This window comes from Caretta caretta, chromosome 9, assembly GCF_965140235.1.
Source record: "Caretta caretta isolate rCarCar2 chromosome 9, rCarCar1.hap1, whole genome shotgun sequence".
Taxonomy (NCBI): Eukaryota; Metazoa; Chordata; order Testudines; family Cheloniidae; genus Caretta; species Caretta caretta.
In genome coordinates this window covers 27,209,574-27,785,327 of record NC_134214.1, presented here as the reverse complement: position 1 = coordinate 27,785,327, position 575,754 = coordinate 27,209,574, and the positions used below count along the sequence as shown (strand labels likewise).

At 41.4% G+C, this 575,754-nt stretch overlaps 10 protein-coding genes and 2 long non-coding RNA genes across 24 annotated transcripts; 2 read left to right on the top strand and 10 right to left on the bottom strand.

Annotated features, from left to right (window-relative positions):
* Positions 1 to 17,294: 17,294 nt before the first annotated feature.
* Positions 17,295 to 37,028, bottom strand: SIAH2 (siah E3 ubiquitin protein ligase 2). The gene is made up of 2 exons (XM_048864872.2): positions 36,031 to 37,028; positions 17,295 to 18,798 (listed from the first exon to the last, which is right to left on the bottom strand). The coding sequence occupies exons 1-2, from the start codon at positions 36,436 to 36,438 to the stop codon at positions 18,241 to 18,243; spliced, it is 966 nt and encodes a 321-aa protein (XP_048720829.1). The 5' UTR covers positions 36,439 to 37,028; the 3' UTR covers positions 17,295 to 18,240.
* A 22,936-nt stretch (positions 37,029 to 59,964) lies between these two features.
* Positions 59,965 to 85,467, bottom strand: MINDY4B (MINDY family member 4B). Its single transcript, XM_075132184.1, has 11 exons — positions 85,325 to 85,467; positions 84,630 to 84,806; positions 81,956 to 82,075; positions 78,361 to 78,455; positions 75,242 to 75,407; positions 74,734 to 74,799; positions 74,029 to 74,099; positions 73,085 to 73,157; positions 70,754 to 70,927; positions 64,002 to 64,182; positions 59,965 to 62,286 (listed from the first exon to the last, which is right to left on the bottom strand). Exons 1-11 carry the CDS (start codon positions 85,421 to 85,423, stop codon positions 62,147 to 62,149), a joined length of 1,362 nt encoding a protein of 453 aa, XP_074988285.1. The 5' UTR covers positions 85,424 to 85,467; the 3' UTR covers positions 59,965 to 62,146.
* A 16,220-nt stretch (positions 85,468 to 101,687) lies between these two features.
* On the bottom strand, positions 101,688 to 116,549 carry CLRN1 (clarin 1). The gene is made up of 3 exons (XM_048865187.2): positions 115,845 to 116,549; positions 103,900 to 104,079; positions 101,688 to 102,583 (listed from the first exon to the last, which is right to left on the bottom strand). The coding sequence occupies exons 1-3, from the start codon at positions 116,095 to 116,097 to the stop codon at positions 102,315 to 102,317; spliced, it is 702 nt and encodes a 233-aa protein (XP_048721144.2). The 5' UTR covers positions 116,098 to 116,549; the 3' UTR covers positions 101,688 to 102,314.
* A 27,000-nt stretch (positions 116,550 to 143,549) lies between these two features.
* Positions 143,550 to 477,600, top strand: MED12L (mediator complex subunit 12L). Of its 8 annotated transcripts, none has more exons than XM_075132179.1 (45): positions 143,551 to 143,936; positions 161,620 to 161,724; positions 166,469 to 166,660; positions 169,231 to 169,390; positions 196,517 to 196,686; positions 202,314 to 202,424; positions 202,892 to 203,161; positions 205,721 to 205,870; positions 206,465 to 206,564; positions 207,680 to 207,816; positions 237,290 to 237,421; positions 238,901 to 239,027; positions 248,908 to 249,122; positions 250,025 to 250,129; positions 250,617 to 250,793; positions 379,335 to 379,482; positions 380,083 to 380,201; positions 381,572 to 381,715; positions 382,546 to 382,709; positions 384,156 to 384,287; positions 391,550 to 391,774; positions 396,428 to 396,569; positions 397,514 to 397,634; positions 398,544 to 398,645; positions 400,022 to 400,135; positions 403,087 to 403,283; positions 403,939 to 404,127; positions 411,735 to 411,809; positions 411,933 to 412,123; positions 412,470 to 412,631; positions 417,120 to 417,231; positions 418,595 to 418,684; positions 420,456 to 420,565; positions 421,141 to 421,276; positions 421,660 to 421,827; positions 423,657 to 424,019; positions 426,314 to 426,470; positions 431,542 to 431,753; positions 441,993 to 442,043; positions 448,672 to 448,761; positions 449,442 to 449,662; positions 456,686 to 456,842; positions 458,023 to 458,094; positions 464,436 to 464,517; positions 473,267 to 477,600. In XM_075132179.1, exons 1-45 carry the CDS (start codon positions 143,838 to 143,840, stop codon positions 473,317 to 473,319), a joined length of 6,549 nt encoding a protein of 2,182 aa, XP_074988280.1. In that variant the 5' UTR covers positions 143,551 to 143,837; the 3' UTR covers positions 473,320 to 477,600. The 8 variants fall into 8 exon arrangements, with proteins under 8 accessions (XP_048719404.1, XP_074988280.1, XP_048719399.1 ...); XM_048863442.2 differs by having other exon boundaries at positions 143,618 to 143,936; positions 391,547 to 391,774; XM_048863443.2 differs by having other exon boundaries at positions 143,635 to 143,936; positions 391,547 to 391,774; positions 421,660 to 421,821; positions 473,267 to 473,850.
* LOC142073268 (uncharacterized) lies at positions 244,738 to 248,508 on the bottom strand. Its single transcript, XR_012670070.1, has 2 exons — positions 248,187 to 248,508; positions 244,738 to 247,302 (listed from the first exon to the last, which is right to left on the bottom strand). It is a non-coding gene; the product is annotated as an uncharacterized LOC142073268 (long non-coding RNA).
* On the bottom strand, positions 256,889 to 260,743 carry GPR171 (G protein-coupled receptor 171). The gene is made up of 2 exons (XM_048863454.2): positions 260,388 to 260,743; positions 256,889 to 258,564 (listed from the first exon to the last, which is right to left on the bottom strand). Exon 2 carries the CDS (start codon positions 258,507 to 258,509, stop codon positions 257,559 to 257,561), a length of 951 nt encoding a protein of 316 aa, XP_048719411.1. The 5' UTR covers positions 258,510 to 258,564; positions 260,388 to 260,743; the 3' UTR covers positions 256,889 to 257,558.
* On the bottom strand, positions 267,937 to 284,743 carry P2RY14 (purinergic receptor P2Y14). 2 transcript variants are annotated; one of them, XM_048863453.2, is made up of 3 exons: positions 284,505 to 284,743; positions 273,858 to 273,964; positions 267,937 to 271,179 (listed from the first exon to the last, which is right to left on the bottom strand). In XM_048863453.2, exon 3 carries the CDS (start codon positions 271,153 to 271,155, stop codon positions 270,163 to 270,165), a length of 993 nt encoding a protein of 330 aa, XP_048719410.2. In that variant the 5' UTR covers positions 271,156 to 271,179; positions 273,858 to 273,964; positions 284,505 to 284,743; the 3' UTR covers positions 267,937 to 270,162. The 2 variants fall into 2 exon arrangements, with proteins under 2 accessions (XP_048719410.2, XP_074988284.1); XM_075132183.1 differs by lacking the exon at positions 284,505 to 284,743 and adding an exon at positions 283,325 to 283,533.
* Positions 318,164 to 322,397, bottom strand: GPR87 (G protein-coupled receptor 87). Its single transcript, XM_048863141.1, has 2 exons — positions 322,328 to 322,397; positions 318,164 to 319,200 (listed from the first exon to the last, which is right to left on the bottom strand). Exons 1-2 carry the CDS (start codon positions 322,395 to 322,397, stop codon positions 318,164 to 318,166), a joined length of 1,107 nt encoding a protein of 368 aa, XP_048719098.1.
* On the bottom strand, positions 344,383 to 347,543 carry P2RY13 (purinergic receptor P2Y13). Its single transcript, XM_048863450.2, has 2 exons — positions 347,457 to 347,543; positions 344,383 to 346,871 (listed from the first exon to the last, which is right to left on the bottom strand). The coding sequence occupies exon 2, from the start codon at positions 346,854 to 346,856 to the stop codon at positions 345,840 to 345,842; it is 1,017 nt and encodes a 338-aa protein (XP_048719407.1). The 5' UTR covers positions 346,857 to 346,871; positions 347,457 to 347,543; the 3' UTR covers positions 344,383 to 345,839.
* P2RY12 (purinergic receptor P2Y12) lies at positions 361,498 to 385,859 on the bottom strand. Of its 4 annotated transcripts, none has more exons than XR_012669877.1 (4): positions 385,774 to 385,859; positions 372,941 to 373,278; positions 362,983 to 367,481; positions 361,498 to 362,153 (listed from the first exon to the last, which is right to left on the bottom strand). XR_012669877.1 is itself a non-coding variant. In XM_048863452.2 (4 exons), exon 4 carries the CDS (start codon positions 367,456 to 367,458, stop codon positions 366,466 to 366,468), a length of 993 nt encoding a protein of 330 aa, XP_048719409.1. In that variant the 5' UTR covers positions 367,459 to 367,481; positions 372,941 to 373,278; positions 385,021 to 385,109; positions 385,774 to 385,855; the 3' UTR covers positions 361,498 to 366,465. The 4 variants fall into 4 exon arrangements, 2 of the variants coding, with proteins under 2 accessions (XP_048719409.1, XP_048719408.1); XR_012669878.1 differs by having other exon boundaries at positions 361,498 to 362,112; XM_048863452.2 differs by adding an exon at positions 385,021 to 385,109 and having other exon boundaries at positions 361,498 to 367,481; positions 385,774 to 385,855.
* IGSF10 (immunoglobulin superfamily member 10) lies at positions 477,297 to 498,470 on the bottom strand. Of its 2 annotated transcripts, XM_048863439.2 has the most exons (7): positions 497,823 to 498,470; positions 496,417 to 496,666; positions 493,906 to 494,035; positions 491,550 to 491,940; positions 485,504 to 489,943; positions 483,953 to 484,853; positions 477,297 to 479,530 (listed from the first exon to the last, which is right to left on the bottom strand). In XM_048863439.2, the coding sequence occupies exons 2-7, from the start codon at positions 496,650 to 496,652 to the stop codon at positions 477,622 to 477,624; spliced, it is 8,007 nt and encodes a 2,668-aa protein (XP_048719396.2). In that variant the 5' UTR covers positions 496,653 to 496,666; positions 497,823 to 498,470; the 3' UTR covers positions 477,297 to 477,621. The 2 variants fall into 2 exon arrangements, with proteins under 2 accessions (XP_048719396.2, XP_048719397.2); XM_048863440.2 differs by lacking the exon at positions 497,823 to 498,470 and having other exon boundaries at positions 493,906 to 494,078; positions 496,417 to 496,502.
* On the top strand, positions 488,827 to 526,116 carry LOC142073174 (uncharacterized). Its single transcript, XR_012669879.1, has 3 exons — positions 488,827 to 488,942; positions 494,191 to 494,353; positions 525,845 to 526,116. It is a non-coding gene; the product is annotated as an uncharacterized LOC142073174 (long non-coding RNA).
* Positions 526,117 to 575,754: the final 49,638 nt, after the last annotated feature.

Genomic DNA, 575,754 nt, shown 5'->3' with positions numbered 1-575,754 from the left:
CGCCCCACCGGTGTTTCCGCCAAAAGAACCAATAATGAAGTAGGTTTTAGGCCATTAAAGATCCCCTTGCATTTTCTGTAAGAGATCTCTGGACTGTTGGCACCTGTTTACCACCCTCGCCTTTCCCCTAGAAGTGGCGGCTTCGCAGTGGTGCTGGACAAGTGTATGTGACGTTTGTAAGTGCTTCGAAGTGTCCACCAGAGCCCGGCTTTATAAAGCTTGTGGTCTTTGCAGTATGCCCAGCATTTTGGGGAGGGGTATGGATTAGTGCTCTGAAGGAGGGGAGGGGGCTGTTTGAAAAGTTACTTGAGGGTTTTCTCTGGCAGTTGGAGCCATGACTTCAATATTCATTTTGAAAATCTCCAAAGGTAGGAAAAAAAATCTAAATAGTCAATATTCTAGCCTCCTGAGATACAGGTGGGGGTGGTTGTTTTAAGAGATCAGGTGGGAATTTAAAAACAGTTCAGTACAACACAATGTACTGTAATCTGTACTCAATCTAATGTGGCAGGTAAAATTGAGCAGAGATAATTTCACTTCAGTTTACACTAACTCAGCTTCTTAATAGCTTTGGTTTGTCAAATTTGAAAATAAAAAACTACAGGAATTTTAGTCTGCGATAGGATGTCACGCTATAGGTGGCGGCTAGGGGGAGATGTTGAATAATCTTTGTCAGACTGTTTTGTTAAACCTCTAGGACTAAATTCATCCTTGGTGTAACTCCACAGACGTCAATGGAATTGTGTGTGTGAATGCTGTAATACAGAATTCTGCTCTGGCTGGCATTGTTGGGTAATGCTGTTAAGCTTCCTTGGGTGTGGACAACAGTGTAAAAAGAAAAGGAGTACTTGTGGCACCTTAGAGACTAACCAATTTATTTGAGCATAAGCTTTCGTGAGCTACAGCTCACTTCAGCGGATGCATATTGGTTAGTCTCTAAGGTGCCACAAGTACTCCTTTTCTTTTTGCGAATACAGACTAACACGGTTGTTACTTTGACAACAGTGTAGTTTGCACTACTCTTTTGCACTCCCTTGCAGTCTCTGAGAAGGCTGCCTAATTGTTAGTCTCGAGATGGGTGGCAAATTCTGAAGGAGGGGGAGATGCCATACTGATTGAGGGGAGCCGGAAAACAGTCTCAAAGGAAGTGCATTACAGTCTTACAACTAGAGCTGGTTGAATAATGAAACTTGTCTCAAATGTTCCTGTGAAATTTTTAGATTGGGAAAATAGGGTCAACGTTTTCACAAGTTTTCAACCAGCTCTAGTTACAACTCTTAGAGGAAGGATGTTCCAATGTTTAAAACACTAGCCAGGGTTATGGGAGACCCCAGTTCAATTCCCTGCTCTGCTATACACTTTTTGTTTGTCCCCGGAAAAGGCACTTAGACCCAGATTTTTAAATGTATTTAGGCATGTAAGGCTACATCTCCACAGCCCATGATAGCAAGTCTCAGAGCCTGGGTTGACAAACTCAGTTTTGCATTAACATGCTAAAAATAGCTGTGTAGATGGTGAGAGTCAGGCTGGAGCTTGGGCTCTGAAGCCCCATCTCTAGGCTTCAGAGCCTCAGCCTGAACCTGTACATACCTGTTTTTAGCACGATAACATGAGTTTGAATCTGTTGGTCCTGGGGTCTAAACATAAACTTTGTCAGTTAGGCATTGCAATGCAGACTGGAGCAGTGCCTAAATGCCTCTAAAAATCAGTGTCTTTTAGTGCCTCAGTTCTTCTGTAAAATGGGGCTAATAACATTTCCCTTACAGGGATATTTGAGGATAAATACAATAAAGACTGTGAGACCACAGAGACTATGGTGATAGGGCCCTATAAGTACATGAGAGAACTCCTTTCATAGAAAGGCTAACATTCTCTGTTTCTACCCATGTGATGGGTTGGATCACCGAAACCCCTTTGGAACTCCCATCTGATGTGCCTAGACTACCTCTGAGCCCCTTTTCCCTGCCAGCTTGGGACTTCAGTACCTAGCCTTGTTTGAGCCAGACAGGCTTGCCTGCTGCAAACACAGGTCCAAGTCTGAACCACATCCTTCACAAGCTGCAGGCTTAACTGAAAACAGCTTAAGAAGTGCTTCTGCTCCAGTATTCAGATACCCAGCTCCCAATGGTGTCCAAACCCCAAATAAATCTGTTTGACCCTGTATAAAGCTTATGCAGGGTAAACTCAAATTGGTCGCCCTCTATAACACTGATAGAGAGATATGCACAACTGTTTGCCCACCCCCCAAGTTGTTAATACTTACTCTGGGTTAATTAATAAGTAAAAATTGATTTTAGTAAATACAAAGAGTAGGATTTAAGTGGTTCCAAGTAACGACAGACAGAACAAAGAGATTACCAAGCAAAATAAAATAACACATGCAAGTCTAAGCCTAATACAGTAAGAAAGTGATTACAGATGAAATCTCACCCTCAGATGTTCTAATAAGCTTCTTTGACAGACTAGACTCCTTTCTAGTCTGGGCCCAATCCTTTCCCCTGGTACAGTCCTTGTTCCAGTTCAGGTGGTAGCTGGGAGATTTCTCAGGACTGGAGCCCCCTTTGTTCTGTTCCACCCCCTTATATAGCTTTTGCACAAGGTGGGAATTCTTTGTCCCTCTCTGGGTTCCCACCTCTCCTTCTAAATGGAAAAGCACCAGGTTAAAGATGGATTTTAGTTCAGGTGACATGATCACATATCACTGTAAGACTTCATTACCTACTTGCCAGCACACATGTATACAGGAAGACTTACAAGTAAACAGAGCCATTTACAACCAATTGTTCTTGTTAATGGGAGCCATCAAGATTCCAAGCCACCATTAATCACCCACACTTTGCATAATTACAGTAGGACCTCAGAGTTATATTTCATATTTCTAGTTTCAGATAAAAGGATGATACATTTATACAAACAGGATGACTACACTCAGATTTTAAACTTTGTAATGATACCTTACAAGAGACCTTTTGCATGAAGCATATTCCAGTGACATTATATTCAAACTCATTAGCACATTTTCATAACATCATATGGAGTGCACCATGACATCCCACACTAAGCATACTATAACTGGGACTGACTGTGTGAACTTGAATTCTTGAAATTTCTGTCTGTCTCTCTCTTATACGTGCATACACTCACAAATCTTATATATTAAAGAATAGATTGGAAAGAGAAGTAAATTACATTTATTGTATCTATAAGTACCTTTTGCTTGCTTAGTCCTCTGTAGGTATAGGGAGCACTTAGACGCCAAACAGTTTATCTGTGGCACTGCCTGAGCGTTGGTGCATGCGATTACCTAACAGTCTTCTTCCAGACTGATGGATAACAGTCGTACGGTGGACTCTTCGGTATTATTAGGAACATTCATACATGTTACATATAACATGTTTCTCATTTTATCTTACCTTTTTATCCCAACCCCTCTTTTTTAACATATAGCTAAGTCTGTTATCTGGTTAAATATGGACATTAGCTATTGTGGCAAGGCACCTTCTCAGTCTTGCTAGCCTGCACTGTTTTTAGCCTTGGTGAGATGGGTTTGGGGAAAAACAGTCCCGTTTGGCTGCACAGGGGCAGTCCGTCCTTCTCTCAGCCAGTGTTTTGGGCTTGTTTTTCTCCCTTATGGAAGGGAATACAGCCTCCTATCTTGCTACTCACCTACTGGTAACTTGACTCCTTTCCCCTTGCCCCTAGGGGAGGGTTTAAAAAGGTCTCAGGCAGCCCTTAGTTGGAATCAGATGATCCTAACTGACCTCAGGTAACTCCCTCTCAGCTGAACTTGATTGACCTGTAGTCACCCCTCCCCAGTTTGATAGGGAGGAGGGCCTTTTAACCACCTGGGACTGTTTTCTACAATCCTCCCCCCCCCCCCCCACCCCCTGTGGCCATTTGTCTGAGTTTATCACACAATGGATATCAATGTTAATTTAAAATATCCTAGCAGGATCAGCTTTAATTTTTTTTTTAATTTAGCATATTTTGGGATTAGGAAGGTGATATTTTGTTTGTCTGGTTGGTGTCCTTTTGAGGTTTAAAGTGTAAACCTATATTAAGTCATTTTAAAGAAGTAACCTCTTCCCCCTACTAAACAATACTGGATGTTATACCTCAGAACTCTTTTGCCAATCTGTGTAGTATGGGTGGGTCACAATGGTAATGTGTTTGTTATGTCCTAAGTTGTTTGTATGCACTAGGCTGCATTGTCTTGCAACCCTGAAAAATGGTGGTGGTGTTATGATGTATTATGGCAACGATAGCAAGTACCATTGGAATGCATCTCCAGTAGTTTCTCTGCAGTTTATGGAGACTAAGGCTTACTCTACGCTGGAAAAGATTTGCTGGTGTAGCTAATATAGATCGTTTCTACCAGCAGAAATGTCCTTTTTTATTGTATAGCTTATACCAGTTCCCTAAACAAAATAAGTGATAGTGGCAAAAGCACCTTTTTTGGCTGGTATAACTGCATCTGCACTAACAACAAAAGCTTCATAAAAACCCCAACCTCCCACCCCCGCAACACCCCGTTAACTGACGCTATCATATTGGCAAGTTTCTAGTGTAGATCTATCCTATGAAATGTTTTATGTGCAAATTTCATGGGCCTCCACATAACTCAGCATGTGTATATAAATCTATATCTATATCTATCTATCATGTGGAAAAAGATAATGTACTCAATGCTTTTTTTTGCCTCTGTCTTCACGAACAAGGTCAGCTCCCAGACTGCTACACTGGGCAGCACAGCATGGTGAGGAGGTGACCAGCCCTCTGTGGAGAAAGAAGTGGTTCGGGACTATTTAGAAAAGCTGGACGAGCACAGGTCCATTGGGCCAGATGCGCTGCATCCGAGAGTGCTAAAGGAGTTGGCGGATGTGAATGCAGAGCCATTGGCCATTATCTTTGAAAACTCATGGCGATCCGGGGAAGTCCCGGATGACTGGAAAAAGGCTAATGTAGTGCCCATCTTTAAAAAAGGGAAGAAGGAGGATCCTGGGAACTACAGGCCAGTCAGCCTCACCTCAGTCCCTGGAAAAATCATAGAGCAGGTCCTCAAGGAATCGATTCTGAAGCACTTAGAGGAGAGGAAAGTGATCAGGAACAGTCAGCATGGATTCACCAAGGGCAAGTCATGCCTGACTAATCTAATTGCCTTCTATGACGAGATAACTGGCTCCGTGGATGAGGGGAAAGCAGTGGACGTGTTGTTCCTTGACTTTAGCAAAGCTTTTGACACGGTCTCCCACAGTATTCTTGCCAGTAAGTTAAAGAAGTATGGGCTGGATGAATGGACGATAAGGTGGATAGAACGCTGGCTAGATTGTCGGGCTCAACGGGCAGTGATCAATGGTTCCACGTCTAGTTGGCAGCCGGTATCAAGTGGCGTGCCCCAAGGGTCAGTCCTTGGGCTGGTTTTGTTCAATATCTTCATAAATGATCTGGAGGATGGTGTGGATTGCACCCTCAGCAAGTTTGCAGATGACACTAAACTGGGAGGATAGGTAGATATGCTGGAGGGTAGGGATAGGATACAGAGGGACCTAGACAAATTAGAGGATTGGGCCAAAAGAAATCTGATGAGGTTCAACAAGGACAAGTGCAGAGTCCTGCACTTAGGACGGAAGAATCCCATGCACCGCTACAGACTAGGGACCGAATGGCTAGGCAGCAGTTCTGCGGAAAAGGACCTAGGGGTGACAGTGGACGAGAAGCTGGATATGAGTCAACAGTGTGCCGTTGTTGCCAGGAAGGCCAATGGCATTTTGGGATGTATAAGTAGGGGCATTGCCAGCAGATCGAGGGACGTGATCGTCCCCCTCTATTCGACATTGGTGAGGCCTCATCTGGAGTACTGTGTCCAGTTTTGGGCCCCACACTACAAGAAGGATGTGGAAAAATTGGAGAGAGTCCAGCGGAGGGCAACAAAAATGATTAGGGGACTGGAACACATGACTTATGAGGAGAGGCTGAGGGAACTGGGCTTGTTTAGTCTGCGGAAGAGAAGAATGAGGGGGGATTGGATAGCTGCTTTCAACTACCTGAAAGGGGGTTCCAAAGAGGATGGCTATAGACTGTTCTCAGTGGTAACAGATGACAGAATGAGGAGTAATGATCTCAAGTTGCAGTTGGGGAGGTTTAGGTTGGATATTAGGAAAAAGTTTTTCACTAGGAAGGTGGTGAAACACTGGAATGCGTTACCAAGGGAGGTGGTGGAATCTCCTTCCTTAGAAGTTTTTAAGGTCAGGCTTGACAAAGGCCTGGCTGGGATGATTTAGTTGGGGATTGGTCCTGCTTTGAGCAGGGGGTTGGACTAGATGACCTCCTGAGGTCCCTTCCAACCCTGATATTCTATGATTCTGTGTTTACCAAGGGCTGTTGCTGCCAGTGCAAAAAATGTCCAGGATATATCTCATTAACATTTCTCCATCACAGTCAAGCCTGGCCTAGGAATTGATTACACAATATTACTGGGGCAGAGCTTTCCCTTGAAATCCATGTGTGATCACTCCACTTGCTCTGTAGCAAGCTTTATTAAATGACAAACACTTTAATCATATCTGTGCACCATATGCAATCAGTTTTCATTTAAAAGCATTTAGCTTCTGCTGGAAAATGATTGTACAGCCCTAGCTGACAAATGAATGAGAATTTAAACACCGGCACACAGTATTCCTCTACATTAGCTCATTGCCATAGGGGAGCAACTTCAATTACCTCCAGTCAATGGAGCTGTGCTATTTTGGGGTTACCTCATTACCTTTATTAGTATGGCAGCCTAACCAAATGATGTCAAAGTTAATCCAGCAAGTATGTGATTGAGTTGGCTGGACACAAGTAGTAGAGTTTATGCTGGTGAATTCCTTACAGGGAATATCAGAAGGCTAGATTTAATGACCTGTTGTCCCCCTGAGTTTGCAGTGCTCCAGTATCCTTCCTGTTACTCTCATAACAGCAGAGGGGGTGCAACTCCACCCCAGTCAGCTCCTCTTCTGCAAGCTACTCTCTTCCCTTGGTCAGCTGTACTTGGTCTTGGCCAGCACACTCCTCAATCCCCTGCTCATTTCCTGCCTGCTGCTTTCTCATAAGCTTGGCAACCTGCTGCCTCCACTTGCCCCAGTTCGCCACACTTTCTCCTGCTCTTCAATTTCCCCACTTTCTCTGGCTCCCTCTGTTGCTTACGAACCCTCAGCACAGTGCCACTATGTATCTGACCACCACCACCCCTTTGGCCAGTGAAGCTGTTGGTAATTCCCCATCGCTACCAGGGTCAGAATAAGACATCAGAACTATAGGCCCATGTGTAGGGCGCCAGCTCCAGGAATCAGATGATCAGGTGAGAATCTTAGCTGTCATTTTGAAAAATGAGTAAGCCCTCTAGCCCTCATGGGTTGTGAAGAAAAGCTTGAAAAGGTGACCTAAATGTAACTGATGCATGGTTCTAGATAGCGTGAAACAACAGCACGGAGAGATATGAACAGGGCCATCCTCTGAGATGTTAACTCCATGACCCACTGCAGCAGGAGGTCCCACCAACAACACCCCAGCCTAGGACTTTGTGCAGCAGGACAGCCTACCCATGCAGATACTTACACGATAGCTGTTGGGATATTTGGAAGCTGCTCTCCTGTTACCCCATTTCTCCAAGGGAGAGAGGAGGCCCCATCATGCTCTCTCTGCCTTTCTGGGAGGTTGTGGGCATTCCAAGTCAGGGTGGAGCCATGGGAGCATTTCTTGGTGTGAAGGACCCTTCTGGATTGCCTTAATCTGGCCCTGAACACCACCCCAGGCTTTTCCAAATAAACACTGAGGAATTAAGTGTTCAGTCTCCTACAGCATTCCAGAGAATATGTTTGGAGGGGGCAGTTCATAACCTACCTTATTACAGATTTTACTTCCGAAAAATCACAAGTGGGAAACCAAATATTAGTAAGGGAGAACCATTCCAAGAACAGACACTTTTAATAACCCTGGGTTCTCAACTTGCACTGAGGAAAGTGTTCGGAACCCATCTGTAGGCCTGGCTGTTTTCCCCATCTGCTCAGATAGTTTAAATTCCAGTCCACATGTGGCCCTGAGGAAGTTGCAAAATTCCTTGCCCAAGCAGTAGGTTGCACTCAGTTGTCATTAAAGGAGCAACTTCCATGATATGATCAAAAGGTAATGTATGTCCATTGGCACCTCAGTGTAAGTGTCCCCACAGAGATGTAGAAACACCATCCTGGGAACTGACTAAGAAGGACAGGTGCAATCCAGAAGGACCACTTGCTTGGACATTCTGTGTGACTGTGAATGAGGTAGCTTCTGGAATGTTGAGTAGCTATTCTTAGTACCTGTCTCACCTTTTAGAGAGGACTTGAAACAACCCTAGGTGATTTAGGAAATGGGTGTTTGTACCTGGGCAATGATGCTTGGCTACAAAGAGACTACCCAAGAACAGGCACACAGGAGTAAAATAATACATTAAAAGAGGGGGAAATGGCTGACAGCAGCAGCTGCTTTGGAATCATTAGTAGCAGTGCACAGTTGCTATTCAATCTCTGCTATTTGTATTGTGTGAAAAATTCAGAACAGTGTTAAGAGCATGAGCAGTGTTGTCAGATTATGTAAGTGTGTCCACATTTTTCTGTTTTAAAATCACACTGCTTATCAAATCAGATAAATGACTTGCTAAGGACTCACTTGTCATATTCTAGAAGGGTTGGTGTAGGCAGGCATTTCTCAGTCATTTCCCCTCCCACTTTCCCTCCCCTCATGTGAGGTCTGAATTTGGTTTGTGAGTACAGAGTTGGCAGTGAGTATGATTTGATGGGAGGCACCTGGAGACTGAAGTGCTGTGAAAAGTAACTCTGCATAAAGCCTTCCCCCAGAGCCACAGTGGAAGACAAGTGAAGAAAATTCATACAATCCAGACCATCAAAACTAAAAAAATTCTTGACTTAATTAAAATAAGTATATTTAAGTATAGTGATCAAAGATCCTGTCTAGTAATTCGGGCCCATAAAGCCCACTTTTGTAAATACAGCAAAAACAACTAATATCCCTAAAAGCTAGTTTCAGGCCTATGCACAGCTTCACAGACCATACATGCGATGCTGGTGCACTATCAGAGATAAATTGGATCCCTATTTCTTTCTGCTTATGTAAGTGGCTTGAGGCAGGTTCTGCACTTTGTTTGCTGCACTTAGTACAGTGGGGGCCCTTGATCCTGGCTAAAGGCTCTTGATACTATTGTAACACAAACAACAAATAACAATTAGAAATATGGGGCAGGGGAAGGGGTGCCTACTAAATAAAAAAGGATTTTCTTCTGAGAGGCCAAAAAACCTTAAAACAAATCTCAACCCCTTGTCTCCCACAACCCAGCACCATTTAATGGTTGGACTCTGAGTAACCAAGACAAAGAAATTCAGTCTTCCCTTGAGGGCCTGACTTGCAATTAGCTCAGCTAAACCAATTTAAAAACCAGTTAGGGGCATAGGCTGAGATTTTTTTGAAGCCCCCTAGGATGCCCACCTCCCATTAATTTCAGTAGGAGATTTGGACATCCAATTCCCATGAGGTTCTGAAAATCTGTTAATGTAGACCCCGTTTTAGGGGTGGGGTGGTTTAAGGCAGCATCACGTTTTTACTGAACCTAGTGGTCTCAAAGCCAATTCAGTATAAAAAGCTCTACACAACAATTTGAACCAGCTTTGAGATCTGGGTAGTTGAATCAAGTAGGTTTTTTTACTCAATTTTTTTTATTGATTTGTCATAACGAAAGAGACAATGAAAAACACAAAACTGTAAATAACCTACAGCTTGTCTATGTTTCCAAATACCACATGCTTCACAGGGTTGCTAATAGAATAACAAAAGTTTGGTCTAGCAGCTTTAACAAGTTGTAAGACAACGCTACACAGACATGTTAGGGTGGTGGTAATAGTAATAAAATAGGCATACATGAATAAGGAGGGGAAAAGAGGCAGGGTTAGGTGGAATGTAGGTCTAGTATTCTTTGAGCAATCTCTTCTTTTTTATCCAAATGTATCTAGAACTAGTTTTAAACCACTTAGAAAATGTCCCCAAAGTAGGCTGGCCCTAAGTGACATCTAAGACCTGGTCTACACTACGGGGTTAGGTTGAATTCAGCTGCATTAGATCGAATTAAAAATGACTGTGTCCACACAACCAACCCCCTTCCGTCGACCTAAAGGGCTCTTAAAATCAACTTCTGTACTCCTCCCCGATGAGGGGAGTAGTGCTAAAATCGACCTTGCTGGGTCGAATTTGGGGTAGTGTGGACGCAAATCAACGGTATTGGCCTCCAGGAGCTATCCCAGAGTGCTCCATTGTGATTGCTCTGGACAGCACTTTGAACTCCGATGTACTCGCCAGGTACACAGGAAAAGCCCTGGGAACTTTTGAATTTCATTTCCTGTTTTGTCAGCGTGGCGAGCTCAGCAGCACTCAGCAGGACAGGTGACCATGCAGTCCCCCCAGAATCTTAGAGCATAGAATGTTTCTACGCTCCCCCTATCATCTCTGTCCCTGAGGTTATCGCAGATTAGAAGGTGAAAAAAATGCACTCGCAATTACATGTTTTCTGAGCTCATGCAGTCCTCCAGCACTGATAGGGCACAGCTTAATGCATGGAGGCATTCAGTGGCAGAGGCCAAGAAAGAATTTAAGTGAGCACAAAGAGCGGAGGCAGGATGCGATGCTGAGGCTAATGGGGGAGCAAACGGACATGATGAAGCATCTGTTGGAGCTGCAGGAAAGCCAACAAGAGCACAGACCCCCGGCTGCATCCACTGCCTATCCTCCTACCCATGTTCCATAGCCTCCTCACCCAGATGCCCAAGAACGTGGGGGGTGGGAGGAGGCTCCGGGCACCCAGCCACTCCACTCCAGAGGATGGCCCAAGCAACAGAAGGCTGCCATTCAAACAGTTTGATTTTTAGTGTGGCTACAGTAAGAAATGTGGCCTTTTCTTTCCCACTTCCCCCACTCCACCTGGGCTACCTTGTCTGTTATCTCATTTTTAAAAAATTAATAAAGAAAGAATGCATTGTTTCAAAACAATAGTTGCTTTATTTCGAAGTGGGGAGGGTGGTTGGCTTACAGGGAATTAAAATCAACAAAGGGGGTTGGTTTGTGCTCTTCTAATAGCCCTGGCTGCTGGTGTCTGGCTGCTCAAAATCGGACGCCAGGTGATTTGCCTCAACATCCCACCCCACCATAAACGTCTCTCACAGATATTATGGCGCACACATCAAGCAGCAATAACAATGAGAATGTTGGTTGTGCTGAGGTCTGACCTAGTCAGCAAACAGCACCAGCGAGCTTTTAAATGTCCAAAGACACATTCTACCACCATTCTGCACTTGCTCAGCCTATAGTTGAACTGCTCTTTACTACTGTCCAGGCTTCATGAGCCATGGGAGCAAGGGGTAGGTGCAACTGCGCGGTGCTGCCAGCTGGGAGAGCAGCCTGAGGCAGAAGCCTCCAGCTCACATGATATTCCAGGCAGGACTGAATTTCCATGAGATGAAACTTAAAGAAGAGAATGACCTGGAGTTTCCGGCTCCCATTTGGTGCTCTAAGAGGAGAATAGCCATGTCTGACCAGGCGCCCCGATCAACCTCACTGAGGTCTGCCAGGAGCACCCAGGAGATATACGATGGCTATCAATCCTACTACACCATCTGCCGTGAAGGCAAGGAGGTGCTGCTGTGTAGCAATGCAGTACCACGTCTGCCAACAGCACCCAGGAGACGTAGGGTGACAGTGAGCTGAGCAGGCTCCATGCTTGCCATGGTATGGTGTCTGCATGGGTAACCCAGGAAAAAAGGCATGAAACGATTGTCTGCCATTGCTTTCACGGAGAGAGGGAGGGAGGGAGGGGCACCTGACGACATGTACCCAAAACCACCCATGACAATGTTTTTGCCCCATCAGGCATTGGAAGCTTAACCCAGAATTCCAACGGACAGCGGCGACTGCGGGAACTGTGGGATAGCTACCCACAGTGCACCGCTCCGTAAGTCGATGTTAGCCACGGTAATGAGGACTCACTTTGCCGACTTAATGCGCTTAGTGTGGTCATACGCAATTGACTGTATAAAACCAGTTTCTAAAAATTTACTTCTGTAAAATCGACCTAATTTCATAGTGTAGACATACCCTAAATATTGCTTCAATTGGAGAGTGCTAAGTGGTATAAGTTTAAACCAATACCCATACACAAAATTGTGCTTATTTAGAATTAAGGTTGTTAGTTCTTTGCTTTTTACATTAGGTATGATGGCCAAGCAGTTACATCATTTAAAACTCCATCTGCACTCCATTCATTTGTTCTGTTTCTAAACCTCCACCACACCTCCCTTGCAACCACAGCCCACCCTCATCATAAACAGACCTGCAGTCTTAACTCTGACCATATGTATTGGTTAGACGTTACTGTGTTCTGTACAGCGACGTGTAGTGTCAGATTGCAAACAGCAGTTGCCAGTGGTTTTCCTGTAATGTTTAGGAAAACTTATGTGAATGGGTATCTATGTATGTTGTAAATTTGGTAGACGTAGAAATTACAGGTTCTGGGGTATACACTGGTAATTATAATTGGGATTAAGACTATTTTATTAATTCAAGATGAACTGTGATATAGGGTAGGGGAGACCTGATTGGGAGGGAAGGATGAGGTAGTATGGAGGAATATGAGGAAAATCGGTGGGAGCATGGCAGCTGTGCTAGCAATCTGGAAATGGCACACATTTATGGGAGGGAATTATGGATTACAAGAGGAGTTTGTGCTAGCAGAGGGGAGGTACATTTCTGATGTGTACATGCAAAAGTAACACTTACCCCATTAGGGAGCCCAAAGTTCCATAAATAAAGTCACTAATGCAGAGTTTACTTTGGTAACTTATTGGCATTAAGACAACCTTAAAGGTAAAATAGAATCAAACCTGCAAGAGATTTTCCCCTAGAGAGTCACAGCCTAGAAAACCACTGCTCATTTAGAGCTCCTTCCTTGGAAGCAATGGTTACAGTAGAGAAGTAGTAACAATTACCAGCAATTAATTTTATTGAGCCTCATTATGGATGCCTTCATGGCTTTGGGGTCATAATTTTGATCAATTTGATACTAATTATTGAATCACTGCAATGTCCTAAATTCACTACTGTATTATCAATATGCAGTCTGCTAATGATGCCAAATTCCATGATCAGCTTCAGTATAAATGTAACATGCATTTCCTCACAAAATAATCAGAGTCTCCTGGATATGGTAAAAATGGCCACCAACCAAGCTGAAAATACACTTAGAAGACCAGCTGCAATGCTTTAAAAAAAACTATTCATGAGCTCTTCACTAACAGAATACAACACAGAGAAGAGCTGAGGATTAGAGGTTTGTACAGTATGATGGGGTTCACTGCAACAGTCGTCAATTACCTCGACTTACTCCACTTGAACCAGCCTCACTGGAGTGAGTGATTGTACTGCAAAACAACACTTGGCCTACACAGAGTGACTGGGTTAGCAGCTGTTCCATCCCCATTGCATTACTATCTAGTGTCAGCAGCACTTGAGTTTCAATCTCCCCTCTTCCACAGGCCAGCTAGCTGGATCTTAAATCTCTTGAACTAGAATGTGTGTGTGGATGGGAAATGGGTTGCTACAAAACTTGATTTATAGCTCAAGCTAACAATGAAGGGAAGACAAGCCCATATACATGCTAAATATTAGACACATTATATATGTTGACTTGTTACAGATAAAAACACCATATGAAAAGTTTTACATGAATTTAACTGTTATTCACCCTCTAAGACAGAGGTGGGCAAACTACGGCCCGCGGGACCGTCCTGCCCGGCCTCTGAGCTCCTCCCCCGCTGTTCCCCAGCAGCCAAGCCGCTGTGAGGGCAGCTCTCTGGGCGGCGGGGCTGCGTGCTCATGCAGGGCAGAGTGGCAGCATGTCTGGCTCTGGCTGGGCAGCTCAGCAGCCAGATATGCTGCTCTGAGCGGCATGGTAAGGGGGCTGGGGGGTTGGATATGGGGCAGGGAGTCCCAGGGGGCAGTCAGTGGACAGAAGGCGGTTGGATGGAGTGGAGGTTCGGTGGGGGGGGGGGTTGGTCAGGGGATGGGGAACAGGGGGCGGTTGGATAGGGCAGAGGTTCGGGGGGGGCAGTCAGGGGACAGGGAGCAGGGGGTTAGATAGGGGGTGGGATCCCAGGGGGCAGGGGATCCTGGGAGGGGGTGGTCAGGGGACAAGGAGCAGGGGGGGTTGGATGGGTTTGGGGTTCTGAGGGGGGCAGTTAAGGGGCAGGAAGTTGGAGGGGTCGGATAGGGGGCGGGGGCCAGGCTATTTGGGGAACCACAGCCTTCCCTACCTGGCCCTCCATACAGTTTCGCACCCCAATGTGGCCCTCTGGCCAAAAAGTTTGCCCACCCCTGCTCTAAGAGATGAATTCATGACAGTGTGGATTTGACTGATTACAGAAGTCTAACATCTCTTTATCTATTGTTTTAGGTGACTGCGATAGGATCAGCTCTGACAGGAGATACCAAAGAACCTGAATTCAGAACCTGGCAAGTAAGTGAATGAAAACTACTTTTAAAATTATATGGTTTTGAAATGTAAGTTTCTTAGAAATTTAAGACTGCTTAAATCAGGGGTGGCCAACCTGTGGCTCCGGAGCCACATGCGGCTCTTCAAAAGCTAATATGCAGCTCCTTGTATAGGCATCGACTCCGGGCTGGAGCTACAGGTGCCAAGTTTCCAATGTGCCGGGGGGTGCTCACTGCTCAACCCCTGGCTCTACCACAAACCCTGCCCCCACTCCACCCCTTTCTACCCCCCCCCTCTGAGCCTGCCTTCTCCTTCTCCCCCGCCCCCAGAGTCTCCCACATGCCACAAAATAGCTGATTGGGACGTGCGGGGAGAGCGGGGGAGGTGCTGACTGGTGGGGCTGCTGGTGGGTGGGAGGCGCTGCTCCTTCTCAGGCTCAGGTTGGCCACCCCTGGTTTAAATATCAATTTATAAAAGTTAGCCATTATTTGTTTTTAGGCAGCACCTTTCATATGATTATCAATTGCTTTACAAACACTACTTAAGCCCCATAACAAAAAGACGCAAGCATTATTCCTATTTAAAGATGGGGAAACTGAGGCACAGGGAGACTAAATGACATGCCTACCTGCACACAGCATGACCATGGCACAGCCAAGAATGGACCATAGAATTCTGGCTCCCTGTTTACTGCTTTAGCCTCTACACGTTTATAGTGTGAAGCCAATCCCTACAAGTCTTTTCAACTCATTTGTCTTTAAAATGGAAATAATTCCATTTCAGGGGGAGTTGCCAGCAGGATAAGGGTTAAACTAAAAAAAAAAAAAAAAAAAGCTTCATAAGCAGATAAATACTCTGTTACCAGTATTATCTTCTGCGGCTGGAATTAACTAACTCTTTAAGAATATGCCATAGCGGAGCAGCAAGTATGATCAGTTTTGTTGGTCTGTAAAGTATTTCTCTGTCAGTTGTCAAAATGCTGGACAGACAAGAAGTATGATCAGAGACGTCCGAAGACGTGGTTCTAGGACTTGTTTCCAATTCCATACTACACAGCTTCTCTTCTTACTGGTCACTTCTTTAATAAAAAGTTCACTTGGCTTCCGTGGGGTTATCTAATATACTCCAGAACAGGACATGACCTTGCACCTATGCTACTTTCTTTTTCCTTGACGCACTACTGCATGGCTAGCATGTTCTTTTTGTAACCCTGAGCTATAGCCATCAGAGAGTCACACCGGTAAAACGGTCTCCAAGAATATGTTTCAGGTTTGCTTCCTTAAGAAGTTAATCTGGGTTTTGGATCAAGTATCAGCTATCTGAGTTTACTGTCTAAATGGATTACACTTCTAACTTCTTGGCAGCAGGGGTTACGTATTCTGTATTCGAAGCAATAGATACAGCAAAACACCAAAACCAGGCACCGTAAAATCCAGAGTGAAAGGACCTCCCCCACAACTAATTTAACAAGAACTAAATGATGTCTCAGGTCTTAACTATGTGAGTAAATTGGTATACCAAGTCTTCATAAAATACACTTAATTCCAGTGAACCTTCATTTCTCCAATAAAGGTGTTAAATCATCTACCATGAATTGTGCAGTGTGATTTACAAAGAGTGTTAGGGAAATTTAATCTGGATTCATGAATACTGTTACAAACCAGGACTTTGTTTTCACTTTACATTTTAGTTCTGTTTAAATTATTGTTGTGATTCTGTCATGCTTAAACTAAGGGCCTTCTGCAGCAAAATTTGGAAAACGTGTCATTTTTCATTGTAAGCATTGCTAGGCTATTGGAATGTGAATTGCTTTTGAGAATTCTTGGTTAACTGGTCCTACGCAGAGCCTAGGCATTACCTTAAGACCCAGAGCCTAAGTCTGATCTTGCGACAGCAGTGTAAATCAGTTCAATGAAGTCACTGGAGTTATGGAGTTATTGGAGTCATGAGTTGAAGTCATTGGAGTTACGCTAGTGTGAGATCCACCAATAGGACCCTGAACTATAGTGTGTCATTAATAATAGTTCCAGGGAGTTCTTTCCATGATCTCACAAACCCTCAACCACAAAACAAACTAATACATATCCTACTATTGGTTCTGGTGGATTATTTGGGAGTACTAGCTTGCATTCTCAAGAAGTTGTACCGAAGCCCCCCTCCCCATATGAACTAGATCACAAAAAGGAAGGAAACATTTTGCCTGGAATATCAGATTCTTCTTCCATTTTGGAGCACATAGTATATTGTCCCATACGGTCACAGACACTGCTACTCTATTAAAGGGAAGTCAGATTTCTACTATTCTCTAAGAAGGTGATGTGCTAGATCTCAGACCCTTTCCTGAAGGAAGAAGCAGCATGTGTAAAGACCTAAATCTGCTTATTTTCTGTTTTTTTCTCTATATAGCCTAACTGGATAATAAAACTGTCGTCCCAATCCTGCAAACCTTCTACATGTGGAACTCTCACTGATGTCTATGGAAGTTCTGCATGTGGAGAGCTTACAGAATCAGGCCATAATGTGGTATCCTTTCCTCTGATTTGATTCAGATTAAAAGTTGATGTAAATGACACTTAAGAGTGAGAATGTGGTCTCAATTCACAGTAGCACAAGAGAAAATTTACATGTACAGAGAGTAAAACAACTTTGAAAACAACAGCTGCCACCATAATTTCACACAATTAAACTTTAATATGTGGGCACCTCTATCAATTAAACACGCCACACAATGTTGTTTTTGCAAAATATTTATTAAAAAACTAAAGTAAATATGGCAACAAAAACTTAAATAGCAAATGACATGACACTGGCCATAAAGCTTTTACTATATTATTCTAATCAGTCTCTGACAATATCAATAATCAAGTATGTCTCCAGGGGAAGCCACATGTAAACAACCTGAATGCACCTCTATATGGTCAACTGCTAGCTGTTTGAGAACTATTAGATATGCGCCTCTTACTTTACTAGCACCTGTTCCAGGGCCCTTGTAAAATGTTCCAGGCATACTCAACTTTAAACGAAGTGAATGGGAGCAGAAGATGCTCAACACTTTGCAGGATCAGGCCTGGTTCATTTTTAAAGACACAGCAAGTGATCCAACACAACTGTTTTTTTTTTCTTTTTCTTTTCTTTTTTTAAAATAAAGAAAAGGGAATCAGAGCAGCAAGGGAACCTACACCAAAGTACCTTTTGTTCCTCTCTGAGTCACAGTAACCTCTCATGGGTACCACACTTGAAGCTATTTGTTTATTCTCTTTTTAAAAGCCCAGCAGGGGGAGTAAGTCAAGAGGTGTCTGTTTTCTCCTTGGATAACTCCTCTTAAGGGGAGCTTTGGGTGCACTTCAAAGAGAAAAATAGACCCTCAAGTCTATTAAAGACATATGTCTAATGGAAGCTCTGTTGTTTTTAAAAAGCGGTAAAAAATCTTCAAAAAGCATTCAAGAATTCTAAAAAAAACCCTTTTCCGGTTCAGATGATTGACAGGACACGCACTCATTTTGTCCGGTTAGCCATGACTTAAAACCCAAAGAGAAAGTTGTTACAAAATGTTGGCTAAATTAGGAATCCTAAGAGATATATATGAAGACATAGTTGAATATCATTTTAAAAAACCCTTAAGAATGTAAAGCACTATGCCCAGACAACCCTAGGTTTCACTAATGACACAGATATAATCACGGACAACACGTAGAAATAGTCACATTGATGCCAAGGTTTCCATTGTCTGCAAAAAGATGTGCTATAGCTGTATCGAAAACTAGACAGTCGCTGTTCATGATGGCAGCAGCCACCCCATCGTGAATGGAGCGGGGCGTTGCCTCCCAGGTCAGCCTGCGCCGGTTACCATTCAGCTCCAGTCGATAAGCAAAGTTTTCTGCTTGTTTGCGAGTGCCAATGAGCAACACAATAGCAAAAAACTGCTGGTGACCCTCATACTTCTCCTGTTTCTCCAACACCAGCATGAAATGGTGGCCAAAGCAAGACTGCATCATGACCCAGTCGACGGCACCTGGCAGGTTAATGTCCGTAGCGAGAAAGACTATGTCTTCTCCCTGAAGGGTGGTAATGCTTTTGTGGGCGTGCATGAGGTGGGACATCACAGCTTCCAAAGAGCCCTGCCATTTACAGGAGGCACCAGGACATGGACAGGAGTAGGGACGGTATTCACAGATATCTTCATGCTCCGGCTTTTCTGTATGGTGGAGTGTCAGGGAACAGCCTGTAGTGGCATACTGGAAGGAGACAAAACACAGGCCATCAAGATATACACGCAGATTTAATGTTCTAAAGCTCCCAGCTGTGAACTGCAAAATGCAGCATCAGTAAGAGCCCTCATTTCATTCTAAATTTTACATTATATTTTTAAGTGCTCTGGATTCAGAGCTGAGATTTATTTTACCCCCAAATGGATTCCTGCTTCATATGCTTTTAAATGGGAATTGCAAGCCGTTAGATAAACACGAATATTTTATTAGAACACACACTTAGAAAGTGCAGCATTACTAGAATTTATGTCCCATTCAATGAAAGATTTTATTTTAATTTAAATGTTTGCAGTCTCACTCTGCCACTGCATGAGAATCAAAGGGAGTGAAACTGACTATTTTCACCATACAAGTAAGGTGAAAGCCTAAATAAGTGAGATTTTTGTTTAAAGCTCTGTTTTAATAGTCCCTGAGTCACACAGGTAAAGACATGTATTTATTTGTTTTAAATCAGAAAGTGCACCTTTACATTCTTATAGCAAATTCAACATTCCTTAAACAAAGCACATACTTCTGCATCCTTACACAGCAACAGTCCCTTAATGGGAAAGCTTTTCCCCTTCATCCCAGCACCTGATTATCACCATTGTCACAGCTGTGAGACAAGCCAGAGCACTTTCTACACTGACAGCAATAAGCCCTCCACAATACGTACATCCACAATTCAAAAGAAAAAGGATTAAGCAAGAGTTTTCACTCTCCACCTGGCTAAAGAATAACAGTGTCTCAGACCGGAGCATAACAGGGGAGGCAAACTTCTTTTCTCAACCTCATCCCTTATCTTTTTCATGCACTGATTTATTTAGAGTCATTTTATTCCCAGTCTCTAGTTAGGGACAAGTCCAAAAACAACCACTAGCTGAGTCACTTTGCTGGAATACACAATGTTATATATTAAGTTTATATGCAACACAGTTAGGAAATGTCAAGTGACCATTCTCATAGCAACCAGTACTTGGCCCTTGTGTAAGGGCCTCATGAAAAGTGCATCTTGGAGTTTCCTGACTTTGTATCATCTAGTGTTTCCACTGATGTGCTGGTGTGGTGGTTTTTGTGTATGTATAACATGCGGGGGAAACGAGTCCAGGAGAGCTGGCTGTATTTTAAAGAATCCTTATTGAGGTTACAGGGACAAACCATTACGATGTGTAGAAAGAATAGTAAATATGGCAGGCGACCAGCTCGGCTTAATAGTGAAATCCTTGCTGATCTTAAATACAAAAAAGAAGCTTACAAGAAGTGGCAGATTAGACAAATGACCAGGGATGAGTATAAAAATATTGCTTGGGCATGCAGGAGTGATATCAGGAAGGCCAAATCACACCTGGAGTTGCAGCTAGCAAGAGATGTTAAGAGTAACAAGAAGGGTTTCTTCAGGTATGTCAGCAACAAGAAGAAAGTCAAGGAAACTGTGGGTCCCTTACTGAATGAGGGAGGCAACCTAATGACAGAGGATGTGGAAAAAGCTAATGTACTCAATGCTTTTTTGCCTCTCTCTTCACGAACAAGGTCAGCTCCCAGACTACTGCACTGGACAGCACAGCATGGGGAGAAGGTGATCAGCCCTCTGTGGAGAAAGAAGTGGTTCGGGACTATTTAGAAAAGCTGGACGTGCACAAGTCCATGGGGCCGGATGCGTTGCATCCAAGAGTGCTAAGGGAGGTGGCGGATGTGATTGCTGAGCCATTGGCCATTATCTTTGAAAACTCATGGCGATCGGGGGAAGTCCCGGACGACTGGAAAAAGGCTAACGTCGTGCCCATCTTTAAAAAAGGGAAGGAGGATGATCCTGGGAACTACAGGCCAGTCAGCCTCACCTCAGTCCCTGGAAAAATCATGGAGCAGGTCCTCAAGGAATCAATTCTGAAGCACTTGGAGGAGAGGAAAGTGATCAGGAACAGTCAGCATGGATTCACCAAGGGCAAGTTATGCCTGACCAATCTAATTGCCTTCTATGACGAGATAACAGGTTCTGTGGATGAAGGGAAAGCAGTGGACGTGTTGTTCCTTGACTTGGGGAAAGCAGTGGACATGTTGTTCCTTGACTTTAGCAAAGCTTTTGACACTGTCTCCCACAGTATTCTTGCCAGTAAGTTAAAGAAGTATGGGCTGGATGAATGGACGATAAGGTGGATAGAAAGCTGGCTAGATTGTTGGGCTCAACGGGTAGTGATCAATGGCTCCATGTCTAGTTGGCAGCCGGTATCAAGTGGAGTGCCCCAACGGTCAGTCCTGGGGCTGGTTTTGTTCAATATCTTCATAAATGATCTGGAGGATGGTGTGGATTGCACCCTCAGCAAGTTTGCAGATGACACTAAACTGGGAGGAGAGGTAGATACGCTGGAGGTAGGGATAGGATACAGAGGGACCTAGAAATATTGGAGGATTGGGCCAAAAGAAATCTGATGAGGTTCAACAAGGACAAGGGCAGAGTCCTGCACTTAGGACGGAAGAATCCCATGCACCGCTACAGACTAGGGACCGAATGACTCAGCAGCAGTTCTGCAGAAAAGGGCCTAGGGGTTACAGTGGACAAGAAGCTGGATATGAGTCAACAGCGTGCCCTTGTTGCCAGGAAGGCCAATGGCATTTTGGGATGTATAAGTAGGGGCATTGCCAGCAGATCGAGGGACGTGATCGTCCCCCTCTATTCGACATTGGTGAGGCCTCATCTGGAGTACTGTGTCCAGTTTTGGGCCCCACACTACAAGAAGGATGTGGAAAAATTGGAGAGAGTCCAGTGGAGGGCAACAAAAATGATTAGGGGACTAGAACACATGACTTATGAGGAGAGGCTGAGGGAACTGGGGATGTTTAGTCTACAGAAGAGAAGAATGAGGGGGAATTTGACAGCTGCTTTCAACTACCTGAAAGGGGGTTCCAAAGAGGATGGCTCTAGACTGTTCTCAGTGGTTGCAGATGACAGAACAAGGAGTAATGGTCTCAAGTTGCAGTGGGGGAGATTTAGGTTGGATATTGTGAAAAAGTTTTTCACGAGGAGGGTGGTGAAACACTGGAATGCGTTACCTAGGGAGATGGTGGAATCTCCTTCCTTAGAAATTTTTAAGGTCAGGCTTGACAAAGGCCTGGCTGGGATGATTTAATTGGGTGTTGGATCATATTAAAGAAGTTCTGTATTAAAATCACAAATGAATTTGATTCCCCATAGTTTAAATTCCAGGGTATTACTAATTAAGAGGTCTCTTGGCTTTTGGTACTGTTTCTCTCCCTCTATGTGTGAAACCTGCAAGCTGCTAATTGCATTAGTACATTCTAGACAAAGTCTAGACAGAGTCTGTTCTCAAAGCAATTCACACAGAGAGAGACTCAAAGCAATACTCTGTAACAACAGAAACAGCATCCAGAGACTCCCCGCCTTTTGTTGTATTAACAATTGTGATTAAAATAGAGATAGAGGATGTATGTGAATGGATGCTTGGTGTGGATAATAACTGAATGATCAGGGAGGTGCCAGCCTAAGAATCCAGTGTCCATCGGCTGAAGAAGGCGTCAAGTGGAAATAACCAGAGGACCCCCTGGAGGGCAGACTGGAATCCACCCAACAGCCTCAAGAATGGGAGAACCAAAGAACAAGATAACATCTGGCAGCACGGAGCCGTCAGGAATGTGCCATCTGCTGATTGATTCAGCAACAGCATGATGAAGCAATTCCCATAGACTGGCATAGGAAGAAATTCCTATAAAAATGGACTCTAGAAAGGGAGAACTTTGAGGTCTGATTCTGCAAACCAACTTCCAGGAGCATCAGACAAGGCCCTGCTCCCTCCTCATGTCCAGGCCAGCTGGCCAGTGGCTTGGCATGAGCAACTCTAAGGCTGGTAACTATGATAACAACCTTGCAGAACGTGTGTGTGTGTGTGTATGAATAAATATGAGATTGAATGGAATGTTATAGCTATAACTAACTGCTTACTATGATTCTTTCTGTATTCACAATAAATGTGAAAAGGAGTACTTGTGGCACCTTAGAGACTAACCAATTTATTTGAGCATAAGCTTGCGTGAGCTACATCGGATGCATCCGATGAAGTGAGCTGTAGCTCAAGCAAGCTTATGCTCAAATAAATTGGTTAGTCTCTAAGGTGCCACAAGTACTCCTTTTCTTTTTGCAAATACAGACTAACACGGCTGTTACTCTGAAACCTGACAATAAATGTGGTATTTTGCCTTTTTCCCTTTAATAAGATCCTGCTGGTTTTTAACTTATTGGTATAACATGAGGATCAGTCCTCCTTTGAGCAGGGGGTTGGACTAGATGACCTCCTGAGGTCCCTTCCAACCCTGGTATTCTATGATTCTATGAGTGGAGCGGGAAATGGTTACACTTCCTTCAGAAGGAAGAGAAAAATATACTTAGCTGTGCAGTCAGAACTCTAGAAATCATACATTCAAAGAGGAACTTCACATAAAGAATAGAAACAGCTGATCAGGGAAGATTCACAGTGGACAAGGTTAATGCTGACCCCAAAAGTTTGTTTTGTTTTTTAAATTGGGTTTGCACCCTTTGTTTATACTTTATACAAAGAAGGCCCCAAAGGATGTTTTTATTTAAGTTAGCAATATGTCAAGATCTGATGGAGGACCTTAGATGTTTATTAGAACATCTTACATGTGAACAGAGGACAGGTGAGTTGAATCTTTAAACACAATACCCTTTATCCAAAATGTTCCCCAATCCTTGGAGTTAAGAGGTGATACCAAAATGAAGCAAAAATAATAATAAATAGTAATAATAAAAAAAAAGGCCCCTTTCCCAAGGAATGGGACAGAGGACTAAGCTACCAGCTTTAGGTGTAAGAATGGCAAAAACTCAGTGATCTAGAAGCTGAATTAAATACCAAATACGAAAATACGAACAAGTCTGGAGAGAGTTTCTGGTGATATGAACAAGTAAAAAAACGTTGTTTCTTAATAATTATCTGACCAATTTTTAAAAAAATCAAGGTTAAATGCAATTTTTCCAAATGTTTAAAAAAGAAACAGCTATTTCTGAGTCAGAACAAGCACAAGGAATTTCAGTTCCGAGGGTTAAATGCCTGAGAAACAAGAGCTTAGATTCAATATCATCTCAGTTATTATACATATCATGCTGCTAACGTGTATAGTGGAAGAACACGAGAGTACAGACTTCTGTTTCAGATGTCACTAAAGAGTTAATGCATTTACTGTATCCGCCCCTCCCCCCCACCAATTAATCCTCTGCTAAGAGATTTGTTTAGGTATGCCAGTGAGCAGACAAGCCATGAGTTCTGCACCACCACAGTGACAGTAGAAAGAAGTGGTCCGAGTGTCAAAAGGGGGGGTGCGCCACACTTGAGGCCAAATGCTGCAATTTGTCAGGATTGCAGCACTGCTGTTTGCACACGCATGTATGCAACAGAAGATTGTCCCAGACACACAATGATAGGTGCAGGCAGACGTGAAACAAGTCAGTCTTAAGCCTAAGCATTCTTCCCAGGAAAAGATTTTAGCCCTATTGCTGCTCATGGTGCAAATAAGTCTTTATGATAGTGACACACTTGTTTGGAAGTTAAAACAAAACAGAATGCAAGAGAGAACTAAAGTTCAAGTATATTGATGCTCGTGGCACAGAAAAGGCAATATTTTAGAGAAAGTCCAAGTGAAGGGACAGTTAGAAGAACCATCACTCTAAGTACTTTACATTTCTTTTAAAAAACATAGCCTATCACTTACCAAATTTTTTAAAAACCAACTTTCAACAATCCCCAAACACTGCACTTTGTTGCTGGAAAGCTGCTCTCGTGGCATAACACTCTTACTTGTCATTTAAGGACAGTGCCCCAAAGGATTAAATAGGAGTTTCCGGATGGATGTTCAGTATTTGAAAAGTGTGAGCTCTGGTGATGTGGATAAGCCTTGCCCAAAATTATATGGTATGTGAGAGTGCTGCTTTAGCTTTTGACCTCATCCCTGCCACGTGAAGCATTCAGTTAAATATAGATTTAGATCCCCAACCCACAATGATATTTTTCTAAGCCTGTTACATAGAGTGTCACAGCCCTGAATCCCAACCGTCTCTTGTATGCTCCAGTACCTTCCATTTGTTAGCAGGCTTCTTAGTTAGAAGTAGCTAGCCCTATAGCACCCTTCGCAAACCTCTGCTTCTCTAGCAAAGCTGCATTTTCTGCTACTGCTAAACTAGGCTGAGGCCAAACAATTTTATGTAAAACGAAGCCAAGTAACTTCACTCAGAACGATCAACCTCAATTCAGCACAGTGCAAACAATGCAGAGGGGCTCCACTATAGAAGCGAGGTCTACATATTAAAAAACAAAACATGAGAACAATAAAATATCAGAAGGGTAAATACTGGGAAAATAAACATCCATCAGGAAAAGATAGAGAATGAAAGCAGAATTGGAACTACTGATAAAAATGTCAAAACATCATCTACTTCTTTCACAGCCTTGTGTCCTGCAAGCCTTAAAAGAACCTGTTATGCCTCAAAATTAGAAAGTATAATCTGATGTTAGACTCTTGTTAGATCTTGGACAAATGGAATAAGTAATTCAAATCAGAATCATAAAGCATAAGGACAGAAGGGACCACCAAACCACCTATATCACAGGCCACCAACTCCATCCCGCATGCACACACTACCCCAACAACTGAAATTAGACCGAAATATCACAGCCCACAGGATGCTAAAGTACTGTGCACCACAGTGAGAAAATAGAAGGGACTGACATGCACTTTTGCCTGAGATGCCTACAATGACAGTAAAATGATTGAGATAATCCTGGCAAGTGCACCACACCCACATGCTGCAGAGGAAGGCAAAAACCCCCCCGCCCCCTAAAGTCACTGCCAATCTGCCCTGGTGGAAATTCCTGTCTAACCTCATCCACATATGCCTATCAGTTAGACATGTGAGCATGTGAGCAAGAACCAGCCAACCATGCACTTGAGAGCAAGAGAATGCTTGTTTTACCTTTCTAGTTTTGGAAGATTTAAAATAAGGTTTGAAGTCATGGGACACAATCAGTGCTAGATTACCGGGAAGAGAGTAAATAATATGCATCACATAAATATGAAATGCCAAACAACTGGCATAATATTTACCTGACTAGGAAAGCTGTCATTCTACCACCCTATGTGATGTGTTTATTTCTGTCTGGACAATTAAAATTAAGGGTCGCATATCTGTCTAACAATGAAAGATTATTTTTTCTATGTATGTTAACAGTCAGACTTAGTTTGCCTTGTTTATGTAAACTTCTGATAAAGTTGCGAGGTAACCGTGAAGCACAGAAGGAAGTTCAATTTTTTTCTCAAGTCAAAAGTTAATTACATAATACTGTGAGTTTATCAGGTGTTCTTGTAATAAGTACACTTGTCTTTAGAGGGCTTAGAAGCATCTGATTATCTGGTGGTAGAGTTGGCTGGAAGGCAAGATGTGCAACTGGCATATTTCTTGAAATGACATCTCTATATCTAATGTACCTGTGGTCTAACTTCATAAAGTGCTGAGCACCACCGTTCCCAGTGATGTCGGGAAATGTGGGTTTAAAACCCCTGAAAAAAAGCAAGCCACTTACTTCCCTGAGACTCCTGGAATATATGCAATAACGAAAAATACAGAAATCTGACTATTTCCTTCCTAATTTGAAAAATGTATTCTTATATCAAATTACTCACATCACTAAGAACCTATTTATTTGGCAATGGGGGGAAATCCTAAAACATTTTCAAATATATATATTTGTATTAAATGTAACTGAGCACATTCCATGTAGTTGCCCATTAGCAAGTTTGCTACAAATGTATAGGTTTCAGAGTAGCAGCCGTGTTAGTCTGTATCCGCAAAAAGAAAAGGAGGACTTGTGGCTCCTTAGAGACTAACACATTTATTTGAGCATCAGCTTTCGTGAGCTACAGCTCACTTCATATCCGATAAATAAATAAATAAAATAAATAAATTTGTTAGTAGTCTCCAAGGGACCACAAGTATTCCTTTTCTTTTTACAAATGTATAGAAGACATTCCCTCCAGTGGAGTCCTCAAAGCTAATACAAGGGGACTAAGTTTATGGCTGTGTAAATCTGAAGCAAATTCTATTAAACTAAAACACAAGCAGGCAGTAGCATGTGTTTTAACACTATCAGGAGTGCAGTTCTGCACAGGGTTCTGTCATTTCTGTGGCCACAGCAATGATCACTCAGGCATGAATGGTTCTGTTTGTGAAGTACGATCATGAAAGGTAATGCTAAAATATTGCAGAATATACAAATATTGGTTAACGTGTAAATATATGAAGTCTCTGCAGTTTTATAGCTCAAAGTAAACAGCAGCATTTAAAACTCTAATTATTTCACTGCAAATTTCTGAATAAGTAGTTCATCTATAAAAGCACATTGCACCACTCAGTTCGCTAGGCCACATTGCAGTAGTTCAGTTGCTTAGGAAGATGAAATTTGGCAATAATTAATTAGATTTTAATAGCCCTTCATACATCTGTGCGTTCACAAGGTTTATTTTCTCCAGTCTACAGCATCCTTACAAAGACACCTGAGGCCACAAGAGAAGCTAAATCCATATAAAAAAGCCTCCCTGACTAAACAGCGCTTTTCTACAGCTAACCAGTTCCATATTTATTTAAAAGAGGAAAGGTAGTAAGATGATATTTCAGCATGTCTTTAACGAGGATTTTGAGTCAGAGGATGATGTGCATTTCTAGTTTTGAAAGCGTGCCTAGAGCATTCCGTAAGTATTTTAAAATTTCAGTGACTTAACACTTATCTCCTGTAAGACTCACCTCTTTCATAATGCCTATAAGAAGCACGTAGATAATTATACAATGCTATATATATTTTCAAAAAGCCTTTGTAACCCATCCAAACGGGCACAGGGAAAAGTAAGAAACCACATGACCCCATTCCTATAAACCTTTCTTTCTCTATTGTACACTTTTGGGCACTGTAAAAACAATAAATAGATGCTTTCTAAGCATGGAAGACAAATGCCAGTGAAAAATACCCCGGTTAATGTCACTTTATTGCTGTTTGGGAGGAGTATGTGCAGCAGCATAGAAATTACTCGTGGTAAAGAAAGACACCCCCTCTCCCCCATAAAAAGAGAGGTTGGGAGAGGAGTAGAAAGTAGAAGAGATTCTTAGTATTTCCACCCCTTTTCCATCCATGAGAGGCAGAAAGCTCCTTCTACTTCCCAACAGCTAGCAGGAAGTAGGATTTCCAATTTAGCAGATTCCTACCAGCTGGAGCCTGAGGCGAAGGATGGAGCTCCAAAGATCAGAAACATCAGCCCGGGAAAACCCCAGCCGTCTCCCCATTCTCCAACAGTTAGGGAAGATAGAAGAGTAGTTAGTTGCCACTCCATCTTTCATATCCACCTCTGGCATGCTCTTCAGACCCTGTACTAACTGGTGCCTATATATGGCAATGACCCAATTCTATGTTTTCTATAGGCCTCCTGTGGGAGACTTGGATGCATAAAGAAATGCAAGATCAGGTCCCAGTCTGTTTCACACAGGCAACTGAACACTATCAGCATTAACAGCTTTCAGTCACTCAGGCTACATCTGAACTCATAAGACAGAGATGAAAAGCTCCAAATCCCATCACCAAGTAAGTCTCTGAGCTATCCAGTCCCCATGCCTTTCCCCCCCCACCTCAATTATTCCATCTTCCAATCTAAGCTACATCCCTCCCCCTTTCTCAGTCAGTGTTAATGGTATCAGAGTAGCTCTGCAGGGTCAGAACATACCAAGCAAGATAAGTTAATTGCAAAGGTAATATTGGAAAGAATTTTGGAAAAATGGTTTCCTCAACTGCAACAGAAGTAAAGGCTCCAAAATGCAAATTTAAGCTTTGTAATTAACGTTGTGCTATCTACACCTCCACAAATGTTTCAAGCAACAACTGAACACTTTAAAGAATATGTGGACTCAATTCACCATAGCTGGCGTCCTTCCCAAATGTATACTGACACAGCACTTAAACTATTAGTTTGGAACTTCCTGTGAATTGAATTGCCTTGCATCTGCACTGAAGATCAACAGTGGATCTGCTGGGACTCACTGCCCAGAAATAGACCAAAGACAATTCTAGAGACGAGGGGAACGATATAAGTGCCCAACAGACAGTAAGATTATTTCTACTTGTTTTCTTCCACTCCTTATTTTATATTGTCTCTGTTTCACAATTAGTAGTAGTTTGCAGGAAAGTTTTTTTCCAATTAAACTATTAAGGTCCATGTACTTAATGTTTCCCATGACCCTATCCAAAAAAAGATAACTGAGCTGCAAAAGGGAGTGGGGTGGAAAGGGTGTGTGGGTACGTTTTCTTGCTTCTTTACGATGTTTAAAGAAGGCGCAAAAAAAATTCCGCTTAGTTTTATTTACATTAGTCAGTCAGGGTTTATCTGTGCCGAGAGCTTCTGGCCAACTGGAGAACTGACAGGTTAATAACAGATATACCAAAGAGGAGAAACTTGACTCAGAAAGAGATGAGGTGCTTTTTATTCAAACTGTTTAAATCTTTTTAGGTTTTATTGGTTACACCTTTTTATTTAAAGAACAGGAGAGAAAAGAACTTGGTTAAAGAATCAACAAGCCAATCTTTTGTTTTATCCTGTAAAGTGAACTGGTTTAATGTATTTGCTTTGCTAAAAATATCACTATAAAATGGAGAAAATAGCTTGATTAAAGGAAAGCCTGAGCAGAGGGAGCTGTTTTCACCAAGGTTTGTAATCGCTTGTAAGTATTTCCTACCACTAGCAGTGAGGCTAGGAGACATGTAAGTAAGTGTTTTTGAACTTGGGGGGAAAAAAAATCATCCTTTCAGGTAAGGTCTCAGAAAGCTTTCTGTGCCCATTTCTGAGTCATCCAAGATGCTCTCCAACAACAAAGACAAGTCTTGACATTTCCAGTATTTAACATCTACATTCACACACCCCTTTCAGGCCTCCTTTAATCATCATAAAGCAGCAATAAATAAATAAATAAATACAATAAAGCATAAGTCCAACCTGGCAATGGCAGGTTTTCAGCCTAGATGGACCTCTAGTCAGTTTCAATACAAAATGAACTGTAATATTGTGATCAGAATAGTTGCTTTGGGGAGTGATGCATTGATTTTGTTAAGGGCAACTAGGAAATACTAACTGTCACTGAAGATTAAGACAGGACACTTTAAAAAATGAAAACTAGGCAAGCAAGCATATCTGAAAAGAATGCATGGAACGTTTCGGTCTTTTTAGGCCAAGAATGCATCACAGTGGGGCATCTGACTCGCTGAACTTCTTCCTATATTGGATTTAAAAAGAAAAGCTGTGTTTTAGTTCTACATTCTATGTTATTACAATCATGAGATTAATTCTCATTTGAAAATGGAATAGAGAGAAACAGACTCCTATGTTCCTAAAAACTCAATAAAACACCTAAACTCATCCCACCTTGTCCTGTGATCTAGTTCACAAGCTAAATAGGTGTCCCAACCAAGGACTGTCACTGAACTTAAAATGTTGAAGTAAGTGGCACTGATGATTCATTCAGGAGGTGTCATTCTTCCCTCTGAGTCAGTAATGAATCTTGCAGATTGTTATGGGGCACTATATGGTTATGGACTGGCTTTCAGAGGTTATACAGAATTAATGACCATAAATATCCCATGGCACCCTTCATCAGTGAATGCATCTGAGGAAGTGAGCTGTAGCTCATGAAAGCTTATGCTCAAATAAATTTGTTAGTCTCTAAGGTGCCACAAGTACTCCTTTTCTTTTTGCGAATACAGACTAACATGGCTGCTACTCTGAAACCTGATCTTAACAAGTGTTCTGTTCAACCTGGGTCATTATGTTCTGCCTCCTTCTGTTATCAAGCATTCTCTCTCACGTCTTGTCATGAAGTTACATTCAAAAGCAAAGAGAAGCAACACCATTCGGTGTCACAACCACTACTGGCTTCAGCCATTATTGTATTGTTGTGAGGCTTAGCTGTCTTGTCAGGTGCTTTGAGACATTATGAAAGTAAAAATGGTTAAAGGATATCTAGCTAAAGTTTTAAGAATAATTGAATTACATTTGCATCTCCAAAACCTATATTGGGAAAGATATGTACTTCAGAACAGTTCACTAAGTTTTTAAAAGAAAACAGTTTAAAAATGCAGTAAGATTTAAATATTTAATCTGCCTACCTGAAAAACTGTGAAGTTCCGAATTAAATCTAAAGATGTCAACTATAATTAGTGACAGGACAGCTTGTTCATCCCTCTCTCTCTCTCTCTGAAGGACTACAGAAAATTGGCTGAAGAGATGTAACAGATGCCCCATTCCCATGGCTAAATAGTTTTTTTTAAAACAGAATGAAGCTACCTCGCAAAACACTTCTAACTTCATAAAGGCAGGATGACTGTGCCAAATAGTAAGAACAAAAGAGACATTCTGCATCCAATTTACTGCAAACTAGAACGAAAGTAGTCAATTTAAAAAAAAAAAAAAATCAGTGAAATTCATTTAATGCTAGTGATGTATGATGCTCCACACTGCTGAAGCATGTAGCTGGCCTATGGAGTGTCAGGTAAATGCCCTCTTCTTAGTACAGCGTGTGTTCTGTTTGCAAAGCTTTAAAACTAGGAACTGGAGACTTAGCAGAGCCGTACATACACTGTACTACAAAGGGCATTTACCAGATTCTTCACAGGTACAGCAGTGGAGTTCCACTGTGAGAATTACTTCACCTCCTTAATGTACACTGGGGCATTGCATGGAGCAGCAGCCGGAGACTCACAACTTCAGGCCTTGAAAGAAGGAAAAGCTCACAGTAAATATTATTTAAATTGAAAACCAACAGAGCATCTACCCCTACAAACTGCCAAACAAACCTGCCATTGTTTGTTTTTGATTAATCTGAGAAAAATCCTGGAAATCCTCCCGTAACTGCAAACTATCATATCTCTTGGTCTTGCTAGCAATGGGAATTTAATATAAACTCACTTATATTATAGTTCAATTAAGTGCTGATTATCAGAACTCTTGTGCATCAATCTCCCTGTGGTAATTTAAAATCATTCTTGAAGGAAATCCAGCAATAGTAATGTTTATTACAACTTTAGATTTCCAAACAATGCAGTTGGCTGAGAGTCACACAACCAAATACTCATGCATTCTTGCTTCACTCACCGATTCAGAGGGTCTGGTCTTTGCCCTCTAGCCTATGACCAGTCCCCTGGGAGTGACTCTTAAGCATATCAAATCCCCCGGGGTCACACAGTTCCACAGAGACAGGCCCATGGCCTCCAAGACTGAGTATTTGTCTCTCTCTGTCGCTCCCTGTAAGGAATCTAGCCAAGCCAGACTCCTGCAGGAGGCTTGTACCCTTTGGGCGCAATGGTCTCAGTGAGCATTTGCTGTGATATGGGAAGCCTTTTCTAAACAAGGTAACAATTTATTAGTCACTTGGCACACAGAACCAGAACGTCCTTGGGTTAGCAAAGAGAGAAAAGTTCTGTCAATTCTGGTCAAACCAGTGCCATGAGCAAGCCAAGCTCTAATCTAATGGATTCCATCTCAGGCTCTCTCTCTCTCTTTGTCCACCCATATGACAGCAGCCATCCTCTTCCAGAAGCAAACTCTTTAACTCAGTGGTGGGCAAACTACGGCCTGGGGGCCTCATCCGGCCCTTCAGATGTTTTAATCTGGCCCTTGAGCTCCTGCTGGGGAGTGGGGTCGGAGGGGAGGGGGGAGGGGCTTGCTCTGCACAGCTCCCTGAAGCAGTGGCATGTCCCGCCTCTGGCTCCTACAGTTCCACATGCTGCCCTGCCACAAATGCCTCCCTCGCAGCTCCCATTGGCTAGCAAAAGGAGCCAGAGCGGGGACATGCTGCTGCTTCTGGGAACTGTTTGAGGTAAGCACAGCCAAGAGCCTGCACTCATGACCCCCTCCCACACCCCAACCCCCTGCTCCAGCCCGGAGTCCCCTCCCACACTCTGAACTCCTAATTTCTGGGCCCACCCCAGAACCTGTATCCCCCAGCCGGAACCCTCACTCCCTCCCTCCCACACCCCAGTCCCCAATTTTGTGTGCATTCATGGCCCACCATACAATTTCGATACCCAGATGCGGCCCTCGGGCCAAAAAGTTTGCCCACCCCTGCCTTAACTCCTTTCTGTCCCAGATCAGTTCTTTGTTCTCAAGCTGGGGTCTCTTCTCAACTTCCCTGCTGAGAGGTGGGGAGAAAACCACTTTCCTCCTGGCCATTGTTTCCTAGGTGTCAATGTTCTGGCCCCTGAGGCTTTCCATTGTCTCTTTTGGACTCTGCATTAATAGGGGTTGCTTTCAGCAGGTTCCAGCCAGTTCCTCAACAACCCTATTCATTGCAGCCCAGACAGCAAGACAACACCCACACCTCATATCCTGTGTGCTGCTCCCAAGAGCAGGCTTAACTCTTTTTCCTCCTCTGGGTAGCAATGCAAAGTACGTAGGTGTTTCATAAAAATATTACAGAAAATCCTAACTTCCTCACAGCTTCTCTAGACGGTTAATAGCTTTTTGGAATTGATTGACAAGACACTGGCCAAAAGAAGAGTCTGACCTGTCCTTAAAGACTTCTCAGCACCAGGCAACAAGGCTGGCCTGAAAGAGACTTCTCAGCACAAGGCAACTTTTATGCTGCAACAGCTAATATTCTGCCGATATCTCCACAATGTTCCCAGCCAGGTTTTAAGAACACCCTAACAGATCATGATCATACAATCCACCTCAGGTTTTACACTGAGACCAGCACATAGGTGGAACAGGAGTTACTGACTTTCCACCCAGCACTGACTTAACTCCTCTAGTGAAAGAAAACAACATCAGTAACACTTATTTATGTAAAAGCAGCAAAGAGTCTTGCGGCACCTTATAGACTAACAGACGTATTGGAGCATAAGCTTTCGTGGGTGAATATCTACATGTCTACATGCATCCGACGAAGTGGGTATGCCACAGGACTCTTTGCCGCTTTTACAGATCCAGACTAACACGGCTACCCCTCTGATACTTATTTATGTATCTTGCTATCAAGTCTCAGGGCCTTGCCTAAAAGAGCTCTCACTTTTTTCGGGGGTGGGTGGGATACTTTTGATTGGACACATTATGCATTAGAACTTGAGCCCAATGAGTAAGAATTCAAGGTAAGAATAAAATGTTTTAAAAAACAGGTGATGACAGACACTAAGAACTGAAGAAAATATCACTCCTGGAGCGCTGCTGTTGGCTGCATGTGACTCTGCAAACTAAACTACAGAACCTTAAATATTGGCAGGACATGAGGAAAAAAAATACTTAAAAAGGAATATGTAAAACAAACTGGAGTTTTAAGGACAAGCCTCACTTTGGAAAATCAGAGTGAACAAAAAATACTCTTAGCTGTAGAACACAGGACATATAGGGGGGTGGAAAATGAGCAGCCATTAATGGCCTGCTGTCACTTTTTTCAACCAGAAGGAAAATTCACTATAAGCATCAACTCCAGTCAAGGCTCTACATTAACGCAATGGAGTAAAACAGTCTATTCCTTTTGTAACATTTCCTATTGCCCCAGTTCTTCAAGTAGATGTGATAATATGAACTCTTGAGCTTGTGTGCAGGCTAACTGCAGGATCTGGGGTTGTTTGTAAAAATCAAAGTTCTGCTAGATGTAGCAAGAATCTGTATAATACACCTTGTATGCTTATTTCCATAAGGAAATATTTTAAGATATATTTCACACAATCTACTTTCAATGAACAGACACACCAAAGAAAACCAAAGCTCTTAAATTCAAATGAAACTTTTCTAAATGTTCTTTGGGGCTTATTTTGGAGTGATCAACACTTTATTTAAAAGGACACTGACAATTTGAAATCTAATCAATTACAGAAGTGAATGAACAGTAGTCTCAGGTACTACATCTGTCTCTGATTCCCTTGGTCTATCAATCACATTACCTATTTTTTAAAATATATTTTTCTGTCCCTTGGTACTGTAAGAGAGACCCACCCAAACTACAGAGAACTATGCCAGGGGAAAGATGTGAAACTGATTAAATACGAAAGTGCTGTCTATAGGCATAAAGTAAGCAAACTGAAAATGAGAGGACAGGTTTTTTCTCTCTGATCTCTTGGAATTATAATAGTGTTCTAAACAAATAGGTAAAATGTATTCAGTGATCATGACTTTTAAAATATATTGTGTCCCTCTTAGTCACAAAATTAAATCACAGGCCTACTTATATAAACCTTAACCCCCTACTTCTTTTCAGTGATTTAATTAGAGATGGCCATTTGTCCTACAAAAGAAGCAGTATATTGCATGAAGAATAATACAGTAGAGTGGTCTAAACCATCTGCAACAGTGAAAGAGGTCTCTGCAAGAGTCTAAGTGTGTGAGATATTACTTTTAAAAATTAGATGCTTATGTAATTTTTAATCGTTGATTGTTTTAAAAGCCTTAATGGTGTAGTTACGCATTATGCCACTGTGTAGCAGCATGGCTATCAAACAGGATTAAGGCAAGACAGCAGCTCTAAATTGTAAACAGGTATGCAGAAGAGCCACGCTGTGGGTATCTTTAAGACAAAGAACAATAGGATATATATTCTATGTATTCTTATTGCTCATGGGGGTCCCCCCCCCAAAGTTCTCCTGGGTAAAGGAGCTGTGCTCCTAGCAAGAGGCCATATGTCTATTGACCGGGCTAGGAGTGGAAGACCCTCTGTGTTTCTGCTGGAAGGGGGTGAGACAGGCTGCTACTGGGGTTCCTCAGGCTCGTACTGATGTGGGGAGCTTCTTCTGCTTCTGCTGGGAAAGGGGGCAGGGATTTGTTTAAAAGCCATATAAATAACTAGGACAGGAGCCTCCCTCTGGTATGGCGGAGAGGTGCAGAATGTTTCTGTTGACTGGAATCTGGAAAGGAGAGGCGAAACTTTCACGATCTCGCCTCTCTGCAAAATTCTGCGACATCTCGGGAGTTGAGAGGGCAGGTCCCCTTCTTAGTGACCCAGGGGGCAAGGGCTCCCTACTGGCAGCTCTTGGAGGAGCCTTTGCTTTGTGGCTCTGCAGAAGTGACAGCAGCATTCCGGTCCAGAGGCGATCAGAGGCACAAGGAGTTTAGCTCCATCCAGGCACCCCCGGGACCGTGTCGGCCGGAGCAGGCAAAGGGCTTGGAGGATGCTCTTACCTTGCAGGGGAAGAGGACAGCCGAGGCCACTTTCTCCATGGCCAGGTTCCTGATGCTTGGGGTCAGGGATCCCCTGCACGTGGGGCAGCAGCTCAGTTTCTGCCGGCATTGATTGCACACCAGATGCCCGGCCTGGCACTGCAGGATCGGGGGCAGCACATAGTCGAAGCAGACGGGGCACTCGAACAGCGAGGTCAGCTCGTGGTGCTGAGGCGAGACCGGCCCGCCGCCGCCGCCGCCTCCTCCGGGGCCTGAGATCACAGCGGCCGCGGCGGGTAGCGCGGAGGAGCCGGGGCCGGCAGCCGAGATGGTGGCGGCGGCAGTGGGGGCAGCAGCGGGGGACGGGGCGTGCTGCTGCTTGCCGCAGGGTTTGTTAGCACTGGGTCCGGCGGAGGACGGGCGGCTCATCGCGGTCCGAACCAACCATCGAACTGCGGGCACCTGGGTGGCCACTCACCGAAACCCGGCGGGACCCGCGCGACGGACCGGCTCCGGGGCCGCTGTCGGGAGCGGGCCGCCGCCAGCAGCCGATGGGCCGCCGCGGACGTTCCAAAGTGTAGCAGCGTTCCAGAGGGCTGTCCCAGCGTTCCGAGAGCGGCCCCGCCAACCGCCGCGCTTCCCGGGCCGAGCGCGCCACGCGCGGGTCCTCAGCCCAGCGTCTGCACCATTGGTCTGACGCAAGCGAGAGAGGCAGGAAGAGGGTGTAGCGCCGAAGCCTGCTCCCCGGCGGGTTCTGCTCCCAGTGCCTGGCTCTTACTGAGCATGCCCCAGCCGCCCAGGGTGCTGTCCCTCCTCGTCCTAGTCCGCTCTGGGATCCGCCCGGCGAGACGGCGAAGGGAGAGGAGACGCGGGGGTGGGCGAGGAAATGGGGTAGGAGTTGCACGAGCAGAAGAGGAAGGCGTTTGCTGACACTCCACTGGGGGAGGCAGGCCCACACTGGCATGTCTGACGTGTAGGAGCCCCCTTCCACCGCCCGGGGGTGATGGGGTGAGGGCCGCCTCTGCCTGTCTCCATGGGACTGCGTGGCTGCTAACATGGCTGGCGCAATCCAGTGGGGGAAACGGCACAGAAAGCGCCAGCAGGCACCGAGCTTGCACCAAGGGAGCTGCGATCTACTATGCATCCATCACCATAGCACTTTGCAGCAATAAAGGGTGGTGGAGGGGCTGCCACGCGGTGAGGTTCATGGGTAGGGTGACTAATTGCGATTCACGGTAGCAAGCCGAGCTAGTGTTTTTGCAGCGCACAGGTATGGTAGTTATTCTAAAAAATGGCCTGTGGCTGCAGGAGGGTACGCCAAGGCTCCTGCTGCCCAAGAGCTTCTTTGCAACGAGTCTCCGCCTCTTCGGAATCTCGTGCATCCTGTGGGATGCATTTAGTCCAAGAGCAGATTTTTTTAATGATGTCATGCACCCATGTTTTGCGCTGAAACATGTATGTTGCTGATTTGACACACGAGTACTATGTGCGTTACAAAGAGACTGATCCTGATAAGGAGCGCACGTTGTGGGAGACCTGATTCATTTTTATGTGAGATGTGGTTGCAGTTCAGCAGATCCACTCATGTGCGGCTCATCAACTGGAGGCTTGATGTAAAAGCCACGTCTTATTGCTTTGCTGGAGTGTACACTGCATACGTAGGTGGGGGCGGAGGCTAAAGTTTCCCATGCATTCCCTTCGCTCGGAGATGACGACCGGGTGTGTGGCATGTGGCTTTTTTAGACTCAACAAATCCTGCATCTTGGCAGGGGCGGAGGTTAGACTGGATGACCCTTGCAGTCCCTTCTAACCCTACGATTCTATGTCTGCTGGAATTGCAAGTGTGTGTGTGTATGTGTGAGAGAGAGAGAGGGCAAATAGAGTAAAGGCACCCTCCCGCACAGTGGATTATTGGTGCTGTGCACCGTGGCACATTTAGCACACTTTTAAAACGTAAATTAATCTCAAATCATGTTACACAAGTCTTTTATGACTACCAGTCACACCATATATTTTAACTTTACATGAACACATGACATAATCACTTCAAAAATTCCTTTGGCAGATTTTAAGATAATGTAAAATTCAGAGTGCTTTTTCAATATTTTCTATGGTTAACATCAGGGATGTGAAAATTAGAAACCCTTGTTTGGCAAACACTAATGCATATACAGAATTTTGATACTAATCACTTGACTAAAGTAATGCACATGCCTAAGAGTTCGCAGGACCAGGGCCAAAGCAAGTGTAATTAAGCGTCGGAGAAAAACACAGATCTCACTCTTCGGGTTGAGTGCAGCAAGTCAGATACACTTTATTTTCTCAAGCAATTGCACAGAGGGAGAGAGTGCACAAGGACACAGGGTTTCCCCCACCTAGGCAGATCTCTCAAGAGATAAACAATTGGAGCAAGCATTTATACCTTTATTACAGACAATAATAAGCAACAGCTGCATATTGTTTATACATATTCCTTCATGATATCTTATTTTTCTCACCAATTTCTCTTATAGTATACATTCTATTCTTATCTAATACAAGGTCACAACAGCCTCTCTCACGGTTCTTTTCCCACTCGCTTCGCACAATCCCTGCTTCTACAAATCCCACGTTATTAAAGCTAGAGTTAGTCTGACTCCTGCTTATTTCAGAGGCCTGAATCCAAAGTCCCTTTATCTACTTCCACACTTCCCCCTTTTTGTGCTTCCAGCAAAACTATCAATTTTAAACTTCCATTCTCATTAAATTTTGTATTTCAGATTCTACATCAAATACTTCAACCTTTGGGGTTTTAATTGGATACAATGACAATGCATGGTTAGTATGGACATGGAGAGTATTATTATTACATCCTTTACAACAATAATAACATAACCCTAAACTAAAGAACAACAATACAAGCAATAACATGCCCCCAATGATAATATAATGGGGTTGTTGCACAGTTTTAGTCACAAAACACAATACATCATACTTAGTATATAAAGTAGACACTCTATGAGTGGTATGAAGGGCATACTTTTCAACTTGATACATATTTTGAAGCATATGAATTTGCCCTTTCAGAGTAGCTGCCGTGTTAGTCTGTATTCGCAAAAAGAAAAGGAGTACTTGTGGCACCTTAGAGACTAACCAATTTATTTAAGCATAAGCTTTCGTGAGCTACATGCATCCGATGAAGTGAGCTGTAGCTCACGAAAGCTTATGCTCAAATAAATTGGTTAGTTTCTAAGGTGCCACAAGTACTCCTTTTCCTTTTGCGAATTTGCCCTTGTAATTCAGAAATTTTCTGAATCTCTGGTAGGAGTAAAAGTAAATTTTGGAATCAATCAGGTACTAGGGTGGTCCAATTAAAGGGTATCTGAAACTTAAGGGCTGATTGTAAAATTCTATCCGCAGGTCAGTAAATAATATGATTGCCTGCAGCAGTGGTGAGATTAAAATGGATATCTTGTAACATGGTGGCCTGAACATGCACACAGCTATCATTAGCTTGGAAGAGTAGGTGTCCTGTCAGGGTAGTTCCTTGTCCCATACCCTCCCAACAAACGTTGTCATGAATAGTCACAACTTCCCCTGGCTTCAGTTTACATACACACTGAAGCTGTGGGGGTTCTAATAGCCAGAATGTCCATTGTATCCCTATCCAAATGTTGGGTGTTATTCTAGGAGCACTGACTAAAAATCGATTAGGCATACTAGGTAGTCTAAGTTCCCAAATGTCTCAGTGAATTACCCAGTCCCACCTGCATCCTCCCCACGGACCTGGCAGGATTCGGTATGTGGGAGCCCACATCCCTCCAACCGGTCCGTATGCTTGGAAGGAACGCTGCGAACGTCTGCACCTCCATGCACAAAATCTCCAAGTGTGTCTCCATGGCCATAGATCAGATGATACTCCTGACGTCTCTTTAAGGGCAGTAGGCCAGGCCTGATGCTCTAGAGCACTCTGAATGGCCGTCAGCTGGTCATTCAGGAAATCCTGGATTTCTGAGCAAGCCAGATCCCACTGCAATGATTTCCCAGCCTCAGTGATATTCAGTACCATCTCTGTTAATAGCTTCTGGGTCATTGAACTAAGGGCGGTGATAACACGTAATTCACCCACTCCAGCCTGAACCTGCTCCAGTAATGAGACCAATGGCTTTTTCCAACTCTCCTAATTTCTCTTCATGTTCTTGGTTTCTATAAATATTCCAAATTGCTGCTGCACTATTGGCCCCATCCCATAGGGATCCAGCTAAGTCCCTCTTCCTTCTAGAGGAAACCTAGGACCTTTGTTGTGCTAACCTAACGGCAGCCCCTCTTGAGCAATTTGGATAGGTAGAGGTGATCTGAAAACTGGACAAGGGCAGAGTGAATTTTATAGTCCCTAGTGTAGTACTTTACCACATCTGTTGGCTAAACACTTTCACTTTCAACACGAGAGGCATTAGCATTAGCATTAATGGTATAAGAAGGGGTATATTGCAATATGGTACAGGTTAAATTATTAGTTACTGCACTAACTTCAGTACAGGTAAAATTTCCAGTGACAGAACAAACTCTTTGGGTATACGTTTGGTTATTCACTAATTGGGTGACAAATAACAATAAGGGCCTCTTTCATCTAACATTTTACAAACTCCAGGAATGACCATCATCTCTACCTTGCTATAGAACCCACTAATCTCAATTTCTGATTCTTGGGGTTCATCTGTAGTGATATCATATGTTTCTATTTCCACTAGTCCATTTGTTTTCCATTCAGTTGTTCTCTCATATGAACTATTCAGAACCTTAAAAAATAGGTTTTCTGAACAAAATTTCAATAAATCACTTAGAAGAGTGAGAACTGTGTTTTTCTCTGACAATTTGGGGGCTTGTCCGGGATGGCAACGCCTGCGGAGACAACAGCAGCTGCTGCGGACCGTTCCCCTTCGAACCCCATGGCACCACAATTGAGGTAAGAGACCTTTCGAAATCTCTGTTGGGGTATCGGAGAAGGACTCCCGTGAGGCCATCTGTCCCTTTTGGGCTTATGCCATCTGAACTTATTGATTGTGCAGCAAGATCAGATGCAGAGCGGTACTGGGGATTTGTTTGCTTCCCCCAATAAGGTTAATTTGAAGTGGTACTGGGGATTTAGTTTTGCCATCCCTAATAAGGTTAATGCATAAGGTTAATGCATTAGGTTATTGTACCGGTGCTGAGGGGTTGTTACTGCCTTAAAGGTTGTATTAAGTCCGGACATAAAGCATTAAGGTTACTGTACAGGAGATGCATCGTGGTGTGAAGATACAAGAGCCTTGGTGTGTGTGTGTGTATTTGTGGGAATGAGGGCCACTGAAAGACGCCCAGAGCTCCCCGCGAAGCTGTAAGCTCGTGATTGCGGATATCTCTAACACAAGCTCAGTGGCTTTATCTTAGTGGATCGGTAAAAGATCCGACCCAAGGCGGCTGTCTCTGCATAGCATGACCGGCGAGGGGTCTGCCTGGGTCTAGGATTGTGTGACCCCATCTCTCCTCCTTGTTTGAACCACTGACTAGTCTAATCACCTCACCGGAAGCAATTAGCGTATGCGGCCTTGTCTGTCTGAGACTAGCCGACTCTCTTTGCTGAAGGGGATGTTGGAGGGTCGTGGACATCCTTGATAAATCTTTCCTGTGTGAGTGCCTGAGGAGAGAGAGAGAATTCCTTCGCTCATAAGCTGCTGAGCAGACAAGGCTCCTCCCCTGGTGTGTGTGATTGGAAAATGGGTGGGGGACAGTCTAAGAATTCCCCCTCACCCCCAAAGGGTACCCCTTCATACCACATGTATGTGTATTATGGTCCCAAAACCTGCAGATATTTAGAAAATTGGAATTCTTGCACGCATGATAATCCATCTAAACAATTCCCACTAGAAGGTACCTTCCATTTAGATAAACTTACATACCTCAGAGGAACCCTTACATCACCAAAAGCCTCTGATACACAGTGGGAGCAATTTGTATATTGATGGGAGGAAGTGACAAAGAGAATCCACAAGTCTCGGGTGTGGAGTCTAAAGGACTCCCAGGAAAATTAAAAACTCAAGGACAGGATTTAAAACTTAAATGCAAAGCATCCGGATGCCTCCCTGCCCGAGCAATTCCCTCTGTCCCTGTAGATCCCCAATTGGTCAAGACTGAGAGTGAGGGGGAAGCTGCTGAGGACATTGTGGATTTTTTCAGCAATGTTCCACGGCAGCAGCCATTGCCTCCTCTCGCCCCTCTGCAGGCTGCACTTTCTGGTGATCTCCCTGCAGCAGCAGCAGGCTCATCGCCTCATGTCTTGACTGTACAAATTGTTCTTTCTTCTTCGGGGGAAGGGCCTTCTTCTCTGCCTTCTACCCGCAGAGAAGTGATTCCAATAATACCAGCCCCTCCAGCAGCTCTCCCGACCCTGTTTCTCCTGTTCCAATTGCCCTCCATACTAGAAGCCATATATCAGCACTCCAGGCTCCCTTAAGACAATTGCCTAGTAGTGATGGAAATAATCTGATTACAGTTCATGCCCCTTGGACACCAGAGGACCTTAGAAACTTGGTAAAGGAATTTCCTAATGTTTGGGAGGAGCCAGAAAAGTTTAGAGACGAGCTCTGGACAGTGATTCAGTGTTATAATCCATCATGGGCGGATGTTAATCAGCTCTTTTGAGTAGTTATGCCAGCCGAAGTTCGACAGTGGCTTTCCAGGCAGGCCGATTGGCCTGATGCTGACCCTGGAATTGAACGTGACTTAAGAGAGGCTAGGGACCGTCTTTTGAATCCATTTCGGAGGTTTGCCCTAAGAAAAAGGGTTGGACAAAGATTAACAACTGTAAACAGAACAAAGGAGAGCCCCCTGCTGATTATCTAGACAGACTGACTAAGGTATTTGAACAACACTTGGGAATTGCCCAGCCAGCTGAAAATGCCAGAGAGGCAGTAGGGGCTGCCTTTGTTCAGGGACTCTTGCCTTAGGTCCAGCAGCAGTTAAGGACTATCTGTATTGGTTGGCAGACTAAACCCCTTTCTGAATTGGTGGCAGTTGCCAACCATTGTACAGCTTGCATAAAGCAGAAGAAGGAAAGTACTGAAACAAAACTCTTTGCTTTGCAGTTGCAAACTTATCAATATAGAGGCCGTGGGGTAATGAGGGGAGGACGAGGACAAGGGCGAGGTTGGGGGAGAGGTCCCTCATATCCTACCGCGATAGGGAATACTCCATGCCACTTTTGTGGCCAAGAGGGACACTGGAGGAATGAATGCCCAAATCGACCATCTCAGAATCCTCCACCCCCTTTCCCAAATCCTGAAGCGCCTGCCTTTCCCCCACCAAACAATTCTTATTAGGACAGCCTGAGGGAATGTAACTGCATCGTGAATCCTTTAATTCCTATTAATCAAGAAGGCCCATATGTAACTTATAAAATTGCAGGACAATCTGTTGCTTGTTTTGTGGATACTGGAGCTAGCTGGTCAGTTTTAAGATCCTTAGAGTTTCCCTCTGTTCCTTTTTCATTCTCATCTATTAATACCGTTGGCATTTCAAATAGAGTAAAGGCATTCTCCTGCATTATTGGTGCTGTGCACCGTGGAACATTTAGCACACTTTTAAAATGTAAGTTAATCTCAAATCATGTTACATAAGTCTTTTATGACTAGCAGTCACACCATATATTCTAACTTTACATGAACACATGACATAATCACTTCAAAAATTCCTTTGGCAGATTTTAAGATAATGTAAAATTCAGAGTGTTTTTTCAGTATTTTCTATGGTTAACATCAGGGATGTGAAAGTTAGAAACCCTTGTTTTGCAAACACTAATGCATATACGGAATTTTGATACTAATCACTTGACTAAAGTTATGCACATGTCTAAGAGTTTGCAAGACCAGGGCCAAAGCAAGTGTAATTAGGTATTATCCAGTGGTTCTTCATTTGGTGAGGTAAATGCTGGAAGATTGCTTGTTTTGTCCAACCAATGAACATAAAACCAATTGACTCTGACATTACTGAATTTGCATTAAAGAAGACTGCCTAATGAAATGACACATATTTTGTTTGATTGCATCTTGTTTACACAGCATCATTTCAGACCATATCTCCTCTCATTAAAAAGGGATCAAAGGATCTTACTTGCCTAAAGGAAAGTGACTCTTAAGTATTCCCTGGGCTATGGACTATTGTTACCCTGGAACTCTGGGTAAAGACCTAAAAGCACTTAGCCACAGTAATACTAAGAAGCACGAAATGCATCTTCAGTGTTTTTTAGAAATTGACTTTTGCTGATGTTTTTGGATTGTCTCAAGATTTCCGTGTCTTCAAGCTAAGGCTCTGATTCCATTATTTTGAGAGCTGCAAATTCCTGCATTTCCTCCTGTATCCATTTAGCCATTGCAGCTATTGGTTCTCTAAGCCCCAATTCAGCAACAGCTACTTTAAAATTCTTCTGTTATATACTTTGATTAACCATGTAATGCATCAGCTGATAATGCACAAATCTGTTATAGTCGAGTTCTAGAAGTCAATAGCTGCAGTTCCTGGAAGGATAGAAAAAGAATCGACTTGTACTATCTGCATGCCAGAATGAAAAATGCAGTACAGCGTTGACTGTAGCATGGAATACCTTGTGACACAAGTAGAAAAATATAGCAGGCAGCATGTTACTGTTACCTCTGTGATTTTGGTGCTTGAAATTAAATTGTTTGTATGAAATCCATTCTCAGGAGTGGATGCAACAAAAACTGCCAGCATGTATGAATGAATAAAAAATACATCAAATGAGGATGTAACCCAAACTTCAATGGGATTGCTCCTGTGTAAATATAAACAGGATTGTTTATATTTATATACATTAGTGTTTGCAGGATTGGGGCCTGTTTTCATGAGATCTGTCAAGGTTCCTCCCCCACTCTGAACTTTAGGGTACAGATGTGGGGACCTGCATGAAAAACCTCCTAAGCTTTTCTTTACCAGCTTAGGTCAAAACTTCCCCAAGGTACAAAATATTCCACCCTTTGTCCTTGGATTGACCGCTACCACCACCAGACTAATACTGGTTACTGGGGAAGAGCTGTTTGGACGCGTCTTTCCCCCCACAATACTTCCCAAAACCTTGCACCCCACTTCCTGGACAAGGTTTGGTAAAAAGCCTCACCAATTTGCCTAGGTGACTACAGACCCAGACCCTTGGATCTTAAGAACAATGAACAATCCTCCCAACACTTGCACCCCCCCTTTCCTGGGAAATGTTGGATAAAAAGCCTCACCAATTTGCGTAGGTGACCACAGACCCAAACCCTTGGATCTGAGAACAATGAAAAAGCATTCAGTTTTCTTACAAGAAGACTTTTAATAAAAATAGAAGTAAATAGAAATAAAGAAATCCCCCCTGTAAAATCAGGATGGTAGATATCTTTACAGGGTAATTAGATTCAAAAACATAGAGAACCCCTCTAGGCAAAACCTTAAGTTACAAAAAAGATACACAGACAGAAATAGTTATTCTATTCAGCACAATTCTTTTCTCAGCCATTTAAAGAAATCATAATCTAACACATACCTAGCTAGATTACTTACTAAAAGTTCTAAGACTCCATTCCTGGTCTATCCCCGGCAGAAACCAGCATATAGACAGACACACAGACCCTTTGTTTCTCTCCCTCCTCCCAGCTTTTGAAAGTCTCTTGTCTCCTCATTGGTCATTTTGGTCAGGTGCCAGCGAGGTTACCTTTAGCTTCTTAACCCTTTACAGGTGAGAGGAGATTTCCTCTGGCCAGGAGGGATTTCAAAGGGGTTTACCCTTCCCTTTATATTTATGACAAGATCTAAAAAGAATTAATGACAAATAAAGAGTTTTGTGGTGGTGAATGTTTTGTTGTTTTGCTTTACGTTTAATATTTTCCTAGAGTGCATGAGAATCAGAAAGTGGAACTGATTTGGTTGTTTTCATTGTCTATGCTAAGTGAAGTTAGAAAATCAGATTCGATATTTTCAAAATTCCTTTTGTTTTAATAATATTACAGATGTGAGGAAACGGTTGTGAGGAAAAAATAATCTTACAGTGCCTCTTTACAATTTGAGTGAAATAGAGGAAAAAGAAGGAATCGTTTGATTATGGTTAGTAAAGAGTCAAACTTAAGTCTGGGTCTGTTTGTCTTTTTGTTCGATGACCATGTGTAGAGGTTAAAAACAAGGCTGAACTATTTCCTATATACAAGCGCCCATGTTCAGCATAACCCATCATAATGATCAGTTAGTCTTGAAGGAGTGGTATAACTAGTGTGCATTTCCTTGTCAGCAAAATGAGACTATTTTCCAAAGAGTTGTTGTAATTTGACTCTGAGACTATCTGTGCTTACAGGAACAGTTTCTTACCTCATGGAGGCGTACATGTTTTTTTTGTTTGTTAGGCCTTCTCTAATTAGAAAGGTTGCTATGGTATGAGCAGCTGCATGACTCATTCTTGACTTTAGCCACTAGCAAGATTCTTAATTAAGTTACTATCTGTACAGAACTTAGATTAAAGGGAAATTGTCATAGTTCGAAGCATTGGAGATCATTTTTTCCCCCATGTTCATAGAGAGTCCAGAGCTGCCCTGTAAAATCACAAAATCATATAACTGATAAGAAGAAAAAATGTTTTTGGCATTAGTACATGCATTTCTAGTGTCAATACAGCACTTTACAACTTTTTTAACTTTTTAGTAAACTGTTCAATAATGCATAATGCAGTAATACATATTGAAAAGAGCTTGCATTTCATCTGACATTCATTAGCAATATCATAAGGGAAAAACATGTAGGGGGAAACGGGTATCAAAACACCAACTGAATTTTAATGGAGGATGAATACCCAAGTCCCATTTGTGCCTTTGCAAATCTTTTCCCAACTTCTAATTTTTCCTGATGACCATTGATTTTCTGAATAGTTTTTTAGTCAGGTTTTTTCTCAAAAGAGTCAAATCATACTAAGAAGTATAATAGCTTGAAGAATATTCTTAACTGTGGCTGTAGAAGTGACTAAAGAAGTCATGGATTTGATTCTGAGGCCTTTATGGGCTAAATTCATAGCTTCCCATACAGTAGCTAACAATAGAGGAAAATAAGCAAAGTATGTGAAGAGAGAACAAAATGTCTTTCTTACTGTTTTGTCCGCTCTCTGCCCTGTGCATCTGTGATGATAAAACTCAGAAATAATCAACATATTATTAGATAGCTAATATTATATTATAGTCACAGATGACTCCAAGGAGAGCCATTGATTATTAGAAATATAGAAAAGACTGACCAAATATTAGAATAATTTAGATAATTATAAAACTCTCATTTAAACAGTATCAAGAATAGATAATTACTGCACGGCAAGACACATAAAAGGCAGTCAGCACAGAAAGTTCAGAAACTGAAGTACTACAAGTAAAACAACTGGAACGAAGCACCGATGCCGGCAAAATTAATGTTGCTTAGTGGGGTGCTTTTTCACACCCCTCAGCAACATAAGTTTTGACGACATAAATGGTAGTGTCGACATGGCCTTAGTTTTGGTGTCAGTGGTTGCTAGAATCACCACAGGACATTCTCAGATCATTGCAGACTTTCTCTGATGTGTGTTTTCTCAGGCTTGGTCTTCGTTTGAAAGCTATATTGGCAAAGCTATGGCGGTATGGGGTGGGGGAAAAATCACACCCCTGACTGACATAGATCAGCTACCATAACTCCGAGTGTAGACATGGTAATGTTGGTGGAAGAATGCCTTATCGATGTACCTTACGTCATGCAGGGAGGTGGTATTGCTATACTGATAGTAAAACCCCTTCCGTTGGTGTAGGCTGCAGGGCCATACTGGCATAGTTTTTCTGGTATAGTCTTTATAGGGTAGAGATATTCTTAGTGAAATCATCTCAAGAATGCAAAGAAGGCAAGGTAGGCAGTAGCAATTATTCATTCATTTTTTTTAGTCAAGCGGCTTTGTCTTTTACAAGGATCATGGTCTGTATGTTCTTAAAATGTCACTGAACCACACACTACACAGGGTCAGTGAGATTTAAATTGAAATAAGGTAGTTTTTGAAATACATGGCTGAGGCTTTTGAAAATTCACTGTCCTTGACTCCATCAGATGAGAGGTCCCTTCACTGCAAGCCATTGCTGCCAGTGCTTGCCATTACCGTAACAGTGAATAGTTCAGATCTTGCAGTTTCATGTCTGCGACTACACTGGTATTCGTTCTCTGAATTTTTCAATCCATTTAAAACGCTACAACTTTATAATTACAGGGGCCAAACCTGCATTCATTGCACAGCGAAAGCTCCCACTGATGTCAGGGTGGATTTATTAACGGGGATACTCTATACCCTAGTACTTTATACCCTCCATCATTGGAGAGTTTTAAGAGCAGGTTAGACAAACACCTGTCAGGGATGATCTAAGTAATACTTAGTCCTGCCATGAGTGCAGGGGACTGGACTAGATGATCTCTTGAGGTCCCTTCCAGTCTTATGATTCTATGAAAGAGTACAGGATAGAAATTGATAAAGTACAGGTAGGGAGTGAAGAGAAAAAGCCAAACAAAAAAAGTCTCATTCAGTTACATCACATGAAGGCAGACAACTAAATACTGATACATTTTATAAATGCTTGTATACAAATGCAAGAATTCTAAATCCTAAGATGAGGGAACTTGAGTGCCTGGTAGTAAAATGAGGATATTGATACAATAGGCATCACAGAAACTTGGTGGAATGATGATAATCAATGAGACACGGTAATATCAGGATACAAAACATGTAGGAATGACGGAGTAGGTCATGCTGATGGGTGGAGTGGCATTGTATGTGAAAGAAAGCACAGAGTCAAATACAGTAAAAAATCTTAAATGAATCAAAAAGACCTATTGAATCTTTATGGATAGAAATTCCATGCTTGAATAATAAAGAGTATAGCTGTAGGAATATTCTACCAACCACCTGACCAGGATGGTAATGGTGACTGTGAAATGTCTAAGGAGATTTGAGAGGCTATAAAAAGAGAAAACCCAATAATAATGGGGGATTTCAACTATCCCCATATTGTCTGGGAACATTATCTCAGAATTGGCTGTAGAGATAAAATTTCTAGACACCAGTAATGACTGCTTCTAGGAAAGCTTAGTCCATAAGGGGAGAGGCAATTCAAAGTATTAAGTGGCACACAGGATCTGATCCCAGAGGTGGACATAGCTAAACCGCTCGGTCATAGCAATCATAATGTAATTAAATTTAACATCCTTATCGGGGGGTGGGGGTGGGGGTAACTAAAGAAACTCACCGCAGTAGCATTTAACTTCCAAAAGGGTAGCTACACAAAAATGAGGTGGCTAGTTAAATGGAAATCATAGAATATCAGGGTTGGAAGGGACCTCAGGAGGTCATCTAGCCCAACCCCCTGCTCAAAGCAGGACCAAGCCCCAATTTTTGCCCCAAATGGCCCCCTCAAGGATTGAACTCATAGCCCTGGGTTTAGCAGGCCAGTGCTCAAACCACTGAGCTATCCCTCTCCCTGAATAAAAAGGAACAGCCACAAGAGTGAGATGCCTGCAAGCTGCATGGAAACTTTTTAAGATACCATAATAGAGGTTCAAACTATATGTATACCCCTCCTATCCAACCTCCCCGCCCGAAACAAACAAACAAAAACGGAGGACCAAAAAAAAAAATGCCACCATGGCTAAACAACAGAGTAAAAGAGATGGTTAGAAGCAAAAAGTCAGTCTTTAAAAATTGGAAGTCAAATCTCACTGACAAAAATAGAAAGGAACATAAATTCTGGCAAGTCAAGAATAAAAGTATAATCAGGCAGGCCAAACAATAATTTGAAGAATAACTGGCAAAGGACACAGAAACGAGCAATTTTTTTTAAAGTACAAAAGCAGAAAGCCTGCCAAATAATCAGTGGGGCCACTGGAGGATTGAGGTGCTAAAGGCCATTGTGGTGAAGCTAAATGAATTCACTGCAGAGGATGTGAGGGAGATTCCCACACCCAAGCCATTCTTTTTAGCTGACAGATCTGAGGAATTGTCCCAGATTGAGGTGTCAGTAGAGGAGGTTTTGGAACAAATTGATAAATTAAACAGTAACAAGTCACCAGGACCAGATGGTATTCACCCAAGAGTTCTGAACGAACTCAAATATAAAATTGCAGAGCTAGTATACATGGTATGTAACCTCTCACTTAAATCAGTCTCTGTACCAGATGCCTGGAGGATAGCTAATGTGATGCCAATTTTTAAAAAAGGCTCCAGAAGCGATCCTGGCAATTACAGGCTAGTAAGCCCAACTTCAGTACCAGGCAAATGGTTGAAACTGTAATAAAGGACAGAATTATCAGACACATAGATGAACTTAGTATATTGGGGAAGACTCAACACAGTATTTGTAAAGGGAAATCATGTGTCACCAATCTATTAGAGTTCTTTGAGGGGGGCCAACAGACGTGTGGACAAGGGTGATCCAGTGCCCATATAATATACTTGGACTGACAAGAGACCCTCTGACAAAGTCCCCCACCAAAGCAAACTTAAGCAAAGTATGCAGTGATGGGGTAAAAGAGAAGGTTCCTCTCATGGATCAGTAACTGGTTAAAGGATAGGTAACAAAGGGTAGGAATCAATGGTCAGTTTTCACAGTGAAGAGAAGTAAATAACGGGGTCCCCCAAGGATCTGTATTGGGAGCAGTGCTAATCAACATATTCAGAAATGATCTGGAAAAAGGGGTAAACAGTGAGGTGGCAAAGTATACAGATGATACTAAATTACTCAAGATAGTTAAGACCAAACCTGACTGCAAAAGTTACAAAGGGAGTTCACCAAACTGAGTGACTGGGCAACACAATGGCAGCTAAAATTCAGTGTTGATAAATGTAAAGTAACACACATTGAAAACATAATCACAACTATACATACAAAATGATGGGGTTTAAATTAGCTGTTACCACTCAAGAAAGAGATCTTGGAGTCATTGTGGATAGTTCTCTGAAAACATCAGCTCAGTGTTCATCAGCAGTCATAAAAGCTAGCAGAATGTTAGGAGCCATTAGGACAGGGATAGATAATAAGACAGAAAATATCATAATTCCAGTATAAAAATCTATGGTGGGCCCACACCTTTAATACTGCGTGCAGTTCTGGTTGCCCCATCTCAAAAAAGATATATTAGAAGTGGAAAAAGTACAGAGAAGGGAAACAAAAATTGTAAGGGGTACAGAACAGCTTCCATATGAGGAGAGATTAAAAAGTCTGGGACTGTTCTGTTTAGAAAACAGACATCTATGGGGGGGGATAGGATAGAGGTCTATAAAATCAGGATTGGTGTGGAGAAAGTGAATAAGGAAGTGTTAATTACCGCTTCACATTACACAAGAATCAGGGGTCAGCCAATGAAATTAATAGGCAGTAGGTTTAAAACAAACATAAGGAAATGCTTCACACAGCATACAGTCAATCTGTGGAACTCATTGCCAGGGGATATTGTGAAGGTCAAAAATATAACTGGGTTCAAAAAAGAATTAGGTTAGTTCATGGGAGAGGTCCATCCATGGCTGTTAGGCAAGATGGTCGGGGATGCAACCCCATGCTCTGGGTGTCCCTAACCTCTGAATGCCAGAACCTGGGACTGGACAACGGGATGGATCACTCAATAAATTGCCGTTTTCATTCCCTATGGAGCATCTGACATTGGCTACTATTGGAAGACAGGATCCTGGGGTAGATGGACAATTGGTCTAACCCATTCTTATGTTCTTATGTCATAGAGTTCAATAAGAAAGGATCAGGTTCCTTTTTGGAATATCTTTTTCTCAGGAATGTGTTTTAAAATTAAGCATAACACTTCAGCATCATAGAAGAGCATGGGAATGCTGCTATATGGAGAGTTGTCAGTTTCCACTACAAACCCCAGCGTTGAGATTGTTTTAATTTTATATCTCAAATTAAATTTGAGCTGTAACTTCACATTTTAAGTGTCCATCCAGAACATTTTTATATATTAATACATTTTAAAGTTCGCTTGTTTTTTTAGAATTCACTTGCCAAGTATTTTCATTATTTTAAAACAGTGTATTTTTGCTTGTGGTTGGACCTCTCTTCTTACCAAAATATTTTTCCTCATTTGGGTACACACACTGAATTGTTGTTGTAGACTTGCGCCTGAATGAATTGATGTGTATTTGTTTGTTTGTGGTGTTTGCATCTTCATTTTTTTTTCATTTTGAATAGAAGCATTTGTTTGGAAACACACTCATTTGTTTAAAAAAGACACAGATTTGTGTGTGTATTTGTAATGTGTGTATCTGATATATAATTTAGGATCTACTAACCATAGCAGTTAGACTCAAGTTTTGTGGCTTTTAAATGCTTTTCTGTGCTTTTCAAAACAATTCCTGGTTAGTTTATACATTGAAAAGGTCTGTGTTGTTATACTGCTGTGGCTGCAGACTGTCAACAGTGCCAGCAGTGTAAAAACATTGTTCAGCTTCTGTGCAAGTAACTCTTAAAGGTTTTTAGCAGGTCTTGATACTCAGGTGTGACACCCTGGGCCTGATAGGGATTAGTGTGTCAATGGATCACACACTTGGTAGGATTTTGCAGTGTAATCAATAATAGCCGAGAAGGAAAGGTTAGTGTTGTCAGTAGTTGATTGCCTGTGTGTTCTCTCCATGTGCTGTCCTGGCTCTGGCCAGGTTGCCGGCCCAGCAGACCTCGATTGAACGGCCCAGAAAGATTACCGACTTGGTTCTGTGGCGGAGGTGCTCATCTGGGTTTATTGCTGACAAAGCATGGTACCAGCCTCCCATGGACTCTGCAGGGACACTAATACATGTATGCTTGTGACAGCGGACCAATTCAGTCAGTGGTAGGATCTCCCACTGTCCCTTCGGTCAGACAAAGACACTCCTCCTTTGACCCCTTCTTTTATACACGGATACAAACAAGTTACATAGTACCCTTCTGATGTGGTTAGGGATCACCCTACACCTTGTACCTGTTGGTTCAAACAAAACATCTCCATCCATTATCCTGTCCTTATCTTTAGGGCGTGCCTTTGTGTCCTTGTACCATCTTCGGGCAGTGTGTTTATATCATAACTTTGTATCGGACTGATCTAGTACTACCCTTCCAGAATGTGTTTATGTGAATGCCTAGTGCCTAGCCCAGAGGTGGGCAAACTACGGCGCGCGGGCCACATCCGGCCCGTGTGACCATCCCGCCCGACCCCTGAGCTCCCAGCCAGGAAGGCTAGCCCCTGGCCCCTCCCCTGCTGTCTCCCCTCCCTCGTAGTAACACCGCCGCGCGGGCAATGTAGCTTGCTCCTGCCCACCTCCCAGGCTTTCCAATAAGCCTGTCATGCCGCTCTGACCGGCATGGTAAGGAGGTGGCGGGAGAGGGGGGTTGGAGGTCCTGGGGGGGCAGGAGGTCCTGGGTGGGCAATCAGGGGACAGGAGGTAGTTGGATGGGGCAGAGGTTCGGGGGGGGCGGTCAGGAGACCGGGATCAGGGGGGGTTGGATAGGGGGTGGGGTCCTGGGGGGTCCTGGAAAGGGGGGGGAACAGGGAGCGGGGGGGTTGGATAGGGAGTGGGGTCCTGGGTGGGGCAGTTAGGGATTGGGGTCGCAGGAGGGGGCGGTCAGGGGACAAGGAGTGTGGGGGGGGTGTTGGATGGGTCGGGAGTCCTGGGGGGGCTGTCAGGGGGCAGGGGTGTGGATAGGGGTCGGGGCAGTCAGGGGACATGGAGTGGGGGGGGGTTGGATAGGGGGTGGGGGTGTGGATAGGGGTCGGGGCAGTCAGGGGACAGGGAGCAGGAGGGTTGGATTGGGGGTGGGGTCCTGGGGGGGCGGTTAGGGGTGGGGGTCCTGGGAGGGGGTGGTTAGGGGACAAGGAGTGGGGGGTTGGATGGGCGGTGGTTCTGAGAGGGGCAGTCAGGGGGCGGGAAGTGGGAAGGGGCGGATAGGGGCGGTGGCCAGGCTGTTTATGGACGCACAACCTTCCCTACCCGGCCCTCCATACCGTTTTGCAACCCCGATGTGGCCCTCGGGCCAAAAAGTTTGCCCACCCCTGGCCGAGCCCATCTTAGGAGTGCCTGTGTTTTATCAACACCAGCCATGTTCTTGCCAAGTCCATGTACTGGATAGTGAACTTGTAAGCAGGCATTGGCTTTATAGCAGGGCCTGACCTTTGATCATAGCCTGACTTCTGCTGACTTTGGTTCAGGCCTCAGGCCTTGTACCAGGCCCCATGTGTCAGGGTCACTCTTTCTACTACAATTAAGTCAATAATGTTAAAAGTGTGTCTTAAGTGTGTTGTTTAGAAATCCCCAAAATATACCTAATCACAATAGAATAAGTTAAAGATGGCATCTGAGGGTTAACTTTGGTCCTATTTATACTACACAACAACTAAACCAGTCAGGGGAATCAGTTACAACACACTTAAAACTTGGAGATTGGATTTAGCTGTGTCCCTGTAACAGTGCTAAAGCTTTATTTTTGTATCCAGTTCCCCTGATTTGGCTTTAATTTAGTACAGATGGGGGCCTTCAAAGGTCCTTGCTTTTGAGGGCCAAATTCTGCTCTCATTTACACATGAATTCTATTCAAATTAGTGGAGTTATTTCAGATTTACAGTGGTGTAACTAAAGTCAGACCTTGGCTCTGCAGATTTAAGTTAGACCCTTACAGCTAAGCTTTGCCTATGCTACCCCAGGAAAGTTGGTGCAATTTCATGAAGTGAAAATGAGGGCAGAATGTGCCCTTGTTATTTTTTGTGGTTTATTGTGTGTGCTGTGGTATGAGAAAGAGACAGAGAGAAATAACAACCTGCTGACAAATGGAGTGGAATAATATGGGTGTTTGTAGCACAAGAGTATCGTTTTGTGTAATCCATTAATAGACATTAATTTAAAAACATGTTACTATATTTAAGCAGGATCTAGTTTTCAAATCTTTGTATGTAGCTATTTCACTTTTTTTTCTACCAAAGGCTCCTGCTAAATAACTACCCTATCTAACACTTGTCAAAGACTTTTTGGGCCTGATTTTCAGTGCTAACACCCACAAAACTGACTTAAATAAATGGGAACTCAGCAAAATCAGGTCCTAAACCAGTTAGATCGGTACCAAAAGAGCATGCACATTTCCACTGCCTCACACTGGCTTGTCTACCAAGTTATGACTGTCCATTCTTGAAGACAAAGATGCTTGGAAAGGGTAACCCACCCTTGACACAAAATAGTACAGTACACACCAGTGCCTAAAAGGCTTGACAAGCCCATAGTGACCATTATTTCCAGAAAAAAAGGGTGATTCACAAAGCAGATAGTAAAAAAAATAAGAGCAAAAAGGATACATGCAAACAGCTATCCATACAACAGATAGATCTATGTCAACAAAACAGAGTAAGCAGATACCTAAATAACTGAAGGGAGTTAGATCTAGAGCAAAACAACTTGCTGCATACGGTGTTATGTACGTTTCTGTGAGTACCTTTGAGTGTCATTGCACATGTTTATTACCTATAAGTAAGATGAAGAGAATATCATTTATGGCAAGAAGGTAGCTGATATCTAATCTAGCTGCAAATGCACCTTTCCCTGTAGGCATATTTTTGTTTTAGCCAATATTTTTTGTTTTTAACCAATATTATTGTCGTTTTAAAAATAAAAGCTTCCATGTTTCATATACGATGTTACAGTCTAAGGACGGAAATATTTAAATATAATTAAAAAAGGAAGAAAAAATAGAGGCAGTATAGGATACACAGATGTACCCAAAATTTTCTGTGCACTTTGTAAGATTATGATGCTATAGTGAGGGAGAGAAAATTGAATTTCAAAGACCTACTGGAAAAGGCATTTTTTGCTAGGCTTGTGCATAGGGGAGTGTGCACAGTTAGGATTCCTATGTCTTGTCACCAGCATTTGGATGGTCTTTGTTGTTGCTGATGGGAAATGAAGCCCATGTAAAATCAGTCTTGTTTTGTTTTGGAAAATGGAGCTGGCCTGTTTCAAAGAGATGAGGGCTTCTGTAACCTACATTTATTAGACATTATAGAGGGTCTTTAGACCAGCATGGCCCTCAGAGGGATCATATGGGTGAGTTTAAAAGACACACCATCAATTTCAATTATCATAATTAATTATGCAAAAATTTCAGAAGGGATATTAACATGGGCAGCCGGTGGAGCCCCGCTTTGGGAAGGCTAGTTCCCAGCTCCGCCCCTTCTGCCCATGCCCCTCCCCTGGGGCAGAGCCCCAAGTGCCACCCCCTTGGACGGAGGAGCCCTGAGCCCCCACAACCTGCCTGAAGGAGCCCTGGGCCAGCTGTGCCACCCCTTCTCTTCCTTCCACTCCCCAGACCCCAAGCTGCCCAGGAAAAGCTGCAGCATGACACTGACTCTTCCCGGAGAATAAACTGAGCTTTTGATATGCCCCATGCAGATTCTGGGGCGGATGAGGAGGCAGTATGTGTTACTCAGATTCCTCAGTTCATCAGTAATCTCTCTGGAGTCCAGGCAGATTACTGATGAACCCAGGAAGCTGAATAGCACACACCGCCTCCTCAGCCACCCCAGAACCTGTATGGGGCATAATAAAGCAACACCTTCCCCCTGCCAAACCTGTAACTAGGCATCTGGCGGCAAGCGCCATGGGAGGCAGAACTGCCCCGGCCTATTATATCCTCCACCCATGGATATTAATCCTAGTGTGTCAGAACTTAAACCTAACCATCAGAGAGCAGGATGAGGCCTATGTGGTGGGCAGATTATGCCACATCTGCGAACTGCAGGGCTCTTCTGAAGTGTCTGGTGCTGTTCACTGCCGAAGACAGGATACTGGACTAGATGGACCTTGGGTCTGAGCCGGTCAGGCAATTCCTATGTTTCTAATTTTAAAATTGCACTATTCTCTGAATGTTTTTACCTGCTGTTGTTACCTAAGGTAGTGTGAGTGAATGTGTCTAGAAAAGGGAAAGTTTTCCCCTGGTTTGCTTACATTGTCCATTTGATAGCAGTTTAGTCAGTTCTGTTATTTCCTATGGATAGTTAGCCAGCTTTCCCATTTGTTTGTGTGGATCTTTCACACAGCAATAGAGAAGAGAAAAATAGTTAAAAAGCAAACAAACAAGTGCGCCCCCCAACCCCTGGGCCAAAAAAAATTCTGCTTATAAAACCACAGGAATTGGCAGGAGGACTCAGATACGCCTAGTGCTTGAAACTGCTTTCAAACTTTCAAACTATTTTTTGTGGCTTTAAGTGCTTTTTTGTCCACTAATGTTTCTTTACAAAGACATAAGAGTCCAAAAAAGGGGGTTGTTGCTTTAGATTGTAGGGAGGTTGGCTTGTATGTGTAGACATAGACACAGGAGACAGTGTTCACTATGCTTTGAAGGGCTTCAGCACTTTCTCATGTGTTAAAGCTGGGCTGTTAATACCGAGCCATAATCTTTGTATCTTGGGGTGTGCAGTGGCCAAGTTAATTGGGTACAGAAGTAGGAGTTAGAAGGCCTGAATTCTATTCCCAGCCATGTCACTTTCTTATTCAAACTCTGTGGGCAAATCACTTGGTTTCTCCATGACACAATTTCCTCATCAGAAAAACAGAGAAAAAAAGCATACTCATGCTTTGTAGAACATGAGACTGTGGGTGAAAGTTCTGCATTATTAACAGTAATTAGTGAGGTGTGTACCACCTCTCCCGGCTGGATGGTGGCCATTCTTGTTTTCTAAATTACTTTCTAATTCCCAGTTTCTGGGTAATTGTTGGATATGGAAGCTACACAGCTTGGTGATGTGGAAAGATGTCCTGTCTGGTTCATTCCCTCCTCTAGCCTCTGATAAAGGTTGTTCACTGTGACTTCATATTTTAAGATGCCTGAGGAGATGGCAGCATTTAATCTTTTTTTAAAAATAGGAATTGTGTGGTAAGCTAATGTGGTGTGGGTGTAGGTGTGTGAGGAGGGGCGTTGAAAAAGAATTGCTTGTGGGAAGTTACAGTGCTATGTATCCTATAAAAAGTGCTTTGCACTCCCCTTGTGCCTCCTGATCAAGGATGTCAAAATTCCTGGCAAACATTAGCCCCACAACACCTTTATGAAGCAGACATTATTACCCCCCATTTTACAGATGCTAAATATCCATGTGACAGAGATGGAAACCCAGACTCCCAGTGCTGTGCTTTTCTGGATGCTGTTTCCTCTCTTTCGGCTTGTGTAAGCTGTTGTTATAATAAAGCACAATATTGAATACTAGGGGTAAAATCCTGGTCCCTTTGAGGTCAATGGCAAAACTTCCGTTCTCTTCAGTGAGGCAGGATTTCACCGCAAGTGACTTCACCCACCTAATCCATGCAATATCCCCTAGAAATGCAATGTGTGAGGTGGCTAGCTGCTATTATGAAACAGAATTTATAAAGAACAGTGAGGAAAATGTACCCACTCAGAGTATGGGGCTCTGAATAGGGTGTGCCACCAACCATAGGTAGTCAGAAAGTTGAATTTATGTCCAGCTCTTGAAAGCCATCATAATCATCTTCCTCACTGTTTGATTGCTCTTGGAGTAATAAACTTTCCAGCTCATCCAGGAGTTTTCAAGGAGTTACATTGTTTGAATATTGAGGCTGGCTCAGGTAAGGTACCAAAATGAGTTGTGAGTTTCATTGTTTACATTGACTGGATTTGTTTGTGAAATACTTTGTCATGGCAGATTGTTGGCTTAAAAATGGAAGTCTGGCCTGCCTAGACTACTCATGGGTAAAGTTAAGTAGGTGTGTGAGTCTCTGCAGGTCTGGAGCCTTAGCCTGCCTTCTGAGAAGGAATTTCTGTGCTAAAGGTGGAAAGCCACAGTTATTTTAATTGTGATTAACCTCTTGAATGCAGAATTTTCTCTGAGCAGTCAGAGCTGTTTAATCTCCACACCTGTTTTTTTTAAACAGGCTTAACTAATAGCCACCGGTCTGTTTGTTATTTTTAGAGCCCCCCAAAATGTGCTGCAGCCTCAGAGAAATGAACGAAGACACTGTCCCTGCTCAGAGGAACGTACAGCCTAGATTAGACATGATGCAACAAGGGGGATATAAACAGATGCTAGGCCAGGGCGTGGGGAGGGGCAGAAGAGAGGAAATCAAAGGGAAACAGTGAGGTCAGATGGTTTCTCAGCTCAGTGAGGCATGTGCACATCTTGACGTTTCTGTTCCCCTTTTTCCCCTTTCTTACTTCTTTTAGGTAAGACAGCAGAGATGAAGTGGCAGGGGAGGAGGGGATTTGAATGAGGCGAAGGAGGTGGTTTGAGGACTAGTGTTTAGGAAGGTGCTCCAGGCCCAAAATGGAAGTGGTGAGTTGTTTGCAAATCACAAGTCATGTGCATTTAGGGTGACCAGATGTCCTGATTTTATAGAGACAGTCCCGATTTTTGGGTCTTTTTCTTATATAGGCTCCTATCACCCCCACCCCCTGTCCTGATTATTCACACTTGCCGCCTGGTCCCCCTATGTGCATTGCCCAAGTTTACATGGGAATATTGCACAGAGCTTGCCCACATTATGCAGTCTCATGGTCACTAAAATCACCGAATACACCTGACAGATATTTGAAGAGGTTGCTTTTGGCAAAATACTCAGCTGCCCGCGTGTGAGTTTTTGTACAGTAAAGGGTAAATTAATAGCTGTAGTAGCACCATCTTGTGGAGAGCTTAAATAACATTTAATGCAAGAGATTTTATGTAGAGCAGGTGTTTTAGGATATTGTTTATTGCTAAAAATGTTTGATTTACATGGGGTTTTTTGTGTGCAATAGATGCAAATTGTTCTCAGTAGTGACAAGTTCTTTACACTTTTATACTGTACTGTCTATCTGTCTGTGCACACAATCAAAGGACACCATTCTGATAAGATCAATTTTCTGTTTATTTCATGGAACAGTTAATATCATATGACTTTTTACTTTTAGATGTTCAGGTATGTCATGTTACATAACGTTTACATGCTTATACATATAAACAGAATATTTGTATGTGTTGTACAGAGAAAAAGAGACAAAGAATGACAAGAAAACTGAGAGGAAGTGTATTGTAAAATGCAGTCACTAGAATACTCTGTTCCTGATTTGTCAATGTGTCTGGGTATCTGAGGCAGGAATCAGTCACCAGTTCTATACCAGAGCTCTACCACTGACTTGTTGACATGATGTTGTTTTTCCTCTCATTGAAATTAAAATGCAGTTTTCAAAAGGGTTGGATGAAACTAACCCAGGGTGAGTGTTTTTTCTCATCACTGTAGTTCACCAAAATTATAAAGAAATTGGTCTAGATAAAATGTTTTGTCAGAAAAGTCCAAGTCCTATAATGAAGGGGAATTGTAAGAATTAATTTACAGTGGAAATTAATTTCCTGTTATAGTTTCATTTGAACAGACTACCAGCTTCTGTTTCCTCCATATCTATTATGGTAGCACTCAGTTGGTTAGTTGCCAGGGCTCTGTTTTTCCAGAAATAGATACTCACTCCATAGTAATAGTTTAACTTTTTTACTAGCAAAGTGGTAGCGACTCTGATTACCGGTTAAGTTGGTGTGTGCAGTATATGGATGGGGTGACCACCTGTCCCAAATTGGGTGGGACAGGCCTGAAATGCAGAGTTCAAGTTCCGGTCCGGGGCTGAATGACTCTGGGACAGCATTTGTCCCAGAATCCCTCCGGCACAGCTCTGCACTTTCCCTGAGGCTCAGGGGTGGCACTAGTCTCTTCCGTGGCGGGGGTCTGAGGTGAGCCAGGCAGTAATAAGAGCTGGTCAGGTAGCTTGGGCCGCTGTGGGGAGCCTGGGACTGTCCACCTGCCCTTGGTGGTGTGGCTCGGGGGGGCAGGGACACTGGCTGGGGTCTGGTCTCGGGCACCCCAGCCCCCCATCCAGGGCAGGTGGAGGGTTTGGGGCTCCACACAGTTGCCCGGCTCCTTGGGCTGCTCTTACCATAGCCCGGCTCCAGCCTCTGGCCTGGCCAGGGCCTCTGGGTTGGGTGGGGTCTCAGGGGAAGAGGAGGAGGAGAAGCAGGGGGAGGGGCCACAGCCGGGGGTGCAGGACTCCTGCATATGTCCCGCTTTTGCCTTTTGAAAAGATGGTCGCCCTATATATATGGAATGCACACAGGGAAGGGACAGCTGTCCACAAAAGACCTTGTAGTAATCACTGGGCCAAAGGAATCCCTGTGTGAAACTGAGTCCTGGCACAAGGGTGCAACTGGAGTGCAGAAAGTGCAGTTCTACTCTCCACCATTCTGAAATTCAAGGAATGAATGTCATTCAATATTTGAAGCAGGGCTACATTCTCACATTTAAAGTCTTCGGGTGGGACTTTAATAATTGGTCAGAGTTGCCTCATATTTGCTCCCAGTGCGAGCAAAGTTAGGTCAATGCTGAGTGCATTTGAAAAATCACATGCTATTGTACCTTGCAACCAAAAATGCCTCAGAAGTGAGCTGTATCTAGTTCCCAGCTTCAAATCCTATGCTCAGTCCACTAGGACGCTTTCTTTACTTACAGTAGAAGATTTCTTTTTTCAAAGACATTAATTAAGTGACAAGTCAGAAGTGCAAAGAATTTGAAACGTTGAGCAGCTTGCATTTCATACACATCAGATGAACATAATGGTCATTTATACTATCCTCGCTTTATTGACTCTGATTTTATTTCCCCTATGTACAACACATATAGGAGATACTATTATTCAATTAACATCACTGCTTGCCCTAGGAGAAAGTGATAGTGTTGGTGTGGCCCCTTCTTCCTCCCAAAAAGTTGCCATGCTCCACTTTTCTCCTTACTCTTTTTTCAGCCTGCAGCTGTGAGAAGTGTGTGTGTGTGTGTGTGTGTAGCATAAACTACACCCCCTCCCAGAATTCTTGTATAGATTAAAAGAGTTTAATAATGAATTCTTCTGTTTCATAAATGATAATTTATAACCAAATGCAAAGTGATTCGTAGTAGGCTATAATGCCAGTCTAAGCTGGGAGTCGTGTTAAGATGGCAAAGATTGTTCTAATGGTAACAAAGCATTCTTTTCCTCAGTGGACTTCCGTACTTTACAGAGCCAGTCACAGGGCCGTGGATGCCACATTTTTGCAGTCTCTTTCTTCAGAAGAATGGGACAGCCCCATTCCAGTTGATGGCTGCCCCCTCCCACTTCGTTCTGATTGCCATCTCCACAGAAGGAAATCTCTTTTCTGGGTCACTTTCTTCACAGTGATTCTTTTCCCAATGATGAGAATGAGTGTCTGAAAGAGCAGTGCCCCAAATTCAGTGAAAAAACCCCAGCAATATGAGTCTAATTGCTACAGCTCCATTGGCTGTTTTGTGCAACCGCTGATCAGATTTTAAAATTCCACATTAGAAGCCTAATGGGACTGTGTGGTAATATTCTGCTCTTCTACATGCAGAGCTGGTCTAGAACTGCTAGGCAAATGCAGCTATTGCAGATGAAACTCTAGACTCATGGCAATATGCAGTTTAAATTTAACATAGGTGGCACTGCTTGCTTTCCAACAGTTCATAATTTCAAAGGCGACTATTTTAAATGTTCAGTTTTTGGGGTCAGAATTTCAGAAAGTGAGGCTTGAAGTCTGTGGGCATTACAAGCATATGGGCATGCAACTGGAACGAACTTTTGGTGTAAAAATGGACAAGGACCTCACATCCTAAAAATCTGACCCTAGTTTACAATAGCAGTAATGACCTCTGGGTGGCACACTTCCTGGCAGTTTAAGATCAGCTATGTTAAAGGCCCTTGGGCTCTCAATCCTTCCCCTTGATTATAAATAGGCTGGAGAGGCCCTTTCCATCAGTTATTACTTGATTCTGAACTCAGTGAAATGGTTCAGAATGAAGTCTTGCTTTCCCATGGGTTATTGTGCCAGTCATTAGCTGTTTAGAAAGCTGTTATTGAAAATACATCCAAGTCTGCACCTGCAGCAGCATGCAAAGCTCAGGATATACAGTTTATTAAATCAGAGCAGCCATAACGTCCCCTAGTGGCTTTTAGATAGCAGTGATGGGGCAAAGGGTGGTGGGAAAGCTGCAGGTGGGGTTACAATGTAGTGCATGGAATGAAAGTATAATCGTTGAGTCACAGTTCTAGGGCCCATCCAACCAGAATGGCAGTCCCTGAGCCACCTCCTGCAGATCCAGTTCCCGGCTCCAATAAACTGCTGTACCCCAAAAGACCTAGCCTCAGCGGCGTACAGTGCAGTAGAGTAGCAGCAGACTGGCCATCGTGGCACAGTCTCTTTCTGTACCTATTAGACACAAATGGATGATCTGGCCTATGGGCTGCAACATCATGATGTATCTGTGCCATTGTTTCATTAGGGGAGGACAGTTTTGCGATTAAGTCACTGGACTGGGACTCAGGAGATCTGGATTCAATTCCTAGGTCTGCCATTGACCTTTGGCAGGTAATTTAATCTCTCTGTGCCTCAGTCTCCCATCTGTAAATGTGGATAATAATACTTCCTCTCTTCCACCCTTGTCTATTGAGATTGTGAACTCTGTAGGGCAGGGGCTGTCTCACACTAGGTGTCCGTACAGCACTTGGTACAGTTAGGCCCTGATTTTGGTTGGAGCCTCAAGTCACTACTGTAATACATGTAATAATAATAATGTGATCCCAGTCCTGCATGGTGCTGTGCTCTCAATTCCTGTTAATATTGGTGGGTATCGAGGATGCTCAGCATCTCAGAGGATTCTTGATATTCATATATAGATTCAAAAGTGGTCAATTCTATTGACAATATTCTTAGATATTGGCCCAATAATAGAGCTTCTGCTCAAGAATATTATCCCCACCCAACTGATTATGTCTCTTAAAATCAGCTTTTGATTTGAGCCATCTCTTATGCACTGTTTACTGTATCTTCTACATGAACAGACTAATATTAAACACTGACAGTGATATACATTTAAATACCTTTCTTTGATAAGCTTAAATGCCTACCTACTGTTAGATGTACTGTTTTTTTCTGTGATGGCTGCCCATTATATAAGTAAAGATCAAAGATGTGTTCCATTTTCCAGTCGGATAAGAGCAGCCTGTTTGTGCTGAAAAGAACACTGTATATGCCACTGATGTTGCACAGCCAGATGGGTAATTTAGGAGTCTTTAGCATGCTTCCAACCTGGGGGGGGAAAAGGGTATTTCAAACATACTTTCATTATTAATAGGCACTTAATGTCTATGTTGCTTTAAAGGAACATTAGTTTTACTGCTCTGAATACAGAGTTACTAGGAGGTATTACTGTCCATTCCCTCTAGTAATATCTCTGCAGATACCTTTTAATCAGGACATGAGTAAATAAGTCAAGGTGGTATAAATGATATATGTCTCAAGTTGAACTCCAGCGCTGATGAAATCCTCACCTGTGCTTTCATGTCTATTGATTTACAGCAGCTGAGGATCTCACCCACTATGTTTTAGCTTGAGAAGTGCACTTTGCTTTATGGATAGTGTAATAAAAAACCTCCAGTAGATCCTAAGCCTGGGAATACATTTACGGGAATCAGCTTTTAAAAATAACACTGACATAATGGGGTTCCAAATGGTCTAAGAAAGGGTGAGATAATGAATGGGTTGTAGCCAGTTCAACAAATTGTGGACCCAATTCCGCAGTCCTATGTTCATTCTAAAGTGCATTTGTGCAATTGCTACTGAACATTGGTGCTATTCTGTCAGTAGGTCTATGTGGTAATGTAAGCAGCTAACATCAGCATCTGAAAATATAGAAAAGAAACAGTGGTATGATGTGGTGTGACCGTGGAGAGGAAGGTGTATTCAGCGGGGTTTGAAGGGCTGAACGTTGCAACAAGAAAAGTCTTTCTAAAAGTATGTAATCTATTTCTCCCCATGAGTAGCAGTGAACTCTCCCAGTCCAGTATGTTTCCAGGTAGTCTGAGCATTGCATTATCCTCCAGGACCTGCTTCATAATGTCTCTTCATAGAAACCTCAGACCTCTGGGCTAGGTTGTGATCTCAGTTACACAGGTGTAAATATACAGGAACTCTCTTGGGCATAATTCTCATTTCGCTTACTTATATAGGTTTTAGGGCTGTCAATTAATTGCAGTTAACTCATGCAATTAGCTCAAAAAAATTAACTGCAATTAAAAAAATGAATCACGATTAATTGCACTGTTAAACAATAGAATACTAATTGAAATTTATTAAATATTTTGTATGTTTTTCTACATTTTCAAATATATTGATTTCTATTACAACACAATACAAAGTGTACACTGCTCACTTTATATTATTATTTTTTATTACAAATATTTGCACTGTAAAAATGATAAACAAAAGAAATAGTATTTTTCAGTTCACGTCATACAAGTACTGTAGTGCAATCTCTTTATCGTGAAAGTGTAACTTACAAATTTATATATTTTTTTGTTACATAACTGCACTCAGAAACAAAACCATGTCAAAACTTTAGAGCTTACAAATCCACTCAGTCCTACTTCTTGTTCAGCCAATCGCTAAGACAAACAAGTTTGTTTACATTTATGGGAGATACTGCTGACTGCTTCTTATTTACAGTGTCACCTGAAAGTGGGCACAGGTGTTTGCATGGCACTTTTGTAGCTGGTGTTGCAAGATATTTATGTGCTAGATATGCTAAACATTCATATGCCCCTTCATGCTTCGGTCACCATTCCAGAGACATGCTTCCATGCTGATAACGCTCCTTAAAAAAAATAATGCGTTAATTAAATTTGTGACTGAACTCTTTGAGGGAGAATTGTATGCCTCCTCCTCTGTTTTACCCACATTTTGCCATATATTTTGTATTATAGCAGTCTTGGATGGTGATCCAGCACATGTTCGTTTTAAGAACATGTTCACGGCAGATTTGACAAAATGCAAAGAAGGTATCAATGTGAGATTTCTAAGGATAAATGCAGCACTTGACCCAAGGTTTAAGGATCTGAAGTGCCTTCCAAAATCTGAGAGGGAGAAGGTGTGGAGCATGCTTTCAGAAGTCTTAAAAGAGCAACACTCTGCTGCGGAAAATACAGAACCCAAACCACCAAAAAAGGAAATCAGCCTTCTGCTGGTGGCATCTGACTCCGATGATGAAAATGAACATGTGTCAGTCTGCACTGCTTTGGATCGTTATTGAGCAGAACCCGTCATCAGCATGGACGCATGTCCTCTGGAATGGTGGTTGAAGCATGTAGAGACATATGAATCTTTAACGCATCTGGCATGTAGATATCTTGTGACACCGGCTATGACAGTGTCATGCAAACGCCTGTTCTCACTTTCAGGTGACATTGTAAACAGGGAGCAGGAGGCATTATCTCCTGCAAATTGTAACCAGACTTGTTTGTCTGAGCGATTGGCTGAACAAGAAGTAGGACTGCGTGGACTTGTAGCTTCTAAAGTTTTACATTGTTTTATTTTTGAATGCAGTTTTTTTTGTACATAATTCTACATGTGTAAGTTCAACTTTCATGATAAAGAGATTGCACTACAGTACTTGTATTAGGTGAATTGAAATATACTATTTATTTTTTTATAGTGCAAATATTTGTAATAAAAAATAAATATAGTGAGGACTGTCCACTTGGTATTCAGCGTTGTAATTGAAATCAATCTATTTGAAAATGTAGAAAACATCCAAAAATATTTAAATAAATGGTATTCTATTATTAACAGTGCGATTAATTGCTCAATTAATTTTTTAAATCGCTTGACAACCCTAATAGGTTTTATAGTGATGTAACACCACTTAAGTTGCTTTGGATTTATACAGGGGTAAGTGAAATCAGAACGTGCCCCCATAACTTAAAACAGAAAAATAATGGGGGTGCTCTCTAAATCGTATAAAATGTAGTAAATACTGCTGTTACAGAGAACAGGCCAAATTCAGTTCTGGTGTAAGAGGACATAAGTCCATAGACTTCGATGGAGTTGTGTCTGCTTACAACAGGGCTGAATTGGCCTCTCATGAAAGGTCTTGTGTCTCTGTTGGCAGGCTATTGTGAGGATCACTTGGGGAAATGCAAATTTAATGTCTCTGGATGTGGCCTTTGAACCTTGTTTTCATTGCTTTTCCATTAAGTTTGGACTCTGATGTCATATGATATATATTTGGCAGTCTCAGACCAGTGCTTCATCGACAAACAGCTTGCATCCAATGACCATTAACATTAAGTCTGGTGTGTAAAGATGAATTACCAAGGTGAAATGAGATATGACCAATCTAGAGACAGAATAATTCCTCACTTTGAGAACAAAATCTGTCAGGCAGAATTAAGTACTGAAGAAGAAGGAACCCCCTAAACAGTTTATAGACTCTAGTCCTTAGACATATCCATGCAGTAGTTTATTAGGAAAGACAGCTAAGATTAACTCTAGCATTTGATGGTGTAAATAATTCCTCATACATAAAAGAAGAAAAGAAACTTTATGTTTTGCATTATTGTGTATTCTCTCTTGTTTGGGGAAGGGGGAAAGCATCCTATCTAGAAAGATTAATAATGCAAGTCAGCTGAAAAAAGTGAATTGGACAACAATGTCTTGTATGTCAAGTTTGAAATGATCACCATGCTATTGATGTATGTAAGCCTCAAGAGCATGACAATGAGAGTAACATATGTAAGGAAAGAAAGAACAACATGTATTGAGTCTTCTCTGGATAAGTGAAATTAACCCCAGAGGGTCATGTTTGCATTTGTTCTGCATTAACTAGATCTGTGAAAATATTTCAGTCTTAAAAAGGGAACTAATATAAGAAAACCTTGGCTCAGGTCCACAAAGGTATTTAGGATTCCAAATTTGGATCTGGGCCCTAGTAACTCAAGACCTTAAAATAATGTCCCAAGACATTAAAAGACTCTTCAAGCAGCTTAAATCCCATCTTCATAAAGGGCAGACTGTGTTGTTTTAAACTCCTATGGGAGTAGGCAAAAAGCAGATGGAAGTAGCAGTTTCCCAGCATTGACAGTCTAGAAGTGTATTTGAATCTTTAAAGCAAATTGTGACTGACTAAACTTCACAGCACCTCTGGGAGATAGGTAAATCTTATCCTGATGTAAGCAGTGTCAGGATGAGCTCCACCCTGACATTTGGTGGTGAGGTGTGGCACGTTGTGGAAAAGAACTTCAGGGGCCGATCTCATTTGCATAGGCACACCCACCCCGCCTAGAATGAGGCCATAGCTGCCCAAATGGTCACTTTGGCTGCTGTGGGATCCCCAGTGTCTCTGTTATTGGGGCAGGAAGAATAAATTGTTATTACCCTGATTATGGGAACTGTGCTTGGAACTGTACTTGGCCTTTTGTTATGATGGAGGGACTCACCATCAACTAAGTAGCACTCGCTAGGCAAGGGTCATGGGTTTTAAAACTCTGTGAATTGAGAGAGGCTGGGGACAAGTATTAATACTTGGTGGCATGGGCCCCTTGGTGAGGGCCTTTCATGCTAATTGCACTTTCTCCTCTCTCCACTATGGAATATCAGAGCTAATTTTGATTCCATTAGGAGTCTAGTTACAGGCTGCTGAGCTCACTTTGGGCTAATGATGTACCAGCACTGAGGCTCCCCTACTACAAGCTGAATTCACCAAAGAGCTGAACTGACTAAGATTTCAGTGAACTGAAATCACTGAGCGTTGTGTTAAGTAGTGGGGGAGCCTGAAGATATATTGTGGAGCAGTTTGTGGGACGGCTGGAGTGCCTTGTGGACAGGCTGGTGGAGCAGTTCGTAGGACGGCGGGAGCTGCTGGTGGGACGCGGAGCAGTTTGTGGACCGGCTGGTGGAGCACGGAGCGGAGCTGAGTGAAGGAGTTCGTGGGGCGGCTGGCAGAGCGAAGCGAAGGCCTATGGAGCTGTGGGGTGGTCAGCTTCAGATCATGTAAGGTGCCTCTTACCCCCGTCCCATCTCCACCCAGGTTGGGAGGTAAAGCTCCGCAGATAAACTTTCAAACTCTGGGGCTGCCCTGACCAGGGACAGAGACTTTTGGGTCATTGGACTTTTGGGACTTTGGGTGATTTGGGGTTGCTGGACTCAAGAACCAAAGGGAAAGGGGCATGCCCCAATTTGCTTGGGGTGGGTTTTTTTGCTCATGGGTTGTGTTATGAATCCTGTTGGTGGTGTTTTCCCAACATAATGCCACATTGTTTCTCTCTGTTATTAAAAGGCTTTTTGCTACACTCAGACTATGTGCTTGCGAGAGGGGAAGTATTGCCTCTTGGAGGCACCCAGCGGGGGTGGTATATATTTGTCCCAGGTCACTGGGTGGGGGCTCGAGCCGGTTTGCATTGTGTTATTGGAATGGATCCCCTAGATATTGAACCCGGCCCTTATTGCTGCCAACTCTGACGGGCAGAAGGGTTACACTTATTTTACAGAAAGGAAAACAGAGGCATTGACAGGGTATTTGAACTGCCCCAAAGCCACACAAGTCAGTAGCAAAGCCAGGGATTAGAACCCAGAGAATCATGACTCTCAGTCATGAACACCATCCGTCAGACCACACTGCCCTTCTTTACATATACATCAGAGTGTTTCATTGTCTTCATTCTTTCCATCAGCGATACTTTCACTCTTCAGCCAATTTTATTACTGTGTTTGATGTGTTACTCTGAGGGCTGTAGCTTTGAAGCCCTGGAGTTTGCAAGGCAACACATTGAGTACTGGGGTTGTTCTCCTATGGCCTGAACAAGGGTGCTGGAAAACCCTTAGGGAACAAAGGAAAAGAATAGGGAGCACTGGAAACTATACAGCAGCTCCTCGGATCTGCTGGTGGTGTAGGCACGTGAGCAAAGTGTGGTTGTTTTAGCCATCTAAGTGGAAGCTCCTGTGATGCAGCAGGCCAGGGATTGGACAAAAGGAGGGGGCAGGAGTGTGCCTTAAAGGTTCAGCATATGGGCATCTAGCGGTGGGGATTGAGTATGGAAGGCGGGTGGGAAAGTGTGGGAGCTGTAGACTGAGAATGTGTGTGTCTGTGTCCAGCAGTAACTGTAAATGTGTGGCCATCCATTGCCCTTCTGCATTGGCAGTGAGTGGAGTGTGACTTATACAATGAGAATGTGTGTGTGTGTAGACCTGGCTAACTGGGGCTGGCTGCATTTTGGCTTAATGCAGACATTGTCAGCTTTAGTTCAGATGGCTTTCTACAAATGTATTTCCATGTTTTCTTTGCATGATCCTCCTTTTCCCCCGGTCCCTCCTCCCACTGACTCCACCTACTTTCTACCCAGCTACACTCAGATTATGTGCCTATGATCTGTTTTTATGCTAGTTTTGTGTGTGTCACTGTTGGCACGTTTTAGCTGCATGGCAGGGTGGCATTGAGACAACAACCCTGTAATTACCTAGCCTTCAGATGCTTTACTTCATCACTTATTGCCTATTCCCTTATTCCACTGCCTTTTTCCAATGCCATGATGTGGCCCCCACCCTCAGTAACCGTTGTGCTTTCATTATATTGCCCAACAGGAACCTTTCTAAGACGGTTTGCAGGTTTCACATGATTTGTCTTCATTAGTATTTTATCTTGAGTTACCTAACTCAAATTAAGAACACGCTTTATTTTCCAGTGAAGATAAGCTCCCAGTCTACAGAGGCTAAATGAAATTTAAGGGGAAAGCTGATGATATATAGTGCACTCACTGTAATAATCTGAAGCCAGGGGAACTGAGCATAGGCGTGTCAGTGCAGCTCAGTGATTTGCATACGCTCTCACCTGGAAGGGTCTGTAACGCTCCACTTCCTCCTTGTTCCAGTGTAAATAGCCCACATCACTGCGGGCCAGGACTCCATGCAATAGTTCTTGCACTCCACCTTCACTGTCAAATTTCTGGAACCCATTAAATACATGTGGACTTGCTCTGCCTGTTAAAATGACGTTGAGAATTGCCTAGAGGGGAAATGACCTACAATTACACTTTCAGGCAGCGGAGCAGAAACTACGCTCTAGAATTCCTTGCTGTTGTTCATCTTTCCTATAGCTCCTTTTTTTTCTCTATATAGAGTAGGTGGCACAAAAGCATGATTTCATACACATCGGTCTTAGGCATTTTCAGGACACCTGTCACCCTGGTATCTACATGCCAATAATAGTACTTGCCATTACATAGAGACTTCCAGATGTCACTTCCCTGTGACAAAGATAAGTATTATGAACTCCGTTTTACAGATGGGGAAACTGGCGCAGAGAGGTTAAGCGACTTTCCCATGGCCACATCGTGAGTCAGTGGCATAGCCAGGACTAGAACTCAGAAGCGTTGCCTCTGAACCCAGGCTCATTCTGCTAGACCATGCTTGTGTTGATGGAAGTTTCAAAACTGTATAATCAGTAGTAAAAACCCCATTGTGTCTATGGGAATGTGAGGATGGATTCATTATATTAATTAATGAAAAGATGGGCAGGCAGCAAAACCAAACTCTGATTTCTGCTTACAACAGGTTGCCATCCATTACTTCACCAGGATGTGCTTGCTATTAAAGACAACTTCTGTTCTCTTCTCATTTCCACTTGTTTTGCAAGCATCCTCAGAGAGGAAAAGCAATTGCTATGATTCTGAACCCTAGGCACTTAAATCTTGCTTGTCACTGATGTCTCCCACAAATAATTGCATACGTGCTGAAACTAGGGGTGCTGCAGCACTCCCTGGCTTGAAGTGGTTTCCATTATATACAGGGTTTACAGTTTGGTTCAATGGGCTCTCAGCACCTCCACTATAAAAACTATTCCAGCATCCCTGAATAACTGAGGTTTATTTTATGCTGCACAAGCACATATATCTATTTGCTTCCCCCTAACACCTGCTTGTACTTCTGTATTATCCTTTAGTGTGCCTTGAAGATAGACCTAGGTAGGCGATCTGTACCTTCTGATGCCTTTTGATTCAAGTAACTAGAAGCGGGAAAATATTTGCATTTACATTTGTAATGCTTGCCATGTGAGCATTTTTGCATTTTGTCAAAAATCCAAAACTGGCCCTATTTTTGAAAAAATACCAAACTAAAACAAGCTCACTATCATGTGAACCTTTTTAATTTTGCATGTTTTTAGACTTAATTTCCTGTTTTTATGATCTTTTGCCCCCAAAGCCACATAATTTTCAGAGGTGGAAAAATACCTAATGAAGCCACCATAGCAGATGTCAGGAGAATGCCTGAAGCTTTACACAGCCCAGCAATGCCCTTGGCAATAAAACACAGCATTTTGCGACAGTAAAAACCATAATGATGGCTCTCAATCCTCATTGTCATTTCTGGATATAGACATCCAGCACACAGTAATCTGCTTTTCTTCTCTGCAAATAATAGATGCCAGATCCTTAGCTGGTGGAAACTCATGTTACATCCATTGAATGAGGATCTGTCCCATAACCCTTTATGGCCTAACATTTGCCTTTTAGCAGAACATAGTAAAAGTTATGACTGTTTTTCTACCTCAGCCACCAAATGATGTAGGAAATCATCTTCATCATGGGTAACATTAGTGATTCAAATTCTGGGAGACCAACAGTCAGCTATGGTAGGTGTATGAACCATGAACAGTAAAAATCATCTGTTTGATAGGACTTGTAGAGGCTGACGCAAATAGTTTTTGAGTGGGGTGGGATGGGGATATCTACTGGGCCTACTCTTTGCTGCCTGGTTTGTTCTGTTTTCTCATTGTATTTTGGTGTGTGGTGATATTTTTTGAGACTACAAGTTTAGTTGTGGCCAGGACATCTAGAGTTTGTGTACAGATGTTCTTTTTTATATTTTAAATGGAAAGTAAGAAATCATAAAAATATTTTTGTAATTGGGAAGACCTTGATGGATTCTTTCTGAAATTGAAAAGACTAGAAGCAATAATGGAAATTGACCTAAAATGCGTACACTAATGTTAAGACGGTCAATTAGGAGAGCACGATTCTAAAGTGTCAGAAATACCTTTTGACCATATTTGGAAGTGGAACCATTTACCTTTAGGGGGGTCTTATTAAGAATTGTGAATATTAGGTAAACTGATTACACATATTTTACAAGAACCATTCAGGAAAAAATCACATAGTCCTACCTGTCTACAGATGAAGTTTCCAAGACTGAATTGTAACAGATGAGATGTTGTGAAGTCTAGATCTTTTTGGAGCCTGTGCAACCAAAAACAAAGTATTATTGTGGTGTCAGCTGAATGATAGGAATGACTCTGTACATCAGTGTATGATTGTCAAGAAAAATTAAAGTGGCAATATGTTCCTCAGGATTCTTTTGTTTTTCTTTATTACAGGCAAGGCAGTGGTGATTGAGCTATACTTTTATTTATAAACCCAGGTTTAACTTTTATTTGAGTTGGATCTGAGATGCAAAATTCAAATTTAGACCCAGACCCAAACTTTCCCAAAATGTATGTATGTTTGGTTCACAAGGTTTGGTTCCGGGTGGTCTTTAGCATTTTCTGGTAACTATTATTAACAATTCTAATACCTGTCTTTAGGAATTGAACTGAAATGTTCGTGGGTAACATTTTGAAAAGTGCCTAAGACCTGGTCTACTCACCTATTTTGTATGGCTATATCTATTTTTGTTAGGGGTATAATTTTTTTAAAACTAAAATACTGATACAACTCTGGTGTGGATGCAGTAATATTGGTATAAAAGTGCCTTATATCAATACAACTTATTCCCTATCCCACATAGGAATAACTATACTAGTATAAAGCACCTTTACACCAATACAATTGCATCCATTCTTAGGGTGGGGATAGAGGTTGTGCCACTTACCTTTATTAGTATTGTTAGAGTGATAATTTTTGAGTGTATACAAACCCCTTAGTGATTTAGGTGTCTAAGTCCCATTGACTTTCAGTCACTGTCACCACTATCTATGTGATAAGAGTTGGTACAATACAGGTATAATTTGGCTTCCCTCTCCTAATTCCTCCCAGTGTCATGAGGAAAGAGACCACTTCATATGATATTGCTAAACATGTATAGAAGGTTTTAAAAAAAGACATAATTTACCTTTCCAATGTCCTAGAGAAAAGCAAGCTGTATAGAAATAAGATCACACCATGGCTTCCTTCACCTTTGAACTGATAAAAAAACAATAAAGAAGGAATTATGGCAGTTACCCATGATTGGTTGAGATACCCCTTCTGTTAACTCTTCAGATTTGTATCCCTTGCGCCTTTTGCTACAATCTTAGATGAAAATACTGGACCAAATGCATGAGCTGCTACTGCAGTCAATGGGAGCTTTGCCACTGACTTATTAATCACAGTAGGATCAGGTCAAAAGGGGTGATAGCAATCTTTCATATCATTTCTATTATTTCATAGAACAAACTACAGTCCTATTTGTTGTTTTCTTTGTATGCAGATTTTAACAAATGATTTTAGTGACTTTACAATTTTTTTGTATTTTTACAAACCACTTTTTCATTAACATAAAATTTAGCTCCTGATTACATAGAGTGGAGTATCCTGATCCCATTGAAGTCACTGGCCAAACTCCCATTACTTTCACTGAGAGCAGGATCAAGCCGCGTAATGTATTGTTCTAATTTCCTGTAGTGAAAATCAGAAATGATTCATGACATGTTCATTAAGTTTCTGAAGATCACATTAAATATGATGTTATAAGCAAGATCAGTTTTTATACGAGAAATAGAATGGGTGGGAAGCAGCAAAATAACTCAACATAAGAAATTGCTTATTCCTCACTTACACATTGTATATGATCACAGATAAATTTCTGAGCTGCTTCTTTCTCAAAAAATTCAAACAGCTGGAGCTGTAAGTCAGGAACATAAGAAAAAATAGAACAGAAGACATTAATTATATCCAAAAGTGGAGTTTTCAACCCACTGTTGTATTTCTTTCAGACAAACAAAAGAATAATATAGGAATCTAATCTGACTCTGCCTGAACTAAGGCATTCAATTATATACAGGAAAACTAAATAAATAGTTATAAAGTTAACATGTTTGCCCTTTTAGGAGGGTGGGAGAAATCATAGTTGTTAATCAAAAATAATTATAGCCTCTGGATTCATATAAAGAGATAGAAATACCTTTCAGAGCTCCAGCTGTGACATGGATCTTAAAGTGCTTATAATTTGTAATGTATCATAAGGTAGGGCACGGGTTTTATGAGATTTTATATTTGTCTTTAAAAAAAACCCCACTTTTTTCTGCAAATCTTGTTTATAACAGGTACTGTATTTTCTTACTTACTCTTTCAGTCAAGTTATCTATTTTGTAGTCTATATTGGGTGTAAAATAAGTATCAGTGGTGACAAGACATACAATGGCTTTCCGACATTCCCCTGCTGTCCACAGAATATCTCCCAGAGATTCTGCAAGAGCGTTTTCTTGTTCTGTTTGGCTCATTTCACATAAACTGTAATGCAGGACACAAAAGAATATGAAAGGCATGGCAATGGCCGATGAAACTACCACAGGAAAATTCTAAGGCATTGTGTACGCTCAGGGACATCCCTGATTCAGCACTCTGTGCTGGCATCTAAACATAGACAGTGCCATACTGGGCTTTGTATCAAATGAGCTAAAGGACCGGCACAAACGCAGCTACACCAACTGCTGGCAATTGTTTGCTGAATCAGGGCTGTGCCTGAGGATAGCCAAGGTTGTCACGAACATTATGGTGTTGAAGGGTTTTCTTATTATTATAAACGAGTGCCCTGTGTTCTGACATGATTTGGTCTTTCCTGTGTTAGAACCATTTTATAAGCATGCTACAGAATTATGATACAGTTCAATGAAGGTTAGGGTTCTAATATTCATTCTCTAACCTGGGTTGCCTCTGTCTGCGAGGGGTGAGACCACGATGTGTTATGATATGGTCAGGATACTATATCATGTAATAACCTGATCCCTGACACAATAAAATATGTATGTAGATCGGCCTTAGTTGACAACCAAATTCTATCCCCACAGTAAAACCTGTGAGAGGAGGCCAGAGGACCTTGAAGTGTTTCTGGCAGATGATCCTCTCATGGGGATGAGCTTAGAGGGTTGGAGGAGGCTAGAGTATGAAAATGATAGCACTGAGGTACCTGCTTCTCTGCAGCACTGCCTCTGCCCCTCCCTAGAATCATGCTGCCATTGGCTGTCCATGTCACAGGCAATTTTGTAAGTTAGTGCTATTAGCAGCTGCATTAGTTCCTGCCTGGTTATCTGCCGCTGTTAAAGGGGGATGGGGAGCATGGCTGGAAGAGGTTTTAGGAGCTCTGAGAAGGAGGACCTTGTCACACTGGCTTCCAGCCCTTCAGATGCGTTCCCACTCAACTTTAGTGTATTAGCTCCCCTCCAAGCCTCACTGAGAGGGGTTTAAAAGTTTCTGTTAGATCTTTGCTCATGTTTTTGTCTCTCTCCTTTGGTTTCTCTGAGGGTGTTATTGAAGACTGTCACTGCCAGAGAAAGGAAGATCTGCCTTTATAGCAAGTGCAGCTTTACAGAGCTATCCTGATTACCCTGTTTGCCCTATCACCTGAACTAGGGCTAAGCAAGTTCCTGTTAAATCCTGCCTGATCTCTCTGAACCTTGGGCTGCTTTTTGTGGGTTTCAGTGCTGCATGGCATAACCTATAAAGAATTAGGGCCTGGTCCCATTGACAGCGATGAGGTTTTTTGGTTCATCAGGAAAAGGATTGGGTTATTGGTTTGACCATATTCTTGTTGATTTACTTTCTAAATAACACATTATATGAGCCATTGAGTTATTTTCAAATAGTGTTTAGTGCAGGCAAATAGTATTTTTGGCCTGCAGGCCACTTCTGGGTATAAAAATTGTATGGTGGGCCATGAATGCTGCAAATTGGGGGTTGGGGTGTGGGAGGGGATGAGGCCTTTGGCTGGGGGTGTGGGCTCTGGGATGGGGCTGGAGATGAGGGGTTCGGGGTACAGGAGGGTGCTCCAGGCTGGGACTGAGGGGTTCGGAGGGTGGTAGGGGGATCAGGGATGGGGCTCAGGATGGCAGGCTCCAGGCAGCGCTTACCTCAAGGAGCTCCCGAAAGCAGTGGCATGTCCCTCCTCTGGCTCATACGCGGTGGTGTGGCCAGGCAGCTCTGCACGCTGCCCCATCTGCAGGTGCCACCGCCGCAGCTCCCAGAAGCAGCAGCATGCCCATGGACGGCTCCTACGCGGAGGCATGGTGCTGGCCATGCAGTTCTGGACTCTGCCCCATCCACAGGTGCTGCCTCTGCAGCTCCCATTGGCCATGCTTGGCGTGGGGGCAGTGTGTTGTGAGCCCCCTGTCTGCCCCTACATGTAGGAGCTGGAGGGGGACATGCTGCTGCTTCCGGGAGCCGAATGGCAAGCTCCTGACCCAGCTCCCAGGCTGGAACACTGGAGCGGGTCAAGCCCTTGACCCCACTCCCTGGCAGGAGCTCAAGGGCAAATTAAAAGGCCTTATGGGCTGGGGGCGGCCGTATTTGCCCACCCCCGATTTAGTGGTTTTGTGGCTGTCATAGTGAAATACTTGTCAACCCACATAGCCTGGTTCTCAGCTCCTTGACACCAGTGTAACTCTATTGATTTCAATGGAGGTCCTCCTGATTTACACCAGTGTGAGGAAAGAATCAGGCCCATGAACTCCATGTGTCACAGCCTCAGCTAGTGTAGAGTTAAGCCAGTTTACACCAGATGAAAATCTAGACCGATGTGGTTACTCAGATTTTGGATCCATCAAGGAAGATATCACATTGGAAACTGGAAGGATTTGCTAAGAAAGGAGCTGCAGCAAAAACGGTTAAATTTTTTCCTTTAAAACACCGGTGAATTCCTATTACAATATATTCAGCCAATTAGCCAGCCTGAACCCCAAATCTGGCTCTTTACCAAACAATGCAGTCAGCACATGCATTTGTTATCATTAAGAAGGACCACACGTGCAGAGAGGGATAGCACCTGTGTTTTCAGGGCTTTCATTCATTTTAGCGCTATCACATTGGTGTCCTTTGCAATGACTGCTGACCCCTGCCTTCTCCTTTCAAACACTGACAAAGAATGTGCTTGAGATCAGGGGAGGGTTTTTAATTTCAGTTGCCAGTACAAAGGCCGGCCATGCAGCATGGAAATTGTCCATAAGTTCTGGTCACCACAACTCAAAATGGGCCAAACAAGCAAGTCCCTTGGCCATAAAACTAAAAGATTTCTGAGAGAAAAATCTATAGCAAATGGACCAGATTCTGCTCTTCACGCTTGGATTTGCAGAAGCATAATGGAGAGTAGACTCTGTCTCTGTATAACACATAGGACAACACTAATCTTTCTGTTTATGTCCAAATAATTTAAGTAATTCGTATTTTTTTGTGGGAAAGTACATTTTCTTACCCTTGGAGGGGAATATTTTCCTCTCTATTTCTTACGAACAAGCAGTATTTAATGATGTACACCTGTACAGCCATCAGAATTGCTCTTGCTCCCCCCTAGAAAAATTTCAGAGAGTTAAAAAACCGTAAAAGACCAACCTCCTGCCCCATATACTAGTGGAACCAAACTACAATGCGCTGTGTGGATTTTATGCTAATTCCAGCTGTCTCTGACCAAAGTTTTAGCTTTCAAATACCAGTGTCAGTAACTTGTCCAGCCTGTCTGAGACTCTAAAATGGCCACCATGCTACTGACAGCTCTGGAGATAAATGGAAAAGTAAGTAGAGAGAGGGCTTATGAGCCTAAAATTAGGAAATCACTACCCAAGAAAGGGCACAATTTTGACCCTGCTAGATGCCTATGCTGGGAAGATGTCCCCTTTACTCCTTTATGCTGGCTACAGCTATCTGTATGGTGCAACATGGGGAGAGAGCAGCTGCTGCCCAGTCACTACTTGTCATCCTGTGCAGTGGGCATGCAGGGGCAGAGCGTAGGTGGAGCCTTGAGTAGCTAGCACAGCAGTCTGCTCTAGATATAGGACAGGTTCAGGTTGCATCTGGCTACTTTCTCCCCCTCCCCAACAGAGTCCCAGAGCACCAGAGGGACCAGATTCTCTGAATTGCAATCTGATTCCTGATCTGCTTCTAGAGTAACACAAATAGCTCCTGACCCAGGGCTCATTGCAAAGTCCAACTAAGGCCTAAATTAATAAATTAAGCAGTAGCAGACCCTTCAAGATTAGAAAGTTTTGGCCGGACTAGCTAAAAGTTTTTCAGTGAGGTTAAATGGAATTGCTAGAAAGAATTGCTACATAAATAGTAGATTGTGGACATTCACAACATTAATTGCTTACTGCCGTCGTCTTGCTTTACTTTTAAGGCCCTGACCCAGCAAAGCACTTAGCATGTGTGTAACTTTAAGCACCTTAAAAAGAACAGGAGTAGTTGTGGCACCTTAGAGACTAACAAATTTATTAGAGCATAAGCTTTCATGGGCTACAGCCCACTTCATCGGATGCATAGAACACCCTTACTCTACTTGCGCTACATTGATGACATCTTCATCATCTGGACCCATGGAAAAGAAGCCCTTGAGGAATTCCACCATGATTTCAACAGTTTCCATCCCACCATCAACCTCAGCCTGGACCAGTCCACACAAGAGATCCACTTCCTGGATACTACAGTGCCAATATGCGATGGTCACATAAACACCACCCTATACCAGAAACCTACTGACCGCTATACTTACCTACATGCCTCCAGCTTCCATCCAGGACACACCACATGATCCATTGTCTACAGCCAAGCTCTAAGATACAACCGCATTTGCTCCAATCTCTCAGACAGAGACAAACACCTTCAAGATCTCTATCAAGCGTTCTTAAAACTACAATACCCACCTGCTGAAGTGAAAAAACAGATTGACAGAGCCAGAAGAGTACCCAAAAGTCACCTACTACAGGACAGGCCCCACAAAGAAAATAACAGAACACCACTAGCTGTCACCTTCAGCCCCCAACTAAAACCTCTCCAGCACATCATTACAGATTTACAACCTATCATGAAAAATGATCCATCACTCTCACAGATCTTGGGAGACAGACCAGTCCTCGCTTACAGACAGCCCCCCCAACCTGAAGCAAATACTTTCCAGCAACCACACAACAAAAACACTACCCAGGAACCTATCCTTGCAACAAAGCCTGATGCCAACCCTGTCCACATATTTATTCAAGTGACATCATCATAGGACCTAATCACGTTAGCCACGTCATCAGGGGCTCGTTCTCCTGCACATCTACCAATGTGATATATGCCATCATGTGCCAGCAATGCCCCTCTGCCATGTACATTGGCCAAACAGGACAGTCTCTACGCAAAAAAATAAATGGACACAAATCTGACATCAGAAATCATAACATTCAAAAACCGGTAGGAGAACACTTCAACCTCTCTGGCCACTCAGTAAAAGATTTAAGGGTGGCAATTTTGCAACAGAAAAGCTTCAAAAACAGACTCCAGGGAGAAACTGCTGAGCTTGAATTAATATGCAAACTAGATACCATTAACTTGGGTTTGAATAAAGACTGGGAGTGGCTGGGTCATTACATATGTTGAATCTATTGCCCTAAAGTTAAGTATCCTCACACCTTCTTGTCAACTGTCTAAATGGGCCACCTTGATTATCACTACAAAAGTTTTTTTCTCCTGCTGATAATAGCTCATCTTAACTAATTAGCCTCTCACAGTTTGTATGGCAACTTCCAATTTATCTGTATGTATATATATCTTCTTACTCTATGTTCCATTCTATGCATCTGATGAAGTGGGCTGTAGCCCACGAAAGCTTACGCTCTAATAAATTTGTTAGTCTCTAAGGTGCCACAAGTACTCCTGTTCTTCTTGCAGATACAGACTAACACGGCTGCTACTCTGAAACCTGTCTTTAAGCACCTCAGTAATTACATTGAAGTTACATTGGGACTGCTCATGTTTTCAAACGTAGGTACATGCCTGCTGGATTAAAGTGAAATGTGATCACATTTGTTCCTTATGTGGATCTAGAAACATGTTGGGGCTTTCCTTATGGGACATATTTTGAATTGCCGTTGGGGAGCATGCATATGATTTGAAGTCCTCTACAGTGCATTTCATGGAGAAAAACAACAAAAATAGTGTACGGCTATTTAAAGGATGATTAAAATGTTTAAAAGAAGTTGGAAATACAGACCTGAGGATTGACTCTATGGACTAGGAAATGACAGAAATCATGAGAAAAACTGTCTAGAGAGGGGACTGGATGAGGAAATCTGAAGGGACTGGATTGAAGAAACAAGTTTTATAAATAGGAGACGGTAAATGAACAGAGGAATCTGAACACCAGCAAAACAGAGCTGGTAAATCAGTGCAAAATAACAATACCAACAAAAGAAGAGCAATAGTAATCATATCTGGACAGTTATTACAGAGAAAAACAAAACCTTGAAGAAGCAAGACAAAAGAAACAGGAAGGAAAATCCCACTGCTAGATAGAGGAGTAAACTGAAGAGTTCTCTAAATGGTTAGATTCCTGTGTGCAGTTTCACTGCCTAAAGGAAGAACAGAGCACTTCATTACAAATCTCCTGGAAATCTCTAAATTAAAGAGTCCGCCAAAGGCATGAAAGGGGAAAAGTGCAGAAATGTCTCAAACTCTATTTCAGCCCATTACTTCTAGTACTATTATAAATAAATCCTCTCTCTTTTTGGTATTTATAGCCTTTAGATATTTGCAGACTGCTTTGTCCCCCCTCAGTCATTGCTTAGCCATGCAATATATTCAACTCTTGTAATCTCTCCTCATAAATCATTCTCTCCAGACCCATAATTATCACCTCTGAGCACATTCGAATTTGTCCATATTTCTGGTATTTAGATGCCTGGAATAGAGCACAGTGTTCAGGTGTGATCATGCAGAATTAGAGTCCAGTAAAATTAGAGTACATTTGCAAATCCCCGCAGTTCACTCTGTGATACTGAAAATACATGGTCAGTCATTACATAAAAAAATTTTACCTTTTCTGCCTCCAAAGCATAGGATAGATCAGAATATGGAGCGTGGAACTTGAAACATGATTTTTTCCATTCATAGCTGAAGACGTGGAATGTGTTTCCAAATAACATTTTTCGGAGCCCCTTAACATGAGAGGAATAAAGATAGAATGGGTCAGATTCTCATTTACACTAGGGCCAATTTACACCACTTTGGCAATGTAGAGGGGCCTTCAAGTAGGAGTAAATTACATTTACATTCACTTTCAGGCACCTTCCTTCACATTGCCAGCGCACTGTAAAGTGGTCATAGGGTGCATCTACATTTGAGCTGGGAGATGTAATTAATTCCCAGCTTGCTTACATGTGCCTGTGCCTAAAAATAGCAGAGCGTCCCGCATGGCAGAGGCAGGGGCGTGGCTAGATGCCTGAGTACATACCCAAAGGGCTAGGTGGGATTGTATTTGGGAGAGGGGGAGCCGCCACCAATGACACTGTGCTATTTTTAGGTGCAAGCTTGAGCAGAACTAGCATGGGTACATCTCTGCAAGCTGGGAATTGCACTTCCCAGCTCAAATATAGATGTACCCTTCGTGAGAAGCAGGCCCTATGACATGAAAGGAAAGGAAGCATTTTTGGTTAGTCACGATGACTTATTTCAGGTCTCAATTACAATAAAATATAGCTCTAGGTTGAATTATTAATTTTAGGTTATAGCACCTAGTTAAAAGGAATCCACTTTTTCAGATTTGCTGTTGCTCTTTTGTGTAATTCCAGGAATGAAAGTCTGGACCCACTGAAGTCAGTGGTAAAAATCCCATTGAGTTAAATGGGGCCAGGACTTCACCCCAGAGATGCAAAGGGGCCATAAAACTGGCTTAACTGGCTGCTTGGGAAGTCTCCTGTGTAAGGCGAAGCATAGAACTGGTGTGGCTGTTCACTCTCCCTAGTGGAATGCCTTCATCTCTTTAGTCCTACTCACATGAGTGAAGCCATGTATATACGTGTTTACCCATTCAAAATGGATAAAAAGCCACTGTGCACCGATCACTTATTGTGCTGCACTTCTAGTCAGAAAACACTTAATGGGAACACCTGCCTGTGGTGTTCACCTCGTGAGAGTGTGGCATAGAAAAAAGAAGCTTGGTTTAGCCGAAAGAGAGCACGTTCCCCATACCAGTCAGAGTAGGGTGTTCCTGGGCAAACATCATGAGTCCCTCTGTGCACAGCCTCTGCTTAAGCTACTCCACGTCAGAGATGGAATGATTTATGCACACAGGCTGTTGTATCCAGTGTGGAGAGATTCATTTGAAGTCAGTGCGACTACTCATGTAAGCAAAGTCATTCATATACATGAGTCTTTGCAGGACTTGACCCTTACTATCTATTTTGTAAAAAGGAAAGGAGGACTTGTGGCACCTTAGAGACTCACCAATTTATTTGAGCATAAGCTTTCGTGAGCTACAGGTGAGCTCTAGCTCACGAAAGCTTATGCTCAAATAAATTTGTTGGTCTCTAAGGTGCCACAAGTACTCCTTTTCTTTTTGCGGATACAGACTAACACGGCTGCTATTCTGAAACCTGTCTCTGTTTTGTGTGTGTTCACCAATGCAGTTCTCGTGTCAGAATTTTACCCTTAGTGTTAAATGCCTGAGCTTTATGTTACATGGGTGTTTTACATTAATAGATAACTGGGATTTTTATTGATCCTTACAGCCTGTAGGCACCAAAGACCAATTCTGCAAGTTCCCCATCTTCAAAAATCCCATTGAAGTCATTGGAGACTCTGCATATGGCAGGATCATGCCCCAAAATATTTAGTGACTTAAAAAACTAGCCTTTTGGATAAGGGAAGAATGTTAACCTAATCTCCTGAATTTATGACCAGTGTTCTGACACGTAGGCCAGTGGTTCTCAAAGTGTGGAGTTCCCCCCACAGGGGAACGTGGAGGAACATGTAGGGGGCAGATGGGGCTGGAGCCAGCCTCCACAGGGAGCAGGGAGGGAGCTCCATGCTTCCAGCGCCGCTCCATCCTCACACCAGCTCTGCCTTCAACCCTGTTCAGCCCCGAGTCCTGCTCCACCTCCAGGTCCAGCTCCATCCTCGCTCCCTCTCTGCCCCCACGTGAGCTCCGACCCAAGTCACAGCTCCACTCCTCTCCAAGACTAGGTCTGAGCCCAGCTGCAGCTCCACTGCGCTTCCTGCTCAGGCCCCAGCCTGGCTCTGCCTCTTGCTCCAGCTCCTCTCCCATCCCCAGTTCTGCCCCCAGCTCCATCTTCAGCTCAAGCTCTGCTGCTGAGGAAGCTTTGGCTGTGCAGTAATGGAGGGGTGTGTGTGTAGACAAATTCCATTGCTGGTAATGGGAGGGAGGGTGTGACTGGAAAATTTTAAGCACCACTGCACTAGGCAACAAAAATATCAAATAGCAAAGAAACAATATCCTTTATTATTTGTCATAGTACCTGATAAACATTGTATTATATCAGTTTTGTGGCTTGTACAGCAACTGTGTTCTTTAAAAGCATAATAGATAAATAAATAAATAAATTTATATTCTTCTTATATCAATATCAACAAACTGCACCCTTGAATCCAATAATAATCTAATCCTCATATAACACCAGATAAATTCCCAGGTCTTTCTTGATTTGGTGAGGTTAAATTACAGCTCATGCTTAATTGACAAGATCTGCTTACCACTGCCATTTCTAGGGAGATAGGCAGGCCGCCCAGGTTTGACGAGACTGTAAGCGGTTTGGGGATTAAGAAAGGGATAGTGGATATAAACTGTCCCTGCTTTTTGGAACTTCTAAACTGAGATGCTTCCATTCCATCCTTGTTGTCATAATCAGATTTGTGGTTGTCTTGGTATTTCTATAGAGAGAAATGAACAGGACTTGTATATTCTTTCAGCTGCAGGAGTTAGAAGCTAGCTTATTCCTATGCTTGGTCCTACTAAGTTATTTCCTTCCCCCATACCCCCCAGCATCCTTTTTTCGTAACAACATGGACATGATGAAGTTAAAGTTATTTTAAAAAGTGGTAAAAGATTAAGAATACATATTCTTTGTCATATAATTCCAGATAGTTAAAAGGAAACTATAAAATATACACTGATGTTCTAGATTTGAAATAATACAGCAATATATTTAAAGAGACAGACTGACATGTAATTCTGCAACACTGCTCAAATGGTGCAGTTTTTGTAATAACTGTATAGTTATCTTTCTAAAGGCGGTTTCAAGCCACATAATTCCTAAAATTTTCTGTTTATTGCATTGTGGAAACTAACACACACATAAAATCACTTTCAAGAGTCAAATTCCCAACAAGGTCGGACATTTCTATTTTTGCGGTTGGGAAAGGAATAAAACAAATACTTTTCTACTTACTATTTGGCTTTTCTTTACCTCTTCCTGCAGTATTTCAGTATAACTTAACTTTGAATCTACTCGTCTTTTGACTTGCTGTACTTTTGGACCGATGTCCATAGTTTGCCAGTGTAATGAAAGCAGTTACAGGAGAAGTTACCCAGTGACAGCTGAACCTTGGAAAAGAGAATTGCCTTCCTAGCTGTCTGGATTACCAGAGAACAGGAGAAGATCTCTTTCTTGTCTAGTGAATAAATCATCTGAGTCATAGGCAACTACTGGAAGAGAAGCTTTATTGCAAACAAAAAGACGAAGCTGTCACATCGGCACTTTGAATGTTTTTTCAACCCTGCCGCCTACAAAATGTTATTTATCTAATATGTATTTTTATTTTGTCTTCCTTCCTTATACACTTAGTTTTGAATAGGATTTCTAAAGAGTTTAAATTATTTCACTGTCCCCTATTAGGACATGAACAATAATTAATAATTAAAAAAATCCAGAGCTATTTCTGCTTTAGAACAAATTTGTTCAGGAAGCCATTTAAGAACAGACTTCAATAAAAGTGATGCCTTTAATTTCAAGTTAGTTTATTTTAAACATGCATGATATTGAAAGTCAAATATTGGTTTTATAACCAGAAATGATTGTTTTAGCCTAAATACTAATTAGGGTGAAAGAGTTATCTGTACATATTAATTGTTTTAAATTACTTAATACGCAGTTTACTTGTCTGTCTGACTCACCTTTTATTTTTTTTATCAATGGTTGCCAATAATTTCAGCACATTCTAATGACTACAGTACAAAAATATATAATCTCTGACTAAACTTTTTTGATATCTTTCAATTTAAGGTTTGGGGCAATACATACATTTTGTATTTCTGAACACTGTGTCTTCTTTCCTATGTTTTATAATTGACCAAGAAACTCTTGACTTTTAGACAAAAAAGTTCATTATCCTAGATTCTTCTGTTACTTTGAACCTGATTATGAAAATTTCTCTTCCAAATATATGAAGGCTTGCTTCTCAAAGGAAAAATGTATAAGCAGAAATTGTTAAAACAGGCTTTTTTACAGTTTGATTATTATTTTCTTAAGAGAATACGAGCATCTAATGTGCTACATGTTACATGAGTAATCTCTTAAATACGATTGCCTACTGAAGCAATCACAAAAAAGGGCAGACAAATATAAAAATGTTACCTTTGAGAAAAACAGTTACTTGGTGAATTGTATTATTGATTTCCAACCTGCAAGTGAAAATAAAACTCAGCTGAAACTCAGTTCACCATTGGATGCCTCCTTGTACATCTGCACTCTGCACAAAAGTAAGAGATGTAAACATTAAAAATAAGGATATAAACTCCCTTGTATCTAAAAGAGAACTGACCCTCTTGGCACATATGCCTATATGAAGTGTCCTAGCTCATACCATCAGATCCTGATTAAACTTTTATTAGAGTTGGACATAGTCTGTTTTTTTTCTGCTCACTGTATATACAGCATGAATGTTTAATCCAAGACACAGATTTATACAAAAACAAACTGCAATTACATATCTGTTTCAGAGAAATCTGAATAATTAACTTGATGGCACTAGGCTTGGGAGAGTGTAATCATTTTCATATAGCACTGCAGGGAAGCCTACCTAAGGACCAGATCTTGATTCTATTCATGGCTAAATGCCCATTGACTACAAAGGGAGCATGATTTGGACCTTAATGAATGCTTGGTGCTGAAATAAGTTTCCTGAGGAACACATTTACTAAACAGATATCTATGAACTCTGACACATTCAACACAGTGATGTTACTGTGGGAGACAAGCTAGTAAAAAAGATGAAATTTAAGATGAAGGCTGACACCCTGTCTTTGACTGCCCCCCACTTGTCAGTGTTTAGAGTTGACTTTTAGACTTATAGACTGATAGACTTTAAGGTCAGAAGGGACCATTATGATCGTCTAGTCTGACCTGCACAACGCAGGCCACAGAATCTCACCTATCCACTCCTGTAACAAACCCCTGACCTATGTCTGAGCTACTGAAGTCCTCAACTCATGGTTTAAAGTCTTCAAGGTGCAGAGAATCCTCCAGCAAGTGATCTCTGCCCCATGCTGCAGAGGAAGGCGAAAAACCCCCAGGGCCTCTGCCAATCTGCCCTGGGGGAAAATTCCTTCCCGACCCCAAATATGGCGATCAGCTAAACCCTGAGCATGTGGGCAAGACTCACCAGCCAGACACCCGGGAAAGAATTCTCTGTAGTAACTCAGATCCCACCCTATCCAGTGTCCCATCACAGGCCATTGGGCATATTTACCGCTAATAGTAAAAGATCAATTGTTAAAATTAGGCTATCCCATCATACCATCCCCTCCATAAACTTACCAAGCTTAGTCTTGAAGCCAGATGTGTCTTTTGCCCCCACTGCTCCCCTTGGAAGGCTGTTCCAGAACTTCACTCCTCTGATGGTTAGAAACCTTCATCTAATTTCAAGTCTAAACTTCCCGATGGCTGGTTTATATCCATTTGTTCTTGTGTCCACATTGGTACTGAGCGTAAATAATTCCTCTCCCTCCCTGGTATTTATCACTCTGATATATTTATAAAGAGCAATCATATCTCCCCTTAGCCTTCTTTTGGTTCGGCTAAACAAGCCAAGCTCTTTGAGTCTCCTTTCATAAGACAGGTTTTCCATTCCTCGGATCATCCTAGTAGCCCTCCTCTGTACCTGTTCCAGTTTGAATTCATCCTTCTTAAACATGGGAGACCGAAACTGCACACAATATTCCAGATGAGGTCTCACCAGTGCCTAGTATAATGGAACTAACACCTCCTTATCTCTACTGGAAATACCTCCTCTGATGCATCCCAAAACCGCCTTAGCTTTTTTCACAGCCATATCACATTGGCGGCTCATAGTCATCCTGTGATCAACCAATACTCCGAGGTCCTTCTCCTCCTCTGTTACTTCCAAGTGATGCATCCCCAGTTTATAACAAAAATTCTTTATTAATCCCTAAATGTATGACCTTGCACTTTTCACTATTAAATTTCACTATTACTATTACTCCAGTTTACAAGGTTATCCAGATCTTCCTGTATGATATCCCGGTCCCTCTCTGTATTGGCAATACCTCCCAGCTTTGTGTCATCCGCAAACTTTATTAGAACATTCTCACTTTTTGTGCCAAGGTCAGTAATAAAAAGATTAAATAACATTGGTCCCAAAACCGATCCCTGAGGAACTCCACTAGTAAACTCCTTCCAGCCTGACAATTCACCTTTCAGTATGACCCGTTGTAGTCTGCCCTTTAACCAGTTCCTTATCCACCTTTCAATTTTCATATTGATCCCCATCTTTTCCAATTTAGCTAATAATTTCTTATGTGGAACTGTATCAAATGCCTTACTGAAATCGAGGTAAATTAGATCCACTGCGTTTCCTTTGTCTAAAAAATGTGTTACCTTCTCAAAGAAGGAGATCAGCTTGGTTTGGCACGATCTACCTTTTGTAAAACCATGTTGTATTTTGTCCCAATTACCATTGACTTCAATGTCCTTAACTACTTTCTCCTTCAAAATTTTTTCCAAGACCTTGCATACTACAGATGTCAAACTAACAGGCCTGTAGTTACCCGGATCACGTTTTTTTCCTTTCTTAAAAATAAGAACTATGTTAGCAATTCTCCCGTCATACGGTACAACCCCTGAGTTTACAGATTCATTAAAAATTCTTGCTAATGGGCTTGCAATTTCTTGTGCCAGTTCCTTTAATATTCTTGGATTAAGATTTTGTGGGCCGCCCGATTTAGTCCCATTAAGCTGTTCGAGTTTGGCTTCTACTTTGGATGTGGTAATATCTACCTCCATAACCTCATTCCCATTTGTCATCCTACCATTATCCCTAAGCTCCTCACTAGCCTCATTAAAGACTGAGGGAAAGTTTTTGTTTAGATATTGGGCCATGCCTAAATTATCCTTAACCTCACTCCATCCTCAATGTTTAGTGGTCCCACTTCTTCTTTCTTTGTTTTCTTCTTATTTATATGGCTATAGAATCTTTTACTATTGGTTTTAATTCCCTTTGCAAGGTCCAACTCTACATGGCTTTTGGCTTTTCTCACTTTATCCCTACATGCTCTGACCTCAGTAAGGTAGCTTTCCTTGCTGATCCCTCTCATCTTCCACTCCTTGTAAGCTTTCTGCTTTTTCTTAATCACCTCTCTCAGGTGCCTGCTCATCCAGCTTGTTCTACAACTCCTGCCTATGAGATTTTTCCCATTTCTTGGGATGCAGGCTTCTGATAGTTTCTGCAACCTTGACTTGAAGTAATTCCAGGCCTCCTCTGCCTTTAGACTGTTGAAAGAGCAATGGTCAGATATGTAGTATGCACAGTTGAGCTGTGGGAAATACATTGGTTTCATGTTGTAGGGGGTCATGGAAATATTTTTTCCCTCCTTTTTATTTCAGTTTGTGAAAACTCAAGAGTAAACCTAAGACAAAATTAATTTCAATGAGCTTTGCCTGGGTTCAGGTCAAAACTAGAGAGGAGTCAATACATGAGAGCACTGATTTGAATTTCCCCAGGAAATGTATGAATTCAGGGCTTTGTTCCAGGCCTATCCAAAGAGTAAACCACATGAAATTACGAAGTTTTCTTACTGAAAAGCAGAAACAAGGATATATATATAGGCACAAAAGTAGATTCACCCGGAACACCAAGCAGAGTGTGTCTCCACATCTGATAATTGTAGGCTTCTCCCACAGGAATTTGTTATGGAACTTTTTTCTTTTCTTCAGGCTTCTGATATTAGTAGGATAGAATTGTTCTACAATCCAAAATTCACCTTTCTTGTCAGCCTATACTGAGGCTTATTTAAAGCATGTTGTAATGGGGCAGTTTATGTAGACAAGCTAAAGTAAGCCAGAATCCTTGTGTCTGACAAAAACTGGCCTCTAGGCAGAGGTATCTAGAATCTCAAAAGTCAAGTTCAGAGACAAAAAATGGGTCACATTTCCCCAACTTCGGAGAGTCCACAATCCTTGAATATCATGTAGCTGGGGAGAATGAGTATGATAGTGCAGAACTGTCCCATGGATACAACTGAGAGCTGCTTACACAAGGCCAGTTTTGGTTCTCAGAGGCAAGTAAAAGAGTTTAATGTGGGGAAATGCCATTTGGAAAGTGGAAATTATAATCTTCCCCTTAGTCCTGAGAAGGGGTCCTGCTTATGGGCCATGTTCTGGCCTCTTTGCACCATTCCGATGTAAGGAAGAGACCAAACCCCAGCCACATCTCCCCATTGTGAAGTACTTCAAATGCAGAACAGTCTCTAGCATAGGTGTGTGTCTGGGGGATCAAGAGGGCATGTGGGAAGAGTGCAACTCCTTGAGGCTGCTCTACGTTTTACTGGGGGCTACTCTCAGATATTAGAAGGAGCAAAGGTAGCTTAAAGTATCTATGTACCCTCCACCACAACTTGCCCTTGTCTACACCAACTGCAAAGTTGTGTCAGAATTGCATGTATTAGCTTGACCCTTCAAGGTCTTGTTCCATCATGACTAGATTTTGTGGTGAAGCCCTAATTAGACTCTGTCTGGGAGAGTAACTCTAAAACTGACCCAGGGATCAGGAGAGTTTTTCTATCAGATCCACTGCTCCTGTCTCTGCCTCAGGTTTCCCCCCATTTCTCCCCTACAGAGATCCCCCACAGTTTGATGCTACAAAGTAGGCCTCACATTCCCTATCTGTTCCTGGTGCAGTGGATGTGGGGTGATTCTGCTGTGTTTTGGGCACTCTGTGGTAGGCAGAGGGCCACGCGATTTAGCTTTGTGAAAGCCAGGCAGCAGCATCTAGAGCCAAAGCCCTGACACTGACTAGCATACACCCTTTCTCCTTAACCTTCCAAGTCTGCTGTGCATAATAAAAAATGAATAATTAATCAGAGAAGGTGAATAAATTACTTTAGCTTAAGGCATCAGTAATAAGATCTGTGTAAATCTCAGCTGTTGACAGCATAAATCCTTCTAGGTGATAGTTTGGCATTTCCTGTGCCCATAGCTGATTTTTCTCATACAAATTAATAGTGACTCTCCTGTTTTTCAGTTTTGATATATCCAATGGGCCCAGTCCCATGAGGTGTATGTATTTGCACAACTCCAGTTGGACTCAGTGGGAGCCCCAACCACAATGGGCTTGTAAGACTGGGTCCAATATGAGCAATTACCTAACAAGCCAGTAACAATGGATCAATAATCACAGAGAGGTTTAAATGTAGAGAAAGGCCACTGAAAGGTGGGAATGTCCAGCCCTTAGAGCCGGTGAAAGGCACAAGAGCCATACATGGATAGCTCTCATTTGCTGTTGATTCCAAGGGGTCTGTGAAGCAGACCCATGGCCATTCAGCAAAGGGAAGAGGATTTCCCTGCTTTGTATCTTCCTCTGTCTTTGTACAGTGCCTAACACAAGTAGGTCCTGATTCTGACTGGCGCTTCTAATTGCTACTGCAATACAAATAATTTATAATAATCCCTGCCAGCCCCCTCAGAATGATCTGGGAGCAACATTGTGAGGAGATCCTTGCAAAGTTCTTCTCACCCTTAACCCTTTCTATGGGGTTTGGTCAGGAAGGGACAAGCTAAGCTCATATTAGGTAAAGGAACAGAACCATCTTTTATCCTAACACCTCCCTCCCAAAGGTTGTGAACATTTTAATATTTGTCCTCTCTATAATCTGCACTACTGACCCTGGTCTTAATAAATAAATAAAAAGTGGATCTGCCCTAGAGACTGACTTTACCACTTCTAGGATGTGTTATAGGTCAGTTTATTTGTGTTATTGTTTTATTAAGTGTTTAAATGACCAATGAAATGTATCAAAATTATGTAAAGGAGATGTTGGTATGAAGAGGTTGACACTTAATCAACAGTTTCTACAACAAAAAATTTTTATTTTGTTTCTATATACGCCCCCTCTTACAGTTGTTCTTGGTTTGTAAGATAGCCTTCATCAAGGAACCATAACAGTCAAGTGTAATGGCTTCTTACGTGCACTATAATGACTATTGTACTTTGATGCCGTACTACATTCCACCATATTGTATACACCCCTCTCTGTGACACATCAAAACCTGTCTGAGAAGATGTGCTCAGTGGATGCAGGCATTCTTTTAGACATCATAATGCACACAATTTCCATCATGAGACATTGTAGAAGACTATTTTTAACAAAAGTGTAAGTAGAGACATGTAGGAAGAAGCTTTACCAGCCCCTGAAAACTGATTCCTTTTGAAAAAAGTTAGGTTCTGAGGAATTAGCAGTTGTTACTGAACTCTCTCCATTACACCATTCAAAGTTTTGTTGAGTACATCATACCTACTTAGAAACATTAGGTGAAACATTAGGGTTTTGTTGTGAAATTGAGCATTGTCCATTAGCCTGGTGTTTTTAATGAAGAATAACTTTATTGCTTCACTAAATGTGCTTAATAGTTATCTCTTCCTTATAAAAGGCCAGTATAGATGTCCCCAGCAAAGTTCAGAACATGGTTTGCTCCACTGAAATGGATGGTTAGTAACATTTACTTGATACTGGTAGTTATGATATAGTCAGACACATGGAAAGGAATGGGAGAGCTCACCTATTGTAGTATCACCACCTTTTAGGCCAGATTCTGATCCTCTGGGCAAAGCCCAAGAATGGAAAAACCTATGGAGAGACATGGACTCCTTTACCTCGACCCAGTATCCAGGCACTCCTTGCTCACTACCAGAGACATTGTGCACCTCCACTCAAGGATTTTAGGCTAGTGGATCCATGTAGATTGTGGGCTTGACACCCATACCCTAGAGCAAGTTTAGGTTTGAAGTAGTGCTCTGTGACACACGGGGCTCATGAAATGTCCCTGCTCTGCTTATCCAGGGCTCCCTCCTCACCCCCACTGTTAGAGGACCCTGAAGGCTGGGCTTGGCAGGAAGTACTGCCCAGCAGGATTTGAGTGGCAGCCCCCAGCAGCCTCCTTTTTGGCTGATACCAGTACTTAAACCAGGAAGCCATAGAGGGGAGCTGTCTGAGCAACCACGCAGACTGTCCTACTGTCTCTGCTTCAGATCGTGCTTGTGATAGACTCTGGCTTCTGCCCCTGGTTTGTCCTCAACTTTGTTATTCGATTGCTGTCTGTAACTTGGTGCCCGACCCTGATTTCCTGGTAACCTGATCCTACCTGCCTCCTGTTACTGGACTCTCACTTCACTTTCTAGCCTGTCTTGGGGGTATGTCTATGCAGCAGAGAAAAACCTGTGGCTGCCCTGTGCCAGCTGACTCAGGTTCATGGGGCTAAGGCTGTGGGGCTGTTTCATTCTGTGCAGATTTCTGGGGTCAGGCTGGAACCCAAACTCTGGGACTTTCCACCTCGCAGGGTCCAAGAGCCCGGGCTCCAGCCTGACCCCAGACATCTACACACCAATGAAACAGGGCCGCAGTCTGAGCCCCATGAGCCTCAGTTGGCTGGCACGGGCCAGGCATGGGTGTCTAGCTGCTGTGTAAATGTACTCTTGCACTTTCACCCACGGGTAACCTGACTGTGCCTGCCTCCTGATGTCTGACTCTCAGTTTGCCCTCTGGCTTGTCTCGGACTCTGACCTCCCGAGTGCTGCTCTGACCCAAGTGCTGCTATGACCACTAGGTAACACTGCCCTCGTCCCAGTTGTGACACCAACCCACCCTCGTGTTTAGTGGAACTGTATTAGTTCTACATTTCAAACTTTGGTTTCCAAATGGTTAAGTGGGTTCTGCTGATTCACTGAGGGAGGTATCTCATCACTCACCTAGATATAGAGGATGTGGTTGTTAAGAAAGGAAGAATCTAGGGTATGGGCTGAGCAATCCTGAGGTAGGAGCCCTCCTGGGGGATGGCATGAGCTGAACTTTCTTATGTTAGTAAGGCAACAGTGTTTGGGCTTTGTTTTGAACAAGTTGTGAAAGACACCTGCTCACACTGTTCTGTGTGTCAACAGAGAACTGCACATGTTGTTCTTCAAGCAGGACCTGCAAACTCTAGGAGTCAAAAGAGTCTGAAAAAATCATTTACCTAAACATAAATATAAACAGGAATTATATTTCAGAAGAGGTGTGTGCGTGTCTGGGTGGGTGTGAGAAAGAGTATATTTAAAGCGTTTTTACACTTTGGGCCAGATTTCGTCCTCATTTACACTGGTGTAAATCCAGAGTAATTCCATTGAAGTCAATGGAGTTATCCTAGATATATATGAGTGTAGTTGAGCAAGATTTAGCCCAGTATTTGTATAATATTTTTAAAATGTTGTCACATTAAAAGAAAATGTACCAAAAACATTTTATAGGAGCAATGCTATATATCGTACATCACCACACAGCTGAGATATGTGGGGATTTTGTATAATTGCTGCCCCTGCCTCCCCCAGGATATGTTGTTTAGAGAATTTCAGGCGCAACATGTTTCTTTGTTCCAAAAAAATCCCCATCCTGCTGTATATTTTTCAATTTGCCTGCCTTGAATTGTTTGAATCCTAATATTAGCACAAAAATAATACATTCCATCTGTAGATAGATCTTAAAATGCTTTACAAAGAAGGTTGTGTCAGTGTCCCCATCTTCAAGATTGAGAGGTTATATGACCTATCCAAGATCACTTATTGAGCCAATGGCAGGTCTTCTGACTCCAGGTCTAGTGTTCTAAAGGCAGTCTTGTCCAATGGGTAGAAAGGAAAAATTATTTAGCTGCAGACGGCTAATGAAAGTCATTGCATTTTTGTGTGCCAGTCACATCCTTAAATTGGGTGCCTAAAAACAGTTCAGCTCAGTTCACAAAATCAGTGAAACTGAGGTGGCAGAGATCTATTAGGTCATCTTGTCGATGTACATAGCCATGGTATGTGTTAATTTTGAATACATATGTTTCAATATGAAGCTTCCATCATAGAAATGTTGCAGCTAAGAAGCTGCAGAGTTAATTCCCAGGCAGGTGGATTATTAGGGGTAATAAATAAACCCTGGCTAGTGAAGTCAGAACTATTTTAACATTAACAGGTTTCAGAGTAGCAGCCGTGTTAGTCTGTATTCGCAAAAAGAACAGGAGTACTTGTGGTACCTTAGAGACTAACAGATTTATTTCTGCATCCAATGAAGTGAGCTGTAGCTCACGAAAGCTTATGCTCAAATAAATTTGTTAGTCTCTAAGGTGCCACAAGTACTCCTTTTCTTTTAACATTAACAGATGCCAGGAGCAATGAATTAGTGTTTTTAGGGTTTTTCATAATGTCTGCAGCAGTGAAATGTAAAGAGGAATCTGTTTTTCCCACCTTGCACCATCTGTTATTTATAACAATCAGTAATAGATAAGTTGTTCGTGTTAGTTACAGGAGCAAATTAGTTTTATTTTTAATTGTTTCTCCCCTCATGTGGTAGGTATTTTATATGAGGATAAGAACTGTAATCACTTGGAAGATAAATGGAAAGTTAGGACTTTTCCCTGTATCATGATACTTGGAATAAATCACCTTTCTTTATATAGGGAAACAAGTTATAAATAACTCAGTGGGTAACCTTTCATTAAAAGTGTGCTTCAGTTACTATAAAACATGTCATTGAGGAATAATGCCTGCTATTATGATTCATCCATATGGTTTTATAATCCCCGGTTAACACTTCTTTGCCCAGTGTATTTACTGGACTATACTCTCCCAGTTGTTCTTAGGCAGAACACCTCATTGATTTCAGTGGGGAGTTTGGATTAAAATTTGACAGCACAAGCCAGTCCAGTATGTGTAATTCCGACATGCTATATGCAACAGCGGTCGGTCTGTTTTAGATCTCATCTTTTCCATAAGTGGCTCTTCATTGCTGTCCTTCAGCTTCTGGGCTTTCTCCTTGTCTGCAGGGGTGAGAGACATAGAATTTAGGCACAGATCTTGTGGCCCAGGGAAAGGTGAGGTGGGATATTCTTTCAATCCACCTGAAGGGGCTGGTTGGCTGGGACTCTAACTGGGAAGCTTAGTACTGGTCAGTTCTAATGTAGATGGTAGGGACAGAAAATAGGTTTTGCATTGTTTCTGTTATAGTTAGGGTATGTCTACCCAGCAAAAGTTGCGTGTTTCTGCTAGTTTACCTGAGCAGCTTAAATCCAGCTAGTGCGGGTAATAGCAGCCAAGTCAGCAGAGTGAGAGCTTCAAAGCAAGCTAACAAGCCAAGAACATACCTAGGATCCATGCTAGGCTTGTACTACTAGTGCTGAAGCCCGAACTAGCTCAGGTGGGCTAGCCCGTGCACAGCTTTTGCTGTGTTGACATACCCTTAGTCACACAAAGGACCCTATTGTGCTTGACCCTTTCAGAGGTGCAGAAGGGGGAAGTGGCCTTTCCCCCCCTTTTGCATCCCCATTCAAGAGCTAGGCCCAATTGCTCTCTTCTGAGTTAAGGGACTGCTTCCTGTTGGCATCCTGAGGCATTCTAGTCACTCCAAAGAAGGTGGGAGGAGATGGGGTTATGGCTCTGCTCCTCTCTTCATGCTGGCCTGTGGAGTTGGCTGGCTAAAGAAGGGAGAGTATAGGATGTTGCACCTTCTTTTGCTCCAGTGGTAGCTGTGAGTCCTCAGAAAATCAGGTGTTTCAGTTTAGGCAGCCAAAATTAGTTGAATGCATCTGAAAATATTATAATTGTCCCTCTTCTTCCTCATTAGCACCTGGTGTTGCTGGTTGCTGGTAAGTCCCAGTACCTATGTGCTGCAGCCACTGTTCAGGGACGATTCCTCTCTGTCATGCTCTCCCTTTTGCCTTTTAATCCTTTTAACTTCCTTCTTTCTTATCTGTAAGTGTCGGGTCAAATTACAAAGGTTTCCTATCACAGGCAGCACCTCCGTGTGGAAGGAGGAATTCTTGCCTGGTGGTGCAACACAGCTCCGCTGACTCTGAGTGTTCTCAGCACTGACTGGCCCATGTGCAGTTAGCATTCTTTCCACAGTTTCTGTGGAAACGTTCACACTGCTGCTCCAGCAGGGAAGTGGCTTTTCACCTCTAGGCGTTCACAGAGGGCCATTGTGATTAGAAAATTAATCATTTTATAAAGATAATACTTTGCATTTCCATAGCAACTTTCTTCCCAAGATGTCAAAGCACTTTACCCAGATAAGTGAATGACATGGGAAGGTGTTGTATACTCCAGGAACATGACTCACCTAATTCTCCTTTAAATCCATTAGCCTGAGACAGATTTAAATGGATTTTACTTCTCTAACTTCACAGAAGATAGCTAGTCTTGCAAGTTCTACCCCCCCATCCACATCTATCAACGGTTATAATTAGTGATTAAAGACTTAAGCAGGATAAGGGGAAAACATAACTGGTTTATTAGACAACAAGATTTAAACAACAAGGACCCCAAAAAGAAACAGAACAAATAATAATAGTCTGGTTGTTAATGATGATGTTATGGACATGAATTCCGGAGCCCGCAAACCCTTACACAATAGGGGAAACTGAGGGACAATAAAAGGCAATCACAGTACCATCTCTCTCACTGACCCAAGGGAGGAACCCTGTTGCTTCAAGATGATGATGACCGGTTCCCTGGACTGGAACTGGAACTCAGGAACACAGGGACAGAAGCTGGAACACAGGAATGGTGGAACAGGTGATCACTTAGGTAAGTGGCCAATGTCCTCTTTTTCCTCTATCTTCTGTTCTTGAAGATGTCGTCCTATGTGTGGTATGGAGACTCTTCTTTCTTAGATGTGTAACGGTTGCATTCAAGTAAGTCTTGAAGCTGGAAGCTATATGGAACCTGAAATCACTAACAAGTCCTGGTTGGGCTGGACTCTAGCTCTTGGCTGCTCATGTGGAAGACTGCCTGCCATTCTGATGGACTGCCCAGAGTAACGGTTACACTACCCTTAAATAACCTGCAGTTGCTGGGCAGACTAGGCTGTTACATGACTTACCCTTTTCCTGCTCTAATTTGAAAAAGGCAAAAAGGGTGCCAAACTCTCCATGAAGGAGGGTGTCCAAGATGGAGACCTAGTTGTTGTTTTAACAAATTCAACATGGCGAATGGGGAAACCATAACAAACAGATTTTAACCGAACACTTTTACTTCAGTTTTACACCAGCAGAACTCTACTGACTTCACTGCAGTTACTCCTGACTGTTGTGAGAGGAAAATCAGGGCCACAGCATATGAAAAATGCCATCCCCAACAATGGGTACTGATGAGGAGCTAGAATCTTGAGTATGTCTTGAAGTTAATGCTACAGACTTTGGTCTGCCAGAGAGCTGGATGTTGATACATAATATTACGACCTCCTTCCCAATGCACACGCGCGCACACACACACACAGGTAAATATGATGATGATGTTGAAACCTTTTTAAATATTTTCTTTATTCCACCCCCCTCACCATACAACTGCTTCATGCTTTCTGATCACAAAATATGTGAATATCAAAATGGCATAGGGCAGAGGTTCCCAATCTGAATTCTGTTTACTGCTAGTGGTTTGCAGAACACTTGCTGGTGGTCCATAGCAAGAAAGAACTGGTCACATGATGCTGGCTCTTACCTTTGCTTTCAGCTGCTAAAACACACAAATAGTTTCTAAGTAAACAATTGCTGTGATTGTAAAGGGGATGAGGATGAGATATGATCATGAATGGGAATGGTGTTGGTCTTCACAACTGAATAGGAGAGGTGGTGGTCCCTGAAGCATTCTCTCTAAGTGGTTCACCTTATGACAATGTTGTTTGGGAATGTGACAGGATGTATTAGGCTCAGAGGCCCCCTGCTGGAACCCTTACAGTCTTACACAATCAGAAGGAGGCTGCAGGGAGCCGCCAATCCAGGCCCAGCAGGGCCATATAAATGCAGTTTCAGGGCTCTCTCGAGCAAGTCAGTTGCTGCCTGGAGTTGGAGGAGCACAAATGGTGTTCCTGGCTGAAGGCAGGTACAGGGATGGGATAGCTCAGTGGTTTGAGCATTGGCCTGCTAAACCCAGGGTTGTGAGTTCAATCCTTGAGGGGGCAGTTTAGTTGGTCTGGGGCAAAAAATGGGAATTGGTCCTGCTTTGAGCAGGGGGTTGGACTAGATGATCTCCTGAGGTCTCTTCCAACCCTGATATTCTGTGATTACCTGATTACATTGACAGAATAGGAGAAAGTGTTAATATGCTTTTTAAAAAGGAGGGAGGGATAGCTCAATGGTTTGAGCATTGGGATGCTCAACCCAGAGTTGTGAGTTCAATCCTTGAGGGGGCCATTTAGGGATCTGGGGCAAACATTGGGGACTGGTCCTGCTTTGAGCAGAGGGTTGGACTAGATGACCTCCTGAGGTCCCTTCCAACCCTGATATTCTATGACCATGGACAGAAGAGTTGCAGGCAGGGACTCAGGAAGCAAGAAGGTGCTCCTGGCTAATTGCTGGGATGGCGTACAAGATTTCAGCCCTACAGTAAGGTTGAAGTGGTCCTGAAGCTGCTGGGGCTGTGGAGAAGTAGTCCAGGGAATTGTAGCAGCAATGCAGTTTAGTTAAAGGGATGCTGTGGGTGGCTACTATTTGTAGGGTGCTTGGGCTAGGACTTGGAGTAGTGGGCAGACCCCAGTCCCCTCATTAGCCACTGTGGAAGTAGCTGGAATACTGAACTTTGCTAAATTCCCAGAAGGGGAACTGAACTGGTAGGTGGCCTAGCTGGAGAGCTAGATCAGAAAGGCACAAAGTGGGCAAAGAGTCTCCAGAGAGGAAGCCTTGGGGGCATGGCCCCATACCAGGGTCGAGGGACATTTGAAGGTTGTGGGACTGATGAGGACTGAGCCCAGGGAGAGCTACAAGAAGAGATGTACCAAGATGTACCAACCAAGGTACCAACCATGATGGGCCCTATTGAATTCTTTATCCTAAAGGGGTTTGCTTGTATTTCACACAAACTGTATGTGACTTGGCAAGAAGGTTGAGTCACCGAACACCCACCTGAACTGAAAAAAAGCAGGCTCACACACCAGTTGACAAGGGGGCACTCTCATGAGGTGAGTGCACCCCATTACAGGGAACCTCAGTGATAGAGTATCTCTGGTTCCATGTAGCTAAAATGTATTGAAAATATTGACTTTTTTTACTGACCACTTTTTGTTTTGTTCTTTATTTTACAAATATGAGTCCTGCTCCTGCAGTTGGATCTGCTATGGAGCCCACTTCATGCAAAGTCTTAAAAATATACAAATAATTTTTGTTTGTATATTTTTATTTTGATCCATTACATTAAAATTTCAAAGATGTTGCAAAAAATTTTAAAGTAGATAATCTTTATAACACACAAAACCAACCAGAACAGAACATCCTTTTTTTCATTTACTGTATTTCCTCATCACCAATCCTATTCAAATGATTTACAGTTTGTCTGCACACTTACTAATTGTTCATATTAAAAATATTTCTTGGTTGTGGCATACTAGAGTGTGCATTACATCTCATTCAAATTCCAATTGATATGATATGCTTTAGGAGACGATGGGGCGTAATGGATGGGACACTGAGGTAGGAGAGCTGCATTGTATTCCATGCTCTGCCACTGATTGTCTCTGTTATCTTGGGCAAGTCACTGCCCTCTTCCCCCCTATGCCTCAATTTCCCTTCCTACCCTTTGACTCTCCTTCTGTTTAGAAAGTAAAGTCTTCAGGACAGAGAATCTCTTACTATGGGTGAAACCCTTGTGCTGTTGAAGTCAGTGGGAGTTTTGCCATTGACCTCAGTAGGACCAGGATTTCATACTATATGTATTCAAATAATAATTAATTTGGCCCCTTCTCCAACCAAGCAACAGGTTTTACTTTCTATTTCTGCCCTCTATGGTCTTCTGGGATTGTCAGTACCATGGTAGATGTGGTACCTGTGAAATATGTGTGGGTTTAAGTTGTCCGCTATCTTCCTCTAATGTTGTTTACCTGCACCACTGAGAACAAATGAGTTTTTAAAAAAATGGAGCTTCTGTACTAACGAATTAAAAAAAAAATCCCCTGCTGTTCAAACTCTTGTATTGCAAAAATCCTTTGTCTGGTTAACCTCTCTTTTATTTTTTTAAGTGGGGGCAGCAGACAACACATGAGGAAACAGAAGGCAGAAAGGAGACCTTTTTTGAGCAATTTAGGAGGGATGGAGGCGTATAATAAGGTTATAGGACAGTCTTTCTTTTATGGACTCAATAGTGCAAGGTACTCAGCAAGCCTGGGAGGTGCTGAATACCCAACTCCCACTGGACCCTCAATTTGGAGCATTTGTAACTATCAAGGCACAGCAAGCAATTGGGTATGCAGCCTGCTAGTTTGGTTACATATTCTGTAGATTTCTCCCCCCTCCCCCCTTCTGTTTGGAATAACCGCCCCTGCCCCCCAGCATGGTTTTGAACATTACTCGTGGTCATTGTACTTGAGAGAGAGAATTCATCACCTTGTTTTGCAGGTATGGGCCCTAAATTTGTTACTTAAGCTGCAACAATACATTCTGTTTTCTTTCATTTGGTGTTTGCAGCTTTCTGGTGCACTCAGCACTTTTCATTTGTTGGCCGGAGTAGAATTTTTAGTCCAGTCTTGATACATAAAACATTAGTAGTAGTCATTCCAGTACACCACTACCTTTACAGATATAGGCAAATGCTGTACTGCTGGTGGAAATGTTTGCTTTCCTCCTTTATTAAAGTACATAGGGCCCGGATCATAGTTATATCTTATTTCTTTCATAATCCCATTGAAACAAATGGGACTGCTGTCATGATAAGGTACTACGCGATGGGAGTAAGGATATGTTGATCTAGTCCTAATGAGGACCATGCATACTATGCCTTTATTGTATTTACTGTGTTGACATTTATTTTAGATTTCTTCTTGATTTTAATGTCTTTCAAATTAATCATGTAAAACCAGATAGATTTGGTCATTGTTGAAAGTGTCTGAGATTAACCTTTTTGCTTGAAATGTTATTAAAAATTGACATCAGGCTAGTACATGAGATCAGCTGCTCCAGTAGTTGTTGTGTCTGACTCTTTAGATTTTGAAAAAGGAAATTCAAATCCAGCAAACCGTATTAGCAAAACATTCAGGAAGTGCACCAAGGAGCAAACCAGGATGATCCAGAATGAATCCTGAAATTGTTCATTGTGAGTTTTAAAGATGAAACTTCCCTCTTTGTAATTTGCAATTTTCTCAGAGAGGTGGTGAATTTTCACTTCTGAAGAAAATAGTATCATGATGAGACAACTGCAAGAACCTGAAATAGAACAAGAAACATCACTGCTCTGAGAATTTCCTAACAACAAATCTTTGAGAGACATAATAACCAAAAAGTAAAATGTCATTTTCATTACATTTCAATATATATTTTATGGTCACTTAACTGACTCCTTCCAAGGTGCTTCTTTTTCAGGACCTGATCCAATGGCCATCGAAGTCAATGGGATTCTTTCCATCGACTCCAGTGAACTTTGGATTAGGATCTAAATAGCCAACCATACCAAGTGTTATGTCTAGTGTAAGGCCTCAGTCCAGCAAAGCACATATGTAAGTGCTTAACTTGACTATTAAGCATATTAATAATCCAATTGATGTTAATGGGACTGCCCACGTGCTTAAAGGTAAGTATGTACTTAAATACTTTGCTGATCAGGGTCTTAATGAGCAACATCCCTTAGCACAATTTTTCTCTCCAGCTAAACTAATAGTAAAAATTTACTCTAGTTAAAAGTCTAATATGCCTCATTCTTTTTACTGCAAGTGGCAGTAGATTTCCTATCCCTAATGGGCTTCTTCAAATAGGATGCTTTCCAGTTGCAACCCTTACAAAGTGTGAAATGTTGGCAACAAATCTGCCTCTTGCAAAGAAAGGCCCCTGAGCCTGATTTTGATCTTGTGCTGATATCAATCAGGAGTAATCCCAGTGAAGTCAGTAGTGTTGAGATAAGAATCAGGCCTATTGTTCTTTCTAATAAGGTACTAATACAGAGCCCTTTTCTCCCCACAGTTACACCAGTGAAATTCCACTGACGTCAAGGGAACGAATGGGAGAGTCAAGCCCAAGGATTCCCAGGTGGGTTCCCCAACAAATAAAAAAAAATAAATTTTGTTTTGTGTTAGAATTTGCTGATTCATCAAAAACAAAACGTTCTGTGGAGATGGTTCGAATCTGACAAATGGAACCTTGCTTGCCAGGCAAGTTTTGAAACCCTACCTAGAATCCAGCCAGTTTGCCTGCCTGGCTCTCTGGGACCTGTCTGATAGGCTGCTGGGGTGCCCAGGCTTCCAAGGTCTGTGGCTGCAGACGAACTAGTGGCCATGCTTCCTACCCTGTAATGGAGAATTTTGAAGTTTTGGGGTTTGTTCAGAATCAGAACTGCACCAAATTTTAAAATAGCACAATCCTCCAAAATGGAATATCTTTCTCCACCCAGCTATAGTTTTCAGGTTTAGATTCAATGCAGCGACAGTTCTCAGGACAGTATCATGTTTTATTAAATAGATCACTTATCTTAAGTCATTAAATATGAATAAGTGACTAATTTAAATGCAGAACTATACTAAAGTACTTACATGAAATGAAGCTCCAAAGATATAACCCTACTGGACCATGCAGAGTTTCATAGGGATTGCCAAATGCATTGTACATGAAGAAACCTGTTCCCACCAGAGCAAAGACTATCAGTACCGTACAGAAGAGAATGACACTTACATGGATACTTGCAGGGATAATTTTGAGCAAATCTGGAAAAACTAAAAACAAAATAGAACAAAAAATTACTACAAACATTAGACAAAATTATCATTTTAAAAATCTGAGCAGGGATTTTGTGCTGCTCTGTGCTAATTGTTTTAAATTGTGCTCCTCAGAACTCAGTGAAAGAGGAAAATGAAGTAATCAGATTTAATTATAAACAGATTTGTAAGGATGTTTAAAGAGAAGCACATTGTGGAATTCAGAAGTGCAAATTGACCAAAAGAGATAGACTAGCTTTGTGGGAAACCTCATCTCACCTTTTAGATCACATCTACCTACATGTATTAATAATTACTGCCCTTTCTGTGCCAGAGAGTAACTCAAAACCTTACCTTGTGATGTCCAAGCTTTTAAGAGCATTCTATCTGAGCCAGCCTTATTGTGTTGAGCTTTTAAAGAATGTAAATTCCACATATTTGAATTTTTAAATGCTAAAAATATGCCCTGAATCAGCATACTAAATGTTCACTCCCTACTCCCAAATGGTATTAGAACAAACTAAAGTGCTTCAACATCTGTAAGTATTGCTTCTGTTACACAGCGCCTAGGGAAGATATAAAATGCAGACTAGAGTACAACATTTCAACACCCTGGAAGTCTCTGGGCCAAATTCAGTACTGATGTAAACAGTGGTGCAAATTATATGTTGGGCATAAGTTGGTCAAGAAACAGATCCTGCTGCATGTAAGTTGCAAAGTAATGTAACTGGCACTCATTTGACATTAAGTTTTTAATGTCAGTTAAGTTAGCCTGTCATAAAACAGGAAGAATGCAATGGTAAATCAGATCCAGGTTGCATAGGTCTAAATAATGACACAAGGTGCAAGAGAGTGGAAAACCAGGTCCAATGGTGGTGATAAAGAGTGTAACTTGCACACCAAGCTGTTGGGGAGAAGGGCGGTGGAGGGCTGGTGGGGGGGGGGAGAATGCAGCAAGAAAATGGTGTAAGAAAATACAGCTCTCACCTCACTTAATTGTTAGGGAACCTTCCCATTAATTTTCTAGGGCAAAATTCCACACTGGCATAGTGGGTTTCAACTAACAGGTTTCAGAGTGTCACATGATTATACAAGGACAAATTTTGTCCCCACCAAATCCCAAACTGGTGTAAGTTATACTTGGTTGACATACTTACTGAATGCCAAATTGTTGCAATTTATTGTATTTTGCTTAAACCCACTTAAATCAATTTTCTGACCAAGTTACACCTTATGTAGGTTACGTTGACATTACCTAACATGGTGTCAAGTATCAGGGGGTAGCTGTGTTAGTCTGTATCCACAAAAACAACAAGGAGTCCGGTGGCACCTTAAAGACTAACAGATTTATTTGGGCATAAGCTTTCGTGGGATGAAGTGGGTTCTAGCCCACGAAAGCTTATGCCCAAATAAATCTGTTAGTCTTTAAGGTGCCACTGGACTCCTTGTTGTTTTTATTGACATCACCATTAACTCTGGTCCATAGTGTTCTATAAGTAACAAAAAAGTGCTGGACACTGGATTGTTTTGGTCATTTATGTAGCTGTAGCAAATGTATGGAATTAATTCAGAGTTTTGTTTGGAGGAGTTTGGATTTTTAGTATTCTCACTTTATTTGCTGAGGGTCTTAGGTTGAGATCAGGAGTACCTTTACACTGTATCGTTATTGATATTGTGTTCTTTAATTTATTTGATGGGCGCCTATTGGAGCTTTTATAAAACTAAAGAAAGTTAATGATTAACTCTCCACCAGCTTTTTCAGTTGTAATTAAGGGTTTGATTTATACTGTAGGGGAGATTAATGCATTGTATTGTATAGTGTACTTCCTTATCTGTTGGAGACAGAAAGGACTTCCCATTGAAAATGCAAGTCTGTCATTGATAATGGAACTATATTGTGTGGGCACTTATATATGGTTAAGGGTGTCCCATAATTTGATTGATGTAGGTGCAGATAGCTACCCCAGTTTGTGTTTGTAAGTTTGTTCTTAGATAGTTTCTATAGTTTTGGGTCCAGGAACTACAATTCCCAGGATGCACTGGGGGAGGAAGAAGAAGGAGGTGGAGGAGAAGAAAAATAGGAAGAATGTGAGCTTTGTGAAAGAGTGAGGGGAATAAACTTTACCTTTGCTGTTATCAAGCTTCTCGAGCCTTCCTCAAAGGGGTTCAGGTAGAAAACAAACTGGCAATGAGCATAAAAGAACCTCAGAGAAACACAAAGGTAAATTTATCTAAGTGCCTCATGATGTGGACTTACCACCAGCAAGAAGAAATGTCAATTCTGTACCAATTCAGTGACATATCTAGGACATACAATATGTAAGAATAACATACTACCCAGACCAAGTGAAAGCCATTTGTGATGCACTAGAGCCTGACAACAAGGGCAAACTTTGATCCTTCTTGGGACTGCGAATACTATTAAAAGTTTGTATAGCAATTTGCTATGAAAGTAGACACCTTTGCATCATCTCCTAAAAATGATGTAAAATTTGAATGGGATGAAGCATGCAAGACCAGCTTTAATAAGATAAAACATACAATTTCTACCAATCTGCCTCTTAGCCCTTTTATTTCTGAGACGCAAACAATTTCATAACAAACGCTTGTGAGTACAGTCTTGATTCAGCTAAAAAATGGACAAGAAGTCGCTATTGCATTCACCTCCAGAGCCTTGACTGATCCAGAAAAATCCTAGTCTGTCACTGAGAAAGAAGCTCTGGTACATTTCTGGGCAGTAAGTCACTTCAGAAACTACCTGTGGGGTAGGAGATTTATCTTTAAGATCTGATCACAAACTTTATTCAGCATGTGAGGTTGTGGGAGAGCAACACCAAGAATTGCCAAATGGACCACCAAACAAATGGACTTTGATTTCCAGACAGTATATCTTCCAGGTGCCAAGAATACCACTGTAGATTGTCTGTCTCACCTGCCCATACCTTATCATGAGTTTAAATAGAGAAATATAATGAAGAGATTGTCATTGCCCAAATATCTGCTACAACCCAAGGAGTGATCACATTCTGAGAGTGGGCAACAGTCATGAGAGAAAACATTGTACTTCAGGACCTAAAGATTTACATTCTCAACAGATGATCTTACAAGATAATGACACCAGAACACTTGCAACCATATAGACACATATCACACGAGCTGTCCCTTGTGTAAATGAATGGATTTTGAGAATTGACTGTCTTGTGCCTACACTTCTGAGTATGATTGATTCACATGGCACATGAAGGATATCTGGGGATGAGTCTAACCAAAAGACAACTGTGACAAGCCTTCTGGTGGCCAGGGATGGACAAGCAAGTTGAGGAAATAATCAAGAATTGCATGGCTTATGTTAGTAGAGATAAGTGACAGAAAACCTTCAGCATTCTTCTCACAATAGTTGACTATCCAAGCTGTCCATGGGAGAATATGGCTCTCAACATAATAGGACCATTTGAGGATCAGCCTGTTACGCAAAGGTTTGCCATAATATTGGTAGATTCATTCAAAGTGTCCAGAAGATAGATTCACTTGAATGGTTACCCCTTAAAGAGTGATTAAGGTCATGTCATCAGTCTTCTCCCAAGAAGGATTTCCCAAGGAATTGGTGTCTGACAATGGAATGCAATTGACCTCTGTTGAAATGCAAAACTCCCTCACTAGCAATAGTATCAAGCACAAAACTGTTTGTTTATACCATCCTAGAGCTAATGGTCTAGTTGAGAGAACAAACAGACTGGTGAAAGAATTTTTTGCAACTTATCAGTTTGCAAGCTTTACTTGAAACACTGTTTGCTTACAGGACCACTCAACAACAAGAGTATCAACCTTTGAACTGTTCAGAGGACACCAGGCCGATACACGACTTACTACCTGTCAAAGGCTCACATTCTCCTTCTTCAATTAAACCTTCCAATGAAACTATTTGTGAACGTGTTAAGAATAAACAGCAGAAATACAGACAGTATGTAGATCATAAAAAAGGTGCTACAATTTGAAACTTGTGAGGTTTAGATTGTGTGAAGCTGCCATACAGAGTCAAAAAGGACATTCAAGATAGCAGAAATTACAGGGGATTCTGCTGTATTAATAGATAGAAAGAAATGGAACATTTCAAGATTGTCTGCAGCTCATCAGCCAGCAGCTGAAGAATAGAGTGCTAATTCTCCACCTTGGACCAGAGAACATCAATGACACCAATAATAATGATGGACAATCTATAGTAGTAAGAATTGCTCCACTGCTAAGTCTTGTTCCTGCCTTTCCAGGTATTAGGAGAAGTGTGAAACAAAGATTGGAAGACTTTGCTAGCGGACTTAAATCATGGTTTGGAAACAACTGTTAAAAGTTTTACAATGGTTATTATTAAGGGGAAGGCTGAGTTCTATCTACCTAGATGCAGATAGCTACCCCAGTTTGTGTTTGTAAGTTGTTCCTAATTGTTCCCATAGCCTTGAAACCAGGAACTACAATTCCCAGGATGCATTGGGGAGGAACAGACGAAAGAGGAAAAAGGAAGACTGAGCTCTATGAAAGTGTGAGGGTAATAACGTTACCTTTGCTGTTATCAAGGTTCCTGAATCCTCCTCAAATCCTCCTCAAAATTGGTATTTCCTTTTTCGTTTATGGACTATAACAATGAACTGGAACAAATGCGCTAGGTTTACATTAGAAAATTTCTCTTCCTAAATTCTCCAAATGGCCTGCTGAAGCTAGGAGCGGACAAAGGTCAAGGGTATTTTATAAGATCAGAACACTTCCCCTGAGTTTCTTTAAGTAAAACATTTAATGGAACGTTTTGTGTCTGAAAACATAGTTCTGCAGGTAAAAGAGAGGGGAATTAAAGGAGAAGTAAAAGAAAACAGTGAAGCCTTAATTTTAAAAAATGGGATGTCAAAATAAAGGAAGAAGGAACTAGTGGCCAAATAAGATGTATAGATATTGTGGGCCTTTTTCTGCTCTGTCTCATGCTGGTTTTACACGTCTAACTCAATCAGTTTGGTCAGAAGGCATCCTCTTGTGGGTTGTTGCTTTGCTACTTGTTACAAAGCACAGTACTCTGTATGTAATAACTCATTAATCAGCACTAACTTGTAAGTCTATATTTGTTTTTTAAAAATGGCCTCAATATTTTGGCTACAATTTGTTGCATGTGCAATTGTGCTCTTTGTCCTGACCACCTAAAGGCATCTACAAAGCAAGCAGTTACCCATCTAATGGGTATAAACATGCACATTATTATGCCTGCAGTTTTGCACCCATACTTAATTATTACTGAAGGATAAAAACTGTGCCTGCAAAACTGGAAACTATGTTGAGGCTTAGCTAAAAACAAGGCATATTTTATCAGGCACAGTGTCAAATAAAATGTTAGGAATTATATATGGCTTTGGCATCTTTTGTATTAGGTTTTAGCTGTTAGTTCAAATTATGACCATACCTACACAGGTCAGGGTGGATAGTGAATCAGATTTTCTGTAAGTAATTTTTAATCATTTATGTGTTCGGTGACAACAAATATTTTAAAACTAACCATAGAACAAACTTAACTGCTGCCGATCCACAGGGGCATGATTAAACTGGGGGTAATAACTCCTCAAACTGCCTTGCTGTGATTATAACATGCTGAGAAAGAGCTAAGTAGGAGCTTCACATAAATTAATCTACCATGTAAAATGTTTACCAGCAAACAGTTTTGTAGCTGGCATCGCAGTAAGCATAAAAAAGCAGATAATGCAACATTTATAGTCATGATGAAATTAACAGCAAATTAATTATATTTAAGCAAACATTCGTAAAATTTGCTAGAAGCTTTGCTAAATGTAATCTTTAATATTGTCTAAAAATATAAGTGTGCACTACAGCGAGTCCAGGCATTCAAATTCCCTTCTCCTTGCCCATTACCCTCTCTCAGCCCAAAGTGAGAAGAACGTTTTAAAGCACTATTCAAAAGATCTGTTAAAAACTGTACTTGTCTTGACCGGTTTTGATGGACAAAGGCATTATGTAGTTATGGTTTTGCCTTGATAGTCCCTGAGGGGTACAATCTCATCAATGTTTCTCTTATCTTGTGATGAAACATGTCCAATTGCAGAATCAAATCTCATAAAGTCAGAGTTATTAACACAGGAATTCCTCAAATACCAGTTTATATATTTCTAGCACTCACCAAGAACTTTGCATTTAAAACTAGCCATGTACATAAAGTTCAATTCAAACACTTATAGCCTTTGTAGCGTAGTTACAGAACTGCTGTTCATCAGCAACAAACAACCCCTCTGGTAGTGCTGCCACCCCACCAGGCAGGAACTAAGCCTTGTCTATTTTCAAGACATCAGACTACAGTTACAATTCATTCCTTACTATTTAGGGTCTCAGAGTAACAGCCGTGTTAGTCTGTATTCGCAAAAAGAAAAGGAGTACTTGTGGCACCTTAGAGACTAACCAATTTATTTGAGCATGAGCTTTCGTGTGTGCATGCCCAAAACTATGTACAGGATTGCATGCCTAATTTGCAAGAACATTTACCACAATTGCATGTATAAATCAGGTATTTGCAAATGCTATTTCTGCTGCGAGCCACTAACTACTGGTAACTAGACATTTGCACATCTGAATACCAAGTTTCATGCACAGTCCCAGTCACTGCACATGCATAGTTCTGAAAATCAGGCCCTTCATTTATTCTTTATATTACACATTTACTTTCTTACTACCCAAAATAGTACTTACTAATAGTACTTACAGTAATATCAGTGTAAATGGTATACATTTTAGCACTATGCCAATTAAAAGGAGTACTTGTAGCACCTTAGAGACTAACCAATTTATTTGAGCATGAGCTTTCGTGAGCTACAGCTCACTTCATCAGATGTATACCGTGGAGACTGCAGCAGACTTTATATACACACAGAGATCATGAAACAATACCTCCTCCCACCCCACTGTCCTGCTGGTAATAGCTTATCTAAAGTGATCATCAGGTGGGCCATTTCCAGCACAAATCCAGGTTTTCTCACCCTCCACCCCCCCACACAAATTCACTCTCCTGCTGGTGCTAGCCCATCCAAAGTGACAACTCTTTACATAATCAAGTCGGGCTATTTCCTGCATAAATCCATAAACTAGGGAAAACAAAGTCTTTAGTTCATGTCGACTTTCTAAAAGGGTATATCACACATTCTATCACAAATAAGGTTCTCCAGAATTAAGTCTTTCAGCACTAGTGAATGTTTTGGGATAAAGTACAATACGGCAAACTTAATAAGATCAATCTTTATTTTAAATAAACATACAACTACATTGTATTGGCTGTTACCCTTGACAGCTACGTCTAGAATTTTAAAATTGTATAGGTGACATATCAGGAAAAATTAAATTCAGCAGAGATGTTGTTTTGAAAGAAAAACATTTCTTCATTATAATGAATGAATTTGTGTGCTAGGTGTGAATGCCAATGACCTTTAGAAAATGAACTGCCGACCCAGAAACTGATGAGAATCAGCCAGAGTAAATGAAGCAGAAGTCTTTTCCCAGCCTGACGGGGTTTGCTGGCAGACCAAATTCATTTTACAATTAAAAGAGATATAGTGGTCAGTAGGGAACATTTAATGGGAACAAACACAGAACTAAATCATTTAACCTATTTTCCAGACTGTTTCTTCTCAGATGTGTTACAGTGTACTTCAGTTCATTAAACTGTGGACACATATATCGTACTACTTCCTGAGACATTTATAATGACTTCTAGAAAGAATTTGTGTAGACGTTGTGTGTATTCCCACAGATATGGAGAATGTCAACTGTCTCTCAGTAATTGGGCTCTGTGCAGCTGAAATCCTTCCTTAGATGCAGATATTAAGCTACCTTATCATATTTAAACACAAAAATCACATACATTTTGCTCTTTCAGCTAAATAAAAAATAGTCTGAGTTATTTGTAAAGGGAACATTAACTCCTCCATCATCCACTCTCTGTGAAAGTTCACAAAAGACAAAAATGCTTTAGTGACTGATTTTCCAAAAGGGTGTGTTTATAAGATTTATGCTGTAACCTAGTTGCAGCAGGTCATCCTCGTGGGATTCTACAGTTTCAGATGTACACTAGGGCCAGTAATCACTTCCTGGTAGTCTCTTCTGAGGACGCTACAATGAAATATTCCTGGGCATGTAAGTAGGATTTACACTGGGCTTGTAATACAAGGGGAAAATCTATTCAAATAACAATGCAATGCCACATATTTAATTTAGATAAAAGGAAGGCAACATACACTAGTGGTTCACTTAGGGCAGGGGTGGCCAACCTGAGCCTGAGAAGGAGCCAGAATTTGCCAACGTACATTGCCAAAGAGCCACAGTAATATGTCAGCAGCCCCCCAACAGTTCCCCCTCCCCGCTCCCAACACCTTCCTCCCACCAGCAGCCTCGCCAATCAGCACCTCTCCCTCTCTCCCCGCACCTCCCGATCAGCTGCTTCATGGCATGCAGGAGGCTCTGGGGGGAAGGAGGGAGGGGTGAGGGCATGGGAGGCTCAGGGGAGGGGGTTGGAAGGGGTGGAGTGGGGGCAGGACCTTTGGCAGAGCCAGGGGTTGAGCAGTGAGCACCCCCAGCATAGTGGAAAGTTGGCGCTTGTAGCTCCAGCCCCAGAATCGGTACCTATACAAGGAGCCGCATATTAACTTCTGAGCCACAGGTTGGCCACCCCGGACTTAGGGAAATGAGAGCTAGGAGGCCTGACTCTCTACTGATTTGTTTTATGTTCTTGAACAAGTCACTTAGACCCCTGTTCAGGAAAGCAGTGACACGTATGCTTAAACTTTAAGTACATAGTTAAGGGCCCTTCCTCAGGAAAATGGGTGCATTCCTGAATCAGGGCCTTAATTTCTTTGTACCTCATTTTCTCCATCTGTAAAATTAGGATGATAATATTTGCTAGAGTTTCTTGTATTATTCTTAACACAGCCTCTTTTTTTGCTTGTGAAATATGTGCAAACATTGCAATTTCCTCATATTTATTCATTACTCAAATGTATTTGATGAATTTTTAAAGAATATTTTCCCATGTGGAATGATCATATAGGTCACTGTGGATGGATTATCTAGTGCTCAATTTTTAACATTCCACACTGTGTTTAGTATGTTTAGCTGTGATTAGCTAGATACCTCACCTAGTATTGTTTCTGTTCATCTATTGGATGTGCATGCATGCACTTCTGGGTGCAGTTACTTGTAGGTGTGAAGCATAACATTCTGGTGAATGCCACTTTGAAATTAATATTTGGTGAACATTTGTGACAGTAAAGCTTGTTTGGACGAATGGTCCCAGAAAGCTCATCCAAAGGGTATATCTCCAGTGCAAAATAAAAAGGTGAGTTCTTAACTCACATTAGCTAACCTAAGATAGCTAACTACCTGAGTTAAAATAGCAGTAAAGACACAGCAATTCGGTTTTTAATTTGAGCTAGCAGCTTGAGTTAAAGCCTGTAGGGGAGTCAGGGGTTGAACGCGAGCTGCAAACCTAAGTTAAAAAACAAGTTTGTGCATCTTCAGTGCTATTTTAACTCATGTTAGCTAATGTGAATTAAGAAAACACCTTTATTTATTTATTTTTTTTTTGCGGGGAAGACAAACCCAAAGAGTGCAAGTATGACAAGGGAGCCAATTCATTTAAAATGGGAGTAGCTATTCATGGAAAATTTGTTGCAGTATTTTGCCAGCTCTAAACTCCACTTTAATAAAGCACTTTCAGATCCTTTGTATTATTATTATTATTATTATTATAAATCATTACAAACCTATTAAGAGCACATTCATAATTTCTCTTTATATAGAAGCAGAAGTGATATCAGATTAGAAGTGACCAATTCAGAACAGACTAGTAAATCATTTTGGTAATGACTAGTTCCATGAACCCAGCCATCTTAGGCTAGGAAAATGCATTATAACCATTTTACTTTACAATATGAGGACAATGCAAGTGTTCTAATAACTCAGGGCCCAATTCTGCAACCAGAAAAGGAGTACTTGTGGCACCTTAGAGACTAACCAATTTATTTGAGCATAAGCTTTCGTGAGCTACAGCTCACTTCATCGGATGCATACTGTGGAAAGTACATAAGATCTTTTTATATACACAAAGCATGAAAAAATGGGTGTTTACCACTATAAAAGGTTTTCTCTCCCCCCACCCCACACTCCTGCTGGTAATAGCTTATCTAGGAGAGTGGGGTGGGGGGAGAGAAAACCTTTTATAGTGGTAAACACCCATTTTTTCATGCTTTTGTGTGTATAAAAAAATCTTTTGTACTTTCTACAGTATGCATCCGATGAAGTGAGCTGTAGCTCACGAAAGCTTATGCTCAAATAAATTGGTTAGTCTCTAAGGTGCCACAAGTACTCCTTTTCTTTTTGCGAATACAGACTAACACGGCTGTTACTCTGAATTCTGCAACCCTTACTCATGCTGAGTAGTCCCTATTTGAGTGAAAGTCAGAACTACTTGTCTAAGTAAATTCTGCTCAGTGTAAGCATTGCAGAATCAGGCTCTCTGCTGGAACTTTTGCCAAAACTCATTAGTGCTTCACACATTCCCAAGCTGCTGGGGAGACAACCTCCCCACTCCCCCCCGCTAATCATGTGATTCCCAGCTTTCTCCTTAACCAGTCTTAACAACTCCATTATCTTAATGAACATGAACTAAATCCAGTCAGTGCTCTGTTGTGCTATCTGCATTATCATTTGCAGTTCATAATAATATCTACAGATGAAATCTAATTCCTTTGGATTTAGTAGACTGCTCTGAAAATTCATCCCAGACTGTAACCTGCAGGGTAGAACATCAGCATAGTGTGACAGCCGGGAAAGTAATAAAGAGAACTGTCATAAATAGACCCGTTATGGAATTTAGACATATCAAAGTTTAACAGTAAACTAAATGAATTTGGTCTGCTACCTCTGCAAAAAATAGTACATAGTAAATCTTTTCTGATGCATAATCTGGTAACCTTACACCACACAGATGATTGATGCAAGCAATTTACCATTACTGTTTCAGAAGACTGCTTCCAAATTGTCTTTTGTAATAATAATTTCATGTGGCATATTGTAAGATACGTACATAAAACAAAGATCCATTTGTTATTATCCATTTAATATGTTGCTATATATAAACTGTATGTTCACTTGATCAATGTATTAATCTTTTTATCCTTGAGGATGAACAGGTTATGAATATTGCATGTAAATCAAAACAATTTCTAACTGTCTCCTTCCATTAAACTCTGTATCTGTCAGATACCCAATTCAATTTGCAGGTCAATTAATTGAACAGCTACTAGCATAAACCCGGTATGTTTTCCCAATTAATGCAGCAGATTGTTATCTTTTGCTGCTATATTCTTCAAAAGCAGTAAATGAGGCTTTGCGCTGTCTTTCTAATAAGGCTGCTGTTACCTTACTGCTGTTGATTTCACAATAGAACATAAAATAGATAAATAGACAACAAAATCATTCTTTCAAAGTAACAAAAAAATTAGGGGGAAATAGCTATTTGTTGTAATAAACCATAAGAGAGGTGCATTGAAATTGTCACTAATACTGTAACTAATATTAGTAAGGTAATTTAAATGTTAAGATGGACACACTTCAGAAACAATACCATTTAATCTTAGAATATTTTGCACTTGTTAAAACTCTTAAGTAAATAAGAACGCTGCAGCATTTGTCTGCTCATTATCATGGTAGTGTGCACTAAGGTATTAAATAATTCAAATGTCATTGTTACTTACATGAAAATCGAAAAGGTCTCCCTCCTAGCCCACATTGTCTAACACGCTCCCCGTAGAAAAGCCCATACTGAATTTCACCAATAAACTTCTCCAGTTCTGGTCCTGTAGCGTTGACAAGCAGAGCTCCAGTTTTGCACAGTATTGTTCCTTTGATCCATAACTGAGTTCCGATGGCTGCTGCAATGCCTAGAGCACAAGCAAAGCTTAATACCCCAGCTATGCAAAATATGACTTTCTTCTGTTGGGCTGGCATGGCTGCTTGCAAAGTCCTTTCTAGGGAAGGAACAAAACTTTTAATAAGAGAGCAAAACGATCTTCATCACATCAGCAAAGCAGACATACTATCCAACTTGAAAACTGCAATTTCAACTCAGTGGTAGCCCGTCCCCTCATAGTACTAGTATGCTGCTATAGTGCTAAGTAATCTCCCCCCAAAGAAGCTTTTAATTCTTTTTTTCCCTCTCCCCCTATATAATCCTAATTTATATACACACATTTTAAAAGAAGCTGTAAAATAGAACTGTTTGCAAAGTGTTTTTCAGCATATCCTCTGTGTAACTTGATAACAAAGGTTTAAGATAACAGATGGAACCTTCTGTGTAATTTGATGAATGTTTCTCCTCTTCTTCATCCTTTGTCTGATTGAGTGAGCTGAAAATTACAGAAATAGGTTTGGCTGCCATGTGACATTATCAACTGTCCAAAAAGGTAACTTCTGTAGGTGGTTTTGATTTTCCAGTGATAACTCTAAAAACTAGCAACATATAGCATTTCTGCTTGTTTCACTATTCCTTGTGCAATACAGAGAACCAGAAACTGAGACAGAAGTCCTAGGTGGAATGTCCTTTTCCCCATCAAGATCTCCTTTACAACAGGGCTAGTGTGTTTTGCTCAATAGTATTTTGTTTAAAATATGTGGCTGGATGCCAGCTTCTTGGTGGAGTTTGGACAAATATATATTTGAATTTGGGTTTTAGATATAAGCAAATAATTTCCATTTGTTTTACTCTTACACAGTAATATGTTATTCACAGCACTTATGTAGTTAGGCCCTAATTCTGCAAACACTTATGCATATGCCTATTTTTGTGTGCATGTGAGTTGAAGTCAGTGGGACTATTCATGTGCATATGTTTATTATGTGCATGTTCTTACGTGCTTGCCAGATCAGGGCCTCAGATAGGACCAGATGCATCGGTGAACAACCTGGGATGGTTCATTGACTACTTGCCATCTCAACACTTTTTGTAAAACATTAGGGCCTTGTCTAGACTAAAAAGTTTCACCAGTTTAACCAAACCAGTTTAGAAATGGATTTAGTTAACTCAGTGCAAACCCTTTGGGTGAACACTCTTAAATTTGTTTAAAATACCTTATATCAATTAAGCTTAAACCGATTCCTTACTAATTTAAACTAAATCCATTACATTAATTCAAGCACTGGTTTAACTAATTGGTTTTAAAACAAGACTTTTTAGTTAAACTGGTACAAGTTTGTGTATCAACAAGACCTAAAATAGGATAGTGTTCTGTAAATAAAATAAATTAAATAAACCTTTGCTTATGGTTGTGATAGTAGGTGTAACCAAAAGATGGCGCACTGCTTTATCATTAAAAGAAAAGGAGGACTAGTGGCACCTTAGAGACTAACCAATTTATTTAAGCTTTCGTGAGCTACAGCTCACTTCATCGGATGTAGCTCACGAAAGCTTAAATAAATTGGTTAGTCTCTAAGGTGCCACCAGTCCTCCTTTTCTTTTTGCGAATACAGACTGACAGGGCTGCTGCTCTGAAATCTGCTTTATCATTAGAATCCTTAGGGTCAGGCTTATACTATACTCTGCACTAAATGCATACGTGTTTGTAGCAGTACTTAATTTTAAAAATGATTTTGAAAATTCTTGGTCAAGAGGAAGGCCTTGAACACTTCCAGGTAACATACTGTGCAAACATCACAAGTACAACAGCACTGACACCACACACAACAAAGACTCCTGGGAATCACTTAAAAGAAAACATGTAGTTTAAAAATGAAAGAACTGAGGGTATGTCTACACTTGCTGGTAGATCAGCACTGCTGCAATCGATGCAGCGAGTGTTGATTCAGTGGGTCTGGTGAAGAACCGCCAAATCGATGGGAGCATGATTTGTATACTCCACCTTCCCGAGCCGCGTAAGGGAAGTCACATAGCGCAGTGTAGCCACCGCGGTAAGTGGATCTAACAGTGTCGACTTCAGTTACGTTATTCATGTAACTGAAGTTGCGTAAATTAGATTGATTTACCACGGTGGTGTAGACCAGCCCTGAGTGCTAACAGCACCACAAATCCCCTACCTGTGGCGATTTTATTTGATAGAGCCAGTTTCTGATCCCCTTTCTCATTTTGAGTAGTACCTTACTCCACAGAAATTCATTACATCAATAATGTTACTTGTGGAGTAAAATATTATTCTGCATGAGCAAGAGGATCAGAATCTGGCACCCATTTTTTAGTGTTTAATTTAAAAAAGAACTATAACAAATAAAAAACTCTAAGGGTCAGGCTCAAGACTCATGATTGCAAAGGAGCTACTCCAAGGGTAAGGTACTATTCAGCATCTTGCCTATAATCTTAAATTTAGCCACACTCTGTTTGTACTCTGCTGGCCTAATTCAGCTTTTACGCAAGTGTGAATTAGGAGTGACCCCAGTGAAATCAGTGAAGCTATACTGTTACAGCAGTATGTGAATGAGAGGAAAATCAGGTCCTTTTAACCATAAGGGTGGGGAACTGTTCAGTGGTGAAGTGGATTTGTGCTGGGTTGCTTTTAAAATCGCTGTGTTTAGAATGTATTTTAAATGTCAAGGGGAAGTAGAGTGTATGGATAGTTTCCTTTTAGCATATTTATAAATCTAAATAAATACAATAAATCTCCTGATATACGAGGCAGATGTTAACTTTTCAGGTCTCTGCAAACTTGAGGCTCAATCCTGCAAACCCTTGTTCATGCAAGCAGTCCTGAATGGTCCATGAATAGTGTTGTTGAAGTCTATGACACTACTCACAAAAGCAAAGGTCTGAAGTATTGTTATTATTTCATTAATTTAACAATTCTATTGAGGTAGTGTCTAGAGACCTCAACCAGATCAGGGGCCCCATTGTGCTAGGCACAAACTCTTTTTACTCAGACTAAGTTTCCAACCAATTTAGGGCCATATTCTGATATCCTTACTTCCACGAAGTGGCAGCTTACTCCATGAGTAGTTCCATCAACTTTAATAGGATTACTGAGTACTCGTATTTTGAAGGAAAAAGGATATTGAAATCTGGCCCTTGGCAATTAAGGGTGGGATTTTTCAAAAGTGCTCAGCATTAGCCTAACTCTGCTCCCATCGAAGGCAATGGTAAAACTCCCGTTGATTACAAATGGGAGCAGAGTTGGGCCAATGCTGAACACTTGTCCAAATCCTACCCTGTATATTGAGCTATCTTAACTGAAATGCTTTTGATTTGAAGATAAAGTAGAGCCTTGCTAATCCATATATCACACATCTGCCCTCTCAATTCACAGAGATATCTTTGTGTCTCCCTATATGTCACTCAAGATATTATACCAAAATGCAAGTGATGTTACCAATAAGCCCTCATTGTTCATAGGAAATAGGCTTCAGTACAGCTACTGGTATGTTCTTTTCACAAGTAATTCAAACTAACCTGCAGTTGCTGAGATAAACAAGTGAGGTGCATTTTTCTCTTGGGTCAGCCTAACATTGGCCAGAGCAGAGGGACTTTGGGCACCACACGCTTTCACAAAGAACCACTGTCAGTGTCAACTTGTCAGCCCTCCATCCAGTGCTGACGCTCCTGTCATACTCCCAATGATGCACACACTGGGGCAAATGGGGCAGACAGCGGGTGGGCCTCCTTATGCCCTCTCAAGGCCCCCCAGAATGGGTGCCTAGGGATGTTTGCTCATATAACTAAATACTGCTGCTCCATTACAAGAGTAGTTGAAGTTTTAGGGCAGGGGTGGGCCACATCGGGGTTCCAAAACTGTATGGAGGGCTGGGTAGGGAAGGCTGTGCCTCCCCAAACTCTAACCCTATCCGCCCCCTCCCACTTCCCGACCCCTGACTGCCCCTCTCAGGACCCCTGACCCATCCAACCCCCCTACTCCTTGTCCCCTGACTATCCTCTCCTGGGACCCCCTGCCCCTAACCGCCCCCCCCAGGACCCCACTCCCTATCTAACCCCCCCTGCTCCCTGACTGCCCTGCCCCCTATCCACACCCCCACCCCCTGACAGGCACCCGGGGACCCCACTCCCTATACAAACCCCCCACTAAAGCCCCTTTCAGAATGTGGCCCGGCGAATATGGGTGGAGGACTCAGGAGGAGCCGGGGTAGCTGCACAGCCAGAGAGAAGCGGCGGTTTCCCCTTCAAAGCGCCGCTTCTCTCTGGGTGGCTGTGCAGCCACCCGATGCTCCTCCTGAGTCCTCTGCCTGTGTTTGCCATGCTCCCACCACCCGCACTGCCCGCCTGCTTCCCTGTGGCTGCAGGTGAGCCTCCCTTCCTGCTCTCCCCTGTCCCCGCAGTGCAGCCCGCTCCCGCGCTGGCGGTGCGGTGAGCTGAGGCTGTGGGGAAGAGGGGACAGCGGGGGAGGGGCCGGGGCTAGCCTCCCAGGCCGGGAGCTCAAGGGCCGGGCAGGACGGTCCCGTGGGCTGTAGTTTGCCCACCTCTGTTTTAGGGCTAAATATAAATAGTGGCTTCTCTGCAAGACCAGAGCAAAGGACAGCGACCGGTTGTGCTGTCCCAGGCAGGAGCAGAACCAGAGAGTCATAATCCAGTTGGTGGTTCCTTCCTGGCTGCAGGAGGGAAGGAAATTATACTGATTGTACAGATTATTTCTCTGTCTGAGCCAGCTCAGCTGCACTGGCCCATGCAAAAGCCATGGCTGGATAGATAGATAGATACATACTGTGCACTGGCCCATGCACTAGCCTGGGGGTAGAGCCAAGGATCCACCCATTCCCAGCCTGCCTGTACAGGAGGCAGAGTAGCAGCTCTGCAGAATGATGTAGATATGCATAATCCTGACACGGGAAAAAGAAGCTGGCTTTCTAATGTCTCTTTACTCCCCTACATGCTCACATAGGGGGAGTGACAGTCTTGTCCTTTATAAAGATGGAGATTAACCCTTTCCCCACTTCTCCATGGCCAGGGTTTAGACACCTCATGACAGAGACAATGCAAATCACTGAGGTTAGTGAAGTTATAGTATATATAAAACAATACATTTTCAAATATAAACCCCATGATGTGATATAAGTTTAGAAGAATGAATGTGCTTTGAGGCGATTCAGTGCTGAGTTGCCGTTTGCCTGCACTGACAGGTGGGTAAAAAGGTATTTTTTATGGTTTTCAAATTTGAAGAATTATAATAGACAGTTTGAGGCTGGTGGGGTGAGGTTCTGTTCTCATTGTTTTTAGCATTATTCAGGTACCCCTTTTCTTTGTGACCTTTCCTGAGCTTTTCTTTTGTGACAAGGAATCAGGAGCTGCAGGTTGGTACTGTTAATATTTCTTGCTACTGAACTGTGTCACAGTTGTCGGAAGCTTTCAGAGATTTAGGCCCTTTGCTGCAAGCACTTACTACTGAACATGTATTTCTTCAGTGGGGTTGCTCACAGTTGTAACCTTAAGTATGGTAGAAAGTATTTGTAGTCAGGCTTTAGTCATATGTGCTGTTTAGACAGGCCCAGATCCTCCAAAGTATTTAGTTGCTTTACTTCCACTGATTTAAATGGGAGTGAGGCCAAATTACATTACAAAATGTTGTCAGTATAGCTATGTTGCTCAGGGGGAAAAACACTGCCCTCCCCCCCAGGCAACATAGCTATGCCAGCAATCTCAGCCCCCCCCTCCCCCGGACGCAGCTGTGCCAACAGGGGGAGGTGGTGTTACTATGCCGACAGAGAAACTCCTTCTGTTGGCATACCCTGTGTCTGCACTATGGAGGCATACCCTGTGTCTGCACTATGGAGCATTTGTAATATCGACAAGGCCTTAAGGGTCTAAATACCTTTGAGCATCTGAGTCATGCTGACTAGTTTAGGGCCTGCTTTCCTTGAGTTTAATGAGAATGGTTGGTGAACTAAGAATATAGGATCTAGCTCAGAATCAACCATTGCTGCATGCAATGCACACATTTCACAGCACAATCAATAACTATTATCTGGCTCTTCCCCCTCTTACATTGTATGATGCATTGTACATCACAACATACAGAGGTCATGAACAGTGGGGTATGTGTGTGAACGCCAAAGAGAAGTGGTGTGTTATCCTGTTAGCAACATCCACAGGACACAGATAAATATTTATTATTTATTGTGGCAGTGTATGCATCTATCTCTAAGGACTTTATCAAAAGGATCAGAGCTAGCTGTTGTTTTGGAGTAATGTTTGTTGTGTCTTCTGCAATTGAGTTCCAGGGTTTAGTATATAGGTTTGTTGCAAAGATATGAAGAAAATTCAATTAAGTCCTGTACTGCATGAGGAAAGAGAGAAACTGGATATACTGTCCTTCAAATTTTGGTACCCTAGGCAGTCAGATTTATCTACACAGCATACAGATTATATTCTATAACAGAAGACTATTTCATTATTCCATGATTTCATTCCTTTATTAAGAGAGGCATAAATGAAGCTCTTTTGGATTAGGTCCTAGGCTAGATCCTACTCTTGTTTGAGCTGATGCATGAGGAAGAAAAAGGGCATGGGGCAGCATTATGCAGGGGAGGGGATATCTTGCAAGAAGCCACAGGAGTGTGCAGACAACTATGCATCTATGAGTCAGGACCTGCACTATGGTAATCAGGGATGTGAAAAGTAATCTGAGCAAAAAGGGGCATGAGTAGGCCTCCTGTGCTACCATCGTCAATAGTGTAGCAGCACCTGGCAGTGCATTGCAGTGAGCCATTGTATTCTGCTATGGTAGAATGCCTTTTTTTGCTGGATGTACAATCAGCTAATCACCTCTCTCTCCATGGCATTGATTTCCTGCAGTCAAAGTTATAGATTTATGCATTTATCTTCACAAACCATTGTTATTTCTTTAAAGGGGTTTAATTGATTTCAACAGAAGTTAGGTGCCTATATCCTTTGAGGATCTTTGCGCTTGATTCTCCAGAGTGCTGAACACTATCAACCCCACTGGGGTGAAAAAAAACCAAACTTTTCATTCCCCTTCCAGCTTAGGGCTTTCCATGGAAAAGAACAATTTAAACTGACACCAAGGACTGGATTCATCTTTCACATACCCCAGTATAACTGAGAGGAGAATCATGCCTGATCATTCTTAAACTTACTCACTCTTTGAACAGGTGTACTGTACTCAGTAAGTAGAAACATGAAGCAAAAGCACCCTTCTAATGATCACCTATATTCTGCATTCCCAAAATTGCAGATGAGGTTTCTGGCAGTGTCACGCAAGCATTCCTCTGGCAAGAAACAGAGTATGGCAATGCAGATTCTCTTTGATTCCTGATCAGAATTCAGCTCTTGAGTTGCTATTAATAGGGATTTCTACTTTTCATCTCTCTTCTATATGCTTTATTAAGTATCCTTGGTGAGGGAAAAGCATGTTTTATATGGAAACTTGCCAGGAACCTCATTGATGACTCCTAGTTTGGATAAGATAAAGCCGATTAGTCACCTTTTTATTTTTACTGTGTCTCCATTAATAATGTCCTTCCACTCAGCTCAAGACCAAACATTGCATGCTGGGGTCTATTGTCTCTGTGGGCTAGAGGCCACATTAAAATTGAGGGCATCTGCAAGCTCTGTTGTAGAATTCTGGTCACCTCTCCTCTTTTTGAATGAAATTTCACACTGACAAGGTAGGTAGGTCATTCAAGCTTAGCATGTACTAATTAAATTACTAAATTAATCTTTATTAAATCTGTCAGGTGAAGCAATTTCATGGAGCCTAAACCTAAAAAAGGCACAATTTTGTGAGCAGTAACTTCTCTCTAGCGGGGATCGATTTATCGCGTCTAGTCTAGACATGATAAATCGACCCCTGTGTGCTCTCCCGTCGACTCCTGTACTCCAGCGCCATGAGAGGCGCAGTCAGAGTCGATGGGGGAGCGGCAGCAGTCGACTCACTGCAGTGGCGACAATGCAGTAAGTTGATCTAACTACGTCGACTTCAGCGACATTATTCACATAGCTAAAGTTGCGTAACTTAGATCGGTCCCCTCCCGCCCCCCAAGTGTAGACCAGGGCACTATCAGGTTTCTGCTATGCCACTTTGAACCAAACTAGCTGCTATGGAGTGGCTGGTAATTTAAGGGGAGTTGGTCCCAGCCTAATATGTGATGGATCAGGGATCTCTCAGTTGAGACTGATTAGCTAGGAATCAGGAGATTGTAAAAATAGATAGAGATAGAGATAGAGAGCTGCTGGGATTAGAGGGTTTCTGGGGGAAAGTCTCTTGGTAAAGCTATAGTAAGAAGATGGGCTCCTGTAACAGGCTGGTTCAAACAAGTGCCTGCTAATGTGAGAACCTGTAGGGAAGAGATATTCCCCTGCAGAGGACCCTGGATTAGGTGGGAAAGGATGATTGATATTCTGAATTTTTGTTAGTTGTTTAGAGGAAATAAAGTTGAATCCCTGAGAAAAAGGGCCTGAACCAGACTCTGAACGTAGTATCAATCCTTCCTGAGCTGGGGAGCCCACACTTGCCAAGAAATGTGATAATTTAATGTTACTCTGCAATGTTGTTTATAACGAAAGGCCATGGATGATAATGGATTTTATGTTTGTACTAGGAGAAGGACATGAGCATTAAAGGCAGAAGATTGTTTACTGTAACACCACCCTGCTATGCTCAGGAGGGCCTCTAAATTTCTGGAAGTCTTGAGACCAAATTCAGCAATTGTCTACACTGTAGTCCATGGTGTATTTGAAAGCAGAACTTGGTTCATCAGCACTGTGTGTTTAAAATGATACCATTGGTAGTTTGAAATACTAACCTACATGATTTTGGTTCAATGAATTTACAATGGTCAAATACATATGGTGTTTTAGATCACATATTGTGTATTAATTTTGCTATCATTCAACTGAGTTCCAGGGTATCAAAATAAATGTTTCACTTTGCATGGGGAATTCCTAGTTGCCTGTTTAGGGCAACTCTGTAGCCATAGTGGTACAAAGGAGTTGTTATCTTTGGGGTCAGGATTTAACTGTAGGTTTTTACTTGCAGTGCTTTTTTTTTTTTAGTTGGAGTATCCATTATTAAATGTAGGTACTGTGATGGGTTCCCCGCGGGGTGCCACCTGGAACTGGGGTACTACTGAGCCTTCTGCCCCACCAGCTTGAGCTGCCTCTCATACTGCACCATTGTGACAAGCTCCAAAGCCCTCCAGCCTGCACTTTCACCAACAAACATACAGGTAGGGACACACCCAACTGCAGTTACAAGCAGACTCTCTGACCAGCCCCTGCATGGGAAGGCTACTCCCAGCTCGTCAGGCTCCCCGTCTCTGTAGTATAAATCCAAAATTATACCATTTTGCACTGCACAAGGAACTGTACAGTGTAAGCTCATAAAATTTGCCCGCTCCCTCAATATGGAGAGGAATATGCAACAGCCTTTTGCCCCTGAGTTATGATTCAAACACATTTCATTCCAACTCACTGGTTTAGCTAAAGCAAAAACAAATTTATTTACTACAAAAGATAGATTTTAAGTGATTATAAGTGATAGCAAACAGTTCAAAGCAGATTACGTAGCAAATAAAAAAATGCAAACTAAGCTTAATATACTAAATAGATTGGATGATTCTCACCCTAAGAGATGATACAAGCAGTCTGCAGATTCTTCAGTGGTAAGCTGCACTTGCTTTACAGCTTGGAATCCCCAGGTGTTTCATTCACAGGCTAAAAATCCCTTTAGCCTGAGTCCAGCACTTCCCCCAGTTCAGTCTTTTTTCCTCAGGTGTTTCCAGGAGTCTTCTTGTGTGGGGAGCAAATAACCAGATGATGCCACTCCCTGCCTTATATAGCTTTTGCATATGGCGGGAACCCTTTGTTCCCAAAGCTTGGTTCCCAGACCAGTCTGTAGAAAAATACTGACATCCCAAGATGGAGTCTAGAGACATGGTCTCATCACATGTCCTTGTAGAGTCATAGCAGCCATTACTTGGAGGTTGTCTGTAGCATTCTCAGGAAGGCTCCCAAGGTGGGAGATAAGCTTCTCCTAAGGCCTATTATTTTTTCCTAATGGCCCACTGCCCTGAATAGGCCCTTCCCCACCCACTATTTAGGCTGAAAGCATCTTGTCTAGTGGGCATTACCCAAGTGTAACTACATTTTAAATACAGATATGTAGTCAATATTCATAACCTCAGATACAAAATGATACATGCATACATATAGGATAGTCATATTCAGCAAATCATAACTTTTCCAATGACATCTCACATGACTTATTTCTCATAAAATACATTCTAATTATGTCATAATCCTATCATAATATCACTGTGAAGGATATCGGGTGCAGTGTCACAGGTACCAGCTTACTTCTCTCATTCCTTAGGAGAAGTGGCTCTGCACTGAATAGATGTAGCTATCATGTATTATTCCATATTGTTTCCCAATTTAGAGACCCATTGTGTAAAATCATCAACTCAGGCCTGGTTGTTTGTTTGAAATTCCTTGATTTCTCCCCACTGGAAGATATCAATGATATAGCTCAATGCTAATAGATAACTTTGAGTTAGACCTTTTTATTTAGGGGATTTAATATCTTTTCTCAGGTTTCAGAGGAACAGCCGTGTTAGTCTGTATTCGCAAAAAGAAAAGGAGTACTTGTGGCACCTTAGAGACTAATCAATTTATTTGAGCATGAGCTTTCGTGAGCCACAGCTCACTTCATCAGATGTGTACCGTGGAAACTGCAGCAGACTTTATATACACACAGAGAATATGAAACAATACCTCCTCCCACCCCACTGTCCTGCTGGTAATAGCTTATCTAAAGTGATCAACAGGTGGGCCATTTCCAGCACAAATCCAGCACAATATCTTTTCTGTACCCTTTGTAAATGTGTGTACCATCTGTGTTCTTAGAGCAACTGATTGTGTGTGTGTGTGTGTTTAAATCAGAATGAATGAAATAAATATCTCTGCCTAGCTTGCCCCCTGTCAAAAAAAGCACATACAATGGTGATCAGCAAAGATGGCTGACTGTGAATGAGGAACTTATTCAACTGAATATGAGGGAAGGGTTTTTCCCTACATTTTCACTAGCATTAGGAGGAGTAGTGCTGATGAAGCTGATAACAGAATGCAAACTAGGAAAGAGCCATCACTGGCTGATCTAATGTATGTCAGGGCCAGGGCGGAGCCAGGTGGGTAATTGGGGAGCTGTATCTATGAGATGTCATCTCCTCTCTGCTGTGCCCAGTGGGCTTCTGCTGCAGCAAAGCCTGACTCCCAGGACTTGAACAACCAAACTAAAATTAAAGGCAGCCCAGCAGGACTCATAAAAAGAAGTAATTCATAGACTCATAGACTTTAAGGTCAGAAGGGACTATTATGATCGTCTAGTCTGACCTCCTGCACAACGCAGGCCACGGAATCTCACCCACCAACTCCTGTAACAAACTCCTAACTTATGTCTGAGCTATTGAAGTCCCCAAATCGTGGTTTAAAGACTTCAAGGTGCAGAGAATCCTCCAGCAAGTGCACTGCAGAGGAAGGCAAAAAAACCCCAGGGCCTCTGCCAATCTGCCCTGGGGGAAAATTCCTTCCCAACCCCAAATATGGCGATGAGCTAAACCCTGGGCGTGTGGGCAAGCTCTGTACTGTCAAGAATCGCAACCCAGCAGTTTAGCAATGGAACTGAAAGGGTTTATTGGAGGAAGTTTCCAGGGCACTGGAGCAGTGGGTTAAATCCAAAAGGGGCCCCTATGAAATTCCCAGAGATGTATAGGGGGAGACTGGGACTGCGTGGGAAAAAACTTCCAATGAATAGTGCTGGAAAAAAATGCAGAAAAAAGAAGCAAAACAATTTTTACTGCAGGAACTACGTGTGTCTTTGTTTTCAGATGTTTATTTTGTATTATAGTGATGCAGAATTGTCTCAGGTAGTCAGTGTAGGGATGCTGGGCAGTTACTGACCCAGAACTGTATATGTATTCTCCAGTGATTTTAGTTCTCTGCACTGTGGCTGAGAGGTTTGATTTGCATGAAGATTGTATGGTTATTTCTCAGCCATACAGTGTGTAGATCCCTGCATACTATCTGGCTCAGGGCTGTTATTAATATTATTAATATGTTATTAGCTGATCAGAGCTCAGGGATTTATAGTAGACAAGCAGAGTATAAGAGAGAGGAGGAGGAGGAGGAGGAAGGGAAGTGCATTTCAGCACAGTAGTAAATATAACTATTTGTATTCTAACACCACCCAGAATGTGCTGACCGTCTCTGAATAACATTCCTGTTAATAAATTTGAAGAGGCCCCTGATTAACTCAATAATTAACACGCCCTGCATTAATAAAAATTCCTAGGCTTTTGACCTTGGTGTTTATTTCCTACAGACACCTTAGCCTTTTTCTTATTGTTTTTCATCCAATATATAATTATTATCTTGAAAACAGGGACCATTTTTGTTTTTCATTTGATAACTATTAAAGTTATGGCTTGATAAGTCTATGGGCAGTTCAAAGTGCTGCTGTTTTTTTTTTTTAATGAAAAAGTAATATATGCTTAAGCTGGAGTAGTGGTATGATACTTCCTGGCTGTATTCAGGGTTGTGAAGCCTCTTGCTACCACCTGCCCTTAGGAAAGCATTGGCAATGGCTATTCTGAGTCAACTCCCCAGGTCCACAGGCAACACAAGTACTTGTCTTGTCACTCTACAGGTTAGCAATTGGTACATTCCAATCCTTGAGTGTTCCGAGCATCTTCCTGGAGTGTTCGGCCACTGGACACTTGCAGTATTCTCAGATTCGCTGCTTCCAAAGAAACAATACATCTCAGCTTACCAATTCCACCTCAAATCACTGCTCCCCGTAGTGCACAGAGCACTTAGATATGTTTATAGTGAAATCAGGCATAAGTTACAGAAGCACAGAAATTCAAGTAGTATCAAGTGGAAGTATTGGAAACAGAAGGTTAAATATAAAATCGTAGCATGCATTCTAGAAACTAGACTTAATTAACAAGACATTCATCTCTTATAGATAAGGTTGAGATTCTTTCACAGGTATTTTTGTAAAAGTCAGGGAGAGGTAGTGGGCAATAAAAAATTCACAGAAGCCCGTGACTACTCACTGACTTTTACTAAAAATACCCTCGGGGGAGGGGGATGAACGGTCAGAGTGCTGCTGGGGACTGACCTCCAGCAGCTGCTCTAGCCCTGCCGCTGCTCCAGGCCCATCCAACCTCGGCCGCTTCGGAGGTAAGGTGACCAGACAGCAAGTATGAAAAATCAGGATGGGGGTGGGGCTAATAGCCTAAAAAGAAAAAGACCCCAAAATCGGGACTGTCCCTATAAAATTGGGACATCTGGTCACCCTATTTGGAGGCCACCGGATGCTCCGGAAGAAGTCCCAGAGGTCCTGGAAAGTCATGGAATCCATGATCTCCGAGACAGAATTGTATCCTTCCTTATACAGCATAGCTCACCCATAATCCTTGCAGCACTTTATAGCCAGGCTGGCTTGGACTCTCTTATCATGAGGCAAGCACACTGTCTCCTAGGTGAAGGATTCACTGCGTCGTTTTGTGCTCCAATCCTTCGTCTTTATTCATAAATAGCACACCCCCTGCTGCATGTTTCTTCCTGTAGATTTTCTCTCTTGTAGAATTTGCGATCTCACCATTTGCATTTAGCTTAGTATATAAATAGGCATACAGTACACAAATGGCCCCATCAGTAGATAGGTGTCAGTTACCTCCTACCTGACTGGAGCATTTCCTAGGTATGGCACCTCCTGGTAACTTGATTTACCTCCAAGACCTTAAAAATATAATTTCAGTATAGATACGTAACTCCTGAAATCCTGTCCGTACATACAGTTCTCAGTGATTATGACAACCAGTGGGCTAGTGGCTCTCAGTAGAAGACTCACATGCTACCCTTCAATGACCTGTTATTCAGATATTTGACCCCAGGGATTCCTGTAAAACCCTGTGCACCCCTCTGCCAGGTATCTTTATATATTATTTACCTTATATCATCCATTACAGTGTCCAGAACTATTACAGCAGCAAAGGTACAATTTCCTATGGGGACACTACAGTTCCCCTTATTAATAACAAGTAGTATTAATATGCCTTCTGCCTAAATCCATATGTTCTCTGTTAAATTCTGCCGTTAAAGTTCTGCTTGTGACACAAAAGAAGAATATTTGACAGGGCCTAGTGATTTATATTTGATAACACAGCTGCACATTTATTGCTTCCCCACCTACTGTCTTGTTTACCTTCCTGTCTTCAGACTGTGAACTCCTGCGTGCAGGAATTGTGCTTTCTGCTATGGGTGGAAAGTGTCTTGCACACTGTGGGTACTATTCAAAATCAGTAACATAGAGGGCCAGACCCTCAACTGTGAAATTAGGCACAGCTTCATTGAATTCAGTGGATCTGTGCTCATTTACCCAGCTGAGGATCTGGCCAATAATATTAATATGTCTAGTTTAAAGGCTAAATTTTCAACTGGCTTTGAACTACCCAAGAACATATACCCAGAAGATGGGTGCATGTTTAATTTTGTGGGCTCAGTGCTTTTGGGAGCAAATTTGGAGGCTGTGGCTGAGTTGTTCCTTCCACCATTGTTATGACTCAGTCAAATTTTTAAACAAATCCACATTTACTGCATTCATATTTTGTGTTCTAATATTTTAGCAAACAAGTTGGCTACCAGCAAGGTTTGCCAAAACAGCATAGTACAAGCCTTGGTATTTGAGTTGATCCTAAGAGTTATGCTCATCCTATCAGAAAACAGAAGCTGAAGCATACCTTATCATATCCATGCCCAATCCGGCAGCTCAGATATTGAATACGTGGAATGAATGTGTACTAGAACCTGTACAACTGCCTTAATCTAGTTTCCTGAAGTCCACTTTTTGATTGGTGTTTCATCTTCCCCATTAATAAATCACTGTGCATTACTGTTAATATTGTTCAGTAGCAGATTATATATATATACACGTACATAGGAGAGAGATATTATATAGATAGATAGATATTGGTATAAATAAAATTCAAAGATAATTTTGAGCTTGCTTTAGCTGCAGTAGTCATGCTGAATTCATTTGATATTCATGGGATATCACATGCATCTTGACAGCCATTGCACTGTAATGCAGCATTATCTTCTGAATGCTTAGAATAATATCTCCAGCTATCTTCGGCATTCTGTGTATCAAGCAATTTACCAAAAAAGTCCCCACCCCATTATTTTAGATGTTGATGACATTTTGTATATAGGCAGAGGAAGGAGTCTCTCAGTGAATTTTTGCAGGTTTCACACAAAATGTCCTCCAACTTCTGGAGTACATGAAGCAGTAAATGCCCCCCCCCATTTTTTTTCCTGTAGGTGATTAAACACAGAAGTGAAACTGAGTCTGTTGATAACCACACAACTCATTTTATTGCAAGTGCTGTATGCTCCAACTCCATGAATGTTACTCCTAATATGTGACAAGAGACCAGAAGATACAACAAATCACAAAATGAAAAAGTATGTGGGGGTGACTAGCATTTTTTTTGCCTTAAGAGCATGAGAAGCCAGACATTCTCACTGAATCATTGATGATGAGACTAAAGCAAGTTACCATTCAAGGGCCAGTTTGATAACCTAACATTTGTTCAAGGAGTGTTGTAAGTGGGGTATTGTGATTGGATGTTATCAGATGGGAAGGGATGATGTTTAATTTTTGTGGCCAGTAAGTGGCTGAAATCTGTTTTGTTGCTAGATAAGCTGCCACTTAAAGTATCACCAACCACCTTAAAATATTTTACTGTAAGGTTGTGACAGAAAGTATCTCTGTATTCACACCATTGTAATAATCTTTGTACAAAATATGCCTTGGGAGGTATCATTTGAAAACTAATAACTTTCTGGTCAATAATACCATGTAAAATGTGTGTAGCAACACTGTATGGAAAGTTACAAAATCTCCCTGTATGATATTATTAGCACATGTTCAAAATCACACAGCCCTGCCTAGGGAAAAGTTGTTAAACAGCTGTGTCCTAAACAAAGGAATGTGCATTTACCTTAATATACATATAAATTGTAAACAGCGTCCTCAGACAGTGAGAGGGTGAAGACAGCAGACAAGGAAAATCTGCATTTTAGCAAACCACAGCAGGAAATATCTTTCATTATGCGATCCCATGTCTCCATCCTCACAGCTGGAAGGAACTTTATTTGGGGGTAACCCTCAGGAAAATGCATTTCAAAGGGTGACAACTATAAAAGAGAGAGGTGAAAATGCTCCACATTCTCTCTTCCTATCCATCTCTCTCTTTTCCACCTAGGAAGACAAAAGAGAGTCTATGGACTTTGGGAGCAGATCCTGATCTGTTACTGGGAACCTGTGGTAAGAATTTTACCTTGCACCAAGTCTAGTTTGTTAAGAGGAGAAAACATCTTATCTTTATTTCTCTTGTAACTATTTCTGACTATAATGCCTTATACTTATACTCACTCAAAATCTCTCTTTGTAGGTAAATGTTTTATTCTTTAATCAAAACTAATCCAGTGTTGTGAAGTGTGCAGGTAACTCCATTTATAGTACCAAACTGTGGTATATTGATCCCTTTAGAGTGGCAGTGGACCTAACATATTTGGACTGTCCAGGCTGGACAGTGCAGAACAAAGATTTTTTTGGGGAAAATCTGGGACTGGGAGTGTGTTGGGGTCACCCTGCAAGTAGTAACCAAGGCTGCTGGAAGCCGGAGTGTGGCTGGAGTTTCCTAACAGGCTGTAGGGGTAAGAGTTGCTGGACCAGGGCTGTGGCTATACACAGATACTCAGAGTGTGACCTGCATGCTGATTGTGAGGAGCCCGGGTTGGGATATACAGCAGCAAAATACTGTGAAGCAACCCATGTTGTAGAGCAGGGGTGACACAGCCCCTTACTGGTCTGAATCGCATTACAGAATATCATAAAGGTTTAGTCAAAAGTCTTGGTATGGCTGTCACCCACCTCCCTTCCAAAAGAAAACCTGAACTGCTGCTTAGACTTACATTCTGTCATCTTTGACTCTTTCTGGTCTTTCCCCCCACGTATCCAGACTGTTACTAAATCTTGTTACTTCTTTTGCCACAGTGTTTAAAAAATCCTAACTTTCCTCTCCATCCTGATAGCTAAAACACTCTCCTGAACTCTTTTCATCTCCTGTCTCAGCTTCAGCAGCCTCTTCCTCTCTGGCCTCCTTGACATCCCAGTTCCTTCCCTCTAGTTCATCCTAAACTATGGTGCCAACACAATCTTCCTTGGCAGATGATCAGACAAGCTGCTTTCGCTTTGACTCTCTCCATTGCCTTCCCTTTGCCCACACATAACAAGTTTAAACTTATTCTCCCCTTTAAGGTCCTGTACAGCTCAACCACAGCCTGTATTGTGGATGTTGTCTCCCATCATGTTCCTAGTTGACCCCTTCTCTTCACTAATGCCAATCTCCCACTTTCATTCCCTTCTCTCACTCCCACCTTTGTGCCTTTCCCCAGGCTGTCTCCTACTGATAGAATATTTTTCCATACCCAGGACATTCGCCACTCCTCTTTCAATCCTCTCCTACTAAAGGCCCCTGTATCCCCAAGGGCCAGGTACAATGAAAAATAGATTCAGGGATACACTTAAAGCTAAGTTTTATTTTTATCATTCTTCCCTCTTCCTCTTTCTTACTGCTGTCCCCTGTTCTTCCTTTTAGCTAATCCCTTCCTGTCTTCCTTCCTCACATATCCTCGTCTATCATATATTTAATAGATATAATATAGTAAGTAAAAGAAATAGAAACCTATCCAACAATAATTAAAAAACAAAATAACCGTCCTATCAACAAGAAATGGTGGCGGTAATATGACACTTGTATGGCTCTGTTCACAGTGTATATTATATCCTTTCCTGGCCCATCGTCTGTCTTGTCTATATAGATTGTAAACTCTTTGGGGCAGAGACTCAATACTTACTCTTGCGCTATTCTTGTATAGTGGCTAGTATAATGAGATCCAGTCTTGGATGGGGTTTCTATATGCTACTGGAATACAAACAATAATAAGGTAATTCCTTTTAATTACAATTTTGCAGCATGTCTCATCTTTCCATGTCTATTTTGTATACTGCAAGGGATCATGTCTTAACAGTTAATAACAATTTTTGTGGGTAGCCTAACCTGCTAATTACTTGCAATGGCTTTGCTGAGTGTTCTGTATCGAAATACTGTGCACAGTGTATTAAAAAGAGGGTCTGGAGAATGCGGGGATTGTGTGTGGTATTTTTTACAAATAACACTTGCCCTTCAGGGTACCTGTGTTATAAGAGAATGACAGAGAGAAGAGTCCTTGAGGAAACAATGGGGAAGATGTTTATTGGGGAATACTCCCTACTTGGATCCACCTGGGCTAAGAACCATTTACTCTTCCAAAGACTAAGCTTAGGATCAAAGGGGGACACTAACCCATTACAGGACCCTGGGAAAGAAAGTGGTTTGGATGAGCTAAGTGGAGCTGCCCATGGCACCAAACTCAATTGGGCCTGTTTTGTTAGTAGGGAAATAGGGGTCTGCACCCCAGAGATATAGTCTGAGGAGTTGGACCATATGATTCCACCCATAGTGAGGTGCACTGAAGAGGGACAAAAAGGTGTCTAAGGAGCAGCTTGTCTGACAAATGGTAAGGAGGTTAACTGCCTTCTATGTATCAAGAGACTCAATCAGTATATATACTTCCTGGAGTGTTCAGCACTCTTTTTCCAAGGGAGCATGCCTTTTAGGTGTGGTAGGATACCCTGCAGAGTGTCTGTATGAAAACAGCTCCTTTTTAATGGTCACATCTGTATGCTCTCTTTCAGTTATAGTGCAGCAACTTACTTAATTGACAAAAATAAATTTTAGGTTAGCTCTGCAGTGCTAAGAGCACAATCTGTGAAAAAGCATGCTGGGATCTATGCTGCCTAGTACATTATCAACAAAACTGTTAGCCACATTCTGGTTCCAAGATCTTTATTTGTGATGATATAATAGGCAGAAAAACCACAGCTGGATGTTCTGATCACAAGTTGATTTGTGCTGCTTAGAAAAACTTCTTTTGAGTTGTAAACTAAATAGGTATTCTGTGGAAGTAACTGAGATGCAATAAACTTCTTCATGTCATTTTTACAAAGTCACCTTTCAGAGTATGCTTTTCTGAAAATATTGGTGTAAAAATAAAGGTACACTTGACATAATGACCTGTTCACCTGCACATGTGTTGCATTTTATGGGATGGCAGTAGTGGCATAGAGCTAATGCACATGGCACAGAGTAAAAGAGATTTGTAAGAAGAAACATTGTGAGAATCCCCACAAAGATTACAAAGCTTCTAAGCATGAAGGTACTAGTTTGTCTGTATAATAGAAGGATGTCAGTGGATTGGTAAGTAGTATAGTAGAATCAGATTAATCTACATGTCTTGGTGGACACAGCAACAACAACAAAAAATCCAGGAAATCATCATCCTGATAATTAGATGCTCATAAGAATATGATGTAGTAAATTAAAATAATTTACCTCCCTCTCTCCCAGGGATGTTGTGAAGATTGATTAGTTAAGGATCGTACTGTCCTTTGTCGATGTAAAGAACTATATTCTATAAATGCTAAGTGTTGTGTAAAGTGCTGGTACTGATATGATTTCAGTAAGACCTGTGGGTGCTCAGCTCCTCCCAGTACACAGTAAATTTTATTTAAGATGTATGTTGCCTCCATAATAGACCAGGAAAAAATCATGAGGTGAACAAAAGACTGAAAAATATGTCGAACTAGATATTGTGACTTGGTCCAAACTCGCTTCAAGGAAGGAAGCGGGAGTCAGAACCTCCCTTATGTCCCTACAGAGGGCAACTAGACCTTGGCTTTAAGAGCGTAAGAGTAAGTATTTTGCCTGCCTCCTACTCCCCTCAGAGCAGGTGGGTACAGAGTGGATATGGGTTAGGTGGAACCTTGGCCATAATCTACTACATTCTGGCCAGTGCAACACAGCTGAGATGGGGGTGTTCTAATCTTATTGCTGGTACAGACCACAAGCAAATTTCTGCCTGCTGGCTCAAGGAGCAAGCACTGGAGGCATTGTAACCCCAACGGGTATTCCTGGGGCTACTCCTACGTAGTGCAGTTTATAAACTACTCATTGCTCAAGGTTTAAGTTACACTCTAGCCCATGCTAGCCATCACCAAATCATACTTGTAAACTACTGTGAATAGTCTTAGAGAATCTGGTACTGTACCAAGCATTCACTTAAATGCATTAGTATGCCATTGTGGAGATCTCTGTGATTTGCTACAGTCTTCTGTGTTTACTTTGCGCAGCACCTTGTTTAGATGGCTTTGTAAATCAGTACCAGTTGTTTATTGGGATTGAAATGCATTGTATTGAATCTGCTCGCTGGCCACCATCTCAATCAAGTAGCTATATTGTTATTTGTTAGTGTGCTGATGAAGTGTATTTTATTTTACTCTAATGATTGAAAGTATGTGGATCAGGGACACATGGAAGTATTAGGACCTCCAAAATTGCCTCCAGGTTTGTATGACAGATCTATAATTGGTGCAATGCATGAAAGAATAGGACTTTAACCTCTGGGACACCAAAATTCAAATCAACACATTCTATACGTGGAAATGATTTTGGTCTGGTTCTAGTCCCCTTTGTCCTTGTCACAAAACTACTGCACAGTTTGGCTCAATTCAGCACAAGTGGCAGTTTCTGTTATAAAGACGGAAACAGCAGGAATAATGTAGATCGAAAGTGAGAGATACCAACACAGCGATCTGTGGGATGCTTACACATTACCTGCTTGTGCTCCACCTGACTCCAGCCAAGGCCATTAGTCCTTCACTACCATGAGCAATAAATTCACTTACAAATTTTGAGAACACGAGATGTCTGTAAAGAAAACATATTATTAATCATTAACAGGGTGATTTCAGAAGTTACTTTTTATTTTTAACTAAGAGGAGCTCAGAAAAATCAAAAGACGATGAAGGTGGATAAATTACTATGGGCAGATTCTGCCACCCTTCCTTACCATGTAACTAATTTACTTCATGAATAACACAATTAAATCTGTGGGACTGCTCGTATAGAAAGGTACAACTCAACTTGAGGAAGGCTGGCACAAGCTGACCTATTATTTTGTGACTAGATAGAACCCCAAACCAGGATTTGCATTCCAGATAGGGATCCAAATTTCAAACAGCATTTCTGCAATGGTACATACTGACAGTCAGGTCAGTATGGTCCCAAACCTGAAGGTTTGAAATCTGATTCGGAATCCAAATTTCCCCAGATTTAAAGATATTTGCAAGCCACATCTGATACAGATCATTATAGAAAGCAAACAACTCAAATCCACATCTGAATTTAGATCTGTGCTTTTTGTTGGGCCCCCTCTCTGTGGAGAACATTGTGGGGATGCTGTGAATTTGTTTAATGTTTGTAAAAGGTTTGAGATGCTTGGATGGCATGGGATAGCATGCAATGTATTTCTATGAGATCACCGGACAATTTTGAATTGTAAGAAAGACACTAAAGGTCAGGATGCATGTAAAAATATTAAGATATGTTTCACAAAGTCTCAGACAGAAATAAAGAATGTAATGATATTAATCTTAAAATATGAAAATGTGAATTATTTTAATCTTTCCAAAGATATGGATCTTAACACTAATCTAGTTATTTTGCATACCAATGCAATTTATGAAAAGTTCTGAAGCATTCTTATCTGCTACTGGAGATGATGGGTAGAGATAACAAACACTGCTAACAGATGAGCATACTCTTGATTCAAGGACAGAATCCAATAAAGCCATCAAGGAGGGTTGTTCCTGAACTGAATGTAAACTTTTTCATGAGCTCAGACTTGTTGATCTTTGGCCTTTTGGTGAAGACTATAGCTTTAAGCATTATAAGTAATTTAGTAATAAGAAAATGGAAGAAGATTAAATTATTTAAACAGAGGGATGGATTTGCCAGTTAATAGATTTATTAAAAAACGAAACATATGGGGGCATTACTACCCTACCTGATACCATACTCTAGTTCAGTATCAGCCTTTAAATTCTCCTTGGAGAATTCATCACAAAGATTAAACTTTTAATTCTAGGATAAAAGAAGGGAGGGACCAGACAAAGTGTCCAGTACTGCCAACACCTCAAGTTCATGAGTTCATCTGCAGAGTGACATTGTTAATTTTGTTAGGAGCCATTTGCTCACCTACTATCGAATGGAATTTTATTTATAAAGGATGCAATTACTGTCCTGGGTGGAGGCTTAGCACCACAACAGAAGCTGGTGAAAGCTGGGGATAGGAAGCATGAGAACTACTTTTTCTCTGTAAACATATTGCTGTCACAAATGCATCTGCTTGCCTGTAGCAAACTAGTTTCTATTTATATTAGGTGTTTGTAAGGTGCCTACCATCCTGGCATCTCTACCAAGCAATTGGAGACTTTACTGCAATAAGGGAAGTGAACAATTCTGACAGCAATTGCATGTCTATGGTAGGGACTAACACCCTGATTCATGAAGATAGGTAAGTATGTGATATCCTTACTCATCTTAAGTAGTACATTATTCTGGGAGAAGTCCCACTGAGTTCACTGTAATTTTCTTTTGCAGAATAAGTATTCAGAAGTTGCAGCTCATTCTACTGAAGCTGTTTTGTTTTTCCCATCCAGAGTAAGTTCCAGGTCCTGTGGCCCTTACTCATTGAAGTCTATGGGGCTATTCATGTGAGGAAGGACTGGGTTGGATAATTGCATAGTAACAAATGTACTTAGCATTTATACAGCAGTCTTCTCACAAAGATCTCAATGTACTTGACAAAGCAGGATGGATATCATTAGCCCCCTATCCTAGATATGAAACTGAGGCACAGAGATTAGAGACAGAGTGACAGAGCCTAGAATGAAATTTGGGCCTCCTGACTCCCACTCATTGCCCTATTCAATGGAGCATACTGCCTTTCCATAGTCTTTTTTCATGTATTGGGTCAGGTTCTTGGCCTGCTTGTCGCAGACTGTACTCAGTCATGCAGGCCAGTAAGGGGAGTTACTCCTCTGCTCATGGGTGCCAGGTTTGTATAGTTTTTGGTGGTGCCCAGAACGGATCCAAGCAGAGACATCCCGTCCATAGGATGAACTGGGGCAACCGCCCTGGGCCCAGTGCTTCAGGTGGACACGGGGTCCATGGCGGCCTGGGGGATTCACGGGGGGCCTGGTGCTGGCAGCAGCAAGCGACCATGGTGCCAGCCCGCTCCGTGGCTCCCAGCGTTACTTGGGGGAGGGGGCAGAATCCGGAAGGAGGCGGGGCAGGGGTGGGTCGGGGCAGAGCAGGGGCAGGAAGGGGTGGAGTGGGGTGGGGCAGAGCAGAGTCACTTGCTGCTGCTGGCACTAAGCCTCCCGCTAAACCCCCAGGCCACCCTGGACCCCGCACCCCCTGAAGTGTGGAGTCTGGGGCAATTGCCCCGGTCCTTCCTATGCTCTGAAAATATAAACTGAAACATTTGTGGAGCTGGGCCCACCTTCCTGAATATTGGTGGAGCACAGGCACCATGGCCCCATAAACTTGCCACCTATGCCTCTGCTTGGCCATACTCAGATTCCTTCCCCAGGGCTGGTGTAGCAGAGCAGGGGCTACTTGCTTACTACTGCTCCTCCCTGCAAGCTTCCTTCTCATTCTGAGAAGAGCCTCCATGAAAAGAGGTGAAGTAAGTTACTCCTCTCACAGAGGCAGTGGGTAGGAGAGAGGGAACTGAGACTCTGAGAATCCCAGTTTTTTTCCTGAAGTGATGCAGTTATGCACTAGCCTTTGCTTAGGCCAGGCTGTGAAGTTACAGTCTAGCCCTATCTGATAGTCTCTGCACCCTTGGACTCACGAGCAACTCAGGGAAAAATATTACAGTAATTGCAATATTATAATAGCATTTCATATAATAAGCTACATTTGTTTGCTATTACTCTAGGCCTAATCTTGCAGTCCCTACTCAGAAAAAACTCCCATTCACTACAGCTATCCTAGCAAGGACCACAAGCTTTTTCCTGGGGAATTTAACAAATAGCAATAAAAACCTGAATTATACATATTGACACCATGAATCTTGTGTGAGAGCCTTTCATGCCTTTACCACTTAACAACTGGGCAACTGTAATGTCGCTCTATATCTGATGTCCAGTCAGAAGCTGAGGCTAGTACAGAATATGACAGCCCACTTAATAAAGAGCCTTTATTACTGTGAACACCTGAAGCCAGAACTCTGGGATCTTCATTTGCTGATTTTTTAAAAACTTCTTGATTGAGTTTAAGGTGGCATTTTTGACCCTTTAAAACCCTAAATGGCCTGGGAGCAGCCTACCTGAGAAACTGCCTCTTCCACATGCCCTAGTACCACAGATGAGATCAGCAGGTGCACTCAGTGTAACAGAGAGAAGTCTGCCAGCTGAGCCTCTCCCTGAAAGCCCCTTTCTGTTGGGAATACTCTTTGCACTAGTTTAGAATAGCCCATCTATTTGAGCGAGTGTTAGATAATGGAAGAGGAAATCTGTGAAGGGAAAAGTGTGTGGTGTGGTGGGAGCATTAATCCATAAGTGCTTGGCTGAGAGATGCCAAATCTAAACAGTCTCAGGCTTTCTTCTTTAACCATCAGAAAGCAATCCCAAGCTTACTCAGATTGAAACCAGGAGACTCAGTCCTGATTAAAATTGGATGAGTGTAAATACTCGACCACACCATCTGCAGCCCAGGATGCTACCTTGATGAGACTGATCAAGAAACTGGGTGCAGAAGAAACAGAGAGCATATTCAGTTGTTTCCACATGCAGTTGAATTGCCATGATTCTAATCTCAGTGGGTTTAATGCAGGGAGATAATTCTGCTGAGATGGGTCTTAACTATTGAACAGGAGTATACACATTTGGGGTTTGATAGTCCCAACTGGACAAAATCTTGCTCAAGGCCAGAAAATGACCAGATCTGAACAAGTGAGGGAACCAATGACTTGTCTGGAGCTATGATTTTGATTTTCAATAATAATTCTGGCTAAGGATAACTTACATAGAAAAAGGGGGTGGGGGAATTGTGAGGAGATGTCTGCTATTTCTTTAAAACTTTGGTGTGAAGGCGGATGGAGGGTGTGGTGGGGTTGAAGGTGTGAGTCAGGTTCTACAGTGAAGAATAAGAAAGATTAGCTTTAGGGAATATACAGTTTTCCTTATTACAATAGAGTTCCATGTTGTTCTAGAAGACAATTACTTTGTAAATCTGTACTGTTGTCATGTGACATCCACAAGGGAAGGGCACCTGCTGTGCAACAACTGAGGAGACGCTTTCCCTCCCCCCACCACTTGACTTAAGAGACATGTTGGGAGTACACCTGCTGCACAATAACTACGGGCTTTCCTCCACCATCTACATAATATGTTCACCAGAAGAAGGGTCTGTAATAGCTGGTGGCCTCTTCAGCACTGCAAACAACACACCTGCCAGAAGAACAAAAGTAGCAACCTGCCAAGCCCAAATGTGGGATGTGATATAGGACAAAGAGCCAGAATGGGGAATATAAAAAACCATCCATGCAGAAAATTAAAAATGCTGTGGGATTCCTTACTTTAGTGCAAATGACTCCTTCTATAATGTATGCAGTGTAGTTGTAGCTGTGTCAGTCCCAGGATATTAGAGAGACACGGTGGATGAGGTAATATCTATTATTGGACCAACTTCTGTTGGTGAGAGAGACAAGCAATTGAACCACACAGAGCTCTTCTTCTGGGCTGGGAAAGGTATTTCTAGCATCACAGCTAAATGCAAGGTGGCACAGATGATTTATTATTTATTTAGCATAAGTAGTTAGCACATATTGTAAGGGACCATTCAAGGCAGAGTGGCCCATTATCAAACAACTACAACCCATACTTGATGCAGACCCCATCCTGAAAGAAATCTTTCCTGAACCCCCACTTCTGGCCTTAAAACAACCACGTAACCTCTCCAACTTCAGCATCAGATGCAAGCTCCCCACAGAGCAGGACACACCAACTCAAAGCGGCATCAGACCCAGCCAGCACAACAGATGCAAAATGATAAAAGAGAATCACCCCTTCACCTGTGGGTGAACACTTTTCACAAAGTGATCACTCTATATTTGACCTATCCTCAAAGGAAACTGGCACAAAACTTTCAAAAGATGAGCCTGGGAGCTTAAATTCATTACTCTGTTGGACACTACAAATCATGGACTGAACAGAGACACTGGATTTATGTTTATTACAACAATCTGTAACTCACTCATCCCTTTTTTGTCCTGTGACTGCAGAAATGTTAACAACCACCCTACCTTGAATGGCCCCTTAGAAAATGTGCTTACTACTTGGGATAAACAATCTGTTCCATCTTGCATTTAGCTGTGGTGCTCATACCTTTCTCAGACCTGAAGAAGAGCTTTGTGTGGGCTTGAAAGCTTGTCTATCTCATCAACAGAGGTTGGTTCAATAAAAGATATTACCTCACCCACCTTGTCTCCCTCTACAATCTCAGTTTTAGGATTCTTTATTTCAGAAGTAAATTATTTTCAACAGTAAAAGTGAGTCAGGAGAAGTGACACCAAGTTTGTTGAACGTAGATATGTTTGCGACTAAATGAATAACATCCCTCAAAATAAAGTACAGTGGAGTGCTATGCAGAGAAGGTGTCTTTTTGCACAATAGCTATGGGTGTTTCTCCATAATACATCCACCAAACACACTGGAGTTAAGAAAGCAGTTAACCAGGCTGTAAGCCACTGTGAAAGTCTGCTGCATTTTGCAGAGCCCATATCCCATTTCCTTCACATTATTTCTAAGTGGAAGCACTTAGGGACAGCAGTTTCATTTTGAAGCAGTAGGAAGCAGCCACTTAACAGGCACAGCCAAAATTCCTGCAGATTCCCACCTGCCTCCCCCTCCACAATCTCTTTCAGGCCTCAGCTGTGCTCACTTCCATCTACTAGCATTTGTGGGAGTCACCCAAGCCCCCAGAGCTGTAGGCGGGGGGGGGGGGGGGAACACTTTATCTGTTTAAACATTTAATGTCAGAAATAGCCAAATAACACTTAAAAAAAAACGTTTTGCTTTGTTATGACCCAAGTTATTAGTCGATGTCCTGCTATGAGCCGATCTAGTACATCTCAGTTATGTGGAGATTAATGCTTTCTCTTTCACTTGGAGATTAATTTTAAACCAGTTTATTTCTGAGCCCCTCTCAGGAGGAAGGATTTTGCTCTGCGTTGCAGTCGGGCATCTACCATCAACCCCTCGTTCTGGATGCAATTGGAAGGCATCTCCCTCCTGATGAGTGACTTGGCTGTGTCTTTAAGTGATATAGTTGAAAAAGAAATAGCCAGGCCGGTTTGAAATCCCCTCAGTGAAATTATCCTAGAGTGAGAGAGGGAGCCCTGGCAGGGCTGGGAAGGGGGGACATACCCCACCCCCAAAACCCTCCCTCCAGCTGTCCCAGGGCACACACTGCCCTGCCCTGCCGGACCCCCAGCTGTGGGGCACTTGCTTGGCAGCAGCCTGGGGGCGATGCTGGTGGGTGTCTGTCAGGAGGCAGCATCCAGCCTGCCTCGCTCGCCGCCGCAGGAGAGAGCGAGCCAGACGGAGAGAGGGAGCCTGTCTGCAAAGTGCTGCTCCCTGGTGCTCAGAGCCTGCTCCGTCTCCAACTCCCATTCATTTTGCCGGCTAACATGAGAGATCATGGCCGCCTTCGGGCTTCTCAGCTATGAGCAGAGACCTCTCAAACGCCCCCGGCTGGGGCCGCCCGACGTCTACCCCCAGGACCCCAAGCAGAAGGAGGTGAGAGCCCGAGCCTTCGGCTGCGCCGGGCGGGGGCTCCGCGGAGCTGGCGAGGGGCAGAAGTTTGCCCAGCGGCCACCTGAAGGGGTGATGGGGGCGCGAGTCTGGGGGTGGGGTGGTGGGAAAGGAGCCTGCCGGAGCGGAGCTGCTGCCAGTGTGGGGGGAGCCCTGAACCGGGGCGGTGATGTTTCCACTGGGGGGCTGCTCCCAGCCTGGGCCTGAGGCAGCCCCGGCTGCTGCCGCCCCATTCCCCTCCCCTCCCTTGTGAAGCCTTTTAAACTTTTGAAAAATGTCGGCTGGCAAGGCAAGGCAAGGCACCCCCCACTGACTTGCATTTTCTGCGGCGAGGCTGGGCAGGCATGACAGCTCTCTGGACCTGTGTGAACAGGAGACCCCCTTCTCTGGCAACCCTGGGGGAACTGATTTCCCTTCCCTCCCGCCTTCTGGGGCAGGAAATTCTGACCCAGAGGAGATGGACAATCATTATAGACGGACAGAGGCTTGTCTATGTCCATGGATGCTGTAGTGCAATAGGCAAGTTATTTGGCTGTTGGTCAATGGTCAGTAACATCTGCTGAAAAAAAAGCTGTTTGCTTGACTTCTAGGTGCGTTGCTTCAGCACTCTGGGTGCCACTAGCAGGTACAGTGCAGTAACCATGGCATTCTGTAGGTAGGGTACACTGCAATTAACAAGCAATTATTTAAAATAATTGCTTGTTAAAATAATCACTCTGCTACAATTTGTCATGGGACTTGTTTATTTTTTGACTCACCTGCTTCCCATCTGTAATGTTTTGTACAGGTTAAAGCTTCAGTCACCTGTAAACCATTTTGCCTGGGTGACTTTCCTTTTCTTACCGTGACCTCAGCCAAATGGTAGTCATTGCCCTTATAGATATTTTGAATGTAATTGAGGGAGGGAGGGGAAATCAGCAAAGATAATTGAAATGAGATGGATCCTCAAATTTGTTGAGGTAAAACCTTCTGGGAAGTGCAAGTGTTCATGTCCTTCTGTTGTTACAAATATTTGGTATTTTTCTTTCTAAAAGTGCATTTTAAGAAAATGTGCCCTCGAATTGTTAATCTAGATTGTAAAATTACAAATCCCAAAATAACAAGTAACTCTTAAAAAGAAAAGGAGTACTTGTGGCACCTTAGAGGCTAACAAATTTATTTGAGCATAAGCTTTCGTGAGCTACAGCTCACTTCATCGGATGCAAGTTTATGCTCAAATAAATTTGTTAGTCTCTATGGTGCCACAAGTACTCCTTTTCTTTTTGCGGATACAGACTAACAGGGCTGCTACTCTGAAACCTGTCATCAAGTAACTCTTAGGCAGCGCTTGCTGATGTGTTGACTTGCAGGTAAACCAAATAGAGATCTGAGACCACAGAAGTAGGGATAATGATTCTAATTTCAAAGGGCAGCTGGATGCATGGCCATCTCAAGTGAGAATTTATTAATTACTAAAACATAGTTTCTTAAATCTTAAGCAGTGGGCTCTGAGTGACCTTCAATTCTAAGGTAAGATGCAGCCCAAGGAATTCAGAGACTTGAAAATGTATTTTTAAAACTTGGTCAAAGGGGGAAGGGGAAGGAGGAACCATACTTGCTGCTCTCAAATATTATCCAAACATTTGATCATAGTCTCTATGCTGCTGTTGTCTCTGGTAATATAACAAAAACATATCTAGAATTATGGTTAATTCCTTTATTGAGGACTTGGGAGAGTAATTCAGGACTGGCAATATGTTCTAGTTGGTGCTTCTCTGTAAAATCTGACAATCCATTACACTGTCTGTCAGTATATCTGCTTCCTGTACATTTTTTTTCCTTTTGCCAAGAAGATTTCCCCATTTCACCTTTATATTTCTTTTACGTTCAAAGCTCCTGCTTCAAGCTGATTATGCCTCTGGCTGTCTCTAAAGTCCTGGGGTTTGATCCAAAGCCCATTGAAATCCGTGAGAGACTCGCTTTTTCCATTGACTTTGTTGGGCTTTGGATCAGGCTCATGGCCCCTTGTGTGGTATGAAGGCCACGTACTTCCATTCCCTGCTATTCCTCTCCTTAGTAGCTGTATGTACTGTTCCTAGAGCACTTCCAACTTCCACCCTTTCCCCACATCTTTTTTCGGTGAGTTCACCATTTATGAAAGTTGCCAGCCTGAGTCCTGGAGAATGAATCTCTCTAGTTATCTATGGAGCAAGTATAGCATGGGCAGCAGCAATGTAAGATTCTCCAGGTCGCCTGGTTATCATGACCCATTCATTCTTTGGTTTCTTTGCTGAGACAGCCAGCAAGGATGTCAGTGATGCTAATTTTGATGGTGATTTGCGAACATGGACGCATCTGCTATGAATTCGACTTAAACCACCAACTGATTCATATAGGTCACCAAACAGTCATCCGATTGTAACTGCTTCTGGTGACGGCTGACTTCAGATGGATTTGAACTAGTGATTTAGATAAAAGCTCCATTTTCTATCCCATTACCAATCCTCTGAACTCTTGTTTCTTCCGGCCTCCGCTTCCATCCCACATGCTGCCCTTGTTGTCATATTTATAAATAAAATTGTAGGTTACCATTATTTTGTGACACATTGTATATTTTTACAAGTGATCTTGACCAAACTTACAGAACTGTATTTGGACTAAGGTGTGACTACATACACAGATCAATTTTTAGCTCAGGAATGCGATATATTTTTAGTTAGGAAGAGGACTGATTCTTGCAGATACATTTTATACATATGCAGTCAGTTACAATAAGCGTGATAGTGGTAAGTGTCCAGATGGTTAATATTTAGAACACACTGCATGGGCATATTAGTAAGTAGAAAATAACTGCAACCGGCCTATTATTTGCCATGAGATAATCGATTGAAGCATAACTTAGGGGGAAGACTTGCTCACTTTATGTTCACATGTTGCATTGCTATGTGTTTGTTGCAGTGAGCATACACAGTATGAAATAACGCTACCAGCATCACTCCATCTCTGTTGTTAAACCATAGTCATCATTTTTGGAAAGTGGTAATAAGCTTAAAATGATTGATTGAAGAAAAGTTAGGAGCAAGTTAGAGTAGATATTTTTGATTAGTGTGGTGTCAAAAACCATCATTTCATCCTTTACCAAATTCACACTCCATCGAGAACAGGCAACACCTCATATGTTGAATTGTCAAGTTCTATATCTCAAATCTGGTTTTACAGTAAGTGGATGCAAATATGAGGTATTGTAGGCTTTAAGACCTGGTGTTCAATGTTTTTTACAATTGGTCAGTCTCTTTGGAATTAGTAATTACTTACAGATACAAAAGGATGGTTGAAGGCACACCTTCAACTTAAAAATCTCACTTCTGTCTGAATATATTTTTACCTAAAATTGCGAAAAAAGAAAGATTAAAGAATTATTTTTTGGTGTATTACTTTGGACAATACTTGGCACTTAGAGAGTTTTACTGTGTATTCAGCTTCATCTGTTGAATGACTGCATTTTTCACATAACATAGGAGAGAAAAACTTTGAAAAAAATTAAGGAAAATGTGATTGCTGGGGAACTCGGGGCAAGTGTAGTACCTAAACCTACTTTTTTTCCCTTTTTTTTAAAAAATGCTTATTAGATTTCAAGTTGACAGTGTCCCTTTAAAATAAACTCAACTCACATTAAATGCTGTCTAACACAGATCTAAGGCATAACACTTAACCTAAATAATACAATACAGCATTAGGGCCAGGTCCTCCCTGTTTTGCTCATATAAGTAGTTCCATTGACTTAAAAAGCATTATAGAATTTCATCCTTATAAAACTTGTATGAAGGAGACTATTAAATCTCAAAATGATTTACAGAATCAAATTCAAAGTATAACAATTTCATGTCATGCACATCCCTGTTGTATTTAAGAAGTGCCCCCAGTAAGGAAGGGGTTTCCATTGTTCTTTCCAAACTAGAAGCATACAGCATGACTCTTCCCAAACTTCAGTTCTCTTAGGTTTAAAATGCCTCCCATTACATCCATAACCAATACTTTATTTTGTTTCAGATACTGAATTGTTTCATCCAGCATAACAGGGAAATCTATCCCAACACGATTCCCTTATGCAGTTTCAGAACATGCCTATTCTTCTTAGGCCCTTTGAAAGTACATGTAAATCACTCCTTTCTCTCATGCTCTGCGGATCCATTTAATATGTTCAGTGTGTAATCTTCACAGTCTCTGATACACTCGGCTTTAGAGCTCAGTGTTTTTCCCTTTCCAAAGTAATGGAAGCACCATTCTGAATAGTTACCCTAGAAAGCACTAATTGCCATATTAACATTAAGACTAATCCTTTCCTGCTTCCTCCCCCACCCACTTGCAATGTATTGCATCGTCCATAAGAGGTAACTAGTATAATATGTTATCTATGTGCTTTCTCATCTGTTTTAGGGAGTTATTTCTTGATCTCAGTTATAAATCAGCTGCACTACTATAAACCATGTATATGCTGGGGATTTGTGCCAGGGCAGCCGCATCAGTGGCTAAAATCGCAGTATAGACGTGAACATAAGAACGGCCATACGGGGTCAGACCAATGCCAGGTGCTCCAGAGGGAATGAACAGAACAGGTAATCACCAAGTGATCCGTCCCGTGTCACCCATTCTCCGCTTCTGGCAAACAGAGGTTAGGGACACCATCCTTGCCCATCCTGGCTAATAGCCATTGATGGACATATCCTCCATGAATTTATCTAGCTCTTTTTTGAACCCTGTTATAGTTTTGGCCTTCACAACATCCTCTGGTAAAAAGTTCAGAAGGTGACTGTGCGTTGTGTGGAGAAATACTTCCTTTTGTTTGTTTTAAACCTGCTGCCTATTAATTTTAGTTTGTGACCCCCTAGTTCTTGTGTTATAACACTTCCTTATTTACTTTTTCCACACCAGTCTTGATTTTATAGACCTCTATCTCATCCCCCCCCCCTTAGTCCTCTCTTTTCCAATCTGACAAGCCCCAGTCCTTTTAATCTCTCCTAATACAGAAGGTGTTCCATACTCTTAATTTTTGTTGCTCTTTTATGAACCTTTTCTAATTCCAATATATCTTTTTTTAGATGGGACGACCACATCTGCATGCAGTATTCAAGATGTGCGTGTACCATGGATTTATATAGAGGCAATATGATATTTTCTGTCTTATTATCTATCCCTTTCTTAATGATTCCCAACATTCTGTTTGCTTTTTTGACTGCAGCTTCACATTAAGTGGATGTTTTCAGAGAACTATCCGTGGCCTTACTTAGGAAGGGTTTGGGTATCCGAACTACTACTTTAGCCTGGGAGTAAAGGCCCCAAAATCCAATCCCTCTGTCTGTCGCTGCTGCCGGTTGAAAAAAGGAAATACGTTTTTGTGAGAGTTTAGGCCAGAGCTGAAATTAATGAGACATTATACATGCTTATCAGCTAAGACATCTGCTTTTTCAATAATGTCTGTTACCTTACAAATGCCTACAGAGAATATAAAGATAGCATTACAAATGTAGCTGAACATGTGCAGCTCTGACTCATTCACCTGTCCTTATTGGTACATACTCTGGATTTAATTCTACATTTTTGTATTTCATTTTTTATCTCAGTTTTGTTTTCATTCTTAGACTGGAAAAATAAACACAAAAACACAGAAGCTGATCATAACAGCTTGTATACTGTTAATTTTTTATATAGAGCATTTCTAAAATGTTTAATAGTAATCCAGTAAGTCTGAAAATGCAATCCAGGTTTACTTTCAGTGTACTAGTCCTTGTCCATGACAAATTTGTTAGCAAATGACAGAAACAGGTTGCTATTCACATTTAATATGAGAGCGAGAAAATACCTGAAATAATAACAAAACTCTTCCCAGCTCACAAATGGTTTTGCAGTTGTGTGGCTCAAAATGTGATTTTTAAAAAAAAAAAAAAATGACAGCTCAAAGTATTGTCTAATCACACCTAGTATTTTACGGGGGATGGGGAGAAGCCTCAAATTGCCCATTTTAAAATTAAGGTTGGTATGTGAAGGTTTGAAAGACAATCTAAATGTGTACTCTCAGACCTGAACCTTCCTTTAGATATGCAGTTTATATGTGTGTATTTGTGCCGGTATAGTTTATAAGGAAAAAACCCAGATACATGAGGTAGATGATAGCTGAAGTGAGTGGAAAGACTCCCATTGACTTCTGTGGTCTTTGAGTCAGGCTCTTAATATTATGCTGTAATCCTAATTCCCATGATAGAGGAGATGTTGTCTTTCTGATATAGAACTCTCAAATTTGGTGTGTACTAAAATGCATCCTTGTACATCTCAAAAACAGCTTGTGTGTGTGTGTGTGAGAGAGAGAGACACACACACACATGGCTACTTTCTCTGGGTTTATGTTTTATCTCTTCAAAGAGGTTTACAAATGTTAACTAATCCTCATAGCAACTGTATGTGGTAGGTAGTTAAGTGTTCCTGTTTTACAGAGAGGATGAGGGTCTGGCCCTGGCTATACCAGCCTTGTGTTGAGTTGCATTCTACGCCCATGGGCAGAATCGGCCCTAAATGCTTTATACAAGGTCACTAGGGTGTCAATGTGATTTGAACACACGAGTTCCTGGCACACAATCCCGTTTCATAACCACTATAAATCACAGCTTCATAATAACTCATTTCTAACCCCTTGTAGTTGCTTTGTGTGGTGTCATCAATGAAATACCATGTTACAGCATGTTAGCACTGTGTGCTGTGTTTCTTTATCTCCTAAATCCAACTGATAGCACTAATTCCTTCATATATGTTGAAAGATGACCACACCTCTGTTTGAAATCTCATCAGTCACATGGAAAGAAATTGTGTTAGGTGTGTTTCAAGATGGCATGTTGAATTAATCAGTTGTGCATTTACTTACTTACACACACCTCCCCAGCAGCAACTTCTGCAAATGGAAATATAGCCAATTTAATGGACACTTCAATTAACACATATAACTAATGTATTTTGCACTTTAGTGATAAGTTTTGTACATGTTTATAGTTAAGGATCAGTCAGGATTTTCATGATACAGTGGCTCAGGTCACTGTCACTTATGGGGAAAACCAACAGTTGGGAGCCAGAGAGGAGGAGAACTCTCCCCAACATCTCTATGCTGTAAATTGACGAAGTTCAAGCTGTAACCAGGTACTATATCAAATCTCTTCTCTTCCGTGCAACAGTGCATTGAAGTTGTGTTGAAGTGTCCTGAGGCTTTGTGTGGCTCTGTGCCACTCAAAGCATCATCGAAGCCATCATGGACTGGGAATAATGCTTTGTCTATCTTGTAATATTGTACTAAAGAAAAAAGGTGGAAATGTAAAATGCTTAAAATAAAATAAAAAAAAACCCTCCAGACTTCATAATTCACATAAGGAAGAGAATCCAGAGTTTAATATGGAAAGTATTTATTGTAGCTGTACTGTAAATAGTGGCAAAACAAGTACCTGTTAGTGCTGGATTGTGCATTTGAGCCTTCACAGCAAGGGTGGGGGCAGAAACTCCATCTTCCTTTTCCAGAAACACAGGCTTCTACCACTTCAGCTTAAGAGAAACTTCCTTAGCTCTTAGACATATAGGTAGAGCACTATGCGGATACAAATTTGTATCCACATCTGATGTGTGATCCACAAAAATGGTCTGGATAGCCGCATCCATGGATGTAAAACAGATATCCGCAGATTTGTAGGGCTCTATATACAAAATTTGTATCTGCGTCTGATATGCAATCTGAAAAAATGGTCCATGGATATCTGTGGATTTGCAGGGCTCTACGTACAGGACCGATGAGACACAAGCCAGTAATTCTGATTCTATCCAGTTGATGGCAGTGTCCCACTGTCAAGGTTCCTCCCCCACTCTGAACTCTAGGGTACAGATGTGGGGACCTGCATGAAAAACCTCCTAAGCTTATCTTTACCAGCTTAGGTCAAAACTTCCCCAAGGTACAAAATATTCCACCCGTCGTCCTTGGATTGGCCGCTACCACCACCAAACTAATACTGGTTACCGGGGAAGAGCTGTTTGGACAAGTCTTTCCCCCCAAAATACTTCCCAAAACCTTGCACCCCACTTCCTGGACAAGGTTTGGTAAAAAGCCTCACCAATTTGCCTAGGTGACTACAGACCCTTGGATCTTAAGAACAATGAACAATCCTCCCAACACTTGCACCCCCCCTTTCCTGGGAAATGTTGGATAAAAAGCCTCACCAATTTGCATAGGTGACCACAGACCCAAACCCTTGGATCTGAGAACAATGAAAAAGCATTCAGTTTTCTTACAAGAAGACTTTTAATAAAAAATAGAAGTAAATAGAAATAAAGAAATCCCCCCTGTAAAATCAGGATGGTAGATACCTTACGGGGTAATTAGATTCAAAACATAGAGAACCCCTCTAGGCAAAACCTTAAGTTACAAAAAAGATACACAGACAGAAATAGTTATTCTATTCAGCACAGTTCTTTTCTCAGCCATTTAAAGAAATCATAATCTAACACGTACCTAGCTAGATTACTTACTAAAAGTTCTAAGACTCCATTCCTGGTCTATCCCCGGCAAAGACAGAATATAGACAGACACACAGACCCTTTGTTTCTCTCCCTCCTCCCAGCTTTTGAAAGTATCTTGTCTCCTCATTGGTCATTTTGGTCAGGTGCCAGCGAGGTTACCTTTAGCTTCTTAACCCTTTACAGGTGAGAGGAGCTTTCCCCTGGCCTGGAGGGATTTCAAAGGGGTTTACCCTTCCCTTTATATTTATGACACCCACGCACATGAGCCAATTCGTTAGTGTCCTCTTATGCCTGTTGTACTTAGATTGCAGGGGGCCACACCACAGTGGCTGAATGTGACTACTATATATTATGCAATATCTTCTAGACACAAGAATGTGTAAAGAACGTTATTTTGCATTTCCTTTCTTTTGTGGGTTTAAGTTGGTCCCCTTTAAATTTGTCCTCTGAAGGATTCTCTCAGGTTAAAAATTACATTTTTAAAAATCCGTTGTTTTTAATAACACTATTAAACTGAAATAATTTTAAATCTAATTTGCCATTCACCAGTTCTGCTGTCTGTTTACTTCATATGCTTCATTTAGCCTGGATGTCAAAATACACTGGGCAGTTCCCATTTTATTTTTCACTGTAATTTTCTAGTAATTTACTTTCTGATTCTCCTTCACTAGCCCAATGATGCAGTGACTGAGTGATAAACATTACTGGAGAACGTTGCAAAAGAGTCTCTTCAGATTTCAGCAAATTAAAAACAAATTCTTATACAACTATATAGTCTGAAGTACCCCACAGTGATCCTTTAACATTGTTTGAACATAATTATTTATGGTGTATTTGTATTCAGTGTTCTTTCTCTGGATTCAAAAACACTAATTGAAGTAGGCCTGTCATGTACTAATTGTGACCCTAGGAGCACCCCGATGCCAGTTGGCAAGGGGCTCCCTGGTACATAACAATAAAACTCAGCTGGCCTGACCAGCTCAATGCACTTCATATGCTGTTGTCATGATATTTATCTAAAAGGTGTTGTCATGGAAGGTATCATATACAAACTGGTAACATGCTGGTCCTGAAAATCATTGCATGGTGTATATATGGGGCTTGTACAAAGAGTTGTAAATGTGTGCTGGAATTCTGTTAAAATGTGTTTGGCAAGCAATGCATAAACCGAGTCTGCCCTAGAAAAAGGAATATGTATTTGCTTGTCTGACCTGCCTGGTTGTCAGACAGAGACAATGAAGGTACGTATAAGGTAAATAAAGCTAACAAGCAGGGGAGAAGACAGCATGGTGTCTACACCCCAGCAGGAGAGAGAAGTTTTGTCTGGTCATACTTTTCAAAGAATATATTTCAAAGGTTTACTGGCCTATAAAAAGATGGGAGAGAACACTTACTTTATGTTTCATGGAATCAAAGAAACCAAGTGCTTTGAGCTCTGTGTGTTGGGTCTTGGCTAAAGACCGGGCCAACTATGCTATGCCCAGCTATGCCGGGCCAGCTATGTAGTGAGAGAAACTTCTTTGAACAGAAGACTCTAGTTTTGTTGATTTTTAATCATAGAAGCATATTTTTAGTTTGTTTGTAACCATTTCTGACCTTATTCCTTATACGTGGTGTCATTTAAAACTATGTCCTGAAGTTTGTTGGCAAGACAAGGGGGATAACCATAGCTTAGGCGCAGCAAAGCTCACACTTGCTGAGACTCAGAGGGGTAATACACTGGCTCACAGTTCTGGGAAACCCAGCAGATTGTCGTGCTAATATTCTGAAGGCTCTTTTGACTGCACTTGGTAGGTGTTGCAAGACTCTGCCATACAATGACAATGACAGTATATGAGGAGTGTAATAATGAAGGACAGAAATAAGTTCAAGGCCTGACTTTTTCTTCGAGGTGTAGAACAACTGCAACTTCGATTCAAACTATGGAAGATGAGGATGCTCTGAACATCAGCATTCTAATGTATTATCCTTTTCAAAATTTCTTACCTTTTATAAATGCTCAGCTACTATGGAGATGAGTGTTCTGAATGCATAGATGGATCTCAAAAATGCTTTGTAAAGCAATTAAGATTTAATAAAATTTGAGCTCAGCTACTCGGATGACTATTTAAAACTACAAAACAGTTTTAAATCTTGATTGGGCTTGCTTGGGGGCGCTGCTTGGTTTAGCTTGCAAGCTAAACCAAGTGATAGCATGCTCAACCTTTGTACATTTAGTTGTGTACAATTTAGGGTTGTCTACATGGAGAAAAGCCTCGGTAGCTGGTGTGCACTAGCTGTGTGGACACTTACTGTACACTGAATGCCTTTGTGTGCATTAGTTTAATTGGAGATGTACTAATCTAAACAGCTTGAGGGCACTAAGCAGTGTCTACACAGGGTGTTTGTGCAGAGTAACTAGTGCACTTTAATTTCACATGCTAGCTTCCTGCACGCTAACTTCTCTGTGTGGACAAGTCCTAAGTTTTTTACTGATGTTACATAATTAATTTGCTTGGCATTTTTTTCTAACAAAGTTGTACTTTTAGGATCTGATCCTGCACCGTTAAAGGAATTGATATCTCTCTTTGACATTAACAAGAGTGGGATACAGTTCTTATTTCTGAATTTTTTAACCTTCCCAGTATGATGAGTGTTCAGTTATATGAATATGATTGGTTGAATTAAACTAGTGTGATATATTTGAATCTTTTGATGGTATCTGGTACCTGGATTAATTGATCTCTGTTCTTGGTATGTTAAACTTCATTTATTAAAATCAAAAGCTGATTGGAAAGAAATTAATAAAAAAGTGAACCACTCCTCTGAAGCCCCACCTAGCTCTAAATTTGTTTGAGGCATGGATTCATTTAAAGTTCTTGTATCTGAACTGTTGTTTGACCAAGAAAAGTCAAACCAAAGAACTACAGTATTTGTGGTACCACTTAAACTTCAACTCATGCCATGGGTCAACAGTATGTAGGATATTGGAACACAATGTCACTTACGGACAGATTTTCAAAAAAGCAGAATTAAAATAAAAAGACAAACAGCAAAACCTTTTGAGGTCATCTATGCAGTGAGCAGTAACAGTAACAAATATATTATTTTTCTTTGCAGCTTACTTTACATTTAGAATTAGGGCTGTTGATTAATCGCAGGTAACTCACACTATTAACTCAAAAAAATTAATTGCGATTAAAATATTAATTGCAATTAATCGAAATGTTAACTGCAGTGTTAAACAATAGAATACCAATTGAAATTTATTAAATGTTTTTGGATGTTTTTTCTACCATTTCAAATATATTGATTTTTATTACAACACAGAATACAAAGTGTACAGTGCTCACTTTATATTATTTTTATTACAGATATTTGCACTTTAAAAATGGTAAACAAAATTAATAGTATTTTTCAATTCACCTCATACAAGTACCGAAATGCAATCTCATCATGAAAGTGCAAGTTACAAACGTAGATTTTTTTTGTTACATAACTGCATGCAAAAACAAAAAGATGTAAAACTTTAGTGCCTACAAGTCCACTCAGTCCTACTTCTTATTCAGACAATCACTAAGACAAAAAAGTTTGTTTATATTTAGGGGAGATAATGCTGCCAGCTTCTTTTTTACAATGTGACCTGAAATTGAGAAATCACATGGCACTTTGTAGCTGGCATTGCAAGGTATTTATGTGCCAGGTATGCTAAACATTCATATGCCCTTCATGCTTTGGCCACCATTCCAGAGGACATGCTTCCATACTGATGACGCTTGTTAAAAAAAACCTGAACTCCTTGGGGGAGAATAGTATGTCTCCTGCTCTTTTACCTGCATTCTGCCATATATTTCATATTATAGCAGTCTCAGATGATGACCTAGCACGTGTTCGTTTTCAGAACACTTTCCCTGCAGATTTGATGAAATGCAAAGAAGGTACAAACGAAAGATTTCTCAAACCAAGATTTAAGAATCTGAAGTGCCTTTCAAAATCTGAGAGGGACATGGTGTGGAGCATGCTTTCAGAAGTCTTAAAAGAGCAACACTCTGATGCGGAAACTATAGAACCTGAATCACCAAAAAAGAAAATCAACCTTGTGCTGGTGACACCTGACTCAGATGATTAAAGTGAACATGTGTTGGTCTGCACTGCTTTGGATCATTATCGAGCAGAACCCGTCATCACCATGGATGAACGTCTTCTGGAATGGTGGTTGAAGCATGAAGGGACATATAAAACTTAAGCGCATCTGGCATGTAAATATCTTGCAACGCCGGCTACAACACTGCCATACGAACGCTTATTCTCACTTTCTGGTGACACTGTAAACAAGAAGCAGGCAGCATTATCTCCTGCAAATGTAAACAAACTAGTTTGTCTGACTGACTGAACAAGAAGTAGGTCTGAGGGGACTTGTAGGTTCTAAAGTTTTACAGTGTTCTATTTTTAAATACAGTTATTTTTTGTACATAATTCTACATTTGTAAGTTCAACTTTCATGCTAAAGACATTGCATTACAGTACTTGTATGAGGTGAATTGAAAAACGCAATTTGTTTTTTACAGCACAAATATTTGTAAGAAAAAATAAATATAAAGTGAGCACAGTACACTTTGTATTCTGTGTTGTAATAGAAATCAATATATTTGAAAATGTAGGAAAACCCCAAAAATATTTAAATAAATGGTATTCTGTTATTAACAGTGTGATTAATAACAATTTTTTTAATCGCGCACTTAATCGCAATTAATTTTTTTAATTGTTTGGCAGCCCTATTTAGAATCCTTTTGATCGCTTTCATCTCTTGGTTGGTCTAATTTTCAAGGCTGTCTTGGGGGATAGTGTAGGTGGGAGGAGGGTTTTAGCACTTTGTTGTACTCATTTAGAATTCAGATTAGTGTTTCTGGCTGGCTTCATAAATCCTGTAGAGTGTTCAGAGTTCTCTTAAATTCAAAAATACTGTAGTGAATAATTCCTATGTTACCCTTCAGACTTCCCAGAAATACTCAAAAGCTCTGCTCCTTGTTGAGGATAACAAAATAAACCAAAAGGGGAGTTTCTAGGTCAAACTCCTTTTGGAAGACTGTTTTGCCAAAAAAAGATTATAGTCCATATATTTTTGGAAAAAAAAAATTCTTCTGGCACAGTATTTGTTTAGTTTTGGTGAAGTTTAGGGAGTTGGAGGAGGCTGTTAGAGCAGGTCTTAATTGGCAAGTTACACCCCAACCTGTAAAGACCTAGGTATGTACATGCGATTAGTTCACCGAACTCAGTGGGATTGCTCATGCTTTTTTGAGTTCTTATTGTCCCATTAATAGGACTGTGCACTTGTTTAATGTAAACACAAGCATAAATCTCTGTAAGATCAAGTCACTGTCAAAACTTTATAGTAGTGATAATCTCTCACCGTAATACTCCTACTGCAAAAGTAACACTCCAGAAGAAAGAAAAGGAGTACTTGTGGCACCTCAGAGACTAACCAATTTATTTGAGCATAAGCTTTCGTGAGCTACAGCTCACTTCATCACTTATTTATGCTCAAATAAATTGGTTAGTCTCTAAGGTGCCACAAGTACTCCTTTTCTTTTTGCGAATACAGACTAACACAGCTGCTACTCTGACTCCAGAAGAAGTAGGTTGAACTGCAAAAGGGGCACCATTGCTTCGTTGTAGCTGATTATTCCGGCTGTTTCAGTATGGGTAGTAAAGATTTGTTTCAGTTGTGGTTTCAGCCACCGAGCTGAAATGGTTGCATAGAAAGTTTCAGCAAAGCAAAATATGGTACAGACCATTTCTCTTTGTACCTGTCATAAATCAGATGCTGTTTTTGCTCCCTGCTCTTGGGGCAGGACTACATAGGATGGTGTTCTTAAACCCTGCCACAGATCTCAAGTCGGAATGAAGCTGCCTCTGTAATGCAGTGGGAACATATTTTTACCTTTGCTGTCTGAATTGCATTGGTTTCCTGTTTGTTTCTGGGAGCAATTGGAGATGTTGATTCTAATCTGTAAAGTTCTTCATTCTGTCTGACATCGTGTCTCTCTATGCACCATCACAACACGTGAGATGCTGACAGTTTCTAGATATGTGATCTGAAGGGCTGGAGCAGTGAGTCCCCAGCTGTGGGAGCGCTCTGCTTTGGGCAATCCAAAAGCGCTTTCAAATTCACTGATTTTTTTTTTTTTTCAGAAGGCCATGCAAGACACAATTTTTAGTACAGATCTACTCTGGTTATTGATTGTCCCTGTGATATTTATAATGGCTTGTTAAAGCAACAGTGCTGCTTGTGCTTTCTGTGGTGAACAGTTTCCTTTGTTCTTTGTTAACTTGTGTCATGTGCCCAGCTGCCACAGCACAAGTGCATAAAAATATAGAAATGTTATCCCTTCTGTTTCCTACAGCTTCAGCTGAAAGCCTTCAGGTTTCTAATCCAAAAATAATAAGAGTTCTGGGTGCCTCTGAAATGTGTCTTGTGCTCTTTGGATGGTATAACATTTAAATACCTTCGGAAAGCTTTTGGTCATTGAGCATTGCGACGCATTCAGGTAAGTGCCAGAATTAGCTCAGGAGTGTAGCCGTGTCGTTGGATATGCAGCATCCGCAACTTTTGATGCCAGTGTCTCTTTTCTGTAGTATTGGTAGAAGGACTGGGAGGCAAGGATCAGACATATAGCTCCATTTAGCAATGAGAAGTAAACCTAACTCTTGCCCCTCCACCTTGAAAATATGGAGCCATCTTTGGAGAGGTGGGATAAATGCTACTGGCTCTTCAGACATGAGTCTTGAAGGGCCTAAACTGTAGGTAGAACAACTTTGTCATGGGATTTCCCTTTTACGGGCCAAACTAAATACATCTTTGAAGAAGGGGGTGGCGAAGCAGATGGAAAGGTTACATTTGTGTGTGTAGTAAGACCATGTTTGGCTTTAACAATACACTGGAGAACTTCTTTATGAAGACCATGTCATTTTAGAAAATGGCCCTTGTAGTGCAGCCAAGAGCAGTGAGACTGATAATAGGGTCATCTGCGGAGTAAGTGCTGATAATGGAAGGCAGTGGTAGTGATGGCAGCTTAAATATTTATGTTCGGTCATTCTCCTAAGATGATACATTTGGGGAAAAATATATTTGTAAACATGTTTGTGTGTAGAGAAATTCTAGTGCCTCACGTGAAAGGGCTTTGCATGGGGAAACAGTGTTGGAGCTGATGGGAACACAGGCAGGCCATGGAATCTTTTTGCCTCTCACTCCCCACCAGAACAAAAGAAAACCAAACTAATAACAACAACAAAAACTGGCAGATCAGTACAGTTCATTGGCTGTAATGCTGAATACAACCTGTATGTAACAGACAAGCCGGAGGCCTGGCACCTCTATCACTGGGTCTCAGTTGGTATTCTGTGAGTTACGGTTTTTGGAGGGACTGTGTGACTGTTGAGAGCAAGGCTTGCTGGGAATGGGGAAGCAGAATATAAAAGGCAGGTACCACGTCTTGTTTGCCAGTGTGAAGAGAGACTTACAAAGAGCAGCATGCTGATGAGGTTCTCCAGTGACTCGAGGCCAGCAAGCAGGGTTCCCAGTAAGGGGCCATGCTAAGGCCTGTGGAAGGAGAGGTGAGATGGGCCAGTGTAGGAAGTGGGTCACAGAGAATTATGCATGGAGTGGGCAGCTGTTTTGCTGCTGTAAGATGTTAGAGGCTGGAGCCTCTGATTAGAGGGTGGCGCAGGCTTCCCTGTGGTGCTGCCTGACAGTGGTAGTGTACTGGCACCCTGGCAGTGAAGGGGGAAAAGGGCTGTTGTGATACACTGGAGCAGAGGGGGAAAATTCCAGACTTGTGCGGTTTTCCTTTGGGCCTTTGTTTACCCCAAAAGGGAATGCTTTTTAGTTTGGTCAGAGTGTCAGGCCGCCTTACCAGTAAAGGCAAGCAGAGGTGTAGATGGAGGAAACAGAGGCAGGAGTCCACCTAGCCTTGCATGTACCCGATAATGGAGGTTTGTGGCTAGCGGATCTATCCAGTTCCTGGACCTGGATTTATGTGTGTAGTCAAGTCCTGCCACACTCTTGGCTAACCCAGAGCTCGCCCTGCTGCAGAGCTCAGCCCTATGGCATACAGAAGACTGTGGAGTCACACTCTGCTCTGTCTGTGCTTCACGTCCTCCCCTCTCCCAAACAGTAGAACCATATTGGTTCTATTGTGTGTGGGCTTGATGCACAGATACTTGTGTTGCCGGCACCCAGTGCCGAGAGGCTAAACAACAGCTGGAGTTGGTTCGCTATCCGGTGTGCTACACCCAATAATCACAACGGGGTGGAGAAGCAGAAAAGCTTATTTGCAGCTGCAAAAAGGTACAGGGAGAATAAAATCTCAAATCCTGCGCACAGAGCAGGAAGTTACACAGGCTTTTATACATCCTTTTTCCCAGCATACTTATCCAATAGCAAGCTGCCCTAAGTATCCATATAGCCAGCCAATCCAGTTCCCAGCTAGTGCCCCTGTTCTCTGTATCATTTCTTAAACCATACATAAAGCTGCTTTATTCAGCATTGTTCTTCCATATCTGCCCTGTTTGGCCTTGCTTAGTTTCAGGCAGTCTGACTCTGCTGCATATTGTTGCAGATTCTCAGCATAACTGCTGTGTGTGCCTCCAGGCGGGGGGCCAAGGACACTTGGGCCTAGTACGCAGAGCTGCTGCGAGTGCCTCCAGGGGGGAGGAGGGGCCAAGGACAATTGGGCCTAGTGCGAGTGGGCTTCATCGACACTCGTGGTCTTCCATCCCCTCGAGTTACCTAGTGGCCATGCCCCAGTGTCCCCAACACTTGGATGATTTGATCTCCAGGCAGTTTCTGTTCTTCCTTCTTTCCTCTTTTTATAGGAACCCTCCTGCTCCAGCAAAAATACAGACAGGTTTGAGCTGAAGCCTGGAAATCTGGAATTAGGAAGAACAATTTCATGTAAATGGGAACAAGAGTTGCATACTGTCATCTTCCCTTTTCATACAATTTTAGAGAAAGCATATGTAGAGAATACACCGTCTACGTGCAAAATATACAGTGTGACACACCAAGACTTGCTTTTATAAAAATATGTTTATGCGAATGATCAAATTTAAAAAAACCTAAATTCTAAATTTAATTCTTCGTAACTTAAAGATATGCTCTTTGCAGGATGAACTTACTGCAGTGAATGTAAAGCAGGGTTTCAATAATCAACCAGCCTTCTCTGGAGATGAGCATGGATCTGCTAGGAATATTGTCATAAATGCCTCAAAGGTAAGGCAAGGTTTGTTAGTTTGCTGGAATACTGATTTACAAACATGTATATTTTACCATTTAAATTACTTTTTTTGGAGGATGGGGGAGGGAAAGCGGTCTACAATTTGTAAGTCAACAGTGGTGTTTTTTGTTGCACTGATTGTTCTACACTAAAGTCTTAATATTTGTAGATCAAGATTGGATGTTTGTCTAGAAGATATGCCCTAGGAATTATTTTCAGGAAGTTCTGCGTCCTGTGCTATACAGGACGTCAGAATAGAAGATCAGAATGGTTCCTTCTGGTATAAGAATCTGAGTATTGAAGTTAATTGTAAACCTAGTGTAACAATGTTGAGAGTAAATTCCAGTTCTTCAGCTGGTTACTGTACTGGCCTTCAGATGTTAATAATAGGGTTGTAAGTAATAACCAACATAGATTTGTCAAGAACAAATCATGCCAAACCAATCTAACTCTTTGACAGGGTTACTGGCCTAGTGGATAGGAGGGAAGCTGTAGATGTGGTGATCTTGATTTTAGTAAGGCTTTTGACATAGTCTCATAAGCAAATTAGGGAAATGTGGCCTAAATGAAATTACTACAAGGTAATTCAACTGGTTGAAAGACCATACCCAGAGTAATTATTAATGGATTACTGTCAAAGTGGGGTGGGGGTGTATCTAGTGGAGTTGCACAGGGGTCTGTTCTAGACTTGGTACTATTCAATATTTTCATTGATGACTTGGATAATGGGGCATGCGCAGGAGGGGACAAGCGGGACCATGCCGCGCTGTCCCCCCCCCCCAGATAATCAGCAGGGCCGCAGAACTCCTCCTGGCCCCAGGGCTGTGTCAGGGAGCGCGAGCTACTCCCGGCTGCAGCGGGGACCCTCCAAAAGCGGTCAAATTCAAATTCCTGTAGATGCCTCTGCTTATATTTGCAGATGACCCCAAGTTGGGAGAAGTTGCTAGCACTTTGGAGGACAGGATTAGAATTCAAAATGACTTTGACAAATCGGAGAATTGGTCTGAAACCAACAAGATGAAGTTCTTTAAAGACAAGTGCAAAATACAACACTTAGGAAGGAAAAATCAATGTAGAACTACAAAATGGGGAATAACTGGCTAGGTGGCAGTACTGCTGAAAAGGATCTGAAGATTATAGTGGATCACAAATGGAATGTGTCAACAAAATGACGCAGTTTGATAAAAAAACAAATATCATTCTGGGGTGTATGAACAGGAGTATTGTATGTAAAACATGGGATGCAATTGTCTTGCTCTGTTTGGCACTGGTGCAGCCTCAGCTGCAGTACTATGTCCAGTTCTGGGCACCACACTTGAGGAAAGATATGGACAAACTGGAGAGAGTCCAGAAGAAAGATACTGAAATGATAAAAGCCTTAGAAAACATGTTCTCTGAGGAAAAGTTAGAAAACACTGGACTCCTTTAGTCTTAAGAAAAGAAGACTAGGTGTGGGGGTGAGAGGAATGTGATAAGTCTTCAGATATGTTAAGGGCTGCTATAAAGAGGACTCTGATCCATTTTTCTTCATGTCCACTGAAGTTAGGACTAGAAGTAATCAATTTAATTTGCAGCAAGGGAGATTTAGGTTAGGTATAAAGAAAAGCATTTGAATAGGCTTCCAAGGGAGGCTGTGAAGTTCCCATCATTGGAGGTTTTTAAGAACAGGTTAGACATACACCTGTTCAGGGATGGTCTATGTAAACTTGTTCTTGCCTTAGCATAGAGAGCTGGACTAGATAACTTCTCGTGGTCCCTTTCAGCCCTCTGTGGAAAAAAGGGTACTAAAAACTGGTTTACTTGACATAATACCAGATTGTAACATTTCAACCTGAAAAAGGTAATTACTTTTTGTGTTCAGTCTTATGTTTTCATGGTTTATAAAGGCAAGAATGACTTTCTTTCCCTGTAGGTAATCATTGCTGGTGTAAAGACACCTGCCTTGTGGTGGGCCGTTAACTGGTCCAGCTGTTTACTTACTGCCAGGAAATACCTTCCCCATCAGCCATTGTTGCTGCTTGTTTGATTCTATTCAAATGAAGATTTTTTTAAAATGTAGTTTTGAATTGGATTTACTAAATCTTCACATACTTTTTTTATGAAGAAAGCTAAGCAAAAATCAAAGTACTGTAAAGCTCAGTAAAATATAAGTAAAAGTCTTCTAACATGATAATTACAGCTTATAACTTAATTTTTTTTTTAAAACAAGGTTTTTCAAAGGAAACAGAGAATTTCTTTTTTCCTCCTCTGTTCTCCTCCCCCACTTTACCACTGGGAAAGGAGGTGGGGGGGAAGGAATTATTTATTGATGGAAAAACTGAAGTTTCAAGCAAAATGAAAAAATTTTTATTGCATTTGTAATTTTTAATAGAAAACACTTATCTTCAGGGCTGGTTGGAAAAGTGATTTTATTGTGATAAGTAATCAACTGTTTTGTACACAGAGGACATGTAGCTGTTTGGAGAAGCATAAATATCAAAATATGGTATTTGCCAATTTATTCTTTTAAAATATTAAGAGATGCATATACAAATTGTTTGTATTGACAAAATACTAGTGCATTTGTGCTACATTCTTGTGGCTTTCGTATCCTCTAGAACTGCTACCTGCAGGCACTTGCTGTGTCATTTACCCTTTAATTAGTCTTGCATTGAATAATATTGTACTGTGATGAGATCTTAACTATTCAAAAATACAAACTTAAAAAAAACAGTTCTGAGGAAATGCTCAGAGCTATTAAAGCTGTTTTATTCTACATGACTTAAAATGTGTTCAATGTCTATTTTAAAGCCTTTTTGCTGAAATTAAAACTTAACCACCTGGAAACATTCTCCATGAAGATTAAAACGCCCCCCACAAAATGGTTTTAAAATATCCATCTATAATATCTTATGTTGTGATGAAATACTTGTTTTGAGATCTAAATAAATTTGGATAACTTTTTTTTTTCTTTATCGCATCTTTGTTTTTCCTGCTGTTGGTAGGGCTGCCAATTTTAGTTGTACATATTCCTTGAGGTTTCGTCACATGACATAATCTGTAATTAAAGATTAATCTTTAATTCCTGGAGACTGCAGGACAATCCTGGAGGGATGGCAACCTTAGCTGTTGGTTGAACCTGAGATTGCTGAAATACTGTAAAAGGCAGTTCCCTTGAGCATTTTTGGCTTAGAAATAGGGCTGTCGATTAATTGTAGTTAACTCATGTGATTAACTTAAATTAATCACAATTAAAAAAATTAATTGCGATTTATTGGACCTTTAAACAATAGAACACCAATTGATATTTATTAAACATTTTTGGATGTTTTTCTACATTTTCAAATGTATTGATTTCTCTTCCAACACAGAATACAAAGTATACAGTGCTCACTTTATATTTATTTTTTATTACAAATATTTGCACTGTATACGTTTGTAAGCTACACTTTCATGATAAAGAGATTGTACTACAGTACTTGTATGAGGTGAAATGAAAGATACTCTCTTTTGTTTATCATTTTTACAGTGCAAATATTTGTAATAAAAAATAATATAAAGTGAACACTTTGTATTCTGTTGTAATAGAAATCAATACATTTGAAAATGTAGAAAAAATCCAAAAATATTTAAATAAATGGTATTCTATTATTGTTTAGCAGCACAGTTAATCGAGATTAATTTTTTAGTTGCTTGACAGCCTTACTTAGAAGAAATCAAGAAGTATTGGAAATCTCATGAATCTATGCTTAAACATTTTCATATACATTTGAACCTTTATATGCTTATCTGTACCTTTTCAGGTTTGAATATCATCACTGATGATGGAAGGGAATTGAATACTGTCCTAGTCATAACTGAGGGCTTTGTGTACATGGCAAGATGCTGTGTGGCAAACCAGGGTGTCAATCTACAGTACTCTAGGTCGCTGCATAGTAATGTCCCACATGGACACTGCTACAGCACACTGAAAGTCCTGGAGTGAGGCTTAGCAGATTACTACTTGAAAATACAGTACACTAAGTCATTCACTGTATTGTAACAGTGTCCACGTGGGAAGTTACTGCATGGCAAGCTGGTGTGCTGTAGATTGATACCCTAGCTTGCTGAGCAGTAATTTATCAAGCCCATAGTTTGCTTTTAAGCAAAGGGTGTGTATGGGGTGAGGGAAGGGGCATGCACGTGCACTCTCACACAACGTGCTATAATGATGAAAGATCGAGGAACAGTGAGAAATGTATTACTGTTAAAGTAGTTATTTTAGACTTGTATTATGGTCTCGATCCAGCAAAGGATTTAAGCACACTTTTAACTTTAAACATGCGAGGAGTCCTGTTAAAATGGGACTATTTATGTACTTAATGTTTAGAAGAATTCTAAATTCTTTCCTGGAATGGGCCTAAATTGAGGATAATGTTCTATTGGAGAGACATGGAAATATGGGTTATAGTGTAATCATTGGAAATATGGTGTGCACTGCATTTTTTTTCAACTTTATCAGGCATCTTCAAGAGCCTTTCTTATTTACTGCTTGGCTCTGTTGGCCCTTATCTCCTATGACTAGTAATGATGCTCTGCTGCTTAGCATAAGGAAACTCCAGCTCCAAGCGCCAGGGAATTAAAGTGTAAGCTTATTAAACTGATAGCTTAGACTAGAGTGATGACTACCTCTATTCAAATGGAAATCCTATGTGTGTTAATGTACAATAGATGCTTACTTACTGTGTTGTCTTATATTTGTGTTTTTTGTTTTTCCACCAGATTGGCGCTTATTTTAGCAGCATATTAGCAGAAAAGCTAAAACTTAATACTTTCCAGGACACAGGAAAGAAGAAACCACAAGTAAATGCCAAAGATAATTATTGGCTGGTTACTGCTCGCTCTCAGAGTGCAATTCACAACTGGTTCACAGATTTAGCAGGAAATAAACCACTGACTATTTTAGCAAAAAAGGTATAAACAGATTTTCACTCCCTTTTTTAATGTTCCTTGGATTTTACAGAGTTGGAGTATTTATGTAGTACTTTATTTATATTAACCAATGCATATTTCTGCATTTATTTATTAAAAAGTGACTTGATCTCATTCTGATCACAAAGTAGGCTTTCTTTTAATCGTGTAATAAGGGTGTAGGTGGATATGGACAACTCTATATACATCACATGGGGAAATGCTTTTTTCTCTGTCCTGAGATGTATAGTAATGGGAAAATTGACATACTTTATAAGTGGGGTCCCCACTGAAATCAATATGATTTTGCCACTGACTTCAATGGGAGTAGGAGGATGCTTTGATACGTTTGTTCTTGTCTTTGTATCTTCTCATTCAAAAGAAAAGAGGCAAGATTCCCAAATACCATCTAAACTGTAAAGTTCTTTGTGCAAATTGCCTTACTTCTCTTTGGCTATAGTTAACCTTGGGTAACCAGGTTCTCTGTGTATACACTTTATTTAGATGTTTTCTGTCTCAGTGCAAGAATTCTGCTCTACAGAAATTTCTCATAACAAAATAGGAAAGTGTTGGAGGTTGATGCAGTATTGAGAGAAACACCTTGCTTTTACTCCCACGCTCTTGAATACCCTTTATATTGACACCAATACGTCCTTACTATCTCTTGTAAATTATTTTCCTTTCACCATTCTTACTCCTAAGATCTTGCTCAGGTTTGAGCTTCCAGCAGCTCAAGGATGGGGGAAGACATCTTGCTTCTTTTCAGGTTTCTTTCAAATAGCATGATGTGTCTGAAAAAAGAAGTGTGTGGAACTAGGAAAAAATTCTGTCAAACTCTGATCAGTTAGGAATATTGAGACAATCAAGACAAGTGTCAGTGTGGCTATGGAAATCTTACACTGTGCTTGAGATGGAAACTGGAACCAAAATAACTAAATTGGTGTCATTAGTTATTTTGGTGTAAACCTGTCTGTGACAATCTTATTGTGGTATAAGAGTGACCTATGAGTTTAACAGGTTTCAGAGTGGTAGCCGTGTTAGTCTGTATCAGCAAAAACAATGAGGAGTACTTGTGGCATCTTAGTGACTAACACATTTATTTGGGCATAAGCTTTCATGGGCTAAAACCCACTTCATCAGATGCATGGAGTGGAAAAAACAGAGGCAGGTGTATATATGCACAGTACATAAAAAAATGGGAGTTGCCTTACCAAGAGGGGTGTCAGTGCTAACGAGACAATTCAATTGAAGTGGAAGTGGGCTATTCTCAACAGTAGAATACCAAGGGAGGAAAAATCATTTTGGTAATGAGGCAAATGTAATCAGGGTGGCCCATTTCAAACAGTTGATAAGAAGGTGTGAGTAACAGTAGGGGGAAATTAGTTTTTGTAGTGACCCATCCACTCCCAGTCTTTATTCAGGCCTAATTTGATGGTGTCCAATTTGCAAATTAATTCCAGTTCTGCAGTTTCTCACTGGAGTCTGTGTTTGAAGTTTTTTTGTTGAAGAATTGCCACCCACTTTAAAGTCTGTTATTGAGTGTCCAGGGAGATTGAAGTGTTCTCCGACTGGTTTTTGAATGTTACAATTCTTGACGTCTGATTTGTGTCCATTTATTCTTTTGTGTGGAGACTCCAGTTTGGCCAGTGTACATGGCAGAGGGGCATTTCTGGCACATGATGGCCATATGATATGTTTTTTCCACTCTATGTATCTGATGAAGTGGATTTTAGCCCACAAAAGCTTATGCCCAAATAAATGTGTTAGTCTCTGAGGTGCCAGAAGTACTCTATAAATTTAAGTTACATTGAGATATAGTACTCTTATTCCACAATAAGATTGTGCACAGTGAGACCTAAGCAGAGCTGTGAGTTACACCAAGTTTGGTTCTGGTTTCTGTGTTTCCGAGGCCTACGACTAAAATAAATAGCATAAGAATATATACCATCCATTGCCAGGAGTGAGTATTTTACAATAAGAGCTATGTTCATTATCAACCAATAAGGTTAATTTCTTAACTTAAAAAAATGTTAATCTCAGAAGTGGTGACACTGAAAGGATCCTTTAGACTATGTTCTTGCTTCCTAGTAAGTGGCCAGGACACTTAAATGTCTGAACAGCTAGGATAATTGACCTGCCAATAACACCACAAAGGGATACTAACATTGTCATGTGTCTAGTAACACAGAATGGACCACCACTGTTACTGAACACCTGTGAGATACTGTATGAAAAAATGCTATCAGTCAATGGCAAAGATCATGAAAACAGCCATTATTATACCAGGGACAGCAAGCTGAGCATTCACGCTTTACTCCACAGTATGAGTTGCTTTGAAAAAGTGTTCAATGGATATGTTTTCTTCCTTAGATATTGCTTCAAAATGCATTACAAAATTATTCCACATATATGCAAAAAGTTAGATGATCTCCTGAGTTTATGGATTAACATAAAATATACTTCAGAAAGAATTTTAGAATTAAATAGTCAAGGTCTATAGAAACCCAAGTCGGTTTCCTTACAATTGGTTACATTGGATTTGCTATAGTATTTTATTTTCTGTTTCATTCTAGGTTCCTATTCTCAGTAAAAAGGAGGATGTCTTTGCTTATTTGGCAAAATATTCTGTGCCACTACTGCGAGCAGCATGGCTGATCAAGATGACCAGTGCCTACTATGCTGCTGTATCTGAAGCTAAAATTAAAAAACGTCAGGCTACCGATCCAAATATTGGTAAATGAGCAAGAATTCTCATGTCTAACTGCACTGTAATAGTTGAATGGAACTGTTCCTTCTGTTCAGTGTTCTGGGGTTGTTAGGAAAGTATGTAGCAAAGATTCATTGATTAGTAGGAGTCTTATTTTTTTTCCATTTAGATTTCTATTCCCCTGGCCCCCACTCCTCCCGAAACCATCAAATAATACAGAGTGCTATAAGATACAAAATATTGCCCCATCCAATTACCCCTCCACCTGTCAAATCAAATCCCAAATCTCTAATCACTTTAGTGAAAAGAATATAATGTATTTTAATCATCTGCTGGTGACATTCATCCCAGTGTAGAGAGCTCACCTAGGGGCCTATCCATTCAAGTTCCTCTTATTATGAAGTTAAAGGCTTAAATGGCCAGAGGTCCTTCTATGCTAGGATGAATGTCATCCTGGAGTGAATTGAGCTGTTACTTTGAAAAGCCTGGAATTAAATTTGAAAGTTTATATTTGAGGCAGAATTGTATTAAAATGATTGTGGGAGCACTTTTCATTTCACCAGTGGGGTTGAATGCTACCTTCTGGCACCAAAAAGTACTGGGCCAAGTACTGAATGTACCATGGATGTGAACATGAAAATCTAAAGAGCTTTCAAGAACAGTGAGAATGGCATGCTCTTTCAAGAGAGATGGGGAATTTGTTATGTCTTCCTGCTGAAGTCCAACTTGAAAACATATTTGTAGGCTGTTCAATGCTGGAGGGATTACATTTCATGTCAGATTTTCTGTATGTACAGACAGGTTGGTTGCCTGATCCAGATCTGACTTGTATGTCTTTCTCAGCGTTGTCAGAATAGTTTAGTGTGAGCTGTCTGGCGCAGGGACTGTCTTCTCCCTTCCTTGTGTGTACAGTGCCTACCAGAATGGTGCTGCTGATTGTGGTTCCTAGGTACTACCAGAACATAAATAATAATTGGAACAAGCTTCGTCCTGGGGGAAATATGCCATTTTTCTGATCTGATATATCGCTAAGTCATTAGTATGGTCCATCTCGTTCCCGCTACCCATTTTCCATTTCCTCTGGGCCCAGCCCACCATTCCCACTGCAGATCTCTCTCTTCTGTTCTCTAGCACTATGTCCCTTATCTAAATCCTCCCTCTCTAGCTTCTTCCTGCCACTGTTCCTTGTTTGTGGGTTTGTACTAATTTGTTATTTGTATTATGATAACATCTAGAAACCCTAATCAAGAATCAGGGCTGCGTTGTGCTAGGCGCAGTACAGCAAAATGACAAATTAAAAAGAAAATCTAGGTATGAGACAGGACAAAATACAGTAGAACCTCAGAGTTACAAATACAAGAGTTATGAACTAACTGGTCAACCACACATCCCATTTGGAACCGGAAGCACACAATCAGGCAACAGCAGAGACAAAAAAGAGGAAGAAGAAGAAGGAAGAAGGCTTTCTTCCGGCAACTCACAGAAGTTACTAGATCGCAGGCCCTGGTTCTCATGGGAGACTTCAATCACCCTGATATCTGCTGGGAGAGCAGTACAGCGGTGCACAGACAATCCAGGAAGTTTTTGGAAAGTGTAGGGGACAATTTCCTGGTGCAAGTGCTGGAGGACCCAACTTGCGGCAGAGCTCTTCTTGACCTGCTGCTCACAAACCGGGAAGAATTAGTAGGGGAAGCAAAAGTGGATGGGAACCTGGGAGGCAGTGACCATGAGATGGTCGAGTTCAGGACCTGACACAGGGAAGAAAGGAGAGCAGCAGAATATGGACCCTGGACTTCAGAAAAGCAGACTTTGACTCCCTCAGGGAACTGATGGGCAGGATCCCCTGGGAGAATAACATGAGGGGGAAAGGAGTCCAGGAGAGCTGGCTGTATTTTAAAGAATCCTTGTTGAGGTTACAGGGACAAACCATCCCAATGTGCAGAAAGAATAGTAAATATGGCAGGCGACCAGCTTGGCTTCACAGTGAAATCCTTGCTGATCTTAAACACAAAAAAGAAGCTTACAAGAAGTGGAAGATTGGACAAATGACCAGGGAAGAGTATAAAAATATTGCTCGGGCATGCAGGAGTGAAATCAGGAAGGCTAAATCACACCTGGAGTTGCAGCTAGCAAGTGATGTTAAGAGTAACAAGAAGGGTTTCTTCAGGTATGTTAGCAACAAGAAGAAAGTCAAGGAAAGTGTGGGCCCCTTACTGAATGAGGGAGGCAACCTAGTGACAGAGATTGTGGAAAAAGCTAATGTACTCAATGCTTTTTTTGCCTCTGTCTTCACGAATAAGGTCAGCTCCCAGACTACTGCACTGGACAGCACAGCATGGGGAGGAGGTTACCAGCCCTCTGTGGAGAAAGAAGTGGTTTGGGACTATTTAGAAAAGCTGGACGAGCACAAGTCCATGGGGCCGGATGCGCTGCATCCGAGAGTGCTAAAGGAGTTGGCGGATGTGATTGCAGAGCCATTGGCCATTATCTTTGAAAACTCATGGCGATCGGGGGAAGTCCCGGATGACTGGAAAAAGGCTAATGTAGTGCCCATCTTTAAAAAAGGGAAGAAGGAGGATTCTGGGAACTACAGGCCAGTCAGCCTCACCTCAGTCCCTGGAAAAATCATGGAGCAGGTCCTCAAGGAATCAATTCTGAAGCACTTAGAGGAGAGGAAAGTGATCAGGAACAGTCAGCATGGATTCACCAAGGGTAAGTCATGCCTGACTAATCTAATTGCCTTCTATGACGAGATAACTGGCTCTGTGGATGAGGGGAAAGCAGTGGACGTGTTGTTCCTTGACTTGGGGAAAGCAATGGACGTGTTGTTCCTTGACTTTAGCAAAGCTTTTGACACGGTCTCCCACAGTATTCTTGCCAGCAAGTTAAAGAAGTATGGGCTGGATGAATGGACGATAAGGTGGATAGAAAGTTGGCTACATTGTCGGGCTCAACGGGTAGTGATCAATAGCGCCCTGTCTAGTTGGCAGCCGGTATCAAGTGGAGTGCCCCAAGGGTCGGTCCTTGGGCCGGTTTTGTTCAATATCTTCATAAATGATCTGGAGGATGGTGTGGATTGCACCCTCAGCAAGTTTGCAGATGACACTAAACTGGGAGGAGAGGTAGATATGTTGGAGGGTAGGGATAGGATACAGAGGGACCTAGACAAATTAGAGGATTGGGCCAAAAGAAATCTGATGAGGTTCAACAAGGACAAGTGCAGAGTCCTGCACTTAGGACGGAAGAATCCCATGCACCGCTACAGACTAGGAACCGAATGGCTTGGCAGCAGTTCTGCAGAAAAGGACCTAGGGGTCACAGGGACAAGAAGCTGGATATGAGTCAACAGTGCACTGTTGTTGCCAAGAAGGCCAATGGCATTTTGGAATGTATATGTAGGGGCATTGCCAGCAGATCGAGGGACGTGATCGTTCCCCTCTATGCGACATTGGTGAGGCCTCATCTAGATTACTGTGCCCAGTTTTGGGCCCCACACTATAAGAAGGATGTGGAAAAATTGGAAAGAGTCCAGTGGAGGGCAACAAAAATGATTAGGGGACTGGAACACATGACTTATGAGGAGAGGCTGAGGGAACTGGGCTTGTTTAGTCTGTGGAAGAGAAGAATGAGGGGGGATTTGATGGCTGCTTTCAACTACCTGAAAGGGGGTTCCAAAGAGGATGGCTCTAGACTGTTCTCAGTGGTAGCTGATGACAGAACAAGGAGTAATGGTCTCAAGTTGCAGTGGGGGAGGTTTAGGTTGGATATTAGGAAAAACTTTTTCACTAGGAGGGTGGTGAAACACTGGAATGCGTTACTTAGGGAGGTGGTGGAATCTCCTTCCTTAGATATTTTTAAGGTCAGGCTTGACAAAGCCCTGACTGGGATGATTTAGTTGGGGATCGGTCCTGCTTTGAGCAGGGGATTGGACTAGATGACCTCCTGAGGTCCCTTCCAACCCTGATATTCTATGATTCTAAGAAGAAGAAGAAAAAAAAGAAGATACAGTACTGTAAACTACTAAAAAAAGGAAAGTTTTTAAAAAAAGATTTGACAAGGTAAGGGAACTGTTTCAGTGCTTCTTTCATTTAAATTAAGATGGTTTAAAGCAGCATTTTTCTTCTGCATAGTAAAGTTTCAAAGCTGTATTAAGCCAATGTTCAGTTGTAAACTTTTGAAAGAACAACCATAACATTTTGTTCAGAGTGACGAACAACATCCATTCCCAAGATGTTCATAACTCTGAGGTTTTACTGTAAGTGGGCAAAAAATACCAAATGGGTGTCTGGATGAGATAATATATGAACAGAGTTTTTACCAGATAAACAGGATTTGATGGATACCAAGTCAAGTTGTTAACCTCCACAGTTTAAGGAAAGCATTTTTTAATTTAATATTTAAAGTTTAATACTGAATGTACTTTTAAACAGTTGTTAAATGTAGCTGAAGTACATCTCCTTTGCTGCTGAGTGTACCTGGTAAACCCTGACTTTCTGATTTAAGTGAAATGTCACTTTAAATTGGCAGCTCAGAACTGTGCCTTGGAATCCAGCATCAAAGAGACTAAAACTAAAAAATATTTAGCCAGTTTGGAAGTTGGAGAGTTTGCAGATTGTTAGGGATGAAATAATATGTTTACAACTCTTCCAGTACCTGAAATTAGTGATTCCCTTCTCCCGCCCTTTATTTATAATGTAAACCAATTAGTTAAAGCAAAAGCTCTTTGTTTTTCACCATCATATTACAGCACTTCTGTGTCCCTGCTATGAGCACCTGTAGGCTGTCATATCTTGCTAATATTTCATGCAAACATTTTTTCAGTTACTATTTGTGGGTTTTCAGCCCCTAAACTTTGCTTTGATTAACACATTTTAAGCTAGACAAGCATGTTTTTCATTCTTTAGCAAAAATCTTAGACAACTCATCCCTCTAATGGGGATGTACAGAAATAAGTGTCTGACCCAACTTTTCAAAAACTCTGAAAGTGTTTGTATTTTGGAAGTTATAAAACCGTAGTAGATAGAAGCAAAGAAACCTGTGGCGGTGCTGCATGGTGCTAGCATTGGTAATACTAGGTGTGCTACTTTATTTTCCAACCTGCATAACCTGGGGCTTCAGATTCAGAGTCAAACCAGGAAGGAGGCAAACTGAGGGTGCTGCGTATACAGCATTGTTTTTTGGAAACATTGCTGCTCATGGCAAATTCATTAACAGAAAAGAGTCAATTGATTATAAACTAATCAACTTGATTATGAAATGGACATTGCATTATAAAATACATTAAAAGAACATTAAGATTGCAAAATCCAGCACTCAGAAGTTAGGAAATGCCAGATCTGAGGTTAACCATGCAACATTAATTTGGCCTTTTAGTGCATATGCATTATGATACAGTCTTTAAGTACATGATCACAGACTCTCTTTTCCCCCACAGATCCCAGGGTCATTCAGTGCAGAGGATGATAATCTAGACACTCAAAAATGTTTGATCTAAAATATTAACATCTGTGGTTTTGCCCTAGGTTTTGGCCTAAAGTAAATTACAAATTTTTGTGTCATCAGACAAATGGTAGGGGTGTCTAGATTAGTATTTTAAAACTTGTTAGTTAATTGGCAATCAGCTAACTTGTGTTAGAACAGGAACAAAAACTCTAGTCTGCCTACTTCTACTCATGCTACTACAGCATCCAGGCAAAGGGATATGAAATATAAAAACTAGAATTGTTTCCTATAACTGAAATATTAATGATTTTTTCTGTAAAACATGTGGCATATACCAAATATATTTGATATGCGATAAAGGTTTTAATAGTGCTTTTTTGGGATAATCTGTATAACTCACTCTTGGCTTTGGCAGTCTCTTACTAATACATCCACGCTAAACTGATGCTGATAAATCTTTTGTACCACACACATACGTTGTTTTGGTGTCTTCTACAAGTGTGCTCTGAGAAAAGTTCAGGACAGAAATGTATCCTTGCCCTCAGTACATATCACAAATCATTGAGAGAAGTAATCTGTGACTCTACAAGAGCTGGTCTTGTGTCTCAAGAGATGAAAGGCTTGTGCATTAACCCACTGTGCCAGCCAGTGAGGCACAAGTAAATGTGGATTTACTGGCAAGATGAGTTTTCAGGTTGCATTTATATCTTATTAGATAGAAATTGGGTCTTTGGAGGACAGTCTACTGAGGGATCATAAATATTTGAGTTTAAAATAATTATAACGAGAGTATTCTGCAAGTCCACATTTTCCTCTGAGAACCTTAATTTTATGTCTGTCTTTGGAAATGGGGCTGATTGTCAGTTTACCATATTCTGAGCACAGCTGGAGGATGGTAGGTGCAAAGGAGCAGTGTGCAACAACCCCAACCCCAATCCTGGGGCTGGTTCTGAATCAGCTGGATTTTCAGTGTAGGTTAGAGAAGCTTGAGGGCTGCTCTAAACAAGGTTTGGGTGGAAACATCATTTAGGGATGAATTTATTAAAGGGGAAACTCTGTATGCTAGTAAAGAGGATAGGAAAGAAATTGGTAAACTACGGATAGAAGCTAGTGAGAAATGGTCAACTATAAAAGAGTCCCACTTAAACATAACACATGAAGGCAAATAACTAAATATTGACAAAATTGTACAAGCTCATGTGTACAAATGCTAGAAGTCTAAGTACTAAGATGGTGAACTAGAGTGCTTAGCATGAAATTAGGATATTGATATAATAGGCATGGGAACTTGGTAGAATGATGATACTCCGTGGAACACAGTACTATCAAGGTACAAAATATATAGGCATGACAGTGTAGGTCCTGGTGGTGGGGGATATGTGAAGGAAAGTATGGAGTCAAATAATGGAACCATAGAATCTCTATGGATAAAAATTCCATGCTTGAACAATTAGAATGTAGCAGTAGTACTGGTCTGGATGGTGACGGTGATTGTGAAATGCTCAAGGAGATTAGAGAGTCTACAGAAGTAGACAATGCAATAATAATGGGGGATTGCAACTATTCTCACATTGACTGGATATATGACCTCAGGAAGGGATGCAGAAATTAAATTTCTAGACACATTTAAATGATTGCTTCTTGGAGCAGCTAGTCCTGGAACTCACAAGGGGAGAGGCAGTTCTTGACTTAGGCCTAAGTGGAGCACAAGATCTGGTCCAAAAGATGGATAAAACTGAACCGCTCAGTAATAGCGACCCTGGTGTAATTAAAATTGTGTCATTGTAGGGGAAAAATACCAAAGAAACCCACCACAGTAGCATTTATCTTTAAAAAGGGGAACTATTCAAAAATGAGGAGGCTAGTTAAATGGAGATTAAAAGGAACAGTCACAAGGGTGAAATGCCTGCAAACTGTACAGAGGCTATTTAAAAACACCATAATAGAGGCTCAAACCAGATATATCCCAAATAAAAAAACAGAAAGAGGACCAAAAAATGCCACTCTTGCTAATCAGTAGAGTAAAAGAGGCAGTTAGAGATAAAAAGCCATCCTTTTAAAAATTGGAAGTCCACTACTAATGATGCAAATAGAAGGAGGCATAAACTCTGGCAAGTCAAGTGTAAAATATAAGGCAGGCCAAGAAAGAATTTGAAGAGCAACTAGCAAAAGACACGCAAATAGCATTTTTTTTTAAAGTACATCAGAGCAAGAAGCCTGCCAAACGGGGCCACTGGACGATCGAGGTACTGAATCAGTGTTCCGAGAAGGCAAGACCGTTGCGGAGAAGCTACATTAATTCTTTGCATTGGTCTTGTGTGAAAAGGATATGGGTGAGATCCCCATACCCATTAGATCCTGTGCTAACATAGTGTGCTTGTACTTTTTCTGAAAGTCTTTGACAAGGTTCCTCACCCATATGCTCTTAAGCAAAGTAAAGAGTCATGGGATAATAGGGAAGGTCCTCTCATGGATCAGTAATTGGTCAAAAGATAGGAAACAAAGGGTAGGAATAAATGGTAAATTTTCACAATGGAGAGAGAGAAATAGCAGGGTCCCCGAAGGATCTGTACTGGGACCAGTGATGTTCAGCATATTCATAACTCTCTCTTCACTGTTAAGATCATTTAAGTCCAAAGCTGACTGAAGAGTTGCTGACTGAAGAGTTACAAAGGGATGTCACTAAACTGGGTGACTGGGGCAGCAAAATGGCAGATGGAAATTTGGTGTTAAGTGCAAGGTAATGAACCTTGGAAAAAATAATCCCAGTTCTATGTACAAATGGATGATATCTAAATTAGCTGTTCACTCCAAGATCTCTCTCTTCAGTGGTATCCTGGATAGTTCTCTGAAAACATCTGGTCAATGTACAGCGGCAGTCAAAAAGGTGAACAAAATATTTGGAGCCATTGGTAAAGGAATATATGATAAGACAGAAAATATCAGAATGTCGCTATATAAATGCATGGTACACCCAAACTTTGAATAATGCGTGCAGTTCTGGTCGTCCAGTCTCAAAAAACATCTATTAGAATTAGAAAAGGTGCAGAGAAGGGCAACAAAGATGATGAGGGGGATGGAACAGCTTCCATATGAGGAAAGATCAAAAAGACTGGGACTGTTCAGCTTAGGAAAGAGATGACTAAGGGGGGGGATACGATAGAGGTCTATAAAATCGTGAATGGTGTGGAAGACCATGAAAAGGGTGATGTTGTTTATCCCTTTGTGGAACACAAGAACTAGAGGCACCTGATAACATTAATAGGCAGCAGGTTTAAAACAAAAAAAAGGAAGTAGAGTCACACAACACGTAGTCAACCTATAGATCTTATTGCTATGGGATGTTGTGAAGGCCAAAAGTATAACTGGTTCCAAAAAATTAGATAAGTTCGTGGTGGATACGTCCATCAATGGTTGTTAGACAAGATGGTCAGGGACATAACCCCATGTGCCAAGTGTCTCTAAACTTTCAATGTCCAGAAGCAGGGACTGGATGACAGGAAATGGATCACTTGAAAGTGCTCTCTTCTGTTCATTCCCTTTGAAGCAACTGGCCCTGGCCCCTGTCAGAGACAGGATACTGGATTAGATGGACCATTGATCTGAGCCGTATGGCCATTCTTATGTTCTTATGCTAGCTGCCAAGGGGCTGTTCTGGTGTCTGAACATCATTAGGGCATATGGAAACTGTGTCTGAGCCCTCTCTTTCAAGGGCTGGGATGGATTTACCTAGAGAGCCTCTTGCACTGGAGGGATCCACAACTAGCCAGATTTAAGTCTGCCTTCTACCAGGAAAAAAGGCACAAAGCAGGCATAATCTGTCCAGTTATTTCCCCTTGGGCTAGCATTTTTAAAATGCAAATCCTAGATCTGTCACTGTTGGGGAAGATTGGGACCTGATAGGATGTTGACAGCTGGGATAGGCAGGCTGATGATGCAAATAACATAATGGGAAATCTGTTTTCCTCAACCACTGTGTTTTCTTGGAGGCTACCACACTCACTCCTGCCTAAAGGTTTAGGTGCTGCTGGCTGTTCCTACTCGCTTCCTTTAGGGCCCAGCTTTGCTATTTATAAACCTAATTTGGCTGCTTTTTCTTTCCACTGGCTAATTTGAATTTGCATGGCATAATGGCAGTATATTTATAGAACATCCCATATTGTGCCTCTTAACGTAAAACATGGCAACCAGCTTAATTCAATGGAGAAGTGGCTGGAGGAGAGAGCAGGGTGTAGCGAGGAGGAGAGGTGGTGCATCTTGGAACCAGCACAGACACCACTGGATCCAGCCGCAGCAAGGGATATCGTAAGTGCAGGGAGTCTAACTGTCTAGCTCTGTAGGGAACCTAGGGCAAAACCCAGTTCTGCAAGAACCACTGAGAACATTTGCTGGTGGATTGTCCCTCCAAAGAAAACAAACAAACCCCAGAAAGATATTTGGGAACCCTAATCAGGTCTTTTAAGGAGTATACTTGAATTTTGGCAGCCTATTTGCTGCCCTATTTGTCAGTGCTTCTCAATTTTATATATATCTGCTCTTTTCAATAGCATACAGAACTTTCTCTTTCAGCTTGTTTTTCTTTCTGTTGAAAGAATTAAACTATTTTTTTTTGTTTACTTGGATGCTGGTAACATGTTGCATTAGATCTAGGACATGGGGAGAAAGAGGCAGCCAAGCAGGATGCAATTGTTCATCTGCAATTTTTTCCAAATCTGAAACAGCTCATGTGCCACACCCTTGAAGAGTGTTTTCTGGATGTGGGGTGTCGGAGAGATTATTTTGCACTGTAGCATAGATACGCCTTGATCTGTCCCACCAAATCTTGTAGCTTATTCTGTCTGGGACTGTGGTCAGGCCATAATATGGGCCAACACTAAGGGCATATCTACACTTGCAAAGTTACAGCGCTGGCAGTTACAGCACTGCTCAGAGAGAGCAGAAGGAAAATTGCTGTTGTGTGTTCACACTGAGAGCTGCCTGTGCAATAGCATGTTCACGTTTGTGGCACTTGCAGCGCTATTCAGAGCGGTGCAGTCTGGGCAGCTATCCCACAGAGCACCTCTTTCTCTTTTGCCCCTAAAAGGTGGAGGGAGTCGCGGGGCATCCTGGGTCCTGTCCCAATGCCCCGTGATGCATTGCTTTGCATCCCATCACTCTCTGTCCTTCTGTCCACATTTGGCGCCATCTTTCAACGGTTTGTGTGCTGCGTGCCCTGCCTCTTTCGGGCTGCAGGAATGGATCCCAAACTGCTGACCAGTATGCTGCTCACATTGACCAACACGTCACAAGTGGCAGTGGAGTTATTCCTTAAACTACAAAGGCAAGAGGAGTGCAACATTGATCTCACCACGTGTAGTAGCTACGACACGAGATTGCTTGTGGCGTTCATGGAGGTGCTGACCATAGTGGAATGCTGCTTTTGGGCTTGGGAAACAAGCACTGAGTGGTGGGATCAAATAGTGATGCACATCTGGGATGATGAGCAGTGGCTGCAGAACTTTCACATGAGGAAAGCCACATTCATGGGACTGTGTGATGAGTTCGCCCCAGCCCTGTGGTGCAAGGACACGAGAATGAGAGCTGCCTTGTCACTGGAGAAGCGCGTGGTGATAGCACTGTGGAAGCTGGCTACTCCAGCCTGCTACCAATTGGTCGCGAACCATTTTGGAGTGGGAAAGTTGACTGTTGGAGTTGTGTTGATGGAAGTGTGCAGGGCCATTAATCGCATCCTGTTCCGAAAAACTGTGACTCTGGGCAATGTACGTGACATTGTGGATGGCTTTGCACAAATGGGCTTCCCTGACTGCAGAGTGGTGATAGATGACATGCATATTCCAATTCTGGCACCAGACCACCTAGCCACTGAGTACCTTAATCGCAATGGGTATTTCTCAATGGTTCTCCAGGTGCTTGTGGATCACGGTGGGCGTTTCACAGACATTACTGCAGGCTGGTCCTGAAAGATGCATGATGCATGCATCTTCTGGAACACTGGCCTGTTCAAGAAGCTGCAAGCAGGGACTTTCTTCCTGGACCAGAAGATCACTGTAGGGAAAATCGAAATGCTCATTGTGATCCTGGGAGACCCCGCCTACCTCTTAATGCCATGGCTTATGAAGCCATACATGGGGCAACTTGACAACAGCGAGGAGCAGTTCAACAACAGTGAATGTGAGTGAGGCCAAACAGCAAAAATTAAGATGTTTGTACACTAATGCAAGGAGCCTAGGTAATAAAATGGAGGAACTAGAGTTACTGGTGCAGGAAGTGAAACCAGATATTATAGGTATAACAGAGACCTGGTGGAATAGTAGTCATGACTGGGCTACAGGTATTGAAGGGTATGTGCTGTTTAGGAAAGACCGAAATAAAGGTAAAGGTGGTGGAGTAGCACTGTATATCAATGATGAGATAGAATGTAAAGAAATAAGAAGCGATGAAATGGATATGACTGAGTCTGTCTGGGCAACAATTAAATTGGGGAAGAAAACTATTAGAGCCTCCCCTGGGATAGTGCTTGGGGTATGCTATAGACCGCCGGGATCTAATTTGGATATGGATAGAGCCCTTTTTAATGTTTTTAATAAAGTAAATACTAATGGAAACTGTGTGATCATGGGAGACTTTAACTTCCCAGATATAGACTGGAGGACGAGTGCTAGTAATAATAATAGGGCTCAGATTTTCCTAGATGCGATAGCTGATGGATTCCTTCAGCAAGTAGTTGCTGAACCGACTAGAGGGGATGCCATTTTAGATTTGGTCTTGGTGAGTAATGAGGATCTCATAGAGGAAATGGTTGTAGGGGATAATCTTGGCTCAAGTGATCATGAGCTAATTCAGTTCAAACTGAATGGAAGGATTAACAAAAATAAATCTGCAACTAGGGTTTTTGATTTCAAAAGGGCTGACTTTCAAAAATTAAGGAAATTAGTTAGGGAAGTGGATTGGACTGAAGAATTTATGGGTTTAAAGGTAGAGGAGGCCTGGGATTATTTTAAATTAAAGCTGCAGAAGCTATCGGAAGCCTGCATCCCAAGAAAGGGGAAAAAATTCATAGGCAGGAGTTGTAGACCAAGCTGGATGAGCAAGCATCTTAGAGAGGTAATTAAGAAAAAGCAGAAAGCATATAGGGAGTGGAAGAAGGGAGGGATCAGTAAGGAAAGCTACCTTATTGAGGTCAGAATATGTAGGGATAAAGTGAGACAGGCTAAAAGTCAAGTAGAGTTGGACCTTGCAAAGGGAATTAAAACCAATAGTAAAAGGTTCTATAGTCATATAAATAGGAAGAAAACAAAGAAAGAAGAAGTGGGACCGCTAAAAACTGAGGATGGAGTGGAGGTCAAGGATAATCTAGGCATGGCCCAATATCTAAACAAATACTTTGCCTCAGTCTTTAATAAGACTAAAGAGGATCTTAGGGATAATGGTAGCATGATAAATGGGAATGAGGATATGGAGGTAGACATCACCATATCTGAGGTAGAAGCGAAACTCAAACAGCTTAATGGGACTAAATCGGGGGGCCCAGATAATCTTCATCCAAGAATATTAAAAGAATTGGCACAAGAAATTGCAAGCCCCTTAGCAAGAATTTTTAATGAATCTGTAAACTCAGGGGTTGTACCGTATGATTGGAGAATTGCTAACATAGTTCCTATTTTTAAGAAAGGGAAAAAAAGTGATCCAAGTAATTATAGGCCTGTTAGTTTGACATCTGTAGTATGCAAGGTCTTGGAAAAAATTTTGAAGGAGAAGGTAGTTAAGGACATTGAAGTCAATGGTAAATGGGACAAAATACAACATGGTTTTACAAAAGGTAGATCATGCCAAACCAACCTGATCTCCTTCTTTGAGAGAGTAACAGATTTTTTAGATAAAGGAAACGCAGTGGATCTAATTTACTTAGATTTTAGTAAGGCGTTTGATACTGTGCCACATGGGGAATTATTAGTTAAATTGGATAAGATGGGCATCAATAGGAAAATTGAAAGGTGGATAGGGAATTGGTTAAAGGGGAGACTACAACGGGTCCTACTGAAAGGTGAACTGTCAAGTTGGAGGGAGGTTACCAGTGGAGTTCCTCAAGGATCAGTTTTGGGACCAATCTTATTTAATCTTTTTATTACTGACCTGGGCACAAAAAGTGGGAGTGTGCTAATAAAGTTTGCAGATGATACAAAGCTGGGAGGTATTGTTAATTTAGAGAAGGACAGGGATACCCTACAGGAGGATCTGGATGACCTTGTAAACTGGAGTAATAGGAATAGGATGAAATTTAATAGTGAGAAGTGTAAGGTCATGCATTTAGGGATTAATAACAAGAATTTTAGTTATAAGCTAGGGACGCATCAACTAGAAGTAACGGAGGAGGAAAAGGACCTTGGAGTATTGGTTGATCATAGGATGACTATGAGCTGCCAATGTGATATGGCTGTGAAAAAAGCTAATGTCATCTTGGGATGCATCAGGAGAGGTATTTCCAGTAGGGATAAGGAGGTTTTAGTACCGTTATATAAGGCACTGGTGAGACCTCACCTGGAATACTGTGTGCAGTTCTGGTCTCCCATGTTTAAGAAGGATGAATTCAAACAGGAACAGGTACAGAGAAGGGCTACTGGGATGATCCGAGGAATGGAAAACTTGTCTTATGAAAGGAGACTCAGGGAGCTTGGCTTGTTTAGCCTAACTAAAAGAAGGATGAGGGGAGATATGATTGCTCTCTATAAATATATCAGAGGGATAAATACCAGAGAGGGAGAGAAATTATTTAAACTCAGTACCAATGTGGACACAAGAACAAATGGATATAAACTGGCCACTAGGAAATTTAGATTAGAAATTAGATGAAGGTTTCTAACCATCAGAGGAGTGAAGTTTTGGAATAGCCTTCCGAGGGAAGTAGTGGGGGCAAAAGATCTATCTTGCTTTAAGATTAAACTCGATAAGTTTATGGAGGAGATGGTATGATGGGATAACATGGTTTTGGTAATTAAATATTCATGGTAAATAGGCCCAATGGCCTGTGATGGGTTTTTAGATGGGGTAAGATCCAAGTTACCCGGGAAAGAATTTTCTGTAGTATCTGGCTGATGAATCTTGCCCATATGCTCAGGGTTTAGCTGATCGCCATATTTGGGGTCGGGAAGGAATTTTCCTCCAGGGCAGATTGGAAGGCCCTGGAGGTTTTTCGCCTTCCTCTGTAGCATGGGGCACGGGTCACTTGCTGGAGGATTCTCTGCTCCTTGAGGTCTTCAAACTACAATTTGAGGACTTCAATAGCACAGATATAGGTGTGAGGTCTTTTTTAGGAGTGGTGGGTGAAATTCTGTGGCCTGCATTGTGCAGGAGGTCAGACTAGATGATCATAATGGTCCCTTCTGGCCTAAATATCTATGAATCTATGAATCTAAACAGGCTGAGCAAGTGCAGAATGACTGGAATATGCATTTGTCCGTTTAAAAACCCGCTGGCGCTGCCTCTATGGGAAGCTGGACATGGCTGATGACAATATTCCTATGCTTATAGCCGCGTGCTGTATACTCCATAATACTTGTAAAGGGAAGGGTGAAAGCTTCACTCAGGGCTGGACTGCAGAGGCTCAGCACCTGGAGGCTGAGTTTGAACAGCCAGGGACCAGGGCTATTAGAGGGGCACAGCGTGGGGCCATAAGGATCAGGGATGCCTTGAGGCAGCAATTTGAAGCTGAAAGCCATTAATTTTTGTTGCTATGCTCGAGATTGCAGTGCTTGTAATGCTAGGAGGTGATTGGTGCACATGATGCAAGAAGGGGCCTTAACATTATTGTATGTTGCTTTGCAGTGCTCTTTTTCGCTTTCACTTAATAGAATAAAGATTGCTTTCAAACAAACACAACTCTTTTATTAAAAGACAACAACTGGAGGAAAGAGTCAAATGAAAGAATTCATCAGCAGGGAGGGGAAGGGGGTATGGAGGGAGGGAAGTTCTCAAGAGGAGTTGTCATCCTGGGACAGCTACAGCTTTGAGTATGTCCAGGGATCATACCCAACCTTCTCCTTTGGAGTACAATGCACCTGGTACTTCAGCAGGGCCAAACTGCAGAGGGGTGGGTGTTGAGTGCAGTAGGTAGTGGGAGTCCACATTGTTGGACTGTGAGGGGGGAGGAGTGGAATGCTGCGGGTAGAGAGTGGAGCCAGGATGTTAATAAGAGTGTGTTGGCGGTGTCCGGGGAGGCACATGGGAAAGAGTTTTGTGACAGAGGCTGCAGGGGAGAGCAGGTGCGGAGCTGCTTTGTTTGAAGACCTAGTATCACCTGGAGCGTGTCCACTTGGTGCTCCATAACTGTTAGGAGCTGCTCTGTGGCTTCTTTCTGGTGTACTGCCTTCTTGTTTCAGTCCCTCTTCTCGCTGTCTCACTGCTCCTTCAATTCCTGTTTCTCGGCGGCCAAGTGCATCATAACCTCACGCAGAAAGTCCTCTTTAGTTCTTCTTGGATGCTTTCTAATTCTCCGCAGCCATTCTGTTGCTGATAAGGGAGGCTGTGCTCCCAAGGTCATCTCTGTGAAGTTCAATTGCAACATTTTACAGAAGCAGTATTGTTTGCAACACAGACAACAGTGATTCAGTGCTTTAAAACACAGCCAGTACTCTCACACCTGTCAATAACTGGCTGACCCCAGGCAAGCACTCACGAGCCACAAGAGCCCCAAAATGGCGAGTAGCCTCAGGGGCAGGTAGATTGCTGTTCCCGGACCCTACTAGACACTGGGCACGTGGCACTCGGGTAGAGCCAGTACTGTAGCGGGGGCCTGATAATCATAGAATCATAGAATATCAGGGTTGGAAGGGACCCCAGAAGGTCATCTAGTCCAACCCCCTGCTCAAAGCAGGACCAATTCCCAGTTAAATCATCCCAGCCAGGGCTTTGTCAAGCCTGACCTTAAAAACCTCTAAGGAAGGAGATTCTACCACCTCCCTAGGTAACGCATTCCAGTGTTTCACCACCCTCTTAGTGAAAAAGTTTTTCCTAATATCCAATCTAAACCTCCCCCACTGCAGCTTGAGACCATTACTCCTCGTTCTGTCATCTGCTACCATTGAGAACAGTCTAGAGCCATCCTCTTTGGAACCCCCTTTCAGGTAGTTGAAAGCAGCTATCAAATCCCCCCTCATTCTTCTCTTCTGCAGGCTAAACAATCCCAGCTCCCTCAGCCTCTCCTCATAACTCATGTGTTCCAGACCCCTAATCATTTTTGTTGCCCTTCGCTGGACTCTCTCCAATTTATCCACATCCTTCTTGAAGTGTGGGGCCCAAAACTGGACACAGTACTCCAGATGAGGCCTCACCAATGTCGAATAGAGGGGAACGATCACGTCCCTCGATCTGCTCGCTATGCCCCTACTTATAATCATTCCTGTCCCCACACTTTCCACAGGACGTGATCATTTTGGAAGATATCTTGCTGCTGAGGGTGAGCAGGGAATCAAGGGATGGTCTTCTCCAAGCCTGCAGCTTCTGCCCTGGTGCCTATGCGGCTAGCCTGTGTGCAGCAATGGTCCATTTCTTTCCCCCCCCCCCCCCCCCCCCCGGTCACCGCAAGGTGGCGCAGGAAAGTTATTGTTAATGGGGCAAGAAACGAAGCAGTTCTGCCGAGGAGCCTGTGGCAGCAGATTGCCCAGTATCTCCACGAGAGTTTCCTGGAGATCTCTGAGGGAGATTCCCATGAAGTGAGGGAAGTCTATCAACAGTCTGTTCCGCCACTCAGACTAGGCAAGCGGTGGGAGACAAGTCTGCTTCCTGCAACCCTCCTGTCCCCAACAACTTGCTTCATCAATTCCCAAAATCAGATCCACTTACCAGGGGCCTCCTCTCCAGCGAAGTATCCACAGGGGCCTTCACAGTGGAGGAGGGGTCGCTGCCAAGTATCGCGTCCAGCTCTTTGTAGAACCGGCAGCTTGTGGGCGCAGCACTGGAGTGGCAGTTTGCCTCCATGCCTTGTGGTAGGTGTTCCGCAGCTCCTTCACTTTGACCCTGCACTGCAGTGTGTCCCGGTCATGGCCCCTTTCTGTCATGCATCGTGAAACCTGTCTATAGGTATCATAATTCCTATGGCTGGAGCACAGCTTGGACTGGACAGCTCCTCTCCCCAAATGCCGATGAGGTCCAGCAGCTTGGCATTGCTCCAAGTGGGGGATCGCCTGGTGCGTGGAGCAGGCATGGCCATCTGGAAAGATGCACTGAGACCACTGTACGCATCAACGAGCGAACAGGAAGGGGACTTTCAAATTTGCAAAGGAATGTACGGGGTGGGGCTGACAGTTGGTCACCTGAGGGCAGGGCAGTAGAGTTCAAACTGATGACCAGAGAGGTCACACCTCCTGGAGGCCAGTGGCAGCGCTGTAATCGACCAGGGTGTCTACACTGGTACGGCAGCACTGTAGCCCCAGTGCAGAAAACTGTACGCCTCTCGGTGGAGTGGGTTTTTTTTTTTCCAGTGCTACAACTGTGCAGTTTCTGTGCATTAAGTGGCTTGGCAGTGTGTACACCTCGGGAGTTACAACGCAGAAAGCTGCTTTACTGCACAGAAACTTGCCAGTGTAGACGTGGCCTGACTCATCCACTGAAGTTATTCCAAGGCCGCTTTTTCTTCCAGCTTCTTGTATGATACTCCACAAAGTAACCTGTAGTGTGCATAGAGCGTTCTGGAAATGCGAAAGAGAAAGTGGTGCTTTTGTCATTCAAACAAGTCCAGCAAGAAAAGTGCAAAACATGGGCTCAGTCATGCAGCCCTTAAATCATGTGAGTCGTTTCCCTGAAATGACATACGAGCTGTAGGATTTATTTTTGTAATGACTGTTACTTGGCTGTTTCTGTCATTAGAAAGGATTGTGTCACAGGATATGACACATGCTGAATGTACAATTGAACTGGGAAACACAAACAAGCAAAACAGCAAAGTAACATGAGAACACACCAAACAAAATAAAATCAAATCATATTTGCAAAAAAACTGCAAACTTGAACTGACTTGTTATAAGTACCAAGTATTTTTGTGTAGGATCCCCTGTCCTCCCCTCCTGTGCACAGTGGGATGTTAGTTCCTTGAAAGTGAATAGAAAATCCCTTTTAATTAAAAGAAAAAAGAGAGGGCACTCTTAAAATTCCGAATCATTAGTTAGATATCATTAGATTAAAAAGGAGTTTTTTCAAAACTTTGCATGTTTCGTGCTGTAAGAAAAGCAAATCTGGCTCTAGGCAAGGAAGTGTACTTTCAAGCTGCTGGACAAGGAGTTAGGCCCATATGGCATCTACAGAGGCTGCACAGTTCAGTTAAAGGTACAGAAAGATTGGAAGGACAGGATACATATGCCTCAGTGTAGACGCTAAGCATGGGGTGAGAGGATAGGAATTTTTGAGTTCTGATTGTAGCTCTTTCACTTACTGTCTGGATGACCTTGTAAAGTCATTTAATCCCCCGTGACACTTTCCCCACCTGTAAAACATGGGTAAAGATACTATTACTTCATTATTGAGGTGCCCAGAGTGCATGCAACACAGCATAAAATGTGGTCCCTGCCTGAGAAATTTACAATCTGAAAAAGACAAATGAAACATGCTAGAAATCCCAGGAGAGGGATTATTCGAGCATATATATATTTTAATTTAATGTGGCGATGACATTTGTACTGTCATGGACTGGGTTTGAAAGGAGCGAGATGCCTGGCATACTGGGAATAGGCTGTGGGGTCAGCAAGGGAGAAAGCATGAAGATGAGAGGAGATGTGGGGAGAAGTGAAGTAGGATTTATGAGTAAAGGTGATGGTGATAACTAAGAACAGCCAGGCAGAGGAAGTTTGAGCAGGACTAGAAGGCAAGCAGGGCAGTTGAATTTGGGTGGGGGTAGATGAGAGGAGGTCTGTGGAGGGATTCAGGGTGAGGTGACATTGTCCAAGTGGCAGGGGAATGTTTATTTTAGTAGTTGCATTCTAAATGGAGTGGAGGAGAGCAATACAGGAATGGCGGAGGGCAGAAAGATGATGCTTGAAGTATTCAGGAGGATAATCAATGCGTGGACAAGCACTTTAGCCGTAGGCACTAGAGTGGAAATTTGGAGATACTGGAAAAGTGAGTAGGATTTGGTAACTACTTGGATATTGGGGAATAGGAATGGAGAGGAACTGAAAATAAGAGATTGTGAGCTTGGCTGAAAGAAAGGGTGGTCAGTCGCAATGGAAAAAGAAAGGAGAGAAAGTAGTGCCTAAGAAGAAAGAAATTAGGAGTTCTTTCTATCATATGTGGTAGGGGGGTTGTGAAGATTGCTTAATGTTTGTGCTGTGATTTGAGATACAGAGTACAGTAGAAATGGCAAATAGTTACAGCACTACTAGTTCTAGATGAAAACTTCATCATATTGCAGGTATTAAAGGGGAGAAAACAGTCCCTTAAGAGGATCTCACGTTCTGTGAGATGCACAGACTTTAACCAAACTCCAAAGATAAAGTTAGAGAAACTACCAACATTAGAAAATAGGAAAACTAAGTTATCCAAGCAGACTTAACTCTGTCCTCATCCCTGCTAACCTTCTATTCTTTCCACTGTCACATCTGGATTTTTGGAGAATGTTTCTTTGTCAGGACTTTAAGAGGTTTTTGCAGCCTGTGGCAGTTTGGCTTTTTCACAAAGTGAATTATGGCAGCCTGAAAAAAGCCATCTTTAAATCTGATCAATTTTTTTTTAAATTGTGTGACAGTGTTGTAAGGTTAGTTTAGGATTGGATAATGTATGACTATATAATACTATTGCACCCGTTACTGTGACTGTATGTTAACTGCATATTAGTAGCAGCAAACTCCCAAAGCAATAAACTTGAGCTCCAGTGGCAGAAAACAGTGTTGTGTTAAATTAATAGCCCTTGTTCAGGAGTCTAAATATGAAAACAGGTGAGAGCAATAGGTGAGACACTGAGGAACTAGAATGTCACGAAAAAGGTATAGATTCAGAAGGTGAAAAAGCAATGTTTACAATGCAATAATTCGTGTATTTAATAGAGTGGCTTTAATGAAAGCAAATGAAACAAAGTTAAATTAACCTAGTTTAGTTGAAAGAAAAGGAGTACTTGTGGCACCTTAGAGACTAACTAACAAATTTATTTGAGCATAAGCATTCGTGAGCTACAGCTCACTTCATCGGATGCATTTTTTCCCCCCCACTGAATGCATCTGATGGAGTGAGCTGTAGCTCACGAATGCTTATGCTCAAATAAATTTGTTAGTTAGTCTCTAAGGTGCCACAAGTACTCCTTTTCTTTTTGCGGATTCAGACTAACACGGTTGCTACTCTGAAACCTAGTTTAGTTGTGCATTGGGCAGTTAGGACCCAGTTTGCATCTCATCCAAAAGATGGGACCTTTGGCACAGTGCTGTCTTGCAAGAGTATTGATTTAGTACTGTCACAAACAGATAAAGGTCTCCTACTGAACTGGCAAAATGAATGAGTTGTGTTATCCTGGGTTTTCCTTAGCACACTCCCATCAAACTTCTGTCCAGGTCTGGCCTTGCATATCTTGCAATCTAAGGATGACACAATTGCAGCTTGAAGCAAGTTTTTGCAACACTGTTGAAGATGGATTTTCCAAGATAGAGTAATAAATGGTAGAGACGGGTCTGTGCCATGAGGCTTAGATCAGGCATTCTCCAATGTCTGTGTGTGTTTGGACCCAGTGTTCAGGTTTGGTCCCAGATACTCTGTAATATGTAATGATTGCTGGAGTGCATTTCAGAACTCTGTTGAAATGGGACCGTGTCCCATCACCAGTGACTGGAAAAAGGCCAAAAACGTTGAATTAGGTTCATGCCTCCATGTTCTGTTCTTGTTTCCTTATGTCAGGCAGTGAAGCCCCCTCCTGATATTTGATTTGGTTGGTCTGGGGTCCATGCCTCTTGTCTGTGACTGACAAAAAGTGCTCTTTGGCAGATAAATGTCTGCCTTTTTTTCTCCCTTCCCTCTCTGCTGCTGCTTTTTGCCCTTTTCTCTACAGGAGAAGCTCATCTCCATATCAGTGAAGCAGCTCTGCAACTTTTTGGGGGAATGACCACCTTACTTATCTAACTCTAACTCCCTGTTTCACCCTTATCACTTTTTGTGTGGCAGAATCTCTTCTCTTTCGCCCCAAGCATTAGGGGTGGGGTACGCATTGCAACAGGGTCTTTCCAACCCCTCATGACCCTTCCAGCTGCTGTGTGTGAGTGTAGCAGCGGGTTCTCTGCTGCCTTTCCCCAGGCCATGGAGTGTAGGGTTAGGGCTTGCCGAAGCAGGCCCTCTTTCTCCTCCCTGTAGGGAAAAGGATTGGGGAGATAGTGGGGTGTTTGCAGTAGGATCCTCTTCTTACCCAGTAGAAGTGATAGAAGAGGATCCCTGGATGAGGATTCCCCCACCCCCCACTTCTCAGTAATGTGTGTGTTTTAATGCAGCTGCTGGTGGGTGGCTGGGCTGCTGAGTTCATCTCACATGTGAGTTCACATCACCTTCTTTTTCTCTTCTTCCTCCTGTGACAGTCGCTTATATCACAGCAGCAGGGAGGCAGAAGGCAGTGTCAACTCCTGATGAGGTCCAGCAGTCATGGATGGGGGAGATGGAGCAGGCAGGCTTCCGAGGGAAGGGAAAGAGACTGAGGGTGGCACTGTGGGCTCTGTGCATCTTTTCCTTCCCCCTCCCAAGGTCTCTCCAATGTAGAAACCTTTGGGGAAGAAGAGTCTCTAGGACCTGTCCCTCAACCCTGTGACCAGTGCTGCCTTGCTTCTCTTCTGCTTTTTATTTTCTATTCCTTTCCTGTCACACACTCTCTTCTCTCCTTCTGCAACCTGTTATAAGTTTTTATAGAACATAGTGTCCTAGGCACTTACTCACCTGTCTCCTATCTCCTGCTTTTGCTATTCCACCTTGCTATTCCAGTCTCTGACCACCTTTATCCTCTTACCTCTACTCCAAACAGTTTTAGGGATACTCCGTAGGAGGAGTTACAGTATTTAACCGCTAGAAGTAAGTTTATTGCTTCCCTAATCACGGCGATTAGCTCTGCTCATGATCTTCGTTGAGACACCACATCATGCTATCCCAGGGAGATATAAAATGACACTGGATTAGATTTGAGTACCAAAGGCATATCTTCTCAGCCTGGAATGAATATTGGTAATGCTGCATTTAAACCAAAGAATTCTCTCAAACTATCTTGACTTTTTAAAAAAGAAAAGAAAAATAAATACGTTGAGTCTTCTGAGCAAAATCAATGGTTCAGGTCCTCTGTTGGTGTAACTTGTGGCATAGCTTCAGTTTACACCAGCCGAGGCAGTATTTGTGAAGAAAATGTTGTTCTGCTTCCTGGAAAGGGAGAGACATTGGTACCACAGAGGGAAAAATAGGTGGGTGGATACTTCTGGTTTCAGTTCTGTCTTTGGTCAGTTCCATGATGATAGCTGGAGGAGGCACATGGTTATCTGAATGAAACGAGATAACAGGACTGTCCTAAGGTTGATGCACTTAGTTTTTGTTTCACTATTATATTAGAGCTCCAACACAGATTTCATTTTGAATGTGCCAAATGGGTGCTAAAGGTTACATTATGCATGCAAGTCTGCTATTTTGCAAAGGTTATTTAGAGCTTTCTGAGAATAATTATACAGTACATCACTGATTAGTTTTTGGCAGTCTTCAAAATGTTTCAGGTCTGTGCCTTAAGTAATGAAAATCATTCATTCTCCATGGTTTCTAACTCAGTGGCACTGAGGTACTGGTAATAAATTGCCTTGGGAAAATTATCCTTTCATGGTGTGACATTGAAAAGAAGTGTGAAATGGTGGATTTGCAACAGTTTTTAGAAAATTGAGTGAGTGTTTTGAAGCAAATATTTACTAAACATTTCTATATAGTTGGTTTAAGCCTGAAAATTACTCCACGTTTTTGTACCAAGCCACTAGCTTTGGAGAGAAAACCCTTTCAGTAGATGATGATGGTAGAAGAAATTCAGGGAAAAAAGATTCAAAGATGAGCAAGCTAGCGTAAAGCCTGAGGAGCAAATATTGCACAGGCCACAATGAAAACTGTAGCCTTTCATATGGGGAGTCCCTGTAGCTCTGATAGTAAACAGGTTTAGACTGTCAAAGCAATGCTTTTATGTGTTCATAGAAGAATGTGCTACAGTATTCTCAAATATGCTGCATGCTGGTTAAACATAACTCTGTAACATATTTGTCTCTTGTGGGATATTAAAAAAATATCCCTAGTAAATTCAGCTGTACTGTTAAGAGGATGGAAAAGAGGAATTCTAAGGTAGGTAATCCTTCACCTAAATTATCACCCCTCGTTAATTTAAGGTTTGTCTAGACAAAGTTAGTGTGCAGCAAGCTGCGATGTGAATCTAAAGCACATTAGCATGCACGTATCAACTGTCCATGTAGACCCTGCTACCACCCACTCCTGCATTTGTACTAATTTTAAGAAAAGTTCCACCATATTTTGTGTATTGCTCTCATACTGGGTCCATATTTCTGTGATTATCTGAATAAGAATGACAGAAACGCAGCAATCACGTCATTATTGCAAAACTTCACATAGCCTTTTACTACATTGTTCACTTCACTCTAAACTTTAGAACGAAACACTCAATGAGGTAAATGGTAGTGGATTAATTAACTTCGATTAGCACTGTTCTGTGTATGGCAAGATCAAAGCTTGTGATGTCGGTGGTAGTTTGTATTCACAGAAATCCTCTTCATGTGCACAGATGATAAATGCTTAATTGTGTCCTGTGATGTGTGCAAGTCAGACAAAAGACCGAATCTGCAAGATGAGAGGGGTGTTTGGTTTTTGAAAGGCAAGACATCAGAAGACTTTACAAATATTAATGTAAGGTTCAACAAATGGCTTACATGACTTCAGTGAAAATGTTAGGAGTTCAGACGAGCAACTGCCAACAGGAAGACCCAAGGTTTTGGGTGTAATGAGCTAGAAGGAAAGATTTAGGGCCAAATGTTCAATTTGGAGTGCCTCAAAATAGGCATTTAAATTCATATTCAGATATGTTGAGGTATCTGCATTTCAAAGGAGGAAAAAAGAGGTCATGTTCGGGTAGAAATCTGAGGCATAACCTTTTAAAAGGAGCGCTACAAAGATTAGGTGGAGAAATTGTTCTCCATAGCTATCAGCTGTAAGGTTAGAAATAATGGCTATTTTCTGAAGCAAGAAAAGGTACAGTTAATAGAAGAAGCTGTTTTGGTAAACTCAGCAGGGCAGTTGGACATACCACAAAAAGGAAAAAAAATATTAGTAGTAGAAATCATCTGAGTCATATTTTGAGTAGCCAAAAGTGCTGAGATTAAAGTAATGGGAAACTCGCCCTTTTAGTTAGCAAAATTCCAGTGGGCTAAAACTGGAGGGTTTGGGTCACACCCCAAAAGTTTGCTTGGAATACTGAGTTTGCCATTGAGGCTTGACCACTCCCCTGACTACAGGGTGTGGCAAGAAGCTCTTCTACCTCTGCTTCTTATCGCCTACAAATCTTTGGGAAAGATCTCCCAGGGAGTGGGCTGCCTGCCTTATACTGCCCCCCACCTTTCCCCAATTCAGTAGCTTCTGCCCATTCAGTACTGTGAAACTGGAAATTCTCCTTCCTGCTCGGTTTTGTAAAAGGACGTTTACTTTATTTGGGGGTCTGAAGGAGACTGATCAGGTCATGGAAATTGCATTCAAACCTCTGTGTAGAGCACTAGCACACATCTGATCCTATAAAAATATTGCAGAATATATTGTACAAGTAAAGAATTGATATATTTTTTTTAATCCTAAAGGCTTTTGTATAATCAAACCTGTATTTCGTGACTTAAGCTACTTGAGGGTGAACTTTTAAGTGTATTCACTGAAGTTGGTGATGGCTCAAGGTTTTAATATCCGTCTCGTCCTGTGTATAAAGGAGGAACGCAATATTATTTGTTGTGTATTGCTCTTTCTTGTGTGTGGACTCAAGTGGGCTGACACTTGCTGTAGCTTCTGCTGAAGTCAGTTTTGAAGTTCAGCACAGCCATCCCTTAGCTCAGTCACTGTTGGCTCTGACCATCGGTCAGAGAACATCCTATCAGAGGTAGGCCCAGGTAGTAGGGTTGTATGTAAGAAAGTGCCAAAAGATTCTTTCACGTATGCAGTGGGGGAGGTTTAGGTTGGATAGTAGGAAAAACTTTTTCACTAGGAGGGTGCTGAAACACTGGAATGCGTTACCTAGGGAGGTGGTGGAATCTCCTTCCTTAGAAGTTTATGGTCAGGCTTGACAAAGCCCTGGCTAGGATGATTTAGTTGGGGATTGGCCCTGCTTTGAGCAGGGGATTGGACTAGATGGCCACCTGAGGTCCCTTCCAGCCCTGATATTCTATGATTCTATGGTCAGGTGGAGTTGTGGCCATTTTCAGAGTTGCACGGCAATCTTCTCCGGCAGCAGACTGGATTGGTCTATGGGTTATTTTTCCCTTTCTCCGAGCACCTTGCAAGACTCGCGTTGTAAGGCAGCTGTTACCTCTAGGGGTTGGAGCTAAGGACAGACAATGCATCTTTAGGTAGTCATGATTCCCTTAAGGGGAATCTTTTTGAGATAGTGAGAATTGTGCCTGGGGAAACCTTTGGTTCTCAAGTGGTTGTGCACCAAGAGACCAAGGGCGGTTTGTAGGGGTACAGTGAAAGGAGACTGCAAGGACTGGGTGCCCCTGAGGCTGTTGGTTCATTTTGATTTAAGGTTTTGGATAGAGGCCTTTTAAATAAATGTAAGATCTAGAGTTTTATTGGCAGTTCTGACAAGTGGCATAAGCAATGTGTCACTAGCTCTCTGAGATACAGAATGAATTGAAGTTGACCTTCTTATGCTTTGAGGTTGCCAAAGGTGACCTAGTGGGTGAATTTCTGCCCCTATGGTTTTGATGTAATTTGATGTACTAATTCTTCCTGCCCCCACTAAAGCATCCTGCATTGTAGACTCACTGGTTGGATGAGGCTAAGAGAAGCACTACTGCTTGCTGTTAATGTCATGACTATGTGACAGGCAGTGCAAGATGACTCAAATCTGTGATTGCGTCTTTGTCAGTCTGACTTGAGAACCGTCAAAGCAGTCTTGTCTTGATGCGTTTGATACTGCAGTGGCCAGTCTGTTGATCTAATAAATTGCTCTAAGAAGGTTACGTTCTGGAGAAAAAGTGAAATCAGAGTTGTTATAGATCAATTTCAAAGCATTATAAGAAGAACGTTTTTTTTTATTTCCAATCATTCTGGCTTGTGTAAAATCCTGTTTTTGTTTTATTTGTTATAATTCTTTGCGGGGAAAAAGTAAGACTCCATATCGAAATAATTAATTGTAGTATATTCCTACACTTCTATGCAAGGTTGCTTTGTGATTGAATCTTGAGCCTTGATGGAGCAGATGGGTGATTCCCTAAAGGCATAGCTGGTATTTGTAAGTTTTAAAATACAGGTGGACACATTCCTGGTGTGTACACTTTGAAAACAAAGCACAGGAGAGGCGCACACACACAACCTCTTAGTTCAGAGTCATGTTATACAATTGCTGCTTAATGTTATGAAAAGGTATTTTGACTGTAGAGGTAATTGAAAAGTTGTATTTTTACTATGAAGAATCAAATATGTCATCACATGAAAAGAAAAATAAGTCAATTTTTAACTGTAAACTTATTTCATAGAATGGACTCAGATCTCAACCAGATACCTTCGAGAGCAGCTGGCAAAGATTGCAGAATTTTATCATGTGTCCTCAAACCAAGGGAATGGCTCGGTAGCTATGCCTCAAGAGGTGGAACAAGCCCTGAAGCAGTGGGAATATAATGAAAAGTTGGCATTTTATCTGTTTCAGGTAACCTTGTAAAAAGTGCCTTTTTGGGGATGACTGTATTAGGTAGGGTCCAATTTTAAAATGCACTTAAAAGTAATTTGGCACTTTGCCTGCTCTTTCGTAATTTGCAGTTAGCAGCTTACAATTTGTGCATGTTTTGTTAAAATTTGCTAGGTATGATATTGTTTTAAGTTTTCTCTGTATTAGATCTATGAGGTTAAATGCATTCAGATTTAGGGACAAACTTTCAACTGGTTTTTAATTTTGGGTGCCTGGTTTAGGACATCTAGGGCAGGGGTTCTAAGGACAAATTTTTTGGTAGCCTCAGAGTGTGGCCACCAGCAAGGGTTAGTGGCCGCTCTCTCATTTTTCCCTAGAATACTTAATTAGCTTTAGGAAAAACAAATAAATATGCACATATACATGTCTAACTCATTGTAATTTATTTAGTGCTAGTGAGTAAGTCTGTTGTGAAAAGTAATATTAACAAACATACAAGTATCACTTTTCACAGCAGACTTAGTCAGTCCTGGCAAGCCTGGGGACAAATGAAGGCCTGGATGGAGGGTCGGGGAAGGTAGCAGGAGCTGGGGCAATGAGGGTTGGTGGGTTGAGGGATGGGGGTGGCAGTGGGTGGCTGGAGCCTGAAGAACCGCAGCCAGAGCCTGGGGTCTGCTGCTGCACCGCTGGAGCCCAAAGCCCTGCTGCCAGAGCCTACCAGTCCATCACCCGAGGGCTGAAGCCCAAAGCCTGAGCCCCACCGCCCCTAGGAAGGCGGGGAACTCACCAACTCCCTGCTGCTCCTGCATTGTGCCCCAGCAGTCTCCAGAGGGGATAGAGCCCAACTGCTGCTGGTGGCCCCAGCAACCAACACCAAAGCGGAGCATTCAGGAGCAACAGGGAGGTGGAGGGGGCCACTATTTTGTCACCCTCCCAACCCCATCACAGTCCAGGAGGTGTGGCCTCAAGAAAAGCCCTTGGTGGCTGCATTTGAGAAACGCTGATCTAGGGCCTGATTTTTCAGAGATTCTGTGGTTCTTTTACTGGGGTTGTGGGTGCTCAGTATTGCTGAGGATCATGTACTGCTAGGTCTCTGAGGCTGTACACCAAAAATGGAGGCATCCAAAATAGAATTCCGTTTTGAAAACTTGGGTCTCCTTTCCCATGACTCTGGTGTACGCACAGTTATTGTCACTTTGACAAAGCTGCAACTTTCTTGTCTTACCACTGATTAATTTTGCATGAAGTGGATTCAAACCTTTTAATTTAGAAAGAAATGCACATTATTATCAAACTTCCCATTTTCAGTCACTGAAACAGATAATGAGCAAATTAATGTTAATTCAGGTGCAACCTGCTGATAGCAAACGTGTAGCTTCATATTTGGTAATGAAAGAGCTATTTGTTCATTATAGGATAGTGTAATTCAGCTCAACTGTAACTTGAGGTTGTGTGTGTGTATGTGTGTGTGGGAGCAGAGGGTGCTTCTTCCATAAGCCTAGTTTTCTGACCAAATTGTATGAATGAAGCATAAAGAGGTCAGGTACCATGTGTTGGACAGTGGCTTGAACAGGGTTAAAGCTCGAGATTCTCTGAGCCCTTAATTGATTAATCACTTGCTCAGCCCTTTAGACCCTGTGCCCTCCATAAATGCATTTTCAGCATGTATTTGATTCCAGTGCTTGTCCATACATATTCCATTCTTGGTACGCATGCACCCAGTGCACTTGAGTTTGGGTTCTTTTGGCCAGCAGTGTCTGTTGGGGGCTGTGCCTGTGGCCTGAGTGTCCTTGTACCTCCAACCAAGGGCATGAGGGAGGAGTGACCCCAGCTGCTTCTCAGTGCTTTCTCACTGCCTGTGGCTGCAAGTCAGATTTGCAGTGTCTGAGCTTTGTTGCTTACTGTGCAGCCCCAATCCCCACCTATCCCTTTTCAGGGCCCCTTTTCAGGACAGCATGCTACACCAGGAGGTGCAGTCACTGCCATATCTCAGAACAGTGGCAGAAGTACCTCAAGAGCATGGGGAGGGCTTTTACCCTTATTACTTTCTGAATCCCAGAAAGGAAGAGGGCTGGAACCTTTTCCAGGACCTGGGACAAATGAACCCCTTCAGGTACAAGTTCAGGTTGGTAACTGTAATTTTGGTGATTCCAACTCTAGATCCACACGACTGTTCATAGCTTTCACTTCCAAGACGCTTATTTCCATATAGTGATTCACCCTGCCTGTAGAAGGTATCTGAGATGACAAGTGGGCAGTTCCCACTATCAGGACAGTGTTCTCCCATTCTGCCGATTGACAGCATGATGGGTATTCAGAAAATGCCTGGCAATAGTGGGGGCTTACCTCAGGAAACAAGTTCATTTTTATCTGTGTTTAGTTGACTGTCTCATTTGCAAAAGTTGCATTGACAGGTTTCATGCTCCATACTACAGACTGCAACTTTTCATCCCTTAGATCATAGAAGGTTAGGGTTGGAAGAGACTTCAGGAGGTCATCTAGTTCAACCCCCTGTTCAAAGCAGGACCAACACCAACTAAATCATCCCAGCCAGGGCTTTGTCAAGCTGGGCCTTAAAAAGCTCTAAGAATGGAGATTCCACCACCACCCTAGGTAACCCATTCCAGTGCTTCACCACCCTCCTAGTGAAAGTGTTTCCTAATATCCAACCTAGACTTCCCCCACTGCAACTTGAGACCATTACTCCTTGTTCTGTCATCTGGTACCACTGAGAACATCCGAGCTCCATCCTCTTTGGAATCCCCCCTCACTCTCCTCTTCTGCAGACTAAACAAGCCCAGTTCCCTCAGCCTCACCTCGTAAGTCATGTGCCCCAACCCCCTGATCATTTTCGTTGCCCTCCACTGGAATCTCTCCAATTTGTCCACATCCTTTCTGTAGTGGGGGGCCCAAAACTGGACACAGTACTCCCGATGTGGCCTCACCAGTGCCGAATAGAGGGGAATAATCACTTCCCTTGATCTGCTGGCAATGCTTCTGCTAATGCAGCCCAATATACCATTAGCCTTCTTGGAAACAAGGGCACACTGCTGACTCATATCCAGCTTCTCATCTGCTGTAATCCCCAGGTCCTTTTCTGCAGAACTGCCGCTTAGCCAGTTGGTCCGCAGCCTGTAGTGGTTCATGGGATTCTTCCTTCCTAAGTGCAGAACTCTGCACTTGGCCTTGTTTAACCTCATCAGATTTCTTTTGGCCCAATCCTCCAATTTGTCTAGGTCACTCTGGACCCTATCCCTACCCTCCAGCATATCCATCTTAGTGTCATCTGCGAACTTGCTGAGGGTGCAATCTGTCCCATCATCCAGATCATTAATAAAGATGTTGAACAAAACTGGCCCCAGGACTGACTCCTGGAGTACTCCACTTGATACCGTCTACTAGGGCTGCCAACTTTCTACTCACACAAAAGCGGACACCCTTGCCCTGCCACTATCCCGTCCCTCCTCTGAGGCCCTGCCCATTCTGAGGCCCCACCCCCACTCACTCCATCTCCCCTCCCTCTGATGCTCACTCTCACCACCCTCTCTCACTTGCTCATTTTCACTGGGCTGGCTCAGGGGGTTAGGGTGCAGGAGGGGGTTAGGGCTTTGGCTGGGGCTGAGGGCTCTAGGGTGGGGCTGGGGATGAGGAGTTTGGGGTGTAGGAGGATGCTCTGGGTTGGGAACAAGGGGTTCAGAATGTGGGAAGGGGATCAGGGCTGGGGCAGAGGGATGGAGTGCGGGGGTGGGTGAGGGCTCTGCTGGGGGTGCAGGCTCTGGGGTGGGGCTGGGGATGAGTGGGGGTATAGGAAGGTGGGAGGGGGGATTCTGAGGGCGGGTGGGGGGATCAGGGTTTAGGCAGGGGGTTCGGGCATGGGAGGGGGTCAGGGGTACAGGCTCCGGGTGGCACTTACCTGAGGAAACTCGCAGAGGCAATGACATGTCCCCCCTCCGCTCCTACACGGAGGTGCAGCCAGGCAGCTCTGTGCGCTGCCCTGTCTGCAGGCGCTACCTCCATAGCTCCCATTGGCTGCAGCTGCCCCTACACCTAGGAGCTGGAGGGGGGACATGCTCTTGCTTCCAGGAGCTGTGTGGAGCCAAGGCAGATAGGGAGACTGCCTTTGCCCTGCTGCACTGCTGACTGGACTTTTAACGGGCCGGCAAGGTCAGCGGTGCTGACTGGAGCCACCAGGGTCCCTTTTCGACTGGGTGTTCCGGTCCAAAACCAGACATCTGGCAACCCTAAGATCTACAAGTAAACCAAGAAAAATCAATACTAACTCCAAGTCAAAGAATGAAAATTATAGGAGGGGCTTTAGTATCCTTGAGGCCAATGGCCTACCTGTAGCCATTGTTTAGGTTGACTGGTAGCACTCACCTCCAGTAATCTAGGCTGCTGCTTGTGAGTCACTAGCCGTGGAATATGCATGAACAAGTATTCAAAGAAAATATTGTTACTTACCCTACAGTAACTGTTTCTTTGAGATGTGTTGTCCATGCATGTCCCATGACCCGCCCTTCTTCCCTGATACTACAGAGTCTGATAACACCTGGATTCTGTATTGGGGGAAAGAACTGAGAGATAATTGAGGCCATCCTGCTCTTTATGCCTATGCTCAATGCACGAGGACACTCAGTGTGTAACCATTGCACACCAACACATACTACTGGCCAAAAGAATCTGAACTCAGGTGCATTGGGCGCATTTGCACCAACCGTGGAATATATATGGACAACACATCTCAAATAACCTGTTATTGTAAAGTAAGTAACTGTTTCTTTCTATCTGTGTTGTTGTAAGTTAAAGTAATTTTGGTTTATAAGAAGTTTAAAAAAAGATGTGACTAGAAAATAGCTATTGTATAGAGTAACCATTGTACAATTAGTATGGGCCTAAAGCCAGGTCACATGCAGGGATCCAATCTCGGCATTTGAGGGTTTCTTGATTTCCCATTTGCAGATACTAGACTACACCATCAGACCTCAAAAACCAAGAACAACGAATTGGTGTTGAATCAGTTTTCTGCTCCATGAGAATGTACTTTGTGGAGTTCCCCTCCTGGATGATCAGCCTTGCTCTCCTCCTGCATGGTCCACTGTGCACTCAACTTGCCTAGCCTGCCACTAAGCACCTCTTTCTAGTCTGATTATTAAAAATAACAGTAAAAAGGAATTCTGTTGTGGGGTAAATCAAGAAAGGTAGTGGGAGGCTGTGCATGGAGAGTGTGTACTCCCTGCCAAGCTGAAGGTCTGAGAAGGGGGAACTAAGACAGAAACAAGTCTCTGTGGTGCCAGGGGTCAGGCTTAGAGCTGCCAGGGGTCATGATAGTGAATCTGTCAAGGGGATAGGGTTCAGACAGTCTGGTGAATTTGAACTGTGTGCATAGTCCATTCCAGTTCATGGTTGCTTCTTCATCTACTGGGCTCTTTCAGTAGCATTAGTTCTTGCATATTTTTCTTTCTAGGTTAATTTTTAAAAAATCTTTGAGAGTTGTAGGGTCTTATCATCAAGTCTTAAAATCATTTTGATTTGAGTCAGGAGATCAGAACCAAGTGGCATGATAAAGGAGCATTTGTAACAAAATTATAAAGCTTCTTGTGTGCTGCTTCCAATTAATTTTGATGCAATTTAAAACAAAATTCTTTCAGGAGGGAATGCTTGAAAGACATGAGTATTTGACATGGATACTGGATGTTCTGGAAAAAATCAGACCTGCTGACGATGAACTTCTTAAACTCTTGTTACCGCTAATGTTGCAGGTACAGAGCATGGTTTAAAGCTATAGTTATTTTTGAAAACAATTATATTTTAAAATATCCCTGGTAACATTTTTTTATTTGGTGCTCTTCAGTATATTTGTAAAAATTGCTTATGTACTAATGTTCTACCTATAAAAAGTAGTGAAATCTTTTTCCAGATGCTTCGCATTTGGACTAAACTACAGTTTTATATGCATTTTTAATGCTTTGAAATTCCTCATGCATTGAATACATAAATTAGGTTTTCTAAATAGAAAAACAGGGCCAAAAATGCTCGTTCAGGACAGTAGATTTTTTTAAAGAGTCAGAACTGTAGACCAGTGTTTCAACAATGTTTTCTGTCTGAGAGATCTTCTAGATGCATTAGATGATCCCTTCTAATTTATGTATGTTAGATATCAGAATTGTAGTGAACATGAGTACCTTGAAAAGTCTGTTTTGCTTAATATATTATGCATTTTTTTCAGTATTCAGAAGAGTTTGTTCAATCAGCCTACCTGTCCCGTCGCCTTGCTTATTTCTGTGCCAGACGACTGTCTTTATTGCTAAGTGATACTCCTAACCTCGTAGCTGCACACTCACCTCATATGATTATTGGACCAAACAATCCTCCTTTAGCAGCTCCAAGTCCTACTGCAACAGGTCCTGTGGTGAGCCCGGTACAGCTAGCCTGTTCAGATTTCTTTTCCTGCCCACAACATCGTCCACTAGTTTATGGACTGAGTTGTATGCTGCAGGTAGGTAGATGTTTTCAAGGCTCTAACAGTTCTCATTGCAATGTATCTGGGGACTTGATGATTTATGGGTCTGGTAATGGGATAAAAAGTCTTCTACGTAAAGGTCATTATTTCATATCTATCTGTGACAATTTTTGTTACCATCTCATGGTTGCTCACTGGTCAATTTGAAATGAGTGGTGTCAGACACATTCCTAATGTATAGGTGCCATATCACAAAAACCACCGGTAGGTTTGGTACTTCTGACAATTTCAGCTAAGAGATGAAGATCTGAATGAGCCTGGTCAATGAACATAAAGGTGGCTTCTCCAGGTTACGACTGAGAGGTATCAGCAGGACAGCAGGAAGAAGCATGTGCTGGCTACTGTCCATGTTGGTACCTGTTGTGTGGACAGAAGCCCTCTGCTGGCAGAAATAATCAAAACCTCCCTCGGAGAGCACTCTGCTAGGCACGTTGAAATGCATGGTAGTCTGGCCTGTCCTCAAGAAGCCAGTGCGTGACATCAGTGACTCTTGTTAATTTCTGCCTGGTGTCAAACCTTTCATTCCTGAACAAGGTCAAAGACAAGGTGGTAGTGCACCGACTCCGGCAGCATCTAACCTCAGAAGATTTGCTCGATTTTTCGAGGTTGGCACAGAGTCAAAACAGTGTGGGTCATAGTGATAGACAAGTGCTGGTGGCAATGAACCAAGGTGAGACAATGACATTCATACTACTTGCTTTTTTATCAACCTTTGACAGTATTGATCCTGAGGTGCAGGTAACTCATTTACATGTGCTGGCAAGAGGTGACAGAAATAGGCTAATATAACTTTTTTTCCTTTCTAAAAAGGCTCAGTTATGATGAGCAGCTGCTTCTCCTCCCTAAGAGCTCTGACGTGCAGAGTACCTCAGGGCTCAGTTCTATTTCTGCTTCTGTTTAACATCTACTTGATGACATGGGTTGTGATGCCAACAATATGCTGATGACATGCAGCTCTATGTATCTCTCAGGCATCACTTTCTCACAGGCCATGGCACCTGAGGGAATTGAGAGCCTGGGTGAAGACCAGCTGGCTCAAACTGAACACCAGGGACACTCAGTTAATACTAAGTGAAGAAGGTAAATGGGAACATGAGTACCTCTTCCTCCATCAAGGGCTTGTGACTGTACTAGGATAATGCAAAGTCTATGGACTCCTCACTGACTCAGGAAAATCAAATTGCAACTAGAAGAGAGTTTTTACCACTCCCAGCTAGCAAGACTTCTCCTGTTCCTCTTGGACAAGGACCTGCCATTAATGTTTGTCGCCTCCATATTGGATTACTGCCACATGTGCTCTTTTTCTTTCTTAGCACAGACAAATTCATAAAGCTGGTAAACAACACAGTGGCTTATTTCCTAACTGTAACAGTCCAAAGAGACTATATAATGCTTTGCTACCTGCGCTGGTTCTCCTTGTATCACCAGATCAGTGCTGAGTTTTGGTACAGATTCACAAAGCTGTCAATGGGACATGCCCAGGTTATTTTCAAATGACACTTCTCGGGCAACCTGTTTAGCAGGTTACTGTTGTTCGAGTCCAGATCTGGATTTGTGAGAGCAGGAGGTAGATCTTCTCAACAACACAACCCAGGACTCTGGAACATGTTCCCAAAAGAAGCTGGGAAGAACCTTACTCTAGCTGTTTTTCAGATCATGCATTAAGATCCATCTCTCCTTCACCAAAAGAATTTCCAAACCACCAAGGCAAAAGAAAACAGAGTGGCAAGCTCAGAAGCAACTTAGAATTGATTTTCTTACTTTCTAAAAGTAATTTAGAGCAGGATAGGTTGCTGAATGGAACCCAGTCAAGAGGTCCTGCTTATACCTCGATGATGAACAACCCTCGTGGTGGGTGAAATCTTGCACCCGATGAAGTCAATGGCAAAACTCCTATTGACTTCAGTGGGGCATGATTTCCCCCGGTGGATTTTAATCCTTGTACAGCACTAGATACCATAGCAATAGTCATTTTTATCATGGTTTATAAATGAACATCAGTCTTCATCCAGCACCTTTCAGGAACAGTAGATTTACTTAGAAATAAGGTGCATTTGAATGGCTCCTTTGTGTTTTAAAATCTTGATAGGAAAGCATATTTTAATTAATGACATAAATTTTAATTTTTCACACATAGCTTCTCTTTGTAAACGAAACCCAAAAATGACACCTTTTTGCTAAAAGTTATTCATGTTTCATAGGCAGTGTCTGATGGAAATTAGCCTTCAGTGGTGTCTTTGATGGCAGTATGAAAGCAATACAAATGTAAAGCGAGCAAGTATATATTTAAATTCAATTTTCAAATTAATAATGAATAAGGAAAATACCATTTTAATTTAATTTCCCGCACTGATGTTTTAAAAAGCAAATGGTTTTGCAAAGGCCTCTTTTTAGTCATTTTCACTGCACTTGTGAGGCAGAAGTGATTTAGTTCAAGAGACTATCTCCTTTCGTTGGTGTTTAGCTGTGACCCTGTCTGTGGCAAATGTTCTGCAAAGGAGATTACTTCTAACTACTTTACATTGTCGCTTGCAGACTGTAACTCTCTGTTGCCCAAGTGCCTTGGTGTGGAATTATTCCACGAATGAAAGTAAGAGCATTAATCCTGGCTCTCCTCTGGATTTACTTCAAGTTGCTCCATCTAGTTTACCTATGCCAGGTGGAAATTCAGCATTTAATCAGCAGGTAGGCTTGTTTTTTTACAGGGCAAAGGTCTATATTCTGTGTACCAAAGACATAATATTTCATGCTCATTAAGACTAGCAAATTTAGGTATGCCTATATTCTTGGTTTGGGATTAGTTACATGTTAGCTTTAGAATTGTATTAGTTATGGTATACTAAATTGTTTGGCAAATCTTTATGAATGATGGGATTGTTTGGATTAAAGTATTGTGCATTTGAATAGCAGTATTGTTAATGCTTTCAAAGTAAAGATCTTGAGTTAATTTAAATTGATGTTATTTAATGGCACAAAACAACAAATAGCAGGAGACTTGTTGCAGTTGCTAGTAAAGTTGCGACATTCATGACCTGAAAAACTTTCACTCATACAGTATTGTTGGGTTGAATATAAGTCCTGAAATGAAGATATTTCAGTATAGATAATGTTTAAAAAAAAATTAAATCAGTTGAACACTCTGTGCTTGAGGGTACTTTTTCCTAATATAGGAAAAATTGCGATACACTGTTGTATACCTTACTCATGCAGAGAAATGTGCTTGAGATGAGAATTGTGGCTTCCCAGCCACTAGCTAATAAGCAACAATAATCTTTTTAGGTTCGGACAAAGATTTATGAAGTAGAACAGCAGATAAAACAACGAGGTTGTGCTGTGGAGGTGCGATGGTCTTTTGACAAGTGCCAAGAATCAACTGCAGGTAAAGCAAGTCAAATGCAATGTAAATGTTGAAAAATATGGGTCCTAGGTTTTACATATTTGTGTGTGTTGGGCTTGATTACATCACATTGTGATTAATTTTAGGCGTAGATTTGATAGACTGACACACAGTAACAGGCAGCATGTATTTTTTTTTCGTTTTTGGATTGGTGGTGTGTTAGCATAAATATTAGTCAGGAGGGATCATTACAATTCAAGTTCTGGGCTTAGTGAATCCTTTGCTCTTGGACCAAGTGGGGATATGAAAATTTGCAGAAATAGCCTCTTCAGTCAGTAGGGGATAATCTTCCATCACTCACCTGCTGACACAGGACTAAGTGGTTTTGGGCTCCTGAGGGAAACCATATGTAACCCATCTGAACTGTAGGATTGGTCGATGTGAGAAGGGAGCATGTAAAGATCCCTGGGGGTGGGAGTGTTTTAAGAAGGGCAGTGAGGACACCACCTAAGGACTGGAGAAACTTGCAGTTTTAATAGTAGGGTTTGTGTGTGCATAGATTTCTGGTAACAGACAGGATTTGGTTAATCTCTAGATGTATTTTTAGAATACAGGAAAGTATTTAGCATACCATATCTTTCATCATTGGATCAGCTATTGCTTACTAAACATCACCATCTGCAGCTTTGGTGGGCTGCAGTAGCTCAGAGGATTGATAAAGAGAGTGAGTGCGTTTGGTCTTGCATTGGTTCAAATCTAGCCCAGGTTGATAGTGACTGACCATTCTTTTTGCTTTTCAGAGACCAACGGGGAAGCTAATTTGATTTTAGTCACGCTGGCTGAGGACAGGAGTCCATGTCAAAGAATCATAGAATATCAGGGTTGGAAGGGATCTCAGGAGGTCATCTAGTCCAACCCCCTGCTCAAAGCAGGACCAATCCCCAATGTCATCAGATCCACCACCGAAATTAGCACTTTCATAGTACCATAAACATTAAATTCAATTTCCCTCCTTTTTTAGGGGTGGGGTTGGAGATGGCTTTTGTGTTCATTTCACCCAGACGTTAGTGCTGTGTGCATCCAGTGAAAACAGTTTTAACAAAGAATTTTTCTGGTAAACTATTTGGTTTCCTTTTTTTTTAAACTTTCATATCTAGGGGTCACCATCAGCCGAGTTTTGCATACACTGGAGGTCTTGGATCGACACTGTTTTGACAGATCAGATTCCAGCAATTCAATGGAGACTCTTTATCACAAGATTTTTTGGGCAAACCAGAACAAAGATAACCAAGAGGTAATTAAGGTTCTCCCAACCCACTTCAGAAATTGTAGGCTCATGATTCCTTTATTCATTGCAATAATTTTATAAAAGTTTGGCCTTAAAGTTTCATGTCTTTGTTTAGTTTACATGCACTGGGTGATTAGTTGTTAGGAAAAAATGGTTCATCATTGTTATGAGAGACTTCTTCTTCAGTGTTATATGACCTAAGCCTTTTTTTATAAGGAATACTCTTTCTCCACTGGAGCATAGCTCCCTTGCCCCTCCTTGTGAATAGAGGGAAAGGAGAGATTCCTACCCCCCTGATTCCCTCAAACTATCCCTCTCAACAGGTACAACACTTATTTTATTTCCTTAATAATCTTCTTTAGGAACCCCAGATCACATCCCCTTGGGGCTGCTCCAAGAGGCTTACTGGTGCTCTGGGCAGTGGCGGATTAGCCACTGGGCCCACAACCCCCCCCGCAGCACCCCTCTTTTCTCCGGCAGAAGCTGCAGGACAGGGGAAGCCCCCCATGACCTCACCGCCGGCAGAAGCCACAGGACGGGGGCAAACCCCCCCAGCAGTGCCCTGCTTCCCTGGCAGAAGTCGCAGGATGGGGAAACGCCCCCCCCCAGCAGTGCCCCCCGCCCCGATCCATTCCCTGGCAGAAGCTGCGAGATGGGGGAAGCCCCGACCCCATTCCTGGCAGAAGCCATGGGACGGGGGAAGTCCCCACAGCAGCTCCTCCTCCAGAAGTGCTTCCCCCGTCCCCAGGAGAAACCCCTCCCCCAGCAGTCCTGACCCTGGCAGAAGCCTCCAGGCAGGGGTAGCCCCCCCCAGTGGGTCCCAATCCTGTCTCTGGCAGAGAGAGCCCCCAGTGCCCCGAACCCACTGGGTGGGGTGGGAGAAGCCCCAGCGCCCTGATCCTGGTCCCCTGCAGAAGCGTGGCACCTGGACCCCTACTGCAGCCCCGGGACTGGAGGAGCTGTCACTCCCCGCTATGGCGCTGGGGCTATGGTGCAGGGACAGAGCTTCTCCAGTCTTGGGGCTGCAGTGGGTGGGGGAGCGGGGAGGAGAAAGGAGCAAATGGGTCACAGGGAGGGCGGAATGGGGAGGGGACCACTGGGTGGCATAGGGACTGCTTCCCAGGGAAGAGGCAGAAGGGGGTGGGGTGTGGGCGGGCCCATAGATGGAAGGGGCAGAACGGGGTGAGACCGCAGGTGGAAGGGGTGGGAAGGAGCCCCCCACTTGCTCTGACCCAGGGCCCTGGGAAACCTTAATCTGCCTCTGGGGCTGACTAACCTCTGCAGGCCATGCATGGGAAGAGTGAAATTGATCCCATAGCCTTCTGCAGAACCTAACTTCGGCTCATAATGGGCTAGTCCAGCACTATCCACTTCAAACAGTTCCAAGAATCTGTCAAAGCTGCCTTCAGCCTAATAACAAATACTGCATTTATATAATTTCACAGCATGATTATAGGGTATGTATGTGTGTTGTAACAGGGATTCTATCACCACAGTCTTGATTCTGGATGCCAACTGCAAATTCTGATATATTCAATTAATTAGATTAAAATAAAATAGAATTAACTGCAAAGCATATACATAGGTATAAAATCCTGTTCCAATGGGAGTTTTGCTGTTGACTTCCATGGAAACAGGAGCTCACTCAGAGTGTTTAAGCCTATTGAATGATCTTCCACTCCCTTCCTTTGTCATCCCTTGTTGTGTTAAGATTAATTTAGAGCTGTATCCTGTAATCCGTACTCATGCAAGTGTCCTAGTGAAATGTCATGCAAGTATGACTTGTGAGTAAGGTTTTGATGGATCAAACCTTTAGGTTCCTGTAGCAAAGTGAAAATTGGGATCCAGTCAGGGGTTCTGAGAGCCACTGAATCAAACTGTAAACCCTGTATATGATGGAAACCACTTCAAAGCATTGGGTGCTTCCACACCTCCAGTACCACTAGTTCCAGCACATATGGATCAAATTACAAAGTGGATTAAATAGATCAGCAGATACTGGTACAGAAACTTTCAACACATTTGATTCTTGTGATTGTTTCGTGTATAAATATACAGTTGTAGCCCTTACATAGTTTGGTAATTTTAGAACTACAGCAAGATCCCTTTCAAACTATATATTTTAGACTCCTGTATGTGGATGGGTTGGAAGGATTTTTTTGTTCTGCTGGGGTCCAAGAAGAGGCGTTTACTGCAGTGGAGTTAGACTGAAATGATGGTGGGGAAATAGAGAGGAAAAAGAAATGTTAAAGCAAGATGATGAATTTGCTGAAGGTTCTGAATCTTAAATCATGGTGAAGAAGCTGGGAGGTTTCCCCAACAAAAGTCTGAAACTCTTAAACTACAAGAAAAGTGACACCCTTTGTTGCTCCGAGCATTTAATATTTTGTTTTCATTTTCCTTCTATGGGTCAGGTTATTTGGCTCTTCCTTATTGCTCTGGTGTTTTCCAGGGTCTGAATGGATTCCTCATCTTCTGTCTGTATTTTACAAAAATGCATTGCTGGCTGCAAAATGGAATTTCTCCATCCTTATTGTGTATCTGTTTCTCTCTCTCCCCCTCCCCCTTTTTCTCTTATGGTCTTTTTTGTCATTCCCATTATTTTTCTCTTCTGGCACCTGTTTGTCTCCTCTTGCTCTCCTCTCACCCTCACTCTTGCCTCTCTTTGCCCCCTCACACATCCTCAGCATTTCTTTGTACCACCACATTCTCCTTGCTCTCCACCTGGGCTGACTTCCTCCTGGCCTGTCTGACCCTCTGCTTTGTATCTTTCTCTCTGTGTTCTGCACCAGAGTAACTCTAATTTACCTGCCTCTGTTATGGAAGTGATGTTCCAAATGGCCAGATCTGCTCCTATGATTCTGAGGGGAGGGGAGGAGGTCTGCTTGTTGTGCATGTCCCAGGCAGGCAGAGCTGTGAGCTGAGGGATGCTGCAGAAACAGGTCCACAGTGTGAGATCAGGCTGAGCATTGCACGTACGTGTGTGTGTGTGTGTGAAAGATAGTGAGTGGGGGGTTAGCCCTTTGCCCTGTCCTAGAAATATGTTTCAGATTAATTGTTTGACTCCCTGTAACTTCTTTTAGTGATCTTGGTCCCTTACTAAGTATGTCCATAACTATTGGCTTGTGCACCCTTTTGTTGCTGTATGTGTGGGGTGAGATTATTCAGAAGAGTGTAGTGCCGAGCAGTAACCTTTGTGATGCTTAGGGGTGGATTTTTTTTGAAAGGAGCTCAGTACCCAATTCCTTGAGTTCTTTTCAAAACAAAATCAGTCCCCTCCCCCTTATTTTTGGTGTCTAAATGGGAGCTGAGATCTCTTGAAAACTTGGCCCCAGTTCTGGGTGCTGAATTTTTCTGTTAAAATCTGGCCCTTCCTTTGCAAAGCAGGTAGGGTTGCCAACTTTCTATTGGCATAAAACTGAACACCCACTCACTACATTCCCCTTCCCTCAGTGGCTCACTCTCCCCAACCCTCATTCGCTTTCACTGGGCTGGGGCAGGGGATTGGGATGCGGGTGGAGGTGAGGGATCTAAATGGGAGTGCGGGCTCTGGGTGGGGCCAGAAATTAGGGGTTCAGGTTGTGGGAGGGGGCTCCAGGCTGGGGCAGGAGGTTGGGGTGTGAGAGGAGTGAGGGCTCTGGGTGGGGCTGGGGATAAGTTTTTTGGGGTGCAGGAAAGGGGCTCCGGGTTGAGGGATTTGGAATGTGGGAGGGGGCTGTGGGTTTAGGCAGGGGGTTGGGATGTGCGAGGGGTGAGGGCTCTGGGCTGGGGATGGAGATGAGGGGTTCAGGGTATGTGGGGGGGCTCTGGGCTGGGGCAGGGGGTTGAGGTGCAGGAGGGTGAGGATTCTGGGCAGGGGGTACAGGCTCTGGGATGCAGGAGAAGGCTCAGGGTTGGGGCGTGGGCTTATCTCGGGCAGCTCCTGGTCAGTGGTGCAGCGGGGCTAAGGCAGGCTGCCTGCCTGTCCTGGCTCCGTGCTGCACCCCAGAAGTGGCCAGCAGGTCTGGCTCCTAGGCCGTCGGGGAGGGGACAGAAGGCTCCATGGCATGTGCTGCTCTCTCCTGCAGGCACTTTCCCCCAGCTCCCACTGGCTGGGAACCGGTCAATGGGAGTGCGGAGCTGGTGCTCGGGGTTGGGGCAGCACGCGGCGCCCGTGGTGCCCCGCCCCCCACCTAGGAGCTGGACCTACTGGCCACTTCCAGGGCGGAGCACGGTGCCCAGGACAGGTAGGGACTAGCTTGCATTAGCACCGCTGACCGGGCTTTTAATGGCCCAGTCAGTGGTGCTGACCAGAGCCGCCAGGGTCCCTTTTCAACCGGTTGTTCCAAGTTGTAAACTGGACACCTGGTTGCCCTAAGAGCAGGCCATTTTCTGAAGGCTTTGAAATGGCAACTTTATTCCAGTATATGGTGGTGGGGAGTTATGAGGCATTCTCACAGTAATCTGTTGAAGTCAAACATACTTGCACGTTGGTTATATAGCATTAGCTGGTTAGAGGAATTAGGAGGAAAATAAACACATTTATGCCAGTTGGTTGAGAGACTTTAGTTTTCCCCTCCTGTCCTCCCTGTTTGGCTCCTAGGCTTATGTTAAATTGCAAAGTGTTCCCTTAAACGAGCAGAACCTGATTAGGGTTTTCAGAGGATTGTAACTTGCTGCTTGATATGATATGTATGTTGACTAATAGGAAGTGGGAGAGCCTTGTATTGCTGACGGGCTGTTTTCCAGTGTTTACTGAACATTATCTGATATTTGAGTTTTTAACAGTGGAAAAAATTACCACTTTTGATGTATGTTGTCATCTGCACACTGACTTTCAGAGAGCTCCTGCATCTTAATAACTGACAGGTGTGTGGTGACCATGAGTATAATGTAAATCACAGTCTGTGTGTTAGTCCATGTACCTTGTAAATAATTTAGGAAAGTGTAGTTGAGCCACTAGGTGGCAGTTTGTTATGAGGCACCTTTATGGGCCTTGCAAGTTTACTTATACCAGCTGTACTTCATCTTTACCTTTGTAGAAGTCACATACGCAAGAGAGTAGATCTGTACTCAGCTAGAAGGCCTCTGACTTGTATCTGGTTGTATCTTGTATCTTGATTTCAGTCTGTTAGATGCAAGCTGTCTCTGTGTTTGCAACAAGAAGCTCTCAATCATGGGCTTATGCCTGTACTCCTATTTTTAGCTAACCATTTATGTAACATTGTGGCCTGTCCTTGTTTTTTATAGTGCTCACAGCACCAGAGTATCTGCACACTAACAATTATTTAAAGCAAAATTCAGTATGAAGGACTGTATGCATTATCCCTCATTGATAGGAAGCCACCATAGCATGTCTGTATGAGTTATCCCTGATTGATAGGACTGTATGCATTATCCCTGATTGATAGGAAGCCACCATAGCATGTTTGGCATTTTTTTTTCCTGCTTCCATGGTTGATGAATTGTAAAACTTCATCATGAAAACAGTAAATTATGGTAGTGTTTATTTTACACTATAGGAGTGCCCCAAAAGTGCTAGGCACTGTACAGGGAAGACACGCCCCCTGCCATGAAGACCTTAGAATGAAGAGATCAAAAAATCAGATGTTTGGAGTGGTGCTTTGCCACCATCTTATCTTATTGATTCCATGAAGGATTTTTTTTTATGGAAGAAGTAAAAATAAATCTTTTTATTTCTTTCAGCTGTCATAGAACAAATGGCTCTTAGGGAGTGTAGTGGGGTAGTTACCCTGCTCCAGCCCTGAAGGGGTTCAAGCAGCCCTGGAGAGGGCTGCAGCTGGGAAAAAGCTAGGCTGATTGGGGGGAAGCAGCCACAGCCAGGCCCATGCCCCAGTCAGGCCACAGCTGGCCCTATAAGAGGGCTGAGGGCCAGAAGCTGAGGGAGTCTCACTCTAGCCCAGGAATGGGAAGGGCTAGCTGCCTGAGAGTGAGGTGCCTTAAGCAGAGCAGTGCTGGGGAAGGGCAAAGGGAGCTGGGGAGCTCCAGCCTGGTAAAACCCCAGGCTGCAGGCCTTGGTAAAGTCCCAAAAGGTACTGGGGCTGCAGAGGGGCAGCCTGAGGATAGGCAGAGGCAGCTGGTCCAACCTCCTTGCCAGTGATGCGTGGCCATTACACTGCAATCTGCCCCAGTGAGTGGGGGGTAGATGATGACTGGCAGTAGCCACTGAGGCAAGGTGGGTTTAGAGGGTTGGGGGTTCCCCTGGGAGAGGAGACCCAGACTGTGGGGTACTGCGGTGGGCAGAACCCCAGGGTAAGGGGCACCGGGGTCCAGGAGGGACACGGGGGGCCATAAGGCAGGTGAGACACTGGCCTGCAGAGGGCGCTCCGGAGGTTGGAGAGCTAATTCCCGAGATGACCAGCAGGAGGCGCCGTGCCAGTGAGTCGTTACTTTGCTGCAGGGAGACGTTTGATGAGGGTAGTGGAGTGACCTGGTAAACCAGCTGAGGAAGCGCAATTCAAGTATGGAAGTAGTGTGACGAAACAAATGTGGAAGTAGTTGTGGGAGAAATGAATGATGGGGCATCAGGGCTGGAAGAGTTTAAGGGCTGGGGGTAATGTGAACGCAAATGTGGATAAGAGAAGGTGTTGAGTGAAAGTGTTAGGCAGGGCCTTGAAGTTTAAACTTTGTTGCAGTGGAGAAGCAGAGGATCAAGAGGGAGGCGATGTAGTCAGATTGGGCCAGAGAGATGGTCTTAGCAGCTTCACGAACATGTTGGGTAGCTGAGAGGGGGAATTGCAGATGTCCTCCCTTGGAGTGGATGGTGTGTGTGGGTGGGTGGGGGGCGGAATGGCATCAGTGACAGAGAATGGGGAAGTGAAGAAGCTATGGGCTGAAAAATAGGGGTTCAGCTTTGGCTATGCAAGTTTGAATTACAGCGACACATGCAGGGGAGGAGGTACATAAATGGATTGAGTAAGACAGTGGGCAGGACGATTTTGAGAATCATCAACATAAAGATGGCATTTTGAAACTGCATGAGTAGATGAGGTCACCCAAAATGAGGATCTAGAGGGGGAAGAGTGGACTAAATACTGAGGCCTGTGTGGGATACTTGCAGAAAGTGGGTGGGGCTCTTTTTCGAGTGCTTGCTCATGTGTTTTCCACAGTAGGTGTGCATGCTCACCACGTGCACCGGTGCTGGAAGTTTTTCCCTTAGCAGTACCCGTAGGGGGAGTGCTGCTGCGACCCCTGGAGTGGCACCTCTGTAGCGCGCTATAAGGGGAGCTGCGCGCTCCCCCCACCCTCAGTTCCTTCTTGCTGCCAGTGAGCGTGTGTCGGAAACTACTTGCTTCAGCTTCGCTTCGCTGTAGCTCGTCCCAGAACTTGTCGTTTGTTGTTAGTGGCATCTGTGTGTGTGTGTGTGTGTGTTCAACAAGTTTCAGTTCAGTTAGTTAGCGTTTGGGCCGGAGCATGCCCTGTGCCCCGGGGTTTAAATCGTGTGACTCTTGCAGATGTTCGATGCCCAGAAGTGACCCGCACGCCGACTGTCTCCGCTTCTTGGGTCAATCCCACATTAGCGACCGCTGTAAGATCTGCGGGTCCTTTAAACCTAGAACCAAAAAGGAAAGAGTCATTAGACTTCGGGCCCTTCTCATGGAGTCGGCACTAGCCCCAACCCCGGTGTCCCGAGCAGATTCGGCACCGGGCACCTTGTCTTCGGTGCGCAGTGATCCCCTGGCACCTTCCAGTGGCTGGCACCGCTCCCCGTCTAAGAAACAGAGAAAGGCCCCATCTTCTCAGCAGCGTCAAGAAAAAGCAAGGGGAGAGGCTAGACCTGAGTTGGGCAGCCCCAGTTCCCCCCCGGGCTCCAGAGCTCCGACTCATGTTGAGTGGAGCAGCCCGGTTGCATCGACTCAGGCCTCTCCTGATGTCCGGATGTCTTTGACCCCGGAGGCCCTGCAGGCGGCCCGAGACATTATGACTCTGCAGGTCCCCGAGGCACCACCGGCACCCGGGCCCCGCTCTAGAGGCAAGCCGCTGCTGGGCTCTAGGCAGTCGACCCCAACCCGACGCAGATCCCAGTCAAGGGACTGCTCTTGGGCCCACACAGCATCCTGTCAGGGCACAGTCTCCAGCCTCCACTTTCGTCACCCACTAGGTTGTCTGGTCGGGTGCCGTCGGATTGGAGTTCCAGGCACCGCTCCACGCTGAGCAGAGAGTATCGACGGGACAGGCAAAGGCGCCGTATGCGCTCCTTTTCTCATTGGAGCTACCATAGCCACTCCTGACGCGGGTGCCATTGCCATTCGCGCTCCAGTTCTCTCTCCTTTAGGCACCATGCCCATGACTCCCGGTGGGGATTGCCAGCTCCGCATCGTCGTGGATCTAGGTGTTGCAGCGTCTCGAGAAGTAGTGGCTCGAGGCGGCAGTGTTCCTCGATGTTGGAGTCCCGGTCCTGTGGAAGACGTTGTCCTCGGCACTATTGATCGTATTGCTCCCATAGTACTGATAGGTCGTTGGTAACCCCGACCTCGACCCACCCGCGGCTCCCTACGTCCCAGCCCAGCCAACCCGACCAACTGGTTGTACGATCAGTGGCAAGGGCTCCCATGGCAGGGACAGTGGTGCCAGTGGATCCCCTGACCCCCTCTGCATGCCCAGCCAGGGGCTCGTTCAGTAGCAGGGGCATCTGAGGCTCCCTCCGCCTCACTATCCAGGCTTCCAAGGAATAGATCGGCGGGTCATGGATCCTTGGCACTGCACGTGGAGTCCGACCAAAGGGTGGATCCTGCTGCGCCAGCCGACGTGCAGAGCTCCATACTGGCCTCCTCCTCCGCTCCAGATGACAAGGTTGCAGCCCCACCCCCCTCCGCACCACAGGAGGACTTCAGGGTTCACCAGGAGCTACTGAAGCAAGTAGCGTCGAGCCTCCAACTCCAAGCTGAGGAGATGGCGGGACCCTCAGACTCACTCCTCAATGTCCCCTCGTCTTCGGTACTGGGCCTACCACTGCATGAAGGGGTGGCTAACATTTCCAATGCCCTCTGGCAAATGCCGGCCTCCCTTGCGCCAATATCAAAGAAGGCAAAGCACAAATATTTTGTGCCCATGAAAGGGAACGAGTATCTTTATACCCACCAGGCCCCCAACTCCCTAGTGGTGGTGTCTGTAAATCCGAGGGAAAGACGTGGTCAACCAGGACCCACACCCAAGATAAGGACTCTAGAAGGCTGGACTTGTTTGTTAGGAAGCTTTATTCGTTGTCCACTTTCCAGCTCGGCGTGGCCAACCACTAAGCCCTCCTTAGCCGTTATGAGTTTAACTTGTGGGGGTCACTGCCCAAATTCAAACCCTCCCTTCCGGAGTGTGAAAGGAAGGAATTTAAGGCACTTGTGGAGGAGGGTGCCGCTGTCGCAAAGGCTGCTCTGCAGGCAGCATTGGATGCAGCTGACATGGCTGCTCGGTCCATGGCCTCGGTGGTGTCCGTGCACAGGTGTTGTGGCTACTGCTGTCGGGGCTCTCTACGGAGGCACAGTCTGTGATGCAGGATCTTCCCTTCGATGGCAAGGACCTGTTTCTGGAACAAACAGACGTGAAACTTCATGGCATGAAGGACTCACGTACTACCCTGCAAACCCTCGGGCTTTACGTCCCGCCTGCCAAGGACAAGCCTAAGCCTCAGGCTCCTGCCCCGGCTCCCCAGCCAAGATATGAACCCGCCTATAAGAGGTCCAAGACCCAAAAGAGGCGACCTCAGAGGCATTCTCGCTCTGCCCCGCAGCCTGGGTCCTCGAGGGGCAAGGAGCAGGAAAAGAGGCGTTTTTGACTGGTTGCAGGAGGGTACCCGGGTGCCTCCTGAGAGGACCCTCCTACCAATAAAGTTTGCCTTTAGCAACCGCTTGTATGCGTTCTTTGCGGAATGGTTCCGAAATAACATCGGACCATTGAGTCCTCAACACCATTTCCCAGGGCTACACGCTACAGTTTGTCTCACTCCCGCCTTCCCACCCCCCTCCCTGGGACGGCAGGGGGGACCCATCACATGTATCCCTGCTAGAGCAGGAAGTGGGTCGGCTCCTCAGCTTGGGAGCTGTGGAGAAAGTTCCAAGGGAGTTCCAGGGAAAAGGATTTTACTCCCATTACTTCCTTATCCCGAAGGCGAAAGGGGGGCTCAGGCCTATCCTGGATTTGCGAGACCTCAATTGGTTCATGGCCAAATGTCAGTTCCGCATGGTCTCTCTGGCATGTATCATACCCTCTCTGGACCCTGGCGATAGGTATGCTGCCCTGGACCTTCAGGGGACATACTTCCATATCAGTATATTCGAGGGGCACAGACGCTTCCTTCGTTTCTTGGTGGGACAGGACCACTACCAGTTTACGGTCCTCCCATTTGGCCTGTCTACTGCACCCAACGTATTCACAAAGTGTATGGCGGTCGTGGTGGCCTACCTCAGATGCTGAGGTGTCCAGATATTTTCCTACCTCGATGACTGGCTGCTCAAGGCCAGCTTGCGGTCTCAGGTACAGGACCATGTGGAACTGCTCTTGGCTACTTGTGCCAACCTGGGCCTCCTAGTAAACGAGGCCAAGTCGACATTGGTTCTGGTGTAGCGCACAGAATTCATAGGCGCTCTCCTGGATGCCTTCAAGGCCACAGCCTCCCTTCCCCGGGCATGTTCCAGACCCTGAAGGGGCTCATATCCTCGGTCATGGAGTTCCCCGTGACCACAGCCAGGGCAAGCCTGCAGCTCCTGGGCCACATGGTGGCGTGCACATACGTGGTTCACCACGCCAGACTTCGGATGAGGCCCCTCCAACTCTGGCTGGCCTCAGAGTTCTCCCAGGCCTGGGACAGGCTAGACAAAGTCCTCACGGTACCAGCGCTGGTGATCGCCTTGCTAAAATGGAGGTCCTGCCTGGTCAATATGCTCCAGGGGATTCCCTTCTGGGGCCCAACCCCCTCGCTAGACCTAGTGTCCGATGTGTTGGACTTGGGCTGGGGGAGCTCACAGGGAGCTCACAGACCCAAGGGATGTGGTCGGCCTCGGAGTTGTCCCTTCACACAAATGTCAGGGAGCTCAGGGCAATACGCTTAGCCTGTGTGGCTTTCGGCTCACAACTGCATGGCAAGGTGGTCAGAGTATTCACGGACAACACCGCTGCGATATTTTACATCAACAAGCAAGGCGGGGCGAGGTCCTCGTCCCTCTGCCAGGAAGCCATCAGGCTCTGGGAGTTTTGTATAGCCCACGACATCTCCCTGAAGGCTTTCCACCTACCAGGAGTCAACAACACACAGGCTGATTGCCTGAGCAGGGTTTTCTCCTCCCAACACAAGTGGTCGCTCCACTTGGAGGTCACTCACCAGCTCTTCCAAGCGTGGGGCACTCCCCAAATAGACCTGTTTGTGACCCGACAGAACTGTTGTTGCCACCAGTTCTGTTCTAGGTGGGGGTGGGGAGGAACGCGATCTCAGATGCCTTCATCCTGCCATGGTCAGGTCAATTCCTCTACGCCTTTCTCCCGTTCCCCCTCATTGGCAAGGTCCTGGAGAAAGTGAAAATGGACAAGGCACACGTCGTCCTGATCGCCCCAGCTTGGTCCCGGCAGCATTGTTACAGGACCCTCCTGAACTTGCTGGTGGTCCCTCCGCGGCTGTTGCTGCTCCGCCCAGACCTACTTTCCCAGCACCCGGTCCGCCGCCTCCATCCCAACCTGGCCACCCTCCATTTGACAGCGTGGCTGCTCAATGGCTAGATGCAGAGGAGAGAAGGTGTTCGGAAGGGATCAGGCGTGTCCTCCTAGAAAGTAGGAAGCCACCCATGTGCCAAGCCTACTTGGCAAAGTGGTCCAGGTTCTCCAGGTGGGTGGGTGAGCGGGGTACTTCCCCAGGGTCTGCCCCTCTCCGGCTTATCCTCCTTCACCTTAGACCTCACGGTCTGGTACCTTCCTCCGTCAGGGTGCACGTGGTGGCTATATCGGCGTTCCATCCGCCAGTCCAGGGCTGCTCGGTTTTTTCCTATGCCATGACCGCGCGTTTCCTCAAAGGGCTAGACTGGTCCTTTCCATATGCTAGAACCCCTGTTCCACAGTGGGATCTAAACTTGGTGTTATCCCGCCTCACGGGGCCCCTGTTTGAGCCCATGGCCACATGCTCCTGGTCTCGCCTTTCATGGAAGGTAGCCTTCCTCGTGGCTATCATGTCAGCTCGGTGGGTTTCAGAGCTCAGGGCCCTGATCTGCAAGGCTTCCCCCTCCCCCAACGGTCTTTCACAAGGACAAGGTTCAGCTCTGCCCACACCCTGCATTCCTCCCTAAGGTGGTCTCTGCCTTCCACATGAGCCAGGACATCTTCCTGCCTGTCCTCTGCCCCAAACCTCATGCCTCTAATGAGGAACGCCGCCTCCATATGCTCGATGTGCGCAGGGCACTGGCTTTTTATCTGGATCGGACTAAGCCGTTCCGCAGGTCTTCGCAACTATTTGTCACTTCAGCCGAGCGCATGAAGGGTCAACTGATCTCCACCCAGAGACTTTCCTGGTGGGTTACATTGTGCATCCACACATGCTATGACCTAGCAGGGGTTCCCTCATCACTGATCGTGAGGGCGCACTCGACAAGGGTTCAGGCCTTGTCGTCTGCCTTTGTGGCCCATGTCCCTATCCAAGACATCTGTAGAGCTGCTACCTGGTCCTCAGTTCACACGTTCACCTCGCACGATGTGATTGTCTCCGACGCCGGGGGTGATGCTGGTTTCGGTAGAGCTGTGCTTCAGCCAGGGAATCTGTGAACTCCTACCCACCTCCATCAGACATAGCTTGTAATCACCTACTGTGGAATATACATGAGCAAGCACTCGAAGAAGAAAGGACAGTTACCTGTTCCATAACTGGCGTTCTTTGAGATGTGTTACTCACGTCTATTCCACATCCCGCCCTCCTTCCCCTCTGTCAGAGTTGGTTCGGCAAGAAGGAACTGAGGGTGGGGGGAGCGCGCGGCTCTCCTTATCGCGCGCTATAGAGGCGCCACTCCAGGGGTCGCAGCAACGCTCCCCCTATGGGTACTGCTAAGGGAAAAACTTCTGGCACCGGTGCACGTGGCGAGCATGCACACCTACTGTGGAATTGACATGAGCAATACCTCTTGAACACCAGTTACGGAACAGTTAACTGTCCTTTCTGCCCACCAAAAGAGTCCTTGAAGGAGAGGCAGGAGGAGAACCAGGGAGTACAGCATCACAAAAGGCAAGGGAGGACAGCATTTCAGGCAGGAGGGAAGTGATCAGCAGAGATGGAGGATGTGAGAGAGTGTTGGCCTCAAGATTTGGCCATAAGATTGTTAGGATGTGCTCTAATTAGAGGTTTCAGAGGAACAGCCGTGTTAGTCTGTATTCGCAAAAAGAAAAGGAGTACTTGTGGCACCTTAGAGACTAACCAATTTATTTGAGCATGAGCTTTCGTGAGCTCACGAAAGCTCATGCTCAAATAAATTGGTTAGTCTCTAAGGTGCCACAAGTACTCCTTTTCTTTTTGCTCTAATTAGAGAGACTCAGACTGTATTCATAATCTATCTTCATTTTGTGACCAGGACTAGTTGCTCCACAGCTGCATGAGGGGGGAATAGATACTGTATTGATGAAGTGAAACTTTAAGCAGGAGATGACTGATTGTTCCTGGTTTCTGATTGACTGACTGACTGACTATACCTGTAGCTTAGCAGGGTGATGGCCTCTGCGTTACTAACTTTGAACAAATTGGCTTGAGGAAACAAAAAAAAGCCTTCGATGTGATCACAGACTACAGCACACATACTCTTTGCCTTATGCTTGCTTTCATGCGAGATACAGTAGATTTACCCAGCTGTTTGTGTACAGGCCAAAAAGCAATGTTCAGTCTGTCTGTCTCTGAGTCCTGGTCTACACTGGGGGGAGGGGAGGGAGCAGGAATTGATCTGAGTTACGCAACTTCAGCTACGTGAATAACATAACTGAAGTTGACGTACTTAGCTCTACTTACCACGGTGTCCTCACTGCGGTAAGTCGATGGCCGACGCTCTCCCGTCGACTCTGCCTGCGCCTCTTGCTCTGGTGGTGTACCGGAGTCAACGGGAGAGTGCTCGGCAGTTGATTTACTGTGTCTGGATTAGACGTGATAAATTGACCCCTGCTGGATTGATTGCTGCCCGTCGATCGAGCGGGTAATGTAGACAAGCCGTGATTTTTAACAATGAGCTGTCTCTTCAGTTCCATGGTATCGTAGTAATACTTGGGTGAATTCTTTAAAACCAAAGCCTATGGTCTGAGCTCTCCTACTATTTTTATTTCATAACTCCTTACTGAAATTCATATGATGAGAGAGAGAGTGTTATGCTAAGCACAGTGACTAACCGTTCACTCCAACAGTTCATTTACAACAGTTCAGCTCCACTGACTTGAGTGGAATTGCTCCTAATTCTCAGCAGTGAGATAGAATTGGGCCCTAAGTATCTATGATACGGCATAGGTAAATATGACTTTCCACTGACTTAACAACAATTAGCTACTTAATAGCTACTTTCCACTGACTTAACAGGAATTTCCTGTTCCATGATGACCAACCCCGTAGCAAAAAATTGTATCACTGTAGATTTTAAAAAAATTCATGCAGCTTGATATGTCATTTGAGATTACATGTATGTCTGTAGAATTGTTGTGCTCGGCTCAAAAATGATTAGTGCTATAAATATTATGACGCAGGTGTAATATTTTAAAATAAATATTGTGTGTGTAGCCTTCCATTCCAATCAGGCAATTTTAAGCAAGGTTAAATGTTTACTAAAATCAGCTAGATTTCAAATGAGTGGTTACAGTAAATGCAGTGAGCTGTAGCTCACGAAAGCTTATGCTCAAATAAATTGGTTAGTCTCTAAGGTGCCACAAGTACTCCTTTTCTGGTTACAGTAAGAATGCCTTTTAATTGGTCCTTTTTAGCTGCTAAAAATGCCTCTGGAGGTTTGGATTAAAAATAGGGCCCTTAGAAACATTAAGGCAGTATCCCATAGAGGCAGCCTAATGCACAGGGATATAGTACCAATTTCTTTCTGGACCTTAGATGAGTAGGTTTGCAACAAGATGTATGGAAGTCATAAATTATGTTTAACGCTCAGCAGCAGTTGCTAGAATTGCATGACTAGCAACTATCTGGTTTTAAAGTACTCACATAGCTTCCTTTTCACATTTGTGCACTGGAATTTAGTTTGGGCAAAATCATCACCCTACTGCACAGCCTGAGTAACGGGGCTGTGTACTGAGCTGTCCCATGTGATTGTGAATAAAGGAATCCTCCTCACCCCAGGACTGTGCAGTGACTCTGTGGATGCTCAGGGATGCACACTATGCTTTTGCACATAATGCGCTTCTGTGCCTGACCCTCCAAAACCTGCAGGGAAGAACATCTGCCAGGCACCGATGTCAAGAGCCTGGCCAAGGAAGCCATGTCTGAGAAGGAATGAACAGAACAGGGCAATTTTGAGTGATCCCCACCCCCTGTCACCCAGTCCCAGCTTCTGGCAGTTGGAGGATTAGGGACACCTGGAGCATGGGGTTATGTCCCTGACCATCTTGCCTAATAGCTCATTGCTGGACCTATCTTCTGTGAACTTATCTAATTCTTTTTTGAACCCAGTTATATTTTTGGCTTTCACAACATCCCCTGACAATGAGTTCCACAGGCTGACTGTGTGTTGTGTGAAAAGTACTTTCTTATGTATGTTTAAATCGTCTGCCGATTAATTTCATCAGGTGATCCCCAAGTTCTTGCGTTAAGTGAAGGGTTGAATAACAGTTCTCTATTCACTTTCTCCATATCATTCATAATTTTATAGACCTTTCTCATATCCCCCCTTGGTCGTCTCTTCTCTAAGCCAGAACAGCGCCAGTCTTTTAATCTCTCCTCGTCTGAAAGCTGTTCTTTACCTCTAATAATTTTTGTTGCCCTTCTCTGTACCCTTTCCAGCCTCATTCAACAAGCAATGGAAAAGCAGGAATAAATTCTGAGCAAGATTATAAAGTTTAATAATTCAGTCAGCACATGCTGAATTACTGTTTATTTGAAACTTGTCTATTTTTCTTCTGTGCTGCGGAAGTCCAGCATGAAATTCCTTCATGACTAAGGGACTATACTGCGCAAAATCACTGGTGTGAGGCAAAGTCTGCCCTATGACATTAATAACGTGAACAGTTTTTTAAAACAAACTGAACAAAGAATTTCTATTATTAGAAAAGTTGTAAAAGGACAATATTCTTAAATTTTTTGTTGAGTCCGGTCTGATTTTTTTAAAGCAAACGTGTAATACAATGTAGCATGTACCTCTAATCCGAGGCTTGTCTTCTGTCTTAGAGTATCTTGGTGTAGTGAGTAATGGCTCTCCCGTCTTCCTTTCATAACTTTCTTCCATTTGGTAGTCGCTGTCATGATGTCATAAATACATACACTATATTATTGCATTCTAAGTGCTTTCGAACAAAAACAATAAAATTATGAACTCTGTCAGAAATAAATTTCCAGGATGCAGTATATATATTGAGAGCTAGGAATCCGGGTCAGAGTCAGGTTGGAGTTGGAGACCAGGCAATGTCTGATGTTGTAGCAGGCCAAAGTCTGTGTGGCTACCCATACAACTTCTCGGGGCAACCCTTGGGGTTAAACGGGGTGCTTGGCCGATCAGAAGGCTGCAGGGTACCATCACTCTGGGTGTCCTGGGCAGCACTTCCTACAGCACCTGCTCTCCATAGTACTCCCACGGTAGCACCCAGAATACTATGCAAATGCACAGCCGGGGAGCATCAACCATCCCAGTCTCTGCAGACTTTTCTAGTCCCTGGGCCCTTACAGGAACAAAGGATTCTCAGGTAAGACCCGGAGGAGATGAGATGAATCCAGAGTCTGATCACCTTTAGGAGATGCTACTTGAATGTTAACTAAATTACAGTGTAAATAAAAATTCACAGCATCAGAAAGCAGGAAGTCCTGAGCTAAAGCTTTTATGAGATGACGTGACACGCGCCCTTATGCACATGAAAGGTAGTCTTTATATATGAGAATTGGTGTGCTATGCTTTTCACTGTCATAGGTTTATTGATCATATACACAGTTTGTTCATTATGTTGTGCACTTGACATTTAAAAAATGCTGTATTTTTGCACTCAACTTATCCATCACTTTAAATTGATAAAATAAAGACTTTTGGTGTTGCGCTCTTCACACGCATACTTTTGTGCACTGTGAGTGGTCTCATGGATGTCAATGATACAACTGACAACTGATAAAGTGAAGAATATACATAACTCTGCAGGATAAGAGCCTAAGAAATTCAGCTATTTATACTGCTCTTCATGCATGTACATTTTATGAAGAGTTCATTGTTTTTAGTCACTTTGAATTTTGAGGTGGGGAAACGTTTTAATGTTCTTCAAGTAGTTGGAGCCTTGTATTTTTGTTCAACAGAGATTGTCTTTTGAATAAACATATTTACTGTGCTAGTGAAAAGTATGAAGCTGTAGAATCAGTGCCATGGTTTCTGAGTTTAATCACCTGCAGCCAACTAATGCTCCCGTTTTTTAATTGGCACCTTACTTTACTAAAAATTTACATTAATTTTATTTTGAAGGTATATAATCAAAATTTATTTTTGTATTTGGACTAGCAGTTGTACAATATTAACCAGTCAATGACACACTTAGAAATAGAACCAGATGTCTGCCCCTTTTCAGTTTCACAGAGCTGTTTTTCTAGTTTATTAGTTTATTTTTCTAGCATTAATAAAGAACATTTTTGAAAGTCTTCAGTAAGAAGAGAAATGATTGTCTCTTTAAAATATTCAGACAATTCTACTGTATAACCTGTTTAAATTTAGGGTGAAACTGGAAAAGATTTAATTTAATCTACAGCTGCCTTTGTCAACTTCAGTGCTGTCCTCAGTAGGGTAAATGCATGTTTTTAATTTATTGCAAAGTATACAGAGTATACTTCAAGCAGAATTTTAAATTGGACCTTTGTAAATACTGTATCATTCAAATGCAAGAAGCCACAGCTGTTCTTGAGTCATTTTATAAAGAAGTTTTAGCTTTCAGATTACAGGGTCAGCTGGCTCTGATTTTGTTTTTGACTTCTTTTTTTTTTTTTTTGGGCTCTTTCCTAACCAAAGTTAATTAGACAAACTTTAGTCAAATAAGATATGTGATTAATGTTACTGGCATATATAGTAGCTAGGAGTGTTCTTTTGTGTGGTTTGTGTGTGTGTGTATAATATATGTACACACGTATGTATGTATAATAAATCTCATCATTCTTTTTATAAATCTACCTCCACAATTAGTGTCAGAGTAAAAGGTTTGAATGTTCTTTTTGTTTTTAATCACAGTGCCTCCTCTCATTTAGCAGCCAATCTGAACTTTCAGGTTGTTATTTGATAACACTGACTGCAGGAGAAGATAAGCGTTCCTAATGAGGGTTTAAAAAAAAATCACATATGAAAGAGAGGATTTGAGTCGATAAGCCTTTGCCCCTAGTTCCAGTTGGTATAGTACTTAATTGAAGCTCTGGTTCCTTAATAGAGCCTGTAGAAATGCGATAGTGTAAATTATTACATTTCTCCAAGTACTTAGCAGAGATGCTGTGTGTCTGATAAAGCAGGATTTGCAGTTTTCCACCATCTGTCTTCATAGTCTCAATAGACTCAGGAAAAATAGGTTTTGTGGTACTGACATTTCCCATCTTCCTGATATGTATCTCAGGATGAGCTTTGATGTGTACCGGGGACTATTATTCGAAAGCTTAATTATGCAGGCTGGAAGGAACCAGTGATGACGACCTGTTGCATTAAGTACACAAATTTAATGCACTCTTAGATGTAATTTACATTTTTGTATGTAGTGGAGAGGAAACCCCAAATCTGTTCCATCATCTTCATAGTAACATATATGTAGTCTGCATGTGTGAATCACTGTCCACTTGGACAATTGAAAAGAACTTTTTTACATTTGGACATTTGACAAAGGCCAGCTGTAATAATCATTGAGCCCGTGTGTGTTTATCATGTTTGTGATCAACTTCCTGCTGATTTAATCATAACATTAATGTTCATAATAGAATCGTATAACTTCACAAGTAAAACTTTTTACACAGTGTTTTCTTTAATGTTTCTCCTGCTCTTTATTAAATAGTCTTTTCTTCATATGGTACATTGAAACATTAATTATTACTATGTTTATCATAAACCTGAGGCTGGGTTAGGATGGACTTTTGCTACGACTTGAATTAAGCCAACAAGATACGAACACATTGAGCTTGGTGGGATCACAGGTGGGTTGGCTGCATGGTGCTAATTCTTTTTCATTTTTCATATTATTTTTAAATTATAAGAGAATAATGGATGAATATGTCTGATGGTTTTGACCATCACAGATACCTTTGGAAGAAAATGTTTGCATATTATGTGTGCAGATATAATTTTTGTAAAGAACAATAATTTCATTATATTTGTGCTGGGACAACCTGGTGAATGTGTTTTGGGGCAATTCTATGGAAAAACTTTCCTAAATTCATTTATCAGCGTTTTTGTCCTTGAAATTTCGCGTGTGCCCCAGGTTGGACCAAGATAGAAGCATCGAGGGATGTTTGCCCTCTGGTTCCACCTCCAGAAGTGGCATGGTGGGACCTGTTCAAGACTTGCTCTTTTTCTTAATTTCTCTGCAGTTTATTTTCTTGTCAGCTTCTCTTTCTATGTTTCCTCCCTTCTGTTTCCCCTAAACCCAATCACTAGATGCCTTGATTAGTCCAAAGACCCGAATTGACCCTACTGATATTGGAGCTCACACAACTCTTCAATAACCTGCAGTCTTGCTGCGGGATTCTACATTTTATCATTTCCTTAGGGCTTGATTTTTCAGAGGTCTTCAGTGGGAGTTGTGGGTGTAAGTGTTGCTGAAAATGAGGCACTTGATCAGTTTGTACTAGGAGCAGCCATCCTTTCTGCTTACTGATGAGATAGAGATGATCTATATGAGGGGAGGGAACTCCAGCTAGGAATCCAAAGGAGTACTGTTGTGCTAAACACAGCACTGATGCAACTACAGGGATTTGATGATCTAAGAAACTTTTCTTTTCTCCCATTTAAGACTGCCCTTGGTTGAGCTATAGAGCCATTTCCTTCCATTTTTTTAAACTTGTTTTCTGTTGCTTGCAGAAAGGGGAACAGGTCAGTGTAAAGTTCAAACTATAATATCTTAGGGATTTCCTGCCTGGGTGTTGAAGATATGGTTTATCATTATTTGAAGATATTTGTTTCCATCCGCCACAGGAAGAAGTGTGTTTGACCCTTGTGGTTCCATTTAACCCTATGGTTCTATGATTGTTCCATTTGATTATGAAAGATAAAGTAAATATTTTGCCACCCTATGTTTGTTTGAAGGATTCTGCTTTTTACCGTTGATCTTTTTGATGGTTTTAAACTGTTTAATCTCTCTTTCTGGCCTGCCCTGCTTGAGCGCTAATGTAATATGTGGAAATGTTCCATTCAGTAAGTAACATAGCATAGTTTTTGTAGGTGAATGGCTTTTATGCAAATAATCATCTCTCTTAAAAATATTAATCCTGAAACAGTTAATCTTCAGTGCTTGGAGGTCTGTAACTTTTAATAGCTCTGAAAAATGTGTTTATTTTCTGGCTGTTTCATGTACGTTAGCCTTTTTACTTTTTAAACTCTTCAAATGTAATATTGATTAATAATCTAGAGGAAGACGTAAAGAGCCCACTTATTTAATTTGCAGATTATGCTAAATTCAGAGTGTTTCAAACACTAAGTGAAGGCAGGGTAGTAGAAGTATACACTGTATAGATGCAGAAAAGTTAAAAATATGGGGAGGAATTACCAAAATTGAGATGCAACTATCTAAATTCAAGGCAATATCTGAAGGGGAAAATATTTTAAAAATGAAGATGTTCAATGTGATGGGAGATATTTAGTAAATAGTTGTTTTTTCTTTTTTTTTTTTTATTACAACTTCCTATCATGGCATGATAGAGAGAGAAAATTGGATATGAGCTTGCTGTGAGAGGAGAGTGGATTTTAAAATTATTTTAAAGCAAAACTAGTGTAGTTTTGTGATGCAGTACTCAGAGCTGTCACATCAGAGATCAGTGATATCCTCCTTTATTTGTCACTGGAGATTTAGTAGCTATTATATTTCATTCATTTCTGGGTACTTCAATTTAAAAAGATGCTGATAAACTGGAAATAATTCTGAGATGAGCAACACAAGTAATTATGATTCTGGAGGTATTTCTTTGAGCAACGTTTAGCCAAATTAAACATATTTATTATGGAGAGAGAAGCAAGGTGATATGCTGTGTTCCTGCTAGGTGTTCTTGTTTACACACTTTTTTTTTTTAATGGAAAATTGGATTTTTAACTAATTTTTTCATGATCTCTACTTTCCACAGAATTTAATTTTTTTTCATCAATACAATTTTTTTCTGTTTAGATATGCTGCTGCAGCGTCTTATGGGAGTGATAGGTTCATTGCCTCATGTTGCTATTCTCTATGGGAAGCATTAGACACCCAAACTGTAACTCTGATGGGGCAATTTTCAAACAGAAGTATTTCAGATTTCGGTCCAAGATTTTCATTATATATTTCAATTTTGGACAAAAAAGCAAAAATTTCCATGGGGGAAGAAAACCCCATTTTATTATTTATTTGTATTACTATAGGGTTAGGCACTGAATAAAGATACAGCAAAAAGATGGTCCCTGCCCCAGACAGCTTACTGTCTAAGTCTGAGACAAGTCAAGAGATGGGTACTGACATACAGATGGGGAGTGTAAGGAAATGAGACAACGTGGGTTAGTATGATAGGCAGTGGTCTCAGCATGGCAGTGGCCTAACTGTTACATTTTTTTTGTAGGCATTACAGAAAAGAAGAGTTAAAAGAGGTTTTGAAGGAAGATAATAAGGTAGCTTTGTGGATATTTATGAGGAGCTCCTTCCAAGCACGGGGGCAGCATGGGCGAAAGCACAAAGGTCCTTGTTTGAAAATTTAACAAGTGGGTGATGGAGGCAGGAGTTAATGTCTTGATGTTGAAAGAGAGTTAATAGGTAGGGTAGGGATAGGCTGTGAAGGCCCTTGAAAGCTACTTGTCTTCACTTATATTTGATGCAATAGAGAAGGAGGAACCAGTGGATGGATGCAAAGAGACGATGAAGACATGGTTAAAGTGACTGGCTAGAAAAATTATCTTTGCATCAATATTCTGAATGGATATGAGTGGTGCAAGGTTGCATTTGTCAATACCAGAGTAAAGGATGTTCCAGTAATTGAGGCATGGTGTGATGAGAATCTGGATGAGTGTTTTAGCTGTGTGAATGGATAGGAAAGGCTGTATCATAGAGATGTTATACATAAAGAACTGACAAGATTTAGATATTGCCTGGATTTGAGCACATTCCTAGAAATAAGTCCGAGTCAAAGATGACACCTGGATTACAGGCCTGAGTGACAGGTAGGATGATGGTGTTGCCCACAGTTTTGGGGGGAAGTTTATGGCCTCTGTTTTAGCAGTGTTTAGCTTGAGCTGGCAGCTAGACATCCACAAGGAGGTGTCTGAGAGACTATGATTTTTAATATGGACAGAAAGAGACAGGTCTGGAGTAGAGAGGTAGATCTGTGACTTATCTGCATAGACATGGTAGTAGAATTTGTGTTTGCTGTTGAGATTGTCCAAAGATCAGCTGAAGAGGGAGAGAGAAGAGAAGGGGGCCAAGAACATAGCCCTGAGGAAGTAACACAAGGTAGGAAGGAAGATGCTCTGAAGGAGCAATTGGAGAGGTAGGAGGAGAAACTGGAGAAGTCAGAATCATGGAAGCAAAGGGAGAACAAGATTTCAGGAAGAAGAGAGTGGTTGATTGTGTTGAAAGTGATTGACAGATCAAGGAGTGTGAGGCTGGAGTACTGGTCTCCACTTTGTCTAGGGACAGGTCATTAGAGACTTTGGCAAGAGTAGTTTCAGTGGAGTATGAGAGGCAGAAGCCATACTGAAGATGGTCTAGGATGAAGTTGGAAGAGAGGAGCTCAAGGAAGCAATTGTAAACAGTGTGTTCAATAAGCTTAGAGATAGAAGGGAGATGGGGCAGGAGTTGGTAAAGGATTTGGGTTTTTTTTAAGATGGGAGAGACTAGATCATGTTTGTATCGTGAGGGGAAAGAACCAGAGGAGGCTGAGAGGTTAAGGAGAAGAGGAAGGGAAGGAATGAGAGTGGGCACAATGATAATCAGGAGATTAGATGTGGTGTGTGGGGCAAATGAAGGGGTGAGAGGAGGAAACCAGCCATCAAAATTCTGTGCCTCTACTTTTTGGAGTCTTCAGTAACACCAGTAGTAAGAGGGAACTGAGGGAGGGTTGCAGTCACCCTGTTCTTTATGCCCTCATATGGGACAACAAAGAGGCATACAGTGCATGCATGGCCCAATGGACATTGCTAATCAAAACATTCTGGTCTTGTGCACATGAGGCTGCACATGCACTCATGCTGACTACATTATCTTGAAGAACCATAGTTATTGTAGGGTAAGTAACCATTCTTTGTTTAGCTAGGAAGATGGCAGAACTGAAAGAGGAGAGTATGAGTTTGAGAGAAGGCGATCATCTTGGTCGTAGGATTTCTTCCAGACACATTCTGAAGAGTGAGAGCAGGAACAGAGGAAACGGATGTTGCGGGTGGCATGGTGGATCTTGTGATGGAAGAGTTAAGAGTGGAGAAGACTGAAGCATGAAGTAAATAAATCACCATATTAGTGTGGGAGAGGGTCTGAGAACAGATGAGAAGTCACCAGTGCTGATTGACCAGATGTCATGGAAAAGACTGAGTGACAGGGCATTGAGAAGGAGCTTGACGGTCAATTCTGAAAGGAACCAGATGATCAGAGAGGAGGAGTGACTCAGCAACAGAGAGAGAAGTGCTTGGTGAAGATGCATTTGAGTGAATGGTCCTTTTAGTGCGTGGGAGAGTTGAACCCGGGCTGCAGGTTGAATGAAGACATGAGGATGAGGAAACATACATCGAAGGGCTCAGATGGGTCATCAGTATGGAAACTGAAGCCCCTGAGGATCAGGCTGAAGGGGAGGAATGGAGTGGACTGTAGATGACAGCAGAAGGGAAAAGTTGGTTATAATGCTGTTCCAAAGAGGAGAAGGAATGGGAAGGGGGAGGCAGAAGGGGTTGGGAGTATTAGGGATGGGAGCAGAGAAACCCAGCACCACCTCCACAGTCTGATCCAGGGTGGGGGGTGGGAGCAGTTGACAAGCTCTAATCAGGGGACATTTCCTAGATTCATAGATTCATAGATATTTAGGCCAGAAGGGACCATTATGATCATCTAGTCTGACCTCCTGCACAATGCAGGCCACAGAATTTCACCCACCACTCCTAAAAAAGACCTCACACCTATATCTGTGCTATTGAAGTCCTCAAATTGTAGTTTGAAGACCTCAAGGAGCAGAGAATCCTCCAGCAAGTGACCCGTGCCCCATGCTACAGAGGAAGGCGAAAAACCTCCAGGGCCTTCCAATCTGCCCTGGAGGAAAATTCCTTCCCGACCCCAAATATGGCGATCAGCTAAACCCTGAGCATATGGGCAAGATTCATCAGCCAGATACTACAGAAAATTCTTTCCCGGGTAACTTGGATCTTACCCCATCTAAAAACCCATCACAGGCCATTGGGCCTATTTACCATGAATATTTAATTACCAAAACCATGTTATCCCATCATACCATCTCCTCCATAAACTTATCGAGTTTAATCTTAAAGCAAGATAGATCTTTTGCCCCCACTACTTCCCTCGGAAGGCTATTCCAAAACTTCACTCCTCTGATGGTTCCTAATAGAGTAGGCTCTTATTCTGAGAAATAATCTCTCACGAGAAACAAAGTATGTAGACTTTTAAAACTAGTCTGGACCAAACGTTATATGGACAAATGCAAATGGCTCTTACCAGTAATGTTTTAAAAAATTTTAATATTGGGAGAGTTGAGGTTAATTTTTAACATATTTAGGTAAATCAACCTACCTCATCATATTTAGGTAAATCAACCTACCACATACCACACAACAGAACCACTAACCCAGGAACTTATCCTTGCAACAAAGCCCGTTGCCAATTGTGCCCACATATCTATTCAGGGGACACCATCACAGGGCCTAATAACATCAGCCACACTATCAGAGGCTCGTTCACCTGCACATCCACCAATGTGATATATGCCATCATGTGCCAGCAATGCCCCTCTGCCATGTACATTGGTCAAACTGGACAGTCTCTACGTAAAAGAATAAATGGACACAAATCAGATGTCAAGAATTATCACATTCATAAACCAGTCGGAGAACACTTCAATCTCTCTGGTCACGCAATCACAGACATGAAGGTCGCTATCTTAAAACAAAAAAACTTCAAATCCAGACTCCAGCGAGAAACTGCTGAATTGGAATTCATTTGCAAATTGGATACTATTAATTTAGGCTTAAATAGAGACTGGGAGTGGCTAAGTCATTATGCAAGGTAGCCTGTTTCCTCTTGTTTTTTCCTACCCCCCCCCCCCCCCCAGATGTTCTGGTTTAACTTGGATTTAAACTTGGAGAGTGGTCAGTTTGGATGAGCTATTACCAGCAGGAGAGTGAGTTTGTGTGTGTATGGGGGTGGGGGGATGTGAGAAAACCTGGATTTGTGCAGGAAATAGCCCGACTTGATTATGTAAAGAGTTGTCACTTTGGATGGGCTAGCACCAGCAGGAGAGTGAATTTGTGTGGGGGGGTGGAGGGTGAGAAAACCTGGATTTGTGCTGGAAATGGCCCACCTGTTGATCACTTTAGATAAGCTATTACCAGCAGGACAGTGGGGTGGGAGGAGGTATTGTTTCATATTCTCTGTGTATATATAAAGTCTGCTGCAGTTTCCACGGTATGCATCCGATGAAGTGAGCTGTAGCTCACGAAAGCTCATGCTCAAATAAATTGGTTAGTCTCTAAGGTGCCACAAGTACTCCTTTTCTTTTTGCGAATACAGACTAACACGGCTGTTACTCTGAAACCTACCTCATCTGGTCAGTGTGGCGGTTTGAATAAACAGGAAATAACCAGTGACTTGGTAACTGCATCCTTCCACTCTAGCAGAGACAATTCAGTTTTATCAGCTGGCTACAGATTACATGGGTGTAATCACACCTTGCCCACTCTGGGTTTTAGGACTCTCCCTTTGCCCACACTGACTTCTACCAGCTTCATCACAGCACAGTATGGTGATGGACATGGACTCCACAGTAGCTTTGACAGGTTTTCTAGGCCTTTAATTTTTCTCTTTCTGATTTCTTTAAGGACAGAAATCCGTCTCCTTTCCTCAGAAGCATCCAACGCCTCTTGTCCCGAACGACTGGTACATGCTTCAGTTAAAATAGATGGAACTGAGCATAAAGTTTATTTGGTACTGGACTAAAGATCCAGAAAACCACAATAAAAATTAAGTTAAACAAAATAAAATTGACTTTAATATTAAACTTTGATGCGCATACAGTAGATAGCGAAGGTCTGACTCTTCGTTTACAACGTGTAAGTCATGCTGTAAGATTTTTAGCTTGCTTAGGAAATACAGTGATCTTCATAAAAGCAGCATGTTTTTTGTTTCTTTGTTCATCTTTGGGGTTCCAACAAAGTGTCTTTCCATGGCTGATGTCTCACTATGTAACAAGAGAACTTCATGCTTATAGTTCTTTTAGATTGTGAAATCTTCATTAACCTGTTGCTGGTACCTGGATTACTTTTCTTGCTGAGCTAATGCCTAGAAAATATTAAAATCAGATTGTTCTGTACATTGAGTTTTCTTCCTAGAAGATGGCAGAATCCAATCCCCAAAGGATACAGGCTCAATATTTAACTTGTCAACATTTTAAAATACCTTTCTCTGATATTAATTTGATAAATCTGTCAACCCTTTAAAACATGGCTAAAATCCCAATTTCTCATTTTAGTGATCTACTTTGTGGTGTGCTGGATCACAGAAACCCCCTTGGGGCTGCCAACTGATGTGCCACGACAACTTCTGCCCCCGCTTTCCTGCCCTGGCAGCTTGGGACCTCAGTGCCCTGCCTGGTTTGAGCCAGACCCAGGTCTGAACCACGTCACCTAACAGCTGTAGGCGTAATTGAAAGCAGCTTAAGAAGTGTTCCTGTCTTTAACACTCAGATGCCCAACTCCCAGTGGGGTCCAAACCCCAAATAAATCGTTTTTACTCTGTATAAAGCTTATGCAGGATAAACTCAAAAATTGTTCGCCCTCTATAACACTGATAGAGAGATATGCACTGCTGTTTGCACCCCCACCCCAGGTATTAATACATACTCTGGGTTAATTAATAAGTAAAAAGTGATTTTATTAAATACAGAAAGTAGGATTTAAGTGGTTCCAAGTAGTAACAGACAGAACAAAGTGAATTACCAAGCAAAATAAAATAGAACACGCAAGTCTATGTCTAATACAGTAAGAAAACTGAATACAGATAAAACCTCACCCTCAGAGGTGTTCCAGTAAGCTTCCTTTTACAGACTAGTCTCCTTCTAGTCTGGGTCCAGCAATCACTCTCCCCCCTCCCCCCCATAGTTACTCTCTTTTGTTCCAGTTTCTTTCAGGTATCCTTTGGGGGTGGAGAGGCTATCTCTTGAGCCAGCTGAAGACAAAATGGAGGTGTCTCCCAGGGATTTAAATAGACTTTGTCTTGTGGGTGGATACCCCTCCCTCCCCCTGTGTAGAATTCAAGCTACACGATGAAGTTTTGGAGTCTTATGGAAAAGTCACATGTCCATGCATGACTCAAACTTACAGGTAGCAGCCATGGTTCACATGCTACCTTTAACATCCTCAAGTAGACTTCTTATGTGGATTGGAGCCTTCCAAGATCCATGTCCATTAAGTGCTTCTTGACTGGGCACTTAACTTGCAAATTCCTTTCCAAAGAAGCTGACCAAATGCCTTACTAAGTCTATTTAAAATCAAACAAGTATACAGCCAATATTCATAACTTTGAATACAACAATGACACATGCATACAAATAGGATGAAATATATTCAGTAGATCATAACCTTTACATAGATATGTTACATGGCATATGTAGCATAAAACATATTCCAGTTATGTCATATATACATTCCTAAGCATATTTCCATAAAGCCTTATGGGGTGCACCATCGCATATTCTATTATGATTCTTTAGATGATGTGACACACACTAATCTGCTTTCTCTGACAACTCTGTTTATGTGTAGGATTTTTGCTAGTTGTACTCTGCTGACAAAAGAAAAATGGGCAATGCTGATCAATATACATCCCAGGAACCAAACCAAAGCTGCTTACATGTGTGGGGGAAGTCCCTTTTTGGGGGCTAGGGTGAAAAACTCCATGTCAGTTAAGCATGAAAATATTTTCAGATCTTCTTGCTTACATGTATTACAGAGTCTCTGAGAAGTGTAGTCCTTATTCAAAAGTACTTGCCAGCATTTAGAGTAAAATGCTTCAGAGAAGCCAGGGGGCTGCTGTGTGTATTCCAATTGATTTTAAGTTTATTTTAATACGAGTATCTTAATTATCAGGTGCTCCAAAAGGTCAGTATTTGACTAAGTGTAGATATTTGTTTGAACATGTTGAGGTTCTTCCCTCTCTCCCTTCCCCATTAAAGTTCTGTGGTCCTCTGTTCACAAACAATCCCTTCTTTAAGAGGCCTCCCACCTAGCACTGATCTGTGGCGAAGCTGGAGGAAAAGTCTGGGCCTTCTATTTTCTATTTCTCCTGACATACTGAAGAGAAGAAAACAGGGCTGTTTCCAACACTTAGTGATTTGAGCAAGGAGGGATCCTTGGCGTGCTCTTCTTAGTGAATGGGGATGAATGACTTCTCCCGTCTTTCTCTTCCTGGGGGTGAGGGCGCTCAGGGTTTCTCTTCTCTAGGGGGTGGGGAAAGTACAGACCTCCCTGTCTCTTCCAGACCTGTCTACGTTGGTGAGGCGCAAAGCTGAGGAACAAATTACATAAAACATGCATTGAATCAGCATGTGACAGGCATGAAATTTGTATAAAATTTGAAATATGGGGTGCTCTGCTACACCCAGCCCCAGATTCACTTATCCCTTGTTCATTAGTTACCGTTGTCCCTCCTCTTCCCCGTTATCCCCAGTATATCCCCCTATATCTGTTGATGCTTCCGTTGTGCCCCTTGCTTCCTTCTTCTGCTGCCACTATGCCCTCCCACACCCACTTTATCCCCTTAGAAGATAAAATGTGCATACACATGCATCAGTAATTTCTAAAAATTGCTTCACGTGGGTAAAACAGAGTGCTAGTACAAAGTACATCACCACCAGCAGCCTGGTTCCATGCTGGTTCTAGCCAGCAAATAAATAAGCAGTGCTATTCCTGTGGAAGTGAAATGACTATTTTGTTTCTCCTTTGAACAGGTTGCCCCTAATGATGAAGCTGTGGTAACATTGCTTTGTGAATGGGCTGTGAGCTGTAAAAGATCTGGCAAACACAGGGCGATGGCTGTGGCAAAACTCCTGGAGAAGAGGCAAGCAGAAATTGAGGCAGAAGTAAGTTATTCTTTCTCATTTTAGTATAATATGTTGCCAGTGCACTTAAAATGAGCAGTTGAGGAGAAATTAGCTTGATACAACATAGAGTTTTTAAACTGTTGAATCAGACTTGGCAAATTGGATGTTATACCACCAATTTATGGTTCTTGAATCATGTCTTAACTTGAATGATAAAGAAGCTTCTGAATAAAAATAAACCTTAAACTAGCTTCAGTTAGCTTTATTACTATTTATTTTTCCTGTCATGGTTTGCTTTTGTGTATTAGGAGTTTATATATAGTACTGTGTGTGGAGGCTTGCCATCTATTGTCCCTTGAAGAAATTAGAGTGTTAAACTGGGTTGACAGGTGCACGATTATGCATACTAAAGATTGTGCTCTGATGGCCTACAAAATCTGGAGAATTCTACAAACCAAGTGGGCAATTCTGAACCAAAATAATGTGTCTTAAAGAGAACCATACATTATGTAAAACTGGCTAAGTTTTTTTCCATTGAATCTGAGAGAACAGCGAAACTGTTTCACATAGCCTCAGGGCTGTGTCCTTGGCTGGTGTAAAAGGTGTGTCTTTATTGAGATAAATGGATCTAAGCCAATTTACATCAGTTGACATTTGGCTCATAATATTTCTTTAGCTCCTCTACAACTCTTTTTCTTTATAAAATTAAACCCTCTCCACATTGGAGATCAAATGGAGATGCCATTGGTACTTCAGTTAATTGTTAATCTAATAATTGAGTACCTCAGGTCCTGTGGTGTGGTAGCCCATTGATAAATATTGACTTTTTAATGGTCATCAGTGTAAACTGTGTTTTTTTTAAGCCATGTCGAACAGACTGTTTCAATAGATGGTCCTACTAACAAAGTTTAGCATAAGGGGTATCCAAAAGTAGGAGGCAAGACTGTATTGATTTAAGATGCAACAGTCTTTTTAATGCAGCCAGAGTACTCTTATAGAAGTGCTTCTTCCACCGGAACTGGCTACAGATAGCACTATACACACAAACATATTTTTACTTTCACTCTCCATACGCCCTGTGCTCCTTCAAGCTACCTCCTGCCCTGCAGCCAGGCAGTGAGGGGATGGGAGAACCCATTACACCAGTAATGGGTAATGCACGCAAAAGAAGAAAATTAATTTCCTTTGTTAAAGCTGTAATTATAGCCTGTTTGTGTAATCAATCCAGAAAATTAAGTTTGTTTGAATTTTACTAAAACATTCCAACTATAACGTTTTATACAAGTGGTGATTCTATCCAATTCTCATGTACATCTTTTCCATAATTATTATATAACTCTTAAATAAGCACTTTAGAAGTAGTGACGGTAGACAGAGGTGGGAAAATGCTTTATTTCAGTAGTGCTTCAGTGGGATTTCTGGGATTTGGGTGGATATTACATTGTGAGGAGAAAGAGAAACACTGTCACATTTAGAGTTGCATGATATGCTAATTGGTTTTTTTCTCCCACTGTGTAGAGATGTGGTGAGTCAGAAGTGCTGGATGAAAAAGAATCTATTTCTTCAGCTTCTCTCCCTGGATCCAGCCTTCCTGTCTTTCAGAATGTCCTACTGAGGTTTTTAGATACACAGGCTCCCTCATTATGTAAGTATTAATTCATCTCTGTTCCAAAATAGGACCAGAGCAATTGGTCTTGTGTCCAGCTGCTGAATTTATTCTGCTTTGTCAGACCATGTGCTGCTAATTTGCAGTTTCCATTATGATCCCCTCCACCCATTTTCACATTATCATAATTTTCCAAAATGTTTCGTTTTTGTGCTGAAATCTTCCAGTGATTTCTGTGCCCAAAGGTGAATTTTTGGAAAACTTGAGCAAACTCCTTTTATCCATGTTTGAATTGCAGTATTAGGATGGGAAAGATACACTTTTCATGCATAATTCATAATATAAAGTATTGATTTCATGAGGAATTCAAAATGGCTGACTTTGGTATATATTTAGTTCTCAGTGCTTAACTTGAAAAGAAAATTGGTCAGATTATAAACAAGTGGGATTTTTTTTTATTGGGCATGCTAAGTAGCCATCAAAAATTTCTTAGTCTAATGAAACTCCTTTATGATGTTTCATAACAGTTTCTCCTGACTCAGAAGCCTGGCAAGTACATGGACTGCTGACACTTTTTGCATGAAGGAGATTATAAATGTTTTGTAGAAACATACATAGTACAGTCCTTCAACAATGTACTTCCTTAGCAACAGGAAATTGTTATAAGTTTGTTGTAAAATCTGCATTTAGGTGCTAATGGTCTCATTTTGGTGAGGACTACCCAGGGCAAACACTTCTCGGTGTTTACAGTCTCAGGGACTGCGGACTGTTTTTGCTGTTTTAGATGTTATGTTGGATTCCTGTCACTAGGGGCTGCTCTTCTGGGCTTCTCCTGTTGGACACAGAGACCATATGTGGATGTGTGGGCAAACTGCCCCCAGTTCCTTCTCTACCTCCTTGGCCTGAGACAGAGCTCTAGCTTGCCTGCCTTGAGTGTGCCTCGGCTATTTCGTATTCTTTTTATAGTAGTTTGTTAAAATTAGTTAGTTAGTAGTGAGAGGATTTCCCCCCCCTCCATCTTTCTTGTTGGGGAGCCTTGTCTTTCTGGCAGTGCATGCCTGGCTTGCCAGGCTTCAAACACTGCTTCTCCTGCTGAGAGGCTATACCTGTGAGCAATGGCCACTCTAAGTGTGTCCATTGTTTGTGGGAGCCCCATGTCACCCAGAAGTGCAATTGCTGTCTAGCTTTCAATTCCAGGGCAAGAAAGAACAAGGAGATTAAGCTCAGACTGTTAGTGATGGAGTGCTCACTTCAACCAGCCTCTGAGTCAGGTCAGGAGCCCACAACCCATACATCTGTCTCTAGGTAGATCCAGTTCCCCTTATCTCTTGATGCAGGGCTCCTAAGAAGGGGAAGTCATAGGAGGCTTCTGAGAGGGCTCCCAAAAAGTGGGGTACAGATTCTCTTCTGAAGGAGCCTGCTCCAAAAAAGCCTAGGTTGCCTGTAAGATCTACAGTCTCTGAAGCCTCAACCACTTAGCTTGGTACCACTGAGTCAAAGGACTCCTCCTCCAGTACCAGAAGATCTGGAAAGTTCTGGAGCTTGTGGGAGACATATGGCTCCAACAGGGCATCAGTCCCCTCTACCAGGGAGGAGGGCAAGCATAAGCATCCTGGCCTGCTATTGTCAAGCTCGGTCGTGTTTTTGGCACTTATTCATTTGGCACCCTTGCTAACGAGCAAGCAACTATGCCATTCTCCATTGGTGTCTACATCGCTACGCCTGCCATCAGCAGTACCATCAGCTTTGGCTACTATGTCCTTGGCTGCTACATTGGTACCAGCTCCGTACTGCAAGAGTTTAGATATTTGAGGGACCTGTCCATGATGGATGAGCTGGAATCCCCAATTCTCATGTGTAGTGAGCATCTTTCTGTACCAACACCTCGATCTCCAGACTTCTACTGTACCCTAGGGCTCCTACATTGGATGTTTTTGGGGAGAATGAAGGAGACTTCCAGTCAGCCTCCATTATATCAGTTCAGGGTTGTGTCCGTGTCGTCGTCGTGTGTGTCCCCGCCCCCCGGTCAGGAATCCATTCTTCGAGTTGCAGGGAAAATCATGACTGTCATCAAGGTTGATGGAACCAGCCCTGTATGTCACCTCCACTCCCATATCCCCCCCCTTCCCTGATGGCAGTACTGAGGTCCCTGAGCTGCTTACCAACAGAAATTCTCCAGACCACAAGTACTATCTCAAAGGGAGACTAGAGTTGTGCAGTCCTCTCCTCCCCAACCAGTTCACCCCACAGGAAAGAGACGTGAGGAACAGGGTTGATGCCAGTGTGGATAAGGAGGCTACCCCTCAAACACCCATTTCATCCTCGTCACCAGATGAAATGGTTATGTTTCCACCACCTTTCATGGCTCATGATTCACTGAGAAGGGGGATTAGTTTTTGGCCCTTGACCGACAAGATCTGTATTTCCATATAGTGGTACACTCTTTGCACAGGAAATATCTATAATTCACTATAGGCCAGGATTATTTTCAATACAAAGTGCTTCCCTTTGGTCTGTTCTTTGCCCCAAGGGTGTTTTCCAAGGTTCTGGTGGTAGTGGCTTCTTATCTCTGACAGGAGGCAATCTTCATCTTCCCATATCTTCAGAACAGGCTACTCAAGGACCATTCTTATGAAGCCGTGCTCTCTCCAATCTAAACTGCTCTTGCTCCATTCCAAGAGTTGTGTCCCAGCTAAATGTGAGAAAATCCACATTAACCCCTGCAAAGAACATAGTTTATAGGGGCTTCTTTGGACGCGTTGACAGCCAGAGCCTACCTTCCCTCAGACAGGTTTGTAGTCTTGTTAGGTTTGGTATGCACAATTCATGTGAATCATCAGACCACTGTAAAGAACTATCTTCAGCTCTTGGAACACATGGCAGCTTGTACTTTTGAGACTGATCGCACAAAGCTACCTCTCCATAGCTTTCAAGGTTGGCTCAGAACAACCTAGTTTCCAGTCAGACACATCTTGGCTAGATAGGTGATGGTTCCTCTTTAAGTGGGGAACTCCCTGGATTGGTGGAAAGATCAACTCAGTGTCTGCACAGGAGTTCGATTCTGCTGCCCAACTCCATCCCTAACTTTAACAACAGATGCATCACACTTAAGATGGGGAACTCATCTCAATGCTCTTACAACTCAGATGGATAACTCAGGAGACCAATCTCCACGTCAATCTATTGGTGCCCAAGGCTCTCAGGAATGCCTGCTTTAATTTCCTACCTCTGATCATGGACAAATCAATAAGGGTCATGACGGACAACATGTTCTGCACTTTTTACATCAACAAGCAAGGAGGAACAAGTCCCTGCTCCTCTATGCACTGAAGCTGTGAAACTATGGAACTGGTGCATAGCTCATCAGATACAATGCCACCTCCCAGACATTCAGAACACTGCAACCAATGTCATCAGCAGGCACTTCTCACAGGATTGTGAATGGGAGCTAGACTGTCAAGTGCTCTACAATGTATTCCAAAGATGGGGTCTGCTGGAGGTGGATCTCTTCACCACCTTCAGGAACAAGAAGTGTCCTCTTTTCTGCTAAAGATGGGATCTGGGATGCAATTCTTTGGGGGACAGAAGAATGATCTGTTGTATGCATTTCCTCCAACTCCACTGACACAGGATTTATCCTAATAATACCAACCTGTCTGAGACAAGCTTAGTATCCTTATATGCTTTATCTATGCATCCATCCATTGCTCAAGCTCCTCACCACTCCTTATCTCCTCTCACAGATGTGGGTTGCTTCACTCCGATCTAGGTGTTCTCTGCCTCTAGGTGTGATTCCTGGATGGTTTGTGGGAAGAATCCTCCTGCACTGAGGAAGTGCAACAGGTGTTATTGAGTAGAAGGAAGAAGTCAATCTGTGCTACTTACCTGCAGAAATGGAAGAGATTCTCTCATTGATGCTGTCATTGCTGCTTCCTGCCTGAAGCTGTACCTCTTTGTCATCCTGGATTATTTGGTGGATCTGAAGAATTCGGGATTATCAGTGAACTCAATTAAGGTCAATTTGGCTGCAATATCATCCTTTCTTCTGGCTATAGAGGGAGTTTCCATATTTGCTCATGCTATATCATGTAGGTTTATTAAGGGTTTGGGGATGCTCTACCCCCCAGACAAAAGATCTCACCCCGACCTGGGACATGAACCTGGTCAGGACCGGCTCTAGGCACCAGCAAAGCAAGCACGTGCTTGGGGCTGCACATTTCCAGGGGTGGCAACCTAGAGCCAGCCCTGGGTAGGAGCCCTCATAGCAAAAGAACCCCTGCATGTTGACCGTGAAGGTGTCCATGTACTCGAAGTAATAAGCCAGCCTCATGTTCCCTGCCATGATCACCATCTGCAAGTAAAGCATGCTGGTGAGCGCAGAGGGCACTGGCAGGTGCTCCGGCGGACGGGGCAGCCCTCCCCCCCAGCTGCGGGCTCCGCCTGTTCCCCGGCAGCATCCACCAGGGGAGGAGGCGGCTAGTCCCAGCAATCAGTGGTGGCGGTGCTACCCAGGCGCAGGCTGGAGCACATGGGCAGCGCAGGAGGCTGGTTAGTCGCGGGCAGCTGCTCGACCCATGGGCTAACACTGGGCAGCTGCACCAGCGTGGCTTGGGCGCAAGCCCATGCCCATGGGCTGCTCCTGTCAGGCAGCTGCACCCAGGCACAGGCTTGTGCACTGGGGGAGCAGATGGCGGCTAGACCTGGGCAGCAGCGCCAGCTCCATCCGGGCAAGTGCAGGGAAAGGCAGGTCCCCTCCTGGGAGCAGCCCCTGGCTGCCGGAGCAGGGAGCCCAGCTGAGAAGCAGATCCGAGGGTTCTCCTCTCCAGTGGCGCTGGGGCTGCAGTGTTCGGGCCAAGCCTACCCCCGGGCAGGTGCCTGACGCCTCTGCCCAGCGCCAGCCTCCTGCGGGAGGGAGGGGGGCGGGAATCCCAGGCACTCCGAGCCCGCCAGCTCAGTCCGCACGAGCCCAGCTCCGGGCAGGCAACGCAGCTGCTGCTCCTGGGCTGCCAAATCCGCCACCCTTTCCCATCTTAGGATTTTGTGTCTTTGTCCAAACAGCTGAAGCAATAATTGCCCATGCTGAGCAGCCTTGTGCACAGCCCCTGCCACCGCCTCCCCCACTCTAGCTGTAAATTCTTTGACAGATGTACCAATATATTCTTCAAAAAGTTATGCTCTGAGATCAGAACTCCAAAAAAATAAATACAGATAACAAGTAACTTTCAGGTTGTGGCCCAAAAGGACAACAGCCAGAGACTATAGTCAAAAAGCTCAAATGGTCTTTTACAAGGCCACACTGTTAACTTTAAATCCATTTTAAACTTTACTTGGCTTTGTTACTGCAATCAATCAGTCTGATCTCAGTTGTGAACCAGATTTGCCTGTTATTTTTTCCCTCTCCTGCCAGAGCAAAGGAACCTCCACAGATTTTGTGTGTGCTTTACCTTTTTTCCTTTGCCATACTAACAAGAAATACTCCCTACAGAAGGACTGGCTTAGCATAGCATGGAAATGTGGCACTGGAACAACAATAGGCTTGGCAGATTCTGTCACTTTGGTAAAGAAAGTGCTAAACAGGAGAATATATTTAGAAAATGGGGAAAATTATTCTTGCAAACACACATACAGCTTTGAGAAAAGTCAGATTCATTTATACTGAAAAGTTGGACTCAGAATGTAAATTATTCATAGTTGATTAGACCAAGACAAGCGTTTCTCAAACATTTCTCAATGCTTAAAATTAAATGAATACAGTAATAGGAAATTGTTTTATTTCACTAACTACAAATTCTCTGGTTTCATTTTTTAAAAGATTTGAAACAGTCAAAACAAAAGAAAACAAAAACATTGCAAAGTGCAAACGTGAAAAGCCAAAAAAAAGGGTGTGGGGGGTGGCCAAAATTTTTTTTGCCTGGGGCAGCAAAAAACGTAGAGCCGGCCCTGAACCTGGTATACAATTAGTTTATGAAACATCCATTTGATCCTGTGGAAACTTGTTCTTTACTCCATTTATCTGTGAAGATGGCCTTTTTAGTAGCCATCACGTTGGCCCATAGAGTTGGGGAGATTGGTGCCTTGATGGCAGATACCTGTTTTACGGTATTCTTCAAGGATAAGGCTTTTTTTGTGCTCACATCCTAAATTCTTACTGAAGAATCTCTTGTAGTTCCATGTTAACCAGTTTATTAATCTACCAGTGATTTTCCTGAAGCCACATAACTCTTCAGGAGTCATGTTTTCATATCCTGGATGTTAGAAAGTATCTGGTCTCCTTCTTGGATAGGACCAAGCAATTTCGAAGGTCACCAAGACTGTTCCTTTCCTTTGCAGATGGATCCAAGAGATCTATGATTTCTGCTCAAAGACTATCAAGATGGATATTTGGATGTATTGTCACTTGTTATAAAACCACAGGCATTTATTATCCATAGTGTTGCTTAAAAACATAATGGTGTCTGAGATACGTAGGGCTACTCCGTGGGCCTCAGTACGTACGTTTTCAAAGCACTATGTTGTGGTAAACTGTCGTGTATAAAAGAAGAATTTACTCACCTGTGCAGTAACTGCAGTGCTTTGAGATGTGTGTCCCTGTGGGTGCTCCACTACCCAGCCTCCCTTCCCTTCTGCTTCAGACTGTTCTCTATGGAGATGTTTGAGTGGAAAAGGAACTTAAGGTGGTTCACCTCCACATCCCTACATAGCCTTGGTGTCTGGTGTGAGGAGGCACAGGACTCATGTGCAGGCCAGGTACATGCGCGTCTGAAATGGAGTGCCCACAGCAGGTCACATCTTGAACTGCAATTACTGCATAAGGTGAGTAAATTCTTCTTTCCTACATGGTAGCTTACCACAAGTCTTCCCCATAGTGTTTTCAACCAGGATGGCTGAGATCCTTCTTTCATAAGTTCAAGCCAAATATCATTTGTCTTTGCAGATTGAAGGATACCCGGGGATTCATCTGCGCCCTAGATATAACAGGCCAGAACTTTGATCTTCACCTGAAAACAGGGTCCCTTTCCCCCCACTATTCACCTCTTCCTGTTGATTTCCTTCTAAAATTTCTGTAAACTCTTCATGAGCATTTGACTCAGTATGCTAATAAACTTCTTTTGTAAGATACACAATACATCAATGGTCCGGGAGGGAGTTAAGTGTGTCTCATCTTCTGTCTGGAGGTTTGTCTCAAGGAATGCTATTTTTGATTGATCTGCTCTTAACGACAAGGCCTAGAGAATATAATATTCAGCATCTATACATAAGTCCTCATGTATTTTCCATACTGTGACTGGGCAAGGCCAGATGGCTATGGAAAAGTAGTGGGAGATAGATATATTAGCTCCAGGCTAAACAAATCCCTAGTACCAGGATAAGTGAAATGGCAGCTGCTCCAGGTCAATTAAGACACCTGGGGCCAATTAAGAACTTTCCAGAAGGCAGGGAGAAGGCTAGGTTGATTGGGACACCGAAAGCCAATCAGGGGCTGGCTGAAACTAGTTAAAAGCCTCCCAGTTAGTCAGGAGGGTGGGCATGTCAGGAGCTGTGAGAGGAAGTTGTGCTTGTGGAGAGGCTGAGTAGTACACACCATATCAGGCACAAGGAAGGAGGCCCTGAGATAAGGGTGAAGTGGAGCTTCAGGAAGTGAGGGCTGCTGTGGGGGAAGTAGCCCAGGGAATTGTACATGTTATGTTTCTAAAAGGTCATTACCATAGCTGATACTATTAGGGTCCCTGAGCTGGAGCCTGGAGTAGAGGGTGGGCCTGGGCTCCCCCCGCACCTTTGTCCCCTGATTAATCACTGAGACTGGGAGACAACAGAGACTGTGCAAGGAAGGATAACTTCTCCTCACCTCCCTCGCTGGCTTATGATGAAAATGGCTCAGTAGACTGTGACCCTTGTCTCTAGAGAGAGGAGGGTTACGTGGAGGGTCACAGTGAGCCTCTGAGGCTAGTGAAATCCGCCAGGAAATGCAGGACCCACGGAGGCAAGGACAGAGCTTTGTCACAATACATACGTTTCACATTAATTATGATGACTAGTGTGACATGCTTTCACTAGGCCTCTTACATTATTTTGGTGATCCCAGTACTCTTATATATCCCTGTACCCTCTGTTAATTGGCATCAAGAAGTCCTTGGGTCACACAAACCTGTTCTCAAAGTAGGGGTGCCTAACTCGCTTGTTCTTTAGAGATTTTTTTTTCATGTTGGGGATTTGAGAGAGCTAAATTTTGAATTATTCATTTTGTGAAGTTCAGTTTTCTTAGATCTTTCTGTTGGTGTTTTGAGGTATCTTCTCCTTCCCTTCTCTTTTCTATCTGAAACATAAAACAAAAGTATGTTGAAATCATTCAGCTTGGTATTTGTGGGGTTGCATACTGGCCTTCTTGTTAAACTTGTTGCAGAATGTATTGTACTTGAATACTTTTGAGATACTGTGTGAGCTACTCAGTCTCCAAGAATGAGAATACTGTGCAGATGGTATCGATCAATAGAGGAAAAATGGCTATACTATAATTGTACTTTTTTAAAAAGATACTTCTCTCACTCCTCTGAGTTACCACTTCTCTGCATCTGGGGGTTCTACTTTTGAAGCTGTGTGCAATTTTATCTGTCCTTTGAACAATTTTTTTTTGAAACTTAGACTATTTTAATTTTATAGCAAACATTTTTTAGTGAGCTTTGGCTTCCTTCCCAATTCAGGAATTAACTGAAATTTTCACTTTAGTTTTGCAGATGTACACTTCTGATAGTTCTATTTTTAAAGTGAAAGCATAGCTGGGCTGTAACTACGTAAGTGTGATAGTGTACTATATTGAGAACTACAACAAACAGAGTTTATAAAAGGTGCATTAGGGTGAAAAATAGAAGGACTTTGTTTGTTTGCCAAAAGTTAGGAGTGACCTAGCAAACATACTTGTTCATCCCTAAATTGCTTAATGTTACAGCAAATTATTGCTGTTTGTAGAACAATGGTTGAACTAGTTTCAGATTTTACAGTGTAACTTCATTTTGGTTTCAAATACTTGTTGATGAGTTGAATTTGTGGCTAGCTGGAGGTGTTGTTTCCTATTAAAGAAGTTGTGGTAAAAAGCTACTCTGCTACCTCTGCATGATTACAAACATGAAATGCTTGATATATTACAAACGGAGTAAAATTTTAGTATTGCTGTGACAAATGCAAATTAAGTAAAATAGTCACCTTCAAAAATGATTATTCATTCTTGATTCTTTGTCAGCCAATAGTAACTCATTGGCAAAAGTGGATGATTCTTTCTTTCTTTCTTTCTTCTCCTTCCCCCCCCTCAGATACACATGAGTATGTTTATCTGAAAAAATAAAGTTAACATTTATCTGTAATAAAATAATCTTCCAAATAGTTTTCTAAAATATTTCAAAGGATTTGTGTTCAAAAGGTGTTTACTAAGGACATAATTTCATATAGTCACCCTAAAATGCCCCAATAGATAGAAACATAATAAAATCATGAAGACTTCTTTGGCGAGGTGGGGGGGGAGGGGGAGGAAGAGAGAGAGAGAGAGAGAGAGAGAGAGCAATCCTAGTGTGTCCATTTTTACAATATGTAATATGCTCGTACATTGTTAAACATGGTAGAAATACATTAAAGAAATGAGTAGTGAATAGCCTGCTGGTAATGCAATGTGGGCAGAAGTCTATGGAGCAGAATGCTTTGGAATACACTGCCAGAAGAAAGTTCTTCAGAGAGATGCCCTAAATGGTAACAAGTCTAAGTATGCCAGTTATGCAGCACTGGATTAGAGTTGGCTTATTATGTAGAGAAGAAAAGCGGTACTTAGAAGACAAAAATAAAAAACAGCTATGGTTAAAAATGGTTTTAAAGACATTTTTATGGAATTGAAGAGCACATTTATGTTTTAAACTACAATTAATTTTTTTGGTAGCTGACCCAAACAGTGGATATGAGAAGACTGAATTTGTGAATCTGGTGCTGCTGTTTTGCGAGTTTATTCGACATGACGTTTTCTCCCATGATGCATACATGTGCACTTTAATATCGCGTGGAGACTTGTCAGTTACTGCAGCCACTCGACCACGCTCACCTACTGGAGAAACTGTGGATGAACACTATTCTAAGGACCATGATGTGAAATTGGAGGTAACAATACACATCTTCACTTATTTCTGTTGCATTCAAGGTTCAGCATCAGTAGCAGACCTCCACACAAGGAGTGCAGAACTTCAAACCTGATCTTTTAATAATTGGAAAAGAGGTGAAAATCTGTTGCATTTGGAGTCCCAGATCAAATGTGTGTCTATCCTGGTGCTTTGAAATACCCCAGCTGCAGTGCAGGTATAATGAATTCCCTTCAGCTGAAGATGATAATGCAAGGCAATGCTTCTGATACATGTACAATCCCAGCTGGAATCTCTGAGTTTCAGGAAAGCAGATCAAAGTAAATGGGGAAAGGCTGTCATTTAACTTCAGTGAACGTTACATCAGGTCCTTAATTTGGTGAGGTGAAATCATCCTGTAGCACAACCTGTAAAGTACCCATGGTCTGCTTCTTGTGTTTCCTCGGTTTCCTTTTCAGCTCCCACAGTCTCACAACCTGATTGAAAGTTGAGGACATGGGATATGTTCAGATTACACCCTGTGGTGTCCAGAGGGACACATGCATCAGAGGAAGTACTATCCATCAAAGGAGGGCAGGTAGAATACTGGTGAAAGCAGTTTTGAGTTCTATAGGAGCCCCTATGGGCAGAGTCACCCGAGTACATATGCTGATTCTTGGTGAACAAGATGTGCTATCTGTCTTTGTCTCCCTTTCAACCAGTCTATCCTTGATTATCTTTAGTATATAGGTATGAATTAGAAAACCTTTTATAAATTGGGGAACATTGTGAATATTGACAGTAGGAATGGTTTGTTTTTTCTTGATTTTAAACAGTAAAATATTTCTTAATTTTAAATGGGTGGAATTTTTGGCTTTATGACCAATCAAACAGAATTTTCATTATAATCTGACTGGTGTTTTTTCTCTCTCTGGTGATTATTAGGAACATAGTATTATGGAACATATGGGCATTGACTCAGGAACCACTAATATTTTTGATGATGTAGACAAGAGTGACTTTAAGACAGATTTTGGTTCGGAGTTTCCAGTAGGTTTAATTTTTTATTTTTCTGCACACTATGCATTTCTTTGCCCCTTGCTTCCTATTTGCACAAACGTGTTCTCCATGATTCTGAATTAGAACCATCTTATTATTGTCATATGGCCAATATTCTTTCATTTCCAATCCTTGTAGTGTTACAAGTATAGGGTATTGCATCATAATCTTCATACACCCACCTGTTACAGCATTGCTTCATTTCTACATTGGGGAGCTCTCACTGATTTCCACAGTTGTCCCTTAGGCCATCTCCAGCATATCAAAGCACTATTAGTCTGTACATACACACTGTACAAATGCTTGGGGTAATGTTGTGTAGTATATTTTTTACATGTTGAGCCTGATTCTCTATTCTCATGATGGTTTAAATCTTGAGCACCTCCATTGAGGTAAATAGGAGCAGAATCAATGCAGTGGTTGAATTGTGAATGTTTCAGTTTCCAGTAATCTTAAATATTTGTTTTACATTACTTAGATTTTTTCTCCAATGCCTGGGGAGTCTTGTGAGAATGTCAACTGTTTGTTAGAGGGAAGAATTTCAGTGAACAGTGAGAAGTCAGTGAAGAGAGAAAAACTGAGAGAACTGATTTTTCCATCCAGTTATGACCTCCTTCGCCATTTGCAATATGCAACACACTTCCCTATACCTCTGGTAAGTTAACTCCTTACATTTAAATTTTATATGTAAATGTATAGATTGAAGATGGTAAAACACTTAGATAAAAGAATAAAACTGCTTGGAGGGTAAGATTTATCACTTAGCAAAGGTATGGGGCACCACTAAAGTCCCTTCATTAGAAGGGACGTCCCTTATTTATTCATCTCTGTACAATGACATCGGGAGTTGTTGAGGATGGCAAAAAGCTGCAAGAAATACCCCTGGCAAATATAGGTGAGTACTGCTAATTATTATTTTATTGTTTATGATTATTTATTGCAGTGATGATACTGATGATAATATTGGGAGGAAGGGTGAGGCAGGAGTGCTAAAAAACAGTCCCTTATTTTTGAAATGTAATGTTGGCAACCCTAGATGGGTGTAGTATAAACACTTAAATATAACACAAGGCTTATTTTACTTTGATTTTGCTGGAAATTCCCAGGATTCACTGGAGTAGGGTTTTTTGGGGGGGGGAGGGGGAGAGGGAGAGGGGGTCTCCTGCCCTTCCCCCTCTTCTTCCTGGAAAAAACTGGTTATGTCAAATGTGGCCCTCTAAACAAATATCTGCAGTAATGCTACTAAGATCTGTTAACAGGTGTTAACTTCATATTAATATTAGTCTTTACTTCATGATGATGATGGAATATATTTGAAATTCTGGAAAACGTGTGTTTAAAAATTAGGTTTTGTTGTACTTTTTAGATTATTGCATTTTTTGACTAGAGCTTCCTATTGCACCAACCTGGGGATATAGTTGAACAATTTGTGTTCCTGCATTAAGAATGAGATTCCCATGCTCCTTGCAAATGACCCAACAGACTGTGTTTGGGGAACTGTGTGGATCTTGGCAGGGCAAAAACCACACACTTGCCAGTTCCGTATAGTTTTGTTATCCCCTTCCTTGCTGCCACTACAGCCTCTGTGTTAGAATTAAAGTTTCACTCTAGAGACAGCTCCTATACAGGCGTTTGCAACTGTGCACTTAGTGGCCTAGCCTGCCTCTCCTCAGGCCTGCCTCCAAACTTCTGTGATGGCCCATACAGAGTCAGCACAGAGCCTCTCTCTGCCCTAGCTTGCCCAGGCAGAGTACCCCTGTCTATCCAGTCCACAGGGCCACCCACAACATTTTGGCACCTGAGGCGGGGAGCTCAAATGACACCCCCATGTCTCCTCGCTTGGGTCAAAACTTTGAAAGGTCTCAATTCTGCCTTCTTCCTGTTCTTCTCCTGTCATGGTACTGCTCTGCTACCTACCCCAATAAAAGAGAATTAACAACTTAAAATGCCTTATTCAAAAATTTTAAGTAACACTTAACTTTCAAACGCCTGAACAGCAAATGTAACTTTTCTTGTCTGCGTAGAAAACACTGGCATTTTTATCTGTTTGAATAATCAAAGTGGTGCTTTCCGTGCCTTCTTGGTTGCAAAGATTTGAACTGCTTCCTGCTGAAGGTCCACAGTCTGGGCCAGATCATGCTTTATTGAGACGGTTGCAAGGCTGACCAGCCTCTTCTGTGTCATTGTGGAGTGCAGATGTGTTTTTATTAAGTTCAGCTTGGAGAAGCTGCGTTCCACTGGCAACTGTTACAGGAAGTGTTAAAAGTATGCACAGAGCAACAAAAGCATTTGGAAAGAGGGTGATCATCTTATTTGTGCACATATATTCCAGAACAGCCTTTGGAGTTGATCCTGCTGAAATGTATCTTGAAAGTGCTTTCAGTTCATCGCCTAAATCACTCGCATCAATATCGCACATGTTATCATGTGTCAACACTGTCTCTAGTACCCTGCATTGCTGGTGTAGGTCTTCTTCAGGTATAGTGAGGAGTTTTGGAATATCATAGAACATCCCAAATATACTGCTGTCTTCCTTGAGCTGCGTGAAACTTTCTTCAGCTGACTGTATTGCACAATCTAGCACAGGGTTAAAGAATTCAATTTTGAATTGTTGTTTGGGGTCTCTTATGGGATTATCCCGTGCCTCGTAATCAAAATGTCATCTTCTTCGGTGACTCTTCTATTCTTGAATGGGTGGGAAAATAGCTTCAGTGTGAAGTTCCTCCTCTAACTTCTGTGCGCTCTTCAGAACGTTTTGAAAGCCCTCATCTGACCGGTAAGACTGTAGGTATGACTTTGCTTTGTCCAGTTGTTCCATTGCTCCAGATATATCAAGGACAGCACCTTGGAGTCTCTTGCTTATAACATTTATTTCAAACAGTATGTCATGCCACAACACTAAGCCACACAGAAATGTAAAGTTATGTATGTTTCTGGTGATTCCATTTCCCTCTGCCACTGTTCTCCCATGAACAGTTCCTGTCATAGCATTATCCTCCATAATGGCAACGATGGCATCCTCTATCTTCCCAATTTGGTGTTTGATAGGCTTTATCGCCTCCACTTGACTTTCCCATCGTGTGGCACTCAGGGTTTGTGTCAGAGAGGATGTTCCCAAATGTTGCTTCAAAATTTGACGTTGATGAGTTGATGCAGAGACAAATACATAGATGCTTTGAATTACATTACAAAATTCAGCAGCCTCACTAGAAGCAGATGCTGCATCACTGAGCCCCAAGTTCAATGAATGAGAACTGCATGGGACAAAAAAAGCTCAAGGGTTTAACTCTTGGATCCGTGTCTGCACTCCTCTGTTCTTTCCTCTCATGTTGGCACCATTATCGTAGCCCTGACCTCTCATGTCAGCTATCGCAATTCCCGTATCGTCCAGCTTTTTAAGAAGCACATTTGTCATACCAGCTCCTGTAGTATCATCAATGTCAATACATTCTAGAAAATGCTCTGACTGTCCCTGCAATGGTGACTTTTTCACTAGGTTCTGTTGTTTTACAAAATGCACCATTAACGTCATTTTGTTCCATATGGGTGATGTCAGGTGTGCAGTCCAGAATAACAAAGTAATATCTTGCTGACTTCAGATCTGCCACAATCTTCTGTTTGACTTTTGTTGCCAGTAACTATGTGATCTCATTTTGAAATTGTTTTTCCAAGGTAGTGGTGTGTGTACATTTCTTGGGTGGTGACTCTTCTTAGACGCTCCTGGAGTACAGCATCAAACTCAGCCATCAGCTCTATAATTTTAAGGAAGTTTCATTGTTTGGCACATACAGCTGATCTGAAGTGCCACGCAGTGCTGGGTTTTGAGTAGCAAGCACTCACAATGGCAATGAGCCTTTTCAGAACATTTTGCCAGTAAAGAGACTCTGATGCAATCTTCTCTTGATGCTGATCATCTATGGTGGCCTTTAACCTTAGTCTCATCTCAAGCTCTTTCCAGCTATGCAATGCTCTCTGGTAATTTGCTGCCTTCTCATGGCATGCCAGATTTCTAGCCAGATTTTTCCAGTTCTTTGTTCCTGTGGAACCCAAGTGAATGGAACATTAGACTGGAAGAGTTTGCAACAAAAACAGTAAGCAGCATTCTGGGTTTTTGAGTACATAAACCTTGTCACCATTGGGGATTCCACGCCAGTAATGTGTTGGATGGAAACTTCTATTTTCATTGTCTTTGGGGTTTTTCACTTGCTGTGGCCCATGCAGCACAAGGAAGTCCCTCAGGCTACTGCTCAAGTGGGTCCACAGTCCTGGATCATCTACACTTAAGGAACTAAACTCAGCAGCAGGTGTTTCTTGTGCCTCCACCACACGCTTCTCTGATCTACACTTTTCTTCAGGAATGTACATGGTTACATCCATTTGAGATGGAGATATGGATGCTGCAGTAGCTGCCAGGTTACCTGCACTCTGACTAACTGGAAGATCAGGCATCTCCTCACCACGCACATCCTCACAGGGGCCGGAAGGCTCACCGTGAACATTTGTGTCTATGTATCTCAGGAGAACTCCTTCCTGCTTAGATAGAAAAGCTTCCTTTGCTTTCTTTCTTTTACTGAATGCTGCCCCAGAGGGGTGTTTTCTTCTTTCACTCATGACTGCTGTTCTGTGCCAGCTATATTGGCTCTCAACGCTCAATTGAAGGGGACAAATAAGCAGGCTGGTAGCAGGGCCTGCGTGAAGGAAGATATCAGCGTCTTAAGGGCCTAACTGGCTCCTACTACTTCAGTTGACTGCCTGTTCTCCTCAAGTGGGTTCAGGAAAGCAGCAGGAAGCTCCCTGAGAAGCTGGTGTTAATCAGTCCAGGCTCCTGGGGATGCTAGACAGGTACATAAGAGGCTCCTACTCCTCTCTCTCCCTGCAGCTCCTGCTGCTTTCGGTTATTTCCTCTCACCTTGTCTCCTGCTTGCCTGTTATGTCTCTTGTGCCCTCTTTCCTCCAGCACAGCACTCCACCATTTCTGTGCATCTAGAGCAGAGAGAATACATATGCACCAGCAGCAGACACAATTTTCTGTCTGGGTCCTAGTGGTTCTCCCCCCCCCCCCCCCCCCCCCCCCCGCCAGTCTAGCATCTGAGTCGGCCACCTCAGTTCGCCTCATGGTAGGGCTAGCCCTGCCACTCCACAGTTGCTCTTGTCCATGGTGGCTCTACTAAAGTGGCGACCTTCAGTAGTACCTACTACACTGGGTAACTTTGACCCCAAAAGATTATATTTATAGTTGCTGTGACACTAATTTTATTCTTAACCCTGTTGTGCAATGCTGTGCCCAAATGCGAACCACATTAGGGCACAAGATAATATGAGATGCAGCAAGGAATCTTTTTTGGTTACTTTGAGTGTTTTATATTTCAATGAGCCTTCCGAGTAGTTGTTTAGCTACAGGTGTATGCATTGGAAATAATAACACATGGTGATATGCTAGATAAAGAAAATGAGTACGGCATTAAAATACTCATTTAGGGATTATGGATCAAATAAACAATTATACTGAATAGAAAATTGGATACTGTTAGTCACTGGAATTTTCATTTTCTGTAGAATTGGACGACTGCTGTCTGGTTAACTTACCAATGCATTGGTAACAGTTTTTCTGTTTCATTTGCTGTTTCATTTTCTGAGTCATAATTGACAGTGTAGCTGAGAAATAAGGGAATCAGAATGTATGTATGAGATTAGTAATGGTGAAATGTGTAGGACTGAAGAATTATTGTAGGTTTTTCTTCTTTGGGTCTTTGTTTGTTTGTTGGCATTTAACTGTATGCCACTTGAGAAATGAAGGGAGCTAATTGATACATGTCCCAACCCGAGAAAATCCCACCTTTCCAACACATACCCTTGTTGGCAGCTTCAGAAGAGTAGCCTAATACTGAATAAGCCTAAAGGCTGATTATGTGTCTCGACCCAGAAATGTTCACTGAAAACATAGGAAAACCGACACAATTTAAAAAAAAAAAGAGTACTTGTGGCACCTTAGAGACTAACAAATTTATTGAGCATAAGCTTTTGTGAGCTACAGCTCACTTCATCGGATGCAGCTCACGAAAGCTTATACTCAAATAAATTTGTTAGTCTCTAAGGTGCCCCAAGTACTCCTTTTCTTTTTGCGAATACAGACTAACACGGCTGCTACTCTGAAACCTGACAATTTTAAAAGACAATACAAAATTCAACCAACTATTGTAGCTATCAGATCAAGAGGTAAGATGTGATGTGGCACTTATAATCATCTCTGCTTTAAAAATATAAGAAGCTTGGGTTTGAATTTTCTTGCTCTTAATTTCTTGCTATTAGATGTTGGATGAGCTGTCTGTCCAGAGTAATTTTGGGTGCTTGTTTACAGTTGGTCAAAATACGAATACGTTTTGTGGATTAGTAAACGAAGACAATCTAGTTTTTGTTTTATATTTCTGAAGTATTTTTGGTTTACCATTAGAACGAATCCAGACTGGGAATAACTTGTATTTGTCTTTGGTTTTTGGGTGTTTAAGACGTTTTGGTTTTCTAAATGTCTGAGATGTAAATATTATGTAGCTATTTTATTGGTGTAGTTTTTTGTTTAAAAAGTCTTATAAAAATCACGAACATACAGAAAGAAAAATTGAATATTTTACATTTTGTCTAGACACTTTGTGCTGTTCAGTTTTTCCCATTTAACCCAAGAATTTTACTGTAGTAACTTACATATTCCCATAATTTTAATACTCAATGAAGTAGCAAAATGGGGAAAAAAGATGAGTATTACAAAATGAAAAAATTTATTTGTAAGCAATGACAGGGGTGATATAAGCAGATACAGTGCATTTTAAATCAGTTCAGCTTAAAATCACTTTCTAGAAAAAGTGCCTTTTGAAATGTTTGGTTTTATTATGGCTGTGGAGAGTCTTCGCAGCTTATCAGTTGCTGTTGAGTACATTCTTCCTTTATTATACCTGGTAAATTAATACAGAAAGCATTTAACATTATTATGTAGTAAAGGTGAGTCCAGATCGCCTCAATTCATAAACCTTTATTAAATATTTTTGAATCTTTCTTGATAAATTGCATTACAAAACATGTTTGGATCATGCTTCATAGGTATTTTTTGGGTAGGTCTTTAGTATGACTTCATATGTTCTTAATTAAGCAGTGTGTTAAAATATTCCTATGACTCGTATCAGGTCTTCTGATAGTACAGAACTGTATAATATTCCAAATCAGTGTATGAAGCTGTAAAATAATAAAGTGATCCAGATCCATCATTAAGCTTTCCTTCTGCCCAGGGTTAGGGTTTGACAGTAATTTTATTGACATTGTTAGCCATGTTCAGCAAACGCACAGCAGTTGTATAAATTACATATGCACACACAGTGTTGGTAGTCTAGGTTGAAATACTACAGTACTTTTGTATATAATGTGCCTCTTCTCAATGTACTCCTTCTCCTGTGAGAATCTTTGTTTCTTTATGTGCTATAAAAGTCTCAGTAATTTTTAGTCTAAATGTCTTGGAAAGATAAAAATATAAAATAGGATCAAAACAGAGATTCAACACTGCCAACAGCAGAGTGGATTCCTTTGCTTTAAAGAGGGATTGTTTCAGAAGACAATCGGTTATAGCATCACTCTGGCTCAAAGTATAGGGGATCCGAACAATGTGGTAAGGAACGAAACACATGATGTAGCCTGCTGTTACTAACAGTATATTTATCTGAGCTTTCTTTACATTTGCATAACTCTTGCTGTATTTGTTTAGGTAAAGTTGTCTAACAACAAGAAAATTGGAAATAAGTATCATGGCTGAAAAATTCAGGAATATTGCTGTACATATGAAATTAGTAAACACATGCCAATCTTTTCCAACTGTTGTTTTGAAATCAATACACCCCACAGTAGGCTTTTGTTCTATTTCTTTGATTGGAATCACCATGTTAGGTACCATTATAAGGAGAACCATTATCCATACAACTGCAGATAACATCTTGGCAAATCCAGGTTCTTGGATTCGATAGATCTTAGTACTGTGCATTAACTGAAGGCAGCGGTCCATGCTTACAAATCCCAAAAATATGATTGATAAATACATGTTAATATAGATGAGGCAAGCTGTGACCTGGCAATGGAATATCCTCAGTCTCCAGGGGGCAATACCTAAGTCAACAATTATTTTTACTGGCAATGCCAGAGTCAACAGGAAATCAGCTGTTAGGAGGTTAATTAGATAGATGCTCATACATTTTTGTTTCTGATCCTTTTGAGTGAATGCCCATAGGGCAAAACAACTCCCAATAAATCCAATGAGGAAAATTAAGTAGTAAAAATAGGTAAATGGTTCCAGTTGTCTGTAGACACTGCAATTTGAGATATTGCTTAAGGACATTTTAATTATCCGGTGGAAAAGTAAGGTGTTTTGGCTGCTTAAAGATATCTAGAACCTGAAAAGTAAGACATTAGAGATAATTAGTGTGAGAATCTTGTTCCGTATAATTTCATAAAAATGTGTGACAAGACTTGGTAATGATATTACTGAAACTGAAGTATTTGTATTTCTCAGTGTCTGGAATAGTTCACATTAAGTTGCATGGGTTTCATTCAAGTTTTAAGCAATTTATTGAAATATCTTGGGTCCCTTTCCTACAAACACTTATGCTTGAGTATGTTCACTCATGTGAAGAGTTCATTTAAGCGAATGGGACTATTTGTGTGTGTGTATATAAAGTTACTTGTGTATCTGCAGCAGGGCTGCCCCTGGGGTTTTTTCTCCTCTGGGTGGAAAACATTTTCAGTGTCACCCAGCAGTTGACCTAAAAGAAATAAACCCCCAAACAAAACCACACAACAACAGATGAGTGGAGCAGCGGAGTAAAATAAATAACTAAAGAGACTGAGTTGTGTGCCCCCCCAAATGGTGATTTGGCACCATTAAAAGTTGGGATTCAGGGTGATCACCTTGCCCCTAAGACTGGCCCTGATTTTGCTGGATCAGGGACCTAGTTAGTTCATTGGAGCCACATTCAAATGTAACTTTTTTTAAAAACTCAACAAAACAAAAACAAACAAAAAACCAAACCAACCCTCCCAAATCCCCCCACTTAAGTTAATGTTTATAAAAATACTTCATATATAAAATATTACAGGATTAGTAAACATTAATAATACTCTGTCAAAACCAATAAGGGTCTATCCAATAGAGAGCTGTGCTCAATACTAAATATTCCTAAAATTGTTGATTCTTCTAGTTAAACAAAACAAAAATATATTTGATAAATATTTTATGTAGTTCAGAAAACATTTAAAGAATGTCAGTCATTTGCATCATATTTTCAGGCTTCCTCAGACATTTAGGGAAAGGAAAGTGTATTTGCTTAGATGGGAACCTAAGTATTATTTTAACTATCTGAAACTACCATTGTATAACTTTTTTTTTTATAGTAGCTACACTGGCATTAACTTTAGTTGGAACATGTTGACTGAAGAGGAAATGAGTATGTTAAAGTTTTTCTGAGAAATAAGACAAGGAAGCAAGTCTTTGTTGAAATAGCATTGAACCATATTAGCTTTCTATTTATATAGTACTGTCTTTTTCATTTGCTAAAAATTCTGTTTGTTTTAGTGATCAAAAATAATTCTAGGTTAAATGTTGCCTGAGTAGTAACAGTTGACAATGAATCAATATAGCATAATTACTTGGCCTGTGTGTATTGTGTATATAAAAATGCAACTACTTGAAACTACTCATGGCTAGAAATAGAAGATCTATAACATTATTATAATCACCCTTCTGCAAATGGAGGATATTACCCTCCCAATAAAAGAGATTATTAACCTGAGGTTAAATGAAGTTGAATGCCCACAAGGTACAGAGGAAATAGTTGGTTTTGTTCCTGAGCCAACAGAAGGTGGGGGCCAAACTCCTGATATGAAAGAGAATTCACTGTGTCATTCCACAATGATTATTCTGCTTGATTTCAGATGAGTTTGGGAATGAGCTGTATCCAGTTCTCTTTGGCTCAGGGGCTGCTCTACTGGAGGGCTTTTTTTTTATGTGGAAGGAGCCAGGGTCTCCAAAGGGCAAGACATTCAAAATGGTTATAATGAAGTAACACTTAATAAGTGCAGTGAAAAACATTAGTGCTTTTAATATTTAACCTATTAGTTTTTCAGTGCATTTGGCATATTATTTAGTATTTTATACAATATATTTACCTTGGTGTATATGGACATATTAAAATGTATAAAAAGCATTTAAAATACATACCTTCCTTTTTAGATTCTGAAGTCTCATAGGCATTAGAAGAAAGTTTGTAAAATGCTTGATTAGTCTCAGTGGATAGTCACATCTTTGTCTGATAATATGTAAATCCTTTCCCCTTTGTGCGTAGGCTGCTTTTTAAGAGAAATGTCTCTGTGGTTTTTAAATGTGTAGATTGACGTAATTAAAACCAGCACTCAAATTACTAAACAACCTGGAAGTTACCTAAAAGGGTCATGATAGAAAAATGTTAGTGTTCACGGAACAATCCAAAGTTGCCTTTTTCCTCTTTGGGAGAAGATGATGTTATGGAACAATGTTTTCTTGAGCTGAAGGCAAACTGCCTGCAGCTGTCATGGGGCCAGAACTTGCACAGCCCTCTACACCTGTTAATTTCCATTGACTTCAGTGCGATATTGAGGGCACATTGCATCTTGCAGGACAAAACGAGAGTGAGCTGTGTGGGTAGAAGGCAGCCTCTTAAAGAATAGAGTTATAAACTCTGACGTGCTAACACAAATAGAATGGATTACCGTGCTTCAACATTTTGGTGGCATTTGGGTAATTTCTATCATTTTAGAGCAGGGGAGGGCAAACTACGGCCCGTGGGCTGGATCCGGCCCATCAGGGCTTTCAATCTGGCCCGTGGGATTGCCAGCTCCATGGCGCAGCGGGGCTAAGGCAGGCTCTCTGCCTGCTCTGGCCCTGCGCTGCTCCTGGAAGCAGCTGGCACCACGTCCCTGCGGCCCCTGGGGAAGGGGGAGGGAGGGGCAGAAGGCTCTGTGCGCTACCCTCACCTGCAGGCACCAACCCCCAACTGGCACCAACTGCCATTGGCTGGGAATGGGGAATCACACCAATGGGAGCTTCGGGGGTGGTTGCGCAGTGGCGAGGGCAGTGCGCAGCGGAGCCACCTGCCACACCCCACTCCCAAGAGCCACTGCCGGACATGCTGGCCACTTCTGGGTGCGGGGCCAGGGCAGGCAGGGAGCCTGCCTTAGCCCTGCTGCGCGCCGCTGCCACCCCAGAGCCGCTCGAGGTAAGTGGCGCAGGGCCAGAGTCCGCACCTACAGGCTTGTCAATCTGTTGTAATAAAAATTAAGGTTAACAAACATTGATTTGATTGTGAATGAGGGATTGATGACTCTGCTCAAACCTTAATTTATTTTAAGACTGAAACTTTGGGCTTGTCTGGATGGTGATGGCAAAGCTCATTAGAGGTATGTGATTTGTGCTAACATGTGGGGCTCTAACTGCCCTGTGTAGACTCTGATGGTGCTCTCTAAAAGGTACCTAATTCACCTTAAAGTCGTCCAAACAGGACTATGTTAATGTGAAGCAGGTACCGTTTAGAGACTGCCAGCAAGGTCTATATGGGGCAAGTAGATCCCAGCATGTTAGTGAACTTTATAATTCATAATCCCTGGCACGCTTTGCTGTGCTGTGTGGGGAAGCTTTGTCACACGTTCACTTGCGTTCCCCTTTCCTCCCCACTGTGCACTTTCAAGTTATGGCTGGAATTAGAATTAGAAGCGCCAAGATGCTGTAACTAAGGGCTGGTCTTGTGGCATGTGGTTTGGAAGCAGAAGCAGAGGTATAAGAAATCTTATGAGTAAGTCTTTTCTTGCAAGAGTTACAGCCCAGTTTGCAGACTTAAAAGTTTCAAGTGCTTCTAGTAGATATCTAAGCATATGGATGTCTTTCTGAACCAAATTCAAGTTTCAAATCTTCTGAGATTTGTCCAGTCTCTACTAAAAATAGATGGGCTGAGCGAGCAGCAAAAATCTTCATATTTTTCTTTTTGAGAAAAAACCCAGACAGTAGAACAAGCTGTTGAATTTAGCCTAGTTTCTCTGGCAGTAGTACAGAGAAACTAAAATGTACAGCAAACTCACTGCAGACAATCGTCAAGATCTCAGAAAGTTGAATGACATGCCAAATGGAAGTAGTTATCACCACCAACCAAAATACCCTTATTGCCTACAGGGTTGGGAAAATCCTTTGTAAAGAAACTACTCCGTGTGTCTGGTTTCAAGCTTAGTCACAAACTCAAAACTCAGACTATGTTTGTGAAATGTTTGGAAAGGTTCATAAAGTTTTTGAGTGATCCTGGATTCAGAATTGAGCAAATGTGGGTGGAGTTATGGCTTTCCACCTAAATCATGCAGACCTGGTAGTTCTGTATGTTTTTAACATGAAACCCCAGGTGCTCAAATTTAATTTCATTTTAAGATTTTGGAGTTCAAGTTGAACCCAGATCTCTGAGAACTTCCTCAGGTATATAAAAGGAGAAGAATCCTCCTGGATCCAAAAGGAATGAAATGTCTCTAGTTTTCCTAAATCTTTCTAGTTATTCAGAAGGGGAGGAGGCATGGCATTATCTCCAAATGAATAAAAATGCAATTTATGTCATTTTAAGATTTTGTCTTTATTTCTGGATCAGCACCCCCTCAGTAAGCTCCCCTGTTTGTGTCAGTTATTGAAGAAGTCAGTGGGGTTCATATATATTTTTACTTTTTATCATGATGGCTGACTGATCTAGCCAAAGGTATCAAGACACTTCTATTTTAAGCCCCCTTCTTGCAGGAGGCAATACGTCACGGACCCCAGCTTTCAGAGAAAAGGATAGGACTTCCGTCATAGTCAGAAGTTAAGAAGCAGCGGTGTGACTCTAAAGTGTATAAGGCAGTTTGTAGCCCTTTCTCTCAGGAGGAAGAATGTTATAAACATAATATTCCCCATCTGATTAATTTAGAGTGTTGGTACTTGAATCCAGAAAGTTCACATCCACCCATCATTCAGGCCTTGATTCAAGAAAGCATCTCTATTTGGGAAAGCACTGAAGAACATGGTTAAATACTTTCCTGAATCAGGGTTTGACAATCATTTGTTAGGCCGGTTACTGACATACAAGGCTTTGCATACTTTGTGACCACACAGGGTATGTCTGCTCTGCAATTAAAATCTGTGGCTGGCCCATGCCAGCTGACTTGGGCTCAGCCTAAGGGGCTTCTTAACTGCAATGTAGACATTTGGGCTCAGGCTGGAGCCCAGGCTCTAGAGGACCTTGCGAAGTGGGAAGGTCCCAGAGCTCCATCTGCAGCCCGAGCACGAACACTACGCCACAGTTACAGCCCATTAGCCCAAGCCCATAAGCCTGAGTCAGCTGGTGCAGGCCAGCTGTGGGTTTTTAATTTCAGCATAGACATATTCACAGTCTCATGGGTTTTTCTCTTGTGGAGTTTCTAACCCTCATAAGAGTGAAAAAGATTGAGAGCTGCTGTACTCATCCTCTGACCTGGGATGTTGCTGATGGGCGTGAACACTTTGGTCATAGGGGTTCACTTTTGCCGTGTTTGTTGTCCTGAGTCCTAGAAAAATCTCTCTTGCTGTCTTTTGCTGTCACTTTTAAAAATGTGGGAGCAGGAAACACATGTATGTATATAATGCAGAACAATAGGAAGGAAGCAGGCAAAATGCTGGTGAGGTAGCTGAAAACAGTATTAGAATGGCTGTATTGGTTGACATGGCAGTGTAAATGGAGATTCATATGGCATTTTGCTAGAGAGGAGAGTTACAAGGCCATTTGCACAATCACATTACATGTGGGATGTAGGAGAGCAACATATTTAGAAGCTTGTTCAGGCCTCAGAAATACAGTAGTCCTGCCATGGAGTGAGTTACCGATGAGATGAATTTGGCCCATTGTCTTTGGATCCTTGTCTTATGTACAATGTAAAGTTGTATGTTCTGTAATGTTACAAATACAGATGTCAATTTTAGATTTCTCTCAGCTTTGAATTCTTTTGTGTGTATGTGTGGGTTGAGTTGCTGAACTCCAATGTGTCTGTATAAAGTTGGAAAACACACACACAGGAGTTGGCATCTCACACACTAACACAGTCTAAGCTGAGAGAAATATGTGTAACGTGTTTGTAACACCCTAACCATAGTAAAAAAAACTTTCTATATTTTAGAGAGAGAGAGAGTGAGTTTGAAAATATAATTTAATGAGTTGGGGGAAATCTTTATTTTTTAATCCGGGATTTATGTTGATATTTAAATATTTACATGGTATTAGGAGGTGATCACTCTTGAAGATGTACTAAGTGTTTTTTTTTCTTTCAGCCAGTTACTGTGAGAGCTGAGTTTACTGGGTTTCTGAAGTTTATATTAATCAGGGGACTAATAAAAATGAGTCCTGGAATTTTCCTTTATCCCTTTCTCCACATCCATTTTGTGATTATAAGCTTTGTGACTAAAACTGTCTTTAAGGAGTAATTGTTGACAAGTTTTATTAGCAGCATTCAACCATGGAGTTCTTATGGTGGTTCTTTCATTTATGGTTTTCTTCCTGTTTGTTTGTTATGAGGAATCCAAGTAAACTCTGGCTCTGTTCGTACTGTCCCTAAGTCTCATGAGGGAGGCTCCTGCACGTCTTTTTGGGAAATAAGCAAAAAGAAGTTTTTCTGTACATTTTTAACCTCTACATATACTAGCTAGCAATTTCGGCACACTGTGTCTTGTGACTTTCATTTGACAGATTCATTGTTTACCCCATAATATATTTACAAAAACATCAAAAATTTAGATCCTGCCACAAGGGAGTTATATGAATTGTGATCAGGGTCATTTATTGTGGGGTTGAGGGGAAGGAATGGACTTTAATTTTTTGAGTTAAACATAAAGAATGGTAAATTATTATTTTGTAGTTCAGTGTAACTCCTGTCTCTTTAAGACTGTAATCTCTTTTGGGAGGGGCATAGTTCTTGTTTGGCACACTGCACTGTGTGCAGCCAAGCTGCTGTATAAAAATGGTAATGAGCAGGGCCTGTAAATGACCTAGTGCTGCACTTCATGGCAGCTAATGTCAGCTGCGTAACGTGATCGCAAGTATCTTCCCTGACAGGCTATGGTATAGTGTTTTTATAATGTGTAATTAATTACTTTTAATTAATTCATGTTTACACAGTGCTTTAAAGATGTGCAGTGCTGTGTAAGTGATCCTTATTAGTTGATCTATTAAGAGATGTTGCTATTAAATATACTTCCATAAAAAGGATGCATGATTAAAACTTAAGGAAATCAGTCATTCTGTGGGTGAAATCCTGACCATGCTGAAGTCAGTGGAAGTTCCCCACCTGACTTCAGTGGGGCCAGGATTTCATCCTTTATGTTGGCAGAGTTTGGCATGAGCTTTCCTCCATAAATTAATTCCTATTTGCTGAGTTTAGCCCTTGCTTCTGAAAAACTGTGGTGTTCTGTTAGTGGAGAAGGAATTTGAAGCTCCAGTCCAAAGCATTAACATAAATAACCCATTGCACGTTAATGGGATCATTGACGTTTGTCCGATGTAGCTCGTGCATTATCACTACAGGCTAGAGCAGGTGTATGAGCTGATGCATAAGTTAGTGTGAGATTTATGTACTCTACATTTCTGAGTTTTATGTGACAGATATATGTGTTCATATCAGGTCATCTCCTCAAGAGTTTGAGTGGCTGAACAAGTGAATCTTAAGAAAAAGATGGTTTTTTAATTCCATTTAGAAATTTATGTTTAAAACCTTATGAGCAACTTCATTTTCACATTTATGCTTTAAATCTCCCTTGGCTTCTCATGCTGCATGTTACCTCTACCCAGGAGGAGAACAGAAATGGTTACCTCTGCAGTAGGCACAAAATACATTTCAGTCCCTTACTTCTCAAAAGGAACACAACCATGTTATTATAGTGGAGCCCAGGGTGTCATGAGGAAGACAATTCTTCTATTGCTTATGTAGCTGCCTAAAGCATGGGTTCTCAAACTGGGGGTTGTGAGGCTATTATGTGGGAGTTGCAAGCTCTCAGCCTCCATCTCCAAGCCCCTGCTTTGCCGCCAGCATTTATAATAGCGTTAAATATAAAAAAAGTATAAGGGGGGGTCGCATTGAGAGGCTTGCTGTGTGAAAGGGGTCACCAATACAAAAGTTTGAGAACCACTAGCCTAAAGTGAACAGGCACATTTCTGTTTGGTTCTGAACCAGTGGAAGGAATTATAGAAAGTAAGTCCCTCCTTGGATGGTTGGTGACAGTGGCATGACTGCAAGACTTCTGGCCATCTGGGGAGGCAGTTGGGGTAGGTAGATAGTCTGCTGAAGGTATGCGACTCACTTTCTTTCAGAGGTAGAGTTAACCACCTTAGTGTAGAATACATTTCTGACCTCACCTGCAAGCCCTGTCCTTTCCAGTTTATTTAGCTTATTTTCAGTCCAAGTAAAAGTGAAAAGCACTGTGAGGGGAAGGGAGCAAAACTAGGTTTAATAGGCAGGCTGGTTGAGACTTGTGCCCGGCACAGACACCAAACTATTGTTGGTTCAAAGGCTATGGACGCACTGTTCTGCATCAAAGTTATCCAGTGATGGATTGTTTTTTAATAGGGCAATATAAAAAAAAAAAGCACAGCGAGCAGTATGTTTTCCATTGTAACCCCCTAACATATATCTAGTCGTTCAAAGTGATAACATGTCAACCTGTTTGGGTGGGGAGGAAGGATTTTTCCAGAATATAGATATGTTTGCATAAATCACTTTCTAGTCATGAAGATGAGATTTTACAAAGGCAGGTGACAGACGCTGTTTTCATGTCACTATACCAGTACTCTTTCACTGGCCCTTTTGTTTAGATAATGCAGCATATACAAAGGGGCACTTATGCAAGGTAGTAGGTGCTCTTGCCATAAATTACAATAAGAAAATTAAAATCTCTCACAAACCAGTAGATTCCCCTCCTTGACACATCTGGATTTCTACTGCTAGGAGGAATTAGCCTACCAATGGAACCAGTGCAGTTTCTCTATATACACTGTTCTGTAACCAGACCGACGTGTCAAAGAGACCTGAGGCAACATGAGAAATATTGTTTCTGATCTTAAAAGAAAGTTCAGACTAGATATGGACTCACTAGATATGTGACATTCAGATGAAAATCTAAACCTCTGTAAAATGTGGGGATGTGAAGGTCTGGGATTTCGGTGTGGGACCACTTCCAATTCAAACAGTAATATCAATGGGACTCTAGATGGTTTTCCAGAAATGTGGTGTTTACTTCCTAGTCTCTTAGGGCAAATCTGGCATAGGTCAAGAGTGACAAAAAGCCATCACTGTGGGTTGGTGCTCTCAAATCAGTTCATGGTAGACATGGCCTCAACAAACAGATTAGGGATTCAGTGAATGCATTTATGTACTGATTATCAATACAGCCCATAGCCTTGTCACCAGGATGCCTTATTTTTAGTTAAAAATGCATATTAGTTATGAACTACCTTTTCATCCTGAGAGACTGTTCTTTCAGAACAGTGGTAAGGCAAATTGGCAGGATCCCTGTTGGAAAAATTCGTGTTGTTTCCAGTCATAGAGAGTAAAACGGAGAGCTTGCATTTGCAGAGGAGTCATCTGGAATCTTTTATAAACATTACGTTCACTGGCCCACTCCCCATGTAAAATTATAAAATCCAAACAAACAAATCTAGCTGCATTGAAAAAGAGAGGTTTTATTTTTTTAGTATAAACACAATAAAACATGCGAGATGCACAATAAAACATATGTACACACAAAAATAAATGAAATACGGGTAGTTTTCAGTTCTTTGTACAAAGAAAAACAATGAAACAAAGCAAAATACCAAATCATTCTTTCCAAGTACACAAATGTCCTGTTGTAAAGAGAAACTAATAGCTCTGAGTTTTAGGTTCAAACAGCTAGTTTCAGTAGACTCTCCTTGCCTCCTAAAAATTCACTGTTAGTGAAGTCACAGCCTCTTTGCTTTGCAGGTTTTTTGGTGCAGACTAAACTGCATGCTAGACAGTGTTTGTTCATCCCATAGATATAGTAATGACTCAGTCTCTGCTGATCTGAATGGGTGTTTAGTTTTTCATCTACTAAATCATCTGTGCGGGTCACCATTTTCCCTTAAATTTCATTTCCGTCTTTCTGTACATAAGCAGCAGTTGCTGTGTATACCTGGTATTAGAGCAAATTGACAGTCTCTTCTAAGGACTTAATCCACTCTCTGATATGCTGGCATGCATTTCCATTTGTCTTGTAAAATGTACAGCTATGCATAGTATGAGTAAGCCAATGATTTGACAAGCTACTGTATATAATAATGTGCATGGGCATGTTACCAAAAAGGAGTGTGCTCTGAGAGAATAGAGCTGTTTGAAACTAGTCGTTGGAGAGTATGCAAATGATACACTAGGCATTATTTCAGCCTGGAGAAACAGGGATAAGATTGGGACCTCTCAAATTTTCCCAGTACTTAGTGGTCCAAAATGCAAGAATATTGGCCTCACATCTAACTCCAAAGCAGAATAGCATATTAAACGTGGGACTAAACTGTTTCAGCAGAATTTCAATAATGATTTGTGTGTTAATCAGTAGACTGGGAGACTTATAAAAAGGCCCATTAAAATATACTTTCTTCATTATGAAGTCCTGTAGAATTTAGTAGAAAAATACTTTTCTACAGGTTTGTAGAACCATCCTCTGTTGCTTAAAATAATATATCATATCTGTGCTGTAGAATTCAGTAGGGTGGTTTCTAAAAACAGACAGGATATAATTTTCTGTTACTGTCTGTAGGTTGTGAGAATCACTCTTACAGATTCCTATAGTTTTGTTGCTCTTAAATAAGATAAAGGTTTCAAATAGATTTTCATGAACTATAAAATTACCTCCCGTCGCCAAATCATTCTAGGATTCCCCAAGCTCTATGCAGAGCCTTGAGGATCTGAGCTATGTTACACCTTTATTCTTTCCTATCATCCTTCAACTGTCCTTACAGTTGGTTGGGTGGAACTGTCTCCAGAATCAGTCATCTCAGCTCTTCATTTTGCTGGAGATTAATATAGGGCTCTCTCTCTTCCCTTCAGGGGCTGAGTACTCTGACTTGGTCTCTACCAGCCACTCCAAAACAGTCTGCTGCTGAGGTAGAAGATCTCCTCCATCCCTGAGCTGGGCAAATAACGGATTTTTTTTAAATTCAACATCAGTTGCAAAAAATAGGGGAAAAAAATCAGTTTGGGTTGAAATTCTTGAATCAAAAAGTCTGTTCCATAGTGAGAATTTGAACCTGGATCTACCACATTCAAGATGAGTGCCCTAGCCACTGGGCTAAAGGTTACGAGTGGGTGATAGCGTCACCAGCAGCAGAAGCGTCTCTACCTCCTCATCTTTCTCCTCCTCCTTCCTCTGGCTTTGTGAATGCCCGAAACTATTTATGTCAAATTCACGACTAGTTGGAAGCCAACTGAAACTGCATTTTTTTGTTGAATAAGCTATTTGTCCAAAATTTTTTGCGCAGCTTTGCTATTCAGTCACTCCCAAGCCCTTGTTGCTAGCTTTCACTTCTTATGTGCTCCAGGTTGGCTTATGGAGGCCAGTGGGTTGCAGCTGTTGCATAGTTCTGCTGGTTAATCCTTGCCACTCACATAGAACCCTGGCCTGGATATCCAGCTTTCTAATGCAGTCATTCTCCTGCCTGTCCTAGGCCTCAGACATCTAATATATTCCATTATAAGAAGTTATAGTTTGATGTAATCTGGAAGTAGTGCATAGTACAGTGTGTGGTAATGCTTTTAAATATGGAAAACGAACAGCTGAAATGCTTTTTAAATTGACACCTTGTGTTTATTGTTGCACATGCTCTTCGTTTGTCCAATTCCTTTAACTGCTTTGCAATCTGGAATAATTTTCCATACTGTATCTTATAAGGGATATGTGAATTTATGAAATAATTACGCTTTCATGTAGTGTTTGACCTTCTGGATCTAGAGTTTTCTATTTCACCCGAAGTTGTCAGCTTGAGATGCAGTTGTTGGTATAACTTTTCTCTAAAGGGCTTGCAGAGAAAGAAATAAATAATGGGGTCAAGGCACACATTTGCAGCGGACAGTAACAGAGTAAATTCTTTTGCATAGAACAGATTTTTGCTTGACTGACAGGAGAACTGAGACCCAGTTTGACTTAATGTGTATGGAAGTCTGCAAAGATGATATGGCACAAAACAAATGATAAATACAAACATGATGCTGAATATATTGCGATTGATTTTTTCCCTAGTTACTGTTGAATTTCTCCTGAACTTTCTGTAGGAACTATATATTTTTCTTGATATTGCACTGTAAAAAATGATTAACAGAAGAAACACAGTCCAGAAAATTCCTAGGCAAATATAGCTTGAAGCCTTATGCCATTGTAGTCCAAGCTCACTTTTAAGATTTACACACTTTTTGGAATTCTTCTCTGTAGCACTTTGGTTAGTTAAAATAATATTTGGCAGTGATAAAAACATGAGCAATGCCCATACGACTACAGAGACAATCTTGCTGTAATTAACTGTGTGAACAAAGGAGGTAAGCATAGGCTTTACAATTTTGTAGTATCTGTCAAACCCTATGAGGCCAAAAAATGTTATTCCAACATACATATTTAGGTAAAAAATAACAGCAGAATATCGGCAGACAATAACGTTGAGCTGCCAAGGCCCAATTTCCGCATCACTAAGAATTTTGAAGGGGAAAGTCAGGCTCATAAGAAGGTCAGCAGCAACAATGTTCTTGAGATAAACGACAAAGCTTTTCTTGCTAGGAACATGTAGGAAAATCCATGCTGCTACACCGTTTAGCAGGATTCCTCCTATGAAAATGAATCCATAAGCCAGTGGAATGACATGAGTAGTTACTGTTGAGTTGTAAGTACAGTTGTTTCCTGAAGTGTTTACACTTGAGTTGGACATCTTAGAATATTTTAGTCTGTGTTCCTGAAAGCAGAGGGAAAACAGTTTTACCAGCAAGATAAATTGGATGTTTTCATGTTGAAGTTGTTTCCATTATTATAAAATTAACATTGATGTCCTTTGCTGTATCATCAGGATGCTTTTCAGGAACTGAAGTAAATATCATTTCCAATAAATGTGCTTAGTATAAATGTCTAATCACTGGTGTTGGTTCACTCTTTTAGCTCTATGAGGGAATAGAATTGTTTTAAATAAGAAAACAATAGATTCTCTAAGTCCTTGATGCCTTTCTGTGAGACAGGCTTATTGCAAAAAAAAGTGGGGAAAATTGTGGGATGGTCTAGTTAAAATACCAGGGTGATCATTCACTTAGTGATCTAAATTTTGGGTGTCTACTGGAAGAAAAGCCTACCTACAACATTACTTATGTTAGAAGAAAAGGTGGAACAGAAGGTTTTTTTTTTTTTTTGAATTTTCAGCACCACTGATTTCCCAGCACCTCAAGTGCATGTTGCATTTTCACTTTAACAGAATTATTATATTTTTAAAACACTGAAATATTTCACTTTTTTCCCCTTCAGTGTACTACAAAGTTGCACCCTCTAAGCATGGATGGTTCCAGGCACAGCAGAATCTATGAAGTTCTGTTCTGCAGGAGTAATATGTAAGGCATGATTTCAGGTGTTTAGAGTAGGTCCCCGTTTTTTGTTATGTAGTGGAGACAAGATTGATGCTAGTGGGGGCAAGATTGGTGAATATATTCCTGCCCAGATCCATTGCTCACGAGGGCCGTAGGGGCTGCTCCAGTCCTGAGGCTGGAGTAGCAGCTGGACAGTCACTCAGTTGATACTATATTACTTGGGGAGTAGGCTTTCTTCCTGTCATGGCCCCATGGAGATACCAACTCCAGTTCCTTGGGCTAGGTACTGGGAACAGGATTTGGAGCATAGTATATGTGGTTTAATGAGTGCAGATATATGCAGTTACAAAGGTCTGGAGTTCTGAATTCTAAGGCTGGTATACTATAGATATCCTGTATGTTATTAGAATGTGTGAGGGAGAGAAATGTTGCTTCAGCAAATTTTATATTCTGTATATTGCACTTGTAAACAAGAGGCATAATGCCAGCATTCCTTACGTTCTGTTGAAGGAAAGCCTTAAGTGCAACTAGCACAGCTTGCTCTATCTTAGTTGTTAGTGGCTTGATTATAAAGATACGTTTGTACACTAGCATAAGGTGTAAGCTAGAAGTGTCTTCTAAGGCTCCCCAAATTAAAACATAGATCATTTCTTCATGGGCTCCAGGAAATCACATCTGCTGCCTGCTCTCCTTTGACAGAAGGTTTATGTGGGTCTATTGTCCTTGTTGGGAACTGAGTAACCAATACTGTATATTGCTGCTGTATTTGGCAAACTAAAACTTTAAGAACAACTGAGAAAACAAAGCTCTCTGGTGTCCCTTTGAAAGTAAAGCTTTTGCTTGTTGCCATAAGTTTGTTTTGCAATGGTCACAAGTGAACCAAAAGTTAAGAATAGCAGATCCATGGGATTCCTGTGCGTGGGAGGCTGGAACTCAGACACAAGCTCATGGTCATTTTAAATACACAACATGGGAAATTTTCTTAGAAATAGGACTGCACAGTTGGGTCACCTTTTGCATACTGTATTTGAAACATCCGGTTTACAGAGAGATTGTCAGGTTTTAAGTCAGTCACCTTTAACTTGGAATAGGATGGCATATGGTATATCACGGGTCCCAGATTCTCCCAGTAATAGGTTCAGAGGCCCACAGTTAAATCTTTTCCTAGTAGACACACATCCAACTGTAAACAACTTTAAACTCTAGCTGTCAATTTTAGTTGGGAAAAGAGGGGTGTGTGTGTGTGAGAGAGAGAGAAAGGTGTAGGGCTGTTAGACTATAGTCACAATGTTAATAGATGGGGAGGATCATTAAAGGGTCATAAGGTTAATTCACCTAGAGCTTGGGAAGGAATTATCAAATATAGGAAGATGAAAAAATAATTGCTACAATTTCCCCAACTGAAATGGCTAAAGCTAGATACCTAAATCCCTATTTAAGCACCTAAACATTGCCTTATTTGTAGGCTCATTTTAAATTGATGGGAGTTGCATATGCTCAATATCTCTGAAAATCAGACCACTTTTATTTAGGTATTAAGGCATCTGTGTTTGAAAACTGTAGTCCTTGGGTACTGTCCTCTTCCCTAAACCCTTGTTTGTACTGTATTTTTTCTGTTTAGACTGTAAACTCTTCTAAGCAGGGAGCTGTCATGTTTGTCAAGTGCCTTGGAAATATTTGGGTGCTACATAGAAAATGAGCTATATGCGCAAGAATTTTGCTAATGGCTAGTGGTTCTGTATCTAGTAAAGAGTTTGGGCAAATTCAGGTGATGGTCCTTGCGCAGATGCCGCACACTCTGGAGGGTTGTCTCAATGGTGTTGGCACAAAGAGGTGGGTATAGAAGAGCTTTGTATTTTGTCTCTCGCTTAAGTCCAAGACAGAGGATTCCTTAGAGAAAGATTACACTTTCAATTTGTGCTTAGTTCAGTTTCCTTTTAACAGTTATATAGTTCATAAATATATTATCTAGCCTATACAAGCTGGCTATATCTAGTGAGTGATTGAAATCACACACAGGACAGAATCTGTAAGTCAGCTGAAACCAGTGGCATATCCTTACCTGTTTTCTTCTGATTTGATAAGTTGCAGTGGTTATTTACTGAGGTGTCAGTGTTCTAAGGGAGTTTTGCATCCCAAGGGACAGGGACTTTTCCTTTCTTGGGTAATCTGTACATAAAATGAAAAACATACAGTTTAGTTGTGTGTCAATGGTTACATATCTCCTTAAAGGGTATTATAGGGGGAGCTGACAGTAACCCCTGTATTTAATTTGCCTAATATTTAACATTATAAAAGATTGTGGAGATCTTTTATTGAGAAGCTCTAACACTTCCATTGTTTGTAGCAGGCCTTTAAAATTTGGCAGAGACAAAGGCCCAGGGCTAGAGACTTCTGTTTTGCACATCGTGTGAAATTCCATTCAGGTTTAACTGAATTATAAGTTGATAAACAGTCATTTCCCTGCTTTGGCTTACGTTCCTCAGGAAAATTTTGGTAGTGCCTCAGAATAACTAACTATGAACATTCTAAGAGCCAGGCCCGTGCTACATTGGAAAGCCAGGGAGTTATTGGAGCAGCTGTTGTGAGGGGGTGTTGTGTATATAGCCCCAGAGTCCCATATCCTTCTGTGTGGACACAACATGAGGTAAGAGCTCACTACATTTTCGGGGAGGGGAGGGACGAGCTGGGCTGGAGTCCTGTAAGTTTCCTAGCCCCAGCATATAGCACTAGCAGCTCATCCCTCTCCTTCTTTTAAAAAAAAAACAAACAAAAAACTCTTCAGCTAATGTCAGATTTTAAAAGCTCTATCACAAATGTAGAACACTTAACACTAAAACTGCTATATTAATTATCCTTTTTTAATAGTGCATTAGAAAATCCACTTAGTTGGTACCCTGTTTCTATCCTCATGTGAGAGCTATACTGCCTAAACAGACTTTATCCTTTTTTGCTCATTGGTATTGGAAACTGTTGTCCTTGACCAGAAGTTCTTAAAACAGCCTGTGTAGTTCTTGTTGCCAAGGCTGTGTCTTGCTTTTCACTAATCACTGTGATCATATATTGAACATTTGGTTTGGGTATCCTCTGAAGATGATGCTAGAATTCTGTACTGTACATCTTTATTGTTTATAAATGTGCATCTGCATTCACAGCTGTCTGGACGGTGCTTCAAATATATCATTTTTAGGCTGGCTAACGTGTGTAGCAAGTTTCTGTGACTTGATGCATGCCACCACCACTCTTCAAAAATAAAATTAAAAAGCAATATCTTATGTAGTGATCCAATATAAAAGGTCCTAATGTAATGGCCTCAGCACCATAGCTGCTCCACTAAATAACTCCTCATTTTCTCTCAAGTAATTCATCATTTTCTACCCTCCTATGTTCTGACAAAAAATAGATATGCCCCTGTGCAGCTGCTGCTGCTCCCCTCCTCTCTATGGGGAAGTTTGTGGCAACTGAACCCCTGGAACCACAAAGCCATTGGCCATGTCCTCCCAGTTTCCGTTGCATACACTACTGCTCTGTGGTGGCTCATGTGAAGGTGGCACAGAGCCCAGACCCACCACATGCAGGGGATGCGCAGTCCTTCAATAGCTGTCCCTCACACCGCCACAACAGGAATATCTTAGTTCCAGTATTGATTGGGGTTTTAATTTTTATCTTATATTTAGGTAGAAACAGCCCGTACTAAGCTTAGAATTGACACCTATATGTGTGGTTTTTTTCTTATCCAAGATAGTGGTTCATTGGGAAACTTATGCTGTCTGCCATTTGATTTTGTGTGTGGTTGAGGGATCTGTCTTTGCCAGTTATGTTGGAGGTGAGGGTGATATAAAGCCAACTGAAGGTAGGAAAATAGTGTCTTTCCTTGCTAGTAAATTTGTTGTGTGAGAAAGATTATAATACACACATTGGTTAGCAAATTTAATTAACCAGTTACCTTTACTAGCTTTTTCTTGGTTCTTTGGATTTGTGTTCCTTACATAAAGTACAGACTATACAACTATTATGAATTTGAGTTTTATTAACCAAAATAGCTTTGAAAACAAATGAGAAATTATGAAAAGCAAAATAAAGATGATCAGATGATAGCATTCACAACGCTGAAAATTGAGCTCAACATGGGATGTTACAATTTTCAAGAGATAAATAAATGAGTTCAATTAATTCAAGGTCTCATTACAGTCTTGTTACAAAGACAAACTTTTATCCTTGTTCTACATTAGTCTGGGTGGTGGTTTTGGTATCAACATGGAACTATGGATCTTTAAACATAGATCCAAGTAGGATCAGTTCATATGTGAAACTGTGCAACTGCCACACAGATAATCAGGCCTTATGATCTTTTAGGCTTTAAAAGATTTAACTTCATATTGACTTCTCAACGTACCATTTAAATGTATCAGTTTATTTAGTACAAAACAAACAGTTTGCTAGATATACGTCTGTTAGATTAATATGATAAATATTTATTTCTATTTAAAATAGACAGCATCTCCTGAACTGTATAATACTTTGTGGTCAGGTTGCCTAGGCAATGAGACATTCTCAAACTGAAAGCGTCTATTAAGAGAATGCTTTTAGATGGGTTTAATTTTCTGATATAATTTCTTAAACCTTAATTAATACACTTTTAAATTTATCTAATAAGATTATACCTTGATACTGTATGACATAATCTAGCATGATCTACTCTGTCTCTGTTACACATAAGTGGAAAGCGTATAAAATGGAACAAAATGGTAAAAGAGGAAATTACTTCACCCCTTATCAAGAGTTTGTGGTTATCTGACTGGTTTGCTGTTGTAGATACTCAACCTGTGTGAAACACAGAAACTCCATCTGCCGTCTGACATGCTCTAAATGTTTAGGGCTAAAATATGCCAAGATTCTGGCCTTTGTCTGAATCTATGCTATTGTTAATAAGCACCATATTTCATATATTACAGCTATCATGCAATTTCTGTCCTGGCATTTGCTCATATACATATTAAAATGGTGTGTTCTAATTTCTCATGTAAAGATTACATGCTTGCTTTAAATGCATATTCCACATAACATGATGTAGTTTGTATATCATGCACATACATTAGTTGGTTGTGCAAAATTGACAGGCTGAGTTCACAAAAGTTTGATTTGGTCAAGCATATAAATACCCACTTCTTTTTGGGCTGCCAGTTCATTTTATAGTCTTGCCAAAAATGTGAAAGGAAAGTTTTATGCAGCTACATGATTAAAATGTTTGTATTCCTTCTATATTTAAACGCCTTATCCCCACCAAACAGGGATACCAAAACCATTGAGACACATACAACTTGTCTGTCAAATTCAGAAGTCTAAACATATAGTTCATAACCTCCTTTTTACTGAGTACTAAACAAGATTTGTGCAAACAGTCAGGCAAGTAACATAACCTTTGACTTCTATCTGTGAGATGAAAAACTAAATTTTTTTTTCTGCACTCTTCCCTGATTTTTAAGCATTCCTTTTCTCATCCTGCTGCAAATGGCTGCTCTATAGCTACAGAAGACGTTAACAGGCTATTTTTGGAAACTAGTGCAGCTGCTTGATCAGTGAATAGGCTATACGATTCATGGGTGAAGGAATTGTTGGCAATAGTTGGTGGTGGTGGAATCCTCTCTGCATGGGAAAACATGTCTACCCAGGGTGGCAAGACCATGCCGAATGTTAAATTTGAGTGCTTTGATGTCATGAGAACTTAGATACAAAGGAAGTAGACTTTTTTTTAAAAAAAGCCATAAACATTATACAGCAGTTACAAATTATGCTGGAATCCATATTTTGAGGTATAGCTAATTTTAAAATCCATTTTGTATCATAGTATGGAACATAGGAGGTGCCCTGGAGTATGTGCAGACCTCAGCCGACCTTGGGTGCTTGAGTGCCTGGGGATAGAGCTCAGATCATCCTGTCCTGAAAATCCAGGCCCTGACCGCTTCAGCTAAATGAGACTACCCTTTAGTCGCCTGCCAGTCTAAGGCCTTTAGCAGCTGAGTGGTTCTGATTCCCTTTAGCAGAGAGCCATGGTACGCATACACACTAGACAGTTCTTTATGGACCTGCCTACAGGAGAAAAACGAACTATTCTGAATATTTAGCAGTGTGTTCTCCCTGACCTGCCTCATTTGGTATTGAAAATGGTTTAAGGCCAGAAAGGACCACCAGATCATTTGGTCTGACCTCCTGTATATTACAGGCCACCAACAGCACCCCACATCCGCACACTGAACTCAGCAAGTGAAATTAGACCAAAGTGTTACAGACCATAGGAGATTAAACTATTATGTGCCACAGGCAGAAAATAGGAAGGACTGAGGTTCACCAGTGCCAGAAGCCCCTGGAATGGCAGGGAATTGATGAAGTGGAATATACCCAGATGTTCTCTGGCAAGTGACCCCATGCCCCACACCTGTAGAAGAAGGTGAACCCTCCCCCACCCATATCACTGTCAATCTGATCTATGGCTATCAGTTAGACCCTGCGTATGTGAGCAAAGACCAGGCTGCCAAGTACCTGTGTGAGAGAAAATTCTCTGTACCACCTCAGAGCACTGGCGTACCCTGACCAGTGTCTCATCTCCAGTTGTGGCCATCTCTGAAGCTTCAGACAAAGGAGACTCTCTCTCCTTCCCCCCTACCCCCAAAGAATACATTTCAGTGGAAGAGTTCTTCCTGACCCCTACAAGCAACCAGCTGAAGTGTTGAAGCATGAGATTTTAGGAACAAAATACATGAGACAAAATAGATCCAACATAGTTACAGAAAAAGCATGGTTTACCTTGACTGACTAACTTGAGTTAAAAGCACAACTGCATTGTCTACAGTAGGATTTTAATGTGTGTTAACATGTTAGCTATCATGTTTAGAACTGCACCTTTTCCCCTAGTGTGGACATGGCCTTTGAGAGTAAAGGATCAGAGAGGACCTATTGATGAAAAACATTCAGTAATATGTTGTTTTCTTAAAGTAGAGAAGGTCTACAATATCTCCTTGGCTCATTAAAACCCCAGTCTCCAACAACATTATATTAAGTAAACCTAGCTCTTTCCTCGTCTCTGAATTTTCTAACTCCTTATCATGATATGCTAAAAATTTAAGATCCCACCATAGCTTCATTATGGTTTTATCATAACTCATTAGTTTTACAGTTTCATAGATGTACAGTTATTTCAGCAGCATGCTGATACACCATTTTTAGCCATGCTTCTCTTCAGGAGTGTGCAGTGCCGATGTTCCCTTATGTTGGCATGTAGAATACATGCACTGCACAGCCCTCTTCCCCCAGTACGGGTATAAGTAGCAGTGTAGATGGTGAGGCACTGCTTAGGTGAGTAAAGACACGTTTGAAGTCTTAGGGTATGTCCCATATACAGCTCTCTACAGGCCCACGCAGTGCATCCCCCATCTACACTGCTGTTTCTAGGAGTGGAGTGTCCTGCTGGCTCCCCACCACTGGAGTCTTTCCCTACTGCCAGAGTCTTTCACTGTCACGTGTAGCTTGCACTGCAGCGTGGATGCAGCCTGCAGCATATGGTTACACGTAGCCTACACACCGCCACCAGTGGTGTGCAGTGTAGACATACCCTGTGCATACTGTGCATATATTACACTAGCTAGGGCTGGTAATGATCAATGAAGATTTACTATAACTTAGCATAAAAATCTCTCCAAATTCTTCAACTGTGCATAGTTTGGTCCTGCTTCCCTAAGGACGAATTCAATAATGGAATAACCATTTTCAGTTCATGTTTACACTAGTTTCTTATTTTCATAATCAAACACATAAAACACCTTGCACCCTGATGACTGCTGTCCAAGGACAGTGATATTAAAAATCTGGTTTACACCTGGTAAGTGAACCATGTAGTGTAAAAAAAACTTTTCCTTCAGTTAATAAAGATTAGCCTGGTCATGTTATTCTTTAATGTAATAGACTAGTATTAATTTTGTGTGTCAGCAGCAGGTTTTGTTCATCAATTTGTAAGCATTTGTAAATGGCTAGGCAGCTGGTGACCACTGCTTATCACACTTTTCCTAATAGTCTCATTAAGCCCTTGTGTTCCCTCCATCTTTCATTGTATCGCCCTGTTGCCTCTCATCTTATACTTAGATTGCAAGCTCTGTGGGGCATGGACCATGTCTTGGTACATGTTTTTACAATACCCAGTATTCTAGAGACCCAATTGTTGATTGGGATCCATTAGGCACTCCTGTAGTATAGAAAATAATTATTTTATTTGAAATTGTGGGCCTCAGATCATCAGATCTTGCTCAGCTTCCTCTGTCAGGTGTGCTTTTTCATATTTCATACAAGTCAAAAGTACTATATGTGTTAGTGATCAGTAATTTCTTGCTATTTCCTTTGCTAAGAGAATAAATTCATATTGTTTTTTCTGATCTCATTACAACTTTTGCCACAAGGCAACATCTGTATTTTAATACCAAGGAGGGTGAAAGAATGTATAAAATAATACTATGTATTACTTCAACCATTTAAAATATTCTGTGTTTGTATTAGCTGGTCATTCCACTTGGCTGTCACAAATTTCAAGGCCATAAAAAGGGAAAATGGGGAATAATCAGTCAATCAAATTACAGGATGCCAGAAAAGTCAAAATAAGTTTTTTCTTTCCATAAGAGGTAGAAAATATTATTGAGAGACTGTAGCAAGTACATAAACATGTTCAACGCAAAATCTCTTTTAAAAAAATACTGCTGATTGACAAACCTGGAGATACCATTCGAAGATTTTAATTCTTCACTTTTCTATGTTATCTGGCTATCGTTTTCAGGAGGGACCACTTAAGTGTGAGAAGGTAGTTCATTCTCCGTGACTCATTTGATCCTTGGCCTGTGTCACTAAACCACTATCAAATGTGTGTGTTTTTGATTCCTTGTATGGGTGAGGTACTGAATTTACAAGCTTGGTCACGGTTTCTGCAAACGCTTACCACCAGGGATAGTGCCCTTCCCTGCAGCTGGTGATTTGTGAATATAAATTAGAGGCAGTACGGGCCAGACCTTACAGCTCAGTTTTGGAAGGACTACTCCTTTGAGTAGTCCCATTAACCTCTCACATAAGTAGGCACTATGCCCAACAGTAAATATCTATAGCCCTGGGATTCACTTTTGTCAGGGTTGTAAGTGAATGCCAATTTCCAGACAGGTTTAAAATATCTGTGTGTCCAAGTATATGTTTATACCACAAATTAAGGTGTAATTGCAGTGTGGATACACCTACCCACGCTAGCTTTAATTCTAGCAGTGAAGATGTGGTGACATGGACCCTGGCATGGGTCAGCTGCCTAAATATGTACCAAGAGTCCCTAGTGGCCTTCTACTGAGGTGGCTAGCCTGTTCTGCAACAACTTCATTGCTATTATTACCTACGCTAGTTAGATTAAAGCTAGTGTGGGCATGTCTCCTTGCCTACTTTAACTCTGGTGCAATTCTCAGGCAAAATGTGGACTGAGGTTTTGTTCTGTTTTCCTCCCCCTACCCCCAATGTTGCTACCTTAGCTATTCAGTCAAGTTAGTGATGCTGTATATAGTCATTTTTATGTCCCGCTAGATCAAACAACTGATGATGGCTTGGAAGAATACAGGAAATTTAATTAGATTGCTTGCGTGATTTTCAGAGGTGCTGAGCACCTGCAGCTCCCATGGATTTCAACTGGAGTTGTGTGTTCAGCACTTCCAGGCTTTAAGTAATCAAGTAAAATTGTTAATACAATAGTTTGTGTTAAGTGTCCATACTTTCTTTTTAATACCTTGGCATGTGCAGGTGTTGATCATAGGTAATGGAGATGATACCTTCTGAGGGAAAAGGACTTGAGGTACAGAAGGATAAGACACTGAGCTAGTCAATCTCCTTAGTTTTCCTTATTGATACTGCTACATGTTTCCTTACTCTGTTCCCTATGACTACTACTGTAAAGTAGAAGTTGATAGGATGCAGCACCATTGTAAAGTACTTTACACTGTAGATGGATCAGAGCTTGCTGCAGTCAGATAGGGCCAAATTCTGCACTAATTTAAGATCAGGGACCTTCGCTGAAATTGATGGGACTACTTAACAGTGTAAATTAGCATGGAATTTGGCCCACCATTATACATGTAATCAGCATTTGTATAAACAGCCACATTCCCAGTGTGTATATATGTCTCCCTCTCTTTGACTCTCCCTCCAGGGAAGGAAGATAGATGTGACAAAAACAAAACTTGACGTCTTATTGTTTGTCTGGGTAATGCGTAGAATTACAAAGATGACTCTCTTTAAAATTGACTTGACAATAGAAAGCATGCCTTTTACAGTAGGCATATTTAGTGTGGTTGGTTTTTATAATGGAGACTTTACAGACCACACTTATTACATTAATTTAGGTCATAACAGATACTTTATTGGCATTTGTGAGTGGTTTCTTATACTCTGAAGGGAAAAGCAGGAGGGTATAGAAATCAATTGCAGTAGATACAGTTCATTTTCTCCTTAAAGGTAGAATACCAAATTCACTGGAACCTAGCACAAAGCTCATGTAGTTGGGGATGGAGGACACCTAAAGGGTAAAGTTTTTTTCGCTCACTGCAGCACCCAGTTCATTTGTTCTTACTGTCCAAGATTCCCAATCAGTATCCATCCTTGCTTTTCCCCCTCAAAGTGTAACATTGTCTTATTTTACTGATCTCTAGATCAGTATATATTTTTACCATTTTCTTTCTGGAGAGTTAGTTTTGTTCTTGTTTCTGAATTTTATATTAGGCTCTAAAGTAATTAAATCTCGCCCTTTAATCATAAATGCTTATTTGTGGATCTGTGCAAACTCCTGTACTTGCAGGGAGACCCACTGAAGTCAGTGGCACTTTGTTTGCATGTAGAGCTCTTTGTAGCATCTAGCCTAAATATTGGACTTATTTCCAATATATGAATTAAGCTTTAAAAAACTCCCTTATGCAGTCAGCCACAAGGTATTTCATTAATTGGAAAGTAGGAGGAGTAAGGGGAAAAGTTGACACGGGCATGTAGTGTGTACATGGTGATCCTGACCCTCAACATCAGAAGATTAAAGAGAGATATTTGGCTTTTAGAAATATCAGCCATATCAAAATTTTGGTTCCTTTAAGCCATGTAAAATACTTTGTATGCATTAACATTTTTATTGTCCTTGAAAGCGAATATTTGAGGATGCAAGAGGTATTTTTTAAAAAATTACAGATGAGAAGGAATTAAAAATATTCCTTTTTATAATTTCATGTCTGTTGAATAATACATCTAACTATTTTCATAAAACTCCTTGACTTAATATTAAAAGCATCAGACAATGGCAACCATCCTTAATTTTTAATATTTATGTTCTATTGATCACAGAAAACTAAATGAAAATCTGGGGCAGGGGTGGTGGGAAGCACTGCTTAAAAGAAGAAAAGGGAAAAAACACCACAAACAAAAACCTACACTTTAGGAAATAAATCTTAAAACTACATATAAAGATGGAAAAGTCCTTACCTGTATATCTGTAGGAGGTAAGACTAGATGATCACAAAAACAGACTCCAAAGAGAAACTGCTGAACTTGAATTAATTTGCAAACTAGATACCATTAACTTGGGTTTGACTAGAGACTGGGAGTGGCTGGGTCATTACACATATTGAATCTATTTCCTTAAGTTAAGTATCCTCCCACCTTCTTGTCAACTGTCTAAATGGGCCATCTTGATTATCACTACAAAAGTTTTTTCTCCTGCTGATAATAGCTCATCTTAACTAATTAGCCTCTTACAGTTTGTATGGCAACTTCCAACTTATCTGTATGTATATCGATTTCTTCTTACTATATGTTCCATTCTATGCATCCGATGAAGTGGATTGTAGCCCACGAAAGCTTATGCTCTAATAAATTTGTTAGTCTCTAAGGTGCCACAAAATGAAAAGGTGCTACAAGTACTCCTGTTCTTTTTGCAGATACAGACTAACACAGTTGCTATTCTGAAACAATGGTCTATGAGTCCTTACCTGAATAGATGTATGCTATTCTAGAGTGCCATTATGAGTACCATTGTTAATAGAAGGGGAGATGATAGCCTGTTTTTTTTTGTTTGCTCTTTGTACTATAGTTGCAATCCTATGACTATTGATATTATAATAGCTTTGCATACTACGTGAATGTTTCCTGTTCACAATTTTTGGAGTAGCAGCCCTGTTAGTCTGTATCTGCAAAAAGAAAAGGAGTACTTGTGGTACCTTAGAGACTAACAAATTTATTTGAGCATAAGCTTTCGTGAGCTACAGCTCACTTCATCAGATGCCACTGAATGTGTCCAATGAAGTGAGCTGTAGCTCACGAAAGCTTATGCTCAAATAAATTTGTTAGTCTCTGAGTTGCCACAGGTCCTCCTTTTCTTTTTGTACACACTTTATCATTTTAAAGCATTTTCTTAAACACATCTAACTAATACTTATAAATGTTTGTATATTAACAAATGTAGGATTGTACAAAATATATTTTTTAAAAGATGTGAAATTAAAATGATCTTTTAATAGGACAAGCAATTAAATATAAAATTTTACATATGATTCTTGTTGCTAATTTAAGGCTAAACAAATATATTTCAGGAGAAAGCATATACAAATGTATTGGAATATATTACAGCAAAAAGTTTTAAATTATAGCGTTTTCTTTCACTCACCAATTATTGTGTAACCTTCTCTGTGGTATCCATTAATGTTGTTCCTTAGCAATCAGATATACTCTCAGTTCTTGACTGAAATATGCTTCACTCTGTTTTCTGCATAATCTTCTTAAGTAGTGGTAGTCCTTGGAACTGCTGCTTTAGTTCCCAAACTGAGGTATTTAAAGGCTGGATCACGCTGTCTTAATGCTTGACCAAATGTGGTTTTTAAATGTCAAGTACTGCAGATGCCAGTACTATTTTATTATACTTAGATGTACTTCCAGGAGGATCAGCATTGAATTGTATTCAGAAGTTACAAATTTGCAAAGTTTGGCAAAACACTAAACGAAGTGGAGTTTTTTTTTTTTTTTAAAAAATTGTTCTCATGCCTAGCTGTGACCTTCTCTAAGAAGTTACTAAATAGCTTCCGTATTTATTAGTGGAAGTGCTCTAAACTGGAGGTCATGGGTTGCACTGCAGTTGCTTGGAGTGTGTTGCGAAAATCACAAATATTTACTTTGGGGGAAAAGCATGATACATCTTTGGGGGTTTTTTTTTTACATCTTATGATTACTCTAATCTTCTTGCCTGCCTCCCTCTCCACATGCTTTACTGGTAGGCTCCCAGATCAACCACAAAACCTGTAAAATTAATGATGATACAAAAGCATGCATTCCTTACATTTGATTTTCACTTTTTAGTTATTTTCTTGGAAAGCTCAAAAAACATTGTCTTTTTTCCCCCTTCGTCCTCAAAACTTACTCTTGTATTTTTTCCTCCCAGGTTCACATTAAATATGTATTACATTCATTTTAAAAAAATAAAAACAATGTTGTTGCAAAGTCATGCAATAACAAAAAATTAGGAAATGCCAAATGTGCAACCTTAGTTTGGTCCCCTGGTGCATATGCATTATGATAACCATTTCCCCCCCAAAGCCTTCTGCATAATTCAGTGCACAGGATGGATAATACGTTCACTGAATGGTTAGCTGTTCAGTTGCATTTATACTTGCCATTCAGTGTGTGATCCTATGCCTTATTTATTACACAGCATCCAAACCTTGCTCTGAGTACAGAATTACTAATTTCCTCATGGGCTTTTCTATGAGTGTCCATTACTGTAACATTAGAATTTTTCACAACCATTAATTAAGTTATCTTCACAACACTCCTATGAAATAGGAAGTGATATTACTCTGTTTTACCAAAGAGTAACTGAGAAACAGATTAAAGCCAAAATTGTCAAGTGACTACTAATTTTGGGTGCTGAACTTGAGATGCCTAGGGACTGATTTTACTCTAACATTTCTATAGCATTTTATGTTCAGTGCACAGCTCACATAGATTTTGGTTGCAGTTGTAAGTATTCAGCGCTTTTGCAAATCTGACCCCACGTCTCAAGTTGGGCACTTACAAAATAAGTAACGTTCAGTTAGTGGCCACCTAAAAAAATTTTGGTTTACGGGACTTCACCAGCATCACATAGAAACTCTGTGGCAGAGACAGGGATAGAATCCAGTTCTCCAGGGCAGCATTCACCTTCCTTAACCATGAGACTATCCTCTTTTCCTGCAGTCCTCTTGCCTCATTCACTATACACCTTCCAACTTCTGCAGTGAGGCAGGGTCCTGTGGACAACTGTTTCCTTCACTACGCACACCTGACTGATTATCTGAGCACCGTCCTTTTTGTGCACTGAAAGAGGTAAGGGTCTTGAGGGAAAAATGGTATGTGCTCATTAATTAAAGACTATCATAATGCATATGTGCAAGGGAATAGCGTGGGTTCAAATTAAGGTTTCACAGGTAACCTTAACTCTGACATATCCTCACTTTTTGGTGCTTTGCAACCTCAATGTTCTTTTAACATAGTTTCTGTGTATATTTTCCTAGGTTTTGAAAAAAACAAACTGAAAAAAATAGAAATTCTGTCATGTGGAATCATACCAAGTCTTGGGTCATCAGCAGGGTTGAAGCCTTTAAATCCACAACACAGACCTCTGCCACTTGACCTGTGGAGTAACTGATAGCAGTAGCAGGTTGTTGTTCTCTGTGTGGACCAGCAGTAGAGGTGGCTGAGGCAAAACTTTGACAGTGGGTTTCACAGGTATTTGCTAGACAGCAGATTAATGTTGACTCAGAAAAGTTGACTATTCCAAATTCTGGAAGGGGGGAGTATGATCTAGTGGTCACAGACCCTTCTTTCCCTTTCCACCCTACCTGCCCCCTCTGCCTGTGCTCCTAGCATGTGCCCCCTTGTATCCTGTCTCTGCACTGTTTCTCCCTTTTAACTTGTCTGTTTCTATCCCTCTAATTTTTCTGTCATTCCCCCACTCCCTGCCACTGCCTTGTTGCCCTTTTGAACCTGTCTCTGCTTCCTGCCTTCTACCTTCTCCACATGCCTCTGAGTTGCAGTCAGGCTGCTTCCTCTTCTCCTGGGTGCCAGCACTGAGAGCGCAGGAAAGACAATCTCCCTCTTCTCGGTTCCTGTGCCTAGCACCTGCGCAGCTCTAGCAGCTGTGCAAAGTAATTTTAGAGGCTTATAACTTGGCCTTTTACTGTCTCTGGGAAAATCTGTCCAGATTTGTCATCACGTGACTGTCACCGTGACCCTCCTGCCACAGCTCCAAAATATGGTGGCTCTAGGGTGTCTTAATGAAACAGTTGTAAGAGGTTTTTTAACTTGTAAAACTGTGTGTTTTTCCCCTCACCTCATTCTGAGAAGGAGCTACATTGTTTTTGGTGAAACTGGGCAAAAATGTCACATCTGGCAAGGGAATGGTTGAAGATTAGTAAAATTTTATAAGCAATTGAAAACAAGCTCTTAAAATTGAAAATGTTAGGCAGTCTAGGTAAGAATTCCTTTTTCTTTTTCCTGTTGTCAGTATCCCTCCGAACTCTGAGTTGTATTTTTAGTCTCATATTCACTTTATTTTCTCTGACTCTGAATCCTTCCTGCACCATCAGATGTCACTCAGAGCCCAAACAGGGCCACCATCCCAGGCTAGCCAGCCATTTGCCAGAATGGTTACATTGTTGTGCTTCTATAACTTAACTTTTTTTTTACTAGGATAGACTGTTGGTCTGGAGACGCATTAACTGCATTTAATCTATTTCTGCCCTTTGACCTGTCCAGCTTGGGTGGCCCTACCATGAGTTAAAAGTCCTGTGAGCGTCGTTCCCAGTGTCATTGGAGCACACAAGGCTTTCACTTCTCCAGGGAAGCCTGTTTTCTCCCTCTCAATTTAAAACATTTATTTTATTTTAATCAGAAGACACTGTATGATTTCATGGATCTCATTTGATATTTCTGGATATCTAATGTAGCTTTTGAGAGGAATCTAGTTAGTGTCTCTGGTCAGATGCCAGACTTCATGAGAGGACTGGTGCATGAGCTAGTAGCAGTGCAAGCAATCTATCTTAATTCATAATGGTGTCCACAGATCCAGGACATTCGGTCTCTGCTCTGTGCAGCCTTGGAGCTAGACCAGAGCTGTCAGTCTGTGGCAGGGAAGGGAAGGCTCCACCTCAGATACCCAGCTTGCCAGTTTTCTTCCACCTTCACAGGTGCTGGCAGGCAACCAGCTCTTCTGCAGAGTAAATAAAGAAGTCAATTAGCTTAAAATCACCAAGCTCTCAAGATCTACCTTTATCAGCAGAGGGGATTCCCTTCTTTTCCCATAGTCTCCAGGGCACTCTACCCTCTCTGCTCATCCATGTAGAGTGCAGCAAGGTGGAGAAGGCTAGAGAGGGAAAGTTAGAGACTGTTGTCTGCACCTCCCCACTGACTGAGTGAGTGCCTGCATGGAGATCTGTGCCTATTCTGCAGAGACCCAGGCCCCTCTCAAGTGCTCAGGCAGGGGATAGAGTTTCCCTACAGCCTCTCTCCCCAAGCATGAGAACTCCAATGAAGCAGTGACAGCTCCTCAGACCAAAATCCTCTGAGCCCATCACAGGCAGTGGTCCCCGCTCTCTCTATGTTGGGAGTTTGGGTGAAGCACATCAAAGGGCCATGGAAACTTCCCTCCCAGCTGCTGGAGCCTGTATTTGTAGCCCCAGCTACTTGTATGGAGAAGCAGTTGCTCAGCCCTTCCCAACTGTGGCTGCTGCAAGTGGCAGGGTGCTACTGACAGGGATCCAGAGTAAAGAGATCCTAATAAAATGGGCCGAACCCCGCCCTCCCTTCTACAACAGATTGGGTCTCTCTGGCTAAGGTTGATGCAGCCTGTTCTCTATTCAAGGAGACAACCATTTCCACAGAGGGAGACCTATTGCCAAAGGACTCCACCGGTAGGAGAATTGAATTGGCAACAAGGACTTCTCCGATAGGAGAACTGAATTGGCAACAAGGAAAAGATTTAAAGCAGCATCAGCTGCCGTTAGCTGCATCTACTTGTTTTGCTAGAGCGATGCTGGCCTGGGATGACAATCTGGTACAGTACTGCTAAAGTATAAAAAAGCCTTTAATCTGGGCACATCTCTTGAAAAAGCAGTCCTTAGCTGATGCATTTGTATCTGATGCCTCCCTGAATGCTCGCTGGACTCAGCTAGGCCTGTGGGCTACAGTGTGGTAGCATGCTGACGCAGGAGGCACTGGGTCTGGAAGTTAGAGTAAAGGCTAAACAGCCTTTAGCTCATTCAAGATTCTCAAGGGGCAAGCTATCCAGTAACCCCATGAAAAAACTGATAGTGGATTCACTGGAAAAAGATCAAGAAATGCTTTAGTCCCCAACAAGCAGTATAGGGGAGATGAAGAACTTTACTCCAAACCAGGGCGGTCCTTTCATGCTAGCCAGTGTAGAAAGCCTATCAGGAAGTGACTCAGCTGCATCAGAGAAAAATAGAACAGATGCAGGGGACCACAAGAGAGCGGAGGTGAAATTTCCACTCAAACCCCAGCCTCTTCAAAGCAATCCACAAGACCCGCCATCAGCTCAGTCCGGGGTGGAGCAGAAACTGATGGTGGTCTTCTTCAGAAGTGCAGAGGGGATTACTCTTTGATCTTTTCAGATACCTAGGACTCAGGTATATCCCATCTCCTGAGTCAAAGGATCCTCAGAAAAGATGGGATCTACAAGTAGCCATCCTAGATCTCCTACGAATAGGAGCAATAGAGCCTGTCCCTTCTCTACAGCAGGAACACAGGTTTTACTCCATCTTGTTCTACCATCAATAAAGGGGGACTTAATGGCGTCAATAGATTTGAAAGGTGCCTCTCTCCATATCCCAGTTTAATGTGTTCTGTTGCAAAGGTGGCCAAAGATACTCAGACATGCCTTTCCTCCCTTTCATCTTCTTACCAGAACACTGCAGAAGATTAGGCAAGAAGAAGCACTGGTGATTCTGGTAGCCTTATTCTGGCCAAGGAGACCTTGGTTCTCTGATTTCCTCAACGTGACACACAGACCTCCCATCTGCTTTCCATCCAGAAGGGATCTTCTACTACAAGGGCCAGTCATGCATCACAATCCATACAGTCTGAGCCTAGGTGCCTGGCACTTGCATGGCGCCTGTTATGCCAAAGAGGAGGTTCAAAAGATGTAATATCTACTCGTTTAGCTTCCAGAAAGAACTCTACTAACTCAGTGTATCAGGGCTTGGTTGAGGTTTACCCATTGGTGCCAGGACAAGAGTCTCATCCTTTCATCTGCAGCAGTACAACAGATTCTCAGATTTCTTCAAAGTGGACTGAGACTAGGTTTGGCAGTTCAGGCACCCAAAGGTGAAGTTGCTACATTGTCTGGCATCCTTAGTGCAGCAAGCAAGAGGTGGATTTAATCTTACCCAGATGTCAAGCAGTTTTTCAAAGCAACCTTTCTTCAACACCCTCCTGAAGTGTAGTGTTTCTTCATGGGATCTTAACCTCATCTCATTGTATCACAGTCCCTCTATCTCAGGGGTGGCCAACTTGAGCCTGCGAAGGAGCCAGAATTTACCAATATACATTGCCAAAGAGCCACAGTAATACGTCAGCAGCCCTCCATCAGCTCCCCGCTCCCAGTGCCTTCCACCCACTGGCAGTACCGCAGATCAGCGCCTCCCCCTTCCTCGCCACACCTCCTGATCAGCTGTTTCCTGGTGTGCAGGAGGCTCTGGGGTGGAGAAGCAAAGGTACTGCAGGCTCAGGGGAGGGGGCGGGAAGGGATGGAGTGGGGGCAGGGCCTGTACCAGAGCCAGGGATTGAGCAGTGAGCACCCCCTGGCACATTGGAAGGTTGGCACTTGTAGCCCCAGCCCCGGAGTCGGTGCCTATACAAGGAGCTGCATATTAACTTCTGAAGAGCCACATGTGGCTCCGGAGCCACAGGTTGGCTGCCCCTGATCTATCTGAACTGCTCATGAAGGTATCTAATTACTTGCTAACCATTTCACCTCACTACAAATAAGAACAGGAAAATGTATCTATGCCTTACCTGAAAATTTCCTTTCTTGGAGTAATAAGATCCACAGATGAACCCACTCTGAATGGGCTGTTAATTGGGGAAAATATGGGATTATTTATTAGCACTCAAAGTTAGTTATTCATTTGAATTCCTTGCTCTGCCAGACGATTATTCTGTTTGGTCTTAATGTTTAATTTTCCTTACTTGTATAGAGTGGTTAGAGATTTCCTACTCCATGGAAGTGTCTCAATTGGCAGGTTTCTCAGAGGTGGAGCAACACCTCGCCTGCTACTGATTAACAGGTCTGGTCTGCCTCAGTGGCTGCATAGAGCAGAGACCCAATATCATAGACCTGTGAACCTTATTACTCGGAGAAAGGAAATTTTCAGGTAAGGCACAGATAAATTTTCCCATTTTCACCTATTTTAACCTGTATAATGACTTTGGTCCAGTTTTTTTAATGATATTTGGGTGTTGTGGTGCTCAGCATTGCAACACCTAAGTAATTTTGGAGCCTAAAATCATCTTCAAAAATAATTTAGGCACTTAGGAGACACAATCCAATTGGCTGACCCAAAGAAGTACTCTGTATAAGCTTGACAGCTTTTCTCTCTCACCCACAGAAGTTGGTCCCGTAAAAGATATTACCTCATCCACCCTATCTCTCTAATAACCTGAGACCAACATGGCTACAGTAACAGTGCATTGACGGTCAGTGGCAGTTTGATTCCGAAGTTCCTAACTTCCTTTTCAAAATGAGATGCGGGCTCCAAAATCAGCTAGGTTGTTGCAACATTGAATGGGGTAATGCTGGTTGGTAGAACACCTAAATACCTCTATTAATTTGAGCCTATAACTTCTTCAGTACTTTAAAAATGATACATTCATGCATATAAATGAAGTAATTGGAGTGATGCCAGAGTAAAACAGGTGTCAGTGACATCAAAACCAGGCTCAAAGACTGAAACTTTATGAACGGGAACTGTCTAAAAGATTTACCAATCATATGTGAACTGAAACCACGAGTTAGTCACAGTGCAGTCAATGGTTACAGAAAATTGCCATGTATCATTGTCATCTATTTTGTTGGTCAGTGTGAAATGCCTGTGGCTCCAGGTTCTCAAGTTGTTCCCAAAAGCACATGCCTCTCGGACAATTGTGACCATGATGCTTTTGCTGTTTCAACAGAAGGCGACCCAGCACTGAAATGACCTCAGTAACTGTGTGATAGTGTGGGTAGCTTTGTATGACTAATGCGCCTCTGCTGCTGTTAGAGTATTATCTGAAGGCTGTCTGAATTAAGGACTGAATCTTGCAAGGTGCTGAGCTCCTCCTGAGGAGTGCTCAGTGCCCTCAACTCCTGACTTCACTGGCACTGAGCTCCTAAAACTCCCAATAAGGAGGGCATGATCTTGCATGGTCAGGCCCTGACTGCTGAGGGAAGCTGTCAATAGGATAATAAATAATATAAAGTTTTTAAAAGATGTTTGAAAATAAGCTCTTGGAATGGACTATAGCTTCTCTTCATGCTTTTATCTGTGCTGAGGAGTCATCACCATATTATGAGACACTAGTGAGATCCATTCACACTATAGTATCAGAAGAAGCAGAAGGTCACAGAGTCTGGAAGATAGGTCTAAATTTTCAAAAGTGACTACTTATTTAGGGTGTCCAACTTGAGACACCTGAAACTTGAGACACCTGGATTACCATGCACATTGTAGGGAGAGTGGTCACTTTGGATAAGCTATTATCAGCAGGAGAGTGAGTTTGTGTGTGTGGTTTTTGGAGGGGGTGAGAGAACCTGGATTTGTGCAGGAAATGGCCCACCTTGTTTATCATACACATTGTGAAGAGAGTTATCACTTTGGATGGGCTATTACCAGCAGGAGAGTGAGTTTGTGTGTGGGGGGGCGGAGGGTGAGAAAACCTGGATTTGTGCTGGAAATGGCCCAACTTGATGATCACTTTAGATAAGCTATTACCAGCAGGACAGTGGGGTGGGAGGAGGTATTGTTTCATGATCTGTGTGTGTATATAATGTCTGCTGCAGTTTCCACTGTATGCATCCGATGAAGTGAGCTGTAGCTCACGAAAGCTCACGCTCAAATAAATTGGTTAGTCTCTAAGGTGCCACAAGTACTCCTTTTCTTTCTGAAAGGAGATTGGTTTTCAGAAAATGCTAAGTTTCTGCTCTTTTGAAAGCCAGGCCCTTTTCAAACATCTCAAGTTGGACACTCAAAATCACTAGTCAGTCTTGGAAAATTTAGACTTGGTATTTTAACATTTTGATGTAGTTGTATCCCTTATTTTGCAGGGGTGCTGGGTTGGATTTTTTTCTCTCAGCAGAGGATATTTTGAAACAGAAAATAGCACATTTTGAGGTTTTCAACCATTGTAGTTTTCCCTTTTAAATGCTGTCATTCTGCGTTGTACATACAGGAATGGTGTTTGTTATTACTTAGCAGCTGGAAAAGGATTAAAGGAAACCTGTCATAACACTTTGACATAATTTGTTATATTAATCGCTAAAGGAAAATTGGAACAGTGTGTTGTCATGTTTGTGACTGAAAAGTATTCTAGCATAAATCAGTTTTATTTTGACCCGGTGTCATTCACAATAAAAAATATAAACAAAAGGCTTTAATAATGTAGGACAATTTCTCTTCTTAATTATGCCAATGTACATCCAGACTAATTGCAAATGAAGTGGAATTACTCCATATTTACTCCATCATAACTGAGACCAGGCCCTGATGCTGCAAGGAATCTCACTTACTGGAACTTAACAGATGTCTTTTATCCCCCAAGATAACCTAATGGTTTTATGACTCTGTTTGGCTCTGTATTTTTGTCTCTTGTAACTCCTTCCAAGGAAAGATGAAAACTACTACTTTTGGAAGCATGGGTTTATGGGCTGTCAGCAGGTTGGCAGTGTCTTCAGTTATTGCAATAGATTCTGATAGAATCCTACTTTCCATAGAAGGTTTGTTGTTAGAAAACAATTGCTTTAACATTTTTTTTTTGGCTTTGTTTAATGTAACTGAATTCCCAGAAATACGTTTCATGTGGAGACAACAGAAAGCTTGTGAAATGTAATCTGTCTTTTGGACAGAATTCTAAATTTAGTTTTTTTATTTAAAGGGACAGATTGACTTAAACTGATCATTTAGATATTATTTTTAAAAAGTTTCAAAAGACCCACATTCAGTAGAATTTTTTTCACTATTTTTTCCTGATGAAAACAATATTTTTGAAAATTAAAGGTTTTCTGTATTGCTTGAACCCACAGTACAAAACCAAAATGAATGGGAAGTTGTATAGTAGGATATGGTGTGCAACCCAGACATTGCACCCTTGTGCTAGTGCATGATTGTCAGATGGTGAGTGATACTGACTTCCTTTAATTATCCAGAGTGAAATTCAAAAAGTAAATCTTTCACCTTTAACATTGAGTCATTAATATTGTAAAAATTATTATTGTGTTCATATTGTAAAGTGATAATGATAACATGGGGCGGTGTAAATCTTAAAAATAATTTTAAAAAGTAAATAAAGCCCTAACGTGTCCGTTTACTTTGGAAATCGTGAACCTCTCCTGTCATTGTGGCATTAAGTGGCAGTTCTGTTTCCAGCGGTGTTATGATTGTGCTGGACAGCGAGAGGCGTGTCAGTGGGAATGTGCTGATGAGCAGTGATACTGTTTTTCCTCTATTTTACTTTCATTTTAATCTATTCATGTTGTCATAGCTGATGCCTATAAAATTTTCTCCAGCCATATCCACTGTTAGTTAACTCCAACAGTGCATTTCACTGTGTAATTCTGGCAAAAGGTTAACAATGGAATGTATCAAAGGGACTTTATGTAAGCATATTCTAGTGTGCAACAGCCTGTTAATTTTAATTGGATTTTGTACACTCCGGATGTTGTCAGTCTAGTGAGCTGATTGCTAATATTGGCTCTGATACTGGCTAATAGTGCCAGTACAAGGATACTGTTGATATCTGTGGCCCTTAACCTGTTTGCTTTAGCTTTTCTGTCTGCAAAATGGAAAGGGCGGGGGAAAAACCCACATCAGCATAAAATACACACGGTTCTCAATCCCTGTGAATGAAGCCAATGTAAATAAATACAGTCCATGTATAAGGCCCCCCTCAAACATTATTTATACGGGAAATGTTAACAGACCTTTAATTGTGAATACACAATACAGATATAAACCCCATGTTAAATCTCCTCCCGTTTTGCTGAGCACAACACTGTGAAAGTTTGTTTGACAAGACACATACCTAATATGCTACAGGGCAACTTCTTTTGGCCTAGTGTGTTAGGGTATGTCTTCACTGCAGAGTTATCCCAAGCTAAACTAGCATGAGTAGAGTCACTGCAAAGCCCTACTTGTGCCAGACCCATGTGGCTGTGTCCACAATGGTGCTGAAATAGCCCGTGTGCTGGGCTGGATTTGTAGCAGGATATCCCATGATTCCTAGTGGTACATTACATTGGGCCACTCTATGAATTCATTTACAGTGTGTTGTGGGAGAACTTGTTCATCCTTCCTGGACTCGTGTGTGGAAGTTCTTTTGTGGGTCGTACTAATACCATGTCACAGCTTTACTAGAAGGCTGGTGTCAAGTTCTGGCCAACCGACAGAACAGGAGGATTTCTTGGATGTTCAAATGCTGTGGAAAGTTCAGTAGAAATAGAGCAGATAAATGTGGGGTTAAAACTCAGTGCAGGAGAAAGGAGCAGTTTGACAAACAAGTGCAAGTGGAATTGTGGGATAGGATTGGAGGACAAACAGCACCTAGGCTTGGTTAGCTTGATTTCTTACTGCAAAGTAGGCAGGTTGCCAGCCTGGCCTGTACTAAAACCCAAACTCAAACCTATACGCTTAGTCGTGCTAGTCAGAGTTTAAAGCATCCTCAAGCCTGGGTTTTTCTCTGGGGGTGGAAGGGAGTTAGCGGTAGCATCTGCACTAGAGCCTGGGCTAACTCTGCAGTGAAGACATACCCTTTAAGACTGAGTAGCTGTGCCAGCAGTGGGAACTGGGAAAGTATTTAGGGTCTTACTGTTGCAGAGTGATTCTGGGTGTGGATGCAAACAGGTTCTCACCACCACAAACAAGACGAATAATGGTAGCAGAACACTGGGCTGCTTTCCAGAAACCTGGTAATGAGGTGCCACTGGACTTCCCCTGTGCTGAAAGTCACAGGGTGGCTGGATGTATTGGGAAAGGAAGGGTATGGACTAGTCCATGTCATCTTGAAGATCAGGTGGTCTGAGTTAACTGCTGGGCTGCAAATAAGTTGTGGTTGGTTTTGGTTTCTATTTGAAAAGTCACACAGCTCTATGAATGCACTACCTTCATGCTCTGTTCCAGGAGGCTGAAATGAGTTGCAACACACTTAACAGAGAGAGAGCATGCAGCAGAGAGATCATGCTCAAGAAATCTTTGGGTTGTTGCACTAGGGGTGAATTTGGTCTGTTATATTTTGTTATCAAAGCCACATTATGATGATATTGCCCGTCAGCACTGGTATTTCATTCTTGGTTAGAAATGTCTATTTTCAGCTCTTCGTTTGTTCGCTGCAGCTTCATTTAAAAAACAAAAACCACCATAAATGCAATTTAACAGGTATTTGGTCATGAGAGTCAATCCTGCTGTCATATCTGCAAGTGCAGAGCCCGCCTAAACAGATTCATGAACTTCTTCTATGTCGGGATGGGGAAGAGATTTTGAGAGTAGGTGTTTTGTTTGGGTATGGACTGTAGAGATTGGGGGGTGCTAGAGTTATGGAGCCTATTCTAGCAGTTAACCAAGAGAAATGGCTCCTTTCTAGACTCGTTCGTGGTACTACATAGCTGAATTATGCTAGGTAGATAATGCTCTGGTGATGTGATGTCAGAGAGTTTTGGCAAGAGAACATACTCTCCCACCCCCACCCTAGGCACCATGAGGTCTGGTATTTTTAAAGGATCCTAAAGGATGCCCTAACCCCATTGAAATTTAAATGGCACTTAGCTCCTTTAGGCTTCTTTGATCATTTTAACCTTAGGGCCCAATCCTGTGAGGTACTGAGTGGCATAAACTCCCATGGACCTTGTAGGAGGTGTCCAGCATCTTGCAAAATCAGGCCCAGCTTTGAAAAGTGCACAATGTTTCTTAAAAGAAATGTCATCTGTGTTTTTGTTCTGCATACTTGCTGCCAATGTGAATAGGATAGGATTCGTTTCAAGATGTATCGTATGCTTGAACATAATTTAGATTTCTAAGTTATTTTGATTAAAAGGGTGCTTTTAGTAAAGGACTTTTAATGTAGTCATTAACATTTCAGGTAAGTAAGTAATTTGCACACTCCATCAGTATCCTAAGAAGGAAAAAGTTCACAGGAATGGAGTAAGTTCTCATGTGTAAAACAGCCATTCAGCCAGCATAGTTTCTGTAAATCAAGGAAGATTAAAATAGCACAAGCTTAATTAAAACTAAGTCATACTGACTAATTACATGTTTATTTGCTTTAATTCTAGAGGGCAAAACATAGTCTCAGGCTCCTCAAACTTCAGGTAGAGAGTCCTCCTTTAAAAATAAATCACGCTCCAACATACAATGAACTGTGGGCATTTTTAGTTAATAAGGATATTGCTTATATAGGCAAAAGTCTAGAAATTCACAGTTAAGGCTGAAAATATTCCCTTATTCACAAATAACTAACTTTGTATTTAAAAAAGGGAGAGAGAGAAATAGAATTGTTGGAGGATTAAAAGCTTTGAGGGAGGGTGGGAAGTCTCAACTATTTACATGCAATTTGAGCCTGCTAAAAATGGCTCTAGGCAGCTGTACAAATCAGTGGGTCACTCCATTTCCATTGTGCTAACATTGACATTTTCCAAACTATTGGCTAAATAGATACGTAAGTGGATCTACAGATATGTCTGGTGTCTCCAAAGGGTTAGAGAAAGAACAGTGGTAAATGTCAAGACTCCCTGCAACATCTAACAAACTGTTAAGCATGACATGTCTTGTTTTTCTACTTTTGTCCATTTAAGTCTAACCTTTTTTAAAAGTGGGAAGGGGTATGTATGATTGTAGCTTTAAAAATTCCATTTTGTGCCAATGTAGTTCTTGTGAAAGGGTGTCGGATTGACAGCCCTTAAGATTGAACTCCACTGTCTATCCAAAAAATGTATACAGCACAGATGTGGGACAGTGAAAATCTCTCTACACTGCCCTACCAACATTTCTCAGCCTCACCTGCTAGGGCAGGGTGGGCAAACATTTTCGCCCAAGGGCCACATCTGGGTGGGGAAATTGCAGGCAGGGCCATGAATCTAGGGCTGGGGCAGGGGTTTGGGGTGTGGGAGGGAGTGTGGGGTGTAGGAGCGGGTGTGGTGAGCAGGGGGTTGGGATGCAGAAGCGGTACGGGGTGTGGCGGGGGTTGGGGTGCAGGCTCCAGCCTGGTGCCACTTACCTGGAGCGGCTCTGGGGTGGTAGTGGCGTGCAGCGGGGCAAAGGCAGGCTTCCTGCCTGCCTGCCCTGCGCCGCTCCTGGAAGCGGCCGGCACCACGTCCCTGTAGCTCTTGGTGGCGGGGGGGAGCAGAGAGCTCTGCGTACTGCCCTCCCCTGTGGGTACCTCCCCCAAAGCTCTCATTGGTTCCCCGTTCCCGGGCAATGGGAGCTGTGGGGGGCGGTGCCTGGAGGCGAGGGCAGCTCACGGAGCCCTCTGCCCCCCGCTGTCCCCCAGGGGCCGCAGGGATGTGGTGCCAGCCGCTGCCAGCAGCGACGCGGGGCCTGCGGCGCCACAGGGGTGGCAATGCCACGGGCCAGATCCAAAGCCCTTATAGGCCGTAATTTGCCCATCCCTGTGCTAGGGCCATCTCTAGGTATGAGAGAGACTGCTAATTCTCCTACCTATACGGTCCTTCACCTGTCTGCTGGGGTTGCCAACTAGGGTGTGTGTTACGGTGTTAGTTCTCTAATGTAGAACCCTAGTGCTGGGAACTGAACTGAGATACCCAAACTCAAGTATCACAGGCGGCCAAACAGCTGTAGTGTATTAGCAACTATCTGTCACTTCTGATCTGTCCTAAGGTTCCATATCCCATTACCAAACCCCTTTAGCTATGCAGCCAGTCCCTCCCTCCTTAATAATTGTTTATAATGAAGAAATATTCAGATTATGTGATTGTGTCTTTGGCCAAAGCTCTCTAGGAGAGATTAAGGCAAGATGTCTGAACTAAATATTTTTAGAGAATAATCACAGTTGAAGACTTGTTAGAAATATGTGGGCTAGATGAGCTCCAGCTGAATTGCTCAACTGGCTGTGGAAATAGATCCCAAAGGTTTGTTGACTTCTTGAGATGAACAAAACCTTTTGGTTGTAGCTTTCTGAATATTAAATTCTTGATCTAACCTAAAATTTAGCAAAAGTATTTCAATATTAGTTTTTGTTAAACGTTTACTCTACTAAAATGGGTCTCTTAACTTTTTCTTACTAATTATTTTAACAGTGCCCAAAAGTGTGTTGGGCACCCCTCACTACGACAACCCCATAATACCTGCTCCAGCGAGCTTACCAACTAAGTTTAGGCATGACTTGGTGGCCAAGGATGAAAATGGTAGGGTGCGAGAGGGGAGGAAAGACCAGAGTAAAATAAATCATATTATTCCATGAAGAATAGTGCACAGCATATTGGGTGCAATAAATTATTCTTAATTTGGATAGATTGCATAAGTAGATGGAAAGTTTAATGATGTGATTTCTTGGAGGCCTTGCAGAAGAAATGAGTCTCAAGGAGGAATTTGAATGAAGAGAGGTTTTTCAGACCCAGCTCAGGAAAGCTGTTCCATGTGAAGTATGCGTACCTGCCAGATGTCATGCATTTTACATGATGCTAGGGTATTCCTCTTTGATGTCATGCTTTTTCTGCCTACTGTCCCTCTGATGTGACCTAGAATCAGTACTGCAAACACTCTTGAATTTTGCAAGTGATGTGATTTTGGTCTCTGCAAAAGGCACTCTCACAGTGGTGTAAAAAGTTCCATTCTTCGCAAAATTCTCACCTGGAAAGAGCAGACAGGAATGGGAGCAGCAGCTGAGTGTCCTCCTCTGTCTGCGTGTGTCGGGAGCACCTCCGCTGCTCTGGGCTCATTCATCCCTGTTATCCGCGGACTTTACCCCACCATTCCACTTCAACTGCCCTAACCTCTGATTGGCCACCTGCTGGGTCACTTCCACCTCTGCAGCCTCAACCCCTGGTAGAGATTGTGTTCCACTTGTGGCCCACAGTATGCCAACATTTTTAGGGCTGACTTAAAACAATGCTTCCTCAGCTCTCATCCCCAAACGCCCCGACTCTACTTGCGCTACATTGATGATGTCATCTTCATCTGGACCCATGGAAAAGAAGTCCTTGAGGAATTCCACCATGATTTCAACAATTTCCATCCCACCATCAACCTCAGCCTGGACCAGTCCACACAAGAGATCCACTTCCTGGATACTACAGTGCCAATAAGCGATGGTCACATAAACACCACCCTATTCCAGAAACCTACTGACCGCTATACTTACCTACATGCCTCCAGCTTGCATCCAGACCACACCACACGATCCATTGTCTACAACCAAGCTCTAAGATACAACCGCATTTGCTCCAACCCCTCAGACAGAGACAAACACCTACAAGATCTCTATCAAGCATTCTTACAACTGCAGTACCCACCTGTTGAAGTGAAGAAACAGATTGACGGAGCCAGAAGAGTACCAAGAAGTTACTTTCTTTGTTGGGCCTGTCCTGTAGTAGGTAACAGAACTCCACTAGCCATCACCTACAGCCCCCAACTAAATCCTCTCCAGCGCATCATGAAGGATCTACAACCTATCCTGAAGGATGATCCCTCACTGTCACAGATCTTGGGAGACAGGCCAGTCCTTGCTTACAGGCAGCCCCCCCAACCTGAAGCAAATATTCACCAGCAACCACATACCACACAACAGAACCACTAACCCAGGAACCTATCCTTGCAACAAAGCCCGTTGCCAACTGTGCCCACATATCTATTCAGAGGGCACCATCACAGGTCCTAATAACATCAGCCACGCTATCAGAGTCTCGTTCACTTGCACATCCACCAATGTGATATATGCCATCATGTGCCAGCAATGCCCCTCTGCCATGTACATTGGTCAAACTGGACAGTCTCTATGTAAAAGAATAAATGGACACAAATCAGATGTCAAGAATTATAACATTCATAAACCAGTCGGAGAACACTTCAATCTCTCTGGTCACGCGATTACAGACATGAAAGTTGCGATATTACAACAAAAAAACTTCAAATCCAGACTCCAGCAAGAGACTGTTGAATTGGAATTCATTTGCAAATTGGATATAATTAACTTAGGTTTGAATAGAGACTGGGAGTGGCTAAGTCATTATGCAAGGTAACCTATTTCCCCTTGTTTTTTCCTACCCCCCCCCCCCACGTTCTTGTTAAACCCTGGATTTGTGCTGGAAATGGCCCACCTTGATTATCATACACATTGTAAGGAGAGTGGTCACTTTAGATAAGCTATTATCAGCAGGAGAGTGGGTTTGTGTGTGTGTGTGTGGGGGGGGGGTGGGTGGTGGTGGTGAGAGAACCTGGATTTGTGCTGGAAATGGCCCAACTTGATTATCATACACATTGTAAGGAGAGTGATCACTTTAGATAAGCTATTTCCAGCAGGAGAGTGGGGTGGGGGGAGGTATTTTTTCATGCTTTGTGTGTATAAAAAAAGATCTTCTACACTTTCCACAGTATGCATTCGATGAAGTGAGCTGTAGCTCATGAAAGCTTATGCTCAAATAAATTGGTTAGTCTCTAAGGTGCCACAAGTACTCCTTTTCTTTTTGCGAATACAGACTAACACGGCTGTTACTCTGAAACTTGAATAAATATGTGGACAGAGTTGGCATCGAGTTTTGTTGCAAGGATAGGTTCCTGGGTTTGTGTTTTCATTGTGTGGTGTGTGGTTGCTGGAGAGTATTTGCTTCAGGTTGGAGCGGCTGTCTGTAAGCGAGGACTGGTCTGTCTCCCAAGATCTGTAAGAGTGAGGGATCATTTTTCAGGATAGGTTGTAGATCCTTGATGATGCGCTGGATAGGTTTTAGTTGGGGGCTGAAGGTGACAGCTAGTGGTGTTCTGTTATTGGGCCTGTCCTGTAGTAGGTGACTTCTGGGTACTCTTCTGGCTCTGTCAATCTGTTTTTTCACTTCAGCAGGTGGGTATTATAGTTTTTAGAATGCTTGATAGAGATCTTATAGGTGTTTGTCTCTGAGGGGTTGGAGCAAATGCGGTTGTATCTTAGAGCTTGGTTGTAGACAATGGATCGTGTGGTGTGTCCTGGATGGAAGCTGGAGGCATGTAGGTAAGTATAGCGGTCAGTAGGTTTCTGGTATAGGGTGGTGTTTATGTGACCATCGCTTATTGGCACAGTGGTATCCAGGAAATGTACCGCTTGTGTGGATTGGTCTAGGCCAGGGGTCCCCAATGCGCTGCCCGCGGGTGCAATGGTGCCCGCCGGGGCAGTTGTGTGCGCCCGCAGGACACCGCGCCACTGAAATGCTGCTGAGAAGCATTGCCGTTTCTCGGCAGCATTTCAGCAGTGATGCTTCTTGCTGTTGCCACTTCTCGGCGGCATTTCGGCGGCGCAGATTCTGGCACCCGTCAGTCTTCTGGGAATAGGAATATGCTATTCCCACAGAAAGGTTGGGGACCACCGGTCTAGGCTGAGGTTGATGGTGGGATGGAAATTGTTGAAATCGTGGTGGAATTCCTCAAGGGCTTCTTTTCCATGGGTCCAGATGATGAAGATGTCATCAATGTAGCGCAAGTAGAGTAGGGGTTTTAGGGGACGAGAGCTAAGGAAGCGTTGTTCTGAGTCCGCCATAAAAATGTTGGCATACTGTGGGGCCATGCAGGTACCCATAGCAGTGCCGCTGACTTGAAGGTATATATTGTCCCCAAATGTGAAATAGTTGTGTGTGAGGACAAAGTCACGAAGGTCAGCCACCAGGTTTGCCGTGACATTATCGGGGATACTGTTCCTAATGGCTTGTAGTCCATCTTTGTGTGGAACGTTGGTGTAGAGGGCTTCTACATCCATAGTGGCCAGGATGGTGTTTTGAGGAAGATCACCGATGGATTGTAGTTTCCTCAGGAAGACAGTGGTGTCTCGAAGATAGCTGGGAGTGCTGGTAGTGTAGGGCCTGAGGAGAGAGTCCACATAGCCAGACAGTCCTGCTGTCAGGGTGCCAATGCCTGAGATGATGGGGCGTCCAGGATTCCCAGGTTTATGCATCTTAAGAAGCAGATAGAATACCCCTAGTCGGGGTTTTAGGCATGTGTCTGCACAGATCTGTTCCTGTGCTTTTTCAGGGAGTTTCTTGAGCAGACGGTGTAGTTTCTTTTGGTAATCCTCAGTGAGATCAGAAGATAATGGCCTGTAGAATGTGAAGTTAGAGAGCTGCCTAGAAGCCTCTTGTTCATATTCCAACTTATTCATGATGACGACAGAACCTCCTTTGTCAGCCTTTTTGATTATGATGTCAGAGTTGTTCCTGAGCCTGTTGATGGCATTGTGTTCAGCATGGCTGAGGTTATAGGGTAAGTGATGCTGCTTTTCCACAATTTGAGCCCGTGCACGTCGACGGAAGCAATCTATGTAGAAGTCCAGTCTGTTGTTTCGACCTTCAGGAGGAGTCCACGCAGAATCCTTCTTTTTGTAGTGTTGGTAGGAAGGATTCTGTGGGTTAGTATGTTGTTCAGAGGTGTGTTGGAAATATTCTCTGAGTCGGAGACGTTGAAAGTAGGATTCTAGGTCACCACAGAACTGTATCATGTTGGTGGGCCTGGAGGGACTAAAGGAGAGCCCCGAAATAGGACAGTCTCTTCCTTGATAGGATTGCTGGACTAGTGGATAGAGGGGAAGTGGTAGATATGAGATATCTTGATATTAGTAAGGCTTTTGACACAGTCCCACATGACGTTCTCATAAGCAAACAAGGGAAATGTGGCCTAGATGAAATGGCTGTAAAGCTGGGTGCACAGCTGGTTGAGAAACTGTACTCAGAGTAGTTACAAATGTTTCACTGTCAAATGGGGGGGAGCATACATAGTGGGGTCTCGCAGGGGTGAGTCTTGTTCTGATACAATATTTTCATTTATGACTTGGATAATAGAGTGGAGAGTGTGCTTACACAATTTTTTGTCATACACAAATTTTATATGGGAGGGGTTGCTATCGCTTCGGACGGCAGGATAAGGATTCAAAATGACCTTGACAAATTAGAGATTTGGTCTGAAAAAACAATGTGAAATTCAATAAAGACAAGTGCACAGTACTGCACTAAGGAAGGAAAAATCAAATGCACATCTACAAAATGGGGAACAACTGGCTAGGCAGTAGTACTGCTGAAAAGGATCTGCGCATTATTGTGCATTACAAATTGAATATGAGCCAACAATGTGAGGTAGTTACAAAACAGGCTAATGTCATACTGGAGTGTATTAACAGAAATGTCTTTGTGAGACATAAGAGGTAATTGGCACTGGTGAAACCTGTTTGAGTACTGAATCCGGTCCTGTGTCCAGTACACTTTAAGAAAGATGTGGACAAACTGGGGAGAGTTCTGAGGAGAACAAAAAAAAATGATAAACCTGACTTATGAGGAAGGTTTAAAAAAAACCTGGGCATGTTTCTTCTTGAGAAAAAGAAGGCGGAGGTTGGACTTGATAAGTCTTCAAATATGTTAAGATCTGTTATAAAAAGTGAGAATGGTGATCAGTTGTTTTCCATGTCCACGGAAGGTAGGTCAAGAAATCCCGGGCTTAATCTGCAGCAAGAAAGATTTAAATTCGTTATTAAGAAAAATTTTCTAACTACAAGGTTAAGGACTGGAATAGCTTCTGAGGGAGTTGTAGAATCCCTGTCACTGGAGATTTTCAAGGACAGGTTAGACAAATACCTGCTCAGGGATGATCTAGGTATTTTTGGTCCTGTCTCAGCATGGAAGGCTTGGCTACATAACATCTCAAGGTCCCTTCCAGCTCTACGTTTCTATGATATTCTGTCTTAGGGGGTGTGAATCCCAATATTTTAGTTACTATGGTTCTTTTACATACCTTAGGAGACCTTGATGAAAATCGCGCAAAATAATCTCAATTATTAACCATGCCTGCTATTATTATTAGAGAGAAGAAACAAAAACGTTAAACAAAACAATACAAGTAACAGAATACAAGTGATAAACTAGTTACTGCTGTTCAATCTCTTCTGTATGTCTTTCTATGGAGAGCTTTGAGCATGGACTGCCTCTGATGTATTCTTTGGTCCTGCCTTGAGTGCAGGGGACTGGACTAGATGACCTCCTGAGGTCCCTTCCAGGCCTATGATTTTAAGTTAAGACCATGTTAGCAACAATTCCCAAAAGGAAATTTGAATTTCTCTATTGTCAGGTGTTCTTCATAGCAAGTATCTGCACATTATTATAATATCCTCCCTTAGGGGATATCTCTGCTTTATGTGCTACAGACAATGTTATTGATATTCTGCTTTACCTGTTGCCCATCTGCCTCTCACAAAGGGTGTCTTCCAAAGTATAGTTAACATTGTATTTTCCTCAGCCAGAAAAGGGCTCATGTATACGTTCTAAGATGACCTGGTCATTGGAGCATACTGCCTGGAAAAGGCCTCCAAGTAATTGTCTCATAGCCCAGATTCTGTTCTGGAACAGCATGGATTAGTCAGCACCACTAGGAGCTGAATGACTCCACACAGTCTGTTATTTCTAGGACTCGTCATGGATCTCGGTCTCCACAGAAGTTTATTTCTACTGGAGGACAGGATGCAGAAATTGATGGCCATAGGACACAAGGTTTGCTCTCCAGTCGTGTCTGTCAGAGGTCTGAGGTCTTGGATCTGAACATTGGTCTCTTGCATCAACATACTGTTTTAGTGAAGTTCCACCTGTCTTTTCCAGCAGTTTCTAAATTTCCAGGACTCATCATCCTGGCCCTCTCTTCTCCTGTTGGCAAGGGGTACTTTGAAGGTCACAGACTACAAGAATTGGAGAAGTTTAGTGAGGAAAATCTTTGCCATCTCCAAGAACAGGAAAGCTCATTTAGGGAACAAACTGATCCAAGATTAATGGAAGAACAGACCTCCAACGAAGTGTCAGTTGGCCCAAACTCAGAGCACACAGATATGTCCTAAGAGCTTTAGCTCAAATCCTAATCAGATGAGATGTAAAGGGTGATAATTTGCAATAATTTGGCAGTGGCTTTTATCAACAAGCAAGTGGGTACCAGATCCTCAGCCATCATACAATCATCTAATCTTCTCTGTTCCTGGACAAAGAAGAAGGAGAGGAGGAGGAGGAGGAGAAGAAGAAGAAGAAGAAGAAGAAATGTAATGTATATGTGGGGGATAACATTTCCTGTAAATATTGCCCAACACTTCCGATAAAGGACCCTGCTTTCATTTTCTTAGAACTTTTTTAAAGTTCAAACACTTGAGCTGAGATTTTCCATGCCAGATATCTGCCTCAGGATGATTTTTTTTGTCTTTGTTTTTCCCCCCAAAATTATCAGCCAAAATGGTTCAGCCATTTCTGAGAACAAAGCTAGGGAAAATATATTGTTTTACTCATTAAAAATATTCTAGTGTCCTTTTCTTTGAAGAATTCTAGTGTACATGTTCTTTGGAGCAGGGACTTGAAATTTGGCAGGAGGGATGGTCTTTGTGTTAGGAAGATGCTTCTTGGCACCCCTGTGAAAATCTGCCCAAATTTGGCCAGGTTATAAATCTTTGAAAAGTCAGTTGGCATGTGCTCAGTAAAAACATCTTTGATATTTTAGCAGCTAAAATCTGAGAAGATCACAGAGCACGGTCAAGTCTCTCACAGCTCCTGTGTGTGACTAGACTGTGCATGTTCCATCCCCACTGAGCATACTCCATGCCCTCAGAGCCTCCTATGTGTGATTAGATTGAGTGTGCTCAATCCTTTCAACTCCTACCTGTGTTGACATGTGCATGCTCCGTCTCAGAGATACTTCAGTGAAGTCAGACTTGCCCTGCAGTGGCTGTTCAGGGCTAGGGTAGGACCAGGCAGTGAAACTGAGAGCAGGGAGCCTGTTTTTCCTGTGCTGTTGATGACCTACCCTGCTGGCACCCAGACAACATGGAGGAGGAAGTCACTTGATTAAAATGCTGAGGGGACAAAAGCTGGGCCAAGGGGGAGGGCAGGGAGTAAATTGAGACAAGGAATCTGAGACTGGAAACTTGGAGGGGGGTGACTTGAGACCAGGGAGAGGGAAGGCTGGAACTGGCTGAGCAAGGAGGCTAGGCTGGGATCTAGTGAGGGAAATATGTGTCTGTGGAGGGAGGCAGACTGGGAGCAGGTTGGGAACACGAAGGTTGGGTGAGGAGCTGGGGGAAGGGGAGGAGACTGGGACTGGCTGAGCAAAGAGACTGGGATAAGGAGCCAAGGAAGGACAGTACGGAAAACAGAGAATGGATGAGGAGCCCAGGGAGGGAGACTAGGTCTGGGAGCCAGTGGGAGGGAAAGGAAGAGGCAGATTGAATGTGGAGGCCAGAGGGCAAAATCAGCTGGGCAGGGAGAGTGGGACAGGAATGAAAATCCCGAGGAGTGGAGAGTGGTAATAGGCAGGCCAGGAGACTGGGACAAGGGGCCAGGAGACTGGGACAAGGAGCCAGGGATGAGGAAGAGGCAGCACAGGCACAAGGTTGGAGGGGGTCAGGCAGAAGGTTCAAGTTTAGGGGAAATGGGCAGAGGAGTCTCTGCTCACAACTGTATGATCCTATCCAGAGCCTGGAATGGAACTCAGGATTCCTCAGTCTCATCATTCCTCTGCTGTCAACAGATATCTGGCAAAATATTTCATCCCCCTCTAGTGCTGGTCCTCATAAAAGATAACTTACACCTGGAATCAGTTCCTCCATTAGCGCAAGTGGCAGAGGTCAGTGTGATGGAGCTGAAGGTTACAACCCTACTGCTGAAGCATGTGGGTATCAGTATGATTCCACATGATGGAATTGTTTTTCACTTTCTATTCTAATAAACTAGGAAATTACACACATGTACATGCATGCTATGTTAAAAGAACATAATTAAGGTTGCGGTCAAGCACTCAAAAAATAGGAAGTGCCAGAATTAAGGCTGCCTGTCCAACCTTAATTCATTCCCTATTCTGGATATACATGATAATGCAGTCTTTAATGATGTGATTGCCTGCTTTTTTTCTCCACAGGACACCTGCTTTATTCATTGTACAGGAAGAATGAGGGTTGTGTAGTAAGGGAGCTATTTTCTGTAAGACCAAGAAGTTGGAAGGTATTCAGTGAATGAGACGGACGCTGTGCGTAATAATAAGTACATGGAGGATTTGGGCTCTTATAAGCATTGTATAATGTGGGACAGAAAAACACAAAGACATAAGACATGAAGAGATCACTACAGGAAGGTTTTGTGAAAGAAGATATCTTGGACGAGAGAGACTGGGGTAGATGTACCTGCTTGTCACTGGGAGGCCTTGCAGGTTATTCTAAGTGCTAATGGGTCACATGGAAGATGGTGCAAAGCAGAGATTATATATATCTCTGCTTTGCATCATCTTCCATGCGAGAGAGAGAGAGAGAGAGAGAGATACATATATAAAATATTAGAACTGTAATTGTTCAGCATAGCTTGGCAGGCAATTTAAACAATATTATGATTATTACTATGCAGACTGTGAAACAAAGGGTACTCCTACTGCATGTTACCTTGTTTATTTCTATCAGTAGATGAGATGTTGAATAAATTAGTCAGTGTGGCTTCTTTTCCTGTTTCTGTTGCAGTCTATGGGCATGAATCTGATCTTTGATGTGGAGCTGAGAAGTATGCTGCTTATCTTGTAAAATCAAGCCCTTGCACTTTTTTTCGGTTATAACCCTTGTTATAGAGTAGTTGAAAGCAGCCATCAAATCCCCCCTCATTCTTCTCTTCCGCAGACTAAACAAGCTCAGTTCCCTCAGCCTCTCCTCATAAGTCATGTGTTCCAGTCCCCTAATCATTTTTGTTGCCCTCTGCTGGACTCTTTCCAATTTATCCACATCCTTCTTGTAGTGTGGGGCCCAAAACTGGACACAGTACTCCAGATGAGGCCTCACCAATGTCGAATAGAGGGGAACATCCCGCGATCTGCTGGCAGTGCCCCTACTTATACATCCCAAAATGCCATTGGCCTTCTTGGCAACAAGGGCACACTGTTGACTCATATCCAGCTTCTTGTCCCTGTGACCCCTAGGTCATTTTCTGCAGAACTGCTGGCTGGCCATTCGGTCCTTAGTCTGTAGCAGTGCACGGGATTCTTCCGTCCTAAGTGCAGGACTCTGCCCTTGTCCTTGTTGAACCTCATCCGATTTCTTTTGGCCCAATCCTCTAACTTGTCTAGGTCCCTCTGTATCCTATCCCTACCATCCAGCGTATCTACCTCTCCTCCCAGTTTAGTGTCATCTGCAAACTTGCTGAGGGTGCAATCCACACCATCCTCCAAATCATTTATGAAGATATTGAACAAAACCGGCCCCAGGACCAACCGTTGGGGCACTCCACTTGATACCGGCTGCCAGCTAGACATGGAACCATTGATCACTACCCGTTGAGCCCGACAATCTAGCCAACTTTCTATCCACCTTATAGTCCATTCATCCAGCCCATACTTCTTTAACTTGCTGGCAAGAATACTGTGGGAGACTGTGTCAAAAGCTTTGCTAAAGTCAAGGAACAACACGTCCACTGCTTTCCCCTTATCCACAGAGCCAGTTATCTCATCATAGAAGGCAATTAGATTAGTGAGGCATGACTTGCCCTTGGTGAATCCATGCTGACTGTTCCTGATCACTTTCCTCTCCTCTAAGTGCTTCAGAATTGATGATGTTAAAACATTATAATATAAAGTATTATTTTAAATGTATGTAATATAAATAACACATGAACATAATGAAATTAATATAAAAGTCAAAATGACTTGAACAGTAGTTAAAATGAAACGTTTTGGCATTGTAGAAATGAAATGAGAAAGTTTAAATGAATTGTTTTGACTTTTTCCTGTCAAAAACTTTTCTTAAATAGATAGATATGCTCCCATAAAACTTAGATTTTGCTGAAACTGCATTTTCCTAAGAGAAATTTGTTCTGTCAGATTTGTCAAGCAGATGTCATTTCTATATTAAAAAGGTGATTTATTTTTTTTTTGTAGAGCAAAGCAAATGCATGGTGGACTATTGCCACCTTCTGATTGTGCAGTTTAAGTGCACTGCCTAAGATACATTTAAACTACCAGCGCTCAGAACACTCAACAATGGGGGCCTGTAATCTCTTGATTTCTGTTTAGATTGGTGATATTTTTGTACAAACTGCTTCTACTCTAACCAATTTGCTTTAATCCACACTGAAATACGTATGATTGGAGAAGAGGAAATTCACAAAAACATTACACAGTTTACTGAACTTGACTCAAACAAGCAGACCCCTTTTGCTCCTTTTAGCGAAATTTAGTTTGACTGCTACTATTTTCCGTTATGATGCTAGTGTTCCATAAAGTTGCATAGTAGCACTCAAAAAAAAAAAAAGAGAGAGAGAGAGACTTGGGCTACCCTGCCTGTATTGACAGTGTGAAATATTGCTGTTTAAGCAGTTTCACATTTCAGATAGTTACTGAAGTACTCATTACCGTAAACAGTCAGCAGTGATGTTAGTATTCCCTGCCAGGTAGAGCTTGGTGGAGGAAATTTTAAAATTTTCAAATGGAAAAAAGGAACAAAATTTTCGTTGTTAGCTCCACTGCCCAGGGAATTAATTACTACTGCTGTTTTTTTTGTTTTGTTTTTTGTTTTTTACTTAGGGCTTGTCTTCACTACCATGCTAAATCAGCACTGCCGCCATCGATGTAGCAGTGCCGATTTAGTGCATCTGCTGAAGACGCATTACGTCGATGGGAGAGCACCCTCCTGTTGACATAATTACTCCACCTCAATGTGAAGTTGAAGCTATGCCAGCAGGAGAACGTCTCCCTCCAACATAATGTAGTGTAGACACCACTTTATATCACTCAGGGGGTGTTTTTTTCACACCCCTAGTGACGCAACTTATGTCAGTTTAAACAGTAGTGTAGACAAGGCCTTCAACTGGGAATACCATGAACTAGTAACGAAAGGCATGTTGGTCTGGTGGATTAAGTACATAAGAGTCGGTAACTTCTTAACTCTAATGCCAGGTCTGCTGCTGACTGTGTGTGCTCACAGATAAGGTTATCAGTATCACTGTGTTGGTTTGATCATTTGTAAAATGAGAATTAAGCAATTTAGAAAAGAAAAAAAGATATAAAGTACCATGTCCAAACCAAAATCCCTCCAACAGTTGTTTCTGCATTATAGAACAGAAGTCATGATAAAAGTCAATTCATTTGAAAAGAAGAATAATCCCGTTTTTCAAAACTTGTTATGCTGTCTGTCACCTGGAGTTGTAATAGCCAAATATCGTCAAACTTGCTTGATTTTCTTCATTGTCAGGGGGAAAAAAGAGGGAATGTGACACAGACACATTGGCATTACCATACTGGATCAGATCATTGCTTCATTATATCTAGTATTGTGTCTCTGATAGTAGCCAGATGCTTCAGAGGAAGATGCAAGAAACCCTGTAGTGAACAACTGTGTCCTCACAGAGGAACGTTTCTTCCTAATCAAAGTTAGTGGTTGACTTTTCAGCTGAAGGTGAGGCTTTATATCCTGTCTAAATGCCAGAGCTCTGATTGGGTTAGTAAACAGTGGTACAGCATTCTGGCACCTTTTTCATGCTGGCTTCTTGTTCTCCAGAACCTAAGCTTTTTTTTTTTTTTTTTAGTATGTCTCTAGATATTTGCTGAGAGAATGTGTGCAAAAATGTGTTCTGATATCAGTGATTTAGTGATCTCTGTCTGCATTTGCAGAACCTGGAACAATATCTCTGAGAGGTGCACTGTTCATCTCCGTGGGTACTAACTCATCTCCTCAATGATAATACATTAAATGTCCACACTGTTAATTATATCACTGCGCATAAGCATATAGGAAAGGAGGAGGATCAAATTATAGATATTTGCACAATGTACTGTGATTAATGCCTCATTTCAGCATTATAAGTGAGTGGGCTTAGGAGGTACCACTTGTGATCTTCCCCACAATAAACAAACAAAAAAAACCAATGCCAAGTTACGTAGCAGAGCATCTGAACCCTGCAAGGGAGAGATAATATCAAGAAGCCCAAAGGAGCGTACAAGCCTCATTGAGACAAAGCCAAGTAGTAGCCCAGCAGATCCCATGTGTATTCAGACCACGCGAAGTCTGAGTCCAGACATCATATGTGATTGCATTTGGAACATCTGCTCTTAGTGCTGTGGGAAGCATCTCTTATAAGTAAAGTTTGGAAGAGTACAGCTGTGTTTGATTTTCCATTTTGACTCCTAACTGTAAAACTCTGGGTGTTCTCATTATCTGTACAAATGTTTAATATGTATTGAATTCTTCTAAGCTTTTGACTTCAGTCATGTCGTGACAATGAGTTCCATAGGCATTTTAATAAAAAAATATTTCCTTTTATTACTTCTAAATTGCTTTTCAGTTCCTTTGAATGCTCCCTTGTCCTGTATCATGAGAGAAGACTACCCAATTTACTTTCCCAGTACCATAATTTTGTATAAGTCTGTCAGGTCCCATTTAATTAGTCTCCTCACTAATGTAACATTTCTGATCTTCCCTCCCCTCCCCTCTAATAATTTGTGTTGCTTATCTTTGAACTCCTATTTCTGCCGTACCATGACCAGAACTGAACAAGGGTGAGGGTATTCCAGGAGTTTAAGTGATGACATAATATTTTCAGTATTATTTTCTATCCTATTATTTATACTTCTGAATATTTTGTTTACCTTTCGAATGCTTCTGCACATTAAGATGTTTACATTGAACTTTCCATAATGACCTGTAGGTTTCTTTGCGTGATTAGTTAATTTAGTTTTCCTGGATATGAATAGTTCAAATTATTTCTTACAACCTTACATCTTTTTTTTATTTTGTTTTACTTATCAGTACTGAATTTCACCTGCCAGTGTGTACAGCCCCTGAGGGTAGGCTTATCAGGTACTTCTGAAGGTCCACACTATTTAGTCTGTTCTTGATGAGCCAAAGTAACTTTGTGTCTATTTGACTTTTTCTAGATAATTGATGAATGTGTTATATGGTATTTATTGACTTGAGTAAAGTATTCAGCATCATTCCATATGGTATGGTATTCTTCCTGAGAAACTGAGTTTGGACAGAATTGCTTGAAGATGGATAATACAGTTGTCTAAACAAATAAAAAGCAAGTTAATTTAATGACACGATATGCTATCATCATGATATGGGATATCGAGTAATGCTATGAATGTCAAGCATTTTTTTAAAAGCATAGAAAATGAACACATATCTAACTAATTAGAATGGTGGGGAATACATGGGAAAGACAGAGAACACGTTAGAGGAAAATAAAAATGCAGCATGGACTTGATAAACTAGGGAAATGGGATTTGAGATCAATAAAATGAGATTCATGAAGGACAAATGCAGCATTGTTCATCTGAGGAGGATGAAACAATTGCACAAATTTAGAATGGTAGCATACTGGCTAGTGTTAGAGAGAACTAAAAAATCATAGAATCATAGACTTTACGGTCAGAAGGGACCATTATGATCATCTAGTCTGACCTCCTCTATAGTGCAGGCCACAGAATCTTACCCACCCACTCCTGCAATAAACCTCTCACCTATGTCTGAGCTATTGAAGTCCTTAAATCGTGGTTTAGAGACTTCAAGGTGCAGAGAATCCTCCAGCAAGTGACCCGTGCCCCACTCTGCAAAGGAAGGCGAAAAACCACCAGGGCCTCTGCCAATCTGCCCTGGAGGAAAATTCCTTCCCGACTCCAAATACAACGATCAGCTAAACCCTGAGCATGTGGGCAAGACTCACCAGCCAGACACCCAGAAAAGAATTCTCTGTAGTAACTCAGATCCCACCCCATCTAACATCCCATCACAGGCCTTTGGGCATATCTACCGCTAATAGTCGAAGATCAATTAATTGTCAAAATTAGGCTATCCCATCATGTCATCTCCTCCATAAACTTATCAAGCTTAGTCTTGAAGCCAGAATTGTCTTTTGCCCGCACTGCTCCCCTTGGAAGGCTGTTCCAGAACTTCACTCCTCTGATGGTTAGAAACCTTCATCTAATTTCAAGTCTAAACTTCCCGATGGCCAGTTTAGATCCATTTGTTCTTGTGTCTACATTGGTACTGAGCTTAAATAATTCCTCTCCCTCCCTGGTATTTATCTCTCTGATATATTTATAGAGAGCAATCATATCTCCCCTCAGCCTTCTTTTAGTTAGGCTAAACAAGCCAAGCTCTTTGAGTCTCCTTTCATAAGACAGGTTTTCCATTCTTCGGATCATCCTAGTAGCCCTCCTCTGTACCTGTTCCAGTTTGAATTCATCCTTCTTAAACATGGGAGACCAGAACTGCACACAATATTCCAGATGAGGTCTCACCAGTGACTTGTATAACGGTACTTAACACCTCCTTGTCTCTATTGGAAATACCTCTCCTGATGCATCCCAAGACCGCATTAGCTTTTTTCATGGCGATAGTCATCCTGTGATCAACCAATACTCCGAGGTCCTTCTCCTCCTCTGTTACTTCACAGTGATGCGTCCCCAATTTATAACAGAAACTCTTGTTGTTAATCTCTAAAATTTAGGATTATGATGAGTTGTATTTCAAAATTTAACACTGATAAAATGAGAGGATTCACATAAGAGCAAAAACTAATCATGACCTTTGAGGAGAGATTAAAGAAAATTTAATTTCTATAGCCTGCAGAAAAGAGAGAGATTTATGAAGATCTTTGAGTATGTACAAGTAGTTCACAAAAGAAGTGTGCATGTGGTGAGGAGTCCGGGGAGGATTATTTTCAGTAAGCAGCAGATATGGAACAGGAAGAAAAATTTTATGTTGAATAGAAAGAAATTTGTAGATAATGAAACAAGTTTTCAAGGGAGGCATGGAATACTTAACAAATAACTGTTGAGATACTGAGGAAAAAATGAATACTGTCCAAAGGAGGAGGATCTAGATATGAAGCCTCATCCATAGCTTTATAACTATGTCTGTGTGCTTTCTAAATTCCAAAATTTCTCTCATTTAAAAAACCCAAGCCCCCATTTTAAATTTTCCATTCAATCTTTTTAGAGCTCATTTTATCAATGCATATATGTGTTCCCCCTATTCCAAATTTGCTTCTTCTCTGGCCACAAAGTAAACTTAAGCTTATGTGTTTTGTCTCATCGGGATTATTGATTTTTACACAGCCTCTTTATCATACTCTATCTCTCAGTGCTAAAATGGCACGAACAATTTAAACATATGGGAAAAATGCAAGAGAAGCTTATAAATCAGCATATCAATAGTGTAGAAAATATATGATAAAGGACAAATTATGCTGTATTATTGTTAGCCACAATATAACTCTCATTTAAGAATGTGTCTGTGAGCATTTTTTCCCAATATGCAATATAGTAATTCCTTATTACTCACTTATAACTCTGAGATGAATTGTGTACTTACCCTTTTTAAATTATTTCAAATTGTTAATCGGTAGGTAAGATCACTGCTATTTTGACTGCATTTTAAAAGTAGCTCATAGTACTTAGTCTGGGGATAATCTGTTAGTCAATATGTGTCATGTGGCTAAAACCCTGTACCATTTTGAAAATGTACCATTGAAAGCTTTACTTTAGAATGTGGACCATCTGAATTAAATGATGGACTGACCAGTTCACAAACATAAGGCTTGTCAGTGTCCATTCAAGGTAAAAAGTGCTGGCTCACAAAGTTTGCCTAGGGTTCAATTTAAAAGAATTCCCCACATATTCTTCATTCATCTGGAATAATTCATTAGTTAGCACCCTTCATTTTGGCACACTCTGATACACTAATTGATGCTCTGTGCAGCTTCCCTCCCCCATTCCCCACCAATTATGTCAGCTCTTTCTTTACTCATCCACTGTTATGCTATTCTGGATCACCTCTATTTCACAGTTTGGAGTAATAGCCCCTGTGAAGGGACAATATGTGTATCCCATGGCACAGAGGGCATTGTGGGAGCTCTTCTCCAAAAAGTGAACTTCACCTGCTTGCATACACAATATTATATTTTGCCCTAGCTTAAAACTTCTAGAGCTTGAAATGCATGTGTGAGTGAGCATATATCTAGACCCTTGTATGCTGAAATAGACACTGTACTCATTTTACAAGACAAAAGTATAGGAAAGAAGAGAGTGCCATCTTTTTCTGTGAATGATTTGAAAATTTAGGGTTCCATCATACATTTGCTGATATGCTGTAGCTCTCATTGTCATCACTGGGGGTTAAGTTGCTCAGCACCTCACAGGAGCAGTTTCTTAAGTTTTTGTTCATGTTGTACTTATGCACACATAAGGTAACGGTATGCAACCTTTTTGTTTCCTGTTCAAATGTTCATATATCAATTTTCAGTAGACGCGATTGTTTCAGATGAATCTTTTCTTTTGCCAACCATGACTTCTTTATTGTGCTTTTCTCACTAAAGTCTGGGGGATGGGTCTGGGGAGAACGGGAGAAATTAATTTTTTTTTTGTATTTCATTCTCTTTTCTAAAGTCTATTCCTATAATCTTTCCTTATTTTAAAAAAAAACCACAGACACAGAATTAAGTTAGGTCATCAGTCTGAAATCCATAAATCAAGGTGAAATGAAAAGCTCTGTTTGTTTGATGCAGATGGTAGGTTTGAGTCTAGATGATACTGTGATTCGCACTTTATAAATCTTGGAGAGCTAGATATATTGAAAATAGAAAAAGGTGTCTCCGCTAGATGGTGCTGTGTAACTTGTCTACTTCTATAGTAAGCAGAATCTGTTGCTGAGCCTCTCATCCATTAAAAATTAGTCCTATACCTCTTGCACTCATAACGAACTTTCTTAGCTCTGAGCTGAAGTTATTACAGTCTTCTTTCGTGTGTCATACAATATAGCAGTATGTCTAGCAAAGAGGGAAATATAATACTTTTAGTTTTATTTCATTGTATGATTATTTGATCTGAGGCATTTAAAAATTAAAAAAATAAAAGCTGGAGGCAGGAATTACACCTAGGGTATTGCACACCAGCACAGGAATTAGTTTCCAGCAAGATAAAACCATCCCCTCCCTATAGCTATTTCCCTTCTAGTTGGCTAAAAAGAATTTGACTCCTCAGCTGTACTTCAGGGGCAAAATGCTGTACTGTATTGTTTGGTGAAAATACAACATATGGAGCCTCTTGCCTGTCACCCCAGAATCCAGGCCTGATACTTTCCTATCATCATTTTAAGATCTCAGATAGTAATGTTCTTGCTGGTCCTCTATCCCCCAGATGTGCCCGGGGCATGCTCCTAGTCCAGCCATCAGACATATGTGCAGGCAGCCAAGATGGTGCACATTCTGCTCTGTTTCTGAGCTGCCGTAAGGAACATATTGCCTCTAATCCCACTGACCCATCTGGCCCAGTACTAGTAGTGAGAGCTGTGAATTCTCTGCTGCCCACCCTCTTGCACCTCCCTTTAACTGGGTTAGGGTACAATGTTGCCTTTAGTGTCCTTGCTCGTTTCTACAGAGAAGTAGTGCCGAGTATAGGCAGGGATTCAATGAGAATAAAGATTGATATTAAACATTTTCCTTCCAATTTTTGTTAAGTGGGATAGTCAATGGAGCTAATTAAACTTCAAGCCAGATGGAATAATCCACCTATGGATTAGTGAGATTGCTCTTAGTCAGTAATTTAAGGTAGATAAATGCTGTTGCTTAAATTGCTGCCGCTTTCTGGTGGCCTAAAGAACTTCTACCTGGTGAATATTGGAGAGTCTGCTATCCTGGTCTTTCAGTGTAATTTTTTTTTTTTAAATTAAGGATAGCTATTAGAAAGTTGAAGTGAATAAGAAGTAAACAGCTGGTTATTACTAAATTAATATGCATATTCAGATTTTGTTCGGCTAAATGTATGTCAAGCACACAAATAATCAAAAGAGTTATTTTATTATTTACATGCTTTACAAATATATTCTTGCAAATGAACAAAAGTCTCTGTGAGGATAACCTCACACATCCGTGTATTCATGATATATGCGCACTTCTGATCTTCTGATGCTTTGAAGTGACCTGATACTTTCACTCCTGGTTCGCATATTTGATTTCTTGAACAGCCTTCGTGAAAATGATCTACACATGAAAAAGTAGATGATTGGATCCAGACATACATTACATGCAGACAGGAAAAGTGTCATTTCCTTGCAGTAGTACAGAATTTTATGTGCTGAATCATCTAAAAGTTTATCTATGTGGCTAAAAGTAAAGGGTATTCTGCACAAATGATACGGGAGAAAGCATGTGAAAAATACAGCTACAACAACTCTTATGCTTTGGTTGTGTTTTCGTTTTCTGCTTGATGAGCTAATAAATTGTTTGCTTGATTTGTATATGTACCTGGATATAGCAATGTAACAACCTATTAGTACTATAAGCACTGCTACAAACATACAGGTATTGATATAAATGACTACTTCATGCCATTTTACTCCCAAGGGAGTTTTAAGTTTTATGCAATCATCTATATTTTTCCTTGTTGGATATTCATTGGTAAGAATCAAATTTGGTAAGGCTAGAAAAGCCATAACAACCCAAACACATGCAGACAAAATCTTGGTGAAAGTAATACTGTACATTCTGGAATCCCCAAATGGCTTTACCACTTTCAGATATCGGTCAATGCTAATGAGTCCAAGAAATACAATTGTAGTATACATGTTTGCATAAAACAAAACTGTGGAATATCGGCATAGAAAAAAGTTGAAGTGCCATGGTCCCAGTCTTGAGTCTTGAATTATTTTAAATGGAAATGTCAGTGTCATTAGGAGGTCTGCAACCACAATGTTTTTGAGGTAAAAGATAAAACTTGTTTTGTTTCTGATGTGGAAGAAAATCCATACCGCTAGACCATTCAGTAAGATGCTTGCTAGGAATATGATGAGGTAAAGCACTGGCAAAACAATGGTTGTAAATTCATTTTGTGTGGAGTTCCCAAGTAGACCTGTTGTGGAATTAGTTGAAATAATGTCGTCTTGGCCCAGATGATAATCTATAGGAATGATGGAAAGAAATAATGTAAGTGTGTTTTGACCGTTGTACAAATGATTGTAGCAGCTGTTCTCCAAGGCTTGTCATGTTGTTGTCTTCGGCTGAGCCCAAATGATTCTCAGATTAACCAGTTTAGAAAATCTGAACTTCTTTAATACAATATCCTTTTATTATATATTTCAAAATAAAAGCACATAGCACTTGTTAGGCACAATAAATCAGAATACTGTAGGCATTGGTTGTTCCATGCTGCTGGAACATAAAGACAGTTCTGAAATGTAATTGTTAGAAAAAACCTGTGAATATGGCTAAAGCTGATCATACATTTTGACTTTCTCCTTTGATTGGTAACTATAATACTTACTTCAGTCTTTAAAGCATGTTCCAAAAATTGCTACATCTCAGTTACCGCATTATGGGGTAGGGATCCCACACATCCCCAGTAATAATCCTACATTTACAGGTGAAGAAACGGAGGCAGAAAGGTTAAGGAAGCTGCTCAGAAGGAGGAGGTCTGCTGAGCTTGGCACAGTGAGCCTCACTGTCTCGTGAGGTTGGGGGCAGGTGGGGCTCTGAAAGCCGGGCTGTCCATTTTATCAAGAATACACTGTCACACTGCTGCTTTTTCAAGCATGGAAGAGGGCTTGGTGCTACAGCCCTGGCCATATGGAGGTGTGATATGTATTTCTATGCACTGAGCAGTTGAGGCTGGCACACCTGCCACGCAAGCATGGGTTGTACTGTCACAAGGGCATTGGAACAGTTTTTATAGTGGAGTGCTAAAAGCCATTGAACAAAACTGTATATGATGGAAACCACTTCAAGCCAGGGGGTGCTGCTGCACCCCCAGCACCCCTAGTTCCAGCACCCCTGTACTGTCCATGATTTCTCTCCTTTGCATCCTGCAAGGGCTTGTAGGATCGAGTCCTAAGAGATTTGCCTGGGCCACTAAGGATACTGGTGTGAGGTGCTGAAATTGGAATGGGTGGGGGGGGGCGCGCGTCTCTCTTCCCTGTCAAGTGCTCCCATTTTGCTTCTCACTGCTGTACTACTTTTATTTATTTTTAATAGCAGGCCAAATGAAATGTACTGAAAGCATCATGCTTTAAACAAATCTATTTTGTATAAACTAAATGCATGGAGGAATTTCTCAAGACAACGTGCCTGATACTTCAAGCTTTCATCCCTTGCAGCTGAGCTACTACAGCAAATGGTTTTTGTGATAGCTTAGGAAAACTTCCTCCATTGCCCTATTGTCAAAAATCTCAGGAGAGTTCTCATATAAGAAGTATAGTAATTGAACTTCTGTTACTCCTAGGATAATTTCTGAAGAAAATGTGCATTTGCAATCACTTCATTAAATTCTGCTGTAAAGTAAAAAAAGAAGCAGGATGTACACATGCGTATGAAACTTTTTTTTTATATATATAACTTTGCGTTGGCATTTGTAGCTAAGAAATCTATGGTGGTCGTTATTAAACCACAGTGTACTGTTACATTTAAAGATACGTTCCCAGCTCAAAATTCCTGCTAAGGCGAGTTTATTTGTCTCTTCAATTAATTTTTTGTGGGGTAACTGAGTACCCTGAGGCATGAAATGGGGAATAAACAGTGTGCTGTCTTTCAGGTTGAAAATATCTTTCTGTGCTTTGAATAGAACATGCTTTGTGTTGGGTCACTTGGAAGAGAGAGGATAGTCTCTGCCTGAGCAGTAATGTGCTAGGATTTAAGCCTGAATGGAAGAATACACTGACATCGCATGATCCTTTTGGGTACTTCAGTTGCACAGGAGAGCCAGTCTCTTCCGTGCTGCACCCATGTCTTGCAGGGCTCAGCTAGGACAGTGCGAGAATGGGTGGTTTCTGTTGGCACAAGATTTACATTAGATGTGCAAGGCCATAGAATTTGTGGGTGGAATGATGGCTTGGCACCCATATAAAAGGCCTTGTGATCTACTAGGGAAATAAACAAGGTATTTGGGTGGAATCACCCAGCTAACAGGTTTGTTCTCAGCTGCAAGGACTCTCTGCCTGCAGATATAGATGTGGTATTTTGTTTAATGAAATTGTGACCTATTTTTGCTATTATATTCTAATCAAACACTTCTGCATAGCACTTTAAATCTCCAAAATACTGTACTAGCATTTGTTAATCAAAACAGTACTCCTGACAGCCTGATTAGGGGCATTATTATTTCCATTTAACTGATGGAAAGAGATTGAGATACAGAAGGTACAATTCTTTATTGTACTCACTGGCTCAGAGGCCATAAATGCAGTGGAGTCAATCACCGGGAAATTCTTCTGTTGTAAAAGGAGTAAGGTCCATAAGTGTAGCACAGTGGATACACCAGGACCGCCATCCTCATAAAAAATAAGTGAGACCATCTCTCTGCTCTGGCTGTTCCTGGCTGCTGGAATAGTCCATAGGGCCATAGACAACCAGACACATGCCAAAACAGCCCTCTGGAGGTCAAAGCAGCCGCTTGCCAGCATCTGAAATGAGTGGCTTTATGCCACTTCTGTTGCTTACCTGCATCTACTCTGAGCAGAACTAGAAATGAGTCAAGAGGGGTTAAGTGCCTGAGGCCATACATAGATGAAGTGGCGAAGTGCAGTCTCTTCACCTATCTGTGCCTATTATTTTGACCAGCAACACGACATTTTAAAGAATTGTAATGCTGCTTTTCAATTAAAAGGTAGAAGGAAAATTAAGTATTTGTAGGGATAGTACTGTACATTTATGACCTGAAATACTTTTTTTGTGAAATAGATTGTACAGTATTCTGAGCGAGAACATAAATGAATGGCAGATAGCCCATAAGGAAAAGTGGCAAATCTAATAGACTTTTTTTGAGCATTCAGCAAATTAATTAAGGTGGACTCTAACTGTACAGAGGAATATTTAATATCAATCTATTAAAATTAATAATTATGGACCAGGTCACGTTAAGTTACTGATTGACCTTAGCTCCCTTTGACTCCAAGGAGAGCTGAGTGCTCAGCATCTCACAGGATTAGGTCCTATGTTTTACAGTGCGGATATCATGGCTTACGTAGGTGTGTAAAGATTTAGTTGACGCAACCTGTGCAAGTGCAGTATAATCAGAATTTATCTGTAATACTTACCAATACACTGGGAGTGCACTGTTGATCTTAATTTTAGCTTCTCTTTTGGCTCTTTGTCATAGCAGAACATTGTCTTTTATTTAAAATAATTTATTCACCCAGAATTGGGAAGGTGAGAATTCTGTTTGGCCCTTATTAAATTGCTAAATATGAAACTCGGTTTACTTAAATTCACAAAGCAAAAAATTATAGTAGTGGATTTTAATGTTTCGCATATAAATATTTGTGATCCGACGTCTAACATCAATTCTGTAATTGTTAATAATTTATCTAAATGTTTCTTTTTAAAAATAATGGCAAATAATATTGTTTAAAATTGCCTCTACCTTGAACTTCTGTGGTGTTTTAAATCAGATTGGAAATCCATTGAGGAAATGTCTGGCAAAATTTTGATGGTCTTTTTTTAAAGGACTTATTTTTTAAAAATATTGCTCTTGATAGTAACTATTTCACAAATAGGGAACACTATAAATGTTTCTCAGTTAACTCCAAATTTCGAGAATTCTTTCAAATTTACCTGATATTTTTCCATATGACAAGTTGAACCCCATTATTTTTGTTGCTGTTGATTTTCAACTGAAATACTTTTCAGGAGACACAGGGTTCATGGGCCTTGGACTCAGCCGGGGCTGTACCAGCTTTAACTTCTGAAAAATATAGGAAATAAAAAATAATTAAAAATAAACAGAAGTTTTTGTGCAACAGCAGCATCTTCCAGCTTTTGAGAAACAAAACTGATCAGGGAACACAGACAGCTGGTTGTCTGAATAGTGGTTCTATTCGTCCACTTAAGTATTCCCTAATTCTTTACTCCTGTGTTCTCTCACTACACCTAAGCATCTTTTAAAGTATTGAACATCAGCATGGATTGGTGAACAGACATATGCTAATATTAAAACATAACTGCCTCACTTTGCTCAGTCTGTTGTCCTAACTACTGAAATGCCCTTGGTTGCTACTTCAACAATTGTTTCCTTTCCTTATGAGCTGCGCTTGCAATGGACAGCTTCTGCCTTGATGAAGAACCTTGGCTTTATGCTCATCCCTTGTTGGATGAATACATGCTTAAGGTTGTTCTCAGTTTTGGAATTCCTGGTGGCCAGTTTGGGCTGTTGCTCTTGTCACTGGATCCTCTAGTGCAGTGGGTCTTAACTTGGGGTACACGCACCCTCTGGGGGTGCAAGATGCCCTTTCTGGGGGTGCGAGACATGCAGGTTTTTTTAGAAGGTAAATAATCGAAAACACAAATTAAGCACAGGCACATAAGTACAACTACTTTGTTTCATCAAATCTATGTATTAACATTATACTTTTTTAACGATTACAATATACAAACAAAAATATATCTAGTTTTAAAGAACTGACCTACTTCAACGATTTTTGATAAGCGGTGCGAGAACATATTTTGAGAACCAAAGGAGTGCAGGCTGCAGTAAAGGTTAAGAACCACTGCTCTAATGGCTTTCTGTCTTCACATATTAAACCTTTATATGACCTCTATGGATAAACGGCAAGGTATAAGAGAATGTAGCCGAGTAAAATACTGACTATATCTTGTGCTATGAAGAAAAATATGAAGAAAAATGTATGTTAAGTGCAATAACTTTTATTTTTCAAATTAAAAAATTTAATACACAGCCACAGTATACATCCATGGTGTTTTTATTTATTTATTTATATATATATTGTGTGTGTGTGTGTGTGTCTGTGAGATATCATTTGCTCTCGACTTAATATATGGAGTGTGGTGTGTGTTTTATCTTTTTTTGCTGGAAATTTTAATACTTTTTGCTCACTTCCTTGTGGTTTGTATGGTGTGTTTCTATTGTGTATCCTGTTGGGAGGTCAGCTTGAAGAGATAGCAAGAAAATTGGGTCTGAAGGGACTCTGAATGAAAGAGTGAGACACTACAATGGCAATATTATATTGCTTTGACACTGAACATAATGTGTATCAAAGTTTAATTATCAGAAATTTTCTCCCCTGTTGATTTATAAAATAACTTTGCGAATTGCTGATGTGTTTGTTATAGGAAGTAACTGTAACAGATTCTCCACTTCTGGCTCTCCAAGCTTTTTTATGTATGATTGTTAGGAAAAAACACAGCAAGGCAGACCATTTCTCAACGCTAAGCAGTGACACCTTTTAATGGCTCTGCTTCTCAGAAGTTGAAAGGAACTCCAAAGCACACAATCAATTAAACCCACCAAAACTTACGTATATTGAAGGCCAAAACAGTGTTGAACTAAGTTTTACAAGCTTGTCACCCCTTTATCAGGGACTGACAATTAACATATTTTAAGATGCCACTACATGGTAATAAAACATGTCACTTTTTTCCCTACTGCTACGTTTTAAGTACAAATGAAACTCCAGTCCAAACTTTTAAAACTTTATTTTAATTTTGTTTCTTAGTATCTGGTATTGAGGTCCATTTTGGGACATTAAATGAAAAGAGATGGGGAATGTAGATGACAACTTGATATCTCTCAGGCATAGGAAAAAACGTTACTGGCTTATATCACTATCAGTTGTAATTGTATAAATCTAGCTACATCATCCATGGTCCAGCAGACACTGGGATTGAAATATGGTGAACCGTATTATGATATTTTATACATTCTCAGTGGTATTGTCTAGCCACCTTTCTTCTGAGCTTCTGTTAATCCATGTAAGCCCTTTTTCCTGGTGCCCCAAAGGCACTCTACTTTGCTAGGACCTGATAGCATAATAGCATAGGAAGTCTCTCAAGGGTCAAACTCGCTGAATGTCAGGTCTACAATGATACAACTGCAGTGTGGCAGGCACTCTGGATACAGTTTTGGTTTGAAAGGAATCTCTCGGTTAAAGACAAATTTATGCCTCTTCCCTTGTCTGATGGACAGTTCTCTGAGGGGGATTCCTTGACTAATTCCTTAAGGAACAAGCAGCAAGTAATAACTCTATATGCTTACCACATAGGAAGGTTCTGCCTAGTGGCTTTAATTCAACATAACAAATGGATATTTATCTTTTTATAAACCAAGGAGAATAGGGGATCATCTTTAAGACGCAAGGATCACAGTCTCACACTTACAGGAAATCCTAAATAACTTCTATCATAATGGATTCTACCTGGACAACCATTATTCCTATCATTCCAGGGAGTTATTTACAACCCATAGGTCTCCAACAGGCTTACCTGCATTTACTGATGACTCTCTAGCACCAACAATTCCTCCTGCACTCCCTCAGCAACCTACATCTCCAATGTCTCACAGTCTCCTTTGGCCTCTCATTGACTTCCTGATTTCATTGCAGTTGTAGCAAGTCACCTCTGGAAACAGGGTTGCAGTCATGGCCTATCCCCACAAGTGGCTAGTGTGTGGTAATTCTTTTCAGGTGACAAAAATGACAGCATCCCAACTCTTACATCTGTTCAGACTTGGGGTTTTATAAGTGAATCCCAAAGAGAGTTTGTTAATTCTTGCCCAGAATATCAATCATATGAGGGGTTCTCTGTAATACAGTCCTCAAGGAGAGCTTTTCCAGCTGCATAGAGCATGGCAAAAGTGAAGTCAGCCAGGGAATTCCAAGTCCTGTAGCACTGTTTGTCAGAGAATGTAGCTGCTCAGGCCTTACTGTACCTTCTCTTGAAATAGTACCTTGGGCTTTCTTCTGGTTCTGGACCCTATAATTGCTCCTCCAACAAGTCAGCCAGGAACAAACCTCAGAGAATCAATATCCCTCTCCTGTTTAAAACTTTCTTATTCCTTTTGTCTAAATGTCTTTGATTTTAAAACAGTTATAGGAAGTACCAAAATATAGACAGGAAGCAATAACAACAACAAAATTAACAACAACAACAAACACTTCACAGAAGTGCAAGTCTTGACTGTTTCACCACCTCTCTGAAAAAACGCTGTCTTCTGGGAACTCCAGGGCTTCAATCTCTTAAAGGGAACTCCTCTATCTGATGAGCTTCACTATGATTATTCTATTGTGATGGCACCTAGAGGCTCCAGTCAAGATCCCATTGAGCTAGGAGCTGTACAGTTGCATAACAAAAAGATCATGCCTTTCACAAAGACCTTATCAATTTAATGGAGTTTTTGGGTAATGATTATCCGTCTAGTTAGGGAAGCACATGTTTTGAGGTAGTACAGTTGTGAAGAACTTATTCTGCTTAGAGTTAAGGCTCCATATAGATGTTCTGAAGAGAAGGCATCTTTGCCTTCTGTGAAATTCTGTCAGGTCAACAAGTTAGTCAGGAGAGACAACTTATGTGTAATGAGGTATCTCAGTAGGAGGGTGGGGTTGATGAATGAGAACTGTAAGCTTATCTTTGAGAATTAGGGATCACCAAATGAAATTAATAGGCAGCAGGTTTAAAACAAACAAAAGGAAGTATTTCATCAGTCAACACACCATCAACCTGTGGAACTCTTTGCCAGAGGATGTTGCTAAGGCCAAGACTATAACAGGATTCAAAAAAGTACTAGATAAGTTTATGGAGGCTAGGTCTATCCATGGCTATTAGCCAGGATGGGCAGGAATGGTGTCCTTAGCCTCTATTTGCCAGAAGCTGGGAATTGGCGACAGGGGACGGATCACTTGGTTATTACCTGTTCTGTTCGTTCCCTCTGGGGAACCTGGCATTGGCCACTGTCAGAAGACAGGATACTGGGCTACGTGGACCTTTGGTCTGACCCAGTATGGCTGTTTTTATGTTCTTACCCTAGTATACTTCTGGACTTCTTTGCTTTAAAGCAGCCCGTATTCACAGGAAATGTCATCCTGCTCATGGTGTGAGAAGAAACATAATATTCCTAGGAGAATTCACACTCTTCCACATATTGTTTCACCTTCAGATTTGGAAATGAAAAATCTCCTCCTTCCTCTCCTCTCTCTTTTAAAAAAAGGGGGCAGATCTTGATGGAATGCTACAAGGTCTCATTTAGTTGGTGACTGACTTTGTCTGCTCTTGAAACAGACCCTTTTCCTTCCATGTAAATGGTATTTCTGTGCTGGATGAGGTTGGTCTCCACCTTCTTACAGTTATTTATTGCCAGTTACCTCAGCTTGAGTGAAAGTTTTTTTTTTCCCTAGCCCAATTTCATTCCATGCAAGTGTGTCATACCTCCATCTTATACATATCTGTACATCTATAGTAAAAATCCTGCTGTTCCATGGGTCCTTCATGCCTATTCAGCTGTGACTCTAAGGGTTCAGTAGAACCTGCACCTTTACTCAGCTGGACCTTAATTCACAATTTTTAGCATTTTTGTGGTTTGTCTCTGGTTGGTTGGGTGTGTGTGTGTGTTTAGTGTCAGTGAAAATAAAAGGTTGGCAGTTGCAATAAATGTAGGTTAAGTACATATTGTTGCATAGATGGGGCAATCTTTTACTACCAATGTTGATAGACTAGTTTATGTGCATGATTGATATAACCTCATACGAAAATTTAAATAATAGGTTCCAAGACATTACACAGGGAGATATAGGATGAGTCAATAGTGTTTCTAATTACTACAGCTTTGAGTTCCCTGACCTGTTTTGGAAACGTTGCGCAGGGAAGAGTTTTAGAAAATATATGAGGGGGGGGAACATAAGAATGGCCATACTGGGTCAGACCAAAGGTCTATCCAGCCCAGTATCCTGTCTACCCACAATGACCAATGCCAGGTGCCCCAGAGGGAGTGAACCTAACTGGTAATAATCAAGTGATCTCTCTCCTGCCATCCATCTCCACCCTCTGACAAACAGAGGCTAAGGACACCATTCCTTACCCATCCTGGCTAATATCCATTAATGGACTTAACCTCCATTAATTTATCTAGCTCTCTTTTAAACCCTGTTATAGTCCTGGCCTTCACAACCTCCTCAGGCAAGGAGTTCCACAGGTTGACTGTGCGCTGTGCGAAGAACTTCCTTTTATTTGTTTTAAACCTGCTGCCCATTAATTTCATTTGGTAGCCTCTAATTCTTACATTATGAGAACAAGTAAACAACTTTTCTTTATTCACTTTCTCCACACCACTCATGATTTTATATACCTCTATCATATCCCCCCTTAGTCTCCTCTTTTCCAAGCTGAAAAGTCTTAGCCTCTTTAATCTCTCCTCATATGGGACCCGTTCCGAACCCCTTATCATTTTAGTTGCTCGTCTCTGAACATTTTCTAATGCCAGTATATCTTTTTTGAGATGAGGAATGAGGTGAGGAATCTGCATCTGTAAATCTCATTGCTCTTTTCCTGATCTTTAATTCACTACTTTTCTATTTTATCTTACAACTTTTGTTTTCTCTGGACAATATTGCATATGTTAGGTCATAAGTCTAATATCTGTTTAACACTTTTTAAAATGTGAAACTTGTGTATTACAGTATAACTTTGATATATTGCATTTGCCAATTACTCCAGTCATCACCATTCACATTGGCTAATAGTTGAATTAAGTGTTTAAAAGAGAATATTAAATTTATCATTGGTTGGCTGTATGCGTGTTCATTTTGATACCTAACAGAACCAATTCTTTACAAGCTAATTTTAAAAGAATACAGTTTAGGTTGCAATGTAATACAGTATTTTTGTGCACATTACTTTTACAAGCACCCTTGTCCCACTCCACCACTGGAGTAAGCCCCAATGCTTCCTTTGTTTCCTTCTTCCCGTCCCATCCCTGTGCCTTTCTTTATGCTGCCCCTTGTGCTTGGAATGGCCTATCCAATCCATGAATCAGGCCAGTCTACCCACCCCTCCGCTGCTCAGGTCCTTCCAATACACTTGTTCCATGTTGTCTGTAAGAAATCTTAATTTGTCATTTTAGGGGAACAAACAAACAATCTTTAATGGGACTCTTGGGATGTTCATGCAACATAACTGAGTAACCATACGACCTTATTTCTGTAATCCTTGCACTTCCTCACCCCTAATTGCTACTGTTCGTTACTTTTACTAGCTGTGTAATGTCCAAAATGGATGATCAGAGACCATGCCTTTGTATTTTTATTGTTAAGAGCTGTACACTTTTAGCACACTAAAAATAATAAAATAAAATAAGCACACTTTTGAGAGCTGTAGAAATTACAGTAAAAAAATCAATTACTCCATTCAAATACAAGTTAAGTATAGCATACACATTGTATGACATGTTACCAGGTAATGTTTGTAGCTATCATTTGTTAAGAGGTCAAGAAAAGTTGAATGCCTATGTTTCAGGGCAAATGTTTGCACCTGGGAAACTAAGAGACTCATGGGGAAGGATTTGTGGAGGGCTTTGTTTATAAAAGTGAAGTTTGTGATTGAGAAAGATGCTAGATGGACAGTCCCAAAGATGAAAGTCTTTTTATCTAGGAAACAATGCAGCCTGGACAAGCTACACTGTGAGCTTTGGATACCACAGCTTTGTGCCTCAACTCAGACCTGGAGAACAGTTCAATGTACCTGTCTGTACAATACTTGGTGCTTTTGCTGAGACTTCCATAGGAGGTGTTAGTTATCTCTACCCTGAGCCATTAAATCATCACTCAATATTTCCTAGTGTTAGAAACGCAGAGCCAGTGAGAAGAGATGGCTGTTGAGATGGGGTTGAAGAGAGTCAGGAAAGCTGTTCTGTGATGAGGCCAGTTTGTGAGGAAGTTCTATGGCTCTTTGGTTGAGTGATAGTGTGGTATTGGAGGAGCTTAAGAAGAGATGAGGTGAGGGTTGAGGGGAAATCCAAGGAGGGACTAGGAGACCAAACAGGATATTTTGTACTGAGCACAGAAATGCACAAGAAGTTTTCTGCGATGGGAAAACAGTTCCTATTTCTCGGTATAACTAAGGAGACTGCCGTTACATTCTAATGAAACTGCAGTTCAGAGAGATAATAAAGGAAATAAATAGATCCTGGGTCAGATTCTCTTATCCTTTTGCACTACAGATTGCCTGGAAATTTGCAGCATCCTTCCAGCTAAGAATCCTCCCTGGTATGCTAGTATTCTCACCTGGCATAGAGTCAATGTAGCCAGCCTTTACACATCTCTTTCCCAGCCTGTTGTAGGGGGCATTCTATGGGGTATGAAGGGCCATTGATAGGGTGCTATTGCTCTCCAGTTATTCTCAGCTGATGGACAGCCCCTTGAGGACTGATACCAGCTTTCCTAGATTAAAGCAACGTCTCCAGGCACTTGTAGCCCATAGCATGGCTGGTTTAGACTCAGCCTGAAAATGAAGGAGTTGTAACTGGATGTCTTATGGCCCTCAGCTCTACTGGGGCCTATAGAGACTGCATGCAGTGAAGAGTTTGGGCCTAAAGTGCCTACTTTACTATTATTAAGCACCTACTATCTAACAGGCCTAAGCCAGGGCTACAGTAGGAGTGCTTTGACCATACAGCTATACCAGGGTTCTGTGCCATAAAGAGGCATTCTGTGGCTTCGGTCCGGGATACCTAGAAGACAGTCTAAAGCTTTAGAATGAAGATCTTGATCAACAACTATGCTCCTCTGGCACAATGGAACTCACCAATAAGGGTAAAGCTCGTATGTGTGGGAGACAGAGCTTTCCCAGGGGCTGGTCCAAGATTCAGGGACCTTATTCCACAAGAACTAAGGACCATCATAAACCACACCTTTCACTCCAACTGCAAGATTCATTTCTTTGACCTGCCTTCTCTAACATAAATACATAGCAACATGTATATTTAACAAAAAATGAACTCTCCCCACAAAATACCCTACCAAACCAAGGCGTTCCACTGTGTGTGTTTCTTCTTTTGGGGATGGAATGAGAGAACAAATGCATGAGATGTTCAGCATTTCTTAATGCACTATTGTAAGGCACTCAGATACTACAGTGATGAGTGCAGTATCACAACATACATAGACTGGATTAATATAATAGAATCATAGAATATCAGGGTTGGAAGGGACCTCAGGAGGTCATCTATTCCAACCCCCTGCTCAAAGCAGGACCAATCCCCAATTTTTGCCCCAGATCCATAAATGGTCCCCTCAAGGATTGAACTCTCAACCCTGGGTTTAGCAGGATAGCTCATCCTGGCAAAGTGCTTCTACTGTGGACATACCTTATACTGGCAAAACTGTACTTTTGCTGGTTTAACTTATTCCAGGTCCACCAAGTGAAATAAGCTATTAGAAGTGAACACTCTTATACCAATATAATTGCATTGACACTGTGGCTTTTACTGGCTTAGCTATGTCAACAAAAAATCTCACCGACAAAGCTATGCTGACAAACTGTTCTTGTTAGACCTGCTCTTAGTGGCAAATTATGCGCTCATCTAGGCTGGTTTAAATTCAGAGTAAATTCGTTGACTCTAGATTTACACTCATAACTAGTAAAATTTGGCTCTTTCTACATAACACTGCTCAAGCCCATTGTGGACAACGGCATGAATAAGACTTACTGCAGAGCAAGAAAAAGATAATACTGTATGCAAGTTTAATTTCAGAGCTGGCAATAGGTACTGTTATAGACCAGGAAGTTGTAGGAGGCAAAAAAGGGTTTAGAATCAAGACACCTATGTCCCTGAAAGTGACATGAGGATAGAGGCTTTTGGAAGGTATATTTTTATTACTTAGTAGCTTTTTTATTTTGAGTGTACTGATTTGAAGGAAGCAGTGCTGGAACCAGGTGCAGAGAATGTTTTAGGTAAGTTCTATGTAGAATTGTAAAATAAGTCCAGTGTTTCTAAGTATAAAATCTGCATGCCAGCTTCACAAAGCTTGCATAAAATACTGTACCTCAAATTCTCATCTTTACTGTTAATACTGCCAGAACTTGCATAGTATAGTGTTTTGCATAGGCAGACAAAAGAATTGTGATATTTTACATGAATGATTTTTTTTTCTTTCAACCTAGTACTGAGTTCAGCGTGCCTGGAGGTATATCCAGCAACATGTATGTACAAAGGTATATGTCCTCAGGGTGTATGACTATTTTCCCAGATTAAATTTTATGTTTAGTGGAACCAATTTTATTTTAAAGCTATGTTCATAACAGCTCTGCCGTCACTAAGCCGTAGTTTCTTTCAAACCTCAAATTTACTCCTGTGAAATTTCAGTTTTTTCTTTGTGTAATATCAGTGATTTAGTAAGAGCTTATATGAACCCCTCGGTGACTGAAGGCACCACTTCTTGATTTATAGGCCTTTCTGCAGGTCAGTTGGGGGAATGGAGTAATGTTTGCTAGTTACATGTGTTTTCAAGTCCTCTTTCCTCAACTCCTCTTTCTGCTCTCTTCTCTCATTATTGACTAATATATTTCAAAATGTTCTAATTCAGATGTTAACTTTGACTTTCCATATTGATTTGTTTGCTGCTGTAGTTTCTTACCTACTGATTTCTGCTAGGGCTCAATTAATGAGTTTTTTCAGGATATCTTTTTCTTCTCTTTCTCTTTCCTCTTGATCTGTTGCTCATTAGAAGTTGACTAAACATTTTCTTTCAGGAGCACATTATATTCTGTGCTGTAGCTGTATGTAGGCCAACAAAGCTGTGTTTTTATAACCACTGATTGAATACTTTTTGGTGATTTTATCCTTCTCCTGGAATATGCGTAACAGCTTGACAGTGATGTTGATGAAATATTTTCAGTGCTTTGTTATGCTGGTGATAACATATCCATATTTCATGGTCAAGCTGAGGATGATATATACAAAAAAGGGCAAAACTACATGAGATGCAATGCTAAACACATCTCTCTTAGGCTTCGTTTGCTATAAGAAATGGATTCAAGAGGGCCACCCACAGGCATGGCCTGCTTTTCCATTATGTAACTGACAGATGTTTTTTCCTGTGAAGGACAGAGGAGTGCCGTTGAATGGTGGCAGACTTTGTGATAGCCCATTCTTCCTGAATCTGTCAGCCTCTTATTAGGTCATGGATATGCTTTCATTCCTGTGGTGGCCTGAGCACAGAGAAGAAAAGCTGGGTAATACCCTCTTCCTGTCTGTAGTCACTTCTACAGATATATGGAGGCGCTGCTGCAGCCTCACAAAGTGGCCTTCTTAGAACCCATGTTGAGAATCTCTGTCATAAAGGATGCAACTTTCATACTTTAATATACTTGACCTTCTCAACAAATGTGATCTATCAGTCTTTTGTTTTCCTCAGCAAAATCTTGGCCTCTGGCTCTTAGAACTCTCTTTCACCATTCATTTCTTACTGATTAACTTGTCTCCTTGAATCCTCCTCCTGCCTTGCTTCCTCTCTCATCCTTTTCTTCTCCTTCATCATTAACCTCTCTCTCTCTCTCTCTCTCTCTCATTTAACGCCTTCACCATAGTTTTGATGTGTATTCAAAGGGGGAAGGAAAAAGATCCTTTTTGACAGTGTGTCTGTCTGTCTTAGGGTTTTATCCCAGGCTCCATCACATTAGTAACGCATTCAGTTTTGTTGTCTTGGAACCCCTCCTTTCATCCCTATGTTTGGGTAACCCCAGCTTTTCTCATGGCTTCAACAACCACCTTTATGCAGATGATTCCCAAGTAAACTTCATCACCTCTGACCTCTTACTTCGTTCAGTTTTACACCTGCTTTTCTTTCTGGCATCTTTTGGATGTTCTGCCACCAACTTAATGGCTAAAGTTGAACTCCTTTTGCCATCCCCTTCCTACCCCAATCCTTTCCTCTCTCCCTTTCTTCTTCATCACTGTTGGTATTTCATTATCCTCCCCATTACCCAGGCTTGATCTTCTTTGTTCCTCTCTCTTGTCTTCTCTCACCATATCTAGTCTGTTGCCAAATCAAACAAGTTTTAAATCCACCCTTTCCTCTCCATCTCGTCTGCTAAAATTCTTGACCATGGCCTTGGACATCTTCCTCCTCCTCCTCAAACCTTGCTGCCTTTGATCTATCCTAAACATGACTGAAAGAATAAGCTACCGCTTTTGCTGCTTGGACCATGTAATTTGGCCATTTGAATTCCTTTTATTAGCTTCCCCTTGCCCTCTGCATCAAGTACAAATTTCTAGTTCTTCCCGGCAAGGCTCTTTACACCTTCACTTAGCATAAATCTCTGAATGGTCATTTCATCCTCTTCACTTTGACCAAGCCTTTCTCTTAACCACTCTCTTCACGTCCTCCTCCATGCTGCTCCTTAGCCAGAAGCAATCTCCTATCAAGCAACCTCGCTCTCGTCAGGCAGATACTTCTTTAAAAGACACATAATCTGTATTGCATTTAAGTGATTATCTTCCAAAGTTATTCTAAAATAATAATAATTATGTATAAAATAGCTTAAATCATTATTTAGGTTGGAGAACTGAGCACTTGAAAGTTAGGAAATACTAGATTTATGGTTGCACGGGCAACCATAATTTTGGCTCCTTGTGCATCCATCCTGTGCAGTGAATTTGGCAGGGATCCTGTGGAAAAAATAGTATATGATCATGTAATTAAAAATTATATTATAATTCATATGTACAAGGGGGATGAGTTGACATTTCATGGCAACCTTAATACTGACATTTCCTAACTTTCAAGTGCTTGACTTTACAACTTAAATTTACTTTGAAATAGGTTTTTGTATACTGTTTCCTAAGATTTTATTTAAAAAGGGAAAAGCAAATTCTGGAGATTTGAAATAGTTTATATTGCAACCAAATCTGAATGGAATTTCACGGGACAAAGAAAATATACTTCTGGAACTCAAAAGGTTTGCCCTTGTTGTATTTCAAAGGCTTGTTGTGGGGAGCGGGGAGGAGGGCTAGAGTATCTTAAGAAAAGGTTGCAAGAATATTTTATGATGGAGAGCTCTTGACAACTAAAATATAGGAGTCTCTGTCTTCACTATCAGCACTTGGACTTCTATTCCATTTAACCCAGTTGCATTCTGAGGAAACAAGGTGTTTGAAGATGACATGGAGGACTCTAGAGAGGCACTTCACGTCCTTTCTTTGTGGTGGTATGGAAACATCATTAGCAACACTTCTTCAATATAAAATATTTTACAATATTAAATTAACATAGCACACATTGTTAGACCATAAATTTGACACTACAAAGTCTCCATTACTGCTCTCCTGGCTGATTTCACCTACTGTTTATTTTGGTCAGCCAAATAAATTTAGATGTAGAAATTACTAAACATGGATCTCTCTTCACAAAAAGAGATTAAAAGACCTTGGGATGTCCAATGAGAGGAAGGAAATGCCTCCATTCCACTTAATCAGGTAGTTTTTCTAAGACATTTTTTGGGGAGCTATAGAGTCCACTTGCCCTTCTCTGCAGGTAATATGACCAGATGCTTGTATGCAAGACACTAGATGCTTATATTTAGAACAAAATAAAATCTCAGATTAAACACATCTGACATGCCTGCTCCCCCATTCTGATGCCTTCTGCTGGTCTTGGCTCCCTGTGCAGTTTAAAGGAATGCAGGGCTCAGTGTTGCATCGTCTTCTGAATGACTTTTCAATTCAGTTGCTCATGTAGTAGCAATGCAGTCTAGGCTGTTCCAAAATCCAAAGTGCCTGAGGACCTCTGGCGCTTGGAACAGCTCAGACTTGATTGCGTGCTAGTGCACGAATGGTTGCAGTTAGGGAGTGGGGGACTAGGAATGATATTGCAAAGTTGTAATGTGAAAGGAAACTGGAAAAAGAGGAGGAGAAGGAAGGGAGACAAAAAAGGCCATGGGAGGTGCAGGAAGTGCAACACCTGTGACAATCCATCAATTTGTTTTTTACCACACCTCTATGACAAAAAGTTGCCTTCTGTTTCTAAAACCCATTCACACAGTCCAACCTCTGTCCTGCCTCCCGCCATCTCATCTCCTCCACTTGCAGATTCCTTTAGCCTTTTATCCCTTCTTACTCCTTATAGGACCCAAGCCACGTCCTCAAATCCACATGGGACAAGTATCCCCTCTCAAACAGATCAGTCTCGTCTTCTCCTAAACCACATAGGGCAGTATCCCTGGCATCAGAGTTAGAAATGAGAGGAGTGGTAGGAAAGCTAATTTACAAGTAAATAAAAAAAATGAATTAAAGGCTTTTGTGAGGTGACTGATTTCTCACTGAAAGGGTAAAAAGATGCCAGGAAACACTTCATTTCAATCCTAATTTCAGAGAGGTGCTGGCCTGGGTTTCCATATGATCAGACTGATACAATTTCTTGTGAACACTGACTATATATGTTGTTTGATGACCATTTGTGGTAAGAGTCCAAGTAGACATTGTTTTAAAGCAAGCTGCAAAACCTCTAAATACCACTTGATTTAAAAACAAAACAAAACCCCTTTTCCTAACAAAAGGAAACATGTAAAGCAGGAAGAAGTTATAGACTACTATAGTACATTTGACACAGTACACAACACACATTCATTTTTAACAATATAGAAATTATAGTCTCACTGTTACTTTTGAGTCCTTGGTATCTGAGAATAATCATTCAAGTGTAGAATAATCATTAAGCGATATAGGTTTTTTTGGAAGTGTCATAGTTTGATAAATATGTTTTGCCTCCTGAACTTAGAGACTTATCAGAAGTACAGCTCATACAGTTGCTAAGTTGTTTAATAGCTATGTGGTTCTTCCAAGTGACTCTTAAACCTAACAAGTTTTAACATGATTTCAGAAGATTATGAAGGAAGGGAACCCTTATTCTTTATAGTATAATTAACAGAAGTCAAATATATTTTTCCCTTTTTGAAAGAGGCAAAAAGAGTTGAACATAAACCTTTTCTAACTAATTTGGAAATTTATGGCGTTTATTTTCAATATCAGCTACTCTGCCTTTAAGAAACAGCACTTCAGTGAGACTTTGAGCTCCTGCCCTTACATAAATATTGTAAGGGAAACAAATAGAAAAAAATATTAATCTTTTTAACTTTTGGGTATAGAAAATACAATGTGTTTTCATAACATTTTGAATGAATTGAAGATTAGTAAAATGTCATTACTGGGCACAACTTCAGTGCTTTACATTAATGTGATGTCTAATTTATGATTCTAAGCACTTTTAACCAGTGACATTTTCACGCCCATTTTCTACTTCCTTTAGAATGGTTAAAAACAAGGTGGTATTTATATTTTTAAACACGTAATGAACACCTTATCTGACCCTTTTGACAGCACTAAAAAATCACTTACCTGTCATCATTATTGCACTCTGTTTCTCTTTGCTGTGTCTTGAGAATGCATTAGGCTCCTCAAAAATGCATCTTGAAACTTAAACCAGGAATAAAAGTATATCTTCCAAAAAAGTAGTAATAGAAATTATTTCTGGATGTTAAGCTTTTTTCACTTAATGTGATTCTGCCACCTTCTGATCGCTTTTTGTGACATCTGATCAGAGAGTCAAAATTCCCCGTCAGGAACAACTGAAGCAGCTGCCTTTCTCATTACTGGGAGTGACTCACATGCCAGTGTGGAGGTAAGATCTGCAAACTTCCTGAGTCTGGAGTAATACTAGCTAAAGAAGCAGACAGTGATTCACCTGGAGCAGTGGGTTAGAGTCTTAAATCCAGAAACATTCAAGTGAAGAGTCTGAAAGCATGTTTTACAGTAACTATGTAATGATGCCTATGTGTTTCAGTTAATGCTACTTTGTTAGTAGAGAAAATATGAATTTAATGTGATGCTTAAAAATTTTGTGCTGGACATATGTCAATCTATCTTCTGTTGGTCATGACCATAATGTTACCTGTTAATTTTTTTTAAGCTGTCTATATTTAGATATTTTTTTAATGTCCTTTGATCAGATCTTCTGTTCTAAATGATGTATAGAATGAAAATGTTAACGTACAGATTTTAACTAAGAAAACTAAATTTTCCATTCACTTCATACTGATTACTACAAGAGTATTCTTTTGAGGATCTGAGTTTCACCTGTGCCTCTTGCATCTCTACAGTTAAGGGTTCCAGGTATGTAGAAAGGCAGATTTGTATATGTCTTTGTTTAAATAAAGAGTGAGGTTAACGGCTGCTGTTTATTGAGAAAGTTGGGGAAAGGTAACTTTATTTTAAACCAGGAGAAGAAGAAGGTGGTTAATTCACCATTTCTCCAGTCTCTGCAGGGCTCTACCAGGTCTCTGAAAAAACTCTGGCCTTTATTAGAACTTCCCTGCAATGACCACTAGGCCAAAACTGCTTCTGGAGCATATCAGAGCACCTATGGGTTTTCCTCTGTCTTGTACATATATATATATTGTCCTTCTCTTCCTCAAAAGTCTGTGATAGTGAACTTATTCCTACCCAGCCATGCAAGAGATAGGAGGCAGTCCTCCTCTTTCTCACTTTAATGTCTTAAACAGACCTCCTGCTTGGAAACACAGTGCTAATACCAGATGGGTCTAACCATCTGCTTAATGGGGAGCCTCTATCCCTGTACTGGTGAACTGTTCTACCCTGCTGCCTGTTTAAAATAAAAAAAAAGAAAAGCCCACACCAGAGTCTGAGTTGTGAACGCCATCCATCCATGCATTTGTGCTTTTATCCGGTTCTGGTCACAGGTAGGTAATGCCACCTGCTTCTCCATTTCCCCACAGAAATAACACGTGCTTCCCGATTTCAGGAATTTCGTGGTGTTATCTATTGCTGAAGGGAATGGAAGTCATACAAAGTGAGCCAGTGGAAACATACACTTCTGTATATTACCTTTTGTTCTTTTATCAGAACTTGCAAGCTCATCCCAGGAACCAAGTTATTCATTTCAGCTGGCTAGTTACACTGTGATCACCACCGCTTCAGCTACTGTAACCAACTGTGGTTGCAGTAGTTTTTTGTTCTGAAGTGTTATCAGGTGCTAAGATAATTCCCGGTAGGTTTTGTAGTGCTTTCCCCAAGTCCATGCAGGGTAGAAGGTCCTTGCTGGCATTGTTGTAGACACTCACTAGTCTGCAAGCCTTACTAATGGGTTATCCTCATTAGTACAAATTTGTGAAGTTTTTTTATAATGCACTCAGGCCCATATCAATTCTTCCTTTAGGGCATAACTTGCCTATAAAATGTGGGACGGACAGACGCGCATGCACATGCAGATATGCATACATACGCACACAATTAAATGAAAAATTAAGCTACATTTATTTGACATTGTTTTAATACTTGTTAGAAAGGTCCAAGGGTTTAGTTATTGGTACCCCAAAATACAATAGATGGATTTTTTAATAGTGATTAATTACAGCTGTGGTGGTCATGGTATAAATAACTACATAGACTAAAAGGGATAAGAGTATGAAAAGGTTAAAAATAAGATCCTACATACTTTTTTAATCCAATTGTGTGTGCCAGTTCTCAAGCTGAAGCTTGTCGAGGCTAGTCAGTGTCTAAAGGGAATACCATGGGGTTAGTCATGAAAGTGATGTGAAAGAAATGTAAAACTTTGATGAAGAGAGCAGCTGAAAACCAACCCTATATCTTTATTATTCAGATTATTTAAAGATTCAATGTGCTTGTGTCTATATATTATTCTAGTGATTATAGAATAATTCTTATATTTCATAAATCTTGAACAACTTTTTTTAGAACAGTTATTATGTTGTTGCTTCATACTACATCTTTTTATTGTCATGTTTGAAAATACAAATGTTAGGTTTATTTTTAATACACATTTACCACCTGGATAATACCTGTGTGATGTATTTATGGTGTTTTTAACAGAAAATTGGTGGAATGAACCAAGCTTACAATATGGGCATGGTTTCTCACGATTTCTAAAGTGGTGTTCAGCAAAACTTCTCAGTTCTGTGTGTTTCAGCTGCAGAGGCCAAAGCTGATGTGTGTTCTAATGTAATTCTGAAACCTGAGTTTTGACTGCAAGTAGCAAATTCTTCTGTTGGAACATGAAAACGTGCCTACCTTTGTGTGTACCTATGGAAAGTGGTGCCATTTCATGAGATGATGTCGACTTAACTGAGTGTGCATTAGGAGAACAATGACATAACCACATCAGAGGAGGTGCTCAGAGTTCATATGGCACTGTTCACTAATCACCTTCCTTTAATTGGAAATACACACATTTTCTGTTAATGCCTGTTCAGGCTCCTCTAATGGACATTTGTAGGGTTTGGCTTATGATATATGATATTTTTTCTTACTGCTTCACTCAAGTCATGTACTTTTACCTTTGTCTTGATCCCCACCCTACTAAAGGGGCAAATAAAGAGAGGATTTCAATAAGAACCAATATATGCAAAGTATCTCTTATGTGTCTTCCCTCCATCTTCAGCCCCGTAGTTTTTTCACCTCAGCGTTAATGGATCACTAGTTGGAACTATGCCTCTTGTTTGTTTCCTCATTTCTGAAGAACTATACAGCTTGTATTTTTGACTCATTTGGCTTAACTCCTATAATATTAGGATTCTGCCAATATCTGCCTTAGGATTGATTTCACGTAGGACCTCTAAGCTTGAGTACCGTGTATGTTAAACATCTTGCATATCTTCCTTGGATTCCCAACTACCGTCTACAACACAACCTTTTATTTCTGCATCTCTGATGAATTGAGAATATTGCTCTGTAGTGAGAGAGATATTGTTGCCTTGTTAGAAGGGTTTGCACTACCGTTTCTTAAAAATTAGGCATTTATATGGGGTCTAGAATTTGTGTTTGTGAGGCATTTTGTGAACTCTTGATGCCTGATTGAGTTATTCCTGGAGCTGAAAAAATGTGAGATCTGGTGATCTGAAAAGCGGACATACCATGTGAAGACTAGCTCTCATATATATTTTTTTTTTAACAAGGCACTGAGAAACAGAGACAAGGACTGTATTAGGGCTTATCAAAATAAGACTATTTAGCACGTGGGTTTCTGCAGAATCCGGCTGCATGGCCCTCTGAAAAATGCTTCTGTTAGAAAAACAAAATGACTTGTGAATAGATTGAAAGTTGGCAAAATAAACTCAAGTGGCTGTCATGGGGAAATGACACAGAAAGACCAGACTGCAAGTACTACATAAAGGAAAGTGCTCAGGGTCTATTTGCAGTGTTGTAAAAGTGAAGAGGAAGAGAGTGGTGAGAGAATAGGGGCCTGGAATCAGGTTTATTTCTCAGAACCAATTCAAACCACAAAAAAATGTTCCAGTTCAGACAAGAATGAGGTTTAAATTGGTCAGCTGGTCACTATGTAGTGTGTTTTGTTCCTTTCCTCACCATAGTGTAGCACATAAGAGAGAAATTTGATGCCCAAATTAAAGGAAAAGCTCTTCTTCAGTAATTATGCATCAAAACAAAGGAACCTAGAGTGAAAATCTTAAACATGTTATTTTTTTCTTCCTGTGTGGTTGCTGTATAAGGAAACACCAGGGTATTTCTGTAATAACAGTTGTGGTGTCTGAGATGCTCCAGCCAGCCCTGTTAAATCACATTTGTGAAAAGGGTCAGGTTTGGAAAAGCCACCAGAAGTGTGAAATGTTTGTTTGTTCTATCTGAACTATGCAAAGCCATTCATTGTGCAAAAAGAGCTGAAAAAGAACAGCCTTTGTGGTGAGGTTTTTGGTACTTCCTGGCTGTGGTAAAGACTGACATCTCTCATGAGTGTCTTCTTTTGTGATATTGAAGTATTTCTGCTTGCAGCTTCAAACAGAAGCAAAAAGGATGGAGGCAAGCTGTGAAAATGGAAAAGCTTTCTTGAACTTTCTGTGTGTGTATGGGAGGAGAGAGAGTTAGTGAGTTTCAGGAAACTTTGGTTTAGGGGGAAGTTTATCTCTGATAGTTTGTCCATTCCTTATTTTAATAAATGCACTGTTACCTCTTTGGTTTATCAATGTATGCCAAGTTGGTTGAGACAAGGTTACGTGACTTCCGGTAAAGAAGCTATGGGTTTTAATTTTCTTTCAAGCTATGGGGTATTAGATTTCTATTATAAACTAGAGTTAGGCAAATCAAAAAGGTTTTCCGGTCTATCTGTACTTCTTGAGTTGTAAAATTGGGCTGGAAATCTCAGGAGAACATGCTTTTTTATATTTCCAAAATGCTGTAAGGCCAGCTTTTCTCATGGTATTTTGATAGTTTGTTTCCTGTTCTCCAGATAGAAACCTGAATTGCAAAAACATGTGAAACATTTCAAAACCTAATAGATGCTTCTTTCTAAAGTGAGCAAAAATTGGGTCTCTTATCTTTGCAACAAGTCTGCCCTTCTATACTATAAATGTTTGTATTTCTGCCTCTCTGTCAGTGTCTTAAGATGAAGGCAGCTAAAAAAAGCTGATTCAGACTTCTGTAAAAACCTTTGGCACACCCCTGTTTTAAGGAACGACTCAGTTTATATTGTGGTTACACCCACCATTAGTTGCAATCTTCTTGCTACTTGTGCTGTGCAGTACATGTGCTATTAAATAATTGCAGTGTTTCATAAACAGCAGATGATAAAAGACAAAATCAAAAGTTTCCTTCTCCTTCAGTTTCTGTTAGAAATTTGCATCAAGCTTTATCACAGAGATATTGTACAATGAATGACATGACTCTCTCCCATTATCTGCTTACACTAAAGATAAGCTTGAATTATAGTTTAGACTGAGAAATGGATCCATATCTGAACTTCCTGAAAGTCACAGAATTGTTTACATTCAGAGTTCTGGTACAGCCCATTACAAAGAGATGTCTGAGTTGCAAAGTTTGGTTCTGAATCTGTTCCAAAGTTCCCCAAAATACAGGAATTGGGGGTAGAGGGCAGTAGGTTTTTAGATACAATGTTGTGGTTTGGGCCTAACTCTAATTTACTATGAATTGCTTATTCATTTTTTTTTAATTTAGCATTAGCCATGGTGGAAATGGTTATGATGTGTGAGTGGGATCAGCAATGTGTATTCCATCTTCTGCCTCTTTCCTACCACTTTTCTTTAAATAAGTGATAGAGCTGTGAAAAGTGTTTTAACTTCCAGGCACTACTGAAATAAATAACTATGGTCATATGTTCATTTTTGCCAAAGCAATCAAAATAATTCTGCTAAGGATTGGAGAAACAATTGAACGCTCAACACCAATTTTTACTGAGAGGAAAGAACTGATTTAAAGCATTGATAATAGAGAAGTTTAAAATTAAGAACTACTTGAAAGAATGTGTTCACAGGCCTCAACTGTACAAAGCTATTATAGTTCAGGAAGGTGCATTTTGTGGAACTAGCATATCTAGTGAATAAGTGACAAGTATTAAAATACTAAATAATATTTAAATCCAATAGTGTGGTGAGGAATCCTAAATGCTGCTATAGTTAAGGTATAGCAGTCTAGAACTGCTTTGGGGAAGGGGAAAAAAAAAAAGAAAAAAGTCCAAATAGCTATCAGTGTTGCTGAAAAAGGTTACCTTGGATATCAGAAGTTCTGAAAATAACCCATGGAGAAAAGTGGAAGGGAACCAAAGAAAGTGTCTGATGCTTTTAGAGGAAAATAATGACTGAAGGAAAAAAAGAAAGGATTAATTATAGTTATCCTAATGAATGGGAGAACAATGTTATTAATAAGTAGCTCACTCCACTCCCTCTGCCTCTCCCTCTTCACAACATCACAACCCACAAATATAAAATAGATAACCACATACTGTACAGCCATTAAAAAAGGGCTAAGAAGATCCTCTACAAGGGGTGATGGATTAAAATAGAAAACACCTTCGGGGTGAGGGGTTTGATTTCTGATGCATTCTGACCTCTCAGTGTAACCCTACAAAATTTTCACCTGCCAACTCAAGACATGATGGTTAGAAACAGGTAAAACTATTTTTTTGTCCCAGAAATGTATTTTCGGAGCGATGACACTATTTGCTTAACTTGACCTGAATTCAACAAATAGTATCAGCCATAAAAAACAAAAAAAACACCACGGAAAAAAATTGTTTTGGAAATGTCAAAACACTTTTGTTTTGACACTTTCAGAACAAATCATTTTGACATTTTGTTTTGAAAATGCCATTTTAAGTTGAGCTGAACAAATATTTTTCATTCTCCCCCACCTGAAAAATTATTTAATTAAATAAATAAATTTTACTTCAAAACTAACTTTTTGTGGGGATTTTTTGGTTTGTTGTCCTGGATGACAGATGGTATCAGAGGACAGGCTGGGTTTAGCCAGTCAGAAGGAACTAAAAACACTCCAGAAACTTGGCAAGTTTTAATATTATTTTATACTGTTTGGTTAGTTCAAGACTTTAACTCAATGGTCATTAGACAGTTGGTGGCTTAAACAACAAATGTTGCCAGCCTTTAGACTGGAAAGAATGTGACAACTCCTTGGACTCAGCCCCTTTTGAATCCATCTTGTAATTGAATCAGGGGACCAGTATGGCCTCAGCAGTTACGCGAGTGGAATCTGGCAGGCAGTTCAGGGTGGGAGGGGAGGAGAGGGCTTATCCGATATTATGTATTCCAGTCTCTCTGTGCAGTGTTTTTGAATTCAAGGTGATTGATGTTCACGGTGAGGGACAGGAGACATATTTCCGGGCTTACCCACTCATGGGTGTTGAACAGCTCTCAGCCTAGTCTTCCTAAAACACTGCAACCCAGGGCTCTGTGTGGACCTATGGGAGAAGAGGATTCCAGTGCCTCATAGTCCTTGAGTTGATTCCTGTTGCTCCAGGACCGCCTCCCAAACACAAGTGTCTTCTCCTTTTGTCATCACTACACTGATGAGGAGGGAAAAGTGGGTGATGGAGGAGGCAAGAAAATGAGAGATGCAATGTGCAGAAGGGGAGGGACGGGGGATGACTTGCCTCATACACATCATAATTTTCTGTATGAAGCAAAGAAGTTCTTCCTCTCCCCTGCCATGTGATTCCATATATGGTAAGCGACAACTAACAGTGCCATTTGCTAAGAGCAACAAAACCTTGATGTTGAATAGGAGCCTCCACATTCAATATGCAAAAATCTGCTGTTTGTTTTAGATGGCAGTAAATTTTATACTAGTTTCTCATATGCAGTAGATAGAATTTAAATATTTGTATACTCTGCCATGTGCCTCTTGTTATCCAAGTTAGGCAAAGTATTTTTAGTCCATCTTCATATTCACCATTTCCAATCACTGTGTGTATTGTCCTTATCTACTTGTTTTAGTAACAAAAAAGCTTTTAGTGCTTTCTACTCCTGTTAGCCCAGTGGAGCCAACACAGCAGTGCGAGAGTGTGAACCGGATTCTGTTCCACCTAATGCGTTGCCATCAACGTGATTTTTCACTACGTCCTAACACCTGTGCAACCCCATTGACAGAAGTGAAGTTGAACAGTTATCACTTGGGGTACAACGTGAAGACATTGTGGCTGCACAGGTGTCATTGAGGAAGGTTTGGCTGGCGGAACTTTTGTTGGTCATGATGATACTGCATCAGGTGGAAAGAACCCAGCTTAGTTCTTGGACTGCAAGCTGAGCTTTTGGTTCTGGCAGTTAAAGAAACAGCATTTTATTTGTTAAGCAGAGTACCTTTTGATTGTAAAAATGGCATAATGTAACATTATACTAAGTCACATTTCAGAGAAGAACGACCCTTTAAGTTTCAGTTCTAGAATAAAACATCTTGACACAAAATATCCTTCAACCTTTCTGCAAATATTTTAGTGCAAATTACAAAAAGCTATAAAGTTACACCAAATCAAGAATCTACACAGATATTCCGGTGTCCAAGGGGACAGTTGGATTTTCCCGAATTGTACTTCTAAATTTTTTCATTTTGACACAGAATGCTTTTTCAACAAACGATCTGCACAAGATTATGTATATCAAAGGATCCATGCAAATATTTGTAGTAGCTAGCCAAAGAGTACTTTCTTTAGCAATGAATAATAGATTCTGTACATTGCAGTCACTTGTACTGCCAGTTTGACTTAGTGTGTATGGTACTCTACAAAAATGAAATGGAGCAAAACATATGAAAAAGACAGCTACAATGATGAATACTTTCCCATTAATCCTCTGTTTGCTTTTGCAATGTTTCTTTTGAGTTTTTATATAAGACTTATATACCTTTTTGGTAATGATTGCATAAAATAGAAGCATTAGAATTAGCACAGTCCAGAAGATAAACTGACATATGTAATTGACAGCTGCATGCCATTTCAGTCCTAAGGGGTTCTTCAGAGAAGCACATTTCTTCACAGAAAGGGGTGTTGATTTGTTGTTTGATAAAATCATATTTGGCAAGGAGAGGACAAAGAAGAAAAGCCAAACAAGACCTGAAAGAATTTGTGCAGCAGTGACATTTTGCACCCAAAACTTCCCAAAAGGTTGCACAATCTTGAGAAATCTGTCAAAAGCAGTAAGTCCAAGTAGTACTATGCTAACATACATGGATTCATAAAATACCACAGCTGAAAAGCGACAAACAAAAGCTCTAAGTTGCCATGGTCCCAGTCCTGAATCGGTAAGAATTTTCAGAGGAAGCGTAAGAGTCATTATGAAATCAGAAACCAGTGTGTTTTTGAGGTAGACGATGAAAGTAGAGGTGCTTTGAATTTGGAAAAAAGCCCGAATAGCTAAACTGTTCAATATAACTCCAATGAGGAAAATGACAGTGTAGAGGATTGGGAATACCACATGTGCAATTCTGGTGTCTCTGTGGCATTGTCCAGAGAAAGGTGTTGTCCCATTGGTGGTGGTGATGATGATACTCCAGTTCATTGTTTAAAACAGAAGCTGAGGAGGAAAGTTATTTTTAAAAAAGTGAGAAATTTAATATTTAAAATGTGACATGGTACTGACCTGTGCATAATACTTTCAGAAATTTCTTAATATTCATTGCATTAACAACATCTGTTGACCAAATTTGTGTTCTATTTCCTACAAAAGTTAAACCTGTCTTTTTCCTGTGTAAACCTTAAGGAAAAAGATATTTTCTGTATTACTTTATTATTATTTTCTAATATATTAGAAATAACATATAGTACATTAATATAGGACTCTATTAATATACTATAATAGCTTGGTATCACAGCCAAGTGGCTGGAAGACAGCTTATCTTCCCATGGAACATAAAAAAAAAGAAAACCTGTTTGAGTTTAAATATCACGGTTAGGGCTTAAAAGCAACATGTTCTAAGGGGAATAACTGTTCTGTGGGTTACTAGTAGCATTCAGGTTTTTAACATTTCTTGCTTAATGCAAACCATATTTCATTTCTCAACACAATTTTAAAACAATCTGAGCAGAAGACATACAGTATAAGTCATTAGCATAGTCTATATATTTAATACATCTTTATGAACATAGATATTGAAGGTACCTGTATGAAGGTTATGATAAAAAGAAATTCTCCTTTGTGTTGAAGGAATACTTGGTTGCTGTTCCTATGCTGATTGTTACCTTCACTGGTACATTAAGAATAGTGAAACTTGTCTTCACAGCGGAACATAATTGTGGGGTGGCTTTTTTTAAATTTTCCTTCCTCATTTTCATGCACTGAATTAGTTAACCCATTCGGTGTCTACTAAATTAATCATTAGCTTTCATTTTAAAATAATATATTTACTATTTACTAGAAATGGACCCAAGGCCAAAAAACTCTAATGTGAAATGAGATTGAAAAGACTGGGACTGTTTATCTAAGAGAAAAGGTAATAAGATTGTTATGATAAAACTACAAAATAAGGAGTGGTACAAAGTAGTAGATCATTCAGCCTCTTTCATAACACAAGAGCAAAGGAACAGCCAACACAATTGGAATGTGACAAATTCAAAACTCATAAAAAGATTTTTTTTTTAAACACAACCCACAGTTAGACTGTGGAACTTATTGCCACTTGATATCGTGGATGCTGAGACCTAAGCAGGAGTCAAAAAAGGAATAGACATTTATATGAATAACAACAATGTCCAAATATGATAGTAAGTTTTGAGTTTTGGAAGGAATGTAAACCCTCAAGGTTTAGGTTATAAGCCTGCTGTCATGGATACCAGACTAGCTCCACCTTTGACCCCTCTCTTGTCTCTTAGTACACCCCCACAGGTTTCAGACTTCATGTCTTTACCTCTCCTGTGATTCTCTCACTCTTAGCCCTGGTCTACCCTACGAGTTTAGGTCTAATTTAGCAGCGTTAGATCGATTTAACCCTGCACCCATCCACACGACAAAGCCATTTTTGTCGACTTAAAGGGGCTCTTAAAATCAATTTCTGTACTCCCCCCCCAATGAGGGGATTAGCACTGAAGTCGACATCGCCAGGTCTAATTTGGGGTAGTGTGGATACAATTTAACGGTATTGGCCTCCGGGAGCTATCCCAGAGTGCTCCATTGTGACTGCTCTGGACAGCACTTTCAACTCAGATGCACTAGCCAGGTACACAGGAAAAGCACCGGGAACTTTTGAATTTCATTTCCTGTTTGGCCAGCATGGCGAGCTCATCAGCAGAGGTGACCATGCAGTCCCAGAATCACAAAAGAGCTCCAGCATGGACCGAACGGGAGACGAATCTGTGCTATCAGAACTCCGTTCCAAAAGACGAGTTGCCAAAATATTTGAAAAAATCTTCAAGGGCATGATGGACAGAGGCTATAACAGGGACCCGCAGCAGTGCCGCATGAAAATTAAGGAGCTCAGGCAAGCCTACCAAAAAACCAAAGAGGCAAATGGCTGCTCTGGGTCAGAACCCCAGACATGCCGCTTCTACTACCCCACCCTTGTCCGTGGACACCTGCAAGGGGGGAGTCTCACGCAACAAGGATGAGGATTTTGGGGACGAGGAAGATGATGATGAGGAGGAGGATAGCGCACAACAGGCAAGTGGAGAAACTGTTCTCCCTGACAGCCAGGACTGTTTATCATCCTGAAGTTAGGGAATCCCATTGCAGCAGAGCCATCCACTATGACCTGCACATTTCCCAGAGTCGCGACCCTTGATATCAGCAGATCTTTGATTGTGTTGGCTACTTGCATCACAGTAGCCCCCACAGTAGATTTGCCCACTCAGATTGATTCCCAACTGACCGGTAACTGTCTGGCATTGCAAGCTTCCACACTCGCTTGCAAACTGTGAGGGTTGCTCTCATCTTGGTATTTTTGCGCTTCAGGGCAGGGGAAAGCAAGTCACAAAGTTCCATGAAAGTGCCCTTACGCATGCGAAAGTTTCACAGCCACTGAGAATCATCCCAGACCTGCAATGCTATGCGGTCCCACCAGTCTGTGCTTGTTTCTCGGGCCCAGAATCAGCGTTCCACAGCATGAGCCTGCCCCATTGCCACCAGGATGTCCAAATTTCCGGGGCCCATACTTTGAGAGAAGTCTGTGTCCATGTCCTCCTCACTCTCGTCACCACGCTGCCATCGCCTCCTCGCCTGCTTTTGCAGGTTCTGGTTCTGCACATACTGCAGGATAACGCATGAGGTGTTTACAATGCTCATAACTGCCGCGGTGATCTGAGTGGGCTCCATGCTTGCCTTGGTATAGCATCTGCAGGAGAGCAGAGTTGCAGCGGAAGCGATGGCTGATGACGGATGCCACGAGAATAGATATTTATAGAGGAGAACAACAAGAGGACCTGCGAGGTGGATTCATGAGGGCAGGAGAGCAGAGTTGCAACGGAAGCGGTGGAGGATGACTGTTAACACCGCGCACATTTCCCGAGGAAGAACACACGTACCTGGGAGCCCATGACAGACAACATGGAGAAATTCGCTATTGAGACAGTAGCAGCAGAGCAGAGTTGCAGCGGAAGTGGTGGATGATGACAGTTAGCAGTCCTACTGCACCATCCGCTGAAAGCAGTATGGTGTCCCCACACAAGAAAGGCCTGAAATTATTGTCTGCCGTTGCTTTCACGGAGGGAGGGGCGACTGACAACATGTACCCAAAGCCACCTGCGACAATGTTTTTGCCCCATCAGGCATTGGGAGCTTAACCCAGAATTCCAATGGGCGGCGGAGACTGCAGGAACTGTGGGATAGGTACTCACAGTGCACTGCTCCGTACGTTGATGCTAGCCACGGTAGTGAGGAAGCAGTCTGCCGACTTAATGCACTTAGTGTGGACATACGCAATTGACTGTATAAAATCAATTTTTAAAAATCGACTTCTATAATATCGACCTATTTTCGTAGTGTAGACATACCCTTAGACTGAATCCTGGGCTGCAGTACCCTGTGTAACCAATGTTCTTACCCTGCAAGTCTGACTGGGTTCAGTATTTGCTGCTCTTACCTTTGGGACTCTATCCACCGGATTACCTTTTACAACAAAAGTGTTATTTGCGTAACCATAGAAACAATGCATAATTTACAAGAAAAAATTTTAAAACGGAAGGTGTGTGCGCTATGTCTATCTTATCTGGAGTCTAACCACACTCCTGATGGGGTCTTCCATAGGTCTAACTCACCAGGACTGCCACACAGCAGTCCTTATATTCTCAGTCTCAAATCAATCTCTCTCTCTCTCATGTGTCTCTTTGACACCTCCACCTCCTCTTCAGGGACTGGTTCATTCCTGGGAAGCCCAGCGGGTGGTCACACCAGAGAATCAAAGTGATGAATTGCTCTTGTATTGTCTCAGAAGTGTTTGTTGATAAGTATCTATCAGGACCCACCCTTCCCCCTCCTTCCTGTATGCATTTTTAGGTAATCCTGTTAACTAAATAGATGCATACAGTGGACATCACAATCACCCGGTCAGCAAATAATATTCATAAATTATTTCTGGCAACTCCAAATCTGTCATATGCACCTCTAACTATTGAAAGTTCAGAGGAAACTTTCCCTGTGGGCAGGCTATCCAATATCCGCCTACTGCAGGATTTATTATTTTGAAGCAACTGGACCTGGTCCCTGGCAGTGACAGGATACTGGACTTGATGGACACCATAAGCATTTCTTATGTTCTGAAGTAGAGATGTTCAGATCTGGATTCTTCTTATCTCCAAAAGTTGAGTGGTGGGATCATTTTGTCTTTTCACAACTGCAGTTTTTGTGTATCTTATTTTAAATATATTGGTGCTGGAAATAATGTTCATTTAAGTGGGAAGATAGCTGAGTGACATTAAAACCATTTCTTAGACCCTGAGTACCTATTGAGCAAATATATATACTTAAAAAACAGAAAGCGAGCGAGAGAGGAGAAGGGGAATAGAAAGAAATATTGTATTGTTGTTACTGTCTTTCCCTTTAAAAAATGCGTGATGCTAACAAAAGCATAATTTAATCCACACAGTAATAGTTCTGTTACTGTACTGTTCATTAACTCAATTGCATATACCAGTTCATAGGAAAGCTGTTTCCAGTGTTCTGTTACAGATACACAGCTGCACTTATTTCTGCTCCTGATGCAGAAGGACCATAAAGCAGTGGAACCTTATGGTTCTGCTGTGTGGGGAAGTCAGATTACAGAGGTTCTGTCTACATGGCACACTAAGCCCAGTTCTATGGGACCTGGTCTTGTGGACTTGTGTTTCCAAGTACGTGCTTAAGTGTCCACACTGCAATGGAAACCTGGCCTTCACATTTGTGCTGGCATGTCCAAACTGCAGTAGTCAGCTTTGAGTCAGAACTTTATTTTCTGTGGGGGTGTGCTATTGTATCCCAAGGTTCCTAGTGCCCTCACCAGCGGAAGCTGCTCAGGGGCTTTTTTCATAGTGGGTTATGGGAGAACTTGTCTGTCTGTCCTGGGGCAATTGACTGGAAGCATTTTGGGTGGTTGTAGCCCACAAACACATCTAGCTGGGCCATTTTGTGTCCATATGCTTCCTGCAGGCAAAGCCAAGATGGATCCACCCTGGTGGAAAGACTTTTCTGCCTCATGCTCTCAGCCCTATTTTTGGGACACAGATGGAGCATCTGTGAGATGCTTGTGGACATTTCAGCGGCAGGTTTTTGAACTGCCAAGGCATCTCTTGGAGGAGGATACTGACGTGCCAGCTCCGTGCCGGCTCCAAACCAGCTGATGCTGCTCATACCTGTTGGCTTAGCTGCAGCTTCCCTTGTGTCGACCGGTGCTTCTGGAGCAGGGCCAGAAGCACAGATAGGTGGGATCACACCGTCTTGCGGACATGGATCCAGAACTTTAATGTGAAGAAGCAGACGTTCTTGAAAGTCTGTGAGCAGCTTGCCCCAACCCTTCAGCGCTAGGGTGCACACATGATGGGGGCCATGCTGATCCAGAAGCAAGTCACTATAGGCATCTGGAAGATGGATACCTCAGAGTGCTACAGGTCCGTGGCTAACCAGTATGGAGCTGGCAAATCAACTGTGGGGGTTGTGGTGTTGGAGGTTTATGAGGTGATCAGGACTCTTGATGCACGCCAAAATAGTGGGCATTACAAATGTTCCTGAAATAATTGCAGGTTTTCAGAGAATAGGCTTTCCAGACTGCACAAGGACCCTTGATGGGTGCCCTCTTCAAGATGTACATGAGTACATAAACTACAAAGGATACTCCATTATTATGCAGGCCCTGGTTGACCATAGGAGTAGAGTCATCAGTGGGAATGCACTGGTAGGGTGCACAATGCCACAGTGCTCGGAGATTGGATTTTACCTTCATTGAGAAGCTGTGACTTTGTTATAAATGGAGTCACTATCCCCGCTGTTATTCTAGGGGACCCTATCCCCTGTTGACATGGCTTTGGAAACCATACGCTATTTTCAAATGACCTGGCAAAAGAAGGTTCAACTATATATATTCAGTACCTGTAGAATGGTGATGGAATGTGCATTTAGCAGACTGAAATCCCATTGGCACTGCCTTCACAACCTCTGGATGCCAGTGTCATTAATGCAGTCAGCATTATTGTGGCTTACTGCACTCTGCCCAATGTCTGAGAGGAGATGGGGTAATCTTTTCACCAGGAATGGACTTGGGGCACTGCTGGATTGCTGAACCAGTATACGCAGTCAGACAGTGCACCTGTCATGATTAGTGCATGCTTACTGTGCTTTCACTGTCCCATACATGAGGGGAAATGAAATGGTATTTGAGGTTGCTCTGTGTATGAGTGTGGGCCAGCAGTGGGAAGATTTTTGTAAATGTGTTGGTATTGTGCATTATGAATTCTAGAGATGGGTTATGCGTTGTATCCATACTGGCAAGGTACTGCCATTTACAGTTTATGGAATACTGTGATGAGTTTATAAATTTTTATTACAAAAGTTTGAGATTGGGCATGGGATGACACTCATGAAAGTTTGTGCCACTTTTAGTATTACATTTAATAAAACTTGTGGTTGCAGCCTTGTGTGCAAATTCAACATTTTATTTTACATGAGTATTTACATGTCATAAGAACCAGAAATCCTCTGCAGGGCACAATAATGGAGAGGAGACTCAGGCTGTGGGTCAGGTGCAGGAGCTGAAGGTGGCACTTGAGCCTGCAGTCAGGTAGCCATGAGTGCAAGTAATTGCTTGAACAGCTCCTGCTGCTGTGCTCTGTCTTCCTCCCTCAGCTTGCAGTCATGTTCCATGAATCTGTCTGCCAGTTCTCCTCATGCTGGGCAGCCTCTGTGTGTCTCTCCACCCTGTATGCATCCTTATGCTTTTGGTAATCCACGTAGTCCTTCTGTACCTGCTAATTAATTTTATGTAGCAGGTCTCCTACCAGCTCATCTCACACTCTTTTTCTTACCCCACAGTAGATTAGTCTGCACCCACAGGCTCCTGATACCATGTGTTTGGAAGGGCCTTGAAAATAGAGAGAGAGAGAGAGAGAAAATTATTATTTGAGCACGATAAAAAATACATTTCACACTTTATGAAAGGGGTTGCTTTAATTCAAGATCAGAATTTATCAATGGGATGTATTCTGTTCTATTCACACCAAAAACACTATCATTTTGGATATCCTTTTGAGCAGCATTAAAAACTAGCCGACATCATGGTAAGAGACAAATTGAAAATTCAATTCAAATTATTTCTATATCCTCTTCGGGGTGGGCGGGGGGTGGGGGTGGGAGAGGAGTTGTTTGGGGCACACTTATGAGAGGTCTAGTTACTAGCGATGATTGTTCGGTCCAGTCAGGCAGGGTAGGCTCTGGAGAACACTGACCTTCTGGAGGTCCCCGAGTGGAAGTATGAACTCCTGTTTGGGGCCAGCCATCTATGTATGGTAAGGAGCTGTCTAGGCATCTGGAGACCCAACAGCATGTCATGGAATGGAGGGGGCTTGAGAGTTAGAGGCAGCCCAAATAAGAATGCTCTGTCCCAGAACATAAGACTGTCTGGAGTTCCTACTCTGTGAGGAGTTCACTTTCATCACCAACCAGCAATGGGTGAAAGTTTCTACTGATTTAGCATGAAGACACAGTACAGCCTCCTTACGAGCACACTGTGTCCCTGGACAACCCCTGACTGACGGCCAGCCATTGGGATCCCTAATACAGTCAGCCAGCCACCCTTTGCTGTAACTTGGACTCAGACATTAAAGCAAGCGATGGATCAGATGCATAATGTGGCTTGGTTTGCATTCATAAGAGCCAGGTTTTTAGGGACTCATGGGCAGTCTAGGACAGTTTGGGTGCGGATTTATAAGGCATGTGATATTATGTGGGAGGGGTATGTGAGGCTGTGAATTGTGGAGTCCAAACCCACACTTATAACAGTCAGTGAGTAACTAGTAAAAATTTCATGGGTAACTGCTTGTTTAACATTTTTCCTCTTTTCGCCGTGTGCATTTTGAAACTATGTGGCGTCGGCGGTGGGGAGCGGCGGGAGGCAGAAGGTCAATAGAGAAGTGGTGTGGTTTCTGCCCTGAATAGAAAATCACAAAAATCCCAGTTTGTATTAATAACTTCATAGGCTCATGAGCTGGCATCCTTGACTCCGTGGTAGTCTGTCTTCAGCCACATGATTCACTCTCTGTATTCTTCTGCTGTCCAGTCGATCTCTAATGCTGCCAGTCGTGCCAATATAATTTTATAGACATGATCATTCCTTGTGCTCTTGGTGAAGTCAAGTGTATTGCTTGCTTGATAACTGAGGTTAAATAGAAGCCAGCTCTGTTCCTTTGGTCAACTAGCTGTGTGCTTTTGATGTCAGACTCCATCTTGCTGCTGGGCATAGCTAATGCACATTAGTGTTGACTGACTGTATTGTTTCCAGTTGAGCAGTCCGCATGAAATGAAGGGTCAAATGCCAAGAGGTTGCATTTGAATCAGGAGGTTGCTTCGGGTTCTGGGGAAGTGAGTGCCAAGTTTTGGATTTGAAGGGCTCGGAAGCACAGCACAGGGGATTGTGGGATAGCATTGTCAGACTCTCCAGACCCAAGTCTAGTGATCTGGACTTGAGCGGCGTCCACACTGCAAAATGTCTAGGCTCTGTCCCGGGTCACAGCACCACTCTGACGGCAGGCTTGAGTCCAGAAGGGTTCCTGGCCCTAGTCAGACTAATTTCTGTGTGAATGGAAAGGGGGTCTTTGGCTTAAATCTGAGTCAAAGTCCAGATTTAGTGTGTTATGTAGACTGTGCAGATGTACCCCTGTATACGACAAAGGATTGCTGTGCAGTAGCTTCTCTGACAGAAGTTTGGAGCAAAGATTTTGGAGAGTGTGGTCAGTTGGTCCATCAACCAACATCCCCACTTCCCTTTTTCTTGTCTCTCTCCTTCCCCTTTCCCACCTGATGTTTAGGAAAGCTAGTACTGTGTACATTCTTGTCTTCCCTTCTGTTAGAGAGAAGCACTTATTGGATCAAGCTGCTGAAAACAGCAATATAGCCAAACATGCTGGCCCTCCTCTGTATGCAAAGCCTCTGACAATCAGTGTGGTGTTTGAAGTTATTACCTTTGTTCTGTCCTCCCTTCTCTCAGTATATGGAATGTTTTCCAACATAACAATCGGACTCTCACTACAACATTAGTATTAGTTTTTGTGTGTGAATTTCTGTGTATTTCAACACAGTGCTAAAAGGTCTTTAAGTGAAACGTTTCCTGATTGTTACGTTGCCCATGACTATCAGGGGTTCCCATAACTATTTCACCAGTAATAGGAAATCCTGTCTTAAGTAAGCACGAAGAACCACAGATTTGCTCAACTACAAAATCATGAGAATTGCACGGTCATGTGTGTGAACTCTATTCGATAACTGCGTGGCATGGGAAATTGTCTCCAGAGAGTGAAGGGAACTAGAGGCAAGAATAACCTTTTTAACATTGCAGTGAAGGACTGGGCATTAAAGTCTGCTGAATAATCACTCCACCTGGAGTTTACTTATCGTGAGTTGGCTTTATTTTTAAATGTAGGCCATAAGCAGCCTTCAATCGTGCTGTGAAATCATACTTTCTTCACTGAGATATTTTTTCTGATACTGCACGTGTGAGCCTAAACTTGACCATTGATAAGCATCGGTATGGACGCTGCTGCTCATTCAGATCTTTCAAAGGCTGACTCAGCCTCACTCAGCAGTCCTACTTCTTAGCTAGATAACCACTTCCCCAGGACAGCGCCATGTGAGACCCAGTTAACCAATTTGTTGTCACTAATGTGGGCAACCTCTATTTGAAGTTATTGTAATGTTCGTTGTGATGCATGCATTTCTTTTTAATAATCCTATTCTGCTTCCATGGAAGCCAATGTCAAAATTCCCATTGAACTTGATAGTAAACTGCCCTTTAAGAGCATTGACTCCACAGCTTCTGTGGTGAAGTCACTGTTTAAACCTCCTGACTTCGTAAGTGTAAATACTGTGGAGCCATGTGCTGTGTGCGTCAGAGTAAAGTGTAGTTTTAAAGATCTGTCATTCACGTATGAAGTCCATTGTGCTAATAGATTCTTTACAGACTTATTGATCTCCCAAATCTTCCACAGTGGAAATGACTGGTTGTTAGCTACTGTTATTTCCCTGAGGACAATATGGAACTTAGCAGCCTGCAGAGATGCCACCTTCTGTGCTTATCATCCTGGGTCTGCATGGTACTCCATTTTTATTTGCATGGTCCTTGTGGTTTGTGGCTGGATCACAATTCTGAATACATGGTGTTTTCTATTTAACCCTTTCTGTGCTGCTTTTAGAAATTTCTGGATACTCTGCTTCGAAGTGCTTTCTCACAGCTGATGTACAGTAGCTAGGCACAGTGTTCCTCTGAGAAACTGTGAGTGCTACTTTGAGTGATTGTTCACACAGATACCATTCTTGATGCCCAGGTGCCAAATGCTAGAATGATTGTGTTCTTTTGGGCAGCAGTGTCTGTTGGGATCATGCCTGTGCCCTAAGTGCCCCTCTCCCCACCCAAGGTCATAAAGGGCAGAGTGGGCCAAACCAACCCTCAGTTCCTTCTTACCACCCAAGGCAGAGAGAGATCGATCCCTTGCAGTATCTGCTTACTCTGCACACTGTATGATGTATTAGCACAGTCAGTGATAGTGTAGTTTTCTTTTTAGGTCGATTGGTTAAATAAGTACAGTGTATAAAGACTAGAAAGTTGAGTTATTATAGGACCACCCCAGAGTAATGGCAGAAATGAAATCACCAGGAATTTAGATCTGTCCCTCATGTGGTGCTTCAGTGCCATCAGCCATGGGTGCACTTTGTGCCTGCTGTGTCTTGGAGATGTCCCAGTGTGATGCTCTGTTAGTTGCACTTTTCCCAAGTTTACCAGAGAATGAGGGAGGCAAAACTGAAACCTATTCTGGTTAAAGAAGTTGATGCAGGCATTCTCTTAGTAAGTGCCCTGTTGAACCTGGTAACACTTTGAGGTTCTGGGCCACATCCACTCATAGGCACCATTCGTCCACTCCTTCGTCGGCATTGACATTTGAGGGGGCAGACAGAAGCAATGTTGTAAGGATGAGCACACATGCAGATTTCCTCTCTGTCACCTAGCAAGAGACTGAAGGGTCATTAGCTGCATGACTCATCTCGGGCTCCTACTTCCAAGGACCAATATGCTGAGAGAGCCCATTCTGGTACCCTGGCATTGACTTTCAAGGCAGCGCATACAGTAACTTCTAAATCAGCAGACCATGCTACCCTCAGTACTAATCCCATGGCACCAAGCCCTGCATTGAGTCCTTCTATTATTGTAGCAGTACCTTACGCCTCAGTACCGATTACCTCTGCAATACCTGTTGTCTCAGTACTGACTGTCTCAGTATTGAAACTTTATACAGTGTCCTGTGACTTATCAATGGGCCTGGTACAGCAGTCCCCTCTGAATGAAAAACTTAGAGAGGTGACTACAAAACCCCCAGCCCTCCCTATATAAAGACAGGGTACGCCTGGCAGGACTGCCTTCCCTCCTCAAGGAGGATCACCGCAACAGCTGACCAACTCAGTTCCAATAATTCTAAAGCTCTTTGTCTCACTAGATTTCATAGTCTACAGGCAGAAATCCACCCTGACTCCAACTCAGAGCGCAGAGTTCACAGTCGCACTGTTTTACTCCGAGATGGTGAGACTTGCCTCCCACAAGAGAGATTTCAAACATCAATCAATTTCAAGCCCACCCAAGAATCAGTGAGAATATGTCTGGCTTCTAGAACACAGAGCCTCATGGACTTCTGTCACACAGCATGCCAGACTTCACTTTCACTCCATGCAAGGGTAGTTGAAATCAGTGTATCCGCCCAGCAGACACTGCATGGACGTGATCGTCATACTCCTACAAAAAGTCCTCACCATGGTAAAATAGTGGAAAGATCCTCTTCAGATGTGCAATGGAATATTCTTCTCTGCACCTCTGCCTAGCAAGACTCTACCTGTCTAGGTTTTTATAGTTTATTTTGCAAAACAGTCCAGTAGAAATCACTTAGAGAATTGTGAAAAGATACCAGTTAAAGGCTAGATTGTGACTGGTCTAATGCACCTCTGTAGGGATATAAGGGATGGTGCAAGGTGTGCCCTTTTCTTCCCTGTGCCTGCTTCCTGCATTGTTGGTAGCAGTGTAGGAGGGAGAACAGCTTCCGTGGCATTGCTATTACCCATCCTGTGCAGGTGGGTGGGGAGTAGGCAGAGTGTTGGGTTTTCCCATTCAGTGCACCAGCCAGTGGACCAGAAGAACTAATCAGTTCTCGTGTCATAGATTGCTTCCCTCGCACCCCACCCTGTCCCATCTCACCAGCTTTTAATTACTCTGGTCTTACCCTTCCCTGCTTTTAATTTCTCTGGTCTTAGTATTGCCTGTTTTACAATGTACGTTTTACCTGTGCTTGCCTTGAGTGCCTGTAGCTTCAGGGAGGACGTTTAAAACTGTGTGTATGCATGAGTGTGCACCAATGGTTCCTCTAATTTTTTCCATCCGTGTGCGTAATACATTTTGTTATGTGTGATGAAGTAATGTGCGCCACCAGTGGAAACAAAAAAGCTAGATATAATATATATTTTTAAAAAGTCACCATAGGGATAATTACTCCAGCCAGGACATTTTAGGCATTTTAGAACTCACACTTTAAATTTAATTCTTTGAGTAGAAAGCGAGAAATAAAAATTGCAAAGTGCATAGACCAGTCAAAAAACTAAACAACACACTTTGAAAGAATAAAATTACACAGAATATATGAGCATTGTAGGAAATACCAAAAAGTAACAACAATAATAATACAGGTATGTGTTGGGAGGTCAGTATGGAAGACTGTGTGCGACAGTGTGTGTGACACAGAGACTGTGGGCATGTCTACACTGGCAGAGTTACAGCGCCGTTCAGAGAGCGCTGAAGGAAAACCGCTGTTGTGTGTTCACACTGTCAGCTGCTTGCACAATAGTGTGTTCACACTTGCGGCACTTGCAGTGGTATTCGGAGCGTTGCACTCTGGGCAGCTATCCCACAGAGCACCTCTTCTGCCGCTAAGCATTGTGGGAAGGCGGAGGGGGTTGTGGGGCATCCTGGGTCCTGTCCCAGTGTCCCGTGATGCATTGCTTCGCATCCCAGCAATCCCTGTGCTTCTGTCCACATTTGGCGCCATCTTTCAATGGTTTGTGTATTGTGCACCCTGCCTTTCTGGGCTGCAGGAATGGATCCCGAACTATTAACTAGTATGCTGCTTCCTCTGACCAACACGTCATGAGTGGCAGTGGAGTTATTCCTTAAACTACAAAGGTAAGAGAAGTGCGACATTGATCTCGCCACACGCAGTAACTATGACACGAGATTGCGTGTGGCATTCCCGGAGGTGCTGACCAGAATGGAACGCTGCTTTTGGGCTCAGGAAACAAGCACTGAGTGGTGGGATCACATTGTGATGCACATCAGGGATGACAAGCAGTGGCTGCAGAACTTTTGCATGAGGAAAGCCACATTCATGGGACTGTGAGATGAGCTCGCCCCCAGCCCTGCAGCGCAAGGACATGAAAATGAGAGCTGCCCTGCTGTTGGAGAAGTGCATGGCAATTGCACTGTGGAAGCCGGCTACTCCAGCCTGCTACCGATTGGTCTCTAACCAGTTCGGACTGGGAAAGTCGACCATTGGAGTCGTGTTGATGGAAGTGTGCAGGGTCATTAATCGCATCCTGCTCTGAAAGACCATGACTCTGGGCAACATGCGTGACATTGTGGCTGGCTTTGCACAAATGGGCTTTTCCTAACTGCAGCGGGGCAATAAATGACACGCATATTCCAATTCTGGCACCAGACCACCTAGCCACAGAGTACATTAATCGCAAGGGGTATTTCTCAATGGTTCTCCAGGTGCTTGTGGATCACCATGGGTGTGTCACAGACATTACCATCGGCTGGTCTGGAAAGGTGCATGACACACGCATCTTTCGGAACCCCGGCCTGTTCAGGAAGCTGCAAGCAGGGACTTTCTTCCCGGACCAGAAGATCACTGTAGGGGAAGTTGAAATGTCCATTGTGATCCTGGGAGACCTCACCTACCCCTTAATGCTATGGCTTATGAAACCATACACGGGGCAACTTGACAGCAGCAAGGAGCGGTTCAACAACAGGCTGAGCAAGTCCAGACTGACTGTTGAGCGTGCTTTGACCATTTAAAAGCCCACTGGCGCTGTCTCTATGGGAAGCTGGACCTGGCAGATGACAATATTCCTAGGCTTATAGCAATGTGCTGTACACTCCATAGTATTTGTGAAAGGAAGGGTGAAAGCTTCACTCAAGGCTGGACTGCAGAGGCTCAGAGCCTGGAGGCTGAGTTTGAACAGCCAGAGACCAGGGCTATTAGAGGGGTGCAGCATGGGGCCATAAGGACTAGGGAATCCTTGAGGCAATTTGAAGCTGAAAGCCACTAATATTTGTTGCGATGCTTGGGAGTGCAGTGCTTGTAATGCTAGGAAGTGATTGGTGCAGATGATGCAATATGTGGGTTTAACATAATTGTATGTTGCTTTGCAGTCCTCATTCTGCTTTCAATTAATAGAATAAAGATTGCTTTCAAACCAACACAATTCTTTTATTAAAAGACAACAACCGGAGGAGAGAGTCAAACAAAAAAAGCATCAGCAGTGAGGGGAATGGGGAAAGGGAAGGTCCCAGGAGGAGGAAGGATCCCGGGATGGCTAAAGATTTGTGTATGTCCAGGGACCATATCCAACCTTCTCCTTTGGAGTACAGTGCAGCGGGTACTGTGCTTCAGCAGGGCCAAACTGCAGAGGGACGGGTGTTGAGTGCAGTGGGTACTGGGAGTCCGCAGGGCTGGACTGTGAGGGGGGGAGGAGTGGAATGCTGCGGATATACACTGGAGCCAGGAGGTTGATAAGAGTGTGTTGGCGGTGTCTGGGGGGTGCATGGGAAAGAGTTTTATGACAGCGGCTGCAGGGGAGGGCGGGTGCGGAGCTGCTCAGTTTGAAGAGCTAGTATCGCCTGGAGCATGTCTGCGTGGTGCTCCATAAACTTGAAGAGCCGCTCCGTGGCTTCATTCTGGCGTGCCGCGTTCTCCTTTCGGTCCCTCTTCTTGCTGTCCCGCCGCTCCTTGGGGGGAAGGACAAAATGCAGAAAGTTCTCCTTAGTTCTTGGCTGCTTCCTAATTCTGCTCAACCGGCGATATCAAAGAGGGAGGCTGGGCTCCCAAGGTAATCTCTGTGAAGTTTAAATGCAGCATTTTACAGAAACAGTATTGTCTGCAACATAGAGAACACTGATTCAGTGATTTAAAACACAGCCAGTACTCTTACACCTGTCACTAACTGGCTGACCCCGGGCAAGCACGCATGAGCCACAAGACCCCCAAAATGGCAAGTAGCTGCAGGGGCAGGGTAAATCACTCTTCCTGGACCCTACTGTACACTGGGCATGTGGCTCTTTGGAAGAGCCAGCACTGTAGATGAGGCCTGATAATCATTCCTGTCACCACACTTTCCACAGGATGTGATCATAGAATCATCGAATATTAGGGTTGCAAGGGACCTCAGGAAGTCATCTAGTCCAACCCCCTGCTCAAAGCAGGACCAATCCCCAATTTTTGCCCCAGATCCCTAAATGGTCCCCTCAAGAATTGAACTCACAACCCTGGGTTTAGCAGGCCAATGCTCGAACCACTGAGTTATCCCTCCCCCATTAGGGATGATACCTCGCTGCTGGGGGTGAGCAGGGAATCAAGGGACGATTTTCTCCAAGACTGTGCCTTCGTCCCAGGCCCTTATGCGGCTCACCTGTGTGCAGCAATGGTCTCCCCTCACCCTCCCGTGATAGCACAGTGATGCGGGAAAGTTACCGTTAACGGGGCAAGAAACAAAGCAACTCTGTTGAAGAACCTGCAGCAGTGAATTGCCCAGTATCTGCATGAGAGTATCCTCGAGATCTGAGGGAGATTCCTGTGACGTGAGGGAGTCAATCAACAGCCTGTTCCACCGCTCAGTCTTGTCTCCCACCGCATGCCTAGTCTGTGTTCTGCAACCCTCCTGCCCGCAACAACTCATTTCAGCGATTCCCAAAATCAGATTCACTTACCGGGGCCTCCTCTCCTGTTTGCGCTTCGCCAACCTCTGACAGCTGTGACTGGCTAGCCTCCTCTGGGGTAGAAAAGAGCTCCTGGTTGCATGCATCTCTGACCTCCGAGTCATCCTCTGCCTCTGGGTCCCCCTACCCCTCCAGTCTTCATCCAAGATTTTCTCCTCTTGGCTTGGTCCAGTTTCGACTGGCATGTAAGCCACCGAAGTATCTACAGGGCCCTTTGTAGTGGAGGTGAGGTCACCACTGAGTATCACGTCCAGCTCTTGGTAGAATTGGCAGCTCATGGGCACAGCTTCTCACCCCTTGTGGTAGGTGTTCCGCAGCTTCTTCACTTTGACCCTGCACTGCAGTGTGTCCCGGTCATGGCCCCTTTCTGTCATACATTGTGAAATCTGTTCATAGGTATCATAATTCCTGTGACTGGAGCACAGCTGGGTCTGGACAGCCTCCTCTCCCCAAATGCTGATGAGGTCCACCAGCTCGGCATTGCTCCAAGTGAGGGATCGCCTGGTGCATGGAGCAGGCATGGCCATCTGGAAAGATGCACTGAGACCACTGCATGCATCACCGAGCAAATAGGAGGGGGACGTTCAAAATTCCAAAGGAATTTACGGGGCAGGGATGAGGGTTGGTCACCTCAGGGCAGTAGAGTTCAAACCGATGACCAGAGAGAGACAGAAACAGGCATTGTGGGATACCTCCTGGAGGCCAGTCGCAGCGCTGCAATTGACCAGGGTGTCTACGCTGGGACCGCAATGCTGTAGTCCTGGCGCAGAAAGTGCTATTCCTCTCGTTGGGCTGGCTTTTTTACAGTGCTACAAGTGCACAGTTTCTGCGCACTAAGTGGCTTGACAGTGTGTACACCTCGGGAGTGACAGTGTTCAAAGCTGCTTTACTGCGCAGAAACTTGCCAGCGTAGACAGGGCCTGCGTGCGCGCTGGCTGCTGGGGAAGTTTCTGAGAGATGTCATGTGCTGTCTCTTTAAGGCATGCACTGAAAGCTGTCCTGCTCCTGAGCCATGTGTCCCCTCCCCGGCTCTGGGGGGATGGGGTACGTTGGCAGGTGGGAGGGGGAGAGACTCTGCGTGCGTGTGCGTGCGCGCAGGCTGCTGGGGAAGACTCTGAGAGACCGCACTCTGTCTCTTCAAGGCACTCACTGCCCGGAAGGCTCGTTCAGAGCTGTTGCAAATCCTGAGCCCTGTCCCCTCTCCCCTGCTCTGTGGAGATGGGGTACAGGGGAGGGGAATGGGGGACAACCTGATTTCAGTACCTCCTCCCCCCCGCTCTGCACAGCCAGTGGGAGGATCCCTGGAGCAACTGCAGGAGCAATGTGGCTGCAAAGCAGTGTGGGGGAGGGGCACCTGAACACACACTGCCAGATGTCTGCGGCTCTGCGAATCAAGTGCGCGGCACTTGAATCACTCCTGGGCCACTGTGCAACCATGCAGCTTAGAGGGAACACAGGTGTGCACACAAAAGCGGAAGTAAATGTTGTTTAACAGATCATTGAGAAATCTGGAGTTTCAGAAAGTAACTTGAACTGCCAGATCCATCTAACAATAGTAAACTAAAGTAAATGACATATCCCCCTCTCCAAAGAGCTACCCATATTTTCTTCTGAATTTCATTGTACAACTAGAGGGAGGAGAAATTAAGACATCACTTAAATTATTAGTAACTACACTTTATAATTAGGCTTGGCAGAATTCAGTTTTTATTACAATTTCAGCACATAATATTGATTATTGTTAAGTATCTTTTCTGATATTTATCTATTTAAATTTTCACAGTTACAGGAAATTGGGGGTCATCAGACAATGTAATGACAGTAGACACTGAGTTAAATTAGCTGTATAACTATTAAAACAAAAATGGTCAACATCACATGTCAAAATATACAGTGCAAATATCTTTTAAATCAACAAATCATACCAGTTTTTACTATTCAAATGCTAGTGCATTTGTAACATGCCTAATTCAAAAACCTAAATCACTGGGTTTTGTCCTTAAAATCTTACTTTGCCTGTGTGCACATTTTGATTATTATCAATGAAAATATTTTTCATCATTTTGTATGTTTATGGTGAAATTGACGTTGACTCATAAAAATCTAATCCTTCCAGGCGTATTTATAATTACAGTTGGTATGATTTATTGGATCAACAGAATAAACCATAAAACATGTATTACAAGTTCAGTACTAAAATTTATATACAAGTGAAGAACATTTTAACAAGTTATATAGTATTTGGCCTCCATCCTACAAACAGTTACTCCTGTGTGTGCTTGCAGTGGTGATAGAAAGTATACAGAAGGTAATATCTGTTTGTAGGATCAGAGCCTTACATGTTAGTGAAAGATTTTTCAGACTCAGAGTCTGGTTAGTAGTTGTATCAGCAGTAAGTCTCTTAGTGGTTGTTTATGGCAACCTAGGGCCATCTGCAGTCAGAATTATGTACACAATTGTTACTGAAAAAATTGCATTCCTGATTTTCCAAACTAAAAATGCATCATAGCTGTAACTAAAAAGCATAGCTAGAAATCTAGTATAATGAAAACAAAAGCTGATGTTAACTCTCATAATTGGTTTAACCCTTTCAGTGCTTCTATCCCATGAAACCCAGGGATTTTTATTGGTGTAAAATTAGTTTTACTGAAAATGGTCATTTATATATTGCTCACCGTAAAACCGTGGTTATTTGGTTGGTCTTTCAGAGTGTGTTCTGGGGTACTCAAAGGTTTAACTTCAGTCTAAATAGATTTGCTTAATATACATTATTTCTGGATACAGTTATTAATAAAATGGTCAGCAACTTTAAAAATGCAAATGTATGAGGCCAGAAGTGTAATGTTCATTCTGCTAATTCAGCACACATAAATAGCTTTTCTCCCGCTATGCTTAGTTGTTTGGCATTCGGATGCAAGGTGATATTTTTTTAAAAAAGAAAGCTATCTGGCTTATTGATATTTTCTTTAGTTGCATTTTTCAGATTTTAATTGGTATGGGTGAAATCCTGGCTCCCACTTGAAGTCGGCATGCTTTGTCACCAACTTCAAGGGAGCTAGGATTTCACCATTTCTCTGCTGAGCCCTCACAGTTTATAAATTCATCTATTGTATTCTATGTCTAAAAAGCTGTCCCCCCCCCCCTTTATAATTGTTTTAATAAGCATTCAGGCCTGGATCCAACATGTGCTTAAAACTCAAGCACAAGAGTATTCCCACTGACTTTCGTGAGACTACTTGTATGTAACTAAGCATACACTTAACCACTTTGCTGCATTGGGGCTTAACCAGTAGTTCCTCTGTTCCAGTGTTTCTGTGTTTCTGTCATAGAACCTAGATTCAAACAACACAGATTCAGTTCCCAGAGAAGTAAGTGGGAGTTAGCCATTGATTTTATTGGAGTAAGACCTGGGTATTTATTATTAATAAGCATGTAAATACCTGTATTATTTGCTATTTACCCAATGTTGTAGCCTTACATTGGCGTCTCATCGCTACCGGCTCCATTGTTCTGCTCCTTGGTGCGTTTGTGCAACATGTTTATCAAGGATTTTCTAAAGGACTTACAAAGGAAAAAATATATGAATGGATCTAGGCATGCATTTAAAGATGTCAACCAGAGGGTGCTCTCTTTTATATAGAACAATATGTTCTGAGCAGAGCATTGAAAAACATCTCTTGTTTGGCTCAAGGTATAGGGAATTCTAGTAAAATGGAATGGCACAAAACAAATAAAGAACACTGCAATAATGATAAATACCTTAATATTTACAGGCTTTCTGGACACCTTCCCCGTGCATCTTGTTCTTTTATATGATTTATACAGTTCTTTTGTTATGAGTATGTAACATACAACTATGATGACCAAATTAACCCAGAAGATAAACTGGCAAATGTAGTTCACAATTTCATGCCATAGTAACCCAAACTCTGATTTCAAGTGAGCACATTTCTTCACTGTTTTACGTGTGGGTTTTTTGTTTGTCAGAATCATGTTAGGTAGTGAGAGAATAAACATTAATATCCATATTACCATGGACAGAATCTTAGCACCTAACAGGCTGCTAGTGCTTGATGTTTTAAATGGTCTGGCAGCTTTCTGATAGCGATCAATAGTTATTAGACCCAGAAACAAAATACTAATGTACATGGTGAAGTAAAATATGACCTGTGTGACCTGGCATACAAATCCCCTCAGTGCCCAAGGCACCATTTTTGCGTCACTGAGAATTTTGAATGGAAAGGTCAGGATCATGAGGATGTCAGAAATGACTGTGTTCTTAAGGAAGACGATGAAATTAGATTTACTGGAGATTTGAAAAAACACCCGCATCGCCAGGCCATTCATGACAATGCCCACGAGAAAGAGAACAGTGTAGAGCAAGGGAAAGAGAACTTGACTGATTTTGTTATCACTGTTGCAGTTGCTTTCATTTCCAGGATAGCTGAAGTTGTATTTGGCATTCATTTGTACTTTGATATCTTTTCCCCCTGTTAAAACAAAGGATGCAGGGTTATCATTTATCAGGTAGAGAACTGCAGCATTCATTTTATTCAGGGTGGATAAACATCATTGATATAATTTTTAACTGGATTTTTAAATTAAAATACAGGTTTATTTTTTTTTAAATATAATCTCTTTACATTAATTTTGAAATTGACAACTTATGTTAAGGCATAAACCTATTACAATTAAGCTCATTTAAAACGTTCAAAATTATATTAAGCAGAACATATTTGCTGCCACATTTGATAGCAAGTCAAATCACAGAACTAGTGGGAGCACCTAAGCACCTGTACCCTGAGTTTGTTGAAGTGCTAACCTAGCTTTTGACAATAGTAGCGTGTTCTGCAGGTTCAGAAAGGATATCTTTTTCATTTCAGTTTATTCAGCTAGTTCAGTTCAAAGACTAATTCATTCAAAGTTAAGAAGCCTGTTGGGAGTTGAAAAAGCAGGAAAGCTTGTTTTCTTATTCCAATCTATTAATAAAAGCTAAGTGTAAAAGGATGAAATCTATTCGCTCTAAAATCTTGAAAGAAACAATCAGTCCAATTCAGTAACTATAGATAATACGTCCTTTATTTAATAAAGCAGTCAGTTTTAAATGCAGAACATGTTTTGATAAAGAAAAAAGTTATGTATTCAGCATGTTTAAGGTAGTTTCATTTAATTAAAAAAAATGCTCCTTTTGAATTTCCATCCAAATAGAGACTGACACAAATCACAAAAAATTAATCTAGTAAATAAGAAATGCATCATCCACCATTTTCTGACATAAAAATGTAAAAGTTAATCTGAATAAATGTAAGTTAACTAAATGTGTAAAGATATATAGACCCTTTTGATTAGCAAAAAGAAGCACCAAATTTAGTATAAAGGTTATATTTAGTTGAAAATCAACATATTTTAATGGTTACCAACTCATGAGAATCAACCTTTCTTTAGGAAAATAACTAAAAAGTACAAATGCAAAATATGATTAAAATCAATTATTTTAATCAAGGGTTTGTGCTTGCTGATTTAAATCATAATTAAAACTAGTGATTTAAATCAATCTACCCACACTGTATTCTGGTTATTCTATGTATATGAATGTTGTTGGTTTTTATGCTAGCATAATGTCTTGGGTATTTATCACCACACCATGGATGACAGATCTGCAGATACAGCGTTAAATTCAGAGGCTGTTTTTCTAACAATAATTGAGAGTAATTTCAACCACGATCAGTTCAGACAGAGATAGGCACCCTTAAACCCAGTTAGACTCTCTTAGACATTGGTAAGTTGGAGAAGCTTGAGTTTCAAGAAGCAAGATGAAAGTAAAAAAAAGTTTAAATTTAGATACGGTGAAGGCTAAGGAATTTAAGCCCTTTTACAACCTTGTTGCCTCTCCTCTCTTTTGACTCGCAGGGTCAAAGAGGTGATGTGCTAGGGGTGTGGGTAAATTACACACTGGTATCAGTAAATGGATGTTGAGTCTAAACTGGTCTGACACACAGACAGAGGGTTGGGAGTCAGAAGAAGGTGTAAGACGCACCAAGAGTTTCCTCTCTGAATATGCCCCACAGATTATTCCTTTTGGAGATGCATGATCTTTCCAAGTGGTTTCCTAGTACTTATGTTCTGTGGGGAATTGCTACGCAAACTCTAACCAACTACTGTATCTGTGCAAATACCACCTTGTGGATGACCACAATAATGCTCTCTACACAGTTGTGGCTTATCGGTCTTTGGCCACAACTGCTCACTCACAACAGCACAAATGATGAATTCAGGGGCAATACAGGGCTGTCATTTCATTTTTTGCCTGTATAGTGATCTTTCCAAACCGCAGTTTTCAAATGGGGGAAGGAAAATGTTCTTCTCATTTTTTTTTAATTCAGGAATGGGATTGCTTATATTAGTTGCTTTTGGCTACAGATTTAGTTATCAGTGATAATTGGATTAGCTGCTAAAAGGAAACCATATATAGTGCTCAGTAAATTATCTACTAACTTTTTTCCTCTCTCCTACATGAGTCCTCCATCCTAGGACTTTTAGGCAGCTATGAACCTATCTCCTCACCTAATTATTTTTATTTCCCTTCCCGGTTGCCTGTTGTTGCCCCAGTCTCCCTCTATTGTTCTTTTCCCCCCACTGCTCCTGTGGTGTCTTTCTTGCTGCTGCCCCCTCTTGCTGATCACCTCTCTCAGTGCTGTTTCTTGACCTCACTTTGTGCCTCTTCTAAAAGTCATTCTTCCCCTTTCTTCCTATGCTCTGACTTGTCTCTCTCCTTAGACATGCAGCAGCCACTAGAGGCTTTCCCTTCCGAGTGCAGTGGGAGGGAGGGAGAGAAGGAGGAAGAACTTTTGGATCATCTCTCCTGCTGGCTGCTGCCACCCATGGATGGGAGTGGGTGGGCGAGGATCTGCTCTGCCCCAGCTTTGTCACCGTAGACTGGCTTCAGATTCTACCTTACCCCGTCAACTTCAGCAAGAAGGTAGGAGGGGATTCCAGCTGCGATCTGGGGGCACGAGGCATCTCTAGAGCTGCTTTCTGTCTTCAGTACTCTATCCGGCCAACTCACTGGCTAACATTCTGAGGCACCTTCGAACTCTCACGCCAACTGCTGAGCTGCAGTGCTTGTGGGGAGGAAAAATTGCAGGAAAAATGTTTTCCTGCTGCATGGTCCTCACAGTCAGGCAATCTGTTTAAAACCCCTCATAAATACCTGCAGTCACCTATTATTGCTGTGGGCCTTAAACCTTTAGGCACCAGGAGGAGTGGTACCCCAAACTGCAAGTCCCCTAACAGTCCATTTTCTGAGGGAGACTTGAGCACTTGCATGGGGGCAGGGATATGCTTTGCAACTGTGTCCTATAAGGTTTGCCTCCCCACATACTGTCGCTGTCCCACCTCAAGTACCAAACTCTACCCCGGTTTTGGGACAAAGCATGAAGACACCATGCTGCTAGGGACTCCTGTCCTGCCTTCCGGTTGCCACAATAACATGAAATGAAAATCTTGAGGCACAGCTCAGCAGCCTTTTGTGTACTCCATTGTCGGCGATCCCCAGCCACCTTTCAGACCAAAAGCTTCTTAAAGTAAACAGGTCCAACTCCTCAAACAGTGATCCCACAGGAAAGCACAAACCGCATAGAGCATGGTAGATCCACCATTAGGGAAAATCCCTTCCTTAGCCCCAAACAGCAACTGGTGTCATACTTCACATGTGACCAAGGACCAGCTATCTCAGATCTTCATAGATATTTAGGTCAGAAGGGACCATTATCATCTAGTCTGACCTCCTGCATAATGCAGGCCACAGAATTTCACCCACCACTCCTGCAAAAAACCTCTCACCTATATCTGTGCTATTGAAGTCCTCAAATCGTAGTTTAAAGACTTCAAGGAGCAGAGAATCCTCCAGCAAGTGACCCGTGCCCCATGCTACAGAGGAAGGCGGAAAACCTCCAGGGCCTCTTCCAATCTGCCCTGGAGGAAAATTCCTTCCCCACCCCAAATATGGCGATCAGCTAAACCCTGAGCATATGGGCAAGATTCATCAGCCAGATACTACAGAAAATTCTTTCCTGGGTAACTCAGATCCCACCCCATCTAATAGCCCATCACAAGCCATTGGGCCTATTTACCATGAATATTTAATTACCAAAACCATGTTATCCCATCATACCATCTTCTCCATAAACTTATCGAGTTTAATCTTAAAGCCAGATAGATCTTTTGCCCCCACTGCTTCCCTTGGAAGGCTATTCCAAAACTTCACTCCTCTGATGGTTAGGAACCTTCGTCTAATTTCTAGTCTAAATTTCCTGGTGGCCAGTCTTGTGTCCGCATTGATACTGAGCTTAAATAATTCTTCTCCCTCTCCGGTATTTATCCCTCTGATATATTTATAGAGAGCAATCATATCTCCCCTCAACCTTCTTTTAGTTAGGCTAAACAAGCCAAGCTCCTTGAGTCTCCTTTCATAAGACAAGTTTTCCATTCCTCGGATCATCCTAGTAGCCCTTCTCTTTACCTGTTCCAGTTTGAATTCGTCCTTCTTAAACATGGGAGACCAGAACTGCGCAGAGTATTCCAGGTGAGGTCTCACCAGTGCCTTGTATAACGGTACTAAAACCTCCTTATCCCTACTGGAAATACCTCTTCCGATGCATCCCAAGACTGCATTAGCTTTTTTTCACAGCCATATCACATTGGCAGCTCATAGTCATCCTATGATCAACCAATACTCCAAGGTCCTTTTCCTCCTCCGTTGCTTCTAAATGTGAAAGTCATGCTGAGTGCACAACCAGTTCATTAATTGCTGGACCTGACACCCAGCTGTTGATATTTAAGACCAAAAAGCCAAGTATGTTAAAGTGCTTTGAGATCCTGAAATGCAAAGTCCTACAAAAGTGTAAATTAGTATTACTATTATTTACTACTTATTAATTGTACATTGCTTTCTTTAGTCTTTGTAAGGAGGCTCAAATAGTTTTGCTGTGCCAAAAGGGAAGAATGGCAAAATAGGACGTAGGATGGGAAATGCTGCTATGAATCATTTCCTTTAATTACAGCTAATAGCGTGTTATAAACAAAAAAATGTATATTTAAACAAAACTTAGTTTGAGATGTCAAAATATTTACCAACAGATCCTTTCAAATAACTGAATATGATGCAACTTTATTTTCAAAATTTCATATTGTCACAAACAGGAACATCTGTGATCTATGACCATCAGAAAAAATTAGAACCTCACTAATTTGCTTGTTGATAAAGTGTGTACTTCATAATATGTGTACAAATGGCAGTCTTTCCCCACTTTTCTGCAAAGATTAAGCTGTGTTGGTAGTGTTCTGTAGCTTGGACTCATGTTAAGTTTTTGTTCAACCTTCACAATATTTAGTAATGTACTATGAACTGTTATCACTAAGAATTAAAGTGCACTTGTCAAATAAATTAACACAGTGCTGCTTTGTATTGGTAGTTGGTTTACCTGTTGTTTACAAAAGTAAGAACATTGGATTTCGCAGCAATTAATACAAAAGTATGATCTAAATGGTCTGCTATGTAATCCAAAGATGTTTAGAAAGAGGGATGAAAAACCATATAAGGAAGATTGCAAGAGCAAAGTTTTAACTGAGCAGTAAACTTCAAGCCCTTCAGTGATACAATTATAAACATTACTATACTTCAGTATTATCCCAGTAGGAGTGGGGGGTTTATAAATAACTTTAGATGCTGTGAGTTATCAGATGATATTTACATCTCTCTGATAGCTTCATTATTAAAAGGTGCTCACTTGTATTTCCATCTGTAAAAGATTATATGACAGGAATTTATGAAACACCATGTATTTTAAAATGTAAATATATTTTTAGCTGCACATGTCAATTGTAATTAAATGGCTATTACATAAGCTTGAGGGAGCAGAAAAGAATATGTTGAGAGAAAGAAAATTACCTTACAACCGCTGAAAAATGGTGAAATATTAGGTCTTTCCTGTGATGGGAAGTTAATATTGCTGGCAGATCATCATTTGTTGTTCCTTTTCCCCTCTGGTTTTCTTTCCTTTTTTTAAGCTTGAGACTCAGAAGATAGCATTAGTTTAGTAGCTTACTTCAGTAAAAATACTTCAGATGAACAGAGAGAGAGAGAGAGAGAGAGAGAGAAGGAAGCTGTACATCCCAGCTTTAGTACTTAGAAAGACGCTCTGCTCTCCAAGTTAAAACTTGTGTTTCTTAGCTGTGCATACAGTTTCAAATTCCAGGCGACAGCCTCAATGCTTCTGCTTTTATTTCCTGTAAAAGAGGGAAAAGAGACTTGGTTAAAAAAAATAGAGACATTAGCCTTCTGCTTTCAATCCATTGAAATACTTTGTGAAAACTACAGATAATGTTTTTTAAAAGCTTTTATATAGTTGTTACTTTGTACAACTCCTGAGAAGTTCAGACTAATATGATCAATATCTTTCTAACTTGTGGTAATATATCTATTATTACAGAAGATGTTCCAGATTGTATTTTTTTATTTTTTTTCTTTGAAAACATTTAATTGTGTTTAAACAGAAGGTGAAGTGGTGATTTATTACTGTTGAGCAGAAAATTATATTACTGTACAATTTATTGGTCTTTTATGTAGATTTCAAAATATTTCATATCATTTTCACAGTTCTGTTTCTGCTTACTTAATAATTTATATTTTGAAACTTTAAGAATGAACAAAATGTAATTTTCCCTCAGTTAAAAATTGATTTGTACAGTAGTAACATAAATGACACTTTGGTATGGCTCACCATTTTGTTATATTGCCACCGAGGATTAGGATTAATAAATACAGATTTTGAAAAACAATAAAAATACAACTTTGTGAGAAACAAGCTAAACATGTCTTTGTAATAGTTCAGGGGAACCTGTTTACTTACAAGCTATGAATTCTGTTTGATTTTATGAACTCTCTATATATCTATATCAAACTACAAACTCCAGTTTGTTTTCTGAGCACACTTTTGATTATAAATCTGTTCTGTGAGTTCACTGTGGCTCTTTAGCCTCCATGTTGAGCTGGAATATACAAGAGGTTTCAGAAGAAATTTTTGCACCTAGCAGAGAGTTAACAATGAAAGTTCTTTAAGTCTTGATTGTTGTCTATTCAAATGGAAGCATCCTTGGACAAAGAGACAGCTACGGCCCAGGGCAAAGCAGTTTTTCAAATGTTGATTCCAGGTGTTTGGTGATCTAACACCAGGGTGCCTGACAGGGAATTTTGATCACCTGTCAGAGTTTTGACCTGGTGACTGGAAGTCTATAAAAAGAAGTCTCTCTCTCTCTCTCTAGCTGTTTGAGAGAAGAGACCAGAACCAGAAGGCAAAGCTGTTCGGGGGAGAGGAACGACCTTGGGTTTCCTAGAGGACTCTGACCAAATCCCCTAAAATGCTCAAAAGTGGCAAGGAAATTGAGCTGGGGAATTGTGTATAGCTGTTCCTTATTTTGCACAGATCTGTGTCTCTCTTGTGCTGTATAAAGTAAAGAATGATTGCTTTAGACATCTTTTTTGCAAGGTCTGTTAATTTACTTTGATTATCACTTGACCCTGAACTGGTAAACTATAAATCAGAGTGCCCACAAGGTTGGAGTTCTGGGAAAGTGTGCTACTGGGGAGCCTTTGCGGGGATGGATTCAGCATTGGGCTTGGCGTTTAGGGCAGTTGGACCATGTGGCCTGACTCCCAAGCGGGGTGCCAGACAGAGTGCCTCTGCCTAGGGAGTGGGCTTAGAGGCTACTGGGAATTGACATGAGTCATTTCTAAATGAATAGGTTTGGATAATTGTACTGATTGATTGGCTTTGGCCTAGTTTTGACATGATTGTTGCCTTAGTGACCTTATTATTAAGTAAACTTGCTTACAGTTGCTGCTGTATCGGACAAAGATGATATTTTGACCATGTGCTTTAACTGGAGAATAATGGATACACAAAATGTGCTGCCAAAAAGCCAATTAGAGAAAAACAAGTCTGTAAATCATGTAAAGGGTAAAAGTGGTCTGATCAAGCATGTATCATCAGTGCATGGTCAGTAATAAATCAATTAGGAAAGAGAAATAACATGAAAATAGCAAGGACAACAAAATCAAGCCAATTGACGTTTACACATATGTACTGTAATGAGTTGCGTAAGACACACAATATACATAATTCTTAATGGTGATATGAAGAGTATTCATGAATATGTAATTTACATGTGTATAAAATGTGGTAAATTATAAGGGGCAGTTGGTGCTCCATAGGAAAAATCTATCATGATCTTTCTGTGTCTCAGGAGAAGATAACTGGCCATTGTCTTTTTCTGCTGTCTGCTGTTTTCTACTTTAATAGTGATTGTAATTGCAAGGCGTGTGTGATTCAAATACAGATTGGAATTAATAAACCTGAGTGTCTCAGGCATGAGTGTGTGGCATTCTTACCCAGGAAGGCTGAAGAAGGAGACAGTGCTTTGAGCCTACCCACACCAAGGGGGATACAGTCCCCAGCCTGTCGGTCCAAATCCAACAGCTTGATGAGTGCCCAGCTGGGGGCACTTGACCCAGGCTATGGCAGTCCTACAAAACCCTAAATGATTTAGATTTTCTTTAATTTTTGTAAGAGAGTCTGATTTGCTTCTCCAAGTTTCTAAAACAAAATTCCGGAGTGGTCAACGATTAGAGTGAAATGTCATGAGGGCTTATGGGCTGCATTTAGAATTATTTTCTTTCTCTGACATGCAAAATGGGGATTCACTGAATAAATGTCTGCAGAATCCAGTAAACAGTAAGTTCACCACTGACTTCCTTCACATAAGTTTTGTTTCGGTGCTCAGATGTGTGGAGAAGAAACTGATATGTTTCATCTTTCTCTCAACTTTTCTCTACCCAGGTACGTTTTTCACTGCTAGCAAAAAGAACTTGGTAGTGGTTTGTCTAGGAAACATGCTAAGTTATGTTTTTAGCTAATGTAGCTCCTGTGGGTACATTGCAGTCAGGGTGTGAATGGCAGCCTGTGTAGACGTATCCTATATATATTGGTCCCAGAATCCTGTAGATCTCTTACCCACTTTATGTTGGGCTTTAGATAGATCTTTTGTTTAGAAAAACTGTTATTTCACCTTATCTTAAATAAGATCACTGCGGTAAGAATTGATCGACTGATCTGTGTATTTAAAAATAGGATTCTATGAAAGTATATTAAATCATAAAAGAAGCAAATGACAGTCCAAGTAAAGTGTGTATTATTTGAACTTTCTGCCGGTCTGAATAATGAGGGAAAAGTAATTCCAGCACAGCGCTGTTCTGGCAGAATCTGCTCTTCTAGGCAATTAGTCAAATCTGATGGGTGGTGATATTGAACCAGACTGCTAAACATCTGTTGAAATGCTGCTTTTAAGACATTTTGTTGCAGGATGCATTTGAAATGGATCAGGCCAACAGGGTTATAAATAAAAGATGTCTGCACAGAATGAACACATCTGCTTTGTGTATGTTTGAATGATCATTCATATAATTTTCTCTGAGCACTTCACTTCAGTGCACTGTACAAATGATAACACGCACAGCACCCTATGTGGTAGGAAAGTCACTGTATCACCTTTTTATGGATGGGAGAATTGAGGCTAAAAGAGGTGAAGTGACTTGCCTGCAACCATGAAGCAAGTAAATGGGAGTGCTAGGGTTCGTTTCCAGGCCCATGTGCTTTCCTTTTGCTCATGCTGCTGCTTTAATCAGATTCTTTCTTTGGAATGTTGCCCATCAAGGTCTTTTCCTGTTTCAAATGGCATTTCCTCTAAAATGCACTAATAGAGCATTCCAGTAAACTCATGTTAGATTGTTTGGAGAGGATCCTAAAGCAAATGTACTTTCTATGGAATGTATTATAGCTTAAAGGATAAAGTCTTACTGTGCTGATTTATCACAGGACTTGTGTGGTTTTTCAGTTGTACCAATGGCTATTAGTAGCATATTTGTGCTGGTTTCTGGAAAGGAAGCTTATATCTTTTATCGTTGTTGTATCAATACAGAAGGGAAATGTCTGTATTAGTACTGCTTACTGCAGCCCTAACTGACATAAAACGGTTGGGTGTGGTGGAGAATCTGAGTCACATCTGCTTTCAGGGTGATTGTAGGAGTCAGTGGCACAGGCACCAGTGTAGAGTTTGTCCAGATGCTGGCCAAGTGTTTCTGAGGAGGCACAAATGCTCTGATGCTTCCCTGTGGTACCCAGGGTCATGAGGCACTTTACTACCACCTGCACTTAGCATGAAGAAGTCTTGCCTGTGCTTGCTATGGATCATCTTCCTGATGCCACCAGCCTCTGGCAAAACAAGCGCTGCTTTCCAGGCCTCCACAAGACTTGCTCTCTCTCCACAGGTTAGCGATAGACACACATCAATCCCCGAGTCTTCTGATGAGCCCTCTACAGTGCCCAACATCTGATCCACTGAACACTAACAGAAGTCTCAAATTCACTGCTCCCAAATGAATAGTACACATCATGTTACAAGATTCAATCAGGATCACCACTCAACTTCACATACTGTGTGTGTGTGTATGTGCACATATATATACATACATGGAAAGTAAAAATATTAGAAGCAAATGGTTACAAATAAAATCATAACACTCTTTCTCGAGCCTAAACTTAACTCACAAGGCATTCCTCTATCTCCTACAAGTTAGCTTATCCCAAATACTTTCCCCAGCATTTTCAACTAGGCTGGCTGATAGAATCATAGAATATCAGGGTTGGAAGGGACTTCAGGAGGTCATCTAGTCCAACTCCCGCTCAAAGCATGACCGATCCCCAATTAAATCACCCCAGCCAGGGCTTTGTCAAGCCTGACCTTAAAAACCTCTAAGGAAGGAGATTCCACCACCTCCCTAGGTAACGCATTCCAGTGTTTCACCAACCTCCTAGTGAAAAAGTTTTTCCTAATATCCAACCTAAATCTCCCCCGCTGCAACTTGAGACCATTACTCCTTGTTCTGTCATCTGCTACCACTGAGAACAGTCCAGAGCCATCCTCTTTGGAACCCCCTTTCAGGTAGTTGAAAGCAGCTATCCAATTCCCCCCTCATTCCTCTCTTCCGTAGACTAAACATCCCCAGTTCCCTCAGCCTCTCCTCATAACGCATGTGTTCCAGTCCCCTAATCATTTTTGTTGCCCTCCGCTGGACTCTTTCCAATTTTTCCACATCCTTCTTGTAGTGTGGGGCCCAAAACTGGACACAGTACTCCAGATGAGGCCTCACTAGTGTCGAATAGAGGGGAACGATCACGTTCCTCGATCTGCTGGCAGTGCCCCTACTTATACATCCCAAAATGCCATTGGCTTTCTTGGCAACAACGGCACACTGTTGACTCATATCCAGCTTCTCGTACACTTTAACCCCTAGGTCCTTTTCTGCAGAACTGCTGCCGAGCCATTCGGTCCCTAGTCTGTAGCGGTGCATTGGATTCTTCTGTCCTAAGTGATAGCCTCCTTACATAATAGCAAGCCTGTTTAGCAGCTTGTCATCACAAACTGAAGGATGCCAGGGTGTCTCTCTGCATCTCAAGGTACGCCAGACCAAACTTTTGATCTTCACCTGAAAACAGGTTGCCCCCCGAACTCTTACTGTTTACCTCTTCCTGTTCATTTCCTTCTGAAGTCTCTGCAAGCTGGTCATTAGCATTTGTCTCAGTATGCTAATAGACTTCCATTGTAAGACACACAATACATAATGGTCCACCAGGGAGATAAATGTCTCCCACCTTCTGTCTGGAGAAATTTATCTCAAAGCATGCTACTTTTGAGTGACCTGCCTTTAACTACAAGGCCTATAGAACGTAATTTTCAGCATATACTGTATACATAACTAATCACGTATTTTCTGTACATACATCTCACAATGATTATGATGACCCATGTGACACATACTTTCTGTACAGACCTTACGTAACCCCTTTTGGTGAATCCAGGGGATCCCTGTGCCATTTGCCAGTTGGCATCAATAGGTTTTTGGGTCACAGGTTCATTAGGGCTTGTTTTTGCTTTTGAGATCTCTGCTCAGTATTTCGTATGGGAGAGGGTGAATAGGGAAAGTTGGCAACGGCTAAAGTGAATACTGCAAAGTTCATATTTATGCATCTGAGTTTAAGTGATTTGAGTTTCAAAAGTGCTGTGCACCTGGCAGCTCCAACCTTGGCAAAATTAATCTGTACTATGTAAGTAAATCCAGGTTGTACTTAGTGTTGGAAAGAGAATTAATTGTCTCTTCTTACTCCTTAATAGCAATCAACAAGAGAAAATGAAAGCTGCTTAATTTGCTTGCTTTTCTTGTTTCTCAGGATGAATCTTCTAGTCATGAATGTAACCAGCGCATGATTCTTCTTTATGGTGTTGGCAAAGAGCGTGATGAGGCAAGGCATCAACTGAAGAAGATTACCAAAGATATCCTGAAAATCCTGAATAAGAAAAGTACAACTGAAACGGGGGGTAAATACTGTACTGAGCTTTCCAGAGTCTGTCATGCATAATGTAGGAACTGTGTAGAGAAAGTTCTGGTTAGAGCCATGCAAATTTGTAATATAATTCGACTTCCTTTCCTTCCTAATCAACCAACCAAACACTGGCACTACACCTGCTGCATGAAATACCTAGAATAGATCTGCCTTATAACTGTACCAGTACACTTAAAATCATTTCAACTATATGTCTCCCTATCCATATGAATAACTTGGCTGTAAAAATTATGTTCAGGCTAAAATCTGGAATACACTATGTCAGCGTGGAAAGATTTATGTTTACTACCATGTTAGCAAAATTGTTTAAATACTTTCAGCCCTTGCTAAATGTCTTTTTTTTTTAACACTTGAATTACTTTAAAATGTTTTTCCCCGAAGTTGCATCATGTTATATGCTGTGAAATGTTTTTTTTCTAAGTGCAGTAGAAAACCGGTGTGAACGGTGTTTTATGTGGTCATATAGAACCAAGCATTTACATTTTTTAAATTTTGTTTTTGAAGCAGTAAAAATGCAAAACTACATGGGCTCTGTTAAAACATTATTTTGGTCATTTTATATTTATCTGTTAAGTTGGGGATGAAGGGCAAAAAGCCAGGAAGAACAAACAAGAAGTATTTCCAACTCTGGAGACAATGTTCACAAAACTGCAGCAGCTGTCCTATTTCGATCAGCATCAGGTGACATCTCAGGTACTTCCTGTGCATAACATTGTAGCCATTTAAGTCGCACTCTTTACATATCAAGTAGGAAGAAAACTATAATAAAAAAATCTGATCCATACATAGTATTAATTTTTAATGCACTAGTACTTTAAAGGCAAGTGAAATACTCCCTCGATATTTTTAAATACCTTCTCCAAATTGTTTATTTTGTACTGGCAAGATGTTAGCAAAGCTATTACTAATGTCATGAATATTGTACAGTACATATGAAATATTTGGAACTATCACTATAATATTCAGCTATCTCTATGCAAAGATTATTAATTGACTGCAATGTATTTATTGCTCATTACTAAATTAAATGCTTCTTTTCAGTTCATCAGTTTTGTGCAGTATGCCACTCATCAGTCTAGGGCGCAAATTATCATTAACTTTTTTCATGAAAGATGGTGAAATCTTTTCCATGTTTCTGTTTAATGTGTGTGTGAGAGAGAGCTAGAGAGAGTGAGAGATTAAATCTTCACTTGATTTAAATTTTTTTGTAGGATTTAAACATTTTCGCTTATTTTTGCTTCTGCTATCAAAGCTACTTTAGTAAATAACTACAAAACACAAATAATGTGTGAATTGTTTTAAATTACACGTGGACTTTCCACAGAGAGACTTTTATCAAGAACTGCAAATTTGTTTCCATTCAAAACATGCTAGTTTGTCAACATAGACTTTCAACATTTAGCGATAAAGTGATTAGTGCTAATTATCATTATAAAAATGCCATTAATGCCAGTAATGTTTCCTTTAAATATATTTTTGAGATCGGCACCGAAAACAAATCATAAAAGAAAAGTGGGCATAAATTCAATAGATTTAAAAATCTTGTATAGAACATTCATGAGAAGTTTTTTGGATGATTTTGCTAAATATGTTTTGTGATTGATTTTTGTTAGTAAAGCATCTTAGCAATTAATCCTAATGATCAACAAAATAAGTATGAATTTTAAAATGGTCAGAATTCCTAAAGATTTAAACACGGATTCAACACTACAAATTACATTTTTAAAACATCTCACAAATAATAGAAATGAAATTGCAAAAATTAAGAATAAGTTGATCCATTTAGGTGACAAGGCAAATTTTTTGTCTTGTTTTTGCTGGCATAGAACACAAAACTGAGTCAGAACTGAATATACATTGTAGTAAACCAGTAAGTAAAAAACCTTTCCTCAGTTATCAGTTACTAGAGCATTGGCATGTAAGGTGCTTTTGTTATCTGATGCTTTGGTGAACAATTATCGAAAATCACTTACCTAAATTGATGTTAGAAGTGTTAATATTTAGGAAGAGAAATACTCAGTTGTTATAATGTTTTAATACACAGATGTTTTTCATTTTCACAGATCTCGAGTAATGTTCTAGAACAAATAACTAGCTTTGCTTCAGGTACATCATACCATCTTCCTTTGGCTCACCACATACAGCTTATCTTTGATCTTATGGAGCCAGCACTCAATATCAATGGGCTTATTGACTTTGCTATACAGGTAACAAAGTGATTGCTTTGTTCTTATGTATGTCAGGACAAAGCTACAATGTGATGTTTCCATAAATGGTATGCGTCTAACAAATAGGCTTGTCGTTTGTATAACAAAGTCACATGCAGAACAGTGACATGCTGTACAAATAAACATTCTGTGGTGTTAGAGTAGATTTTTTTCCACTCACATCATAAATATGAAATTATTACCTTGATATTAAACATATATCTGACTGGCATGTGTCCCATGGATAGGACCTGTCCTGGTTTTTAGGAGATCTGGGTTCTAGATTTGTGACTTTGTGCAAATCACTTAACCTACCCATGCTTCAATTTCCCTACCTGTAAAGTGGGCCTGCCAATGCTTAACTTCCCTTTTGCAGTCCTTTGAGATCTATGGATCAAACTCGCTATATAAGAGCCTTTTGTTTGCAACTGTACTTTTATTTTTTCTTAATAATTGGAGAATGTATTCCAATTGTCTTTGAAATGTGCTGTAGTTTTTGAAAAATAGCAATTCCAGAACATCTTAGTCCAGAATGTCTTATTTAATATGGTTTCAATGTCTATTTTAATCTAAAGAACTTCTCTGTCTTATGCAACAGTTGTCTAGACACAAGAAACTTTCTACATCTGTGAAGAAAAATTCTTTGTGTGTGTGTTTTTTGTACTGTTTCAGTACTTCCTTCTTGACTTCTAACTTATTAAATAACAATGAATTTTAGCATGTTATTGTATGATGTTTCAGTATCTTTTCTCATTTATGATTCTTGGAAATGTTTTGTATAGCTTAATTTGGAAAAAGATATTCAGTTCAGTATTTATCTTATACTTTAGCTGTTAAATGAACTGAGTGTTGTGGAAGCAGAACTGCTGCTGAAGTCATCCAGCCTGGCAGGAAGTTACACCACAGGATTATGTGTGTGCATTGTTGCTGTTTTACGGCGTTACCATGCCTGCCTAATTTTAAATCCAGAGCAGACTGCACAAGTTTTTGAAGGGTTTGTAGCTGCTGTATTTTTTCTATGTTTGTTTATAATATGCATAATTAAACTAAGAATATATTCAAATATGTCAGCTGTATACATTGCATTGCATATAAATCATTCAAAAACCATTTAAACTAGTGCAAAAATTCAGTTTGAATGGTTTATTACGATTAAGCTTAAATCATTGAGGAATTGACTTAAGCTAACTTGATATAACCTACTTTTACACTGAAATAAGGATTTTACATTAGTTTAACTAATTTTTTTAAAATTATTTATACACAATGCAATCGTTTCTCTGTAGATTTTTGCACTGATTTAGCTAAACTGGTTTTAAATATTCTTTAAGATCTGAAGTGGTTATCTGTCCTATTAGCTGTGGGTAGTTACAGAATGGTTCACTCAAAGGTAACATACTGTTGTTGTTTTTGCTTTGTGTTACAGTAAGTTCCCAAGTGTTCCACTGTGTTGGGCAGTATACAAACATCAGATAGGACAGTCTTTGCCCCCAAAAGCTAACACTGTAAATAATGACAGGTGGGCATAGAACACACTGGCCTCTCAAGTGTGACAAAAAAGGGCGAACAGTAGGTAACTGTCCCGGTATAAAATCATTGATGCAGAGGATACTGTGGTCTTCCTTCCTCAACAGTGCCTTATTGACAATCACTGTAGACGCAGGGAGAGCCAAATAACATATGAAATGTATGCTTCCATGTACTGTTACAGTGATATTAGCTAAAAACTGAATTCCATTGGTGCAAAGCCCAATTAAAATGTGAAATGCTTAGTCCTTCTCTTTGCACATTAAGATTATGCTGTGCTAGGTTAGTAATTGTTGCACACTTTTGTATCATTATTATTAGGGAACAGGGCTCTAAATCTTTGATCTGTTTTTCATGGCCCTGATTGTGCAATGAGCTCTGTTTGAGCAGACCTCTGTGGCCTGTGTGGAGCCCTCTTGATGTCGGTAGGAATTCCCTTGTATGTAATTCACTGCAGGATTGTGGCCCATATGTGTAAAATACTATGAACACTTAACTATTTTCATTTTAAAATTGTGACACTAGGTTTCAGGTGAAACCCTTTATACCTGTTGAGAATGCATTCACTTAGACTTTTCTATGGACGTAGACCATTGTCTAGTTATTGGCATGGGTATGTTAATTTTATAATATTAAAATGTATAGTTAGGTATGAGAGAGTCAAGGTGGGTGAGGTAATATCTTTTATTGGACCAAATTTGTTTGGTGAGAGAGGGCAAGCTTTCAAGCTTATGCAGAGCTCTTCTTTAGGTCTGGGAAAGGTACTCAGAGAGTCACAGCTAAGTGCAAGGTGGAACAGGTGGTTAAGACAAGAAGTTAACACTTTACAAGAGACCATTCAAGGTGCAATGGGCAGTTAATAAGTTTTCAAAAGTCTGAGTTGGAATTAATCTCGGATTTTTTTTCCCTCCAGATTATGTGGTGTTGTCAAGCATGTTGTTAATCCATCAGAATGTTCTTCTCCAGAAAGATGTATTTTAGCTTACCTCTATGATCTCTATGTGTCATGTAGCCACCTGAGAAGCAAATTTGGGGACCTTTTCAGGTTAGTAGCACAAAGATGTTACAAACTTAAATTTAACTGTAGAATCTACTAACAAGGAGACTTCTGCCTTTATGTATTGTAGTAATGAACTTTTAATTCAATTTATCTGCTCTTTAAAATGCACCTTTTCTACTTGCTAGTTTTCCTTTGCCCTACTTGTGAACCATTTTGCCTACACAGACTGTTTCAGGTTTGAAACAGGTCATGATACTGCTTGAGTGCTCAGAACAGCAGGCATACCTCTGTGCCCACTGACACCTCATTGAAGTCAGTGGAGCTCCATGTGGGTACACAGATCCACCTGCAAGTTGCTCAGTGCAGGAGGGACCTATGAGGGTAAGTGCCCACGTTCTCATGCACACATACAGAATAGAGATAATGCTAGCAAAGTAGTTTAATTCTGTTAATTGCAGTTTAATTTTCATTAATTTAAGATCCTCCGTAATGTACTAGTACTGTAAATCTACTGTAATAACTATACCATCACTGAAAATAATGACGACTTAGCTGACACCAGTACAATACTCTGATTACTAAATCTTTCATCAGAAATAGGTAGAGAGACATCAAAAAGTGTGTCGTTTTTAAGGTGCTATATTGCAAACTTTCAGTTCCTCGTTCTAAACTGGAATCTTACTTTAGAAACCCCAAAGTCAGTATTTTTGGCTATTTTGAAAAAGACCTTTTGTCTGTGCACTTGCTTATTGTGAATGGTACAAAACAGCTTACTCACATTTTTTCCCCACTTATTCTTGTAGGTTTGATCTGCATGTTTCATGTTCGCATTGCATAGTTATCTGAGAGAGTTACCAGTAAGAGAACCTGTAGATATTGTAAATGGATTTACAAATGCACATGGCCAGTATTTCTACAATGTTGCTTAGTAAAAAATTATGAAATATGGGGTAGCTTCTTAACTACAGATGTGTCTAAATAAAACAACAGTGCATTTATTCTTCTGCTAACCTCGTCCCCAGATTTTTCAACTCCAGAAGCTACGGCTCACTAGAGCATATAAAATGGCAACAAAAAACCCACCCACCCCCGCAAAAAATCCCATAATCAAAAAAGAATCTATTTTATTGGTGTCCTATAATAATACTTTAAAATGGCATGCTAATAACATGGGAGTTAACTGTGTTAACTGTTAACTGCATCCGCACACAGCACTTGTTGGACAGGTTTTCCTGTCCAGCGTAATTAAAAATGACTGATTTAAAATACAAACCCTCTGAAGACTGGTAATTTGTAAAGAAATACAGGGGGTTCCTTAACTATAGCAGTGCACACAAGGCACTAGCAGTACGATAGTTTAATCTCTGATGGTGCCTTACTGTGTGTGACACACAATAGTTGACTACTTCAATCACTCTTTCAGCTGCCCTCTACCACACTGCAGGTCCCATTGGTTCCCTCTTCTAATAAATTTCAAAATATATTAAAATGCTGTATTTAAGAAAACATTCACTTTATACTTGACTCTTACCTTCTCTTGACTTCAGGCTTTAAAGGTGGTTTTTCTGGTATCATCCTAAACAGCTGACATAAGGAAGCCTACTGGAGCTTCCAGACGTTTTTATTTACTAATGTTTACTACACTTCCTTTTTTTAAACTCTCTCTTCACATTTTTTTAAGATTCTGATCTTCCGGCCACTCCCTCAGCATAACATGTTATCAGAAATTCAGTTTACAAATCCACTGTGTTAAGATATGGTTACCATTGTGACCATTAGGAAAGAAGAATAATTCTGTTTTGTGTTCCAATCTGTAGAATAGATTTAGTACAAAAATTTCTGAAGTAGCTAAGTCCCATTTTCCAAAGCACCTAAGAGGAAAGACCATTTGAAAGTCAATGGGATTTGGGCTCCTAAGTGGTGTCAGTGCTTTTGAAAATGCTGTCCGAGTCCCTAATTGTTTGGTTTTGGCCTTCTTCTGCACTGTATGTGTACTGTACTAACGTTGTTTGTCAGGAAGCTAATGTGTTCCATAAGCCTGTTTTACATCTATTAACAAAGTTTGAGCTGATTCTGGCATTTATTAGATTATGTTCAGACTGTAACTTGTGCTGCATGGGTTGGGGGATGGAATGTAATGAGCTTTCCCCCTTCTACCTACACCACTTGTGAAAAGGCTAGCCGCATTGTGACTAGTGAGTGAAGCCCCCCATTATATGCTACAATGCCAACAGTACTGGATTCTTTAAAGGGGCAGAGTGAGATGAGGACCATATCCAATGTAACTGGCCAGGCTCAAGAGGAACACATGCAGCCTACATTTTTAATGGGTGGTAGAGCTAAGGCTGCAGTGTGTCCTTCCCCCAAGTCTCAGGAGGAATTCTGGCTGAGTCTTTCTGAGGATCCTTCTGCAAAGTGGGCCCCAACCTGCCAACATATAACTGGGTCTTTAAGACGTAATCTAGCCTTCAATCTTTAAGCAGCATGCAAATGATTAGAAATGTGGAATAAGAAGCCCCAGTTCAGGAACGGTAAGCTACTTATCTCAAGGAGAGGAGTTTTGTTAGTATTGAAGAAAAAAAAAAAGCCAGATTTTCAGGTGAAAGTCATGCGAGCTTTTTTACCTTCTAAACAATGAGTTGTATGGAAGTAGAAGTATGGTGAGCAGCAAAGTTCTGTAGGCTTCAGTGAAGTTAAATGTGGACGCAGGTACAAAGGCTGATTTTACAAAATGAGAGGAAAACAGAGATGATGGAGAGAGGTTTTATCAAATAAGTAGTGAAGTAAGTGGAATTGACATTCAGCATCTTCAGCAACAGGTACTTTCTTCCTTACATACCAAAAGAGTAGCTGGTTCTGTAGGGTCTGGATTATCCAGTACCTCTGGTGGTATACTTTTGGCTCCAAACTACATAAAACTCCGGTCTCATTACTTTGCTTCAGCAAAATGTGTGCCAAAGTTATAGTGCTGATTCATTGATTAATTAATTAATTCATTCATTACATGTACAGCTACTTTGAGCTATTCCATTGGATAAAATACACAAAATAATACAAAAAGAATGCACATGTAAATAACCACTGCAGCTCTCAGCCCACTTTCTCCTCAAAAGCTTAAGGGAAGAGAGAAAAGATTGACTTCACAGTTGTTTCTGCGGTGTTCATATTACTTTGGTGTCTTAATAATTACAAGCCAACTGCATCCCTTGTTGAACTACTGACTTCAGGGTAGTTGCATGAAGGATAATTTTTGTCCACTTAAGAACATAAGAATGGCCATACTGGGTCAGACCAATGGTCCACCTAGCCCAGTATCCTCTCATCCAACAGTGACCAGTGCCAGATTCTTCAAAGGGAATGAGCAGAACAGGGCAACCATCAAGTGATCCATCCCCTGTCATCCAGTCCCAGTATCTGGCAGTCAGAAATTTAGGGACTGCAAGCCCAGAGCATGGGATTGTATCCCTGACCATCTTTGTTAATAGCCATTGGTGGACCTATCCACCATGATTGTATCTAATTCTTTTTTTAACCCAGTTATAGTTTTGACCTTCACAACATCCGCTGCCAATGAGTTCTACAAGTTGACTGTACATTGTGTGAAGAAGTACTTCCTTATGTTTGTTTTAAACTGGCTGCCTATTAATTTCATTGGGTGACCCCTGGGTCTTGTTTTATGTGAAGGGGTAAATAACACTTCCTTATTCATTTTCTCCATGCCATTTATGATTTTATAATCTTCTATGATATCCCCCCTTAGTTGCCTCTTTTACAAGTTGAAAAGTCCTAGTCTTTTTAGTCTCTCCTTAGGGTTATGGAATAGCTCATATGGAAGCTATTCCATAACCCGGATCATTTTTGTTGGCCTTCTCTGTACCTTTTCCCATTCTAATATATCTTTTTCAAGATGGGGTGACCAGAACTGCACCCAGTATTCAATTGGTGGGTGTACCAAGGATTTAGATTGTGGCATTATGATATTTTCTGTTTTTTTATCTATCCCTTTCCTGATGGTTCTTAACATTCTGTTTGCTTTTTTGACTGCCACTGCATGTTGAGCGGATATTTTCAGAGAACTATCCACAATGCTCCAAGACCTTTCTTGAGTGGTAACAGCTAATTTAGACCCCATCATTTTGTATATATGGTTGGGATTATGTTTTCCAATGTGCATTACTTTACACTTATCAATAGTGAATTTCATTTGCCATTTTGTTGCCCTTTTTAAGTCTTTCTAGTCTGCTTTGGATTTAGGCTGTCTTGAAGTAGTTTTGTATTGTCTACAAACTTTGCCACCTCACTGTTTTACCCCTTTGTCCAGATCATTTATTAATATGTTGAACAACACTGGTTCTAGCCCAGATACCCGGGTAACACTGCTATTTACCTCTCTCCATTTTGAAAGCTGGCCATTTATTCCTACCCTTTTGTTTCCTATCTTTTAAACCTGTTATTGATCTGTCATAGGACTTTCCCTCTTATCCCATCACTGCTTAGTTTGCTTAAGAGCCTTTGGTGAGGGACCTTTTCAAAGACTTTCTGAAAGTCCAAGTCCAAGCTTGATTTTTGATACTTTTTTGTATTTTTTTTTTTAAAGACAAATTTAGCTACTCTCGTCCTTTCTTTTCATTGGTTTCCCTATGATTAGAGAATACTTTGAATAATGTGACTGTGTGATGCCAGAGGTCTGGATTTCCTATTGTGGATCCCATTTGCACTGATGGAGATGACAGCAACTGATAAACCAAAAGACTAATGGAGCTTGTCTCCGTACGATACCATTTAACACCATAGACACATAGAGCAATGACCATTTAAACTGCTTCTGGCTGTGGAAGAGGTAGTGATGTATTTCAAGATAAAAAAGGCAAAAATCCACAAAAAATTGTTACTGATGGTTTCTTGTTTCTAGTAGCCACCTCTCTCTCCCAGTGCATCTGTCTTCCCAGCCTGAGGTCAACATATACCTATGGCATACAGTGATGTGAAAAATTCACACAGAAAAACCCCTTCCATCACTATAGGATGTGTCTAAGCTATGGCACTAGTGGCATAGCTGCAGTGGCATATCTGTGCCACTGTAACACCTGTAGTGTAGACATGGTCTCAGATTCAGTGCCTTTCTGCCTCTCACCAGAGGTCAGAAACTCCTCTTCCTGGTCTTTGAGAATGGACCACAGTGAAAATCCCAAGAATAATTTACGACCTAAAATATATTAAATGAAAACAAGTTTGTTGGAAAATGGAGTTTAAAATTAAATTGGAGCTAAACAGTAGTAAACTACACCCAGCCTCTGGTAGGCAGACAAAAACCTTATTTGCAGGAGAAATTAAATGCTCAGACCATTAGAAAATTCCTGCCTCTGCGGATATGCCTTCATTGCGGAGTTAACCTAGGTGGTTGCACCCTGGGTTAGCCTACCCCGGCTGTGAGGAGCCATACCCACACTACTGTGTCCTCACTGGTGCTGTACTCACCCATATGTGTGTCGCTAGGAGTTCTGGGGGCATATCCCATGGTTCTTTGTGCTGCTGCATTAAGCTAAGCCACTCTGTGATTCTTTCCAGTAAATTACGGGACAACTTGTCTGTCCTTCTGGGCATGTGGAGGAATTATGGGAAGGCACTGGAGGACTATCAGCACTCCAGTAGTTTAGCCACATCCTCACTGCAAAGTGGCTGGGTTAGCAGCCTGAGTAATAACCTCACCCAGCCTTTAGCCCCACATAAGCTAGCTAGCCTGGGAAAACACTAAACTTGGGTCAGGTTTTTGTGTATATACAGGATGGGGGTTAGGGGCAACACCCGAATAAGAGCCTGGATAACTTTGCATTGAAGACATACCCTGAGGGATTTGCTGTGTTTGATCTCAATGTCTGATCTCCATTTCCTTGGTGATTACAGCCATCTCTGAGGTGAAAACTACATTTCTGACCCAATAATACTTCTTCCCCAACTTGTGTTAGATCCTATCCATACATTGTAGTTTCACCAAAGTTATACCAATTTAGTTAGATCAGTGCAACCCCTGTGTAGACTTTAATTGATTTGAGTGTTTTATGTCATCAGATTCAGATTACACTAAATTGACATAAGAAACTCTTAAATTGATTTCTGAATTTAGTAAAATTTACTCGTGTAAATAAGGCCTTAAATATGGAATCACATGTTAATATCCCAGCCTAGACTTTCTCTCTTTCTTTTGTGTTTATTGTTATGTCATAAAAACATGACATTCTCATATCCTCTTTTATTTTTTGATTCTGTCAGCCAAGAAATCATAGATGATATCCAGTTCACTGTGTCAATAATTAAAAAGTTATTGTCAAATATGTAGTCTTTTTAAGGTGTTGAGGTTTTATATTTTAAAAAGAATGTAGGTAGGATCTTGATATTTCTTGGCACTTAATTAACCCCTCACCCCCATGCATGTTCCAGTTCATTCAGTATGTCGTGAAATGTAAAGGAGGAATAGCAGTCTTCTGAAGCAGCATCAGCATATGTTTACAAGGCACGTTGTACTACATGAAATCCCTGCCAGAACCGGTGAATGCTTTCTGATGCATCTGCGGCTCAGGCTTTGAATAAACATATCACAAAGCTGGTATGGGAACTTGTCAGTTTATATTAATTGCAGGAAAACTTTAGTCAAATGGGCTGTGTGCTACCTGGGTTTGTCAGACTCTCTGTAAAAACACCACAGCTTTCTGAAACCGTGTACAGAAGAGTAATCCAAATAGGGTGAATTTGCTTGTGTGCATGGGCGACGTGTGAACCGCTGGCTGGAGGAGGCTAGCTCATAGCCCTGCTCCTTCTGCCAGAGGCCCTGCCCCTTCCACCTCCTCACCCCCAGAGCCCAGAGGCCCCCCCTACTGCTGCTGCTGGCCCCCACCCCAGGCTAGTGCCCCCAGCCCCGGAGTTTCCCAAGCCTTCTCCCGCAGCCCCGGAGTGCTGGGAGGGTGGGCGGTGTGGCCCCAGCCCCGGAGTGCTGGGAGCGCCAACCCACAGGGAGACTGGAGCCAGGCCAAGCTGGAAGCAGGAGGGTATCTGGGGGCGGAGCATGCGCGAGGCCACGCCTCACTGTTTGCTGAAGCACAGCCTCCCCCAGCCTATGATACCCGCCACCCATGCTTGTGTGCTCCAGTGCCTTCTAGAGAAATATATATTTTCTGGGATTTAACAATATATCTACTAGCTCTGCGAGTAGTAGTTGGTAACCATTTTGTTTTAATCTGCATAAATATTTCAACAACCCAGGAGAAGTGAATAATAATTTTGTGTCTCCTTCTGTTTTTAACCCTTAGTAGCGCCTGTTCAAAGGTAAAGCAAACCATATACAGCAACGTACAGCCCTCAAACTCCAACTTGTTATGGGATCCAGAGTTCATGTTGGATTTTATCGAGAATCCCTCTGCTCACAGCATCAACTACTCAATGCTAGGCAAGATCCTCAATGACAACGCAGCCAATCGTTACAGCTTTGTCTGTAATGCACTAATGAATGTATGTATGGGGCACCAAGATGCAGGAAGGTAAGAGAAATTGATTCAGAAATAGAACTATGGAAGTAGTTGAAATTGCTGTTAGTGGTGGAGTGAAATGAAGTATCTGAGATATTATTAGAGCTGGCTGGGGCTGTTTATGTGCATGTTTTCCTTCCTTCCTTCTTTTTTGGCTCCCTTTGTATCTTTTGGTATTTTCTTCATTTACAGATTTCCTCTATCTCACCGCTTCGATATTGCACTGTTTTTTTGAGTGGGTTTCCGTTCACCTAGACTGCATCAGACTGGTTTGCATAACATTACAAGGATTGATAACAAATGGCATACTGCAGGTGTAGGCTTACATGATTCTGACACTGGATTGCTATCTCAGCACAATCATCATCACACCCTGATAGTATCCTCATTGTCAAGGAATGTTCAGTACCAGATCAATTCCTTCCCCAGATGAACTATATTATTAATTAATTGAATTATGGAACTCCTAGCCACAGGATGCTGTTGAGGCCAAGTACTTAGTAAGTTTAAAAGAGGCATTGGACATTTAAATGGATAACAAGAACATCCAGATTTGTTATAGCTAATTCATTAAAGAAGAATTTTGGAAAAGAAATAAAATCTCATGTGTCAGCATTTAAACCATTCTCTAACTATTAGGATTAGGATGACACCTGCATGTGGGTCACATTATCCCACAGCTGCCTGCTCTGGGGCTTCTTGTACCTTCTCTGAAGCATCTAGTGCTGGCTGATGTTGAGACAGGATAATAGTCTGGCATTTCCTATGTTCCATGGTATCTGGTCTCTAAATCGAAAGTACCTGTGGCAACTGAGAAGAAAATAGACTGACGTTCCTGTCAGCTCAGGCTTTCAAGATAATGACTAGTTCTTGAACAGAAGGCTTTAAGGGACTATCAAAGTGGTTCCCAGCCTTTTCTGGTGATGCATCCTTGCAATAGGCTGGATAATGATAGGGACCTTTTCATTTTCTCTCCTGGCACTTCACCACCATCTTTTTCTTTGTCCGGTTTCTCTCTCTTGTCTGTTTCTGCCTCTGTTTTTACCTTCTCTCTCTCTCCTCTCCCCCCCCCCCCGGCTAGGTCTTTGCTACGAGCTAGGGGTGTGATTCCCCTGCTTGTGTACACATACTCATGTTCGCTCTCATCCCACTAGTGTGCATATAAATAACAGTGTACCTGCAGCAGCACGGGTAGCAGCAGCAGAGGCATGGCTCAGCCATGCTGAGTAAAAACCTTTCTGAAACCGATGGGCACGTATTCTGCACTGCCATGGTACTGTGGCCACACTACTATTTATACTTAGGCTAGCTCAATGAGAGCTAGCCTGAATACGTGTACACAAGCAGGAGAATCTCACCTCAGCTCGTAATGCAGATATGGCTTCTTTCTCTTTTTAATTGTTCGGCTACCGTAGGGATCAATGTGAGAGCAAAAAAGAAAGGCAGGTGGCTTTCAAAGAACCTTCTCTGTATTACCCATAGCCACAGTTGTGTATTTGCATTGGAAGAGCAGATCCTATACCATGCACCTTTTCAACCTCCTGCACACAGACGTCATCCTCTGTGTGCCCTGCCCTTTATGCCCCACCTGAGAGTCTGGATCCTCCAGGTGACAAAACATTGAAGGACTGCTATTGAAAGATCACTGTTACAGTGATCATTTCAGCATCCACAAAGGACACACTAAACTCAAATTACATTATTAAAAGAAGAAGAGTTGCCAAAAGTGTTAGATTTTGTGGGACAAAACACTGGTTTTTCCCATCTCATTAAAATTATCCTTTGACACTCCAAATTTGGTCCTAGGATTTTCACTCCAAATCAAGCATACCTCTTCTAGGACAGAACTGAAAGATCTTCTATGTGATGATTCCCTTTACTATTGTCCTTTATGACAAACAATAATTGTCTCCTTTATCCTTGCATTTTGGTATGGCGTTGAAGAGTTCTTCAGTGTTTGGACCTCATTTAGAGATCAGCTTTCTCATAAAGATTAGTTTTTTCTTCTCACCATTACTTCCTTTTCTTAGGATCTCTAACAATAGGCAAATGTTAAAACTATTCCTTCCATCCAAAAATAGCATTGGATTTCCTTGTTGGACTTGTTTTTCTTAATTATCTGTTCTGCAAACCCCATAATGCAGGTAGAGAAGAGCCTGAATTTTACATCTGGATTTCAACCCCAGTTCCCTCAAAATCAGAATGGTTGAGATATGGAGTTCTGGTTTGACTCCTATTAAGAACACTTAATCAAGAATTCAGTCAGAATTCAAGGGCAGATGATAAACTTTCCATGTTCAAGGTTGTTCAGATTTAATTCTGACCCTTATCTAATTCAGACATTGAAAACTGTCATCCTCAAGGTCTGAGACTCTATAACAGGGTTAGCCATATCATAATGAATGAATTTAAGTAGTATCTTGGATTTTGGAATCATTATGAAATACAATGGCAATATCTATTCTTCTAACTTCTTATAGATATCTTTTCATCAGTCTTTCTCTTCGTCCTCCTTCGCTTTGGTAAAGCTACTGAAAAGTCACTGATGGATTAAGGAAGAGAGAGGGAATTATTAGCTACACTTCATAGCAGGAATCTTTTTTCCCTTTCTGAGTGACACTCATGTAGTAGATCATTCCTTCTCTTCTTCCCTAAAGAGCATATTGATATTTTGTCATTTTACCCTCCAAAACTCAGTCTGAGGCAGTCTAGGCAACTGAGGGAGTATTGGCAATGTGGAGTGGAGGAAAGGGAATGATTCATTAAGTCAATGAGAAGGAACACCCCAAGGTTACCAAGGGAGTTTCACTCTGGAAGGGAAAAAGGAACTTGGCCCAGGGTGAGTAACCCACATTTCTTCTTTCTTAACCAGTCAACATGGCTCTTAACATTGCACTGAATCACAATTAATTTAATCTATATGTAATCCACAAAGTGACAATGACACACTTGATTTTGTGTCACCTTCTTGCTCCTAAATCAGGAGACTTATTCTAGCTACATTGCAGTGAGGCATGGTTTTCCTTACAGTTGATAGCTGGCAGAATGTCCATGGTGGCCTAGGATCTGTGCAAGATATGGTGGTTTCTTAATTTAGCTTTTGTTACAATATGGTCCATTTTTGAGGGAATGATTTGGCACCTTGAACAAAGCTGGAGCTCTTCTCCCCATGCCACCACTGCAGGAGTGTCAGCTTGTGTCACCTGGAAGGGGGAGCAGAGCACGTGTCACTATGGGGTGGAGCCAGGAAGGGTTGTATCCCTAAATTCACCTTTCATGGTTGGCCAGCAGGTGGGGGAAGGTGATTGAAGCATGTTGGGGGAGACAACTGATAAAGGAGGTGTGATTTACCAGGGTACAATCCAGATTAGTGAGTAGCTGTGTCACCCCTGCCCTCTAACCTGTGGTGCCCTTTACAATGCTTTGCTGCTGTAGCCTCCACTGTGGACTGCTATTAACAGCCTCCAGCATACAAGTTTCTCCCAGCTGTATCTGCATGTGTGCTGCAGCCAGCCAGCCAGCCACACCTTGGCTCTGACCAGCCTTGATTATACAGCAGGATGACCCCAAAACACCCCCAGTTTTCTGTTTCCCCCCATATATGTATGTCCTGTACTGCCCAACCGTCTCCTGGATAGTACACATTTATGTGAAGTCTGTTATATTTTTAATAGAAATAACAAATGGAGTTTCCGAAACACATAACTTCAAACACGCTGGATTAGATAAAACAATAAAACAAGTTTAGAGAGAGAGATTTTAAGTGAATACAAGTAATGAGGCATAAAAGTCAGAAATGTTTACAAGAAAATAAAGTTAAAATGCTACTGGTGCCCAACTTAACAAACTATATCAGATTCAAGAAAATTTCTCACCATATGCTTTCAGCAGTCTTACTGACCAAATCCTCTAGGTCAGGACCCCTTCTCCCAGGGATTCTTCTCTCTACGAAGGCTTCTTCTGTTGCTTCAGGTGCAGCAAACTGATGGGCAGGGAGAGAGGAGGGGTGCCTTGGGGTGTTTGTCCCTCCTTTTTCTAGTGTCAGTCTCCCTCTTGAAAAGCATTTCCAGCTGAGATTCACGAGGCCGAGTCTATGTGGAAGGGTATTCCCTGATGTGTTTTTCGATCTGTTTTTCTCTGTTTAAACTTCCTTTGTCTCTCATACCTAGCTGATTACTCTGCTTAATGCTTAAACGCAAATTAAACAGAGCTCACGTTCCTTTCTTTGAGACGGATCTCAGTTTGGAATATGTGTTAATAACACCATATAGTAGAATATTATAACTTCACATACAATGTAGCTACACATATTTTATCAGGACAGTACTGACCAGCAAATGATAAGTTTTCAAATGATACCTTAAAAGTCCTAACTTGAACCAAGATTATTACAACAGGGTGTGGGGTGTAAACATGGGTACATTCTGTCATAGGAGGATCTCTACAAAATGCAGTGCCTTGTGCAACAGCACATTAGACTCATGCCAGTCACTGGGGACAATGCATGTACCAAACGTTGTAGTTAGCAAGAATAGGTCTCCACAACTGGAGAGACCTAGATGAAATCTGAAATATAGATCTGGACATAAACTTTTATTTATCTCCAAAATATTTATTGCTAATGAGCGTTTTTCTTCTGTTAACTTGTTTTTTCTTGTCTTCTAGAATTAATGATATAGCAAACCTTTGCGCAGAGTTGACAGCATGCTGCACAGTGCTAAGTTCGGAATGGTTAGGGGTTCTAAAGGCTCTTTGCTGTTCTTCAAACCATGTCTGGGGTTTTAATGATCTGCTTTGCAGTGTGGATGTAAGTTGAATCTTGAAATATAAGTACCAGTTAAACATATTTATCTTAAGTTGCCTCTAGAAGACCCATCACATAGTATCTAAACACTATATATTGTGGAACAGGGTTTTAGAACTGTATCTGTTTATCTTTTCAAAGCATCTTCTGAAACTCCTGAATTATGTTTTCTGCATTTTCATTGTTTCATTCAAAATGAAATATAGACTACATACAGAGTTGTGTTTTTACTCAAATACATTTTTTTCTCATTGCACTACTGTAGTGTAGTGCTATAGGTTATGGGAGGTACCTTGTGAAAGAGACAGGCAGATATCTATATGCATAGCTTCCTTCTCAATCACTGTTTCCATGAATTGAACAGTCCCACTCTTAAATAGCATGCCTCTGGGCTGGCACTTAGTCATAAGGGTGTAATACACTTCATTGATCCTAACTCAGCTGCTGTAAATTGTCAGAGCTCCATTGAAGCCAGTGGGGTTATGACAGTTTCCATCAGTGGAGGACCTGGCTTGATATATTTATCCTAGTACTTTAAAAGATTGGTTTATTCTTTGACCATGCATGTTAAAGGACGGCTGTGTAAATCTAGAATTTTTCTTGCTGTGTGCTAGCAGCTGAGGATTGAATATGTGTGCCACCAATTTCTATTTAAAGGTTTCATCTGTTCCATCTTTTATAAATCAATTTTTGTCTCCTCTTCATTTAATTAAAATTTAATGTATGAAGAAAAAAACAGTACATTTTGTAATTAACTTAAATCAATAGACGTTTGCTATTGAAAATATTTGGGAGGTGCATTAAAAAGTGGAGGAATCTGATTATTTGTGATAATTTTACTCTTCATTAGTAAGCCAAGTTCGCTTTTATATCTTGGTCATTAATCACAGCAATGAAGATTTGTGTATCATAACGTGAAAGCATTCCAGTGTTGTTTTTCTTTCAAGGTGAGTGACCTCTCATTCCATGATTCACTGGCCACTTTCATTGCTATTCTGATAGCCCGGCAATGTTTTTCTCTGGAGGATGTAGTTCAGCATGTTGCACTTCCCTCTCTCCTTGCAGCAGGTAAGAAAATATCAATATCAATCTAGACACATTGTGATGTTTTGTTTTTAAAAACTTTTTTCTCTCTGTTGATTGCACAAATTTACAACTCATTCTGAAACCACTTTCTGATGCAGAATGCTACTGCAGTATGTGACGGCCAGGATACTCTCTCTATACGTTGTAACAGACTGGTCCCATAAGTAGTATTAATGTCAGGGCGAATCAAAGAATCTGTGTTTGATAAATGATATAAAGGTCATATAAAATGCATTCTACTTCTTTGACAACACCATCCTTCTCCCTATTATCCAGGTCCCCTATTTCCATATGATATATGACTTCTTTGTGTCTTGCACACAACACATTCAGATAATTGCCAAAGCGTGTTAGTTCTTTCACAACATTTCAAAAATCTAACCCTTCCTTCCAGCCCTCACAACTTAAAATTCTCATCTATATCTTGGTTACCTCGAGCCTCAGCTACTGATATCACTTTCTCTGTGGCCTCCTCTTGCTCCCTTCTAGTCCATTCAGAGTTGAGTAGGTACATTCTTCTGCCTTGCCCACTGATCAGACCATAACACAAAATGCTTGGAATCCCTCCACTAGCTCTTTCTCACCTTCTGTTTCACTTCTGTGATGATCCTTGCTTTAAATGCTCTGCACAATTTCACCCAGATCTTCATTTCTGCCCTCATTTGACCACTTCTCCCCTTGCTTTTTTCTCCAACAATTAGTTCTGCTTAATTAACCTCTCTTCTTCCAAAAACCTACAAATGCTGACTCCCATCAAATAAAATGCTCTAGTTGCATTTGAAATAGGTTCTGTCTTACAGAATTATTTCTGTGGATCTTCCAGTGAATTCTGTATATGATTTCTAAGCTCCTTGAGAGAGGTGCCTTGTGTCAATGTCCCATTTTCCATAGCCTGTGGGGACCCAGATGCTGAACCTGGAGCGAGAATGACATGCCGTCTTCTGCTTCATCTCTTTAGAACACCCCAGCTCTACCTGTTACCCCAAGCAACGGGTAAGTTGACAGGCTTTATGTTCTTTTCATTTTAGAAAATGAAGTGAATTCTGAAACTTCTGCATAGGCCTCCTGCATCATACTTTCATTACTTTTTTCCACACTTGGGTTTGAAAATTGTAGGCAATATTAGATAAAAGGGGCAGAGGCCAAACAGTCATTGGTATGGAAGTAATCAGACCATTTCAGTGAATAAAATTCTGCCATGGAATATAATGTTCTCTGAGAAGCTGAACAATGATTGTCTTTGCATTTTTTATTTTCATTTTTTAAACTGTGGATGTGCAGTCAAAAGATTCTTGCATACTGAAGTATAGTTAAGCAGCTCAGCAGCACATACTTCTGATTTATCTGGAAAAATAGGGCCTTTAAACCAAATGGTTATGCAGATGAAGCAATTTCACTGCTGAACTCAATGGATTATGGATACCTGAGCATTAAAATGTTATCCTGTCAATGTAGAACTCCAGCCTTTGTCATAGTAAGTTTAACAAAAGTTCAATTTAAATATAACAGCTGTGTATAGTTCTGGTGAAGACAACTAAACTGGGAGAAATCTTTTACTGCTACACTGCTCTTGCCTCTTTCAAATTCTGAAGATATGTATCTTCAAAAACAATTATTTTGTTTTTGACTGTATCATGTACAATCTTATGAGATCCTAACACAGACTTTCTTAAAACATATGCATAAGTGGATATATCAAATCTTATATGTTCAACCGCCATTTTCTCATTTCTTGACTTTGGGCCTGGTCCTCCTCCTGCTGAAGTGTGGAAAAATATCCAATGACTTCAGTGGTGCAGAATCAGCCTGAACTATATATGCATCAAGAAATTTGTATTAAATATACTTTGTTAGATTTATATAATAACTTTGTTGTGGAAGAGGATGAGGGGGAAAAATTCATAAACCTCTATAGCTGAAACCAAAATAGACTTTCCTTTCCTTGATAACTTACCAGTTTAAATTATTGAATTTTATGTTTGAGACACTTCTTTAAGGCTCTTGATTAAAGGCAGGATCAGAACCATATTTTCCTAGATTTAAATGACTGTAGCTAGTTTTGTTGTTAGCATGCTACTACTTACCCCCATTCATTTTAATTAACTACAGCTGGGTCTACAGCTTCAAGCAAAACAGCATTTTACCTCATCAATTAGTCGTTGATGCATTGTAGAAAAGTTCTTGTATAAAGAAGTCTGTGCTGGTAAAGAATAACAGTGAGCTGTAGCTCACGAAAGCTCATGCTCAAATAAATTGGTTAGTCTCTAAGGTGCCACAAGTACTCCTTTTCTTTTTGCGAATGCTGAAACACTAACACGGCTGTTACTCTGAAACCTGAGTATTACATATATCTCTTTCTCTGCTCTTAGGGAAGTCATTCCCAGGCATTCGCTCTTCTTGTGACCGCCACCTTCTGACTGCTGCTCACAACAGCATTGAAGTGGGAGCTGTGTTTGCAGTCTTAAAAGCAATTTTGATGCTTGGTAAGATTATTCAGAGGGGTGTGTGTGTGTGTGTGTGTATGAAGATCTTCAGTTTAACACTTGGCTAAAAAAGGAATCGGTTTTATTCATTTTCTTGAGAATGCTTCTGTGATTGGGGATCCTTAGTTATTAAAGTACCTGACTGAAGACAAATTTGGATTCTTCCTGTGCTTCCTTGACACCAATGAGTAGCTTTCCCCCCACAGGTCAAGAGACAGAAGTTTTCTCTGGTGAGTCAGCCCCAGACTTACGTGACTTTAAGCAGATGTGACTCTTGCGCACACTTCCTGTCAGAAAGTCACAGTAAATTTTAACTTGACCTAGTCTAAACATGTTTTAAGACATTTCTAAGGGGAGTGTCCTGAATCCAACTCTTAAGCTTCACTTATTCCCATGTTTGGACTTAGAAGTAAATCCTAATGCCTGAAATTGAATTTCTGAAGTCTTGAAAGAACCATTGTTAAACAATCCTTCCACAGCAGAGCACTCACTAACGCTCCACTTGTGTCAGTTCTTAAGCCTAAGGCCAGCTGTACACTAGAATCACTTTGCTGGTAGAGCTATAATGGTAGCGTGTAACATCAAAGTACTTCCAGTGGGGATGCAGCATATTCCAACAGACTGTGCTTTTGCCATCATACCTTATTCCAGCCCTCCTGAGCAAACAAGCTATACTGGCAAAAATTCAGGTGACATTATACTTCGAGCTATTGCTGACACAACATAGTTAAACTGACAAAAGTGTATCCTAAGTGGAGATTTATAAAGTGCGGGCTGGTCTACGCTCCAAAGTTTTGCTATACTGTATACTATGCTAAAAGTATAGCTATGCTGGTTTTAAAAAAAATCACACCCTAAACAACATAGCTATACCATTATAACTTCTCTAGTATACACCTACATTTGGGGTGGATTGAAGTGGAGTTAAAATCATACTTGTGGCTAACATCCGTACTTTATTGCTGTTTGCAGTGATTGGATTAGAATTCTTATTTTCCTGCATTGCTGAGGTTTGAATAAATGACTAGTGCACGGGTTACATTATGCATTGCAATGCAAACTCTGTATTTGCAATGCAATTCAGTGCAAACTCTCTTACAGGAGCTTGTGTCAGTTAAAGGCTATATGGTACAGAGATCTAGAATACCCATTTCTCTAGCACCGTCCCACCTCACCTCACCTTAATAATAATCAAAATATAATATTTTGGAAGATGAAATATTGATGTTTTTAAAAATCCCTTCTCACATTTCAAATGAATTTCTTAAAAATTGCACTTAATTTATTGAGAAAAGCCTCAGGTATGCTATACCTAATGGGGTTAATGCTTAATAAGTAATTAATTTGGGGAGCAGAAATCAGTTTTAGAAAATTTAATGTCTCCCCAAAGTGAAAGACATAGTTGTATAGTGAACTGCAGTAGGAGTATATTCAAGGTAGTCTTTTCACAAACCTTACTGCAATGTTGTGGTTTCAGTTCAGAAAAGTAGAATTTTTTTAGCTTCCTTCTGTACAATAAATAACTCATAATATCTGCGTAACTAGGTCTCCCTTGTTTAGGCTGACCAGACAGCAAGTATGAAAAATCGAGACAGAGGGGTAGGAGGTAAATAGGCGCCTGTATAAGACAAATCCCCAAATATCGGGGCTGTCCCTATAAAATCGGGACATCTGGTCATCCTACCCTTGTTGGTATGTGATTTGCAGTTGCAAATACCAAGCTTGATAACCATAACACCATGTAGATGGTTATGGTGTGCAAGAAAGACAGATTCGGGCTCACATGTCATTATTATCCATTCACATACATTTTGTCCTATTTTGTGTCATTCGGTCTGTTTTTTAGACCCGTTTTGTTTGTTTTTTTGCTGTTTTATGGTTATTGTTGAAGCACTGTAGATTGGACTATAGTGGCATTACCAGAGTTGGGCCCAAGCCCTGCAGGTCAGATGCGATATTCCATTTCTGACTAATATCTATTAATTATAATGTGCCAGATCCTCAGATCATTAGTCAGGCAAACTCCTATTGACTTCCATGGCCGGGGGTTGGCTTAGAAGAACTGATCTCATGCTTAGGGCCCTGTATGTTTTAACTTATTAATTCCCTTAATTGTTGGTTTAGTTCTGGGTTATGTTAGTTTTGGGGGATTTTTTTTTTTTTTACAAGATTTCAGTTTTCCGAGATATTCTTTTCTTATTTTCTTGCTTTCAGTCCATTTGGAAATATGTTTGCCATGGCATTGATCTTTTCTAATCAAAATTAATAAAGAGTTATTTTTTTAAAATGTTGCTATGGTTTGTTAAATTAAATATTGAGGTTAAGTTTGTGCAGTTGTGCTGATGATTTGCAGAAAGGATGGGTTATTCAGTGTTTGCCCTTTCTGACAGGGCTCCCTCAGCATGCATTGCCCTTTTCCATTCCCAGGAAAATAAATCTCTCTTGTCAAGAAGTTCATAATAAGGTGGGCTAAGGTGACCACCAGTCAAAACTTGTCTCTTGATCTATCGAGAGTTAATAAATCAGAGTAAGAGAGAAGACTTGGAAAAAAGGGACACCTAAAAGGATGAGTAACCCAACTTTTCCTTATTTTACAGCCAGATCAAGTCTGTGTGCCCATGAGTACTCGTTACTGGGGGTAGGAAGGATGTAGTCTCTTTCTTGGTTTGGTTTGTGTAACTTTTTCAAGTTCAGAAAAAGTAAATTTCATTTTAATGAAAAATATATGAAGCAAAATAAGGAAGTAACATTTTCAAAAATTGTACTTTTCTAATATCCAGTTTTTATTTGTGTTGCCTGCTGTCTAATTTGGCTGTGCACAAACTTCATTTCTGCGTTGTTTCTCAGCTAGGACATACCTTCGAATGCTTCCTTAACTGACTATGCAAATTCAAAATCTCAAGACTTCAATAAGATTTTCACTTTTGTACTCCTGTGCTTCTGCTGTGTAGGTGATGCTGAAATTGGCAGCAGCGGTGTTAACTCTTTGAAGAATGAGGACTTCACTATGAGAGGTTTATTAGATGACCTTAATGATGATGAAATTTGGGGTGCCTCTCACACACTGAAATGTGGAAAAGCTATTTCCATAGAAACTGCTAGTCTAAGTGAATATGCTAGATATGTGCTAAGAACTATTTGCCAGCAGGTAATTTGTAAAACTGTGTTTCCTAGCTTTTCTTTATAGACAACATTATTTTTGTCAAAAATCTGTCATGTAAGAGGCTTTAATATGTTTGAATGCAAAACAGACTTTGAGGATGTACTATACGTCTTTTTCTTATGGTATTTGAATCTGAGTTCTCCCTTGTAATTGCTTGGCTTTGACCAGAGGTCATTTAAAAGTCAGTGGAGCTAAAATGGGGGTGAATTTGGCCTATAGTCTTCAGTATGTTCCAGTCTTTTAAATTAACACTATTTTTCCCAGTTGAACCTCAAACACCCTGCCCTTTTGGTGGCTGGTATAGCAGGCCTTACCTGAGAAATGCCAGTGATGTTCCATGAATTAGCTGGTAAAAAGTGCTCATGCAACTTGTGGATATCATTTGGTAGAATCAGTTAATTATCAATCTGCTTTTAGTGTTTTTAAGGAAACAAATTCTGGAAAACAGTTGAAAGTGTACTGTACTTTTAAGGGTTATAAATTACTGAATGAAGGTGAAATTTCAAGTATCATATAGACTTATGTGGAACTGGTTTTCAGTTTGTGAATATCTGCATGTGGAAAATGTGTTTTGTGTGCATTGCATATGTGAAAAATGAGTGTTATATTGACATCGATCCAGCTGTTTGATTACTTTCAGGAATGGGTGGGAGAGCACTGCTTGAAAGAGCCTGAGAGGTTATGCACGGACAAAGATCTTATATTGGATCCTGTTCTTTCAAACAAGCAAGCACAGAAACTACTGCAGCTTATCTGTTACCCTCATGGTATTAAAGAATGCACAGAGGGTGACAACGCTCAAAGGCAACACATCAAGCGCATACTTCAGGTAATAAAATGTAAAATTATTCCAAATTACTTCTGTAAGATATTAACTCGTGAAGTCTCATTCAGCAGCACCATCAATTCAATGCAGATGTCTTTCAATTCCCAATATTACCAACCCCCAAAGTTCAAAAGTAATTACTCAGACCCCCTCCCCTCCAATCATGAGATTTTTTTTTTGTCAATGCATTTTGGGCCTGTCTTTTGCCCACCCCAGCCCCCATGAGAAACAATTAGTGTTGCCAATGCCAGTTCTCCCAGATCTGAGTATGATGATTTTGTCCCCTTGCTGTGGGGAGCTCTTGATAACTGGTTGTTCAGTGCTTCCAACTTCTCTTCAGAATTTTAATTAATTAGTGTTTTGCCCACCTCCAGCCCCAACATCTGCCTGTACAGCAACTTCCATCTCTGCTCCTCATGTAACTCCTTGGGTTCTTGATCCCTCCTCCCAGGCCTGGGCAGGTGCTGCAATTGGGTTCTCTTATGCCTCTTCCCAGGCCTGGGAGTGGGGCAGCTCCAGGGGTTCTTCACCCCTTCTCTCTTTTCCCCAGCCTTGGGGCCAGGCAACTTCAGGGCCTCTTCACACACACCCCTTTCCCTTTCTAGGTGTTGCAGGAAGGAGGAGGAGAAAGGAGACTTGACCCATTATTCTCAGGAGAAGAGAGGGGAGGAGGGAACAGAACCACTCTGAGATACTGGGCTCTATCTGCTCCTTTCTCCCAGCTCCTATGGAGAGGAGCTGGGGCTCTTCCTGCTTCCTGCAGCAGCCCTGATTAGCTGTACTTCTCCAAGAGTGAGGGAAGTGGAAATAGCGGCCAATCAGAGGGGATTTCCTTTCCAGGTAGGGCTGAAATTCATGCAAGGGCTGGAGCTTCTTCTGTCATCGTGACTCAGGCTCCAGCCGCAACCAAAAGCAGAAGAGCTGACAACCCTGAGTTCCCTTTCTCCCTGTTTTTTGTAGTTGATAGATATTTCCTGTCAAGTACTTTTATTGACCAGCAAAAGTTTCTATTCAAGCGTACTTTCCAAAATCAAATCCACGTTTGTCCATTTATGTATTTCATCCTCTGTTAGAAGCACAAAGTATATTGGCTGGAGTTTCGAGATCTAGTCCATGTCTAGTCTAGGAGTGTTTGACCATTATAATAATACGAGTATGCTATACAGGCAGAGAGCTCCTGGTGTGGGTGTACCTATTACCAGCAAAACTGCATTTGACAGCAGTATAGTAAAACTATGCCTAACAAGTGAAACCTAACTATATCAGTAAAAACACAGTTTTGCTGCATCCTACACTACAGACTTCTGCTTTCACAGCTGTCTGTCAGGTATCACGCTACTTCACTGACCAGCACACCATGCCAGCAGACGTCTGTAGTTTAGACATAGCCATCCTCTGATTACCATAGTTTTTATCCTTTATCCCTAGTTTTTATTTTAACATATTGTATCCTACTTCAAAGCAGCAAGATAGAAAGTTTAACATAAAGCTTCTTACTGGCCCTAGAAAAACATGAGGCATTTTAGAGTAAAAATTCTTAATCTGTCTTTAACCCATCCAACTGGATCAAAATTTGTAGCTCAAAACCATGTAGTATGTAACATCACTATCCAATGAGATACTTATAATGCAAAGCTGTGGCTTTGAATTTCTTTGCTTTTGTAAGTTTGTTACACTCAGCGACTTTTGAAGTGTAGATTTTAAGAATGGGAACTAATAATTTTAACAGGTATTAAAAATTTATTAAAGTGCAGTGGATCTGTGAAATCTACAGCAGCACGCAACTTTGACAAATATTTTCAAATGAGTAAGAGACTTGAGATGAAAAGAGTTTACAGAAATAGTAAGCAGCCTTTTAAGATATTTAGATATCTTGGAGAGGTCAGAAAAGAGAGAGAAAATCTGTTCTGAAGACTCACTATCACAAAACTAACTCTGAATCTCTTTCAGTCAGTTCAGTCTCCTTCCTCTTTTCTGCTCCTGCTGTCACTAATGGCATTCAGAAATTTGGATGATTTAGATCAGTGGTTTTCAAACTTTTTTTCTGGGGACCCAGTTGAAGAAAACTGTTGATGCCCACGATCCAACGGAGCTGGGGATAAGGGGCTTGGGGTGTGGGAGGGGCTCTGGGTGGGGCGGGGGGCTCTGGGCTGGGGCAGGGGGTTGGGGTGCAGGAGGGGGTCAGGGCTCTGGGCTGGGTGTGGGGCCAGGGATGAGGGGTTTGGGGTGCAGGAAGGGGTTCTGGGTTGTGGGGGCTCAGGGCTGGGGCAGGGGTTTAGGGTGCAGGGTTGGGGTGCGGATGTACCTCTGGCAGCTCCCAGTCAGCAGCGCAGCTAGGGTGCAGAGGCAGGCTTCCTGCCTGTTCTGGCACTGTGGACCGTGCTGCGCCTGAAGCAGCCAGCAGCAGGTCTGGCTCCTAGGTGGAGGCACGCAAGCAGTTAGGGTTCCTGGCCAATGGGAGTGTGGAGCCAGTGCTCAGGGTGGGGGCAGTGCATGGAGCCCAGTGGCCCCCCCTGCCTTGAAGCCAGACCTGCTGCTGGCCACCTCCGGGGTGCAGCGTGATGTCGGAACAGGTAGGCACTAGCCTGCCTTAGCTGGGCAGCACTGCTGACAGGACTTTCAATGGCCCGGTCGGTGGTGCTGACCGGAGTGACCCAATGCCTTACGTGCCACAACCCATTACTGGGTCAGGACCTGAACTTTTACAAATGCTGATTTAGATGATAAAGTATTACATAAAAAATAAGAATGACCCTACTGGGTCAGATCAAAGATCCATCTAGCCCAGTATCCTGTCTTCCAACAGTGGCCAATGCTAGGTTCCTCAGAGGGAATGAACATAACAGTTAATCATCAAGTGATCCATCTCCCGTCGCTCATTCCCAGCTTCTGGCAAACAGAGGCTAGGGACACCATCCCTGCCCATCCTGGCTAATATCCATTGATGGACCTATCCTCCATGAATTTATCTAGTTCTTTTTTTTGAAAGCTGTTATGGTCTTGGTCTTCACAACATCCTCTAGCAAGGAGTTCCACAGGTTGACTGTGCATTGTGTGAAAAAATACTTCCTTTTATTTGTTTTAAACCTGCTGCCTATTAATTTCATTTGGTGACCCCTAGTTCTCATATTATGAGAAGTAGTAAACAACACTTCCTTATCTACTTTCTCTATCCCAGTCATGATTTTATAGACCTCAATCATAGCTCCCCTTAGTCATCTCTTTTCCAAGCTGAAAAGTCCCAGTTTTATTAATCTCTCTTCATACGGAAGCCATTCCTACCCCTAATCTTTTTTGTTGCCCTTTTCTGAACCTTTTCCAATTCCAATATATCTTTTTTGATATGGGGCGACCACATCTGCAGACAGTATTCAAGATGTGGGAGTACTATGGATTTATATAGAGGCAACATGATATTTTCTGTCCTATTATCTATCTCTTTCCTAATGATTCCCAACATTCTGTTTGCTTTTTTGACTGCTGCTGCACATTGAGTAGATGTTTTCAGAGAACTATCCACAATGACCCCAAGATCTCTTTCTTGAGTGGTAACAGCTAATTTAGACCCACATCATTTTATTTGTATAGTTGGGATTATGCTTTCCAAAGTGCATTACTTCGCATTTATCAACATTAAATTTCATCTGCCATTTTGTTGCCCAGTCACCCACTTTTAAGAGATCCTTTTGTAGCTCTTCACAGTCTGCCGGGGTCTTAACTATCTTTAGTAATTTTGTATCATCTGCAAAATTTTCCACCTCACTCTTTACCCCTTTTTCCAGATTATTTATGAATATATTGAATAGGACTGGTCCCCAAAAAGACCCCTGGGGGACACCAGTATTTACCTCTCTCCATTCTGAAAACTGGCCATTTATACCTACCTTTTATTTCCTATCTTTTAATCAGTTACCAAACCATGAGAGCACCTTCCCTCTTATCCCGTGACAGCTTTCTTTGCGTAAGAGCCTTTGATGAGGGACCTTGTCAAAGGCTTTCTGAGTACACTATATTCACTTGGTCCCCTTGGTCCACATGCTTGTTGACCCCCTCAAAGAATTCTAGTAGATTGGTGAGGAATAATTTCCCTTGACTCTTCAACAAATTATGTTCATCTGTATGTCTGACAATATTGTTCTTTATTATAGTTTCAACCAGTTTGCCCAGTACTGAAGTCAGGCTTACAAGCCTATAATTTCCGGGATCACCTCTGGAGCTCTTTTTAAAAATTGGCATCACATTAGCTATCCTCCAGTCATTTGATATAGAAGCTGATTTAAATGATAGGTTACAGACTACAGTTAGTAGTTCTGCAATTTCACAATTGAGTTCCTTCAGAACTCTTGGGTGAATACCATCTGGTCCTGGTGACTTATTGCTGTTTAATTTATCAATTTGTTCCAAAACCTCCTCTAATGATACCTCAATCTGAGACAGTTCCTCAGATCTGTCACCTAAAAAGAATGGCTCAGGAATGGGAATCTCTCTCACATCCTCAGCCTTGAAGACCGATGCAAAGAATTCATTTAGTTTCTCCGCAATAGCCTTATCATCCTTGAGTGCTCCTTTAGCACCTCGATTGTCCAGTGGCCCCACTGGTGGTTTAGCAAGCTTCTTACTTCTGATGTACTTTAAAAAAATTGCTATTACTTTTTGAGTCTTTGGCTAACTGTTCCTCAAATGCTTTTTTGGCCTTCCTAATTGTATTTTTCCACTTCATTTGCCAGTGTCCTTTCTATTTTCCTCACTAGGATTTAACTTCCACTTTTTAAAGGATGCCTTTTTGACTCTCACTGCTTCTTTTACTTTGTTTAGACACGGTGGCTCTTTTTTGGTTCTCTTACTATGTTTTTTAATTTGGGGTATACATTTAAGTTGAGCCTCTATTATTGTGTCTTTAAAAAGTTTCCATGCAGCTTGCAGAGATTTCACTTTTGGCCCTGTACCCTTTAATTTCTGTTTAACTAACCTCCTCACTTTTGTCTAGTTCCCCTTTTGAAATTAAATGCTACAGTGTTGGTCCGCTGTGGTGTTTTTCCTGCCACAGGGATATTAAATTTAATTATATTATGGTCACTATTACAAGCGGTCCAGCTATATTCACCTCTTGGTCCAGATCCTGTGCTCCACTTAGGACTAAATCAAGAATTGCCTCTCCTCTGGTGGGTTCCAGGACCAGTTGCTCCAAGAAGCATATTACACTGTAGATATCTGGTGGCTGTCTGTTTCCTCCAATGGAATGATTCACCCTCTATGAAGCCTGGTCTGGAAACATGACAGTTCAGAGTATAGCCTATTAGGGTGTAGTCACATCATGCCTGCAAACCCTAATTATTCAGATCTGCATGTGGGAATTATTATTTACAGTAAACGCTCAGCAGGTGTAACTTCCCTTGCTTTCCATATATGCCCAAACACCAAAATGGGTGCCAGGTCACCCCAAGCTGATCTATGTGATAAGTGTCCCTACCCTTCATGGAAAAGAGAAAGTGGTCTGATGTCTCCCCAGCACCACCCACGCCCACTACCAAAGAGGGTTCTCCAGAGGAGTCAGGGATCTACTTGTGGAAAAGACAGGGGCACTACTCTAATCACTCCTATCCCATCCTAGCAATCACCAGGGAATCCAGTGAAAAGTGAATCAATTCTGGGGCTGTATTAACTGATAGGTAAAAAGAAAAATCTCTGTGCTGTCTTTGAGGTGGGTTCCAGAGCAGCCGTGGGTGGAGCCATTGTTGGCAGTACAGCTCTGTTGAAGAATATCTGAGCCAGTGCAGAGGCACAGGGTTTTGGGGACACAGCCCTGAACTCCAACCAATCCCCCAATGTCTTTGTTGTTTATTATTTGTGTTATCATAGTGCCTAGGAGCCTTAGTCATCCACCAGGATCCCATTGTGCTAGGAGCTGTACGAACTCAGAAGCGGGGAGCTGGAGCATATGATTTATGAGGAGAGGCTGCGGGAACTGGAACTATTTAGTCTGCAGAAGAGAAGAGTAAAGGGGGATTTGATAGCTGCTTTCAACTATCTGAAAGGGGGTTCCAAAGAGGATGGATCTAGGCTGTTCTCAGTGGTAGCAGATGACAGAACAAGGAGTAATGGTCTCAAGTTGCAGTGGGGGGGTTAGGTTGGATATTAGGAAAAACTTTTTCACTAAGAGGGTGGTGAAGCACTGGAATGGGTTACTAGGGAGGTGGTGGAATCTCCTTCCTTAGAGGTTTTTAAGGTCAGGCTTGACAAAGCCCTGTTTGGATGATTTAGTTGGGGATCGGTCCTGCTTTGAGCAGGGGGTTGGACTAGATGACCTCCTGAGGTCTCTTCCAATCCTGATATTCTATGATTTTATGAGAACAAAAAGACCACCCCTGCCCCAAGGATCTTATAATCTACATATAAGAAAAGACAATGGCTGGATACAAACAAATGAGGGAATACAAGGAAACAAGAAACAATATTAGTCAGCATGGTAGACAGTGGACAGGGACCAAACCCCCATCCATTCTTCAGGTGGTAAATCTCATCCTAATGATGGAATTATCTCGAGGTTGTGTTTCCCCTATTGATGTGGGGAAAATAAATGAAAAACACTTATAGAAATTACTGCACCTGTGTAAAGCCCCAGTGTGTCAATGGGAAAATAATCTCCTCTCAATTAACAGTCTACAGTAGCTGAGAGGTGCTTTATTTTTGGCATTGATTTGACTTGGAAGTTGTTTATCCACCCACTCAGGTTCTTGCTTTTTACTCTTATGTAAAATTTGACAGTAGAAAATAACCACTTACAGAGCCCCCTAGAAAACATAACTGACAGCATGATTTTAGCCATGTAATCACCACTTCCAGGATAGATAGAGTGGATTACTTTCACAACATCACATTTGTGGTGTTAATTTCCTGGGCAATACATAAGATGATTGGGAACTCCCTTTGCATCCAAATGACTGTATATAAATAGTAGGAGGTACTAAAGCCAAGAACATATTAGCTACAGGACAATGTTTAGAAGAGTACAGAATTGTTTTTACTTTGTTACAACAGTGATTTCAAGCCTAGTGGGTTGTTTTACCATCTACTTCCTCTCTGGGCATGTCTTCACTAGAAAATTGTATCATGTTTGAATACCATTGTGAAGAATTGAGTTAGCTAACATGATGCTGGCCAGTGTGGACAAGGACAAATCATATTCATCCTCACATCAGATAATTATGATCAAACCCTGTTGGAGTTATAGTTTAATCATATTTAGGTGACCTAATGCTGAGCGTGATTTCGTCTGCATTGATGACAAATCATGTCAGTGAATTCAGTTTTTGATCGTTTTGTCTGAACACAGTACAATTTGTAATGAACAGCCATTACCGCATCAGAAATTTTGAATTGGTTAAAAATATTGATGAGCTGATTTTGGGGGTAGGGAGAATGCAAAGGGATAACGATTGGGCTGATAGGTCCTTGAATTGCTTTGAAAAACTTAAAGCTTCAAAAGTTTTAAAGAACAGTGTGGTGATCTACTGTGGTGACATGATTTAAATTGTTCCAGTTAAGAGAGTTAAAAAAATTTCTACAATAAACTTGACACAAATGTTTTTCATTTTAATAATTTTACTCAGAACTTAGATCAATGGACTCTCAGGCAATCTTGGTTGGAGCTCCAGCTAATGATCAAACAGTGCATGAAGGAACCTGTAAGTATTTGGTTCTTTTAATGTACTTACAAAATATTTAATTTATTAAAGTATGTAAAATTTGAACCTAGCCCATGAGCAAACATACCATGAATATGCTAGTTTACTTATGTTTCACTGTAGGGTTCTGGGTCTGTGGCTGAAATGAACAGCTTGTTGGATAATATTGCAAAGGCGACAATAGAGGTGTTTCAGCAATCCGCTGATCTAAACAATAACTCTTCTAACTCTGGTATAGGCCTCTTCAATCCAAACTCTGTTGGAAATGCTGACACAAGTAATACAAGACAGAATGGTAAAAAGACATTCCTAAGGTATTTTTGTGTAGCACCTTTTAAATTATTTTAACTGACATAATGGTTAATAATGCATAGAATGAAGTGAAAACTTCGAAACTTATAAAGGCTTTTTGCACTTGAAATGGGAATGTTTAGGAAATGTTACCTGAAAGTCACTGGTTTTTTTACTCTTGTTCAACAGTAAACATTGGTGTTATCCCTGAATTTTTGGAATGTATCATTTGTGGCTGCTCAGCAAATGCCTAGCTATCCCAGAAAAAACTTTATCATCTGTCTCATTGCAATTGGTTACAATGACTGAGAATGATGTGAAGAGTAGATTGAGATTTTGGATGAAATAAGTTTGTGATTCTGCTTTTAGTTCTTCTGAACGTCGAGGCGTATGGTTGGTGGCTCCCTTGATTGCAAAACTGCCTACCTCAGTTCAAGGTAGGGTCCTGAAAGCAGCTGGAGAAGAGCTGGAGAAAGGTCAGCATTTGGGATCGTCCTCAAAGAAGGAGAGAGATAGACAAAAGCAAAAAAGGTACAACCTTTGAAAATATTTGTATACAATTTCAGAAGGCGTGTTGAAAGCAGAGGTGTGCCGAGGAGGCTGTCTTTTTGCTGTTGCAAATCTCATCGGTCACCTTTTGGTGTTGCAAATCCCCAAACCAGGTGTGGTTCAGATCCTGGTTCCATTTTATCTAAAACAGTCAGTTTCAGGGGGGGAGTGGAGGGAGAGATGGAAAGATTTCTGTATGGGTGTACTGGACTCTGTTGATTAAATATTATGCAAATTTCAGTAATAAAGGGATGTGAAATGGATAAATATTTAATACCCCCAAATCACAATTGCCCTCTCTTGCCTCCCTCCAGCACAGGGTGTTCTCATTACCATTAAGATGTCAGTCTCAATTACTGTGAAAATGTTGCATCTTGGCAGTGTCATACCTAAGTTTACACGCACAGGTGGCTATCAGAAACTTGCCAGTTTTGCAACCTTAGAGTTACTATAGTAATTACCCTGAATACTGCTAGTAATTACATCCTTTAACTTTAAATACTTACCAACCTCTCCTTTTGTGTAATTGGTCCAAGAAGCAGTTGTTTAAGGTGCCAAATTCTCTAAAACTTGTGATATTTAATTGTTCTATATGCAGGCAGTTGAAGTCACCCATTATTGCAACATCATTATATTTTGTTACCTTTTTGATTTCCCTCAGCATTGTGCACTTAGCATACTTTTCCTGATCAAGAGGTCAGTAGTATGAACGTACCAAAACATTTGTATTCTTATCGCTTAGCATTTTTATCCATATGGACCCTAGTGTATGGTTCTTGTTAGATTCTATGGAATAATTTTGATACAGTGCTATCCCCCCCCCCCTGCAACCTAACCTATCCTTCCTGTATAATTTATAGTATATTTTATTTTGTCATTGCAACATATTTCAGAGATGCCTATTATTTCAAGATCATCTTCACTGCCAGGCATAATGGTTGGTATTGAGACATGTAGGTTTGGTTTCATTTTATTTGCCATGCCCGTATATTATTTAATTCCTTTGTCTTGACACACTTACTTTTTTTTGGAACTTACCTCTCTGATCTCAAGCTGGTTCCTTCTCCAATTCAGCTGTAATTTCTGTCCTACCCTTTATTGGATACAAAGATACCTTTGGGTTATTGACTTCCTTAGCATATTTCTTTGACTAACTTGAGTACTCCTCAGTACCACTTGGTTTTTCCTGAACTCCTAGTTTAAATCTCCCAACATTTGCTCATTTGCTGTTTCAGTAGCAAGATTCCACTTGGGCTAAGATGGAACCAGTCCCTTCTGTCTAAGTACTGTGACAGGGTCAGGCTAGATGGCTATAGGAGAGTAATAGAAGGCAGATATATTAGCCCCAGGCTAAGTAGGTCCCTTTTCCCTGGGTAAGGTCCAGAACAATCAGAGACAATTAAGACAGGCTGATTAGAACACCTGCAGCCAATCAAGAAGCTGCTAGAATCAATTAAGGCAGCTAATCAGGGCATCTGGGTTTTAAAAAGGAGCTTACTTCAGTTTGTGGTGTGCGTGTGAGGAGCTGGGAGCAAGAGGCACTAGAAGCTGAGAGTGAGAACGCAGACTGTTTGAGGACTGAGGTGTACAAGCGTTATCAGACACCAGGAGGAAGGTCCTATGGTGAGGATAAAGAAGGTGTTGGGAGGAGGCCATGGGGAAGTAGCCCAGGGAGTTGCAGCTGTCGCACAGCTGTTCCAGGAAGCACTCGAGACAGCTGCATTCCACAGGGCCCTGGGCTGGAACCCGGAGTAGAGGGCGGGCCCGGGTTCCCCCAAATCCTCCCAACTCCTGGTCAGACACAGGAGGAGTCGACCTGGACTGTGGGTTCAGAAAAACGGCCAAGCTGAGGACTGCTGTGAAGCTCCGAGGCGAGTAAATCCGCCAATAAGCGCAAGACCCACCAAGGTAGAGCAGGAACTTTGTCACAGTACTTCCTTCCCATAAAAGTTTCCTAGTGCACAGAAAATTTAAATGCCTCCTTTGAGATGATCTTCTCATGAACATATTAAGACTTGGAAGTTTCTTCTGCCTAGATATCCCTGTGCACGAAACCAGAGGTATTCAAGAGAAGGCTATCATAGTCTTATCATATCTATTCTTTCTGTGTGCCTTTGAGTATGTCTGCACCAGAGCTGGAAGGTGTAATTTCCAGCTTGGGTGGACATACCCATGCTAGAGTGCTAAAAATAGAAGTATATCCATGGCAGCGGGAGGGGCTAGCCACCCAAGTATGTACCTTTTGTTTTCAGATGGGATCGTACTTGAGTGGCTAGATTCTCCTGCCACTTATGCCAGTGTGGATTCACTTCTATTTTTAGCACACTAGCTCAATCAGAGCAAGTACAGATATGTCTACCCAAGGTGGAAATTACACCTGCAGTGCTTTAGTGAAGGCATACTGCCTGAGACATATCTGCTTATGTAACCCGCACACCTTCTGGGTGTGGTGTTCTGTCCCATCGGGGGAGGGGGAGAGAGAGAGAGATTAATGAGTGTGCTCCGCAGCCTTAGCTAACAGTCAGTTGGCTTTTAGCTCATGCCATAGAGGCTCATGCACTAAGCTCTAGAGGTCCCCAGTTCGATCCTGCCTGCTGATGACCAGAGTCCGTTGGCGTTACGCTTACTTGATAAAAAGACAGGCTTTTACTGGTGCTTGCATGGCAGAGCCTGTACCACTATGGGAGAGTATTAAACTCTGTTTTGCCTTATACGTCATCATCATTGTCAGATAAGTCCCTGACTGGAGAATTTTTATTACCATTTGCGGTGGTGGTTGTGGTGATGGTGATGTAAAAGTTGGAGGATGCAGTTTGATTTTTCAGATCAGATTGAATGGCAATGGTAGCAATTATAACAATCCATGTTTGACTTGTCTGCGGAGCAAATGTGTTATGGAAGTTATTGAGAGAATAAATAGGGGTCGCTACAGTGCCATCCTTAGAGCCACTACTCTGGCCCAAATCACACTTTGACTTGTGCTTTCAATAGAAAAGATTTTCTGCATTGCTTTTTTTTATAGCTTTGGAGTTTTTCTAGCTACTTATCCCCTGAATTATGAGAGCAAAAATTAAATGCCAAATACAGCTGTTGAACAGTTGTACATAGATGTTGAAATGAATAGGTACATTTGAGTTGTAATATATAATGGTGTACAGAACTTTCAGTGAGTGTTACACAGCAAAAGCTACGTCTACGTTATGCGGCAGGAGTGTGATTCCTCTGCTTGTTATATATATACTCTCGCTAGGTGTCATTGAGCTAGCATGAGTATAAATAGCAAAGCTGCCTGAAACTGGTGGCTATGTACTATGTACTCTGCAGCCTCTATCCTTGCAACCATGGCTATACTGCTATTTATACTCATGCTAGCTTGATGAGAGCTAGCATGAGTATGTGTACTTGGGTTGCCAACCCTCCAGGATTGTCCTGGAGTCTCCAGAAATTTAATATTTATTTTTAATTAAAGATTATGTTATTTGCGGAAACCTCCAGGAATACGTACAACCAAAGTTGGGAACTCTAATGTATACCCAAGCAGGAGAATCACATCCCTAGATCATAGTGCAGACGTAGCTTAAAACACTGGTAAAATAATTGCATGAATTGAATTTAGATGAATGCAGAGGCCTCTGCTGAAATTTTTTTTTTTTTAACTTCTTTCTCCTTTCCAAATTTATGTCAGTTTCTGTTGGAATATATCTTAATATATATCCCATCGTCCCATTGGACTGGGTCTTGACCGTCTTACTCTGACACAGTACCTGTCCCCTTTAGTGGTAGTTTTAGTGCAGCCGTGTCTTCAGAAAGTTATCTTTTTAATTAACTAACCTTTGTTAAAATCCCTGGACAATTTCCCAGGACCCACTAACATGGATTAACCCTACAATGGCCTTGTCTTCACTAGAATTTTAACGCTGGGTAGTTAGCTTTAGTTAAAATATACCTGTTAAAATCCTAGTGAGGATAAGGCAGGTGTAATTTTAATCCATGTTAGCAGAATAAGGTAAACTTTCAGGAGGAGTCTGGGGTTTACCTTGTCCAGCTGACATAGGTTAAAACTATACCTGCTGTGTGTTCATGAGAATTTTAACACGGGTTAGTTAACATAGATTAAAAATGACTCCTGTTTTCCAGAGTAAGGCTTGAGTGTCTCCTGCAAGGTTCTGTGCCTCTTCATCTCCTATTGACTGAACCAGGAGTTGAGGGGTTCAGCACCACAAATGTAGGTTCCAAGTAAAGACTTCAGGATTTGTCCCTTTATGCTTTGATTGGCCCTTTATACACTGTCTGCTTTACACTTTGTTTAATTTCTGGCTTGTGAGGCTGTAACTTACTAAAACAGACACCAAGATAGATCTGAGCAGCATTTTCGTTCAGGGGAAAATTATAGGGAAGGAAGGGAATGGAGACGGGAAGTATCAAAATAACCTTACTAATTGAATCTTATGTGTTTTGCCTCTTTTAAAGCATGTCTCTTTTGAGTCAGCAACCTTTCCTTTCTTTGGTACTTACTTGCCTTAAGGGACAGGATGAGCAACGGGAAGGGCTTCTAACATCACTGCAAAATCAAGTTAATCAGGTAAAACAAACACATAATACTGAGCACCCTCCATTTGATATTTGTGCCATCAGTTTTATGTGTACTGGGTCATGCAAAACTGGGAAAGTTCTAAAGGTTCAACACACTGATTTTCAGAAATGAATTGTCAAATGAAGGAAGAATCAAAGATGAAGAGAACTTTAATTTATCCGCTCATAAGAATGACTAAATGTTCCTTTAACAGCAATTTAAAAATAACTTTTCCCTTTGCACTGACCAATAACTTTCTTAGAGTGTTTCTAAAAATAATGGAACAAAAATGTAAGTAATCCAGGGCCTGATTTCAGACCTTTTCTGAGACGCAATGGTAGATTGTTTTCATGACAGGGAAATGCCTCCCAGTGCTTCATGTCTACTGAGTTTATAAAAGCATAAAAACTTAGATTTTTCTGGAAAAAAGGTCTCTTTCTTGAGTAAATGCATAATTAGAAAAAGATAAATTATTAAAAAAAATTATTATCCCCAAATTATCTCATTCCCCAAAGCAAAGCAATCCTGCAATGTTTTTTCAGGTAACTTACACACATGCACATACACCCTCTCTGCCACTTCTACACCAGTTCCTTTGCTCCCACCAGATTCCCACCAGATTCTAACCCTCAAGACTGTAAGCTCCTGAAGGCTGATACTGTCTTTTTATCAGTGTGTGGACAGTGTCTGGTACAATGGAGCCCTGAAACTTGTTTTCAGTCTCTAGATGCTACCACCATACAAATTAATAATAACAACCTTCCCCCATATTCTCACTCACATCAGATCCAGTCCCTGGCTTTGCTCCCCATCCTCATTTGATCCATTCCTTGATGCTGCTTTTCTCCATTTCTGCTACTGCTCCCTGGCCCTCCTCTTTTTTTAAAACTATTTTTATAGGTTCTCATCTAAATCCATCTAAACTCTGATTTACACCCTCTTCCTTGCAATCCTGTCTTTGTTGATCTGTGGTGTCCAATAGGACAGAATGGAGGAGCAGCAGCTGATGTCTGTGTTCCATGTGTCTAGCCCATGGTGCTAGGATGTTTGAGGGAAATTATTATTTTATCAGAGTGGATGACAAAACTGCTTATTTTCTCTTTGAAGGAACAGTAGTAAGATATAGCCTCACAGTCAGAGCCAACAAATAAGTATCGCATCTATTCCAGTTCTTTGTAGATATAAACATTAAATGTGTGCGTGTGTGTGTGTGTGTAGGGGGGGAAATTATCAAGCCCAAATTCAGTGAAGGAATGAAGATTAAAAGTGAGACAATTCTTCCATAGTTCTTTGTAAATAAGAAGTGATGGGTAGAAATATTTAACAGTTAAATGGGAAAAACTACTTTTATTCAAATGGCTGTTGTTCTTAGATCCTAAGTAACTGGAGGGAAGAACGATACCAGGATGATGTTAAAGCTAGGCAGATGATGCATGAAGCCTTACAACTACGTCTTAATTTGGTAAGAAAGATGTATGAATATATTCCTCTTCATATTTATAGTATCTAAATTCGAAAATAGCCGTTGACAGAAATTAGTTTGCAGTTGATGGTAAGAGGCAAGGGAGATGGAGAGTAACGAAGTCTGACTGCCTGTCTATTGGGTTTTGTTCTGCTGCCCATCGCCAGGGTATCTTAGCACCTTCTACATAAAATCAAATAGCAATAGTAAAGTCCTTAGCAGATTCAACTCTTTTTTTTTTTTTTCTTTCTCTTGTCATTTCTTCCCTCTTTTCCTCGTTTCCCTTCCCTGCAGTATCACTGGAGAATGTCACAAATGTGCTACCTTTTTTTGAAAGCTGAAAGCCAGAGTCCTTACCTATTTGGTCACTATATGTTGATATAAAACCGACTTTTTTTTTTTTTCGGAAACAAGCACTTGTCAGCTTAGAAAATCTCAACCATAATTAGAAGATTCACCCACATGTGGCAGCTACATGGCTAAATTCCAAAGTCAGCTTTGACAGTTTCTAAATGAGAGGTGGCCTAACGGCATTTTCTTTATTTTAATGACAAGTTTCAGAGTAACAGCCGTGTTAGTCTGTATCCGCAAAAAGAAAAGGAGGACTTGTGGCACCTTAGAGACTAACAAATTTATTTGAGCATAAGCTTTCGTGAGCTACAGCTCACTTCATCGGATGCATTCATCCGATGAAGTGAGCTGTAGCTCACGAAAGCTTATGCTCAAATAAATTTGTTAGTCTCTAAGGTGCCACAAGTCCTCCTTTTCTTTATTTTAATGCAACTCCCAATAAAGGCTTAGCTCAGCAGAATAGCCCATGCTTGGAAGCAGCACGTAAATCCAAAATGGGGAAGCCCCAAAATGAAACAGAACAGCTGGGTGTAATCAGGTGGCAGGTTTTAGCCAAGAAAGAAGGTGCAATTCAATTCCTCTACAACCTGCAGGTCCAGTCCTTCTCCTATTTAAGTCAATGTCACAAGTAATGTGGACTTCAGTGGGTGCATGACTGGGACTTAGGACTGTTACTCTGCAAATAGTAAGAACATTCCTTGTACAGAAAAGCCAGTGTGGAAACAGTGATCTTTAAAGCTTTAGACTTCACTGAGGAAAACTGAATTGTGTCTACAGTGAGAAGCAACAAATAAAGATTTAATTATTAAGTATCTTCCTAGCATGTGGCTTCAGACCAGAAGTTAGCAACGATCCTCCCTCCACTCTAATCTTGACGAGGAGATTGATTGACAAGGCACTGGGTATGGAGTCCCAGCTCTTCAGCAACTGGAGTGTGAGGGACAGGTGCTTCCCATGGAAAAGGCATCAGACTAGTTGCAACCATTCCAATCTACCTATGAGCTAGTGTCGTCAATCAAACGTGGGCTCAGAAATATCCTTTTCTTCAGATCTTTCAACAGCAGCAACATTAACTATTTTTAATCAAATTTTAGATAAAGAAAAGTTATACTCTTTAAGGATATGATTCAACACCCTTTGAAATCAGTTAGAATCTGTCCACTGACCTCAGTGGGTGCTGGATTGAGCGTTAAATTTGTTAAGACTGATATTGCTGATCTTTCATTTTTCAGCACTTTTGTGAAGTGTTGTTGTCTTGAGGCAGGGAGAATCAAGTCTTTTTGCCAAAGAATTTATCAAGTTAATGTATAAATTATTTCATGTATGAAAAAAGCCATCAAATATAGTGTAACTAATAAATATTCAAAGATAGAAACATGTATGTATTTGAGTTCTCTGTGTTCTGTTGTTTTGCATGTAGGTGGGTGGAATGTTTGACACTGTGCAGAGAAGCACACAGTGGACTACAGACTGGGCACTTCTTCTCCTTCAGATAATTACTTCAGGAACTGTCGATATGCAAACCAACAAGTATGTTACTCTTATTATAATTCAATAATTCATTAATGTCTGTAATGCTTTGAATGAAAATCCAGATAGTCATATTTATGTTTATCGTAGCTTATTGTAGTAACAGCCCTGATTTGGGGAAGCACTTCTGGGAGGAACAGCACTTAAGCAAGAATTTAAAATAAAGCACCTCCTTAAATACTGTTCTGAATAGAGATGTATTTAAGCATGTGCCTAAGTGCTTTCCTGAATCAGGTCCTATTTTTTCTAATGACCATTTATGCCAGCAATTTATGTGATGTTACAATCTACAGTGGCTCCGATTTGCAAATATTTGTGTTCATATATTTGACCATGCACCTGCATGTGTACAGGGGTTGTACAAGCTCCCTGGAGTTTGTGTATGCATAATATGCTTGAAAAATCTGGTTCAATATGCCCAAATAAGTGTCCGTAGTCTTTGCCATAATCTATTTCCGAGAGGTATTGACAATCGTGTTACTATAAACATGATAGAATTTTAAATGTTGAGTTAACAAGATGTGTCAGTATTGCTCTTTAAGATGCAACATACGACTTATCTCTTTACCTCTTAGTGAATTATTCACGACTGTCCTTGATATGCTGGGCGTTCTCATCAATGGAACTTTAGCTTCTGACCTATCAAATGCATCCCAAGGGGGGTCCGAAGAGAACAAAAGGGCATACATGAATTTAGTGAAAAAGTTGAAAGTAAGTTTTGGACCTCTGATTTTTAACTGCATTCCTGTTAAATCACATTTTAGGCCCATCTTTTAATCTTCACAGTTTTATTGTCAGGGCGGTTGAAAGGAAAAGATCCTTCAGCAACAAGTGCCCTAGCAATATCTGAAGGAGTATCATCATACTTTTAGCCATGTTTGAGACTTTTAAATCAGCCCATTTCACTTAAATCCTGTTTATATCTTCTGTGTTCAAATAAAAAGGAAGTGCACAAGGCAATTTATAGGTGCAACAAAGGCCAAGCTAAAATACTTGATTATATTTAGTAAAAGTACAAGGAAGTGATTCATCTGGGAACTTGCTGTCTTTGAATTGTGAAGCATTGTAACATTTTAACTTCTCTTTTTTGTTAGAAAGAGCTAGGAGACAAGTGTTCGGAAAGTATTGACAAAGTTCGCCAGTTGCTACCTTTGCCAAAACAGACGTGTGACATTATCACCTGTGAGCCAATGGGATCTTTGATTGACACCAAAGGAAACAAAATTGCAGGATTTGACTCCATAGATAAGAAACAGGCAAGAGTAAATGTTTACCTTAACATCTCAGTTTTGTTATGACTTTCTCATGCATATGAAAGTCAAATAAACAGTTTGATGTAAGTTTTTACAGTGTCTGACTGTATCTGAAACTTATGGAAGTACTGTACTTCTGTTTTAATGTACCTTCCTTAAAAAACAGAAACAAACAGCTGATCTTTCTATGCATAATCACTCCTAAAAATGGTCATAATGTTACCAAGTTGAGAGGAGAAATGGATGTTCTTGGTAGATCGAGAATTCTCAACCTCATGGAACAATACCTTTTAGAAAAATCTTTTTCAAGATAATTGACCTTTTACTGGTACAGGTATGCTTTAATGTCAACAGAGATAACATACATTTTAATTTGAGCTGTATGAAAATTCACACACAGTGGGTGACACTTTCTAGATTTCCTTACCAATAAAAACTCAGTCCATCCTCATGTAACAGCTCACCGATATTTGCAAGTGTTTTGAGAAGCTTGGATAGATTTGGTTTTAGGTGTAAGCAATGAAAAATTGTATGGTTTTTACATAGTCTTGTGTAGCCACCAAGCAAAATTCAGCAGTTTTGATTGTTTCACTTCATTTTTTATTTAATTAATTTATAAAACTGGCAGTACAAAACCCACACAAATTAAAATTGAATGAAAGGTTACTATGAACTCCTACAAACAAAAGCCCCAGAGTTTGAGATTCAGGTTCAATTCCTATCTATTTAGTTTTGAAATTTGTATTGCTTCATTTTACAATCTAGGGTCTTGACTGCCATCTGATATGCATGTTACCAAATGGAAATAACCTATGCCTTGGAGGCGACTACTGGAGTAGCTCTGAGAAAAACTGTTGCCCCACTGGGACACAATCATCCATCCTCACTAACAGCCTTTCCCTAAAAGTGAAGTGTGCCCCCACCCAAGGTCTAGCCACAGGGCACATCAGGCATATAACTAAAAACGGGTACCTTTAAAAATCATTGGAGGGATTTGGTAGGAGTTAAAGAGCCCAATTGATTTAGTTTTCCTGAAGGGAGAGAGTGGTCCCTGCTTCTCAAAGCTGCTCTATAAAGCAAGTTAAATCATGCACATTTATTTCTCCTTTGAAGGAGAGTCTTTTTGGGCTAGAGTGAGCAGCTTCAGTTTTCTCAATGCTACTATGTGAAACTGGTATGTTGGGAACACATTTCTTATTCCAGACATTTCACAAACGAGCAGTGCAAACCAGTTTCCTTGGATGAGTAGTCCTCGGAAAACTGTCTAGCTTCATGTAAATTTACATACTTTTTGACCTAAATTTTAGCATGAAAAAGAAAAGCTAGGATTTTTTTTTAGCTGTACCGCTCTTTCCAAGGGCAATTCAGCTTTTTTATTTTACAACCCAGGTTCTGCATTTCCTGAAGTATTAGTGCTGACACTTATTCAGTTGTATTTTAAATATATGTACTTTGAGTGTTTTGGTCCTATGTTTTAATCTGGTGATTAATAATTTTTGTTATTTAAAAGGTAGATTGTTTGCACTGATGTCCAAGGAAGCTGTTGCATGATAGATAAAACGTAAGAAATTTATTGGAAAATAACCACATTTTCAAAAAACCCGGTACAGCTATCAACATACAAAACTATGAAAATGTAGCTTGATTCATTCTAACAGGTGTCAGCCTTGGATGCTAGTTGAATTCCCATACAAACATGTAAATGATAGTTTTTGTGTTGAGGGGAAAAAAAATCCATACAGTGGTTTTAACCATAGTACACAAAAGCAGGTAATTCACATTCTTTGTTGTTAAGGTATCATTTTAAGAGTGCTGTGGTACTTTGTATTTTGAAACAGGGTCTTCAGGTATCAACAAAACAGAAAGTGTCCTCTTGGGATTTATTTGAGGGTCATAAAAATCCTGCTCCACTCTCCTGGGCTTGGTTTGGTACAGTTCGTGTTGATAGGAAAGTGATAAAGTATGAGGAGCAGCAGCATCTTCTCCTATACCACACACATCCCAAGCCCAAGCCACGAAGCTACTACCTCGAGCCCTTATCACTTCCTCCAGAGGAGGAAGAGGAAGAGCCTACTACACCCGTTTCTCAGGAACCAGAAAGAAAATCAGCAGAGCTGTCAGATCAGGGAAAGCCTACCACAGACGAAGAGAAGAAAACAAAAGGCAGGAAAAGAAAGACAAAATCAAACTCAAGAGCAGATGTAAGTGACTAAATGTACAGCGTTAAACAAGTACCCAGGTAATTAAAGGCTTCTTGCTGCAACATGCGATTGTATTCACCACCTCCAGAAGTTGCTCAGCAACTTGCAAGATTGAGTGCTAAGAAGAGAGTAAATTGTAAAAATTAAGCAGTAAGACAAAATGTTACCAGACAAGCCTGCCTAAAGGATTGATGTATAGGAATGCACTGTAAATTAATAATACTTGAAAATTAATATGAAATCTACTGAAACATACTACAGTCGCACCTCAGAGTTATGGACACCTCGGGAATGGAGGTTGTTCGTAACTCTGAAATGTTCGTAACCCTAATAAGACATTATGGACTTCAGCCATAGGGTGGGTTGGGGCTGCAGCTGAAGAGTGGGGGAAGTCAGAGCTCTGGGCCGGGGCGGGGAGGGGTTAGGGCTTCTGACACTCAGGATGGTGGGGCTCTGGGCAGGGGACTTAGGGCTTCTGGCCTGCGGGAGCACAAGGGCTCAGGGCTTTAGACCTGGGGGGAACGCTGGGGCTCGGCGCTTCAGCCCTGCAGCTCCACTCCAGGTTTTAGTCTCATGGGGGGTAGCCTCTGTTCCTGGCTTCCAACCCAGGGTGGGTGTGGGGGGAGTGATTGCCAAGGCTCAGGGCTCCCCACAGCTCTGCCCTCAGTTTCAGCTAAAACTGGCACTCCCCCTGTAGCTAGTGCCCTAAGCCCCGGTGTCCCCCGCCGGGCTGAAGCCAAGAATGGAGCCGCAGGGCTGAAGCCCTGGGCCCCAGCACTCCCAAGGGTCTAAAGCACTGGGCCCTGGTGCTCCCAAGGGTCAGAAACCATTTGGAGCCTTACCTCCCCGACCCTGCAGCTGCAGCCCCTCTCCCCCTCCCCCGCGTGGTTGAAGCCCTGAGCCCCTGAGGGTAGTACAGTATTTTCTGAGGGAAGGTGTCTTGTTTTGTCTCTGCTGCTGCCTGATTGATTACTTCTGGGTCCACATGGTGTCCGGTTGACTGGTAAGTTTGTAACTCTGATGTTTGTATCATTGAGGTTCTACTGTAGACTGGATCTGAATCATTCAGGCATACCCACACATGGTTATTATTTGTTCCCTTGCTTGCATTAGAGAAGCACCTGAGTTATAGTTTGGATACATTTCTAAATTTACCAATATCAGTGTGTGTTTGGAACTTGGGCTTTGGTTGAGGCCTAGTTCATATTAAAGGGACATGGACAGCTTGAAACAGGTCACTAGGATCTAATAAATGGATGCCATTTTAACTTTCCATGGAGTTTGTTGCAATTTGTTACGAAATTTTCTGTTTTATGCTGTATTTTGTGTATGTGTTTGGAGGGTGTTGCTGTCTGAGACTCACATAAACACCAAGGTCCAATGCACATGCACAGTATAGAAAACCTCTAATGTGGCAAACTTAACCCTTCTACAGTAGAACCTCAGAGTTACATACACCTAGGGAATAGAGGTTGTTCATAACTCTGAACAAAACATTATGTTGTTCTTCCAAAAGTTTAGAACTGAACATTAATTTAAGACCGCTTTGAAATGTTACCATGCAGAAGAAAAGTGCTGCTTCTAACCATCTTAATTTAAATGAAACAAGCACAGAAACAGTTTCCTTACCTTGTCAAATCTTTTTTTAAACTTTCCCTTTTTCTATTAGTTTGCATTTAACACAATACTGTGCTGCATACTGCCTGAGTACGTACTTCTGGTTCCAAATGAGGTGTGGGGTCGACTCGTCAGTTCGTAACTCTGGTGTTCATGACTGAGGTCCTATTATATATGACCTTTTCTTCACCTAAGGCCAGAACTTCATGGTTGAATGGCAAACCCACAATTTCTGAAACCTTTTCTTTATATAATAAATGTTTTAATACTATAGTCCAGATGTAGTGGTATTATGTAAGCTTAAGACTAGCTTGTGAATGTGTTGCATATGCAGATACAATAGTGGTAGCTTTAATGTAGGGTTTGGGGTTTTTTGCCTTTTGTGATGTTTCACTTTAGATTCCCCGTGTTATCTGTGGGTACACTATAAATTGTGTTGACGTGCTCTAGCCTGCAGAAGATAGTTTTTATAAGATGAAACAGGATGGAACATTTAAGAGAAGCTGTCATTTTTAGTTACCTGTAAATAGTTTGTGACTCCATCTGTTTTTTACAGGAGAGTAAACTACAATGGGAACAGTCTCCAATCCTTAAATAATTTAGTAGGAAAACTGGCATTATTTATGAGTTAGTAGGGTATGAACGTCAGTAACATTCCTTTTTATGGTATGTTCAAGGAATATCCACAGAACAACTTATACAGAGTGCCTCCCAACTATTCACCAATTTCCTCTCAAATGATGCATCATCCCCAGTCTGCCTTGTGGGGTTATAACATTATGGGACAACCACAACAGCCTAGTTTCTTTGTTCAGAACCAGCCTCTTCCACCAGGTATGTGTAGGCTTTGGAAGTAAATGGAGATATGTTATTTGTTGAATAATAAGAATGTTACTTCTTGAAATAACAGCAATATCTTATTTTTACTTTAGTTTTTGCCCCAAAACATGATGTGTCTGCTGAAGCCTTGAGTTTTAATCCTTTAGTTCACTTAATACAAGGGCTTTACTTTCTCAACTAAAAAACTTTGAGGATCACCTCCATTAATGTATTACATTTGTGTTTTATCACTGGGCACAAATAGATCACTGAGATGTGTTAGAGGAATTCTGGCAGAATGCTGATAAATAGTTTAATGTGGGAGGTATAAGAAAATATAATTTTTAAAAAAATAATGGTATTTGCCTTGTTACTTTGATTCATGATGTGTATTTTGATACTAATCCAATCCCGATTTTTGGTTTGTTGTTATAAATTGATCAATGTCCATTATAAGTGGCATATAAATACCATGGGATAACACATATCTTCAGCATTTGCTTGCCATGTTTGTTTGCATACATTATTTTGTTTTTCATTTCATGTTCATGTCCAATGAAAATATTTTGCATACTCTAAGGGGAAATACAGAAAATCTTTAGATGCTATAAAAATAGCTACCACATCATGAAGGAAAATTATACAACATAAAAATTGTATAAGTTCGGTTACAAATATATAAACATAAAATATTTTTTCTGATGTTTCAACTATAAGTAGATTTTATTTATTCTAGGTAAAAAATGTCTAGAAAATGTTAGATGATTGTAAAAATTAAGGAGATGAAGTTAAGAAAGCTGCAAATGAAGTCAGTTTTCCTTCATAGTAAACACACATTAATTTATGTCAGGCAGCACACAGAGAATAAGAGATATTTGGCCTCTATTATGTCAGGGTGGAATGGACTTATTCTTTTGCAGATTGTCATAAAACTACTCACTTTCTGTTAATGAACTGTCATGGATAATTTTTATTTTTCAGGATAAAATGTGTTGTACAGTACATCGCTTTATCATCTTCAGTACCAGGAGTTAGCATTCACAGACCACTGTCAGTCTTCAAAGCTATTTTTCAAACATTTGGTGTCATGAACTCAGGAGTTTATGGTTTGCAGTCCTGTGATCTCAAACTGCTAGACTATACCTATTGGCACAATCCAGCTGTACCCACCTCAATCAGGAGGCTGTTGGAATGCTGGAACAAGTGTGACTTGAGAGCTGCTAGTACTACTGCATTTAGTTATGGAGATTTCTTTGGCCTTTTATTTATAAACCTTCTAATTAGATTTTGGTTGAGAAATTGGAGAGAGAGGGGAAAAAGGAGGGAGGGAGATGGAACTAATATAAATACCATGCAAAACAAGCAATCTCACTACTTTTTTATGTGTATTTCTCTCCCTTCCATTTGCATGAAATCATTTCTCCCTGTATCCTGTCTTACCCTTCTCTTACCTGTTTTGGCCTGAGAGGCTAGCCAAAAATTCAGGGTTTAGTAGGTTGTTCCAATTGGAAGTAGAAATTGAGTCTGGTATTTCTTTTGTACAACTTTGTTTATTTACAGAGAATGTACACAGTCCTGTGTCTCTGAATGCAGAAGGAATCAAATAACAGGAAACAGATTATTTTGCTCACAGCACAAAGAGCACTCTTTTAGCCTGCACCCTTGATCCCCAAAACCTCTTCCCAAGTTTCTTCCAGAATCAGCCACTATGCTTTCAAATGCTCCTTGAGGCTGTCTGACTGTCTGTCCTCAGTTTCTATGTGATCTCTCTTCCCCTCCCATTCTCCCAGCCCTCCACTCCCCAAATGCATCTAGCCAAAAGAATACTCAACCAAAAGCTCCTGGATGGGTTCTCACACACCTTTTGTCTTAGGTGGGGCTTATGCTTATAGTTATGGTAATTGAAGGATGAGTTTACACCTACCAATTTCAGTGGGGTTTTAGCTCAACCCATTACAAGTTTCACACAGTATCTGTTAGGGGTCCCAACAATGCCAAAACCCAAAACAGTACTCAGTAGGGGTCCCGATGTTGCTAAAACTAGTGAGCCGAGCGTGGAGGAGGACAAACGATCTTAGCTATACACCACAGAGAACAATGAGGCTGAACCTTTGGTACAGAACTAATTCAGAGACACAGACTCCACACTGTTACAAACTGACCAGCTACAATAATCATGTAGGGAATGGAGCCTCTTGGAAAATGGACGTTTGCAGGGAGTGAAAAAGAAGGGATATAAACCTCTGTGCCTAAATCTCCCTGATAATTCAAATAGGCATTTTTCTGTGCCATTCTATTCGCAGTGATCATAAATGACATAATTTTGATAGTACAGGTGTGGTATGTAGACTCTTGTCACTTTGACCCTTAAACTTGGGTATCTTCTGTGTATCTGGTGAACCAGAGGAAAGCAGCACATCTTACAAGAGGGGACTCCTAAGACCATGCCATTTGACCAAGATTCCAAAGCTGGGTAGATTTCAGACACTCTTTCATAACTGCCACCTCTTGGAAGCTGAAAGTTGTTTTACTTCTTTGTGACCATCTGCATGAAATTCTTGACCGTTCTAAAATCATCTGGATTTCAGTAAAACAAGATTTAGGAATACTAGAAGTAGGAAAAATAATATAAAATAAAGGAAACAGTATATGTAACATAAGTAAGGCTTAAACTTTGCATATGCTAATCTAAATAGGTACAAGGTGTAGGCTAAACTATTTAGGTTGTTACAGGGAATAATCAATATTTTACATTTCTCCAGAGAGCATTCTCTTTCTCCCTGTCCCTTTGACAGAATGGCATTAGAGGGATTAGAGGTCTCTAGTCATCCTCCTTGTTTCCCTGGGGTGGTCCTCAATTATACATGTATTGTTATCCATTTGTATTACAATAGTGCTCTCACAGTGTTTGCTACTCATGGGGTCCCCCTCCTGGCCACTCTGGGGATTAGCTCTTTCAGCCTGAATGCCCTCGTCTCACGGTTTGCCAGCTCGTCATCTCGCTCTGTCGCTCTGCAATCGCTCTCTGGTTCCTCAGGAGCGGCAGTGCCTCATATTGGTGCCTTAACCTTCCGGCCAAGTCACAATGGTCCTCCCCTTCCAGAGTTCTGTCAAATCCTCCATGGCATCCTAGGCAGTCCTTAAGTCCACTGCCATGGCTAAGTCACTTCCTCAGTGACTGGGATGAACAGTCCCAAATAGTCTTCAAGATCACTGCCCAGATTGTGCCGCTCATTCATTGGCTGGTAGAGGAACCCAGGCCCACCCGCTACTCTGGGTTCCAGTCCAGAGGCCTCTCTCCACTAGCCAAGGTCTGCACTATGCCAAACCTTCCTGCCTTTCTCCTGGACTACTTACTACCTTTCCTATCCCAGGCTCACATTCTCCACCCTAGCTAAACCCCTATCTCCGGTTCTGCTAGACAAACTCTTCCTCTTTGGTCCAAATCCCTTTCTCTCCCATATCACAGAAAGACTGACTGCAGCCCTTGTTCTGCTACCAGCTCCCTGGTTTTATAGAACCCCCTCCTGTTCCTCCACAGGGGAACTTTCCTTAATTAGGGCTCTCATCTCGATGTAAATATCCCCCAGCTTGCAGCCTAATAAGTTAATTATAGACTCTCAGGACTGGAAGGGACCTTAAGAGATCATCTAGTCCACTCTCCTTCACTCATAGCAGGATGAAGTGTTATCTCTAGACCATCCCTGACAGGTGTTTGTCTAACCTGTTCTTAAAAGTCTCCAATGATGGAGATTCTACAGTTCCATAGGCAATTTATTCCAGTGCTTAACTACCCTTAATTTCCCAGTCAGGAAGTTTTTCCTAATGTCTATCCTAAACCACCCTTGTTGCAATTTAAGCCCATTGCCCTATCCTCAGAAGTTAATGAGAACAATTTACCTCCCTCCTCCTTGTAACAACCTTTTGTGTACTTGAAAACTGTTATGTCCCCTCTCAGTCCTGTCTTCTCCAGACTAAACAACCCCATTTTTTTTCAGTCTTCTCTCAGAGGTCATGTTTTCTAGACCTTTAATCATTTTTGTTGCTTTTCTCTGGACTTTCTCCAATTTGTCCACATCTTTCCTGAAATGTGGTGCCTAGAACTGGACACAATACTTTGGTTGAGGCCTAATCAGCAAGGAGTAGAGCAGAAGAATTACTTCTTGTGTCTTGCTTACAACACTCCTGCTAATGCAGCCCAGAATGATGTTTGCTTTTTTTGCGATGTTGTTAACTCATATTTAGCTTGTGGTCCACTGAGACTCTCAGATCCCTTTCCACAGCACTCTTTCCAAGGCAGTCATTTCCGATTTTCTATGTGCAACTGATTGTTCCTTCCTAAGTGGAGTACTTTACATTTGTCCGTATTGAATTTCATTCTGTTTACTTCAGACAATTTCTCCAGTTTGTCTAGATCATTTTGAATTTTAATCCTATCCTCCAAAGCACTTGCAACCCCACCCACCTCACCTACATTGCCCGCTTCCAGGCAAGTTTGGGGCAAGCATACCCCATCAGAAGGGCCTAGAATTTAGGACCATTCACTTTGATCTGCCCCCTGAAACATTTCCTAGAAAGGTATTGCTACCGACGTACTCCTCAAAATGTTCTGATGGTCTCTTATTAAATGACCTTTGTATGTTTCCCAAATCCATTCAGGATTGTATTCATTGCTTTGGGCAAGGACTCTAGTTTTCTGTTTTTCCAGTGTCAAACTGTTGCAATTTGAACAGTTATTTTGAATGTTGTTTGGACGCAGTAATTGTCTCCTCTTTCATCTTCACATCTGAGGTGCTCGGATATTACAGTTTTGGGCACCAGCTCCATTATTAGAACCTAGAAAATGGATAGACTTCCAGTAAAGCTCTGTTTTAAAGGTGCTCTGCTCTTTTTTGTAAACCGTGCTTGCCTGTTAATTGTTCTGGCTGGGAATATTAATCTCAATCCAATTCTCTGCCTTTAAAGAGACAGACCGCTTACTATAGTTTATTTGTATTTGATATGCAGTGGAATAGACAGATTAACAGTGATCTGTCAGCCCTTTTGCTTTAAAAGACAGGGAAAACATTTATATTTTGTTTTTTAGGTTCCAGATTGGATCCTACGGGCTCCTTTGTTCCAACGAACACAAAACAAGCCCTGTCTAACATGCTACAGAGGCGTTCTGGTACCATGATGCAGCCACCCTCCATACATGCAATTACATCTCAGCAGCAGCTGCTCCAGATGAAACTTCTGCAGCAGCAGCAGCAACAGCGGCTACTCAGGCAGCAAGCCCAAACAAGACCTTTCCAACAGGTTTGTTCAAACCCCAAAACATGGAGAGGGAGGCCTTTCTTTCATCTTGTATTATAGTTAATTGCATGTAGCCGATGAGCCATCTGAGGTTATTTTGATCTCAGTTTACTGCTACAGCAGCAGGTCCATGTACTCCAAGTCTTGTTCCACCAGGGCCATTTATTCTTTAAACTTTATTTGCCAAACCAACTGCTTTGTCTGTGTGTCCTTTTTAATTCTACTGCAAATCTCATGAAATCATTTGGCTGGTCTTCTAATGCTTAATGTCCTTTAACTTCCCTCTGCTAATCTGTTTAATGAGTGTACTGATATTTTAAATGTATGTAAGTCGGGTCAGACCATTTTTTTTACAGGCAGCATGTGTAGAATTGAATACGTTTTGTAAAGCACTACAGAAAGGAAAGTATCATTAGAGATTGCAAATCCCTACGACCCTATTCTGATCTCAATTACGGGTCACTTATCTTATAAAACTGGGAGTTACTTAAAACTTCAACAGGTGATAAAGAAGAATAAAATTCTACCACTGGCCCATGCCAGCTGACTCTGGCTAAGGGGCTGTTTCATTGGGGTATAGACATTCGGGCTTGGGCTGGAGCCTGAGCTCTAGGACCCTCCCACATGTTCATCATTTTGTTGTGCACATTTTGTCGTGGTAAGTTGCAGTTCAGCTTCTAACATCATTTTTGCCTTTCCTATAACCCTGAGACTGAATCTGAAATAAAAGGCTCCTATGAATCTTCATACTGGTATTGTCAATATTATGTGTACTTTAGGAGAATACTACAGACTTTTTATTATTCTTGGAGCTGCGTATAATTTTTAAAAAGTACATCACCTTAGACTGTTTCTAAATTCCCTCAAGGTGAGAATCTGAGAGAGCTTTTCACATTCATGCTGCTTGATCCAATATACTGCCAGACTGGGTAAACCAAATTTGCTCTGTTTCTGCTGTTTAATAACAACCCTAATTACATTTAATAATTCCAGAATTTCCAGGGGGAGCCATTTATACACACGGGGGAGTGTTTCCTCTCTCTCTCTCTCTCTCAAAATTTCTGATGTTTCATAAAGAGCAACGAACAAATGTTATACACAAAACCACACTTATATGCTATATAAGTATGTGGGAGGTGCACAACTTGAACCTAGTTTCCTGGAGATTGCTGCAGGTCCCTCCCAAAGCTGATGGCTTAATCAGAGCTAAAGAACAGTATTTAAAAATAAAATTGGCTTCCAGATCCCTGTTACAAAAAATTCATATATGAAACTTGAGTGATTTGTTGCCCTGCCCTTTCACATCTTGCCCTTACTGCGGATTGTGTTTTCAGATCTTTCAAAATCTGCTTCTTGGACATTCTTGGAACAAAAACTTCATCTTTCCTGTAAGGAAATCCTTGGCACCAATAAATATACAGTTGAGCATCAAGCCATTTTTTTTTTCCTTTGGCTTATTGCTCCGAGGGAGTAGTTCTTTTTTCTAGGAAATGTTTTGCTAATCTGACCTTTGTAAAATGGTATGTTTGTCATCTCGTGCAAGTGACTGTGGATGTGTTCATTATTGGCCGAGAATGGATGAACAGCAGCTTCTGATGTACAATATACACAATATATACATAAATGAAAAGCAAATAAAATAAGCCAACTCAACACAAGTCCTAAGAAAGTTGATGAGTAAATTCTATTGTTTTTCCAGTATAAGTTGCAATTTCATTGCCAATTTGTTGATGGTAATCATATAAAGGATCCATTTGTGGGTAAAATTTGCTGAAGAATTTTGTTTCCCTAAGAATAAAGGCTTTTCTCATCTGATTATTCATATATTGGGGGTGGGGAGGACAGACTCCACTTAACTGTGGTAGAGTCCTTGCAAAACTATATCAGCAAGTTGTTTAGCTTGCGGAAACAACTTAAATACATCCAATTTCCATTTCTCAAGAATGTGTTATGCTTTTCTCAATAAGTGAATTTAACGCTTATGAAAAGTGCTGACTGCACAGTCCTGCAGACACTTGTCTTCTGTTTATCCATAGAGCAGGTGAAACCCTGTTAGCAGACCTGCAAGCTCCCACCACAATAGATCACCACATTATATAACCTGTCAATCTGAGTTATCTATCTAGGCTCAGTGTTTATATACAGGATATTGATAGACAATTACTGCCCAGTGTGTGAACCAAAAATAGAATGACCAGCATTTCCCAGAGCTTCAGTTTGTTGAATTTTATAAACAGTGTAAACTATGTCAAACATAAACTACCCGTCTTCACTTTTAAGGCCCTTTTGGCCTATCCCTATGCTATATATCATCTCATATACTATCATGATGTCGACTTCTGCCTCCACTCTGACAAAGATACCTGTCTTGATTGCCCATTTATCAAATTTTCCAGCAAGTACCTACCTGCTTTGTCCTGTGCTGCATGAAAGGAGCTCCCTGTAAATATCTATAAAACTATTTCATTATCCTCCTTCAAATCCCTTCTTAAACCTCTCCTCTGCTGTGATGCCTACAAAAACCTCAACAATGATTAGAAAGCTGGTATGCTGAGACAGCTGCTTAGCACATTGTTCATAATCATCTCATTACCTTGTGCTTTCCCCATATGTCTGTTGTCTCTTCATTAGACTGAAAGCTCTGTACAGCAGGGACTGTCTTTTTGTTATGTGCTTATAGGGTGGCTAACACAATGGGGCCTGTATTGCTCTTTTGGGGCCCTGAAGTTCTACTGCAGCACAAATAGTAAATGATGATACATAGCACTATTCACAAGCGGTGGCTTGGTGTTTGACAGCCAAAGAGAGAGAGAAACTCCATTTGTTCACTTCCCATGCGCTTCTCTGTACTTCTCAGATGGAAATAGGAGAAATTCCAGCACTGTTGTGGTTTCTTCCTTGAGGATTTTCTTTCCTCATGTCTGTTGTCCCTCAGAATGAGGCAAGCATTTAGAATTCAGTTAGTTCATGCTGTACAAATGCTGTTGATTTTTGTTGGCACAAATACCCATAACCAAATACTACTGGGGCGAAGAGCTACTCCTCTGTAGGGCCAGGAAATTCACTTCCTTCTGTTCGGCACTGAAGAGGGGTTGACTGCAGGAAACTGTATGAGTCTTAAGATCCAAACAGATATTAGAACACCCACGAGGTATTGGGGGTTTTGTGTGGGCTTCTCCCATCCCCATGGCGGACATGGGGAACTTTCCATATTATAAAACTGTATTGTGTTTGACACACTGCTGATTGTGACTTAGTGATCAGTGTAGAACAAATGAGCCCAGATACTACTGTAAGGGATGGCAGTACAAAACCCATAAATAAGAGAGAAACTGTGACAGCCAACCTGATTAAACCCCAATCGACTTGTACTGTAGACAAATCCAAGGGGAACTTGGGAGGGTTTGCAGCTGTGTAGGAGATACTGCTCTTCTGAACAGCAGGAACTTCTGTGCAGCTTTCCATTTAAAATCCACCCACATCCCTGGGGACCTACAGAGAACAGCTGTTCCTTGGTTTCTTCCCACTCCTAGTCCTAACCCCGGCAGACACTATGGTCTGTCACTAAATTTAGGGGGCTCATCAGGGCAACAGGCAAAAATATAACTATGAAGAGCAGAGAGTAGTATGTTGGTTTCAGATATTTTATTATTGTTATTTATTACTGTAGCGCTTAGAGACCATTGTGCTAGGCATAGTGCAAATATGTAACAGTGCCTTCCCCGAAGATCTTTTATTGATTACTATTTTCTTTTTATCAAAGAATTAAGAAGTGGTTTAGAAAGAACGTCAGTCAATAAAATATAAAAAGAAAAAAAACCTTCAATTGTTTTGCTTCGTTTTAGTTGCAGGTTAAAAGATAATATAAATTACAAACCAGATAAGACTAAAAAAGATTCCCACTAATAAGAAATAAGATCTCAAATTATATTAAAATTAGGTGTAATGATCAACCATATATAGCGACCCAACATTTCCTATTTCATAGAAAGTAATCCAGCTACAAGATTTCCTATATTAAGCAACATTATTAAGGGCCCAACTCAGTACTACTTACTTAAAGGTCCCTTGGCTTCATATTCACAAGATAGAATATAGAGATATCAGCAAATCTCTGCCTGAATAAGTAGTGTTAAATATACAGAAGCCTAAACGAAACTCCTAATTGTTTTATCCTCTCATTTAAGAACACCCCTAACTGTAATAGTTATGCTGACAAAAAAAGCCTGTGTAGATGCATGTCATAAATATAAAGGGAAGGGTAAACCCCTTTGAAATCCCTCCTGGCCAGGGGACAGCTCCCCTCACCTGTAAAGGGTTAAGAAGCTAAAGGTAACCTCGCTGGCACCTGACCAAAATGACCAATGAGGAGACAAGAGACTTTCAAAAGCTGGGAGGAGGGAGAGAAACAAAGGGTCTGTGTGTCTGTCTATATGCTGGTTTCTGCCGGGGATAGACCAGGAATGGAGTCTTAGAACTTTTAGTAAGTAATCTAGCTAGGTATGTGTTAGATTATGATTTCTTTAAATGGCTGAGAAAAGAATTGTGCTGAATAGAATAACTATTTCTGTCTGTGTATCTTTTTGTAACTTAAGGTTTTGCCTAGAGGGGTTCTCTGTGTTTTTTGAATCTAATTACCCTGTAAGATATCTACCATCCTGATTTTACAGGGGGGATTTCTTTATCTCTATTTACTTCTATTTTTATTAAAAGTCTTCTTGTAAGAAAACTGAATGCTTTTTCATTGTTCTCAGATCCAAGGGTTTGGGTCTGTGGTCACCTATGCAAATTGGTGAGGCTTTTTATCCAACATTTCCCAGGAAAGGGGGGGTGCAAGTGTTGGGAGGATTGTTCATTGTTCTTAAGATCCAAGGGTCTGGGTCTGTAGTCACCTAGGCAAATTGGTGAGGCTTTTTACCAAACCTTGTCCAGGAAGTGGGGTGCAAGGTTTTGGGAAGTATTTTGGGGGGAAAGACTTGTCCAAACAGCTCTTCCCAAGTAACCAGTATTAGTTTGGTGGTGGTAGCGGCCAATCCAAGGACAACGGGTGGAATATTTTGTACCTTGGGGAAGTTTTGACCTAAGCTGGTAAAGATAAGCTTAGGAGGTTTTTCATGCAGGTCCCCACATCTGTACCCTAGAGTTCAGAGTGGGGGGAGGAACCTTGACAATGCAAAGGAGTAATACATTTAATTTAATTTGGTAATGAATCAGTTTAAGCTACATCAGTATACACCAGATTTAAATCAGTTTAAGAGTATTCAGATAGGTGTTTTGCATTGGCTTCACTAAATTAGTTTTTAAACCTTTTAGTTAAACCTGTGCAGTTTTATGCATAGACAAGGCTTTCACAACATGCAACAGGGCTTGGTACAGACATTTGGGTTGGCCACTGCCAAGGTTGTGTATATAATGCCAGGCTCAGGCTCTTTGTGGTGTCATCTGTTTCCTGGGACTTTTATCTGTGATTAAAGGGCCTACTGACAGCATCTGTAGCTGTCTATACTAAACATATTACCAAAATATTCCCCTCATTGCGAACACCATGTGACCTACTTCAGTGGTGGCAGTTATAGTTGAGAGATGGCTCCTCTGCCTGCTGGCATTTTTAACACCACATAGTTTAGATCTGCTCTGAGCCTTATCTACACTGAGGTTTAATGCACTGGTGGAGTTGCACAGGTGTTAGCAACAATGGGGAAAATTTTGGCAAAAGAATTCGAGAGTCGATAAGAGCTTTAAAAATATAAGTTGATTTCACAGGCCTCCCAGGCACATGCTGTCATACAACCAGAAATTCTTGTGAACGCTCTGCAGCCTTTTTCTCCATCGTTCAAATACAGTAGTGGGACTGAAAAATTTGCCAGTTTTACCTAAGTGAAAAAGACATGGTCATGTCAGCATTTGTGATATTTCTTTTTATTTCCCTGGGCTTAGTACAGGAAATACCTTGAAAACTGGAAGGTGAAAAAAAAAAAACGTTAGCAGCTGCAAATCTTATCTTTAAGGCATTCGGTAAGTTTTGGGCACCACCATCATGAGCTATATTTTTTTAAGGGGTGGTGAAGCAAAGAGAGTTTCTTAAATATTTCTATTTCTGTATGTTGCTGCCATCTGGAAAATTGGAGATGTTACTAACATAAGTAGCACGGTCTATTTCACAAAACATCCATAGTATGCAATTCTATAGGACCCCCTAGATCCTTCTATATAAATCCAGAAGGAGCCAACACTTTTGAGCTGGTGGGACTGTAAATGCCATTCTGTTAAAAACTTTTAGCTATAAAGTAAACATCAGTCTCTATTAAAAACTATTATTTGCTCCACTGATTTCAAATATTACATATAGAATAAAAGGCTACTATGAATTATAAGGAATCCTATAATAGTTTATAGACCGTTTAGAATTCCTGTACAGAAATCTTATAACAATGCTATGCTTGATTAGCACCATAAAACACCTGTAAGCAATTTTTAGTGTTCCTGAAGGACAATTTTCTGATGGTAAATACAAATAGGCAGTATAAAGATTTTTGTTTAGCTAGGGAAAAAAAGTATGTCATTTATTTTTTTTCTATTAATTTATTATGTACAATGAAGAATGAAGGATTAATACATAACAGTTGCCTTAGATATTTGGAAATCGCTTTTTTGTGTTATTTTGGTGAATGAATTTACTAAGTTGTAATAAGGTGATTGCTATGATTTAAATGACAGAGTAAAATTAGTTGATATTTTTATTACAATAAAATAGTATGTTTCTTGGCTGTTAGTTTTCTGCAATGTATAACCTAGATCATTTTAAAATAAGATACATTAAGACATAAATGAGTCACATTATGACCAAAGTTACAGTAGTATAATGCCAGAGTAATACCATTGACTGCAATGCAGCTACTTTGCACTTACACGGGTGTAGTTGTATCAGAGTTGTACTCTAGAGTAACAGCAGAATCCGACACCATTTCTTTATTAAAGACAAACAATTACTGATGCAAAGAACATGTATTTTACTATTTGTGATTAAGAATGTAATCATCCACTTTCATGTAGAAAATGTCTGTGGTGTTGACACTAGACTTTCAGTTGATTTTAATGGTAAGTGTAAAGATTCAATGAGGGAAACCATGAATTACAAATGCTTGAAGTAGGGGTCCAGCCTGAGTTTCACAATGAGAGCCTAAGGGTATGTCTTCACTACCCGCCGGATCGGCGCGCAGCAATCAATCCAACGGGGATCAATTTATCGCGTCTAGTCTAGAAGTGATAAATTGACCCCCAAGTGCTCTCCCATCGACTCCTGTACTCCAGCGCTGCGAGAGGTGCAGGCAGAGTCGACGGGGGAGCGGCAGCAGTCGACTCACCGCAGTGGAGACACGATGGTAAGTCGATCTAAGTATGTCGACTTCAGCTACGTTATTCACGTAGCTGAAGTTGCGTAACTAAGATCGATTTCTCTCCCTCCCACCCCCCCCAGTGTAGACCAAGGCTAAGTGCAGTTAGGTATGTTGTGTTAAGAGGATCAGAAGATAACCAGCCAGTCAGTGTAGTAGATGAAGCCTGTGAGTGTGTTAATCTAGCTATGGGTCTAGGAAGTTGTGGTTGAGATCTAAATTCCCTGTAGATTTATCTGCTACAAAACAAACTCTTTGTGATATCCTGATATCAGTATTCTGACAGTTTGTAAGATCATCTTAACCATATTTCTCTATTCCCGGGAGATGTGATGTTTCTGTGTCAGCTATGGCTAGAAATGAATCACTTATTGATGACTTCGTGGTTTTTATTCCTCCTATTCATAGGAGATCAAATATTTGTTTTTATTAGATCTGCACGGTAATGCAAAACATGTTACGGAACGCAGTCCACAGATGCAGTGTTTACTCATCTTCCATATTTTTGTTCTGAGGAACATATAGAATATGCATGTTCTTCCAGTGTGGGAAGTACACTTATTTTAATTATAACATTTAAAATACTGTATATTCAGGAAAAAAGTTCTTACTGACATTATTTTACCATGTTTTTAAATGGAAATATTTTGTAAAAAATTGTTTTAAAAAGTGAACAGTTAAAGGACTTTTCTAATATGGCCTACCGCAGGTTTGTACTCCTTCAGCACGAGTTAAAACAGTACCGGATAAAGAACATAATTTGATGATAAATGTAGTTGCTTAGATGGATATTTTTCTGTGAAGTGCATTACTATGAAGTTGTGTGTCAAATGCAGTAATCTCATTGCTGTTGAACAGCTGGTGTGTCTGTAACCCGTTTTCGATCTGATACTCTGAAACTACTACTTGCCCTCACATCACATTGATTTCAGTGTGTGTTGAAAATGCTCAATATCTCTCAGTGACAAGGTGCACAACACTTTTGAGGATTGGATTTATGGAGAAGAGCAAGTAGAGTGTATGGAAGTATTGTTTATATCGGTGTGACCTGCACCTCCTCTAGCTCTCATCTCCTCCCTGGTCTGTTGACGTCTCCTCTTGTGTTCTCCCTCTATGGCCAGCTAGCAACACCAGCTGATTGTGATTGGACACCAGAAACTGTACACAGTAGCCTCTCTCCTTGGAGGTTCTGTTTGAGGATGTTTGCATGGAAGTGTCCACACAACAGTAATCTATATATTTATTAAAAATAGAGGAAAAATGTAATTAAAACAAAAGAAACCATTTGCTTAACGCATCTATATTTACACTTCCCATAATCTAGATAGGGCATTCTCAGGTAAATTACAGAAGAAAAAAGGAAAGGGTTGAATAGCTTACATCTCTTGAAGGTAATCCCACCTCTGTTAAGACTGTCAGCCTCCTTGCTCTCTAAATATCAGCTCTTCTCTAATGTCTCCAGGACCTGCTTATCAAACCGCTTTTTATGGGTCAGTTTGCATGTTCCAATGTGCCTTTCCTAAACAAGTAGAGAGAGAAGATGGCATAGGTGCCGACTCCGTGGGTGCTCCAGCGCTAGAGCACCCACAGGGAAAAATTGGTGGGTGCTCTGCACCCACGGGCAACCAAGCTCCCCTCACCTAACCTCTGCCTCCTCCCCATAGCGCGCCGCGTCTCCGCTTCTCCTCCCAACACTTGCTGCTGCAAAACAGCTGTTTCGCAGAGTAACAAGCTCCGGGAGGGAGGGGGGGAGTGGGAATGCTGCGTGCTCAGGGGAGGAGGCTGGGAAAAGGTGGGGCTGGGGCAGGGATTTGGGGAAGGGGTTGGAATGGGGGGGTCAGGGGTGGAGTTGAGGTGGGGCTGGGGGCGGGGGGGGTGTTGAGCACCCACCAATGCCAGCAGAAGTTGACACCTATGGAAGGTGGTGAGGTAATATCTTTTATTAGACCCAGTTCGGTTGTTATGCTTAACAATCTGTTCTACCTTGCATTTAGCTGTGTGGCTTGGAGTCCCTTTCCCAGACCTGAAGAAGAGCCCCAGTGGTGTGGTTCAAAAGCTTGTCTTTCTCACAAACAGAAGTTGGCCCAATAAAAGATATTTCTTAATCCAAGGCAGTTACTCCCAATTTCCAAACCAGATTCCTCCATTTACCTGTGCACACAATAGGGTTTGGGAATTTGCTGCATTGGGAGATGGACCATTGAGGACATGTTGACCTGTTGATGATGATTAATAGCTGTCTTTCAAATGCGTAGCTGCCTAGCCCAATGACCACATTTCACAGAGCAAGTTGTCTGGTTGTGTCTAGTTTAAAATCCATTCCAGCAATTTTTTTTCCCTTTTGCAAAGAAATGAGAGTTGTGGTCAGGTCCCCAGACCTTCTATGATACCCTGAAGCTTTTTACTCTTAAACTCATTTATTTTAAATAGCTTGTGCAAAACTGTTAAACATGAGGTGCATTTGAAATCGTTTGTCTCAGATCATATTCACCTATCATGTTCTCAGTTGTTTATCAGGTTCTTCCAAATGGCAAAAGGATTAAAAATAAAAGGGTGTAAAAATATCTGATACTAATCCTTCTAAAGATAATACATTTGGTAAGTGGATTGTGTTACTGCTGATGGTGGATGTATAGTAAAATGATAATTATTTTCAGACTCTTATGAAAGGATGTCACTAGCCTTTTCTCATCAATGCAATAACTATGTTATAAAAATGTCATGTAAACTGAAGTAATTTATATATAATAATAGTGTTTGGGTTAAGGGAACAACTTTGCTAATGAACTAAAGCTAATATTTATTCTCTGTATTGTTTGCCATTTTCTTGCCTGTTCTTTTCCTTCAGGATGTCTGTAACACTGCTGTAGCTCTTCAAGAAGGCTTTGACAACGTAATGGTAACCACACTGCTGTCTTCAACTTTTTTTTTCTTTTGCACAAACATGCATTTCTTTCAACTCACAAGCTGCACAGTTTGCTGTAAATGAGAATGATATGCTTTGAGCTCCCCTGTTACTCAGATACAGTGTGCGCATGTGTGTAACTAGGGTGACCAGATTGCAAGAGTAAATGGTGGAGGGGCAGCCACAGGCTCATAGCCCCCACTGGAATGATGGGGGAGGGAGATACACAGCCCTAGGAAGCTGCAAGGTGGGGGGGCACATGGCCTGGCTCCAGCCCCACCTGCAAACTGCAGGGACGCACAGCCCCAGCTCCAGCCCATGCTGTGGGTCGGGGGCACATGGTCCCGGCCCCGGCTCCAGCCCCTGTAGAAACCACGTGTCGGGGGCGCACGGACCTGGCACCAACTGCATGCTGCGGGTCTGGGGTGCACAGCCTGGGCTCCAGTCCTGGCTGCAATGGGGGAAGTCTCAGGGTTGGGGTGTGGGAGGGGGGTTCAGGGTGCTGACTCCGGGAGGGAATTTGGGAGCAGGGGCTTGGGGTGCTGGAGGGGGTGCGGGCTCTGGGTGGCGCTTACCACTTCTGGGGAGCCACCTGAGGTAACATTTCCCTCTGGATCGCAGGTGGAGGTGCAGCTAGGTGGCCCTGTGTGCTGCCTCGTGGGCAGGTGCCACCTCCACAGCTCCCATTGGCCGCGGTTCCCAGCCAATGGGAACTGCAGAGCCAGCGCTCATGGCGGGGGCAGCATGTAGAGCCCCCCCCAGGACCCAAAGGGAGATATTGCCACTTCCGGGGAGCTGTGCGGAGCCAGTCAGGTAGGGAACCTGCCAACCCCACGTCAGCTGGAGGCCTGACAACCCTACAATATCGGGACACATGGTGTCCCGATCGTACATCGGTCCAGACGCGGGACAGAGAGTTCAATCTCAGGACAATCCCAATTTTATCGGGACATGTGGTCACCCTATGTGTAGATTACATATACACATGCACACATGGAGTGTTCCTTTAGACACGTTTCCTATTATTTTCCTGTTTTAAATATTTCATATTTTTTGTTCTACAAGATTAAAGGAGAGATGTTTCTGATGCCACACACATCTAAGCATGACCCATATCTTCACAATCTGCCCATATCTTCATGCTGATTGCTGGTTTTGCTCCAGTTTTTACCTTCCAACACCTCCCTGCCTTGAGCTTCTATTATGCCAGCTTTAATCTTTTAGTAAAATGAGACTTACGGGATTCTGCAGTAGTGTTCCCAGTACTGCTCCATGGACTGACTGACAGATGAGCTGTAAAAGTAGTGTGGGCAACATGCTTCTCAGTACCCTATTTCATGCCATCAAAAATTCCAGAGAAGCAATTAATTCCATTTAGATTATGGGCATAGGCCTGTTCCTGCTCCCACTTAAGTGGATAGTAGTTCTGCCATTTCATCAATGGAATCAGAGTTCTTCCTTGTCCCTCTGTTCTTGGAGCCCCCCTCCCTCCCCCTAATGCTTGTGATCTTGGATCTCGTGCATGCATGGACTGTGCACTGCACTGCTGTCATATTACTGAGCAACCTTGGAAAGCAAGTTTTATAATAAATGTATTTTAGATTTTGCATCAAGTAAAAGAAATATCAGTACAGCATGTTGACATATGAGTGCTAAATATTGAAACATAAACCCTTATCCCCATTTCAGAAGTCAGAAGATAAATGATGTTTCATGATAAATATAGTGTGTAGCATATTTTACATTTTTGTATTAGTACTGAGTTTTTATCAGAAATTGGAGAAAATCATATACATTTTCTAGCTAACCTTTTATGAAAGGATATTGTGTCTCTGGGATGTCTATTATCCAAGGGTCAAGTTTTAATAGAGCGTAGTTCCCATTTAGGTACCAAGATAAATGGCCAAGTTTTTAAAAAAATCTCAGCATGCTAGGCGGTCTATTAAAGCTGAGATCTTTTAAAAATCTGCTTACAAATGTCACAGTGGGGACCTTTTGAGTGCTGAGCACCTTTGAAAATCTGACCTAAATGGCTTGTGACTTGACATTTTGTCAGCAGACAAGGGGTAAAATCTTGACCCTGTTGAAGTCAATAAGAGTTGTGCCATTGATTTCAATGGGGCCAGAAATTTCATCCAAATTAAAAAAAAATGAATAAAATTGCTTGATTAAAAACTAATCTATTGTTGTGGCTTGGTGAGATTCCTATTCTAAAAGCTATGTTGATGGCTTGCCAGGCATTATTGATTGGGAAAGTTAAGTTTCAAAGTTGGTTGTATGCTTTACTTCCAGTCCTGGGGAGCACTGTTTATGTTGGTAAAGCATTAATTGACAGAGAGAGACAAACTAAATCAATCTTTGTAAAAATATCTGCTGGATGCTGTGATTTTAATATTTTATATATTTGCAATAAATATTTTTATTTCCTAGAGACTTGGCAGCAAAGGGATATAGTTTGGCATCTGTGCAGTTCATAAAACAAGTCTAGATTTATTGTGGGCATACAGTGGAGTCTTTCATTTTATACAAATGTATCAAACCATGATATTTATAGTCTAAATCATAGAATATCAGGGTTGGAAGGGACCTCAGGAGGTCATCTTGTCCAACCCCCTGCTCAAAGCAGGACCAATCCCCAATTTTTGCCCCATATCCCTAAATGGCCCCCTCAAGGATTGAACTCACAACCCTGGATTTAGCAGGCCAAAGTTCAAACCACTGAGCTATCCCTCCCCCCAAATAAGTGTTAGTGTTTTGCTCTGTTTCCAAACACAGATTTTGTTGCCAACCTGGCTGAGGTAGCTCAGGCTGCTTAAATGGTCTATGTCAATTCTATTGCCTTACTATAAAAGGTAACTTATGACCACACAACTTACCAGACAGTGTATTCAGTTCAGTTCCAGTTGCAGTGAGCTTTGCTGCATTTTATTTTATACATAATCAGATCATAAGATATCATTGTTACTATTGTAAGCTTGCATCCGCTCTCAAAAGTGCTCATTTTTGTTACATGCATGCACGATTCCATTTCTCACCAATTCACTTGCATGCTAGTTTACTCCTGACTAAGTAATGCCTGTTCTGATAAGCCTTTAGAATTTATAAAAAAAAAAAAAATCAGAGTACTTGCTTACACCATTGGAATTTTCTCTGTGGTTGCCTGCTGCTCTGGATAAAGTTGATTTGTATCCTGCCTAGCTAATAGCTTTTTGTTTTAAAGTTCACTTTTGCCTATACTGATAGCTCTTGTCTGACCTAATGCCTCATTGCTCAAGTGGTACCCCTTAGACTGTGGTCATAAATAAAAATATGCTCTGCTTTGTAACTCACAAAACATAGCCTGCTGGGCTTCAGGTTGTACCTTTTAATTGTTGAGAAAAGTCTGTGTATGAATTTTATGAGCAAGAGTAATTAAATTTGGGGGTTCCTGCCTACAACTTGGTTCTGTCTGTGAAATCATACGTCTAGTCAGCATTTTCTTCATGAATTAGGGCTCAATTCAACTCCTACTGAAGTTTATGGAAGTGTTTCCATTGATTTCAGTGGGAGTTGAATGGGGCCATTATTAAATGAGTGGACAAAATTCCATTCTCCATTGACTTCATTGCCAGTTGGACATATTTATCAGTAGAGGAACCAGAAGCAATGATGACAAAGGGCTGACACATTCCACTGAACCCCTAGAAAAGAATGTGGGCATCTGGTTTAGGCCTTGAGTCTTTTCTGCTACTCTTTTCCCGGAGTACAGTACAACTAACCCCAGGTTTTCAGGGGGTTGGGCTTTGTCTGGCTCTCCAGCCAAACTCAGTTACTCCTTCTCAGGGTAATGTCTCTGTGATGGGGTTCCCTGGACTGTGGGACCGCTGAGCCCTCTGTACCACCAATCTGGTGTATCCCTCTCACACTGTGATACTGTTGTTAAGCCACAAACCTCTGGCAGGTGCTGCACTTACACAGACATCCACAGGCAGGGACACACTCAGCTGAGTTACATGAATGCTTTCCCAGTCACTCATGAACCAACAATAGAGAGTCCCCAGCCAATGCCCCCGCCGCTCCCCAGCCTTGTACCCCAGAACTGTACCATCTTTCCCTGGTCAGAAGCCTGACCAACGAAAGTTGATTACCCAGTCTGCACCTCCCTTGATGTGGAGAGGACACACACTAGCATTTGTAAACTGAGCTGAGATTTTCCAAGCACTTCAACCAAAGCACACTCTTTTAGGTAAAATATAAAACAGATTTATTAACTACAGAAAGATAGATTTTAATTGATTATAAGTAACAAGCATAGAGATCAAAGTTGGCTACTTAAGAAACAAAAATACATTCGTAGTCTGTTCTACAAACTAGACAGGATTTGAATCAAACAATGCCTCACCCTGACATCTGGTAAAACCACCCTTTCCAGTTCAAAGTCTTTGTCCTCCAGATGTTTCTTCCAGGTGTTGAGTTGGGGTGGGGGGGAATGAGAGAGGTCAAGTGATGATGTCACTTCTCTTCTTTTATAGTTTATTCCAGCTTGCTGGAAAGATCCATGCTTGTGACGTGGGGGTCCGCCCCCTTTTGTCAAGCAGTGTCCATTGTCTACGTGCTCTCTCTGAGAAGTCTTCTGGGATGGCTGTTGGGAGAATGGATTCCCTTTAATGGGACATCAGCACATCTGGCTACTCCGTTGTTGCACCTGAAAGACTGGTTGTGAATGTTCCCAATCTCTCAACATATTTCAGTAACACACACATAGCAAAACTTCCTAACTTTATGTATAATGATAGCACGCACAATCCAACAGGATATTAATGTTCAGCAGATCAACACTTTTAAACTGATACCTCACAAGGCATACTTTGTACAAAACATATAATAACTTTGACAGTGGTGAATTTGGGGACTCCAGGGGCTGCTGATCTCTTTATGCCCCAGGTCTATTTTCCTGATGCTTTTGTGGCAGTGTCCAAATAATAGTTAAATGTAGGCCTGTTATTTACTTATTTTTGTATATATTTACTATCACATTTCAGTAGTTTGTATAGCTTCCAACAATGTGACTATTAAGAGGATGAGAGTGAGTGATAAAGAAAAATTCCTGTTGCTCTTGAGGCAGTATCTCCAAGTGACATTACTCTTTGTCTCACTGATGGTACTCGTGGTAACATTGCTATTGGCAGTGTGTTATTGTCCAGGTGGCTTTGAATGATAGTGCCAGTGTTTTGCTTGAATGTGGTGATAATACATCTGATGTTTTGTTTTTCTTTTGGGGCTTTTGGGTTTTGTTTCTTGGTTGTTTTATTGTTGGGGAAAGTGAAGCTCAATGCAAAATCTGAATGAAAAGCTCTGAACCTTAAAGCTCCTGTAATTTGACGTATGTCTACAAATGTTTGGTGGCTTGAATCCTTAGGCCCAGATTTTTGGTATTTTTCAAAGGTGATTTAGGCACTGAGGAACTTAAATTTCATCTACTGTCAATAGAATTAGGCTCCTAAGGTCCTAAATCCCATTTTTAAATGAGACTTAGACTCCATAATCAATTAGGGGTTGCAATGCTGAGCACAGCAACGCCTAAATACTCTAAAAATCTGGGCTGTAGTGACTAGGACAATTATCCAATTAATCTGTTAGAGGCTTCAGAATCACAGAAAAAATGTAAGTTTCATTATACCTCTCTCAGTTTTTCACTTGCAAATTGGTGACCCGCTTGATCTCGAATTTGTGCCCAACACTAATATTTTCTTCATCATTCTTCCTTTCAAAACCTGTAGACGAGTGGCAATTTAAATTTTTTAGTATTTTGTTATTCGTCGGGGACATCACCGCTAACGTGTTTGCTTTTGAAAATTAAATTGTAACGAACTCTGCTATTGCACCACTGACCTCACTTGCTTGGGTGCATTTCGTTTGTATGGACTCTGGCTGTGTCACAATTTATATATCCACATATAGGAGACCATTTAAAATCAACAAATGGGGGTCTTTATGAGCAAAAGCGCTGCATGTGTTTTCAGGCTATACTGGAAATGGTTGCATTGTCTGTCTGCCTATTCAATAGGTATTTATATTTCACCATAATATCTGAGCACCTTATGATAGTCATAGTCCTTTATTTTCATTGTTTGCGCTTTCTGTTATGAGGGATAGTTCTTACAATAATTGATCATAATGGCTTCAGAAAGTTATTCTTTGTATATTAAAGCAAGTGATTTTCAGTGTATTGATAAGTCTCCTGCATAATTCAGTGCACTGCCCTCAAGAATTTATTACTTTTTTAATCGAGAAGGGCCAGTTGTATTCCAGATCTTATTTTTAAGTTATAGCCTCTCTACTGTCTTGATGGTTGTTTTTTTCACTGCATTGCTGTGCTTACAGTAGTGTTTCTGAGCTGAACAAAAGATAACCTTTTTACCTCCTCTCCCTCACCTCCCGCAGACAGATGTAGAGGCACGTATTGTTCAGTAGTCAGCTCAGTGTCAGAAAACAGAATTTTCTTGAGGGAAAAGGGTTGGAAACTGGTTCGTTAATTCTGTTCAGGACTAAACTGCATGAGCTGTTTGGATCCATGGACAGAAACAGAAAGACTTGTATTTAGATTAAGTAGATTTTATTTGATTTGTACTTTGTCTTTCAGGGCCAGCCAATAGATCAGTCTGCTATTTTCGCTCAGCAAGTACGTCCTTCTTCCCAGCTTCCACAGTATCCAGGGTTACAGCAGGCACAGGTACTGAGCTACTCCTAGGGAACATTTGCTACAGGCTGTAAGGTATACACATGAAACTCACCTCAGTGCAGAGGGTCCAAGCAGTGCCCTACATCCCATTTAAGACCTGCATTAAAGGCTTAATTGGGACTTAAGTAGTGAATCTTAGAATTTCACCCTTAATGAAAAGTTATTGACAGTTCTCTAGTTCCTGCATAGTTTAGTCAAACAAATCTTTTTGGCAGGCTTCTAATCTTTTCCCAATGATCTGCCTGTAAAGTCCGTGTGTGCCACAGTACTGAGTCTAAAATCCAGCCTGGTTAGAGTGAGGTTGGGATCACTGACTTTGCTCCCCTCATTGTGTCATCATGATGCTACTGATACCGAAAAGAAGTGTTGGTGCTGAAGACCCCAGATGCCACTCCTGATTAAGCACCGAATAACTAGGCAAGATATAAATTAAAAACAGAAATGAATGTGTTCACGCTGCAGCTGAGGGAGCCTATTAGAAAAAAGAGAAATACACTATTAAAATATAAGGGTAATTGCTGTTTGGTATAATTACACAGTTGAATGTTTTACTGAGGGCTCCATTGTCCAGATTTTGCTTTTTAATAAAGGTTACCTATTTTTCTTTAATGGCTTAAGGATACGAACATGTGGCCTTTGTTAAATTGTACCATGGGCTGTTTTCCATGCAGACTGTGCCTCATGGATACACAATGTACAGTACTCAGATGCCTTTGCAACAACAGCAGGCTGGTGGTGTAGTGCTTTCACCCAGCTACAACCCCAGAACGTATCCAGCAACTCATTCCAGTCCAGCTCTAATGGAAAGACTAAGACAGCTGCAACAACAGCCAAGTGGGTACATTCAACAGCAGGCTGCTGCTTATATTCAGCCTTTAACAGGCACTCAGCGGTAAGGCTTTATATGTTCTTCTGGTTTATTATATTACAGGGACTTTGCGGTCTTGATATATAGCTCTAATACTTGATTTAAAATTATGTCCATTAATCAGAATGAGGTTAATGGCGAGTCTTGCTACTGTTACATTTGTTCTCCCTCCCACTTCCCGCCCATTGTTTGTTACAGTCACTTGTTGCTTCTTGTTTTCAATTACAGTAGAACCTCAGAGTTATGAACACCTTGGAAATGGAGGTTATCCATAACTCTGAAATGTCTGTAACTCTGAACAAGACGTTACGGACTTCGGCCACCGGGGCGGAGGGGTTGGGGCTGGGGCTGCAGCTGCAGGGTTTGGGGGGGACAGGGCTCTGGGCAGGGGTGGCTTAGGGCTTATAGAATCATAGAACCATAGAATATCAGGGTTGGATGGGACCTCAGGAGGTCATCTAGACCAACCTCCTGCTCAGAGCAGGTCCAATCCCCAACTCAATCATCCCAGCCAGGGCTTTGTCAAGCCTGACCTTAAAAACTTCTAAGGAAAGAGATTTCACCACCTTCCTAGGTAACGGATTCCAGTGTTTCATCACCCTCCTAGTGAAAAAGTTTTTCCTAATATCCAACCTAAACCTCCCCCACTGCAACTTGAGACCATTACTCCTCGTTCTGTCATCTGCTACCACTGAGAACAGTCTAGAGCCATCCTCTTTGGAACCCCCTTTCAGGTAGTTGAAAGCAGCTATCAAATCCCACCTCATTCTTCTCTTCCGCAGACTAAACAGTCCCAGTTCCCTCAGCCTCTCCTCATAAGTCATGTGTTCCAGTCCCCTAATCGTTTTTGTTGCCCTCTGCTGGACTCTTTCCAATTTTTCCACATTCTTCTTGTAGTGTGGGGCCCAAAACTGGACACACTACTCCAGGTGAGGCCTCACCAATGTCGAATAGAGAGGAACGATCACGTTCCTCGATCTTTTGGCAATGCCCCTACTTATACATCCCAAAATGCCATTGACCTTCTTGTCAACAGTGTGTCCTTGTTGCCTCATATCCAGCTTCTCATCCACTGTAACCCCTAGGTCCTTTTCTGCAGAACTGCTGCCTAGCCATTCGGTCCCTAGTCTGTAGTGGTGCATGGAATTCTTCCATCCTAAATGCAGGACTCTGCACTTGTCCTTGTTGAACCTCATCAGATTTCTTTTGGCCCAATCCTCTAATTTGTCTAGGTCCCTCTGTATCCTATCCCTACCCTCCAGCGTATCTACCTCTCCTCCCAGTTTAGTGTCATCTGCAAACTTGCTGAGGGTGAAATCCAACCATCCTCCAGATCATTTATGAAGATATTGAACAAAACCGGCCCCAGGACCGACCCCTGGGGCACTCCACTTGACACCGGCTGCCAACTAGACATGGGGTCATTGATCACTACCCATTGAGCCCAATAATCTAGCCAACTTTCTATCCACCGTATAGTCCATTCATCCAGCCCATACTTCCTAAACTTGCTGACAAGCATACTGTGGGAGACCGTGTCAAAAGCTTTGCTAAAGTCAAGGAACAACATGTCCACTGCTTTCCCCTCATCCACAGAGGCAGTTATCTCGTCATAGAAGGCAATTAGATTAGTCAGGCATGACTTGCCCTTGGTGAATCCATGCTGACTGTTCCTGATCACTTTCCTCTCCTCTAAGTGCTTCAGAATTGATTCCTTGAGGACCTGCTCCATGATTTTTCCAGGGACTGAGGTGAGGCTGACTGGCCTGTAGTTCCCAGGATCCTCCTTCTTCCCTTTTTTAAAGATGGGCACTACATTAGCCTTTTTCCAGTCGTCCGGGACTTCCCCCGATCGCCCTGAGTTTTCAAAGATAATGGCCAATGGCTCTGGAATCACATCCGCCAACTCCTTTAGAAGCACTCTCGGATGCAGCACATCCGGCCCCATGGACTTGTGCTCATCCAGCTTTTCTAAATAGTCCCAAACCACTTCTTTCTCCACAGAGGGCTGGTCACCTCCTCCCCATGCTGTGTTGCCCAGTGCAGCAGTCTGGGAGCTGACCTTGTACGTGAAGACAGAGGCAAAAAAGCCTGAGAGCACCCGAGCTCAGGGCTTTAGATCTGGGGGGATCGCTGGGGCTCAGGGCTTCAGCCCTGCGGCTCCTTTCCCAACTTCTGCCCTGTGGGGGGCTCTGTGGCTTGGGGCTCCCCACAGCTCTGCTCCCAGTTTCAGCTGGGTGGGGGGGTGCCAGGTCTCAGGGCTTTAGCTACAGGGTGAGGACTGGGGCTGAAACCGGCACTCCCCTCTTAGCTAAAGCCCCGAGCCCTGTCGCCCCACATGGGGCTGAAGCCAAGAACGGAGCCACGGGGCTGAAACCCAAGTGCTCCCGAGGGTCTGAAGCCCTGACCTCATCCCCTGCCCAGAGCCCTGACCCCCCTCACTCTGCAGCTGCCGCCCTAACCCCACCCTGGTTAAAACCCTGAGCCCCATGGCTAAAGCCCTGAGGCAGTAAAGTATTTTGTGTGTGTGTGTGTGTCTGCTGCTGCCTGATTACTTCCAGTTCCAGAGGGTGTCCATTTGATCAGGAAGTACGTAACTGGTGTTCATATCTTTGAGGTTCTACCGTAGATTATAAATTGTTTGGGCACAGACTGGGCCATCCTCTGTATTGGTGCAGCATCTGCACAGTGGAGCCCTTCTGTGTATAAGTGCATTTTGAGTCCATAATACACAGAGAACTTACCAAGTTAACACAATACCATAATCTGGTTTACAATCATAAATCCTGCAGGATCCATAGGGAAATAAATGCTGGAAAGTCTAGGAAACACAAGATCTGTTCATTCATTGAACTAGCGATGGGCAATTTTACTTTGCTTATGTTTGAATGCATTAGATCATTACTAGTTTGAAAGTTCAGCTCAGATGTTGTGGCATTTACGTTCTGCCTAGGAGAGACTATCAGAGAAGTCGCATAAAGAGAAAATCAAGAGTGGGAAAAGGATGTAAAAATGGAACAGAAAGCAGGCAGAGTGAATGGAAATTAAATCAATGGAGAGAGGGGGAAAGAGGGAAATTCTAATGAAAATGTAGGCTAGGATTTTCAAAAGTGCCATGTGTTGGCCTAACTCTGCTCCTATTGAAGTCCCATGAGAGTTTTACCATCAACTTCAATAAGAGCAGTGTTAGACCAAAGCCAAGTGCCTCTGAAAATCCCACTGGCACTGTATATACCAGCCAGTCACTTGTGCCAGCCTAGCTTTTAGAGCACTTTTCTGTCCCTACTATGGAGCAAATTTTACCCTTCAACTAGAAATGCACATTTTTATCCAAATGTTCCTTGAAAAAACAGGTTAAAATATAGGTGAAAAAGTTTTTCACAAACTCCAAATTGTTGTGAAAACAAAAAAACAAGTTTTCAAGATTTGCAAAATCTCAGACTCTACAAATTTATCTATCCCTACTTGTAATGGGATAGAGTGATTCAAAAGGCTGTTTTTAAAAGGACACTTTAAAAGACTTCCCACGCTTTGTTAAAAGTATCTCTGAGGTCACGTTAACTATGGGGACTTGAGGATAGAATAGTTGTTGGCTTTCTTTCACTGCAGATGTTATTTTTCAAAGTCAACATGAAGCACGTTGATTCCATTTATTAGTTATGTAAGTTATCACAGTCAAAATGACTAATATGAACCAAGGTTTTAGAGTCTAACACATGTACAATACCTGATATTAATCTTGCATAATATGCTGATTTGGGTATTGTAGAGCATTCTCAAACTCTAAGAATAAAGCTTCATGTTTGACCTAGGACTGTAAAATATTTCTAAAATATGCTTAATAACTTATGGCCTGATGCAGCTCCCAGTGAAGTCAATGATAGTTTTCCTGTTAATGAGATAGAATGGGTTAGTGGATAAGGCACTGAACTGGGCATCAGGATTCCTGGATTCTACCACTAACCTGTTGTGTGGCCTTGGGCAAATTGTTTCCCCTTCCTTTCCTCTATTTCCTTTTGCACACTTTGGTTTGTATTTTTAGACTGTAAAGACTTTGGTGCAGGGACTGTTTCATTATGTGCTTTTACAGATATTGCAATCCTATGCAGTATCTTTGAGAACCACTATATTAAATTCATTAAAGCTGTATGTAGTTTTGTGTCCTGCTCCTTGGGATGGATTACCACAGCTCCTCTAGTAACTAAAAACAGTAGGGGGAGACTACCCCGGGACCGTAAACAACTTTGGAGAAGCACTAGCTCCTGGGATTTGCATATGCTGATTCAAGCTGGGTTTGTCACCAAGTAAGCAATAAAGAGAAAAAGTGGGGTATTTAAAGGGTGAGTTTAAACAGACTGAGGACCTTTTTTCTGAGCGAGCAAACAGACAGGATTTTTGAAGGATAGGAAGGGGTTCTGGCTTACCATGCTCCCCATGTGGAAGATGGGTGAATTCAGGTATGCTTAGTAAGCCTTTGGTTTTATTGGTTTTTTATGTGTTTTCTCTGTGATGCTTTGCCCTAAGAATAAATAAATAAATATATTCTGCTGGGAAGGAGCTGTGTAGTAGCATATAACTGCTGCATATGCTGGTCATTCTCCGAGTCAAGAAAGCAAAGCACGGGCACTGGCCATTAGTGGCATGCTGGGATGCTGGCAGACTGGCATGCTGGGGATATCACATTGTATGGCAGGGAGCTGTACAACCTTAAACCCTGGTCAGAAGGGAGTGGGACACGGGTCCCTTCCCAAAGACAGATCATGGCTGGAGGCCTGAGACCTGACTGGGCACTCTGGGGGCGGGGTTGGGCAGGGTTGGAGAACATGGAGGTGAAGGGAGTACAGGGGCAGTTATCCTGAAAGTGTGAGACCTAGCCCAAAGCTGCTCCTATAAAAATAATAATAATAATTAATAATAACCTCAGTGGGAGCTGCATAGGTCCACAGGATAAAATAGAAAAGCCTTAAGAGTTGTTGCTTGTTTACATAAACTTTTGTATTCATGAACTTTTCAATTTTTTAGTAGGTGAATTGGTTGCTTAGAAAAACTAAGTAGCTATCAGTCCCGGCTAAAGACACTATTTTAAATAGATCATAGAAATAAATATATAGGTATTAAAGTATTGTAATTTTAATTTTACCTTAAAACTTCATTTTTATCATGACATGATCTCAGAATCAGTACCCCTTCTGTCCCCAGTGGTGGGGAGGCTGGCTGCATTTCAGGTTTCAGCCTCATGCCCATCACCCAGACACTCTGGAGATCTCTCCAGCAGGGTGAGGACTTGATATATTTCAAATCATGAAAAAAAATATGCAGGAAAAAATGTAACCGCTGCTTCCCCCAACTTAATAAAAAATAAAAAGGTTAAGGCCATTTTTATGCACACCAATGGAGCAATAAAAGGCATTTTCTAAATCTATTTCTGATGGGATTTTCAAAACAGCCTAGGAGAATTAGGCACCCAGATGCCATTAAAATTCATTGGGACTTGGATGTTCAGTTCCCTTTGGCTCCTTTGAAAATCCTAGCCTGATTGGAATAGTTCCAAGAGGCCCTGATCAGGATCAGGTACAAATAGAGGTAGAACAGTCATTGCCCTGAAGTGCTTGCAGTCTGTTCTGCTTCACAGTTCACTTTAAATGTCCTCAGCATTGTTAAAAATTATAATCCTGGCCCACACATTGTAGAGTAACTGATTTTTATCCTTAAGGTCAAATATCCATTTTTTCATCTTAGCAATAGCATCAAGCTTGTGTCCAAGTTTTTCTTCTGTTTCTCCTTTCTTCTCTGTTGGTGAAGAGATAATTTCCATCTTCTGATGACTGAATAGTGGGCTGCTAACAACAAAGCATTAATCATCTTGGGTTTGTTATAAAAATGTCCGAGCCTTGGCCATGTTCCAAAACTAACTATCCTGTTAGGGAAATGAATTGTCTCCCTCAGTGTCCAACCAATGAGAGATCCTCTAATTTGGGTGTATTTACAATTTTTACTGTGACTTTGGCGTGTCTTTACCTCACCTGATTTTCATTACTAAATTACACCACTATTGGAATACACTGACCACAGTTTTATTTAATCAGCTTACAAATAAATAATCATTAATCATCATGTCGAAATCCAGGTCATTCACACCATGAGAATGTATCCCACACTGAAGTCTACCCACATATTCTGGAGTAACACTGATTTATCAGTTAGGGAATAACGACCTATGCCCTGCTGCCTATGACACATGATGTTCTTCTTTCTCTGTGTGAATTCAGTTCTAAACCATCCCCAGACTAAAACGCCCCTTTTGAGCCCAAATGTCAAAATGTGCCTAAATCACTTCCAATTTAAGAACAGCATCGTATTATAATGGGGGAAAATTAAAAAATATTTAGTGTGTTCAAAAATCAGTTTAATCTAGGACTACAGACATGAATGTGTATTAATCAAATTGTACATTTAATGCATAGTGTTGCTAGAGGGCAGAGATAAGGTTGTTTCGGTTTGCTCACTGTGCATTTCCATGCTTTAACAGGTTTGGATTTCTTTGAAGTTGAAGCTTAACTCTGAATGTCCTGGGTTTATAATGCTTGTTTTGGGGATAATTACATCATCCTTGCAATGTTTTTATTAGAAAATACTGATATTCTTAGCCTCAAGTTCATCTTAACATGGTTTTTGTCTAGAACTAAATCGTAAGGCTGGTGCAGAATGCCTGCTTCCTAGTTCTACAATAAATGTTACATGCAGTGTAGAAGCTGGCTGCTCATTCGAACAGTAGCTGGATTTCTTCTCTTTAATTTAATTAATGTACAGATATTGATTTCAACCACATATTACTATCCAGTTCAATTATTAGATAATAGCACTGTAGATGTTTCCATTAAATACTTTTTTCCTAAATATTCTTGCTTGAAAATACAATCGTCCTGTAAAATTTGCGTTTCAAATATACAAAGAACAAATTTTAATCCAGGGAGTTGAACACTCACACTTACTTGATCTTTGTCTGTAAATTAAATACTTACCCTGAAATAGATTCTTCTCATTCAGACTGACTCACCAACCTTTGCAACAGAGTTCCTTGGTCGGAGGGGGACTTGATACTGTACCAACCACAGCTCCTCACCCAAACCTTAATTCAGTACAGCTGCCTCAGGAACAGATGAGACAGAGACAACAGCAAATTCGACAACAGCGACTCCTTCAGGTGGGACACATGGTTGTGTTAATGAAAAGCATATGTGGGGCCTTATTCGCTGAATCAGGTAGTGGCTTTAACCTGGATCTCCCGTGTCACAGGTGAGTACCTTAGCTGCCATGCTGTGGAGTCAGTCAGTCTCTCTTGCTCTCCCTCCCTCTAGTCCAGTGAATATTTAATTATTTATACAAAATGGAAGAGCTCCAACAGGAGAGATTGGGAGAGACCCATCCCAGAATAGTCAATAGCCTGGTGGTTAGGGCCCTAACCGCTGGGCTATTGGCTATTCTGGGGTCAGTCTCAATCTCTCTCTCTCTCTCTCTCGTTTTGAACAAAAATATCATCCTGGACCTGAGAAACCTTCCCAGTGAATCAGCATTTTTCAGCAAAAAATAATTTGTCAAAAGATTCGTGATGAGCCTTAGTTCCTCTCCAGTAACCTCCTCTGTGCCTCAGGCTACTGAGCTGTGATGATCGCAATTTATAGTTTTAGGTTATTACAGTATTAATTGGCAATAAGAATATGTATATGCCAGAATTAAAGTTGGGTGGAAACAGCCCATGTCTATAATATTTTTGATTATTCTGATTTGATGATGTACTCCAATTTGGTAGTTAAATCTCAGTTTGGCAGTTAAAAACCAAAACTCCACCCTGGGGTTGATATAGAGGTAAAAGCAACACACATTAAAAATACTTTGTGTTTTTGGTGACGGTATAATTATTTTCATGCTTTAACTCTAATACCAATAGCTCATTTTTAAAAATATTATCAAGAAACTTATGTGAGCATATAGTTAACAGCTGAATATACCAAACAGTCTTTTACATCTGTTTCTGCAGTGATGTTTCGACAATAGATATTATGAACACTGTATTGTAAATATTTGTTGTTCATCATCCATGATATGGCCAACACTGTGCAAATGGAGAGAACAGCAGGGTCCAGCTCCTAAATATTATAGTGAGGAACACGCCTTCCTCAACCAACACTAGAATCATAGCTTAGAAAGATAAGTAATGAGAAGGCAAATTCCATGATCTGTATCCCTGGAACAGCAAGAGGCTGCTATGCCTTCTCAAATCAAAAGGCGGCTGCTGCTGCTGCTATTGCTATTGCTATTAATCATTTATATAATAGAATACATGTATACATATTATTGTTGTTACCATGGCAATGTTCTTTCAGTTGCAGCAGCAGCAACAACAGGGTCAGCAACAGGCACTTGGTCTCCCAGCAGTGCAACCACAGCAGCCTTTGGTAAGCAGACGTATTAAAACCAGACGTTTTTGTGTGCACATAAGGGTGCTTATGGGGTAGATGTTGTTACTCCTGGAAGTAAAGCAATCTAGGAACAGTGCCAGTAAGTTCTGTATAAGCTTACTCAGACGGCTCTGCCTTTGCATGTCAGTGCTGATGTGCACAACCCTGTAGTTTCATCAGGGTCCTCTCTGACAGTCTTGCCAAATGGTGGGATGGGTTTGATGATATGGCTAAGACAGGTTACCCAATGACTATCTTTTTTTTTTTTTAATGTAAAGCCCAGATTTGAACACGTGTCATAAAGCAAAAGGCTTGTGTATTAATCCTTTGCCCCACCTGGGCTACCTAAAACTCAGCATTTTAGTTTGTCTTTTAGAAACACTAGTTCTGGGACTGGTGTACCATGAACTACCCAGTTACCCGTAGATGTCAGTGTTCAGTTATACTGGGAAAGTTGGAACTGCTCTTACTCACGTCAAAACTGTTGAATAGATAATTAACAGATGCCTACTTCTGTCAGTCTGGAAACTTTCATGAGCACTAAATTCATTTAATTATTTTAAATTCATGAGTTCACAGGCTCTGAATATATTATTTGAGTGTGTGTGATGATGATGATCAGCCTGGGTTTGGGATGACCATATTGCTTACATGCAGTGATTATACCTTACCCATGCTGATAAATCCTATATATTGCACCAAACTATCTTAGATTCTATATATGCCACACACTTAACAGAAACTCTGTTTCTGGAACTGTTTGAGAATTTTTTAAAAATGTGATTGGAACTCCCTCTGTCTTACTTTTATTTTGTTCCCCCTGTAAAACCAGGTTGCTGAAAGGCCATGAATCCTATTATGCAGACTTGGAGGCAGAGAGAGCAATATAACCAATACATTTTAAAAACCTCTCAAATTCTTATTTGGATGCTAGACATTAAAATGCCACTCTTTCAAGCTCTGGTATAACAGCAAGGGCTGGTGTAATATTGGAAACCTGGGAATCTCTCCATTCTAGGGTGTAAACCGATAATGTATTAGCCTAGAAGGAATGAGATATTTGAACTTAACTTTTACTGCAGCAGCATATGTTGACCATATATTCGGTATATACTATGTATTTTATACATTTCCTCATGTTATTGAGTAATAAAGAACTATCTTCACTTGCTATGCAGAACTCAACTTTACAGGAAATTTTTTGCAGCATTGCTAATGGTTTTAGCCTTACATTTTTATACAGATTTTTGTTTTAAAACTTTTATGTGAAAGCAGGATAATATGATTGAGGCCAGTTATGAAACTGTGTGCACTCTCATATGAACAATAGAATCCAATTGGAATTCTAAGGCGCTTTATATTTTCCTTTGACAATTTAAATATATTTGTATTATATTTACTTGATTTTTATGGGCTCTTCTGGTGTCTATTTTAAACAGTGAAAATTCCACTATCATATTTAATCAAAAACTGCAGTTTGTAGCTTAATGCCTAAGTATGATTCTAATACAGATAAACGGGTTTAAATCCTGAAGAAGTAGTTGTCTTGATATACTGATAATGTGTGCCAAATGGTTAAAATATAGTCACTCTCTTGTACTTTTGAAACTAAGATGTAGCTGCCTCTTATCTGACATTTCAATGTGTATAAAAAAGGATCTGTGGCCGAACACTCTGGAATGCTGTTCTGGTGTTTTTGTGGGGATCCAGAATAGAGTAATAGCATAGTGCCGGAAGTGTGTTCTAGCACTTCTGTTTTTTGGTTAGGACTTGAGCATATAGTAACTCTGTAGAGATGCATTTTACTGATTGGTCATGTACTGCAGTTGCATGGAGAGTACCATATAATCATAGTAACTTTCAGAATATTTCTTTGTTAGTCTATAACACTGGAACCTTTCATTACATCTAAAGTATGAAAGTATCTTGGTAAAAACATTTGAATGACCTGGTCTCCTCCCAAACCATCGAGTAATTTTCTGCGAACATGTTGTTTTACCATGTACTACGTTTGTGTATTTACACTGGAATTTTGAGAACTTTCTATCCTTGGTTATATGTCTTTAAAAGTAGCTAACTAAAGGAACTCAATTTAAAGAGTAAGCCACACAAAAATGTGATTCCTACAAAAAGAGCCAGATTAGAAACAGGTTCCCAACTTAAATGAGCAAGTTTAAAGAAAATATCAGCCCTTAGTGCTAAATTGTGCACCCTGAGTTTTTGAACTAGAGTGTTTGTATTCTGGGGAACCAAGTTACCCGAATTGCATTGTGTTTAAGTTGGATGTTAAGTTGGATGTCTAGCCCTTTTCTTAGGTAGCTGGTTTATTATCATAGGTGTAACTTGTGGATTGTGTATGTCTGTGTCAGCTTTTCCTGAAACCGTAGTTATGAGCTGAAGATTGTACCATAACATGCAAAAAGTACTTTTCATTAGATTTACAATATGATCTTTGATGTGACCCATGTCTTTGAGCTCATAAAGTAATAGTGATTGTGACATGTACCATATAGCTAAACAAGCTGTGACCAGGGCCTTTGAGTTTGGCAGAGAAAGTATTAATCATCTAAGGTCTTGTTTATACTGCTACTTACAGCCCTGAAACTTTCTTCGCTCAGGGGTGTGAAAAAACACCCCCCCCAAACAGTGCAAGTTTCAGTGCTGTAAAGTGGCGGTGTAGATAGTGCTACAGTGCTGGTAGCTGCGCTCCCGGTGCTGGGAGCTCTTCCTCTTGCGAAGGTGGTTTATTACAGCTCCGGGAGAGCTTTCTCCCAGCACTGGAGCCCTCACTACACAGCCAAAATCAGCTGTGTAGACATACCCTTAGAGGCAGAATCACTTCAGGTGGTGCAACACAGCAGGACTAGCCTATCAAGGAGGAATTAACATACTAGCAAATCTCAGGGAGAGAGCTGGGGTTGGAGCTGAGAGAAGGCAAGGGTGGAAATTGCTCCTTGCCCCAATTTCAAGATGCCTGAAATAAGTCAGAGTTAACACTGGTTTGGAACTGAGGACAGCCTAGTATCGCCTGCCACGGCCTTCAAAGCACTGGATCTTCTTTGTATTTTCTTGACCCTGAAATACACTTCCCAGCTGTCTTTTACCTGCAATAAGCACAACACAATGCTCTACATAAAATAGATTTTTAAACAATTAAAATGATCTTTTGTGCCCTGAGAGTTTTTCAGAGTGGCTGAAAGGTGCTTCTGAAAAGGAGGAGAAAGCCTCTTTTGTCTCCTGTGAGCCCAGGAGACTTCTGAATCAAACCCAGACCTGAAGTGAAGAGAAACTTCCTAGCTTATTCAGAAGGACCATACTGGTTCCCAGAGGCTCAGTCTAATCACTGAAAGGACCCTTTTAAAATTTTTTGCAGCTGTGTCGCTAAAAGTAAGGTAGTGTAAATGCTGTTTATCAGCACTTTTGCCGACAAAATTCTTCCCCCCCCACAAGCGGGGTTCGCGTTGTTGACAGGAGAGGGTTCCTGCCGGCAACGAGCCTTTTACACTGCCACTTGCCACGGCAAAACTTTTGTCTTGGAGGGGAAGAGGGGGGAGTTTTTAAAGCACTTGTGAACAACAAAAGTTTTGATGTTCAATTGGCAGTGTAGACAAAACCCAAGTGAAGATTGGACTGTCACCTAATGATCTGTTTAAGCTGTATTGTCTGTGTCTGTATTGTCTGTGTGCTGCTTGAGCAAAGACTTTCTGAAAGTAAAATATATTAGACGATGGAATTGCTGTGGTGGTATAGCTGTGTGGATCCCAGGATATTAGAGACACACGGGGGTGAGGTAATATATTTTACTGGATCAACTTCTGTTGATGAAAGAGACAGCTGTGTAGCTTGAAAGACAGAAGTTGGTTCCGTAAAAGATATTCTCACCCACCTTATCTGATTAGACTATAGAAAGCTTTTGAAGCCTCATTGCTTTGGGCATCTAAAACTTTCTAGACTATGTCAATCTAATTTAATGTAAAGAAACAATCCTGTATTGGCTGGTGGGGCTATATCAGAGCTGATACAGTACATCTTTACCATATGTCACTTCTTTGCATTTGAGAAAAATCACCATCCTCCTGGGAAATTACTTCAATATTGGGAAATCCTACTGATGATCTGCTTAATGTACTTTCATTATAGTAACTTTTGAAGGCTAACAGTGATGGCTGATGTGCTAAATTAAATATCAAGGATACTTGCAAATACAGTGAAAAATCCTGTGACATGTTTTGTTACTAGAATTTGGGCAGTTACCTTTTTGTTTTAAAACACCTCAACCTGCATGAAGATATTTTTATCTCCTGAAATAAGTGTATATTTTAAGGTTTATTTTGGCCCTTGCTGTTCTGTCTCCTCAATGACTTTTAGGTCTTAATCCTACAATAAGATGATGATTCTTTCCCTGCTCCTACACTGCACTTAAGGACATGCTTAAAGGTAAGCACATGCATAGCACTTAACAGATGTGCTTAAGTGCTGTGTAAGATCAGTGACAAAGTGCTCAGCGCTTTGTAGGATTGAGCCGTTAAAGAGCAATTACCCAAATTCTGGTCTCAGTCACACTGGTATAATTCAGTGGACATTCTCTGGATTTACAGCAGTATAATTGAGAGCAGAGTTTAATCCAGGGACTTTACAGACCCTGAGCCTGTTATACTGTATATTATACCCAGTGATAACTGAATTTTAATGTGATTTATAAATTATTCTTTTTTCTGCCAGTTTTCCTAGCTTTTTCCTTGCTCTTATGTCTGAGACATAGCCATTTATAATGAAGCTTTGAGATAATGCCATAACTACAGAATTAAGATAGAAAAACTCTTTCCAAATATACAGTGAATATTCATGGCTTGTTTTGTTCATTTAGGGCCCAATAATACAGCCATTTCCAAGATCTCCTTGTGTGATTAAGGGGTTACAGGAATGGGTCCTTAGTCTTTGGAAAACTGAAAGGAAAGTATCACTTTTAAAGAGAGGTTTGGCATAATGCAAACATCAGTGTAATGGTAACTCATTAAAATGCATAAACCATTGTAACCTCTTATTCTACCGTGTAAGAATAAAACTCAGGTTTTACCAATTGAAACTATTCAGAATAATAACCTTTTGAAGTCAAATGTCAGTGGTGACAAAACCACACCATGATCCGTATTTACTCACTTTCTCCCGTTCTGTAATTTACCTTCTCAAGTTGCTATGAGTTGCATAAGGAACATCTGGAGTTGGGAGCACAGTTGTTGTTGTTGTTCTAATTCAGCAGCTTGATTTTAAGATATATAAGCGTTAACTGTAAAAAAGAAAACATCTGCTTCTCCCTAGGGTGTGATAGGAGAATCTGAGCAGTTTTGACTTCCAGAATGTGAAAGACATATATGTATAAATGCTCCAAAATTCTCTCTCTCTCTCTCCAAGGAACAATAGTCTCGGTGACAGCAGGGTCAGCACAAGCTCCAGAACTTCACTGGCGCATTTTGTTTTGTTACATAGAATCTTCTATCTCCTCATCTGCTATTTTCTGTACATGCCCAAAATCTCTATTATTGGGTTTGCAGCGCTTCCTAGCATCTACACTGCAGCTGGGTGTATGCTTCCCAGCTTGGGCAGACAGACAAGTGCTAGCTCTGCTTAAGCTAGCATGTTTTTTTAAAAAAAAGGCAGTGTAGCTGGGGGTAGCAGGAGTGGCAGCTTGGGCTAGCTGCTTGAGTATGTTCCAAGGTTTCTGGTGGATTTGTATTCAGGAAGCTGCCCTTGGCTACACTGTTATTTTGAGTGCACTAGCTCAAGCAAACTAGAGTGTCTGTCTACCCGTGCTGGGGAGTAAGCTCCCAGCTGCAATGTAAACATACTAGTGACAGCAGTGAGACACCAGAGATTTGGAGACAAACTGGAAATTAAAGAGAGATGATGGAGGAGGAAGGGAAGAGAGTCTGGAAGAGGACCTGGCCAATTCTCCTCCTCCTCATCCTCCTCCATTGTCTTCAATAACAACACAAGAGGTGCAGTTCCCTTGAGCGCCAGTGTGATAGCTGTTTGGGAGGTCTTTTCACGGTATTATACATATTTAGTCCTGCTGTTTATTACTAACTGCTTACTCCTCAAGCCAGGGATTGGTGAGCCAGATAGTCCAGGAAGGATTTCCTGTTTCCCCAGTTCATTAATATCTATATATACTGTTATATGTTAAATTCAGCATGCTAGTTGTTTTTTAATATATAGATATAATATAAACCTTCGCTTTCCCTTTGTGTGTTTTGAGAGAGGCATAGACCATACTCCTTTGATAAGACATTGATGTGTCATTCTGAATTGTATGAGCATTTTTCATCTTCCTGTTGCAGTTTCCAAGACAAGGTTTGCAGCAGACACAGCAGCAACAGCAGACAGCTGCTTTAGTCAGACAACTCCAAAAACAGCTCTCTAGTAAGTATGCCTGTCTGTAAGAGGCATCTATTTTTCTGCAGTTTCCTTTGCATATTTAAAACAAGAAACATGAAAATGTAAGTACATCATCCTATTGACACCTTCAGTTCTGGTCTCTAGTAAAAGGACAGTTCTGAAAATGATGTAACGGCAAACACTGAAGATCAGATTCTGGATGTGACTCAGTACCAGTGCATCCATTGGTTCCCATAGGTCTGAACAGAAGCACCAAGTCATTTTCAGGATTGGGGCCTGGATGTTTGTCATCCTGAGTTCAGTCAATGTTATTTTCTCCTTTCATGTCCTATTTTCAATTGTGGGGATAAATCAGGAACATCATTGCATTGAATTTTTTCCTTATTTTTCTCCAGCTATTTCTTGCTCACGTTTCAAACACTGTATTGACAAATTTATTTTATTATTCAAAACAATTGTAAGTATGTGCACATCAAGGCCAGTTTTTTACTAAATTTTTCATTTTTTGGAAAAATTTCTTAATGGTACATTTAAAAAAAAATGAAAACAAATATTTTTATTGTTTTTGTTTGATTTGAAATAGTGGGAAAATTTCCACTCTGTTTCCTTTTCCTTTTTTCCGTTTTTTTTCTTTCTGGAAAGTTCAGCACATTTAGAGAAAAAATATTTTGAATTTGGGTTTTTTATTCCCCCCAGCACATTTTTTTTACCCTTTTTTCCCACTGGAAAAGGTTTGAGAAAAGCGGAAAAGAAAAAAAAAACTAACATTTTGAATTCCACATCCCTCTTTTCCCCCCTCTCTGGAAAAAATGGCAAAAAAAAAAAGTGAGGTGGGAAATAAAAAATGAAATTCTTCTAACTGAATTGAGATTTCTCAAAACAAAATGTTTTAGAAAAAAAGTTTTGAGTTTTTTCACTGAAAAAACTGCTTTTTGAACAAAACAAAAAACATTAGTTTTCGTTTGAAAATTAAAATTTCAACCACCATTAGTGTAGAGACTTCCTTTCAAGAGACTGAAAAGGTTAAGACTTTAGTTTAGAGTGGAGATGAATAAGAAAGTTATGTAACATATCATAGTATTTAGAAGATAAATTGGGTTCTTGTTCTCCAAGAACAAGGTTACAGCCAGTGAAATTGAAAGGCAACAAATTAAAAACCAATAAAAGGAACTACCACTTTACACAGCACATTCTCCGCCTCTGGAATTTATTGACACATAACATTATTGAGGTGAGCAGTGTTCTGAAAGGGTATGAGAGTTGTATGAAAACAACTAGTTTCTAGTGAAAACATCCCCATTTACATTACATAGGATTAAAAAATGAATATGGAATATAATGCCCCCTTATGGTTCAGGGTGTAAACCAATGAGAGAGTGATGGGGGTTAGAAAAAACATCCCCCATGGGCAGGTTATTCCATTAGGGATGTCTTGCACCTTCCTCTTCAGTAGTGTCAGAGACAAGATATCAGACTGTATGCCCCTGGTCTGATCCAGTATGGCGATTCTTGTGTTGCTAGATAAAAATATTACAATTTATTGCAATCATTTTTTAAAAAAAGCTTAATTCTCCAGGACAGGTTGTAAATGTAAGATATAAAATAGTGAGTATGCGGCCTGCTATGATTACCAGGAATTGGAGCATTCAAATTTCCAGTGTTGTATAGTGCCAGTGAATTACCCATATTCAATGCCTACGGATCTTTATTCATCTATTTTTTTAAACAGAAGCATTATTTCAGCAGGACCAGTCCCTATGAGAACTGAGGATAGAGTCTCTAGTTGGAAAAAGATATGCAAATAAATTACTATTCAAAGACCTGATCTGGATAGATTCTGAGCACTCATGTCTCCTGTGGAATTCCAGCCAGAGCAGAGGTTGCTCAGACCAGATCAGGCCCTACATTTTTCGAAGTAAGCTTGTGGTTTTTTGGTCAGAATACTAACTTGATGGATTGATTAAAAATTTAAAATACAATGTCACTATTTTCATCTTTAAAAGGTGTTCAAAACATAAACAAATCTTTATTCATTGGCAGGCTTTTCATAGAAGTTTTGATCTGACTGTAGTAAGCTAGGTGTCAACCTATTTGTTAATGGAGTAGCCAGTGCGGCAGATAAATGTATTCTCCTGTTGTATTAATTTAAATGGAATGTATGGACCTAAGGTGTTAACTGTAACTCAGTCACTGTCTAACATTAAACAGTGTTAACCAAGATCCAGGGTTTGGTATACAGAGACCTCACCCTGCTTACCACATGACACCCACTATTAAAAATCCTTCTAATCTTTTATTAAACATAAAAGAAAGAAGGAAAAAAACAGTTAAAGCATTTGAAATGTGAAGTATTAAATTAGGCCTTTGCTTTAACAACATCCCTTGTTCCCTTTCCCTTTAGCTGGAAAGAATTTTTAGAAGGGAAAACCCCCTTGTTTGATGGTCTTTTAGATGATGATAAAGTTAGTAATAGCTGTCCTTTTGGGGAAAAGAGAAGAAGTTAGTTGCGATGGGCTGGAGCTGCTGCTATTATGTTTAACATCTGATCCCATTTTATCCCAGGTGGTGTTATGGGATTCGACTGGAACTGGTAGAGTGGCATGTCATTTGGGTCCCTCTCTTTGCCCTGGTCTGGTCATGACTTCTCCCAGGATCAGGACAGTGAAGGTGTGGGGTCCCAGGAGAGGGTGTGGGGGTGGCAGTCAGGATGGTGAAGCTTGTTCCAGTAGCCAGTTTTTCTCCCAAAGTCTCCTCCTTTAAGGACCCACAAAGGGAATGGTGGCCACAATAGTCCATCCCATTTCTATTTTGTTCACCAAGTAGGTCTATTTTCTGACACACCGATTTTTGGTTCAAAGATTTCTGATTCCACACTTAATTTGTTTACTATACATGATCTCAACCCATACCGAGTTATATCAGTAAGACCCTTTAGTTTGTATATCACTTTGTCTCCTTTTATACCTTTTCCCATTAACATTTGTTGTTATAGGTTATTGTGACAGCTTATGAACATGTACTCACGTTTTTCAGTTAGAGTAAACTTATCAGCCCAATTATCACAACACCCCTAAAGTCAGGACTGCAGAATGGACTTTCACTTGGGTCCCAGAGGAGAACTGTTTTTCATTACTAGTTAAGAAAAGCATTTTGACAATTCTATTATTTTTTCTAACAAATTGCAAGTATCAACATCCTGCTAGATTCAGTATGCATGATTAAGTAATATTGCTTTGAATGGACTTATTTATGTTATGCAGAATACTACGATTCCAGGATTGCTTCATATTCAAGATATCAATGCTGTGGAACTGCTATGGTTGGGAGAAGCTCCCACCTGTAGAGTGCTGGAAATTTTTTCTCTAAACTACTTGCAGGAAAAAAAAGAAGAGAGAAGAATAAATATTGTCTATTAGTAATAGCCAATTAGGTATTGGAACCTCATAATCTGTTAATTTATAGTTGGTCCATAGAATTTATTTTCCCCTCAAATCCTTATCCATAAGGTTCAAACGGGGGAAATATAGGTGATACAATACTTACCAGTCTGCAGTCCTACATTAGCTGGATGTTCCTGACTTAAAAAATCATGGGTGAAATCCTTACCCCACTGAAGTCAATTGCAAAGCTCGCATTGGATTCACTGGGGTCAGGATTCCACCCTTTCAGTGAAAGCTCACTTGATATCTTTTTTCCTTTTGAGAGTACAAATTTGGTTAATGAAAGTAATAGAGCTGATGTAATATACTTAGACTTCTGTAAGGCAGTTGACTTGGTACCAGATGACATTTTGATTAAAAACAGAGCAATATAAACATAGCACATATAAACATAGCACACATTAAATGGATTAATAGCTGGATAACTGATAGGCCTTCAGATGTAACTCTAAACAGGGAATTGTCATAGAATCATAGAATATCAGGGTTGGAAGGGACCTCAGGAGGTCATCTAGTCCAACCCCCTGCTCAAAGCAGGACCAATCCCCAATTAAATCATCCCAGCCAGGGCTTTGTCAGGCCTGACCTTAAAAACTTCTAAGGAAGGAGATTCTACCACCTCCATAGGTAACGCATTCCAGTGTTTCACCACCCTCCTAGTGAAAAAGTTTTTCCTAATTTCCAACCTAAACCTCCCCCACTGCAACTTGAGACCATTACTCCTTGTCCTGTCCTCTTCTACCACTGAGAATAATCTAGAACCATCCTCTCTGGAACCACCTCTCAGGTAGTTGAAAGCAGCTATCAAATCCCCCCTCATTCTTCTCTTCTGCAGACTAAACAATCCCAGTTCCCTCAGCCTCTCCTCATAAGTCATGTGTTCCAGACCCCTAATCATTTTTGTTGCCCTTCGCTGGACTCTCTCCAATTTATCCACATCCTTCTTGTAGTGTGGGGCCCAAAACTGGACACAATACTCCAGATGAGGCCTCACCAATGTCGAATAGAGGGGGACGATCACGTCCCTCGATCTGCTCGCAATGCCCCTACTTATACATCCCAAAATGCCATTGGCCTTCTTGGCAACAAGGGCACACTGCTGACTCATATCCAGCTTCTCGTCCACTGTCACCCCTAGGTCCTTTTCCGCAGAACTGCTGCCTAGCCATTCGGTCCCTAGTCTGTTGCTGTGCATTAGGTTCTTCCGTCCTAAGTGCAGGACCCTGCACTTATCCTTATTGAACCTCATCAGATTTCTTTTGGCCCAATCCTCCAATTTGTCTAGGTCCCTCTGTATCCTATCCCTGCCCTCTAGCGTATCTACCACTCCTCCCCGTTTAGTATCATCCGCAAATTTGCTGAGAGTGCAATCCACACCATCCTCCAAATCATTTATGAAGATATTGAACAAAACCGGCCCCAGGACCGAACCCTGGGGCACTCCACTTGACACCGGCTGCCAGCTAGACATGGAGCCATTGATCACTACCCGTTGAGCCCGACAATCTAGCCAACTTTCTACCCACCTTATAGTGCATTCATCCAGCCCATACTTCTTTAACTTGCTGACAAGAATACTGTGGGAGACCGTGTCAAAAGCTTTGCTAAAGTCAAGAAACAATACATCCACTGCTTTCCCTTCATCCACAGAACCAGTAATCTCATCATAGAAGGCGATTAGATTAGTCAGGCATGACCTTCCCTTGGTGAATCCATGCTGACTGTTCCTGATCACTTTCCTCTCATGTAAGTGCTTCAGGATTGATTCTTTGAGGACCTGCTCCATGATTTTTCCGGGGACTGAGGTGAGGCTGACTGGCCTGTAGTTCCCAGGATCCTCCTTCTTCCCTTTTTTAAAGATTGGCACTACATTAGCCTTTTTCCAGTCATCCGGGACTTCCCCTGTTCGCCACGAGTTTTCAAAGATAATGGCCAATGGCTCTGCAATCACAGCCGCCAATTCCTGTAGCACTCTCGGATGCAACTCGTCCAGCCCCATGGACTTGTGCACGACCAGCTTTTCTAAATAGTCCCTAACTATCTCTGTCTCCACAGAGGGCTGGCCATCTATTTCCCATGTTGTGATGCCCAGCGCAGCAGTCTGGGAGCTCACCTTGTTCGTGAAGACAGAGGCAAAAAAAGCATTGAGTACATTAGCTTTTTCCACATCCTCTGTCACTAGGTTGCCTCCCTCATTCATTAAGGGGCCCACACTTTCCTTGGCTTTCTTCTTGTTGCCAACATACCTGAAGAAACCCTTCTTGTTACTCTTGACATCTCTCGCTAGCTGCAGCTCCAGGTGCGATTTGGCCCTCCTGATTTCATTCCTACATGCCCGAGCAATATTTTTATACTCTTCCCTGGTCATATGTCCAACCTTCCACTTCTTGTAAGCTTCTTTTTTATGTTTAAGATCCACTAGGATTTCACCGTTAAGCCAAGCTGGTTGCCTGCCATATTTACTATTCTTTCGATACATCGGGATGGTTTGTCCCTGTAACCTCAATAGGGATTCCTTGAAATACAGCCAGCTCTCCTGGCCTCCTTTCCCCTTCATGTTAGTCCCCCAGGGGATCCTACCCATCCGTTCCCTGAGGGAGTCGAAGTCTGCTTTCCTGAAGTCCAGGGTCCGTATCCTGCTGCTTACCTTTCTTCCCTGTGTCAGGATCCTGAACTCAACCAACTCATGGTCACTGCCTCCCAGATTGCCATCCACTTTTGCTTCCCCCACTAATTCTTCCTGGTTTGTGAGCAGCAGGTCAAGAAAAGCTCCCCCCCAGTTGGCTCCTCTAGCACTTGCACCAGGAAATTGTCCCCTACGCTTTCCAAAAACTTCCTGGATTGTCTATGCACTGCTGTATTGCTCTCCCAGCAGATATCAGGAAAATTAAAGTCGCCCATGAGAACCAGGGCGTGCGATCTAGTAGCTTCTGTGAGCTGCCAGAAGAAAGCCTCATCCACCTCATCCCCCTGGTACGGTGGTCTATAGCAGACTCCCACCACTACATCACTTTTGTTGCTCACACTTCTAAACTTAATCCAGAGACACTCAGGTTTTTCTGCAGTTTCGTACCGGAGCTCTGAGCAGTCATACTGCTCCCTTACATACAGTGCTACTCCCCCACCTTTTCTGCCCTGCCTGTCCTTCCTGAACAGTTTACTATTCATTTACAATTCATCAAGCAGGTCTCTTTCCAGTGGGGTCCCACAGGGATTGATTTTTGGTTCTACGCAATTTAACATCTTTATCAGTGAACTGGAAGAAAATATAAAATTATCACTGATGAAGTATGCAGGTGACACAAAAATTGGGGGAGTCATAAATAATGAAGAGGAGAATAGGTCACTGATTCAGAGCAATCCAGACCATGTAGTAAACTGGATGCAAGCAAACAATATGCATTTTAATGTGGCTAAATGTAAATGTATATATCTGGGAACAAAGAGTGTAGACCATACTAATAGGATGGGGAACTTTATCCTGGGAAGCAGTGACTCTGAAAAAGGTTTGGGGGTCATGGGTGATAATCATCCAAATATGGGCTCCCAGTGCAACATTGTGGCCAAAAGAATGAATGTGATTCTGGAATGCATGAACAGGGGAATCTTGAGTAGGAGGAGAGTGGTTTTTTGACCTCTGTATTTAGGACTGGTGTGACCGCTGCTAGAATACTGTGTCCAGTTCTGGTGCTCCCAGTTCAAGAAGGATGTTGATAAATTAAAGAGGGTTCAAAGGAGAGCCCAAGAATGATTGAAGGATTGGAAAACATGCCTGAGAGAGAGAGAGAGAGACTCAACTCGCTCAATTTATTCATCTTGACAAAGAGAAGGTTATGGGGTAATTTGATTACAGATTACAAGTACCTATATGGGGAACAAATATGTAATAATGGGTTCTTCAGTCTAGCAGAGAAAGGTATAATATGATAAAATGGCTGGAAGTTGAAGCTAGACAAATTCAGACTGGAAATAAGGCATAATTTTTTAACAGTGAGAATAATTTACCAACAGTTATGGTAGATTCTCAATCACTGACAATTTTTAAATCAAGATTGGATGTTTTTCTAAAAGATATGCTCTAGAATTATTTTGGGGAAGTTCTATGGCCTATGTGATACAGGTCAGACTAAATGATCACAATGATCCCTTCTGGCCTTAGAATCTATCAAATAGGCCCCAATCCTGGAAATACTTACGTACTTTATTATCATGAGGAGTCATATTGAAATCAATATGGCTACTCACAGTAGTAAAATTAAGCACATCTATAAGTATTTGCAATCCTGGGGCCTCAGTGACGAGCAAGTCTAATGTGACACTTGTCAACATTAAGTTTTAGAGGAAACACCCCAGCAATAGTAATTAATAACTGAAAGCAGTTCATACCTCTTGAGTCTATAGTGTTTCAGTCTGTCTACAGACTCAGGAAACCCTTTTGTACTGGTTTACATTTGGAAATTTTCCTTCAGATGATAAGAACTAGGAATTTTTCTTCATGCAGAAAGGGACTAAAGGATTACAAAAGGGGATAAGGCTTCCAAGAGATTTTTCTTGCAAAGATTTTTCTCCCGTATGGGGTTGAGTGGTACCAAGTTTTGTTCACCCACAAATTCTGCCGATTCCCTGATGGTCCAAAAGCCACTAGTTGTGTCCCCATCGTCCATGACTCCACTGAAGCCAAACTGCTGTAGGACAACCCTTGTCTGCTTAAAGGCAGGCACATCCCCACCATGAAGAAGGCACAGCACAAAGTTAACAGGGTCTGGGACTATATTATCTTTTCTCTCAAATCTCCATATGATGGGAAGGGGCTTAAGTGTATTCACACTCATCCTGGCGACTTGCAGGGTGTTGGAAAAGGATAGGATACTTTCTTGGAAGCACTGAGCCACCCTTTCAGAGAGGGGAAGTGTGATCCACATGTGGAACAGGGAAATACAGGTGCAGAGTCCTCCCTTTTTTTAATGAAAGGTTCAATGCTGCAGAAACTGATGAGACCATCAAAGAAATGTGGGTTATCCAGGAAAACAAGTGTTACAAAACCGTTGCTTTTAACTTTTATTGTTTTAGTCATCTCATTTGCTTGCACTTAATTATTGTTTGAAAGGTCATCTTTAGGGCCCATCCTGGAATTTTGTGTGTGGTGGGTGTGCAAAATCCAACTCTTAATTTGCAACTGTTCAGTCTTGAAAAGTCCTCATTTTCTGAATGGATTGCTCTGACCCTTGTTTATTGCTTATTATGGTGATTTGAAATATAGGTATTTATTCATGTATAATTTTGTACAGCACACACAACACATGTAAACACTTTGCTTTATTTTTGTTATTTAGGTAACCAGCCACAACAAGGGGTTAACCAATATGGGCATTCTTCACACTTCTGAATCTGGAAGGTGGAATCAAGATGTAGTGTTATGTTTGCACTGAAGAAAAATCAAAATTCAATGCACTAGTTATTGCTAGAAAGCAAATTTTTAATTTTTTTCTCTTTAATTTTTTCAATACGTATTTTTTGTGCTGCAATTGATGTGAATATGTAACTAAGTGAAAGTTTTTTGTTTTTTGGGGTTTTTTTTTTTGCATTTAACTGGAATTAAATGTATGATTTGTGGGCCTATTTAAAGAACACAGTTGTTGCAAAGAATTTGGTGCTTTTTAGGGTACTGTTACTTTAAAAGGGTTAAAGAATGTTGGATTTATTTATTTGTGGGAAACATTTTTTCTTTTTTTAAGAACTGCACTGGACCAAACTACTGATTTGAAAGGCACTTCCAATTTTGGCATAAAGATTGATTTGTTCATTAAAGTGTTCTCCTTAGTTCTTCAATAGTAAAATAAGCATTGATTTAAATCATATTAATTTTGACTGTTTGTAATTTTCATAAGCACTTTATAAAGTTCTTTGTTTAAAAGTACCCAATTTTCTCTTGCTTTCATTGTGGAAAGAAGGTGCTGAAGTGGGTTTCTTGCTTGTATTAGAACTTCCTAAGATTCATCTAAAAAGCTACAATGTAACATTAATAAACCTACTAGAAGTAGCTGTGCTTCACATTTTTCTTTTTAATGCAAATTTCATTGGAAGTGAGGGTACAAAATGTGGTAACAAAAGCCTGAATAGCCACAACAGATTTTGCTCTAAATCATTTAGGGCCTGAACCAAGTCCTGTTGAAATCTGATGGCAATATTTCCATTGACTTCAATGGGAATTGGATCTCTGGGTCTCGTGCTAGGTTCAACAAAAGTCTCTTTCCAGCTTTTGGCCTGTGGAAGCTTGTGCCAGGGTCGAAAAGCCCCGCAAATCCCTTTTGCTGTTGCCACAGTGCTCTAGCTGGGCCTCGCATATATTGAACTTGACCTAAATGAGTTCTTCCTCTAATAGATGTATTTATTATTTATTTTGTATGGTAAGTACTTAATTTTTTTAATTTAATTCTTAATGTTGGGTGATAGTCTTGGTTGTGTAATGCATACTGCATTTATAAATTTGGTGCAAAAGCACAAGTTATACATTACATTTATTATAAAGAGATTATAACTATTTTAACTTTGTTCAAGTATGTGGTATATTTGCTCATATTAGAGTAAAAAAATCAGTAAATTTACTATGGGTCCATGTAATTTAAGAGTTACTCCATATGATATTTTTTTAGAATTAGATGCACAAATTTTGAATATGAAACCTGCAGGGCATTTCAAAATATATGGGAATTTTGTTCTCATGTTCTGTATTAACTCATCTTTTAATTTGCCATAATATAAGTGTACTGTGTAGTGTCATAGTCAGACTTACATTGAATAGAAGAGAGTCAACACTCAGCAAGCATTGTAGAACTGTATGACAGCCCAGATAATTAAATTTTCATAAACAGTTTAGTGTGGAAAATCATAATATCAGTAATTTGTATCTAATTCTGATTTCCACACTGCAGAGTCTTACCCATGAAAACAACCAGTAGGATCGGTCAGCATCTTTACTGAAATAAAATTCTTGTGAACTGCTTTGTACACTGTCAAAATTATTTAGCTCAAAAATTCTTCACTTGACCATCTCAGCTTGTATCAAAAGAGAGAGGCCACTCATTCCACTAAATGAATAGGTTGTCTGTTTTGAAAAGTTAACATGTACCTGTACATTTATTTTCTTCTTTTTTTTACATTAGGTATTTCAAAAAAAGCCTGATGAAAGTCGATATCCCTGTCCTTTCAAGTGACTGCATATTACTAGAATAGTATCAACCACAGAAAAGCAGACTTAAGACCAGTTTCTGTCCTCAGCCACATCCACACAACACCACTGACTACAGTGGGGCTTCGTGGTTTTAGCTGAGGGCAAAACTGGGAGGTGCATGTTTACTTAGTAGAATTTGTTTGTTTACAAATTAATGGCATTGAAAGCGTCAGAAGCAAAATACAATTTTAACTTTAATTTTTCTTTCGGAGCAAAGATTTAAAACTGTGTTAAACAAAAATAACCTAGATTACCATATAATCAATGTTCAGTGGTCCCCGGGGACCTAGTCAACAAAAGGCTGCCTGTGCCTTGCAAAGCCCCAGAAGTTCTTGGGTCCTGACTCTGCTTGAGTCAAAGTTATTCAGCAAAAAAGATCAGGTTGAAACAAAAACTCTTTTAAAAACAAATGAACAAGCTTGCAACTTTTTGATCCTAAGGTTTTGGAGCTGGCTAGGAAGCTCATGTAAATAACTTTGCCACCAACTCATCGTTCCTAGTTACTTTTAACCTCTCAGCAAATCAGAGTAATGTCGTGTGTGACCACAATTAGGAAGACTTATTAATACCATATTAGTGGCAGGTCTTTGGATACTTCTAATTTTTGCTGCTTTTTCGATGAAAATGTGTTTTGGTTTCCTGTGCACTGGGATTACTTCCCTTCACTGTCCCTTGAATGGTTTATAATGGGAGTGAAATTTTTGTTAATCCTCTGGGCCACTATCCTTTAATGCTCTTCACTGGGGACTAAAGACATTCCTGAGATTAAGCAAACAGACCTATTTAATCCAGACAATTTTCCTCTACCTCTCTATCAGTACTAAGGAAGGAACAAGCAGCTATTATATATGTGGCTGATCTCAAGAAGTGATTGATCCACCACAAAACAGTCAGTCATGCTTTAGACTGTGGCCTCTTTTTAAAGTTTTTCACCAGCTGACTAAAATTTAGTCAAATGGGGTAGAATCTGCACTCAGATCTTGGAAACATCCTGACCATGTTCTGAGTATCAAGAGCCTGCATGACCTATGGATTAATTCAACAGATGGGTTGGGGAGGAGTGTTGCTTTGTTACTGTACAGGGGTTTCTATTATAGGGCCTTTTTAATGTGTAATTGAGCTATACCTATTTTTTCAATGATAGTTTTAAATATTGTATGACATTTTGCTGATGTAAGGTACTAGGATGGTATTACATGGTAGGAACTGCTCTACACCATTTCCTGTATCTAACAGATTTTCTGTGGTTACTGCTAAAGAGGCATTAATTTCCACTCTGCAATCTATGATCCCTGTTGGAAGGGATCACAGAGCTCAGGTTATGGGCATGGGAACCAGTCGCAGCAAAACCAGCCTGCCATATTGCTGGTGTGGAAAGGACCTCGAGGAGTAACACTGAGGGGCTTCTGCTCCATGCATATGTCCCAAATTTGTGAGTTTAGGCCCAGCATTCCCTGCAAATACTCAGGTTCTGCATTGGTGTTGGAGCTGTGCCGTGAGCCTACATTAACACCTCTCTTAGAAAGACAAGTCAGTTAGTGATTTAAGCTTTTGAGGTTTATTTGCCCCAGGGAGTCCAAAAATCTTCTCCGGCGCAGAATGCTTAAGTGGCCATTTCCTGTTGAAACGGGGCTTTCTCCTGAATCTGCAGGAGGCAGATGCTTGGGAAGACTATTTTCTATTTGACTGAGCCCCTTTCATTCTGAATTCCAATACAAATTGATGCACTTATTTTTTTAATTTGATTTAATTAGAAGCTGAGCGTGTGGTGAAAGTGACATTGTACCAAGCTACTCTGTTTTAATAAGCAGGTTTTGTTGCTTTTGAATTTTTAAACAAAGATTAATAGAAACCCTATTGTCCATTTAGAGAGCATTATTAAATCATTTTGTATTTCTCCTACTGCCCAGGAAAAAGTTCTCCATTGTGAAAGAATAAAATGTCATATTATTTAAAATAGCTAAACACTTATTTTCTGTGAAATATTTATAAAAGAACTACAAAATATTCATACATATCAGTAAGGCAATTTAAATCACAGTAAAATTTCCTCTCTTTTGTTCTTAAATATTTTTGCATTATGTGTGCCATGCTTATCATAGTGATACAAGATGGACAATAAGAAACTAATATTAAAAAAAGGCCATCCTTTACTGAAGATTTTTCAGGTACATCTCTGGAAAGCAGTTTTATTTTGATGTTAACTATTTGTTGGCAAAATAAAAGTGCCTTATGTTTTTAATTGAAGTCTATTTGTCATTGAGTAAATCCATTCTAGTTCATACTGCAAAAATTTTTCCCAAGTCTTTCTCTTTTGCATGTTCATTGTACATTGATTATTGTAAATGTATTTGGATCCACCTACATGCTTCTTGGCTGCCTTTGATTAAACTTCCACAAATAAACTCAGTCCAGATGGAGACTTTGTTAACAACTGCTCAGCCTGTATTTCTCATTTCAAACAACTTGAATATATGTTATTGTGAAATCGCTGCCAAACTGATTCTTAGCTATGCACTTGTACATGCCAGAATCTGAAGATTTTGGATTCTGAATGATTAATGTCCCTTGGGGGTGAAGAAGTTCACCTCCAGATGGTCTGCCTTTACTAGCTGGGGAAAGCACAGAGTGGTCTGGCAGCTCCCATGTGATTTCTGGTTTTGGTATCCCCAGTGCCATACAGTTGAGCTGAACTGCTGCCCCAGCCGTAGTGCGTATACTCTGTGGTGGTCTATTTGTAATCCGTGGGGGATAGGCTACAGTCATGACAGGAACAGTTATAGACGACTCTCCAGCATTGTTCTGAGCCTTACACAGGTAGTTTCCTCTGTCACGAATGGTTGCTTCTCGAATAACTAAAGTACCATTTTCAAGTAATATGTATTTCCCAGTAATTTGAGGCCGATCTAGCACATAGCCACTTGGTACTGTCCATATAATGTTTGGTTTGGGGCTTCCATCAGAGAGACAGTGAAGGGATAATGATTCCCCACTGATGCTCTTTATTGGTCCTCTTGAATGGGTAAGAATAGTGGGCTTCTGACCAACTTCCAAGATGATCAGCTTTTCAATGTAGCCTACTTTATTTCTAGCTGCACAGCGATACTTTCCTGCATCATCTTTGGAAGGATTATAGATGATGAGGGTACCATTACTCCCTATGTGATACCGGGAAATTCTGGCTCCATTGGAAAATCGTGTGCCATTGGGTAATATCCAGATGATTTCAGGAGGAGGGTTTCCATCCACTGAACAATTTAATACGATAGTTTTTCCTGCTTTTGCTATGATTTTTTCATTGAATGGATTTCTGAACATTGGTCGTCTTAGCATTTCTAATACCTCCAACTGTACTACCAATATGCTTTCTCCTCCATCATTACGTACCATGCATATAAAATCTGCTGTGTCTGAAGGCCTTACATTCCTAATTTCAAGTGTCCCATTTTTGTGTACTGTTATTCTGCTCCCATAGTATGGAGCTGTTAGGAAAATATTGTCAGGCATTATCCACATAATTTGAGGGGAAGGTGTCCCTTCTGACATACAATCTATTTGCTTCTTTGAGTGCCTTATTGCTGTTGATTTAATGACAGTTTTGTTTGTATATAAACCATTTATTAGGGGTGGTTTAGAAATAACATCCAGTTTATAAAGTTTTGTGTCATCTCCACCAGGATTTCGGGCAACACATACATACTCCCCAGCATCCAACAGTTTCACTTTGCTGACTGACAGTGAGCCATTAATGTGCAGTAAATATCTGTCTGTTGAAGATGAGATCATGTCACTGGAAGGTAGCAACCAAAATATTTTTGGCTTGGGTTCTCCAACAACCTCACAGTCAAATACTGCATTATCCCCAGCTTTTACTTTAGCATATGTCTTGTAATTCTGCTTTATACGAGGTGAAGCTGTTACAACTGTAATGTGTACCTTCATTTCATCTTTTCCTAATGTATTTTGGGCATAACAGGTATAGTTGCCCTCTTCAGCTATTCCAACCTTGTTGAAATACAGAGTTCCATTGTCAAAAAGAATGTATCTCCGAGACCTGCGTCCATTGTCATCTGCTTGCATCACATTATTAATCATGGTGCCATCTGGCAAACTCCAGGAGATCTCTGGCTCAGGTGACCCAGAGGCTTTGCAGTCCACTTTGAAGTCCTTTCCATATGGTACCTGTTTTTTAAAATACTGTTTTTGGTCAATCTTTGCTGGTTTCATAGTCACACTGACTTTCATCAGGATCAGGTCATCTCCAATTCTGTTTCTTGCTACACATAAATAGTCACCTGCATCCTTTTCTGTGACTGCCTCGATAAACAAGGATCCATTAGGATAAACATGGATTCGACTTCCCATTCTAGAAGAAAAAAAGAATTGTTTAATATGTAGCCACATGCTAAAGAAGAACACTGAGCCCTAATAAGTGATGTAAAGATGTATGGACTCAAGTGGATGAATTGCTGTGGGTTTTTTTCTTCTATATCTTAAAATTGTGCCTATCCCATGCTGTAGGTACATGTACACTATCCATTTTAAGGAAAAACAAAGATATATCAATATCTTTCCCAACCCTGTTCCCCCATTTTTGTGAGGACTAATTTATCTTCCCCCTTTGACCACATCAACCCCCCCCCCCCCTCAAAGACTGGGAAAATAAATCTTGCTATGTGCCATGAAAGTCATCAAACTTGGGCTCTATCAGATCAATAGGGGAAGAGAGATCCAGAATTTATGGGCCAGTACTTCAGCCAAAGCCAAAAAGCAGCTAGCATAGGTCAGATGGTTGTATGCAAAGCAGACTTAGAGCTCTCCTTTACACTTCTCTCTCCTGCAGCAGTTGTGGGTATAGACATTTTTCTCCTGCATTGTGTTAAAACAACCTGATGGCTGCTCTAACACCAGGGGGCTGAATACACAACCTAGGATCAGCATGGCATAAAGGGCATCATGACTGTTGTCACATTTCCCTATGACAACTGCAGCAAGGGGAGTGCATGGTGTAACAGCCACTGCAAGATCATCCTTATAGTAAGATGATTGATTCCTGGATGCTTAAAATGAATTTAGAGCCAGTTTATGCTTGCAGTGTGACACATTAGTTAGAACATGCTGCACCAGATAATCTGGACCTTGGAGTCTGATTCTGATCTCACACCAGTTTTTGCACGAATGTAATTCTAATGACTTCAGTGGAGATTCTTCGGAGACTCAGTGGTGCAAGTGAGTAGAATTAGGCCCTAAGGAAAACATTCCTTCTACCATTTCCATCCTGTGTAAACTTGGGGCGGTGGGGGTAGAGTTATACCCAGGTTTTATAAATCATTTATTTGTCTTATAGTGAATAAAATGTATAAAATAATAATCTGGATAAACATTCATAAAATGAACATTAAAGGGAATGTAATTAATTTTAAATGGGAAACCATTTATTATAGCTACCTATTTAATAATACATGCTTATTGGGTTATCACTTGTAAAGTGTGGGTCATATATTGCTCTTCTGCAGGAAAAGTGGACATGGGCAAGAGAGATGGGCGAATTCTGACCCTTTACAGCTGCAGAAGAAAACCTTCATCTACAGTGTGAGAACATGCCTGGTTTTTTAATTAGGGTTTTGCCTTTGTTGCACACTGTATGAAAAGCTTTGTTTTTTCCTCTTCATCTCTCCCATTCAGCCTTTTTAAGACTACCTAGTCCGCACTAAAGAAAAAATTAGGCTAAATTATAAATGTTCTACACACCAAAATTTCAGGACCAGAGCTCATCTGAATCTGGTAATAACCATTCCATGCTTGCGGAACTTAGGAGCTCCTTAATACTGAGGTACCATTTTTGTGAAGCTACTAAGCTCTGCCGCATAAAGTGATCCTTTCCGTTTTACAATATTGCTGAAAACTCTGGAAATGAAGAATCTGTGCAGTTGACACCTTCATAGACCTAGCTTTTCCTAAGTAAACCCTGTAGACCTACGTTTTCCTAAGTAAACCCTCAACAAGTCTCTTTTTGGGAGGAATTCTAAAAGTATAGGTTTTATAATTGTGGAAGTTGTTCATATAATCAGAAATCTAATCTGCTTGAACTTTTTGCTTGGGAAGTAAGTTTCAGAGCATGAAGCAGTCTCTGGAGTTGTAGAATGAACCCGACCACCCCCACTGCCCTCCCCCCTCCAGCTCTTTGTTCAATAACTAGATCCCAGAAAACAGGAGAAGATGAGTGAGGAACTTTAGTGGCAGGCTTTAATAAACCTTTCCTCAAAACTCTGTGTAAAAAACATCTTAATTTATAATGCTTCTAGCAGCCTATAAACAGTGATATGTGGTGATAGACAGAAGGTTCTACAGCTTTTTTGGTGTGCAGGACATAGCTAGAAAGCTAGGACTCCCTTGCACTGAAAGCAATATCACGTTGAAACTGGCAGTAACTTAGACTCACTGGACTATCTCCTGCTCTACTGATTTTCAGTAACAGAATAGTTAAGTGTAGGTGGAGTCTTGCATTTAACCTGGGCACATCCCCTTGTTTCTTCCATCTAAAGCTCATCCACCATGTTCTTCTCCACTAGTGGCAGAATTCCAGATCTGGCCATTTAAGATCAGTGTTAATAAAGTGAGTACAAAGGAAGTATGTTGTGTGTATGAATTTGGTAGACATTACAATAAACTGCAAACTTTTATTTAAATCAACTCAGTGTAAGCAGATTTGATTTTTATTTATTTATTTATTTTTTGTTAAAAATAGACTGTCATTGTTGAATTGGGCCTTTTAAACTGCTATTTACCATTTGAAATAATAATTTTAACACTGCAATGTAAGCTGTGAAACAATTAATTTCTTTGGTCATACTTACTGATTGCCGGTAACATACTGCAGTAAATTTGTTACCAACTTTCAGTAATTGGACTATATACTCACAGGATTTTGCTTTTAATACAGTAAATGAGGTTTTATAGGTTTTCCCTGTAGGGGATATTTTCAATCTATAAGTAAACAAATGAATACTTTAGTAATGCCAGTCTGTCTGCAGCCAAATGGCTGGCAACTGGTGTATGCACATAGTCAAAACAAAGTATGTTAACTGGTACCCCAGTCTTAGCTGCACTCATTCTGTAACTGGCTAGGATGTGAGACATGTCAGCTCAGCCATAAAATACAGAAGTCAAAGCAGCTGTCAAAGGTTGCAAGAGTAATCAAGACCCTCATTTTATAAATTTGTGTTCTCACTATATTCCATTTGCTTTTCAGGAGAAACTATATTCACTAGATTCTGTTTCTTAATGAACTAGTAAATGGCTTTTCATATTTTTAGCAATTATATTAGTTTTGGAATTTTGCAATCAAAACTTTTATTTTGTAACAGTTAAACTGTCCCCACTTCTGCTCCAACAAATTTAGATTCTATTGTGCAACTGTTTTAAATTTTGTGATGGGAAAGCAGTTTATTTTTATAAAAATAAATTGCTAATTGTTACCAATTAAATATTTATATGATATCCAACTATATCAGTTTGCTTGCTACTACATTCACAAACTATCATTGTCACTGCTAAATTGTTTTTTTCAACAAGCAATCTTACAAAGCATAATTAAATTGTTACTATGTATACCAGATTTATAGTAAGTTTATTATATTTCTCTGTAGCCATTGTGCTCTGAGATGCCTTTAATTTAATTGATTTATGTTAAATCTCTTCTGTGGTACGTATGGCATGTAAAAGCCTTTCTAAAGTAAAAATCCTCAAGCTTACTCTAAAACAGGGGTGGGCAAACTTTTTGGCCCGAGGGCCACATCTGGGTGGAGAAATTGCATGTAGGTCCAGGGCAGAGGGTTAGGTGCAGGAGGGAATGGGGGGGTGTGGGAGGGGGTGTGGTGTGCAGGATGGGGCTCAGGGCAGGGCCTTAGGGTGCAGGAGGGGTTTGGGCCTCCAGCCCAGCACCGCTTACCTGGAGTGGCTCCGGGGTAGCAGCAGTGCGCACCGGTGCCAGGGCAGGCTCCCTGCCCTGGCCCCGCGCTGCTCTGCTCTGGAAGGCGGTTGGCACTATGCCCCTGCAGCCCCTGGGGGGAGAGGGGACAGAGGGCTCCACGCATTGCCCTTGCCTGTGGGTACCTCCCCTGAAGCTCCCATTGGCTGTGGTTCTCCATTCCTGGCCAATGGGAACTGTGGGGGGTGGTGCCTGGAGGTGAGGGCAGTGCACGGAGCCCTCTGCGATCCCCCCCACCCCCGGGGCCGCAGAGACGTGGTGCTGGCTGCTTCTGGGAGCAGCGTGGGGGTCGCGGCACTGCAGGGGTGGCAATCCTGTGGGGCGGATCCAGCCTGTAGACCATAGTTTGCCCACCCCTGCTCTAATGTATATATCCTGCATGAGGGTCAACTTTATATTAACATCCAAATCCTATTCAACTCACATACATATGTTCAGGATTTGGCCTTAAATCAGAACAGAATAAAATGACCTAAATTCAGCCATTGCATGAATAGATTAGGCTTCACTGATTTAGTTGGGCTGCACCCGCTTATAATAGGGCTGAATTTGGGCCATTAATATTAGAAATATAACAATAAAATTGCATTTTCTGTCACTAGAGATTACTCACTTTTATCGCGGGTTAAAAACAAATTTGGCTTCAGTTAAGCAGAGTTACTGTACGTTAGGCATTTATGCTTGGCAATATCACAGGATTGACTCTTTAAGAAAATTCTTTCAGTGATTTGTGGTCTGCAATGTTAAAGTAAGCACTAGAAAAATAAAACGAGCTCAGTCACAAAGAAACATTCCTACCTGTGCCATTGGTCAACAACTGCCTTGGAAGGCAACCTCCAGATTATTCTGGGCTTTGGCTCCCCAGTAGCTGAACAGTTCAGAAGCAATCTGTCCCCAAAATTCAGCTGAGTCATTTTCAGAGATGCAGTTGCTATTCTGGGAATTGTATCTTTCTGTTCCACCATGAGATTTACCACCCTCCTCTCTGAACCAGTGGAGCTTGTAGCTATGCATTCATAGTTCCCACTGTCAGAAGGAGCTATGTTTCTTATGTAGAGGGTTCCATTGGAGAACAGGAACAGTTTGGCATTTACAAAATGCAGAGGCTTCACTGCTGTTCCATCGAAGAGGACCCAGTGAACACTTGGATGAGGGTTTCCTTTTGCTGTGCAGGGGAGTTTCAAACTTTCACCCATAATTCCTGCAATGTGTTGTCTCTTCTCTTCCAAAATAACAGGAGGTGCCACAATCACCTGTAGTTTTACTGTCAGCGTATCGGCACCAGCTGGATTACTAGCCATACATGTGTAAAGCCCTCTGTCATAAACAGTGACTTCCTTGATTATTAAAGTGCCATCTGGTTGCATAGACGCTTGTTTACTTCCTGGAAAAGATTCCGAGACATACGTTTTGTTTGCTAGAATCCATGAAATGGTAGGGATGGGCCTACCTTCAGCTCTACACTTCACAGACACAGGCTTTCCAGAATGGACAGTGATCACTTTTGACCTGCCCTCTAGGATCCTCGGTGGATATGCCACCACAGACAAAGTGACCAGGAGCCGATCTGAGCCATGCTGGTTGGCAGCAATACACAGGTACTGTCCGCGGTCCTGAATGTTCACATTCTGGATGGAGAGGGTGCCATTAGCAAATACTTCAAACCTGTTGTCACGCTTGCTTTTTGATACATCGGTCCCTAATTAAACAAAAAAAGTAAAATATATTTATATTACATAAGAAGCCTTTATTTATTTACTTTTGCTTTTTATCTAATACAATAATAATTGCTAGCAAAAAACCAGCTGCCTTGGTTTTTATCCTGCACTCATCACCATGGTATCTGAGCACACTTTTTGTCCCATAAGGGCTAAAGAACAGTGACAGGAATGAGAGGAATACCAGTGCATGTGTTTATGTATATTGTGAAAGATGTATTACGGAACCAACAAAAATCAGGGGGTGGGGGGAACAGAATTGCTCAGCAATGGAGCGCAGGATCTTATTACAGGTGGATTCTTAAGAAGCATGATCTTCTGTATAGGCCTCACTACAATAATGCTATTGTTAACATATGCTGAATATGGTAAACGTTAAATACAGATTGACCTTTTTTCCTTTCTCTCTCTTTCTTGAAGAGCCGTTTTATAAATACAGTAAGACACTTAAGGATGTATGTGCAGTGCTGGAATATTACTACTTTTCAGCCATATGTAGTATTCATCTTATTGCTTTATGGCTGGTATCCACCTAAAGCATGGCTATATCCCAGCATGGTGCACCTAGCGCCTGTCTTATTGCTAATATATAGTAGAAGACAACCTTTTAAACAAGGCTTATATGGCTTACCTGATGACACTTTAGTCCAGTGAATTGTGGGAAGGGGATTACCAGTCGCTTCACAAGGGATGAAGGCATCTGAATTAGCCAAAACGGTAAAAGCAGCCAGTTTTCCTCCCACTATTCTAGGCTTTGCCAATCTATTTTTATATAAAGAGTCTAGGGCTATGAGGTTGTTGTTGGTTTCTTGATCTGCTGTCTTGTCAAACCAGCTTTTGACAGAATTGTCCTTGTCCCTTCTCCTTGCAGGAGTGTATGGAGTGGAGCTCTGTGGGGATTTTAATGTAGTCAGAGTATTAACTGTTAATGTTTTGCCTATTTCTGAAACTTCAGGAGACTGTTTATGCCAAAACTTGTTTTCCCACTGGGGAGATAAGGTGATTTGCATGATACTTGTGTGTGGTGTCTCTGTTATTTGGGATGTTAATGGGGTAGGATGCTGTATGCTGGAGTTGATCACATGGGTAGTTACAGCAGGAAATTTGGTACTGAGCTCAGCTTTGTCAGGAAATGTTGCCTGTGCTGTATGTTTCTGCTGAATAACTCTCTCTCCCATTTTTTGGTGTGGTCTTTTACTTACCATTACAATAGTTTTGTTTTGTTGATTAGGCACTGATTCAGATGTTACAAAGGATGTGGCAGGTAATATTGTGGTGGTGTTGAAAGGCTTCAAAGAAGGTGATGTGGCTGGGATTGTAATGGCAGGTTTTTCAGTAGAGAAAACATCAGATGGTAGTTTAACAGGTTGAGTGTTCCCAGCTGTTGTAATTCTAGTTAATGTTTGCATAGTTGTTGCAGGTGAACCTTTAGTTACCTCTTCTGTGTGAAGAATCTGTGGCACAGTTGTAATTGGGATTACACTTGTGTTCTTATAAAGAAATTCAGTGGGTATGGGGATGGTGGGCTTAGTTAAAGACTTAGCTGTTGTCAGGATATACAAGGTTGTGTTCACCGATGAAGCAGTGGTGGTGCTATGGCTTGTAGTAATGCTTTGTGAAGTCGTAATCTTCTGGGGCTTTTTCCTCCTTTGATCTCTCCTCCTTCCAGCTCTGAATGCTTTGATTTTAGTGATTTTCATTTCAGTGTGGGGAACAGTAGCAGATCTAAATGTTGGCATTGGTCTTGTTGCAAGTATTTCTTTCTTCATAACAGTTGGAAGATTAGAAGAATAGGCTGAAGATGGCAGTTCTGCAGTAGTAAGAGATGGAATGGGAGACTGTTTCTCGGACATACTATTGTCATGACTGATAGGTTTAGTTAGGGATAAGAGACCATCAGTTTGATTCACTTCCACTGAAATTGTTGTTAAATGTAAAGGAGAAACTCTATCTATGGATAGCGTTGCAGTAGTTTTAGGAAGCATGCTGGTTATTGCTGATGATGGCACTGTACTTGTTCGTCGTCTGGGTAGCTTCTTCAATAGCTCCTTTTGAATGTGTGTCTTTCCAAAGAGATGGTGCCAAGGAATTTTTCCTCTTAAAACTTTGGAAGAAGTTCTAATTTTAGTGGTTGGGAGGATGGATTTAACATTTGAGGATGTCTTGCTGTCTGCAGAAGTTGTAGTTTCCATAGATACACTAAGGGTCTGTCTTGCAGTTGTAGGGAGTCTGACAGTGTGTGTTTGCAATGGTGCACTGTCCTCTAGTTTCCTTTGCAGGGTACCCTGTGTGCTTTCACTATAGAAAGGCATTACAGTGGGAGTTGTTTTTTCTCCTTCTGCAGTGAGTCTGTTTTTCTCTTCAGCCAGGAATGCTGTGGTTTGACTTGTAGGCTGCTCTGATGTGAGTTCTGGTATATCCACTTTCACAGGTGGGGGCATATGTGTTTCTGGGCTAAGCAGTTCAAGTGAACTTCTGGAAGGAGTTGCGGGATGTGAACACAATAGACATTTTGTGTCCAGCTCCATAGCTGGAGGCAGAGTTGTACTTTCTCTACTGGATTCTTGACTCACAAAATTATATCTATGTCCTCTGATAGCTGGAATTCGATCTGGTCTAATAATTCGTCTTCTACCAGAAATTTTCCTTCGTCTTCCATATCGTTGTCTTGACTGTAGTGTATTAGCTGTAACATCTCTAATTATCTGAATCTGCTGATGAGTAATAATAGTTGACCCTGGTGGTAGTTTAGGAGTTGTTATTTTTTGAGTACTGTGAAAATAAATGTGACCAAATTCAGTGTTTGGCTCACTGACTGTCACTACAGATATTCGATGATCTGATTTAGCTGAAGTCTTATCAATAGACTCAGTAAATAAATCAGGTTTTTCAACTATGTTCTGGGAAGTGACAAGGCTGGTAATTTCAGTAACATCTGCTGTTTGTGTTGTAGATATGATTTTTAAATACTGATTACTTTCCCCGAAAGACACCAATCTGTGTTTAGGATTAAAGTCTTTAGCTGTACTATTCACTAAACTAGATGTAGTTAATGGCTGTATAATAGTTAATGATGTTTGATTTAATTCAGAAGTTTCCAATGAGTTTGGTCTTGTGACTGCAGATGTTAGATCTGCATTTGGCTTTTTGCTCTTGGGTCTTATAGACTGTGTAATCCATGGACTAACTGTTGGAGCTACTGCCTCTGTAACCATGACAGAAGTTGTTTTAGACTTGGAATTACTTGATGTAGTTTTAGGTTCTTCAGTTACAATAGTTGCTGAAACCTTTTTCAGAGTAGGTATAGTTGGTGCTTCAGATGCTAGTATAATAAATTCTTCTTCTGGAGGTATATGGTCACCAGATGTTTCTTCCTTATGCCCAGACACCTTAGAGGATAGATGGTCTGGTGTAGGTGATTTTGTTCTGGCATTTTCTTGTTTTTCTGGCAAAGTGGAATTCTTCTTTGTTTTTTCAACAAATGCTGCCCAATGTTGTGGGTCAATTCTCCTGGCTGAGGAAGTGAATTGTCTTCTGTGTCCCCTAAATCGTCTGTTTATTTTGTCCCCATTGCGTTTGTAAGTCATCTCTCTATAGTTATTCCATTTATTTGCAATCCCTATAGGTTGATTTCTGGATGCAGAATCAGTGGGTGCTTTACTTGTTACTGAAGTTTGCACAGTAGCTAATGGATACTTATGTTTTGTAGCAGCTCTAAGCTCCTCATGACCAGATCCATTTCTCTCTTCATTTTCTTCTGGAGCTGTCTTTTGTTTTTGTGAAGCACCCTCATTCACTTTAACTAGCACTTGGAAAATCAAAAAATCCATACCATGTTGATTGGCTGCTACACATCTAAAATAGCCACTATCTCGTTCTGTCATCTCTTGTATTTTTAGTGTACCATTGTGGAAAATATGTTTGCTTCTTACAGACTGATGAAGAACTGTGTGCTCAGGTAGGATCCAACTAATAGATGCATCTGGGACACCAACAGACTGACATGGAAGGTAGAGTGTGTCACCAATGAATGCCGAAAGTTGAGCCCCATTAACGTTGTTGTGTTCCACGTAAGTATCAATCACTGTGATCCTAAATGTTAGGACATCTGCATCGTTATAATTTGTGCCTATGCAGTGATAAACTCCAGTGTCAAAACTATCAGCTGTCCGCAGTGTGAATTTTCCACTTTTAGCTATTATGATTCTTCCATCTTCACTAACATATGGCACTCTAACTTTGCTCCCATCAGCTAATATCCATTCAATGGTAGGAGAAGGCTCACCAAATGCCTGACAGTCCAGTTCCACGGTCCCACCCACTAAAACTGTGTGTTCAACTCTTGTTTTATTATCTCTTGAAATTATGGCCCAGCTGTGTCTCAACTGTTTTTCATTAGCATTGGGCAAGATAATTTGAGCATCAGTTACATATCCAATATGTAGTGTGCTGAATGTGGTTGCTGTCCTGTTTAATTGTAAGGCCACCTTGCCTTGGAGCAGCCAAGAAGGTTCAGCTGTCAGTTCACTCTCTACATTGGTAAAAACTTCTTCACTTTCAGAGTACGTCTGTTTGTACTTATAACTGATGTAAGGCACTTTGGTCAGTAAGAGATTCCTTTCGAGTTTCAGGGGAGAATCACTGTATAGGGCCAATATGCTCCACAGCTGTTGAATGTGTTCATAATCAATACTACACACCAGAAATGTTGAAAATGATACTTTGAGTACTGTATTATCACCATCTTTGTCAAATGAGAGTGGGGACATTTTTGTGGGTTTTTGAACATTGCAAACCAAGTTAGCTTGATTTCCTGTTTGGTCTGTCATATTCAACATCATGGTTCCAATGGGAGCTATAAAATCTTTGGGAGAGATGGAAATGAAGTCCCCTTCATCTGGCATAGTGATGTTTTTAAATTTCAGGGAGGGGTCTATGGTTGGCTTACTACAGGTTAAAGATGCAGATGGGATGTTAACTAAATGTTTGCCTTTAGAATTTCTGGGATTGGCACAAACTGGACATTGCTGGGCACTAGAAGAACCTCTGTCTTTCTTGCACTTTATAATATCTAGGGGGAGGAAAAAATAATGTAAGTTTTTGTGATACTAGTTCCAGTACCAAAACAACAACTTATATTTTGCTGAAAGATCTTTCCTTGAATAAAGGGCTATGAAGTATTGACAACAGAGATCTTTAAGTCATCACCAAGCTTTATTTTAACTGTTGCCTATTCCATTAGTGAAACCTTCAGCATGACTATCATTGCTATCACAGCTAGTCAGCATGCCACAGCCTTGCCTTGGGAAGCACACAGCTCCAGCAAGAGCTGTAGGAGGCATTGTTCTATTGTGCCCAGATCCTGTTCAGGGGTGCAAAAAGGAGAAGAAACTCCTTGTGCCCTCTTCTTCACTTGTGCACCTTCCCTGTGGTCAGGCACAATATGGCCCTAATTAATTGAGGCTTACCATTGTGAGGTAGGCAATTATTACTTTCCTTCTTTTAATGACCACAAAGGCAAGCCCTGGAGAAACAATGGGACTTATCCAAGGCTGCCTTTCTTCTCCTTTAGCCAAAAGACAATCCTTCCCTTTTATCTCAAGCTTTCCAAAAAATCATTTGTCACACATCTTATAGTGATTTGGTAACATCATCTGGTTATGCTTTGTCATGAAAACAATTTATCTCAAAAATGTGTCTGAAGAAAGCTGCTTATTCTTGTAAATAATTATTATTCCTGAGACTAAGACTGCAAACCATAATACCATAGTATGCTCTAAAAATATAAAAACTAACAAAAGTATTTGTTCTGGTTATCAAATTGTAAACTACACAGAAAATATTACACATTTAATGCATCTCTCTATCCGCACTTCACCTAAAATGTACCTCAGTCTAGCCCTAGAGGGAACCACTTAGAGAGAGAGAGAGGATAATTCATTCTCTTTCAACATTTTCACCTGTATAGAGAGAAGATAATTCATTCTTGAACATTCAGCTTTGGGCACTGCCAAAAAGGGTTCCATTTAGAGATACCTGAGCTTGGAAATGTATTGGGACCACTAACCTCAGTTCATTTAGGCCACTAAACAACATTCAGATATTCCGTTTGCATGCGTGTGCGTGCACCTTGCTAGCCAACAATAATGGAAATAAAAGAGATGCATGGTAATTTAAGGGAATAAGGCACCATGGGGCCATGGAATGGTAAGGAATAACATTCTAAACAGCTGACAAGGAAGTCACAGAAGATCAACAGAAAGTCACAGAATAAAGTGTTACACTTTAAAAAGTGTTGTTATAGTAATGACCAATCTCTTACTCTTCATAAATAATTTAATTACTAATTTGCACACACACAAAAACAGATGACTACTATAATGCCTCTATCCAGACATTACTAACTGGTCATCATAATACTTTGCACTTAAATAGTGCAGTTCAACGAAGAATCTCAAAGCACTTTCAAAACCTGGAAGTTATTTTCTCCATTTTAATGGTGGCTTAGAGAGGTTATGGTCACACATTAAATCAGTGGCAATTAGAAACAGAACCCAGATCTCAGGCTCACCCTGTAGCAACTAGAGAATGATGCCTCCTTTGCAAAGACCCCAAGGGAAGTCACCAATCTAGTAAGAAGGTATAAACAAACAGAAATCTTTCAGCTCGTACTGTACCTGGCCATTGTTCTGCCCAGTCTACAAACCATTGTAGATCACAATCACAGGACCAAGGGTTTCCATGAAGGTATATGCTCTCTAGTTCAGGCATGTAAGAAAACATCTCTTGTGGTAGTGATGTTAAGAAGTTGTCAGACAAGTATATATGCTTTATGGAGGATGTTTTAAATATCTGGATGTAGCGCAAGGTGACAAAAGCATCTGGATGAAGCTGTTTAAGTAAATTTCCTTCCAAGTGCACCAGCCTCAGTGATATAAACCCATAGAAAACTTCTGGGTGTACAAATTCAATTTGATTGTGGTCCATATGCAACCGTACCAAGCTCTTGAGACCATGAAAAGTGTCCTTCTGAAGTATTCTGACTTTATTATAGCTCATTTTTAAGACCTGTTGGTGAAAAGATAGGGATAAAAAGTCTAATAAAAAACTACATTATTTTGGTATTAGTAGAAGAATTCTAGCCAACTTTGAATTATTACTACTCAGGTGAAGTACCTAGATATATGAGTCATAGGCACTATGGGAAAAAACAACAGATATTATCATTTTTATAAGTGGTTATGGTCAGACATGACCTCAAATATTCAACAGGCCAATGTATGTATACACTTTACTCATACCAATAGTCCCAATCAAACTGCTTTTGTGAAGAAGGTAAGCAGGGTTGGACCATAAAATAAGTGAGTGTATATTTTTTTCCTTCACTTACTACTACAATGCCTATACAAATATGGAAGAACAAGCTGGATTCTTGGCCAACAAATATTTTGTCTGACAAATAATGAAAAGAATTATTAACTCAGTCCCAGTTGAAGGATCTTTTTTATGAGAGAGAATGTGCTAGCCAAACTCAACTTTCTGATGGCACTTTGTTTGCAGACGTGCAGTCTAAAATGAGCAAATTTGGCAAAAGGTCATTGAGTGCTAATAAATATGGAATGATAAAACCATTTTTGCAATCATTTTTCAGGTCGGAATCATACTTTACATACTTTAGTATGTATGTTCTTTACTGGCTTCCTAATCCTCACAAAGAACTGGTGATGCCTTTATGAATTACTGAATGTTGCAAATTAGCGAGTAAACAAACAATACAAAAAGCAACAATAATGCACAAAATCTACTTTGTTCAAGTATTTGCCAAATCTAATTGTTATAATTATTTACAGTCATACTTTGTGTTCTTCTAGTTAATAGCAGCTGTGGATCAAAGTTTCAGTTGGGAAACTTTTAGGAATTGTCTACATTCAGTAGACAGTTATTCCTGAATAACTCCATATGTAGACACTCTTGTTCCAAAACAAGAGTGCTTTATTCCGGCATAAAAGTGTCCACATGTAGAGTTATTCAAAAATGCTGTTCCTGACTAACTCCATGTGTAGACAGACAAGCCCTTATTCTCCTTAATTGCCAGAGGACTCTTGAAATACAAACCAACAAAAACCCTCAGCTCTCTACTGTAGCTTCCAGGCTGTTCAATGAAGTGCAAAATGCTCTGAAGTCCATCTGTTAGAGCTACCCCTTGTGAAATATGCACTAATACAGCCAGAGGCATTGCAGCAGTTACCTTAGGTGGAAAGTAGAAAGTCAATAATTTTAAATTAATATGTGTGAGCTGCACACAGAGTTGGTCTGAAGATAAGTATATTTTATTTAATTTTCTAATATTTCTGAATGGCACAATGCACCAGCTGCTTCAATGCAGAACTGCCTCTGAACTGGTAATTTACTTTATAAAAATAAAGTAATTGTTATATATGACCTTCCAATAACAATCTTCTAGGAAATCTCTGCAGAGACATGCTAAGAAACCCACTTGGTTCTGTGTGCAAATGATGGGATATGCAATTTAGAGAAGATCTACTGTCATAAGTTTACTAATGTTTTATCTTAAATAAGCAATAAAGCACCAAATATTATAAACCTGTCTCATCCACTGTAAATAACATCAAAGAACTGCCCTTAATATTAGAATGTAGCATTTTCTTTCTGTCATACAAGGAGCTTTGCAGCAATACTCTCCCTTTTGTCTTGGTGGATATGAATAAGAATTGCAACTGCTAGAAGTACTAGCTAGGACAGTGCTGGCAGATATTCACCACACTCCTCAGCCTGGTATCTAAGTGCCAAGCTGGGACAGAAAGAAATTTCCCCTGTGGGTACAGTATTTCAAAATTAATTACACTGGGAAGGGGAAGAGCATGATTTCATCTGAAGCATTTTTCAGAATTACCATTAGAAACAGGATATCAAGATAAATGGACGACAGGTCTGTTCCTATAGATTTGTACCTTTTGTTGATTTTTCTGTAGCAAAACTAAGATGAGACCACCTTCTAATTTCAGTTCTTACCTGTAATGCATTTAAATCAGTGAATGTCTTGTCAGGGATTGTATGGATCTCATTGCTGTGCAACATCAACAACTCCAGTTTCTCCAGGCCGGAAAAATCTGTTTCGGTCAGTTTAACCAAGCTGTTGTAACTGTAACAAACATTTCATTCCAGATCTGGGTTTAGTCAGTCAGCTAAAGTTCAAAAGTAAAAAACAAAAGAAAACTTTCTTTTGCAAATGCATAACAAAGGTAGATTTTAGTTCTGATGTGACAAGGCAAATTCTAAATGCTTTTTTCATCTTAGCAGGTAAAACTCAAAGATTTTGCTAGTCTGGCACAGACTGATTCCTGTGGACTGTATTCAAGTAGGTGAGGAAATATCTGCAGTAGATGGATGCAAGAACATGAGAAGAAAATTGCCATCTTTGGACTCTTGTGTAGGAGGAGGAGAAGGAGCTTCAGTACCGGTAAATGTCTACAATAATGCATTGAATTTTTATGATTTTTTTTTTCAAAATTATTCATGGCTGGTGAAAGGTGGGATCAGCTGGAATCTTTATTACACAGAAAATACAAGCTTCCCCACATTACCCCATCAACGTGCCTTAACAGCAGATGGAGTCGAAAGGACGTAGTTCACGGTCATTGCTCTGTGCTGCGATTGTTAACAAGACTAGATTAATCGTTTCAAAGGCCAGAAGAAGTGATTGTGATAATCTTGTCTGACTTTCTGTATAATGCAGGCCATAGAACTTCCCCAAAATAATTCCTATTCAAACTAGAACATACCCTGTATCTTTTTTTAAAAAGTCCAATTTTGATTTAAAAATTGCCAGTCATAAAGAAACCATCACAACCACTGGAAAATTGTTCCAGTGGTTAATTACCCTCACTATTAAACAATGTGTGCCTTATTTCCTGTTTTAATTTGTCTAGCTTCAACTTCTAGCCATTAGATCTTGTTATATCTTTGTCTGCTGGATGAGAGCCCATTGACAAATTTCTGTTCCCTGTGGAGGTATTTATGGACTGTGATCAAATCACCCCTTAACCTTCTCTTTGTTAAGCTAAATAGATTGAGTTCCTTGAGTCTATCACTATAAGGCATATTTTCTAATCCTTTCACCATATTTATGACTCTTCAGTATTGACTACGATCAGGGATATGGTGATGTGGATGCCTCCCCACCAGGACCTGGACAGAGAATTGAAGCTTATTTTTCATGGGCCAAAAAATCACCGAGTAGTGGTGGTAGTTGTTTTTAATAATTATTATTATTTATATTATCGTAGAACCAAAAGGGTCCTATCAGGATTGCGGCCCCATTGTGCTGGGCACTTGATCACTATGGGCCTGATGCCATGCCCACTTAAGTAGATGGAAAGGCTCCTGTTGACTTCAGTGGTCAAGATGAAGTCCTATCAGCCTGGGCTGGATTTGAACTGTGGCCACTGTTAGCCAGCCCTTTAGCGGGCCCTCTAATAATAATGATATGGATTAGACACACTCAGATACAGATTTTTTTAAAGTTGCTGGCTGGTCTTGTTTGATTGTATTATCAAGACTTTCACAACAGGGCATTACAGAAAAACAAATTTGAATAGATAACTTGAAGGTTTCTGAGAAATAAAAAGGGAGAAACCAGTATGGATAAAATAAACATCTATTCCCTCCCTAATGTACCCAATTATAGAACAGAATAGTTTCTGAGACAAATATTCAGAGAAGTGTTACTTCATATCCAATTAGCAGATAGAAACAGAGGAGGCAAAGTATCATATGAAAAGTTTTTCTCATGGTACAGTATGTGCAAAGTGGAAGTGCTGGTACTAATCTTCATAGTATCTGAGACCCATATATGTTAATCAATTTGTTCTCACAACAACCCTGTGAGGTAGAAAATATTATCATCCTCAGAAAGACTAAATGGCTAGCCAAATGTTACACAGGAAGTGGCAAAGCATGAATTTGAACAGACCTATTGAGTTTGCACTCCAGTCTTAACCTTTGTAAGGATGATCTCAATTCCAGGCAGGAATCCTCTGAATTCACTTTTACAGACTCAGTAGGTTCAGATAAGTATAAAAGAAAGAACTGTATACTCCAAATCCTTGGAGGTTCTTCCATCCCTAGTGATAACATGATTTTGCATTAAGGTGGTGGGGTAAAAGTAGTGGGGAAAATCAAGTCTCAGACTGCCAGTTATGGAAAAGGGAAAGTGGATGTCTATTCTTGTGCAAATTATCGTTCAAACCAAATAAATTTTGTTTTTATCTGTTTTTAAAAATTATATTCCTTAAATTATTTAACAATTGGCCCCTAGAATCTGAAACCTTGAACTCCCAATCAATGTGGGAGAACATTAGGTTTTGCCAGCTGTTACTGTAATGAATTCTGAATACTGCAAAATAGTAGATTTTAAAGGTTTTTAAAATCAATTTTAACACAAACCCAGAAACTCTAATTATATTTTGCAAGGCAATGAGAGTTAACTGCACAGCATAGATAAAATGCAGATGTTAAACATACCCTAAATTGATGCGCTCCACGTTTTGGGGGATGTGTGGTGGGATGGCTGTGAGGTACCGGAATGTACAGTGTACTTCAGTAGGGACATAGCAGGCACAGAGCCTGGGGCAGGCACGACTGCTGGGAAGAGTAGCCAGGCAGAAACTGAAGAGAAACTCCAGCAAGCAAGGTTTGCTTCTGCCTTTTACTTTCATCCTGCGTGCTAATCCTAAAACAACATCCCTCACAGCAAGCATGAACAAATGCAACCCTGCAAACAAAACAAAAAACACAAGCAGTCATATTGTGAGATAAGTATCAGGTATCTTACACCCGGGTACTTGTACAACTATTATAGAAAAGTTTGCTACCATAAAAACTGTAGGGTTTTCCTCATTTTTCAAATTGATACAATAGCTTGAAGTATTTATAATTTTAAAAAATCCTGCACCGTTTCTTACTTTTAATGAGAAGCACTAGGCATGCTATTGCTTACAGGTGTAATAGTAGTAGAAGTAGTAATAAACCTGACACCCTAAAGAGATTATTGTTACAAATATATGATTTTGGTTATTTAAAACATCCATAAATCTGCTTGTGATTTGTTCTTGCCAAAGAACACGTCAGCTCCTTTCTTGCCAAATAATTACTCCAAACAAAATTAACAAATTTCAAAGAATCTGAGCTAGTTTAAAAATCAGCCTGTAGAAGCATGACTAATGCCACTCAAATTTAATCCTGTTCTTTCTATTCTTTAGACTATATCCAAGCAATGAATCCCCCCTCCAATACTCTGCTTCTGCAAGGGTTGGCATAGAGTTCCACAGCAGAGATGGTTGTTCACCAGGAATGTCTATAATCAGCTACTAGAGTTTGGTACTTAACAGTCTGGTATTAAAAGCTTGCTGGGATCTAAACCTTCCCTGAACTGAGCTGCATTGGTAACAGTCTAACTACAGACAAGTTCAGAAGAAGAGACTATTGCATTATTTTGAACTGTGAATTTCTTTTTGTTCAAAAATCTGTGCCCTAAACCACGGAAGTGCTAAGCACCCTCATCTCTCAGTGAAATCAACAATTTACTCAGCATCTCTTTGGATCAAAATCCAAGGGATGTTGGGAGTTTAAAGAGTCTATAGGCCACATCCAGTTCCTTTGATTCTTGCAGTTAGCACAACTGACTGCAATAAGCCTGCTCAGGTGAATAAGAGAAGCCAGATTTGGTTCCAGAGCTGCCTTTTCACAGCACTTTATAAATGATGAATAAGTAAAACTCTCAGCCCTTTCAATGTTCATAAACGAACTTTACGCTTAAACCAGTTACTGTAAGTCCAGTCTTACCTGGGCAAGGAGCAAAGGTGAGACGGTCAGAGCGAATATTGCAAAGACCATACAAAAATGCCCTAATACCATAGAAAGGACCGTACCTGAGACTCAAAATTGTAATTAGCTGGTTTTTTTCTCCGTCAGTGCCGCTTTCGGTTTATGAATGGAAAACCAGCAGCGAGACACACGCTAGGGGGACGGGAAGACCGGCCCCCACTGGCACTGAGAAAAGGCCCTTTGCAGCAGCCAGTCAGGTGAGGGGCAGGGCGCGCCCGGGGCTCCGGAGGAGCGGTCAGAGGCGCTACCTTCCCCCCGCCCTCAGCGAGGCGCCGGCCCCCGAGCCGAGTCAAGGTGCATGGCCCGAGTGGCCGGCAAGTCTCCCGCGCGCCGTGTTCGCCTGGCTTCTGCTCGCGCACAGCGCTCCTCCCGCAGCCTGAACCCCGGGGTCCGGAGACCGTGCCCGTGCCCCTGCCCGCCGGCTCTCTCGCCCCTCCCTGGGCAGGTGCCGGGGCTCTGGGCTGCGCCCGCGTGTGCGGCTGCAGCCTGGGGGGAGTGAGGGGCTCCCGTGTCCTCTCTTCGCAGCTGTCAGCCCCTCTCTGTGCCCTGCACTCCCCGCACGGGCTCGGCACGCCCCCCGGCTCCCGCGGCACGCTGATTGGGGGGAGAGAGGCGCCTTCTCCCGCGGCCGGCCCGGCCCGCTGCTGCCTCGGGAAGCGGGCAGGGTCCCTGCTGGGCAGCACCAGCAAGAGCCGCCCGCAGCCCCAGGCTCGCCGCTTCTCCTCTGGGCTGCAGCTGCGGGACCTAGGTCCCCGGGGCGCCTCCGGCGCTCTCCTGATTCTGCCCCTCTCCGCCTCAGTCCGCCCACGCCGCCCTGGGGCACCGGCCCATGTGCCCCCGCTACTGCCTGCGCTCCCCTCCGCCCCCCCCCCCCCGCACTCTAATTCCCTATCCCCCACCGGGCTTATTGCCCCAGGGCACGGCCCCTCTGCCCCCTCACTCTAATTCCCAATCCCCCACCATGCTCATTGCCCCTGAGCGCAGGCCCCTCTACCCCCACCTCTCTAATTCCCCATCCCATACGGTGCAAAACTTCCTCCTTGTCCCTTCTCCCCACTGCCTCTGGTCCCAGAGTCCTTCCAGTCCTGCCTCCTCTGTGCGCTGGTGTGAAAGACTCTGGACCACTGTATCTGGTTTCTGTATACCTGTGTCACGGATAATGTTCTACTATACCATCATCTAAACATCTCAAAACGTCTCTGTAAAATCATATCAGGCTTCATCTCTCTTAAGGGTATGTCTACACTATGAAATGAGGTCGAATTTATAGAAGTCGGTTTTTTAGAAATCGTTTTTATATAGTTGATTGTGTGTGTCCCCACACAAAATGCTCTAAGTGCATTAACTCAGCGGAGTGCTTCCACAGTACCGAGGCTAGCATCGATTTCCGGAGCGTTGCACTGTGGGTAGGTATCCCACAGTTCCCGCAGTCTCCGCCGCCCATTGGAATTCTGGGTTGAGATCCCAATGCCTGATGGGGCAAAAAACATTGTCGCGGGTGGTTCTGGGTATATGTCGTCAGGCCCACCCTCCCTCTCTCCGTCAAAGCAACGGCAGACAATCGTTTTGTGCCTTTTTGCCTGGGTTACCTGTACAGACGCCATACCATGGCAAACGTGGAGCCCTCTCAGCTCACTGTCACTGTACGTCTCCTGGGTGCTGGCAGACGTGGTACTGCATTGCTACACAGCAGCAGCTCATTGCCTTGTGACAGCAGACGGGCAATAGGGCTGATAACCATCGTCATCATGGCCTAGGTGCTCTTGGCCACCTCGGTAAGGTCGAGCAGGAGTGCCTGGGCAGACATGGGGGCAGGGAGTAAAATAGGAGTGACTCGACCAGGTCATTGTCTTCAGTCCTGCTGGCAGTTGTAATGCACCGTCTTCTGGCGAGTAGCCAGGAGATGAGGATGGCTAGCAGTCCTACTGCACCGTCTGCTGCCAGCCAAAGATGTAAAAGACAGATGGAGTGGATCAAAACAAGAAATAGACCAGATTTGTTTTGTATTCATTTGCTCCCCGCTCCCTCCCTCCCTCTGTGAAATCAATCGCTGACAATTGTTTCCATGAGGTCTGACAGGGGCACCTTGAAAAATTTAATGGAGATTCAGTCCTGCCTGGACTACAGAGGGGAGGGATAGCTCAGTGGGTTGAGCATTGGCCTGCTAAACCCAGGGTTCTGAGTTCAACCCTTGAGGGGGCCATTCTGTGTGACAGTTGTTCTTGTTTCTCCTTGATGTAAAGCCACCCCCTTTGTTGATTTTAATTCCCTGTAAGCCATGTCATCAGTTGCCCCTCCCTCTGTCAGAGCAATGGCAGAGAATTGTTGCGCGTCTTTTTTCCACGTAGACGCCATACCACGGCAAGCATGGAGCCCGCTCAGATCACTTTGGCAATTAGGAGCACATTAAACACCACGTGCATTATTCAGCAGTATATGCAGCACCAGAACCTGGCAAAGCGAAACTGGGCGAGTAGGCGACGTCAGCACGGTGACAAGAGTGATGAGGACATGGACACAGACTTCTCTCAAATCATGGGCCCTGGCAATGTGGGCATCATGGTGCTAATGGGGCAGGTTCATGCCATGGAACGCCGATTCTGGGTTCGGGAAACAAGCACAGACTGGTGGGACCGCATAGTGTTGCAGGTCTGGGATGATTCCTGGCGGCTGCAAAACTTTCACATGCGTAAGGGCACTTTCATGGAACTTTGTGGCTTGATTTCCCCTGCCCTGAAGTGCCAGAATACCAAGATGAGAGCAACCCTCACAGTTGAGAAGCGAGTGGCAATAGCCCTGTGGAAGCTTGCAATGCCAGACAGCTACCAGTCAGTCGGGAATCAATTTGGAGTGGGCAAATCTACTGTGGGGGCTGCTGTGATGCAAGTAGCCAACGCAATCAAAGATCTGCTGATATCAAGGGTAGTGACCCTGGGAAATGTGCAGGTCATAGTGGATGGCTTTGCTGCAATGGGATTCCCTAACTGTGGTGGGGCTGTAGATGGAACCCATATCCCTATCTTGCCAACGGAGCACCAAGCCGGCGAGTTCATAAACCGCAAGGGGTACTTTTCAATAGTGCTGCAAGCACTGGTGGATCACAAGGAACATTTCACCAACATCAACGTGGGATGGCCGGGAAAGGTATATGATGCTCGCATCTTCAGGAACTCTGGTCTGTTTCAAAAGCTGCAGGAAGGGACTTTATTCCCAGACCAGAAAATAACTGTTGGGGATGTTGAAATGCCTATAGTTATCCGTGGGGACCCAGCCTACCCCTTACTGCCATGGCTCATGAAGCCATATACAGGCATCCTTGACAGTAGTCAGGAGCTGTTCATCTACAGTCTGAGCAAGTGCAGAATGGTGGTAGAATGTGCATTTGGATGTTTAAAAGCGCGCTGGCGCAGTTTACTGACTTGGTTAGACCGCAGCAAAACCAATATTCCCATTGTTATTACTGCTTGCTGTGCGCTCCACAATATCTGCGAGAGTAAGGGGGAGATGTTTATGGCGGGGTGGGAGGTTGAGGCAAATTGCCTGGCTGCTGGTTACGCACAGCCAGACACCAGGGTGGTTAGAAGAGCACAGGAGGGTGCGGTGCGCATCAGAGAAGCTTTGAAAACCAGTTTCATGACTGGCCAGGCTACGGTGTGAAAGTTCTGTTTGTTTCTCCTTGATGAAACCCCCCGCCCTTTGGTTCACTCTTCTTCCCTGTAAGCTAACCACCCTCCCCTCCCCCCCTTCAATCCCCGCTTGCAGAGGCAATAAAGTCATTGTTGCTTCACATTCATGCATTCTTTATTAATTCATCACACAAATAGGGGGATAATTGCCAAGGTAGCCCAGGAGGCTGGTGGAGGAGGGAAGGACAAGGCCACACAGCACTTTAAAACTTATTGAATGCCAGCCTTCTGTTGCTTGGTCAATCCTCTGGGGTGGAGTGGCCGGGTGGCCGGAGGCTCCCGCACCGCATTCTTGGGTGTCTGGGTGAGGAGGCTATGGAACTTGGGGAGGAGGGTGGTTGGTTACACAGGGCCTGTATCAGCGGTCTGTGCTCCAACTGCCTTTCCTGCAGCTCAGTCATATGCGGGAGCATATTAGTTTGATCCTCCAGCAGCCTCAGCATTGAATCACGCTGCCGCCATCTATCAGCTTCAGCCCTCTCTTCAGCCCGCCACTTACCCTCTTCAGCCCACCACCTCTCCTCCCGGTCATTTTGTGTTTTTCTGCACTCTGACATTGTCTGCCTCTACACATTTGTCTGTGCTCCGTCAGTGTGGGAGGACAGCATGAGCTCAGAGAACATTTCATCGCAAGTGTGTTTTTTTCGCCTTCTAATCTTCGCTCGCCTCTGGGAAGGAGAAGATCTTGTGATCCTTGAAGCACATGCAGCTGCTGGAGAAAATAAAAAGGGACAGTGCTATTTAAAAAGACACATTTTATAGAACAATAGGTACACTCTTTCATGGTAAACCTTGCTGTTAACATTACATACATAGCACATGTGCTTTCTTTACAAGGTTGCATTTTGCCTCCCTCACTGCGTGGCTAACCCCTCCCCCCTCCCCGTGGCTAACACCTCTGAATGTTCCCTTTAGAAAAGCACCCTATTTCAACCAGGTGACTATGAATGATATCACTCTCCTGAGGATGACACAGAGAGAGAAAGAACGATGTTGTTTGAATGCCAGCAAACATATGCTGCAATGCTTTGTTCTGCAATGATTCCCGACTACGTGCTACTGGCCTGGCATTGTAAAGTGTCCTACCATGGTAGACGGAATAAGGCTGTCCTCCCCAGAAACCTTTTGCAAAGGCTTTGGGAATACATCCAGGAGAGCTTTCTGGAGATGTCCCTGGAGGATTTCCTCTCCATCCCCAGACACGTTAGCAGACTTTTCCAGTAGCTGTACTGGCCACGAATGCCAGGGCAAATTTAATCATTAAACACGCTTGCTTTTAAACCATGTATACTATTTAAAAGGGTACACTCACCAGAGGTCCCTTCTCTGCCTGGTGGGTCCGGGGGGTACTGGCTCCAGGTCCAGGATGAGAAACAGTTCCTGGCTGTCGGGAAAACCATTTTCTCCGCTTGCTTGCTGTGACCTATCTACAACCTCATCATCATCATCTTCCTCATCCCCAAAGTCTGCTTCTGTATTGCCTCCCTCTCCATTGACGGAGTCAAAGCACATGGTTGGGGTAGTGGTGGCTGAACCCCCTAAAATTGCATGCAGCTCATCATAGAAGCGGCGTGTTTGGGGCTCTGACTTGGAGTGGCCGTTTGCCTCTCTGGTTTTCTGGTAGGCTTCCCTCAGCTCCTTAAGTTTCACGCAGCACTGCTTCGGGTCCCTGCTATGGCCTCTGTCCTTCATGCCCTGGGAGATTTTCACAAATGTTTTGGCATTTCGAAAACTGGAACGGAGTTCTGATAGCACAGATTCCTCTCCCCACACAGTGATCGGATCCCGTACCTCCTGTTCGGTCCATGCTGGAGCTCTTTTGCGATTCTGGGACTCCATCATGGTCACCTCTGCTGATGAGCTCTGCATTCACCTGCAGCTTGCCACGCTGGCCAAACAGGAAATGAGATTCAAAAGCTTGTGGGCCTTTTCCTGTCTACCTGGCCAGTGCATCTGAGTTGATAGTGCTGTCCAGAGCGGTCACAATGGAGCACTCTGGGATAGCTCCTGGAGGCCAATACCGTCGAATGCATCTACACTACCCCAAATTCAACCCGGCAAGGCTGATTTCAGCGCTAATCCCCTTGTCAGGAGTGGAGTAAAGAAATTGATTTTAAGAGTCCTTTAAGTCAAAAAAAAAAAAAAGGGCTTCGTTGTGTGGACGGGTGCAGGGTTAAATCGATTTAACGCTGCTAAATTCAACCTCAACTCCTAGTGTAGACCAGGGCTAAAATGGAGAGATTTTTTATCACCTACTTTTAGTTCTAAGATACCCCTTGGGCTCATTAGTCTGTCTTTGCTTAACTCCCAAGGCCTGAGAGACAGGAGGATAGTCAAACTCAGCACTTCCACAAAGGAGAGCAGAGTCACTAAGACACTGGGCTCTTAGTGATTATTATTAATTTTAGTATGGCAGTGCTCAGCAGCTACAATCAGGATTAGGTAGTGTACAATCAGGATGGCCCATTTCCAACAATCACTACAAAAGTTTTTTTTTCTTCTGCTGATAATAGCTCACCTTAACTGATCACTCTCGTTATAGTGGGTATGGCAACACCCATTTTTTCATGTTGTCTGTGTATATCTATCTATCTATCCCTACTGTTTTTTCCACTGCATGCATCCGATGAAGTGGGTTTTAGCCCACAAAACCTTATGCTCAAATAAATTTGTTAGTCTCTAAGGTGCCATAAGTACTCCTCATTCTTTTAACATTAAATACATTCCTTCATAATACAGCATGAGAGAATATCAAAATCAACATAACCGCTATGGGTCTGTATATGACCAGTGTATGTTTTCTTATCAGTGTTAGTGGGAGCAAAAGTGTTCATGTCACTTTGAAACAAAACAGACCAGGATGAGCCCTAAGGATTTCTCTCAACTTGGTTTTGTATTTTATTTTATTACATAAAATAGCCATCAATAAGGGAATGTATGCTAAACAACTCATAAGCATAAAATATAAAATGTGTAACTGTGTGAAGCCCTTCAAACTTAAGGGGAAAGTTAGGTTAGCAATAACTCAAACAATATGAACTGTAATTGCATAAAGAAAAGGAGTACTTGTGGCACCTTAGAGACTAACCAATTTATTTGAGCATGAAAGTGAGCTGTAGCTCACGAAAGCTCATGCTCAAATAAATTGGTTAGTCTCTAAGGTGCCACAGGTACTCCTTTTCTTTTTGCGAATACAGACTAACACGGCTGTTACTCTGAAACCTGTAATTGCATTGTTGTTTTTATTAATAAGTAATAATTTTTGCATCAATGTTTCACTCTCACATGGCCAGTTGTATTCTTTCTATGTTAAGAGGCTGCTGCTGGCCAATTTCAGTGCTGGGAGTTGTCAGGGCTCTTGCTCCTCCCTTGCTGTCAAAGGCAAGTTGCATTTAATTTTTTTAATTGTATAGTTTTACTGTTAAAAGTCTTGTTTAAAATAATTGTTTCTTTTAACACATGCTAGGTAACTAATTAATTATGCTTTAGCTTGGCTAGTTCAGCATATGTTAAAGGCAACACTCCTTGTCTGCACTGGACTTTAAAACCTGTTAGCTAACATGCTAGCATAACACTGTAAATCCTAGGCTAAATAAAGCCTATGGTATCCAAACGCACTACATAAGCATATTAGTTGGATGTTTCTGCTAAAATGATTAGTAGTGAAATGGCTCTTATTGATGTTTAAATTATCCCTGTGTTTCACTGTAAACACTGCATGCAATGAATGGGGGCAGTTTACATCTCTTACAGCTTATTGTCTGTTTGCAGACTCTGGAAGACAGCCATGTATCTATCACTTTATTTTCAGTTCAAGTTCAGAAGACTTGCTTTGCAACCATAAGAGTTTCAAGCTTTTCCCTTTAAATGAAAACTTAGACTCTGTAGGAGCTGGAAAGCCACTGGTTAAGATTTGGAATGATTTTATAGCCCATCTCTTCTACTTTCAAGCCTTCTTCCTTTGGACTTGAAAAATGTGATTATCCAAAACTCATGTCATCACAGATACAATATGAGTTAAAAAGACAAAACAACAACAAATTATGCATACTCAACATCAACAAGACTCTTCTAAACCTACCATGCTTTTGGTTCCTAGGCTCTTTATAAATTTAAATATTTTAATTAAAAATTGGCTGATTTAAAAACTGCCTGCATTATTTTTGTTGTAATTATTTACTTTTCTCTATTTAGGCATTTCCTCATTTTCAGATATCCCCCTTTCTTCTGCAAAAAAAAAAAAAAAAAAAAGGATTGGTTAAAAGTGGCAAAAATTGTCTATTGGTCATCGGGGGGGGGGGCAGTTGAGTATTTATGGCTGCTTGTTTTCTTAAGAAAACTCTATCTTCCTTTGCATTGTGTTCTGCCACAGACTGAAAGGGAGTAGTTTATGAATTATTTAGATTTATGTTGCTTGTTCACATACTCTCTGATACTGTATTTCATTTGATGTTATTGACTGGGAAGGTTATATCCCAGCTGTAAACTAACTGAGGATTTATGACAGTTAAGTGAGATAGAATGAAATGCAGTCCATTTCCCATCACTTCTCTTCAAAGTTATCTGATTAAACCAATAGTTCATGATAATTAATAATATTCCACTTTTTTACTACTATGTGTTTGACGCTGGAAACCCCTTTCCACACAAACAGTCCTTGCTCATCTGAGTAGTCCCAGTGAGGTTAATAGGGCTGGTTCCATGATTAAGGATTACTCACATGAGTAAAACATTGCAGGATCATGCCATGATGGATTTGTGTATGTTGTCTATACCTATATCAAACTACAAATTCCATTTTGTTTTGTGAATGCCATTGTCGTTGTAAAAGAGTTCTGAGCCTTCAAATGTGGTGATCTTCTTGCACTGAAAACCCCAGGAGGTATCAGGAGAAATACCTATACCTAGCAGAGGCTAACAGTGGAAAATAATCAAGAAGCATTAAACTGGATCATTGACAGGGTGAAAGTAAAATTTCTCTCTTACTGGTATGGGAGTGGAGGGAGGTCAGCTTTGCCCCCCTCCCCCCTGGATGGGGTGGTGCCTCAGGTGGAAGAGGTGGGGCTGAGGGGGGTCAGCGTCCCCCAGCCAGCCCATCTACACTGCCTGGCCCGTGCCGCCCGGAGCTCGGCCCGCACCGCCCGGGGCTCCACCCACTGCCGCTGTTGTCAGCCCAGGGGGCAAAAGGGGCAACGAAAGTGCTGCCGCAGCAATGCTTTAAAGTCAGCTGTATGGGCCGGTACTGGCAGCTACTTTTTACTAGTATGCCGTACTGACCCATACCGCCTTACTTTCACCCTGATCATTGACCACTCAAATGGAAGCACCATAAGACAATGAGCTGGCTAGAGCATAGAAGAACCAGTTCTCCCAGGTGGGCTTGTAACCAAACAACAGCTCACCTGATGAGAGTCTTATTCATGATAGGTTTCAGAGTAACAGCCGTGTTAGTCTGTATTCGCAAAAAGAAAAGGAGTACTTGTGGCACCTTACAGACTAACCAATTTATTTGAGCATAAGCTTTTGTGAGCTCGCTGTAGCTCACGAAAGCTTATGCTCAGATAAATTGGTTAGTCTCTAAGGTGCCACAAGTACTCCTTTTCTTTTTGTTCATGATAATCACTCAGGAGAGTCACTTGACAGAGGAGGCTAAAACCTTATAACAGGGAGGGCTTTCTCACTGGCCTCTTTTAGACAAGAGATCAGAAGCAAAAGGCAAGCGATGTAGATCCTGGACTCCCTAGAAGACACTGACCAAAACCCAAAAGGCTCTCAGAGTGGTGAGGAAACTGAGGCCAGAATTTGCATGCAGGTTTTTGTTATTTTCTTTAGATGTATATATCTCTTGTACTTTGTGAGTTCAGTGTTGTTGGTTCAAAATTCCTTTTTCCTGAAACTGAAACATTTTAGGTTGGTTTGACGTTAATCTCTGTCTGTCTGAGCTATCATGGTGCCTTATGGGAGTTGTAGTTTGGGTGCCTCAGACACTGGTTTACCTTTATGGGATAAGCTCATGGGCTGGACTACATGTCCCATTACGTAGGGGAAGAAACACAAAAATTTTTAATAATTAAATGTTCCAGACATATTGCCACCCTCTACATAAACATTAATTTTTGAAAATGATATGCTGACTATTACATTAAAGTACTTTTTTAAACAAAGAAAATGCAGAAATTATGTATACAATAATATTTTAACTGCCGGATCTTTCAACAAGATTAATAGTAAAAATGAAATATGCAGCCAGAGGAATTAACAAATGTTAGAATAATTATCTACAGATGTTGAAAAATACTTAAATATCTGTTTTGCTATTGATTTCCATTCAAGTGCTTTTTAAATACAGTGGAGTGCAAAGCTTACTCTTCTGGGAGCTTGCTGATTTATAAAAATTAAAATTTCCCTGAAGCAAACTTCTTCAAACTAAAAGCTGATAAAATCACAATGGCTTTTGTTAAATTTTCAAAATCAACAGGAATATACTATTGTATCTTCATGACAATATCACATGCTGGCAGATAAAACTGGGCTATTGTAATAACAATAGCAAAGGAGTGAAACTAGGGATGTCCGAATAAGTTAAGGATAACAAAGACAAACGTGAACGTCTTGCCACCATCAAAGCAAACATGAATGTTTATGAAGTTTAGGTCAGTGCAGATACATAACCTAAGAAAATCCTCCAGGCTCATCTCGAAGGGTATGCTACCTGTCACAATAAGTTTCCCTACACAGTTGCTTGGAGATACTGCCTAAGGTCACCCAGCATGCCAGTGGCAGAACCAGGAATAGAATCCAGGTCTTTTGTGTCTCACTCCAATGCTCTATCCAATGGGCAACAGATCATTAACTTTTTTACTGAAAAAAATACTTACTGCCATTACTATCTCACTACATTTCAAAAACAAATACAGCAGTGTTGCATGCTGGCATTGCAAAATAATCTATATTAAAACTATGTGACAAAATTGCAAGCAAACCATGTTAAAATTATTCACTGACACTGCAGCGGTCTTTCTGGGGTTGGTGAGTAGACATTGCCCCAAGAATGCTTCTCAACATATTTGTAAAAAGGTAGCCAGAAGAATGGTCTTTTACAGATTTGAAAAATTGATCTTTTAATGTCCACTAAAATCTCTTTAGAATTACTATCAATTTTACTTAAGACCAATAAAGGACATAATGGGAAGGGATAGCAAACCAATGAAACAAAACAAGTGCCCTGAATTCTGACACATGCTGTGCCCGCAAGGGCTGGGGGGAAGATACCAGCAAAGGAGGACACTCAGGCCTAAGAATAGTAAACTATGCTTTATTGAAGGAAGGAAGAACTTATGCTCCAACCTGCACAGGGAGCCCCTAGGATGTGCGGAGGGGCTGCAGGGGACTCTGGCCGTTCGAGACAGCTGACCAGGCAGGACTCCACCCGGGGGGAGTCCTCTGCGGCGCTATATTCTCCGCGCTTATCTCGGAGTTACATGGGATCAACAGCTGGTTACAGTCTTATGTGTATAATTTATGCTTATTACATAAACTGACTTGTTTACAGGCAAAAATATGCTGAGCTATGCTGCAATATCTTTTGGCAGGGTCTGCTGGACAAAGTTCATTGAAACTGCCTGCATCCTCCGCTTACATCCAGTCACATACTCAGTCCACCACTTAGCTCCTCGCCAATCTTCCGCAACCTTGCCCCTACACATGCACTCATGGAAGGTTTTTGTTCTTGTTTGCTGGAATGGTTAAAAATTTCAGCAGTGGTTGGCTCTGTTAAATTATTTAATTTAATTGGCCTAATTCTATGAATAAGTGTGCTTTAATCCCTCAGGCTTTACTTATTCGGGGGGGGGGGGGGATAAGCGAGTCATGCTGTGTATCTTCATTGCAAACACTGAGACTGAATAGTGTCATCAGTAAAGACAAGATAAAGCTTTTAAAGACATTTTGAGATTTCTAAAAGATTTCAGGATGGTTTCACAAGAAAACAAATGAGTGTTTTGATAAATCTTAATGTGGTTCTTCATGCTTACTTATTCAGAACAGTTGAGTTGGCTTAAAAAAAGTTTTCACGATTTCTGAAACTCTAATATTGTAGCAATGTAGTAAATCTTTCTCTGATGGGCTGTAAATGCCTCAGGAAATTAGTAATGGAATACATTGCCTTTTACACCTAAGTCACTGATAGAAGTCTTTCCTAGGTAAACACCATGTAAAAGTCAATATCATTTCAGCGGTGTATTTGTGAATTGGATAGGTCTTAGTCCAATTCCTAAAAGCTGCTCAAGAAACAAGAAACGCCATACTGGTTGTATTAATTGGCTTCCCTGCCCCTCAGTCTCAACAGCAAGATCAAGCATTGAGTGGCATTGAACTGTTCCTCTTTGGTAAATAAATCCTCTTCCTCTTTGGTAGATAAATAGAGGACTTCAGCACTATCCATCAGGCACCTTTTGTAAGTACTAAATTTAGTCTGAAAAGAAACAAGTGAATCACTTTCATGCATTATTTTGCTCTGCTAACTGACTGAGGGTGAGGCTTTTGCAGTGACACATATTGATGCTGCTTTTCTTGTTGGTGAAAATGTGACCTAAAAGAAAGTGCAGGAATGATTTTTGTACAAGTCGTCATAATTTGTGGTGGAAACAAGACTGCATTTTTCTTAAGACAGTCTCCAAAAACACATACTTCAAAATCTGTATTTTTCTTTTTTATAATACAATGTATGTAGTTAAAACTTAAGAAAAGAAGTATTCATCTACATATATGCAATACATTTTGTAATTAAATCCCAATTCTTACTATGCATCTCTGAAACACAGTATTCAATTACAAAATATACAAAGTTCTTCCCCTAAGAAGGTTGCTGAAAAGTATATGGGCTATTTTACACTGTCGTGTGGTTGTGATTTAATGGGGCTGCCTTAGAAAAAATATAATGGTTAGAGAAACCCACACTGTTGTCTCTGTTTTGCTAACAAATCCTGGCACATGTATGGTATGGAAAGATGTTGCTTTGGATGGAATTCATTACTGGAGAGAAGCAAGGGAGGTTGTTTTTTTTAATGAAACTATTTTGGCAGGATAGATTGGCTCAAGGTAAACTCAGCAGTACTAAAAGAAAAAAAGGGAGTGAGTGAGTGAGCAAAATACTCTGAAGTGGAATACTGAGTCTACAGAGCAAAAAAGTATATGAATACCAACATCACCACACAACTAAAGAAAGCAGTTCCATATGATTTATATAACTTTGAAAGCATAAATCATTCACAAAAGTAAGACTGTGTTCTTTGCTGCTACCTCAATTAAAAGAAACCCAGTTGCAAACAGAATTCCAATACCATGCTTTTCCCAATACGTATAGCTTATATGGCCTATTATTCGGCCCTCCGCAACACCTATTGTTGTTTTCTTAGAATCCTGTATCTTAGGGTATTTATTTGTATTACAGATGTAGCAACCAAGATCAGGCTCTCATTGTGCCATATGTTGTACAAACACATACCATAAACCAGTTCCTACCCTGAAGAGATTGCTGTTTAAATGGACAAGGTAGACAAAGGGAAGAGAGGAAATATTATTATCCCTTTCTTTGTAGGTGGGGAATTGAATCACAGAGAGGTTCCCAGACATGTATGCATGTGAGTAGTCCCACTGGCTCCAGTGAACTACTCACACATTTAGATTTAAGCATGTGTATAAAAGTACCTAACTCATGTGCCCAAAGTCACACCGGAAGTCTGTGGCAGGAAGGAACTGCACAAGCTCTCCTGAGTCCTAGTTTAGTGCCTTAGCCACAAAACCATTTTTCCTAGGCTTCGGACCTGAGCTCCTTACTCAGGCAAAAGTCCCATTGAAATCAAGTTGAAGAAGTGAGCCCTATGGTTGAACTAATAGCTATTTTGTAGTTATTTACTACTTAGTATCTTTGGAAAGAGACACCACTCTTTAAGATGTTTATTTTAGTAGTGGATGATCATGCTTATCTAAACATACATACTCTCTCGTAAGCTGTACATCTCTGAAAGGCGTCATGGTATTATTGTTCTCAAACTACCTTCAATAGTTTGTCATTAGTCCTCTCCTCTCCCCTAGCAGAAATGGAAAATGAGCTAAGCTAATTTATAGAACAACTTCTTTTGGTTCTTCTTGTTCTTGACATAAAAGCAAAATCATTCTATCATTTAAATATTCTAAGATTTTCATTTCTCTACCTGCCATAAAGGTGCTTAAAGAAGAATCCTTAGCTAAGCAATTTTTTTGCCCAACTCCCTCATACACAGATTATGTAGTGTTCAGGAGACAGAAGGTTTAAAAACAAAAGTACATTGAATTAGATCCATAAGGGTTTACTGAAAGTTGTAGATTTATATCTAAGCAATAAATAAATGTCATCTAACAAGCTGTGCCAGTGAGTAAGCTTCTCTAAAACAATCTCTGTAAATATCTTCAAGTATACCAGTGCACGTAAAAAATATAGAGAGCATTCAGAGAAACGCCTCTTAAAATAGTGCTCAGATACACTGGTGATGAGTGCTCTATAAATAGATAAAATGGATAGCATAACATATTGCAAACACATACTAATTACACACCAAGTACTGCTATTACAAAACAGACATATGTTGGATTATGATAGGAATACTTCACTATATTCAAAAATAGTTATTTATTATTTTGCATAGCTCCTAGGACCCTAGTCAAGGACCAGGACCTCATTGTGCTAGGTGTTGTACAAAGACAGAACAAAAAGACAGTCCCTGCCTCAAAGAGTTTACAATTTAACTCTTAATCCTTGAGCTTTACACAATCTTTTAGATATGCTAGACTGAGGCCACTGGGTGCCTTGAAGCTAAAGAGAAAGATTTTGAGCTTGACTTGATATTTTATGGGAAGCCAATGAAGAGAGCAGAGGACCTGTCTGAAGTGTTCACAGTAGCCTGTGTTGCTGAGATGTGCTAGAGTGTCCTGTATCAGTTGGAGTTTCTTAAAAGCCCAAGTATATTGCATTGCTACAGTACAGATGAGAGGTGAAAATGGCATGTATAATTGATACCAGGTCACTGTCTGCCAGAGTGGGACAAAGTATCTTAGTCAACTGGAGATGGTAGAAAGCATTATTCATAGATGCTGCTGTGTGCATACTTCATGTCAGTGAGGAACCCAGGAGAATTCATGTACTCTGAACTTCATTGGCCAGTTGTGGGTATGTGTCTTCAAAGGAGACTGCACTGTATCTGCAACTCTTTAAAGTGCTTTCTCTGCCCACCAGTATAACCTCTGTCTTGCTAGTATTCACCATCAACAAGATGTTCTTAATTCATTAGCTAATCTTGTACAGGCACTGTGCTATTTTGATGGTAGTGGTAGAGTCGTTTGTGGTGAAAGATGGGTAGAGCTATGTGCCATCTGCACACATGTTGTCTGACCAGTTCACCTAGTAGTTGCATGTAGGTGTTGACTTGGGACCAGAGAGAGAATTATTCCTTGTGGGATTCTATAAGGGCAGGGTCTGGTGGGAAGCGGCAGTTTTTTCTCACTACTCATTGGGTGCATCCCTCCAGGAAGGACTTAAACCATTTTAGTGTATTTCCCTGGACTTCGGTCATGTCTCTCATGTGAGAAAGCAGTCTCTCATGGTCAACAACACTGACTGCTTCATAGTGTCCCAGGAGGATGGGAATGGATGTCTGCCCTCCACCCATTGACAGCAGGAGACCATTCACTGACACCACCAAAGCTATTTCTGTCCCATGCCCTGGCCTGAATCTAGGTTGTGCCAAGTCTAGGATATTAACTACAGTTGGATGGCTTTGGGTTAGCTTCTCTGTTAACTTGCTCAGGAATGGGAGATTTGACAATGGGCAACAATGATTACAACTGATGTATTCAGGGTAGGTTTCTTCAGTATTGACTGGATTATTGCATATTGAAGAACGGAAGGAAGGATTCTTTCCCCACCATGAGGGGTTAGCAATTTTCAGTCCTGAATGGCTTTAATTGCTCATGACTCTTTCACAAGCCTAGAAGGGCATAGGTCAGAATCACAGGTCTTAGGTCAAGACTCCTTTACGATGTTCAGGGCCTCTCAAAGAGTTAATGTACTGAACTCTGGGAATGCAGGCAGGCTGCTTATTGGCCATATTAAAAGGAGCAGATCCATACTATTAGAGAAGCCTTTCCAAATGTCCGTGATCTTTTCAGAGAAGTACGTTAATAGTTCTTTGTGGCACATGGTGCTGTGTTCTGCTGTGAGCTCTAGGCACTCAGGATTGAGAAGGTAGTTTACCAACTTAGATAGCTCCTTAAAGCAAAACTTGGCAGCTTCAGTGGAATGTAGTAGGAAGGTTCTTTTGGCCTGTAATACAGCTTTAACAAAGGCTAGAAGAAATTCTTTGTTTCAGACTCTGGTTTCTGCCACCAGCACTCAAACTTTGACCCACTCTCTTCATCCATAACAAGGTGTCATAAAACCAAGATTTATGTGTGTGATGGAGAGCAATAGGCCATTTGGGGGCTCGCATGCTGATGGAGGTAAGAAGGACATTTGTCTCCCTCTCCAGTATTGTACATTAGATGGTAGGTGCTTTATGGATTTATTTTCTTGTCGCTGGTGGACACAAGGCACCGGACCTGATGATCATATGGTTCTATCCAATATAGGAAATCCAGTGTTGTTAAACATGTTTATTTGGGATAAAAAATTCCAAAAGTGCACATGTGACTTAGAAGCATAAATTCCATTTTCAGAAGTGACTTAAGCACTTAAGTGGAACTACAAAGGTCAAGCATAATAGTACAGTACCTTCTTTTATATGGTTTGTGACAATACAAAGTGTACATTATACTCCTGTTTATCCAAATAGCACTGGGGACACAGATTTTATTTGGATAATCAGGAGTTCAGATAATTGGGAGAATAGACTCTCATCCCAATGCCCTTGAGCGCTCTCCCTTGCAGTCAGAAACAGTAGGACAGGGTATAGGCTTTGCGGTTGTCACTAAGCATGCATGGTAACAGCAAGGCAGCAGACTCTCTAGCACCTGGGTTCCTACTGTGGCTGCTCAGCTTGGCATGTCCCAGCAGTGTCTCCTGAGGGCCACCCAGGGAGCAGCATAGAGGCCATGTTGAAGAAAGAGCTGGGCACTTAAGTGCTGCATCAGTCAGGGTTGGAGCTGTGACACCGACCAGGTGAAGAGCAACACCATGGTGGAGATGCAGGGACAGGGAAGTGGGCAGGGGATGTCCATGCAAGCACAGGTGACAGGGGTTTCACTGAGGTGTTGCATGCCAGCAGCTGGGCAAGGTGGCTAACTTGGGGGCGGGGGTTGCACACGTGCAGTTGTTTTTGGGGGCGGGGACAAGGAAGCGATTCGGATAATGCAGTGGTTTGGGAAGTAGGGTTCAGATGAACAGGAGTATACTGTGAAATATTTTTACAGCATGCATAAATGTATTATGACTTCAGACAGGTCTCATTGGAAAGCTAATTACAGACATACAAAGCTTAATACGAAGACAGTATATCTGTGTCTGTTGTTCTAACTAAACGCATTAGCTGGAATAATGCAATTAAAATAATCAGTCCTTACTGAAGTAAACCATCAATTGTCCTCAGTGGGAATTCTGCCCAAGTAAGAACTGCAGGATTTGGTCCAGTAAAAATCAAATGAATGAAACAAACATGGTCAGGAATTGTATTTCAGCCCCTTGGGTGCTGGGAGTGGTTACAGTTCTGCTGTTTTGACAGAAAGCAGGCTCCAGTATAACTAACCACAAATAGTCCTCATCTATTGAAAGAAAAAATTATTTAAATAAAATTCACAAAGTCATCACTGATGGAATGCCATTGATTTGAGTGCAGATACACTAGGGACAGACATAACCGAACATGTTTTGGATTATCTGCTAATCATATTTGTTGTTGCTCTTAATTTACTTTCATATTTTAAATAAATGCAAGTTACATTTTAAGAACGAAAATTTTACATCTTCCTTTTAGTCAAACAGTTCAAAGTTTATAGCCTGGATTCAATAAGCAAAAAATTGTCAAATTTCACATTGTAGATTCCTGTGTAATGTTGTATAAATTCGAAAAAAAAACACAATTCAGATTTCTTTGCTACAATTCGTCTTTTCAGTGAAATTGGTGTTTTTGAAGGAACATATACAGTGGGTGCACTGGAAAAGTTCATTCCAGTTTTAGTGATATTGCTGGTTCCAGTAATGTTTTAAATTTACTTAAAATGTGAAAGGCTGCTAGAAAAGGAAATATACCTAACAAGTTCATCCAACTATTAAGAGCATCCACTATAATGAAACCTTACTCTGTTTTGGCCATTCATCTATTGTCAGATGTTCTTATAAAGCATTTGTTTTATTTATCATAGTTTTTAAAATGAATTTTTAGGACCGTTGTCTCGATATTTTCTATCTTGTAGGAATTATCAGGATGTGTTTTTGAGAAACTAGATTCTTTTGCATGTCATTTGCATAGAAAATATACTAATAACAGCTACAGCCACTCCAGGTTTATCAGAGAGTCTTGAAGATGGCAGAGTCTTTCACGGTTTGGCAAATCTGTAGTATGAATTAGAGAGAGAATGGTGTGTCTGTTTGGTGGGCTCTGCAGTATAGCTCTTCTCTTCTGGGATCTGGATAGTGCAGACCTGTTTCATCAATGAAAATGAGCTATGGAGAGTCTCAACTTCTCTCCTGGGACATGAATGGCTTCAGTGGGATTTGGATCAGGCCTTTGGAGGTGGATTTCCCTTCCAACTTTTGTGAAATATCATGTGAAATTATTGTGTGCTAAGCTATTGCTCAAAGGCTATTCCTGAAAAGTCACTAAAGTCAGTGATGCATGGATTCAGTTGTCTGGTGTCAATTTCTGAATACCGTAGAGACACAGGATAAGCTCAAGTGACTGTGAAAAGGACTTAGAGGTCATGGTAGTTAATTAACTGAACATGAGCTCTGAGTGTGATACTGTAGCTAAGTGGGCAAACACGATCTTTGGAGGCATCAGAAAGAATATCAAGTAGATGCAGGGAGGTGGTATTACTTCACTATATGGCATTAGTGAAACCATTACTGGAACACCATGCCCAGTTATGCTGTCCACGTGTAACCCATGCGGTGGTCTGTCCCATCAAGTGGCACTAAGACCACTTAGAGAGAGAGAAAATGAGTCTGCTCTACAGCCTTAGCTAACAGCCAGTTTGCTTTTAGCTCAGGTGATAGAAGCTCATGCACTAAGCTCCAGAGGCCCAACGTTTGATCCTGCCCACTGATGACTGTCGGCGTTACACACGCTTCAAAATAATTGGAAGGGGTTCAGAAAAGAGCTACAAGAATGATTCAAGGTCTGGAAAACATGCCTTATAGTGAGAGATTTAAGCACCTCAATCTGTTTCTTTTATCCAAAAAAAGGAGGATGGACTAAATGATCATAATGGTTCCCTCTGGCCTTAAAATTTATGAATCTATGAAAAAGAGGGGACTAGAAAGGTGCAGCAAACAAGATGGGTGAATTTGGTGATGGGTATAATAATCTCCATTTGTATTTAGTCTGAAAATCATGTAGGAGATTCTTTGGGATGTAGTATGTAATGTGATATTAATAATATAGGGTATGATCTAAAGACCACTGAGGTTAATGGGAATCTTTCCATTATCCTAAATGGGCTTTGCACCAGGCCTGTAGAGAACTAGTGGATACTCTGGCCTATATCACTCATGACATTTAAGCAGATCACCCACATTTCCTTATATATTTTTCACCATGGGCATAACGAAGAATGTGGGGTTCGGGGAGAAGACAAAGTGACTTCAGCTGTGAGTTTCAAAATGTTTCTCAGGTCCCTGCAAGTGGCACAGGTCTGCAACCATTAGACTGTCACTTGGGGTGTTCCAAGAAGTATTGTGTCATTTATAGTCACCCAAAGTCGATTTCTTATTCCAGAAAAATTTGTACAATTGAAGTGGGATGGGGATGTGACAGCACCTTGGGCAGAAATAAATCTTCAGGTCATGGAGTAGCATGTCACTGCTACTTCAGGACAGTCCAACAGTCACAGGGATGTGACCTAAGAAGTTGGTTTTTTTTTTGTTTTTTGGTCACTTATAGGCAGTCAAAGCCAGCTCATTATTTGAAGAGCATTTTCAAAATGGAAATGGGTTTGGAGTGTAACATGTGGCAGCATTTTGAGCAGGAATATAGCTTTGGGTCAGGGGGAACTGCATGTGCCAGCTCCTTCAAAACAGTTTAAGTCTCAGGGATATGTCTCTTGGAATGACTCAAAAAGTATTTTGTTATTTATATATCATCAAATATCAGTAACTTTTTCAAATTTCACCTTGTGGGACTGTAGTCTTGCTTGAATATATATTGTTATAAAATTCAGTCTCATTATTTTGGTGAAATTTCTAAAAAAAACCCCAAAAAACACTTACACTGGTGAATTTTAAAAAACATAATTTGGCCTTTGAATAAGGAACTGGAACCAACTTCAGCTTCATGCCAAGACAATGGTGGAGAAAAATCTTCGCTCTACATTTCTGAAGAACGATGGAGTGAGTTTTTCTTAATTTTTAATACTTGAATTAAGTCAGGAGATTTTTTTCAATTAATTTTGATGTATCTACATATTTTTCTTAAGTATTTTGGGATTTTCTTACATTTTATGAAGATGATTCACTTGCACTTGAAGGAGAGAAGAACGAGTATCAGCCTTGTATTTCTCATGCTGAATTCACAAACAAACAAATAAAATTAGCCTGAACATTGATGGTCTATTATTGAACTTTGTAAAGTGTTCCCTTTTGATAAAGCGTAAACAATTTTTGTTAGTAGTATAGGGAGAACAAAGTAACTGACTATAGAAAAAAGGGAAAAACAAGATTCCCTTCCTATTTCCTAGGGCCAAAATATTGTGATCATCATTCATTTAGAATTCGATCCGGCTCCCATTGAAGTCGGTGGCATAACTCCCATTAACTCCAGTAGTGTAGGATTGAGTTTATAATGTACTTTTAATTTAGTGGGCCCAGTTCTTTTCTCTGATCCTGGTATAATTTAGGAGCATCTCCATTGGCTTCAGTGTAACACTACACCAGTGTAAAAATGGTATGAGAGGAAAATCAGGCCCTATGAGTATGCTCCAGCCTGTGATGACAGTAAAATATACATTACCTTCTTGTACCAACTAGAGCAAAATATCTGTGTTTTGGAATTATCACCTTTAAATAAGTATAGCAGGTCCTTTTTGAGTTCTAATGTAATATGACATGCTTGCCAGCTAACATCATATCACAGAGTGCAACTTAAACTGACACAGCCTTGTCTCTGGGCAGAATTTTAGAGCTAGCCAAGTTGAAATACTGTCTTTTTGATGTGGAACTTACCACCTCCTGACATCAATATTGATTCTTCTCAGCTCTTTGTAACATTTCAGAACATTGTATGTGGTGTCACTTTTACTTACTTGAGATACTGCTTATGGAACTGAGTGCTAACTGGGTGTTGAGTCATAGCCATTACCAGAAAGAAATCTTTTCAGACAGAAATGAAATATGACATGCCCAGAATGTTTCTCCTAGGTGTCATGGATAAACATGCACTGGAGTCTCACAAGACTGTAAGAAATCTTATGGGGAAAAAAAGTGTGTGTGTGTGTGGATGGATGCCCATAAATGAATATACAGATGTGTTCTCCTGTGGCATTTGAGAGGTTGTCTTGATATATGACAACAACAATTTTTGTGCCTTGTAGTGGCATCTGAGGAAGATTGCAGTTTTAGTTTTGTAATAAAAATAGTTCCAGACCAGTTATACCTTTTTGGATTCATAGTGCAGATGATACCACAATAGTTTGAATGTGTGCTATTTTCTATGAAATCTTTGTCCATAGAATTGAGCCATTGTACATGTGAATGTTCTTTATATATAACTCTCTTGCAAAATAAGTGTCACGTTCCTTTCTAGTGGTGGTTTCACTAGGTAACAGCTTAGTTCTGTTGCCAGCTAATAGAGTTAATCCTTTAGCTCCAGTGGTAGGGATCTGTGCTTTGCTGCTGAAGCTCTCAAATTCAAACCTGATAAAGGAGCCATTCAGTGGCCCATTCCGTGTGGTTTAAACAAGATATCAACAGCCAACTTTTCAAAAGGTCTTAATTCTGTAAGCCTGTGTACGCATACAAACGTGGGCCAGATGCCGGCTTTGTATATGCAAATGCTCATTTGTGTATGCAAACTGAGGATTTTTGTTCACAAATTTGATGTGCTCAAAATATGGAGGTCCTTTGAAAATTTGGTGCTCAACTTTTAATAGACCTATAGGTTGTATAGGTATCTCGTATATATGTTGTATCTTGTCATGATTCTATATGGTACATCAATTGGCTGTCCTTTCTATCTGTGATCAAGGTGGGCTGTGTTTTGGCCTGCTTTGGTTTCCGAACAGTCTATCTTTTTCTGCAAATCAGAAACTAGAATTGTTCATCCTGTACCTATGCACAAGTCCTGGTTCATTTGAAGGTAAAATAACTTGATCTAGAACCAAGTAACTTTAAATGACTATTATTTTCTTTCAAGTCTTTTTCACTTATTAAAGTTCATGTTTAAAGTGCAGCATTCTCTGTGAATATTTGAATGTGCTAACAATAGCTGTAAAATTATATTCTTGTTTTATGTCACTCTATTTCAGATTGTGGCTCCAGTACCAAAAAATGCTAGAACCGAGAAATTAGTATTACATTGACACCATGATTTTCTGTTATGTGCCTCTTGAGTTTTCCTTATGCTTTTTGGATTTGTAATTCTGGTGCTCGCCATTGCTGTACCCTGGTCTGACTTTCATTTAAGTGCCTACTGACAGAAACATGAGGCCAGATCATTCTCTCGCACTAGCTTAAGGTCAGAGTAATTCCATTAAGTCTATGGAATTACACTGTATAACTGGTGTGAGGGGAGAAGTAGACCCATAAATGAGTAGTGTTGTTTAATGTAATTTTCCTGAACACTCTTGTATGTTTTTTCACCACTAAATTGTAGTTACAAAAAATTCTAAATTGTATATTTTGGTGCTTTTCTAGTGATACTGCTATTGGTTATGTCCTCATGCCATCATACGTACCCATCTGTTTTAACTTATTATTAGGTTTTAGAACAAACTGATCATCTAAACAGTAATAAGTCACCAGGACAAGATGCTATTCACTCAAGAGTTCTTTAGGAACTCAGCTTTGAAATTGCGGAACTGCTAACTCTACTGTATAAGCTGTCATGGAAATCAGCCTCTGTACCAGATGACTGGCAGAGAGCTAATGTAATGCCTATTTTTAAAAAGGGCTCCAGAATTGATGCTGGCGATTACCAGCCAGAGAGCCTCATTTCAGTACTAGGCAAATTGGCAGCAACTATAGTAAAGACCAGCATTATAAGACACATAGATAAACATGATTTGTTGGGGGAGAGTCAACATGGCTTTTGTGAAGGGAAGTTGTGCCTCACCAATCATTAGAATTCTTTAAGAGAGTCAACAAGTGTGTGGATAAGGGTGATTCAGTAAATATAGTATCCTTGGATTTTCAGAAAGCCTTTGACAAGGTCCCTCACCAAAGGCTCTTAAGCAAAGTATTCAGCCATGGGATAAGAGGGAAGGTCCTCTCATGGATCAGTAGCTGGTTGAAAGATAGAAGTCAAAGGGTAGGAATAAACAATCAGTTTTCACAATGGAGAGAGGTGAGCAGCAAGATTCCCCAAGCATCTGGGCTGGGACGAGTTCTGTTTAACATATTCATTAATAATCTGGAAAAGAGAGTAAACAGTGAAGTGGCAAAGTCTGCAGATGATACAAAATTATTCAAGATAGTTAAGTCCTAAGCAGACTGTGTGGGGTTACAGAGAGATCTCACAAAACTGGGTTACTGAGCAACAAAGTGGCAGATGAAAGTAAAATGTTGATAGGTGCAAAGTAATGCACATTGGAAAAAAATAATTCCAACCTATTATAAATTATGGGTTCTAAATTAGCTGTTACCACCTGAGAAAGAAATCTTGGAGTCACTGTGGATAGTGGTGACTGAAAATGTCTGCTCAATATGCAGCACTGGTCAAAAGCTATAATGGTATGTTAGAAACTATTTGGAGAAGGATAGAAAATAAGAGAGAAAATATCAGAATGTCACTATAAAGTGCCATGGTGCGCACTTGAATACTGTGTCCAGTTCTGGTTGCCACATTACAAAAAGGATATAATGGAACTGGTAAAAGTTTAGAAAAGGACAACAAAGATGATCAATGGTATGGAATGGCTTCCATATGAGGAAAGACTAAAAAGATTAGGGCTGTTCAGTTGAGAAAAGAGATGATTAAGGGGGGATATGATAGTCTACAAAATCATGAATGGTGTGGAACAAGTGAATAGATAAGTGTTGTTTAACCTTTCACATAATACAAAAAATAGAGGTCACCTGATGAAATTAATAGGCACCAGGTTTAATACAAATAAGAGGAAGTACCAGTTCACTCACCTAACCTGAGGAACTCCTTGCCATTGGGCGTTGTAATGGCCAAAAGTATAAGTGGGTTCCAAAAAGAACTGGATAAGTTCATGGAGGACAGGACCATCAATGGCTGTAAACCAAGATGGTCAGGGATGCAACCCTATTCTTTGGGTGACCCTAAACCTCTGACTACCAGAAGCCAGGAGTAGAAGATAGGGGTGAATCACTCCATAATTGCCATGTTGTGTACACTCCCCCTGAAGCGCTGGTATGAGCCACTGTCAGCGACAGGATAGTGGGCAAGATGGACCATGGCCTTACCGAGTAAAGCAGCTCTTATGTTTTTATCAGCAGGAACAGTGAAAGAATCTGAAGGATTCTTTTGTGGCTTCAGAATGCACTTCAAAGCTAACCTGAAGAGCTCAGCAACTGCGTACTAGAGTTTAAAATCCATTTTCCTTATCCCTTACAAATTAGTAATTGTTGCACAAAAGAGAGCATATTTTTCAGATAAATGTCAAAGATGAGTTATGAAAAGAGCTAAAAATAGGAAAATTTCTAAAAGTTTTCATTGTCAAATATAATTTTTGCATTCAATAGTATAACATTTGTAATTTGTCAGCATAGCATAAATGAATTTCTTCATTGTGTGCAGCTAACTGTAGGATTGGGGCATGTATTTGCATCAAGAATCCATATCTGAATTTCCATTAGTTTTGCGGTGTATGATTCAGATTTTTGACTCAGTGTAGAGAAAACAGGCATTCACGAAGTGCAGATCTGGACCTAGACCCAAGCTTTCACAAAGTTTAGGGTGATGAGGTCGAGGAATTTGTATAGAGCCTATTTCCTCTTTTTCCAAAAGCTGTACAAGTTGCAGTGAAGAGGAAGGAGAGAACCCGGCAAGCAAGCTCTGTGGCCCAGACTGTCTAAAGGCATTAGTACCCATGTGAGAGCCTCATTTTCAAAAGAAAAGGAGTACTAGTGGCACCTTAGAGACTAACCATAAATTGGTTAGTCTCTAAGGTGCCACTAGTACTCCTTTTCTTTTTGCGAATACAGACTAACACGGCTGCTACTCTGAAACCTGTCATTTTCAAAAGAACTTTTTTTTCCCTTTTAGCCCCAAAATAAATGGGCAGATTTTCAAAAGCACTCAATACAGATTAACTCATTGAATACTGTTCCTTTCTGAAAATCTGTCCTTAAAAGTCACAATGAGAGCTGAGCACACTTGAAAATTTGACCCTAAATTCCTGTTTGAATCGATTTAAAGTTAACTTTTCTTAAATTCACCTAATGTAAGTGATGTAAAGAAATTCAAATGGTGAAACATGACAAGCAACTCTCCCAAGAAATGGTCTAATTGCCATTGTTATAATAGTACAGTATATAGTCAGTTTCGTACTGTCATCCTGGCAAACTTGAATCAAATACCAAACAGCAAAACAAAATTCCATATCTACATTCCTTTTTACTTTTATTTTTGAAAACTCTTTTCCCACCCAAAATTACTTCCGCCATTGATGGACAGAAAGGGCGAAAATGCTGACTTTTTTGTTGCTGTCTTGTTAACGTTGTTCACTGGTGAAAACAACTGGGTTTCAACCCAGATCAATAAACACAACATAAAGAAGAATTAGTGGGTTTATGTAAATTCATAGTAGAAACACTTCTTTCTTTATAAACAAAAATAGACTTCAGCCTATGCAACACCAGTTTAATCAAATGTGAGCTAAATGCATGATTTTATTTACTAGAACACAATGAAGATTATGCTGTAATAAAAGGGGAGGTGGTTGAAATTATTACTGTATTACAATATCTTTTTAATATTCCTGTGTATCTGAGATCAAGCATCTGCCATGGGGATTGCAATTATTTTCAGAGGTGTATAAATAAAAAGAAGAAATCCTTTGCAGACTGAAACTGGACCATAACATAGATGTTGTCAAAAAATTGTTTTAAAAAATCAGTTTGTCATCATTTGTTGAGGAGGCAGAGAAGGATCAAAAGGATATGCACTTTTATTGGTTTCAGCTGTCTTTTTTCTCTCCTAGCCAAATATAGTCATGATTTTGCCTTTAATATGCTATTTTAATAGTTTAAACAAAATGCGGTCAGTGTATCCAAGATACAGATGCTATAAAGGTGGTCATTGCACGTACACAGCAATTATCTTTCATAAAATGTTAGCATATGCAACTCCAATTTAAAACCTGACATGAAAGAGGACCATTGGTATTAACTATTTAATGATTGATGTGACTGAACATAGTAAAACAATGTCTCGTTCACTTCCATTGCAACTCCAGCTGAAGAACCAGAATGTATTAGAGTTTTTTAATCAGATTTTAAGACCTCAATAGTACAAACAGGCCTTGCTTATATTTACGCTAAGGCCCCTTTACGCCATCTGGCAGTGTAAAGGAGACTTGGAGTGGTTGTAAACTACATAATTTAGTATAAAGGGGACCCTTAGCGTAAATAAGAATCAGGTCCATAGTTTCATAAGCTCGCAATGATACCTTTTATATTGCACAGCACTGCCAGTGAAAGAACTAAAACAAAGCATTTCAGACACATTTTGGAGGGTTTCTTTTCTTTTCTTTTCTTTTCTTTTCTTTTCTTTTCTTTTCTTTTTCTTAAGTTTCCTTTAAATTGTTATTCAAACTTGCATAAAAATATAAAAGAATTAAACCCCAAGTGACATCAATGTAATGATTAAGGTTCTAACTTAAAACTACAAAAGCAAAGAAATTCAAAGGTAAAGCTGACATGGACCATATGTTTTTTTTCATACTTAACCATAATAAGGCATGACCTTAGCTACTTTCTAACAATGCCTCCTTTTATGCTTAAGTATTAGAGGACATATGGTACATTTCAGTCTTGCATCTGAATTTCCTTGCCCTTGTGGATTTAGCCTAAACCCTTCTCATTTTCTGGGTCTTCTTAGGTCATTTATTGTTAAGGGTCTGATTCTGGCATTGAGCAGCACATACTCTTGGGAGCTCTCCCATGAACTGAAATGAGTAAGTACCACTCAACCTGAGTAAGGCTAGTTGAATCAAACTATACGTGTTTTAAGAACCAGAACCCCTCTTAAGCAAGCAATAAAGTTTTGAGATATTGGCAAAACATACAGTCAGACAATAAATACAGTGCTGGATGAACAACACTGGGGACAGAAAGACCTAAATAAAAGGCAGATAATTGTTTAGGCAAGAAAAGAAAACAATTTGGTAAGTAGATGGAAAAGCCTTAACACTGGTTCTGTTTTTGTTATAGAGTTTAAGGCTAGAAGGGACCACAAGGTCATCCATTCTGTCTCCCACAGGCCACCAGCAGCACGCACACACTAAACCCAACCATTGAAATTAGACCAAAGGATTACAACCCACAGAAGACTAAACTATTATGTTACACAAGGAGAAAATGTGGGGACCAAGGTGCACCAGTGCCCAAGGCCCTTGCAACAGAAGGGAGATGATTAAGTGAGAGATGCACAGATAATCCTGGCGAGCTACCTGCACCCACATGCTGCAGAAGAAGGTGAAAAAACCCCAAGGTCACTGCCAATCTGACCTGGGGGAAAATCCTTCCCAATCTCACATCTGACAATCCGTTAGATCCCAATCATGTGAGCAAGAACCAGCCAGCCAAGCTCCTGAGTGAAGAAATGCTCTGTGCCACCTCAAAGCCCTGGCCCTCCCTGTCCAATGCCCCATCTCCAGCTGTGGCCATCTCTGATGCTTCAGAGGAAGGAGATAAAAAAACACAAAGAACCCTTAAAAGTCATCCAGAATACTCTTGAATCCCTCCCTGACCCCGTCAGATAATAAATAATAATTATTTATATGTATTGCAGGGGTGCCTGGATTTGAATCCCCTATTGTGGGAATTGTGCACTTCTACCATTGCAAGATGAGGAACTAACAGGCTAAGTATATGCTGTTAAACTGCAGCAAGGAGACAGGAGGAGCACAAAGTAACAGTGAGATGATCAGAATGAGTGTAATAACCATCAGTTGCAGAATACCAAGTTCCCTGCCGCTGGCAAGTGATGTGACCTTTTGTCTGTATTGCTATCTATGGTATGAGAAAAGTAGATGAATGGAGAAGGAAGACAGAGGAGGAAGACGAAACCAAAAGGTATCATCCATTAGTACAGTCTGATTTGCGTCTTCTGCTGGGAAAAATAACTTGTCTCTGAGTAGGATATTTGGGCTTAAAGATGGATTGAAGAATGTGGTTTTGAAAATAATGTTTAAGTGAAAATGATACCTTGTGACGAAGACACTGTGGAAATTGCTGTTCTCCATTACCAATATGGTTACTGCTGTGGCATAACACAAAAAGCATTGGCCAAAGTTACAACTTTGCTTTGAGAAAGTTTTTCTTGCAGGAATACTAGATCTCTTCCACACTGAAGTAGTTATGAATGCATCTCATACTTTAATTCCATCCTCCTTGGGGAATGTGAAACCTCTAGCTGTGTAATATGTGTTGAACTCTTTATGGCTCCCCAGTTCTGCTCACAATGAATTCCCATTGACTTTAATAGTGCAGAATGAGGTCCTATAAAAGTGTGTTTGTATATGTATGTAAAAGTTGATTAATGATACAAACATGATACTGTTTTAGCTGGATTCTCTTCTTGACTTATTCTATGTTTGCATAGCTGAAGGTTTTAATTTAGTTAATATAATATCTGTATAATTTAATGGGTTACTAAACTTTGATTAGATGGCAAAAATATGAATCTCATGTCAGACTTCATCACACTGAAGAGTAAAGAGGGATACACATCTCTATTGGACTTTGTGGAAGAAGTATATAACACTCAGATCAGGCAGAAAAGGGGCATTTCAATCTTCTTAATAATGAAAAACGAGCATGCCTGGAGAAAATCCCAACCCCAATATATATTGTACAATGCCAGCAGCATTTCCATCAGTTTATCCATGGTGAGTGACCTTTGCATATGTTTTCCCACTGGCCTACGTTGTTCATTTTCCTGGTATATCTGGAATTCCCGTCCCCTTCAAATATGGCCTATAGCTGTGCCTGCACTGTGGGCTCGACACTGGTTTTGCACTGGGTTGGTTCAAAACAAGAGTGGATCCTGTTGGACAAAATAGTTCCTTGGCCAGTTGGCGAGGTACCTGCAGGAAGAACAAGAAAAGAGCTTATTGCATCAAAGAGTTACAAACCCATCATTGTCATCATCAGACTCCTGTGATGCTGGGATGTGTGATGCACTGTTTTACCAAGCCATTGAGGTATAAAGAATTTGCACTCAGTGTGTGTGCCTGTTACCACATTCACAGCATTGCCTTTGTACACTGCTTGACTGAAATCCTTAGCCAGATTTTCATCTCCTCTTAACTGTCAAGCTCCCTTCTCTGTGGCCTACCGGAGATTTAGGTCCCCAGACTGCACCATTTACAGAATGCAGCTCTTGTTCTCACATGTAGTCAAGGATCTCAGCACTCCCGTGTGCAGATACATTCACTCACTCCATTTATGTCAGGCCAGAGATCAAACCTGCCCTCTATGTAGTTAAAATCTCTTTTTAGACTTATTCCAGCTGACCCCACAGAGCTTGGGCCCAATTCTCAACTACATTTAGGGCATGACTACACTGGAAACTTCAAAGTGCTGTCGCAGGAGCGCTCCCGCAGCGGTGCTTTGATGTGCGAGTGTGGTGGGGCGTGAGCGCTGGGAGAGAGCTCTCTCAGCGCTCCTGGTAACCCACCTCCATGAGGGGATTAACTCTGAGTGCTGGGAGCATGGCTCCCAGCGCTTGGAGCCTGTCCACACTAGCGCTTTAAAGTGCTCAGATTTGCTGCCGTCAGGGGGAGTGATTTTTCACGCCCCTGAGCCAGCAAGTTAGAACGCTATAAAATGTAAGTGTAGACAACCCCTAAGGTTCCTTTACATCGCTCTGGCAGTGTAAATGCATCTTTAAAGTGGGTGGAAATGACCCATGTATCCTCCCTGGGTAGAAAGTATTCTCTTTGTCTAGTGTAGAGCTGGCCTAAGGGCTCTATCCCTGCTTCCAGGCCCCAGCCTATTGGATGAATTAGGGGTGTGGTGGGAGAGCGTGACACTATGGCTATTCTCTCCTTCCCAAAGGTTATAAGAATGTTAGTGAGAGCAGCCCTAAAACTGCTCTAACTTACACCAAGGGCTGGGCAGGGCCCTACGTGGCCCCAGAGTATGGGGAACAAAAAAGTGGGTTAAAGCCATATAAACCTGCCCCCACCATCCCTACCCCACACACAAGTATGGAGTAATTGAGAATCAAGCTCTTTGTCTTCTCCTCTGGGAGTTCTGGAGGCATATCTGTGTTAGAGCTGTGCAAATAAGTGATTATTCAGTTTTTCTGTTCTGTAACAGTCTGCACTTGTGGGGAGAGTTGCCTAGTGGTCAGGCTTAGGACCTCCAGCATGCGGGGAGGAGGGGATGCTAGGGGACCCCAGACCCTCCCACTCCACTGGGTTCTGGCCCAGGGCCCTGTGAGTAGGATTGCCAGGTGTCCGGTTTTGGGCTGGAGCGCCTGGTTGAAAAGGGACCCTGATGGCTCTGGTCAGCATCGCTGACCGGCCCATTAAAAATCCGGTTGGCACAGGGCTGATAGACTCCCTACCCAGCTCTGTGTGGCTCCCTGGAAACAACAACATGTCCCTCTGGCTCCTGGGCATAGGGGTGGCCACGGGGGCTCTGCATGCTGCCCTCACCCTGAGCGCCAGCTCTGCAGCTCCCATTGGCCTAGGAGCTGGAGGGACTTGCCACTGTTTCTGGGAGCCACCTGAGGTAAGTGCCACCCAGAGCCTAGACCCCTTTCCCCTCCTGCACCTCAACCCCCCAGCCCCAGCCCTGAGCCCCCTCCTGCACTCCAAACTTGGCCCCAGCCCAGAACCCCCTCCAGCAACCCAACCCACCTGCCCCAGCCCTGAGTCCCCTCCTGCACTCCAAACTCCTCTGCACCCCAACCCATTGCCCCAGCCAGAACCCCATCCCATATTCTGAAGCTCTCAGCCCCAGCCCAGAACCCCCTCCTGTACCCCAAATCCCTCATCTCTGGCCCCACCCCAGAGCCCGCAGCCCCAGTCATAAGGTGCTCTTGGCAGTCAGACCCTTGTGTTGCCCTCACAGATAGGGTTGCCAACTTTCTAATCACAATCACAGAAAACCCTTGCCCGGCCCCCTATCCATTCCCTGAGGCCCTGCCCCGTCTCCAAGTCCTCACCCTCTCCTGCATCCCTGCCCCAGCCTGGAGCCCCTCCTGCACCCTGAACCCCTCATTTCTGGCCCAGAGCCCACACTCCAACCTGGAACCCTCACCCCCTCCCACACCCTAACCCTCTGCCCCAGACTGGTGTAAATGAGCGAGTGAGTGAGGGTGGATTGAGTGCAGGTGGGGCAAGGGTGTTTGGTTTTCTGCGATTAGAGAGTTGGCAACCCTATCTGTGAGGGCAACATAAGGGTCTGACTGCCGGGAGCACCTTAAGGCTGCCCTTCCTGGGCCACTTCCTACCACCCCACTATTGTCCAAACTTCATAATCTGTAACAAGGAGGCTGTGCAGAGGGTCAGCTCACTGCTTGGCATCTCTCCAGCTCCCTCTCTCTTGAGGCAGAAGCTGCCTCCTCTTGTGCCTTGGCTCAGCCTCTCCCCTTCCAGGGTAGTCCATAAACAAAACATAGGGAATCGCCACAAATCAACTGGGCTAGTAGGTTAGCTGGAGTCTGAACTTCCTCTCAGGGTAAATCAGAGGCAGGTCCTCCCTTCTCTCAGGCAGTTGTTGATGGGCAAGATCCTGCCTTCCCCTAGTCCTTTCCTCAGGAGCTGCAAGGTGCTGGTCTTCTCTTCCCAGCCTGCCCACAAGTGAACTATTCTGCTCCCTTTAACTCCTTCTCTAGCTTGAGCATCTTTTGCAGGTGTGGCAGAGTGGGGTAGGCTGAGCCCAGAGCAGTTCCTTAACCCCTGGTTTCCCAGAATGGGGTTTGTATACCAAGCCCATGGCTGTTCTGAAAAACAGAAAAAAATGTGTATTGGGTCAATCCCAAACAGTTTTTAAAACATTTTTGGTGAGCTGAGAATTAAAAAAATTAAAATTGTTTTGGGTCGAACTAAATGTTTTATTTAGTTTTTGAGCTTTTTAAAATTTCTTAGTTTTTTTAATAAAATTGAACTACATTTCAAAACAAAATGGTTTCAAATCAGTCAAACTATTTTGTTCAGAAAATGTTGAAAAGGAAACATTTTGAGAGCTTTTTACAACCAAAACAATTCAGTGAATTTGACATGAATTTGTGAAATGTTTGTCAACCTGAATCTGTATTTTTCATTGAAAAATGTTTTAGTGAGTCACCCACTCTAATCTGGGTGCCTCACTACCTCTTGAACTAATTTAAAATTGCAGGTGAAAAGCTTGTGTTCTTTGCTCATCTAGAACTCTTTCTGTGCTCGATAATTTATTATTTAACACTATAACTATATTATGTAGCACTGCAAAGTGTTTTGGGGAGATGGTTTGTATCGAAATTTGGCCTGAATATAGGATTTTATTTAATGACCATCTTTCTTTAGCAGTTGTAGTCTGATCCTTCCTCTTCTCACTGGTATATGCCACCTTGTCAGTGACCATATGCTTGTTTGTTGACTTTGCATATGGGATCTTGATTTATGTTTCATTTACTTGAACTATAAAGTGTGTCTTCAGAGGGAAGCAGTGGAAATGACCTAGCTGACTGATTAATGTAATACATTAGTAAACTACAAGAATAAATCATAAAAGAATAGGTCTAAACCCATAGCTTGCAATCCCCTCAAACAACATTAAATCCTGGTCCCATTACAGCTATGTAGAGTCAAAGCTGTAAGCCTTTGAAATCTCTCCATTTTTCCTGTGCATCTCCTCTCTGCCAAAGGGCTGGAGGGCTTGATTCATGAGGAAAGATTAAAAGAGCAAAATTTATATTGTTTCACTGATCACTCCAAGGCAGACAAGCTAATAGCCTGCAAGTTCTTGAAGGGTTTAGACAAGAAATGAGAGGAATCATTAAGGTGGTCAAAAGGTACAATACCAATGACAGAGATCAGGGTGGTAGCTATGTTAGTCTGTATCAGCAAAAAAAAAAAAAAAAAAAAAAAAAGAGGAGTACTTGTGGCACCTTATTTGTGGCTTAAATAAATCTGTTAGTCTTTAAAGAGCCACAAGTACCCCTTGTTCTTTTTAATGACAGAGAGTAAATTTTAAATTGGTTTAATTAAACTGGTGCAAAAGGCTCCACAGACACTCTTACTTCAGTTTAAACCAGGCTTATTTTGATTTAGCTTGAGTCTGTTAGGGTCTGGTTTAAACTCAACTGAAATAAACTGCATTCAAACCAAATAAGTGTACACGCAGGGGTTTGCACTGGTTTAACTGAACAGATGCCAGTTTCTGTGTAGACAAGGACTACGTGGATAAAAGCCTGGGGCCTGATTTTTCCATCGCTTTTCATCTTGTACAATCACTTAAACCAGTGTAAAGTGAGTGTGAAATTACAACCATGCTGATTTAATTTTGCACGGGTGTAAATTATTGCACAAAGTGTAGGACAGCAGTCAATTGGGCCCTAGAAGGATTGTTATCCATTGAGTTTGACGTGTCCCAAGCAATGGAGCTTGCTGAGATTCTCCCCTTCTAGAGAACAGACTGTAAAGAACTGCCCTGTATTGACTCCCAGCAATAGTCTCAACGGGGGGTTGGGCTCAGCAGTGCTTGCTTCACATCCCATGTGAATAAACTGATACTCAGTACATCAGAGCTTATTTCCCCAAGAATCTTGTTCAGATACAACACTGGGTTTTCCAGCAAGATTCCTAGTTTTACAGAAGTTTCATGATTGGGTTGATTTGAAATGCTTTGGGAACGGGGGCCAGTGGTGGCTTAGAATAGCTAATCCTGCCTTCAGCTCCAAGAGGACCTTCTGATCCAACTAGTTTGCTCCCCAAAACACTATGGAAGTGTCTGTTTGACAAATGCTAAAGTATTTTGGTATTGATTTAAAATTCCTACAGTGCATTATTAGTGGGGAGCTGAGAAGGGAAGAAAGGAAATAAATTTTACAGGCACCAGGATCATACAATTTAGCATTACACATCTTCAAAGAGCTGCACAAACTTTGACTAATTATTCCTCATGCTCCCATGAGGTAGAAACGTGAGCTGTATTATCCCCATTCTACACAAGGAAACATGTATAGAGAGTGGTCCTGAAGAAGTGAATGGGCCTACTCATGTGATTCAAGCTACACACATGTTCAAGTGCTTTGCTGGATCATGGATCCTTAGCATACATCTACAAAGCCTGCAGCAGTGAGCCTCTGAACCTGGGTCAACGGACCTGGGCTCCCAGGTCTTACGCTACCATGTTAAAATGCTGTGTAGACACTGCAGCTCAGCCTCTGAAGTCTGAGGTGTGGGTTGGGTTTCAGAGGTTGAGTTCCTGCCTGAGCTGTAACTTCCAAGCACTCTCTATACCAGCGGTTCTCCACCAGGAGTCTGAGACCCTCTAAGAGGCTGCGAGCAGCTTTCATGAAGTCTGCCAAGCAGGGTCGGTGTTAGAATCACTGGGGCCCAGGGCAGAAAGCTGGAGCCTGAGCCCCACCACGCAGGGCTGCTGGAACCTGAGCCCCACTGCACAGGGCTGAAGGAGCTGAAGCCCAATCCCCACCTTGCTGGTGAGGGGCTGGGGCTGTACAGGTTGGTCAGCTGGCTGGTGGAGGGGCTGGGGCTGTGTCTGTCAACTGGCTGGTGGAGGGGCAGGGGCTGTGCAGGTCGGTGGAGGGGTTGGGGCTGTGCTGGTCAGCCATGACATCAATGAAAACAAAGTAGCAAGCCAGGATGAACATTGAGCATGACATGCGTGTGTGCTTGTCGAAGATATCCCCACATCTAGACAGAATTGTTGATCAGCACTAGCAACAAGTTTCACACTAAGTAAAACAAAAATAATAATCAGATTTTTATTTTTGTACCTATATTATTATTTTCATTTTTATATTATGTGTGCGTGTTTAACTGTATAACTATCAAGTTAATGCAGCTTTTAATCTACTGGATATGCAGAAAACCAGTTGTTGTCGCACAGGTGGGCTGTGGAGTTTTTATAGCATGTTGGGGAGCCTCAGAAATAAAAAGGTCGAGAACCCCTGGTCTACACAGCTGTTTTTGAATGGCAGCGCAAGCCCTGCGAGCCCGAGTCTGTCAATCCAGGCTGAGAGGCATGCTCCCGAGGGCTGCTGCTGGTTTTGTAGATGTATCCTTAGTGACTTGCCCAAAGCCAGAAAGTGGAATGAGTGTGAGTATGGAATGAGCCAGGCCTGGCCCCTGATCCTATTCCAGCACAAATCCAAACTCATCAGCGCATTACTCACCTCATCCGCATTGTAGCAGGTCTTGTTGCCTCTCACGGCAGACAGGGACTTCAGGAGAGGGGACATGGTTGTCTCTGGAAGTTTCCAGCAGCCAATCAGGAGTCGAATGTGCACTTACTTTGCCTAGGCCATTTTCCTGAGGTGATCCTCAATAGCTGGCCACTACTTGGGGAAACTAACAAAGATCACAAAGGCATGACTCTGAATTATTAACTAAAATGATGATTGCCTGAGATTTTTTAAAAATAACTTGACCCAATTTTTCAGAATTCCCTAGTGATTTTGGGTACCCAAGTTGAGACATATTAAAGAAGATTTTCAGAGAGTGGGTGCTCAGTACGGTTGGAAATCAGGTCTCTTTAAGGCACCCTTAACCTCGCCTTTTGTTCTTATGAGGGCATATGAAGTACTGCATCATATGTTACTGGATCAGTATAACTTACACTGAAGTCACTGAGGGATACAGGTAAAGCAGGACTGTAGTTAGATGGAGCTTTTCTTGTATGTAAGGTCCTAACCCACAAAACTTGACACCAGAGAGAATCTACTGTCTAGTTGCATTTTAAAGTTAATTAAGGTAGGGGTCCCACTTGCTAAGCTTGGTGTCGATCATTTCTGGGATCTTGAATCAGCTCTGTGCTCCCAAATTATCGGGGTTTGGCAGCCCTTGTTTCAGCACCCAATGGACAATTCTGTCACTCCATCAATGTCTGTTTCGTTTCTGACTTTATCCACTCAGCTAACAACCTCTTCACCTGCTGCAGTGCAGAGAAGGCATCCGTCTGGATGGAATGGGACAAGCTAGAATACACTCTTAACTTGTGTGGATCTAGTCTTATCTTTATCTCTCTGGTGCCCTTACTGTGAAAATATTCTTATTAATAGGGACATTTTTCAAGAAACAAAATAAACACCCTCACCTGTCCCTAGTGATCTGGAAACCTGTGAACCTCTGCTGTTTACTTTCCCACTCATGGGTGCACAGGCCTGCTGAACCACATGGTTAAGCTATCTTAAAACTCAGGGAGACCTGTGATGATGCTAAGATAGAGACCTTGGAAGGGTTGGTGTTAAAAGGCTTTGCAGAATTCCCAGCAAGGAAAGAGGGAGAAAGTTAGAGCTTGGATCTTTCCCAAGTGGCATTATTATTAGTTGTATTCTTGTAGTCTCCTCCCCCTCCCCCAACAAGTCAGGGACCAAGATTCCATTGCGCTATGCGCTGTTCAAACAGAACAAACAGTCCATGCCCCAAAGGGCATAAATATATGACAAATATAAAACAAGAGACAACAGATGGATACAGACAGATCGGTGAGTACAAGAAACAATGAGACAATATTGGTCAGCATGATAGGCTGTGGTCTCAACACACCAGCAGCCAAACCATTGTCACGCTTTTTGTAGGCTTCATAGCAGAGGAAAGTTTTAGGGGGACAGTCAAAGAAGAAGAATAATAAATTAGTTTTGTGGTGTTTATGGGGCATTTCCTTACATATTTTAACTTGTAAATCCAGGTTCGTTTTCTGCTCACACTAATAGCTCAGGCCACCATTGCTGTCCTACACTCACTGCTCATTGACTTGAAAGTTACCTGTCTTTAGGATCCTGCTGCTAAATGTGCAAAGGATCAATGAGCATATAATCTTCTCACCTGGCCAAAAAATTCTGATGTATCTTAAATTTGGATTTCCTGGTTCTTAGAAGTCCAAGTCTGAAATACCTTCACTCTTCATTTCCTAGGTTTTTGAGTTTTTCTGAACTCTACATTCTGGAAGGGCACAATGTAACACTGGGAAACCTTAACTTTCTATTAATGAAATTGTTGGTTAGTGAATATGGTGTATGCCCAAGACTTCAATTAACTATATGGAAAGTTTTTGAAGTATCTGCATTAAAGTGTTGTTGAAGTCATTCCGGACAAAGAAAACACTCAAACAGATACTAAACTTCTTAAAAGACCTAATTTTAACTAATTGTAACTGAAACTAAGTAATGGATTTACTTGTAAAAACTCAAAAAAAAATTATTCAGTAGTCAGAAAGCAAGTGCTGTGGGTACAGGTAGAACTTTGAATTCTTCATACAAAACAAAAACATTGAATCTATGTTTTAACTACAAAATTTAACTGAACCATGAGGTCATGCTTGGATAATGTTGCTGAATCACAAAACTCAAATCTGAGAAACTGGAATAAGCCTATGTTTTTTTAATAATGCTGCCATCTCCATTTCCTTCTTTGTCCCTTCCTGTGGTTAAAAGAAGAAGGGGAGAAAATCTCCAGAAGAATCCAAACATGGAGATTTCTCCCCTCCTTCCCCCCACATCATCCCAGTAAAAGTCAGGGAAGGGATTCCAAGGAGGCCAGGTCATCCATTGGGATCCTGTGTCTCTGAACTAAATCTGGCCATTGGTGGATGACCCTGACTCCATTGGAGCTATGCAATGTGGGATTCCAACTGGCTTCAGCTTTCATTCTTAAGGCCTTCTCAAATGACATAGATCAGTAACTTTGGAAGCTAACAGAGCAACCACTATGTAGTAACAGTTCACATAGACATGGTGTTAAGAATTGCTTTTATTGAAAGAGGAGCAGTTGGCCAGGATGCCAGGTTTATCTACTACTCTTCCGTGAATATGCCATAGAATCTTCAACTTTTATCTGGACACAGACATGGGCAGAAAGAGCTCATTTTGTTTGTGAGAAAAGATGATTTACTGTTTCTTGCACTTGAGAAGTAGATCTGCTATCATCATTACAGGAATATATGTGCACCTGATCAATTAAACATGCATTGCACTGTGACAAGTACTATCAATAGTTCATATGCTTTAAATGCATTAATTTCCTTTCAGATGACCTCGGAAGCAAGGACTTCATTGTTAGCCTGCAAATGTACTCAAGCAGCTGAGATAAAACACAGATGCTCCTGTTAAAACTATTTCACAGGTGCAGACTTGATGTTGTGAATATTAGTCCCAAGTAAAAGCAGGCTAGTATTTTGATAGTATTCATTCTCAACAGCAGTATTAGAGTCAGAATTCTGGAACCCTTTGTACATCACTCACTGCAGATAAACTAGGAGAATACTTAGTCTAGTATGATATTGCTTCTCTAAATTCATTGTAGGTGATATGTGTTCTCACATAATGATAGAAGAAAACAGGTTTACTGTTTTGTCATGTTAAATGCATTAGCATAATAGAACTGTTTTATTCCAACTACTTTATTGAAATTTAAACTAAATCAGATCAAGTTGTTCTGGCAGGGAACAATTCAGCAGCGCATAGAGTAAGCAAGCTAACAGAATGAATGTAAGATATGCTACAGCACCTAGCATCTCATGAAGCTTTATCATTCTTAGTAACAAAAGAGGCACCAGAGTGCATCAAATTCAGACAGTCTCTGAGTCGAGCTCACATGCACATTATGCACAACATGATACCCAGTGAAAAATCTCAGATGGACAAGTTAATGAAACTTCAATCTCTGGATCACCTCAGTTTTTGCATATGAGGATGAGCCAATCGAGTGAGACACTCTTCTGGCAATGTTCATCTGAGGTCACAGTAACCATTTTACATGTTGATTATCAGCTCCAGTGGATCAGAATATGTTTTTCCCCCAAACATTTGAACAAGAACTGTGGATTGACTGTATTTTCAAACTTCTTGTCTGGTCCAGTTTTATAAATATCCAGTGCAACTTGGCTTTATAGTAGGATATAAACAACCATAGTAAAATGGTCATGTACACCGTGAAAAAATTCTCTTTGATGTTCAAGACTAGTATAAGGATCAGTAACAGATTCACAAAATAATTGCATAGGAATTTAGGTATTGCTTTAGTGAATAAGGAATCTAATCAGGTATCCTGCTTCCTGATGCTTGAGACATCCTTCCTCCTCTGATTCTGCCCTTAGAATTATACTTTTTGTCCTTCATAAACATGAATGGAAGAAGAAGTTTGCACTACATCTATGGGGTTTTTTGTGTGACCTTCTGCCACATGTACAGTGTGAAGTGCAATCAATGGCATTTTGGAAATAGCAAGGGTTGGACTATTGAAGTCATGGAGGCTGAGGATCTCTGAGAAAGCCTAGTCCAAACTGTGTGCGCCTTGGTGCTTGTATGTATAGCATCGGGAACATGATGCTTCTCTCACCATCCACAAGTACTGTCAACGTGGTTCTCTCCTGTATGCTACTCTTTTTTCCTCCTTTACCTTGGGTTCCAGAATCTGAGGAAATGGAGGATGAAATTAGAGCGAGGGTAATAAAGGCCTGGGCTCAGATGGAGAGAGATAAATAGTGCACTATGTGACAGGAAGATACCAGGAAGCGTAAAAGGGAAAGACTAAAATGGTATCCAGTTTTAATGTATGGCACTGAGCGTTGGGCAAAAAAGACAAAACATGAACAAATGATCTGTTCCACAGATATGCGAATGTTGAGCTGGATGAGTGGTGAAAGCAAGAACGATCACTTGAGGAGTGTGCATGTTAGAGACGTACTCAGAGTAACTCCCACAAACAAACAAAAATGAGGGCGCGCAGGCTTAGCCGGTTTGGTCACATAAAGCGCAGTCCTGCCAACTATGTGGGTAAGAGAGTCCAACCAATCAAGACTGAAGGAAAAAGATAGAGAGGCTGACCCAAGAAGAAGTGTTGGGATGTCATAAAGGAAGACATGTCAGCATGTGACATGATAGATGACATGCCACTGAACAGAGCACTTTGGAGGGAGAGGACTTGTACAAAGGGACCTCATTTGATGGGATTAACACAAGCAAGTAGAAGAGGCCTCATTGTGTGTGCTCATGTGTTGCCCTGCAGCAGGCTTCACAAACTATATAAAAGATGCTTATTGTATCAGACCATGTGGAATTTATGGTGTATAATTTCCCAGAGTAATGATTCTCCAAGGGAAGTATTTCACATGTGGAGGATGTTCCTTGACTTCCCCCACTTCCTGCTGGCCACCCCCCTAGCTTTTGCATTTAGCTTTTTTTGGTATACTTTCTGCAGAGAGGCTGGTGGTAGCCAACAAAAATTTTCATTTGCCTGCAATATTGGGCTTTGGCTGACATGATGAAAGGAAGAGGAGAATTAAGGCATTGGAGGAACATGCACAGAGCTATAAAATGTTCACAAAATTAACTCCACACCCAGGAATAATTAAATATTGCATTTGTCGATCTAATCACAGTTTTGTAATCTCTTGGATGGGCCTTGTAAATGTTGTTTTTCTTTACTGACTATAATAATTAAAAGTATTAGCTTGAACTTGGAGAGCTTGTCTTCCTTGTGGATGCTTTGTCCCAAGTTTCCATAGCTCTGGCTTTGATCATGATCTAAATGAACTTTCCCTTGGCACCCCACCCCCACCCCCACCCAGAAAAAACCTGTATATTGTTTTAATGCTAACTTTATCTTTAAAAAATTGAAGTGTACAAAGTACTCATATGGGTCAGGAACTCATTTATGGTCAGTTTTTGTTTGATCTATGGCACTGACAGAGGCTATTTGTGTGGTTTCTACCATGAATTCACATTGTTTGATCTGAAGCAAAGAAAATATTAGGGAAAGGAGATTCCTGAAGCTGCAGTAAAAAAAGAAACCTTAGGAGCATGTAGAAGCTTTTCCATTCATGTATCTGTAGAAAATTACATCCAGATGCCTTTCAGTCGGGGATTTAACCACCCTTGTTATTTGGATACAAGTAGTTGGTGCATGCAGTGCTATAGCTGTATCTTTCCCGCACCATGCTAATTTTATTTTGATCATTAGAGTAGCTTTGATTAATATGTAAGAAGCTTTTGAACCAATTTTGAAAAACACATATTTTTCCTTTCACTCACCCATGCACCAATTGCTTTGCTTTCATTTGAAACCTTTCATTTTATTTTTCTTGTTTTAGTTTAAAATACATTCTTGGTTATGTCAACAAATTATCAGCACTCTTAAATCAATATTTAACTGCCTGAAAAGCAAATGGACTGCTACATGTGGATTCTGAGATAAAAGGCATGTAATTGTGGAATTATGCACATCTTGCAAGACCCAAGAAACATTCTCTGCCCCTTGAACATCTCTGCAAATCCTTAGACCCATCAGTTTGTTTTTTTTAATTTGTCTCTTGGGTCACCTCAATGCTCATCTCCTGAATTGCCTGACTCACTGTTGCCTATATAGCTGGCCTTTTGGGGATAGTACGCCCTGAAAGACTGTCTGTAGGGACTGTCTGTTGGGGTGTTTAGGGCCCCCAACTCCCATCCGGTTTAATGGGAATTGAGGGCACACACCAACCCACAGGTCAAACCTATAATTTTTTCTGGATATGGTTCCTTCCTACAGTTTTTTTCACAAGCAAAGCCCCTGCTGTCTTCACTAAGAATCTAATCCAAACCCCGCTGAAGTCGGTGGAGAGATTTCCATTGACTTTGGCTCAGGCTCTAAAGGACCAGTCCTGGAAGTTGCTGAAGGAGGTGCTGCGAGTTGCTGAGTATGCATTAAGGGTGCTTACCTATTAGGAGGTGTCAGCACCTAGGAGGCATTAAATAGTTACATTGCTATTTCACAAGATATTGAAGTGCATTTTAAAAACAAGCATGAAATGCCATTTGACTTTAGGTGTGCTTTCGGTAATGCTATGAATCACAGTCCATCTCACCACACCATTAGGTTATATAGCCATACATCTCACACTGTTTCTAAAGTGCCATGTAAATGTGCATTGGTAGGTAAATTGTATTTAACAACATAATGCATAAACATAAATTAAAGTTATATTGTATTAAGTTTTAGGAATAATAGCTGGTATAGTACTGAACTGTTTGACAATGTGTTTTAATAATAAATAGTAACATTAAAATATTAAATTTTTCAGTATCTAATGCCCTAAGTTATTTGGGAATCTTAACCAAAAACAACAACCTAGGAACAAAAGAGAATCATGTCTCAGATAAACCACTGAGTCCATCAAAGGGAACAAACACCCCAACAACTCACTAGCACAAATATTGCATAATGCAAACAGCACGCTCAGACCACATAGGCAAAATGAAAAGGGAACACAAATATTCTTAAGCCTTTGAGTCTGATGGATGCCACCAATCAATTTTTGTGTCCAGTGAAGGGAAGAGAATTCCAGAGTCAAGGGCTTTCAGTGAATATGGTCCTACTGACCTCAAAAGCTGTGACAGGATAGATATGGAACAGGTGGTCCCTCAAGGAGTGAGCCTCTAGTAATGTTTAACCCTTTAAATACCAAAAAAGCGAAACAAACATAGCACATTTATTTAGTTCAGTTACACAGATGAGAGAATCCCATGGTTTTATTCTAATTGTACTTCTTTATTTTTGCTTTTTTATAATAAAAGCGGAGCATAGTTTCAAAAACATATGCAGTAGATTCTCAGTTATAAAGTGAAGCCTTTTGATGCTGTAGAACTTAAACTCTGCTGGCTTATGACTCAATAGCCAGCACCTCCCAATTTAAACATATCTGCAGTTAGCCAAAGGAAACTCCTGTCCATCATGTTCTTAAACCTGTGCCGGAGTTTGTGTGTGCATCCATTGGGCCTACTCACATGCTTAAAGTTGGGCACAGACTTAAATCCCCTGCTGAATTAGGGCCTTTGGCTGTTCTGTATCTGAGTCACTCAGTAGAAAAGCTTGTAGGCATATGGTTGAAGACAGGAGGAGTATGCATTGTGAAACTCTTTCCAATGTAAACTTTTCTTGCATACAAAGTTCTTTCTAAGGGCAGATCTGCATTGGAAACTTTTGCCTGTTGGAGTATGGGGTTTTTTGGGGGGGTGATATTTCTGTATTGGAAAAAGCCCTAGATGCAATTATACTGGCATACAAGTGCTTCTAACAATGTAGATTATTTAGCTCACTGAACCAGTACAAGTTATATTGGCAAAAGCACTTTTTTGCCAGTGTAAGATGTGTCTGCACTAGAAGGGTTCGCTGATGTACCTGGCAAACCTTTTTGAGGGTAGCTTTTGTCTAATGCGGCTAGATCAATAAAAGCATTACTCACTTGTTTCAAGTAAGAACACCACCACTGATAGGTACTGATTGTGTGCATGGGGGGGGCGGACCCTCAAGTTTCACTTAGTGCAATTAAAACTTAGAATAGTCTGAGACATGCAGAGAAGGGCTACCAAAATTATTAAGAGTATGGAACAGCTTCCACATAAGGTGCTATTAAAAAGATTGGAACTGGAGCTTAGAAAAGAGACAACTAAGGGAAGATACAATAGATACAAATCATGGATGGGATACCCAGTGAAATTAATAGGCAGCAGATTTAAAACAAACGTAAGGAAGTTCTTCTTCACAAATGCACAGTCAACCTGTGGAACTCATTGCCAGGAGATGTTGTGAAGACCAAAAATATAACTGGGTTCCAAAACTGGAGGATTGGTCCATCAATGGCTATGAGCCAAAATGGTCAGGGATGCAACTCCATGCTGTAAGCGTCTCTAAGCCTCTAGAAGCTGGGACTAGATGATGGGATGGATCCCTTGATAAGTTGCCCTGTTCTGTTCATTCTCGCTGAAGCATCTGGCACCAGCCACTATCAGAAGACAGGATACTAGGCTAGATGGACCATTGGTCTGACTCAGCAAAGCCATTCTTATGAGTATTTTTTCACCCTGAATACAATATAAAGAAAGCATTTTTTTATGTATGCTTGTTAAAACAGAAATATCCTGTGAGCCTTAACTTGCCCCTGGGCTTGATTTTGGTGGTGCAAGGAAGACAGGAGCAGCCCTAAGATGTTATTTTGATTGACCTGTTGGATAGAGGATTGGGGAGCAGGAAGGTTTCTTAGGGTCACCACTTCCACCTCCCACCCAGGGCCCTGCAGTGAGCATAGTTCAGCCAGATCTGGGGATTTGTCCCAATGTCTTCTAATGTAAAGACGCAAGGTTCATAAAGTTCAAAACATTTTTATGTGAAGACAATCTCATAACCCATACATGGATTTGTAACAAATCAAAGAAGTTATTTCTTTTCTGATTCTTTTTGTAGCCTGTGCTAGCTGGGCCTTAGAAAACAAGTTAAAGGTTAATATTATTGCAGCAGATTCAGTGTTCAACATAGGTTGTTTTTAGGAGTCTGCTGCAACAGTTGTGTGCCCATGTTAATATTAACGTTAACAATAATAGTCAATATTAACATTGAACTCCCTAGATTTTGACTGTGTGTATCACAACTTTAACATTATCTAAAAGGTTGGATTATGTTTCTGGTTTATTAGTCTAGCCTTCTCTATAAAGAACCATTTTAAAACAAGTCTGTCCTTAACATCAACTTACATGATTTATACACTGAGATCTCTGTATTTTTCAGCATAATCCACATGTTGTATATTAAGTTCTAGCATTAAGTAATATTGTGCAATCTCTCTGCTCTTATAATCATCCTGAAAGATAAACACAGCCCCAGTTAAAACTATAGTTCTAGTGTTTGAATGAAAAGGGGCTGTGTAAGTGATGTATATAATGTTTACAATAAAATCTACAAGATTTTTCCATTGTAAAGATGATACAAGTATGTTTCAAAATCCGTTGTCAACCAAAGTGACATTTCTATGAAAGTTATACAAACATCTGCAGGACAAGTAAACTTGATCATATCTAAAAGTATAAGGTGGGAGTCTCAAATGTGCTCCTCATTGGATTAACTGTGTTCCCACTGAAGTCAACAGTAAAATTCCCATTGAATTCAATTGAAGCAGAGTTAGACAAATGCTGAGCACTTCTGAAAATTTCATGCCTAATTTATACATCAATTATGCTGACCGGGAAGAAAGCCACACATTTTATTCTTTCCTAAACTTAGTTTGGTATATTTCTATAGCCTAGTGATGAACTTTGCCTTGCAGAGGGCTTTTATTGAAAACTAATCATAATTGCAGACATTTTAATCATAATTCTTTATTTCATCAGTTTAAAAATATAACACTTTTATTCCACGATAGTACTGAACCTGCTTGTTTAACTTATTTAAAGGAATATAGCTGTGTTGTATTTTTCTTCTAAACAATTTAACATTTCTTATTTGTTCTTTCAGCAAAACTATCATTGACAGATACCAGCTCAAAAATGCAGTGACTTTAGCACAATTACAGAATTACTTTACGGGAAGGATATATTAATGTAAAAGTTGACTAGATCAGCAGTTCTCAACCAGGGTTCTGCGGCCCCATGGAGGGCTGCGAGCAGGTTTCAGGGAGTCATTCAAGTAGGGTTGGCGTTAGACTTGCTGGGGCCCAGGGCAGAAAGCTGAAGCCCGAGCCCCGCCATGCAGGGTTGAAGGAATCCAAGCCCTAGCTTCAGTCCCATGGGGCTGAAGAAGCCCGAACCGCAGCTCTGCTGTGCTGTGTAGTTGGTTGGCTGGCTGATGGAGGGGCTGGGGCTGTGCAGGTCACCCGTGACACCAATGAAAACAAACTACTGAGTCAAGGTGAACATTGACCATGACCCGCACGTGTGCTTGTCGAAGATACTCCCACGTCTGGACAGAATTGTTGACCAGCACCAGCAACAAGTTTCATGCTGAGTAAGTAAAACAAAAATAATATTCAGATTTTTATTTTTGTACCTATATTATCATTTTCTTGTGTGTGTATCTGTCAGTTTAATACAGCTTTGAATCTACTGGGTATGCAGAAAAACAGCTTTTATAGCAAGGTGTGTGTGTGTGTGTGTGTGTGTGGAGGCTCAGAAAGAAAAAGGTTGAGAACCTTGGACTCGATGACTGAAGTATTTTCTAGTGATGATAAACTGTTATGCAGCCATTGTGGCAAAGCAAGGGTTTCTATGAAATCTACTATAAATCATATATATGTAGATTGATTAAACAGTTTCTAAAGTACCCGTGGTTCAGTAACACATTACACACATTTACTGAGATTCCAGCCAAGTGGTACAAAACAACATCTTATGACAGATTCGTGAATAGAACCTGTGTTGTCTGGTGTTACAAATTCAATTCCCAGTGAGGATTCAAACTAACAATATATTTCCTGATCTTGGTGTAGTGGGGGCAGTTACCCTGCTCCTGGGGAAAAAGGTAGGCTGATTGGGGAAGCGGCCACAGCTCTGGCCGCACCCAGTCAAGCCACAGCCGGCCCTGACATAAGGGCTAAGGGAGAAGCTGGGTCAGTCTCACTCCAGCCTTGGACCTAGCTGCTGGGGAGCACAGGGTACCTGAAGCAGAGCAGTAATGGCGAAGGGCAAGAGGAGCTGGGGAGCTCCAGCCTGGCAACTCCCCAGGCTGAGGCCTTGTTAAAGGCCTAAGGAGGTACTGGGGCTGCAAAGGTGCAGCCCAGGGATAGGCAGAGGCAGCCAGTCCAACCCCCTTGCCAATGATAAGTGGCCATTACAGACTGCAGTTTGCCCCAGAGGAAGGGGGCTAGATGACGACTGGCAGTAACCACGGAGGCAAGGGGGGATAGGGGGAGAGAGTTCCCCTGGGAGGGGAGATCCAGAGTGTGGGGGCACTGCTGTGGGACAGAACTCCAAGGAAAGGGGCACTGGGGTCCAGGAGAGGCACTGGCCAGCAGGAGGCACTCGGAGTGCTAGAATTGAGCTAATTCCCAGACGACCAGCAGGAGGCGCCACGGTGATGAGTGCTCGACCTGCTACATTTGGGCATGGTAAGATAAGGTGACCAGATATCTTGACTCTTCTAGTTTTTTGTAAAAGTTTTTTCTTTTCTGTTTTAATTCAACATAGGTATTTGTTGGCTTTGTCTGGTATCTTTTGCCTTTCTTTTCATTGATGGTCGTTTAGAGTTCATTCCTAAGAAGTTCTGAAACTGCCATGGGGCTCAACTTATATACGTGTAGCAGGACAAAATGATGGGGTTAGTTCTGTAGGAACTCAGTCCTGCAAGGTGCTGAGCACTCTGGCCCAGATCTAGTAAAGTAATTTAAGCTTGCAAGTAGTCCCATTGAATGAGCCCTTAAAGTTAACCAGGCGCTTTGCTGATTCAAGCCTTTGGAGAACCAGACACATCATTGCCCATATCACAGTTTGAGCCACATGGTAGTTTCAAAGTAGCTTACTGGAACAAGTAAGAAAATGGTCCATTTTGAAGATCTTTACACAAAGATGGAATCTAATCTTTATAAGAAGATTGTCTTTATAAGAAGAGGAAAGTTAGTTGGCAACAGGACTAGTAGAACTAATTCAGACAAAATATAAACTCCAACCTTGGACTACCAGAAGGTGGAACTGGACAACAGGGGATGGATCACTTGATAAATTGCCCTGTTCTGTTCATTCCGTCTGAAGCATCTGGCAACAGCCACTGTCAGAAGACAGGGTACTAGTCTAGATGGACCATTGGTCTAACACAGTATGGCCTTTCTTATATTCTTATTTTATTTTACTTGTAACTCTTTCTGTCTTCAGTCCTTATACTATATTTTGTTTGTTTTATGTTCATTATAAACCAACTCAGTGTTTAAAGGGGGACGTGTATTCACCAGTGAAGTTAATAAGCTGTCATGTGTTGTTGTGTATTTAGAAGAAAAAATAAACCATATTATTTCTCTGAACTGTCCAGGAGAGGGCTGGACATTACAGAACACCCAGTTTAGAAAAATTCCGAACTGGAAATATGTTGCGGTCACCCTGCAAATAGTAACCAAAGCTGGTGGAAGCCAGAGTGGGGCTGTCCACAGGCTGGTGGGGTCAGAGCTGCTGCACTAGGGCTGTCTAACACACAGTCACTCACTTGTGAGCAGCCCAGGGCAGGAGCGACAGCAGCAAAGCATTCTGAGACTCCCAAGGTTACAGGGCAGGCAGTGCCACAACCCCCACTGGTTTGGATTGCACCCCAGACTGTCACTTTGGACTCTAGAGCTGGTGAGTTCAAACTTTGTACTGCACTGAGGCTTCTCTGTTAGTCAAGAACGTAGTGGTGAGATGTACATGCCTGTTTACACGTCTATGCATGCACCTTGGTTACAAACAATGGCATAGCGGGGAATAAGGCACTTTTCCAATAGTATGCACATCGTAACTGTAATGTTTTCAAACCTGCTGCAATAAGAATAGGTCTGAAATTTGGAATGGACACAGTCCTTACTGAGGATTTAGTATGTGGCTCATTAAAATGTAGTGTTGGATGGACATGCAAGTCATTGGCATAACCTATGGATCAGAAATGGCTGAATAAAGCGGAGGCAACTGGTCTTTTAAGTTAAACATTTATTTGACAAAAAGAGACCTCCAAAGTTTTGGCCTAAGAAATTCTCAGAATATTACATCTTAACATGCCAAAACCTAAATATAAAACACAAGAAAATGATTAGTAGGAGAAACCCGTTTATGGGCTGGGGATTATTTCCTTAACGTAACAATGACATTTTCTATAAACATCGTTTTGTGATTCTTCATTTCTGAGCTAAATAATTTACAGAGACAAAAATAAGATAACTGTAATGCATTTGGAAGATCTGCTTTTGAAGCTTTTCAAAATGTATTGAAAAAATATGGTTTGTATAGAAAATATAATTGGGAGAAAGACACTAAACCACACAAGTATAGTTACAAAGAAAAACTGTCCTTTTTTGGTTTTGGATATGGAATCGAAAAAATGCAATATTTTAAAATAGGCTTTGTTCTTGAAACATAAACAACAGTAAAGACCATTTTTCATTGGTTTTTGTTTTTATCGAATCTCTACTGTTTTTAGCATTGAGAAGAAAATCCAATAGTCTGTATTCAATGTAAGTGAAACAATAAGTGATATAAGCACAATATGTTGAGCTCTTCACAGGGTTCTTTTGGATAAATTGATTATGTTTTAAAATGAAGAAATGCATCAAGAAATCTTCACTTTTGCCTGGATGATTCTATTTATATCTTGTAAAAATATGACTGCTGTTGAAGTAACACTCTGCAGGAAGTCACAGGAATTTCTTTTTGGCTCCTGTATTGTCATAGATCATTTTACAGAAGTAGAAACAATAGTTTCCAAATTGTAAAATAAAATAAAACCAGTTGTAGTGTCTTACCACAACATTTTCTGTGAAGTTAATGCATTTAAATCCTTATTTAATTCAGATGTACTAATGAGCTATTTCTTTTCTTTCTGAAGAAGTCCCTGAATCTTCCAGTTGTATACAAAATATGCATGGGTAATCTGACCTCCATGTTACACAAAAGAATCAAAACCTGGGGCCAAATTCATTCCTGGTGTAAGTTCGCTATGTTTTCCGATTCATAGTTAATATCCAAAAGAAATAGCCTTTCTAACTTTTTGTTCCATTTCTTTATCTTCTATAATAAATACTATGTTTACCCTTGGAAACAAGCATATTTTATGCCACTGAATAGATATATGGCCCCTTCATAATACAATTTTTCTATTGGATGGTGTTTTGTGGATAAATCTTTTATTAAACTAAAGGTGTAAAGTGCATAACTACATTGCTGATAAAAAGAAAAGGAGGACTTGTGGCACCTTAGAGACTAACAAATTTATTTGAGCATAAGCTTTCATGAGCTGTAGCTCATACAGCTCACGAAAGCTTATGCTCAAATAAATTTGTTCGTCTCTAAGGTGCCACAAGTCCTCCTTTTTCTTTTTGCGGATACAGACTAACACAGCTGCTACTCTGAAACCTACATTGCTGATGCCATTGCAGAATAGGGAGTTAAAGACACTTTTCATCATTCTTTAAAGTAAAAGCAACAGGACACAACTTTATTAATTGAGGGATCACTCAGGACTTAAGCTTTGCAATTTCGTATGGGAAGGGTGGTAGCCTTTAGCAGTAATTCTAGCGTTGCCCACCCCTTTTCCCTGCAGATACCTTGAGATATGCACAGTTCCTGATAGATTAGCCCAACACCATCCATGAGGAAGCTCCGGGGCCCTCTGCTGCTAAGTATCTATGGGACCTGTGCTGTCAAGATTTCTTTCACTGATACCTGTGCCCCCAGATCCCAATGAGATGGTTCAACAGAGAGATCCATGGGAAAGGTAATAAAAGCTGATGTTAGCTTAATATGGATTTAAATTACAGGAAGAACAGGTGAGTGAGGTAATAGCTTTTACTGAACCAACTTTTGTTGATGACAGAGACAAGCTTTCGAGCTATACAAAGCTCTTGTTTTATGTAAACTTGAAAGCTTGTCTCTCTCACCAACAGAAGTTGGTTCAATAAAAAATATTACCTCACTCACCTTGTCTCTCTAATATTCTGGGACGAATATGGCTACAATCCCACTGCATAGAGGAAGAAAAGGTGAATTTTAACTAGATTAAGATGTTATAGATCCTTGTAGATTAAGCTTTGAGATCCTTGGTTATTGGGATGAATTGGAAATTGCAAAATTACAAGATTAATAATTCTAGAGTTTTCTCAAAGAGTTTCATTAAGATGATATTGTTGTAAGTGTATCTGGATGTATTAGCATAACTAGTTGGTATCCTGCTGAAGCATTATGAAAGGGAAGGAATGAAACCAGATTTCCTAGATTTGTTGGCAGTAACTAGAATGAATTAGTGTGTTCTTGTGCATCCTTATTTATCATAGACTTCTACTGTGAATAGACTAATTCTGGATGAGTTGACCAATCACAATTCAAAGCATATGGTTTTGTAATGTAATTTATTTACATATGTAACTGGCTTTAGAATAGTCTTTGCTCTGTCAAAAAAGTAAAAATTATTTTTTAAAAAAATCACAATTCTTGTATAGAATTTTTGAAAATTCTTTCTATGAGCAAGGGGATGTTGGGTTTCTTATGTGTAATGCTTTTACTGCTCCACTCAGTTTCCTAGCGGACAGTGGCATTAATTGACTTCATTGTTGGTAATCTCAGTAGAAAGGACCAGGATTGGCTGGGCAAAGAGACCCAAATAACTTTGCATTGAGGTGATTCTTTCAGGACAGGGTTGAGACACATTGGGAGGTTGATGTTATGAAGCGTGCATTACCACTGACTGAGTTGTACTGATTCTTTGGATTCACAGAAGACATAGGTTCTCAGAGCTGTCAGTCTGGCTCCTTCCAAGATCATTAAATTGACTTTTAACAATTTAATTGTTTTGGAGCAATAATAAAATGTACAACTCAGGATATTTTTCAGGCCCCCTTGTTTCTCTCCTAGCTGAGAAACAGTTCATAGCAAATCTTACTGCTGCTCCAGAGAGAACTGGCATACTCCTTCATTAGTACATGCTGTCAACCACAGCGAGAGCCGGGGGCCTGTCGTATCTGTAGCTAGTAGACCAAATCCAGATAGCTGGTGTTCCCTATTCATAGTGCATTAGCAGGATGACTCAGACTCTCCATGCCAGCAGCACCATTTTGCTTTCTCTTCTAGAGCTAAGACTCATTTTGTCTTTTGGCTGTAATAGGCCAAATTTTCAAAAAAGTGCAGGTAGAGATCCAAACACAAAAACATGTAAGACCGTGTACAACACCTACATTTCCACATAAACACTGCTCCCACCCCGCTGCAGGCAAGGTGTTTATTCAAGGTATTTATGCAGGTGAGGTATTTACTTGTGTAGGTGCTATTTAGTCCTGCAATTACACAATACACGTGCAAAAGGAGTTGCAATGAAGCAAATGCAGAGGGTTTCAAGATTATGTAAGTGTTAGTAATCTGTTTTTATTCTTTATGTTTCTATTAGGGATGTGGAATAGAGTTGGGAGTTTGGAAACAGCTTGGCAGCTACTAAAATAAACATTCTTTTTCTTTCTTAGCTTGAACTCTCAATGGTAATAGGAGTCTTCTCTTAAATTTAAAATTGTGAATATGTTACTGAATTCTTTAACTAATAAAGTTCAGATATGAAAACAGAAACCTGGTGATTTTAGCTTTCTACTGCACCAGGAAAAAACAATGAGGAAATACATTTACTTAGCTTTCAGAGTAACAGCCATGTTAGTCTGTATTCGCAAAAAGAAAAGGAGTACTTGTGGCACCTTAGAGACTAACGAAAGCTCATGCTCAAATAAATTGGTTAGTCTCTAAGGTGCCACAAGTACTCCTTTTCTTTTTACTTAGCTTTGTGCATTAATCTAAGTAATCTAAATATACGTAGGCACTTAAGGCATCAAAAGAACATTTAATTTTAAACAATTAAATCTGAATTGACTTTTGTTTTATTCCTGCTACATAAATCAGACTAGCTGTAGTAAAACTGAAATAAGTCAAGCATGTGTTCGCTAAGCTAAAGCTGGTGAGCCTGGAGCCCGGTATTTAAGCTCTCATTCTCTGTTTTTGCAAGCACTCGACCATAACCTTGTCCTTGCCAACACCGCAAATATTCAACAAGTCTGCCAGTCAGTTAACTTTTATTTATTAGCATAAGATGTAACATACTAAAATTTAGGACAAGTTCCAAATAGGCAGTATAATACTTCACTTTAAGACATCATAGGTTTGTTCACCATATAGCTTACTGACAGGTAAAAAACACATTCTGCACATATCCATTAGTTTGTTTTCTTTATTTAACCTACAGTATGGCATGAGCTTAGTAATATTAAGCATTTGTGAGTAAGATGCAAAACAAAAGGGGGATGTTATTCTAGAGGGGCATCACATTAGAGGGACACAAATGGGGACACCAGCTCGGGGGGGGGCACATGCCGCCCACGTGGCCTGCATGTTAAGGACAATTACATTATTCAGTTGCATCTGTCCCACTGATGACTGGAGATGATTTTTAAGTCTTCTGAAGCCGGTGAATGAGTTCAGGATGATACAGGCACAGTGAGAAGGATTCTTATACATTTGCAGTACTCCAGAAACATAATGCTTCCAGAGTACTGAAAATGAATCTTTAATTTAAGCACCATCATTTTGTATGTATAGTTGGGATTATATTTTGCCATGTGCATTACTTTGCATTTAACCTTGAATTTTTATGAATTTCATCTGCCATTTTGTTGCCATTCATCTGCCTTTGTAACTCTTCGCAGTCTGTTTTGGACTTGGGTATCTTGCCACCTCACTGTTTTCCCCTTTTTGCAGATCATTTATGAATATGTTGAACAGCACTGATCCCAAACCAGTACAGACCCCTGGGGACACCTCTATTTACCTATCTCCATTCTGAAAATGGACTATTATTCCTACCCTTTGTTTCCTGTCTTTTAACTGGAGATCCTGGGAATGCTTTCAGAATCATCTAATGGTCCTTAATTTAATTTAATGACAAGCCTTTTGTTCTCTTAATCGCCCTGCCTCTGTTTATAAACAAACTCCCAGAAGTTTTAGCAGCACAGAACTCCGCACATTTCACACTCTAGCTCTGACTCCTGGGTGCTGTTGGACCTTTGTTCCCCCCCCCCCCAAGTGATTGAGGAGGGTCATGTGAGCCTTCAGCGCCCTCCCCCCCCCCATGTCTCCCTTTTGCAGCATTGATGCTTCTGCATTTGGTTTCAGAGTAGCAGCCGTGTTAGTCTGTATTCTCAAAAAGAAAAGGAGTACTTGTGGCACCTTAGAGACTAACCAATTTATTTGAGCATAAGCATTTGGTGTGTGCCATATAATTTGAAGCACTTCCTTAATAGAACTGTGTAAAACTTGCCCGTTTCTAGTCACGTAGGTTTTGACTAATTCTTATGATTTATTAGTTTCTTAAGTTTCTCTAAATTTCAGGTTAGAGTTATTGAAATCTTCTATGGTGAAAGCAAAACTGAAAACTAAACCAAGCTGTACATTGTGTGTGGTTCCATAAGAGTTCTCAAGTGTTTGCTCAACCCAGAAGAGAAGATCTTTGCTGTGACTTATGGGGTGAGCTAACCCTTTAAGGGAGGGATGGAGGTGGTTTAAGGCTCAGCCCTCCCCTATGCCGGATTTAGCCACCTCCCAAGGTGCAGAAAATGAGAGCATGGGTATAATAGACCAGGGAAGGCTAAGCCTTCCCTGGCGCAACCACCGCTGACCTGCTGCCGGACACCTGGGCTGTGGTGGCCCCGCCTGTGCTCTGCCTCTTCCCTGAGGCACCCACCACCTGCCCCTGCCTGGTGAGTCCCTCTTGCTTTATAGCAGTAAGGCTAAAAACTGTCTCTAGACACACAGTCAGTGAGATCCAGGAGAGAAACCTTAAGCTCTTTAAAGTGACTAACAGTAACCCTGAGTTACAAAGTTAGAAAAGTTTCAGAGTAGCAGCCGTGTTAGTCTGAATCCGCAAAAAGAAAAGGAGTACCTGTGACACCTTAGAGACTAACCAATTTATTTGAGCATAAGCTTTCATGAGTTACAGCTCACTTCATTGAAAAGTCTCCACAGGGTAGAAATACTCATGATCCTGCATGAGAATCAGGTTTAGGGAGGGCCTCCTATAAAGCTAGTTTTGGGGAAAACCTTAAAATCCAACCACTTCTGTCAGTGATGGTTGGTTTTCACGTAATGATGCTTCATCATGTATTAATGTAGAAGTGTGATGCAGCAGCAGCAATCAAAGCAAACTTGTGATTCTTAATAGTTCTGCAAGCTGGGTTCACAGGACATGGAATAATGGAAATTTGGACTGTCCCATAAACTCTGGAATAGGGGAAGCACCGTCTTTATTATCAGGGGATCTCCAGCATTACTGAGGGCCCATCATGGGTATCGTAAAGCTAAAGAACTGTGAATAAGCTGCCAAGGATATGACTGCTTCTTGGAGAAGAGCTATCCACTGAAAAAGGTTTCTCTAGAAGGTGTCCAGTCCCAAGTCAACAGAAATGCTGCGTAAATCTTTGTTTTGAAACATTCAAGCTTCATCACTTTCCATGTAATTTCAGAGACTGTCACCCTCTCCGCTCTGGTATGAAGAATACATTGAACTGGGCATATAGCTTTCTTTTCTTTTCTTTTCTTTTCTTTTCTTTTCTTTTCTTTTCTTTTCTTTTCTTTTCTTTTTCAGCTTTATTCATTTATTTTGGTTGCTGTACAGGGTAATACTTCTAAATATATGAGGGCTGTTCAAGTTAGAAGCTCATAAATGTAAGAAAAGAAGTTCCATCCAAAAAATAGCAAGCTTGCTTTACCCACTTTTGTAAAATGCTTTGAGCTTTATGGATGAAGATTGATATAGAAGGGCTCATCTATATGAACACTTAGTTCATGGCAAGCTGCGAGTAAATCTACTTTTCACTAGCCTGCTGTCCACTAACTGTCTGTGTATCCTGCTGCCACTCGCAAAAAGTTCCGTAATGCACTTTGATCTACTACCATTTCAAAATGGGGTACAGAACATTTAGTGCATGGAGCAGGGTCCACATGGCCAGTTAATGTGCAGTAGGCTATTATGAGGTAGATTTACACCCCAACTTGCCACACACTAATTATCCAGGTAGGCAACCCCTAAGTGATGAATACAAAAAAATACAAATACAAATTTTTTTTAGAATACAAAAAAAAGGCTAGCTCAGAGTACTTTTCACACTTATGCTGGAGCACCAGTACCACTACAAAAGTAGACAGTGTACAGCTTCCCCCTCCTCAGCCAAGGAGTTGTCGCAATGTAATGTATTCTGAACTGATTGGAATAACAAACTTGATATTTGCTGTCAAACGGGATAACAAATGTGAGGCTGGTCTGATCCTGTCGTCTATACTGTACTCAGGCAAAAGTTCCACTGGTATAATAGGTGGAAACAGAACTACAAAGTGCCCCCCATAACTGCAGACAGCCATACGTAGCCAGCTATCTGATTAATTTTTCCAGAACTGCTCAGACTGATATTACTCAGCTTGGCTCCCTCTTGTCTGCATTGGATTATTCCATCCCAGGGTCTAGACTGTTCCAAGGCTTGCCTCCTCTACAATGAGACAGCCGTCCTCAGCCAAACCACTGGCTTGTTTTTGTTCTAAAGACCAGTGGCAAGTTAGGAGGAGAGTTCATTAATCTTCTTCCAGAAGTTCCTCGGCCAACAAGGATGGGGATAGCCATAAACAGCCTGTTATTGGAAAGTACTCTTCTCTCTGGGTTTTAGTATTGCCACCAGCCAGGGGGCCATTTTACATCTTTTACAGAACTAATTACCTAAGACATAGAAACAACAATATCAGATTTTATAAAGATTTTAAAATGGAGCCTCTCAATACTTTAAATCAACTTAATTAGGTTTCTAATCCTGCTCTTCCTTCTGTTGTTGCATCAGTAGGGATTTTTTTAAAAAAAATTATCTATGCGAAAATATATACGTGGACCCAATACCGCTCCAACTGAAACTATGGCAAATCCCCATTAACATTCATTGGAGCAGGGATGAACCTCTTAACATTCTTCTCCTAAATGAAGGACTTTGGTGTAGGAATATCTCTGTTCTCTTTGATATAGGCTTGTTCCCCAAAAGAACACATTCCCCAAGGTTAATCACCGCTGTCTAATGATCAATTTCTTTATATGCTTTAGCAGTCTGTGACTAAGTGCGGGGTGTAACTGTTTCTGCTTAGCTCTGATTTGCCAATATTTTGTTAAATGCAAAGATCAGAACTGTAAGATGTGGCAGAAAGAAGATGGAAGGGTCATGAAATATAGCTTTTAAAGTGATGCTATGGGCCCAATGCACAGTGGGCCAATAAAGGTCACTTTTTTGTGACACACAATTTTGTCTAAAGTCAAATCTGTAGCCTAGTTATTGGAAAGAAACCAAAACTCTCACATAACTAATGCTACCTTCTCTAAGCCCTGTACCTCACACTTAAACTTGGCCTATGTTGATGCCAGCCAACTCTAGGTTATTTCTGTTTTTCTGATAGGAAAACTGAGGCACGGAGTGACTTGTTCAGGCAGTCAGCAGCAGAAAAGGGTGTAGAATACAGCTCTTCAGAGTCCCAGTGCTGTGTTTAAATCAGTGCTGTTACAGGGACAGGAACAGTGAGATGGTGCTCCTAAACCCATAGAGCCGCAGTTCTCAAACTTTAGCAACCTGAAGACCCTCATTTTGATTTAAAATTTTTCAGGGACCCCGAATCCCCTGCTAAACCCCCCATTCAGCCCCAGGCCCGACCCCTTCCCCCAAGTGTGCCCCATCTCCGCTTCTCCCCTTCCCTCCCAGTGCCTCTGGCGTGCTGTTAAACAGCTGTTCCCCAGCATGCAGGAGGCACTGGGAGGGAGGAGGAGGTGGAGTTAATCAGCGAAGCCAGCGGCCCCAACATGATTCCACCCTCCCCCCCGCACTTCTCCCTCTCCCTCCCAGCACCTCCTCCACTATGCTGAACAGCTGTTCCCCAGTGTGCAGGAGGTGCTTGAAGGGAGGGGACGAGTTGAGGGAGAGGGGGAGGAGTTGATCAGCAGGGCCCCTGGGTCCCAGTTTGAGAAACACTGCCTTCAAGCAGCAGTTCTCAACCAGGGGTCCGGGGCCCCTTGCAGGGCCATGAGCAGGTTTCAGGGGGTCTGCCAAGCAGGACCAATGTTAGACTTGCTGGGGCCCAGGGCAGAAAGCCAAAGTGCCACTGTGCAGGGCTGAAGTCCAGGGCCTTGAACCCTGCCACCTGGGGCTGAAGCCGAAGCCTGAGCAACTTAGCTTTGCGGGGTCCCCTGTGGCATGGGGCCCCAAGCAATTGCCCTGCTTGCTCCTCTCTAATGCTGGCCCTGGCTTTTATACGCAGAAAACCTGTTGTTGGGGCACTGATGGGCTGTGGAGTTTTTATATCACGCTGGGGAGTCCTCAGAAAGAGAAAGGTTGAGAACTTCTGCCTTAGAGTATTATGAACTGTAGCCCTGGCTGTGAATGACAGTCCATGTAGACATACCTGTGTTAGCTCACTAAAAATAGAAGTGAGGACGCCCCTGGGTAAGTACCCCAGAAAAGCTAAAGGCACAAGGCCCAGCACTTAGGTGGGAATGTGAGCTCAGATACCAGAGAAAAGGTTAGAGGTGCAGCTAGCCCTGGGATTTAAAAAAAAAAACCCCAGCTCAGCATTGGTATAACTTTGCTCCCATGGAAACAGCTGCAAAACTCCTTAATAGGAACAGGGTTATGCCAACACTGAAAGATTTTAAAATGCCAAATTTTTATCAAAAGGCTAGACATACATGCAGAATATGTAGATGAGGCAGAAGTTTGCAAAAGCATTTCAGTAAGTATCTTTATACCTCCACAGATACCAAACTACTGTCCTGTTGTCTCTTACATCTGGGCCTAGGCCTCTCTAACTTACTTACAGCTGTGGGAGCACTTTATTACTGCCCTTCTCTTCCTGCCCTATCGGCAGCTTGGGAAATTATAACCTGCTGCTGACATTACTTTCCTTCTGTTCAAGTGCCTGTAATTTGTTCTTCCTTCACTCAAATATAAAATCACTCCTCCTTATGATGTGTGCACATACAGGACAGAGGGTGAGGCTGTGGAATGCTCACCATAAGCGTACAGTGATCCTAGAGAACTCAACAAATGTATTGTGGATAACTTAAAGTGCCCTGGACCACTCTCTTCCTCCTACAGTTCTTCATATCTATATAGAGAGAATTTCCTGATTTCACAATATAGTTCCAGTATTATACTTCCTCTGAATAAGCTGCTGAGTCTGGCAATTTGTCTTGGTGCTCTATTTCTTTTGAGCTGGCTGACAAATGTAGGTCTATGGGTCTGTACTCAGAAATGGTTCATTCATTATCTGAGGGATAGATTTGTCTCCTGTTTAGCACAAGTCCTTATGCACTGGATACTCAGTGGCACCTTAGAGACTAACCAATTTGTTTGAGCATAAGTTTTCATGAGCTACAGCTCACTTCATCCGATGAAGTGAGCTGTAGCTCACGAAAACTTATGCTCAATAAATTGGTTAGTCTCTAAGGTGCCACTAGTCCTCCTTTTCTTTTTGCGAATACAGACTAACACGGCTGCTACTCTGAAACCTGGTTACTCAGTGCAGACTCATCAAGAAGTATTAATCATACAGTTTGTGCTTATGTCCTAGAGCAAACAGCTGTTGCCTTTTTCTGCAGCCTTGGTCAGTCCTCGGGTTGATGAGTTTGGACAGTCCTGAGAGCGTAGGCCTGTTGTCTATAATTAGAGGAGGTGATCGGCAGGCTTTTGAAGTCTCTCCTTAGGATATTCAAAACCTAAGAATTAATTTCCTTAATTATCTGAGGCTATGTACACACTACAGCTTAGGTCGGTGTAAGTTACTCAGTGGTTTGAGCATTGGCCTGCTAAACCCAGTGTTGTGAGGTCAATCCTTGAGGGGGCCATTTGGGATCTGGGGCAAAAATTGGAGATTGGTCCTGCTTTGAGCAGGGGGCTGGACTACATGACCACCTGAGGTCCCTTCCAACCCTGATATTCTATGATTCTAAGTTTATGTTGCTCAGGGGTGTGAATAAACCACCCCTCTGAGCGACATAAGTTACACTGACCTAAGTGCTGGTGTGGACAGCTTGTCCCACCAACAAGGGGGGCTGGAGAAATGAAGTCAAAGGCTTAGAGCTACAGTGGTGCAGCTGCAAGGGTTCTCAGGGCCAGGATAAATGTCTGGTGACAGAGAGTCTCCAGAATAGCCAACAGCCCAGTGGTTAGGGCTCTCACCTGGGATGCAGCAGACCCAGATCAAGTTCCTGCTCTGAATCAGGTACACATCCCAGCTGAGTGCCCTAACCACTGGGTTGGTTGGTCACTCTCCATTTTCCTCATGAAAAACTTCAAACAGTCTGTTTCATTCTGTTGCAAAATGGAACTAGATGCAAAACCTGTAATTTTTTTCACAAAATGGAATTATTGGTTTTCAGCCAGCTCTGTCTCAGCAGCTCTGCTCTGCTGGCTGGTTGTGCTCTTAGCATTGCTCTTCTGCTACATCTTGGATTTAGCTGCTTTCTCTCCAACGTAACAAAATTGCCACTTAGTGAAATTTTCAGTCCTCAGATACTTCATTGATCTCTGGGTGGCTATTGCCATTCCTGGTTCCTTTTAGTGCAATGTTCCCCAAGAATACTGTCCAGGCTGGAGGTAGCCTTTTACATACTTAGCGATCAATATCTAACTTGGTGCCGTATCTGGAGATCTAGTTGTGTGACTAAGACGTTATCAACATTTGAGACGTGACTGACTGGGTGGTGGTTACAAGAAATGTGCATTGGTAACATGTCCAATCAACTCAGCATGACATGGAATTTTGCATGCCGTGTCACAGTGAGCCATGGCAGTGGCTAACTACTGTTTTCCAAGGAAAGGAAGATGAGCAGAAGTGGCAGCTTGAATTGGCCATGAGGGGATCTCTGAAGGTAACACATGTCACCACCACTATAAGTATGCTGGTTCTGATTACCTCAGGGCTTGGCTACAACTCTGTTTTTCAAAGAGTGTAATTAACTGGCAACTTTTTTATATCTGTAAATAGTTAGACCAGTACTAACTATTTTTATACCTTTCTCGGCTAAGAATACATTGCAATGTGAACACTGCAAGAATGTTTTCTGTTAAAGGCTAGTAACTTTCCACAACAGTAAGCTGAATATTTTATATGCAGAAAATGAGGACAATGCTCTTAATTCTTCCAGGAATTTTTAAACCACAAATTCTGCAAGTATGTACAAAAGCCCGAGAAGAATATTTAATTTGTTTCCATACTGCTATTCTCCAGTTTTGATTTTGAAGGCTTCTCTCTTCATGGTATGAAGAGAAACTGCCTTTTCACTCAGTGCTGTCTTTGGGCTGAGTGTTGCACTAGTAACATGAGTAAACTTGCACTGCCAAGTGTCACCTTCTGTAACCTGAAATAATGTGGAAACGTACAATACTCAGTTATGAGCCTGGGATTCATTGCCATAAACTGGACTTCAGAAAAGAAGTCATATGTGCTGCTTTGCAGTGTTTAGCTACTTTTTTAGCCCAAAGTCAATATTAATTTATGGACTGAAACATTTGTCTCTGGCTGAAGTTTTAATATATTTTTAAAAGACTTGTTTGTATTCGAAGCACTTGAAAAAACAAATCTATAAATGCCAAACTCATTCCAAGAAAACCTTAAATTTAGCCCTTGAAGATTTGGATTTTAAAGTTAAAGCATCTTGTACAGTTTTCTCTTAGGTGTGTAACCATTTTATGAGACTAGAAATACTAATTACGGGTGAGATGCTATTTTTCACAGCAAGATATAATTGTAACCTATGTTTTAAAAGCAACATTAATGATTATTTTACCAAATGTTCTGCTTAGAGGTGCATTTGAAGGAGACTATACCAATACATGTAGTATTGTTTGACAAATGGTACTTAGCACTTGCAGTATTTTACTTTTTCCAAAGTGGTGTTCAAACATAAACTCACTACATCCTCTCAGAAGCTCTGTGAGGAAGGTACAACTACCCATTTTACAGCTAGGAAAACTGAGGTTAAAAAGCTAAATATAAAGTATAATGCCATTGAGCTACTGATACACAACAATTTTGCTTCTCTAAGACTTTATAATGTCTATAAGTCATGCAAGAAGCTAGAGGCTGTGGACGTGAAAGAATTAATTGTCCATGTCACATTTCTGGGCATTATCTGTGGTGATCTGAATAGTCACAAGAGATTGTGGAGGAAGAAAAGGATAAAAATGGAAAATATTTCGAATCGTTATTTGAAGAGAATAATTTAGTAATATTAAATCTCGTTGACACTTGACAGATACCACGACTACCACACAACTCTTTCAGCTCTTCTAGCATAGTCAACCACTTGCTACAGAATTTCCTTTCCATTTTTCTTTTTTGCTGGGTGTGTTGGGGTGTCCTTTAACCTACACAGGGTTAAAAGAGGTTAAGGTGGCCAGGAAGATGCACCTGGAGCAGGAGTCAGGGAGCATGCCACTAATAAGAAGTAGGCTCACCTGTGCAGGAACAGGTGGGGCCAGTATAAAGCCCAGGAGCAGTAAGTAGCAAGGAGGCTTCAGGAAGGCAGGGAAATAGACTGCAGTTATTCCCAGTGGGAGTGCTGGGAGGCTGGCAAGCCCAGAGAGGGGGGAAGCCAGGAGAGTAGGAAGAAGACCAGGGAAACAGCAGTAGCAAGGGGTCAGACTGTTCAGAGACTGGGCTGCTTGTTATAGGGTCTCTGGACTGGAATCCAGTGTAGAGAGTGGGCCTGGATCCCCTTACCAGCCATTTCTCAGTGGTGAAGGCATTGGAGACACCAGCCAGACAGCAGGTCTGGAAGGACTTTGAATGTCCTGGAAGGGAAAACCTTATTGACCTGGCTGGAGGGCCAAGCCACAAAGAGGAGACTGCAGCTCCTAGCGTGAGTGGGCCAACAGAGCAAGACAGCATTGGGGAAGACACCACAGGGGGGAGCATGCAAGCCTGGTGGAACCAATTCCCAGAATGGCCAGCGAGAGGTGCTGCTATCGGCGAGTGGACCCCGTGACGCTATGCCACTGATGCACTGCACCGTGTGTTTGTCAGAGTTGAATTCTAAAGAACAAGGTGTGAGTACCTGCATCTGGCAGATGGACAGTCTCAAGCAGCCTCTGATAGTAAAGTACACATATAAACATAGTGCCAACTGCCAGCATCATTCATGCACCAACAGACAGCAGCAGCCACTGCCAAACTGAATTGTAGGATGTTGTGGTAGGACTTCATGGAATCGTTGTGAAGTATGCCAATTTCTAGTAAACTTTATAAGCTGTTCTGATACTAGTATACTACTATAATGAGTAGTATTCATTGGTTTTTAGGGTAATATTCATAGGTTTGCTTTTTTTTTTTTTAAGGGTGGTCTGTATAGTGAGAAAATGGGGGTGGAATCCTTCTGCTACAGGCAGCTCTGCAGCAGGTACTCTGGCCTGAAAGATGCATTATCCCCTGTGGCTGCAGTGTCTCTACGCATTTCTGCTACATCATCTCAAAGCAAAGCCAACCAGCTCAGATGCACAGCCAGATCAAAGCTTTATATTGTAGATGTTGTTGAATACAATATTAAAATGTTGTGGTCTCTTAATACTTCCCTGTCACTGAAAGACTATTACCATATTCACATATCTGAAACCTGTACAGTCATCTACTTCCACATGAGCCTCCAGTCTATCAAATGCTGCTTTGCAGATGGCCTTTGCTAATGTTCACTTTTCTAGTTCCCTGCAAAACAAATATTGGCTAAAGTAATCTAAAATTATATCCAGAGTTCATTCTCTGTTTCTATAGACTATTCCCCAGGAAATACACATAGTGAATAGTTGGCTGGTTGTATACAGTCTGCTTAGCTTTCCTTATCAATAAGGCTAAGATTTTTGTCATGGTTATTTTTAGTAAAAGTCATGGACTGGTCTTGGGCAATAAACAAAAATTCACGGAAGCCGTGACCTGTCTGTGACTTTTGCTGCTGCAGCTCCGTGGTTTCTCCTGCCCCCATGGTGGCTGAGAGCTGTGAGGTTCCCTCCCCCTGAGGAGACTATCACCTGTTGCTGGAGCCTTGTCAGGGCCCCTCTGGCTGCCAGTTCCAGTCCCGCAGCCCCAGAGGTTGAAGGAGAAGTCAGGGAGGTCTGTAACAGATTCTGTGACTTCCATGACATAAACGTAGCCTTACTTATCAATAGCAGGTACTGTACATAATATGGGCCAAGTTCTGATCTCCAATGAAGTCTCCCTTCAATTTCCATGAGATCTGAGAAGTTAACAGAAGAATTATTGTCCAGTCATTTTATTCTAGTGCTAAAAAAAAAATTGACTTTTTTAACTGAAATAATTTTAAAAAAATGACCTGTGTATAGGAGGGAGAGAAGTATTTGGAAGATGTAAACACAGTGTGGAATAGTCTCCAAGGCAAGGGGTGGAACTCTAGTGTTGGCTGGCAGATCCATATAAACTGAGATCCAGTAACTCTGCCTCTCAAGTCCCCTCTATTCTAGGGCACTCTCACGCAACTGTGTTCTGTTGGGTGCATGGGGTGCATCCTATTACCTCAAAGCAGAACTATTCATGGTCTCATATGGCCCTTACTTGGGCCATGTAACCTGGCTCTTGGAAAGTCACTGATGAAGCTGACATAGCATCTGGCAGGTGATCTCACTGTATTTCCAATTCCCACATTATTTCTGCTACATAAATGCCTTTTTGAGGCAAGAAAAAAAAGCCAGTTAAAATGTATTTATAATTTAGTGGTGCCTACAGATCCCAGCCAAGATCAGGGGAGTCATCATACAGTGCCTAATACAAATAGTTGGAGACAGTTCTTGCACCAAAGACCTTGCAACAAAATACAAGTACAGGGATATTTGCAGTTACTTGAGTACTGAGAAGCAGAACTGTAAGTTATTACAACTTTCTTTCATACTTAAATAAGGGCAGTTTGTGGGAACAGGAAAAAATGTACATTAATAGCATGTTTTTTTCCCTTCCTTCTACAACACTGTGGAGGAGTCATGTCAGCCTTTAGAAGCTGAAATATACCAGTGCAATGAAAGGTCAAGGCATCTGAAGATCTTTTTGTGTAGTGGGCACTGAGAAGCACCTTTGTAGCTGACTGGGGGAAAATAGCCAGTCTCCAAAGTGCTTGTCAGTCAGCAAATACTGTATAGATTTTTGAGCTTGCAAAAGCATGGTGGCAGATCAAAGAGCCTGGCTTGCTTTCTGGAGGCAAACTGACGAGGCACATCTTAATTGTCCCTTTGCCTTTAACATCAAAGGACAAGGCAGAAGGTGCAGATGGGCAAAGAAGCTTTCAAGCAGGAAATTTTTGTAACATTACAGAGGACTGTACAAAAGTCTGACTGTTGAGTTGCTACATGAATGACAGTAACACTAATGTGCCATATGTTGTACGCTGAGCTGACCCATCAGTAGTGCCTGTCAGCTATCAGCTATAGCGTGGGTTTGAAATGAGCAGATCTTCTACTTTCAAGAGATAAAAGGCCACAACTCAAATCCCTCTTTTCCTTTTTTAGTATGCTTTTCTCCCTCTTTGCCCTCCTTTCTGTTTCATTAATGGAAACTGACAAACCACCTTTATATGCAGCGTAGTTGTACTGTGAGGCGGAAGGGCTCCAGAGCTCAAGTTGCAGCCCACGCCTGAACATCTACATCACAGTTTTACAGCCCGGAAACCCACTCCCCGTAAGCCCAAGTCAGCTGGCACAGGCCAGTCACGGGGTTCAATTGCAAAGTGGACATACTTCACTTGACAACCCCAGAGTGAGTAGCCTTAATGGATCTTGTCTGCTCACCTTTGGGGAGTTCTGAAACCAGTTTGAAGACAGTAGGGTCAGAGAACCAGACTGGAGAGTCTCACAGGCAGATCTGGAAGAATGTAAGCTTGTTCTGTTCTGCTCTTGTAGCTTAAGAGGAAAGGTGGCTTAATTTAGCTTGTAGTGAAGCATAAGATTAGCTGTCACTAAAAGTGCACATTGGATGTTCATTTTAAAGAAGATGTTGGTGAAAGCATGTATTGCAATTTTTAAAAAATGAAGTGTTTTTATTTAGCAGTTGGAACAGTCTCCTGGTCACAGTTTCCTGAAGAGAAGACACACAGGAGTTTGAAACCGAAGCTGGGCTGGCAGACTGATAAGCGATTGGAATACACAGGAGTACTGTGTCCAGGTCCAGGTCCAAGAGTGGAAGAATTGTGAGATTCCACCCTGAGACAAGTAAGGCAAAGAGGCCCAAGTCCTGATGTGTGTGCTTTTGAAGAGATTGGAAAGGGAACAGTGGGGCAGCTAGCCCTATCACTGGCCCTATCACTCTCTTTGGATAATTTATTTGAGGCCAAAACTGGAAGTCCTTATTTCATTCATTGAAATGAAGACCCTACGTAACTGTCATGATTACAGGCCTGCTTGAACTTCTGTCCCGTTTCTGGTCTCTACTGAATGCATCAGGTGTTAGGCCTCATATCTTTGGCTGTCGTCAGAGGGGAAAATGCAAAATTCCACCCCAACTCTTAGACCAGGGACGCAAACATACCATTTAACTTAAATTACTAATCTCATTGATGGGAAGAGTGAATCAAGAGGAAGTGAGAGTATGGGGAGGACAGAAAGTAAAGTACTGGTGCTTTAAAGGTAAATAACGAATAGTGATATTCCTTGCGAGCAGTCAGAACAAATGACTGCTAAAACTTGTTTGCTCAAACTACTAGTTAACTTGCTTGATATTTTGCAATCTCCTTGCAAGCAATCTGCAGATAATTTGCAAATTAGACAAGGTTAAATTAAAAAAAATAATTCTGTGTACAAAAGGGGAATACTTCCATGCTGCCACTGAACACACACACTTGGCTTGGGCGTTACTTTTGGTTTTGTAACAAACACATGATAACTTTTGAAATCTCAAAGCACCATTAAGTTATATGCCTGATTTTTGGAAAAATATTAAAACCAATTTCTAGGAGGCTCTTGCAAAAATGCAAATACAGGGGTCCATGACATTAAGAAAATGAAGGGAAAAGTAAGAAAGCCACACTCACCCCTTCCAGTGTTTGGTTTATATATGTAAATCGGATTGGTAGTAATGAAAATGTAAAGATAGGAGTGAGAAGAAGCAAATAATGTTACTTTTCTTTTTTTTTTTTAGGCAACTGGAAAACAGTTGCCTAACAGCAAGGCTGAAACGACATGATTTATTGACTCAGCTAAACAGGTACACATGGAAGGGTCTGTGTCTGAAAACTTCAAAGTGAACTTTAATTATGGGGAGGGAGCTCTACAGAGCGAGTTCCCAGGAGACCTATTAGTTAATGTGTAATGCAGCTATAAATTACATACAGACAAGCTAACATGTGAAGCTAAAATCAACAGATTGAGTGGGAAACTTTTAAGGCATAAATGGGAAATTTAAAACACAAATTTTCAAGACCATGGCATTTTACAACTGTAAAGGACAGACTGTGCTTTGCAATAAAGTTAGAGGTAAACTAGTTGCAGGTTATAAAGCAAAGTATGGGACATTTTGCATAAAAAAAACTGAGTGGGCAAAGAGGGTATTGCATCTGATTTGTTTTTTGAGGACACCGCTAAATTGTACTGAAACTCAGCACAATGGATGCAGTGGTGTTCATGCATATATCTGATTTTGAGTCCGTTAAATTCAACATTAGGGAGATTTTTGTTCTATGTTTCAAATTCAAACAAATAAATCTCAAAACAAATCAGCCAAAATGGATGGGCTTCACCTGCTTTGGTTTAGTCAAAACCATAACAAACCCCAAATTTCACATATTTTGATGCAAAATCAGAAGTTGACCCAGCTTCACTTAAAATATTTTTGAAGCTGGGGAAAGGGCTTTGTGAGTAGCAGAGAAATAAAAGGACAAGGTTTCCAGAACAAAGTTCAGCATCTTGTATTACAGCAATATGGACAAATTCTCTATGCTCAGAACAGGCACACTGGTATTGCTATCTTCTCCAGCCTGCCCTGCTGATACACTCAACCCTGACCTGGAAGGTACAGTGCAGTAAGTATCAGATGAAGTATTTTATTATGTAATAATGAGGCAGAAGTTAATTTCATACTGATTGCTGAAAAACTACTTCCAGGCACTGTTTATCAGTTGGGAGGGTGAACTAGTAAGCTACAGGTGAAGTCCTCTGCATTTAGTTACCTGTTTTCATGCACTAGATTATCTGTTCTTGGTCATAGTGTCAAAACTTCAGAAAACTAGGACCCTACGTGTAATAGAATCCTTAACTCACATGCAGAGTCAGTACAACTGCAAGAATTTGCCAATTTGGTGAGGAACTGTCCCTTTGAATGTGCAAATACCCCATTACTAGGCAAATTACCATAACTGCATAAATCAGACATGCAATAATTTTCTGCTCCAAAGTTTTTGAAAATCTGCCCATTTTGACAGTTCAGAATAGCCAGCATGGCATGCTAGACAGCCTGAACATTTTAGTTTCATTTCCTTTCTAAACTGACTTGACAAAGGAAATGGAAGTTTCCACTGCCTTTCTGGATGTACATACTGTTCTTCTTAATTCTGCTCCTTTTTAATATTCTCTATATATTATTTGAGCAATAGTTTTATACTAGTACTGAGATATTGCACAGAAGCAACACAATGGCTAGAAAGGATTATAGCTGTATTTTATTTTATTTTTAACATGTTGAATTCTCAAAGCAAGATTTAAGATTTATGGCACTTGACCCACCTGCACTCCTAAGTATCCAAATGTATACTGTGCCTCACCATACTTCTCCCTAGCATTGATGAGAGCGTAAACAGCGTCTTTCTATTTTCATTATATGGTTTCTATGTTTCCCCTCTTTCTTGCTCTCATGTAACCAGCACTTAAATTTGATGTGCAAGTAGCATAGAATAAATCTCATCAGCATATCATGCAACTCTGAAACTTGTTCTGACAGTAAACCGTTCAGCAGAGATTCAAAAATCCATTTTACAGTTGCAAGTCCACCAACTGCAGAGCTTCCTGATTTATGGATCTCAGTGACAAGCAAGCCTGAAAGCTGGAATAAAGCCACTGAGGAATAGTTTAATTTGTCTATCCCTGGAATACAGAGAAGAGAGATGTGGGTGGAAAATCATCACTTCAATTTGCAATAAATCTAAATTGAAATGACTACAACTGTTACAAATCATCCAGTATATTTCATAATGCAAAAGCTCTATTAAAATTTTATAAGTGCCCAATAAGCATTTCTGAGCACCTTCTGAGGCCAGGTGCAGGGAGAATTGAAATTACTTAAGCCCCTCTACCCCTCACCCCACCACTTACTTGCTTTATTTGTATGGGGCAGAAAGAATGGCTAGAGGCTTAGTTTTACTTCTCTTTTATGACACAATTAAAATGCTTATTTTTATTCTGAGGCATTGTCAAGTAGTTTCAGTCCAAAATTTAAACTGCATTAAAATTGTCACGACCAATAGCAAATGTTTACTGGATACTTAAGGGTCTAGTTTGCAAAATTCCCCTTCCAATTTTGCACATGATTTCCCCTCCCCCTCTCCTCCAGGACTGGTTGCTGGTGCCAAGATTAATTTTGGAGAGTCTAACTGCATCAGTGTGCCCACAAAACAAGCGTTTACATGTCTAAGTGCCACTTGAGCCAGCAACTAATTGCAGGCAAAAAATGCAGTAAAAATTAATAGGCTTTTAACAAAAACCCTCAATAGCTACAAATGGCAAGAATCAATATTAAAAAAAGCCACACTTTGAGCTGGATTGCACTTCAGGACACAGTGGGAGGGAGAAACAAGCCTTCTCCCCTTTGGCTCATTTAGGATACATGGTTTTGTTGGAACCCTTTCTCTTGGTTCTGATTCTTGATGCATGATTTGCAATCCCAAGAGTTGTCCTTTGTGCTTTGGACTCTAATAGTGCACTGGATTCTGGAGCATCTTTCATGCCCTGTTTCAGCAAGATATTTAAGTACATGAGTAGCTCCATTGGGTGAAATTCTGGCCAAAATGAAGTCAATAGCAAACTCCCATTGACTTCAACAGAGCCAGGATTTTATTCAGTGGGGCTGCTTAAATATGTGCTTAAATACCTTGCTCAACAGGGGCCTCAGCTCTAACTTAATGCAGCAACACTGGTGGCAATTGGGGGAAATCTTTTTGGTTCAGCAGCTGCAAGTATTGCTGCATCTTACCCACATACAACTCCCAGAACTTTCAATGAATTTTATTTGGTGGGGGGGAGGGAAGAAACTACTTTATATCCCCCATCTCCAAAGCCAGAAGATGCGGGGGCAGAGGAGAGGAGGAGAATAGGCACATTTTGTAGCATTTGGAAGAGGCTGAGCTTGTAGTGGTAGTTGGCCAGCAACCAAGTATACATGGAAAGTGAGAAGTTTGTGTAAAGGGTACCAGGTGATTTCCTTTGTATCTGAGAATATATCAAAAAGCAAAGGTGGGGATTGAGCAGGTAAACTGAAACTTGACCCAATCATTGAAAGATTCTTGACATTAGTCAAGAACCTAGGCCAAGTTCCAGGTTTTTAGGAAAGCCTTGAAATGGGGATTCTTCCCCTGGTTTTGTTGTGTTGTGCATAGCTCTATAATATGTATTAACTCAGCATGTGGAAATATTTTTTTTCTTTTTTGATTTGAATCTTTGATAGGAGTGGAGAAAGAGAACTGGAGTGAGCCAAAACAAAATGAGCACACTTTCTCAAAACACTTGAGTGGATTGATCCCTTGCTGAGTATTTAAAAAAAAATAAATAAATTTTGCTAACTCATCTTGCTCACAAGCATATCAGAATACAGTCCTAAAAAATCAACAAACATAAAGTGTACTTCTCTTCTTATACACTCTGAAAACTGGGCTCCAAGATTAATCAGATCTCTTCTTGCTGGGTAATTTCTATTTAGTCCAACCATTTGCCTATGAAGAGTAGCTAGCTACATGAAGAATATATTCTAGCCCTCTTTCTAGGCTAGTTATATACCAAGCAACGTGGTTTCTGTTGGGACACTATTCCACACTGCAATCTTGCTATGAGAAAGTTTTCCTAATATCTACACTAGATCTCCCTGAACTTAATCCTGCAAGTCCTAGCTATAGCCCACTGTATTACACTATATAATTTATTTCTTTGTTGTTTTCACCCTTCAAATAGCTATGAAAGTTATAGTGTCTATCCTTAGATGACTTGGCTAAACTCCACATTTTGCTCTTTCTTTGCCAAAAGACAGTAAAATCTTCCAGTTAGTATAAACTAATAGTGTGTGTTATTTTATTGATAGGATTTTGAGTGGGTGGTGTAGATTACTGGGTTGTTTCACAGTTTCTCCAGTGGGATAACTTTAAAAAAAATTTTTTTACTCGTTTTTCTCAGAAATTATAGTCCTCCTAAATGCTTGGGAAGATCATTAGACCACATGACTCCACTGAAATAGATTTGATGAAAAGAAAGCTGATTACAATCACCAGAGGAGTATGTTATTCACCAAGAATGCAAAAATGCTGCCAGAATCTGTGAAACATTTTCCCTTTTGGCCCTCTGTTCAACTGATTTGTCTGTCTGATGTGAAGGGGTGTTGTATCTATGTACAATTCTTGATATGTCAATGACTTTTCTCAATCTTGAAAATAAGACTGGACCATATGTGGTTGTAGAAGGTTCAAGTGTAACTTTGTGGGGTAACATTACATTTCATAGAATCTTAGAATATCAGGGTTGGAAGGGATCTCTAACCCCCGCTCAAAGCAGGACCAATCCCCAACTAAATCAATTTAATACCACTCTCATCTGCTTTGTTTTGTCCCTTACTTTCTGCCATCTATGACTACCCACTCCATCATTGCTTCATAACTCCTTTACTATGGTCATTTAAATTAATTGTCTACTTGAAGCTGTACTGATTAAAAGGTTACAGGGGTTGCGAGGGTGTGACATGGAGCCCCCTTGGCAAAGGGTTCCCTGTTCTTTGCAAACTCCTCACTTCAGATTTGACAAACTCACTACACCAAACAGATACCTTACACATGACTTTTTATGGATAAATATGCTGTAAGACATCTACAGAAAGCTCATAACCTGTCAAGATTCCTAATCATTGTGAGATGTATGCATGGGTAATAATTAAGGAATAATGTAGCTATACTGAAAGTATGCTTTATGGACTTGGAGTAGAAATTAGTCACCAAGAGATAATCTCTCTTGGTGGTCACCCATTCAAGCAAGAGGGAGTTGGCACCCTTCCATAGTCAGCTGGCGAGGTAAAGTGAAGTTCTGTTGTCTAACCTTGCCACATCCCAGAAAAGTCAATGGATAACCATAAAAGACAATTGCAAACTATCAAAACCACTTGGAGGTGAAAAGGAACATTACCACAAGCAGGAGATCGCCCAGGCTATGAATAAAGACAATAGACTGTTGCAGTATAACAGAGTATAGGGAAAGGCACTCTGGATCAATTCATTGAGGAAAACTCCTTTGTGGAGCAGGGGGGCTTTCAATAATGGTTTGGATCCTGGTTCTCTGGGAAATGAGCCAGCTATGCAATAGACTGAAATTTGGCGGGGAGGGGGGGAGAGAGAATTTACTGTATTAGATAGGCGAGGTACCTATTGGTACGTGTAGACCCAGGTTTGTGTTTTGTGATTTTTATTTTGTATTGTAAGCGTTTATTTCCACTGTGCTCATTTCCAGCTAACTCTCTATTCTTTCTTAAATAAGCTTTACTTTTGTTTTATTATAAGTGCTCACAAGCACTGTGTGGTCTGCAGGAGTGGTGATTTAAGGTGAAACTGATAAACTGGGGGACATTGTTCCTTTGGGGTTGAGGATCTGGGGTTTCTGTGAGTATCCTGGGTTCAGGGGATGGATATCACAGGGGAATTATGCAAAGGGACTTGGGGACAGGGGTGCACATACTGTTAAGGTTAAGACAAGGTTGGGATAGCCCAGAGGAGAGTGGCTGACAGTCTGGTGATGGTAGAGAGTTGACACCCAGCTACCACAAGAAAGACTCCCTTTCATTGGAGTCAGGGGGTAATAAGGTGACTCTCAGTCCTGGTTGCCCCAAGCATTGTCACAGAGGGTTACAGCTTCTCTTCAAAGGCTAAGCATGTCACCTTCAATGTGTCTGGTCTGAACTCCACAAACCAAAGAAAAAGTCAAAGATACACCCAAGCATCAGCAAATTATTGTAAAAATGTGTACATCTGTTGGGCTGCTGCTGCTCTACTGTGCAGTAATGCCTCTGCAAAAACAGATGAAACATTCCCAAATTATTTCAGTAATTTTCCAGTGGTGGTGGGAGTACGTGTAGCCACAGCAGATATTGGTCAGAATGTCACAAGGCACCCCAGTGTTCTGTTATGCTACTATGTATTGGAGTGGATTTGTAATGTTGTCTCTGCAATGAAGTATAATGGAATAACATCTTACTGATGGTGTCTGTCACAGTTGACGATAACTGCATCTGTATTTCCCCTTAGTGGCCGAGCAACGGCACCTGATCTTAGGCTTGCAACTCCCCAGCTCTTGCCTCTCTTCAGTGGAGACCCGCGTCCCTCTCCCTTCTGACTGGGGAATTTCCAGGCTGCACAGGTACCTGCCTACACTGTGTATTTCCCAGCACAGATACGTTGCCCAAGGATACCTGCTTGCTTTCTCTTCAGAGAGCCTTAACAGGTGTAAGTGCAACAGCTATAAGATACAACACAGCACTTTATTCGCAAGGTAAAAAAGCATTACAGAGAAAACACATTAAAAACAACAAAGGAAGCTACATGCATGCTAATACCAGAATTCAATCAAATTTGATCTTAATTCCATAAGGTTTATTTAGGATATTGTCAGACTGTCACAGTGTCAAAGAGTCAAACACTTTATAGGACAATAATACTTTATAACATGTATTGAGCATGTCAGGCAGCCATGTTAAGTGCTAGGAGTCTGATCCTGAGAGGTCTTAAGCCCTATTAAGTTCAAGTGGAGTTATGGGTACACAACACCTCACAGATTCAGGCCACAAGTTCCTCCAACTTTTTGTTCCCCTTCCTATTTAAAAAAAATAGGTTTAAACTAGAAATCTGCTTCTGTTTTTGGTTTGTTCCCATGTGTCTAAAGAATAAAAAGCCATTTAAAAATAAACTCATTTGTTATGCCCTTTGTCATAAATATAAAGGGAAGGGTAAACCCCTTTGAAATCCCTCCTGGCCAGGGGAAAGCTCCTCTCACCTGTAAAGGGTTAAGAAGCTAAAGGTAACCTCGCTGGCACCTGACCAAAATGACCAATGAGGAGACAAGATACTTTCAAAAGCTGGGAGGAGGGAGAGAAACAAAGGGTCTGTGTCTGTCTGTATGCTGCTTTTGCCAGGGACAGAACAGGAATGGAGTCTTAGAACTTTTAGTAAGTAATCTAGCTAGGTATGTGTTAGATTATGATTTCTTTAAATGGCTGAGAAAAGAATTGTGCTGAATAGAATAACTATTTCTGTCTATGTATCTTTTTTGTAACTTAAGGTTTTGCCTAGAGGGGTTCTCTATGTTTTTGAATCTAATTACCCTGTAAGATATCTACCATCCTGATTTTATAGGGGGGATTTCTTTATTTCTATTTACTTCTATTTTTTATTATATGTCTTCTTGTCAAAAACTGAATGCTTTTTCATTGTTCTCAGATCCAAGGGTTTGGGTCTGTGGTCACCTATGCAAATTGGTGAGGCTTTTTATCCAACATTTCCCAGGAAAGGGGGGGTGCAAGTGTTGGGAGGATTGTTCATTGTTCTTAAGATCCAAGGGTCTGGGTCTGTAGTGACCTAGGCAAATTGGTGAGGCTTTTTACCAAACCTTTTCCAGGAAGTGGGGTGCAAGGTTTTGGGAAGTATTTTGGGGGGAAGGACGCGTCCAAACAGCTTTTCCCCAGTAACCAGTATTAGTTTGGTGGTGGTAGCGGCCAGTCCAAGGACAACGGGTGTAATATTTTGTACCTTGGGGAAGTTTTGACCTAAGCTGGTAAAGATAAGCTTAGGAGGTTTTTCATGCAGGTCCCCACATCTGTACCCTAGAGTTCAGAGTGGGGGAGGAACCTTGACACCCTTCCATATGCTTCATCCAGCATGAACAAAATACATGCCTGAATTTTGTGGAGGATGGTAATGTTAATACTGTGCATACCACTTGATGCAGTCTATTGCAGCAGACAGTCAAAAATGCTGTACATCTAGTCACAGTTGGTGTTAGACTGGTAGTTTCCAAAAACTAGGGGTGAATAACCAGTAATCCTTTCCTATCCCCGCTTGATACTTGTATTTATTGTACAGGAATGCTACCTATCTGTTGTCCTCCTTTCCTCCTGTCCCTATTCATGTATGTCTTTCCTATTTTATCATGGTTACCTACACCCTAATATGTTATGCTTATATAATATTGTCTAGTTTTTTAGTGTCTGCTCTTGCAGCTTTGTAAAATTGCAGAGAGATCCTGGGAAATATGTGATATTTGGAAACACAGACAAGCTGTAAGCCTACCTTTTTGTACTTCATTGTCTGTTTCTTTATGGAAATAAAAAGTTAAACTCTCTCTCTCTCTCACACACAAAATATTCACATTTTCTTCTCCTGCTCAGGACCTCTCCTTAAACAAACTAAAAACGTAATGGCTTGTTTCGTCCCTAACCAGGTGTTACTAACTTTTCTTTACTACCAGCCCACAAATTTTCCCCCAACATTCTAATTCAAAACATGAAAGGAACTTACGAAAGCATCTTTAGTTCCCTTTCTACTATCTAGGAATATTGATGGACTGTTGCAGGAGTTTTAAATCTGGTGTCTGAGCCTGATGAAACTCACTTATTTGAGCAGCTTTATTCGAAGTATAATGCTGACATCTCTAACAGGCCCCGGGGGAGTGGCCCAGTAGCAGCACCAGGAGGAAGAGAATGTAAGGAGGAGTGTTCAGTTCAGCTGCAAAAGTAGAGGACTTTTTATTTTAACTTTGGCACCTTTATTTTTAAAAGTAATCAACTAGTTCTTGAAATGTTAATTCATTCTTAAAATCTCAACTCATTTATTCAACATAATGGGTTTTGTTTGCATTGTCTTTTTTTTTTTTTAATCTATCGGAAATTCTCTAGTAGTCAGAGTTATATTATGCTTCAATGAGCTCTGCCAGTTTACGCCAGCTGAGGATATGGCCAGATGTTTCTACAACAATGATCTCCCCCTTCTTCTCTTGGAAGGCACACAAACACTCACTTCCACTCTTCCAGGTAAGAGAAAATAAATGTAAGCGTTCTGATTTCTAATCCTTGAAGTCTTGTGGAAAATACATTAACATGAACTCATTCCAGTAGACTCACTATAAAGTACCTCAGAAGCTGTAGTACTGAAAAATACACTTGTGGTAAAAGCTGAAAACAGAAAAGATTCTCCCATTTCAGAACAACTGAAGGCAAGCCTGGTACAGGTCTATGAAATGTATTCAAGTCACACACCTTACTGTGACATTCCAAACAGGGTAATTCTGTTCTGAATGTATTTTGAACAACAGGCCCCAGACTTCCCCCCACTGTCACTCATGGCACCTTATGTCGTTTCAGAAGAAACAGTGGGTTTTAACCAACATTTTTAGGAAGCTCACAGCTGGCCCATTCTTCACCTGCACTCTTTGGAGAATGGGGGTGTGATAAATGAAGGGGCGCAGGGAAGCTTCCTTTTATGGGCACCCAGCCAGCCGCTTAGCTATAAAATCCTTCTTGGTAGCTGTTCTCTACTTGCTTTACTTGTAAAGGGTTAAATAAGCCCACAGGTAAAAAAAAGGGAGTAGGCACCTGACCAAAAGAGCCAATGGGAGGGCTAGAACTTTTTAAAATTGGGAAAAAACTTCCCTTTGTCTGTGTTGTGGTTCTCTGGGGAAGAGGGGAACAGGGCAGCAGTTATGCTGTGAGAAGCTGAAGGCCAGGTATGAAAATCATCAGACTCATACCTACAATTGCTTATTTAGAAACCCAGATATGTAAGTAGATCAGAAATGTCTAGAAAGACGTGATTAGGTTTATTTCTTTTATTTTGTAAGGCTTGTGGACTCTTCTGTGCTAACCCCAAATGCTTTTGTTTTGCTTGTAATGTTTAAGCTGGACCTTAAGAAGGTAATTGTTGATGCTTAATTTTTGTAAGTGGGATTTTTAAATCTAGTAAAAGCCTAAGATCCAGATGCGTATTCTTTCTTTTCGTTTTTAATAAAATTTACCCTTTTTTAAGAACAGGATTTGGATTTTTGTGTCTTCAGAGGTTTGTGCAGATTTTTTTTTTAGTTAGCTGGTGGCAACAGCTGATTTCTTTGTTTTCCTTTCTCAGCTCTTCCCCGAATGGGGAGCATGGGGGTGAAAGGGCTTGAGGGTACCCCACAGGAAGGAATTCCCAAGTGCGCCTTCCTGAGTTCCAAAGGGTTTTGCATTTGGGTGGTGGCAGCATCTACCCATCCAAGGTCAGAGAAAAGCTGTAACCTTGGGAATTTAATACAAGCCTGGAGTGGCCAGTATTACTTTTTAGAATCCTTGCTGGCCCCCGTCTTCTGCAATCGAAGTGCCAGAGTGGGGAATCAGCCTTGACAGGGAGCTGGCAAAGTAGCCCACTACCCGCCCTTTCCTCAAAATCCTCCCCCCCTCCCCAATCCTACAGCAGCAGGATAGGAACACCAATCTTTCCTTCTATACTAGAAACTACTCAGTTTAGGGGTGTGCATGTGTGTGCTGGGGGTAGGGGTTAATTCTTATTTTTGACACACATGGTAATATTCTCACAAATTAAGATCAATAGGTTTCTTTTTATGTCATATTTTACAAGTATCATCCAGGCTGACTGGAAGAATCTGTTCTATATGTGCCTGTGAAGTCACAGCTAAGTTGCCAAAAAAAATGCTTGCAGCCCTTAAAAGCAGCTTGTGGGTTTGTTAGTGATGGGATCCCATTTTTTGTTGATTGCAAAGTGAAAAGCAGCTGCCTTATGTTTCCTGGGGTATTTGCAA

Bases quoted from the DNA above. Each gene is read 5' to 3' on its own strand.
- SIAH2 (XM_048864872.2), bottom strand. From the start codon at position 36,438: ATGAGCCGCCCGTCCTCCGCCGGACCCAGTGCTAACAAACCCTGCGGC. The intron at 18,799-36,030 runs GTAAGAGCATCC...GTCTCCTTCCAG, and splicing joins CTGTCCTCTTCCCCTGCAAG to TATGCCACTACAGGCTGTTC.
- P2RY13 (XM_048863450.2), bottom strand. From the start codon at position 346,856: ATGAACTGGAGTATCATCATCACCACCACCAATGGGACAACACCTTTC.
- GPR87 (XM_048863141.1), bottom strand. From the start codon at position 322,397: ATGTTCTGCTATGACAAAGAGCCAAAAGAGAAGCTAAAATTAAGATCA. The intron at 319,201-322,327 runs GTAAGTATTACA...TCATTCCTATAG, and splicing joins AGTGCACTCCCAGTGTATTG to ATTATCATCTGGGCCAAGAC.
- IGSF10 (XM_048863439.2), bottom strand. From the start codon at position 496,652: ATGCTTGCTGTGAGGGATGTTGTTTTAGGATTAGCACGCAGGATGAAA. The intron at 494,036-496,416 runs GTATGTTTAACA...TGTTTGTTACAG, and splicing joins GTGGAGCGCATCAATTTAGG to TTACAACAGCTTGGTTAAAC. The intron at 484,854-485,503 runs GTAAGCCATATA...TTGTTTAATTAG, and splicing joins CTGGACTAAAGTGTCATCAG to GGACCGATGTATCAAAAAGC.
- GPR171 (XM_048863454.2), bottom strand. From the start codon at position 258,509: ATGTCCTTAAGCAATATCTCAAATTGCAGTGTCTACAGACAACTGGAA.
- P2RY12 (XM_048863451.2), bottom strand. From the start codon at position 367,458: ATGAATGCCAAATACAACTTCAGCTATCCTGGAAATGAAAGCAACTGC.
- MINDY4B (XM_075132184.1), bottom strand. From the start codon at position 85,423: ATGGACATCGGTCCAAAAGTACAGCAAGTCAAAAGACGAGTAGATTCA. The intron at 78,456-81,955 runs GTAAAATTTTTT...AAATTTTTCTAG, and splicing joins ATGCTTTGGAGGCAGAAAAG to GGGGGAGCAAGAGCAATTCT. The intron at 74,100-74,733 runs GTAAGTGAGGAA...TTTTTTTATCAG, and splicing joins TCTGTGATCATATACAATGT to TTCAAAGGTGAAGGAAGCCA.
- MED12L (XM_048863442.2), top strand. From the start codon at position 143,838: ATGGCCGCCTTCGGGCTTCTCAGCTATGAGCAGAGACCTCTCAAACGC. The intron at 207,817-237,289 runs GTAATTAAGGTT...TCCTTTGAACAG, and splicing joins AGAACAAAGATAACCAAGAG to GTTGCCCCTAATGATGAAGC. The intron at 400,136-403,086 runs GTAAGATTATTC...TCTGCTGTGTAG, and splicing joins AAAAGCAATTTTGATGCTTG to GTGATGCTGAAATTGGCAGC.
- CLRN1 (XM_048865187.2), bottom strand. From the start codon at position 116,097: ATGCCAGCCCAACAGAAGAAAGTCATATTTTGCATAGCTGGGGTATTA. The intron at 104,080-115,844 runs GTAAGTAACAAT...TTTTGTTTTTAG, and splicing joins GAGACCTTTTCGATTTTCAT to TTTTTCCAGATTTGCTCAAA. The intron at 102,584-103,899 runs GTAAGTACTTTA...GTTCTATTTCAG, and splicing joins TCTTTGGAGCTTCATTTCAT to GTTCTTGCAGTTGTCTCATC.
- P2RY14 (XM_048863453.2), bottom strand. From the start codon at position 271,155: ATGTCCAACTCAAGTGTAAACACTTCAGGAAACAACTGTACTTACAAC.